The sequence below is a fragment of the Lutra lutra genome, chromosome 5 (genome assembly GCF_902655055.1).
Source record: "Lutra lutra chromosome 5, mLutLut1.2, whole genome shotgun sequence".
In the NCBI taxonomy this organism is placed as follows: Eukaryota; Metazoa; Chordata; class Mammalia; order Carnivora; family Mustelidae; genus Lutra; species Lutra lutra.
In genome coordinates, this window is record NC_062282.1 from 37,793,135 (window position 1) to 38,369,850 (window position 576,716).

The 576,716-nt window shown below is 35.6% G+C and overlaps 1 protein-coding gene and 3 pseudogenes across 1 annotated transcript; 3 read left to right on the forward strand and 1 right to left on the reverse strand.

The window, feature by feature from the left end:
- Window positions 1–24,376: 24,376 nt before the first annotated feature.
- On the forward strand, window positions 24,377–34,643 carry ISL1 (ISL LIM homeobox 1). The gene is made up of 6 exons (XM_047730199.1): window positions 24,377–24,668; window positions 25,525–25,714; window positions 28,478–28,737; window positions 30,569–30,855; window positions 32,002–32,169; window positions 34,206–34,643. Exons 1-6 carry the CDS (start codon window positions 24,641–24,643, stop codon window positions 34,320–34,322), a joined length of 1,050 nt encoding a protein of 349 aa, XP_047586155.1. The 5' UTR covers window positions 24,377–24,640; the 3' UTR covers window positions 34,323–34,643.
- Window positions 34,644–57,957: 23,314 nt separating this feature from the next.
- On the forward strand, window positions 57,958–58,772 carry LOC125101133 (cell division control protein 42 homolog; annotated as a pseudogene).
- A 391,373-nt stretch (window positions 58,773–450,145) lies between these two features.
- On the reverse strand, window positions 450,146–450,260 carry LOC125101426 (uncharacterized; annotated as a pseudogene).
- Window positions 450,261–505,605: 55,345 nt separating this feature from the next.
- Window positions 505,606–507,333, forward strand: LOC125101134 (tigger transposable element-derived protein 1-like; annotated as a pseudogene).
- Window positions 507,334–576,716: the final 69,383 nt, after the last annotated feature.

The window sequence follows — 576,716 nt, forward strand, 5'->3', positions numbered from 1 at the left end:
CTAACACTTTATCACCTATAACTTTGCATCAGACATATGGTTCAACTTCACAACATAGGAGGTATGATAGTGAGCACATGACCGTGAAGTCCACTGGTCTTGTCACATATTACACACACAGTGGCTTGTAGCCTCTTAAACCATGTAAAGACCTATCCAAAGCAGGGCTAAGGTGCCAGCTTGGAGATGTTACCATGGAAAAATGATGGTATTCTCCTCCAGGATACTGTATACCCAGTAAATAAATGACTATTATAGAATCCAACAACCCCCATAGATAGAATACATAGGTCTGAGAATCCAATGATAAAGTACCAGTACTTAACCATGTGCTTACCATGATTCTCGGTGACCCACTTGGAGAACTTGTACTTCCCAAATATGTAACTCTGTCACCAAGGAATACAGAAAGAGTCCCATTGAACTGTAAACTACAGCTGTTGCCTAAATGCTGAAGCCTTTGTTACATTCGCATCAACTTGCCCAGCTTTTGACTCTTCCCAACTCTGCTTCCATCCCTTTTCAAAGAATGAACTTCTTGCATACTAATCTTCCATTTTGAAGTTCGCTTCTGAGGGCACTCCATCGATGATAGCTACTAATAGTAAGTGGACCCGATATTTTTGTGGATGATATAAACATCTGTTAATGACTACAACAGATAACCTTCATAGTTTGATTCTGATTGCATTATAAGTATTTAGTTATGTCATCAATGTGTTCAACTGATTAAAAAGTATAAGCCCTCTGGACTGATTCTCATTTTTACCCAATAGGAATGCAGATATATTCACTTCAACCTTAACTATTGGGAAAATATCTTAATACTGAAGAGAACTGAAGTTGTAAAGCCTTAATATCTATATTCCATAATCATAGATAAAGATTATATCACATATATAATTTTTTTAAAAGATTTTATTTGTTTATTTGACAGAGAGAGATCACAAGTAAACAGAGAGGCAGGCAGAGAGAGAGAGAGGGAAGCAGGCTCCCTGCTGAGCAGAGAGCCCGATGCGGGACTCGATCCCAGGACCCTGAGATCATGACCTGAGCTGAAGGCAGCGGCTTAACCCACTGAGCCACCCAGGCGCCCATATCACATATATAATTTAATTTTAAATAAATGTATCTCAGGTTTTAATTTCAGGAAGCTTATTTCTCAAGTAGAGCAAGCTTGCCGTTATCTGTCTGATCAGGAAAAGGAAAGTGTTGATTAATCATATTCCCCTTAATAGAGATTCCAAATGTACTATGTTTGAATGAGCAATTTTCAAATAATTCAAACATACCAACATACATTTAAAATCTAGTTGACTATGAGAATAATCCAATACCTTTCTTTGATGAGTCAAAAGTCATTTTAGGGTCCTATTACATTACAGGTTTATCAATATAGACATTGTAAATTAGACTCACAGGAATAACTACTAAGAAATCTATTGTTGGACCACAGAATGATTATTACACTGTCACAACACATTTTGAACTACATATTCTAGGTACAAAGACCATTGGAGACCATCATGCTATGCTTTAACTGTATCCCACAATTGTAAAAAAAAAAAAAAAAAAAGATGATGTGCTTGTTTAGCTTTCAAGTTATAAACTAGTGGGTCAGTATGTATGACTTAAGAATAACTGAGGAAAAAAGTGGGCAGTACGAGGAAACAAATGAAAAAACATGATAGGTCGGTGTTGAGTATGATGTGTACCTATCCCTTCTGCTCCATGAAAATCGTTGTCAATGAGAACCTCCTTCATTAGCATCTTTGCTCACAAAAGAAGACAAGGTTGTTCTGATATATTTCCTCTGAACAACTACAACTCACTTTATGAATACATCTGACATGCACTCAGTATCATTGCAGCACTCACCCTACCTTGTTGTCAAGGAAACAGACATCACCATCACTTAGGAAGTAGTGAAAAGAAATCTGTAAAAGAACAGAAGTGTATTGTATATTGCAGGGTAAGAGTTCCTTTCTCTGAAAGAGAATTTGATAAGTTTCCCATTTTAATGAATTGAACCCAAACTCACTGCAAAGCATAAAATCTTAGCATGATAGATAAGATGCTATAAACAATGCTCACTGATGGCAGAATAACAACACGGGTGAATTGGCTTTATATTTACAGATAGTATACAGAGTATACTCATTATACCCAACATAAGGTATGCCATGTCCACATCTGAAAATTATTAAACTGGTTTAATTTAGTGAATTAGCTACTTTAAAAAAAAATGACAACTATAAACCAGTATATAAGCGGTTGACTTAATGCAATTAATTCATTTCAAGTTGTAAATTCATTCGCTTGGGAGATGTATTTTTGTTAAAGTCAACGTACTGAAATGATTAAGAACTTATCTTCTAATTTAAACAGCCTTGTGATCAAACTGCAGCTTATTTAAAAAGGAAGAGAAAAGGATGGCACTTTCAGAGGGTTTTAAATGAGAATAATGAAGGGATTATTTAGAGAGGTATGGGAAAGTAGAAGGAAACAATAAGAGATGGTGAAGAACCCCAGGACCAGAAAAAATGAAAGCCATTACTCCCCCCAAGAACTCAAAGAATGGCATTCTCAGAATTTGAGGAGAGTGGGAAGAACCCCAGTAGAAGCTACAGCTACCAAAGGAAGTAGACCCTCTATGCAACAAGACAGGAAGGGAGAGGGAGTGACTGTACAGCAACGAAAAGTAATACCATTTATCTCTTCTTTCACCATCAAGCTTGCTGAGCTCTCCCTTTATTTGAAGCCAATCAGAAGCCGGGGAAAAGAGAGCCTGGATGATGCAGCGTGAATAGTTCAGCTTCCCAGAGCAAAGCAGAGTAGAAAATTGATCTAGGGAAGCGAATGGAAAATGATATCCAACATATCCCCTTATTTGTTACATTATCCAAGACATATTACTTAATCTATGTATTTGTCTCATCATCTCTAAAATACAGTTAATAATAGTATATTTCTTACAGGGACATAGTGGAAGTAGTATATGAAAATGGCCAGAATACCATCACAATTCAATAAACCTTACTGATTATTATTTCTCCAAGTCAGTTGTTTTTTTTTTTTAATGAAAAATGTCAAAGTGTTCATGCCATCGGAGGTGCAGAAAGTAACTTGAGAAGTTGAACATTTAGAAGATATTCAAAACATAAAACCCTAAAATATATACAACCATGTTAACATTAAACAGAATGTTTGACATTTTTGGCATTCTTCAAAAAAAATACTTTTCAAATTATAAAAGCAATTCATTATCAGTTGTGAAATGTGTAAACACAGTCTCTAGTTTTAATCTCCCTATAGCAGAGATATCAATTTCTTTCACATTAATATGTTGGTTGGGGCCTGTAGTCTGCAGACAGAAAAAGGGCTCCCCAAAGATGTCCATGTCCTAATCCTCAGAATCTGTGAATACCTTACCTCAGTGGCAAAAGGGATTTTCCTGATAGGATTAAGTTAAGGATTTTGAAATGAAGAGATTATCCTGGATTACATGCATGAGCTTAATGTAACCACAAGGGGCCTTAGAAGAGGGAGGCAAGAGGGTCAGTGTGAAAGAAGGAGCTGAGATGACAGAGCAGAGGTGGAGTGATTGGAGTAAGGAGCTGGGAGTCTAGGAATGCATGTAGACTCTAGAAACTGGAAAAGGCAAGGAGACTAACTTTCCCTAGAGCCTCGAGAAGGAACACAGCCTTGCAGACACCTTAAAATTTGGGAATTTTGACCTCCAGAACTGTAAGATAATAAATTTGTGCTATTTTAAGCTACTAACTTTGCGATGATTACAGCAGAAATAAATATCTAATACAAGGTCTGTGCTAATTGTTTCTCTGTGACTTCCCAGATCCATTTTCTGTCCTTTCCCATCTTGATCTGTACCACAGAAGGCTTTTAGCTGAGATCATGAATGGGGAGGTACGGGCAGGCAATGGGAAGCCTAGAAGAGAAAGGCTAGAGTATTTATCCCTATCAGACCCACCATCACTGCCCTTTTAAACAGGCATCCTCGCTTCCCCAGTTTCCAGAATCCAAGGCATATATAGGGATAATAACAACTTCCCACTGTTGTTAGCCCCAAATGCTTTACTGCCCTGTTGGTTCCCTTAATGCTACTCCTACCCACACTTCCCTAAATAGTCCCTTCATTAATACTCTCGTTAAGCCCTTTGAATGTGCCATTTCATTGCTGTCAATACACTGTCCAATTCAACACAGAAGATCTTTTCCATAACTATTCATCTAAGATTCAATGAACTGTGGGGCGCCTGAGTGGCTTTGTCCATTGAGCATCCGATTCTTGATTTCAGCTCAGGTCTGGATCTCTGGGTCGTGGGGTCCAGCCCCACATCTCTCCCTCTCCCCTTGCGCTTCCCCCTGCTTGCACGCATGCTCTCTCTCTCTCTCTCAAATAAATAAATAAATAAATAAGTCTTTTTCTTTTTCTAAAAGGACTCAATTAATTGAGCCTTAAATTGTCCTTGAGGTGCTCTGAAGGAATCCCAACCATAAGAATATTTGACAGTACAACAGTCTATCAGTAATTAAAATTTGAATTTGTTCATCTTTCGAATTGAATTATAACATCTGTCCCCACTATAGAGAAACCAAATCCTCACCTATTAAGACACACACACACACACACACACACACACACACACACACACACACACATTTATAGTGGTTTTCATATTTACATATAAGAAATAACATTTAGGGGCGCCTGGGCGGCTCAGTGGGTTAAAGCCTCTGCCTTCGGCTCAGGTCATGATCCCAGTGTCCTGGGATCGAGCCCCGCGTCGGGCTCTCTGCTCTGCAGGGAGCCTGCTTCCTCCTCTCTCTCTCTGCCTGCCTCTCTGCCTACTTGTGATCTCTGTCTGTCAAATAAATAAAAAAATAAATCTTTTTTATTTATTTATAAATAAATAGAGAGAGATCACAAGTAGGCAGAGAGGCAGGCAGAGAGAGAGAGGAGGAAGCAGGCTCCCTGCAGAGCAGAGAGCCCGACGCGGGGCTCGATCCCAGGACACTGGGATCATGACCTGAGCCGAAGGCAGAGGCTTTAACCCACTGAGCCGCCCAGGCGCCCCAATAAATAAATAAATCTTAAAAAAAAAAAAAGAAAGGACATTTACAAAAAATGTCACAAAAACAGCTTCAAAGAGAAAAAAATGTGTTTTAGCCAATTCTAAAATTAATTGGCAAAGGCAGAAAGAAGAATAGAGATACTTTTCATGCGGTAATACAATTCACTGCAATACTGAAGGTCAATTAGATGTAACAGATCAGTACAGGAATAAATAAATGGTGAGTAGAATTTAATTTTAAAAAATGTGTGTGCCCATCAGGAGCACATTTGTTTTTATTTATAGTCTGTTAAACCTATTACCATGGCTGTTTTTAGAAACCATATCAATGCAATGCCAAATATCTGGACTGATCAAAAATATTTAGATAATCTTCAGGAGATATGCTATAAAATAGAAAATAAATATCCAATGATAGATATCCAAAATAGATTTATCACTTTACATCTGGCTCTTTTATACTGTGTGGGTATAGATGGATCAACTTAATTATGCCCAAGTAAGAGCTGGGCCAAAGTTGCCAACAGATGGAACTTTCTTCTTTATGTACTTAAATCACAAACATTCACATTTTATTGAATTTGATAAATTAGGTAAAGTAATAAAATGGCATAATTTTTACCAGTCCCCTCAAATTGGTTAAATGACTGTACTTCATGCAAATCTTGAAGGTCTTTCTCCATCTTATAAGTAATCAAACCCTACAGATTAATTTTTGCTACAAGCAGATGATGAAAGATTCTGGGAAATAAAGCTAAAGTTCCCCAAAAGTGGGCTTGAGATTTTTCACATCAGTTAAAATGGGTTTTGGTTCCCCTTTTGCTATAGATTCTACCTCTTCTCACTGTGTCCGTGGATGAATGTCACAAAGGACAGAGGACTGGGGATGGCTCAATGGGTACTACTGTCCCTGGACATGCCACCAAGAGTCTTACATATAGAGACATGATAATATCAGTTCTATATTCTCACTGAAACAAAGATCCAAGAATAGGCTTTCACTCTCTAGATAACGTATATTTTTAAAATGATTCAAATCAAAGCACTGTAAAAATAAAACTAGTTAAATATACACATTAAGATGATAATTTTAGCACTTCTTTTATCTCTAAAATAGGTTCCTATCTCTAAGACACATTAAGAACAGACAAGATTTATGCTCATGTTGTCTGTGTTAAACACTTGTTTGAACTACACTGAGTTGCCTTCATTAGACTTACTGGTATTTGTTAGTAAAACATGCGTGCTTGAAGTACATGTGTATGTGTAAATACCTGCATTTCCAAGGTCAATTTAACATTTTTACACAGTATTGTAATAAATAATTTAAAGAGTTTTTTTTTTTAAAGATTTTATTTATTTATTTGAGAGAGAGACAGTGAGAGAGAGCATGAGCTAGGAGAAGGTCAGAGGGAGAAGCAGACTCCCCATGGAGCTGGGAGCCTGATGTGGGACTCGATCCCGGGATTCCGGGATCATGACCTGAGCTGAAGGCAGTCGTCCAACCAACTGAGCCACCCAGGCGTCCTGTAATAAATAATTTATATTTGTTTAAGAGAACTAAGAAGAAATTCTAGTTGATATAGATGATAATTAGTCTGTCTTTGTTATAAGGTATTCGTTTCTGTTTAACTTGATGTATATTGTTATTATATGCATCAAGTCCAAGTTATAATGTGATATTTCATCACACATTACATCATGCATAGTATTTATAAGATCTATACACAATATTAATGAATAAGTGCTCACATTGGAATTTATTAGCATATTACATATGAATACATAATGTATACATATATATGTACACATACATAATGCACATGTATATATACACAACTACATGTATACATATATATGCATATATACATACATATATATGGCTTGCCTGGCATATCTAAGAAAAAATAAAGCTATGTATTTCTACATGGCTACAAAAATATAAGAATCATCAACAAATTATTAACTAGCAATTAAATCCTTAGTGTACTTCCCATTCTTAAGTCTTTTGTTGTTTAAACAGAAACAGATCTACTATATCCTTCCTATTGCTACTACTATCGCTACCACCAATGATAATAATTATAGTAGTAATAGTAATGATAATAACGCTATCATTACTGCTATCACTACAGTGTCTATAGAATCAATCTGCTTGGTATTTATGAATTATTTTCACATCACTTATCTTAGTTTTTACACATCAACCTTGTGATGTTGGAATATAACTCTTTAATATTAGAGATATAGAGGTATGCAGGTATGCAGGTGCTAGAATAGGAAGGTTAGACTTATTTGTCTCATACATCTCTTGCAACTAAGACTTGTACCTTACCTTTTCTATGAGTAGACTTTCCATGGATGATATCTGAAGCAGATATCTTCAAAATGCATTTTCTGAGTTGGTATTTGAAAACCAACCAAACCTCAGCGGGTGTGGGGCTGCCTCAACCCACCAGAGGTAACAACTGAGGGCAATGAGTGTACATCAGTGGCCAAATAGGAATAGGGAAAAAAAACTAGAATGGACAAACCAAGGTTGGGAGAATGTGTGATAATCCAGATCACCTTATTGGGCACTTGAGCTCATTCAGAACCAGCATAGGCATCCAAATGACTCTCACAGAGTTCAGGGATTGGCAGGATATCTCCTCAAACATCCTGGCAACAGTACCATGAAATGCAGAAGGTGCTAAAAATCACTTGGTTCATCATGGTACCTTCTCAAGAGGCAGCGATGCCATTCCCTTTCTCTTTGATTCAGCAGGTGACCTGGATATGAAGCAACGTTTCAGTTTACAGATTGCAGGAGGCACGTGTATAGAACACTTGGCAAGATCAAGGACGAAGAAACTGAATAATGAATTTGGTGCCCTTTTGGCTGCTAAGCTGATCGATGGTAATTGCTTAGTCACCTCAAGCAAAGACTTGATGTAAATGCATGTTCTATGGCACCTTTCCGGGAGTTATGGAAAGAAGGCTCAGTATTGTGCTTACATTACACCTTTTTCAGGAACATCAAATGGAAAGATTTGTGGAAGAGTTCATCCTTTGAATACTGAAATTCAATTCGAACACTCAAAGATAACTTTCACTTTCTGAGTTTTTCCTCAAGAAATTACAAATTATCCTTACTAATTTAGATAAGCAATCCACATTTCCTTTCAGGTAACTTGTGTAATTACTTTGTAGAGAAGGTTTATAAGCCTTGAAAGACTAGAATTGTGAGAAATGCACAATATTCCAGCTAGAACTTTAGAATAAATTTGGAAAGGGCCACTTTCTCTAATAGAAAGATGAGAGAACAGAATGGTTGTTTGAGCAGTGGGTAGAATCTCACTTTCTCCAACTTTGGGGAGAAGATCATTATAGACTAGACCTATTTTGGGCCAAGGACATTTTGATGAGTAGATAAGAAGCGCATCTCTGTAAATCCTAGAGGAGAGTTGAACTGTTCTTCATTTTGTCTCAGTTGGAAGTATTTATTTGCCCACCCAAAAAGCTTCCCAAAATATAGCTTATTGAGATTATTTAAAAACATAAATATTTAGAAGGACACAACATACTCAACATATTTTTAGCAAATGTTGTTGATATTAGCAGCAGCAGCTAGTTGTTTATTTCATACAATTTTGAAACAAAGACGAATCAAGATAAACCCTACAAGTTCTCAGTAATATACTGATTCAAGATGTGATAGTGAATAATGCTTTCTCTCAATGGAGGAGATATAGTTAGATGTTACATATTATATATTATAAACATGTCTGTAGATAATTTTAGAGTAAGGCTTTCTCTTAAAAAGTATATAAATATATATGATATATAGTTCATATATATGAATGACACATGTATTTCATATATGTATGTATGTGTGGTGTGTGTGCACATCCCACCAACGTAGGCCACCTCAAACAACATGGAAATATCTTGAAATGAAATCTAGAATTATTAACTACATTATATTCCTACATACATGATTATGTATGTAATGGACTGACTAAAGATCCTCTATCCCTTATTCAATGCAATATATTACCTCATTTGTGTCTCTCTTTTTCTCTCACTAGAGAGATTCTCTGGGAGAAAGAATAAAGCAGCCACTGACATCCTAGAACTTGGTCTGACACTTACAACCGGGCCTCAGTATTGCTAGTTCTTAGGAGCTGGCCTGGCCCTCCCAGCTAAGACTCAGTTTTTTCCTATTTGACTGACCAAAACAATCCCACAGAATATCAACACGAGGCAAGATTTCTCTGTTACTGTAAAGAAAAAGATCACTTCATAATTTCATTTAAGCAGGCTCACTGCACAAACCACAGAAATATCAAACATCTCCTGGCTAATTTAAGTGATTGCTGCTTCCTTACAGCTTTATTGTCCTTCTAGTCTTCCCTCCTTCTAGAAAAGACTAATTAGGATACCCAATCATCTATTTTTCCCTACTTCCTGATAGCACCTTATCCAGAGCAAGCAAACCTCCATTTCCTTGACCTCCCTTACCAAAATCACCAAACCAAGGTACGAATCCTCTAAATCCTTTCTACCACCATTTTACTAACACACTACACAGTTCCCCATGGTGTGTAGTCTCTCTTGCTGCGATGAACAATAAACGCAGACTGTTCAACTACAGGTGAATTCAGAGTGGTCTATTGGATGGAAGGCATTAACATATGTGAACATTTTATGAGAATATCATGTATTGTGTGAGTCTATTTTTAATAAATATAGATATATATGTAGAGATATAAAATTACATATTTATTATATATATATGAGGGCTTGTATTTTTGACTCTCTTGTTTAAATTTACATGTTTAATTAACATGTTTTTGTATTAATTTTGAAATTACTTTTTTAAAACTTATTCTTTAATATATTTTCCTTTACATCTCCAGATATTGTTAACAGTTAGGAATTGTATTTGGTTACAAGCAATAGAGATGTCCCTGTCTATTTGGCCAAAGCAATGAGAGGTTAGTTCTCCGAATGGAAAGGAAGCCCACGGGTTGATAGTTGTGGTAAGCAGAATTCTAAGATGGCCTCCAAGCTTCTCACCGCCAGCTACACATGCCTTTTGAGTGTGGAAAAGACCAGGTATATGATGGGATGTCACTCCCATCATTAGCATATCGTATGTGGCAAAAGTGAAAGGACTTTACAGATACAGTAATTAAGGTCCCAAATTGGTTGTTTTTTTAGTTAATCAAAAGGGAGATTATCCTGGATCAACTGACTTCATCAAGCAAAGGCCGTTTAAAAGAGGGAATGGGCTCTTTCTGAAGAGAGAGTTTCTTCCACTGGCTTTGAAGAAACTAACAGCCACCTTGTACACTGTGGAGATGGCCACAGAGAGAGGTCCTCAACTACATGCTGAGAGTAGTCCCAGGGCAACAGCTAGCATGAAAATGGGGACCTCAGTCTGTAACAAGTGCAAGGAAATAAATTATGTGAATATCCTGAGTGATCTCAGAAGCTGATTCTTTCTCCATTCAAGGCTCTTGATGAAAATGCTGGCTGGCTGCTACCGTGACTGAAACCTTATGAGACCTAGAGTAAAGGACTCATGCCCAGGCTCATGATCCAAGGAAACTGTGAGATAATAGATAGGTGTTTCAAGCTGATAGACTTGTGGTAATTTGTTATGCAGCAATAGATAATACAACAGTTTAGAAATGATATGATGGCTCTTAGAAAATAATCAGAGATCTGGGCAACCCTTCCCTCTACCAGTTCTGCATAGCTTCTTCCTCAAGGTTATCCCAAAACATAAGATGGCTGTTGGACCTCTGGCCACAGAGGTCAAGGAGAGAAAATAATAGGAGAAAGGGAGGTATATGCTAGTTGTCTGTTGCCCTTTTTAGTTTTCCCAGAAGACTGACACATAAACCTCCACTTCTACCTTATTGGCCATGCCTATCTACAAGAGAAGCTAGAAAATAGCTAGAAAATAAAGTATTGTAGCTGGAAATATCTAATAAGAATGCAAACAAAAACAATTCTCTTAGCAAGAAAGAAGATGATTGGAAGGGGCAAGGACATTTGGTGAGTAAACAGCACTCTCTTCCACAAAGAGAAAAACAAAGGAAAAACACATTTCCTAACATCAGTCTTTCAATGTCCTTTTTTCTGCTTTGAAAGTTTGCAGGTAGGAGAGAATTTTCTGAGCAGAATGCCTATAGAAACACAGAAGCATATTAAAAAGCAAGCTTCTGGTCAGAGTACAAAGAAAGATTTCTTTTTTTTTTAAATATTTTATTTATTCATTGGACAGACAGATCACAAGTAGGCAGAGAAGCAGGCAGAGAGAGAGGATGAAGCAGGCTCCTTGCTGAGCAGAGAGCCCAATGTGGGGCTCGATCCCAGGACCCTGGGATCATGACCTGAGCCGAAGGCAGAGGCTTTAACCCACTGAGCCACCCAGGTGCCCCCAAAGAAAGATTTCTAATCAACACTAATGTTCTCGATCTTGTTCCATCTCTTCTGCCTAAACCTTCCCCGTCTTTAACAGACATTTGTTCACCCACTGGATTCATGTCCTATGCTGTGGAAAAACTCACAAAAATGAGCAGTTGCCTGATCCTTTCCTCGATCAGGGTTTTTTGTTTTTTGTTTTTTGTTTTTTTTAAAGATTTTATTTATTTATTTATTTGACAGACAGAGATCACAAGTAGGCAGAGAGGCAGGCAGGCAGAGAGAGAGGAGTAAGCAGGCTCCCCACTGAGCAGAGAACCCGATGTGGGGCTCGATCCCAGGACTCTGGGATCATGACCTGAGCCGAAGGCAGAGGCTTTAACCCACAGAGCCACCCAGGCGCCCCTCGATCATTAACTCCAAATCCAAAACATGAAGAGAAATAAACCTTCTATTTAAGCACTATCACATTTAAATCACTTCCCTTTACCCTTCTCCCTGCCTCACAGCCAACACACAGGCTAGCGTGTTGAGGAATGATTACAGACAGAACCAACATGACTACTTGAAGATCAGATAGAAAGGCCACTTCACAGCAACTTAAGTTGACAAGGATAAAGAATGAGCTAGGGGCACGCTGGAGATCGATCCACAGTGAACAGAAAGAAGAAGGGCTGGGAAGCCTCAGGCTGCAGCCCGGTATTGGAGGCAACGCCCAAAGCATATGAAGAGCTCACACATAAATCAGGCAGACTCTAGGACCCACTGGGTGACAGAACAGAGTGTTTAGGAACCAGCCACTGACATCTGAGGAAGTTCAGCCAAAGGCAGCAGGACTCCAGCAGTCTGGCTGGGAGACCATTTGATAGTTCATTAAAGATCTGCAGAAAGCCGACGGTTGATAGTAATGGTGTAGAAGTATACTCGTTCCTGAAAAACTTAAAGAGTTTTGGGGCGCCTGGGTGGCTTAATAGATTAAGCCTCTGCCTTTGGCTCAGGTCATGGTCTCAGGGCCTTGGGATCAAGCCCTGCATCAGGTTCTCTGGCTCAGCGGGGAGCCTGCTTCCTCCTCTCTCTCTGCCTGCTTCTCTGCCTACTTGTGATCTCTCTCTCTCTCTCTGTTAAATAAATAAATAAAATATTTTTTAAATAAAAAAACAACAAACAAAAAAAAACCTTAAGAGTTTTGAAGATGGTAGACAGACCTATGCCTAAACAAGTGAAAATGACATCATAAAAAATTACCCCCAGAGCACTAGAAATTAGAGAATAATTTGACTTTGGGGAAAGCAGGATATTTGAGATGCCTTCTTGAAAATGTATTCTGGGATCCCTAACACTGATACTACCGGAGGACAGAAAAGTGCTTAAAATTATAGGATTAGGTCACAGAAATCTCAGATTAGTGTTCTCGAGCAACAACTGACAAAACACTTGTCAGGCCAATGGTTGAGGTAAGTTTCTTCTCTCTTTCAAATGCTTCATTTTATCACATACAAGGTTGTACATTTGCCCTTTGCCCTATCACCTCCCTATAGAAAGTACATAACAATGATACTAATCATAGTAACAATTAGAATAAAGAAAAAGGTGGGATGCCTGGTGGCTCCCGTTAAGCAGTTAAGCATCTTCAGCTCAGGTCATGATTTCAGGGTCCTGAGATCAAGCCCCCTAACCCCTACCACTCTGTCAGACTTAGCTCTCACCTCCAAGTCTGCTTGTCCCTCTCCCTCTGTTCCTCTATCTCCTTTCTCTCCATCTCTTTCATAAATAAATAAAATTAAAAAAAAAAAAGTAAGACAATGCAATGATCAGGTTCTTCCTTTCTTGGCGTCTACTTTTATTAGCTTTATTGAAGTATAATTGACATATGATAAATTATACATATTTAAAGTGTATGATTTGGGGTACCAAGGTGTCTGCCCTTGGCTGAGGTCATGATTCTGGGGTCCTGGGATCAAGCCCCACATTGGACTCCCTGCTCAGCAGGGAGCCTGCTTCTCCCCCTCCCCCTCCTCCTGCTTGTATTCCTTCTCTCACTGTCTCTCTATCTGTCAAATAAATAAATAAAATCTTTAAGTAAGCAAATAAATAAAGTGTATGATTTAATAAACTTTGATACACACACACACACACACACACACACACACACACACACACACACACATATATATATATCTTTACCTGTGAAACTATTACCTCAGTCAAGATAATGAAACTCCAAAAGATACATAACTTCTAAAAGTTTCCCAATGCCCCTTTGCAATTCCTCCCTTCTGCCTCTCCCGTCACCAACCCCCATCCCCAAGCCCTGGTGGATCTGTCACTCTACATTAATTTGTGTATTTCCTAGAATTTTATATAAATGCAATCACACAGTGTGTGAATTGTTGGTCTTACTTTTTCTACTTAACATATTTGAGTTTCCTCCGAAGGATACCACATATCAATAGTTCATTTCTTTTCAGTGTTAAGTGGTATGTCATTGTAAGTCACTTGTTTTTAGGTCTATCATTTTTGTTTCCTTTTTAACATCCTTCTTTTTTTCTTTCTTATTGTCAGCACAACATGCTTATTATAAAAAAAAAAAACTTTCACAATTGTACAAAAGGATAAAGAAACAGGGAAAAATCACCAACAGAAAGCCTTGGTATTTAAGTTAAAAAGAAACAACCAAAATGAAACACAAGTACCTGAAGACTAAAGAGCCTTTATCAGTGTCAAGAAGTAAGTCTTCAGCAGTTGGTTGGTGCACCTTGATGGAACCGAGGGATGCTACCGCGCTCGGGGTGCCCTTGCTGAAAGCCCTGTAAACTGCACTCTGTGCGGCTGTCTACGTGGTCTTCCAAAGGCTGTCATGTAACATGTTTTGCTTATACAAAAGGTGTATCAATGAGGAGAGATTGTGAAATAAGGCAAGATGCTACATCTAGGAAACATAAGGTATACATTAAAAAAGAAAAGTCCTGGAGATCCACAGGCTAAGGAAAACCAATAATCTTCATAAATGGGTACTACCTCCAAAGTTTATGGTCTGAGCCAAGAGAAGGAAGGCAATTTGATTACCACGTATTATCAGGAATTTTTCTACTGTTGAACCGCAACTAATTTCCCTTTTTTTAACATTAAAAATCCTTACGCGTTCCCCCATTGACCAGGATATACACTCAGCAGCTGCTTCTTTTAGCCTAGCAAAGATCAACCTGACCTTGGCCCATCGGTTTATACTTTGAAGAGTGTACTTTATGAAACATGTGACTAGAGAAGTATTCATGCTTGGCAGAATTTGCTGTCTCCTTTGCTCAGTATTTTACCATGATTAATCCCCATCCATCTCTCTCTGCTGCTGCCGCTACCAATGCAGTCAGTCTCATATTTCTTCTCTATAGCAGACGCCTTTCAAATGTTGTTGGATTCTGGCTGGGTGTGACCTTTTATGGGGCACTGCTGCCTCCTATCAGGCTTTTATGGGCCTGTTGGTTTGTGCACATGTGCAGACATTCTGACCCTGTGACCTCCAGAATAGATTCTATGAGAACAACTGTATCTGACCTTTTCAACATTTGGGACACCCAAACTCTCTCAAGTGCATGGGTGCGAAGAATGCTCCCTGGTGGTTTTGGCTTACATTCTTCTCACATCAGAAGAAACAGTCTGGGAGAATGTGAAGCCAGGTCAAAAATGCTAACAGAACAGCGATGTCGCTGGCAGCCCTTCAAGCTGCCTGGTATGAATTTGAGCATAAGGCAGTGTTTTCACATCTTTCTGTTTTTATTGTGGTTTCAGTGAGCAGTTCCAAATATACGAATTACACTTTCTGGTATAATCCAGTCTATAGAGAAAGCAATGGCTAGTAAAAACTCTAGAGAACTTTGAAGCCGCTTTTTAAAATTCCTTCTCAGATCTAATCTTTTCTCTTTTCTGAGTCCTGAATCCTATTGCTAAATGAGCCTACTTTATATACACGTTTTTTAAATGTAGGAATCCATTTTATGGTATTTCCAGCACTTTTGATTTAAATGTTCTGTGCTATCACAGCTTACCAACAGTGAGCTTACTTTCATAAACACTCTAGTATATGTTTAAGGATACAAAACAACTTTTAAAAATTGTCAGTCTACTTCTCAAAAAAAAAAAGAAAGAAAGAAACCTCTTAAATTGGAGTTTTTAAAGTTTTAAATGCCAGATTATATATTTAAAAAAAAAACTATATAAAACGTGCTTTTTCCCAGTCTTCCGCTACTTTCTCAACTTCCCTCTGCTAATAAGGATCTGGGTTTTGCTCTTAAATGCACAGTGTATCAGGATGAACTGGGTCACTGAGGCCTGTTCCTTTCCTTTGTTTCTCTTGACATTGACCTCACTCTTCTTTTTCCTCAATGAGCTTTCTCTTTCTCTCCTCGAAACTGAATACTTTTCTCCTCTTAGTCTAACAGCCATTTTCATCCTCTTTTTTGATGGCTGATAAAGTCAGGTACACCCAATTCTTCCTCTACCATCGTGTTCAAAAAGAGGGATTTCTCATCCAATCACCTTTCAGATTTCATTTTGAGATCTGTACTCATGTTTCTTCCTCACTGCTGGCATAATTCAAAAGAATATATTTGCCCTGGCCCAGCACACCAAAGTCACATCAGCACTTCTGCAATGGCTCAAGTACAGGATTATGGAGGGGCACATCATGTGACACTTGGGACAGCTAAACCAACATCTCAGGATTGGAAGGAATACACCATCAAGACCTAAAAGATATGATTTTTATTTTTCATATACCATACAAGAATCCAAAGCCAGTGTAACTATATACAGTGCTTCTCATCACTATCACCAATGGTTTGTGAGGCTCATAAAAAGAAGCGTCTATAACAAATTCTAAGACAAGGCCAAGAAGATGAAATAGCACATTGTACCACATTCTGAAATGAGATATAAAATAATTTAGGTCTAGATATTTAAGTGAAAGTCAGCAGGATGTTAGTTATGGGTAATAATATAATTTCTGATTTAGCATTACAGTTCAAGATGCAGTGATCTTTCTAGGCTATTACATGTATCTAGGGAGTAGGGAAAGGATTCTTAAAATATGGCAAAATATCAATTTAGCTACATTCAAGTGAGACCCTACATCATATAATAATAGTTCAATGTTTTTATAACTAGATTGAACACTCTGATAGGAGAGTGGATAGCTACATATTTGTTACACATATGAATCTTATTATTATTATTATATTTTGATAATAAACTCTAGTCATTACAGAAGTTTACACTTGCTCTTTCACTTTATATTAATTTCTTGTAAAGTATGATGGGGTGATATTATCTCGTTATACAGTCATATTAACTTTAATATACTTAATGTATAATAATTAACTTTAATATATACATTTAAATAAAGATGAGCACAATATTGTCAAAGCACCAAAGTTAATTATAGTAATTTCTTAGGCATTATGGATGACTTTTTCAGATTTTATTTCTTGCTGATAGGATGTGATCAAAGATTTCAGAACAGTTAAGTGATAAAATACAAATTTTAAGTGCACAGCTAAAAAAAAATGAGATTGTGCAAAACAGGATGGTATTAATCTGTAGCAACCTAGTTTTGTATCATCATATTTGATGGGATTTCTGTTCTCGAAGTTTTGGCTTTTGTTCTCTATAGGAACACCTCTGAATATCGATTTTAAGCCTGCTAATTATTTTCTTGGACAGAGGGTGTTATGTGTATAAAAGACAGCATTTCAAACTTTTCTTTATGGCATTAATTTACAACGTAAAAATGATGTTACATTAGCATATAACATATAACTTATACATAAAATATGATGTGCTATACACTTTTGATATCTTTCATATAGATGTGTGTGAGATATATACAATTCATAAACAAAGCCAGTTAAAACAGACCTCTATTACCATTATTATATTTTCACTTACATTTTTTTTTGTTTTTCTTTTTTTGGATCTAATGTACAGTGGAGGCACTGCAGATATAAGTCAACAATAGACAACTGAGAAAAGGCGTCAAGGTAATTGTTACGTCTAGGCTGGTGAACTCTTAAATCAACAAAGCAGCCCGTCTCTCTGCTAATCAGCCCAGGCGGGTCCCCCGGCTGACAGTTGAGCTCAGAAGTGAATCTGCGCTGCGGGGTTTCTCTCTTGTTTTCCAATTCAACGTTTGCAACACAAAGTGAATAGAATAAACTTGGGTGGGGGGGGCTGGAATGGCAACTAATACTTTGGGCTGTCTATATTTTGAGGACGATATTAAGAAATAAACTATTCTTTTAAAATATTACGTACTAATAACTATAATGCCATTTCCCGATGCCGCCAACAAGGCGAATGCAGAGGGAATGCTGTCCTCACAATTTTCTGGAACGTAGGCACTCAGAGAAAGTTGAGCCTCTGGAGATGGCATCTAGAGGTGATTTGACAGAGTTTGAAGCAATTAAAATGGTACCTTGATTCTTTCATTTCCACACGTGTACTCATTTTGGGGACACCCGGCATACTGAAGCACGAGCGGAGAAGGGAGCAACCTAAGACTGAAAGCTTAACCTTCCCAGGGGGTTTCATCTCTGAGGCCACAGCCGGAGGTAGAGCTTTCTTTCTCCACTCTTCGCCTTTAGGAGATTGGAAGGTCCCCAGGCAGACAGCTTCCAGGTGGCACACAGGGACTCCTCCTCTTCTAGTGACCAGAGCCTCGGGCGGCAGGATTCATTCACTTTTGTTTTCACGTCCCCACCTGGGCCCACCAAAACGCGTCGGAGGCCAGCCCGGGCGCTGGTCCCAAACGTGGGTGGCAAGGAAATTCACACTAAGGAACTGAGTGGCCTCTCCAGGGGCTGCGCTCGCCAGCCTAGGAAGGAGACTGGTCGGCGTGTCGTTGATTTTCTCCTATAGCCTAGCAGGAGGAGTGAGGGCAAGGGGTTTAGATTCAGTTCGCTTTTTCCCCTTTTGTCAATAGGAAGATGGAATCGAAAAATGCCCTGGAGCGTAGAACACTGATGGGTGGTGGGGGGGGGGTGAGGGTCCAGCTAGAAGAAGGTTGGTAAATTGGAAATCCTGGAGGGAGTAGGTCCAGGGGATCCGGAGGGGGCGGGGGTTGGGTCTCTTTGTTTCACGCTTCTCTTATCCCGGGACCTCTGCTAGGCTAAATTTCTAGAGACATATGTGCTTGAACACGGAAGGGTGTGGGTTCTTGGAAATACTAGAAACTTGATCGCAGGACTGAGCCCGCAAAGAACTGTACGACAGGAACTTCTGGGCCCTGGCTGGGAGGCTACCTGGGATAGGGAAGTTGACCTCCGCGCCGCGCAGCTGCGCGGGTGGGAAGGGTAGGCGTTCTTGACCCTTTCCGGAGCAAGTTATTAACTCGGCTGAGTTGATCAAATGACATTCTTTCTGGAAGGAGTCGTCTCCAGAGCCCCTTTTCTTGGTATTTAGCAGGTAGAGTAGCAGGGCAAATCCGTCTCTCAACCTGAAGTCTCAAAGAATTGATGAGTTTTCTTAAGAGACAGGATCCGGAGGCGAAGATAATTCTAAACACATACCAGCCCAGAGCTCCATCCTTTCATTCACGTCAGCGGAGTCGAAGCAGACGGCAACCTTCAAATTTTTCGCTAAAATCTTATCTCTCGAATTGATCAACCACTTAGTAAGATTTGAAGATTTTTCTCCAGCCCCGAATCCACCTTCTCTTCCACTCAGAATCTCCCTGCAGATGCCACCAATGATTGCCCCTCCCCTTAAAAACAGCCCCTACCAACACATCTCTCAGCTACACTAAACAGCCCTGACACACAGTTCAGCCACCAGTTTAATTCACAGAAAGTAGCTCTAACTCTTGATATCACCTTCGCAACCCACCCGAGGACTCCAGCCCAGGACACCTTACTATGAGGCTGCTTTTTGAGCGCTGAATTCTGAGAGTAAGGGAAGGTTATTTGAGGCATCCTGATAGATTTCCGGGCTTCCAATTCCCTCCCCCGCTTGGCTGGTAATTTTCTGCTGCTCCTCCTTCTCCTCCTCCTCCTCCTCTTGACCTCCTCCAAGGTACCCTCGCCTCCCCTCCTCCACTCCTTCCCAATAAACCTCCAGCGGGCGGTGGAAATCAATCCTTTGGCGCTAAACTCAAAGCTGCCCTTCGGACAAAATTGTAGTGGGGGAAAAGGGTGTCATTCCTTTCAGAAAGAATGTCATTTGATCAACTAGACCGAGTTAACTTGCTCCCGGTTTCCTGAAAGCTCGGGTGAGCCCGTGGGTGTTTTGCTAGATTCAGTGCAGATATGTTAGCTTTCAGCGGAATCGTCCAGGACTTGGGAGATAAAGCTTTTTCTCCTCTCCAGACTCCCAACTACCCTCCACGAGAATTCGATACATTTAATGAAAGCTTTGCCAGATGTAGGTTTCAGCGCGTCCTTGGGCCAGAACCTCCCAGAAGGCACACTGCACTCAACTGGCTCCAACCTGGGCTCCACACACAACTCTGGTCCAGTTAAAAATTACCTGTGCCTAGTCACTTACAGTTCACAGTTCCAAAGAGGTAACAAAAACAAACACCCTCCCCCCACAAAAAAAGGGAAGAAGATTTCACCTGACACTACCAGCTGCTTCTGTATGATGAGAACACTTCCAGAGGCAAAGTTTTAAATGAAGGGTGCAAATTTCTGTCCTCAATTGGTCGAACTCCTCCCTGCAATGAACTGCGAACCTCACATGCTCAAGACTGAACTGAGGTTTGTGGCTTCCTCGCTGCCGGCAGCGTGGAATTCTATCTGGGCTGGTAACCGAGCAGCAGACCGCACATGAACGCTACCTCCCCTGCTGCCTCTGCCAGTAAAGAATATCGGGAACACTGGTGACAGAAACAGTTACCTGAACCCAGAAACGTAGGCTAACAAGTTCAGCCTGCAGAAGAAGATTCTTGCTAATTCACCCAGATTGTTTTAACTGGTTAATAAAGCAACTGACACTCAACAGAACCACATTCACAGCAGGAGTTCTAGTCAATAAAATGAGAATCACAACTGAAGGTTTGTTGTTGTTAACAACTGCCTTTATTATTATCATTGCTTGGTATTTTTTTAATGGACAATTAAAGGAAAGAGAGACAACCGTGTCAAACCCAATGGTACAGAAAGATCTCTTCCCTTTTCCTCTGAAATTAGTCTTGATTCATCCTCAGTAAGCCACCACCTAAAACAATTGCAAGAAGGGCAAATTGGCTCTAAACACCCATACTTTCATTCTGGGTGGAATATAAATGGCTAATCATTACCCCCTTTAAACGCACATAATTTTATCTGACCCTTGGATGTGATTTAACATACGGATGGTTATAGAGCCTTATTCTACATGATTAAGACTACACAGAAAAAGCAAAAGTGAGAGGGGGATTGGAGTACATATACACTATATTACATGCCGATTTTCTGAAGTGAATATGTTCATTTTCACCTCCAAATTACATGTTTTAATATCAGAAAAAATAAATCCTTCATATATATCTATTTTTTTTCTCCCCCTCCCTCCCCCGGAAACTGGAAGACCAGTTGTTATTCTACTTCTTCAAACCCAGTTCTAAAGAGAGCTTTACCTCGCTGGGAATAAGTCCCAAACAAATCCATAGTTCAGAGAAAGCTGATCAAAACCCCCTTTCCTTCCCAATATTGGTTAGTGGGGGAAGGAAAAGTTTTTTTCCTTTGCTGTACATAATTTTCCAAAGAATTGACCTAAAATTCACTTATATCTGCCTGAGCTTGTTGGGGGAATAAATACATTCTAAATGTGTAATGCCACTTTTCAATTGCAATTAAAACCTATTTAGATTTCTGAAAAGTAGCCTGAGAACATATTCGTTCAAGGCTCTGTATCTGGCATTAAGTTTGATCTGGAATGTTTAAATTTTAAATCAGAGAAAGGAAGTAATAGCACACAAACACATAGGCTTCAGAGCCCACCAGGAATTTTAGGTGTAATAGCTGCATTTTGGAAGGTGTGTACAAGTGTACATGCGTAGATGCCACAGCTTCAAGAGTAAGAATTTACTTAATCTCAGCATACCTTTTATATTCAGACACTGTTAAGTATATTAGGGTGGCCTGGAGGTAATAGGGACTATACTTAATAGCTACCAATATTCTTCTTCTCTCATCAATAGAGGAGCTCACAACAGGGGATTCACAGAACTGCTGCGCTGAAAGATGTATTTTTGACCTAACAGAACATGCAAAGGTCAAAATAAGTCCATTTTTGTCAGGAGAGGGGAGAGGGTCCAATTTCCCCTTCGAACACAAGAGGTCGCTCCTGTGATCAAGTACTGGGGGAAAATATTGCTAATCATGGTGTGTTGTATTCTATAAAAACATTACACAATTTTTTTTTTACTGATACATTTCATGCATTAAATGCACATGTAGCAGGCAGCTAAGGAAAGAGGAGAATAATCTGTGGTCACATTTGAACTTTCAGAAGTGAAAAAAAATGTTTGCTCCCCTAACTTTGGTTCTGATGCAAAATGTATTAGCAGCAGACACAGAACCCCAAAGCACAACCGTCAGGGAACAACATACTGGGTTCCTTCAACTTTCTCCCCTTAACAGGGAGTATCTTCCGCATGAGTAAAGGTTTTCCTCCAAGCCACATGCCAGCTTTTCTTTTGGAATTGCTACCATCAGCAGCAGTAATTCTTTGGAATAGGTTATTAGTTTAGGAAGTTTAAATACCACACTGGGTGACTGGTTTGAAACAGAATGGATAGTGAGGGCGCTTGGTGGATCTCAAATATGTCATCAGGCTTTTGGCAGCTTCTGTTTAATTCCATGTTATAAAGGTGGCATAATGGAATTTGATTGGTTAAGATCCTCTATTTACTTTCTGGCATTATAGTAGTATCTTTTTTCTTTTTTTCTTTTTCTTTCTTTCTTTCTTTTTTTTTTTTTTTTTTGTAACTAGGGTCAACTTGGTTATCTGTAAAGGAAACATGCCCTTATACCAGAAAGACTTGCTTTGCTTTTTGATTACCAGCATCAGCTTTGCAACAGCAGCATGACAAAAGGCTCCCCGCATATAATACTGGAGACTAGAAACTTTAAACGAAACAGATTTTTAAGCAAAAAAATTGGATAAATTTATCAACCTATATCTATTCCAATTTTCAGTTTTACACACAGAGAGATATAATAAAACTAGAAGGCATGAGATCCAGCTAAGACTCTTCCTTGAGAGAAAACAAAACAAAACAGATAACGTGTTCTCGGTAAAGCCCTGCTAGATCAGGAGGAAACTCAAATATCTTAGTTTTTTTTTTTTTTTTTTTTTTTTTTTTGCGCTCTGGAAAAGCATATCCACGCAAACCCAGCCACTGCGGCTAGCTGAGAGCTCACCGCTCTTATCAAGGGTTAGATCTAGCGAAAAGTACAAAGAAAGGAGTTTCCTAACACAACTGGGTTTTCTCGCGGCAGCAAGACACCGAAATTAAGCCTTCTGCTGCTTGGGTTTTTTAAGAGAAAACTGGCAGTCACTTTAGATAAAGATTAGCTATTTAGAAGCTTTGGGAGGGAGACGTGTGGGTGTTCTTCGTGGCCTTTCCTGTATCTGTTTTCGGGAGACTGTAAAAGGTGACGGGAACATGTCAGAAATTATTGAAAAAGGTTAACCACGAGTTGGAGCCAACGTTCTTCTCTCTCCAGGTTGTTTCCCGAGAGAAAATGATCAGATAAACCACACCGGTGAAGTGAAACAGGTATGTCACTGCCTTTCGGTATTAGATCCCTGCCTACGTACTCCCTTAGACTAACACATTTTTTTTTTTTAATCTCTAGAGACACGGAGAGCTGTCCTTTTAATTGACGAAACACCGCCAGCAATTGCACACGTTTGCTTAAAAACAAAGGACAGGAGACCAGCATACAGAGGAACGGGACAGGATATACATAATCGCTTTAGAAACTTTCCACTACCGCAAGATATTTCAGTCTTTGGCTTTGGGTTAGTGCGCTTCTAAATTCTAGGGGTTAACTGCAAAAGCAGACCTCAAGGACTCTTAGGAGAGAGTGGTCCGCGGAGCCCACCCGGTTTTACCTGAGTGTTCCCAACCTGATTCTCCGCTAAGGCAAGAAGCGCTCTTTTCCTCCCACCCCACCCTTTTTGAAGAGGTGGTGGTAACGGGATAGTGGGGGTAGCAATAGAGAACTATTTCTGTGGGTTTATTCATCCCATTCCCGGTTCTTCTTCCCCTAGGCAGCTCCCGGCGCGCCAGGCGCGGCCAGTTCGGGAACTCCCCCTCCCCGGCAGCCAAGCCCGGCCAGGCCCGGAGCTGAGCGCTAAAGCGCGAGACCAAACCGAGCCAAAAGGCCTGTTCTAAGTCGCCCCTTTTCCAAGAACCCTAGAAGGACCTCGTCATCAGGAAGACCTACCCACCAGCCACTCGCCACCGGCGGCAGAAAAGTGCCCCGCGCGCAGCACGGCCAGCCGGATTGCGGGGACCCCAGGAGCGCAGGGCGGAGAAGCAGCGCGACGGGAGGCGCGGGCGCAGACGGCACGGCCGGCAAGGAGCCAGGGAGGGGGCAGGAGGACGAGAAGGGGAAGAAGAGGAAGGCCAAAAGCCAGAGCAGCCGGGCAGCCCGAGCTCCGGGAGAGAGCGGCCTCAGCCCGGAGCAAGTTGCCTCGGGAGCCCTAATCCTCTCCCTTGGGCTCGCCGAGCGGTCAGTGGCGCACCGCGGCGGCGAGGCTGAAATATGATAATCAGAACAGCTGCGCCGCGCGCCCCGCAGCCAATGGGCGCGGCGCTCGCCTGACGTCCCCGCGCGCTGCGTCAGACCAATGGCGATGGAGCTGAGTTGGAGCTGAGAAGTTTGAGTAAGAGATAAGGAAGAGAGGCGCCCGAGCCGCGCCGAGTCCGCCGCCGCCGCAGCGCCTCTGCTCCGCCAGCTCCGCCGGCTTAAATTGGACTCTCAGATCCGCGAGGGCGCGGCGCAGCCGGGCAGCGGCTCTCTCAGCCTTGGCAACCCCAGGGGCCACTATTTCCCACTTAGCCACAGCTCCAGCATCCTCTCTGTGGGCTGTTCACCAACTGTACAACCACCATTTCACTGTGGACATTACTCCCTCTTACAGATATGGGAGACATGGGAGATCCACCAAAAAGTAAGAGGCTCTTTTACCTTGTGGGGCTCGGTGTGCTGTTCTTGTGCGGGGGTCTCTCTCAGGCACGGGTGCCAAGGGCTCTTTAGAGTTGGAGTCATTGCCTGGAGAGAGAGAAAAGGTGGCTTTTTCTCGTGGCCGCCACGCCTGCATGCTTGCTGTCGGTTCTCATCTTCGGGAAACTGGTCGTACCTGGTGTTTTGAGTTCGCCTGTGTGCCCTCCAAAACCATAGCCTTCTGGGGCTAAGAGGTGATTTCCTCCTCGGGAATCTTGAGCTCTCCGAGAAGGTTATTCTGTTGCAAAGGTCTGCCTGTACACACAATACCCGGAGATGTGAATTAGCATTAGACTTGCAAAAGAGAACGAGTGACAACTGTATTGATGTCTGCTCTTACTAACAATATCCAGTCCTATGTGCTATTTAACAGTCTGCTTCATGGAAAATATCAGCGTTTACTTAACCCTTCTAGTCAAAACCTTTTCTTTGACTTATCCATAATCTTTCCCAATGATTACAGCAAAGAGGGAGGAGGGAGGAAGAAGAAATACAAAATGAACGGGTTTGATTGCGTGCTAGGCTTACAAATGTAGACTATTCAAAAATGCGTTTTACATATATTCCACCTCCTTTTTAAAATGAGTCAGGGTTTTGATGGCACACTTCAATTACCATTCCAAAGTGCAATACTCTTAAAAAAAAAAAAAAAAAGAAGAAGAAGAAGAAGAAGAAAGAAGGAAAGAAAGAAAGGGGGGAAAAAAACCTCCCAGAGTACGCCCTATAAGAGAACGACACTAAAAGTGTGTTTATCTCTGTAGGAAGTAAACGGTTAGTCAATCATGTATTTATTTTCATTTCAGAAAAACGTCTGATTTCCCTATGTGTTGGTTGCGGCAATCAAATTCACGATCAGTATATTCTGAGGGTTTCTCCGGATTTGGAATGGCATGCGGCATGTTTGAAATGTGCGGAGTGTAATCAGTATTTGGACGAGAGCTGTACGTGCTTTGTTAGAGATGGGAAAACCTACTGTAAAAGAGATTATATCAGGTACGCATTTACATTGTTTCCTTAATTTTGTGAGATTTCCGTGTCTCTCTCTATTCTTTTCTTATTATTAGATGTGGCTTTGTCTTTTTGCGAAGTATGCCTTAGTGGGGTCTAGTGTGCAAAAGTTACCCTTTAAGTATGTTACATAAATTATTCTGTTTATCCCACTTTTTAGGGGGCATCCCCCCACAAACTCAGTAGTGGTTTTCATAAATTGTGTGGTGTTGAAGCTTGTTTAATTGCTCTTGAAATTTGTGATGCTGAAATTATTTTCTTCTTTCATCCTTCCTCTTCCAAAACAAGCAGAAATTCAAAGATGGATAACTTGGGCTTTCTAAACTTTCTTTTGTAAAGGTTGGTTTTATTGTATCGTGCAGTGTTTTTCCCTATTCATTGATTTTTATAGTTCAGTGTTTTATTAGTAATTTACAAATTTTGTGGAGATGTCAGTGCTATAGGCAAAATAAAAGTTTGACCTAAGGATGTTTAGAAGTGCACTTTGAAAGTGCAAATAGAAATATTGCCCCATTTATTTTTAGGGTAAGAGTCCTTTCTTGGAAAATTTCAAAACCAACCCAATATTCCCTGCAAAAAGACTGGGAATTTAATCTTTTTAAATATTAACCCTTTGGTGACATCTGACTATCTTTTCTTTCTTATCTTATCTGAGCTGATGAATTAGACAGAGTAGATCAAATTGCCCATCATCTGTCTACGAACAATTGGTATATTTAGATAATTGAACAGCTTCCTTTCTCACATTAAAATCTGGTAACTGATAAAATGAGCGAATTGCCCATATTGACAAGACTAAAATCACATAGGGGACTTTCTGAGGTTTTTTTTTTTTTTTTTCTTTCAGTTTATTTTGTGTCTAAACTTCATGCTTCACAAATCTCAAGTTTTCTCTGACCTGTGTATATACATATGTCAGAAATTTCATTTTCTGTCTTAGGAAGCCAGTAGAATTCCTAAAGAAAATTTTATTGTTTTAATAACAAACAGAAGAGATAACACCTTCACTATTATATTAAATGGTATCAAAATGTTATATATTTTTAAAATTTCTTTAGTGGCTATTAACAAGTAATTAGCTTTTGTAAGTTATACATTTTCTGGAGCTGAGAAGTGTAGTCAAGAGTTAAGAATGTGGTCACAATTTTTACCTATTCAGTCCGGCACTTTTTCTTACTGTGAAATCATGAAATAGAGAGTATAATCTTGATAGGTAAAACTGAACAGTGTGTGTAAGGGTTTATTAATACTTTGTGGGGTGGGGGTGGGAAGGAAAGGAGAGTGGGAGGAAAGAGGGGAAGTGGGGAACTGGAGGAAGGGGGAGGGATTTTCCAAATTGTTTGGTCACAGGCAAGGTAAAGTCCTCCTATGAAATGGAAGATCTCACAAAAAGTAGGCGGAGGGAGGAAAAACTTTTGAATCTACCTTCTAACCTCTGACAAATGAGCCTTTTTCATTGTTTACTTGATGAGTATGTGAACTCTGTATTCTGGAGAGGGAGCGCTCACTTTGCACCTCTAGGACTATCTTTCCTCCTGCGGAGATAGCGTTTTCCTCAATTGCATACGGACCTTCATGTAGCCAATTTCATGTACACATTTGTAGAAGGAGCCAATCGCTTTGGCCTTTTACCCTTCTCCCTCTCTCTCTCTCTCTTTCTCTATCAGTTTTGTGCCTCTGTGTGTGTGTATGTGTGTGTATTTGTGTGTCCCCCTTTGAACTCCTCTAGTTGTAAAAGCAGAACAGAGACATTATTTAGGCCTGAATACCCTGCTTTCCTTGGGGGAGTGAGGTGCCCTCCTCCCATTTTGTGTGGATCTTTTCCTCTGGTCCATTCTCTGTAGGAAAGCTCCTACTTCTGTTATTACTGATAACATGGAGAGGGGGGTCAGGGCAGTGCCACCTAGGTGGAACCTACAAGGATTGTCCCTTGGTAAGGAAAGGTCTGGAGTGAGGAGGACCTTAGAAGTGGGTCTTTTCATTCTTCTGGCTGGTCATGGTTCTCAAGCACACTGAAATAGAGTTAGATGCTTGAACAGCTTGAAAAAAATTGAGGGAGCAGGAGCAGATTTTAAAGATGATAAAGGAAGAATGGAGAGGAAACTTTCTGTTAACACTGTTGCCCGAGAAAAAATCTGTAGTTGGGGAAAAACTGCAACGTGCTTATTGTGCAGAAGGGGATCTGGAAACCCTCGGAGGTTTCATTTTGTTACTCTGCGCATCTATTTTTACAAATGAGTGGAGGGGCAATCTTCTCCCCTCACCTCTCTTTCTCTTGGAAGGACTTTTTGTAGCAGTTTTAGAGACATTTCTAGCAGCAGAAATTGGGGGATAAGGCAAAAGTGTGGGGCCAATGACTACCAGAGTCCCCCCTCACTCCTTTCTGCCAAGATCTGCAAGGGTAACCCCGGGACTGGGCTAGAACAGAGGTCCAGGTTTCCAGCACGTCAAACATTTTTACTTTGGGGGTGTTCTGAAGTAAAAGCTACAGTTGGTGACACAGAGGTTCATAGGAAAGAAAAACAAAAATGGGAGAGGGTAAAAGAAAGGGAGGAGAAGAGAGAGAAACTTAATGATTTCTTTCCTCCTATTCCCAGCCGGTCGGCTCACGTTGACTTCAATGTCCCAGGGCAGTGTGGCCCTGGGTCCTCGGCAATCTTGGGCCCGGGCAGCGCCGGCTTGAAGTGACCCCCTCTGAACCCCTTTCTGTGTTTTCCCCCCCCCCGGTTCCTGCCCGGCGGCGTGCAGGTTGTACGGAATCAAATGCGCCAAGTGCAGCATCGGCTTCAGCAAGAACGACTTTGTGATGCGCGCCCGCTCCAAGGTGTACCACATCGAGTGTTTCCGCTGCGTGGCCTGCAGCCGCCAGCTCATCCCTGGGGACGAGTTCGCGCTTCGGGAGGATGGGCTCTTCTGCCGCGCGGACCACGACGTGGTGGAGAGGGCCAGCCTGGGGGCCGGAGACCCACTCAGCCCTCTGCACCCGGCGCGGCCGCTGCAAATGGCAGGTACTCCTTGCCCGGAGGGAGGCCGGCCCGGGGAGGCTGGTGCTAGGCTAGGCCAGGGCGCACCCAGTGCGCGGGTCACCGCGGCCACCTCGGTAGCCACAGGGCAGTCGCTGGGGCCGCTGCCAGCAGTTAAAATAAGTGTTCTGGGAGCAGTTTGCGCCGTACTTTGCTCTTTCGTGCACGATTCAGTGTCTCCCCAGACCCCCCCCCTCCCCCAGACATCTGCTCCTCTGCATGTATAAATATGGGTACACATGAACGTACATCACTTGTGCATACACGTATATATGCACGTATATATACACGTATATATATCCAAACAGTACTTCCAGCTCACCTTGGCCTCCAAACCGGGGCTTACTGAAAATGGGCTTCAGCTCCCAGCCAGGTATTCTTCCTGCCGCTGCCTAATTAAAGGGGTGGAGCTCTGGGCCCCCAGAGCTTCCTCCTTTAACCCGGTGAAGGAAGCTTAGGTGGTCCTAAGTCATTTAGCCTTTGAAATCCTCTTTCCTTGCAACTGCCCCACACTCTAAAACATTTTTAAAGTTTATTTTTATCCTTTTGTGAAAGAATGGATGTGAGAAGATACAGTCTTAATAACTGCCCGCCATCGCACAGAGCTGTAATTTAAAACTGTCAACAAGCTAATCTGCAGTAATTGCCTTTTAAAGGGAGCCTGCCTCTTTCAACCATTCGTTCCATGTGATTTGGTGAGAATTTCATCTTCAGGCCTGTCGCTGTAACACTAAATGGACCCAGTAGGTTTTGACCTGACCCTAGGGTCCTGGAAGGTGCAGGATTTGTACCATACATTTCTGAGAGCCCTTTCCCCAAGAAGGAGAGTAGAAACAGGACAAGGCTAGCCAGGAAGAGGAGCTGCATGAGAAGGCAGACAATGTTTCCAAACCTTACTTCCCTGAGGACTAGATCTACTCCTCAGGAATAGATCTACCTGGTGCATTTTTGAAGTATTAATTTTTACTAAACACTGGTGGTGAGGAAACAGATCTGTCCACTCTACTTTTTCAGAGGCTGTAAGACTTCTGTTCTGGAGGATATATGGCTAGCTTGCACAGGGGCAAAGCCAAAGTGGCAATTTCTGTTCTATGCAACCTGTGCTCTGCTTGTGGGGAAACACAGAAGAGGTGGAAATATTGGGAGGAAGTCAGGAGACAGAACACTTCCCAGTTATCATTTATCTAGAGCCCAGGCAGCTCAACAGTTTCAGTTTTCTTTTGCATGGGGTCAGCCCATCTCAGGAACAGCCAGATAGATTTAGGTAGTAAGAAAATCAAGGACTGAGGTTATGGCCAAAATACTGAATTTCTTTAGCCCCTTGACACAATTGCACTCTCTGGACTGAAGTTCAAGGCTTTCTGGCATAATTCTCTTTGACCTTTGCATTAGAGACCTCCTGGCTGGTATAGTGTCTCTGGCTGACATTGGGGTGTTCTCCATTTCCCCTTGTACTATCTGTGCCTGTTGTCCCAGAGTCTGGAGGTGGTGGGTACTCGTGTAACCTAGGCCCAGTCTGGGTATGAGGACAGGCAAGGATGGAGGAGAAACAATGCTGAATGATGCTGCCCCTGAGACCTGAGACCTGAGCCCCTTTGCTAAGGCTGTGTTGACAAGAGCAGGGTTGGAGGCAGCGTTCCGGGCCTGAATTACTCAGCATTGGCCTCTCAGATTAGAGAGCCAGGTATTATTCTCCCGTTGGCTTCCCTAGTCCCTACCTCTGCCTTGAGGCTGCAAAGCACTGGCCATTGACCGGGAGCAGCACGGGAGGGCGAGAGATGCCTGGCCTGCGCTCACCGCGCCCCTTGCTTTGTAGCTGAGCCCATCTCCGCCCGGCAGCCAGCCCTGCGGCCCCACGTCCACAAACAGCCCGAGAAGACCACCCGCGTTCGGACTGTGCTGAACGAGAAGCAGCTCCACACCTTGCGGACCTGCTATGCCGCTAACCCCCGGCCAGACGCACTCATGAAGGAGCAACTGGTGGAGATGACGGGCCTCAGCCCCCGCGTGATCCGTGTCTGGTTTCAAAACAAGCGGTGCAAGGACAAGAAGCGGAGCATCATGATGAAGCAGCTCCAGCAGCAGCAGCCCAACGACAAAACTGTGAGTGGCCCTTGGGGGTGCGGGACCTGGGCGGGGAGCAGGGCTACGCTTAAGGTGCAAGGGGCTGCCCAGGTTGGCCTGCACGTGGGTTCCGTACTGCTCCGGGGCAAAAGCTGGGAACCCCTTACTGCCTCTACCCATGCACAAGGGAGAAGCAACTGGCAAGGGCCGCTGCTGAGCCCTGAACCTCCACCCCCAGCCCACGTGGGTGGGCTTATGCCCTTCAACCTTGCCCCCACCCCACCCCGGGACCAGAATAAGTTCTGGTCTTGTTTTGCCAACATTCAGGTTGTCAGTTCCTCAAGCACCAGAGTGAGAGACTCCTCCTTGGCTCCCCATCTAATTCAGGGGTCGGTGGGTGGGTCACCCTGGCCATTGACCTCCTGGGTGTGCCCCTTGACTCTGGGCAAGGCCTGCCTTAGCACCTTCAGACAAGTGAGGTCCACCAGGGCGACCTATGACGACAGGGCACCCTCTGCTCTAGGTCAAGCCCAGGGCTCCATAGATCCATGGCAACACCCACTCCACAGGATTTCTGGTTGCGTTAAACTAAAGAGGTTCTTTTTTTTTTTTTTTTCTTTTTACCGCTTTAGCCCTATTTTTAAATGCCATAAAACCCCCGCTGTCATTCAACTTGGCAGGCCAGCCAAGCCTGGGCCGGGGCACTTTTCAAGTTGGTGAGTGTGTAATAGCACACAATAGCGGCCAGACCCAAATGCTTGGGGGTGGGGGTTGGCTCTGTGAAGAGAAGTGCCTGGAGAAAGTGTGACTGAAACTGCCCAGAAAACCCACTGTGTTTAGAGGCTGCAGCTTTCTACCGCTGTGATGCCATAGTCCATGGAGGCAGATGGGAGGAGCTGGGATGAGCTAGCTGTGAACATAAACGGAAAGGAGAAAGTCAGAATAGAATTTAGTTTAATAAGGTCCAAGCAGACCGACGAGTCCCACCCACAGAAGCAGAAAAACCATATAATAAAACAAAACTGAACTCCGGCTAGTATCCATACATGCAGCAGATTAACTGAGTCAATAATGGCCACTATATAGATAAGATAATGCCAGGGCGTATTTGCTTAGCCTGTGCAGACAATGGAGGGAGGGAGTTCGGTCATTAACATGTTGGGATTGGGGGGGGCCTATTCACAGAATATCCAGGGGATGACAGGAACTCCCATGGTGGCTGCCAGTCCAGAGAGACATGATGGTGGCTTACAGGCAAACCCGGTGGAAGTGCAAAGTTACCAGCCGCCTTGGAAAGTACTGAGTGACTTCGCCTTGCAGAGTGACATAGATCAGCCTGCTTTTCAGCAACTGGTAAGTGTCCGCTCTCAGAGTGAGGAGGCTGAATCTCTAGCAAAAAGAAGATTCTGGCTTAACTGTCACACCATGAAAGATTCAAGGGGGAGAGGGTGCCTCCCTGACTCCAGGGTTGAAGAGAGATGAAGGAGGTTTGGTGTAGATGAGGCAAGTGCTGAAGGGAAACAAACTTCTTGTGAGTCTTTTCTGTGAGTTCATAATTTGACCATACAGGTTGAATTTTCTATCAACTGGTCTTCTTTGAGGGATAACCTCCAAGGTATCTAAGTACCTAAACATGCATGGAAAGGTGGATGGGGTTGCAGAATCATACATCTTAGACTTTTAGAGCTTGAAAGGACTTTAGAGATCACCTTGTCATTTTGATCAGCGATGAGTGAATTTACTCCCTCTCAGCTCCTAGAGAATGGTGTATTTAAAGATCAAAATCAAGCTGTTCGTGTTAATAACCGATGTTGTAAGACATAATCAGTGTTCTTATCAATGGGGAGCAGGCACCTGTCTGAGTACAATTTTCACATGTATCAATAGAGAGTTCAGTTATTTAAAGACATGATGGATACCTTTCATTATTATTATCCTTTTCTGGGACCAACTTCATCTACAAAGTAGGCCTACTTTAACATTTGAAGTGTATGAGTTCAGATGTTATATACAGTCACATACTGTGGGCCATGTCTGGCCAAAGGAACATGAGTTCTACCAATAGGAGAGCGCATGAAAACCTGTTTTAGCATTAATATGTTTTACAGACCCAGAGAAGAAAAAATTAACTCACCGTATGCCTACAAAAGGCTTAAAGGTCAAGATAAATAAGATTATTAAATACAGGTACTTTGTGATATGGCATATACACACATATTTTTTTTTCTTAAGTGGTCAACAGTCCTGTGGAATCTTGTTCTATAAAACATGATCTATTCTAAAAACGTGTTCCTTTCTTCTAAAATAAAACTTCAGTTGAGGTTAACTTTTTACCCTCACATTTACCCGGAGAACATTTTCTTTCTCTGTGGCAACAGTTAGCTAACAGGCCAGAGGCAGTGGTTACAAGGACTTGGCCTGGGGTTTACATTTGTAAGTAGACCAGTCTAGAGGCTGGGCAAATTTGAGAAGCCCCTTGACCTCACCATGGGAAAATTTAATAGGATAAAAAGGAAGGTAGACTCTGGAATTAGGAAAAAGAACTTATTTTAAAGTGAGGTTAATCTTATAAGTTATTTGAGCAAAACCTGGATCATAGAAGGCAAGTAAGAGGAGGGCTCAGGGCAGCCAAGTGTTTGTACCTTCTAAAACTTTAGTGTTAGATGAGAGCAGTGGGAGGGAAGCCAAGGCAGGAGGGGGGTGTGGGGGCAGAGTGGAGAAGGAGGTTTCCAACAGCAACACAATACTTTCGGTTTAAAAGAAGGAGCCAGATATTTATAATGCGATGACGTTATAATATATGGGTCTCCTCTCGGAAGGAAGAGCCTGATTTAAAGAGAGAGAGAAAGAGAAAGACAGAGGAAGGCCAAAAGACAGCAGGACCAACAAACAACAAGGAAGAAAGCCCACGCTGTGAACCCTCTGAGGAGTTAATCATTGTTCTGTGGAGCCTTCTCTGAATCTCCTGTCACACGATCTGAGCGTGTGTTATGGATTTTCCAACTAGAGAAGAGAGGCTTTGATGCGTAGAGACTGAGAACTCGCCTGCTCCCAGGGCAGCATGTAGCCAGCAGGATAATTTTATTTCGAGCATGCATGGTAGAGTTGCGATGCGATTTTACAGTGGGAAACACATTTGTTCTTAAATAATTTAATGCAACACAATGTTGGGAATTCAGTTTCAGATAAAACAGAGATCTCTTGAAAGATGGGAAAGCGAGAGGATTTCTTCTCAAGTTCTTTTCTTCAGTCATATGTAGATATCTTTATCTGTATATCCATCTACACATGCAAACCCTCGCACGTATGGATACACATATGGCGTGTTTATAATCCTTTAAAGAATACAATCGCAGCCTCCTTTATTCATTTCTCAACCTTCTACACAGGTGAATTTTTCAGAAGGAGGACCGGGCTCTAATTCCACTGGCAGTGAAGTGGCGTCGATGTCCTCTCAGCTCCCAGATACACCTAACAGCATGGTAGCCAGTCCAATTGAGGCATGAGGAACATTCATTCAGATGTATTCCCCCCCCCCCCCGTTGGAGAAAGTGGGAAAGTATAATGTTGAACTCCGAAACAAAAGTATTTAATGACCCAGTCAATGAAAACTGAATCGAGAAATGAATGCTCCATGAAATGCACGAAGTCTGTTTTAATGACAAGGTGATATGGTAGCAACACTGTGAAGACAATCATGGGATTTTACTAGAATTAAACAACAAACAAAACCCAAACCCATCATACGCTATCCAATGACCTTAGGAGTACTGAAAAAAAAAAAAAAAAAGACGTTTTTAAAACGTAGAGGATTTATATTCAAGGATCTCAAAAAAAGCATTTTCATTTCACTGCACATCTAGAGAAAAGCAGAAATAGAGATTTTCTAGTCCATCCTATTCTGAATGGTGCTGTTTCTATATTGGTCATTGCCTTGCCAAACAGGAGCTCCAGCAAATGAGCAGGAAGAGAAACTGGCCTCCTTGGCTGAAAGAGTCCTTTCAGGAAGGTGGAGCAGCATTGGTTTGTGATGTTTTTAGTTGACTTTAATGAGGGGTTAATTGAAATCCTGGGTCTCTTAGCATGTCCTGTAGCTGGTTTCTTTTTTACTTTTGCCCCTCCCCCTCTTCCTCCTCCTTTTTCCTCTTCTTCTTCTTCTTCTTTTTTTTTTTTTTTTTGAGATCCATCCTCTATCAAGAAGTCTGAAGCGACTTTAAAGGTTTTTGAATTCAAATTTAAAAACCAACGTATAAAGCATTGCAACAAGGTTACCTCTATTTTGCCACAAGCGTCTCGGGATTGTGTTTGACTTGTGTCTGTCCACGAACTTTTCCCCCAAAGATGTGTATAGTTATTGGTTAAAATGACTGTTTTCTCTCTCTGGAAATAAAGAGGAAAAAAAAAAAAAGGAAACTTTTTTTTTTGTTTGCTCTTGCATTGCAAAAATTATAAAGTAATTTATTATTTATTGTCAAAAGACTTGCCACTTTTCATGTCATTTGACATTATTTTTTGTTTGCTGAAGTAAAAAAAAGAAGATAAAGGTTATACCGTGGTCTTTGAATTATATGTCTAATTCTATGTGTTTTGTCTTTTTTCTTAAAATATTATGTGAAATCAAAGCGCCATATGTAGAATTATATCTTCAGGACTATTTCACTAATAAACGTTTGGCATAGATAAATAAATGCAATGACCCAGGGTCCCTCTTTTATATGTTTACAAGTAAGCCATTAAAATGTCTGAAATTAAGGACTGCATGTGAATGGGTAAACTGACATACAGTAGGTGTGATATTTAATTGCAAATAGTTAAGGTTGAATTTGCCAGTTTGTGTTTTAATGGTTGAATCAAAAGTGGATGGAACCCTTTGGTTCTCAGCGGTGATGTTACTGTTTTGTTTTGTTTTGTTTTGTTTTTAAAATAAGATGCTATTCCCTGTTGTGCTCCCGACCTCTCCTTCCTCCTGTCTCTTTTCTTGCCCTGTCCACCCCACCCAAATAGGAAGAGGGTCCTGCTTAAAATGGGTTTTTATTTAGAGTCACTATTTTATTTTCTGGGAGTAAGTGCTTTATGCCAAAGTCTCCTGCTTAGGATTGTTGAAATGACCTATATTTCAAGTATAAGCTCTTGCTAAAAGAGAGCCTTTCTGCCTAGTCAGTGAGGTATGACCATTATTTACCAGTGGCTGCCGTCAGCCGATTGAGAAATGCTGCTTTATTTGCGCAGGAAGAGCAGGCCTAGAGGGGAGAGCGTTTTCTCAGCAATTCCCAGACCGGTCAGCGTGTGTCTTTTCTTGTCTCTCTTCCCCACCCCCAACTTGTTTCCAGCCCCTCCCCTTCCCTTTTTCTCCCCCAACTCTAATTCCCCAAACCTTGGACGTATCTCGATCTAGGGCTGAGAAGCCGGTGGAGGCTCCTTGGGGAAAGGGCCTTTTATGGGATGGGGCCGGGTGGAGTGCTCCGCAGGCCCCCCTCCGCGTTCGGACTCGCGGGGACTTGCTTTCTAACACTCCCCCTCCCACTCCCCGCCCCTGCATTTAGCAGTAGTTCCTGTGTGACAGCTAGAACCCGAGGATAGATAAAGGGCCCTGCCCGAAATCAGGCTTCTTGGCGCTTCTTCGTTTGCGGGGGCAGACTTAGGATTTGAGGCTTCACACTGTCGCCTCCACTTTCTCCACCCCGGGATGACACTTTGACTCTTTAGAAACTGGGTTCATTTGTACGCTCCAGTGTCACGCCGGTTTACGACTCTGACAATTCTTAATGAATACGAGAGCTAACGTACCCTAATCGTGTGTCCTGTGGCTCGTGCCCCTTCCGACCCCTGACGGGGGGGCAGAGCGGAGGCCCGGCTGGAGACCGGGGGAGCCCCGCGGCTCCGGGGCTCTTCAGTTGCTTTCACCCTCTCCAAACCTGCTGCAAGTCGGGAAACGAGCCTCAATTAGCCTTTTGTTTGGCATCGTTCTACATAACGGGTTAATTACAGGCTCTAACGTGGGGGCAGAGAGAAAACAAACTTTGCATTGAAAATGTTACAGTGCATTAGACATGCCCGTTGATTACTTTGATTGTTGTGTCTAATTCTTCACAGAGGGGTAATAATTTGGCCGGCGGTAATAATGGCTTGTGGTCTTCTGTTGAGAAAAACAGGAGTTACGTCTTATCTCACACAGATCTTCTACTGGAAAGATCTCTCTCTCTCGCTCGCTCTCCGCTCTGTCTGTCTCTATCTCTCCCCTCTCCCGTCTCCCATCTCTCTCTAATGTCTCCCATCGGACTTGGCTCTTTTACCTTTCTGTTCACTATTGCTATTTGCCTGCCTTTTCAGTTTTCCTTTTTCTCCCCATCATACCTGGGGTGGCTAACTGATTAAGCGCAAAGATGGCAGGTCCAAGGCGAATACTGGTGTCTGCAAAGTTACTGATTGCCCAAGTCCTGGTTTGGAAAACATTAAATGCCCTTCCCCAGCCATAGCCTCTGGTGGACTCTACAGAGGTTAGATGGGAAAAATTTATTTAGGGTTTGAATGCAATGGAGGGACTTAAGTGAAGCACACATCTTTGTGATGCTTTCTCATCCTAACGTTTATTCCTAAGGTTAGTGGGGTGGGGAGTGGGGAAGGACGTGATGTTTTACATATATAGATGTCAGATTTTCTGAGGTCCACAGCTTGAATTTAAGTACAGTAATTTGGGAGGGGAGTGATGAACGATTTGGTTTCACTTGCTAGATTCAAGATATTTGTTGCCTGATGGCTGAGAATGGATTGATGGGTCGATAGCATTCCAGTTCTTGTATTATTCATATGAAAGGTGTGTTCCCCTCTAGACTCCTCAGCATGTGCTCTAAAATGTGTATCTGAAATGTCTCCTTGTTTGCAAACCATCTCTTGCACATACTCTCCTTTCCCCTGCACACCTCTGGAGACCTAGCTTTGAGCTGTGCTCTTCTAATGAAATTCCTCCTGTTTGCTATTATCTTTGATCCTCTCTCTCCTTATTACTCTGAATTCTTCCTTTTGGACATTATGACTCATTTCCTCCAGCTTCTGCAAGCTAAAACTTAATGCAACTAAAAACATCCAGGATGCTCTCCTTAAATCAGGGAATCCATATCTATACTCAGGACCCCCCTACCCCCCATTGTTTCAGAGCAATAACGTCTTCTATTTCAGTCTACTCTCTCTCTTTCCTTTTCATTACATGGGCCTGGTTTTCCTTACCATTAAAAAAACGTTCTTTCTAAGTTAGAATCATATTTGAAGAGACTTTTTTCTTTGTTGAAATAACATTTCTGGTTATTTGACATACTTCGTGGGTGTGTGTACCCACTTACCAATTCACAACTTGGTTTTTTTTTTTTTTTAAATTCAAGATTAAATGGATGACTTTGTAATGCTCTGCTGCTATTCACACTAATAAGCCTGTTAAACTCATTGCATTGACCTCTTTTTTGGTCTATCTCAGCCCTTTGACTACTAGCTAAAAGACAATGTGCTTTTAAGGTACCTAGAAGTACTTGGCATTTCCCTACCACCTTGAATCTTTAAGCCATAAGATCGTTCTCATTGAAATAACTTGCAAATCCATGTGGATTTATTTAGCCTTTTCCATTTTCTTTAAAAAAAAAAAAGGGGAAGAAGAAGAAGGAGGAGGAAAATGTTAAAAACTCTGTTCAAACCACCAGAAGAGCTAAATTTGGATAGAACTCAATCAGTTTGGGTTTTTAATCCCATCCCTAGTACTAGTAAACTAAGCAGAAAGTACTTATTTTCTTATTTGTCAAGTTTAGCCAATTTTGTAGGGGAGATTTATAATCCAAATTATGCTTGAGTTGTATTCATTAAGGACTATTTACTTCCTTTCTGCTAATCAACAATTAAAGATTAGTCACAACAAGGCAAGTCAGATTTTCTTTGGAAGTGCCTAGAGAAAAGGGCAAAGGATTTTTGTGTGTGTGTACCTTTATTTAAAAAGTGTTACTTTTTTTTTTAAAGTGTTACTTTAAAAAAAAAAAATGGCCCCAAATCTTGAATTCTCGTTAACTATTTAAAATAAAAACAATTAACTTGTACAGTGTGGGTCAATGTTTTTAAACTAAAATGCAAGTAGTTAATTCAGGGCGCTGGCAGTGATTCTGTTTACTGATCTTTTCTGATTGTTGTTTTCTTGATAACTGAGCAAGCCACTGAATGGCTGTTTGAGCCCAGGCGCCACAAACATAAACTTCACAGCTTACAATGTCCCAAGTCGTGATGGAGGATCTCTCCACACCTCCCGGAGACTTCTGAAGTGTAGACAGAGAAGTTGGTTCACAGGGAGAGAAGGAGGGGGAGGGGCGGGAGGGACCGCTGCTGAGTGTTTGCTGAGAGCATTGTTACCATCACATCCTTTAATTTTTATGGCGCTTAAGCTGTTAGCTCTGAGAAGCCAGTTTCTGTGTCTTGGAGAAGCCAGTCTCTCCCCAGAGCCGCACTTAAAACTACTTGACTCTTTTTATTTAAAAAAAAAAAAAAAAAAATTCAAATCTTTCTGCCTAATCATCCTTTGGAAAAGCGCTCGGCAATGATAAGCAAATCGTTCTAAAAAGAAAACCTTCTCTCCCCCCACACCCCTCTAAAAGAGAACGCCTAGATTTGGAGAAAAAGTTGTGGGCTAAGATTGCTTTTCGCCAGTTGGGGGAAAGACACTTTAAGACAGTCCTGTGGGAGATTGTACTTAGCCCTCTCCTTGTCTGGGGTCCTCTTTCCATTCCATTGATTGAAGGTTCCTGTTTATTTCAGGGTGCTGTTATTTGTGGATTTGATTGAGATGACTACTTATTTTTGCCGATCTTCCTTGTGGTTATTCCCTCCGGTGCGTTTCCCGTGGGTGGGTGGGCGCAACGAAGCGGGACCGACACTGGTCTAACCAGCCCCGCGACTCCTGCAGGCAAGTCAGCCCTTGATCCCTTCAAGAAGGGACAATCGTGGTCCGTGAGAGGAAAAAAGGGTGTTGCTGGGCCCTTCTCTTTCAGGAGTTGATCAGGTTGGCAGATCTGGAGGGCTAATCCAAACAAGGCGCTTGACTTGTGAGGTCGCGAGTCTAGACAGAGCTGGTGGCTCGGCGGCTCCTTATCTTTCCCTGGAATCAGCCGAAGAGGCGCTCCCCCGGCCCAGTGCGCTCCGCTCACCCTTGCCGGAGCCAACGCTCAGCACAGACGGCACAACAAACACAGCACCTGAAGCTTTACAGCTCGCTTTATTGTTTAATGGGAATGCTGCAAAACAGTCATTTGTTTTTTTGGACCCGCGCCCCGGCCTCTTCGCGTTCTGGCCACCGACTCTGGGTGGGGGTGTGCACCAGTGCCGGGCAGTCCGGTCCCGCACCGCGAGGGAGGGCGCTTTCCGCAACTCTGTCCTGCCTCCTTTCCTTCTACTCAGGCCCCCAGAGAGGGCCTCTGGTTGGGGGTTGGGGGGACGCTGCTTCCCTTTTCTTTCCTCTGAACCCCGGAGGCGGAGTGGGTGGAGGGACTGTGGAGAAAGCCTAGGGCGAGGTGTCTTGGACTAATCCGGTATCTCTTCTTGCTGCCTGGAAATGACAGTTCTGCGCTATAGCCATTTATGGTTTGCGGGGTCAGTGAGCTCTGACTCAAGGGCGATCAATAAAAACATTTAGTTCAGTAATAAGCTGCTCCCCGCACCTCTCAATGTACCGAGAAAGATGCGTCACCATCTTGGACAGGGTGTCCCTGAGCGGCGGCGGAGCACCCTTCCTTTTCCCAGGAGCACAAAGAAGTGACGTGACTCCAGTGTTTTCGTGACTGCTTCGTTGGGCAAACCATGGGTCTTCCTTGATCCTCCAGCTGGCTTTTACCACCGAGAAGCTGGCACTGCCATCCACTTGGAGGCAAGGGAACCATTGGGACAGGGTTTGCTCGCAGTGCCCTTTTTTAGAAAGACAAATAGCCACGCTTGGGGATTTATAATCAAGAATTTGTGGCTCGCATTTCAGATTAATTGAGGTTAAATTTATTATAATTTTGGTCCATCCCTATGGGATTTTTCTCTTGTTTCAGAAAGGAGGGAGTTTCTAGTTACATCATATTATTCACTATTCTTGTAGTTTGCAAGCAACATTCTGTGTCTGTGTGTGTCACTGGCATGGAATAAATAATATTGCCTCTGTTTGAAAACTAACCATAGATGTGAGTGAGAGTGATTTGGTTATGTGCTTAATGTGGTGGTAATACAAACACCATCATCTCCCAAGTTTGGAGGCACCACAAATCCATATCATGCTTTTCCCTGTCAGGTCTCAGCATCACAACTGTGTGTTAGATGAAAAAAGACAAAGCAAGACAAAACCCAAGTTTCATGAAATTGATGAATTTCAGTAAGGAGATGGAAAAAATAGTCTTTCTCCAGAAAATAATTCTTAACTGTACTTAGGCACTGACTTGTCTTGTTCTCATGGGTAAGGGTTGCTGTTTATTTTGACCTGTCACAAATACAATGTGTTGGTTGAAACTTGTTATACTTAGCAGGTATATGGAGATAATACTAGACAGGCCACTGAATATGATAAAGTAAAATATGGTGGGAATTAACTTTTAAGGGCTATGAAGGATTTTACTTTTTCCTAGTAGCTTTTAAATTAATATTTCTTCAAAATGTTGTATCTATTTGCTCATAGTCCTAAAATATTTGAACAGTAGACTAGCTGTTCAGTGCACAGTAAAGGTATGATTGGCAAAATGTTACTTATGCAGGTTCTATACTGCAGTCATTTTGATAAACTACCTATATTCTTAATTAGTTTTAAATAAGTCTTCTTTTCCTTCATTAAAAAAATGCTCACAACTAGGTAAAACACTTTTTGTCTTAAAAATTCAATTATTACTTATTAGAACAAATATTAATTTGTTTTTCAGTATGTACAGGAGGTTTACTTTAAAAATAGCTTTAGCAAAGCGAAAAAGTGTATTTGATTTTGGGAGAGTACTAGCAGGAAACAGAAAAAACTGAGACAGATTCGTGGAAAAAAAGCATATATACTTTGAAACAGTATATTTTAAGCAATAAAGGGAAGAATACTTATGGACCAAATAGTGAAAAATCTCACTTCAAATTCACAAAATATACCTGCTAGTTATTTAACATTTTATATCAGTAGTCAGAAATTTTTGTCTTGGGATATCAATTCTCAAAAAGAAATACTTGAAATTAAAATAACCTGTCAACCCAAATACATTTAAGATTTAATTCACAAAACAAGACAGGTGACTTTATTTGTAAAATGCAATAATTGCTTTCACTAACAATGAATGCTGATGTCTAAAATGATCAAATATGGAATATATAGATTACCAGTTTCTGGAGAATGAAAATGCTTAGTAAATTCTGAAATCATTCACTTTCTAAATTAATACATGGAAATACTTTAGAGATTACCGCTTAGAATTCTGTATTTGTATCATAGTACATTTCATATTTTTAAAACTATAATGTATCCTTGAAGTCTTTACAACTTCAGAGACAGTAGTCACTCTTGCATTTTATGCATGGCCAAATTTCTGCCTATTTTACGAGAAGTTAAACACTTGGATGAAAGATGGTGTATCACCAATAAAACCTTACCTTTTAGTTCTATTATACCATCAATGGATTCATAGGTCTCATTAATGTTAATGGAAAATGTCTTTATGTGTCATGTGCAAAATAGGGCTTGGAGATATTTCACCCAGCAATGTCTTTATAGTAAGTATGCTAACGCTAAAATGACCTGAAAAGTAGTTTCCTTCCCATCTAAGCCCAGATAAGGTTAGTCTTGCAGGTGCAAATGAGCATATGAAGTGGCTGAATTAGAATTGACTTTAAAAATAGATGTATTATTTTTTTTAAAAGGCCTGAACACCCCACCCCCCCGCCCCAAACCACCACCTTTAGAATTTTTGGAGTAACCCCTACTTAATAGTTCAGAAATACTCCTTCAGGCAAATCCAGTAGCTTCCCTACCACTGAGACCTGGGACCAAAGCTGGTTATATACTGCTTACTCAACATATAGGAAGTTGTTTCCATTGAATTACTTACTGAAATTTGAGTGATGCTTTGTTTATTTGTTTTCATTTTGTAGTGATGGACTGTATGAAATCATTCTTGTGGATAAAGGTATGCATTTATAATGTGTATTATGGCAGCCTTTGGCCGCAGGGTAGAGTTTTCTCTAGGGCAAAGCTAAGTGTCTAGCAACAGAATAGAATCTGTAACATTACAGAATTGAGTGATGGTCCAAGAATATAAATGACGAATATTATTCATCACGAATGTTGTTTTAGTTATTCAAGTTGAAATCTTCCAGAATCACTATACAGACTAAGAATATTTTAAATCTTCTTTATAAGGAATATCAAGAAAGGAGGCAGTTTCTCCTAGAGAAGAAGATGCATATTGGTTGTTTCTGCCGTGGCATGACACTTTTCTATCTGGAAAGCCCTTTACAGTCATTAGCTATGCATGAGAGTCCACAGAGCCCATTTTCCTAATAACCTCTGTACCTGTTTCTCAGCACAGTTCTCAATTCCTTCTTCTTTCCTTCATATGTTTAAGAGCAGAACATCAAAGAAGCAATACTCTGTCCCTGATTACTTCAATGGGGACTACGTTAGATCAGAGAATGGAAACTATTTTATTGACATCTTCAGTGATGCCCACTCTCCTTACTTCCAGGAATTGAGGGGGGATGCTGCATGGTGACATGGGTGGATACAATAAATTAAAAAAACTGTAATTTATCTCCTGAAAGTTGTGACTCTCAAAATTTTGACTTCAGGACCCCTTCACACTCTTCAAAATTATGGAGGATCTCAAAAAGCTTTTGTTTATCTGAGTTATATCTATTAATATTTGCTGTATGATAAGTTAAAAATGAGGACTTTGCAAAATTTATTATTCATCTAAAATAACGTGTTACCATAAATAACTTTTTCTTTTCATAAATAACTTTTTAATGAAAAATAAGTATAGGTCACAAAACAAAAAATTTAGTGAGAAGAGTGGGCAATTTTTCCAATTTTCTAATTTTGCAAATCATTGAAGTATCTGGCTTTATAGAGGAGAGCTTAATTCTCCTATCTGCTTCATTATTCAGTCTTTGGCAATAACACACATCATGCAGCCTCTGGAAAACTCCATGTCCACTTGTGAGAGAATGAAAGTAAAAAAGGTAAATAATTTTTCAGTATTATTATGAAAAGAGTTTTGACCTCCTAGACCTGCTGAAAAAGTTTCAGGGACACCCCTTCAGAGGTCTTCAGAACACACAGTGAGTACTTCTGCCTAAAAAACAGCCTTAAAAAACTTCTGCCTTAAAAAGAAGGCTTATAGAGAAACTGTTGTTTGAGGGAATTTTATTGCTTATATTAATACTGTAGTGATACAGATTGTTTTAAGCCAAGTCTGGGTCACAGTTTTATTTTGTGACTTTTAAGTTTCGTCATCAACTACTAATCTGAAAGTCATTTATACTCTGGACCTTGAAGAACAACAACAACAACAAATTATATATATATATATATATATATATATATAGTGATGTTATATAACTGAAAATTTAAGTCTTATTTCTAAAAAAAACTTTATTAAAGACAGACCTATGAATGTGCACTGTGTATGTAATATGTGCTGGACTCCTTTATCTTTTTACCCTTTATCCTTGTGAAGCTGTGGAGGAGGAGGAGGACCGAAAACATAACAAATAATTCAGACTTGGCATAGGTAGGAATTGCTAACCACAGCATTCTGAGACAAGGAATTAAAAATAGTTATAATTTGGAGGAGTCATTTAGTTTTTGGAATGAGATAGGCTTTTGATATGAAAGACTGAGATTTAGGAAAAGAGCAAGTCAGGAACATAGCAGTTTCAGGCAAGGGATGGACTTTTCTATAGGCAGCATGAGGAGAGAAGGAAAACATTGGTTTGAGAGATATTCTGAGAAGTTGACTGATGTGGAGGAGACTGGCAGCTGCCCGTCAACATTTGTTTTCCATTTCTTCATAAACACATAGATCGGCCACATAGCCCTGGTTCTCTTACAGGTTGGAGGGTGGGTGCCCGTGACTTCATCCTTGCAGATGGAATCTAGGCAGAAATAATGTAGGTTATTCTAGCCTTGGGGATGTGCTTCCTTTATGTTCTCTTTTTCCTTCCCACTAGCTGGAACCTATGAAACTCCAGCTTTAATTGGGCAGATGATGAAAGCGCCCTATGGGTATGGTGGAACAACATGGTGGAAATAACTAATGTTCTAAATAACTTTGGGGAATGCAGCTGCCCACTCCCCTAAAGCATTCAGCCTAAACTCTAATTGAGAAACAAATGTTTACCTTCTTTAAGCCACTGAATTATTACTGGCCCCATTTATCACATTGGCTTAGCCTTACCCTCACACAACAGAATATAGAGTAGAGCTTTGAGATAGTAAGAAATCAAGGATAACTCTAAGGTTCTGAATCTGAATGACAGATTCTGAATAAATCATGTGTGTGTTCACTTCCTTACTCACTTATTCATTAACTCATTCAAATATTTATCTAGTGCTTATTATTTGCCATGCACTGCTCTATGTGCTGCCTATATGGCAATGAGCAAAGCAAAAAGTTCTTGCCTTCATGAAGCCTATATTTTTTGTGGTGCATTCCAATCCCATACAAGCAAAATACACACCATGATGAGAGTAGTGACAGACGCTGCAAAGAAACCTCAAGCAGGTAAAGGGTGCAGAGAATTTGAGGAAGAGTGACCAAGTAAGACTTCCCTGAAGAAGTGACTTTTGAAGAAGTGGTGAGCACTTGAGAAAGTGAAAATGAGATCTGTATATATTGCATTGATTCTATATTAAAACTGCATATTTGAGTTTTGATGTGCAAAACTCAAAACTGTACAAAAAATGGATCAATGGCAGAGCATATCTCTAAGTTTTTCACCTATACAACTTCAGGAAAACAAAGGAATCTGTGTAGAATAAAAACAAAAAGCAAGAGGATACAAGGACTACAGTAATTATCAAAGATCTGTTGGAAGAAGAGTGACTGGGAAGGTATAAGAAAAAAAAGAGATATAAATGTGGGAAATAGGTGAAGAGATCAGGGTGGTGATGAAGAAAAATAAAAGACAATAGAAGTGTCTCAGGAACTGAAGCCAGAAGTCTTCAAAGGGGCAGGTATGAAAAGCTGTGCCCCATACATCAGAAAGATCAAGGAAGATAAGGACAGAGAAAATGCCTTTGAACTTGGCTGAATTGAGATCATTGGATACCATAAAGAGGCAAAGATGGAAGCCAGATTTAGGAGGGGAATTAAGGGGGGAAATACTTTAAATATAGTTCATCTAACTCCTCACCATTGTTATTGGACATTTATTGAGTGTGGTTATTCTATAGGGCTCTACTCTGATAGCCAGAGTATTCGCTGAGTCTAGTTACCACGTTTGTGAAGAATGATTGAAGAAGAACCAGAGTCTGGCACCTCTGTTAACCCTTTAGGAAGGCTCTGGAGGACAGAATTACAAAATGTTTTTAACCCATTTGGTTGCCTGGCTTTGCTGAAGTTAGCAAGACTCAAGAATCCACAACCTAAGCAGACAAACCAATTAGATGTTAAAATCCCAGAGGCTACAACTAAGCTGTCAGAAGAAAGTGAGTGTGGAGAGATAATTATCCAGCAATTATAAGAAACTAGGCAAAAATCTAAGAGGAAAAAGGTCTGTTGTACATGTACATGTACAAAAGGCATGTTGTAAAACTGAGAGGTTAACAATTTGCTTAGTTTTGTTGACACTAGGCTAAAATATGTGTTTCATCAGAAGGTGGTGTTCTTTGGTCTCTCTATTACCATACTACTAAAAACTCAGCTGAAAAGACTCTGAAAAAAAGCAACCCATGTGAAAATGACAGGAAGTAAAGAAAGCAGTTGGGCCTTAGAAATTCAGGTAGCAAGAAGCAAAATCCTCCTGCATTTTGTATTGTAATCCATCATCCAGCTAACGCTTTGCCAGTCTGAAAACACTGGGGAATCAGATGGTATCCAGCTTACATCTCCAAGGCATCCATGGCAAGAGAAAAATCAGTGATAAAATTTGCCATAATCAGCTCCTCCTGAAATGGATTCTTCCCCAAAATTCATAGTTTCTCTGAGTTTTACTTTGCTCTGTGTGAGATAATAGGGCATATACAACTGTAGGTTTGCCTGCACTGCAGTCCCATTGAGAGTAAATAAAAACCAAACTTAGTAACACATGCAAGCACATGAGGTTCGTTATTACCTGTAGTTCAAAATAATTTTAGAAAATCAATTATCCCTTACCCAATATTTTGGAGTCTACACAAGAGGGTAAACCATAAAATCTTTGGTAAAGTTAACCATGAATTGAGGAAAAAGAAAAAAGGCTTACTTGATTTGAGGGCCAACACAAAAGAAACAGGAAGGGAACAAACCCTCATCTGATGGGTAAATGCACAAGGTGGAGTATAGAAAAGTATGACTAGACAAAGCAAAAGACTTTAGTGAGGATAGTTGAAATATTTTCTTTTAAAAATGTTTAGTCGTCGTGATTTCTTTAATGCTGTATTTCCCTCAGAATGATAGGGATTCATTCCATTTCCGCCCCCGGGCTCTAATTTTGGGATTATGTTAAAGTACAAAAGGCAATAAAATGAAGACACCCCGGAACTGTAGACGTTTTAGTTACTCTATTCCTTGTGGAATCCAGAATGGTTACATAATATATTTTCCAACTTAATCTACAATTTTTTTTCTGAAAAAATTAGCATTTGTGTTTACCCTATATACTTTCTAAAATGCACATCATGTACAAAGTATATTAATAGTGGAAACATAGTTTACCTCTTATAGCTAGAATAATTTGCAATTACCTGACACTGGTTGTCTTTTTTTTCCAAAGACAAAGTCTTGATTGTCTTTATGGGGGAAAAAAAAAAAAAAAGATGCCACAATAAACCAAGCTACATTTGATTTCAGAAAATTGTTTTTCTTCTAGAGAGAAAAACATTTTCTTCACAATGAATGATGATATATCTATTTTTACACTTGAGATTTAATGAGAATCCTTTATTTTGCCACCACCTACTAAATCAGAATGGCAGCCTGAAATCACTCATTTTTGCTTAGCAAGAATACATAAGCAACATATTTTAGAAAGCTGTAAAATGAAGGTCTTGGTTTTTTGTAAGACATAATGCAATTAACAGTTGAAAAAAAAATGCCAGGATAACTAATGAAGTTAGAATTCTACAAAAGTTCCCAAACCTCTTGGCATTGAGCTAATTCGTGTTATAGTAATAAGCCATGCATAAGCCAGGGGGTGGCTGGATGACAAAGGCAGTAAATGAGATCTTTTGTGACACTTTCTTGTAGTTTAGGAATGTCCTTATGTCCCCAGAGGCTGTATCCTGAATGAATCAAGGATTTTCTTGTGACCTGTAGCCACCGATCTATAGCACTTATTCCCATATCAAACAGGAATGGATAGGAAGTATGGGAAAGACAGGAAGGCTTGCATATCATCAACCAGGTTTAAGTTTGCTATGTGTGAAATAATATTATGTTTGAACAGCCAGTCAGGACTGGGAATCAAGTGTGAGGCTGATGAGAAAATGGCATTTCCTTCTTATCGCAAAAATGAGACTTATGGGCATTTGGCTTTCCAAACTCTTCTACTGTAACTACCATTTAATAGTTGTTTTCTGTGTACCAGGTACCAGACTAGATGCTGGCCTTATATTGTTTCTCTCTCTCATCTACAAACATGTAAGATAAGTGTATTCCATTTTGCAGAAAAGGAAAGTAATCTCTAGTCAAGAAAAGTTGCCCAACACCTCAGAATTTGTGGCTAGAGACACAGTTATATTTAAATTAATTGCAACTGTAACACTTAATTCTGATGTGTTTATTCACAAAGCCATTTTTATTATTGATATGCAATCGAGGAAAACCTAAAAAGTTTTAAGTGTTGATTTTCAACATCATGAGTCCTTTTCTTCCTTGAAAAGCAAACCCTTTATGTCTTCAGAAAACAAGACTTGTAGGTTACAAAATGTGTGGTTATCATTGCTCTCCAAGTCCAGCTCTGTGCGTCACTTTCGGTTTCTGGAGTGTCCTGTGTTTGTTTTGTCTTGTTTTTGTCTTCTTTTGATTCATCTCCCCCTTGGTCCTCTACAGGGATTATTTCCTATGATGCACCATCCATCTGCCTAATCCCAACTCAGTCGTTGGTGTCTCAGTTCAGATGCCAGTTCCGCAAGAAGCCGGGGTCAGGGGCCCCAGGTGTGCACTTTTGCTACTTGCATGCTTGCATCCACCACTTGCCTGTGGGTGCCCAGAGTCCATTTTTCTTTTCAGCTTTGTATCCCCAGAACCAGCACAATGCAGAATAAGTACTCAATATTTACTTACTGTGTATACATTAAAGTATGAGTGACTATCAGACCTGCCAAAATCAGATGAGCACTGCACTGCTTTATTAAGGGCTAAAGGCAAGGAAGAAACAGAAAATAGGGCTATTTCAGATTGAGGACTGGAATTTAATGAAATAATGAGAGAAAGTCAGACAGAGATAAAGAGACAAGGTTGGGGGGATAGAGAGAGAGAGTGCTGTAATTTATTGGAGCCAGGCAGACTGGGATATTAATACTTGCTCTTTGACCTGGGGCATGTTCCTTAGTTTCTCTGAACCACTTTTTCATGTGTTTAAGAAAGGGTTGTTGGACTAGTCTGATGTGTGCCTACTATGTGAAAAACCCTGATGTAGCATTACTATTATTATTATTATTATTAAGAACGGTATAGGAAAAGTATTATTCTCTTGGATGTATTTACTTGGTCCTGTGCATCTTTTTCTTTGTTCCCTGTTGAGATGGATGCTGAGTCTTTATGTTTTTTCTTGATTTTAGGCAGAGTAGAGGATGCTTTATGTTTTTACATCTGTTTTCCTTTTCGTTGTTCCTAGTTCCTTCATGAGAATGTTTGTATACGCTCTTTTTTTTTTTTTAAAGATTTTATTTATTTATTTGACAGGCAGAGATCACAAGTAGACAGAGAGGCAGGCAGAGAGAGAGAGGGAAGCAGGCTCCCTGCTGAGCAGAGAGCCCGATGTGGGACTCGATCCCAGGACCCTGAGCTCATGACCTGAGCCGAAGGCAGCGGCTTAACCCACTGAGCCACCCAGGCGCCCTGTATACGCTCTTTTAACTGAGGAGAATATGCAACATTAAAAGGATTTAAACAAATAATGAAGAGACAATAGAAAAAAATCATACCCACCTCGAACAACCCATTTCTCTTTTGCATATAACTTGCCACAAGCACAGATTCTTACCTAGTTAGGATTATTGTGTGAATATACATTACATACATAATATGTACAAATATATATTGTATTCTACTCTTTTGCTTAATATCTTATGGCAAATATTATCTACATGGACTTCTAGAATCAAAAACATTTGGGAAAACGTCTTTGTTACATCAGTTTGCCCCTTACGTCCTTCTCATTGGTTACCATTGTTTAATGGTACCACAGTTTAAATGTGATAGTCCATCTAACATTATCGTGTATGTTCTACTCTTTCACTGCATTTCTCATGGTATAGACTCCTAACCTTTTAATTATGACAAAATACTCAAAAGGTTAATGAAACAACCCCAAAGGCGCTTCTGGTGCATTATAGTAGCCCAGGCTTATGGGCTTAAAACTGATTATGTGAAAGAACAGTGTGCACCTCTAGAGAGGCTGGCAATTCTGCCATCAGATAAATGACTGCAGCCTTCAGTGGGCTGGCTCCCTTTATTTTAGCTACCGGTTGTAGAGCTGCGAGACAGAAGCCTGCATGGACAATGAAGGCCCAGACTTTTTTTTTTTTTTTTTTTTTTTTTTTTTTTTTTAACTGAAATGTCAAGCTATGTGACTATGCCCGGCGGAAGACGACCCCCTGCGAGATGTGATAAGCCCCAGGCCCTCTCTACACACTGCTCTGAAAATGCTGTGGGAGGGCTTCCCAGGCTGATGGAACTAATGACAGTAATAGCTCTGGGTAATTTGTCTTTTTCCTTACTGTGCACATTCTCTCCATGTGGTGCACTTTACACCTACCACCAGGCTCACATCTGGAATGCTACGACCCTCTCAGTCCTGATTCAGATAGGTCGAATTCTCCTGTAAAGTAAATCTGACCTCTCATTTTCTTAATAATTCAGGATTATGCTAATGCTATTTGGCAACCAGTGTAGAATGGTACAGGAGCACTGAAGAAAGCTTAATCCCTTGTCCTGGAAGCATGGCCAAGCTTTCCTTGCATATTTGGCTATAATTTGTCTTCTCTATCATTCTAATCGAGAAAAATAAAAATTTGGAAAAATGCGTCGTTTACATCGTTTATGCTTTGTTTCTGGTTGTAGCGCATCCCCTGCTTAAGAAGAAATTTTCTGTTTCTTTTCCTTGGTAAACAGATTTTCTACTCAGGATTTATAAGAATACTAATGATAGGTTTGGGTTTTTAATTCTAACTGTAAAAAATACTTAGATAGTTAAAAAGACTGACAAAATAATTTCAGGGATAGATAAAACAGACTTCACAACAGCTTAATCTCATAAATGCAGAGTGCTTTCAGGAAGATTTTAACAATAAAAATCCTTTTTTAGTGCTGGTTCCACAACAAGATTATACTTTTAATATTGTATTTATGTCTTATGTTTTTTTGTATTTACATTTACAATAGCCGTATTATTAAAAGTGTAAACCTCTGAACACATCTTTTAGAAAAACATGAATGATCTTAAGTATTAAGAAATGCTTGTGTTACATTAAAAGGATAACCTCTTCAATCTTAGCTCTCTGTGAATAAAGGGAGAATAAATTAGTATGTGAAATATTCCCCCAGAGAGCAAGAGACTCTCAGCCATTGTAGAGGGACGAGAACCACACTATTTGCCGGGAAAAACATGTACGCTCATTAGTATGGGTATCTGGATCATTCTGTCAAAATATTTAATAAAGTTATTTCTAAATTATAAAAAGACACTTTATTACTTTCTTCTTCAGTCCAGGCGTAAGAAGGCTTTGAGGACCAAAGATTGTACACAATTAGGAACTGTTTATATTGGTTAGTAATTTATGTTTCTTACAAATGATGTAGAGATTATTAACATTTTTCCATAGATGATATCTGTGGCTATCATTGGTCAATAAAAATATAAAACATCAGTGGTGTTTAATCTCTTTTGGTGCCTTTCACTACTGTCTCAATCACTCAAGATTCACACCAGTTTGAAGGCAGAAGAATTTGCATCTCTAAGTATTGGGTCAACTCAGAATTTAATCATGGAGTCAGACCACTCCATAAAATCCCAGTTTCGCCAGGGTGGCTCAGTGGGTTGTGTCTGCCTTCGGCTCAGGTCATGATCCCAAGATCCTGGGATCAAGTCCCACTTTGGGCTTCTTGCTTAGTGGAGAAGCTTCTTGCTTCTCCCTCTCCCTCTGCTGGTCCCCCTGCTTGTGCCCTCTCTCTCTCTGTCAAATAAATAAAAAAGTAAGTAAATAAGATCTTAAAGAAAAATAAAATAAAGTCCTTATTTACCTTCTGGATGGATGGTACAAATGGATTCCGGGGGGGGGGAGGAAATATATATATTATTTATTATATACATTATATTATATTTATTATATGTATGTATGTGTATATATATGTATATATGCATATATATATATATATTTCCCCCTAACCTGGGTATCCTAAGAAGTCAATGCTTTCCTATTGGTTTAGGATAAAACCAATTTAATTAGGGAGAGAGAAATAGGGAAAAATGTCATCCTGTGTGCTCCAGTGTCCTCCCTAGAACATTTCTTTCTGTCAGGTCTGAGCCTTTAGGAAGGATTGCTCTAGGAAAAAATAATGATCATTATCCCTGGGTAAAGTAAAACAAGCTGCAGAAAGGCTGCTGTAGAGGCTGATTGTGACAGGTGTACAGCATTGACCCTTCCTGAGTTTCATCCCTTTGGGCAAGAATTGTGCAGAGTGGAGCTTCCGCTTATGTGACAGATAATGGGAGGGGAGGTAGTTGAGAGCAACTTAACTAGTAGGTTTGGGATTTGACAAAGATCTGCAACATTTTCAAATATATATATATGTATATGTATATGTATATGTATATGCATATGCATATGCATATGTATATGTATATGTATATGTATATGTATATATGTAATGCTTTAAGATATTTGACAAGAAAACTCTCCAAAGAACAACAAATTAGATAGTGATTTCAGCAGAATCTGTGTAGGGTGAAAAGTCAGTCATTTTGTTTCACTGAAATAGTTGATGACCTAGTAACAAGAAATTTACAAGAACACCCTGTTCAGGATGAGACTGAAGTTGACCCCACCAGTTGCTTTTACCAATACCTTCCATTTATTGAGCAAGGATCCTCATATGCATCACTTTACACAGTCCTCACAACAGCTCCAAATGGTTCATGTTAACTACAGAGAAGGAAGCTGAAGGTTAGAGAGGTCCAACACAGGAAAGATGGTGAATGGGAACCTAGATCTGAAAAGCCTTCCGTCTTGTTTCTCATCCTCTAATCCACCCACCTTTCTCTTTCCCACTCCTTTCCCTGGCCACGTGTGGTTTTCCTCTCAAAATATAGGAGAGTTCTAAGAAAACAAAGGTGTACAGCAAAGGGGCGCCTGGGTGCTGAGTGGGTTAAAGCCTCTGCCTTCAGCTCAAGTCATGATCCCAGGGTCCGGGGATCGAGCCCCGCATCGGGCTCTCTGCTCAGCAAAGAACCTGCTTCCTCCTCTCTCTCTGCCTGCCTCTCTGCCTGCTTGTGATCTCTCTCTGTCAAATAAAAAAAAAAAATCTATAAAAGCATATTTATTTACATATTTATAAAACGTGGCCTCTTAGGATAGTCAACACTTTTTGGACAGTTATTATATGTAAAATAGTACTTTGCAATATTTTTCTTTAAACCAATTTCTTTAGCTTGTAAAAATGGTAAGCATGGCATTTTGATTTAGATAGTAGTTAAGATTTTATAGCTTATTTGGCTGATTCTTGAGAAATGCTGATAGCCTTTTATCTTGAGCTGCCTTCCTCTCAGTACCACCTTTCCTAGGGAAGCTTCTTTGCATACTGAGGGCAGAATGGGGGAAGTGAACTAGTTCTTTTTTATTTTTATTTTATTTTATTTTATTTTATTTTATTTTATTTTATTTTATTTTATTTATTTATTTGACAGAGATCACAAGTAGGCAGAGAGAGAGGAGGAAACAGGCTCCCCATGGAGCAGAGAGCCCGATGCGGGGCTCGATCCCAGGACCCCGGGATCATGACCTGAGCCAAAGGCAGAGGCTTCAACCCACCGAGCCACCCAGGCGCCCCAGAAGTTAACTAGTTCTTAAGAGAGCTTACAGGGTAAGTATCCGGACACTCTCAACTGTTATGTTTTCATTACTTCTTTGATTTAGCATAGGCTTACCAAACTCTTCAATATGTCTAAATTCTGTGAAATTACAAAGATATGTAAAAAAGACTTTCTGACTTAAAGCAGCTTATTGCTGAGTAAGAGAGCTGAAACATTATATACAAAGAGAAAACCTGTGGAAGGGCGAAAAACCAAGTTCACAGGAGGAAGGATCCCTTCAGTTGAAGGGATTAGGCTTCATGCATGGGTGATTTTTAAACTTGGTTATTAAGTAGGTATGATCTGGATAAAGATAAGGGGAAGACATTTCAGGTAGAAGAAGGAAGGAATAAAATGAACAAAATCATGAATGATAATGTGAGGATTGTGTACAGGGAACAACGAGAAATCCCCCTCTGATAGCATTTTGGCATGGGTTTACAGCACAGTCACATACTCCCAAGGCCCCCTTAGTCTCCTGAAAGACCCTCTGGGATGAGACCCAGGAGTCAGCATGTTTTCTCAGCATGGATCCCAGTGCATTTGGTTAGAACCCCTGAGAAACAGAAAGGCTGAGGAACTGGAAGTAACGGAATGGTTGGAGGGGAGACAAATGGTTCTTAGCCCAGGCTGCATACACATTATAACGGAGCAGAGTGGTGGCTCTTCTCCCTCCTGCCCTCTCTTCCTCCTTTTCTCCCTTCCTTCTTTCCTTTCCTCTTCTTCCTCCTCCTCCTTCCTCTCAACCTCTTTCTTTCCTATCTAAGCCCCAGGCCAATTAAATTAGAATCTCTGAACATGGGGCCTTTGTATCAATGTATCTATCTTTTACTTTTTATTATAGAATTAAAAAAATTGAAGTATAATGAACACACAGTGTTATATTAGTTTCTGGTGTACAATATAGTGATTCAACCTCACTAGAAGAGTACACTTAATGCTCGTCACAGTAAGTGTACTCTTAATCCCCTTTATCTACTTCACCCATTCCCCCCTCCCCCCATCTACTCCCCTCTGGTAACCATTGTTTTGTTTTCTGTATTAAAGGGTTTGTTTTTCTGTTGGCCTCTCTCTTTTTTTCTTTGTTTTGGTTTCTTTGTTTTGTTTCTTAAATTCCACATATGAGTGAAATCATATGTGATATTTGTCTTTCTCTGTCTGACTTATTTCACTTAACATAATACTTTCTAGATCCATCCACATTGTTGCAAATGGCAAGCTCTCATTCTTTTTTATGGCTGAGTAATATTCCATCATATTATTATGGGAAAATTTAAATATATATATTTAAATATATATATCTACATATATATGTATCTACATATATATTTGTGTGTGTGTGTGTGTGTGTGTGTATAGAGAGAGAACACTACAGTGAACACCCATGCACCCACCACCTAATTTCAAAAACTGTACCAGCTATATTTTCATTTGTACCTCTACCAGCTTTCTCACCTTCTATATGATTTTGAAACAAATCTTGTATGTTATAAAATTTCATCTATAACATTTCAGATTTCTAAAAGTTCTAATTTTGTGCTCTGGGGCTATATTACTTTCCAGTAGCTGGCTTAACGAGACTTATTCCCCACGCTGTTTATGTTTCGATATAGCCCTTGGATCCACTTCTCTGCACCTCCTACCTTGCAACAACTGGTGCTTTTCTATTTGTAGAATTTCAGCAATTCTTTTCTTACATCTCAGGTTGAATTCATAGGTGTTCAGGATGATTTGATAGTTATCTAGCCAAATTCAAGAGATCAGATTAAATGAGTTCCCCTACCCTTCTGCCATCTTGCCTCCCTCAAAATTTCATTCATAGCATTTTAGTATGTATCTCTAAGTAAGTATGTAAAAGTGCCATAATACTCTTTAAACACTTAAAAAAAAAGAGTAATTTTTCTAGGGTATCTCTGTGGCTCAGTCTGTTGAGCATCCAACCCAGTTTCAGCTTAGATCATGATCTTGGGGTCTTGAGATGCAGCCCCTTGTCAGACTTTGCCCTCAGTGGTGAGTCTGCTGGACATTCTTTCTCTTTCTCTCTGCCCCTCCCCACCACGTGCGGTCTCTCTTTACAAAGAAATGAATACATCTTAAAAAAAAAAGTAATCTTTAAAAAGATTATTTATTTATTTGTCAGAGAGAGAGTGAGCAGGAGAGAGATTGTGAACAAACAGGGGGAGCAGCAGGCAGAGAGAGAAGCAGGCTCTCCACTGAGCAAGGCGCTGAATGCAAGATTTGAACCCAGGGATCATGACCTGAGCAAAAGTTAGATGCTTAACCCACTGAGCCACCCAGGCATCCCGACCAGTAATTTTTAAATATCATGAAATAGCCAGTTGTGTTCTGATTTTTTACTGTTTCATAATTCTGTGTATGTATATAATTTTTTACAGATTGTTTGAATCATAGTTTTGACTAGATCTACACATAGTGAGTGGTTGATATGTCTCCTTCAATCTATGTGTTTCCTCTCCATTTTTCTCTCTCTCTCTTTTGGTTTAGTTTTCTTCAAGAAACTAGATTGTCCTACAGTTTCTCTCACTCTGCATTTTACTGATTACATTCCTGTGGTATCATGAAACAAATTTTCTAATCATTTATAGATACTTGGATCTAGAGGTTTAATAAGATTTAGTGTCCAGGGTTTTTTGTTTTGTTGGTTTTTAATTTTGTTTTGTTTGCAAGACCATTTTCTAGGTGTGTTCTTTCAATAGGAGCATGTAATATCTATGTATCTCTCTTGTTGAGGTGTTAGCAACCACTGATAATGCCTGGAGCTATTTATTTAATATACACTGTAAAATGATGACATTCTATCTTATCTTCATTAACTTGCTGGAATACTGTAGAGGCATTTTCTCTCATCTACTAGTTGCTTAAAAAATGGTTCAGTTTAAATAGGAAAGGCAGGATACATGACTCTTTCCCTTATTTATCAGTTTTTAAAATAATGAATTTGTTCATTAGCAACATGTAATGGAATCTAATTATTAGATTAATTATTTGACTTGCTATTAAATATTAATTTAAACCTGTATGGACTTTTCCAGTCCTTTGCAATGTTACTGTTATTGATGCTAAGATTGTTCTCTCTTTGCTTGGTGGGAACCTCTTCCATTTGGCTCCCAAGTTCTTTTGACATGACCCTAACAGTATTTAAAATATTATCTGCTATCTGATGTGACAGTATGTTTCAGTATCATCGCATACATCACCTACATTTCCTGCCCCAAACCTACACTCAGTTGTTTCTCCAAAGAGCTCTTTAGTAGGAAACCATATTTTAAGTCTACAGTCTAGATGCTATTGGTTCTCATTGCTATTATGCAACGTTTCTGAACCTCTTCAATAGAAAGAGCTAGGGGAGAGTTTCTTTTTTAAGGTAACCTCATATCACAAATTTATGCTGATATTTTTTAATTCAAAGCCAGAACCACAGAGTATCTCCTTTTCCCTAGCTTTCCCCCAAATTCCAATTCTCAATGACATCAGGAAGATTAGAAAGAGAATGTTTTACACTAAATCATTTGCTTTGCCCTATAATGCACACATGGACGTTTCAAATTAACAATACCAGAGCCGAGGGGACCCTGCGTAGTGCTGCCAATGTCCTGGTGGAGGACCTGAGGGCAGCACTGAATCTGAAATGTTTAAATCGGATACAAAACGGTTTCAGCAATGCAGACAATTAAATGTGTTGTTTTGGGCGATGGCGCTGTTGGTAAAACACGTCTCCTGATATCCTACACAAAAAAACAGATTTCCATCTGAGTATTAACCGACTCCTTCTGACAGCGATGCGGTCACAGCAATGACTGGTGAACAGCCAGATACTCTTGGATGGACTTCGTGATACTGCAGGGCAAGAGGATTCTGACAGATTAGGACCACGAGTTATCCACAAACAGATGGATATCCAGTCTGTTTTTCAGGGGTCTCTCCTTCCTCATTCGAAAATACGAAGGAGGGGTGCCTGGGTGGCTCAGTGGGTTAAGCCGCTGCCTTCGGCTCAGGTCATGATCTCAGAGTCCTGGGATCGAGCCCCGCATCGGGCTCTCTGCTCAGCAGAGCCTGCTTCCTCCTCTCTCTCTGCCTGCCTCTCTGCCTGCTTGTGATCTCTCTCTGTCAGATAAGTGAATAAAATCTTTAAAAAAAAAAGACGAAGGAAAAGTGGGCGCCAGAGATAACTCACCATTGTCCAAAGACTCCTTTCTTGCTTGTCGGGACCCAAACCGATCTCGGAGATGACCCCTCTACCACTGAGAAACTTGCCAAGAACAAACAGAAGCCTGTCACCGCAGGGGCTGCTGAAAAGCCGGCCCGTGGCCTGAAGGCCCTGGAGTATGTGGGCTGTTCTGCGCTCACCCAGGAAGGCCCAAAGAGCAATATCGGTTGCCCTGGAGCCTCCGGAACCCGGAAGAGCCGCAGCCGCGAGCTGCTGTGAACCGCTCTCCAGAGTCTTTCCCGCACAGCTGGTGTCGGCCTTGCGCTAAAAGCAACGTTAAATCAAACTCAAGAGTAAAGATGAAAATTCGTTTCCGCAGTCATGACAGATACCCCGCACCTACTCACGTGCACTCGTGGGAGACAAGGCCCACAGGTATGATCCTCTTCCGCTTCTCAGTACTAGTTCCTTTGAATAATTGTGTCTTGGGAGAACAGCGAACAATACTAGTTTTTGTTTGGTTGTTTCAGGGTTTTTTTTTTTTTTTTTCTCCCCTTAAAAGCAAAGCATGCTTGTGATGACTCCGTAACACACGAATTTGGGTCGTTGAAGCTGCTCCCAGCTCCATCCACTCTGAAGAATAAGCTGACACATTTAGGTTTTTTTTATTTTTTCCTTCCTCCCTCTCTCCCTCCCTCCCTTCCATTCTTCCTTCCTTCCTTCCTTCCTTCTTTCTTTCTTCCTTTTAATTTTTATTAACGTATAATATATTATTTGTTTCAGGGGTACAGGATTCATCAGTCTTACACAATTGACAGCACTCACCATAGCACATACCCTCCCCAATGTCCATCACTCAGTCATCCCATCCCTCCCAACCCCCTCCCCTCCAGCAGCCCTCAGTTTGTTTCCTGAGATTAAGAGTCTGTTATGGTTTGTCTCCCTCTCTGATTTCGTCTTGTTTCATTTTTCCCTCCCTTCCCCTATAATCCTCTGTCTTGTTTCTCAAATTCCTCATATCAGTGAGATCATATGATAATTCTCTTTCTCTGACTGACTTATCTCGCTTAGTGTAATACCCTCTAGTTCCACCCACATCATTGCAATTGCACAATTTTGTGTCTTTTTGATGGCTGCATAATATTCCATTGTATATATGTACCACATTGTTTTCATCCATTCATCTGTAGATGGACATCTAGGTTCCTTTCATAGTTTGGCTATTGTGGCATTGCTGCTATAAACACTCGGGTGCACGTGCCCCTTCGGATCACTACATTTTTATCTTTAAATACCCAGTAGTACAATTACTGGGTCATAGGGTAGCTCTATTTTCAACTTTTTGAGGAAGTTCCATACTGTTTTTCAGAGTGGCTGCAGCTTGCTTTCCCACCAATAGTTCAGGAGGGTTCCCCTTTCTCTGCATCCTCGCCAACATCTGTCATTTCCTGACTTGTTAATTTTAGCCATTCTGACTGGTATGAGGTGGTATCTCACTGTGGTTTTGATTTGTATTTCCCTGATGCCGAGTGATGTGGAGCACTTTTTCATGTGTCTGTTGGCCATTTGACTGTCTTCTTTGCAGAAATGTCTATTCATGTCTTCTGCCCATTTCTTGATTGGATTATTTGTTCTTTGGGTGTTGAGTTTGATAAGTTCTTTATAGATTTTGGATACTAGCCCTTTATCTGACATGTCATTTGCAGATATCTTCTCTCATTCTGTCAGTTGTCTTTTGGTTTTGTTGACTGTTTCCTTTGCTGTGAAAAAGCTTTTTACCTGGATGAAGTCCCAATGGTTCATTTTTGCCATTGCTTCCCTTGCCTTTGGTGATTATTTATTTATTTATTTATTTATTTATTTATTTATTGTGGGGCCAGGGAGGGTGTGTGAGGTTTGTTTTTATTTAGTCATGTTTTAAAAATTCATTAACCACTGGGCAGCCCTTAATGGGGGAAGGTTGGATTGATTCCACATTCCACTTCCTAGATCTAGTTTAGAAAAGTTGTTCTCTACCTGGTGCTCTTAAAAGGAATATAGCAGGGTGGCTCAGTGGGTTAAGCAACTGCCTTCGGCTCAGGTCATGATCCCAGCATCCTGGGATTGAGCCCCGCATTGGGCTCTCTGCTCAGCAGGCAGCCTGCTTCCCCCTCTCTGCCTGCGTCTCTGCCCACTTGTGATCTCTCTCTCTCTCTCTGTCAAATAAATAAATAAAATACTAAAAAGAAGTATAGCAAATGCCTCATTTAATAACCTACTCCTTTTTGAACTTTGCCTTTTCTCTCTACCCTTAAGTAGATCCAGTATTTGATGAGACTTGTAAACGTGGGTAGAAACTGTCTTGCCCCTCCTTTTTCCTAAGGAGCACTATATATGTGACTTTGACTTTAAGGAATGGTTTGCCATTTGCTAACTGTTTTTTTTTTTAAATTAATTTCTTTTTTAAAATTAATTTAAAAAAATTTATTTTTTAAAAATATTTTATTTATTTATTTGACAGAGAGAGAGATCACAAGTAGGCAGAGAGGCAGGCAGAGAGAGAGGGAGGAAGCAGGCTCCCTGCTGAGCAGAGAAACTGATGTGGGGCTCGATCCCAGGACCCTGAGATCATGACCTGAGCTGAAGGCAGAGGCTTTAACTCACTGAGCCACCCAGGTGCCCCTTGAAATTAATTTCTAACTTTTTCACTGATAGATGAAGAAAAGTATTTCACCTTTTGAAATACACCAAATGAATTGAGTACATAATTAAACACATTTTTTTCACTGTCAGTCATTGTCTTATATGCTTAGCATAGATGTCTAGCTTAATAGCATGGGATATGGTGTTCCTAGAACACAGCTGAAGATCTGGTAAATTGAGAAAATGCAAGGGGTGGCACCAGAAGACAGATGTCTAAAGAATGATATACATCCTCTTTCAAGTTGGGAGGGTGGAGACTTGCTTCATGAAGAAGATGGTTGGGGGGAGAACATTTAACAACAGGGACACCAGTCAGAGGAATCCCTTTATTTCTGTTTTGTATATGAGGAACCCTAGAGTAGCTAGTTAAGGCCCAGTCGTTTAATAAAAAGATCATGGAGTCTTATGAAGACTTCATAACTATGTGCTAGTAGGGATTTTATTTGCTTAGTTTGGTTTCAATTTCCAATTTTTAAAAAATGTTTAGGTAATCTTGTCCTCCCTCCCCAAATCCTAATTCTTGTGGGTTCATTACTGTTGAACCAATGCTTTCTCATGGCTCTGTTCTTTGTACATGCATTCTTTTCACATGTATTAAACAAACAAAACCCCCTTAAAAATACTAACACCTTTCTAATAATATTACTACTGAAATGTTATTCTTTTAACCTTTTTGTTCTTGATGTATATGCCACTAAGGATGTATAGACATTTGCTCTGTCTTAAGGTTACTCTGAATAGTTCATCTATTTGATTTTTATCAGCAGTTTGTTACGTTTTCAGGCTCATTTATTTTATCATATTTTAATTTTTAGTAATTAATTTATAAATGTAATTTTGTCTTGTATCTATGTACAATTTTCACATGATTTCAAATTACATTTAGAAAACAAATTATTGTTAAAGTAATTCAGCCTGTCCCATCAGCCTTTCTGCTTCTTCTCCCTGTGGATAGCCATTTAAACAGTGTATGGTTTGTCATTCTATTGTTTATGTTCAGTACATAATTGTAAATCTGTCCCAGTGATCTTATGTGGAGCCAGACTAGAGAGCCTTTAGTGTAGAAAATAATGAGCTAGAATGTTTTTTCGTCTTATAGAGCAAGGACTTTGTACAACATTTTTAAGGCTATATTTCCTGCGTCTAGATTAGAGGCTGGCGTATAGTAGATGGTTGGGTAACATGTGTTGAATGAATGAATGAATGAATGAATGAATAAATACTTGGTAGAATTTTGCAATCAGAAGAGTGAGAGAATCAAAGCTGTTCTTTTTTTGAAAACTTAATCTGACAGTATGTTTAAGGTAATTTGGAAGGAAAAACCGAACACTGAGAATTACTTAGTTAAGTGGATGATAGCAATTTTGAAAAAAACAAAAATAAAAAGAGTACGTGTGTGTGTGTGTGTGTGTGTGTAAATTTTGTGGGCAAGCAGCATGCTGTCCGGATTGGCTCTATTGATATCTGTTGGGTGTGCTTATGTTTCTGTGGTCAGCTCTCCTCACTTTCATCACTAGCAGGTGGCAGGCTTTGGCAAGAAGGGTAATTGTTGTCTGTGTCACCTCACTTCTCTTTGAGTATTTCATCTTTCATCCTACAGTGGACTCACTTGGGTTCTTTCCATCCCTAGTAGTCTCAGGGTATTGAGAACAGCAAAAGTCTGTACAAGGTGCAAGTGTTTACTAAGCCTCTGCTTGTGTCATGCTTGCCAAGTTCCCATTGGCCAAAGAAATCCACAATATCAACCCTGATTCAGGAAGTGTCCAGACAGACTCTAACTCTTGATGAGAAGAGAATTTACAGCCATTTTGAATTTTCTGGTGTGGGATGTATGTGAAACATGTGAATAAGGTCATCTCTTTCCTACAGCTTTTAATTCTAGTCACACACTTGTGTTAATTTATACCTCTGTGTCCTTTCTATGGTTTTTTCTGAAATGTTTCTGAGATGCATAGTCCATTTTGAGTTCTCTATCTTCCACAAAATCTGTCCTTACCAATATTTCACTTATGAGAGTTTCTTTAGTACTTCTGGCTTTTGTCTCAGTGATTGCCTTTTAATTATACACTTTATAACATATATTTATATCTTTTATATATTTGTATTACATTTTATATTTTTGCATTTTTTTTCTAAATTTTTTATGTATACTTCTGAATTCTCAACTAATTTGCCTTATTTTTCTATTGTAACCTCAATGAATTTAGAATAGTGTTATACGTACTCTATAAATAATTGTTAACTTGAATTTTGGATTGACCTAGAGAACCCTTCTGAAACTGGATATCACCAAAGCCCTCTTTATTTTGCTTTCCAATGGATCTGTCCGCTTATGATTTACTATGTCTAAAAACAGTGGCTAAGGAAATCTGGTTAAATTCGGTAGACTACCCATTTTTAAGTAGGATTAATAGGATTGAATCCATTAAAAATTAAATATTTGTAATTATGTTTTTGGAATTACCTTACATGTGCAATAAGACCAACTAGAAGTAAGACATAAAATATCTGTGCTAGGGCATGTGTATGGCTGAGGAGGAGTCTTTCAGTGGTTCAAGTAGTGAAAACAAAGCAAGCAACAAAGATTGTGGTGATTCAGGATGTGTCATTGGAAAGCTCCTTAATTTCCTTTAGCAAAAGGTCATGTTGGGGACATCTCAAGGAGAGGTGGAGGTATTTGTGTGAGGCAGAAAAATAAAGATAAGTGCTAAGAGGGAAGGTAGAAGAGAGGAGAGAAAATAGTGCCAGGCTAGAACAGCAGTATCAACAAACATCTGGTTCTGATTTAGCTTCCTGTGTCCTGAGGAAGAGTACTCAGGAGTTCCCAGAAGAGGAAGGAATAAAGACACCCTTTCCTTCTTATCTTCTCTGGAAATTTCAGAAGAGAGTGATGGTAAAGGGAGAGAGCCGAGGTGGGGTGCAATCATTCTTGGTTCTAGAAGACAGAAAGGAGACATGAAATGGGATGTGTGCAGGGGCACTTTTGTGGCTCAGTCTGTTAAGCATCTGCCTTCAACTTAGGTCATGATCTCAGATCCTGGGATCAAGCCCCACATCAGGCTCCCAGCTCAGTGGGGAGTCTGCTTCTCCCTCTCCTTCTGCCCCTCTCCCCCCATGCGCTCTCTCTCTCTCCTTCTATGTCTCTCTCCTCTCAAATAAGTAAAATTAATTCAAAAAAAAAAAAAAAAAAAAAAGAAAGAGAGAGAGAGAGAGAAAGAAAGAAGTGGGATTTGTGCAAAAGCATCTTCTCTTAAGCCAGCAGTGATCCCTGGTTGAAGAGATCAGTACCTAACTTTGGATGAATTACATTAAAACTAAAACTGCCTATGAGGTCTGACTCTAATAGGTTTTTGTGAAGTGCTTGATTATTGGGGAGTATGGTGATTGGATATGATAAATTGTAGGATTTTTCTGCATGAGAGATCTATAAAATTTTTGTTTTGTTTGTCTGGAGACTGTCAACCTAGACTAAAGTAAACCTCAAAAGTCTTCATTGATCTCCTGTAGAAGAAAATGACTACAAGGAGTTAACATATATATATGGAAAGAAATGAGGCTTAGCAAAAGGCATAGCAATTCATCAATGAGAGCTATATTAGTATCCAGAAGTCTAATGGATGCTATCTGTCAATAATTGTTGGAGACTGCTTGTCAACAAATTGGATTGTTTGCCATAGACACTGACAAATTGTATTACAAGGACCTTGAATTTTTGCATACATTTAAAATATTTATGTGAATATACATAGGCACATATATATTTGTAATGAGAGTGTTTTCCTGCATTTTAAAGTTTCAGGATTTGTCCAATAGGGCCTGAAGTCATTTCACCAAATGGTGGAACTTATCATGACATTTATACACTCTAACATCCAATCATCTTGGTTTTAATGAAAATATTTTCCTTAAATATTTTGAAAGTAAAGCATCTTCACTGAATCAAAACTGACATTTTAATTTGAACTCTCCAGTCTGAAAGAAGTTCGCAGTCAAAAGTTGTCATTAAAAAAACTCAATGAAATGAAAAATAATGATATGCTGGCTTGTGCCTACAGGCATTTGGAATAGAAGTGCTAAAGATACTGTATTTTAATGCTCAGTTGGCTTCTTTTCAGGCAGGGATTAAGTGGGAGGCAGCTCCTGGAGCTATGGAAAGGGCCATGGCCTGAAACTCAGAAGAGCTGCATTTAAGACAGAGCTGTGTCATTTATCAATGGGATGACTTTGCTCAAGTAACTTAGTTTCTTCATCCTTAAAATTGGGGTGATCATAGATATGTCACAGAGCCTTAAACAACAATGCATGCAAAAGCGTTACAAACAAAATTTTATGCAAATGTTAAGATTGTTGGAGATATTCCCTATTTTCTAATAAATGGTATTGTTTATATTCAAGTTCTATAAAAATTAATACACATTTATTTTGATTACCTCATTGAAAGAGCAATACATGGTTAAGGTAAAATAGAAAAAGCAGAAAATTAAAACAAAGCAAAAAGAGGAACTGAGAATCACCCATCATCATTCTAAATAATTATTATCACGTTTATGTGATTTTCATCTAAACTTTTGCTTCTGCATATAAGTTTTTGAAAGTATACTATTATTGTAGCACACAATATACAGTATGTAGTTTGTACCTTTTCCCTTAACATTATGTTTTTAGGATGTACTTCATAGTACTTCATGTACTTCATAGGATTGGGTAAATTCATATATATTCCTTTATGTGAATGAACCATAATTATAATTTACCTATTTCCCTATTAGCTGAACAAAGACTTTAGGATTTTCCAGTATCTCAAAGAGATGACTATTCTTTTCTATTACTCCTTGTAAACATTCACTAGTATTTCTGGATGAAAGAGTAAATAGCATTTTGAGCCTTTTAATATAAACTGCCAACTTGCCTTCTAGGCTGACTGCCAGTTTCTATTTTTCCTTGTCGTGTTTAAAGGTGCCTGTTTCCCCACATCTGAATCAATATTGGGCATTACAATAATTAAAAAAAATCCGTATCAAGGTCATAGGTGAAAATATTATCTCACTTTTTAATTAGCATTTAACCCAATATATCAAATACAGTTGTAATTCTTTTTAAATTGCTTGTTCATGACAATGGTCCAACATTTTCTCATTAATTTTTAGGAGATCTTTACACATTAAAGTTATTAAACCCTTCTTGTATATGTTGTGAATATGTTTTTCCACTTTCTCATTGCTTTTAAATTGTGTGTATGATGATTTAAAAAATGATGTATGCATTTTCAATTCATAGGTAGTGCTTTATTTATCTGGTATTGTCAACCAATGAGGAATATCACCTAAAGAAAGTTTCCAAATAACTGAGGCTTTTTTTTTTTTTTTTTGGTAACAGAAAGACAATTTTTAAATGAAAAATTGTTGAAATGAAAAGTCATTCTAAATTGTGTAATCTACCTCCTTCCCTCCTTGCATAAATTGTACTGCACAAAATTATAAAAATGTTTCCTATATATATATAAATTTGGTCTTCCAAACAACCTTGCAAAATAGTTACTCTTACCTCCTTTTGTAGCTGGGGCCACTGTGGTTACAGGAACAATAGATAAAAGACCCAGCCTATGATCTGAACCTAAGTTTAAACCCACTGCTTTTTATGGTATACTCAACACACTTCTATTGTGTATTAATATTCTGAAGCCCTCAAGTCTATAAAAACATCCAGGGCTGTATTTGCATGATATCTGCTTTTTAGGTTTGCGGATATTTCTTTTAAAATAGATTTTTATATGTGCTCCCTCAGTTTCAGTAAGGGAACGCTAAATGTGTCCTGCTTTCAGCTTCCTTGCTTCTGACATGGGCAACAATAACAAATAAATACAGACGGTCACTGTGTGCCAGCCCCTGTAATGACTGCTTGGCGCTTTTCCCTACCCATGTTTTGATTTGCTACTCTTAATCTGTCATAGGGTAGAAAATGCATAACCAGATTTGTAAAAACGATGTACAAGGAATGAGTAAACTTCTTTTTGAGCAAAGTCCAAGAGGCTTTTCTGTAAGTAAAACTCAGGAGTGTCTTTTGCCTCAACCTGACTCTCTAATATTCTGATGTTTGCAGCACTCCCTGCAGTTGATAGTTTAGTAACTTTATCCCATTTAGTCCTTAATATGACGCTGCGGATTAGAATAATAATCCATTTTTACCTTCCAGTCGAGAAAAGTGAAGTTTAAAGAAAAGAAGTAACTTGTCCAAGATCCTGTTACCTCGATTTTGTGGCTTCTGTTCAGAACTCTTTAATTGTTAACCTTAGGCTGGATGGCAAGGCAAGTGGTTTTAACTGAAGAATTACTGTGTCTCAGCAGCATTCAGTGGTGGTGATGGGACTGGAGAATGTGAAAGGTAGCGTGTGGTCACAATGTTTGTTTATGAGCTGTAAGCTTTAAAGAAGATCTATACATTTTAAGATAAGGTTGAATTTACACTATAACATGATGTCTGTTTGAGAGCGTTCTTACCTTGCCAAAAGACAAACATCTAGTGCTCTGCTAAAGATATTTGCAGTGTACTACAAATAATGGTCCTATTGTGATGAGAATATTTATGTAGAATAAATAATACACAATTATAATTTGTATTTTTTAAAGATTTTATTTATTTATTTGACAGAGAGAGAGAGTGAGCACACAAGCAAGGGGAGCAGCAGAGGCAGAAGGAGAAGCAGGCTCCCCACTGAGCAGGGAGCCTGACTCAGGGTTTCATTCCAGAACCCTGGGATCATGACCTGAGCCAAAGGCAGTCAGTTATCCAACTGAGCCACACAAGTGCCCCTGTAATTGGTATTTGATGGTGATGAATCAACTCTCTCTCTCTCTCTCTCTCTCTCTCTCTCTCTCTATATATATATATATATATATATAATGTTTATCATTATACCCAGTACCATGTTATATGATAGAGTTGGGTGGATGAGAGTATAGTTGGGGAAAGAGTACTAAAATGTTGGATATATATTACAGAATAATATTAGCATGCCCATTTGTATTTACAAAGTGCTGTTGTTTCAGGTTTATTCCTAGGTGGGTTCCAAACTCAAAGAGATCAATGGAAGTCAAATAAAAACTTACTTTGGATTGCACATGAAGGTCAGATTTTAATAAAGAATGAGAGATTAAGGGTTGATGGGGGGAGGGGGTTGGGAGGGGGGGGTGGGGTTATGGATCTTGGGGAGGGTATGTGCTATGGTGAGTGCTGTGAAGTGTGTAAACCTGGCGATTCACAGACCTATACCCCTGGGGATAAAAATATATGTTTATAAAGCTGTAAAAAAAAAAAAAAAAAAGAAAAAAGAAAAAAGAAAAAAGAAAGGATGAATACCCAAGTTTAGTAGCAACATGGACGGGACTGGAAGAGATTATGCTGAGTGAAATAAGTCAAGCAGAGAGAGTCAATTATCATATGGTTTCACTTATTTGTGGAGCATAACAAATAGCATGGAGGACAAGGGGAGATGGAGAGGAGAAGGGAGTTGAGGGAAATTGGAAGGGGAGGTGAACCATGAGAGACTATGGACTCTGAAAAACGATCTGAGAATTTTGAAGGGGTGGGGGGTGGGAGGTTGGGGGCACCAGGTGGTGGGTATTGTAGAGGGCACGGATTGCATGGAGCACTGGGTGTGGTGCAAAAATAATGAATACTGTTATGCTGAAAAAATAAAAAAATTAAAAAAAAAAAAAAGAATGAGAGAAAAATCTTTTTGCTAGGTAGGGAGTAATATTATATTGGTTGTTGGTTGGTGGCAAATAACAAAATTGACTCTTGATAACCAGAACTACAAAGAGATTTTAGGTAGCTTCCATTAATAAACAGCAGAGTTAAAAAAAAAAAAAAAATCAGCCCCCCCCCCTTTTTTAGAGAGAGAGAACATGTGCAAGCACAGGGTTGAGGGGCACAGGGAGAGGAGAGAAATAATCTTTTTTTTTAATACTTTTTTAAAAATCGGGGCGCCTGGGTGGCTCAGTGGGTTAAGCCGCTGCCTTCGGCTCAGGTCATGATCTCGGAGTCCTGGGATCGAGCCCCGCATCGGGCTCTCTGCTCATCGGGGAGCCTGCTTCCTCCTCTCTCTCTGCCTGCCTCTCTGCCTGCTTGTGATCTCTCTGTCAAATAAATAAATAAAATCTTAAAAAAAAATACTTTTTTAAAAATAAACATAATATATTTTTATCCCCAGGGTACAGGTCTGTGAATCGCCAGGTTTACACACTTCACAGCACTCACCATAGCACATACCCTCCCCACTGTCCATAACCCCACCCCCCCTCCCAACCCCCCTCCCCCCATCAACCCTCAGTTTGTTTTGTGTGATTAAGAGTCACTTATGGTTTGTCTCCCTCCCAATCCCATCTTGTTTCATTTACTCTTCTCCTACCCCCTTAACCCCCCATGTTGCATCTCCTCTCCCTCATATCAGGGAGATCATATGATAGTTGTCTTTCTCCGATTGACTTATTTCGCTAAGCATGATACCCTCTAGTTCCATCCATGTGGTTGCAAATGGCAAGATTTCATTTCTTTTGATGGCTGCATAGTGTTCCATTGTGTATATATACCACATCTTCTTTATCCATTCATCTGTTGATGGACATCTAGGTTCTTTCCATAGTTTGGCTATTGCTGCTATGAACATTCGGGTGCATGTGCCCCTTGGGATCACTACGTTTGTATCTTTAGGGTAAATACCCAGTAGTGCAGTTGCTGGGTCATAGGGTAGTTCTATTTTCAACTTTTTGAGGAACCTCCATGCGAGAGAAATAATCTTAAGCAGGCTCCACACCCAGTGTGGAACCCAATATGGGTTCTGTCTCACAACCCTGAGATCATGAACTGAGAGGAAACTAAGAGTTGGACACCTAATGGACTAAGCCACCCAGGCACCCCAAGAGAAACATATTTTAAACTTTGGCTGTGTACTAATATTTAAAAGGCGCTGGGTGGTCTACTTCATGTGGTATAACTCCCTCCATCTTGATTTGAGATATGGTACTGTGATGGCTAATTCTTTGTGTAATTCCTTTAAGAAGAAATTCTTTATTTCTTAGCTGGGCCATGGATTACCCAGATATTTGATCAAATATTATTCTGGATGTTTCTGTGATGGGGTTTTTGTTTTGTTTTGCTTTTTACAAACTTACTGATGTTGTTGTTTTTTATATTGCTACATTTTTATTTAAATTCCAGTTAGTTAATTTGCAATGTAATATTGGTTTCTGATGTAGAATTGAGTGATTCATCACTTACATACAACACCCAGTGCTCATTTGTGACGGTGTTTTTGAATGAGATTCATATTTAAATTGGTGGACTTCATGCAAATCACATGGCCCTCCAACATGTGAATGAGCCCCATCCAGTCAGTGGTAGACATGAATAGAACAAGGTGGACCACTCTGGAGCAAGAGAGACTTTTCCAGCAACTGCCTTTGGACTTCATCTGCAACATCGGCTTTTCCTGGTTCTACAGCAAATAGCTTTTAGACTTGAACTAAAATATTGGTTCTCCTGGGTTTTCAGCCTGCTGCCACCACTTTAAATTTTGGATTTGCCAGTCTCCATAATCATGTAGCCAATTCCTTATAATAAATGTTTTTCTGTATATTTGCACATGCTACTGTATTCTTATTTCTGGAGAACCTTGACTGACGCAGGTATGGCATAACATTTTTGTGTAAAAACTCTTCAAAAGTGCTCTATTACCTACAGATTGAAAAACTTCTTAGCTCCTTAATGATCTAGTCTCTTGGAATTATGAAATACTTGGAATTCTCGAAAGGGGTCATGCTTTTTCTTGCACATGCTGACCCTTCCATCTCATGTGCTTTTATGCTGCTTGTTTGTCTGGAAAAGTCTTATCCTTTGGTTCTCAACCAGTTATCCTCAACCAGTTTGGAGAGTATTGCCAGAAAACCAGTTTAAAGCTAAATTCTATTATTTAGAAGCACCTGTTCATCTTCTTACACCATTTATCATATTTTATAGTTATTTGTTCATATGTCTGTCCTCCCCATCAAACTCCGAACTTCATGAGGTAAGCGATCTTATTGTTCATGTTTATAGTATTTAGTAAAACTCCTGGCAGCATTAATAACAAGCCCATACTGGTATAGTATTCTTCCAATCAAAGACTCATTCTGTTGTGTGTGCTTCTGGCCACACAGTAGTTAGCCTTCCTGGGAATATTAACGGTTGCTAGAGTCTGAACTTATGTGGATGTTCATTACCATCGAATTTCTAATATATGCCTCAATAATTGTGAATAATAATAACAAAAGCTAAATAGACAGCCTTTATTTATTTAGAATAGTATAGATTGTGGGGTATCTTCAAAGATGATCTTTGAGGCCATTAGGACAAATAAGTTCTCAGAAGATTTGTTTTGAATGTTGAAAACCTAAGTAAATATGGAAGGATTTTCTTTCTATCACAAAAAATTTCTAGGTCATCCTTAGTTATAATACCTCCTTGTGTATTTATTTAAAGTTGGTTTTTACCTCCTTGACAGCATAGCATGATTGGCTGTCGAGAAATAAAAAATTTCAGTTTATAAACCTCTGTAGTAAAGATCAGTCTGAAGTAACAATGAGAAAAATATGCTGACATTGAAAAAAATTATATTAATGTGTATGTCTCAGAGCACACTATCAGTTGAAGTTGGCTTTATCTGAACCCGCTGGTGGAGGAGGAGATGTTAAAAAAGTTATGGGGAGATTCTGGGTTATTGTGAGTCATCATATATTCTTTTCAAATGAGGTGTACTTTTTTTTCTTAATGTGATTCTTTCATGAGAAAATCTTCTGGGGGTTTCCAGCCTCTTCTGGTGTGTCTCTTTTGTCTGCCATCCTAATACCACCAAATCATCATTCAAATAAAGCAGCAGAACCATGATTCTTAATCCCTTTCTTAGATCACACAAACTGTTGTTTCACCAACGCTTCAAATCCATTAAATACACAAAAATTAAATTATATATATACACATACGTATATATGTATGGATATTGGTGTCACTTCACAAAGTCCCTGGAATTGGACAGTAACTGCTGTGAAATGGAGCATTTTATCAGAGTCATAGCAATTTGTCTTCATTGGCAATTATTATTATTATTACTCATTTCATTCCATCCTGTTCTGCCATCTTAGCCTAGACTCATTTGCTCCCAACATTACTTCTGATAATGCAATTTCTAAGAATAGAACATGCTCCGGAGGTGTAAAATTCTCATGAATGAAGACTTGATTGTTCTCAATGGAGCCTGACAGCTCTGTGCACCAGGTCTTCTGGAAAGTAAAAAGTTCTTTCTTTGTTCCTGGCCTAAGTCCTCACAATCAATCAAAACTTTACACAGTTCCTAAAGACATTGTTCCTGCAGACAAACTTCAATATAAGATCACTAAGCAAATACTTTTCTGCTTGCAATGATGTCCAGTGGGTCTGGTGTGCCCAGAACTCTGTTCGGAACAGGTCTTTGAGGGTGAGGGTAAGACTCAGTTGCAACAGCTTTCAGCAGGCTGACTTTGTTTCCTCCCTACTTTGGAGTATAGATTTTCATCATTTTTAATAATTACATAGTCTCCCACACACTGATTATTTATTTATTTATTTGACTTCTCACTGTTGGGACATCTTTATACATAAACTACTTTGAGTAGTTTCGGCAAACTACTCTTATTATTTCCTTGGATTCCTTTCCAGACTTGTAGTTGCTGAGTCAAAGAATATAGTTGTAAGGTCTTTGGTTTGTACTGTCAAATTGCCTTCTAGAAATGTATCAATTTGTAGTTGTGCTAGTCATGATTGATCAGACAGTATTCTGTATCTTGCTCTAAAACATATTTTTTAACAAATTCAGACTTAATAAACAATAAACTATTCACAATTGTTTCACAACAATTTAGTAAAGATTATGTCACCATATCTTTCCTTATTTGGAAGAAATCCAAAATTTATAGTAGACCTTATATGAAAACAAATTAAAAATTAACTACTTTTTGTAAAAGTGATATGCTCTGATTTCAGAATCGAGAAAGACAGCAGGAATACTGGAAGAACCTGCCTTGTGGAAATTCTCGTGTTTTCAGTATTTGTTTCAGTTTCTCTATTTATATGGGTGTCTCAAATTTTAAAAAATTTTTTATTTAAATTCCAGTCAGTTAACATGTAGTGTAATATTAGTTTCAGGTACACAATATAGTGATTCAATACTTCCATACATCACCCCATGTTCATCACAAGTGCCCTACTTAATCCCAATCACCTATTCAATCCAAACCCCCACCCACCTCCTTGGTAACCATCAGTTTGTTCTCCAGAGTTAAGAGACTCTTTTTTTCCCTTTTCTTGTTTGTTTTATTTCTTAGATTCCACCTGCGAGTGAAGTCATATGGTATTTGACTTTCTTTGACAGACTTATTTCACTTAGCATAATATGCCTCCAGCATCATCCATGTTGTTGCAAATGACAAGAGTTCATTCCTTTTTACAGCTGAGCAATATTCCAGTGTGCATATATCCCACATCTTCTTTTTCCATTCATCAATCAGTGGACACTTGAGCTGTTTCTATAATTTGGCTATTGTAGATAATGCTGCTATAAATATAGGGGTGCATGCCTCTCTTTGAATTTGTATTTTTTGTAGTCTTTGGATACATACCCAGTAGTTCAATTGCTGGATCATAGGGTGGTTCTATTTTCATTTTTTTTTTAATTTTTATTTATTTATTTGACAGACAGAGATTACAAGTAAGCAGAGGAGATAGGCAGAGAGAGAGGAGGAAGCAGACTCTACATCAGAGCCTGATGTAGAGCCTCATGTAGAGCCTGATGTGGGGCTCCATCCCAGGACCCTGGGACCATGACTTGAGCCGAAGGCAGAGGCTTTAACCCACTGAGCCACCCAGGCGCCCCTAGGGTGGTTCTATTTTTAACTTTTTGAGGAATCTTCATGCTGTTTTCTACAGTGTCTGCACCAGTTTGCATTCCCACCAACAGTGCAAGAGGGTTCCTCTTTCTCCACATCCTCGCCAACACTTGTTGTTTATTGTGTTGTTGATTTTAGCCATTCTGAAAGGTGTGTGGTGATACCACACTATAGTTTTGATTTGCATTTCCCTGATGATAAGCGATATTGAGCATCTTTTCATGTGTTTATTGGTCATCTGTATGTCGTCTTTGGTGGCATGTCTTTTCATGAACATTTTTAAACTGGGTTATTTGCTTTTTGGGTGTTGAGTTTTGTAAGTTCTTTATGCTTTCCTCTAAGAACTGATTTTGCTACCTCCCAGAGGTTTTGGATGTGTTTTCATTTTCATATGTTTCCATGTACTTTTTCTTTTCTACTTTTATTTCCTGGTTGACCCAGTCATTGTTTAGTTGCATGTTATTTAACCTCCATATATTTGTGGTCTTTCCTGTTTTTTTTCTTGTGGTTGACTTCTAGTTTCAAAGCATTGTAGTCAGAAAAAATGGTATTATCTTGATTTTCTTTACTTTGTTGAGGCTGGTTTTACAGGCTAATATATGATCTATTCTGGAAATGTTCCATGTGCACCCGAAAAGAATGTGTATTCTGCTGTTTTAGGATAGAATACTCTGAATATATCTGTTAAATCCATCTGTTTCAGTATGTTATTCAAAGCTGTTGTTTCCCTGTTGATTCTGTTTAGATGAGCCAACCATTGATGTAAGTGGGGTGTTGAAGACCCCTAGTATTATTGTATTATTATTTATTTGCTCTTTTGTTTGTTATTACCTGTTTATGTATTTGGATATTCCTATGTTGGGCACATAAATATTTATAATTGTAATATCTTCTTGTTAGATGATCCCTTTTATGATTACATAGTGTCCTTTGTCTCTTACAGTGTCCCTCTTTGGCTCTTTGTTTTAAAGTCTGTTTTGTTTGATGTAAGTATTGCTACTCTGGCTTTCTCTTGACATTCATTTGCATGATAGATGTTTTTCCATCCTCACTTTCAATCTGTCTTTAGGTCTAAAAGGAGTCTCTTGTAGATAGCATATAGATGGGTCTTATTTTTGTATCCATTCTGTCACCTATGTCTTTTATTGATTGGAGCATTTAGTCCATTTACTTTCAAAGTAATTATTGGTAGACATATATATATTGCCATCTTATTACTTGTTTTGTGATTGTTTCTGAAGATTTTCTTTGATCCTTTCTTGTCTTTCATTCATGTTTTGCTAATTTTCTTTAGTGATATATTTGGGTTTCTTTCTCTTTATTATTTGCATGTTTATTAGTGATTTTTGATATATGGTCACCATTCAGTTTGGTAACCTCCTCTGCATATAACAGTCTTTATTAAGTTGATGATCATTTCAGTTTGAACTCGTTCTTTTTTTCCCCCTGAATAATCTCTATGCCTAACTTGGAGATTGAACATTTGACCCTGAGATCAAACATCACATGTTGTACTGACTGAACCAGCCAAGTACCTACCCCATGAACCCATTCTTTACTCCTGCCTCCCTATGTTTTAAGTATGTGTTATTATATTTTATACCCCCCCCTTTTTTTAGTGAGTTCTTTGACTGGTTCTTTACAGAAATATTAACTTTTACTCCTTTTGTGTTTCCTCCCTTTATCCTGTCACTTTTGTTCTCTCCTTTCCATTCAAAGTGTCCACTTTAACATTTCTTGCAGGGCTGGTTTACTGGTCATGAACTCCTTTAGTTTTTGTCTGTCTGGGAAATTCTTTCTCTCTTCCTCTATTCTGAATGATAGCGCTTCTGGATAGAATATTCTTGGCTATAGACTTTTTCCATTTAGCACTTTGAATATATCATGCCACTCCTTTCTGGCTAGCAAAATTTCTGTTAAAAAAAAAAAATCTGCTAGCCTTATGGGTTTTCCCTTGTAGTTTACTGACTTCTTTTGTCTTCCTGCTTTTAAGATTTTTTTCTTTATCATTATACTTTGCAAATTTAATTACCATATGTCTTGGTGTGGGTCTGCCTTTGTTGATTTTGATGAGACTCCTCTGTGCCTCCTGAATATGGATATCATTTCATTCCACAGATTAGGAAAGTTTTAGGTATTTTTTTATTCAAATAAATTTTCTGTCCCCCTTTCCCCCTCTTCTTCTTCTGGGACTCCTATAATGTGAATGTCATTACATTTGATGGAGTCACTGAGTTCCCTAAGTCTATTCTCCTTTTATGTAATTCTTTTTTCTCTCCATTGTTTAGCTCAATTAGCATCCATTACTCTATCTTCTAGGTCACCAATGCGTTCCTCTGCCTCTTCCATCCTGCTACTCATTCCTCCAAGTATGTTTCTCATTTTATTTATTGAATGCTTTATCTCTGGTATGTTATTCCTTATCTCTGTGTTAAAGGTCTCACTAGTATCTTCTACTCTTTTCTCAAGTCCATTGACTATCCTTATGATCATTGCTTTAAATTCTGTAGCAAGCATGTTACTTATATCGGTTTTGCTTATATGGCTTTGTCTTATTCTTTAATTCGGGATAATTTTCTCTGTCTACTCAGTTTATCTGCCTCTCTGTGTTTGTGTCTGTGTGTTAACAAGGTCAGCTGTGTTTTCTGCTCTTGAGAGTAGTAGCTTTATGCGGAGGAGGCCCAAGTGCCCTGCAGTGCAGTCTCCCCTGTTCACCAGAACCTGGTACCCCAGGAGAATATCCTATGTGCCTTGCTTAGGCCTTGCTGCTGTGTCTGAGTCACTTTTGCTTTCAGTGCAGTTGTCTGCACTGACTCTGTCTGTTGTAGGCTGTGTTTGCTCTCTCTGGTATTTTTTTTAAAAGATTTTTATTTATTTATTTATTTGACAGAGGGAGATCACAAGTAGGCAGAGAGGCAGGTAGAGCGGGGTGGGGAAGCAGGCTCCCTGCTGAGCAGAGAACCCGATGCAGGACTCGATCCCAGGACCCTGAGATCATGACCTGAGCTGAAGGCAGAGGCTTAACCCTCTGAGCCACCCAGGTACCCTGCTCTCTCTGGTATCAGTGGAATCCAGGCAGGCCAGATCTGAGGGGAGTGTACCCTCTGTGGAATTTGTTACGGGGTGGCAGTATTAGCAAAATTTGCATTGGGCCACTAGTCCTATACTGGATCCCCCAAAGCACTGTGGTGGCTGGAGGCTGTGCACCAGGGTGGCTGATGGCATGAAGCTAGGAGCAGCATGTGATCGTGGCTGAGCATGTGGCTGGGCACTGTGCTGCAGCTGGCTAGGGTATGCAGACACATGTGTACCTGGCTGCTTGGTGGGGCAAGTGCACAGCTTTAATAACATTTTCCCTGAGCCCTGGGCCAAAGCTAAAAGTGACTGGGCATCCCTTCTTCCCACAGATGGCTCTGTGTTTATGCTGGGGGTAGAAGAGAAGAATGGCACCTGACAGTTCCCTTGATTTCAAAGAAGTTCTCTAACATGCTCTGAAATCGGTATGAACAGATCTGTCTCCAGTTTGGCCCCAGTGCTGTGTAAATTGTCATTTTTATGTTTCCTCTCCATACAGGCTCCTGTCTCTAAGGGTAGTGACCCAGCTATCACTCACCCTCTTGGCTTGCCCAGTGGTGAGTCAGATGTCTTTTAAAGCTCCAGGTTCCAAGTCCTAATGGTTTTACAAACTCATGGAATTCAGCCCTTCTGTTTTTTTTTGTTGTTTGTTTGTTTAAGATTTATTTATTTATTTATTTAAGAGAGAGAGAGAAAGAGAGTAAGAGGGAGAGAAACAGACTCCCCAGTGAGTGGGGAGCCCAACACAGGTTTTGATCTCACAACCCTGGATCTTGATCTCAAGACCCAGAGACCCTGACCTGATCTAAAATCAAGAGTCAGTTGTTTAAATGACTGACCCACCCAGGCATCCCAGACCTTTTGACTTTTAAAGCCAAATATTATGGGGATTAGTCTTTCCTGTGTGAACTCATTGGTGTAAGGGCCCATTTCTCTGCCCTCTCTGAGAACACAGCTCCCTCCCTCCTGCAAGCAGCCTACCCTCTGATTTTCTGAACTTTCTAACCTTTTTCTCTATATTTAATTTGGAGTTTGTTCTGCCAGTCTTCAGATCACTCTCTGGCTTATTGGCTTGAATGTGGATGATATCTAGGCATAAATGTGGAATGGGATAAGCTCAGGGTCCTCCTACTCCACCATCTACCCAAGCTCCTCCTTCCAGTGGTTTTCTTAATTCCACCTTAGAAATTGCATTCCTTAAGTCAGTCTATTGAACATCATTATAATCTTTGTATATTAAGCTATGCCAGTTTCAGTGGCATACATTTTACTGAAGTAACTACAGTGCCTCCAAAGAACATCAATACATTGAAGTGAATTGCATCCTGAGAGCTGAAATATACCTGAGATTGACTGATCAGAATAGTCCTTTAATGCAAGATCAACTAATTAATATTTTATATTAATTAATTTTATATTAATTAATATTAATTAATATTTATATTAATAAAATACTATTTTGAAAAGTTTAAAAAGGCAATACATAAATTGTAGCCTTCAAGGATGACCCCCTGTTGTGCTAAAATCAGAGTTCCATATTAGATGTGTAATAGAAGAAGAAGACTAAGTTTTGACGGGTTTACTTCTCTCCCGCTGGACCCATAATTTCCATATATACATTGGAAATTTCATCTCCAACAAGTGTGGAAAAACATCTTGAGCCAAATTGTGCATAAGAGAGACAAAAGGAAGTTTGGGCAACCATATAGTCAATGCAGATACCATCTCTACTTTGCTATGTGGCTAAATTATATAGATGATTTAGTAAGGCATATAGTGTTTTAATATTTTCTTTCTTTTTGCAACATCGTATATGGTTATGTAGACCTCCTATTATTACTGAATTATTTTCATTACTGTATTTTATTATAACTATGATGATGGATAATGAAGATATGCCCTATAAAAATATACCTTATTCTCAGTGATAGGGATCTGAAGAGGGGCAGCGATATGGTATAGAAATAAGTTGCTAAGAGAGACATTTTGAAACACACCATGATGTCAGAGTCCCTTGTTGCTAGGAAGCAGCACAACAAACAAACCATATTCAAACTGAAAGAAAATATTTTTGAGTCTGTGTGTATATTTAAGAGAGAGGTTGATACTGAAGACCATACAGTCATAAAATATAGCAAATGCTACATTAGTCTTGAATAAAATATTATAATCCTTGTGTTAGAATTATTTTTGGCAGACTCAACTAGTAGGATTGGTTCCTTCGATCATCATCTTTTGACAGGAAGAGCAATTTTAAAAATTCAGTACTTTTTCTTCATGCTATAGATTTAAAGTGAGTTTTATATTCCAAATATGAACAGATATAAGACCATTTTTCATATGTGGTGTATTATTTAAAAATTTAAATTTTATATATTTTAATATATATGCCACGTAAAATAAAAAATCTTATTTTCTTATTATTTAATTGCACTTCCCATTTTCTATGAAAAGTACAAAGAAAAAGTCCCACTAATATCACTCTGCTTGGTGCCAAAGCACAGTGCTTATGTGATGTATGGGCCATGGTTCACTTGCTCCCTGCATTCTGAGCTAGTTTGGGTTTCCCACAATTTGGAGGATTATCTCAATGGAAGAGCACCACAGGAACCCATCATGCGGTGTCTAGGAGACATTCTCTGAGCTGGAGTCATCCCAGACCCTATGGTTTTGTTCTTGGTGTCAATGTCCAAGAGCCAATATAAATATTTAGAGTCTCTCAAGATGACTTGACTCTCATGGTGGGTCTGTCAGCCTGAGAATCTGGGTTGTTGAAGTCTGATGCAAATCCAAATGTCATTGTCACTAACTAGATCTATTATCTCTCTCGCTTGCTTTCTCTCTGTCTCCTTGGATCTCTGTGGTTCTTTGGAGATCCATTGAGGGCTATCAGAAGTATGTGGGATAGGCCTGGCATCAGAATCTGAGCACAGTTCTTGTTTGATGTGTTATTTCACTGGAAAATAAAAAAAATTGAGAGAAATTACAAAAACCATAAAATTAGATGATTTCAAAAACTTATCCAAGTTTTATCCTGTGGTAATTCCATAAGTTTCGGAGAATTTAGTCATTAACTCTTAAGGTTCCAAGGTTTTGAGGGGTGACTCTACTTGTTTTATACAGCAGTAGATGACTGAAAAAAAAAAAAGCCTTTTTAAAAAATGGATTGGTTCAGCCTTTGATTGGTAGTACAACTATACATGAGACATGTGATTTTGTTTTGCCATGACCTTTTATCCATATTCCTAACATCATAGATATTTGCAGTATTATGTCATCTAAGTGGATTCAACTAAGTAATAACAAAAATGTGTGCTTCCTTCAACTGATATATGATACAGATAACTATAATATATGTTTGTCGCTTACCATGCCCTAAGCTTCTCTTCCATAGAGAGGAAGAAGTAAGTGATATTCTATTAGGCCTGTAATTTTCTTTGGAAAAACTTCATGTGTTTTTAACTATATATATTAATTTTCTATTAAATGATTCTTTTATATTCAGAGACAATTTTTCAGGGAGTTACCACAGGGAAGGATGAATGCTATATTTGAGGTTTATTTAATCTGTTCCTAAACTAACCTTCCAAGTCACGATGGGTTAAATATTAATACTTAAACATCTTGGGGAATTGGACAGAAAATAGAGAAAAACAGATCATTAAACACTAATTTTCAATCTTCCTTCCTCCAGGAGTACAACTTGCCTATGCTAGGATCCATGTTCTCCTTTTTAATTTCTGTCACAATGGAGGAAAATCTTCTCCAGCCCCTGCCTCAAGTTCTGCATTTCTTTGATGATACAACTATTCTTACATTATTTTCTCTCACTTCCTTCTGCATTATTACCACTAGCGTTCAATCATGTGGTAATATTTCCCAATGCCAAAAAAAATTTTTTTAAATCTCTCTCCTAGTCTGAATAAACTTCTCCAAAGATCTACACATGTCTGTATTTTTTTTTAACCTCTCATTCACTTCTTGTGATTTTAGTCACACTGAAACTGCTCTAGTCAACATCACTAATAGCTTGCATGTTCCATATCTAGATCACTCTTCGTCCTCAATTTAGTATTTTCCTATTTGATTTATCATCTTTTGTTGGGTTAGAGGACATGCCTTATTGGACATGCCTCTCTCCTGGTTTTTCTTCTCCATAACTGACCTTTCTCTATCAGTTCCTTTTGCTAGTTTCTCCTTTACCAAAGTTATGAATATTGGCATCCATCTGTGTTTATTGCTGGGTTCACTTTTCTACTCTACACTTCTACCATAGATGATCTCATTAAGTGTAATATATCTGTTTGTTCTGATGACTCCTACACGTATTACTCTAGTCCTCACCTGTTCACATGCATTCTACTGTCTACTTAGCATCTCTTTTTAGATGTTTTATAGTCACCTCACAATGGAAACCTTGGTTCTTTATCCCGCTAAGCCCATTTACTTCTCCCAGTCATTTCTGATTCGGTAAGTAGTATCGTCCTCCATTTTGTTGTTGAAACTAGATGCAGGAGTCTGTGTTGATTTCTTTCTTGTTTTATGCCCTTCTCATCTATTAACAATCCTGCTTATACTTTCTACAAAGCAGATATGGACCCATTCTCTTTTCTCTAGTTCCGCCACTATCACCTTAACAGAGGCGTCTCTTATTTCTCTCCTGAATGACTGCAATAATCTAATATCGGTGTCCTCCCCAAAGGCTTTTCCTCTCTTCCAACCTAATTCTGACTTGGTAGGAAAAGTGACTTTATCAAAATGAACATCACTTTCCTTGTAAACGTCCTCCGCTGATTTCCCACTGCACTTAGAATTACATTGAAACTTCTTACCAGGACTGAAAAATACCTATGTGATCCAACCTTTGCTTAACAACACTCTCTTCCTCATTTGCCTGGTTACAATCCAGCTAATCTTTTCCTTTGTTACAAGGTCTAAGCCCTTTCTCTCCAGAGCGTTTGGAGATGTTCTCACCTCTGCCAGGGAAATTCATCCTAGTGCTCATCACCTGAATAGATCTCTTTCTTCCTTCAGGTCTCTGTTTAAATAGTCTGCCTCTAGAGAACCTTCCTGACTACTCTCTATCATTCTTGCCCTCAGACTATTGCTTTTCCTTCACAGCACTTACAACAATGTATTTATTTTTTTCTAATTGTTCTAATTGTCTAAGCTCCATGAGGGTAGAAAAGATGTCTGTATAGTATATTGTTTTATCTTCAATGAGTAGCACATTTATTTGTACATAGTAGTTGCTTAATAAATATTGAATAAACAAATATAAGTCACTTTATTTTATTTGGGGATGCACAAAAACATATACGATCATGTGAATTTTCTAATTAGAAAAGACTCTGACTCTGACTCTGATAGAACTAAGTGGAATGGGAAGTAGAAAAAAACACATTTCAAGAAGAAGTTCAAGAAGTAATTTGCATTTTTTATTCAATCTGTCTTTCACTACAAAGCTAATGAATGGTGTTATATATTTGCCATAATTTTAGGAACTTTGAGGGTAAAAAGAATAATGTATATATGATCTATTATGATAATATTTTCTAATCTAGTTTTCTTCAACTAACTTATTTGTTTTTTAAAAGATTTTATTTATTCATGAGAGAGGGGTGGAGAGAGAGAGCAAGAGAGAACACAAGCACGGGACAGGGCAAAAGGAGAGGGAGAAGCAGACTTCCTGCTGAGCAAAGAGCCTGATACAGGACACAGTCCCAGGACCTTGGGATCATGACCTGAGCCAATGACAGGCACTTAACTGACTGAGCCATCCAGGGGCCCCATCTGAGTCATTTGTATAAGATGAATCATTTTTGCTTGAATGGTTTGGGTAATAATTTCAATATAATGATTTCAATAAAATATTCATAGATAATCTTTCCATTGGCTTCTGTTTCTCTTTTATACTGGTGGTTTCATACTCTGCTAGGCAGAGGGTGAAGGAGAGTTTCCTGTTAACATAGAGCACTCATTAGGTCAGGCACTTTCACTTTCTTTTCTTTCTTTCTTCTTTTTTTTAAAGATTTTATTTATTTTAAGATTTTATTTATTTATTTATTTATTTATTTATTTATTTATTATTTAATTGAGAGAGAGAGATAGCAAGAGAGAGCACAAGTGGGGAAGACAGGGAGAAGCAGGCTCCCTGCTTTTGATGCAAGGCTCAATCCTAGAACCCTGGGATCATGACTCTAGCTGAAGGCAGATGCTTAAATGACTGAGCCACCCAGACACCCTCAGGCACTTTCATTTTCTACTTTAGAAATATTCTTCTGACCCACATCCAGTGGAATGTGGATTTCAAATTTTTTTTTTTCCCAGTATAACCATATTTTATTATGGTTTCCATTTGTCCTTCAGTTAGTATTGAGAAGCTGTTGACTAGGGATAAAGTTGCCAGCAAAGGCTGTTATTGCTGCATTTTCCTCCATGTGAAAATAACTGTATTTTCAACCATAGCACTGACTTTGTTAATAATATGCTCACAAGAACTTCTTTTTAAAGCCAGTCACCTGTATGCTATCCCTTTATTCTCTGTATCATCTGGGAATGAGATACCTCTTGGTGTTCCATCTTCAATGGCTAACAGAAGTGGGACTCCTTGAATGCATGAATAAAACAGGTAACTTGTGTGTTTCTTTGCCATGTTAGGATTTTCAAAAAACATAATTGTGAACTTCATTTATGTGTCTTACATCAGGGAATTCTGGGGGCTTCCCTTATTTTTCCTGGTATATAAGAGGTGAGTATTGATGGTTTTAAAAATTGCTTTAAATATACAATTATTTGTTCATCATATCACTGATGATAGAAACACCTTGCATGACCATATACTACTATTCATTTAACGTGTGGCCCAAGGTAAAGAAATAATCCATTTCTATTTTGTTTATCTTTTGCATTTTTGAACAACCAGTCTCTTGAATCTTCTATATTTGTAGAAAAGCAAATATTAGAAAAACATTATTTTATAAAATTCTAGGTTACTTTTTAAATGTCAACCTTTTGAGATATAATTCCCACACAATAAAATGTACCCATTTAAAAGTACAGTTTAGGGGACGCCTGGGTGGCTCAGTTGGTTGGGCAGCTGCCTTCGGCTCAGGTCATGATCCCAGCGTCCTGGGATCGAGTCCCACATCGGGCTCCTTGCTCATCAGGGAGCCTGCTTCTCCCTCTGCCTCTGCCTGCCATTCTGTCTGCCTGTGCTTGCTCTCTCTCCCTCTCTCTCTCTGACAAATAAATAAATTAAAAAAAATTTAAAAAAAAAAATAAATAAAAGTACAGTTTAGTGAATTTTGAAAAATGCGTCTCACCATGTAACTACTACCACATCAAGATATAACATCATTATCCCAAAAAGTTCCTTTTAGCCTCTGCAGCAACTGCTGATCTGCTTTCTTTATGTATACCTGTAGTTATTTTTGTTTTATTGCTGAATAGTGTCGCATTGTATGGATATACCACTCTTTGTTCATTCAACTCTTTCGAGTGTATTTTCAGTTTTTGGTTAATACGAATAAAGATTCTGTGACATTGTGTATAAGTCTTTGTGCGTGTATATTCAGAACATCTGGGTAATGCAGTTAGAGAGTAAAAGATATAAAGTGATTCTGATAATTTTAAGAACTTCACATTCAAGAAATGGAGCTAGATTCATAATAATTGGCAATAATGCAAACTAGTAAGTTCTCTGAGTATCCATAAAGTGTTGGAGAAGAATAGAGGAGGGAAGCTATTAAATTATATAAAATCTTTTTGTGGATAATGTTTTCATTTCTTTTGGGTAGATATTTATGATTGAAATGGCTGGGTCATGGCTGCCCTGAACCTACTGTTCATGCCTCCTGTATAGTGACAGACAGTCCTAGTTGTCACCCTCTGCAGGCACCACCAAGTTTGCACAGCAGCTATGTTATTCAATGCCTTTCCAAGCTTCCTAGCCAGTGACTCATCACAGCAGGGGAACTACAGAGAAGTGGGACTCCTTGAACACATGAATAAAACAGGTAACTTGTGTGTTTCTTTGCCATGTTAGGATTACATGTGCTTACATGTGCTGTAAGATGTGGGTCTTGTCCAACAGGTGAGTTTGACTTAAGTACTCTTGACTGCTTTTTTTGGAATTGTACAGTGACTCTGTCAATCCTTTCTTCCTTCCCCTTCTCTTTCGCAGGCATCAGACCTGCTTGGTTTGAGGGCTATCCCCACCTTCTATTGGTCCCATCCCTTCATTGTTCTGAGGTGTTTCCCAAACAAATTTCTAAACCTGGCTGCAACATCTGCTTCTTAGAGGATCTGAAGTTATACATGGGTCATATCAAAAGTGTATGTTTAAATCCATCATAAGTTGCCAGACTCATTGTTGTCTTATCTTACATTTTTCTGGAAACATATTTGAGTGCCAGTTCTCCACATCTTGCCAACGTTGAGTATTATCAATCTTTCTTTTATTCATTCTAGTGAGTATGTAGTAGTATCTTGTAATGGTATTAAATTCACATGCATCTGATAACTGAAGATGTTAGGAAATGTTCTTCTCTTTGAATTTTATGTAATGTTTAGTGTGTATGTCTGTGAAATACTTTACTGAGAAGTAACAGATGGCAATAATGAGAGATTAAGTAAGAGATTTGTCCAGAGACGAACAGAGGTGGAGCAAAGGTGGAGAAAAGAAAACAGTAAATAATGAGGGCATTTATGGAGTTCCAGCCCCTAAATAGTTTTTTGTTTTCCTGTCGTTGTTTTGGGAAATCTAGAGATGGTCCTAGTTGCTGTGCTTTGTTGATTATGAATGAATGTGTACATTTAAGAAAGTGGTGTGTGTAAATTTCAATATAATGGAAACAAACAGTGCAGATTATTCATTGTAAGAATCTATTCACTGGATATAAAAAAAGAGAGAGCAGACTTCTGGATTTCAAAAAGCTAAGCTGTTCCCCACTGCTCTTTAAAATATAAATTTCCATTTCAGTTTTCATGGAAAAATTGCCAATAAATATATTGGCTCTGAGATTAAATGTAGACATTGTGACTCTGACTTCATTTAACCCAGGTTTCTGATCAACACTGAGCTTATTCCATTTGAACTTCTGTTAAATATGAATCGAGCAGATATTAAATAATAATATCAACATTTTGAGATACAGTAAAAGCTTGGAATTAAAGGAACATAAAAGAAACACATTGAATTATTGATATAAGATTTTATAATTTATTCTTAGCAAAATGTAGACCCAAATGGGGGGTAGCAATAATTAATGACTTTTAGAAATACCAGGTTTTCATTTTCTCTCCTTCAAGGGAGTATATGGAAAATCAAATGATACATTTTGATTGTAGCATATCTCCTGAGGAGCTTTCACATGTAGATCAATACAAGAGAATTTCTGTCTACATTCCAGTGTGACATTATGTAGCTTTAGACACGATGTCCTGGCGATTACCACATAACTCAAGTGCCACATAAATTATCTTTATAAATAAAACTTTGCATACATATGCAACATCAGAATGGAGCAATAAATTGGTCATGACTCCTTGTCTCCTATGGCGCCACTTCAGCACTTCCTCTAGCAAGCTGGGACTGAGGGCACAATGGTGAACGCCTCTGTCTAATCTCCTATCATGATGCACCTCATATTTCAATATACAACTGGTATGGTTGGGCTTTGGAGGAAAGAAAGTTCAGTTTCCCGCATGTCAGTCTTTTCACCTTCCTGCCTACAGCAAACTTTAAAAAAATTACTTGGGAGAAATGTTAAGCAACCAAACCTTTTACAAAACATGTCAAGATTAATTGCTGGTTTCACTCATGAGCTGTGTAGACTGTTTCCTAAGATTCTCATCTTATTAGATACAATGATTCATATTCCCTTTCTTGGCAAAACATCGGCTTCTTTGCAGATACCCCCATCAATAATGTAGGCAGTGTGGGGTTCTGCCAGCACTGAACTCACTCACAAATACAGAGAATAAAAATGTTTCAAGAATCTCTTCTCTTTGGTACCTTAGGCTTTAAGTATTTTGTGTTTTGGTAAAATTTAGAAATCTCCTCCTACTTAACTATATTACAGGAATGATTTGAATCCTTATACTTGTTTTTCATTCAACCCAAGTGGAAATGATGTTAATATGAGTTACTGAGCATTCTTATCTGGATTCTTCTTTTCCGTGACCTTGCAGAGCTAACTCTGAAGCTTCCATGTCTTGAAATTTTGTTCATGTGGTGTTACTGTGGCAGAGTCTGAAAATGGCCACTTTAACATCTATTCTCAATTCCCTTTTCTCTTCTGTGCCAATGTGGTGACAAACTTGAGAATGAGAGAAGTACTGGTTCTAATATCACTGGGCCTCAGAACCGCGGCTAAGTGCCTCCACCGTCTCTAGATTTCTTGTCCTGTGAGAAAAATGCTCACCTATGTGTTCAAGCCTTTCTCTGGCAAATTTTCTTATCTTTGCAGCTGCAAATAAACTGATATGAATACTATTGGATACATTTGGCCCCCAAATGTCCCACTGAATTGAGAGGGAATCTTTCATCTGAGAATCAGATCTAAAGAGCAGTGAAACAATAAAATAGGTTTTATTTTTAACATTCTTCACACAAACCTTTATGATAGCTGATACTGCATAAGTGCTAAAACCAGACCTCGTATTTGCAACTATGATGAAAGCTTATTAAAATCCAAACTTTAGATGGATATTAAAGGTTTTCCTCCCAGTACAGGGTATCTATTTATAGTGTCCTAGAAAAAAAAATATGGATTTTGATCCCTACCTTTTCCTCATGATTTCCTTTTATTTGCTTTGCTCTCATTTCTTCTTTTCATTTAAAACCACTCAAGTCCTACCTCACCTGTCAAGGAGGACTCACATGAGACACAGATTACAATGACCGCTTTCTCTCCTCATGTAGACCTTGCTTACTTAACCATTCACTTAGCATTTTTCATACGGAATCTCTTATTGCTCTTTATTCTGTTATGTTTTTAATAGTCAACTAGATTAGATATTTCCCGAGAGCAGAGAATGTGTTTTTAATGGATGTGGCATGAATAGTCCCTTCCTCATTGTAGACACACTATATATGTTTGTTGAATTTATGTGCATTAAATTCTCATTTTATTCATTCAAGCTTTTTATAAGAACAACAATGTTATGCATTTGCCTGCTCTTAAGACATCTCCTACCTATTAATACGAGCAATATGTAAAGTGCTCTTAGAAATCTCAATATAAAAATCACTAAATCCAAATAGAAAAGTGAAAAAAACTTGCTTAGGCGATTCACAAATAAATTAAGATGACCAAAAAAAAACTATGAAAAAATCAACCTTATTGGTATCAAAAAAATGCAAGTTAAAAAAACAACATGTCATTTTTCACTTAGGAAATTATAAACAGTTTTTACTTCTTATATATTATTGGCAGTGGTGCTGGAAGGGGGTCACTCTCATGCACTACATTGGGAATGTCACTCTCCTTCTGCAAAGCATTCTGGAAAGCATTTTGGCAATATATTCATTCAATAGTTTAAAAGAATTTGTAGTACTTGACCCATTTTTTTAGGAAATAATGAGAGACAAGTAAAAATTAACTGAAGGATTTTTGAAATAAAAACAAATTATTGAAAGAAGAAATTCTTATCTAAAATAGTGAATTTTTAAAAACTTTTTATTTAAATTCAGTTTTGTTAACATTTGGTGAATTATTAGTTTCAGGGGTAGAATTTAGTGATTCATAAGTTGCATATAACACCCAGTGCTCCTTACATTAAGTGCCCTCTTTAATGTCCACAACCCAGTTACTCCATTCCCACCCACCTGCCGTCCAATAACCTTCAGTTTGTTTCCTAAAGAGTCTCTTATGGTTTGCTTCCCTCTTTGTGTGTGTGTGTGTGTGTGTGTGTGTGTTTTTAAGATTTATTTATTTGTTTATTTGATAGAGAGCACAAATAGGCAGAACGGCAGTTAGAGGGAGAGGGAGAAGAGGTTCTCCATTGAGCAGGGAGCCCTGTGCAGGGCTCAGTCCCAGGACCCTGGGATCATGACCCAAGTGGAGCCTAAGGCAACCACTTAACCGCTTAACTGACTGAGCCAAGCAGGTGCCCACCTGCCCAACTCCTCCACTCCCCCTCATCTCTCTTTTTCTTTTCCCTTCCCTTCCCCTATGTTTGTCTTTTTTGTTTCTTAAATTCTACATATGAATGAAATTGCTAATTGAGAATAGGTCAGGATGACAAAACAATTTTCCTAGAAGCTCTAGTAAAGAACAGGAAAAGAGAATGTTTCTTAAAGACAAATAGTTAGGCGTGGGAGATACAAGTTTCCAGTTATGGAATGAATAAGTCACAGGAGTAAAAGGCACAGCATAAGGACTATAGTCAGTGATACTGTAATAGTGATGTAATGGGACAGATGGTAGCTACACTTGTGGTGAACAGAGCATGAGGTATCAACTTGTCAAATCACTAAGCTGTACACCTGAAACAAATGTAACATGTGTGTCAACTATACCAAAAAAAGAAAAAAGAAAAAAAAAAGAAAGAAAAAAGATAAATGTAAAGTAAAATGTAAGAAAAAAAAATCTAAGAAAAAAAAGAGTAATTAAAGAGTAATTAAGAGTAATTAAGAGTAATTAAAGAAAAAAAAGAAAAAAAAAGGTTAAAATCAGATGTATTAACATCAAGGTAGGGAAGAAACCAAAGATAATGTCACTGCTTTTCTGAGTATCTCACAAATCAGCTTATAAGAAATAAAAGATCTTAACATTTGTTATTTTGATATTAAATATATTTTAATCAGATGTTATCACACCCATATAAAAATAATAATAAAGATTATGATCTCTAGTATTTATTGCATGTGTAGGTTCCAGATCCTGTACTGAACACTTTATACTTATTTCTCATTTAATTCTCTCCACAACCGAATAAAATCCTGAAGCAGGTTCCAAAACTACCATTTTATAAATGAGAAACTGAAGCTTCAGAAATGAAATAACTTTGCCAAAGCAACACGGTTACTGAAGGATGATGCCAGGATTTGGATTTGCATCTATCTGATTCCAGATTCCAAGTTCTTGCCCAGTTTTGGGGTAATCTCTTTTGTATATTTGCCTGTGTACATCTTTGAGTTACCACTTAGGGCTAATTAACACTAAGGTACATACTTATATCTATGTGGGAAGCCTCACATGTAGTAGAGAATGCAATTTCTTTGATTCAGTTCTGCCTCAAGGTATTGGGCAAGTTACTCTCTCTAAGCCCTGGATTTCCCTGTAAAATGTGGATGATAATTTCTTCCTTGAAAGAATATTGTGAAGGTTTACGTGTCCATCACACATGGACCTGACACATGAGTGCAAATGGTAAGAGTAATATCATCCTATCAATAATATGTTTGGTTAACAGGTACTGGGAAAAGGCATCATTGGCTATAAAGTATACATAGATGGGAATAAGCTTTTAAAAATGAAGATAGATTTTATTTATAACACTGTGTAAGTTTCAGGTAAATAGCATGTTATCCTGCTACATTTTTATATTGCAGTATGATTGCCACTGTAGCATTAGCTAGCATGTCTAATACATGCTTTCCTTTTTCTTTCTTTCTTTTTTTTGGGGGGGGGGTGGGAATAATTAAGATCAACTGTCTTAGCAAGTTTGATGTTTGTAGTTGATACAGAAAGTGACCGTCCAGCCTGTGTCTACTCAGGGACCTGTCCACTCTCTGCTTCTGCCACATGAATTGAGGCCACTCATCTTCATAGCTTCCTGAAGCAGACCCTGAAGCAGACCAATGGGGGAAGTTTTCGGTTCAGCAAAATGGGAGAGATCCCTGTAAATCTGCATGTTAGGCTCATCGGGCATAACGGATATGACTGGAATTAGAAATAAAGGACTGCGTGTCCCATTTACCCTAGTCTTCGGGAAGCTCCTGAACAGAAGATGGGGTAGGAGTTATGCATTCCTTGGTCCTTGCCAATCACTGTCTAAAATCAGAAAAACTCTATGAGTAACTCTTAAGGATGGATTAACCAATATCTGAGAATGAGGATACTGATGATTTAACAACCTTCCTTGAGAGTAGTTGAATGGTAAATGACTGAAAAAACACTTCATAATTTTAATATACATGTATACACATTGGTTTTTTCAAATGAGAATTGATGTGCGAGAGTTAGAATCAAGTAACCCTTTACAATTTTATAAAATAGTGAACCCTATTTTTAGAATTTTTATCTTTTTTTAATGGTGTGATTAAAATAACCTGAAAATTTACCAAAAAGTTCTGTTTCCTAATTCTTAAAAATACTTAAATACTCATCCTAAGACTCATACATTCAGATCAGCAGTAATATATCATCTATTTAGATACTATAAGATTTTTTCAAGAAAAAAAAGAAAACACCTTTCATAACTCTATTCTATTAGTTGTGTACTAGCTTGTGAGATTTTAGGAAAGAAATGAGCATGGAGACGTAAAAGTGGACCAAATTCCCCTTTTTACTCTAAGAATGCAGTAGGCATAAATGAACCTCCTACTGCTCCATGCATATCTGTGAACAGTAGGGTAAAAATGAATACTTTAAAGATGCTTTTCCAGATGAATTCTTTAGAGTTCAGCAGTAGTACTCTAAGTACAAAACAATCAGGGGGTAAAGAAACATTTTTTCTTTAAAAAAAAAAAAAAAGTACAATGGATTTTATATTTTGGAGACCTCCTCTTAAAGTTTTTCACTTTCCATATCCCATGATTTTCTTTAGACATTTAGGACCCTCAACTGACATTTTCCAGTACTTGGAACTCTATCTTCCTTCTGAGATTACCGATTTGTGATAACTACAATATTCCCTTTTAGCATCTGCAGTTACTAAGTAAAGAATACCCTATTTTCTCAATCCATGTATTAAATAAATAAAACTAAAATATAGAATATATATGGGATAGATTTAAAATACTATTTAGCTCTCTTTGGTTCTACAAATGACTTGGGGTAGACATTGTATGGCAGATAAAAGCATGGTCTCTAAGATCAGCAAGATTATGAGAAGTTAGTCAGAGCTAAGCCCCCCAAGGCTAAGTTTTTCATCTGTAAAATGAAAAAAAATAATAATTCACATTTTATCAGGATTTTATGAAGACTAGTACTTTCATCAAAGTCATCAGTGACCTAAAACTTGTCTAAGCCTCATTAGTCTTAATACCTTAGCTGTGTTTGACTTCTTGCTTCTTGAAATGGTTTTTTTCCCTCAGATTCTGAGATACTCATTGACCTGATTTTGGTTATCCTGTCCACTTTCTCTAGCAGATTCTTGTTCTGGGAAACTATAGGTGGTCTCCTTTGGTCTTCTAGAAATCCATATACTAGCTCTAGCCTGGCTATATGTTGATAGGACTCAAATTTCTACCACTAGCCTAGAACTTTCTGTTAAGTTCCAGAATCATGTATCTAACTCCCTAGCTCACATCCAGAGATCTAACAGACATTACAGCCTTAATGTGATTAAAACAAAAGTCTGAATCATCCTCTAAGGCTTTTTCATCTTAGTCAATGGTACCATCCTCTGTCTAGTTGTTCGGACCAAATTCCTAAGAGTCATTGTTAATTCCCTTCTTCCCAACCCACCCCCCACCCCGATCCCTCAATAAATTCAATAAGCTCTAGCTCCAAAATACAACCTTGACCCATCCACTTCTTTTTTTTCCATTAAAAAAAAAATAAATTCAATTAGACAACATATAGTAGTACATCATTAATTTTAGAACGTTCAGCTGCATATAACACCCACGACCTCTTACCATTTCCATGACTGTGATCCTTCTCCAAGACACCACTGTCACTTACCTGTCAACCACAACCAGTTTCTCTACCTCCACACTCTCCCTGCTGCAGTCCATTTTCCACCTAATAGCGAAAGTGACCTTCTTCATGCACTAAACATGTTCTACCTTGCTTAGAGCCCTTGAGCAGTTTACCATTACAATTAAATTTATATCCAGACTCCTCACAAGGCTCTTCATAATCTCCCCAAGACCTCCTTGCCTACCTGACAGGTCTTATGCTCCTTCTCTCATTGATTCTGCTCTAGTACCCTGGTTTTGTTCTGTCTCTCAAATATGTCCCGTTTGCTCTTATCCAGGAGCTTTTACCACATACTTGGAAGCTTGATCCTGGGTTTGTTATGGACGCCTTCCGCTCCTTCCTTCAGGTGTTCATGCCAGTGCTGCCTTCTCAGAGAAGTCATCCCTAAGTTCATCAATGAAAACAAATCTTCAATTACTCTTTAGTATTTTTTAAAGCACCTATCAATACTTAAAATTTTTTTTAGTTACACTTCCATTTACTGCCTGCATCCCCTACTCTTGCCACTAGACTATAAGTTTCTTGTGGTTAAAACAATTTAGTTACCTACAGATTGCTGTAAACTCAGTGGTTAGTGCCACACCTGCACATTGTTATGGTGGATGAAATAATTATTGGAGTTGTTGTATCGCTACTTCAGCTGAAGTTCACTCACTCACTAATGTGTGCGTTAGTGATGACCTCATGATAATTTCTACTTTGTTAGTCTCTTTTATTCTCCAAAAGGTGCTACATCTCGATTAGAGTTGTTAACATGTAGAGTATTGGATCACCATGACTTCATTAGGAAAGAAGGACTTGTAACTACAGGGTTGTGTGTTATTTTCACACCGGCAGTTACCATCAATGCATATAGTCTTGTAGCCACAGAAATTCCAGTTAAGGTGAACTAGTTTAACCGCCTCATATTAAAAGAAATCAACTAGGTAGAACTTTCCCCCTAAATAAAATTTTATTAATTACTTAGATGTACAATTAATTGTATCACTGATTATTTTTCCCTACTTATAAGCATTCACCAGTTTTTGTTCTTCAGTTAACTCCTCTTGCCTGCCCCATCCTCTCCTGTTTCCCCTGTTTAACTTTTTGAAATGTTTGATTTTAGGCATTTGAATTTTTGATTCTTCTTGTTAATTTATTGAAAAATGTGTTGAATGATTCTATTGATTAGATAATTTTTTATATAATGTTGAAATTCAGTTTCCTTGAGATGGTTGTAATCCTACTGAGGATTTTACATATGTTTACAATACCAAAATTTATTTAAATAAACTTTTACTAGCCTAAAACTTTTGAGTAGAAGTTAACAGACTTTTATTTTCGAATTTAGTTTCAAAGTTTAATCCACTTTGTTTGACAAGCTGAATTCAGATTCATTATGAATGCTAAGTTTTCTTTTGAAATTTGATAGTTATTTCCAGGTGTTTAATTCCATGCACTAGATACTCTGCATCTATGAGCCCCTTGCAAGTACTGTGGTCGATTGACAGTCTGGCTGTTCATGCAGTACTGCTCTTGCTCCATCTTGTTTTTACATTTATATCAGACTAAATCAGTAAGTGGATCCATATATAAATAAAGCTAATGAACCTAAGAATTCATACTTTATATTTTATTTTCCTCTTAAAATTTATTGCTTAGGTAGAATTGTTTTGTTAGAATTCTTTAATTTTTTAAAAAGATATTCAAAAGGAGATGAAAAGAAATTTTGACTATAGAAACAAACAAATTAACCAACCCATGAGAAATGTCAATGAGGGAGAAAAAAAAAAAAGGAAAAGTTGTTGTTCTGGAGTCCCACTTGGATTAACTATATGAGAATAAAGAATAAATTATAATGAGCATTTGCTACTGGCTCCTAGGATGGTAGGAAAGCAAGAATAAAATAAGAATTGCTGGGTCAACTGCTCAGGAATTTGAAACCACAGGATATTGTAGTCCTTTGGGATTCTAAATATTCAGGCATCTGTTAGGTAGCAAATTCAGCTAAATATGGATCATCAAAGGAATACCAAAATTATATTGAGGGTAAGTTTATAATCTATAAAGAAGGAAATCAGTCACTGGGAAAGTTATCCTGGAAGAAGATAACAATAATAGTTGTGCTACTAAGTAGAAGTTCTTAGGAAAAAGCATTTCAAAAAATTAAACCCCTTCACTTTTTCTTCCCATTCTCACCTTGCCAAAAAAAGAATACTGGCTAGCAGGGAGGAGGCAGGCTCTGGGAAAATCAAGTTGGGCTCTATAGCCAAAAATATAACACTCATCACTAGATGCTATCCCAATGGACTATCCCAAATGAAGTGTAATTTAGGATGGTTACCCCAATTATTTCCTAGCTTTGCTTTATAGTCACAAAGGGAAAGTGGTTTCCATGTTCTTTATAAGTATTTTATTTCCTTAAATTATCCTTTGAATAGTCAGTTTCTAGAAGGAGAAATTGAAATAGGAAACCTAATGTTAAAAAAATTTAATATAGATCAGAATTCCAAACTATGGAAATTTAAAGTAAGGTGGACTCTGTTATCACTCTATCATCTCAGTAATATTAGGAACATTCATTCTTTCATTCAACAAGTATTTGTTAAGTGCTGACTCTGGGTACTAGATTTTAAGAATACAGTACTGAAGAAAAACAGGCACAAATTCCTGTTCCCATGGAACTTCCCTTCTTTCTTACAGGAGAGAGAGAGTTTGGAATTACAAAATTACAGAGAAAGAAGACTCCCAGAGAAGGTTGATGTTAAGGGTGTGTCCCATCAATCTATCTGCCACTCTTCACTTTAATGCTAGGGATTCTCACCACAAAATGACTTTTTACACTACATTATTTTAAGCTTATTTTTGTACTTACCAGTTTTTACCAAATAATAAACCAGCAATAAATTTATGAGCCTTCACATATTTGATAAAATGGGAAACAACTGGAAAATGTACACACCTATCTTTTTATTTCCTTGCTTGTGGGCTTGGTATAGTCACTGAGCCTTTGATCTTTACATTGTGGATAGGATCCATGAAACCCAGAGAGTACCAAATACATTTTGAAGATGCTTTGGTGAATGGTCAGGAGGAGGGGAAAAAAAAAAAATCAGTTAAAACATCATAGGTCAGAAGTCAGGATTTAAACCAGCTCTATCATTAGGATTCTCATTAGCCCATAGCCCGTGTTCTCCTTTCTCTCTGGTTTAGATATCCTTTTTATCTGCATTGACCAATATAAGGTCCCCATCTATAAAACCACCCATATCAGAAGAATGACTTGTGTATTGGAAACCAAAACATGGCTCAAACGAACAGTTGATGTGCCTGAAGATGATAAATTACAATAGTGTCAATATTTTTTTAAAGATCTTTTTTTTTAAAGATTTTATTTATTTATTTGACAGAGAGAGAGAGAGAGATCACAAGTAGGCAGAGAGGCAGGCGGAGAGAGAGGGGGAAGCAGGCTCCCTGCTGAGCAGAGAACCCGATGTGGGGGTTCGATCCCAGGACTTTGAGATCATGACCAGAGCTAAAGGCAGGGGCTTAACCCACTGAGCCACCCAGGCACCCCTATTTTTTTTTTTTTAAGATCTTATTTATCCATTTGACAGAGAGAAAGAGACAGTGAGAGAGGGAGCACAAGAGAGAGGGAGAAGCAGATTTCCTGCTGAGCAGGGAGCTTGATGTGGGGCTGGATCACAGGACCCTGGGATCATGACCTGAGCCAAAGGCAAACGCTTAACGACTGAGCCATCCAGGCGCCCCTAATAGTGTTAACTGACATTAAAAAATTTCTCTTGGCTGCGCTCATTTTTTTACCACTGGTTGCTATTGTACACAGGTTGAGAATTATTTAGGCCCTTTGATTCTTTTTTGTCCAGTTAGTACCTTTACTCCTGGTCTTCTTATTGACCAGTGACAGCTCTATTAGCTATTCCTCAAATTAATCAATTCTGATAATTGTCTGATATAGTTCCGTGTCTGACATACGTTTGAGGGCCTATCCTTTAATTTTGACATTGGGGACTTGCAACAAATTTGGCACAGGTAAAAGACACTCAATCTCTAACCCTTCTGAAAATTCCCGGGGCATTAGGCATAGTTCCACTCTATAGCTTTCATATTTATTTTACATCTCACCTCTTTAAGAAAGAACCTTCACAATGGAAAACAGCAGCAGAATTGGAAGACTTTAAAATGGAAGCTGTTAGTGCAGCAGTAAAATTTGGCCATGTAAATTTTTTTCTCTCTCCCTCATTAGGTTTCAATATTTTTTAGTATTATGACTTATCCAAAACAGACTAGCATTGAATTGGAGCTTTCCGTTTTTCAAAAATTATGACATACTTACCTAAGTTCTATTTTAACCTGGATCAGTGTTTTCTGGGCTTGAATTTCAACAATTCTTTTATTAAAATGTTCAGAATAAGGACTGCAGAAGTAAATGCTTGAACTATGTCATTAGTTAGGTCTTCCAGAGATTTATTTAACTTAATAGAATCTCTTTAATTGCTCCATCAGTATAGAAATATGATCTCTTATTTTTATGTATTTTTCTTAAAAAAATTTATTAGGAAACTTTCCAAACATAATGAAAAGTGGAAAGTATAATAAATTTCCATTTACCCATCACCTGATTTAAACAACCTTCTATATTTTGCCATTCATGTTTATGTTTAATAATCAAGATTACTAGATATTAATAGGGAAGGTAGTGATCTGCTATTATTAAAAATGCTAGTAAAATTACTCAGTTTGCAAAACTATGATTTTAGGTGAATTTCATTTTAAAAATTAGAAGTGTAATTGAAGAACATTGACCAGATATGCTATATTGAGTTTAAAAAATTTGTTCTTATTTCTGCTTTTTGCAGCTACTATTTAAAATATTGATGGAGTATGAAGTTTTGTTTTCCAAATGTCAGCTGTTCCTTTCTCTATTCCTGGTTCAAAGCCAGCATTGTCAGAAGGGAGACAAGTTGGCAACTAGCCTAAATACCAGTGGGAATACATCGTCTCTTTTGGACTTATATTCTTAAATACCACCTTAAAAATCTGTAGATAATTAGTGCAGCAATCTTGAAAATATTAATTAAGAAAAGAGCTAATAATTACCATGTTTCAAATTGAAAGTGATATAATGAGACTTAAACTGTGAGGTTTTTATTTGAAATTGATTAAGACCTTCAATGAATTACTTGGCATAGAGAAATTTCCCATCTCTGTTCTTTACCAGTTCATAGAAATATAAACAGTCTCAATATTTGTTTACTTATAGATTCTCTTGTCTAATTCCATTTCATTTCAATTATTTATGGGTAAACTGCTCTATTTCCAATAACGAGATTGAGCAGAACCGGTCAAATAATCCTGACAAAAAGTGAAGAGATTTGATTCTGCTTTTAAAAAGCTGTACAGCTCGAGCATACAATTTCCTTTACTGAAATTTTAGAAGATTTTTCTATAAATCTACTTTAAGTTTTTCCCAAATCATTGTTTATGTATGTGAAATAATGCATTGAGTTTCCTTTTTTCCCTCCCTCTCCAAGAAACCTGAAATGGTGAATTAGAAAAAAGTCTGAGGCTGTATGATGCTATTTTGAATAGCTTGGTGTTGACAGTCTGGGTGATAGTTTAGGAGCTTTGACTGCTGACACTCCTCTTGCTCTTGTGGATGATGATATCCCTGTGAAATACACTGCCCTGATCTGCCTTCAGAAATCTTAACCGCATCAGTCAACCCCTGTTGCCTGAACCTATGAGGTCATCATTATTACTTCATTTTTTATTCCTATATAATCCTAGCTGAACTTCAGAAGTGTTTCTGCTTTTCCCATCAAGTTATTACTCTGAAATATGGAAATAATCTGAGAGATCTTTTATGAAATGTATACTCCTCTATTTATCCTAAGTATGCCATTGAAGCAACAAGATAATTTTCTGAGCAATAGATTCACCAAATCTAAATAAACTTCAGGTGAATCAAATAGTTTCCCTCGATGCAAATAATCCTCTGGGCAAAAAAGACAATGATGTAATACTAATGGAACAAGGATGGCAGTACTGTGGAGAAGGAAGATAGAGTTTGATGAGAATGAAAAGAAATTTGAACAAAAACAACTAATGAACCAGTGAAAAAGTGCCAGAGATTATTGACATTACTAATTCAAGCGATCTATTAAAAAACAGTGGATTTCCTCTAAGTGGGAAGAAAAGTCCATAAGTAGAAATAATAAAGTAGTAAAAAATTTCACAAGTAAAGCTGACATATATAAAATATGACTGGATTAATGACTTATAAAACCAGTATGTAGGTTAAAACACTAAGGCAGTAGAATCAATTATATCTACAAAAATTAGTCAAGGGATACACAGAATAAAAAGATGTGGAATATGACATCATATACATAAAATGTGGATGAAGGTAAAACTTTAGTACTTTTAAAATGTGTTCAAGTTTAAGGAAACATCAACATAATATAGACTGCTATACACATAGAATATTATATATGAACCCAATGATAACCACAAATCAAAAACCTCTAATAGTTAAACAAAAAATAAAGAGAAAGTAGTGCAAGCACAACACTAAAGAAAGTCATCAAACCACAGTGGAAGACAAGAAAAAAGGAATAGAGAACTAGAAGTATGAGAAAACAATCAATAAAATGACAATAATTACATGTCTTTAAATGTAAATAGACTAAATGCACTAATGAAAAGATATAGGGTTACTGACTGGATGAAAAAATAAGACTTATCTATACGCTGCCTACAAGAGTCTCACTTCAGACCTAAAGACACATACACACTGAAAGTAAAGGGGTAAAAAAAGATATTCCATGCAAATAGAAGCAAAGAAGAAAAAGCCAGTGTAGCAATACTTATAACAGACAAAATAGACTTTAAAATAAAGACTGTAGCAAGAGACAAAGAAGGACATTATGTAATGATAAAGGAATCAATCCAACAGGAGAATATAACATCTGTAAATATCTCTGCACCCAAAACAGGGGTACCTAAATACATAAAGCAAGTATTAACAGACATAAAGGGAGCAACTGATAGTAATACAATGATAGGAGGAGACTTAAACACTCCACTTACATCAGTGGACTAGATCATCCAGACAGAAAATCAACAAAGAAACATTGCCTTTGCACAACACAGTAGACCATATGGATTTAACAGATTTTTATAGAATATTCCATCCAAAACCAAGAGAATATACATTCTTTTCAAATGCACATGTGACATTCTCCAGACTAAAACATGTTAGGCCACAAAACATGTCTCAATAAATTTAAGAAGATTGAAATCATATCAAGCATTTTTTCTGACCACAATGGAATGAAACTAGAAGTCCATCAGAAGAAAAAAAACTGGAAAAAACACATACACACACGGAAGTTAAATAACATTCTACCAAACAACAAATTGGTTGATGAAGAAATCAAAATGAAAATTAAAAAATACATGGAGAAAAATGAAAATGAAACACAATGACCCAAAATCTTTGAAATGGAGCAAAAGCAGTTCTAAGATGGGAATGTATAGTGATACAGACTTGCCTTAAGAACAAGAACAATTTCAAATAAACAACCTGAACTTACATCTGAAGGACTTAGAAAAAGAATAACAAAGCCTGAAACTAGCAGAAGGAGGGAAATAATAAATATTACAGCAGAAATAAGCGAAATAGAAACTAAAAAACAAAAAAAAAATAGAAAAGATTAATGAAGGCAAGGGCTGGTTCTTCAAAAAGATATATAAAATTGCAAACCTTTAGCCAGACTCATTAAGAAAAAATAGAGAGAACTCAAATAAATAAAATCAGAAATGAAGGAGGAGAAATAATAATAAAAAACATAGAAATTAAAAATATATAAGAGAATACTATGAAAAATCATATGCCAACAAATTAGATAACCAATAAGAAATGGTTAAATTCCTAGACAATACAACCTTCCAAAACTGTATCAGAAAGAAATAGAAAATTGGAACAGAGCAATTATTACTAATAAAATTGAATCAGTAATCAAAAACTCCAAAGAAACAAATGTCTGAGACCAGATGGTTTCACAGGTGAACTCTACCAAACATTTAAAGAAGAATTAATTCTTTCTTTTTAATTAAACTATTGCAAAAAAAAAAAAAAAAAAAAAAGGAAATTTTCCAAATTCATTCTTTCAGGCCAGGATTACCCAGATATTAAACCAGAGAAAGTCACTACTTAAAAAAAAAAAAAAAAAAAAAAAAAAAAAGGATGAAGAAAGAAAGAAAGAAAACTACAGGTCAATATCCCTGATGTACATAGATGCAAAAATTCTCAGAAAAGTATTAGCAACCTGAATTCAACAATGCATTGAAAGGAATCATTCCTCAATAATCAAGTAGGATTTATTCCAGGGATATAAGTGTGGTTCAGTATTTGCAAATCAATCAGTGTGATACATCACATTAACAAGAAGGATAAAAACCATTTGATCATTTAAACAGATGCAAAAAAATGGTTGATGAAATGAAATATCTATTCATGATAAAAATGCTCAACAAAGTGAGTTGAGAGGGAACATATCTCAACATAATAAAGGCCATACATGCAAAACACACAGCTGATATCTTATGCAATGGTGAAAAACTGAAAGCTTTTCCTCTTTGGTCAGAATAAAGACAGGGATGTCTACTTTCACCACTTTTATTCAACATAGTACTGGAAGTCCTAGCCACAGCAATCAGACAAGAAAAAGAAATAAAAGACATCTAAATTGGTAAGGAAGAATTAAAACTGCCAGTATTTGCAGATGATATGACACTATTTAGAGAAAGTTCTATAGATTCCATCAAAAAACTATTAGAACTAATAAATTGAGTTCAGTAAAAATAAATGAATTCAGTAAAGTTGCAAGATAAAAAATTAATATACAGAAATCTGTTGCATTTCTATGCACTAATAACATAGTAACAGAAACAGAAATTAAGAAAACAACTCCATTTACAACTGAACCAAAAAGAATAAACTACCTAAGAATAAAATTAACCAAGGAGGTGAAAGACCTGTACTCCTAAAAACTATAAGATATTGATAAAATAAATTTAAGACAACATAAACAAATGGAAAGATATTCCATGTTCATGGATTGGAAGAATTAATACTGTTAAAATTCCATACTACACAAAGCAATCTATAGATTCAAAGCAATACTTATCAAAATACCAATAACATTTTTCAGAGAACTAGAATAGTTCTGAAGTTTGTATCAACTACGAAAGATCTTGAATTGCCAGAACAATATTGAGAAAGAAGAACAAAGATGGAGGTGTCAGAATCCTAGATTTCAAGACATGCTACAAAGCTATAGTACTCTAAACAGTATGTTACTGGCACAAAAATAGATATGTAGATCAATGGAACAGGGTAGAGAGTCCAGAAATAAACCCACATTTTTATGGTCAATTAATGTATGATAAAGGAAGCAAGAATATACAATGGGGAAAACAGCCTTTTCAATAAATGGGGTTGGGAAAACTAGACAGCAACATGCAAAAGAATGAAACTGGACCACTGCACCTGGGTGGCTCGGTTGGTTAAGCGTCTGACTCTTGGTTTTAGCTCAGGTCATGAGCTCAGGGTTGTGAGATCGAGGCTTGCATAAGGCTCCTTGCTCAGTGCAGAGTCTGCTTGAGATTCTCTCCTTCTGCCCCTCCCCTCATCAAATAAATAAACAAATCCTAAAAAAAAAAAAAAAAAGAAAGAAAGAAAAAAAAAGGAAAAGAAACTGGACCACTGTTTTATACCATACCCAAAAATGAACTCAAAATAGATTAAAAACCTAAATGTGAGACTTGCAATCTTCAAACTCCTGAAAGAAAATATAGACAGTAATCTTCTGGAAATCAGCTATAGCAACATATTTATAGATATGTCTCCTCAGACAAGCGTTACAAACACAAAAAAATTATTGGGACTATACCAAAATAAAAAGTCTTAGCGCAGGAAAGGAAACTATGGACAAAACAAAATGACAAATTTATGAATGGAAGAAGATATTTGCAAATGGTGTATCCAATAAGGGACTAATATCCAAAATGTATCAAGAACTAACATAACTTCACACCAAAAAAAACCCAAACAATTGGATTAAAAACATGGACATTTTTCCAAAGAAGACATTCAGATGGCCAACAGACCCATGAAAAATGCTCAACATCACTAATCATCAGGGAAATGCAAATCAAAATGAGATATTATCTCAGACTAGTCAGAATGGTTAGTATCAGAAAGACAAACACTAACAAGTGTTGGCGAGGATGTGGAGAAAAGGGAACACTTGTGCACCATTGTTGGGAGCATAAATTGGTAGAGACACTGTGGAAAACAGTATGGAGTTTCAAAAGAATTAAAAAATAGAAAGACCATATGATCCAGTAATTCCACTGCTGGGTACTTAGTCAAAGAAAATGAAAACCTTAATACAAAAAGATATATGCATCCCTGTGTTTATTTCAGCGTTATTTGCAATAGCCAGATAATAGAAGCAAACCTAAGTGTCCATTAATAGATGAATGGATAAAGAAGACGTGGTAAACATATGCAGTGGAATATTACTCAACCACAGAAAAGAATGAAATCTTACTATTTGCAACAACCTGGAGGGACCTAGAGGGTATTATGCTAAGTGAAATAAGTCAGAGAAAGACAAATACCATAGGATTTCACTTATTGTGGGGATCTGAAAAACAAAGTAAATGAAGAAACAAACAAAACAACACAGACTCTGAAATACAGGGAGAAAACTGGTAGCTGTCAGAGGGGAGGTGAGTAAGGGGTGGGTGAGTTAGGTGAAGAGGATTAAGAGGTACAAATTTCCAGTTATAAAATAAATAAGTCACAGAGATCGAAAAAACAGCATAAGGAATATAGTTAATAACACCTTCATGTGGTGTAAGTGACTACACTTACAGTGGTGAGCACTGAATATGGCATAGAATTGTCAAATCACTGTTTGGTAACCTGAAATTAATATAACATTGTATGCCAAATACAATTGTTATAAGAAAGTAAATTTCTGCATCTTTTAGAAATGGTCAAGAATGTGAACTCTTATCTGAATAAAGTTTGACCTGGGTGTGAAGCCCAACATGCTAGCTAAGTAACCTAGATCTTGCTTCCATCTATGACAGGGATTCGCAATTTTTTATTGAGTTATAATTGACCTAAACGTTATATTAGTTTCAGGTGTATAACAAAATGATTCGATATATATGTGAACTGTGAAATGATCACCACTGCAGGAGTAGTTAACACTGATCATCACACAGTTAAAATCTGTGTGTGTGTGTGTGTGTGTGTGTGTGTGTGTGCATGTGTGTGATGAGAACTTTAAAGATCTACTCTCTTACCATCTTTCAAATATATGATACAATATTATTAACTATAGTCACCGTGCTGTACGGGATTGGCACATTTTTTTTTAAGATTTTATTTATTTATTTGTCAAAGAGGGAGAGTGACTGAGAGAGCACAAGCAGGGGATCAGTGGGCAGAAAGAAAAGCAGACTCCCTGTTGAGCAAGGAGCCCAATGGGGTACTGATCCCAGGACCCCAGAGATCACGATCTGAGCAGAAGGCAGGCGCTTAACTGACTGAGCCACCCAGGAATCCTAGGATTGACAAGTTTTCCTATGAAGGGTGGATAGACTTTGTAGGCCATACAGTGTCTTTCACAAATCGTCAACTCTGCTGTTGTAATATGGAAGTCGCTATAGACAATATATAATGAATGAGCATGTTGTAGTTGAATAAAATATTATTTATGGATACTGAAATCTGACTTGCATGTGATTTTTTTGTGTCACAAAATATTCTTTTAATTTTTTTTCACTATTTTAAAAAAGATTTTGTTTTATCTATTTGACAGAGAGCACAAGCAGGGGGAGTGGGAGAGGGAGAAGCAAGCTCCTGCAGAGCAGGAAGCCCAGTGTGGGACTTGATCCCAGGACCCAGGATCATGACCTGAGCCGAAGGCAGAAGCTTAACTGACTGAGCCACCCAGGTGTCACTGAATTTTTTTCACTATTCAAAACTAAAACCAGTCTTAGCTTGCGGACTGAACAAGAAAAAGCCCTGTTGGCTGGATTTGGCCTGTGGGCCATGGTACTTTGAAACCAGATCCGTAACAGTGGTTTCAAAGTGTGGTCCACATACCAGCAGCACCAGCACTGCTGGGGAACCTCCTCAAAATGCGAATTCTCAGGCCTTAACCTAGACCGACTAGTATCAGAAACTGCAAGCAAGTATTTGCAGCAAGTATTTAACACGTAGTTTGAACTCCACATAATTCTAATGCACACTCAAGTTTGAGAACCATTGAACCATAGAAACTGCTACTTAACAGCTTTGAGTTCTTGTGAGAATTAACGAGATATTCAATTAACAGTGCCTAGCATGATCTTGAACGGCGTCAATAGTGCTAAACACCTGTTCGTTATTATAAGCAAGGTCAAAGTAAGTTGGCTTTAATTTTGGCTTTAATATTACTCTCTTCTTTTTAAAAAGATGACTGTGTACAATAGCCTTTTGCAAGAATGCCATAACCAAACTAATGTGAGGGATGTTAAGAATGGGATCATTCAAATCTTATTTGATTTTATTGATAAAAACATAAGGATCAAGAAAATGAACTCTGGACAAGTGACAGACTGGTTTTCTTGGAAAACAGGATGCCCTTAATGCTAATACTTTCTTGGGCTCTTAGTAATTAGAAAATGATAGAAACAGAATTTGTGGTGTCACAAATCATGTAGCAGAATACATTCTTGCAAAAAGGAAAAAGAAAAGCAAAATATGAATTTGTACTTACAGAACAAAAGCACTTACTACACAGCATTTCTTGTCTTTTATTTCTCCATGGACATGTGAGCGTAAGGGATGTTGCTGGTCATTTCTATACAGGTTATGAGAGTCACATGCTGACTGTCTGATTTATCATAGATTCTTGTTCAAAAAGGATTGAGTAGGTGAATGGCAAAGGCAAAACTAATATTGCCTCACAAAATAATTTATTTGTGCCTTTGTAGAGCTGATGTCATGGAAACCTGCTTTCTTATGGAAACCTCAAACATTATTGAGCTGAACATTTTGAAATATAAATAAGGAAAATGAAAGAAGACTTAGAAGAAAAAGACCATTTACATTTCTTTGACTTGAATCTTAATACTGACTATAAATGTTTCTAAATAATCACAGGTGAACAGAAAACATAAATGAAGTTGAGTTGACATTTTTCACGAATATGGACTTCATGGCAAGCCACACATAACGCAATGTAGAGAAGAAAGGATGATTCTGCCTTTCTCACAAGCGCCTGGATAAATTTTTTAAAAGTTAAAATTATGGCTATGATATATCTGGATAGCTATGATTATGCAGATCTATAAAAATGTCCCCCACAAAACATCCTGAAAATCTATTTTGCTTTTATATGTGCATATTTTATGGGTGGTCACAGAAATTTCTTAACAGCTGCCCTCTTAATGTCCTCATCATGACCAGTGAATTTGTAAAAGCAGATGAAATCCTTCTATAAACTCAAGTAAACTAGAAAGTTAAAAAAAAGAAAAAAGAAAACAAAACGAAACAAAACAAAGCTTGGGCAAGCCCCTGAAACAAAATGTTTTGTTAAAAAGTTTTCCTGTGTTTTGGCATTTTAATAAAGGCCACACAATATAAAGCTTATTTTTTGGTTATTAACTTTGGTTGCCATTTCCATGATGGTATCTAAAGATCAGACTTTTTTTGTCATTGTGGCCAGGATTTGCTAGAAAAGCAACATTCATATTGGCAATACATTGATGCATTCTGACCGTGGATTAATTCTGATCAAGAGAATATTAGATTTCATTTTGTATATTATGTAACATTTGATACTTTATTATATTCTTTATTCAGTAACCTATAAATGACATCTGCAAAGACAGCCTTAGCGGGACATTTCCAAAAAAATTTGTCAAGACTTTCATGAGAACAAACATTAAATCGTCGTAGCTCTCAAGCATCGTGTTTGGTTTGATCCCAAATATAAACAGCTACAATCCAGATGTTTTCTATTTTTCATATCTGCAAGTTTCCTATGGTCATCCTTAACTTTCGTATCTAAGTCAAATGCCTTGAACTCTACTGTGGGAAGGCTGGAATCCTCCCCAGTCTCTGGAGTTTTTCTGGAGTGTGTGTGCTCCCATGCCAGCGCCCATCTGTGAGGCACACGCGCTGCAGCTCACTCCTGACCACCGCCCGCTCTCCCTGCCTGTGCTGGCCTGGTGTGGGGTGCCGCTCGTCTTCCTGCACCCTCGCAGAGCACCACAAACTGGGGCTCCTAAGAGTGGCAGCCTTTTACCACAGACGCGAGGGTTGCAGAAGGTAATTACAGGTCTGAAAATACCGCAACTTTAATGTCAGCTATAGATACGAACGTTCCCAGTAATTTGTCAACCATCCCCTCTATCGGAAGTTTTTCATGGCTGTGCGCCCTTGTATGCTCCAGCCTCCAGCTATGTGCCAGCAGCGCTCTTTATTATTTTCCTAGATCTTTCTGGCAACTCCCCTTTCTCCTCTTTCCCAGGCCCCTCTCCCAGGCTGCCTGCTGCACAGCCAAATTCTTCTCACTTATTTTGCGGAGTGAGAGTTCGGCTTTGATTTCTAGCTCACCCATCCAGCCCCAAACATCTAGGTCAGAGACCTGAACTTTCTCAACGAAAGGAAACAGCTTCCACCATGAAGGTGTTTTTCTAAAACAAAACAAAACAAAACAAAACAAAGACAAAAAAACAAAACAAAACAAAACAAAAAAAGAGCCTTCTCCCCAGAGATGAATTATGCCATATCTCTGGAAGGCAGAATCAACTCATCAACTCAGTTTTTTCTTCCAGGAGTGATTGCTTCTCTTTTTCTCTTTCCAATGTATACAGTCTTTCCACCCAAGCAAACCACAGGGCTCTTTCACAGGTATATTATTATTATTATTTTTAAATATTTTATTTATTTATTTGATAGAGAGAGATCACAAGTAGGCAGAGAGGCAGGCAGAGAGAGAGGGGGAAGCAGGCTCCCTGCTGAGCAGAGAGCTCCATGCGGGGCTCCATCCCAGGACCCTGAGATCATGACCTGAGCCGAAGGCAGAGGCTTTAACTCACTGAGCCACCCAGTAGCCCCCAGGTATATTATTTTTACTGCCTTAGTAAAAATACTGCAGCCAGATGATCTCTCTAAAGGGTATTCCATCCTGCCATTCTTTCGGTTAAACTACGGGTAGCTTCTCAACGCTCTCAGGACCAAGTTTCTGATTCATAACAGACCCTACAGGACTCTATGACCCCATACCCACTCCCATCCTTGTATCTCACCAATCTTGACTTGTCTGACTCTCCTTTTTCCCTGTCTTCTCTCTCTCGTAAGGTACTAACCTTTTGACTTCTGGAACAGAGCATGCTCCTTCCTACCTTAGGCTCTGCATGTTTGCTGTTCTCTCTGCCTGAAGTCCCTCCCCCTTTATCTGGTGATTTCTTATCATGCAAATTTCAGCTTAAATGTTTCTTCTTCTTCCTTTTTTTTTTTTTTTAAGATTTTATTTATTTATTTCGCAGACAGATCACAAGTAGGCAGAGAGGCAGGCAGAGGGGAGGGGGGAAGCAGGCTCCTCGCTGAGCAGGATCCCATGACCCTGAGATCATGACCTGAGCCGAAGGCAGAGGCTTAACCCACTGAGCCACTCAGGCGCCCCTTAAATGTTTCTTTTTAAGTTTCCCTGACACCCAGCTAAGTTTAGGGCTTCCTATGTGTATTGTCTTTGCATGCTGTACTTCTCTGTCATGGCACTAAGCCAAACTATAATTCATTTTGAAATTAATCCATTTTGCTATGGCTGCTTCCATGCAGAGTTGCCCAGGACTGTTTGTGTCCTTCTACTTGAGTTAGCTACAACTAAATTATTTTTTCTATCCTGTTAACTGTCCCATGCCCTTCAATGCACCTCCAAACTTGGGGTTTGACCTCCATTGGCCAACCCAGGGTGACATACTGTTCAATGGTGTCAGTCACCTTGTTCCCTGCATTTCCTGTCTGCATTCCAGTTAGCACACTCCTAACTCTTACCGTCTTTTCCAATGTCTTGTGTAACTGCTTAACCATTGGTGTTTGTCTCTTGCCAGACATCCCCTTACCCTCACAGTCGCAACTCAGACCTCACTTACTTTTTTCTTACATCTTCCCATGTTCTCTGTACCTCCTGGGTCCCTACACATGCTGTTGCTATAATCAAAACAGAGAAGGCCCCCCAGCCCTGTTAAATCTTCCTTTTATCTATCTAAATTCTACTTATCCTTCAAGACTTATCTTACATTTTAGCCCTGTAAGAAGCCTTTCCTCACACTGTATCCTTCTCATTCCAGACTGCTTACAATAGGCAGAAAAACAGCCCTCAATGAGGTCCACTTTCTAGTCCTAATCCCTAGACCCATGTACATGTTATGTTACCAGGAAAGGCTGGATTAAGATTGTAGATGGCATATAAATTGTTAATCAGGTGACCTTGAAATGGAGAGACTCTCGTGGATTATCTAGGTGGGCCCGATGCAGTTGTAAGAGTCCTTACAAGTGGAATGGGGAGCCAGAAGATTCAGTGTCAAAGAGATGCAATGTGAAAAGAAAGCCAAGAAAACAAAAAATTCCATTGGCCAAGATGACTTTAAACGTGGCAAGGCAGGGGCAAACTAAGGAAGGCAGGCAGCCTCTAGAGTCTGGACAAAGCAAAAGAAAACTAAAGATTCTTTCCAGAACCTCCAGAAGGAACATAGTCCTGCTGGCCCCTTCATGTCAGCCCAGTGAGATGCATTTCAGATTTCTGACCCCTGGAATTATAATATAATACAATTATATTGTTTTAAACCACTGAGTTTTGACAGTTTGGTACAAGCAGTCATGGGAAACTAATATAGTGCTCTTCCCAGGGGCTTTAAAATTCTGTACTTCTTTGTCATAACTTTTATCATGCTGTGTTATAATGACTTATTTGCTCATCTGACTTTATTATTATTATTGTTGTTGCTGAGAGAGAGTATGAGAGGCAACTGGGAGAAAGGTGGAGGGAGAGAAAGAGAGAGAATCGTAAGCAGGCTCCACGCCCAGAACAGAGACCCTGAGATCATGACCTGAGCAAAGATCAAGATCAGACACTTTTCTGACTGAGCCACCTGGGCGCCCCGTCTGACTATTTTAATAGCCTCAAAAGTCCACAAGACAAGAGTGGTGACTTTCTTACTTATTGTTGTATATCCAGTGATAACTATAGTGTCTAGAAGATACTAAACTTTCAATAGGTATTTGCTGAGTAAATTAATGGCAGAGCTAGAACTCATAGACCTTCGATACGACGTAGTAGCCCTTTGGACCAGAAACAGACACTACTTGAGATTGTCTTCCTCCTGGAAATCTGCCTAGAGGTCATCTGAAATCAGAGGTAGGTTGGCCAAATTTAGTTATTTGAGAAAAATTTCCCAGATATATATGGATCCAAGATGCTGTGGCATCTCAGTTACATCGAGAAGGAAAATATTTATAAAAGAATTTATTGGATCCCATTAACTTCCTTAAGCAGGGAGATGGAGCATTTCTCATTTGCCCTTAAAATCTGTTACATACATATGTTTCCATGATACATTTTTGGGAAATGACCAGAAGCAGCTTGGTAGAAAAAGGAAGGACCACACACTATGTTTCAGATTGCTTGGTTCACTGTGTCTGACCCAGGGCAACCTTAGTCTCTTTCAAGGTTATTTCTTCAGGTGACAGAAACACAGTTTCAACTGTTTGAACCATTTGCACAACAAAACTTGGAACATTTTAGCTTTTCCGAGCAAATGCTGTGGGAAGCCTCTCTGTACCCTGTTAAGGTCCCGCTTACCACCTACATGATAAAAGAGGGAAAAAAAAAAAACAACTAGGAGTTTTCATATGATAAAAACCAGACATTTTATTCTTTCCTTTTTGGTATTTCTCTTTAATGAACAATTTGGTGGGTGAATATCAAAAGCTATTGGAACTCAGTCCATTATCACTCTCTATGCCTTATGTTTTTAAGATGGAATGAAAGGAGCAAAAAAAAAAAAAAAAAACCTCTTAAATGATTCTTTTTATCTTTTCCAAATACAGTAACACTACCAACTAAAATCACTGAGAAATTAAAGCTGATTAAGGAACATTAGAAAAGCTGTCAATGCATTTTAAAAATCAGGCTAAAAGTTGCAGCGTTCATTAAGCCCTCAGGGGAAGAAGATAAGTTCTTCCAAATCACAACAACTGAAATGTATTGCTATTATTTTTTGCGCTAGACTTTTCCAGCACTTATCCTAAATTTTAGAGTGTTTCAACAATTTCAAACTGATATTTAAATGCCCTGAGGAAGGCTAGTGTGTGAGCCAGAGAAGGAGAAACATTCTGGACTTCTAGCTAGCTGGCAGGTTATTTTGCGAGATAGAATTTTGGTAATGTTGAATCTAGCTGACCCTAAAAATTTACATGCGTTTTCTTTTGTACTAAAAAAAGAAACATTTTGTTATAATTCTGTGGGTTATGTTTTTTAAAAACCTCCTGAAAAAACCTGGATTTTTATTTCCAATAGAAAGAATCTAAATTGTGCAAAATTAGGAGATTTAAAAAGTAGTCAATTAAAAAAATTTAAAATTAAAAAAAAAGTTACTCCCTTAGATCGCAGGAAAACGTCATCAGAAAGTTCTCCACTGCAGCTTCTGCAAAGACTATTTTGTGAGAGGAGCCAGAGACTGGGCTGCTTTGTGGATGTGTAAAACCCCAAGCATCAAAGGAACTGCATGGACTCATTGCAGCCCTCCTGAACTCATCCCGGGTGTGAGCCGAAACCTAAGATCGGGCTCAAGGACAGAATGCACGTCTGGGTCTATCAGAGAGAAAATACATCGGCAACTTCAGATCGGTTGAAAGATTGGGAAAATCTTTGAAAGTTCGAAAATGAAAGATTTTGTAAAATGGTATGGGAAGCAATCCAGAGTAAAACAGGGGGGAAAAAAAAAAAAACAAAAACCATGAACCCACACAAAATTGGTTTCCGTGTAGGAATCGACAAGGCAAATATTCCTCTGATCTCTGTCTTGCATCTATTAGCTTGTTTCTACCTCCGGTCAGATGGTTCCAGGGATTTAAAAGCATATATACCAGAATAAAACCGTGATTCCCAAAGCCCTCATTTCACCTCCACCCGACTAAATGAATTTGAGTTGATTGTGTTCAGATATTAATGCAATGAAGCAGTTGCAACTTTGTAAGAGGCTGGGTTTTCCATGAATGCACGAAAAACCTTCACTTCCAAACCTTGGTCTTCTCTTCCATCAACGTCAGAACGGACCACCTACCACAACATACTTCACAGGTTTTGCTGGGTGGAACGAGCTCGCTGTGGCACATGTGTCCTATAAACGCGCCACATAAAAATGCAGTGTGCTCATCATGGAGAAATAATGTAATCTTCAGTGCTTTGAAAGCAGATAATTTGAATTTTCTTTGATGATAGTGAAAATCAAGAGAATTCGTGTAAAGAAGGTCTGATAAAGCAACATGTTTGTAGAGAAGACAAGAAACACACAGCTTGTGATTTCAACCCACCAGAACTTAAATTTATCACAAAATTGGGTAAGTTATTTTGGAAGCTGGTTTCCTTGGAAAATAGAGGTCCTTTCTTAAACATGGGAAAAATTAAAAAAAATGAATTTGTATTAGAGATATATTGTTACAGCAAAAAACAATCTTACAATAAATTAAATATTAGTTCTACGAGGAAGCACTTGTGAAAATCCTCGCATGATGTATTTGCTAGGTCAAATATTGGCTGAGTTTGGCAACACTTCGGCATTTCTGTTAGTGTTTTTCACGGTAAGAAATTTCCTAATTAACAAAAGCTAATGTTAATGAAGAATGTAAGACTGTTTCCCTCTACCTAACTAAAGACACAGACTGTCAAGTCTTGAATTCTTGCCTTTTCTGTCTCATCCCCTAATACTAGAATGACAATTTGTTTTTGTCTGACAACTTCCTTTAAAATGGCATAGATATTTGCCCTTTTGGATTTGTTTGTGGGCTGCTCAAATTGCAACCTATCTGTTAATGGTGTGCCTGAGCATTAGGACTACATTCTTTAATTTGAAATTTTTGTTATTTTTTTATTTCCTTAGAATACACACCTCCAGTTTATGAGTAGGTTTTGTTGCAAAAAAAGTGTACATTGGCGGGGATTCAGACTATAGCTTTCTATGGTGGAGGGGGTTTTCTAATGGTGGTTTTTTATCCTTCAAAGATTATTCAACCACTTTGTCCCATTGTAACAAATAATATTCATTAAGCCTCAAGGCCAAACTGGTAGAGCGCCTGGGCCTTGAGTCCTGCTCCAAACCCCACCACCACCCCCAAATTTTACTTCCCTCTTGTTGAGCTTCTTGAATTTGAGGGAGGCGAGGGTGAAGGTAGATGGTGGGAAGTGGTGAAGGAGCCTGGGGCTGGACAAGTGAAGTTCCAATGAAGCTACAAAGGTCTCCCCGGCTCAGAATTAAGGAACGCATGGGGCTGGGTTAGAGCCCCGGGGGGCGGAGACTCAGCATAAGGAAATCTGCAGCTAGCTAATGCACTCATTTCTCTGTGATGAGAAAACTTTGTCATTGACTGTTACTTAATTAAATCTTAATAAACGTCTGAGCTTTCCCCTAATCAAATCAGAACGGCTTAAGAAGTCACGTGTAATTTTGAATATCCTTTGAGCATATGTGATTTTCACTATAGTCACTGTGAGAGTTGAGTTTTGTACAGGACAGATGTGCTCAAAGTCTCAGCATTTCAGGCAATTGCTTGTGGCATAGAGAGCCTATTGAAGTAGTCACTAAACATGTGGCCCCCTGTTCTAGGAGATGAAGGTTTAATGAGAATCAGCCCATACGAAGAAAACAAATTTGGCTCTCTTCCAAGCAAATAATTTGACAATTGTGAAAGGAAAGAGGCTTTTTTTTTTTTAAATTGAAAGTTTATTTTCCAAATTGCAAGATAGTCAAATCATTAGTGTATCTCATAAAATCTGAGTTTTAATTTTTGCGCTCAAAATGATATCACTGATGGTCTATAGCTCGTGATAAAAGCAATTCATCTTATGGGTCAGTTTTTTTGTTTTCAAAATCCGTGATGGTCAGATTTAACCATCTCTAAATGATGTGTAGTGTAATTATACATAAATGAAATTACCTGCATTTCTTTCCCTTGCTTTTCCTTGGTTGTGATAAATCTTCAGCATATTTCAACTCTCTACTGAATCTTTATATTTAATTGAGGAAGAAAAGGAACTTCTTAGAAACAAAAGAACAACAAAGTAGAAGTTGTCTCAAATTGGTGAGTGAAGAGGAGGAAGGACAGCCAAAAGAACTAGAAACCCCCTCCCCAACTTTTATTTTTAGGAACCCTTTCTACTCTTTCTCCCCAGCTCAGTCTTCCACCTCAGGCCCTAGCTTTTTATTAAAACTCAGTATAAGATCAGTTTGGGAAACACAGAAATGGAAATATAATTTATTTAATAAAAATTACAGAAATGATTTAAGGAAATTAAAAATTAAATGCATTCTTGGAATCCAATTAGCAAATAAAAACTAATATTCAATTTCTTATCCATTTCTAAAACAAATTTAAAATGAGAAGTCTTTATTTAGTATGACTAACAGCGAGAAACATGATTTCCTATTTCCTGTGAATGGCAACAGTATTGAGATACGTAAGAATTTTTAGTGGCAGAAGTAAAAGACCTCTAAGTGAAATTCATGTGAGAGAAGGACTTTTCCAGGGGCCGCTACCTAATTTTAAAACCCCATTTTGAAATTTATTAATTGAACATTTAATAAAATAATTTATTTGGCTTTGACAAAGGTGATGTATATACTGTCTCTTGATTTCTATAACGAAATAATAAAAGATAATATAACATTAACAGTAATAGGTGATTTTTGAATGTGATTAAGAAATGTGACGAAGCTTTCTCACTGAAAAAGTGAATGCAATTGCACAAAGGCCGTTTATACAAGGTTTCATACTAAAAAATGATCCATTTAAATAGATGACACTTTGCTACTTTTACTAGATGACTGGAAATGCAATCAAATGACAAAATGTATATAGAATATCTGACTATATTTGATTTAGAGAAAACTATTATAAAATCATGATTATGATTCATTTTAGCAACTTAGCACTATGATTACAGCAGCTATTAATCAAATGATTCCATGATGATCTACACAACAAATGGATATAAGAACAAAAGGTGACAGTTAAAGAACTTACAGTATAACTTAAAAATGCTTTGACTTGTGTACACTTGATTTTAATGCATCAAAAATAACGTGAATGTTAATTTTAGTCCTATGTTACTTACCGTGATCTACCAAAGTACAAAATGCACCTCTGCAGTTTTTACACTTCTAAAATTGTAGTTTTTATATCTGTATTCTCTCTGCACACTATTTTGAAAAGTGTCAAAATAGTTCTCTGTTTAATAGTATAACATGGAGAAAGAGAATATCACTAAAATACATCTAATCAGAATTTATATAAATATAAATTTATGTAAATATAAATTTACACCCCTCCATAACACACAGCTTGAGGTACTTTCCTGACCATAATAATAAAATTAAATATTATAATTAGTATACTCTGAAACTAATGAAGATGAGAATCATAGATAATAACATTATTATAAGACTATTGCTGATCAAGAAGTTCAGTCATCTGGTTTTTGATCTTTTGGAAGCACACTGAAAAATATTTTTTTGAGCCTCAGAAAATATGTTAAATTTATTTTGATGTAATTTAATTATAAATGATAAAAATCCAAACCAGGCATTTTGGGGAGAAACTTTATTTTCTAGAGCACGTCTGTGAGTAACTAAGGTTATTTCACCAGATTTTAAAACTGAACATGTTTGAACAAGCTACTTCTCATCTTAATTTTCAAACTACAATAATGGCACGTCTTGCAAATCTTAATGCCAATTATTTCTGTCTGAATTAACTTGCAATCTTTATTGACACACGGGAAACCAGGAAGTTCTTTTCTCACTGATGATTACATTGTTCTGGTTGTTAGAATTATAGTGTCTCTGTTTTGTCCAAAGCCAGTCAGAGCAAGTTTTTTGAAGTTGGATTTACGACTCCTTCATTGTCACCAGTCTACCACGACCTCAACAGTTGTGACCAAAGACTCTTCAACTTACATTTTTAGCATAGTAAAAGGAAAGGAACATCAATGGGGGACCCTTGGTACAAACAAGGTCTAGGAATATTTTTTTGTAGGCGAGAAACTGTGCTTTGTTGCTATGTGCCATTTATTAAAAAAAAAAAAAGTAGACTTGCTTTAGCTTTTAGTTTCCTCAAACAGAAGAGGTAGACAAAGTATGTCTCCCGAATTTTATGGTAATATTATGCCAAAGAAAACGAGCCTGTCCATTTTAGGGGATAAAAATTAGAGTATTTTTGAGCAAATTTTTTCTGTAATAGTTCTCCCCGCTAATCTTTAAGTCACTGCTTCTTTTCTTACACATGGATACTTTTCCATTGTGACTTTACCTGTCTCTCTTCCCTCCCCCACCCTTCTTTCGTTCTCTTTCAAAGCATTTTTTCAATCAGCACATGAGGTTCTGAAAGAAAATTATTTAGTCTTGGCTTTTCCCTCAACTTTATTCAGCAAAACTACTGACTTGAACAAAAGCAGTACTGTACCTGCTCCTGGCCGCCAGAAACAATGACGAGCGCCTTGATAAGATTAGATGTAATTTTAAATGCAGCAGGGACAAAGCCTCCTTCCCACTAACCCCACTCGCAATCCCCTACTGTAATTCCACCACAGTGAGCAGTTGAAAAATCCCTGACCAGAGCCAGACTGCTTGGTAAGCGCCACCTAACAGACATAGAAACATGATCTGCATCATTTTCAGGCTTGGCAGACATTTTGTGCATTAAAAAAAAAAGAAAAAGAAAAGAAAAGGCGGGGGGAGCCCATCTTTGAAACCAGACACAAGCAAACTTTATATATTCCCAGGTTTAGAGTTTTAAGAAGAACTTAAATCTGAAATATCAAACAGGAAAAGAGAGAAAAATATGTTGAAAACATGTATCAAATCAGTTTTAAAATTAGTTTTCTGTTTAAACAGCAGCTATCCTTGTATGTCTAAGTTTGTTCCGTGGATTGTGGAGTGTTTTGAGTGACTGAAGTAAGCATAACTGTTTGTGTATAGATCCAAGAAGATAGGTGCCCACTGGGCATTTTTTTTAACTCATAAAAATTAACTTTTAATTCTGGAGTGTTAGAGTTCTTTCCTTTTTCTTCTGTCTTTTGGGTAAGAAATTTGACAGAATATAGTCTTTATGTGTAGGTATTCTATTTGTTCTGGCCACAAAATCCTGTTGATTCTTCTTTTCTTGTACCAGTATGGAAATAATAATGTTAATCATTGTTGTCTTACACTGTATCTATTTATCTATCATCTATCTCTACCTATCTACTCTTTTCATAAGTACAAAACACTGATTATTAGATTTTAAGAGGAAAAGTATATAGACAACAGTAAAATGTATTTGTTTCATTAATTGTACAGATGCAACTCATGTGCCCCACACAAATGCTTTTAGAACAATATAGTATTTCAATTTTTGTGAAACAAATCATTTAAACTGCATTATATAAACTGGTTTTAATCAAAGTTAACCCCCCCCCCATTTCATAATGTGGATAAGATCTCCTTAATTTGTCAGTTCAAATGCATTTTTTTTTGTGTTAAATGTTCTTTATAGGGGGCATGACTGCATGCTGAAGAAAAGTCAGATGTTGAAACTGGATAAAGAGTCTTAACTGACTAAATTTGAGAGGCTTACTAATCTCTGAACTTCTGATCCCTTAGTAGTAGGTATTTTTGAGTTAATACAAGAAGACAAATCTCTACACTTCTCTAGTTATGGAAATTAGTGGTGTTCTGAGCACAGAACCTACCCATTAACCTGACAGATACACTGTATGTGTGTGCCGTGATTGTCCTTGTTTTTTGTCATAAAACTTTAGAAAGCTGAGAAAATGTAGTTAGAATCTCAATTTCTATTCCAAGCCCTCCTAAACTCATATGCTGTTTTCCTATTAGAGAAAAGGAAACCTAAATGGTAAGAATTTTCACAAGACTTCATTTAATTAGATTCCACTAAACATTACTAAAATGTGTTATTATCCTTGAATGTAATGGACTGTATTGATTTTTTAAATTGTTTTGGCTGGAAAGAAAAAAATTTTTTTTTTGTTTTCCTTTGTCTCTTTTCTTTTCTTTCTTTGCTCCTTGTTTTTGTTTTTGGGTTTTGTTATTGTTTGTTGTTTGTTTGGGTTTCTGTTTTGGTATTTTTTGATCAGCCAGTAGTGGAACCAAATACTTTCTGTGCTCTTCTGTCTCTCTTTTGTGTCCTCCTCCATCTGTTCCTGGAAAGATGTGGCTAGATGTAGCCAACCATGTTAATGTTGAGAAAAATGGTAAAGATTATTTTCCTTCTGACAACCTCTTTCCAGGTGTTTAGCAGCCTCTGTATATTGGTAGATCCTCAGCAGTTTTCTTGAGTAGTTCTTTTTTTGTTCCTCTCCTTCCTCCTTCCTTGTCTTACTTCCTGCAGCGCACTGGACACTGTGTTAGGGGCCAGGGATTAACGAGGCATGAGTAGAACATAGTTCCTGCTCTCAAGTTGCTCACAGCCTGGTGACCAGAGACTCAAGAAAAGAAGCAGTGGCTGCTTCCAGCCTTATCTTCTCACCTGCCCCTGATCAGAAGCAAAGCTTCCCATTGTCCCATTCCTTCTATCCCCCAGGCAGCTGGGAAACAAATGCAAGCTAACTTAACCTTTAAACGTGTTCTCATCTCAGACAGCTTTTGCATTTTAACTCTTGCCTGCAAAAGTTGGGTGACTGCTAAGGATTTTTATCAACAAAAGAGCACAGATAAAAGGGAGCCATCTTTTGTGTTAGAGAACCTTCCTCAAAATCTCTCGATAATGACCAAAATGTATTTATACTAGGGTGGACCTCATCTTCTTGGTCTAGGTTTATACAAATCCATCAGGATTCAAACTCAGAGAACTTTATCACAATAGTATGACTTTACTATTTTTTCATATTTATCATGTACGGTATACACTTTGTATAAAAGAAAAAGAAGCCAAATTACTATTTGTATGCCAACACATTTTTACCATAAACACATTTAAACATATATTGAAATATTGTTTTCTGTACTACAACATATCTTTGTAAAAATTAGAGATGACCTCCAGTTTCAGAAAGCCAATACCTAGCAACTTTCTGACTCTTTCTAGTGTATTCCTGCTAACATTATTTTAAATCCATAATTAATACATGTTTGTTGACATAAGATCACAATATCCATATAAACAATAGGAACAAAAAATAAGAGAAAACAATACATTTTTTTATGTTCTTAGTACTCCAAGACAGCAATTCTTAACATCTGCTTTCAACTTCTTTCTATCCAAATATTTTCATATTTTTCCACAACTGAGATCATAGTGTTCATAGCAGTTTTAAACCATTTTAACTTACCAGTATGTCACAAATATTTAAAGTTCAATGAAGGATTATGCTTATTATCTCTAAATATGTTTCATTTTTAAAATATCTGCATTGCGTGGATGTAGAATTTATTCAAGATTACCTTTTGTTTTTTTTGTCTTCTTTCCCCTTCTATTATACAAACACATTCTCTTTTGGCTCCCTAACCCCCAGCCTCCAACTTCTTTTTTTTTTTTCCCCATCCTGTCCCTTCCAAATGGTTGAGTTTTTCCTTCCTTTATCTGCTTGTCTGGAAATTGTGTTCACCCTACGTGACTCAAGTGATAGGCCTTTTTTTTAACGAAGTCTCCGGTTCAGCTTTATCCTCTGCATACCTATCATGCCTTTTGTATACTTGCATTGTGGAATTTATCACACACAATATGGAATGGCATTGTCAGAGATCGGACTCTGTAAGGCAGGCAAGTGTCCTAACAGTACATTCTCTTATGGGTCTATGTCGAATATTCTGGGCAGAACAGACTTTGATGGCATAGACTGTTTGGAGAGCTCCTTACTTGTCGTGGAAAACAGAGGATCCTGAAGCAGCTGCCTAAATTCTATAATCTGGCTAAATTCTATAAACTGCATGTGTCCATTGAGCCTCATGTGATAGACTCTGAACCCAGATCATAACAGGGCTCCAGGCAAGTGCAAATCTGATGGAAGGATTTTGGGTTTTTCCAAAGAGACTCTCTTAGAGGAAGAATTTTAGTTCCCCAAGAGAAAAATCATTTATTAGTAGAGAGAGTCTGATTACTGGGATCGAAATGTTAGAAGGAGCAGTGGCTGTTGGTGGGCCATGAGCTGTGGCTAACATGGCTGTGCCTGGCCATCTCTCCTATGTGCCGGGAACCAGACTGCTGTGAAAATAAAATGACTTGTGCCACTAAGGACCTAACGCCTTTGCCCTGAAGGGATGAGTCAGATTCACAGATAAAAGCTCACAAGCGGGGTGCCTGGGTGGCTCAGTGGGTTAAAGCCTCTGCCTTTGGCTCAGGTCATGATCCCAGGGTCCTGGGATCGAGCCCCACATGGGGCTCTCTGCTCAGCGGGGAGCCTGCTTCCTCCTCTCTCTCTATCTGCCTCTACTTGTGACTTCTGTTAAATAAATAAATAAATATATTAAAAAAAAAAAAAAAGCTCACAAGTGTGGGTGCAGCCTGTGCTGTGTTGAGGTCGTGGTGCAGTTCGCTCTGGCCAGCGGGAGCAGTGGTGAGATGCAGCTGAAGTCAACTGGACAGAAGGAAGGGGCAGGTGCAGAGCCGGAACAGTGAGAGCCTCCAGAAGAGGGCCCCTCCCACTCTCCCACTCAGCCCACTGACTCCTGGAGGGATCCCAAGTGAAGATGGTCCTTCCTCTCACCAGAGCGGAGGGGTTCAGAATATGGCATCTGGTATGATACACAGATAGACATAGAAAGTACATCTTTTTTTTTTTTTTAACTTTTTTAGATATTTTATTTATTCATTTGAGAGAGAGAGAGAGCACAAGCAGAGGGAGAGGCAAAGGGAGAGGGAGAAGCAGACTCTCTGCTGAGTAGGGAGCCCGATGCGGGACTCTATCCCATGATCCTGGGATCATGGCCTGAGCTGAAGACAGACGCTTAACCGTCTGAGCCACCTAGGCACCCCCGTCTTTTCTACCCTTGCCTATTTCTAGCACTTAATTCAGTGTCTTATAGATACCTCATAAATTCACTTATTTATTGAACCCACAAGCCTAATATATATCTGGCATTATTCTAGGTACTAGGACAGAAATGGTCAGCAAAAAACAGTTGTGGTTATTGTCTTGGAACTAAACATTCCTTGAACTGGAATTTAAGCAAACAGATGAACATTTCATTACTTTCCTATCTTTTCATGCAGTCTGTTTTGAATGATAGTAGCTTAAGCTTTATGTCATTTTCATAATACACTCTTAAAAATGTGGAGGAATAAACAGTTCTAAAACATAAATATCCCAACAGGTTACAAATGATCCTTTGTAGGTGTTGTTAACTAAATTAATATTTCAGCATATACAGTACTTTTTCTAAGTCACTAGGCCCAAGTGACTTGCTCTGGAACCCTAAGCTGTAAGGAAAATGTCTATGTTGCATATCTACAACACAACTTTTATTTGGAACTGTCATCCTAAATCTCTTTATTTTGACCTGACAATGAAGCATAAAATGAAGATGGATAATTATTTTGAACTGGATTCTTTAATAATTGCTATTGATTTCTTAATGTGTTCAAGATAGTACGCTTTGCCTTGCAAAAGAAGAAAAGGTGAACAAAAGATTGTTTCTAATGTCACTGTAGTGTAAAACTAGTAGATTCGGCTAAAGATGGAGTTCTTCAAAATGAGTGAACTGCAGAGTGTTACTGTTGCCCTTCTGTGGACAGATCACAATCGTCCTCCACAGGGCTCCACCCACACAGGAGATGGGGACACGCATGTCGTCCTGGACACAGGCGGCAAACGGGGTTGTCCAGACAGCACAGACAGCATGCAGCAGACTGAGCCCTCTCAGGCTCTCATTTGTGCATACCGAATGTATCCAAAGTGTTTCTATTTGTTTCTCACTTGAGTTCTGATACTTTTAAAGTTCTAAAGTCAATGAATTTTCTGTAATTATAATTATAAAATGGACAATAATTAGAAAATGAACAAAAGCTACCTCTTTTCAAAAGTCTTATTCACTCCTGAAGGTTGCTTAATCACAAAAGTAGCGTGTATAACATTTCATATTTTAGAAGGAATAGTCACACACTTAATTTTATTGCAACCCCATGAACCCAGTCATATTATCTTCACTTTATAGGTGGCAAAACCAGGCCAAAGATATTTGGTAATTTGTCCAATGTGACTAAGACAGGGCAAGAATTTTTCAGTAATCAGAAACACATTAAAAAACCACTTATTTTACTCCCATATTGGGCAAAATGTGATATACTTCTGGGTGGTTTGGGGATATGCCTGTGATATGAATAGCATGACTTCTGTGCACTAAGACTCTATTTGAATAGAGGTAAAGAAACTACTTATGTCAGACATAGAGCATCATATTAACAGTGCAAAATAATACGGTGCAAGTTGTAGGCATAAATTCGGAGGTCTCATTGAGTAGTGCCATAGCTCACTAATGTTAATGCTATTAGTACTAGAGATACCGATTTCTCAAAGTGCAGGAAAGGCGTGGGGTGATCACCTTTGAGTCACTAGAATTTTGTCATAACATAATAGCAGAGAAACCAGAAAAAGAAAAAAGGCTGTCTCTGAGCACTAGAAGGGTTTCGTGGAGAGGCTTTTTCGTTTATAATTTCTAATTTCGTCATTATGGTATGAAAAAGACAGGAAATAAAACACCACTAAAAAGCAGAGAGAGAGGGAAGAGAGAGAGAAGGAGAAGAGACAGAGAGGGAAATAGACTCCAAGCTAGAGAGAACAAATTGATGGTTACCAGAGGGGAAAGTGGGTGGGGGATGGATGAAATGAGTTAAGGGGGTGAAGGCGTGCACTGGTCATGATGAGCACGGGTTACATTTGGAAGTGTTGAATCACTGTATTGTACACCTCACACTGATATTACACTGTTATGTTGTTCTCTATACTGGCATTAAAAATTTTTCTTAAACCACTCAAGTTTTACTAAGGAGATGATGTTTTCCATATGGAAAATCTGTGTGTGTGTGTGTGTGTGCGCGCGCGTGCATGTGTGCGTATTTTATAAATAAGTATGAAAGTTATATAAATACATCAGATATTAAGGCAGAATCTTTCTCAGTCTACAGTTATGAAGCCAGGGTAAAAAGATGGACTCCCTTTACCATGCCTTCTATCCTCCCTCAGAAGGAGCTTGGAATAAATTATCTAAGGGTGCATTTTCCCTTCGAGGAAAACCTTGAAGAAAGAGAGAATGTAATAGCTCGCGTCCACGTAATGCAAAGTGATACTTCTTCAAATAGAGGTTTTATTTTACAGCAGACCTACAGCATCTATTTCCCGCAGGTATAACACTGACCTACACCGAGAGGCTCTGAGATATCTACTAATTAGGGACTAAAGTTTTTGAAGAGAAAAAGATTAGTGAAGAAAAAATTACCTACATCTTTCAAGCCCCAGGGCAGCTCCCGTGTACATGGACAGTGATGAGTTATGCAGGCCAAAGTGTCTTTGCTTGCCGTTCTTAGGAAAATAATGGAAGTGAGTTTTGCTGCAATAAATTTATTTGCATTTAGACTTTCTTCTTCACACCTTCAATTGAAAGAAATCCTCATGAAGGTTTTAACAAGGAAGCATGTTTAAATTTAGACAGTTGATGTGTGACATTTTTTTCTTTCCTTTATTTTTGTAGAGAACCATCGCACAGACTATCATTGCTTACAAGGTCAGTTGATTGATTCATTCTTCAGATATTTTGTCCAGATTCTAGCTGGTAAGCCCCAGGGTAAGAATTTGTTCAAGTAAAACAGGAATTTCTCTAAGCCAACATTTGAAACAATATTTGCTTGAATCCCACTGGTATTCTGAATTACAACCGTAGAAACGAGATATTTTGGATGATGTTATTGCATCAGTATTTTTAAAGTTTTTGAAATGTTAATGTTTTCAACAAGCATCACCTTTTTGATTAATCTTAAGATTCCATTTTACATTATTTACAACCACTAGGTTGTCTTTAAAAAATGCTGGCACTATGTTAATTGAAAGTCAACAGGGAGACTCAATCAGACCTTCCCACCGAGTTAGTCTGCGTGTGAGTTCTCCCAGGCCCCTTCATTACTTCATCTTTCAGTTTTCTTCATGTGCCTAGTGACGTAAATCAAACCCCTTTTCTAAGCCACGACATTTGGAAGGACATATGAAATATACTATTTGTAAAAGAATTCTGAAAAAGATGAACCCTTCATATATAAGTGATATAATTGTGAAATATTCAGTTCAGCTGTTGGTATTAACCAGACTGTAATATGTAATGTTATTGATGCTATCAATATTAGGTATTTATTTAAAACTAAAAATATACTTAGAGTATGGAGGTCCCAAGAAACAAGATGGCATTGTGCAAAATGCATAGACTTCATGTCAGGGAGAATATGGTTGAAGTCCTGGCTGCTACTCACTAGTGGAGTGATCTCAAACAAACTATCTTCTCCAAGCCTCAGTTTCCCTATGTGTAAAACAGGATAGCAGTGTTTATCTAACTGGGTTTTTGCACAGTTTTAGTGGGGTTCACTGTTGGCCATAATAAATTTTGACTACTCCTGGGGATAGGTACTTTTAGGAAGTTGGTTAATATATGAGCACAGCAGTTATTTAACTAATATCAGGTAATGTTTGTTTCTTTAAAAAAAAAACAACTATGACTATCACAGTAATCTGAAAGAATTTATGCACCTCAAAGTATTTGAAATAACTAGGAGCACAGTAATATATGGCTTTTATTTTCCCTAAGAAAAAATTTTAGGGTTTTTAATTCCCTCAGAAAGATTTTAGGGTTGACATATCCAGATATTAGTTGAATTGCAAAGCTTTAAAAAATAAGATATTTATCCAGACAAAGGAGTACAGGACTGCCACAGAGGAATGGCTATAATGTTTTCCTGGAGGTGAACTAAATAGTTTCTAGTGTTTCATACTAATTTGTACACAGAATACATTTTCAGTCCCTGAGATTTTTAGGATAAGCGTTTTTATGTATTTACTCTTTACATAAATGAAACTTATATGCTACATTAAATTATTGACTGTCATTAGTTTATGGTGAGTAGCTGGTTTGACTCATTCGTCACTTGCTAACTTTAATAAGTTTTTCCTAAATTATTAAATTTATTATTAAACTTCTATAAAAAATTTTAAGTGTTTGATGTATTTTTCATTGTTAGGTTTCTGAAGAAATGAGGCAAAAATCTCTTTCTGATAATAAAAGTGATCTTGTGTGTTATGTACCAGTGTCATAAAGGTGGTAGCATTCTCACATATTTTTATTATTTTAGAATATTTGGGGCATTTTGAAAATTTCATTTCTATACTCCCTATTTAATAGAGTAAAAAATAATGACCTGTATTATTGAATGTAGTTACATTCTTAGAAATGGAACAAAAGTCATGCATCTTCATCACCTTAGAATAAGGCATTTGGGGATTCTCAGTTGTCTTGACTATTTGGAGATTATTTATTTTTGAAGAAGCTCACTGAAGCTCTGTGCTAGGTTTTGTGAAATATGAAACAAGCATTTAGTGCAGTTTTAAAAATAGATTTTTAGAAAAAGGGACTCAGCTGTGAAAGCTAGTTCTAATGCATAAGCATTCCCATAGTAATTTTGATGATTGTAGATGAAGTTTAAAAAACTAATGTGGAAAACTAATTTTTTGGGGGAAATCACTTTATACCCTTATTCAGTGTGTCCATATTAGATAAGGAAGTAATAGAGGTAATGGAAATGTCAAATGTAAACTTAGTTAGGTTGTTCATTGGGTACAGAGAAAAATTTTAGCATTTATATAGGAATTATAACAACAGTTAAAAATGAAAGGATTTCCCTTGAATTGGTAATAAAGAATATGATGCCGCATCTACTTTTCGAAGGCTTAGAGTTAGTTACTGTCAAAGACTCAGTGATTCAAGCAAACAGTGGAGTAATGGCATTTTGATCCATAGCTCTTTCTGAGAAAATGCAATAAGATACTGTTTTACTGATGCTTTCTTATAATGTGATATCATTCCACAGATATGCTTTTTGTTGGAAGTAATGATTTATACTGGAAATGAGCAGACCCAAAAAGAAGATCCTCATGACTCGAAAGATGAGTTCTCTGAATAGATGCTATGCAATATTTTTAATGAAAAAGGAGCCATCATCTTGCTGATCAGATTCAGGGTAAAGATGTGGCTAACATAAATTCATAGGGGAAGCTGAGTTAAAGCCAGCACGTTTCTGGGGGTTGGCATTGCGGGGTTGTTCTCTTCCCTGTTGGGCAACCAGAAAGAGGGTTTACTTCCAACTATGACTCTGGAGGACATATTCTTACAAAAAGAAATCGAAACATGCCTGGAAATCTTAAAGAGCATTAGACCACTTGACCTTTCCTTTTTCTCCATTTTTTTTGTTTTACTTTGTTTCTTTTTGTTGTTTTTGTTTTTGTTTTTGTTTTTAATCAGCTTTAATATTGTGGACATATTCTCTGGGCTATTCATGTACTAGACACTTTAAACTATCTCTTGAAAGGATGTTAAATGAGAGTAAATAATACACAGCAGTCAGGACTCTGGATTATTTTTACTGGGGTAAAAGGCTAAAGTTAAAAATCCCCAATCATCCTTTCATTGGTGAATTGCTGATACACTCTTAAATTTGGCTACAGAAAATTAATACTTGCTGTTAAAGTTAAGTTCGAATAGCAAAGAAATATCGATGTTAAACTTAGAGATACCTAAGTTCAAGTTGAGAACCATTAATATTAGAGTCCAATCAACCCAGGAATAAACCCACAATTATATGGTCAATTAATCTTTGACAAAGCAGGAAAGAATATCTCATGGGAAAGAGGCAGTCTCTTCAACGAGTGGTGTTGGGAAAACTGGACAACAACGTGCAAAAGAATGAGACTGGACCACTTTATTACACCGTACACAAAAATAAATTCTTCTTCTTTTTTTTTTTTTTTTTTAAGATTTTATTTATTTATTTGACAGAGAGAGATCACAAGCAGGCAGAGAGGCAGGCAGAGAGAGAGGAGGAAGCAGGCTCCCCGCTGAGCAGAGAGCCCGATGCGGGGCTCGATCCCAGGACCCTGAGATCATGACCCGAGCCGAAGGCAGCGGCCTAACCCACTGAGCCACCCAGGCGCCCCACAAAAATAAATTCTAAATGGATTAAAGATCTAGATGTGAGACCTGAAACCATAAAAATTCCAGAAGCACAGATAGTAACTTCTTTGACATCAGTCATAGCAGCTTCTTTCTAGATATGCCTCCTGAGGCAGGGGAAACAAAGGCAAAAATTAACTATGAGACTACATCAAAATAAAAACTTTTTGCACAGTCAACAAAACTAAAAGCAACCTATGGAATAGAAGTTATCTGCAAATGACATATCTGATAGAGAGTATGCAAAACATATGTCAATATTTAAAAGCTAAATATTTAAAAGATGCTGACTTACAAAACTGAACACCCAAAAAAGAAATAATCCAATTAAAAATGTGCAGAAGAGATGAGCAGATAGTTCTCCAAAGAAGACATCCAGATGGCTAACAGACACATGAAAAGACGCTCATCACCCCTCATCATCAGGGAAATGTAAATCAAAACTACAATGAGCTGTCATCTCACACCTGTCAGAATGGCTAAAATCAACAAGAAACAACAGGTGTTTGCAAGGGTGTGGGAAAAAAGAACAATTATGCACTGTTAGTGGGAAGGCAAACTGGTGAAGCCACTGTGGAAAACAGTATGGAGGTTCCTCAAAAAGTTAAAAATTCAACTACCACATTACTGGGTATTTACCCCAAAATACAAGAACACTAATTCAGAGGGTAACATGCACTATTATGTTTATAGTGCATTTACAATAGCCAAGATAAGGAAGCAACATAAGTGTCCATTGATTGATGAATGAATGGATAAGGAAGATGTGGAATATACACAATGGAATATTACTCAGCCATAAAAAATGAAGTCTTGCCATTTGCAATGACATGGATGGAACTAGAGAATATAATGCTAAGTGAAGTCAGTCAGGGAAAGACAAATACCATATGATTTTACTCATACATAGAATTTAAGAAACACAACAAACAAGCAAAGGAAAAAAATAAGAGTGAGACAAATCAAGGAACAAATTAATTATAAAGAACAAACTGATGGGGGTTACCAGAGGGGAGGGGGTGGGGGAATGGACGAAATAGGTGATAGAGATGAAGGAGTACATTTGATGAATCACTATGCTGTACTTGTGAAACTAATATAATAATTATCTTAACTAACTGAAATTAAAATAAAAACTTAGGAAAAAAATAGAGTCAAATCACCTTTTCTAAAATAAATGAACATTGTTTTAAGGAATTTGCCTATTTTACAAAAGTAACTGATCTAGAAAAAGTGAATGATGCATATGTGCTTTTCTAATAATTTTAATTGAATTTTAAACTATTTTAATTCACTAATGGAAAGAGACAAGGTGGAATATTGGCATGTTTTGTCTTTCTAGTTATTAACAGAGCAGTTTCCAATAAAATTATTAAAGCAAACTTTAATTATTTTTGAAAAATATATTCTTACAAAATAATCTTAGTCCTCATACATCGAACTTAAAATTGACGTTTGTTTTTATAAAAAATCCAGACCTTCACATTTCAGAATGACAAGAGGTGACCAGGTCCGGTAAACGACTATCATTTATGAGAGATGGCTTGAGGATGTAAACCTTTAAATCTAAGTCAGGCATAAAAAATATTTTGATATATAACCTGGTTCATTTTTTTTACTTCAATTTTCAGAAATTAAAGACATCACTGCAAAGAGTAAAAAGCATTTTGAGTATACAAATAAAAATAGAAAAAGACAAGCTAACAACAGGGTGCATAAAAATCTACTTACACACACAGAGGCGCACAAATCTCTTTGACTAGTTATTTAGGTAGCTGAGGCTTACTAGTTCATTTTTTAACCTAATGATAAACATTAGCTTCAGGAACTATTATATTCAGGGACCTTCCCCTCAGGCTGCTAGTTGTGACACAGTTATTAAACTAAACCCATTTGTTCTTTTTAGAAGAGCTTCTAAATATCTGTGAGTGCTGGTTAAGTACTTTCCAAGTATAAGTGAGGCATGTCAAAAGACAGTGGTAGAACTAAGAGGGACAAAGGTTAGTATCAAACTTAAGGTAACTAAGCTAGTATATATTTTTAGCTCAATAAGTACTTTTACCTTCACTTTGCAATAGCTTACATATTTTTACCTAGAGAATAAGCTCATTCTGCATGCATATAATCTTGCCCCCATGGATAAACTAGTCTTGTGCATAAATGATTCCCACACTGCAGCAGTTTTAAGAGTTCAAATGGCCAGAGAAATTAACAGTGCTGTTAGTACTAAGTTACACATTTAAATGTGACACCTTTGTCCTTTGCTATCATTTCCCAACGAGGTTATCATGGAAACTTCTTCGTTTGAAAGAATTATATTTCTATCAGCTAAAGTAGCTGACAACACAGTGTGAGCTGACATGCAACTCTGGGTCCTTCCATTCCTCCCTTCCTTCCTTTCTTTCTTTCTCCCCCCCCCCTTTTTTTTTCTTTTCCCTTTTTGGAGTTCTCCTAAAAGATTTTAGCTATCTGTCATCAGGCACAAGTTTAGATTCTACCGAGCCAAAGCAGCTTGGAATGTGTTGGTGAAGAGGACACTCCAGACAGGACAATATGCTTGTCCACAGGGTGAGCGTGAAGAAGAATGCTAAGAGGCTGTAGCGGGATTGCTTTGGCTGGTGTGAGCCTTGGAAGGGAGAGTGGAGCCACTGGGAATGAATCCTGGTGCTGAAAGGGTGCACTTCAACCTTTCAGTTTGTACACAAGCCTCAGAGCAACAGCACTCTCTGGCAATTGGCCTTCTTATGCCTAATTTCCAACCCACAAGTAGGAGTGAGGTTGTTGAGGATATCCTCACCTTAGAGTTATTCACTTTGCATAATGACTCTACTTAGCACATTAGGAGGGAGTGCTGATGTCTAAGTGCCCATCTGCTTCCATAGTCGTTACTGTGCACCCTTCAATTAAGCAGTCCAGATACGAGTTCTTTCAAGATAAACTGAAAGTGATTATGGTGGTGGCTACACGAGTATGTATGTACATTTGTCAAAACTCATCTAACACTTAAAATAGGGGAATTTTATTGTATGTAAATTATACCTCAATTTAGACTTGATTTAAAAAAAAAAGTTTAGGAATCTGAAAGTGTGAAGAACTGTTAGATAAAATAAGAAAGCTGCTGTCAACAGAGACATGGTAATTTCTGCTATTGTTATAGAAATAAACTTTTCTGAGTGCAGACTACATTAACCATTTGCAGGAAATAACAAAACCAGCCCATTTTTGATGTATTTTATAATTATTTTGTAAAACAGCATGACTCCCTTTGTCGTCATGGATTGTCTGGTGCACAGCACATAGTAGACACTCAATAAATACCAGTGGAATTGTTGATATCTGAATCGATGTCTGAATAATTGAGGTTCTGCGTCATGTAAGTCTCAGGTGTTTTGAACAATTCAGGGAAGCATGCTGAAGGAAAGTTTATGTCTTGATTCATGAAAAAGCCTTTGCCGATTTGGTTGCCTTCACAAAACATTTATTTTAAGTCATTTAAATTATGAAAACTAAAGAGGGAAAAACAAGGTAGTTAAAAGGGATAGGTGGATCTCCTCTTCAGTTGAGGGAAGACGGTGGATCACAACATTTGGAGGAAAATATTTTGGGGGTGTGTGTTTGAGGCTTTTCTACTCATTTTACAGCTAAAAGCAATAGTTAGGTTTGACAATCAGCTGAGTACCTGACAATTCAAAACACAGGCCTGGAAACTATGCATATGAGGAAAGCAACGCCTTTTGCCTTCTGCACTGTGTTTAGCGCTCACTTAAACACAGTGTAGGGAAGGACTGGAGCCATCAGTTTGAAATGCTATGTTTGAAACCCCGCACCAATGGAGCTAAATATTTAAAAAAATTAACTGACAGTATTTCTGAAAATATTTTCAAATTAAGCCTTGTGCCCAGAATGTTTCCAAACTGATGTTACTTACAATATATTTATCTTGTTTTCTTATAATGAACTCTTATTTAAAAAAGTTAAATCACTTTACTTGTTATGTGAAAGCCATGTAAACAGAAAGGAAGGGAATGAGAATAGATAAGAATTGTAGTCGTGGCAAACCCTCCATGGCTTCAAGTTTGGACTTACTGTTCTCTCCTACTAATTATGTTAACTTTCATCAAAGACTCATTTCATTTCTACAGTTTTCTCCATTATGCTATAAGCTGCTTCATGGCTCTCTGCACCACCCAAAATATATAGCACATAATATGATGCTCATTAGATACTTCTGAAATGACTGAATGCATCTATTAACAAACAAACATATGCATATGTACAAATACTGTGGTTCAACACATCAACTCTTTCCATTTTCTCGTTTATCTTTGTGTTACTAGAACCCTCTAAGTTTACACTGAGCACATGATTTTTCACATAGTTTCCATTTCTCAAATTTTTCTTGCAGCTAATTTTGACCATAATAATAAATTTAGGCCACTCTGGTATTACAGAAAAGATGTCTGCAAAGTTTGATATTTCCAACTGTAGACAAACCATTGGCCTTGGGTTTCAGCTTTTTTCTCATGAATTGGATCACTAACTTGAGTGTGAGTCAGCTCCAAACATGCAGAGGAGGGTTATGTTCTACAAAATGACAGAACATGAAGATGGAAGGAATCTGAACCCTTGCATGACAACTTGCAGACAATGATATTTAGCCTGGACTATGCAAGTTGGGACAAGAAAGAGTAAGCATCTCATTCGTTTAAACTATTTTATTTGGGATTCTTTGTTGTGGCAGCTTCACCTACATACTAACTAGTATATATAATTTATTAGTATGTATGGGTGACTATGTAATATGTACATGTAATTATATGCCTATGAATTGAGTTAAAAGAGAAAGAAAAAAAACTATCTATATAACCTTCCTTAAAAAAATCAAACCAAAAACCCCCTCCTTTGTTATTACTTACTTCACACATGAATACATAATGCTTACATAATTTGGCACTTTCTAGACTTAAAATAGACTACTGTATAATAAAGAGTTGAAAGTCAATTCCTTAACTTTGAATTTGTGACAATCTTTCTGGGCTTCATTTTCAAAATCTGTGCTTTGAGCTCTAAAATTTTGTTTATCTTTGAAATTCTATGAATTCTTCTTAATATAATAGTAAAAAACTTTTTTTAAGAACTCCAATGAGATAACTTCTCAATGATCCTAGACACAGCTGAAGCATTTCCAAACTTCACCGGAGGGCTCATTGGAAAGAACTACATGATTGCTTAGAGTATTTCCTCTGTGGTCAATCATGGACATGCAATCCCTATTCCATTATTTAGAAAGATGAATAACAAGATGCCCAATGGTTATGTTAACAAGGTTTTTGCCTTTGCGATTTTGTTTTTGGATTTCCATCTATCTGTAAGACCAACCCAAGAGAACTTACAGTAGTATAGATGTGAGAAAGGCAGGAATTAAACTCTCCACTGTTCTCATCTACAATTTTGCTACTTAAAAATGTTCACATTTGGATTGAGAATATTTATTATACTAGTGAAAGTACCAAAGATTTACATTCTTTGTTTTTAGTTCTCTTAATATTTTTCATTCCAAAATTATTATAAAAATTTATAAACACTATATAATTTTATCCAAGGCCACTGTGGCAGTTCAGTGGGTAATACAAAGAGATTTCAGACATGCTTTCTATCTTTAAGGTATCTACAGACATGAGAAAATAGAATACATATGAACCCCACAAACATACAGATAAAAATGGAAGATCATATTACAGATCTTTTTACTTGATGAGCTCAGATCTGAGAGAGATACAAGTGACATGGAGGAGTCTGTGGTTTAATAGTCAACATGGATTTGAAATGGACCTTGTGGTATGAATAGGCCCTAACCAAGAGCCCTAAAGTGTGGAACTAAGTGTAGACAAGGTGGAGATGGTTACATCATATTTGCAAAGCCAGAAGTAGCCTGGTTTAATTGAAGAAGTCAGCTTGAGTAGGGCATATGTGAAAGATAGGCTTTGGGGATCATTTTGGGCTATATCAATTTAGTTCTGGAAATGAATTTAAAAAGTATGGATTTTACTTAATTTTTTTAAAGATCTTATTTATTTATTTATTTGACAGAGAGAGACACAGCTAGAGAGAGAACACAAGCAGGGGAGTGGGAGAGAGAAGCAGGCTCCCTGCAGATCAGGGAGCCCAATTCGGGGCTCCATCCCAAGACCCTGGGATCATGACCTGAGCCAAAGGCAGATGCTTAAAGACTGAGCCACCAGATGCTCATGATTTTGCTTAATTTTTTTAAAGAAGGAAAAGTACATGAAAATCAGCTTCTTAGGAAGATTATTTTCAGACCATTATGTTAAAAGGATTAGAGAAGTCAAACTGAAGCCCAAGAATTAAATTGAGCAAAAATTGCAGTTACCTAGGTAAGAGAAGTAGTTTTAATCCAGAGGAAGTGGCAGAATGCATGACTTTGAGAACCCTATTCTGTTGACAAAAAATTTGAACTTCTTCCTTCCTTCAGTTTGTACTTCCTTCCTTCTTTCCTTCTTTCCTTTTTCCTTTCTCCCTCCTTCCTTCCTTCCTTCCCTCCTTCCTTTCTGTTTCTTCCAGGACTACTCTTTCTTCAGTCTTTTCACTGTTAATTCTGAATCCATCATGAGTCTTTCACATTGAGAATTCTTATTTAATTAGTCATACCAGTAAAAGTAGTAGTAGTTGCTATCATTTGATAATAACTTTTGTTTGATCACTTACTATGTGCCATGTTCCATCTTAAGCAATTTACATGTAGTACCAAATGTAAATTGCATGATAAAACATATGAAATTGCCATTTTTACAGGTTAAAAATTATTGGAGAGTAGCAGTTTCCTATGGCTCACTTAATCCTCACACAACCATATGAGTTAGTTATATTATTATTTTCATTTCCATTCAAGGAAATGGAGATATACAATGTTAAATTTGCGTAAGGTTGTAAAACTAGTATGTGGCAGAGCTAGGATTCAAACACAAGCAGTGTTACTCCAGAGCTTGTGGTCTAAACCACTTGTTATCTGCTTACACTGTATACTTATATAATCCTCCCAACAATCTTAGGAAATACACACATTCTTATTTTATAGATGAGAAGAGTGAGACCACAAAAGAGTAACTTGCCCATAGTTATCCACATTAAAAAAAAAAAAAAGAAAAAAAAAGTTCAAAATTTGAACCTAGTTCTGTCTGACTCTAGAATATTAATGCTCAACCTCTTTATGAGGAGACGGGAGGCAAGATTGAAGTCCCTGTTGACTCCCTATTGATATTTTTTTAAGAGATTATTTTAAACCCTTCATATTATTCTACTTTCCTGCTTAATTTATGAATTTTGTCAATAACTCAAAATTTTTTACATCTGTAATCTTTCTTGACACTGTAACTTGCTATCATTCTGTCTTTTTTGTGTTTACTAAACACTGCTTTTGACTTTAAACTAACATTAATTCTTTAATCACATTTTATTTTACTTGTCTCTTGGTTCCTTTCTTGTTTCACTTCATATCCAAATCATAATGGATGCTACAGTTGTTTCATATCTACCTTACTTATAATTTTCAATTTCCTAACCCATTGACACATTTGTTTCAGTTTGCCAGTGAATCCCACCCTGGCTCAACCAAACTATCAATTTTCTCTAATTCTGTTCTCAAGCAATTTGGATATAGCTGGAGAAAATTACAGAACCATGTGGATTGACTTCAATATAAATATATGATTTCCAATCTAAGTTGGACCCTTGATACTACACAGTAATCACTTTTTTAAAAAGTCATTTAACTTATCTCATTTGTATTCAAATTTCCAAAAACACATTGAAGTTGGCTTAAGTAATTTCTTCTGTTCTCAAATTGCCAATTCCTTTTCCATTCTTTTCAGTCTCAGTGTCTAATTCAGTGAAAAATGAAAAATTTATATTTGTTCAGTCTTATGATCATGCTTGCTTACCTCTTCTTCCAACCTAATAATATTTCATCAAAAGATTTTCCCATCTTCCCCTCCCTGCAAAGATAACCCTTCTCCCAAAGTTTCATCCTCTCCTAGGACTTTGAGCATTAGATTATCCTTTCTTTTTTGAATCATCAACTCCCACTCATTTTTCACAAATCTCTTGTTGCTGCTTAAAAACATACTCAAGGCTTCAGGCACTCCTTCCTAAAAAGAAAAATAAATCAGTCCTCGATCGGGATTCTATAATGACTTCTATGACTAAAGTTGTCAGCTCTGCCCCAGAGCCGTAAAGTGTTTTCCAATTTATTCCTGACCCACATTTATTAGCTCTTCTCACAAAATGCTTCCTAAGTTTCAAATATTTCCCATCCCTTATCTGGTGCTCTGCTCCATTTGCAGCCTCATTTTGCTCCTTGTACCATGAACTCAGCTTTGCTTCTACTTAATCTATGGGGTGCGTGTGTGTGTGTGTGTAGACTCCTTACTGGAGAACTCACCCAGCCGTAAGAATGGAACACAGAAACTCTTTGACTACCTTCCACCCTAACCCCTTTCTAAATGAAGCTCTCAAATCCACCCCAAATGTGATCTACCTGGGTTGCCTACTCTTAGTCCATCTTTGATGTTTTATTCTCTTGCAATCTAGTTTTCCCACCATTATCAATGAACTTCCAGTTGAATTCCCAAATCAAATTCTCCCATTTCATTTTTTTCTTCTCTTCCTGCTCTGTAGTCAAGTCATCCTCCAACATTTCTCTTTTCTGGATTCTTTGATAATTCTCTCATTTGTTACTCAATACTGTAAAAAAATGGAGCATGTTTTATATTTTGGGCAACAAACTAGATTCCAGGGATGCAGAGTTGAACCAGGTACATTTCTTGTCCTCAAGAAACCCTGTTCTAATGAGGGAGAGAGATAGGAAAGTGAGCATTACAAATAACATATTGCTATAATAGGGCATGAAGAATCCCAAAGTGAATATGGTAATACAAAAAGGATGAAAGGACAGTTTTTTGGGTTGAGAAGGCTTCTTATATTTCTTCTTTCATCCACATCCACTAATTTATCTTCTCTTTCTGCTAGTTAAATATCAGCACTCTCCGAAGTTACCTTTTCAACTTTATGCCCCCTTCTTTCCTAACACTACATTATCTTTTCTTTTTAAATGTCATCCATGTGCCTATGTTACCTCACTTTAATGTCCAATTCAGTATTAGTAACTTACTTCTATCTGCCAAGTTCAAGACCAGTTGTTGCCTCTTGCAATCTTTTCAGTATCTTAAAAATATACTTATTGATTGCCTATAAAATATGCTTTTCTTCCTGACATGCTTTCCCTGGATAATAATAGCCTTATCTATTCAACCCCAAAGTTACTGACCTCATGTTCATCTGGAATACCACACATTGTTTATATATTTGGATCCCCAATTAGGTAATGTATTATTTAAATACAGATTCCTTTCATGTTTGATTGAACTCTGACTGGAGTATTCAGGGCTTAATGATGTTTATAAATGACTGCATAAAAATGAGGAAACACATCAAGAATTGTTAACAACATATTAGAAATCCCAGATGAGATTTAGGTTTGAGTCTTTGTAATGGAGGAAAAGTCATGTCATCAATATTGACTGAGGGAAAGGAGGAATATTATTTTTAGGTTTGATATATTGGTGAGGTTTGCAGGTAGAGAGATTCAGGTTGTATTTGGAAATAAATGTTCTGGAATTGCAAAGAAGTTTAAGAACAGTCACTGAAGAAAAGGATGGGAATGGCACCTTTAGAACTTGTATGCAGGGAAATAGAAAAGGATAAATTTAAAAAATAAAATTTTTAAAAATGATTAATAGCAACATTTTGGTACTGTTAAGGACATAGAGACTTTGGGAGGGATTTTACATATATAGTGTTTGGAGTCAAAGTTGAATATTCAAATGAGAAGCCCTGAAGATTTGTTTAAATAACTCAAGAGAAGCAAAGAGACAACTGTTGAACTGGAATAGTGTCTTGTCACAAAAATCAGAGCTGATAGGAGAATGGTGTTTGGTTTGACTAATCTGACAAATCATAGTGATGGCCTCTCCTGACTGTTACATATAAGAGCTAAGAAAATAGGCTTTTGTAAGGAGGTAATCAACCACATTGAAAGAAATTAAAGCTCAATCTGGATGAGGTGGAAAAGAAATACCAACTGAATGTCCATTTGATTGAGTGGCCTTGTAGAACAAAATTACAGTAGAATGATAGGGGTGAGAGTTAGGTAGCAGGTGGTTAAGGAGAGAACAATGCTGGAAGTAGTGAACATAGAGCACACTTGAATTTTGCAGAAAATGGAGGGAGAATACAAGATATTACCTTGAACAGTAACAATGTCAAATATTTTAATTTTATTTTAACTTCTTTTGCTTCTCTCCTTTTTCTTTCCCCCTTTTCTTTCTTTACCTTTATTTAGTGGGTAGGAAAGGGAATCCTACTCTGTTCACAGGTAGATAGAAAGTAAGTAGAGTGGAAGAAAAAGGTGAAAAGAGATAGCTGAGCATGAACCAAATATTAGTGAGTAGCTATCTTGGAAGGTGCTGTTGGGTTAAACATAGCCCAGTTGGTGTTGGGTAAGTCTATTCATAGTGCCAGGCTGCAAATAATTCTTTCTTGAGGGCATAATGCTACCTTGGTGACCTGAGTCTGGGATTCTAAGGTGATTTTTTTTCTTACATTGGGGATGTTCAAACATGTAAGAGATCTAATCCTACCTCTGAACTTTACATATCTTACTTTGTGGTTTTAAGGAAAACGAGCCAAGGCAATGAATAATAATATGGGTTTCACAGTTTGGATGCTGGCTATGCACATAAACATGTTTGCAATTTTGATAATTTTAGCATTTCTTTGCTAACAATTTATTTTGGGAACACAAAGTTAGTATTTGCTCAGGTGCAAACCATTGGGATTTTATTAAGTGTAATAAAATAATTAAAATCTTCTGCAGAAATCGAAAGAATTACATTTATATTTTATTGTGAATTGCCCTTTTAAATACTAATTCATTGATCCTAATATTATCTATCAGCGTTTCCAAGTGAAAACCGTCTTAAAAAACAGAGAATTGACTGATAGTATGTTTTCTTGTATTGGCAGCATTCCTGAACTTGTGCCTTCTCCAGTTTAGGAGAAAGTTTTAAAAAATTCTTTAGTCAACAACATACATTTGTATGTTTTTTTCTCCCCCCCCTGAAGATTTCACAAATTTATTCTAGGATTTACATTTATTTAAAAATACCCCTTGTTAAGTTATAATTTCATTGAATTCTTAACTGATTCCCCCAAGTACAATATATTTGAGTTCAGGCATCTTCAAACCTATAAAATGTTTATGATTGATTTAAGCAGTTTCCCATAAAAAGTTAACATAATGATACCAAATAATGATTCACATCCTCAAATTTGGTTATAAATGAAGAAATTACAAGTTTTTCATTACTTAGAAATATGTGCATTTCTGACCCAGAAAAATGCCTGAACTTTGTACAAACGTTCAATTCTTAAATAAAAGTAGTTTTTTCTTGGTACTGTCATCATTTGTAAAGAGATTAATAGAAGCTGACAACATGTGCCATTTATGTGTCAGGCTGGTTAGCAGAATCTTTTGGTACGCAGAATTATTTGTCAGGTAATACATTCCTAGTATTCTCTTCACCTTTAAGTGGATCTATCCAGTTTGGGTCGTTCCTACCTGTTTCTCCCAGCAGCGCTCTAACACAGTCCAGCCCCATGAATTTTGTATTCCTCTTATTCTCCTTCCTAAACACACTGAATAAATCCTACTTCTTTTTAAAAGACTTGTTTATTTACTTTAGAGAGAGAACAAATGAGCAACAGGGAGGGACAGAGAGAGGACGAGAGAAACTTAATTATACAGACTCCACACAGAGCAAGCCACCTGAGGTGGGGTTCGATCTCATGACCCTGGGACCACAACCTGGGCTGCAACCAGGAGTTTGTCACTTAACCAGCTCCGCCATCCAGGATCTCCTGAACAGATCCTCTTTTTAAAATACCTGTTAATCCTTTCGCTACAGCAACATAGCCAAAATGAGATAAGAGATGGCACAAAGGACAGATTCCAGTCTCCAGTGTGAACATTTGGGTAGTTAACCTCAATTACTTGTATAATTCTTTTAGTTTGGTATTTCCCCTTATTTCAGTTGAAATATTATATATATATATATATATATATATATAGTATCAAACGTATAATATATAATGTAATATTGAAAATTTAAAAGCTAACTTACCACAGACATTTTACCAATGTCAGCTTCCAATTTTATATGGGTAACTGACCCAAGATGGTTTAAAAGCTCAACATTTGACCAACTAAACAAATCTAACAAATCAGCAAACGGAAAACAGAAAGATGGATTTCTTTTCACTGATTTGAGTTTTCTCATTTGCTGATGTTCATTGTCTTGAAGGTTTTTATGATTGTGCCATTTTCTTAGGAGAAGTAGAAGGTAAATCCATGAATCAAAGAGTAATTTCTTTGGATACATTGCTTTTTTATTCTTTTTTGGTGTGTTCTCAGTGAATTCAATCCTTGTTTTCTGAGATTTGTAAGAGTTAATGCAATAGTTCCTGCTCATCATGAGTATCACTGCACTGATATTTTGATGAGGTGCAAAATTAATATTTTACTGGTTTTTAGAAACCTATACTGAGTGAGATAAGAAGTCAGAGGGGAAAACCTGTTTTTAGACTCTATTTCTTTGGCATAACTGTTTATTTGGAGAACTGTGTTCCTAATATTCTAATTCTAATTTATATACCCAAATCATTATTTCTTTTGTTACTTTTTTTTTTTTTTTTTGGAAAATGTATAGGCCATTTCCTATTTGGGAATGACCGCCTCTTAATATTTCTGTAACGATTTGTCATGCAATTTTTTGATCAGGTAAAACTAAATTGTACTTATATTATTTCAATCCCATGAATTTCTAAAGCAGTTAGGGTACAAACTTTTGTATGAAAAGAAAAGCAGATTTTCTGTGTACGATAATATTGCAATTTTTAGAGTAGTTCAGAAAATTCAGAAGAAAAATAAAACCATATACTTTATACCAGTGATTAAATATATTCACCAGTTTCTCAGATTCAACTTTCAGTCCTTTTTATTACTTCATCTAATTTTGCATTAAATTTAATTTTGATATATTTTATAAGATACGGTACATCGGTTTTTAAAAAGAATTCTTTTATGTTTATAGCATAGGAAAAACACTTTTAAGTTACATTGGTTAAAAGATAGCTTTCTTTTTCCTTTGCCAAACCCATCCTCTCAAACTGGCAATTAAAGGGTTATTTAATTGGCGAAGTCAGAGTCAGATCAGCATTTCCCAGTGGCACATATCTTTAGCAGTAAGTGTGGAAGCCAACTCGGAAGAAACACGTTTGAAGTGGCAGAACTAATCATGCAGAAGCAATTTGCGATTTTCTCTCTCAGCCTAGATAAAGCAGAGCATTATGACATTGGCTGTGCTGAGCAAGGTCAATTTACTGTGAAAAGTCAGCTATAGACTCCAACTTCAAATAGACTTTTATCCTGCATAGCTAAAAACAGGATTTACTCTATTGCTTACACTACAGAATGGGCAAAATGAAGTGGACAATTCAATTAGGATGCATCTGTATTTGTTACTACTTCAAAACAAAACAAAACAAAACAAAACAAAACAAAAACAAGACTGTTTCAGATAATCAGCTTGTAACTATAGCTCAAGACTTCTCCCACTCCTGGGAGTTAAATGCTTGCAATAAAGTTTATTTTTTAGTGTTTTTCAACTTAATCATTAAGAGCCGACCAATTACCTTTAAAAAATACAACGTGGACTCTCTTTTATTCCATTTAATTACATTTCGGCCTTAAAATGCAAGATTCCCCTCAGAAATATACATGAAACTATCATTACAAAAATATAGCATATTAAAAGCATGAAAGAACTTTACTGGCTTGTCATTTATGTAATATGTTCTCTGGATGTTTTGCTTATTCCTAATATGGGAGACACTACCTACAGATGATCCTACTTCTGTTGGACTAGATATAAAATTTGCACTAATTTTTGGAAATGCTTATATTTATGGGAGCAATCATATAAATTGTTTGGCTACTCACAGTGAATAAACACAGTCTATTCTCTAAGCCGTGAGGAAAAATGTTCTCCTACCTTCTTTTCTGGCTGATGTCCAGAGTACATTATTCTTATGAAAAATGAAACAAGAGTGTACTTTAATTAGCTGTTCAAGGATTCAGTCATTGGAGATATTTGTGTTTTAGTGTATTTAACTTTATTAGGTGCATCTGATAGACTCCTTTGGTTACAATTTGTATTGATAATGGTGCCAATAATCAATTATATTCAAAATATCATGAAAGTGGGGTGGAAGGTGTTCCCAGAAGCTGAGCTAGAACGCAAATGAAAATATGATTAAATGTTATTATTTTTATAGTTCATAATGAAAAATATATATCTATGCCTAGGGCACAATAGCTCTACAAATTAATGTACTAGTCAACAGTTTTCTGGACCATATTCCGGTGCTCTTGTTAAAAGTTTGGCAGCTGATGGAACTTCACAGTGCTGACATTCGCTCCTGGAACATTGTAGAAGCCAGTCTTTTAATATTTTCATTGGCTTACTGAGATGCTGAGGTCATGCAGAGCACACTGGTCTCCTGCTTTTGCTGACCCAATGATTGACAGTAATGTAATGTTCTTTTAGAATTTATGACTCTGGGTAAAGGACAGACTGAAATATGTGACTCAGGTCAAAAATGAGGATTAAGAATATCAGAGATGAGGTACTCATTTTAAATAGAAGTATAGAATCAATTTTTAATTGTGTTTTAAAGCTCTACTTCGAGATAATTGAAAACGGATAGGAGATGTTTTTCCTCCTCAGAGACCAATGTTTCTGCTTAGTAACAGCAAAATGACATTAAAAATTTTAAAGCACATATGTGTAAATGAATTTTGTTTTCCATTTTTCAAATTTAGGCATTCTTGAGCATTTATGTAGTCACCTATTTCCCCTTTGTTTCAAAGGACATGTGTTCTTTTAGATAATCCTCTGTAACTCAGGATCTACTGTGAATTTATAATAGTTAGGGCTGGTGGGTTTTAAGCTTTATGTTTCCATTGTATTCTCGTATAACCGAACTCCATTCTACATGACAAAATGTAATCCAGTCAGTGATTTGCATAGGCTATATTCTCACACAAGTAAACTTTTAGATTTCTTAAAAGTAGAGAATTTTAAAATATAGCGGGTATCTCTTGAACACAACTTTGATATATACATATTATTCTGTAACTGTAATCATGAACACCCAAATAATACTGTCATTTCATTATGTCACATCACAGTGTTCAAACTTCATTAGAATCACCTGGCTAGTTTCAAATTATATTGCGGTTGCTCTCATCCCGTGTAATTGTGATTTGATTGCTTTGGGGTATTGCCTGACACAATATTTAGAAAGTAAAACATACCAACCAACAATTTCTTGGTTTACATAATTCCAATTTACTGGTGAGTTCATCGCAAATTTGGGGGTAAATGTTATGAGTTTAAATACTTTTTTTCTATTTATTCTGATCTTTTCTTCAGTTCTTCCAGTTGCCTAAGTAGAACCTGAATTATAATATTTTTCTTTTGTGTGTGTATGTGTATTTCTCAGAAATTAGTTTTAATGCAAACATTTCAGGGTTGCATATAGGAAGTAATTTTAAATGTTTATTTGAACTGCACCTATACAAATTGTTTCTTTGAATTATTGACAGTTTAACAATCACTGCAATGGCAATTTTATGTTGAGTACAATTAACATATAAAGGGATATAATAGATGTGAAAATGCTTTTAAAAATTAAAAGATCTAGGGGCACCTGGGTGGCTCAGTGGGTTAAAGCCTCTGCCTTCGGCTCAGGTCATGATCTCAGGTTCCTGGGATTAAGCCCTGCATCGGGCTCTCTGCTCAGTGGGGAGCCTGTTCCCCTCACAACCCCCTGCCTCTCTGCCTACTTGTGATCTCTGTCTGTCAAATAAATAAATACAATCTTTAAAAAATTTAAAATATCTAAACAAATGTAAAGCATTGGTGTCAAGGTATTATTGTGTATCAAAAAATTTATATAATTGAGAAATCTGTGTTCATATTCACATAATCCAAACATTCTCATCATGAAGAATATTTTAAGCAGCTTCTTATGTAGGCTGTTTGACATTTTACATTTTACCTAACTTTAGTGAAACGTCTTAAGACTTTAGAGTTCAGAATATGTGTGTGTGTGTGTGTGTGTGTGTGTGTGTGTCTTTATCTTCAAAAAGCAATCTCAACTGTATATATTTATTGCATTTGGATAATCTAATCATGACAGGTTAATACTCTTGATTTACTGCCCAAATAAGATACATCTTCAGGCTTAGTAATTATCAAACAAGTTATGAAATTATTTCACTTTCTAACCTGCCATGACCAAGATAGTTGACTTACATAATAGTATAATTATGCTTAAAATTGCACACACCCCTTAAAAAAAACACAATGTCTCCACAAAAGAAGACAGCAATCTGTGACAAAGCCAACTTTCTGCCTGTCATTGGCAAACTAACAGAATAACAAACAAACATGAGTCATGTTATCTTATTTACATTTTGAGGAATAGCTTTATCCTAATTTCATACAATTCAATTGACAGCGTACAGTTTGTCAAGAGTACAAAGCAGCAAATGAACAAAAATGAACAAAAAAAGCCAAGTCACCTCACCTTTGCTCTCACTACAGAAAATAATCTTTTCTCTTTGGAAGATGTACAAGCAATTGGGATAAGTCAGATGCAGTATAGTGTTCTTGAACATGTCATTTTTTTAAAAAATACGATCATTTAAAAAAAATTGAACAAAACATCTTTCTTAAATGCTTCATGGAAAGTTTTTAGTATTAGGAATAAAATTAATACTCCCAAATAACAAATAGTAATATGAGAATAAATATTTTGAGTGACATCACATTTGCCTAACACCACCTCCCCCAATATTTGGAAACAGAAACTTCAGTAAATTTGGGAAATGAAGAGTTAGTTTTGCATAGAAAAGTAGAAAAGAAATGACAAAGACCTACTAATCTATGGGAGGCTATAGAAAATGATCAGAGAAGCTGCTACTAGCGCTGTATCACAACTTGTTAAAATTTTGTAGGAAAATTTCTCCTGTTCAGTTGAGATATTCAGGTAAGTGTGTGTGTGCATGTGCATGTGTGTTTGTGTGTGTGTGTGAGAGAGAGAGAGACAGAGACAGAAAATGCTGGGTGCTGGGAAAAGAGGTGATTCAAAATAGCAAGTGACTTTATTTTTTTCTTTTTAAGTAAGTGTTATAACCAGAAGAAGAAAATAAAATGACTGTTACACTTATAAAACCTTAGACTTGAAAAAAAACAAAAGTTTGCCCAAGGTATTTAGGATATACGTATATAGATATATAGGTATATAGGATACCAGCCCATTGAAATAAGAACCTGGAAAGGTCTTTTTGTTCTTGGTGGTTTGTTGTTGTTGTTGTTGTTGCTGGTTTTCTCTCAATATTTCTAACTCCTGGACTTCCATGTATATTTTAAAATAGTTACTCTTAAAAACTTCTTAGCAAGTTTATTCGTGCTTGGAGTTGACAGTCTATGCCGCAGTAACAGGTGGTAACAGAGGTGTCTTCTGAGAATTAGAAAATAAATTTGCTCTCTGAAAGTTAAATGGTACACCAAAATATGACGGATCAAGGAAGATATTTCCAAAAGCCGTCTTAAAAAGAACCTAGCCAGACCTGACTTCAACTTGATGGAAGACAATATATCTAAAGAAGGAATGTGTCCGTCAGGAGCGGGCTTGGTCACCTGTGCAACGTTAGGAAAAGGAGTATCCCAGAGGCAAACTTCTGCCTCTCTTGGTAGAGTCCACACACCTTGCTTCTCCTGGGTCAATGTAGAACCTTCTAAACTTGGTTTCTACACTCCTGTGTCCTGTGTTTTAAAACCCAGAGTAAACCTTCCCAAACAAAAAAAAAAATCAGATAATGTCATGACCATGCTAAAACTACAGTGACTTTCTCTGGCATTTAGACCTAGAGTTCCACGTCACATATTCCGGTCCATGTCTTCAACAGCATCTCTTAGCACTGTATCCCCTTCTACACTCCAGACACTCTGACCTTCTTGGGTTGTCTCCATAAGCCTCCTCTTCTCCCTGGAGGCCTTTGTCCCAGCCTCCCCTTCTGCCTGCACTGCTCCTTTCAGGCAGACCCTTTCTTAAGCTGTCAGTTTCAAAGTCATTCCCTCAAGGGCAGCTTCTCCACACCATCTAAATAGAAACTCATTATTCTCTATTACATTAATGTATTGTAATTATCTCCATAATTTTCAGGCACTTATCATTTTCTGATCTTTTGTTTGTCTGTTTGAAGAGGACACTGCCTAGACGGTCACCAAAATTTGTTGACTCTTCTCTATACAGCAGGGTGAGGGAACACAGCAAGAAGCTTACCACCTTGTGTTGTGGAGATAGACAGACCAACAAGCTTGCTTCCAGATCGGAACTATGGGCCAAAGTTAGCATTGGGCAATCCAATGAATAGTTGGGAATCATGCAGAGGTCACTGAAGGTATGATCTCAGGGGGTTCCAGGAGTTTGAATTTCAAGGTAGGGTTGGGTAGGCTGTTCTGGGATGGATTGGAGCTGCACGGTTGGGCCTAACCTCTAGCTAGGCACTGGTAACCCAAAGGACTTGGAAGGGGAGGTCAAAGCACTATGCTTAGCAGAGGGCCTGGGCAGAAGGCACAGAGTCCCTCAAAAAATTTCCCTGGGGTGCCCGGGTGGCTCAGTCATTAAGCATAGGTCTAAGTGGCTAAGGTCAGGATCCCAGTATCTTGGGATCAAGCCCCACATTGGGCTCCCTGCTTGGCGGGCAGCCTGCTTCTCCCCTCCCACTCTCCCTCTGCTTTTGTTCCTTCTTTTATTGTCTCTCTCTGTCGAATAAATAAATAAAATATTAAAAAAAAAAGAATTTACCCAATGAGACAGCACGTCAGCTCACAAAACACTTCCTGATACAGATGTAGTGAAAAGAAGGGCCATCCGTATCCCAATGTTTATAGCAGCAATGGCCACATTCGCCAAACTGTGGAAAGAGCCAAGATGCCCTTCAACAGACGAATGGATAAAGAAGATATGGTCCATATATACAATGGAGTATTATGCCTCCAACAGAAAGGAGGAATACCCAACTTCTGCATCAACATGGATGGGACTGGAGGAGATTATGCTGAGTAAAATAAGTCAAGCAGAGAGAGTCAATTATCATAGGGTTTCACTTACTTGTAGAGCATAAGGAATAACACGGAGGACATTGGGAGGAGAGGGCAAGGGAGTTGGGGGAAAGCAGAGGGGGAGACAATCCATGAGAGACTGTGGACTCTGAGAATCAAATAGCATTTTGGAGGGGCGGGGGTGGGGGGATTGGGTGAGCCTGGTGGTGGGTATTAAGTTGGGCACTTATTGCATGGAGCAGTGGGTGTGGTGCATAAACAATGAATCTTGGAATACTGAAAAAAAAAAAGTTAAAAAACACTTCCTGATATGGGACGCCTGGGTGGCTCAGTTGGTTGGACGACTGCCTTCGGCTCAGGTCATGATCCTGGAGTCCCGGGATCGAGTCCCGCATCGGGCTCCCAGCTCCACGGGGAGTCTGCTTCTCTCTCTGACCTTCTCCTAGCTCATGCTCTCTCTCACTGTCTCTCTCTCAAATAAATAAATAAAATCTTAAAAAAAAAAAAAACACTTCCTGATAAAGAAGATGTGGTATATATACACAATGGAATACTATGCAGCCATCAAAAGAAATGAAATCTTGCCATTTGCGACGACGTGGATGGAACTAGAGGGTATCATGCTTAGCGAAATAAGTCAATCGGAGAAAGACAACTATCATATGATCTCCCTGATATGAGGGAGAGGAGATGCAACATGGGGGGTTAAGGGGGTAGGAGAAGAGTAAATGAAACAAGATGGGATTGGGAGGGAGACAAACCATAAGTGACTCTTAATCTCACAAAACAAACTGAGGGTTGATGGGGGGAGGGGGTTGGGAGAGGGGGTTGGGGTTATGGATATTGGGGAGGGTATGTGCTATGGTGAGTGCTGTGAAGTGTGTAAACCTGGCGATTCGCAGACCTGTACCCCTGGGGATAAAAATATATGTTTATAAAGCTGTAAAAAAAAAAAAAAGAAAAAGAAAAAAGAAAGGATGAATACCCAAGTTTTGTAGCAACATGGACGGGACTGGAAGAGATTATGCTGAGTGAAATAAGTCAAGCAGAGAGAGTCAATTATCATATGGTTTCACTTATTTGTGGAGCATAACAAATAGCATGGAGGACAAGGGGAGATGGAGAGGAGAAGGGAGTTGAGGGAAATTGGAAGGGGAGGTGAACCATGAGAGACTATGGACTCTGAAAAACGATCTGAGAATTTTGAAGGGGTGGGGGTGGGAGGTTGGGGGCACCAGGTGGTGGGTATTGTGGAGGGCACGGATTGCATGGAGCACTGGGTGTGGTGCAAAAATAATGAATACTGTTATGCTGAAAAAAATAAAGAATTAATAAAATAACAAAAACAAAAAAAAAACAAACCAAAAAAAAAAACACTTCCTGAGAAGACAGGAGTAAATCCCAGGCTGTAGACTGACTTTGGCAGATAAATAAACATTGAGCCAAGTGCCCAACTTTGTGTTCTTGCTCTGTAGCCTTGTCATTTGGCCATGAGATGGGTCACATTCTGTCCCCTTTCCTCTGGGTCTCCAAGTACTCATGCAGAGTTTCAAACATACTGAACTGAAGCCAGACTTCCTCCCTTTAACTCCACTCCCCTGGATCAAGTCTTCCAATGCCTGCCTAGGGTTTTCTCTATCAGTTGTGATACCGTAGTTACCGAAAAACAAAACACAGCCTAAGAACCTTGGTGTGTATGTCTGAGTGTGTATTCCTCTTCACAGTCTCCTTGATACTGGTGTGTAACAACAGCAGAGATGTTTTTCAAATTTAGTTCAAAACCAGCATTTTTTGGTTTTTAATTTTGACTGTGAATTCCATCTTCACTGAGATTAAGGAGAGCAGTAGGAAAAAATTAAAATTACAAGTCAGTCAAGACTTAAACATCAGGAACCTACACAGAAGAAAGTTTGTAATTGCTGGCTGATAATCCCCATGGTGTGTTTAAGGGGGAGGGTGGAGGTGGAAGTGTGGGGGGTGGGGCGTGCCCAAACGCTACACGGGAGTCCTCAGCCTGAGAAGCAAGGACTTCAGCTTCAGGCTAAAAAGTCAGGATAAGCTTGTGACTTACGTTGCCACCCATGACTCAAAGAATATCTATTCTTTCAAATGACAGGTTTTCTAGTTTAAAGCATACGCATGAAAAGAAACATGCCTTTCACTGATGCATCATTGTTACCACGGTTTAACTTCTTAACCCCTCTTCCTGTTGAAGATTCCTCCATAACTGAAGTGTCTACAGCTTTAACTGCTAATTACATTTCACCTACAAGGCTTGGAAAAATAATTTCGGAAAGCAGTCTCTGTTGAGGTGTGCATTGGAATTATTTTTAAACAAATTCATATTTTGGGTGAATTTGCAAAGGGAAAGTTCTTTCCAACGATCCACGCGATTAGTAAAATAATTGTGTCTTGGTGAGCCCTATTTTGATTTATTAAAATCAACCTATGGTTTTAGAAACATGACTATTATTATAACTTATTCATTTGAACAATTTCATATCGTATACCAAAAAAAGTACAAAATTGCTCAGAAAAATTTAAACTTCTGTCAGTATTTACAACTTATTTTCCTTTATTGTATTTGAATCATGAAGGGTTATTGCTGCCTTCAAAAGGAAATTTAAAGAAAAATCTGATTTTATATATTTTCACCCAGATTTAAAAAACCCCAACATCCTGATGTTATTTATCTATTTAATATATGTCATATACCCTTTGCTCAGCTTCCCCTAATGTTAACATCCTATACACCATGGAACAATTATCAAAATTAAGAGATAATCATTGGCACATTCTATGAACTAAAATACAGATCTTATTTGGATTTCCCCCATTTTTCCACATGTTATATGTTTGTCGAAACCTGTAAAATGCTCAACACCAAGAGAGAACTGTAATCTATTCTACAGACTGGGTAATTTGATGTGTCCATGTAGGTTAATCATTTGTAACAAATATACTACTCTGGTGGGGAATATTGACAGTAAAGGGATGTTAATTCTTGTGTGTGTGTGTGTGTGGTTGGGGGACAAATGAGTAACCTCAGTACCTTCCCCTCGGTTTTGCTGGGACACTTAAACTTCCCTAAAAAAAACTTTATTTATTTATTTTTTAAAAATTTTATTTATTTATTTGACAGAGAGATCGCAAGTAGGCAGAGAGGCAGGCGGGGGGCAGGGGGGAAGCAGACTCCCCGCTGAGCAGAGAGCCCAATGTGGGGCTCGATCCCAGGACCCTGAGATCATGACCTGAGCCAAAGGCAGAGGCGTAACCCACTGAGCCACCCAGGTGCCCCAAACTTAAGTTTCAATAATAAATTTGTTGACTATATTCCTATGTAACAGTTTCCAAGTTTCTTAAAACATGCCATTTAATATATGCATTGATCCTTTTGCCAATAATACTACCTTATCTTGATTATTAAAGTTTCATGATCCATCCTGAAATTGTACAGAGTGAATTCTTCAGTTTTGTCCATCATTTTAGGAATCGTTTGACTTTAAGAATTTTAGTTACTTTTCATTTCCTGAGAAGTCATATCTGTTAATAGTTCTATAGATCAAGGTGGCAGAATTTGACATCAAAATCTCCTTTGGTAAAGGAGAAATATACTTAAGTATGTTGTCAGTTAAAATCATGTATGTGAATGTGAATAAAAGTTAAAACTGTAGGTTAAACAAGAAACATCTGGTTTTGGGGATTACATTGCAAATTAAGCATACTAATGGCACATTTTTAAAAAAGTCCATTTAGATGGATGACCTAAAACCAAAATGATATAGATGTGGAGAAAAGTTTTATTCAAAAAACTCAATACGGTAAAATGTATCTACCTTGTCACATTTTAAATTTATTAAAATACTATATTGTCATCTCCTATTTTTTGTTCATTCACTTGATATCGGGGCTAATTAATAGGGAAGCTAATGATCACTTCCATATTCTGGTTCAAAACATACTATACTTTTGAATTTACCTGTTGGTATACACATATCTTCTAAAAAAAGAGATTTCTCAGTAACATCAAACTATTCACTAATTATAGATACTTAAAAATATTGATGGAAATCTGTATCATATTTTAATTACAATGTAATTCTTAAATTATCTGCAAAAGAACTGACTGCTGTGGTTTTCGTAAGTAAATTTTACACAAAGCATACATAGGATATGAAATGATGCAAATATGGTTGTGTTGAAGTAAGAACGGTACTTTTATTACTACACGTTATGCTATCAATAGTTACATTAAATCTTATTTCAGAGGCTAGTTCTAGTGTATGTACCTATTTCAAATGTAACTTCTTAAAACTTTATAGGCAAAGTCCTTCAATAAGCAGTGAAAAGATGATTTAAAAAAGGCTGTTGAATAGAAAACCAGCCGGCAATAGTAACTCATTTTGGATACAGTTTTACTTTTTATGAATAAGTCTGCAAAATATCAACATAAAGAGTGTACCTTTTTTTTTTTTATGAATACAGCCTTAATACTGAAAGCCAGTTCAAATAGTGAACATTAAAAAATTCTTATGACATGGGATTACACCCTTGTGGTTCACACAGCACATGTTGCATTGGTTTGATTTTACTGCACAAAGAAGGGGAGAGTACAAGGAAAATAATTTGGTTTCTTCAGAAAGAATCTGTATCATTTTATTTTTCCATGCTATTTAGGAAATGACCAGGGTAATGTCAAACAAAAGAGTTATCTGTCTTTATGTGCATTTCAAATTTCATGCATATTAAAATATCATTATCATTAATAAATGTTCATTTTATATGAGGTACTATCCAGAACCACTAGAAAACATGTAGTTGACCACAAAGAACTTTGTGATTAAAGCAAAAACAGTATAAGGGATATTTACTAGCCTATATAAACATTTTACCAGCTCATTCTGCCCATGGAACTAAAGTCAAAAGAATTAGTCTTTGTAGCTGCTGTCCAATATCAAGGGTTATAGAGGAGTAAAGAAAGCATATGACTTTGGTTTCCCTTCACTTGAGAAAAAAGGGCAAACAAATTAAATGCATCAGAATTTTGCCCTCTTCCTGATATTGTCAAGTCAAGGAGGCACAAAGTAGTGGAGAATCTTTGTACTATCAATTAATCAATCAAATAAACATGTAATCTAAGAAAAACAACAACAAAACAAAAAACAAAAAAGCAAAACAACTTCAAGACATATCCTGCAGTTACTTTATAAGAAATTTTACAGCCATTACTATCCTCAGAAAAGAGTGAAAAATAGAATCAGAATGAACTATCCAGGGGAAATGAATTCCAAAGTATTGATATTTGGGTGAACAAGTAAGACTTCACCAAATGAAAATCATAGTAAATTTGTTGTAACTGAACCCAAATAGTTGTAACTATAAAAGTTATATAATTGGAATAATTCCTAAAGTTTTTATTTCGACTATACCAATAAGAGAGTAAATACACTAATTGTTTATTAAAAAATAAAATTATATTAGTGAAATTGGTAAAGGGGATTCTTTACCAAGAAAGATCAAATCCTGATTACATTTTTGAGTATATTTAAATTTGGCAAATAATAGTTCAAAATTTGTATATCCTTAATTTGTAACAGGTGATGATTTCTTGCAGCATTCCTGTTTCCAGAAATGACCTTGAAATAAGACCAGGCATAATAAGCTTCAGCTAGTATAAATTGCTAAAGGAAAAATGGTCAGAGGACTCACTTAAAATAATGGCGCTGTGGGGTTAAGCTTATCTCCTATACCACTACTAAAATAGTAATATTGATTAATTTCAGTAAGGAAATGAAATCTAGAAAAATGTAAAGAATTAGAGATTATTTGCAATTTCAACACTGTAAAGAAGCTCTGTTGATAGTGTACTCTTTCCAATATATGTTACTTATTTAATAAGACTGAAATCATGCTATATTTATAGTATTATTTTGGACATTGTCTCATTTAATTAAATATTTGTTTAAACATAATTTTTAATTGTTCCATAATATTTTCACTTTGTGGATGAATTTTGTTTATTCTCTGATTCATAAACATTAATATTGGGTTGTTTCCATTATAAATATCTCTATATAGAAGTGAATAATCTTAAACATAAATTCCTGACTAAATCTTTGGCAATGTTCTTGGGAAAATAAGTGAGTTACTGGATAAAATAGTGTCTTGATTGATATTTCCCAATTGTTTCCTAGAAAATTTGCTACATTTAACACATCTCCAAATTGGACGAAACTATTCATTTCATCTCACTTTTGCCAAAATTAAGTATTATCATTTCAGTCTTTGCCTTTTTAAGATATTAATAAACATTATTAGTTTAGTATTTTTCATGGTTATTTATATGAATTTTTCAAGTTCCTTCTGCCTTTGCTAACTTTTCTATAAAATTTATAACTTAATTTTTTCTTTTAATCTCTATTGAATTTCCCATGTTAGCTAATTGATATGTTATAGTAAATAAATTTTTTCCATTCATTTTACAAATTCTATTTAGTTATTCTGAATTATTTTATGTAGTCACTATTATATTTACGTTAGGACTTTCTATTATATTCATTTTAGGTAATAAGTTGAAATGTATATGGCATTCTTTATTTGTTCATCTGCATCATAGTTTAGATCTATGACTTCCAATAAGTTAATTTGAAGGCTTTTAATCATGTTTGTGTGTGTGTTTTAGAATTATTTTTATTAAAGCTTAAGATATGTCCAATAACTGAAGTTTGAAAATATTTTCTCTGTGAAGCTATCTTGTCAAAAGTTTCATCGGAAGGTAATTCTTTGACAATTTTCTTTGCCAGTTTTGTTTTACTTAGCTAATGCTTTTGGGTGAAATCAAATTAAATAGCTTCAGAAGATAAAAGAACTGAAGAACATGAGAAGTCCTTTTTGGAATAGTGTTTCAGTAATTACACTGAAAATGCTGGGTAGTTGGATTAGGTAAACTCTTGCAGAATTGCTTTCATCAGACCTTAGATAAAAAAACATGGAGGAACCACCAATGGTTATCTTTCAAGGCCAAGAAATAGAACAGGATTGGATAGATTTTGACAGAATTTACATGCAGTGAAGATGTGAAGCCATGATTTCTTATGAACAGTTTAGTTGAGAGTTTGCAGAGCTCACTCCTGGGGGCTGCTGGAATGGAATAAAGCCATTGAGTAACCGAGAAAAATGGGAATAAGTGCCAGAAAAGCAAGTGGGTGATGTCCAAGAACTTTTCAGTTATGTCAGTGTTGTATTTGTTAATTGTTTATGTGGTTTCTCCTCCTCCTTTCCTTCATTATCACCTGTGTCATCATGTTGTCATTACAATCTACTACAGTATCACAAATCATATGTATTAATTAATGTATCATATATTTAAATGACTACTTATTATATATATATTTCCATATAAGGCATTATGGAGAATACCAGGGAAAATGATAATCACAATAATATATAAAGTATATTTTAGTTTATAATAGCATTTTAAAAATTTATTTCCAAATTATAATTAGTTTTGGATTGGGTTGAGCAATAAATCCTGAGGACATGTCACCGTGAGCTGGTGAGGAAGGCATTAAGGAAGGCATTACAGAGGAAGTAGGGTGTGAACAAGTGTTGGAATACAGCATCCTACTAGGAAGGAAGTGTATCTTTGATACTGGCATATCACTGAAAGAGGTAGGGTAAGAAAGTGACATGATAAAATTAATGTTCAGGACCATTAATCTGAAGTCATGTGTCAAATGAAATATAGAAAGGAGAGGTCAGGGAAAAGAACCCAACTGAAAGGCGACTTTAATAATCTAGAAAAAATGATTAAATGTCTAGAATACAGAAGCGTTTCAGCAGAGTAGGAAAAAAAAATCACTGAGTTCTGTTCAATCAGAAAATCTAAATAGATCTGGAATGTCTACTTTTTTTCATGTATGTAGAGTGTGGATTATCTAGAAGCTGCTTTCCATATCTAAAATATGGTCGTAATATGATTCAACTTTCAGTCTTCACCCTCATCTTCTCCTGGAAAGCAATGGAGGTAAACAGTCATATTTAATTAACACTTTAATTAAGTCCTTAGAGTTTGGTCTAGACCTTTGGTGGAAGTCTCCATCAACAAGATGTCAAAGGCTTCAGTTCTTACTTTCAATTCAGTCAAAACTTCAAATAATCATATGGACGAGTGGCAAGAAATATGTTTATGATCCACCTGGTCATGGGGCTAACATCACACAGAGAAAGTCTTAAACATGGTTAAAAATAGCCATTTTTGAGCATTACTAAAAATATATTTATACCAGGACTTTTACTTCTGAATTCCAAAAGGAAGTTTTTATTCCTGCCTCAAATATTAACAGATTTAAGCAATAAGAATTTGGATTTCAGGAAACAAAGCTAGATAACAATGATAAACTATTTTCTGAAAGACAATTTTCCATTTATTACTCCTCTTTCCACTAGGAGCTCTACCCCTCACCCACCTCAGGTGGCTGTGGCAATTAAGAAACAAATAAAAGCAGTAGGGGATGATAACCTTGCTTTACAGGAAATAGATGCAAATAAGGCACGTTATAAAAGAAATGGCTGTAGAGAAGAAAGATGTTACATTAAACTAATTTTTATTCTCCTTTCTTAGACTCCCTTGTCCCTTTCCTTCATATCACAGTTATTCTATTTTCCACTCAAACCACAAGAAATATTTCCATAATGAAAACATAAATCAATTTTTGAAGACCTTTTAAAAATTAAAATGCATCCAGCCTGTGAGAGACAGAATGAATGACATGGGTTTCCAGGAGCAACAAGGAAGTTCCAGGAAATATTGTAGATTTTGAGCACAAGTGTCGGTCATACTCTTCAAAAAGAAAGGAAGTTCAGTGTCTATCAACACTAGAAAGAAGTAAATGTTTTTAAACATTTACTGGTTGGCAAATATCAAGAATAACTTTCAGCTGAAATAAAATTCCAGACTCAAGTTTACTTATTATTTTTTTAATACCCTGCCTTGTAACCATTTCTTCCCTCAAACCTTGGGACTTGACAGAAACAGGGCACATGGTTGTCCTTGATTTAGAGGTGTTCCAGAACCGGTACATAGACAGGTATAGGAAATTTTGCAATTTCACTGATACAAAGATGTAATAAAGATCTGAAGGTAGCAGCTGCTTCCTAGAGACAAAATAGACCTCAGGCAAAGTCATGCAGGAGAAGTGTTCTCAGGGCAAAAGAATGATGGTAGATTCCCAATCACATTAAGAAATGTTTTACGGGCACTTGACTGGTTGAGTCGGTAGAGTCGCATGCGACTCTTGATCTTAGGGTTCTAAGCTTCAGACCCATGTTGGGTGTGGAGAGTACTTAAAAATCTTTAAAAGAAGAAAATAATATTTTATAAAAGGTTTTTATGTAAACAATATATGTGGAAAAGTGACCTTTAAAGAAAGGCAGACTTGCAAACCATGATAAAATACAATGAATTATGACAGGTTTTTTTTCACACTGTTTTTCTAAAGGTTAAATGCAATCTAAAAGTGCCACACTTGATGTTTTGAGATTCTCTGGTTATCAAAATCAGTGATACAATAAGAGCCAATATATCCAAAATTCATATTCTCGACTATTACATGTGTTTCTTTGTATTGGGTTATAGGTATAGTTGATTCAACTCTCCACTCAGTGAAACCCATAAGTACTTAGATGTTACTAAATGTAAGACTTGATGATAATTCAACAAACATTTGAACTTATTTCTAGGGAGGGCATTTTTGAAATTTTACAAAATGTTAGTAATGTGAAATTCAGTCTTGTTCGGAAATGGTGTTAGTTCAAAGGGTTTTGGAAAACCAAAGTGTTCTTTGAAGTGCTTTGAAAGATTTTTAAAAACATCGTTCACAAACAAATTTGTTTTTTACAGACTGCTCTACTCACTGGCACACCAAGACACCACTTCAAACGTGAAAGCAGAGCTGTGGACAGGCAGGAAGCGTCCCAAGCCGCCAGGGCTGTCCCTAGACAGACAAGCTGCAATCCTGGGTAGACTGACTTTAAAAAAAGGAAAAAAAAAAAAAAAAGAAAGAAAGAAAAGAAAAGAAAAAAAAAGAAATCTGAAGAATCTCTCAGACCAGAGGTGAAAAATCATTCACCAAGTACACCAGTTTCTGTAACCAGAGCCTGTAAGTCCAAATGTCGTGCTATGGATAGTGTGAAAACCACTGCTGGACACTATTGATCTCTGCTGCGAAAGCTGGATTCCGAAGCAGAGCCTGATTGCCTGCAGCAGTGTCTTTGAACTTGGAGATTAGCAATAGGTTTGCTCATCGGTAAAAATCTATTTTCAGGTACATTGTCTTTATCAACAATATGAACTTTAAATAAGTTGTTTCCACAGTTTTTTTTTTTTTTAAATAAGACCTTTTCTTAAAATAATACTTTAAAAAATCCCATTTGATTCTGAGTTCTCAAGTGCATATGAATTGAGAAAACATACAAAGCCCAAACTAGTAAGAATGTATAATATCTTCAATAAACTTCAATTTTGTCAATCACAAAAAGTAGTACAATCCTTTGAATTTGAGATATCTATGCATTAAAATTACAGCTTACTTAAACATTGCTTAGAGCTTTGGACCTCCTGTAATAGCTGTGAGGTTCATGATGTGGGAATAACTACACTACTCTTCTCAAAACTTTCCTTTTGGCTCTTTTACATTTAGGCTTACCTGCTTGGAATCTCCAACTAGGAATATGGTTCAATTTATAGGTCTCTGAAAAGTGATTTGAAAAATAAAGCCATTTATGTTAAAGTGCAATAGGAGAGTTTATTATTAAGAATGTTTATAGGGGCGCCTGGGCGGCTCAGTGGGATAAGCCTCTGCCTTCTGCTCAGGTCATGATCCCAGGGTCCTGGGATTGAGCCCCACATCGGGCTCTCTGCTCAGCGGGGAGCCTGCTTCCCCCTCTCTCTCTGCCTGCCTTCCTCTCTGCCTACTTGTGATCTCTGTCAAATAAATAAATAAAATCTTTAAAAAAAAGAATGTTATTATAAACATTTGGATCATGAAGACTTATTTTATAAGCAATCTATATTTGCAATAGTTGGCACGTGTATTGGACAACAGACACTTTAAGAGTTGCTCTACGTATAGAGTTATCAGACACAATATAAAAGAAAGATCTTTAAGCCAGTGATTACTTACTGTCTGGTTTGTAGAAGAGTAAAGATAATAGAGTCAGGATAAAGCAATCAAATTTTAATTTGATTAAATGCAAATTTAGGTATTTTTACCATACCTATTAGAACCACATTTGGGAAAAAAAAAAACAAAAACAAACATAAAAACATGGCATTGGCAAAAAGATGAATGGGGATCCAAAGTAAAGACTAGATCACAGAATTGGTTCAATCAGAGGAGAGGAAATTAGAAAATGTGTTAACAATTGGCAGAGTTGGATGGGAAAGGATTTGCACTTGTTTCTGAGTCACAGAAGAAGAGGTAGGCAGGGTTCAGTATTAAAATTAATCAGCGAGAAGATATTTTTAGGGTCATAAAGACAGTTATGGTAAAAATTCTTCTTATTAGTGAATGCATAAGAATGACAAATTTAAAATAATAATATGCCTCTCCCCCTAAAAAAGCAGGGAGACTACGAATCTATCTACTGGAAACTCCCTTCATTAACTCCTTGACATGAGAAAGTATAATAATTTGTGACTTAAAACATTAAAGAATATGAAGTATAAAAATTTAATCATTAAAAACTATAAATTAGTACCTTGATTTGTTTTATCAGTAGAAACACAAATAGCTATCAGAACTCAGCCACAAGGACTAACAGATACTGACTTTAAAACTTAGGACAAAGGAAAACAAAGGAATATTGAAGGTGACATGCTATAAAAACAAATCCTTTGTTATATTTTGCCCAGAATATGAATACTTCCTTTCTTGGTGTTATCTTTAAAGATGTTATTATAGTTTCTGGATGTTTAAGAGTTGGAGTGGAAATAACTTTAAACATCTTCTGGCTATTTGTTACCATAGTGAATTAAGTAAGACGTATTTTCATATTAATTTCTTTCTCAGTCTTCACCCACCACTTGCTCAGCAACTTCAAAAACACACATTTTGTAGTGTTGTCCACAGAACTGCGCTGCCTTTAATGCAGGCTCATTTTTGGCGGTCGAAGCAGTGTTACTGGAAGAAATCACCTTCAATTTCTACTTACTATGGTCCTAAAAAAATCTCTGTTCCCCCATGTTTTTTGAGAAAAGGATACCAATATATTATCAACATTAAATAAGTGACATAGGTAGAATATACGTCTATAGTAGATTTCCCTGTAAGATGGCTTATTTGTGTTTTTTCTCCTAACGTATATTCATACAGTTTATGCTGTCTTAGCAATTATCCCATTGTGATACAAACTAGGAGCAGTGAAGGAGAAACATGCTACTGGAATGGTAGTTAAGGAACCCATTTGGGATTAAGAGTACGCTGAGTACTTATTTTTAAAAAGAACTGCCATAGATGTAGGTAAATGTCAAAGGCATAGGTAAACAGAATACAATTTTATTTTTCATATTGTATGTTATGAATTATATGATTTTTTTTAACATCCCAGTGGAGGACGGAATAACTGTCTCTACTATAGAAGCTATTGCTTATAAGCTCTCGGCTCCCTAGGAGTTGATTGATTGTGTCTTCCACTTCCATTACCAACAATGGCTATCAGAAAAGACTTGGTCTTTGTGTCTCTGAAAAAGGATTGTTGTTTATTTTTGTTACTACTGAGTGGAAAAAAAAAAGCACACGTGTATATAAACAGCAAATACTCAAATTGAACTTGAGATCTGGGAGAAATTTACACCAAGCATCACAATAAGGGGGCAAATAAAAAAAAATTGTGAAGAAAAGGCAGGCATCTTTTATACTGCTGAAAATACACATAGAGTTTTCTATGAGAAGACTTGGCTTATAAGGAGAAGTCTGGGTAAAATTTCAGGATTTAAGAGAATACCAATAAAGTGAAGATTGACATTAACCAGACCAGGCTATAAATACCACACAAAGAGACCAAACCAGTCCTCCCCTGACAGGTCTGGCCACCTCTCCCCTTCAGAACAAACCTATAATGAACAACACTGGAATAAAACCTGTTGTTCTTTTAGGTCAGCAAAACTTAATATGTTAGAGCACTTTTGTTTTTGGATGAGTTCAAATTTGTGTATTTACCTGATCACTGTGTTAAGTATAGGTTAAATCATGTAGCATAACAGTGCAGTCAAGTCTCTGCAAATGTCATCATTTAATCATCTCTATTATCTTTCTTGTCTTATCACTCAAACTAATATGACTCCTTTTCTCTCAACAGCATTTTGATGTGGAGGAGGAAATTACTCTCATGTTTAAGAAAAATCTCTAATTACCTGCACTGAGAAAAAGGAAAATATTAACTTGGAAGTAAATACACCTCTTTTTTCGCTCTATATTATATCCTTAGAAAATACTAGTGTGCAGAACTTGTTTTATACCAAAAGCACTGGCATATATATATATATATATATATATATATATATATTTCCTTTTAGCCAGTGAAAATCTCTCTTCAATCATCAGTTGAGATAGTTCAGAGGTGACACGATGTTTAAATTAAAATCACCATGATGAGGACCTACACTGTTCTTTTTTATTCCAGTATAGTCTTGGCACATGATAGAAGCTCAATAAATATTTATTTTGCCAGTGATGGCAATGACAAATTGGCCAATATCCTGTATATATACAGTGATATTAACAGGCCAATATCCTGTATATATTAAGTGATATTAAATAAGCTCAGATAGTGATAGCACAAAATTTAGTTTTCATTGTTTCTTGTCTGTTTCTTGCATTTATGATTGAGTTAAATTTTGTGTGCTTTTGTAGTAACTTTTGAATTTCTAAATTTCACATGGGTTCAAGGTAAAGTGAAATCATATTCATTGAAATTATATAATTAAAAAGGGAGAGTTTAAAAAATAAATTTAACAATAGATTTAACCAGGTTATTCAGGCTCCAAATGGGATTAGTAGAATCATATTTATATATATCAGCTAAATATGCAGCTATTATTTTCCTTACTGATAAGCACACATTCAATGAAGCCATGTTCTAAAAATGCACAAAATGAGCTAAAGACACAAGTCCTTCATTATCTGGGCTCACTTTTTAAAGGATAAATGAATCTAGGGGCACCTGGCTGGCTCAGTTGGTATAACACGTGGCTCTTGATCTCAGGGTTATGAGTTTGAGTCCTGTGTTAGGTGTAGCAATTACTTAAAAAATAAATAAAAATTAAAAATTAAAAAAAATTTTAAAGGATAAATGAGTCTAGCGTAATAACATTATACAAACTTGCCCTATGATTCACTTTGGAGCACAAATAAGCATAACAGTGATACTATTAATAATCTTTCCATATATATTGAACAACATAGTATTATAATAATGAATACAACAAGGTTTAATTGATATGCACTCATGGATTTTGTTAAAACAACTTAATCCATCAGATGTGAGGAAGAGTCACACACTATTAGGAAAAATGCTAATTAATCCTTCCACTATAGACATTGCAACAAGTAAATGAAGAGGACAAGCAGTGATGAAAATGAAATTGATACTATTGTCTTGTGACATTAGATTATGTCTGATTATTAGACGTAATCCAAAAGTGCACATTTAAGATATTATTAAAGAGAAGTCTAATACCATTTGAACTCTTAATATAACTAGGAAAGAAGAGGGGTGTTAGAGATTTCCCATAATTTTTGTACAATACGTTCCACAGGCAATTATAGGAAAGGACTTTTACTTGAAAACATAAAAGCAAGACATAAGATAGAAAATATTTAACCTTTTCATCACATCATTAAATAAGTCGGCAAGGATCTAATGATGGCTGTAGTGATTGAGAAGACTGGCAAAAGGTATAGAAATCATGGGTTTCCTAAAACTTCCTGCAGAAAAATGTGTTCAGGTTTCATCTTGTTATTGGGTGTACAGATAAACGGAGTTGTTCTTAAGATGCAACACCTTTCATTAAAGTGATAGATAAATTTCATACAAATTATATACTTTATTAAATTCTAATCTTTCAAGTGCAGATTTTTCAGACCTATTTGTAGTAGATACATTTTTTTAGAAAGTGGAAATGTATTGACTGCTCCATGGCAGGGTGTTAGCACAAATTTCCCAAATGAGATAAGATACACTGTTTTCAAATAAACGCACTTTGTTAACCAAAATGAGCTCAGATATAACATAGCTTTCTCATCATGCCTATCTTGCTAATGTTTGGGGTAAGCCAAAAAAGCTCCACTTGGCAGTATATCAGTGTCATTGTACATAAGGAAAACCGAAGATAAGGTTTTAGCAATCAAAATAGAACTTTAAAGTTTTGATTGGAAATGCAAACAAAATATATTTATTGATTTAAACCTTTGATAGAGTGATTTAGCTAATTTTGGAAACTGACACTGTTGAACTCAGAATGGATAAAAGATACATTTGAAAATTGTTTGTCAAAGAAAGATGATTTAAAACAGATGAGGAATTGCTCACCAACCAATTTCAACATTTAACATTTAACAATGGAGGATAGAGAGCAGATGTTGGATAATGTTAGTAATTTAACCTTGAAACAATTTTCTATTACTTCTCTTCTGGTCTTCTAGATGAGTTAAATAGAAGAGCATCACAAAATTTCAGGATGAGCCATTAAAGAATTGTCATCATTTGCAATTGTTCTACATAATGCAAAATTGTTTTTGTATGATGCAACCCAAAATAAAACACAGAAAAAAATTGTGTGTTATAGCTGATCAAGATCTTAGCTTTCATTTACAATTCCTGCTTATAATTTTTTGCATTGAAAATAACCTTCCTATTCTCACTGATTGCCTTTGGAGTAAATATTGTATATTAAAACTTCAGAAAATGCATACAAATACATTATCATTTTATATATGTACTCTTTGTGGTTCTATGTTAATTTTCATTTAGAGAAAAAAGTTGACCTGCTAAAAATGTTTGAAAAGTAGATTCTAGATAAGGTATCTTTTAAAACAATGTGTTCTTATTTACAGATTTTTTTTTTTTTTTTTTTTTGCAGGGTGGCCACTTTATTTGCAAAAGAGGAAAAAAAGCACAAAGCAAATACAACTGCCAAAATATGTACATTGTTGTAGAAAAGCAAAGTTCTATAAAAAGTAAAAAACAAAAACATCCCCCACCCCATCCCAGGAATATTTGACAATGAACTCATGAAGTCCTGAGATGTCCTGTCTTCCACACGGTCACCTGCTGGCATTTGCCTAGCAAGATCCCCAGGGGTACGGAGTAAGTTTAGGATGAACACACAGTACTTCTGTTCCCTAGGATCGGAACTCTAGGTTTTATCTTGTCATCCTCGCAGGATGTTCAAGTATTAATGTCAAGGACATACCTCTAATTTCCTCATGTAAAATATGGTGATCATAATACTTAACTGCCAGGGTTGTTGGAAGAATTAAAGGTAATATGCAAAATATTTGAAGATAATTTAGGAAGCAATATTCAAACACTTAGTAAAGTGTCTGTCCTGAAATAACCATGCTATTAATTCTATTGTTATTATGATTACTGAAGATGTGCCCTCTTTGTGAATGAAGGAGAAAGGATTCATTGGGAACACATTGGACTGTCAGGGAATTTCTGGCCTCCATATTACAGATCAGCTACTAATATTTCTTCATTTGTCATAGTTCCTCTCAAAAACCTAACAAAATCTATGGACTTGCTCACACAAATGTAAACTTTTGGATTTTTCTGGTCTTCACCGATTTCCTAAAAGATCTAGTGTATCCAGAGAGCCCAGATTAAGATTTCTTCCTTAAGTTTGATCTTTAGAGATTATAGAAATACAAGTAGTTCTTCACTGAAATAAACCCAGGATTTTTTTTCTCAGATATGTATTTAACAATCACACCGACTGTAAGATTACAGAATTCACCTTATTGATTTATTGCTTTGTTGTTTGTAAAGAACATTCTTATGGCCACTAAATTGGCCACTCTCAGACCGAAGCTCAAATTTCTGCACAGTCCCTTTTCTTAAAATGAAGAAGATGGCTGGGAAAGAAGAACATAAGAACAGGCTTCCCTTTCTTCTGGTAAGAAGCCTATAATTTTCAGAAATTCTTTCCTCAAGCTATGATATGACACTCATAAAAATAGAAACATGAGAAGCATGGATAAGCAAAAACTAAAGGAGTAATGCAAATGAGTTTTTAAGTTGAGTTAATGCTTTAACTTAGATCACTAACTTATATTTACCCAAATTATAAATTGTGTTAAGTGGGCCAAAGGGAAAGCAACTCATTTCTTTTATATTCTGAATGCTTTAAAAAGTATTTTTGGATAAAAACCAAAGGGTTTTCTCTCTTCTTTCTTTTAAAGAAATAAAAGATGTGGGTGATTAGCATTACAGTACATCAGTTAGTGTCTCTGTTCTCTTCATAATATATCAAATGTCAAAACTTCTCTCTTTAGAATAACAAAAATGACCTTTTGGTGCCATCAGCTCTGACTGACCTTTGAGTAGCCATAACAGTAGCAGAGAAATAATAAAGATACATCAAGCAAGAGTTACTTTTTGCCACTGGGATACTCAGGGCATGAACCAGAATACTCTATGGGATTTGAGGTCCTAAAAATTTTAAGTAAAAATTAACAAAGGACTTTCTATTATGAGAATCAACTTTATGACCTTGAAGTGGTATTTAAGTATTTCAGTTAACATAAAACTTACAGCAGTCTGCACTTTAGAGAAAGTGACATTTTCAGAATATGCTTTAGTGAGTGATATAAATATCAACATTTTGAAAGTTACATATACAGCTTAAAGTAAATTTATTAATGGGAAATATGGTTTAAGCACAAGAGTAGTGTGGCTTAATTTTAAAAATTTAATACAGAATAGTAGTTTTTTATTCGACTCCTTCCCATTCATTAAAATGTTAACATCAGCTTGTCATAGAGAAACAATTTCTTTTCAAAAGACTTGGAACCCACACTGGCTGATGTTTGAAATCCTGTATCTATATGATTTATCTGTAGGGCACCATATGAACATTTATTATCTTTGCTGTCCAGGGTTCCTAATTTTGTTTATGTTTTTCATGAAGTGTGGAATCACAATTATGAATTTATATAAACCCAAGCTCAGTAGTTAAATAAGATGAAAGACCTGAATTACTTCAGTACATTCCAGTGTGTGCAAATTGGGATTCTGGTTACAATGAAGCTCCCTCTTTCAGCCAAGTGGGAGGGAGGGAGAGGATGATTTCATCAAAGGGAACTGGGTCTGTGTAAGAGAATTTGGCCTGCCAAAGAACAAGTTCAGCCCTTCAAATAAGGTTTCAGTAATTACTTAGTTGCGTGATGCTATTTGTTCATTGAGAGACACCTGTGATACATTTTCTCCTAGTTATTTTTGCTGTCAACTTTTTTCTTAATTATCAGTTTTTTAAAGACATTTAACTGATCTTAAAGTCTGTAGCAAAATAATTTGGGATCTCTCTTAGAATAATGAAACAGTTGTTCACTTCTCTCTTAGGCACTGGCATTTAAGGTATCTTTTAAAACAATGTGTTCTTATTTACAGATATTTGCCTCATATAATTAAAGTTTAGATTTAAATTTATAGTAACTTTTGTTAGAGGACTTCTTGTAAATAATTCTTGGTTTCATTCATTTATTCAGTGGGTACTGTATTAAATATCTACTCTGTGTTGGGCTCTATGCTTTTGGAAACAAAAATGAATATCAAAGACAACACAGAAAGAATAAACCTTGACTTATGCTGTATTTCTAATTCTTCTCTAGCTCAGCTATATCATGCTAAAAGGATCGGTGGAGTTCACAAAAATTGTTCTTTACAATATATCTTTTGGGGGAGGGGATGATGGGAATGAGAAGGAAAACAGCATAAGCCACATCATCAGCAGTTTTGAGTAGAAACAATTTTAAAGATGTTACTAGTCTTTCCTTTCAGACTGTCTCTCCTTGCTGTCACCCCAAATAGAAACCCTCTTCCTCTCTTCTTCTTTTGTCTTCCTTTTAAGACTCAGGTGAAGACACAACTTCTTCCAAGCAACCATTCTCTTCTTAGCCCTTAGTTGGGCTAAAGAACTTCCCAAGGGTACCTACTGCTGGTACCACCCATTTGATATTAGCACATGTAAATATGAATTATCTATCTTTATATAGAGTTTTCCCTAAACTTGTAATCACGATTTAAATACTGAAAAGAATTCATATCTTCTGGGGTTCTGTATCCCCATTGAGGTGTTCTAGGTACATGGGACCCTGAGGAAGTGATTATGATGATATTTTAAAAATTTTGTAGTCATATTTGTAGTCAAATACAGCACCTCATTTATTGCTGGTTAATAACAAATATTCTTTTATCCTAATGACAATACACATGATTATAATACACATAAAAGAGCGAAGAATCAATATCCAAATCTCTGAAAGTCTTTTTTTTTCCCCCAGAAAGTCTTAAGTGACAAAAATAATGCTAGCTTCTCTCTTTCATGGGTCATTGAAAGTACAACAGAGAGTAAAATAATGTATTTCTGGATAGGAAGAAATTTTAAGTGGCATCTAAATGAGGAACTCTTTTCTTCCTACAAAAATTGAGAAAGGCTTAAGAATCCCATCATGGTTTATAGTTGCAGAAGTCTCCAAGTTTATGTCTTGCTAATCTGTTTTCCAAATGGCAAGTCCTTTAAAGCTGAAATCTCACACTCCCATCTTTTTGCTTAAAAATCATTTGGTGATCCCCTTTGCACTCTGAAGCTCCAACTCCTTAACATATCATACACAAGTTGTGTCCTGACCAACTTTAGATTCCATTTTCATGTTTTTTTTTTTTTTTTTTCATGGTCCACATAATGTTTGATAGCCACATTGAATTACTGGCTCCTTATAAGTTCATCTGCTTCCTCCTCTGGGTCTTTGTAAGTGGTACTTATTTTTGGAATAAACTTCCTCCTTCTCTTTCCTTGGGTAAATAATTCCTTTGGTGTCCTCTGTGAAGACTTCCCTGTCCTTCTATCAGTGGCCCTCTATCCGCCGCGGCATGTCTGCAAAGCTGTGCAGTACTACACAGTTACTTATCTCCAGGACCACTGTTCACATTTTAGTCTCTTTCAATTGCATTGTGGGAAGCCACTTAGCTAGAATAAAGTGTGGATGTACACAACTCTGAGGCCATATCTTTTAGTGTCCTTTCCTGGGACCAGTGTTTCTAGTAGTAGAGTCTTAGTTTGCCATGTGTCACAGTCATATAGGCATACTTATAAAAACTGAAGCCGACTAACGTGACACAACATAGTCCAGGTTGCTAGTCATTGGGTCTGGCCATTTGTTTTTTAAACCAGCTATTTAGAAGATTTCCTTGTTGCCTACAGTTTGGTAACTATTACAGTTGACTTGAAAAACAGGGGGCACCAAAGAGTGTCCTAGCCATGTCTAGGACATCTTCAACACATATCCTGGAATGTAGCAGAATTTAATATCTAAGTGAGTATACTTCCCTAAATATGGAAATAATCTTGTATCCTACAAACTTACTATAATCGTTGATTGGTTACAGGAAGTTTTGTCAGTTCTTTGGGATTTTCTACATAGAGGGTCATGGGATCTGCAATCAGTTTTATTTTTTCCTTCCCAGTCTGTATTCTTTTATTTCTTTATCTTGTCATGTTATTTTAGCTAGGACTTCCACTTTGATGTTGAACTAAAGTAGTGAGAGGAGACATCCTTGCCTTGTTCACAATGTTAGGGGAAAGTATCTAGTTTCTCACCCTTAAGTATGATATTGACTATAGGTTTCCGTAGATATTCTATATTAAATTGAAGCAGTTCCCCTCTATTTTTGGTTTTCTGAGTGTTTTATTTTTTTAATTTTGAATGAGTGTTGGATTATATCAAATGCTTCCTATATGTCTTTTGAAACGATTATATGATTTTTCTTCCTTAGAATGTTAATGTGCAGGATTACTTTTATTAAAATTTTTCAAAAGATTTTATTTATTTATTTGACAGACGGAAATCACAAGTAGGCAGAGAGAGAGGAGAAAGCAGGCTCCCTGCTGAGCAGAGAGCCTGATGTGGGGCTCGATCCCAGAACCCTGGGATCACGACCTGAGCCAAAGGCAGAGGCTTTAACCCACTGAGCCACCCAGGTGCCCCCAGGATTACTTTTAATTCATGTTAAATGTTGTATCAGTCTTGCATAGTTGGAATATGTCCCATTTGTTCATGGTGTGTAATTATTGTTACACACTGTTGAATTCAATTTGCTAATATTTTGTTGAGGATTTTTGCATTCATATTTGAAGGTATATTGGTCTGTGGTTTTTCTTTATTTTTAATGTCTTCAGTTGGTTTTGGTATTAGGGTAATTTTGGTATCATAGAATGAGTTAGGTAGTAATCTCCCCACTTCTACTTTCTGGGACAGAAAGTAGGAAATTAGTATCATTATTCCATAAGTATTCGGTAGAATTAACCAGTAAGCTCACCTGGGCCTGGTACTTTCTGTTTGAGATTATTAATTATTGACTCAATTTCTTTAATAGATACAGTCTTACTCATATTATCTATTTCTGTGGATTTTGGTAGATTATGTCTTTCAAGGAATTGGTCCATGTCTTCTAGGTTATCAGATTTGTAGGCATAGAGTTCTTGATAATATTCCTTTATTACCCTTTTAAAGTCCATAGAATCAGTAGTAATGGCCACATTTCAATTTCTGATATTTGTAATTTATGTGTGCTCCTTTTTTTTTCTTTGTTAGCCTCACTAGAATTTTATCAATATTCTTGATTTTTTCAAAGAACTAGTGTTTGGTTTCATTGTTTTTCTATAATTGATTTCCTGTCTTCAATTTCACTGATTCTTTTCTAATTTTTTTTTTTTAAAGATTTTATTTATTTATTTGACAGACAGAGATCACAAGTAGGCAGAGAGGCAGGCAGAGAGAGAGGAAGGGAAGCAGGCTCCCCGCTGAGCAGAGAGCCCGATGCGGGACTCGATCCCAGGACCCTGAGATCATGACCTGAGCCGAAGGCAGCGGCTTAACCCACTGAGCCACCCAGGCGCCCCTCTTTTCTAATTTTTAATTTATTTTCTTTTGCTTACTTTGTTTTTAATTTGTTCTTCTTTTTCTAGTTTATGAAGGTGGAAGCTAAGAGTCTCATCCTTTCTAATACAATATACTTAATTTTATAAATTTTTCTTTATCCCACAAATTTTGATAAATTATATTTCATTTTAATTTTAGTTAAAAATATTTTTATTTTTATTTATTTTTTAAAATTAGTGTTTTTTGTTTTGTTTTGTTTTGTTTTTTTAGAAAGAGAGAGAGAAAGAGTGCCAGCATGCGTGTGAGTGGAGACAGGGGCAGAGGGAGAGGGGAAATGAGAGAAGCAGATTCCCCACTGAGCATAGAGTCTAATGGGAGGCTGGATTCCAAGACCCCAAGATCATCATTTGAGCTGAAATCAGGAGTTAAAGGCTTAACCGACTTAGCCACCCAGACACCCTGAGTTAAAAATATTTTAAAAATTTTGTTCAGGCTTCTCTTATCCCTGTATTATTTAGAAATCTATTGTTTAATCTTAAAATATTTTGGGATCTTCCAGCTATCTTTATGTTATTGACTTCTATTTTAATTCCATTGTGGTTTGAGAATATACATGGATGATTTCTATTCTTCTAAATTTGTTAAGGTGTGTCTTATGGCCCAGAATATAGTTAATCTTGCTAAATATTCCATATGAGCTTGAGAAAGAAGATTGTGCACTCTGCTATTATTGGATGGAGTAGTTTATAGATGCCAATTATATACAGTTGATTGATGGTACTCTTAAGTTCAATTATGTCCTTACTGATTTTCTGTCTGTTGGATCTGCCAATTACTGATTGAGTGGTGTTGAAGTCTCCAACTATACTAGTGGATTTGTCTGTTTCTCTTTTCAGTTTTATTTGTTTTGCCTCATGTATTTTGATGGTCTCTTGTGCATATACATTAAGGATTGTTATGTCTTCTTGGAGAATTGACCTCTTTATCCATTATTTTGACTTTTCTGAAGTCTATTTTGCCTAAAATATAATAGCTACTCCAGCTTTGATTAATGTTGATACATCTTTCTCTGTCACCTTATTTTTAATATTTCTGTGTGTTTGGGGGCGCCTGGGTGGCTCAGTGGGTTAAAGCCGCTGCCTTCGGCTCGGGTCATGATCCCAGGGTCCTGGGATCGAGCCCCGCATCGGGCTCTCTGCTCAGCGGGGAGCCCGCTTCCCTTCCTCTCTCTCTCTGCCTGCCTCTCTGCCTACTTGTGATCTGTCTGTCAAATAAATAAATAAAATCTTAAAAAAAAAAATTTCTGTGTGTTTGTGCTTAAAGTGGATTTCTTTTTTTTTTCTTTTTTTAAGATTTTTATTTATTTAACAGAGAGAGATCACATGTAGGCAGAGAGGCAGGCAGAGCGAGGGGTGGGGGAAGCAGGCTCCCTGCTGAGCAGAGAGCCTGATGTGGGACTCCATCCCAGGACCCTGGGATCATGACCTGAGCCGAAGGCAGAGGCTTTAACCCACTGAGCCACCCAGGTGCCCCTTAAAGTGGATTTCTTATGGACAACATATAGTTGGGTCTTTTTTTTTTTTAATCCAATGTGGAAATGTCCCTATTTTAATTAGTATATTTAGATAATGTGTATTTTAAATAATGATTGATATAGTTGGATTAATATCTATCATATGTAATTGTTTTTTACTCATTTTTCTTTTTTATCCTTCATTTCCCCCCCCATCTTCTCTGGCTTTAACTGAACATTTTATATGATTCCACATTCTCTCTTCTATTAACATATAAATTATACCTCTTTTTAAGATTTTTTCCAGTGGTCTCCCTAGAGTTTACCATATACATTTAGGACTAATGTAAGTCTGTTTTCAAATAACACTATACTTCTTCACAGGCAGTATAGGTACCTTATGACATAGTTTTCCTAATTTCTGCCTCTCATCATTTATTTATTTATTTGGGAGTGAAAGAGAGAGAGTGTGAGCACAAGCTTAGGGGGAGAGGCAGACGGAGAAGCAGATTCCACGCTAAGCAGAGAGCCCAACGTGGGGCTTGATCCTATCAGATCATGGATCTGAAGTGAAGGCAGACGCTTAACTGACTGAGACACCCAGGTGCCCTGCTTTTGATTTGTACTATTTCTTTTTGATTCTTTTTTTTTTCTTTGATTCTTACCATCTCTGCTTACATTGTCTACCTATTTTTGCATGTTGTCCACCTTTCCGTTAGAGCCCCTGGCACATTAATCATAATTGTTCTTAAATTCCAGGTCTGATCATTCCAAAATTGGGTTCCGATACTTCTTTTGTATTTCCTGACTGTATTTCTTGCCTTTTTAGCATGCCTTGTAATCTTGTTGTTGTTTTGTTCAAAAGCAGACATGATGTATTGGGCAAAAGGAACTGGAGCAGATAAAACTTTCCTGTGAGATTTTATGTTTATCTGGCTAGGAGTTACACTGTATTTACTTTTGGTATAGCGGTTGTTTCAGAGTTGAAAATCTCCTCTGTGTCATTGTTTCTGCTCTTCTCTTAACTCTGGTTTCTCTAGAGACTCTTTTTAAATAGGGTCTGAGATTTGTAGTTCTTTGGGCTCTAATTCCCTGTTACTACACCAGAGCCTTATCGATTTGGTCAAATCCATACAAACAGCAAGTAGATTACCAGGTTCTGGAGTGAGGAGGTGTTGAGGAGTAATGGCTAATAGGTACAGAGTGCTTTGTGGGAGAGCGATGAAAATGTTCTGAAATAGTAGTGGTGATGATTGCACAACTCCATGAATGCACTAATAATTATTGAATTGTACACTTTAAAGGGATACATTTTATGCTATGTGAATTATATCTTAATAAAGCTGCTTAATAAAGCCTGATTAAAAAACACTATGGGTAAATATATTTGATTTGGTGACAAGGAAAATTCAGAATTTTCTTCTGCAAAGTGTTGCCTGCAATATTATGTATCGTTGGGGAGAACTGGAATATCCTAAATTATGCTATATTGAAACTATAAAGCTTTATTCAGTCACTAAAAATGATGTTATCAAAAATGTCAAAAGTTAAGTGAAAAATTGAAGACAGTATAAGATACACAGTATAATTCAAATTTTATAAAATATATTTATGTTATATGTATTTCTAGATATCACAGTAAATTTATATATTTTAATAAGAAAATAGCATAATGGAATTTTTAAAGATGTCAACAGTGTTTATCTATAACTGCAAGTGTTATGTGTGATGATATTCTACTATTTTTCTTGACAAATTAAAAAATTTTCCAAATTCTTTATAATGAACATTGCATTATAAGTGATTATAAATAATCAATTGAAGATCATTATCTATTACTTGTGATTCTTAAATCAATGGTATATAATGTAAGGTGAAGCCCCCATATAGAACTTATTTATATGAGTAATAAATAATAATAATAAAAAAGACTTATTAATAAAAACTTAGCATCGAGTTCTCACTCCCCTTAACAATATATTCAGCAGTTTTGCCAATGCTGCTGTAATGTACAAGCAAATGAACACAAAAACACAAGCAACTTGTCAGTCTTCCTTAGGAAAATCCATTTTAGAATAAAGATTTTAGCAAGGTAGTGCATGGTCAAGCAAAGCAATTTAGAGCACAACCTTAGAGCTCAACTTAATTATGTAATCACTTATGAGGCAATTTTTATGGAGTTCTGTAAACTCCATTATAATTTTTTAAAAATGCATTTGTCATGCCCCTTTAGCAACCAACCACAAGATGGAGGAGGTAAGGCAAAACTCATTTTAGGGAAATAGAATAGAGTTGAAAATTTATGGGAAATTCTGAATCACGTTCACAATTTTACCCATTACTCATAATGATTACACAAAAACCAGAACAGGAAGAAACTGGACTTATTAAAATAAGCATTAAACATAGCACTAAACAATCTGGGCTTACAAACTACTGTATCTAGAAGCCATGTTCCCCTGTGGACTTGCCAGGAAAACACATAAAAGACTAAGAAATGTTGATGATATGAACTTAAGAAACAAAATATTCCACCTGGAGCAGTTTTCATAAGTTATTTAGACTTGGTTACTTTGCTTAAAAGCAATTTACATGATCCTAATAGGTCCAAGCAAGCATTTTAGGTAACACAGCACATGATATTCACATTGGAGCAGAGCCTGAAGTATTTTTAAGCACTTTGTTTTCCCAGCTTCTTATTTTTGTTTTCCTTTGGTGACCAAAGCCTTAGCTACATATTTTTTTCAGAAGTTCCAAAGCACTTAGTGTCTGTACCAAATATTTAGAATTTTATTATATTTTGTTATAAACTATTTTTTTAATTAAACCAAGATGTGTTTCTTATTTGAAATGAAGTTTCTCCAAGGAAAGAACTATATTCCCTTTATTATATATATTTTCACAAGGACCCAGACTTGCACTGGGCAATGCTTAATAAATATAAGATCTGATTTTGTTAGTGTTACTTTCTTATCTATAAACTTCAATTTAATTGGTCTCAGATTCACAGTTTCCCTCAGAAACTCTGCTTTTACACTATATCATATCATATCATATCATATCATATCATATCATATCATCATAGCATCCATTTTATATGGTCATTCATTCATCCATCCATCTAGTCAACAATCTATGTCCAGACCGGTTTTCTTCTCTTTAGTTCAGGGCTTGGAAAACCTTCTCTGAGGGAAAAGGAAGTATTTCAGGCTTTGCGGGCCACAGGGTCTCTGTCACAGGTATTCTATTCTACCTGCGGCAAAAGCACTCAAAACAATACATGAAGGGATGAGTGTGGCTGGGTTCCAATAAATTTTATTTACAAAACCAGCTGCGGGTTGGATTTAACCATGGGCCTGAGTTTGCAGATCCCTGCTCTGGTCCATCTTCTTCATTCACAAATTCTCCATACATGTAAGCCAATCACCGGGAGACAAAAATCTTCTAGAAATCATACCTCTCCAGTGCTGATAAATCTTCAGTAACATTAATTCCATTCTTGTCCTGCTTTTTAAACACTCATTTCTGCTTTCTAACATTCCAGAACATCTGCTCCTATTACTAAACTTGTTATTTCCCGGAAAATGCCGTTGACTCTTCTCTGGGCATATTTATACAGCCCACTCTATTACTACCAAATTGCCCTTTTACTTAATTTTTCAAGAGTCACCTCCTCAGGGCCCCTGGGTGGCACAGTCAGTTTGGCTTTTCACTCTTGGCTTTGGCTCAGGTAGTGATCTTGGGGTCATGAGATTGAGCCCCACCTCAGACTCTGTGCTCAGTACAGAGCCTACTTGGGATTCTCTCTCCCTCTCCTTTGCCCCGCCTCCCCCAACTCCTTGCTGCACTCTTATTCTCTCTAAAGTAAATAAATAGATCGTTAAAAAAAATTCCCTCCCTTATCAAGCATTTGTAGTTATTCTTTCTCTGACTGCCCTAACAGGAAGCTACTTTGCTGTGATTGTTTTTATAGAATTCATTTAATTGTTTATCATTTCTTATTATATACCCCATCTTTTATTAAGCATAATCACTATTCAAATCCTCTTACATTTTTAAAAGCTTATAATTTATGTTCCTAAGTAGAATGAAATTCATTAAGGAAAAGCACTGTTTTATACTTGATGAATTTTCCCTGTTGGATCTCCTGTTGTATTCAATAGTACACAGTGTCCTGTTCATCTGATCTGTAGAGCTAGACCTAGATTTGAGGTAGGACATAACTTAGATTACCTGCTTTTTTCTAATACGGAGGAGGTATCCAGGAGTGGTCTCTTTTTTGGTGAGATGCTTTCTTTGGTAAAGTGACTGCTCCACCATGAGAAATAGGGATGACCTTTCTGCTGGGATATAGGATAAGCTGATTTACACGGGTACTTATATTGGATACACCTGGAATCCAGGAAGGGGTGATTTCAACTGAAATGGTTGCACTGAACCTGAAAGGGAAACCAGAGGCAGAAATTAGCACTACTAAAAATCCACAATGGCTCTCTAGTAGGTTCAAATACTAGTGGGAGGACCTCTCAACGGATGAAAAAAATATATGGGCCTAAAAAAATGTGGCGGTAGGGAGAGAAGAGAACAGTAAGAGGCCTTGGCTTGGCTTCATTGAAGAATTTTGTTCTTGATTTAAGGTGTGGTCATCATTTTCCTTTCCATGAATCATTTCCTTTATGATATAATGGTTATAGTCAATGTGTAAATGAAAATGTAACATTCTTGCACTTGGATGTCACCAAGCAGATGTATAACTTTTCGATTTAGTTTTTCTGCAATTGTAATATATTGGTAAGAAACACTCTAAGTACCCAACTAAAAAATACGTCTTTACAACTTACACACTTAACATTTTGACATTCTTAACAGGTGCATAGAAACATGTCTTAAATGATGAGAGACCATTTATTATAAGGGTTGAATTACTTAGTGTTTCCGAGTCATTATCTGCTACATTGTCATGTTATTTCCGTATATTTTAATTCATAGACTGTATTGCTTTCTCATTATTAGTAAAGCTTTCAAAAAAATCATACAAATAGTACATGCACATTACTGTTTGTCTTGGTGGCCGTTACTCTGTAGAACTCCTATTAATATCATACTCATGGAAATGTCTCATGATGACAATACTGATTACAACTGATGGTTCATAAAATTTTTTTTTTGGTCAGAGAAAATAAAATTTCTGTGGAGCAAACATATAATTTAGGACAAAAATGAATAATTTTAATGGCATTTTATATATATTTCTAATTATAAATGATATTAACACATGTAAATTAATGTTTATCAATTGCTATACTAAATTTTTAATAATATTTGACTTAATTACCAAGTGTTTATCAAAACAGTCAATTTCTATGAGCTTGTAGTAGATGAGTAAGAATAATAGTTAACATACAGGTAAAATATACCTATGGTTGTTTTTCACTAGATAACACATTTTTCCTTTAAAGGAGGAGTAAAACAACTTTCTATATAATGAATACTTATTTTCCTATACTTCTAATATGTATAATGTGAATAAAGAATGAATAAAGATTTGTTGTGAAATTTCTATTGTTACAGAAATGACTAACATAGAAAAATCAAGAACATTTTAAATTGTCTTTAATATCAGTTTATATTGATTCAATCTCCAAGTAGTTTGTAAAAGCATTGCAGGAAGTGAGATCTTGGAAGAAACTTGAAGTATTGGCTAATTTTATGTGTCGACTGGGCCATGTGGTATCACATATTTGGTTAAAAATTATGCTGGGTGTGTCTGTGAGGGTGTTTCTGGATGAGATTAACATTTGAATTAGTAGGCTGAGTAAAGCAAACTGCCTACCCTCTTCTGGGGAGGGGGGGTCTCTTCCAATTCACTGAAGGTCAGATTGACAAAAGTTCTGATGGACAAAAAGGCTGATTAAGGAAGAATAAGCTCTTTCTCTGCCTGGCTGCCAGTTTTCTGTTTGACTGTCTTCAAGCTGGAACAGAGGTCTTCTGCATTTGAAGTTGGACTGGAACTTACACCATCAGCTCTCTGTCTTCTCAGACCTTTGGACTCAGACTAGAACTAGTACACCTTCTGCTTTCCTGGGTCTCCAGCTTGTTGACTATAGATCTTGAAACTTCTCAACTTGCATAATCACCTGAGTCAATTCCCTATAATAAATTTATTCATTATAATATTATCTATGTATCTATATATCTATCTGTCTACCTATGTACCCATCCATCCATCATCTACCTTCGATCAAGTATCCTACTGGTTCTCCTTCTCTGGAGAACCACTAATGCATTAGGCTTGGTTTAAGCAATCTTCTCATCTAAGACCCCATTCTGGAGCCTTCCTGTGCCATCTCTATAGTCTATCTGGTGCTTTTCCTTCTTATTTCCCAAATCATCTGTCTTTGAAAACATATACTAATGTCATTTTTCCTCCAAATACATAGGGAGCACCTAGAAGACAGGGATGGTACCACTTTCATCTTTCCTAGTGCAGTCTCTGAGACTTAGTAATGGTACCACTAAGTCCCTGAGACTTAGTCGTTACTATGCATGTCATTACTATGCATGTCGTTACTATACATGTAATAGACTATACATGCATAAGAAAAGATACAGAGATTGAATTTGCCTTAATCCACGTACAGTCTCCCAAATTTTCTCTGTATATTTCTAAAAGTCAAATCTATATAGACAGGACAGACAGAAACAGGGAAAAACACACTAACAATTCTTTACCAGACAAATATAAATTCTTTCTGAAAGTCAGGTTAAAATAAGTAATAAATTCAATATTTTGAGTGATCTTTAAATTCAAAGATATCTGTCCTTGAACTCTGGTATCTATGCTAAAAAACAGGTATGTGAATATTGTCCTTCCCCCATTACAAGTTTATTTTAATGGTTGTATCTTTTTTGGTAGTAGATAAATTTTCTATATGTAAGCTGTGGGTTTGGGAAATACTCATAAATGACCCGTATCTCTCATAAGAAACAACAAAACAATGGCTCAAATTGGTTGGCATAGAAATGAATTCAGAGCAGAAATAATGGATCCAAACAAAATTTCTAGGAGAACAAAGAAAAGTAATGAGGTATGAGAAACCAGTCCAGATAAAAGATCCTAACTTTTTGGGGAAAGGCAAGTAGGGGAAGGCTACTAGCTTCTCTGAAGCATAGAAGAGTGAGAATCCAGGCTTTATTTAGACAAAAGGGACACTTTGAGGGACAAAGAAGCCAGCTGGAGGGAGAAAACAGCTGTAGTCACTCTTCTGCAGATGAAATAAATTTTAAAAGAGGTGGAGGTATATAAAAGGTTTTAAGTATATGACTGATGTATTTCTCAAGAAGTTGGTTAAATTTTGAAACTTCATAGGGTCAGAAACTTAATAAAAATAATCTTTACATCTCTGAAACCACAGGAGTTTTTCATAGCCATTCAGTGCTGAGAAGACCGCACTCAGGTCTTACCAAAAGTTGGGTCCTCGAAGGAATGCTAAGTCCAAGGAATAATCAGATGTCAACTGAGCCTTGCAGAAATTGCAATCTAGCCTTCACTCAGGTCCATTCCTGGTTTGGATTGAAGATGGTTGCTCCTCCTCTTCCCACCCCAGGTCGTATTCATCCTCTGAAAGCTCTAAGGAAGAATGAACTCTGCCTTTTCTTAACTTCTGATGGTGACCAGTAACACTTGCTGTGCCTTGGCTTATACCTGTATCACTCCAATCTCTGTCTCCATTGTTATAGGCCTTCTTTGTTTTGCATGTTTCTACATCTTCAGATCTCTCTGTTTTTATAAGGACACAAGTCATTGGAATTAGGCTCTATATTAATCTAGTATGACCTCATCTTAACCTGGTTACATCTGCATATATTTTATTTCCAAATAAGGTCATGTTCACAGGTACTGGCAGTTAAGACTTGAACATATCTTTGTTGGGGGGGAGAGGACAAAATTTAATCCAAAATAGGGGGGAAGGTAGAAACCCAGTGAGCAGGTGTTATATATAAATGGATTAGCTGTGACTCAGCTCCAGAGATTGTTGCCATCCTGGCTTGCTGGCCAGCATTACCACATGTGAACTGTGGGCTGCCAGTTTGCATATTTTGCTTTCAGGAAAGGATTTACCTTGAAGAAGGTGGTTTGTTACTGGGGATTAATAGAAGAAGTCAATTGTGAGCAGAGAGCCTTTAGTTTTACATGGCTTTAGAAAATAGTAAATATGTCCTACTATGTAGTAGAAGAAATGTTCTGGAATGCCAGGACCGGCAGAAATAATGTAGTTTTGGATTGTCGGAGAGCCCTATCATAAACATTTGTGGATATCATTAAAAATTACATCAAAAAGACATAGTATAGCTAGACTCATGTATAATGTATAGCATTATGATCAAGTTTTCTTAGAAATTTTCCACTTACAAGTACCTTAATCCACAGTTATTGGATTTATTTTTTTCCTCCATATGACACAGTTATGAATTTGACAAGGTCACTTCAATGCAATCAATCTTATTTATAACAACAGTTTCCAAAGGCAAGGGATGGGAATGCAGCCTATTTTCATTTAGAATCACTAGGGTGGACTGCATTTTGGTAGTTCCCTGTGTGGAAATTATCAATTCTGAGGAATACTTACTTGTAACTCGAAGAAATTGCTCAGTATGAGAATATATTCTCCATTGGTAAGGAAAGACAGGATTTGAAGTCTAGAGAGATTGCAAGTGAAATCACAGTTCACGTCTGAGGCTCACAATGTCAAAGGGACTAAATGAGCAAGATTCAACTCAACCCTCTTTTCTAGGAGTCAATTAAAAAAAAAAAACAACTTCTCGTGTAGTAGACAGTCCTTAAGACCTTATATTTTTTAGCTCTGTTGAGTTTTCCTCCTGCTGGAAATACTAGAACTGGGTAGAACATTTGCCCCAGGCACAGATAATTATACACTAAATCCTTTTGTTGCTGTTGTTGTTGTTTGGTCTTTTTTTTTTTTTTCTAGAAGCAGGGGCACTTATTTAACTATGGACTTTGCTGATGCAACAAAATTTAAAAATGGCCTATTTAGTGGACTTTCGCACTCTCATTGCCTAACTAAGTTTACACCATCTGACATCCACCACCCAGCTGTGGCTGTTTTAATAGTTACACTGCAACACAAATGTTACACAAATGTAACACAAATTTACAGCTCCCACGTTGGCCAATTCCACACACAATTTTAGCAATTATCTTTTCCATCACCTTTGCTCATTCCATCCCACTATTTCTGTATGGACCCACCATTAGATTGTAAATTCTGTTGAGGGCAATGAGACCTTTTCTTTTCTTTTCCTCTCCCATTAGTACTGTGCTTTCATATATTAGTCATTTAGCAAATAGTAGTATAATAGTTCCACAACACTAGCTGGTAAAATGAAATTATTCATTTTTTTTCACTATGAAACTGTTAATGTAAAACAACAACAAAACATAGTTGTAAGCTAGGACCACACAGTACAGTCAAATCATTATTAATCACCAAGTAAACTCCAAACTCAGGCAAGTGAGTTATTTGTGCCCAGGGCAATTTTTACATTATGATTTCTCCACTATGTCCCATGATGGAAACACATTTAATTAATTAATTGACAACACTCCAGTTGACTCTATGAAGCATTAGACTGTGCTTACTTTGAAGTTGAGGAAGAATTTTCTCCTACCCAAAGCAGTAAAATAATTTTTTTGTATTTATGCCATGAAAGAAAAAGGCCACACCGTCTCTGAAAAGATTTAGCTTTTTGAGAACTGCAATATTTCAATTAATGACACTCCTTCAAATATCTTAAATCCTGCTTTCTTGCTCAAAATTCTATTATCATAAATTTATTCTGTTGTGTTAGGCCAAGTGAATTAGCAAAGTAAAGAGGAAAATAGAGCCAATTGTTCAGATAATTGAAGCAAAATACTTTTTTTCTCATTATTGTATATTTTCAGATAAAATGTTTTTAAAAACCTGATTACATATGGAATTATCCCAGTTTCCTCTCTAATAATGTGTATAGTTAGATTATATTATTTAAAGTTTCTGATTCTTATGAACTTTCTGACTTTGAGGCTTGTTCTATGTAGGTAAATAACTCCATTAGCAAGGCTAAAATATGCTTAGGGAGTTGAGCTCAAAGTAAAATGTTAAGCTCCAGTTAATGAATTTAAGTATTAGAGAATTTACCCAAATAGATATATAAAAATCTCTTCCCTGGAGTCTGGATCCACATAAGTAAAATAAAATAAAGAATCAAAGTAATCATCTCAGTAAATAAAATCCCAAATTCATCTCTTGCATGCAAAATATGCAGATAGAACTTAAAACAACAACAACAACAAAAAAAACCTTTTGCTTGAATCATCCAAATTTGAACTTCACCTTATATTTTGTCATTTATATTTTTGTCATTTTTATCATTTAAAACTATTTTTTGTTTTCTAAACTTTTTCTTCATTTCAAAATAAGATATAATGATTTTTTTTTTCCCCTGTCATGGTGTAAGTAGAAAAGGGCCAAGAATTTGTTCTTTAGAAAAAAAATTACCTACCAAATAATCTAAGAAAGAATCATAAACTACATTTCCCTCTTTATTTATGACTATCACTCTTATATATTAGTTTTCTCTTTGTTTCTAAAATATTCCACAATTGCCTATTTTGTGTATTTTACTTTTCCATTAAAATATTTATTTAAAACATCAAATACAATGAATTGGAGATAGCTAGCTTATTATGCAGGAAAGATAAATTTGTTGAACATATAAAAAAGCATACGTAGGTAAATTAAAAGCATAAATGTAAAAAGTAAAATGAGAAAGACTTAGAAATTTGTAGTGAAGAATTCTTTAAATCCAAAGACATACCATAGGGACGCCTGGGTGGCTCAGTTGGTTAAGAGTCTGCCTTTCGCTCAAGTCATGATCTCAGGTCATGAGCCTGCTTCCTCCTCTCCCTCTGCTGCTATTCCTGCTTGTGCTCTCTCTGTGTCAAATAAATAAACAAATAAATAAATAAATAAAATCTTCAAAAATCACACAAAAGACATGCCATGAAGAAAAACGAGGGAGTGAACACATCGGTTAAGGCCTTTTTCATTCAAAAGAGGATGGCTTTTGAGAATATGAGTACAGGTTGATATTGTTCTAGAACTGTAGCAGTTATTCTAAGAATGACAAAGATTTAATATCTAAAATATGACCCATGCAAGTCAATAAGAAAAACAAACAAGAAACTGAGTATAAAAATTGTCAAAGAAGAGGGAAGAAATTCAAATGACTCACAAATATATGAAAAGATGATTAATCTTATAACTACTCAGGTAGTTGTAAATTAACATAGCAATTAGATATTTACATGCATCTAATTATTGAAATTTAGGAAGTACCTATATTAGGATGTAAGAAGACAATTCCTTAAGTCATTGCCTATGACAATGTAAACTGGTATAACTTTTCATGAGACATATTTGGCATGTTTTGATGAAATTGAGTATGCATATAATTTATTATCCAAAGATTCTACTACTGGGTATTTAACAGAGAAATTTTTGCATAGCCTATTGTTGTCTTTGTGTGTGTGTGTGTATGTGTGGTAGCAAGAATACAAAAGCAAACTAGTTGTCTATCACAATGGAAATGGATAAGTAAAAAGAAGGCAGATACAGAGAATATGGTATTATGTTGGAGTTACAATCAATGAACCAGACGTACAGCAAAACGAATAGATCCTCAAACATTGGGTTAAAAATCAAAAGAAATAGAACATTTATAGCTTCACACCACATATGAAATGAAAATATATACATATACAAAACAGCATTGCATTATTCAACAATACAGGTATTACCAAATACATATAGCAAATAAAAATAGAATGTGTATAGAATGGGACAAGCTTTGTTCATGAAGAAGAAAAAAATCATAAAACAGGAGAAGAATCTCATGTAGACCAAAAGTGATGGTGATTCTGTTGTGAAAACAAAATGTCATAAAAAAGGCCTTTATATTTCATTCCTCATGAAATCAGAGATGTTTACCTTTTCCTTTGATACTCTCACTGTACCAAATCACATAATGATATTTATATTTCTCAGCTCTGAGTTTCCTTTGATTGACTTCCGCCTTATCCACCTTATCTTTGTTTGTTTCTTTGTTCGTCTCTGCTTCTTGTTGACTCACAGTCTCCTGTTTTATTGTAGTACTTTAAAGTCTAGGCTCCCTATCCAGCCGGAACCTGCTTTGCCTTCTTTCTCTGCCTGTTACTCCCCCTGCTTGTGCACATGCTCTCTCTCTCTCTCTGTCAAATAAATAAATAAAATATTTTAAAAAAATATATAAAGTCTACTTATTTTTAGTTAGATAGTAAGCTCTTGATGTAATTAACTCATAATTTTATAACTTTGAAATATTCACATAAAGGTTCCAAGTTTTAAAAAAGCAAGAGATATTTTATTTCTATAATACATATTGACTGCACTGCCAATGATGGATTATAGCTAACAAAAATGATTCCACTACTGGAATTGTTTACTCCTGATAGGGGAAGATGTCAGAGGATCAAGGAAGACTCTCTGCCCTTCTAAGTATTTTCTCCATATGCTGGCTATTACCTACATTTTCTTTACAAGCTATGTCATTTTTCTACTCCACAATTAGTCATGTAGCTCACATTTGTAAAGCTCTGTTAAGAGCAATGGACCTTAAAAGAATGATTGGAAGGGCCAGGGAATAAACAACAGAGCAAAAGGATAACATTTTCAATAATTTATTTATTTATTTATTTATTTATTTATTTATTTATTTATTTAATTTTCTTTTTTTGCTTACAGTTGGCAACTATCATCTGCAAATATGAAGAATTCTTTAGTTCAGGACTAGATCTTTCCCTTTCTTTCCAAAAGAACATAGGATGAAGTACCAACAGAGACCACACAGGGTTCCTAGACTGGGAACCAAAGGTAAAAATGAACCTTACTCCTGCCTCACTGCTTGTATTAGATGAGGCCTAGTGGAGAACTTTAACCAGCACCTGAAGGTTATGAGGTCGTACTTCCATGGTGTCTGTGGAGGCCACACGGGGAGCCAGAATTCTTTTTCCTACCCAGCAACAATTAGCAGGCTCCACCTGCAACACCCCAACTATCAATGGAGGCTGAGCAACAAACCTGGACTTTCATACCCACTTAGCAATAACCCACTGGCACTCCTCACTTTCTCCATCAGAGTATTGTCAGAGGATACCTACTAAAGCAAAATATTTGAATAAGATTTGAACTTTCATAATATACCCCAAATGTCAGATTTTAATGACAAATTACTCAAAAGGAAATAAAAGAACAATATATGTCTACACTCAGGTGAAAAAGAATGAATTTATCTGACAAAGATTTAAAATTAGCCATCATAAAAATATTCTATTAAACATTTGGGAGTATGCTTGAAATGAATGAAAAATGTAGAAAGTTTCAACAGAGAAATAGGAAATATAAAAACTAAATGGAAAATTTAGAGCCAAGAAATATAATCACCACGGTAAAAAGCTCCATGTATGACCTAATTCACAGAATGGAAAGAACAGAAGATAGAACCAATAAAGTTTAATAGACAAAAATCTGTAGATCCAAGAAACTAAGCAAACACCAAACAAGATAGAAAGTAATCCATGCCGAGACAGGTTATAATTAAACTTCTGAAAACTAGTGAAATAGAAAATGTCTTGAAAGTGGTGAGAGAAAAGCAACCCCTTAGCTATAGGGGGAAAATAATTTGAATGACAGAAGATTTCTCATCAGAAACCAGGAGGTCTAAAGGAAGTGATATAATATTTTTGATGAACTGAAAGAAAAGAACTGTCAACCCAGACTTCTATATGCAAGGAAAATCTCCTTTAAGAATTAAGGTAAATCAAATAATCTCAGATGAAACAAAATTAAAGGCCAACAAATTAAATTTAGCTTAAAAGAATGGATAAAGGAGCTTCACTAATTAGAAAGGAAATGATTTAAGGAGGAATTTTGGAATATTAGGAAGGAAGAAAGAGCAAATAAAAGAGTGAAAATATACGTAAATCCTGTTGATATTCCTTCTCTTCTTGAACTTAAGAAAATAGTTAGTCGAAGTAAAATTGTAATGCTGTCCGACATGGTTCTCGATGTAGGTAGGTTATATACATACTGTGTATGTGTGTATCTCAGCCACTAACAAAGCTATACAAAGACAAAAAATATGATTGTAAGTCAAAATGGAATACTAATAGATTTTTCAAGTATCCCATAGGAAGGCAAAAAACAAAACAAAAAAACCAGAAATTTTTAAAAGAGGAAAAGACAGAAAACAAAAAATAAAATAGCAGACTTAAGCCCTAACATATTAATAATTTCATTCAATGTAAATTTAAAGACAGACAATGATGGAGTAGCTAAGAAAAGATTACCCAACTCCACGATATCTACAAGAAACTCACTTCAACTATAATGGCATAGGTAGATTGATAGTAAAAGCATGGAAAAAAGATAATACAATGTAAACATTAATCAAAGAAACCAGGACCAGCTCTACTAATATCAGGTAAAGTGAACTTCAAAGCAAAGAAAATTACCAGACCCAGAGACAAACCTTACGTAATGTTAAAGGGTAAATCCAACAAGAAAACAACAGCCTTCCAAATGTGTATGAACCAAACAGCAGAGCTGCAAAATATATGAAGCAAAACCTGATGGAATGGAAAGAAGAAACTGACCAGTTCACAATTATTGTTAGAGACTTCAGCATTCCTCTTTCAGTAATTGGTAGTACAACCAGACAAAAAATCTGCAAGGCAGAGAAGAACTCAATCACATCATCTATTGATGGAATCTAATCACCATTTACAGAACATTCCACCCAAAAAAGCAGAATGGACTCTCTTCAAAGACCCATGGAAAATATACCAACATAGACTATGTACTGATTCATAAAACAAACCTCAACAAATTTAAAAGGATTGAAATTGTACAAACTTGTTCTCTAATCACAATGGGATAAAAATAGAAATTAAAAAAGGAAGCATAAAAAGAAAATCTCCAAATACTTGAAAAATAAATAATGTACTTCTAAATCATCTGTGGGTCAAAGAGGAGATCAAAAGGGAATTATACAATATATTTTATATTGAACTTAATGATAATGAAAATACAATATATATCCATTTTTTTTGGACACAGTTAAAGCGGTTGTAAGGGAAATTTATAGCAGGAAATGCTTAGATTAGAAAAGAGAAAAGTCACAAATAAATATCTAAACTCCCATCTCAGGAAAGTAGAAAAATAAGAGCAGAAATATGTTCAAAGCAAGAAGGAATCCATTAGTAAAGATACAAGCATAAATCAAAGAATCGAAACCAAGAGAAAACCAAATGAAAATCAAACTGTTGGAATACAACGGATTCCTTAAAAAGATCAATGAAATGGATAAACATTTAGTGTGAGAGATAATTTTATATGTCAACTGGGCTAAGTCCTACTACCTGTTTTTAGTAAAAATCTACTCTAGATGTTGGTCTGAAGATATTTTTCAGAAACGATTAACCTTTAAATCAGTAGACTTTGAATAAAGCAGTTACTCTCCATAATGTGGTTGGGTCTTGTTCAATCAGTTGAAGGTCTTAAGAAAAAAAAACAAAAAACAAAAAAACTGGGATTCCCCAGGGAAGAAGGAATTCTGTCTTCAGAGTCAAAACTGCAACATCAACACTTGCCACCGACCTGCTAGCTGGTCTTGCCAGCTCCCGCAATTGTGTGAATCAATTCCTTACACAAACAAACAAAACTCTCTCTGTATTTACACATCCTGTTGGTTCTGTTTGTTTGGAGAACTCTAACTAACACATCTAGCACTCTGATAAAGGAAAGCGAAAAGACAACAATCACCAATATTAGGAGAAACAAGAGTCGTCACTACTGTACTGATATCAGAAGGATATCATAAGATATCATAAGAAGATACTGTGAATTACTGCCCAGATAAATTTCACAAGTTAGATGAAATGGGCCAAGTCCTCAAACGATGCACAAACTATCACAACTGACACAATATGAAATGGGTGATTCATATTTGAATAAGCCTGTAACTATTAATGGAATTAAATTAATCATTTACGCACTCATGAAAAAGAAATCCCGAGGCCTACCTAGAGGGTTTCACTGGAGAAAACTAGCGAACATTTAAAGAAGAATCAACATCAATTCTGCACATTTTTTTCCCCCAGAACATGAAAGTTAAGAATACACTTGCAAATTTATTTTACGAAGCCAACATTACCCTGGCTATGTGACTATAAAGGGGTAGCCTGAGGGAGATCTTCACAGTGATGACACGTTCTGTATTTTGATCATGGTGGTGGTTACAGGAATCTATGCATGCACTGAAATGGCATAGAACTATGCATACTTATTGTTCCAGTGTCAATTTCGTGGTTTGATTATTGTACTATAGTTATATAAGATTCAGACATCAAGGTGAAATCAGGAAAAGTGTGTGAAGGTTACACAGGATCTCTTGTACTATCTTTGCTACTCCCTGTGAATATATTATTTCAAAATTAAAAATTAGGAAAAAGGGGCACCTGGGTGGCTCACTGGTTAAGCCTCTGCCTTCGGCTCAGGTCATGATCTCAGGGTCCTCGGATCAAGTCCCACATCGGGCTCTCTGCTCTGCAGGGAGCCTGCTTCCTCCTCTCTCTCTCTCTCTGCTTGCCTCTCTGCCCACTTGTGATCTCTCTCTGTCAAATAAATAAAATCTTAAAAAAAAATTAGGAAAAATCTTAGAATTTCATGGGCTCTTTCAATTAAACTTTGGTGTATTATAATATTATTGGAGAACTAAAATTTCCCAGGATTCCCTGCCTTTGGATACTGTGAAACATGACAACTGTAGAAAGTAAGCTCTATGTAATTCATGCCAAAACATTGAACACAGTGCCTGATTTATGGTAAGTGAATACCAGGATACTAAGTAGTTTTAATAGTTTAGAACACAAAGGAACAAAAAATGACTCTGGGAATTTGTAAAACGGAAATTAATGGTCAAGTCTTCTCTGGAAAATGTATGATGGACTTTGTTTTTCTTGTAAATCTTTGAGATGATGTTCTCTTAGAGTATTATCTAGTCGAATGGTTACTTTCCTTCGACTGTTGGATACTTCTCAAACTAATCTTCCCATTGCCCACACCTTAAATCAGAGGCATAAAAAAATGTCACCTTTTGTTTATTGTAGATATTATCTACGTTAATGTATGTTATCTCATCTCACCTAAACTCCAATAATTCTAAGATATAAAAACTATAACTATACATATATGGGAATCTTTGATGAAGAAATGAAAGGAATTAGTAAACTTATATGACTATTGAGTGATTTTTTTTACATGAAAAATGCAATGTCATGTCAACAATCTAGGGAAAGAATAATAGTCTATATAATAGTCCTTAAACATGGATGGTTGCTTACTCTAAAGTTGGTTAATCTTCAGTATGTTTGTACATATCCATAAGTTTTTGGCAGTAGAACACAAAATTGTGCAGTCCCAGTTAGAGAAAAAAATGACATTTGATTGCTATAATATAATAATGATATAATCTCTTAATGTGTTTCTGACATAAAATATTATGATGTCAATAATCTTTTCATGCTTGGAAGTAGAGTGTTATATGCAATTTTGGTCTGAACATTTTAAACAGATGTTGGACTGGTAATCCATAAAAATAAGATGCTAAAAGGAATAAATACAGCATTCATATGAAGGAAAAAAAGCAGTTAGAGCTCTGTAGTTCACAGAGGGGAAAACAGAGTGGGTCCTCAAATGTATTCCTCCAGAAAATCAGTAACAGCAGCTTTGGTGGTGAGGCAAAAGGCATAGAGCATTTAGATACAACTTTTCGAAGTGACAGCTTTGGAGATGTGAGCCACTGAGCAGTTTGAATTTGGCCTACCTTAGGCTAAGCACTGCCATCAGATAATTTCTTGAGTTTTCTTTCAGAATTATGATGTTTTAAAAAAATGGACTGAACTGAGGTTTCAGAACATGTACCCCATTACCTTAATTAAAATAGAAAACCCAAGCCTGTCTCTAGTGATTGCCATGTTTGACTTCATCTCTTTCATAATCTTAATTGTCTCTTTAATTAAAGAATTATCTTAATGATCAGTTTTAAGATAGTTGGAGCCACGGTATTAGTGTACTCATTTCGAACTTGTAAGGAAAAGTCAGAGTCCAAGGTTAGGTAAGACAATGTAGCACATTTTTCTTAGATTTCCAGGCATAATTTTGTTCTCTAATCTTAACACTTAATGTGTTAAGGAACATTCTTCCATCCCTTTCCAAAACTTCCGATGGCTGCATAGATGACCAGAAAGAAGTCTCAAACTGAAGATTGTTGTTCCACAAGTGTGTGAAGGAAGATTTTTACTCACTTGTTGAAGATTTGGGTTAATGGTGTTTAGAGCTTTGGTTTTCTCAAGTTTCTAAAGTGTTCTCTTATGACAAATACACACTTAGCATGTAACGAAGTTTTGTTGTTGCTGTTGTTAAAAGCAGGATCAAGTGAAGTTTACTAAAGAGATCTTAAAACTAGCTTCTTGACAATCCTACTAGTGCAAATAAAAACTTATAATGAGAAATAGATGTAAAGAATTATTTTACTCCAAAGGAATTTGTCACTTTTCTAACCGGGATGTTGTAAATATCATTTAGAAAACAAAGCAATTGGTATTAAAATACATGCAGAAGGACTGTGGAATTGTAAAGAGCACAGACTGAAAGTCAAGAAAGCTAGAATTAAATCTCAGATCTGCCTGTATTAATGGACAAGTCATTTAATCTCTCTGTCTCATTTTTCCCATTCGTGGACTGGAAATAATACCCATTTAAGGATAAAATGTATTGTTAACTACAACTAAGGAATCAATTTTGCTTTGATTAAGAAGAAGGTTTTAAAGTTTGTATTTATACCTTTTTTCTCCCTGAAAATGTGAATTATTTTCTGAAAGCAGCAACAAGAAAAAAGAAGAAAGTCTTCGTTAATATGGCATGATGGATGACACATCCATGTTGGTTACTAATAATACACCGACACTGAAAATTATCTAAGTTTGAGACTGCTCAGTAGGTAAACTAAAACCTACAAGCCCTCACATGGACCTGTATTTACACACAGATGTATTCACCTCTCAAAGTAATTGTTTCCTAACAAAGTATTGTTTATATGTTTCATGCAAATTGATTTGAAGTGTTGCTTAGACAATCTTATTATATTTAGGAATAAAAACTTCCATCAAGAAATTGTACAAAAGAAAATGGACACACCAGCTGGGTAAATCTATCATATAGGGGGGAGTGGGAGGAAGCACTTTTAATTAGCTGAGTGAATGCAGTTTGCTGAACACAGAAAGCACAGCCTCAGTCATATTAAAATGTGCCTAATTTTCTGTGAAAAAGTCCCATCTGAACAGGCCTGACCACAGTCAATCATACTAAAAGCCACTGGTGCTTAATTTGATTTACCAATATAAAATGCAAATTAGGTTATTAAGTGGAGTGGCAGACTGGTAGGGCCCCTTTCAAACCATCAAGTTAAATGCAGGCAGACAGCAAACTGGCTGTGCAAAGAAAATTTTAGCATATTCGTTTGATTAGTGCTACAAAAATTTAATTAGGTTGGCTAATTACTTGACAAATTGCTCTACACAAGAGAAAAGGCAGAGGAGTTTTTTTTTTTTCCTTTTTCATTGCAAATATCCTGTGTGTATTTTAGCCCAAATGCTATCTGCCAATTTGCAAAAGCATTATTAAATGAATGGAAGATGGTCCCCAACAATGGTAAATCATATAATGCATATAATTAGACAAGACCCACACAACTGTACCCATATGTCCATACTCTCTCATGACTAAAAATATTTAACACAATATTTTTAAGTAACTACTGTCAAAACAGATTATTACAAAGCAGTCAGTTGTTCTTAAGAAATAAAATATTGTGCATGATATGGAAAAGAGACATTTGTGGAATTCCTCCTAGAGGAGCTCATTTGTTAACTATTAAATGAAATAATGGTAACACGCTGAAATTTATCATCATGGAATGGACCTGTTGGCCAAAATATGCCTGATTGAGGCCTGGGTTATAGTGGAGTAGAGAAAATCATTTCCTTGTGGTAGATTCAAAATGTAAAACTATTAAATAATTCTTGAAGTCTACTGACATGTTATAAGATGAATTTCCCTTTTTTGAATGTTGTTTATTAGTATTCTTTTCTTCCCCTGTCTTTTCCCAGTCACTTCATAAGAGAGCAGACTTGAAATACTCATCTTTGGGAAATCTTGCAAGTTGTGTGATCACAGAATGAACGAAAATTTTCAGCCCATGTCAATGTTTTATTGAGACTTTAAGAATGACCTTGAGTAATGGAAAGTGTCTTTCTATGCTCAAAGGGAAACTTGATTTTCCTAGAGAAAGTATATGTTTTTATCAATATTCAAGAGAATAAGAAAGGGAGTTCCACATAATCATAGCATTATTTGGAGGATCCCAATTTTTTTCATATATTTATTTGATTTTTGTTGATTTTCTACAGAACTAGTGACTCTGTTCTAACTCAGGCACCATGATTTTACACATAGATGGTCACTTTGCCTGTTCAAGTGGAAAACATAAGTATCATGTTTTATAAACATAAAGCTTAGCAGTTAGTAATTAGATACTGTATTTACCTGTTCTAAAGTGACATTCTAAGAAACTACAAAACTATAAGAAATATTTGGGTACATTAACGCAGGGTGTGCCTTATTTTTTTTCAATTAACATTTTCCAACTTATATGAAGAACACAAATGTAACGACACTGCATGATGCAAATGTGGTAAAATTATTTTATGTAACACCCTATCATTGCTGTCACTTTATCTTAACCTAACGGTTTTTACTTTTTTTAAGGTTTACAACCACTACCAAAGGAAGTAGAGTACAGATTATGTGGATGATGAAGACAACTTTACTACTATAAAATAAAGTTTTGGGAAAAAGTTGTGGTCTCCTAAACATACATTTGGCCATGAATTGCTGGCATTACATATAATGGCTTTGAGGATTCCATCTTTATATGCAAAGGTAGATTCTAAAAAACACGGGGTCAGAAAACATAAAAGTCAGGGCAAAGCAATAGTATTTTTAATATAACATAATTAATTACACCAACCCTTGAGGTTTTTCCCTTCAAGGTATTGGCTGATATATATATATATTTTACTCTCTCTTTTTCTTTCTTTATTTTCAATTTGATAAACTGACTGATAAATCTGGTAACTACAGTCTAATAAAAAATTGAAGTCTGGGATTTTTTTTAACAGCATGAATATAAAACAGTAAAATTACTAACTTGCAAATATGTTTTGCGTGTTAACATCAAATGTATTTGCCCAATAAGTGCTGGCATACTAATTGCTGAAGATGTGATACTCTTTGAATATAATTGCTATGTGTTGCTTAGAACACACTCCATGCATGTAAAATAATAACAGTTATCTTTGGTCGAGCTCCTACTATGTGAAGGCACAGAGTTTAATGCTTACTTTTATTTTATTATTTAATTCTTTTAGTAAACTCAAGATATAAATATTATTGTTACCATTTTAGAGAAGATGAGATTGAGACCGAGATAGTTTAAGTAAAATCCAAAATTGAAGACCTAGTGTCGGACAAATCTGGGATTTGAACTGAATTCTGTCTGAATTCCAACATCATGTTTTTTCCCTATGCCACAAGCAGTTTTTGAAGATATGTTTTTGGTGTGGTTTTATGCATATGCGCTTGTGATATATAATTAGTACATAATTAGTGTGTTTGTATATAATTTGAGATTTTATGAAACCACTGTGATTTGTAGAGAAAGTCCATAGATTTTAGGGAGTCTATATCAACTAGGGTGATTTAGTCTTACAAGAATCTTTAGGAACATCGTATTTTCTAAAGTTGCACAGAGTTTTATTATTTGTCATATTGGAGACTTCAAAAGACACACACACACACACACACACACGGAAGATAAGTATGGAACTGGATTAAGAAAACTGAAGTTTCCATTGCCATGGCAACAAATGCATTGGGGAAGAATACACCAGTGTATGAAAATATGAGTTTAAAACTAACATTAGCCTATTAAAGGGCTTCATTTTCTTTCAGTATAGCTATGTTGTGAATTAAAAAAAAAAAAATCTTGGCTTCCAGATGGGATAAGATTCTTCTTGTTAACATTTTAGAGGTTAAATTTAAGAACGCTTATTTAAGATACATACAGATCTATGGGTAGCAAACAGTAATTAGTTATCTGAATGCCTTTCTATATGTTATTGATATTCCTGAAAGCTTTGTTTCAAGTATTTGATAGATAATAAATAATTTTTCACATAGAAATATTAATCCTTTTGAATAAATTTGAGTTAATGGTAAAAATTCCCCCCAAATTTCAATTGAAAAGCATTCTTCAGATTTTGAACTGGTTGATAAAATAGATTATTCTAAGATACACAATATTGCAACTACTAATTCACTACATTTAAAGTCCACTAAACCATGAGTTGCATGGTATTAATTCAATCATTAATACACATTATAATTCCTTCAATACTTTCATAGGCAGAAAAAAATCTTTCCATTTCAGCTGAAAGTTAGAGGAGAAGAATCATGTGGAATTTCAGAATTAAAAAAAATTATTTGGTATTTTGATCAAATCATTTCTAGTGTTTGCTTGTCCTCAAGTCCTTTAACTTTGTCAAAGAAAACAAACATCCTATTATATGGAGGTCTCATATTTTAATGAGTAGAACCTTACCAAATGTTAACTTCACCATCTGCAGGATCCAGGGAACACTTCTTCTCCCACTGTGGGAATTCTCCTCATGCAAAGCGGCCAGTTGTGCGTCGGTTCTATTCTGTGTTCACAAAGGAAAAGTTTAGCTTATGACCCGTAGTTTCATGTTACCATGTATTGTTATGTATGTCATCTGTGATGCAAAACATAAACACAAAAGCCGCTATGCAGTTACAATAATAGATGCATGTACTTATGGGGTTGAGAAGTGCCGGGGAAAAAAATGCGTGATTTTCCCCAGTTATTAATAGTCAGAAAAAATTACCTGATATTTAAGCGTATAAGCAAAAAGAAAAATAATTTTGCCAGTGAGAACACAATTTAAGCATTACAAAGAAGACCATAAATTCAGAACTAGTTCCTCTGGATTTAATGAACCTAAAGAAGGCACTCTGACGAGAAGGAAAGAAATTATAAGGAATGCTTGCTGCTCAATTTCAAAACCTCAAATATTTGACGTGTTAAGCCTAAAATTTTCACCTCTTGTCACAAATACAAAATTAGCAAGAATATCATTTATTATTTATTTGTAGAATAATTCATAGTTAATTGCATGATCAAGGAATACCTTTACTTTAACATTTAAGCAAAATTATCCAATTAATTTGCAGGTAGTTGAATAAGGTGGACAGCATGCCGATGAGTGAGACCGTGGACACAAGGCCAGCTGATTCTCAGTTCCTTCAGCTATGTGGCTTAAAAACAGTTTCCAGTATCAGGGAACTTCCTTTTCATCCTTTGACTTAAGAACTTAAAACAAAAACAAAAATAAAACTCTTTAAAAGCCACATGATTACCAGAAGTTCTTCATGAGGCAACAGCTGTGTTTGGCATGTGAATTGCTATGGTGGGTTTTGCATTTGGCATTTCTAGTTAAGTTTAGACAAAGAAAGGTAATAATAAACTACAAATAATTGTTGGACCAGAGAAAAATTAACTTGAATCAACTGTAATTTTTGATGAAAATCATAGGTTGGCTCACTTGCTATCAGAATGGTCTATACATTCAAGTTCTTATTTGCTATAAAATCCAGATAAATTTTTATCTTTCATGTATTAAGTCACTTTCTTAAAATATCTTGAAACTGCTGTGTATAATTTTTTTTAAAAAAGATTCCACTTATTTATTTAACAGAGAGAGAGAGAGAGATCACAAGTAGGCAGAGAGGCTGGCAGGGAGAGAGGGGCAGAAAGCAGGCTCCCTGCTGAGCAGAGAGCCCAATGCAGGGCTCAATCCCAAGACCCTGGAATCATGACCTGAGCTGAAGGCAGAGGTTTAACCCACTGAGCCACCCAGGCACCCTGAAACTGCTGTGTAAAACTTAATATGACCTGGTATTCAGTAACAATTACTTATCTTGACTTAGCTACTGGCCCCATTTATGGCTTGAGAGTGACTTAGAAGAAAAGAGGACATTAAAATGGATTGTCTACATTCTACTCTAAGAGTATGCTTTTGTTTCATTAATTTCATCTTGGGGTAAAAACCCATCTTCAGCTTGTTTTAGTGCTTAGTACAACACTCTGAGACAACACTCTGAGGAGCAGAGACACTGGGTATGATTAAGTCAGCTTAACATTATGGCTGCATAGTATTAAACGAACATAATTATGACCAAATATTAATTCATGGTATTGTCAAATTGATAAAAATTATGTTTTATTGGAGAGGTGCAAAAACTAATTTAGTTTCCTATTAAAATTGTAAATGCAGTAAAATCCTTGGTGCAAAAGAAATGATTTCTTGCTTTTTCTTGCCTTTTCCATTATTAAGTGATCATTTTTAATGGCAATTGTTTTCTTTCTTTTTCTTGATGCTAGAGAAATGACTGCCTAAGTTTAAACAACATAGTCTATTCATTTGAGGGTGTATTTTTCCTTCTACAGAGCCAAGTACCTTTGGGTTTTACCAGAACTTAAAGATTTCTAGGAGGTTTTTGCTGTTTTAGGGCTCATTTTGTCTTTTTTTTCTCCGAAGGTTAAACACAGTAGGTGCAAGTCACATTAACAAAGACTTTCCTGTATTGAGATTCTAAAGTGAAATCCAGCTGGCTTTGCTGCTATCATATAAGGCACAAATTAATCAGCACAATCTTTCACTCATCTGAGAAAACACCTTCTTTCTCAAAGGTGTAGTAAGAACAGAATCACCTATAGGAAGGGCCTCCTATAAAGCCAAAATATTCGCAGTGAAACTACAAATTGTCTGTTTTTCCCTTAAAAGTAAACTACTGATAAGGATATATGAGAATAAATTTTTTACATAATGAGCCTTCTAGAACTTGATCATTGTTCACTCCTAAGAGTGTTGAATTGTCTCCCTGCCTGATAAGGTACTGGTTTCTTTTGTTTCTCAATATTCTCTTAAGTATTGGTTACACATATGTGAAACATTCTTAGTTTATCATGATACTGGAGGTTTAACATTACAAGCTGTGAATATGTTTTAGATACCTGAGAAAATAGGTACTATGTGCAGAATGACCATTCGACCATCTTGGTCCTGCTACGGTTTCTTTGCAAAGACTTAAAAACACCAGATCTTGCTGCTGGACACTATCATCTTTCTTAACTTTTCTTTAAATGGGAAAATTGTATGGAAAGGCAAAAAGAAAAATGTTAACAAATAGCACAATATTAAAAAAGCCACCTCCCCAAACTTGTGAAAATTTAAAATTATTTGATAAGGAAGCTCTTTTCAAAAATAATGATTAAGCTGCTCTGGCATCAGTTCAACTTAAAGCATAGCTTTCTTTTTTCAACTGAGTTCACTAAAATTACTGTAAATACAAATGTTTTGAAATTCTAAGAATCCTAAACTTCAATGTTAACTGCATTTGCTTTCTAGGGAAAAATAAGAAGGCCTTTAACAATTCAATGATTATAATTTTAGATAAGTTTTCTTTGTAAACTTCTTCAAATTATTTTAACTTGTTACAATTCCTTCTCTTCTAAGAGTACTCTACTTATATCTTATATATTAATCTTATCTTTGATTATAATATATGACAAATTAACACAAACATATCTAAGATTTACTATATTTTATGTCGTTATTTTCAGCATCAGTTTTTGATAAATATTCTTAACAAACTCTTTTGATGACCAAATATATTAACTACAATAGAATCAAGAGGGAAATAGACATGACCAAAATTTTTCTAAATTTTCCTAAGGTAAAGGTGTCATTATTTTGGGAGGATATGGCATTTTACACTTTTAAATATTTGTCTTTCATAAATTTTCCTTACCTAAAAGTAATATTTTTGCGGGGGTTATTATATATATGTCCATAGAAAAATGGGTTTCGGGTTAAACAGTTGTTTAGCATTCGTTTTTTATGCACCTGTTAGTTTAAAAATTCTCCTAAAACCCATTTATCCCCCCAAAAAAGACAATGAGGTCATTTGCAAAATTTCACTCTTAGAGAAAAAGATAATAATTCTAATATTTTTTCTCTCTTCATGTATAATCATCTAATTGTGATGAGTACTAAGTGTTGTATGGAAGTGTTGAATTGCTAAATCCTACACCTGAAACTAATATTACACTGTATATTAACTAACTGGAATTTAAATAAAATTTTTTTTAAAAGGAAAAAATATGTATTTTCTTCTCAAATACTAAAGTAACTTTTTTTTTTAAAATGGTAAAGCCTCTGATGCAAGGTAATATGTCTGTCTTCTATTATCTCAACATCTCCATTCCTTCTTTTATTAATTTGTTCATCTTACAAACTTTTATTTATTCATAAATTCATTTATCACTCAAACTTTTGAGTATTTGAAGCAATGGGAATTGTATTGATAAATAAAATAATGAATTGGATGAGAAATGAATGTGTATAATATTAGATTATTCCAAATATTTGAGAGTAGAAGAAAGCAGATAATGCAAAAAGGTGGATGAATAATAATTTCAACTCTAGAGATTATCTGTTCAAAATCTATGGACCTATTATAATGAATGAATAAGGAACACATAATAAATATCAGTTATGCCATATTTTAAGAAGCTTATAGAAGCTTCATTTTTTATCGGTGGAATGTGAATTTTGGATGCAGGCTTTGCAGACAGTAAGGGAACTCCCTTCTCAAGAAGCAATGAAATCAATCTCTGAAATCTTAACCGAAGTCAGGATGCTTTCAGTTTTGCTTGTCTAAGGGACCCCATTTCCTCAAATACTCCTTGAGCTCTCTTCATACTAAAGACATACTAAAGACTTTTTCCTCCCAGGTGGGAATGTGTTTTTTTTCTCTTAAAGCTTCTCTGAAGCAGAGAATAAATATAAACATTAAGCTTTAAAGAGTTTCTCTGTGTGCAAGCAATTGCACTATCAAGAAAACCATGATTAGTGGGGTGCCTGGGTGGCTCAGTGGGGTAAGCCTCTGCTTTCAGCTCAGGTCATGACCCCAGAGTCCTGGGGATTGAGCCCCATATTGGGCTCTCTGCTCAGTTGGGAGCCTGCTTCCTCCCCTCCACCCGCCTGCCTCTCTGCCTACTTGTGATCTCTGTCTGTCAAATAAATAAATAAAATCTTAAAAAAAAGAAAGCTATGATTAGTAATATTTTATATAAAAATTCATAAAAAATAACAAGGTATAATTAGAAATATAAAGAAAAAAACTATTTCTTAAACACTTGAAAAATTACACATGCTTATAGATGCTCATGGATTTAAAAAAGATACTTGGATAACTTGTTGAATAATGGTTAACAGATCTAATGTTGCCACTTAATACAAATTGTAAAGAAAATAATGAATGAAGAAGTTTATTTTCGTTTAGGAGATTTCTGTCACCAAGGACAGACAGAGGGAGAGAGAGAATTGAAACATATCAAATCAGGATATGGCTATTTTTTTCAGTAGAAGAACACATTACAAAAGTACAAACTAGGAAAACCAGAATCGTGATGTTTCTAAATAGAAAGAATATATCATGTGAAACTAATTTTTGGCACTCTAGAACCCTTTAGCTATTTCCCTAATTGTGATTAGTATGCAAATTTCAGGAACAAATTTTTTTTTTGTATTTTTTTTCTCTTTCCTTTTCCTTCTTTATTTTTAAAAAAGATTTACTTAACTTATTTGAGAGAGAGAGAGTGCGTGTGTATGGGCATGCATGCACTGGCAGGGGGAGTTGGAGGGGAAGAGCGGAGGTAAAGAACCTCAGGCAGACTCCCTGCTGAGTTGGGAGCTCCATGAGGGGCTCCATCTCAGGACCCATGACATCATGACCTGAGCCAAAACCAAGAGTCAGAGCTTAACTGACTGAGCCACCTAGACTCCCCCTCCTTCATTCTTCTTCTTCTTTTTTTTTTTTTAAAGATTTTATTTATTTATTTGGCACAGAGAGAGAGATCACAAGTAGGCAGAGAGGCAGGCAGAGGGAAGGGGGAAGCAGGCTCCCTGCTGAGCAGAGAGCCTGATACGGGGCTCGATCCCAGGACCCTGAAACCATGACCCGAGTTGAAGGCAGAGGCTTAACCCACTGAGCCACCCAGATGCTCCCTCCTTTGTCATTCTTAATAACTGATAGGAAATAGAAAAGTTCATAACACTTATGTGGGGGGGAATCTCCCAAATGTACTAAATTAGTAGTTTTCAAATCCATCACTCCCTCTCTCTAGCAGAGATGAAACAGTTACACACACACTGGAACATATTGCTCTTTTAAAGAGATACTTGCTCTGTGTGTTCACTGGGAATACTGTATAGCCTTCGGATGCTTTTGCCACAACAGGAGCAAGTGAACCATAATTCCTAGCAGATAAACATTACTGTTCTTGGCCAGTCCTTTCAATCAAGCCAAATCTTCATAGTTGGAGCTCTACATATATGGCTCTCCTATTGTAGAACTTTACTTATGTTCCACTATTATTTATATACTTTTTTTAAAGGTTAAAATAGAAAACATGATATTTCCTAGGAGAAGAAAGGCAACTTTTTATCACATCCTTTATTGTGTCTCTAAATCTCTATGTGTCCCTCACGTTCACCGTAGTTTTGTTGTCTACAGATTATTGAAATAATAGATGTTTCATTATGCAAAACATTGAAAATAAAGAAAAAAAAAGTTGAAGGAAATCAAAATAAACAAATGCTCCCATTCAGGTAGATTGTTAACATCGTGAAACATTTTTTTCAATTGTGGTAAAGATATATGCATTTTCTCTCTTATTTTGATAATATTTAGACCACACTACATATGTGTGTGTGTGTGTGTGTGTGTGTGTGTAATACTTTTTCACATTTCATCCATGTTATCAAATATTACTTGAAAACAAGATTACTAATGATAAAGCAGATAGCATGATATTACAATAGGTTAAATATCATAATTACTCAGACTAGGCTGCCAGGGTTTTACTTTACAACTATAGTGATCATTCACGTGCATAAATTGTTGCATACATTTATGGGTTTTCTTTTAATGGATTTTAATTACAAATGTAATACATGGTCCTGGTTTAAAAAAAAAATCACACAGTACAGACAAGCTTAAAATGAATAAGGATTTTCTTCCTGCAGATGCCTGATTTCGATTATAGATATTTCTACCATTAACTCTTTCTTATGAATCTTTTCAGATTTTTAAAAATGAAACTATTTTGCACATATGGTACCTTATCTTTTTTTAAAACAATTTTTTTTGCACTACCTTGAGGGCTTTCCATATTTGAACATTAAGAGATTATTGATTTCTAGTAATGTTTTCATCCTATTCTATGTATCCACAAAGCCAAAATATACTTATTTTTCTCATGTACTCATTTAAGTTCTTTCCCTTTTTTTTTCTATTAAACAACACTACAAAAATATTTTGATTCATGTATCTTTCAGCATGGGTGCCAGTAACTGCAAGAAAAATTCCTAAAATATAAGGAGCTAGGTAAACATTCAAATGCATTTAGCAACTTAATAGTTATTTTCAAATTTCATTATTAAAACTTTTTATCAATTTGTACCTCTGAAATAAAGTTGAGAGTATCTATTTCCCCATTTCTTGTTTTTTTGCTGATATATGTTATTTAACTTTTTTTTCACTTCTTTAATAATGAACAAAGCTAAGCATTTATTTTATATATTATTTGTTCACCCTTTCCCTTCCTTCCTTTTCCCTTCTTTCTTCCCTTCCTTCCATCCTTCCTTCTTTTGTAAAACTCTAAATATTTTTTATCTATAAGGCCTTTATTAATTTGTATGTGCTCTCATATATGTGTGTCTGTGTGTATTTAAGTTCATGTAAGTTTAAAAACTTCTACATAATAAGCCATCAAAGAGTGGAAGAGGAGATAATTAATTTCTCTTTTTAATTATTTGTTGTACACAGTTCTAAAATTTGTATGTCAAACTTATCAGGCTTTTAATTTATGATATTTGAGTTTCAGTCCATGCTTATTAAATCCTTTTCTTTTTTCTCTTTTTCCTTTTTTTTAAGAGAGTGAGAGAAAGAAAGAGAGAGAGAGAGAATCTTAAGTAGGCTCTACACCCAGCACAGAGCCCGACATAGGGTTCAACATAGAGTTCAATCTCACCACCCTGAGATCATGACCTGAACCTAAATCAATAGCCAGATGCTTAACCAATTGAGCCACCTAGATGCCCAGAAAATCCTTTTCTTCTCCAAGGTTAGTTTTTAAGTTTGTGTTTTAAACTACATGGATATTTGGAAAAATACTCTTCCACAAAAAAGACATTAAACCTGCTGGCAATAGTATATGTGGAAAATATTCTTAAGAGTGTTAATGAACACAACAGTAAGACAGGATAAAGCCAAAATCTGCTTGGAAGAGGGAATTCCAGAGGTAAGGGAAATACTGAATCTCCGTCTGTCCCCAGAGTATTCTGGTGACTGGGGGGAATAAGGATTCAGTTCCCAAGGTCTTATGGGAAAGGAAGACAAAAAGCAAATACTTGGGTTGACTCAAGGTGAGGAATATAATGGAAGAATCTCTCTGCTTAAAGCAGGATTCCAAAGGCTTTCTTTGTGAAAGCATGAAATGATGGTAAAATTCTCTACTCCCTGGCCCAAAATTACACAAGGGAATTTGCTTTAATTCTGAGCATAGCAGGGAGGAAAACCCACATGGTGTTGTAATGATTAGCTAGTCTTTTTGAGGATGTGCAGCAAAAAATTCTGTCACTTGATGGTGTAAAAATATTATAAGTCATACAGTTTTTAAAGTCATCTCTATCAGAGTTTCCAAGGGCCTTAGTAAGCAAACTCAAATTTCCTCTGTAGTAAAGAATTTTTATCCTTGATCTAAATAATTTTGTAAAGTAGTTGAGCAGCTTGAAGTAAAAATAAACAAACACTAAACAAAATAAAGTGAAACAAAGAAAATTCTAAACTCAGATCCAGTAGAAACAAGCATACCATAAACAAAGCTGCACAACCTTCAGGTATGGGAATTATTTATTAGACACAGTTACACAGATTATAAAATAACTATGTTTACTTTATTAAAAATTTTAAAAAACAAATCAGAAAATACATCCAGGAAACAGGAAACTAAAATCATCACTGAGAAGTTTGGAAAACATTTGGAAAGCAGCTTAGAAACTTTTAAGAATGAGATAATTGACTGAAAAAAACGTAATGATGATGTGCTTAGGTATAGCTAGAGTGTCCTGGGTTAGTAGAAAGTCATTAGAATGTGGCACAGGAAAGTACAGGTGGCAAATATAAACAAGGTTAACAGATGAGACTAGAGTGAGATAGTCTAATCAGAATTCCAAAGACTAAAGAGATGGTAGAGTTAAATCTGGAAAGATAATAACTCAGAATATCTTATACTGTGTAAACTAAAACATCCAACAAATCCAAAGCAAGAAGTACAGAAATCAATCCACACTAGTTATGTAGAGGCATAATGAAGACTATGAAAGACAGAGATGTTGAAAGCAGTCAGAGAAGACAAATTAACTTCAAAGAAAGAAGAGTTAGGTAAACAGCACTACACCTCAAATTAAAAATAAACATCAATCTCAAATCCCACAATAAGCAAAATCATCTTTTAAGAATGAGGTTGAAATAAAAATCAGACACAAATGTACCTAGCTGAAGGAAATTCTCAAGGATGTACTTCAGGCATGAGAAATTTGAATCCAAATCAAGCTATGATATGGAAGAATTAAAGAGCTAAATAAGTGATACAAGTCTAAATAAAACTGAATCCATGACGTAGTAGTTCAGTTGACCCTTGAACAACATGGGTTTGAACTGTGTGAGACCTCTTATATGTGGTTATTTTTCGATAAGTACAGTACTGTATTGTAAATGTATTCTCTCTTAAAATTTTCTTAATAACATTTTCTTTCCCCTAGCTTACTTTAAGAATATTGTATATAAAACATATGACATATGTAATATGTGTTAATCAACTATGCTATCAGTAAGGCATCTAGTCAACAGTAGGCTGTTAGCAGTTAACTTTGAAGACCTCAACTTCAATGATAATCTTCATGGAAATTGAAATCCCGGGACCTTGGAATCATGACCTGAGCTGAAGGCAGCCGTTTAACCAACTGAGCCACCCAGGCACCCCTGGAAATTGAAATTTAAACCGCAGTGAGATACCATTACAAATTCTCCCTCTTTCCAAAAACTAAATATCTGTGAGTACCAAGTATTGGTGATGATATAGTGCAACAGCAATTCTACTGTTGGTGGGAGTGTACATAAGTAAACTTCTTTGGACCAATAGTTTGGTAATATTTAATAATTTTATTCCTTGCTCTATATCTTACAGAAACTTGGCAATAAGTACCAGCACTAGAATATTCATGGCACCATTGTTCATTACAAACTGAAATGTCAACTACAGTAGAATGGACACATAATCTGTGGTTCGTTCCTAGGAAGGAATGCTATGCAGCATGTGCTAAATGTGGAAACGAAGGAACTGTAGCTATGCACAACACAGATGAATTCCACAAACATATTGTGTAAAGAAGCAAAGCACAAATGAATAAATTCTATGCTACTATTCGCATACTGTTCAAAACCAGGCAAAGTGACACTATTTTCCCAGGATCACTGGGAGCACTGCTTTTGAGAGCTGAAGTGGCTCTTGTCAGCCAGCAAGAGCTGATTGTTAAATTTTCAGGAATTCGCTAACCACTGGTAACTTGAAATTTCTCATTATGAAAGTATTTACACCATGGAAATCAGAAAATGCTACAAATCAGAGCTTTTGGGTCTTTTTTTTCTATGGAGAACTAGTTAAACATTTATCAGCATACTATTAAGTAAGGGACACTACGGTTTTTAGAAAAATCACAATTGTCTATGTCTATATTGGATGGTGATTAAATAGGTTTTCACTTTCAAGTTAGATTTTAACACTCATATATTTTTACGTTCTTTTCTTTATTTATGATATCTTACAATAAAAACAATAGAAGCAAAATCTGTTTCTTTTAATAATTTCACACTGTTAGAGTTCATGTATAATTTTTTTTGTATTTATTTATTTATTTATTTATTTTGAGAGAGTGAGCCTGAGCAGTGGAGTCAGGAGGAGCAGAGGGAGAAGGAGAAGCAGATTCCATGCTGAGCGGGGAGCCCAATGTGGGGTTTGACCCCTAAACCCTGGGATCATGATCCAAGCCAAAGGCAGATGCTTAACCGAGTGAACCACCCAAGTGCCCCATGTATAATTTTTTGACAATATTGGAATGTATTTCAGTAATAAGAATGAAATATGAAATCTTGTCTAATGGTTTTCAAAACCGGTTAGTGGCCAAACCTGGGTTTGGATATGACTGTCCGGTTCAAAGCCTTTATTCTTTGCTCTATTGGAAGATGCCTTGATTATGTCATGTGATTTTTATCCAGTTTCCCACTTGTCTTTTTGTAGCCCCCTGCTCGAGAGTCACAAGAATGTAGGTCAATGGTATGAAGTCACTTTTGCACCATAAGTTCAAAGAAATGAAATTATTTTGGCCAACAAGTAGTGGGATTGATTCCATGATTTCAAGACAATCGATTCCTCCATTTAAATAAATGTAAACAACCCAAGAATATTGTAACAGTCAAGAGACTGAGAATATACATATAAGTAGTACATGTTCTTATAATAGACAATCACTGGATCATATTTTCTTAATGCCTTATTTAATGTTTCTGGGAAAAAATAATTAAAAAATGATTTTATTTATTTATTTGACAGAGAGCGAGAGCACAAGCACAAGGAGCAACAGAGGGAGAAGGAGAAGCAGGGCATCTGCTGAACAGGGAGCCTGATGCAGGGCTTGATTCCAGGACACTGGGAACACAACCTGAGCCGAAGCCTCCTTAACCAACTGAGCCACCCAGGCACCCCTGGAAAAAAAAATCTTTCGAGTCAGAAACATTTTAGTTTACTATTATTTTTAGGTTTAACATGATACATTAGAAACAGGTACACTATAAATAAAAAATCTGTTTATCTTACTGACAATTTTTGTTCACTGGCAAATCATATATCATATTTGTGGTACCTGGGTCTTTCTTCCTTGACTTTATGTCTTAATAGATATGTTTTCACCAAAAAATACCTCTGAGTATTGTAGAAGTATATCTTAATAACAAAATAAAATTAAGACTCTTAATTAAGAACTTGGTATTTAATACCGCTGGCTCTGTCACAATGTAATTTACAGCTTTGTAATTCCCCTTGATGGAATACAATCTTTCTTTGCTTTCTTCTGGGGAGAGATCATGCCATATTAAACAGAGTTCTGACACTGTCACGCTCTTATCGTATTACAGAAAGCACTAATCCTTCAGCCATTCATCTGACTCCCTATTTCTGAAGTAATCCATGTTGGCCTGCTCTCTTGAGAATTTGCCCTTTTTGAGGATGCTGAGATCAGCCTTATTGTGCAAAGTGATCTTGGTTTTATGCAAAAGATGTCTTAGTTCCAGATGTTTAGTAAGAGTTTTATTATTTTTTACTCAAAAATTCTAACTATGTGCTTACAAATGTTCATGCTCATTACTTCTTTTTTTCTAGTGTCCACTACTAGAAAGCAATCAGTGAAAAAGGCAGTATTTTTGTGGCTTTTAGACAACTGGGTGGCAGTGGTAGGAAAAGAAAAAATAAGATAGAATAAAAGACAACAGAATGAGAAATCTTAGATAAACTCGATTTCATTCATTAGTGTTTCATCTATCCAATTGTCACATACTTCAAAATTAAGCATATTCTATATTTAGCATTTTTGTCATTGTGAGAAAAATATTTGTAGATGAAGGTACTCAGTTCTTTTCTTAGGATCAGGATTGATTATTTCTTTTTTTTTTAGATTTATTTATTTATTTGAGAGAGACAGAAAGAGGGCACTGGGTGTTTGAGGGGAGGGGCAGAAGAAGAGGGAATCTTAAGCAAACTGTGCACTGGGTACAGAGCCTGATAAAGGGCTCAATTTCATAAACCTGAGATCACCACCCAAGCCAAAACCAGAAGTCCCAAGTTTAACCGACTACACCACCCAGGTACCCCAGGATCGAATATTTCTAATAAAGATAAGTCCTTTTGGGAAACCAAGTCAATGGAAATTTAAAGAATTTGGATGGAAGAAGATACCTACAAATATAACTTAAAATATTTGAAGGAATGTATCCATTATTGCAAATATGGCTTCCATAACTATTTCTTGGAAAACATTCCCAGCAGAAGATGATTTACAATTGGGTAAAGAATTATGAGTGAATAGAGAACAGATTTTGAAAGACTAACATGTAAATGAACTGTGCTGCACCGAATACTGTGATCCACAAGATATTAGAAGATGTTCAAAAAACAAAAACAAAGACTCATTCTATGAATCAATGAATTTTAGAAAATGTGGATGAAGTAAGTTTTATTGATTTTGTTTATGTAAGACCTCTATTCATCTCACTGTATCGACCTAAGAGAATGCTAGGTTTTCCTTGACCATAGACCAAGAGATGTCTTTCTCTTTTTCTCTGTGTATATTTGTACATAAAGTATATAACAATATAATATATACTAATCTCTAGCTATACATTATATATATATATTCATAATCTTGAAATATCTAGTAACATCTTATGCAAGAAAGGGCTCTATGAATAATGCTGTGATGGGACATAGTCAAATAGAGATATTGGATCAACAGTTGGAAAGTATATCTGGGGATTTTGAAATCAGTGAGGAGCCTGGATTGAATTATTGGAGAAAAATGTTTAAAAGTTGAGCATAACTGCAAGCAAACTTTCTGCATAAGGGCAAGAGGACCAGTCAAAGAAGTTGAAAAGTAGAATTAGAAGAGTGCATTTGTGTCTGGCAAGGAGAGGGAAACCTAATTGTGTGCCCTGGTGGGTGAAGCAGGAACGTATGGAACTAATGCTCTTGAATTTGGATCGAGAATGCCAATACTGACCTACAAGTGAGCCCCTTTGGACAAATGATGAAAACAGTCTGGGCAGCAAATAGTGGAGTTGTGAATGTGTGGTTAGAAAAAAAGCAGCAAATGCTAACTCTTCTTAGGTGAAATTATATTCTTAATATGCTATCAAAGAGGGGTGGGGAATTTGTGAGCGTTGCTGGAAATTAGGAGAAGGCACCCCCAAGGGGAGGAGGAAATGGAAGGAGACTGAAGTGGAGACAGAAGCCAAAGTGGACCATAGGAGGCAGGAGAGCCACATACTCTTTTAAGACCAAAGGTAGAAATAGAGGCTGAGGTGCTTTAGGTTAGCCTTATTCTCCTTTGTCAATTCTTAGCCGAGACACTCATAAACATTTAATTCCACAGATAAAATCCCACCTACTGCAAAATTTCTTATCGTTAATGTTGACTCTGAAGCATAACATTTAACTTTAAATTCTCTTTTCACCATTTATTAATTTTAATAGTGGAATCCAACATTTATTTATTGAGGGGTGAGAGATACATAGTGACTGATTATACCCTTATCATTACTGAGTGTATAGTCTGGAATGAAATTCAAAGGAAATTAAAATATTTCAGATAATTAAAAAATACAGAAGGATAAATCCACTTTGTCATTGGACAATCAGAGTTAAGTCCCTGACCTATATATACTCCTCATTCTGCCAACTCGTTAGTTATGTAAGTAGAAATTATTTCACTTGGTGTTGATATTTTATAATTATTATCCATATTTCAATATTTTTCAAATAGAAAAGAAAAATTGTCACAAAACCTGGGTTTCAAATGTCTTATATGAGCCACAATACATTTATTTTAAAGGAATCAATTTAGATTAAAAATTCATAAACATTCTATTTCTTGGGGGCTTGACTGAATTTTCCTCAGACATGATTTTCCATGGATATGTTTGGATAATTGTCTAAGAATTGATGTTTTAAGTATTTTGATGGAATGATGGACTATTGTTGGTAATAATGAATACTTTGTACAGTGTCTCTGCAACAACCACTAATCAGCTTCATTATAGCCCATAGTCAATTCCTGCGAATAACTTATGTAAATGATGAAACTCTAGTAGTTTTTTTTCTGAATTCCCTGACAAGGAGATTTTGAGAGTAATAAGTGTGGCAAATTTCTGACAGCAGGTACATGTCTTTGTTGCATTTTGAGAAAGGAATGATCCAAATACTAGAATTTATTGAGCTATAGAGGTTTTTCTTATTCCAAAATCTCTGAAAGTATAAACTGAGAAAAGCAGGCTAAGAAGAGCTTCACATTTGATTTGCATCTTAAGAACAAAGAAACAAATGAAAATGTGACTATTGTCTTTATCTTCGCGGTTATTGTGTGCCGTGTCCTCCTATAGTCTTTTCTTGTAATGATGCTTAATAGCTGTCTTTGAGATATTAATGGAAATTGTCACAGACAAGGGAGATATTACTGCATCTAATGAACTAAAGTAAGACTAAAAGGAAGGAAAAAGGAACAATAAGTAAAATCTGCACAAATAAAAAGAATTTAACTAGTTTCTAAAATTTAACCCTGAGATGACTCCAACTTAAAAAGGTAATACAGGAAATGCATTCCTAGTCCGTTTTCTAAGATGTCCGTTGTCAAACACAACTGGCAGTTTATTTTCTTATTATTTTGCATTTATGTGACATTTAAAAACCTCTTTTTTTTAAAAAAAAAACCTCAACTTTTTTAAAAACCTCAACTTTACCCTAAAGAAAGACATTTTATATGGCTCAAAAGGCAAGTTGGATCATTAGATTTGTTGCAGCAAGAGGATAGATTCCAAGAAAAAAAAAAGCCAAATATTCAGGTAAAATAATGGTTAATAACATAAAGAATAATGTAATAATTTCAGTTGGATTGAACCATATATTGAACAGATGTGTGGAAGATTTCAAGTTTAAATCAATTTTTAATGTAATTATAGTATTGACTCTGACTTCTTCATTACTCACCTTTGGGTTAAAGTACTTGAAAGAAAAGTTGACGCTTAGGTATTATAATTTCATAAATATACACTCTTTTTCTTGATTCTTGAAAATTGATAGATGAGTAGCTGCCATTTGAGTGCTAGTGTATTACAATCTGATTAAATGAAGGATGTATAATTGAGCTGTCAGGTAGAAAATTATGAGGTTAGTATATAAGTTATGATGGCAAGCAGACTTCTTTTTTTTAGGACATTCCCTGAGGAACAAATTGTAAATAACGCCATCCAAACTTCCTAAGAACAAGATGCATGCCAGGTTTCTGCCAGGATAGCAGTTGATGCCTAATTGAGCCCAGGATTGTTAAAATGTCTCCTTTTTGTAGTCCTGAATAATGTAGAGCTAATCAACAGATTCAATTTCAGATTTGAAGTATCAGCTCCCTAGGAAAGATTCCTTCATGATTTGTCTTATTTTTTTTTAAATTAAAATTTAGAGACTGTTCTTAGCCCAAACCCTGTCTACATATAGGTGCTAAATTTTTATCAAAATTTATATGTAAATTGTTCATTGTACATATACAGCTATTCTCAATAAGAACTGACTGGGTGAATTGATTGGCCTTGAAAACTACATTCCATTTTAATCATATAATTTGGTTCAGGAGTGAAAAAACCTGATTCCTTGTCCATGGCTGTCTTCTTTTTTCTCTGAATTTCAGACATGTAGAACATTCCCGAAATTTTTAGACAGTTAATGCTTATCCCATGCTTAAGAAGAAATACTTATTTTTCCCTTCAACTGTGGATATTACAAACAGAGATTAGTGGCCTCTCACTTCAGAGCTGTCAGTGTTGAAGAGGCATAAGCTATTAACATTCTATTGTAAGTGGTCAGAAGCTTCCTTTGGCATTCCTGTCAAAAGGCCACTAAACCTCCCAGTTTGTGTTGTTTTCACTGAGATAATCCATTCCTGTCCTTTTTGATTGGTTGGTGCCATTCAATATGCCACATTTACTAATGATTCTAGGCAACCACTGAATCTCTTCTACTTAAAAAAAAAAATAAAAGATAAGTCTTAGATCAGGCTATATTCATATTGATGTTCTGATACGGTTTACACAGAAATATTTTATTCTAGGAAAAATGGTATGAGAGGAAATGAATAATATGAGAACTACCTTGTATTAGTCAGATAAGATTAAGTATCATGCTGGTTTCATATCAGAAAAACTGTCACAAATATCAGAAGGTCATTCATCTAACCACTAAGATAGAATTATGTGGAGCACTGACAGATGTCCAAAAGCTAGAATCCATCCTTTCCTGGCTCTCTGCTTCCTCTAAATTATATGATCAGAGCAGTCTTTATAACTGTCCTAAACTGGCATTTATATATTTAAGGAGATAAATAATATTGCACATTATCAGAAAACTATACATGTATTTTTGGTCAACTTGTTCAGTTAATTTACAAAGGATTACATATTATTTACCAAATGTTCTAAATCTTATAACTGTACCTTGGCTAGATATCAAATGTGTTTTCATATTTTGAGTAGACACCTATCACATAGCAACAGTCTTATGAGACAATTACAATTAATTTTCTTTTTTTCCCCTTGGTTTATTGAGAAATAATTGACATACATCACTGTGCAAGTTGAAAGCATATAGCGTGATCGTTTGATTTACATATACTGTGAAATGATTACGACAATATGGTCAGCCAATATCTGCCTTCTCCTACAGACACAATAAAAAGAAAGAAGAAAAGAAAACAGGGGGAGAAAAATCTCTTGTGATGAGAACTCATAGGATTTACTTTCTTAAAAACATTTCCTGTGTATCATATGGAAGTATTAGCTACAGTCATTTTTGGGTATATTAAATCCCTGGTACTTATCTATCTTATAACCAGAAGCTTATATTTTTGACCACCTTCCTCTTCCCACCCTGTGCCTCTAGCAAGTCTGATTTCTTTTTCAATGAGTTGGGTTTTTTGTTTGTTTCAGATTCCACATAAAAGTGAAATCATAAGTATTTGTCTTTCTCTGCCTCATTTATTTCACCTAGCATAAAGCCTTCAAGGTCCAACTAGTAATGCTGAGCATTTTTCATGTTCCTGTTGACCTTTTGTATATCTTTTTTTAGAGAAATATCTATTCAGGTCACTTCCCCATTTTTAATTGGGTTATTATTACTTTTCCTCTATTGCTATTGAGTGTATGAGTTCTTTATATATTTTGAATATTAACTACTTATCAGATATATGGTTTGCAAATATTATTTTTCATTGCATAGCTTGTTTTTTCACCTTGTTGATAGTTTCTTTTCCCGTGTAGAAGTTTTTTAGTCTGATGTAATCTGACTTGTTTATTTCTTATTTTGTTACTTGTGCTCTTGGTGTATACCCAAAAAATCATTATCAAGACCCATGTCGAGGAGTTTATTCCTATGTCTTCTTATAGGAGTTTTATTTTTCAAGTTTTACATTCAAGTCTTTAATTCATTTTGAGTTAATTTTTGTGAGTGTTATAAGATATGGGTCTAGCTTCATTGTTTTACATGTGGATATCCAATCATTCCAACACTATTGAACAGACTCTTTTCTCCATTGAGTATTCTTGGCTCCCTTGTCAAATATTAATTGACCAGATATGCTTGGGTTTATTTTGGGGCTTTTGATTTGGTTCTATTGGTCTTTTCTCTGTTTTTATGCCAGTACCATACTGTTTTGATGACTATAGCTTTATAGCATAGCTTAAAATCAGGAAGAGTGATTCTTCCTGCTTTGTTCTTCTTTCTCAGGATTTCTTTGACTACTCTGGGTCTTTTGGTTCCATATAAATTTTAGATCAATGAGATAGAAGCAAGAGATACAGTAGAACACATCAACCAAACTAGAAGCTGGTTTTTTGAAAGAATCAGTAAGATTGATAGACCACTAGCCAAATTAATCCAAAAAGAAAAGAGTGAGGACCCAAATTAATAAAATTATGAATGAAAAAGGGAGAGATCATGACTAACACCAAGGAAATAGAAACAATCATCAGAAATTATTATCAACAGTTATATGCCAATAAGTTAAGCAACCTAGATGAAATGGATGCATTCCTGGAAAGCTATAAACTTCCAAAACTAAATCAGGAAGAAATTGACAACCTGAATAGACCAATATCTAGTAATGAGATTAAAGCAGTGATCAAAAACCTCCCAAAAAACAAGAGCTAGGGACCTGATGGATTTCCTGGAGAATTCTACCAAACATTCAAAGAAGAAATAATACTTATTCTCCTGAAGCTGTTTCAAACAATAGAAACAGAAAGAAAACTTCCAGACTCTTTTTATGAAGTCTGATCTCCAAACCAGGCAAAGACCACACCAAAATGGAGAATTTTAGACCAATATCCCTGATTAATATGGATGCTAAAATTCTCAACAAGATCCTAGCTACTAGGATCCAACAGCACATTAAAAAGATTATCCACCATGACCAGGTGGGATTCATCCCTGGGTTGCAAGGATGGTTCAACATTCACAAATCAATCAATGTGATAGAACAAATCAATAAGAGAAGAGAGAAGAACCACATGGTCCTCTCAATTGATGGAGAAAAAGCATTTGACAAGATACAGCATCCGGTCCTGATTAAAACGCTTCCAAGTATAGGGATAGAGGGAACATTCCTCAACTTCATAAAATCTATTTATGAAAAACCCACAGTGAATATCATCCTCAATGGGGAAAAGCTGGCAGCCTTCCTTTTGAGATCAGGAACGTGAAAAGGATGCCCACTCTTGCCACTGTTGTTCAACATAGTACTAGAAGTCCTAGCAACAGCAATCAGAAAATAAAAAGATATAAAAGTTAATCAAATTGGCAATGAAGAAGTCAAAGTCATTGGAATCTTGATAAGGATTACATTGAATCTATAGATGGCTTTTGGTAGTATTGACATTTTAATAACATTAATTTTTCTAGCCATAAACATGGATGCTTTTCTACTTATTTGTGTCTTATAGTTTTCAGAGTAGAGATCTTTCACCTCTTTATTCTTAACTGTTTTATTGTTTTTGATGTATTGTAAATGGGATCAATTTCTTTGGTTCTTTTTTTCAGAAAATTCATTGTTAGTGTATAGAAATGCTACTGATTTTTGTATGTTAATTTTGTGTCCTGAAACTTCAATGAATTCATTCATTTGATCTAACAATTTTTGGTTGAGTCTTTAGGATTTTCTTTACATACAATTGTGCTATCTACAAATGAGGACAATTTTACTTCTTTTCCAATTCTGATAACTTTTACTTCTTTTTCTTGCCTTATTGCTGTAGCTAAGGCTTCTATACCATGTTCAACAAGAGTGGTGAGAATGGACACTCTTGTCTTATTCCTTATCTTAGAGGAAAAGCTTCCATAACTTTCATCATTAAGTATGATGCTAGCTGTGGGCTTGTCATATATGGCCTTAATTTTGTTGTCAGATGTTCTTTCTATGCCTAATTTGTTAAGTTTTTATAATGAGTGGATGTTGAGTTTTGTGATATGCTTTTTTCTTGTCTATTGGGAAGACCATATGATTTTTTTTCTTTCATTCTATTACTGTGATGTATCGCACTGATTGATTTGCATATATTGAAGCATCCTTGCATCCCAGGGATAAATCCCACTTGATCATGGTAAATGATCCTTTTAGTGTGCTGCTGAATTTGGTTTGCTAGTATTTTATTGAGACTCTTTGCATCTATATTCATTAAAGATAGTTTCCTGTGGTTTTCTTTTCTAGTAATGCCCTTTTCTAGTTTTGGTATCAGAATAATGCTGGCCTTATAAAATGAGTTTAGGAGTGTTTCATCTTTTTCAATTTTTGGAAAAGTTTGAGGATTGATATTAATTCTTCATTAAATGTTTGGTAAAATTCACTGGTGAAACAATTCGGGTCTTTCTTTGTTGGGAGAATTTTGATTATTCATTCAGGCTCTTTGGTCATAATTTGTTTATTCAGATTTTCTATTACTTCCTGATTCAGTCTTGGAAGTTGTATGTTTCTTAGAATGTTTCTATTTCTTTGAGGTTACACAGTTTGTTGGTGTATAGCTGTTCATAGTAGCATTTTATGATCATTTAGATTTCTGTGTTACCAGTTTATAATGTCTCCTTTTTCATTCATAATTTTGTTGATTTGTGTCCTTTCTCTTTTTTTCTTGGTTAGTCAGCTACAGATTTGTTAATTTTATCTTTTCAAAGAAAACTTTTAGTTCAGTTAATATTTTCTATTGTTTTTCTCTTCCCCATTTCATTTATTTCTGCCCTAATCTTTACTATTTTCTTTCTTCTGTTAACTTTGGGCTCAGTTTGTCTTTTCTGGTTTCTTAAGGTTTAGAGTTAGGTTATCCATTTAGGATCTTCTTTACTTCTTAATGTAGGCATTTTTTGCTATAAACTTCCCTCTTGTAACTGCTTTTGCTGTATCCCACAAGTTCTGGTATGTTGTGTTTCCATTTCATTTGTCTAAAGAAACTTTTTTATTTCCTCCTTAATCTTCTTTGATACAATTATTGTTTGAGACACTGTTGTTTAATTTCCATGTGTTCCTGAATTTTCCAGTTTTCCTCTTATTAATTTCTAGGTTTTTGCCATTGTAGTCAGGGAGGATACTTGGTATCTTTTAAATCTTGACTTGTTTTGTGGCCTGACATATGTTCTATCCTAGAAAATGTTCTAAGTGCACGTAAGAGGAATGTGTGTTCTGTTGGATAGAATGTTCTGTTTATGTCTGTTAGGTCTATTTTGTCTACAGTGTTGTTCAAATCTACTTTCTCCTTATTGTTTCTGTCTAGATTATCAATTCATTTTTGAGAGTAGGGTATTAAAATCTCCAACTATTACTGTATTATGGTTTATCTTTCCTTTTAGCTCTGTTAGGTTTTGTTTTATATTTTCAGATGATATAAAATTTGGCACATAAATATTTATAATTATTGTATCTTCTTGGTGTATTGGCCCCTTTTTCATTACATCATGACCTTCTTTATATCTTTTCACCATTTTCAACTTAAAGTCTATTTTGTCTGATATAAACTACCCATGCTTTTTTTTTTTTAAGATTTTATTGATTTATTTGACAGAGAGAGATCACAAGTAGGCAAAGAGGCAGGCGGGGGCGGGGACAGGCTCCCCGCCAAGCAGAGAGCCCAATGCAGGGCTTGATCCCAGGACCCGGAGATCATGACCCAAGCCGAAGGCAGAGGCTTAAACCACTGAGCCACCCAGGCACCCCTATCCATGCTTTTTTTGAGTGACCATCTTCAGAAAACACCCTTTTCTCTCTCAGTCTATATTAGTCTTTAAGACTAAAACGTGTGTTTTGTAGGCAGTATATTGTTGATCTGCTTTTTTGTGTTTGTTTTTTGTATGCTTTTTATCCATTCAGCCATTCTATGTCTTTTAATTTGAGAATTGAATCATTTATATTTAAAGTAATTATAAATAGGTAAGAACTTACAATTACCACTTTGTTAATTGTTTTCTGGTTATTTTGCTGATCCATTATTCCTTATTTCTTATCCTATTTTTATTTTGTATGTGTTCTGATGTTTTTTGGTATCTGTATGCTTGGACCTCTTTACCTTGTTCTTTTGCATAGTTACTATTGAATTTTCCCTAATGGCTACCTTGAGGCTTGTATAAAGTATCTTAAACTTATAACACCTATTTTGAACTGATAACAAATTTCAAGACAATTCGTGAACTTTACACTTTTACTTTTCTGTTCCCCCACATTTTACATTATGTTATTTTTTGTATTGTGTAACTAGTAACAGATTATTGTAATTATGTTTATTTTTGTGTCCTTATTTTAACTTTCAAGTTTGAGTTGTAAGTGAATTACACACTACTATTGCCATATTGCACAATCTAATTATGACTGTATATTTACAATTACCAGTGATTTATACACTACCTTTATGTTTTTATGATGTTATTAGTTTTCTTTTACTTCTACTCAAAGAACTCCCTGTAGCATTTCTTGTAAGTCAGGTGTGCAGCAAGGAACTCTCTCAGCTTTCGTTTGCTTGTTTGGGGAAGTCTTTATCCCTCCTTTATTACTGAAGGATGGATTTGCCAGGTATACAGTTCTTGGATGATGATGATTTTCTTTCAGTATTTTGACTATGCCATCCCTTTCTCTCATGACTTGAAAAGTTTCTGTTGAGAAATCTACACACAGTCTTATAGGAAGTTTCTTTGTATGTAACTGCTTTTCCTTTCTTTTGCTGTTTTTAAACTTCTTTCTTTATCCTTGACTTTTTGACAATTTAATTATAATGTGCCCAATGTAGCCATCCTCACGGTCAATGTGTTTGGGCTACTTTTTGCCTCATGGTTTGAATGTCAAGTTCTCTCCCCAGATTTGGGAAATTTTAGCCACTATTGCTTTGACTATGCTTTCTATTTCTTTCCTTTTTCCTTCTTTTTCTGGAATTCCCATAATGCAAATATTGTTTCTATTCATTGTGTACCATAATTCTTCACTTTTAATTTTTTTTTTCTTTTTGCTCTTCTGACTAGATAATTTCCAATAGTTAATCCTCTAGGTCACTGGTCACTTCTTCTGTATGGCCAAGCATACTTATTTTTTTTAAAGATTTTATTTATTTATTTGACAGACAGAGATCACAAGTAGGCAGAAAGGCAGGCAGAGAGAGAGGGGGCTGAAGCAGGCTCCCTGCTGAGTAGAAAGCCCGATGTGGGGCTTGATCCCAGGACCCCGGGATCATGACTTGAGCTGAAGGCAGGGGCTTTAACCCACTGAGCCACCTAGGCACTCCCTAAGCATACTTTTAAAACTCTTTATAGAATTATTCAGTTAGTTATTATACTTTCAACTCTATGATTTCTGTTTTGTTTATTTTTGTTGGTTGTCATTTCCATGTCAAAGTTCTCATTATGCTCATGCACTGTTTTCTTAGTTTTGTTTAGTCATATGTCTGTGTTTTCTTATGGTTCTCTAAACTTATTAAGGGGATTATTCTCAATTCTTTGTTTGACAATTCATAGATCTCGATTCTTTAGGGTAAGTTATTGGAACTTCATTAGTTTTCTTTGTTAGTATCATATTTACTTTTTCATGATCCCTAATTCCTTGTTTGTATCTGCACAGTTGAGTAATTGGGTACTTCTTTCAGACTTTATAGGTAACTTTGGCAGAGACAGTTCTTCACAAGTCAGCTCAATTTGGGTTTCTTGGTGTATCTGCTGGTAATATCCTTGGGCAGATGGGAGCCTGCTATCATGGTCTGCTTTGGGGTGAGGTAACTGTTGAGCTCTGAGATGGAGATGGGTGATGTGCCCCTGACTGAGAGCAATTGGATAGGACTACTGGCTTACTTTTATATCCTAGTGAGGTTACAGGATGGGCCCCACACTTGCCTGGATTCTCTGGTCAGATTTACCAGCAAGGACTGGGTACTACATTCAGTAGTAAATGAGGCTGTGAATTAGCCTTCCTGCCCTAGGAGGGCATCGGGAGGGACTCAGGGCCTGTATAGCTCACTGTTTGGGAACTTGAATAAGAACAGACTGTACATTATCCTCCCTGGTTGGGTGAAGCCACACAGTGTGCTCAGGAGACAGGGAAATACACGGATTTTGTTCTCTGTTCAAGTGTCACTGTATGTAGGGCCACTGAATAGATTATACAGCTTCCAGGGTGCTGTGGTCAGTTTTCCTGATTGAACAACCTAAAGGCTGTATTTAATGATCAACAGGGCCATGAATTAGATTTCCTGCACAAGGGCAGGGGGAGAAGCAGCTCTAAAGCTGATAAAGATCTCTGGTTGGTGGCTAACTCAAGCTGACCTGCACCCCAAGTTCCCTGACCAAAAAGGACACTGGCTTCATTGTGCATATCAACTCTGCCCACTCACCTCTCAACTCAAGTGCCATGGGACTGCACAGATTCCAGGAGTTGTCTCTAGTCCTTCTCATTAGATAGGGTCAGAAGATACTCTTCACAACAGAGGAGCTATGTCTCAGCTCTTTTGCCTGGATGGGAAGAAGGGCTACTGGTACCAGGCTACTCCCAAATAGACTTTGCCAAATAGACTATCTGATTGGGAAGGACTGGGAACTACCCTTAGTCATGAATTGATCCCCTTGCCCTTACATAGCACAGAAATGCTCCACATCTGGTACTGGTTTTGCTCTGGGGAAATCAGCTCTGCTTGCCCTCCTCTTGGCTCAATTGCAACTGCATAACTTCCAAGAGTTGTTTCTAGCTCTTCTGCTCAGGTGGCGACAGAAAACATTCTCCACAGTGGATGGGACTTGTGATTTAGCTCTTTGCCTGAACATCAGCAAACCAGGCTCTAGACCAGCAAAATTCATTTGAGTTCTGAATCAGGCAGATCTCCACCCCACTGAGTTCCCTGGTCAGAGTGCGCCCTTACTTTGGTTCTGCAGATATGCAAAACCTTCAGCTGGAATTACTATTTGGATACTGCCAGTAGGAACTTAGTCTGCCCAGATTTGAGTACTGGTTGTTGCAAGCTCCTCCCCTCTTCATCATAGTCAGAGTCGCAGTAGTTAAGCTCCCCAGATTTTCCTGAAATCCTCATGGGACAAGCATAGAGTAGGGATTCCTGAAAAGCAACTCACAATACTGGTAGACCTAAATATCTTCTCTTTTTCTCTTTTTCCACTGGAAGAACTGGAGGCTCAGGGGAAGCCTCTCTGCACTGGCCTGGAAGAGGGTCAATGTGGTCAATATATAGCCTCTTCTTTTACTGTTCGAGTGTAGTTTATCTTGGTCTTTGAGGTGCATGGGGGGGTGTTTCAGCTTACCCCCAGATTTAAGGATTCTCTCAGTGGTGATTTGTACTTGAATATCTGCTGGTTGTTCTTCTTCTAAGGGGAACAATCTATGATGTTATTTTGGTAATTTTACTCAAATTTATTTTTAAATTAATTAGTTAATGTTTATTTCATAAATGATTTTTGTGTGCTTATTTTATGGTAAGCACTATGCTAGACATTTGAGCTAAAACTGTGAACACATGAGACAAAAAATTCCTAGCCTATAGAATTTGCAGAGAGGAAATAGAACCTAAATAGATAAATACCGTATATCAGCTGATGATGAGTGCTATGAAGAAATATAAGCTGTGAGGGGGGAAAAGAAGGGTCCAACAAGGGAATACCCTATTTTATCCAACTCTTAAGTTAGAATGAGATTGACTTTTCAGATATGAGAAATTTAGCTGAGATATTAGGTAACTCAAATTTGTTTTTTTCTTCACTTTATTGTCAAGCTTTTATACTTGCTAATTATTTAAGCTCTGATATAAACCTCCCACTTTTTCATGTTGCTAACATATTTATGCGAATTCTGTAATCTTCAGGGAAGGTAGGAAGGCTTTTGACAACAGCAACAATTACCTGGATTTCATTTAGATTTAGTCCTCTTTTGAGTCACAATTGAGCTCTAAATCTTACTCAATTCAGTTAATCTCAAATGCATTCCAACTTCTGATAGATAAACAGACAAAGAAAAAGAAAAGAATGGCATTTTGAATACTGTGACTATATTCTTTTTGATATTAGAATTCTAATGAAAAATGCAAATCTTCATAAACAAAACTCTATTTTGTATTTCCTTCACTGAAAGCAACTCTAATGAAATAGATTCCATTTTAAAGTTAGTTTTTTTGTGACCACAGAAGACTGATTTTGTGGACTCTGAGGAGCCAGACTAATTGTGACCCAGTTAGAACAGGACAGCTTTGCTTTTATTAAATGATGTCCAAGGTTAATGTCAGACAGCATAGATCAACCTCTGTCCTCCACTTACTTTCAGTGAGAGTTGTCTGAGTATATAGGGTATAAATTTGGCCCTAGACGTCTAACAGACAGTGGAGTAACCTAGATTACTCTTTTAGGATCTAGTGATTGTTTTTTAAAAAATTAGTTAAATTCTTTGACAGGTCCCATACACTACCCACCCCCTTTTTTGGAATGTAAGTGGCTTTCCCTTGAGGGATAAATAATCTTATAGAAATTCTCATATACATTTCTGTCTAACGATATCAGCCTTTTTAAACAGAATGCACCATAAAGATTTTTATACAAAAGAAATAAAACCTCACTTTGCTCATGATATGTACAACATTTTAATTCATACTTCTTGAATTTTAAAATTTAGAATTATTTAATTCACAATTTTAGTAGATTCCAATTTTTACCAGAAACACTTATATACTTGTTAATTAAATAAGTTTCTAAATAAACTTTTAAAATCAAACTTTTACAACATATAATTCTACTTAGAAAAATAAATAAATCTATTTTTCTTCTTTCATCTTCTGAAAAATAAATTGTTATATAAAAATTTTTCTTCTCATCATAACTAATTACATACAAAAGATTATAAGGTAATAAAAAACAATGTGGTGATGAGATTAAGGGACATTATAGCTATATTTAGTTTACATGTTTCTGTTCTTTTCCACTGATAGTCAATTTTTAATCTTCAATAATTTATAAATAGCCTCATATAAAATATGTAACTTTTCTATTATGGGGAAATATTCTACTCTGCAGAGAAAATAAAATGGATGTTATTTATAATAAAAATAGACTGTTCAAATATTTAATTGAATCTCTGACAGTGCTTGTTTGAACACTTTCACCTGTACCCCTTATCAAATGAAAATAAAAACAGTCATATCATTAATATAAACATCTTGGAAAATTAAACTAAGCTTATTAATGCTGATGCATTGATTTGAATAACAACCAAACATACCTAAAACATTTTATTATATGATTGGAATATTTTCTCTGCCTTGGGATATATAAAATATATTTTGATGTAAAAAGATTTAGTTAATCTATCTTAACAAGTTAAGATAGAACTTGTATTCATTCTTGGACTTAATAAACATTTATGACAATGAGCTTTATGCTGAGATGTGGGTAAAAACCTGTATGAAGAATTTCCTACACAATATGAAAGACAAGCAATGAAATGCAATGCCTTCACTGAAATCAACTCTAATGCATTGTATGTATGAAGATATGATGGAATCGTGCAATAGCAAAAATATGAACATCATGGTACGAGAATTTAATAAGTGGAGCAACTTTGCATAGTAGATCAAAGATTTGACACTAGAGATAATACCTTAGTTGTGCCTTGAAAGATAACTAGAAGTTTACCAGGTAGAAAGCTGAGTAAAGGGTGAGTAAAGGTGACAACTCACAGAACAAGAAAAAGAAATCCAGATCCAGAGAAGTGGGCAAAGCTGACATATTCAGAGAGCACAGAGTAGTTTGATGTAACTGGAGCTGCAGCTTCACTTTGAGTCCCTCAAAATATACCAAATCATGAAACAATTATCCTATAAGTTGCAGCTTTCAAGTAGAAATGATGTTATACTCAAAGGATAAGAAAAGCCAGCACATTAATGCTGGTTTCATTAAACATTTGGAAGTAAAAACAATGTACCCCTTGTTTAATCTCTTGTTTTCTTGTGTTGTATTCACTATAGACGAAACAGATATGTAATCAAAATAAAAAGCTTTTTTGCAGCAAAGGAAACCATCAACAAAATGAAAAAGCAATTCCATTGTGAGATTTTTTTTATTTTAAGATTTTATCTATTTATTTGACAGAGATCACAAGTAGGCAGAGAGAGGGGGAAGCAGGCTCTCTGTGGAGCAGAGACTTGATCCCAGGACCCTGAGACCATGACCTGAGCCGAAGGCAGAGGCTTAACCCACTGAGCCACCCAGGTGCCCCTGATTGTGAGATTTTTGCAAACTTCTACAGCTCAACACTGAAGAAAAAAGCAAAAGAAAAAGAAAAGTACCCGAAACAATCTGATTAAAAAATGGTCAGAGGATCTGAATAGACATTTTCCCAAAGAAAACATACAGATGTCAATAGACACATGAAAAGATGCTCAATCATCTGATCATCAGAGAAATGTAAATCAAAATTACAATGAAATATCACCTAGCACCTGTCAGAATGGCTAAAATCAAAATGACAAGAAATAAGTGTTGGCGAAGATGTGGAGAAAAATTAATCCTTGCACACTGTCAGTGGGAATATAAATTGGTACAGCCATTGTGGAAAACAGTATGGAGTTTCCTCAAAAAAAAAAAAAATTAAAAAATAGAGATGCCATAGATTCAATAATTCCACTACTGGGTATTTACACAAAGAATATGAAAACGTGAATTCAAAAAGGTCCATACACCTCTATGTTTTTTATAACATTATTTACATTAGCCAAGATATGGAAGAAACCCAAGTACTCATTAATAGATAAATGGATAAAGAAGATGTGGGATATATATACATATATATAAAAAGAAAGAGATCTTGCTATTTGCAGCCATAAAAGAAGGATGAGATCTTGCTGTTTGCAACAACAGGGATGGAAATAGAGGATATTATGTTAAAAGAAAAAGTCAGATGGAGAAAGACAAACACCATATAATTTCACTTATATGTGGAATCTAAAATACAAAACTAATGAATAAACAAACAACAAAAAGTAGCAACAGATCCATAAATACAGAGAATGAACTGATGTTTGCCAGGGGGAGGGAAGTGAGGGAATGGGTGAGGAAGAGTGAGAGATACAGCCAGTTATGGAATGAATAAGTGATGGAACTAAAAGTTAAAGCATAGGGGAGTGTAGTCAATAATACTATGGTAGGGTTGGATGGTGACAAATGGTAGCTATACTTGTGGTGAGCATAGCGTATAGAGATGTTGAATCACTGTTTTGTACACCTGAAACTAAGGTGTAACATTGTGTGTCAACCATACTCAAAGAAAAAAAAATTTACAGATTTTATGTATTTATTCGACAGACAGAGATCACAAGTAGGCAGAGAGACAGGCAGAGAGAGAGAGAGAGGAGGAAGCAGGCTCCCTGCTGAGCAGAGAGCCCGATGCGGCGCTCGATCCCAGGACCCTGAGATCATGACCTGAGCCGAAGGCAGAAGCTTTAACCCACTGAGCCACCCAGGCACCCCAAGAAAAAAATTTTTAAAAGAAAGATATGCAATCAATCTCTGGGGGGAGAACACATAGCATGGTTCTAATAGTTTCAGTACATATTGATGGAGTACGTCTTAAGATCTAGAAGTCAGAGGTACACATATGGATAATACATGCTTCTGACCTTGAGGATTTTATGATCTCCTAAAGTAGAGAAATAAACAGATCACTTCAAGGTACTGAGGTAAGTTATAAAAAAGGAACACCACAAGCAGATGTGCTCTGGGAGCACAAAAAAGGGTCTTCCAGGCATTTAAGCAAGATGGCTTGGATGAGTTCCCACTCAGCTCAGTGTAGAAGAATATATTGTGAGCACCCTTTAGTAGAAAGAGACTAAGCAAAAGGAAGGAAAGTCTGTGACATTTGCAGGAACACACAGAGTTTGAAATTCTTAAGAGTGTCAAGTATGAAGTAGATGGAGGAGCCTAGAAGTTTGAAGCTAGAGGAATCAGTCAAAGAAGAAGGATCGGTCAAAACAGAAGGAGGCTTTTCTCCATCTTAACAGAGTTTGGAGTTTGTACGCCAGGTACTGAGACATTAAGTGGTTTTCAGGAAAGGTAGGGCATAATTGTATTTGTATTTTAAATCGATATCTAGCTGCAGTGTGTTGCTGGTCTGTGTAGTAACGGGAAAAAGATTCCAGGCTCTATGACTGCAAGAAAATTATACATGTTATCCACTACTCGGCACAATCACTTGCAAGCTAAGCAGGTGCTCCATAAATTTTTATTGAATAAATGAATGAATAAACAGTTTGGAGGTTACTGATGAGAAAGACAAGCCTGAACCAGGGCTGTGGTAATTGGGAGAGGAGAGAAAAAGGATATGCATACAGGAAAATTTGCTAGGAATTAAAGGTTAGCAAAATGTGCTAATAAGTTCTGAGAGGGAGAAAGAGAAATATAGAATGATTCAAGGGCTTGAGGAAAGGGAACATTTTTGGTTATGTTGATTTTTAGTTCTGAATGGAAGACAAAAGTAGGGCACACATATTCTTGCTCTTAAAGATGGATTGATATTTTTGGCTCATATACACGCAGCATTAACAGGACTCCAGGAAAGTTATTGCTTGTTATCTGAATAATTGTGTGTGTGTGTGTGTGTTCATGTGACTATGTATAATACATATGCAAAGAGATTGTAAGATTTCCATGGGCAGAAAGTGTCTAATACTTCATGAAACATCTACATCCAGTATACAGCACAGGTTTTTAACAAATCTCTGTTAATCAATTGGCATTATTGTTCCAATTTAAGTCAAAATTTCAAATAGTAGGTTTTTTAAAAATATAATTTTGTAATAGATATCATGATACATTTCTAGAGTCTTTCTAAAATACTATCTTTACTATCCATCTTATAGGAACTAGGTATAGGTGAAATGGTCTTATAATTTGTTCTTCATGGTACTTTGCTACATTATTTTCGTTAGTGCCTTGGATAGATTACCTTTATAATAAACTATGACCTAGAGTAATGAGGACAGACACATTGTCCTTGTCCTGCATTGCTGATTCCAGTTGGTATGTGGACTCTAACTTCAGAACCTAGGTCAAAATCAGCCCTTCCTTTTTATTATTCCAGTTTGTGGTCTCTGGCTTTCTACCATGACTTGACAGTTACCATTAGCCTTTTTGTCTTATTTCACGGTATTTCTTAACGTACATGAAATATATCTCATAGTGCCTATTAATTTATTTAAGTACCTGTGACAATTTCAGCAGGGGTGAGATTACAGAAAAAATATCTTTCCTTTAGGAAAATGAGGAGAAAATATAATTCAGGAAAAAATAAGACTGCACATTCTTTATTAAGGGGTGTGGGTTTTTTTTTCATGTAAAGAGAAAATTTGAATTTAGTTACACTTACGCATTGTATGAAAAGCTTTGCCCTTGTTGTCAAAAGGAATTTTAAAGGCCAAAAAATGAGCCTAGTTTGTATCTATAGATTAATATTACAATAGTTAATAAAAATACCTTGCACAGTTTGGTTAGTAGAAACTGGGTATACTGACAAACGTAATGATGTAAAAATTAAAAACAATATAATTACTTCATGCTTAAATTTACTTATCCTCACACCTGAAATTTATTGCTGTAAGAGTGAATAATTTAATGCAGTCTTGTTTTTTGCCAGGGTCTGGAGGTAAAAATTCCAATAGAAACAAATAAACTCACCTTGAATGAGATGCTTCTAATATCACAAAATCAATAGCAATTTATAGTCCCATAACAATAACTAATTCAATGTGTTTCACTTGGGTAAGTAGTTTAAACCTACAATATCTTTTTTTGTCTGTTCCATAAAATGTAAAAAGTATATATATTTAAATATTCCTATTAGAAGTTGTTGGTAAATATATAACTACTTAATGTAAAATTTATTCCTTGCTTCTTTCCAAAGTAGGTAAAATTCAATGGTAGAGGTGGGAAGAATAAAAATCCTAAGTATCTTTTGAATAGGTGAATTAACAAATAAAATCTATATTTTATATGAGCAATGCGTACTCTAAATATACATAAGTTTTTTAGATTTTTCATTTATTATAAAAATTGAAAGTATTAGAAACATATCTTCTCATCTCATAGATTTATGTAACGATTATTTGAAGTTTTCTCCAAAACTGCTTGACTCTAGAAAATTTCCCTCATTATTTGAAATGCACATTTCAGAATAATTTCTTTAATCTACAAACACTGCAAATAAGAAAATAACTATAACTTAATACAACAAAGAATAATTCATGTGGGATCCCAAAATCAGATTTGTTTTTTATATAGCAAGAAGGGAGACAAGTGGATTAAGTATGAGTAGTATCTTTTCAGCCTGGGAAATTGTGTGGTCATAGAGTCATATATTTCTAATTGTATAAGTTGGCTCTGGGTTCAGGAAAATATCATTTGGATGTCCTTGTCCTGAGCATTTTGATTTTTTTTTTTTTTAAATATATGAGTCTCCTTTAAAAGCTTTCAGGCATGAGCCTTGGCGTAGTAAATCAAGTTTACCTGAGTGTGCATTATAACTGTCTAATCCATGAAAGTGATACTCTATTTGTTTTGTGATATTTGATTCCCTGTTAAATACTTTAAAATGGAGGTTCTTGTCTGGCCATGTGGTGTGAGGGTACTTAATATCTAAGAGGATTCAGTTGTCATGAATCTATTCAGAGGGTCTTAAAATACTCTAGAGTGGAGTCATTTTGAAGACTAGTCTATTCATTGCCCATCTCTAAAAGGTAAAAGTTGGCAATTATAATGTATCTTGAGGGACCATATATTTCTCCTCCTTCTGTCTAGTTCAAGTTTGAGAGCACTAAAATGGAGCTAGAAGGGGACGTTAGGAAAATTTAGGCTTGCATACTGTTTACTAGCTTTTAGGATGTAAGTAAACTGGAAGCGACTGTACTTGACACACTAATCAGATTTTTGGAATTATTTTATTAGGCAGAATACAATCACTTAAATATATGTTATAAAGGGATAATATATATGTTATAAAGGGATTCTTCTTTCATTAGGAAATGCTATTTATAAGAAGTAGAATATTGATATGGTAAAATAAAATTTATCTATGAATAGAAAATAAAACCTAAAACAAAACCAAATTTAAAAATAGCTACACAGAATTTTAAAACATTTACGATTTCTTACCAAATGGTAATATACCATGCTAAATTAAAACTGAACTCAAACATAATAGAAACTTATCAAATACTCCAGTTAAACTTGAGGGTTAGGTTTGTGACAAATCAGTACTTCCAACTATTTTGATTTCACACTTTGAATCAGGGTTTACATTTCTACATTCACTTTCAGCATACTTCAAATGTCAGAAAACTATAATTATTTGACAGGAACTTATTTATTGCCTTCCAAATGGTGAATTCTATTCTAGGTGCTAGTTATGTAGCATTGAACAAGACATTTATTTATTCCAAAATATTTATGAAGCACTTTTTATGCCTGATGTTGTTATTGGCCCTGGGGTTGAATAGCAGCATTGGGAGGGGAGGCAAAAATCTCAGTCTTAATGGTTTGTGCGTATGTTGTGGGAAGGAAATTAGAAAATAGACAAGATAGTAAATAAATGTAAGTGGTTACACAGTAGTGAGTATTAATGGGGAACTATAAAGCAAGGGAGGGGTGTAGGGAGTGTGTAGTGGTTGCAGGGACAGGGTTTCCATTTTTGATGGGGTAGTTAGGGAAGTCCTCAGGGAGAATATGAAATGTGAGTAAAGGCCTGGGAAGAGATATAAGGAAGTGAACCATGAGCAGCAAGCAAGTGTAGTCAGGATGAGACAAGAACAAGAACAAAGACCCCAAAGCAGACATCAGCAGGTGTCCATCTGACAAGGCTGACTATCTTAGAGGATAGTCAGGGAGGAATAAGAGTAAATGATGGGGCAGCTGATTCCTTAGAGCTTTGTGTACATTATAAGGACTTAGCCTCCACTTAGAGGGCAGTAGGAAGTCACTAAAGGGCTTTGAGTGGGAGAGGGATAAGATCTGAGTTTTATGTTAATGGGATCATTCTGGATGCTGGGTCAAGAATAGATTGAAAAGAGAATGGTGAAAACAGGAAGTGCATTTAGAAAGCATTTAAATAATTCACAGAGAGATGTGAATAGACCAGAGTGCAGAGGAAATGTTGGGTTCAAGGTGTATTTAAAAGGTAAAGCATCAAACTGAACTTGGCCGTTTGGTTGTGAGATATGGAAACAGAGGAAGAGTATGGTGATGCAAAAGATCTTGGCCTGAGCAACTCAATTCATGAATTTACCATTTCCTGAGATGAGAAGAACTCTGAGAGGAAGAGGTCTGACCTGAAAATCATGAACTCAGTTTTGGCATGCTAAATTGTGAGTAGGAGTAGCTAGCTATTACTCTGGAATTCAGAGAGACCATTTGGGCTAGAAAATAAAAATGTCCTTATCATGATCATAAGAATATTTAATGCCATGTGTTTGGATGAGATCAGCAAGGTGGTGAGAATAGACTGAAAATAGAAATGGTTTCCTAACCGCTCTGTGAGCAACTGAAACATTCAGAGGTCTGAGTGATGAGAGGGAACCAGTGAATGGAACTGAGAAGGGTTATTCTAACCAGATACCTGGAAAATAAAGAAAGCACTACATTGTCTTGAAGTTAAGTGAAGGATTATTTCAAGTACAAGGGGATGATCAACTATTTTGAATGGTGCTTAATCCAGCGACATAAAAATCGGGACTCACCATTGGATTTTAAAATTTGGGGATCATTAGTGATCTTGATTAAAAAAAAACAATAGAATCATGGGCGGGGGAAGGTCCAATTCAAATAGGTTAAAAAGAAAATGAAATGGGAATAGAGATATTTAAGATAAAGAATTCGGGCTTTTCTTTCAAGGAGTTTTGCCACAAAGTAAAAGAAAGAATCAAGGAAGGATTTTTTTTTTCAAGATTGGTAAAAATAACATATTTGTAGATGTATAAGAAAGATCCAGTAAAGGTGGAATATTCAAGAGACACAGTCCTTCCCATCATGAAGGATATGAGATATAATAATCTAGCAGTTACATAATTAAGGGCATAATCAGGTGCGATGATGTAAATAAACTGCTGTGAGAATGTAAGTGAAGGGATTAGATCATTTTTACTGAGATGTATGTGGCTGGAAGGAACCAGTTGTATAATGATAGCTTGGAATAGAAATATTCCAGGTAAACAGACAAACTAAGAGACAAACTAAGATCCTAAGTCTGGTTTTCCATACACAAAATGAAGCATCTTAGAGGCTGGTGGAGGAAATTTGTATTTTATTCTAAGAGCAGTGAGAAGGCATTGGAAGGTTTTGTAAAGTTGTGCTGATCACTATATAGAGAATGGACTCAGGAAAAATACAATTATAGGCATGAGAACTAGTTAGGCAGAGATGTCAATAGCTCAGATGAAGTTGATGGTGACATGGTTTTGAATGGACGTGGGCAAAGATAAAATTTTAATTTTATTTAAATAGAAACTAGGGCACCTGGTTGGCTCAGTCAGTTAAGAGTCAGACTTTTGACTTTGGCTCGGGTCATGATCTCAGGGTCATGAGATTGAGCCCCAAGTTGGAGGTCACATTGGGCAAAGAGCTTGCTTAGGATTCTCTATCTCTCTCCCTCTGCCCCTACCCCACCACACTTGAGAGTGCTCTCTATTAAAACAAATGAATAGAAACATTTAAATAAGCATTTTAGTGCACTCTTCACAATAACCTTATAGTTACACTAACTGGCATTTATTGAACACTCGCTATTTCCTTAGTGTTGTGGTAAGCATTTTATGAACAATATTTTATTTATTTTCAAATCATTCCTATACGATACCCTAATTATCTTCATTTTGCAGATGAGGAAACCAAACTTTGGAGCAGTACTTTAACTTGCTTAGAGGCACAGTTAGCATATATTGAAGCTGGGTCTCTAACCTGATCTGCCCACTCTGGAGTCCCTTTTATTGTCTTCCCAAGTGATTATGCTTTATCTTCCACCTCTATTTGAGGCTTCATAATAATACAATTCATCAATTCCTGTCTGTCTTAAAACTTGTGACAAGTCAAAGGGAGGCAAAGTCTTGCCTTCCCTGTCAGAGACTAGAAGATCCCCAAAGTAAGATCTAACCAATGTCCCTACAAGATTATTTCCCCAAGCTACCCATCTCCTTTAATTTGCCTCAGTCCAGACCCCATGCCCCTTTTGGGTTAAGCCCATATTAGTTTGTGTGTAAGCCCTGTCATTTGTGCCACCGTGAATGGAACAGCAGGAAAGCCATAGTCCACTCCCTTTCATAAACATAAACACAGGTTCTTCCCAGTCAGGAGCATGAGTCTTTCTCTACCACTGGTCACCTGGCCAATTCCAGAGGATATGTACTGTCTTAGGTAAATTATAATATAAGATGTAGGGAGACATTTTATTTACACAGAAACAATCTATTTGGTAAAATACTCTATAATTCAATCAATTTTTATTTTATGATCATGTTTATGATATTAATTAATGTCCACACCTCAGGGAAATGAGTGGAATTATAAGCTTCTGCTCCTCCTTAACTACCATGCATGTTGGAATAGTGACTAGTTGAGAAAAGATTCTTAGATACAGAGAAAAACACTGATTTGGATGGAGAAGACCTGAATGGATGACAGTTAAAGAATGACTTATACTTAACCAAAGGTTGGGCACTGAATGGGCAGCTTATGTTCATTTGCTCAGTAATGGCACTATTGTCACCTCCATTTTATAGATGAGAAGACTAAGAATCATTGAGATTAAGTGGCTTGATAAGGTTTACACAGCTAGTAAATGGCCAAGATTTGAATTGAAACACTTGGACTCCGGACTTAGATTTAACCATGGTGCTTTCCTGCCTGTCCTTTTGCTTCTTTACTCCCATTGGGACAGTTTTCAAAATCTCCATTAGTTGAGGGAAGATTAAGCTTAGTATCCTGAGTGTCAAATCTCCCTCTCAAAAAACTGTTTTTCTGGGACGCCTGGGTGGCTCAGTTGGTTAAGCCGCTGCCTTCGGCTCAGGTCATGATCCCAGCATCCTGGGATCGAGTCCCGCATCGGGCTCCTTGTTCTGTGGGGAGCCTGCTTCTCCCTCTGCCTCTGCCTGCCACTCTGTCTGCCTGTGCTCTCTCTCTCTCTGACAAATAAATAAATAAAATATTTAAAAAAAAAACAACAAAAAACTGTTTTTCTTTTATAATTTCTCTCACCCCTGGGAAGCCTAGTCACCTTCAAGCAACAGATGCCCACTGGACTGCTTCAGGAAAATAGATTTCCGGGCTGAGCATGGAAAGTAGGACTCTACAGTGATCTCAATGTGCCCTAAGACGAAGGAGATAAAGTGTAGGAAAGTCTTTTAAGCTGTTAACTGCTACATAAATGACTTAAGAAAATGATGATGATTTCTTAAAATCCCAGTCCTTTTGGACCATGAAGGCAGCTTTGCTTAATGGCTATTATTTGCACTTACATAAATAGAAAAGGCATGTTTTTCCTCTGATCATTTAAGTGAAGGCTGCAGAAAGGGGTTGCATGTGAGAGAAAATTAATTCCTTAAATTTCTTTTGTCTCATAAAAATATCAGAAAAAAAGAGCAAAATAGCCAATATAATTTAACTTATCCCATTTTTTCTTTCTCTCTTCCCCTCTGTCCACTAAAAAATGATATATATTTCAACTCATTTAAAATTGACCTTCCCGGGAGGCCTGGGTGGCTCAGTTGGTTAAAATTGACCTTCCCTGGATAAATATTCATTTCAATAGATTGGAACTTCCTAACTGACCAACATGCTCAAGACCACTTTTTTTTTTTTTTTTTTTTTTTTTTTTTTTGGTAGTGTGATGTTACCATACCTGGTAGCCTGATATTAGGGGAAAAAAATAGTTCAACTATACCAAAAATGCCAACAGTTCTCATGAGGTTTTGTTTTGTTTTGAGATTTATTTATTTTACTTGAGAGAGAGAAAGAGAGAGTGTGTGTGTAAAAGCAGCAGAAGGAACAAGGGGAGAAGGAGAGAGACAATCCCAAGCAGATTCCACATGTGTGGTGGAGCTCAAAGTGGGGCTCGATCTCACAACCCTGAGATGGTGACTGAGCCACCCAGGTGCCCCTCATGATTTTTACCCACAAAAGCCTTGGCCCAGAAAATGTATGTCCATTGCTGAAGGCTTTCTCTCCATTGTCTGTATAATCTTCCTTTTTTGGGTTTCTTTCCAAGTGGTCAGAAGATTGTAAAACTTTTGAGTAATGCCACATATTTTTGAAACCACTCAACTCTGTGGATTTGGATTCTGGTTTAACATAGTGGGTAAAAAAAGATGGGGAATTACTTCTCATTGAGCCTGAGGAGGCTGCGTAGCATAGTGTTTGAGAACGGTATGCTGAACTGCACTGCCTTAAATTGCATCTCTGCTTTGCTGCTTACTAGTCGGTGTGACCTTGGGTGAGTTACTTATATCAATTTTCTCATCTCTAAAATGGAGATTATCATAGTACAACTCAGAGTTGTTATGAAGATTCAATAAGTGAAAAACTATAAAGTACTTAACAGAGTTATCTGGCATGTAGGAGAGCTATTTATTAAATATATCTTTGCTAATCATTGTCTTATAGCCTATTGATAATCAGTAGCTTTTAGTCAAATAGTATATTTATTCAGAAATTCTTGAAGTAACATAGACATAGGTTCAAGAGTCTAGATCTATAGATTGTTTCAGCTGTTTGCTAAAACATTCAAAGACAATTCTGCTCCCTTTGAAGATCTGGGAATTTTTAAAATCAAAATGAGATCTTCAAATGCACCTAATCTAAACTTTTCTTTTTGTGGATATAAAATCTCTGGATCAGGTCAAAAAGAGCCACAGTTGATTACTATCAGAGTTAGGACTAGAACTCAGATCTCTTGCTGTCCTGTCCAGTTTCTAAGAAATAGTGCAGTATTTTCTAATATGATGATCTCGTTTCCCAGTTAGTACTCTTCCACCAGTTTGTTCCTAGTAACACAAATATTTGCTGTTTTGTAATGCTGTGTTTACCATCATGGCCTTGACTCAGGGTTTATGTTTACTTTCAAAGTGTATCAAAGTATATTTTGGGACAAATACAATAAGAAGACTCATCAAAAGTGTTAAATGGTGCCATTTTATTGAACTGACACCCTCCATTGGCTCAGGCTTGGCGACACAAAGAGGAAGTTTTAAGAGTCTAAAACCTAGTGTAAGGAAAGTAGAAGCCTACAGAGATTCATGTTGTATTCAATAAGCTTTAGTCAATAACAACGGTCTATTGACCTTGAATTCAATTATTCTAAACATACAGTGGTATATTAAGAGGAGCTAGAGCATCTGATGGAGAAAACAGCTCTATATAGGGAGTAATAAACTTACAGTCTTTGCTCAAAGAGATACTGTAGACTGAAAATAAATGAACTCTAAAATGTTTAGATATATTTGTGCCCAATAGGTCCAAGCTAGATTATTATAAAGCAAATAAAGATTATTTTGGGGAGCCATATCGACTAGGTAAAATTGATTGCAAGAAGAATGAAATATTAACAGTAAATAACAGCATCAACCATGTATAATGTTGACTGGGATGCAGACTGTGTGAAATGGTTTATCAATAATCTTTTTGATATTTAATCCCCCCAATAAAGTTGTGTAGAAAGTGTTATTGTGAGATGGTTGGCCCATAGTAGTACTCCATGAATAATTGTTTCATGAATAAGGAACGTGTGGCTCAGTGAAATGTGTATTAGGTGGAGGAATTGGCCTTGTGAATCAAGGATTCTGACTCCATAAGGCCACAAGGTCTTCAATCCTCACTGTTTTTGTTTTTTTTTTTTAAGATTTTATTTATTTATTTGACAGACAGAGATCACAAGTAGGTGGAGAGCAGGCAGAGAGAGAGAGAGAGAGGAGGAAGCAGGCTCCCTGCTGAGCAGAGAGCTGATGTGTGGCTCGATCCCAGGACCCTGGGATCACAACCCGAGCTGAAAGCACAGGCTTTAACCCACTGAGCCACCCAGGTGCCCCAATCTTCACTGTTTTCTGTCCCAGCTTGTCAGGGTCAGAATACAGGATGTTGCCTGGGTCCACGATGGGTGGCCCTCATTGTGTTAAATTTTCAGGTTGATTCATATATATTTGCATAAATGAGCCTTAAGATCCAGAAAGCCCAAAAAACTTTTGAAACACATCATATTTTTACCAAGTGCATTTGATTGTACTGTATTAAAGAAAGGAAAATTAAATAAAAAATCATTTTCAAAAATTAAAATTCAGAAGCATTTGCCATGATGCTTTGTATACTGAGTAATTCCTCCTGGTGCTTGTAACTACAGTTGCAAGAAGTAGCTTTAAAACTCCATGAATTCAGAGGTGCCTGAGTGGCTCAGTATGTTAAGCATCTGCCTTTGGTTCAGGTCATGATCTCAGGGTCCTGGGATCAAGCCCTATGTTGAGCTCCCTGCTCAGTGGGGAGTATCCTCCCTCTCCTTCTACCCCCTTCCCCAGCCCTGTGCTTTTTCTCTCTCAAATAAATAAATAAAACTGAAAAAAAAAAAAAAACACGAAACTCCATGAGTATCTAACAACTTGCTCATATATGTCTAGCACTAAGTAGTTTAAAAATAGAGAAAAGTTTAGAAAATTGTGAAAAGCAGATATCATATCAAGTTGTTTTGTGCAGAGCTGAGTCCAACAAAATGATGTGAATATTGAGAAAAATCTAAAAAAGCTATTAAATCCTTGAAAATAATTAGCTTCATTATTTGTAATCATTTAACAGTTGAAATCCAAACAAGTATTGATTAGGATTTCCAGATACCACTTCATTTAGTCTTTATTCTCTTTATTTAAAAAAAAAGTAGATTACATTTTCCAATAAAAATAAAATTTTCTTTTAAAGGGTTCTTAATGAATCCTTTTTTAAAATAAATTCTTATTTTAGATAGACGTTGCAATAGGTCCTTGTAAGTATCAATATACATGTTTACAATGCATACATAACAGTTATCATTATGAAATATTCATAGGAAACTGTTAAATTACATACTGAATAAGCACAATACTTTCCTTGACACATTTTTCATAGAGTAAATTTCCCAGCAGGGAGTCAGTTCATTCGCATACAACAAAGAGTTTCTCACCATGTTTTAATTATTGATCACATGGCTTTAATCCTTTTTAAATAAAATAACGTTTGTTCATTATTTTACTATATCTTTGTTTCTAATTTCATAAGATATTCATTAAGGATATATGCAGAGGGGTGCCTGTGTGGCTCAGCCGTTTAAGCATCTGATTCTTGATTTCAGCTCAGGTCATGATCCCAGGGTTGTGGGATGGAACCAAGAATTCGGCTGAGTGCTCAGCAGGGAGTCTGCTTGAGATTTTCTCCTTCCCCCTCTCCCTCAGCCTCTCCCTCTGTGTGCATGCACTCTCTCTCTAAAAATAAATAAATAAATCTTTTGAAAAATGCATGTGAATTCAAAAAAACAGAAGAATATACACAAACACTTGTTTAAAAAGGAACATTACAAGATAGCATTTAGAGACTCTCTTTGCTATTGGTTCACAGCAACAAGGGGAGCACTCTATGGGTAAAAATAGTACTGCCTGGACTGAAGGCCTAATATAACATAGAAACACAATGTATAACCTACAATAAAAGAACGATTATGTCTACATGATTGCATACAGTTGTGGGGAAATGTGTGTATCAATGTATTTAATTTTGTTGTGTTCAATTAAGATTACTGCATAATTAGTATGAATGGCATTTATGTGAGCCAAAAATAGTCCTTATGTGACAAAATAAAATCAGAGAGAATGTTTTAAAATATAAACATACTCAGTTATTGGATATGTTTATTTATTTGATATTACATTAAAGTTTATATATAGGAAATTTCAGTATTAGATGTTGTCTTGAATTACAAAGTTGCTCCAAATCATGGGCTCCAAAGTTAATCACTAATATTGAAAAATAATCTGTAATGTCAAAATTGCCACATGTATAGATCGTTTTATTTTACTATAGAAATCAGAAAAAAGTGTATAACAAAATATAGTACTTGTGGAGAGAAATTACTTTTTTAAAAGCATGTAGACATTCTATAGGAAAGCTCAAGAAAGGGCAAAGAGTGCTTTTCAACAGATTCCGTGATGTTTAATTATTTGAAATGTTAAAATATTTGTCTATACTTGGAAATGAAGTCAGGGTGGAGAAAAATTATGATTCCATTTAAGACTTTCTTTAAATAGCAAGTATGACATGAAACTTAGTATTTGCACAGGGGATGTTTAAATATTCCAACTGTACTGAAGAAACTAAGAAAACAATAAAACCTTTTCATGTCCCAATTCTCAAAGGTACTATTGTAACAGACTCTTCTCTATCCACAAACTCACACATACGTCTTAAAATATTACAGATTGGATTATTGTATATAATTACAGTGTGTACTGTTCTCAACTTGCTTCTTAACATAATATCTTCTGATTATTTTTCATATTAACACATATAACTCATTATTTTCAACTTTTGCTTAGAAACCCATGTATGGATGTACCATGACTACTTTAATCAGTTTCTTATAGGTCAGTAAGTTTCTTTCCCAACTTTTTGTTGTTATTATTGAACTATGTTTTCACAGTCCTTGCATGTGTAACAGGGGGGAACATAATCACAGAATAAATTCCTAGAATTGAAATCTGGGTAAAAAATTTCAAGTATTTCAAATTTTGATATTGACAAAATATCTTCCATAGAGATTGTACGAATTAGTAAGGAGTCTGAAAATACCTATTTTCTTATTTCTTTATGAAATGTCATGTAATAGACAAAAAGAATATTGCACTGTGAAGTGCATTTCTTTAATTGTGAGACTTATTGGCATTTTTTCCATGTTTACTAGCCATTTACCTGTTTATTCCTTTGCCCATATTTTTACTGTGTTGAGCATCTTTTTGCTATTAAACTGCAAGATGTTTTTAAAATTAAAGATAGTAGCGCTTTGCTTTTCGTAAGTTGAAAGTATTATTTCTTGATCCTCATTTTGCTTTTTACTTTGTTTATGATATTTTCTTATTGTATTGAATTCTTAAAGAATTGTAATAAATTTTTAATTGTTCCTATGATATCTTCCTGGAAAAATCTTGCCATTCAGGATTATTTTTTTTTTTTTTAAAGTTAAACAGCACCATACTTCTGATTTTATTTTAGACATATGAGTTTATCTATTACAGCATCAAGGTAAGGAAAATAAGCAGGATATTTTTCTTTGATAAGAACTGAATAGAATCCAAATTCATTGTGATCCAATTATTTTATCTAAATTATTTCTAATATTTTAATATTACTATAAATTTTTTTTTCTTGAACAATTGAAAGCTTTTGCTTTGCTTAATGACTGATAAAGTTATCAGTGTACCCACTGTATGGGCTGATCTCCTTTTGTAGTTGTACTTTTAGGGGAAAGCCTGAATTCTTGGGATTGCATGATTGGTAAATGAGGTGGGAAGCCAAAAATACATAATGTAAAACTGAAAAGATCTCATACATCTTATAAGGCCTACTTAAATGTAATAGTGAGGTCTTAATTCAAAGGGAGAATGTATTCACATATAACTATATCACTGAATCTTTGTGCAATCATTAATGTATTATTTTCTTTATAAACTTTTTAAAGATTTTATTTACGTGAGAGATATTTATAATTTAGTTTGCCCACAATAGTCCATTAGTTGTATGATACTCATCTATTATCTCTGTCCACAAAAGAACACTTGTCCTTAAAACTAGAAACTTCAAATGTAAATAACTGTGGACTGCTAGTAAAATAGTTTTGAATGGGAAACATGAGCTATTATGAATATTTCTTACATACAACATTGGGCCCTTCAGAGCTAACAATCATCAGTATACTTTTGTAAAATACTAAAACACCATGAAAACTGGCAGATGAAACAAAATTACTTCTGTCGAGTTCTAATTAGAGATAAGCCAAACTTGATTCAGTTCTTCACAAGAGTTCTTGCAAGTTCTACTGTATACTCCTATTGCCTACGCTGAAAATATGGACCATGATTTGTGTGTATAGTGTTAGGATTAAAAAGGTGCCTGGCTCCAGGACCAACTTTTCAACCAATTCTTCCCAGTGTAATAACTATTGATTTGGCTCTTGTCCTCTGCTGCTCCTGGCTGGGAAGTCTCAATTCAAGTTAAAGAGTGGTGATACATGAACTTTTGAAGATTTGTAGGTTTGGATAAAACCCCAATGTGATTAGATCTTTATCTAAAAGTTCATGCTAACTTGTGGGGAGATTCTATACTTAATTTCACTTAAAAGTCAGGAAAAATATTAACAATTACTTTAGAAGAAGTAACTTTCTTTACCTTTGGAAAATGGGCAAAATATTACTGTACTGAAATAGACAAATTTGGAAAAATGTAAAGATTATTTGTTTTATTAGGGTGACAACTCATGACCATACCAAAATACACACTTACTGATTATAGTATTTTATGACTCACATCTATGAAATGACCAAGTTTCACAAAATACTTTCTAAATTTAACTAATATTACTATAGAGGAATCAAACTTGAAAATGTTCCAGGTATCTGTCTGACAATTAATAATCATGGTAGTAGTGCTATGTTTTCCAAGGTTTTGAACAGGAGATTCTTGTCATCTACATGGCTGCTTCCTGGCTTTTCAACTGAAACAGCTCCCCCTAGGATGAGGCATCCGGAAGTGGAGAGATTCCACAGTAGCCTTATGAATGAAACAAATGACATCCTCTCAGTGATGAGCAAAAGAATGATCCTAAGGAAGATTAAAATTGTCAGTGGATTTATTATAGGGCTACTATTGGACACAATCTGAGCCCTACATGTGAGATCTTATAAGGTGATCTAAACACTAACCAGACATTCTAGTTCTTTTTAATATGCTCTGAGAGTTTGTGTTCAAGGGAGATTTTACTTGGAAAAATGTCATTTCCTCCCTCCCCCCATCTTCACTGTTTGGGTCTCTGCTTTCTCCTAGCAGTGGTTCTGATCCAGGACCACATGTCATCATTAAAATCCCACTTCTATTAATCACAGTGAAAGCCAAATTAAAAAGTCCCAGACAAAGATGTATGCATTTTGATTTGAAAAACATGTACAAATTTGGTTTTTGCTTGGAAGGATCATATAAGTGAAATGCTGATTAGCTTTCATTTATACAATATTGTAAACAAAGTAGACTGGTAAATCAAGAAGTCCTACTATTTCACTATGGAGAGGATTCTGGAATCAAAAGATTTCAATAGTAAATTGAAACTAATAACCTTTTCCCTATTGCTTCTGATTAGTGCTTTTCAACTATTCTGCTGTAAAATAGTGTGTAAGTCATCTAGAACTTTTAAAAATAACTTTAAAAACTTTTCTATAGAATTCAAATGGAAATGGTTTGTTTCAGTGAAACAAAATTATTTAAAAATTGATTAGGACAGGTTTTCATTATACTTAGGCAAATAAAATCTTATTCCTTGTTACATTTTAGTGAAGTCACAAAATATCCAGTGTTTCCATTCTGAAACTACAAGGATTCTAACTGTAGGACGCTTGTGAAACCATGAGACTATGGAAGGAATTGAGTATTTTGCCTTCTAATTACGCTAGGATATTGGGTTGACAAGAACATTGGACAATGACAGTTGTCCTCTCACTTTCTAATTGAATTATAAGTTGTATATACAGACTATATTAAAGAATAGGATTTGATCTTTTTTAAATAAAGATTTTATTTATTTATTTGACAGAGGGAGAGCAGGAGAACACAGGCATTGGGAGCAACAGAAGGAGAGGGAGAAGCAGGCCCCCTGCTGAGCAGGGAGACTGATGTGGGGCTCCAGGACACTGACCTGGGATCATGACCTGAGCCAAAGGCAATCACTTAACCAACTGAGCCACCCAGGTGTCCCTAGGATTTGATTTTTTGAAACTTGGCTATAAAAAAGTTGCTGGCCAAAAAATACACACAGTTCCTAAATATGATCTTCTACTGCCCACAATGGCAAAAGGTCCTAGGGGTACAACTGTGAAGTTGAAAAAGCACTAGTGATAATGAACTCACCACTACCCTTTTTCCTACTACCCAATCCTTTCTTGACTTTCTCCCTAATGTCCTTTTTCTGACCATGGTCTTATCTGGAATATCATAATACTTTCAGGTATCATGTCTCCTTAGGCTCTTCTAGGCTATGATAATTTTTCAGACTTCTTGTTTTTGACAATCTTGACAGTTTTGAGAAGTATTGGCCAGGTATTTTATAGAATGTCTTTCAGTTTTATCTGTCTGATGTTTTCCTCATGATTAAATAGGAGTTAATTGGGTTTTGAGATGAAGTGTCATTTTTTATTGTATTTTTATCAAGATTACAGATTATTAACATGGTATCACTTTTGATCACCTGCCTTAGGTTTGTTGAGTTTCTTCACTATAAAATTTCTGTTTTTTACCTGCTTTATATCCTGTACTTTTTGAAAAGAAGTAGCTATGTCAGCCCACATTCAAGAGGGAGGGAGTTACGCTTAGCCTCTTTGATAGAAAGTATTTGAATAAATTATTTAGAGATTTTTTCCCTAGGAGGAGGAGATTTGTCTGTTTCCTAGGAGAGACAAAAGGAAATTTGTCTATTTTCTCTCATTTATTTACCTATTCAATTATATATTTATATCAATATAGGGTCATGGATATCTATTTTATACTTTGGGTTATGATCCCATACTGCATTACCTTACTAGATTGTCCCTGCTGTAGCCCCTAAGAACATATTTAGTTTGTGCTTGTGTTTCTTTAACATTCTCCCATTGTTGGATTTTTACTCCATCTCCCCAACCTTTGGTACTTTCTTGCTTTTTGGCACTACAAAATGATCCCAGTTTATTTTGTATATTCCCTGTCCTGTCTTAGATTTAGCTGTTTCTCCAAGGAACTGTAGTTCTTTTAATTGGAAAATGGCATTTGAAACCAAAATCTAGTTGCTCTTTTTTTTTATAGGTCTCCTCAGCTGACAGAGCAAGAAGAGATATCTATATATAGATATAGATATATAGATATATATAGATATAGATATATCTTGTATATATAGGTGTTATAAATACTTCCTCATGTAACTATCTTTGTCTATCTTATGCTAAACATAGGTCATGTGATATCCCCTACTGTAATCCAGTACTGCATGGATCCTTCTAGTCTCCTCTCCTTGTTTATCTGTACCCTCCTAGTCCCATAGTGAGAACTCTGGTTCCCATCAACCACCATTCGCTTACTTAATTGGGTTCTAGGATATGTGTATAGTGGTTTTGGAATTATTAACTTGTATGCTTAGGAAAAACAATTTTATCAAGTGGAATAATACAGTTTTTATGTACAGTTTCTTTTGCTCTTAGTCTTACCATCTCTACTCATTCCCAAAGTTACTTAGGTCAGCAATTTTCTCCCACCTCCCTTAGTGAGGTTATGTTAGATAATTTACAATACAATTGGATTCTGGGATGCCTGGGTGGCTCAGCTGGTTAAGTGTCCAACTTGTGACTTCAGCTCAAGTTATGATCTCATAGCCCATGAGTTCAAGCCCCAAGTCAGGCTCCATGCTCAGCAGGAGATTCTCTCTCTCCCTCCACTCCTCTTCCCACTCGTGCACACATAAACTCTCTCACTCATAAATAAATAAATCTTTAATAAAACAGATTATTTTGTCCCATTCTTCATTCCATCTTGATATCTTCTGACTTGCTAAATGATTTAATTTTTCTGTTTGCATACATTAATTTTGGTACTTTGTGTTCCATGGGCTTTGAAAAATCCCATGTCATGTACATACCATTACAGTAACACAACGAATAGTTTTACCTCCGTGCTCTATCTATTTAATTTTCCCAGCTCCTCGAGTCCATGACAGACACTGACCTTTTTACAATCTCTACAGTTGTTTTGTTTTGTTTTACTTTTGAATGTCATATAAATGGAATAATTCAGTAGGTAGTGTTTTGGGACTGACTTTTTACTGAATTTAAAATTCATGTATGTTTTTCATGGCTTCTGATTCCACACCTTTTTACCACTGAATAAAAGCATTTCATTATATGGATGCACAGTGGTTTGTCTATAAGTTCACCTGTTGAAAGGCATCTTCAGTGCGTCCAGCTTTTGGAATAAAACAGCTATAAACATTTGTGTGAAGGCTTTTGTGTGGACATAAGTTTCAAATTGGGTAAATACCTAGGAGCACAATTGCTGAATCTCAGGATACAACTATGTTTAACTTCATGTATGGGTTTTTTGTGTGGATCTAAGTTGTACAACACTGTTTTCAAAGTGCTTATACTATACTGTAGTCTCATCAGCAATATCTGAGTGTTCCAGTTGCACTGAAACTTTTGCCATGCTTGGTTTCAGTTTTCATTTATTTTAGCCATTCTGATAGGCTTCTAGTGATACCTTATTGTTTTATACATTTTATTTTTGTGGTGACTGACTGCATCATTTGATGTGCTTGTCATTGGCATATTTTCTTTGGTGAAAGGTCTGTTTGTATCTTTTGCTCATTTTAAATTGTTTTTTTATGGGGCGCCTGGGTGGCTCAGTGGTTAAAGCCTCTGCCTTCGGCTCAGGTCATGATCTCAGGGTCCTGGAATCGAGTCCTGCATCGGGGTCTCTGCTCAGCAGGGAGCCTGCCTCCTCCTCCTCTCTCTCTCTCTGCCTGCCTCTCTGCCTACTTGTGATCTGTCAAATAAATAAAAAAAAATCTTTAAATTGTTTTTTATTATAAATTTTGAGAGTTCTTTATACATTTTAGATACAAGTCTTTTGTCAAAAAACTTTTTGTAGCTTTACTGTGCTATAATTTACTCATTGTAAGTGTACAATTTAATGATTTTTATTAAATTTCTAGAGGTATAAGGCTGTCATTATGATTGTGACTATAATTATATTGTAGTTAAAAAATCAAGCTTTTTAAATATATATTTATAGATACCAGTAGGAGTTTCTCATTTATTGAAAGATAAGAATTTTACATATTTTTATGTCCTCCTCTTCTCCATCACCTAAAAGACTTTTGGATATTACATCTTATCACTTACATTTTAAATCTTCTCTTTAAGGTATTATTTTTATATTGACCTTATGTTATATGACTGTAAGAATGATTCTTTGAATTTGCGATGTTTTTGATGTTGTGACTCAGTGAATTTGCAAACAACTAACAACTGTCATCAAACACCACACAGTCAAGAGGAAATAATTAAAGGGAGATTTATTGACAGATACATAAGTGTAGCTTCCTCCATCTATGATTAAAATTTAAATGTTATCGATATAGGAATGTCATCATTATATTAGTTGACTGTAAGTCAGTGGAAAGATTCAACAGTAAGTTCTTAGCAAGCCAAGGGTAAGAGAACTCTAATACTACCTTCACCGATTTGAGTGACTGGAATACGGAGGTGCAGATTCCCACCTCTCCTGTGCACACTGACCAGAGGCATGTTGGAGTGCTGGGTTTAGTTTTGTTTGCCATTCTATAAGAAAGACATTGATAAATTGGATATAATACACAGGGCAACCAAGATAGTAAAAGGGCTAGACATGGTGTCACATAAGGAATGTTTAGAAAAAACTGGAATGTTTAGTCTGCAAAAGGAAAGAATGATGGGGCTGTGGATTGGTTGGAGGAACATGATAGCCATCTATCTTTAAACATTTACAGGACCAACAAAATAAAGAGGATTTTTTTTTTCTTTTTGTCACAGAGACTTACTAGTAATATAGATTAAGTTCAAAGGAGGCAGGGCTTGACTTACACAAATAAGAACTTCTTTAAATTTAAAAAAATTTTTAAATGAAATGGGTTTTCTGATTTAGATGCAAACTTAGGGGGAAAGAAAAGGACTCCAAGATCAACAGCATGCAGGAATCCCTGAATATCCCTGAAACTTACTATTTACACTTCTTCATAAACTTATACTTCATCAAAGAGTATTTTCTATAATAATTGAAACATATGTGATTATGATAGCAAGCCTACTGTTGTCCTGGACATGAGTGTAAAGTATGATAGAGAGAATGGTCAATGGATGATAAAATTAAAATTTTCAAGATGGATAGCTTTTGAGTAGGAAGAAAAGTAACAATTTCAATTGAAGAATTATGTCTAAGAGTACAGAAAAAATAAGCAAATATGTCATTTTCATATAAGACACTGAGTAGGCAAATCTGACTAAAAACAACCGTGCCTGTAATGTTAATGAAATAACTGGGATGAGATATTTGGTGTGTCATTAATAGCCTCAAATAACTTCCACAGTCTAAATTAAATGATCAATTTATAGCCTTCATCTTACTTACCCATTAATTACCAGCCATTAATAGTTGATCACTCCCTCCCCTTTTAAACAAATTCATCATTTGTCTTTCAAGACGCTATGCATGGCAAATTTTTATTTTTCCTTTCTGGACACTCCTTCTTAGTTTCCTTTCCTGGTTCTTCTATACTTATTCCAAGAGTAGTATAATTTTAATAGCTTTGCTTCATATGCCATATGTAAGCTGATCTCTTCCAAATATGTGTCTCTACTCTGTACTTCCCTGAATTTCAATTTCAGTTATAAACTGCCTACTTGATATCACCTCTGGTGTATTTAACAAAGCATAGAAAACTAAACATGCCCTGAACTGAACTTCTGCTCTCCACTCCCATCACCACCACTCCTTCCCTTGTAATATCCTCCTCTTACTAAATTATAGCTCTATTCTCACAGTTGCTCAGGAAATCAGATTCATTTCTGATTTTCATTTCCCCTCGTGGTCACACATTGAATTTATCAGTAAATCTTGTTGGGTCCACCTTCAAAATATATTCAGAATGCAACCCATTCTCACTCCTTTACAACTACCCCCTGCTCCCAGGCACCATCATCTCTTTCCTAGATTAGGATAGCCTCCCAACTTGTCCTTTTGGTGCTACCTTTTAGTGCATTCTCAGTAAAGCAGCTTTTAAGATGAAAGTCGGATCATGTCACAATTTTGTTCAAAATTTTTCAATGACTTCTTTCTTATTCAGCGTAAGCCTGAATTTTTTTGCAAGGACCCACAAATTTCTGCTAATCTAGCATCATTCCCCTGTCTGACCTCATCTCTTAGTTGTTTCCCACTCACTCACCTCTACTCTGGTCACATTGGTCTTGCCATTTATTTTTTTTTTTTTCCTTTCCAAACACACAGACAAGGTGCCTTATCAGAACCTTTGTAATGTCTGTTTCCTCTACCTGTAGTATCCTTCCACCAGATATCCATAGGACATGCACTCTTCTTATTTCCTTCAGGACTTTACTTGTAGTCACCATGTCAGTCAATCCAACCCTGTATAAAATCTCACTTTCATCTCAACACTGAACAGAACTTTCCCTGTTTTATTTTTCCTCCTTAGCACTTCTCACTATAAATATATCATTTACATGTACTGTATAGCTTCGTTACTTAATTTGGCTTGTTGTCTCACCTTCTCACTAGATGTAAGCAAAGATTTTTATCCATATTGCTCACCGCTATACTCCAGTGTCTAAAAGAGCTCATGCCACATAATCATTGCTCAATAAATATTATGTATTTTTTAATGTGTTTTGAAAGCCCTGAGCAGAACATTGAAATGTTCTGTATACAGAACATTGAAAAGTTGCAAAGTTTTAAGAAAAGAAGATTTGTAGGGATGTGTTATAGTAATTTATAGCATCTTGTGGACAAAAGAAAATGGAACACAACAAAGAAGATACTAATTACAAAAAAAGAATCACTATCTAAAAATTGGTTATTGCATAAAGAGGAGAAGAAATCAAAATCAAAATCAATGATTTTTAACCCCCTTCTTTTTTTTAATAGAGTAGTGAGGGAGGAAACAGGATTAAAATAAAAAAGAGTGTAGAGAATGATGGCATATACCACCCCACTCTCCTTCAGGGCTGAATTTGTCACTCCTCCAGCCACTGCCAGTGGTGGTGGCTGATAGCTCTTAGTTGAGTCTATTTCCAAAATTGCCCTTGGCTGAAGAATGCCCACCTTACCAAGTTCATGCTGCCTCCTCTGGAAGCAGGGTGCATCCAAAACTAGTAAGTAAGGAAATATGAAGGTCTTAGAGTGGGACAGCTGTGGGGGACCATCCCAGCTCTGGAGCCATTCATTAGTGGTATCCAGTGAGGTCTTTGCTGTGACTCCATTGCAAATCATCTACTTCTTTTACTCAATCTAACTTTCTTTTCCCTCTGGTGTTGCTCTCGAAGTCTCTTTCCATAAACTTCCTGCATGTGATGCTCTTCCCAAGAAACCCAACCCAAGACAAATAGACATCTGAGAAGCATTGAGGAAGATAAATAAGTTAAAAAATTGGGAACTAACAGCATTTATGTTTATGGTAAATAAAAAGGTACATTTCTCTTTTTTTAACTTTTATTTATTTATTTTTAAGTAATCTCTATACCCAGTATAGGGCTCAAACCCATGAAACTGAGATCAAGAATCATGCTTTTGGGGCACCTGGGTGGCTCAGTGGGTTAAAGCCTCTGCCTTCGGTTCAGGTCGTGATCCCAGGGTCCTGGGATTGAGCCCCGCATTGGGCTCTCTGCTCAGCAGAGAGCCTGCTTCCCCCTCTCTCTCTGCCTGCCTCTCTGCCTACTTGTGATCTCGGTCTGTCAAATAAAATAAAAATAAAATCTTTAAAAAAATAAAAAGAATTGCATGCTTTTATGGTTGAGCCAGCCAGGCGCCCCATGAAGTATATTTCATACATTCTTAAATCCTACTAAAGTCATTTAATTTTAATATGGATCTATTAACATCCAGTGTTTAGAGAAAACTATACTATTTACTATTGGGGGCATAATAAAAACAAGATGAGCTTGCTTCTGAACCTCACAATAAATACGTTCAACTTATGAAAGAGCATTGATACTGAAGCTGGAATCCTCCCGGATCACAACCAAATTCATGATTAACAACCTGCAGATATGCATAAACTTGTGGAAATGTAATGTTTCTGAAGCATGTGAGATGATCCTAGTCTTTTTTATAACATTCTTCCAAAGATACTCTATGTATCTGTAGACTATTTAGTATTTTAACTACCTTCTTAGTTCCTTAAACAGGTATACATCTGTAGTTCTAATAATACAAAAAGAATATAAGTTGGTTTATAGTCATATCCTCTTGTAATGTTATCTTTCCTGATCTTGGATTAAGGCAATATGGAAGGACAGTTCTTAAGAAAATTCTGAGAATATTAGTTAATGGTTCAAAGATAAGTAATTGCTAAAATTTCTAGGAATACTCTGTGGATTCGAACACTAGCAGCATTTACATGATGACAATAACTTAGCCTCTTAACTTTGAACATTCTCTAAGAAACAATTCATTTTTTCCCCCGCAACCATTTAGCAAAACCAGCAAGAACTTGGTGTCTGAATTCTGAGCATTTCCACTCTCCTACACATGGATATTACTAGTAATTTGTCATTGGATAGCTAAGAACTCTATAAGGTGAGATTGTAATAAACATGAAAAAAATTTAAAAACACACTAGCTGCTAGACCAAGGAGAGAAATCATAGACTAGACAACGATAAAGTAGGAAGTGGTATTCACAACAAAGCTGTTGTAAAAATACTCACTATAAACAGCTATCCACCATGTACTTAAAATTCTTCTCAGGAAGTAAATACCAAGATTTTTATTCCAAAAACTCAGAATTTAATAGCTTTTGCCATCAGTCTTAAGTAAATCCCTCTATGACAGTTGAAGTCCATTTCTTGTTTTTATATCTTTAACACTCAGTGATCCACACAGCAGCTGTAATAAATTTTTGCCATCCCGAGAAATCATTGAATCTTCTGTGTATTCTGCCACCTCACATTTGGCGTGGATGGCCTAATTTGATTTTGTCATCCATAAGACACATAAACCATTCTCATCTGTATTATTCTCACAGTTCTTGTTCTGAAAAACCTTACATCAATGTTGATATTATAACCAAGATCATTATGGGAGAGCAACAGAAGTTGTCTTTAAGCTAAAGACGTTCATCCCATAATGTTGCTGTATTATTTCGTTCCCAACACATTCTCAAATGGCTTACTATCTACTTTTTAAAAATTATTTTTATTAACATATAATGTATTATTTGCCCCAGGGATACAGGTCTGTGAATCATCAGTAAAATATTCTGCATAAAGCAATATTCCAAATGATAATGCTTGCTTTATTCCTGATTCTTAACTTAATATCTCACCTTTTGTTTTTAACCTGATTCGTTCACCATCGCTTGTGTCTGGAGATAAAAGAGGTGTTTCTATATCATGCTTGTTTTTTTTTTTTTTTTTTTTTAATTTGAATAAAGCTTACACAACTTGTAGAGAATGGCCTGTAGCAATTTCTGGATTAAATTTTTATTTACAAAAACTCCTGCTCTGGGAGTCAGATTCAATCAGAGTTTCCTTGGTGAATAATCTTCCATGGCTTATTCCTACCCATGCTCCCATTATCTTAATCAGTACACGCTATGTGTTTGACACTGTAGAATGACATAGAGAAATTCTGCTCTTCTTGCAGATATTTATTGACCATGACATTTAAGCAAGGCAGATGCTTGGTTACAAAGAAGGTTAAGAATTGGGCTAATCATGACAAATGTCAATGTTTAGCCCAAGTATTAGTTAGTAACTTTGTGCATATCTAGAAAAACAACATGATTGTACTGACAAACATCCAAAAAAGTGATTAATTAACTCCATCTGGATTCTTTGTATAATCTCAGTTTTTTGAGAAATATTTTACAACAAATATGGCAACTGTTGAATCCTCACATCTGCTCCGCTATTTGTCTATCTGTCCATCTGTTTGTTTGTCCAAATGTATTTGCTTAGAGCATAACATATATTTCTTTGTAAGCCTCTCTCCCTAACTAAGGAAACATGGGATTTAAGTGGTAGAAACCTTGTTTACTATATATCATCAGTTTGGAACCACCGACTATTTCCACAAAAGTACTGTGTATACTGGATATATTATATTATTAAAGCTGTGTAGTGAACATAAAAATCAAAGTATGCATAGAAAATAAAAAGATATTTTGGTAAGGTGAAAACAAGCAAAGTCCCCAACATGTATAATAGAATACTTTTGTAAAGATATTTATACATACATCGTGTTACAGATAATATTAAATATCTAAAAAATAATCCAGCAGAATGCTTATAAAGATATTAAGACTGATTACAAATGGAATGGGGCATTATTATTAATCTTCATAATTCCTTAGTGTCTTATTTGTTTTTAATATGTATATAATTTTTAATAAGTGTATAATTGTTTTTATAATTTAAGATATCTCTAAGAACGAAGTACATCATTTTGCTGCTGAGTAAATAGGGAAGCAGCAGTTTCTTTACACTTTTATATTCTTTCATGTGGACATGTTAGATAGGGCTCAATTTGGTAGACTATCTTTATATATAAACCTCATCATTTTGTTCTATTTTGTTAATATAGCTTCTAAGTTGTTTCCCTAGCATTTTAAAATCAAACTGCATGGATTTATCTGTTTTTTTTTTTTTTTTTTTTTTTACTGAGCAAATGAGATCAGTGTCAATGTCTAGCAATTTTTATAATTGCCTTTTATTTTTTTTGTTTGAGGGAAAGTTTTCAGAAATCTTCCAACAAGAAAATTAATCATACTCTAAAGCCATTGGAAAATTCATATGGAAATAAAATTTTGTTGAATAAAATATAAATGTCCCCTAAATGATATTCAAACAATAACAACAATAGATGAATCAAAATTATTGAAGCACTGACAGCCACAACCCAGAAAATTCTATGAATTTTTTACAACACTATGTATGAAATTTATCAGGTGAGGGACAACCTCATTTAGAATTAACCATGTGCAGTTAAATAAGCCTATAAATAAATAAATAAATAAATAAGTCTATCTACTAAATCCTCTTCTACTTTCACTTTTACTTTGGATAGCATTTTTAAAAAAGATTTATTTATTTATTTGAGAGAGAATGGGGAGCATGAGGGGCAGAGGGAGAGAAGGAAGAATCTCAGGCAGACCCATACCCTCTCCTGCTGACTGCCTAGTCTGACATGAGGCTGGATCCAAGGACCATGAGACCATGATCCAGGCTCAAATCAAGAGTCAGACACTTAACCAAGTAAGCCATGCAGGAACTCCCTAGCTAGCAGGCTTTTTCCTAATAAAAATCCTTTCTTCATTTCTAATTCTGTATATAATTCTTAGTATCTTGATGATAACTTGTGGTTGATAAGATCTTAGTGATTGAAGCAATGATTTTTTTTAATGGCAATTTCCATTACAGACATTTTGAAAACTGGCCCAGTTTCCATCTTTTCCCTTTCAGTATCATTAGGAAGGACACACTGTCTTTGATGATGGATCTGGAGCAACTCATTTCCAATGTCTTTAAAGACAATGACTGCAGAGTAGAAAGCCAGAATCTTCTAGATTATCACAACTGGGTACTTGGGACACCTCTTTAAAACCCTGGGAGAGAAGTCCTCTAATGTATTCAAGTGATTTATTACTTGAAAGACGTAGCTATCTTGGTAGAAAGTCATAAAGAACTAAAGATTAAACATATAATAAAGTCATTAAATGATATGTTTAAGTGTGAGTATATATATATATGTATATATATGTATATAGATCAATTCTTCTATAGATAGTGGAAACTTAAGAAAAATACTTTAGGATAAAATTTACACTTGAGAAAATTCTTTAATGTGTTATTTTTGATTTTTGAATAAATACTACATTTATATAATTTGTAATCAAATTTGCAATAAAAAAAACCGTTGGTGTTCTAACAAAAAACTAGCTTGAGAACTTTCCATAAGGTGTTCATTCATTAATCATTCATTCATCAATTTTGAGCTATACATTTCCATATCCAACTGCTTATCTGACAACTTTGCTTAGATGTTTAAAAGGCAAACAAAATCAAAGGCAACAAAAACAAAACAAAATCACCTCTCAATTCCATACACACAGCCCCAACATCTTTCTCCTACTCATCTCCACCATAATACACTCAGTTGGTCAAACCAAAAATTCTATTGGTGATCTTAGATTCCTTTCTTTCTCTCATCTCCTGTATCTAGCATATTGCTTCCAAAACATGAATCCAAATTCCCTTTGTCTCTACTGATACCCTTGTCTGACCTACTGGTATCTCTTGGTTTCATTTCTTCAGGAACTTTCAGGCTTCCTAACTTTATGATCCTGTAAAGTCTATTCTCCACATCAGCCAGAGTGGATTTTCATTACGTTCAGTTGGCCAACGTATAGTACAAGTTTTGTTGTAGTGTTCAAAGATTCATTAGTTGCATATAACACCCAGTGCTCATCCCAACATGTGCCCTCTTTAATACTCTTCACCCGGTCACCCCCCCACCACCCCCCCCACTTCTGTAATCCTCAGTTTGTTTCCCAGAGTCCAGAGTCTCTCATAGTTTTTCTCCCTCTTTGATTTCTTTCTATTCAGTCTTTTTTCCCCTTCTCCTGTGGTCTTCTACTCTTTTCCTAATGTTCTACATGTGAAAGAAATCATATGATAATTGTCTTTCTCCGCTTAACTTATTTCACTTAGCACAATAATCATAAAAAAAAAAAGACTCTGGTCATAACTTCCTCTTCTTGAAACCTCCAAAGCTTTCATATTTGACATAGAATAATGAAATGCAAGCTTTTTGTCTTTGTCTACAATACTCAATATGATTGATTTCTGTTCTGTCCCATCTCCTACCACTTCTGCTTTGTTATCTCTTCTCCAAGCTACACTAACCTTCTTTCTATCACTTAAACACATGAGGAAGGTTTTGGAGGCAATTGGCTCCTAAAGAGGCAGAGGACAGAAACCACATCAAGAGTAAGGGGACACAGATCACTTAGCCTGGTTTGACCAAAACACCAGACCTAAATAAGGGCCTATTATTCCACATTGCCATGAACAATAAAGAAAAGTAGAAAAAAAAATGCTCTGTGCGCCAAGTGGTATCATCAGATTAGAAATGCCATTTCCTATGCCCAGGCCAGACCCATTGGTCCATTTGAACAAATCCTTATTTTATTTGTTAAACAGTTATCTTTATCAACTAGACTCTATACTTGGTATTATTCTAACTATGGGAAATAGAAGATTGAGTATAATAGGCTAAGTCTTACTCCCATGGTCTTTACAGTTAGCATGGGAGACAGATCCAAAACAAGCAAACACTTGCTCTTTCAGGCTCTGAGGAGAAACAAGGCAAAGTTAAAGAAAGATAAGAAAAGGGGAACTGCTATTCTACTTGGAGTGATCATGGAAGGGCTCTCTCTGAGGACGTGAAAATATGAATAGAAACCTGAATAGACCAAGGAAGGAAGACGAAGTTCTCTGGAAAAAGAACATTCTTGACTGCTAAAATGGCAATGACAGAAGACATGAAACACACAGGTGGTGACATTAGAGGAGAAGAGCAAGGAGTCAAGGGCTCCTGGAGCAAGGTGAGCTCTTGAAAGAATGACAAAAAATCTTAATCAGAGATAGCTAGTGGCAGATTATATAAGGTGCTATACAGATTTTCACTTGTACTGGGTGACATGGGAGCTACTGGAACCTTTTGAACAGAGGGAAGATGCCATATAACTTATATTATAAAATAGTCATTTCATAGAGTATGTAGAGTAGAGGACAAGAAAGGAATTGGGAGACTAATTGGTTGGCTATAGTAGGAGTCCTGTCACCAAACAGGTGGTGGCAGCTTGAATAAGAGAGTTACCAGTAGAGATGAGTGCATGAGATGGGTTATAGTTTCAAGGTGAATCACTCAAGACTGCTTGATTTAATGTAGAGTGAGAAAAAGAGAGGAAATTAAGGGTAGTTTCTGGTGTGTTTGCTTTTTATTAGAACAACTAACTGACAGGATGGTTGTGCCACTTTCTTATATATAGAGAGAGATTTGGAGTTGAAAGCCAAAATTTCTACTTTCACTGTATTAATTTGTGATACCTATTGGATAAGCAAATACATATACTACTCAGACTAGAAGCAAGGAGACATTTTGATGGAGTTAAAATGGTCCAGGTTTGCAAGTATACACCCTGATGTTAACATGTCTATCTGAGTTGATAAGACTAAGCATTTCAGTAGAAACTAACTCAATTCCTAAGAATGAACTAAAAACTAAATCTAAGGACCAGTGGTCAGAATCCCACAGGACATTGCTAGTTAGTTAGCAGCAGTAGTTGAATTAACAAGAAGCCTACAGGTTGAATCTGGAATGTGAGAAAAGGGAATCTCATGATTTTATGTGGTTTTTCATTAAGAAAAGCATGAATGACCAGTTTTACTTCAGTACCAAGTCTTCTAAACCTTCCTGGTGCCAAATATATTAAGTTGATAATATATACTGTCTCCTTGTGTGTGTCAATACAGATTGACCTCAGGTCAAAAGAGACACAATTCAGAGCTTTCACTGTAAAAGTCACATTTCAATTTAGTCATTAAGGCTATACCTTGACCTTGATTAAACTTTGGTAAATTTTCCAGGTTCAACAATTACACTAATAAAAAGAGTAAATTAACTTAATGGATGTCTAAGGACATTCATTTTGTTTCAATTTTTTAAATCATTATTTTCCAAAAAGATGTTCTACTGGAATTTGGTATGTTTTTCTCAATATATCTACTTTTATATTAGTTTATTTAGGCTAATGAAACTAGTAAACTGGAAAAATTCAAACTTGAATAATCTCTTATTATTTAGATATTAAAACGATTTTAAGCCACGGCAATGCAAAAAAAAAAATCATAGGAACATAACTAGAATGTGATTTTTGGTTGAACTTAAGTGGGATTTTAATTAAAAATAACATCCTAATGCAATCATTTCACTAACTAAACATCTCTTCATTCTGTCTAAATTAATGTCTTATAAGTTAAAAGAAAGAAACTGAAGATGCTTTCTAAAAATAAAACCATAATAGATATGACCTTGGAATTTTATCCTTTCTGCTTAATGAATACAATTAATGTTCTGTAGGGGTAATTTATCTGAAACTACTGTACTCATTATGTTAAATTGTCTCTAATTATTATTTTCAGGCAATTTGGCACAAATAGACCAAGTTCAAAATTACAATCCTCATGGAATCTATGGTGTTTGATAAACAGAAAGTTATAACTTTATGTATATAATCATGATGTCAAATCAGCAGCCAATTGAGGGGAACTCAGAACTAGTGCTTCCTACTAGCTAGAATAGTGAGAAGGGATTCAGTAGATGTGCATTCTATTCCCACTTGGCCTTTCTTTTGTGATACACAGAAACACTCTCCTAAACGGGAATGAGCCACACTATTTACTCATATAGCTACTAAGATTAGATTCCATTTTGAATTCATTAGCTGAAAGGAGGCTTTTTATTGTTGTAGTATAATACAATTGTGTTCCTAACTTGGGGGGAAAAAAAACCAGCTAATGATACAGATGTGTTTTGGTAATGATCAGTACCATTAGTAATTCTAGCCACCACTAAACTTTCAGAGAAGGAAATAAATATTCTCATTTACTATAAAAGCTCTGGTTTGTACCCTTGGATCACACTTGATTTCCTTCTTTTTCTCAGAAGTTGTGAGCTGCTCACATTGACAGTGGGAACAAGGAGTCCGATAAAATGGACCTCCTAGAAGAGGCCTTGCCTTCTTAATGCTGAAGAGGATCCCTCAGAAAAGTCTTTTTATAATGGGAGCTAGCCCAACAAATGCTTTCTGCCCTAGGGGCCTGTCTTACAAATCGTGATTCAAAAGAAGTACAAGGAACTGAGTGACAGGAGGGGAAAGAAATGTGGCTGGGTTCAAGGGAGGTTATGTTTAGTTAAAAAAAAATACTGGTTTAAGAATTTCCTAAAATGCTCTAGAATCTCAAAATGCTATAATCAAAAGCAATTGCAAAAATTTACTTTGACATTTGTTTTACATTCTGTAATCTTGTGGAAATCACATCTCAACCTTTTATGATTTTTTTCATTTGAACACACTTTTTAAAAAGTCTTTTGGGAATGAATACATTAAAGACATTGCTAGAAAGTCAGAAAGTCAGAAGGTATAGGAATATTTTGATCAAATCAGGATGAAATCTATTGTTGTAAATCACTCTGAAACTAGAATACATGCATCATTCATGATTTATTACTAAGAACCTAAATAGAGGTATATACCACCAAGTAAAAGTCTATAGCTAAATTGTAGCAATGACATAGACGCTTGGCCAAAGAGAATTCCATTTCAAAATTCTCAATTTCATCTCCCCGTACAGCTGGAAATGTTGGCATTTTAAACAAGCCTCCATCATGTGCAAAAACTGGACACAATTCCACACTCACTTTGCAGACCAGACGCGCTGCTAATTCCACTTAAATGATGTGACTCTGCTTATATCCTACCTAAAGATTTTGAAGACTTAATTTTTTCCCTTTGCAAAGCTTTAGTCTAGGGTTGCCAGATTTTGGAGAACTCTCAGGTTTGTAATTTAACACTTCTTGTGAAATCATTTCACTGATGTGATTGTTTTATCTCCCAAAGGATCCTAAACCTGGCCCCCATCTCAGGAGCGAGTGTTTGTGACAGCCACATTGCCTTTGCCCACCTGTGTTAGGTTTCTCCTGCTCCCTTTATCTGCCTTTTCCACACAACAAGACAATCCAAAGTGTGTGTCATTTAGGTGTCACCGGGTCTGTGAGATGTGAAAAGCTCTGCCAGTTAACATAAAACAAAAATCCCGGAGGTTTCATGGAATCACATTTCCCTACTGCAAAGAAAGTTGAGAAGGAGGGCAAGGTAGCTTTAGAGTGGGAGTTTGAATGAGGACACTTTGGCCATGAATGGAAACTCTACATTCTTTGTTATTTTAACAGGCTGTGTCTGTTCTCCTTGAAAGAAATTGTATGAGAGAAGATTGGATTAAGTAGTTTTTATTTTATTTCAAAGCACTTGTACACTTTTCCAAAGATCAACTTACTTAGCTAAGTAATAAACTCTTGTTTTACAATAATACTAGTGTATATTATATCACTCTAGCTTACTACAAAATACAGAATTAGAGTCGGGAAACAAAACATTTGTTTCTTTGGTGAATGAGGCATATATCATTACCTATTCACTCTGCCAGATATAACTTGAACCTTTTAAGCTATTCAAAGAAATACCCAACTAGTTAATCTGCTTTAGGAGAAAAAAGGAAAATACCTTTGCACCTACTCAGCCTCTTGGTTTTATGTTGTTGTTGTTGTCTTTTTAATCTTAGCCATTTGCAGTCCAAAGTTTCTATTTTCTTTGCAAATGTATCTTTTATGAAAAGTAAAAAAATGGGTTTGCATGTTTTCCAATTCCACTTTTCATACTTTTTAAACTATTACAGGTTCACAGTGAACAAATAAGTTCACTGAACCAAATATTAGTTTGGCTGTTTATTTTTCATCACAGAGTATGCAGATTTTCAAACTGTAAATAAATTATAATATGTTCTCATACTTCAGACTACCCAAGGATATGATTATTTACCCATTTTTAAAAACATATTACTATCACTTTTTTTAGTCTCTTATAAACCTACCAAGCTTTACTTCTAGAATGGTCTCTATGATTGTGAACTCAGCATTTGCTTAGACCCTGCCATATGAAAACAAAACCAGTTTTATAATTTCTGTTTACTTAACTTGATTTTTTTTTCTTGCCCACAGTTGGCCAATTCTTGATCTTCTACTTTTATTTTTACCATTCTGCGTAATAGCTAACTTTGCCATTTTACAAAGCTGTTTTACAAAGAGTGGCTTTTAAAAAAATTATATATTCCCAGTTAGTGTCATTTGTATTAAATTCTGTTAATTTAACAGAATTGCTAACTTCTCAATGGATTCTAACTAACTACTAGCTACCAACACTACTTCTCAATGGATTCATATTCTAAGGTGGTCACTACAGCTTTGTCTACAGAATAATCAGAAAAAGTTGTAGGTGGTCTCAGCTGATACATGAATTAACCACTTGAATTCTATTTCCAGGAAATGTTTCAGGTTAAGTGATTCTTTCAGTCAGAAGTGATGCTTTCAGACATGTTGCTACAGGTGAATGACTGGACTAAACATCTTGTTGACCCATCTTTGTGTGTTGTCGGCTGCATTAAGAGATATGCTGCTCTGCCTCAGCCAAAAATGATAATAACCTATCAATTTTTTTTCTGAATGAAAATAGGTACCGATACAAAAATATCCTATCATCCCAAAGTATCCCTTTATTAAATCCTCCGAAAATTTGAAGTATTCTTGAGTTTTGAGGAATGCCACCACTCTCAATTCCAAATAGCTCCATCTCGCTTTACATTGGGAGAATTCAAGAAAAACCTGGAGAAATGACATTATACTAGAATACAAATATGAGCTCTCCCAAGTTCAAGTCTTACACAACCACAAGAAAAACCTGGAGAAATGACATTATACTAGAATACAAATATGAGCTCTCCCAAGTTCAAGTCTTACACAACCACAGGTAATTGTGTTGATGTTGTTCTTGGGTACCCCAAGGGGCACACACCAAGACACGCATATGACTGCACTGCAGAACATCTTTATAGGAGAGATTTCTATCCTTGGAATCAGTGAACAGTCTCCCATTAGAGTTAGCAAATTTTAAAAATTCTATTTAATTCTGTGGCTCCCAAATTCAGACATTATTAAAAAAATTATAGGAATAGAGAAAGCAGAGGTAGAGAAACAAGAAGAGTGTGAATTAGAAGAAAATGAAAGGAAGAGAGAGGAAGAAGAAAAACGAGTTATGGAAATCAGTGCCTGAAAAATAGCCAAATCTGCTTTGACATTTGCCTTACCAGTAAGTAGTTTGTGAATTAAAAACAAAGGTTTTGAAACACTGAAAAAAATTAAATTAAATTAAAAACAAACAAACAAATCTCAAAGGATAGAGAAACAAATCCTGAACATTTCTTCAAAATCAGTGGAGATAATTGACAAAGATTGAGTGGATAAATGGTAACATTTCTCAGCACCTAACATAGTGTTGTCATAGGGCAGATGTCTCTGAAAGGGTGGCAGAATTAATGAAGAAGAATATAATAAAATAGGGGGCGCCTGGGTGGCTCAGAGGGTTAGAGCCTTTGCCTTCAGCTCAGGTCATGATCCCAGGGTCCTGGGATCAAGCCCTTCATTGGGTTCTCTGCTTAGCAGGGAGCCTGCTTCCTCCTCTCTCTCTCTCTCTCTCTCTGCCTGCCTCTCTGCCTACTTGAGATCTCTGTCTGTCAAATAAATAAATAAAATCTTTTTTTTTAAAGAATATAATAAAGTGCCCCTAAGGGAATTGATACCATCTCCAATGAAAGGGAAGAAGAGGAAGGTCCTGTGATGAACGCGTCTGAAGGTGATACTCCTGATAGCAGAAGAAGCAATGATGGTAATAAAGCTTAAAGGTGGTAAAGCTGGTGATAAAGACGGTAATAAAGCATAGAGTTGACTGTCACTGGCTTTCCCCTTTTTTTGGAAGTGTGACATCATAAAACAAATAAGTCTAAACAGCAAAGAAAGGGTTGAATTTAGTGTAAATTGCAAACCTTTTAAACCTAACTAACATTCTAGATGTAGGACTCAGTGTGTAAATTTAATTTGAAGGAAAATTAGGTCAGATTTGGCAGCAGGTACATGTGAATGTTTTTTCAAATTATTAATATTTTCTTTGAGTTGTTTTAATTCCAGAATGATAATGATTGCAAATATATCCAGGGATTTAATTTTTTAAACTTTTGTGTAAATCACATTTTATTTATAAATATAAATTTAAAAAACAGAAAATATATTTTATTAACTCAACTTGGCTTTCCAAGACCCTAAATACAGTTTAAAAAGAATCACAAGCATTTGACCTGATATTATTATAGATCACAACACAATAGCCCCAAATTAGGGCAATTATAATTTCAAAGTAGGGAAAATTTAACAGATGTCAAATGGAAAAGGCTATAAAAAAATTTAAAAGACTTTGTTTTAGAGTAGTTTCAGGTTCAGAGAAATATTAAACAGAAAGTACAGAGAGTTCCCATATACCCTTGGCCCTCTCGCACCCACAGCCTTCCCCATTACCAACATCTTCCATCAGAGTGGTACATTTGTTAAAATTCACAGCCTATGTTGACACATCATTATCACCTAAAGTCCACAGTTTGCAGTAAGGTTCACAATTGGTGTTCTAAGGATTTTGATAAATGTATAAGGACTTTTGTCTAACACTCTAATATCCTATTCATTTCAAACCTCTGAAAATCCTCTGTGCTCTACCTGTGTATGTCGTTCTTCCCCAAACACCTAAAAGCCACTGATTTTACTGTCTCCATGATTTTGCCTTTTTAAGAATGTCATGTAGTTGGCATCGTGCAGTACATAGTCTTTTCAGATTGTTTTCTTTCCCTTAGTAAAATTCATTTAAACTTCCTCCATACCTTATCATGGCTTAATAGCTCATTTCTCTTCAGTGCTAAATAATATTCCATTGTCTGAATGTAACACAGTTTATTTATCTGTTCACCTACCAAAGGGCATCTTGGTTACTTCCAAGTTTTAGCAATTACGAATAAAGCTACTATAAACATCTGTGTGCACATGCCTTTTTTTTTTTTAATTTCTAATGGTCACAAATAAATGAATTAGTGGAATTCAAAATCTTTGGTGAAAGAAATACTGTGCAAAGACTCCACATTGTTTAGTCACAGTAAATACATTTTAAATTCCTTTTTATAATTCTTAGTATCACTTCTATTATATAACATATTTATTATATTAACACGAGGTGTTTTTCTAATACTGGCAAACAACATGGAAAGATTGTGGTTTGAATCTTGGTTCCAACACCCCAGTTCCTTCAAGCACTTCAATCTTAGAAGAGTAATTAACTACCCTGAGGGTCATTTCCTCATCTGTAAAATGGGAGGTTGATGTGGCAGATACGTAGTTCATAAAGCTGAATACACACACACACGCACAAACACACACACACACTTTTACTTCTACATCAGACCTATGGTGTAAAGAATGATTATCGTCAATGTATAGATGAGGAAGTTGAGGCACAGAGAAGTTAAGTGGTTTAAGTCCACAGCCTGGCTTATGAGTTTGTGCTCGAAATCAGTATTTATACTGCTTCAGGCATACCTACATGCTAGTGATAGTATGCAAATTCAATGAGATAATCCATGTAATGTTGTTAGAAAAGTTTTAGGCATGTAATCAGCTTTCAACAAAAGTTAAATGTGACTGCAACTATGTGCATATCATATACACAAATTTGATATTGATGAAAGTCTTTACCTTTTCTCAAAACCTTGTAAGATAATTATTTTACCAAGGATATTAAGAGAATTATTCATTATATAATAGAGGTATGTTCAATTTGGGAATCAAATCTCTTCTGACTTCAGATCTTTTTACTGTAGTCCCTGATCTTCAGAGCTTCTGATGATGTGGATGTATTAATAAAAGACTTCCTCTTGATACCTTTTTTTAAAAAATTTGGTGAGACTAAGCTGGAATTTGGAAGTAAGTAACTGAATAATGTTCCATGTAGGGATATGTTGTAATAAAGTAACTAGTTTTTTCTAAGATGGGACCCTGAGATAGTCTCCATAGGACACCTTAGAATCACAAGTGTTGGTTTGGAATCAGGCATTCTCATTCTCCACTTTGTAGGCACTTAACCTTGAGCATGTTACAAATGCTCTAAATTCATTATCTGCCCTATAAGATGGGCATCAAAATACCTTGCAGGACTTCATTTGAAGATTCAGGACACTAGAGTGATAACTTATAATTATGCCTTTTAATAATTCCCTGTAGTTGCCTCTATCCTTTGGCTTATGGGCTGTTCTTCCATCTTAAAGAGCATCTTTTTGATCTTGTATCCGTCATCTTATCACTTACTCCTTCAACTCTGACTTCCCAGTCCCCTTAGAAGGACCATTGTGATTAGATTGACCCACTCAATGGATCCAGGATAATCCCCCCATTTCAAGATCTTGAAAGTCTAATTCAAAGGTGCCATTCAAAGGTCACACAGATTCTGAGGATTATGACATGGACCCATTTGAGGGACATTATTTAGCCCACTTAAAGGGCTCGTGATGTTCCATCTTATTTATGGTAGCCAAGGGCTGCATAGTGATAATTTGAACAGCTGGAGCCCACAATCCTGTGTCCAAACACCCTTCCCATGTCCTTGCTTTTCTCATTCTCAGAGGAACACTCTAAATTTTCCTGGATGAGAAAACTGAGACACAGAGAGGTGAATTAACTTGTCTATGACCACACCACTGTGATTCTAGAAAAGAGCTAGGATCTTAAGTCTGGTAATTCGATTCCAGAGGCCTTGACTTGACAACATTGCTCTAATGCTTCATGAGTGTTTTTCTTTTCAAGCTGCTGTGGTTCCTTAGAGCAGGCAGATTAACAATCGGTGTATAATTAAATGGGATTCTTCTCTCTCTCTTTTTTTTTAAGTGGGGTTCTTTTACCAGTAGACTGGTGGCAAATGCTCAGGCATCTGGGTTTAGGACTACCTGGTCCAGAGGCTGAAACAGGAAAAGCTTGTCCTCAGCCGGTACTAGCTCTTTTCCATGACACTTCCTCAGCATAAGTAACTTGCCATCATTGATATAAGACATTTTATCAGAAACCTACTCTCAGATCTTCCTCTGAGTATAAACCATGAAACCCAACTTGTACATCATTTTCATGAGGTCTTTGTGTTTTGGGTATACCTGAACTTTCCTCCGTATTCCAGCATTTTATGACAGTGATATTAGTCACAGATTAGTTGTAGAAGGTTGTTGGGAGGGAGAGTTGGCTAAGAATGAGTATTCCAGCTGCCCTCAGACTTTTTCAGGGCTAGATAGTGTGTTTAAATAATTGCACTTACCTTTGTTTATAATACTACTTCTTGTTTCCTACTAAATCCAAATCTACCTACATCAGCCTTCAAACACTGTTACACAATGTATATTCAATGTACAGCTTCGATTACTCCAGAGCAAGTCCTCTGTTCCAGTTGGATAAAACTAGTTGCCATTTCTTTCTTCTCTGAAGTTTCTGGACTCATGCCTTTCACTCCCATCCGTAAATCCAGGCTTCCTCAAAAGCCAGTAATTTGACTCTTCTGTTGGCTCTGGGTTTCTCTTCTTATATCTTTTCCCTGAGAAATGAACTTGGAAGACCCTTGCTGTAAGAGCTCTGGGAAAGGTCATGAGGTACACATAATTATAGGGGGAGATCTTGTTGGCTAATATATCAAAATATTAACCTGCCAGTATTTGAACTGCTTTTTGAAGAAAAGATACATGAAGGACTTACAAAGAAAAAGGACATCTTTAACCCATAAGGTTCTTATCAACAAAGATGCCAAAATCTTCTCATGAAATATTTTTAGCTGGAAACCAAACAACTGCCTAGATGACTTCAGTTTGGCAATTCTTATTAGCTATACATATTCTCTTTATTCAAATTTTGTCTTGAAATTATTTGATAAATACATGTTCTTTATCTGTACTGTTAGGATGTACACTTCTCAAGACACTGCTTTGTTTCCTTTAGACATGTAGTTCAGCGACAGTATGTGTAGATATTCAGAAATATTTTGCACAGTTTCTCTTATGGTGTCCACCGTTAGAGGAATGACTGTCCAAGTTGAGATGCCTGAGCAGCTACTCATGACCAGCATTTCCTATACTTATTCATTTCTGTCAACTAATTGATTTATACTGCCAATATAAATGAGACTTATACAGTTTAAATGCAAATTTTTTAAAAATTTAAGATAGAATATAAATAAAAATATAACTGAAGAAATGTTGGACTCATAATCCCTGAGTTGCTGATAGTGACTTTAATGGGACTAAATGAGAACTAATTTAACTCATATTTTCTAATCAATTGTATAATTTATTCAACTTGGAGTAAAAAATGGAGTAGTAAAATTATTTTAAGACCAAAACTAGAGATTCAAAATATCTCTCAACCAAATCTTATACCTAGAGGAACAGAAGATCCAAAAAAAATACCTAAAAATGTAACCTGAAATTACTACACAGGTGATGAAATTGAGAAATCAGAGTTGGCCTTGGAATATAAGCATAAATGTAATGAAATAGACAAATAAATGGTAACAGTACACTTTGGCAGTGATGTAACAAGGAGAAGAGTCAGGAGCATAGTCTTCTTTAGTGGGGAGGATAACTTTAGCACTAAGATTGTTTAGAATTACCAGCACATGATAATTGAAATAAAAGACAGACTTGTGTTTAGATAGTTCATTCTTGTTTTAAAATTCTCTGTGGATAATGTAAACCAGATAATGAGTAGATCTCAGGTAAAGTAATGAGTAGTTCCCAGGTAAACTTATTCCATCCCTCCTCTTTTGGTATACAACTGTATTCTGATTTTCTACTCTCTGGAGAATGTATTTTCTTGAATTTTGCTCAGTAAATATATGTGGAATAAACAAGTCAACCATTTTGACTGAACTCAAACACAAGGGTAGATGTAGGACTGATTTATATTCTAGACAAGAAAGTGAAGTAGGAATTAACCTGTGTTTAGCACTTCTTACATCATTATTTCTTTTTAGAAAACACTGTTAGATATTAAAGTGCCTCAGTAGATCCTGGGGATATAAAGATAAGTAAGAGCCACACCCACTTTTGCACATTAGCCTGCAGGAAGTCACAGTCCAGTAGCAATAACAGACCCAAGTAAACACCAAATTATAGAACATGTGGATGCACACTGTGAGAATGGTGAGTATAAAATCTGCGGTGGCCGAGAAAAAGGAACAATTGATTTGCCTTGAGGTAGAAATGCTGAAGTCACATCCCTGAACCGGGTTTTGAAAAGCAAAAATGATTTTGCCTGCTGGAGTAATGGGAAAAAGCCGTCTGTTTCTGTATTGACAGGGTAGGGAGCAAAACAACTGGCTAACTTCTTTTATGCCAAGATTTTACCTATCTCAGGAATGGTAATTGCTCTGTAACTGAGGACATTTGGAGGTGGGACTATGGAAGTCATTGAATCACCACATAGTGGACACTGAGGCAACACAGAAGGTAGCATTTTTATTTAGGGAGTCTTCTGGCATTGCTCAAATCATACCCTTTGGGTGGTTACCTGTCTAATACATAGAAAAGACCGGCTCCAATTTGGGTTCTCCAAATTGAGACATTCCAGTAAAAAGGAGACATAGGGTCATTTCCACCAAATAAATAATCCATTTTAATAGTTGGAAAAAACTAATGAACTCAGAGTTCTTTTAAAATGTATGGGGTTTAGTTTTTGAAAAAGAAATCACCTCAGTTTCCCAATAGGGTTGTAAAATACAAGTACTAGAAAATGTCAATGCAGGTTGTAAAAAATTAAGTATCCCTGGAAATTATCTACGTAATCCTAGTTTGAAGGATTTCCATTTCAGGAAAATACCTATTAAGGTTACTACACCTTGGGTCACCGACATTGCATCATCCTTCTAGTGGCCTAAGTCTACCTCAAGATCTCAGCATGTGGTGCAGCCACCATCACCACCAGCACTGCCCTGCCCCCATCTCTCTTACACACAGTGCTGCCTGGAGTAGCTCAGTCTTTAAAGATAATGACTATCATTATCTCTATGGAGGGACAGGGATCTTTTGACTCCTTTCTTATTTCTCTTTCTTATTTCTTTTCCAAGTAAGCAAACGGAAGATTGATAAAAGTTGAGGAGAAAATGCTCAGTCCCACCCGTCTTATATGTTTTTCTACATTTTTACCTCCTCTACTGATTGTTCATGGCCCATGTACTTGCTACTCCAGGCAAAAGCTCCTATGTCTAATTCCAGTATGCCTTGGCAAGGGAAGCCACTGCTTAGACACACCTCTGAAGTACTGGCATTGGCAGATTCTACACCATAGTTATGTCTACTAGAGATACAATTTGTCATTCTCTGTTTTCTCATCCTCAAATCCAAACTCATTAAAGATTTGTGGTTCTTGCTGTAAATGAACTGCTCTTATGGCATACAAGGGTGTACATGGCTTTTAAACTTGTAATTCTATCCAGTATGTTTTGAAATAACCATTCAGTGAATGCATTTTTTTTTCGTGAAAAATACAAATATTTGCCAATTTTGCTTTAAAGGGGAAAGAAAAACCTTTATTCACAAATTGTTTAGCTTCCAATTTTGCTTGTTAGGTTTCAGGTGTATACTCCTGGGCTCAGCTGGTTTCTAAGCTTTTCAGGAGACGCTGTCTCTGAAAACAGACATTTTCGCCCAATTGTCATTAAACAGGGGGTAAAATTTTATTCACGTCAGCACCCCTTCTCTCTTTGGGGTTGGTTTCTTTTTGTTCAGGTGCAAATGTCTCTGCACAGCTCTCTGAAGCCCCCTTCCAAGCCTTGTGCAGAAAATAAAAATATTTTCCTATTCAGTTATAGCAACAAAAGAAATAGGGAAAAAAAACCAGGCTTGCCTTTTCTACTTTCTGAACATGTAAGTAGCAGTTCCACACCATCCCCTCACGGGAGCCTGGCCCCAAACAGCACACTGCGGGCTCACTGCCAACCCATTTTGTGTAGAAGTAGCACTGGCAACCGTTTGCTTTGGCAAAGGATCTGTTTCTTTCTCAACCTAAGGCTATTACAAGCTTCCCGTTGTATCTGCTCTATTCGATTTGTTGCCTATCGTTCTGTTCTGACCAGGTCTACCTTTTAATCTACTTAGTGCATGAGGGGAATATGACAATCCTTCAATTACTTTCTCTTATCACAGGCTGTTCTGCCACTTTTTTTTTCTGTTTTAAAGTTTATCTCTCAGGATTTAGAGTTAGAAAACTATCCAAAAAATCAGTCTGTCTTACTCATCAGTATTTAGGCAAAACCTTGTAAATGGTCATTCATGAGTGCCTTTGCATCTTCTGATCCTGTGTGGACTGCTTGCAAACATTCAAAGCGAACATAGGTCCCGGTGTTGGATCATTCTGGCCGGAGTATGTTGGTAAAATATCAAGAGCTTGTTTGTTCTTAATTTGGGTATTATTTTAATAAGCAAGTTTTATTTGAAAGTCAAAACAATTACACTAATCTTATAGCTCATTGAACTCTTCCTCTGCTAATCCATGATGTAATGGGTAGTTACCTTCTCTAATCAATGATAACTTTGTTTAATCCCAGGACTTGTAAATTTCCAAGCAACTCTGTGCAAATAACCACTCTTTGTCTCAACGGCATCATCTCTAAAGATGGGGATAAAAATAAACTTTTCAGCATTTTGGTTATTGTAAAATTTGAATTGCATGATATAGTCCACGTAAGGATTTTGCATATTGCCTGGCACTTCAGTCGCAATGAAGATGGTGATGAAGACGTTAGCGATGATGACTGATGTGACCCCAGTTAGTAATAAGCCAGCTTTCTTTAAGCTTAATCATGCTTTTGGCTGCTGTGTGAGAGAGTCATGATGAAACAATAGGATATAGCCCTGAAAGCAATCTTTTGCCACTTTTTCTTTTATAGATGCAGAAACTAAGACTTAAATAAGATAGGGAAGAGCCCCAGGTTTTATAATTAGAAGCAGATCCAGAAATTAAATCTTGATTCCTTATCCAGGGTCTCCAAAATTCTTGTTTTTCCCTCTACATTATGTTGTTTCCCTGACAACTTTCTATGTCCTTTGCTCCAACAATTAAAAACAAACAAACAAACAAAAAACCCAAAACCCATAAGTTTTACAAATGGAAAGCAGATACTGAAGCCAGATTTAGGGGAGAAAGAAATAAAAGGAAGCGAGAGCATTTTAAATTCCCTAGTTCACAGCAAGCTCACTAAAATCTACCTTTGTTGGGTCTCTTAGAAAAGTGAGCCTTAAGGACTAAGAAAATTTTGAATTCCAGGGCACCTGGGTGGCTCAGTTAGTTAAGCATCTGCCTTTGGCTCAGGGGCTCAAATCCTTCAGGGTCCCTGTTCAGCGGGGAGCCTGCTTCTCCCCCTCCAGCCCTGCCTTGCCCAGGCTCCAGCTCTCTCTTGCTATCTCTCTCTCAAATAAATAAATAAAATCTTAAATAAATCTTGGGATGCCTGGGTGGCTCAGTGGGTTAAAGCCTCTGCCTTCCGCTCAGGTCATGATCCCAGGGTCCTGGAATCGAGCCCCTCATCGGGCTCTCTGCTCAGCGGGGAGCCTGCTTCCCTTCCTCTCTCTCTGCCTGCCTCTCTGCCTACGTGTGATCTCTGTCTGTCAAATAAATAAATAAAATCTTAAAAAAAAAAAGTTTAAAAAAAATCTTAAATAAATCTTGAATTCCATTACTTATTAGACGTGTACTGGAAAATAAGCCTGGACCATACGTAACCTGCAAAGACTTATTTCTGGGGCACCTGCGTGGTTCACTTACGTGTCTGCCTTCAGCTCAGGTCATGATCCCAGCGTTCTGGGATCAAGGCCCACATAAAGCACCCTGTTCTCACTCACTCTGTCTCTCTCAAATGAATAAATAAAAAATCTTTAAAAATAAAAAAAGCCTTCTTATTTCTATTCTAGAAGCATTCTTCAGTGAACTTCCTCAATCTTTTTCCAAGATTTAACCTGCTTTCTGTTTTGTCTGGTAAGGCTGAACTACCAGTTCACTAATAGAAAGCCATTAACCATTCACAATAGAGACTCAAAAGTTGGGTAATGTCTTTCCCAGCCTCCTTGGGAATAAGGATGACCATGTATGACCAACAAGATGCCTACTGGGGTGCTTTTATGAAGGTTTATGCTACCTTACAAAAGATAATAACATAGTGGAAGAGTTCTTTCTCCATTTTTTAAAATTTTGAACATGAATTTTGTATCTGGAGCTAAAAGAGCCATTTTCCTCCCCCTTGAGGCAATAATCATGAGGACAGTAAGCCAGCATTTAAGAATAGTGGAGTCGAAAGAGAGAGAGAAACCGAACCCTTGAGAATACCATGGAATCACTGACCTATCTTGAGACCATACATCTCAGGTTTGTTGTTAACTATAAATGTTATATTTTAAGTCTATTTCTTGTAACAGTTGTCATTTCTAAATGACACTTTCCCATAGAAAGTGTTAAGCATGTGGGTAGCATCTCCACCTAAATGGAGGAAGGTTCCAAATTCTTCTTACTTTACCAGCTTCAGGGAAGGAGAAAAACATATATGGTAATCTACAAAGCAATCCATGGAGGTGATTGAAAGATGATTCAGAGAGTGAAGAGATTTATTTTCTTGTTCTAGTTCTAATTATAATATTGCTAATCCTACCATTAAAAGTTTTACTCCCAGCACAGAAAATCAATTGTTTGCCTCTAAGAGATACTCTTGAACAATGTTGCAAATCATCAAAAAATCTGTGTGCTTAGTTTCATTGAACTTTATATATAAAGGAGAATTCCTAATTGTGTATCTTGAAGATGTTTCTTAATTTCTTGATACCTTATATCAGAAGTCATATTTCATTTGCTCAGCTGAGTGTTTGACATCATCAACTGACTCTTAAGGAAAAACCCAAAAGAGCATACGAAATGTCTCTAAAGGCCACTCAGAGACAATAAACTTGTCAACACACATGTTTATTTTAAAAGTACACACTAAAATTTCTTTAAAATTTGTTTGGCATAAACTTTTTGGAAAGTGACTTAAAATGCACATACTCTTTGACCCTGCCATTATACTTCAAGGAACTCTAATTTCCTCACTCTGTTAAATTAAAGGTGGCTCTAGTTATTTATTACTGCTGTTGAGAGTAGAGTTTAATCTCTCCTTTTAACTTTGGGCTGGTTATAGGAGATCCTGTGACTAGTAGAAAGTAGCAAAAGTGATGTTATGGGACTTCTAAATTTAGGTCATAGAACACCTTGCCACTACCATCTGGGCCTTTTGGAATACTCTTTCTTGAGCTCTGAGTTGCTACCTAGATCACCAAATACACCGCCAAGCCGAACAGTCTACATGTAGGCAAATCTGTTAACAGTCCCAGCTGAGCTCAGCTTTCTTCTAATCATCCTTGTCAAGCTACCAGTCATAAGAGGAAAGTTGCCTCAAACCCCAGACAACACATTTGGGAGTTGCTTCCACTGAGTGACTGCCATTCATGTCACGTGAAACAGAAGAATCACCCATGAATCCGTAAGACACAAAACCTTGAGATAAAATAACTTACTGTTTTAAGCCGCTAAATTCTGTGGTGGTTTGTTAAACTGTGATAGAGGACTGTAAAAATAAGCATACAAAGACATATATGCAAGAACGTTTATTGAAGCATTCACTGTAAAAATTAAAGCCTGTGAACAATTTAAATTCCATTAATAAGGAATGAGTTAAGCAATTTATAGCAAATCCATATAAGAATCTGCGAGACATATGGCTGTTGAAATGATTGTGATAAATATATATATATATATTTATATAAAATGATGCCCATGATGTATGAAGTCAATAACATTCCAAGTTGAAAAGAGCATTATATATAGTAAGAGTCCACACATACACACACACACACACACACACAGAGATATGTTTACATAGATAATTCTCTGTGTGTGCATGTATGTGTATCACAAACACATATGTACAAGTCTGTGCATAAGCCTGTTCATAGTTTCAGCATCATGGGAAAATTTCCCCCCTTTGCCGTATGTTTTAACATTATCGTTCACAGATAATTTTGTTGTTTGTGTTTACAGTTTCTAAGCAGTATATACAAATGAAGAAATTTTGGAAATGAGCCAAAGGTGGCAAAAAACCACTCACTACAGTTCTATAAAGATACATTTTATTTTAAGCCTTTTCTATGCATGTTTCATTTTAAGTGTGGTTCAAGTGTTATATTGCTTTACATCTTTTATACATTTGGGTTTTTTCAGACTTAACATCATATCATCTGCAAATAATTATTTGGTTTCTTCTTTCCAGGTTTCACTAGCTAGACTTAGGACAATGTTCAATAGTAACAGTATCCTCCTGCAAGTTTGGATTAAGTCCCATACTGTCTCTTGGATCAAGCTTGTTAGTCTTCATCATGTTGAGGAAGCATTTTTATTTCTCTATATTAAAAACTTATACTAGTTAATGGTTCTTGGATTTTTGTTATAGTCTTGGGCATCCATTTGGAAAGACTCAATTATTTTTTTATACTCAGCTTGTCTATGTGATAAATTTTATTAATAGATTTCATAATGATGAATAGTTTGATTCTTGGACTAAGACCATTTTGTTGTAGTCTGTTTAGGATTTTGTGTGTCTATAGTTACAGAGAATTAATATATAGATTTCTGTGTATCATTGTCAGCTTTTGTTTTCAGAATGTTCTTGCTTTGTAAAGTGAATTTGGTAACTTTCCTTTTTTTAATCTATGTTTTCCAGTAATTTTTGTAACACAGACATTATCTGTGTTTTGAAAACAGAATAAGTCAAGTGTAAAAGTATCTGTCTCTGGAGGTACTTTTTTGTTTGTGCTAAGTTTCTGGCAGTTTCCAGTTTTTTTGCTTTATTTTTTCCTTTTAAAGTTCTTGTTGAATTTGCTTTGGTGGCTTGTATGTTTTCCATAAAAAAAAATTTGTCCATTTTCTTAAGATTATTAAATATGTTAGTGTCACTTGTTCTAATTCTAAAATGTATTCTATAGCTGTTAAAATATCCCCTGTCTAATTTTTGAAGTAATTTGATCAACCAAAGTTTTTCTATATAATTGTTTATAAAAATCCCATATTTATTATTTCCATTCTTCTGTTATATAATTATTTCTGCTTGAAGTTTCCTTATTTACTTTCTTCTGAATTACTTAGATTTTGCTTATTTTTCTTGCTATCTCTTGAGTAAATCCTTAATGGAATATTTCATTTATTTTAAAAATAATGAAACTAACAGTTGCTCTGAATGTGCTTTTATTGCACTTTTATGTCTGACATGGGTATGGTTTATTTTCCTACTTATTTTGTTAATGTCAATCCAATTATCTCCTTGACTGATGGTTATTTACAAGGCTGCATACAAAAATTTTCCAGTGTTTGGATTTTGTTGATGCTATTTTATTTTCATTTACCTTGTTAATTATCTCAGAATATGGTGAATAAGATAAATATTCATATGTGGTTATATGAAAACTGTGAGGCTTTCTTACACCAATTTACCAATGTTAAGAACAGCATTATACTAATTTACCCCCTTTTGGAAAATAATTTTCCTCCACCCCCAAACTCCACCCCTGCCTAACGTTTCCTCAGTAATCCACTTGGAGATAAGACCCAACAATTTTTTCTTTGTTATTGCTACCTGTTTGGAAGGGGGAAAAAAAAGGTTCTAAAGAACATTCTTGAGAGCTTTTCTTTTTCTTTTTTTTTTTTAAACATCTGAATGGGGCACCTGGGTGGCTCAGTGGGTTAAAGCCTCTGCCTTCAGCTCAGGTCATGATCCCAGGGTCCTGGGATCGAGTCCCGCATAGGGCTCTCTGTTCAGCAGGGGGCCTGCTTCCCTCTCTCTCTCTCTCTCTCTGTCTGCCTCTCTGCCTACTTGTGATCTCTGCCTGTCAAATAAATAAATAAATAAAAATCTTTTTTAAAAAAAGCATCTGAATGGAGTATATTCTGAGTTCAAACACATCTGAGATTATCTTTGCATTGTTTTCATATAGGAATTATATCTTGGCTGAATGTAGACTATAAGACATATTACTGTTAAAGTTTTATTGGTATGACTCCATTTTATTTTTGTATTTAATACGGACCAAAAATTGGAAGCCAGCCTGACACTCTCTTTATCTTGTGAGATACCATTTTGTTGTTGTTGAGCGCTGAAGAAACTTTTCACTTTACATGTTAAATAATTAGGTCAACCCAAAGTGAAAATCCTTTCCTTAATTTTTTCCTTAATGCAGTAAAATAAGAAAGTTTATTAGTCTATATCTCAAGTTTTTTCTTTGAAGATATGATCTGTGAATTTTCTCTATATTTTTATAATTGATTTACTTTGTATGTATTCTCTTTATTTTAAAATATTATTATAATTAACATGTTTTATCAAAGTATTATTTGGATGCTTTAAAATGTGCTGTTCTTTAGTATTCAATAATTTAACTGTCATACAAAATATATATAAAAAATTCTTATACCTCTTTCTTTCATCTACTAACATAGATTACTTTTGCCAGTTCTAGAAGTTCATATAAATGGAATCATACAGACTGCATTCATCTGGGTCAAATTTCTTTCATTCAGCATACTGTTTATAAGAGTCATCTGTGTTGATTCATACATCACTAAGACATTCCATTTCATATCTGGGCAGTCTTTCATTGTGTGACTATCCTATGGTTTATTCACCCTTCTTCCACATAATGGGCACATAGAAGTTTATAGTTTTTTACTATGATGACTAAATCTGCCAGGAACATTTTTGTTTTAGTCTTTATTGTGTTTATATTTTTATTTCTCTAGGATTGATACCTATGAGTGGAATTGCTGGGTTATAACATAGATGTATGCTTAACTGAATAAGAAATTGTCTTAAAAATCTCCAAAATATTGTACCAGGTTTTACTCCCACCAATAATGTATGAAAGTCCTATTTGTTCTACAGCACCACTATTTAAATCAGTCTTTTTGAACTTCAGGTATTTGATGGGTGTTGAATGATCTCTCACTGGGGCTTAAATTTGCATTTCCCGGGTGCCAATAATATTGACCACATTTTCAAGAGTTTATTGGCACTTACATTTCTTCTCTTATAAAGCAATTTTTTCAAATTATTTCTTAGTTTCTAAATGATTGCTCACCTTTTTATTGTTGATTTGTAGATATTCTTTATATATTTTAAATACAATTTTTTGTCAGATAGATATACTGCAAATAATTTTTTCCAGAGGTTTTTTGTTTTTTGTTTTTGTTTTTTAGTGGAAATTTTCCTTAGAAAAGTTCTATCTCTCTCTTTTTCTCTCCCCCTCTCCTACATATATGCATGCCTAAAGGTAATTTTGTATTGAGTTTCTGACTCAGTAGTACATCTATGAACCCACCTTTACTTCATGACTTTGATATTTTATTATCAAGCTTATCATTTTCCCTTCAACATAGCTTTTTTGTTGTTTTTTAAAGATTTTGTTTATTTATTTGACAGAGAGAGATCACAAGTAGGCAGAGAGAGAGAGAGGGAAGCAGGCTTCCCGCCAAGCAGAGAGCCCAATGCGGGACTCGATCCCAGGACCCTGAGATCATGACCTGAGCCACAGGCAGCGGCTTAACCCACTGAGCCACCCAGGTGTCCCCCCTTCAACATAACTTTAAGTTAACTACTATGTTTTTGTTTCCATGTAGTTTTATTTTTTTTTCATGTAGTTTCATTTTAACATTTTGTTTTATTCTATTATCTCTTTATATTGGTCTTCTTGTTTTTTGACATAGAAGGAGTTAGATAAAATTTTCTGCTTGGAAGGTAATTGAGATACAACTTTAGTTCTGGACTCTAACACAGACTTATATGAGGAACCACCCAAGTTTAAAGTGAATCTGCTTTTTGGGGGCCTGCTCAAGCATGAGCAACAATGAGGCTTATGAAGAGGTTCCCTCATGAAACACTAAATTTGTAAGTGTTCCTTAGAAATGCTTTAGCACAAAAGTAAGGTTGTGGAAAAATACCAGTATTTGTCTGTTTGCTCCTAAATAACAATAAAACAGAGGTTATAGCTATAATAGTGAGATTAAATATAAACATACATACAATTAAAAGTTACTATAATAATGTAAATATCAATACTACAGAATCTATTTTGTAGTTTCTTATATTAAGTTTTTGCAAGTCTGACATTAAGGTCTTTTTTTCTCTAAGTTAATGAAATGTTCTTAACAGTTCTCAATGTGCTATCATCTATGCATCTGTGATGCTTACCACCCAATATCTGACTCTTATTCCTTTTTTGAGAGAGTAACTATGCTGCATGGATATAATGGAAGTATGATTCTAGAAACACTTCACTGTAAATAATAAGTTATAGTTTATTTTGAAGAAGGGTCATTTTAGCAGTCCTTATGTATTGGTGTCTTCAAAATTCCAATCCAAAGACTACAATAAAGGAGAGAATATATGTGTGTGTGTGTGTGTGTGTGTGTGTGTGTGTGTGTGTGTGTGTATACATGTATTTAATATCACAATAAAACTATCCACATGAAATGAAAATACATTCAGTGAACAGAATTTCTGGCATTATCTACCACATTTAATCTTACTATATGTGATATCCTGTATTACTTTTCTAAGGCTGTCATAACAAGTGGTTTAAAATAACAAATTGATATTCTCAGAGTTCTGGAGACTAGAGATATGAAACCAAAATGTCAACAGGTCCATGCTCCTTATGAAGAGCCTTGGAAGAAACCTTACTTGCCTCATCCCACTTCTCCTGGCCCCCAGGCTTTCCTTGACTTGTGGCAGCATCACCCACAAATCTGCCCCCATCTTTGTATCCTTCTTCCCTCTGTGTCTCTATGTTTCTGTGTGTTATGAGAGCAGTCATTGGATGTAGGATCTATCGTAACTCAGAATGACCTTTTTAAATTTAACTAATTATATCTGCAAAGACCCTATCTCTAAATTAAATTTAACTAATTATATCTGCAAAGACCCTATCTTCACATTATGAGGTTTAGGGTGGACATAAATTTTGGGAGACATTATTCAACCAGTACAGTCTCTTAGAAAATATCAAAATCATTCATATAGAAAAGATTGTGGTTTTAAACTTTCAGTTTATTCTTGGTCTGAGTACCTTCACATTACATTGAGAGATCTTTGGGTTGGCATGATGGTGGAATTAGTGCTTAATGTTTTGAACAACTGACTAGTAGCATGGCCTTGGGTGAGTAGTTTAATATAAGATCTCTCAGTTTTTCCAATGATTAAAAGTGAAGGGATTGGACTAACTTTATGCTGAGGTCTCCTTCTTGCCTAAAATTCTTTGGTTCTGTATAGAGTACAGACATACCTCAAGGTCATGATTTATCCAGCAACTTAAATTATACTGAATAAAATTAAGAAAACAAAGTTAACTTTGTAAGATAACAAAAATTAATACCCAAATGAATTCTCTTTGTTTCATATGTTTTGTTGGGAATAAAATAAATAATAAAAAAAGTAATAAAATAAAATAAGTGGAATAGAGTAAAACTGAATAGAATATAACAATAGAATAGGGAGACTGGCTTTCTTTAATACTCTCTGTATAATTAACCAGAGTTTTTCCAATGGTTAGTCCCAAGAAAGATCTTCCACATAAAAGATCTTCAGAACTAATAATAGAACAATTCAGTTGGTAAGTTTCAAGAATCATTTTTTAAAGAATTATTTATTTATTTTAGAAAGAGAGAACAGAGGGGAGAGGCAGAGGAAGAGAGAGAGAGAGAGAGAGAGAGAGAAAATCCCAAGCAGGCTCCATGTTCAACACAGAGTCCTATGTGGGGCTTGATCTCACAATGCTGAGATCATGACCTGAGCTGAAATCAAGAGTCAGACACTTAACCAACTAAGCCACCCAGACACACCTCAAGAACCAATTTAAAATCAAATAATTGTGCTTAAATAGGTACATAATGACCAGATCTTGTCATCCTCTCTCCCTCCACATACCCTGTGTGTGTGTCTATGTTTTTAGAAGTATTTTGCTGACAAGTTAAAAGTTTATTAAGACTATGAATCACTGACCTGTACCCCTGAAACATATAAAACATTATATGTTAATGAAAAAGACTATTTTTCTGTTTACTTTGTTGTGAAATGGAAGGTTATGTAGCTAGCAAAAGCAAAATCTGAAAATCTTGGCAATTTTTAAAAAATTGACACAATTTAAACAGTGTGGTTCCTTCCCTGCATCTAAACATCTTGATAGATGATTGCAAATTCATTGATTTGGTTATGAACCTGAGGATAGACATAAACAGACACTTCTCCAAAGAAGACATGGCTAACAGACACATGAAAAAATGCTCAACATCACTTGGCATCAAGGAAATACAAACCAAAGCCACTATGAGACACCACCTAACACTGGTCAGAATGACTAAAATCAACAACTTAGGGAACAACAGTTGTTGGCAAGGAAATGGAGAAAGGGGAATCCTCTTACACTAGTTGGTGGGAATATGAACTGATGCAGCCACACTGGAAAACAGTATGGAGGTTCCTCAAAAAGATAAACATAGAACTAACTACCTTATGACCCAGTAACTGCACTACTAGGTTTTTATCCAAAGGAGACAAACACAGTGATTCAAAGGGGCACATGGACCTTACATGCAGCCAACTCCACAATAGAAAATCTATGGAAAGAGCCCAGATGTCCATCAACAGACAAATGGAAAAAGAAGACGTGGTGTACACACACACACACACACACACACACACAGAGAGAGAGAGAGAGAGAGAGAGAGAGAGAGAGAGGAATATTACTCAGCCATCAAAAGGAATGAAATCTTACCATTTTCAAAGATGTGGATAGACCTAGTGCGTATTATGCTAATGGTAGGACAGTTAGAGAAAGACAAATACCATATGATTTCACTCAAATGTGGAATTTAAGAAACAAAACAGGTGAACATAGGGTAAGGGAAGGAAAAATAAAATAAGATAAATGGGAGGAACCATATGAGACTCTTAACTACAGGAAACAACCTGAGAGTTGCTGACGGGGAAGTCTTGATGGAGGAAAAGGATGATGTCGGGGGATAGGCATGAAGGAGGGCACTTGATGTAATGAGCACTAGGTGTTACATGCAACTGATGAATCACTAAATTCTACCCTTAAAACTAATAATACATTAGAAGTTAACTAAATTGAATTTAAATAAACATTTTTTAAAAGAATCATTTTAAATATATACCTTTATCTTTGGTGTGTATATCCTAATAGCCATTCATAATCCATGATATTACCAGTATTTCTTCTTTGCTGATGACTGAGTTTTTTGAAAAAGCTATCTAAGTTGTCATATAACTAAGTTAAGTATAAAATTTATTATGGTTAGGTAATGGAGATGAATGCCCACAGAAATTCACAGATGAAAAATTGCTTATTGATTTGGTTTGGCATGTAAACTAGTTTGTTACAGTATTTGTTCCTGGGAAATAATATAATACCCAGGAAGTGTCTGTTTAAACTAATATTCTGTTATTAACAATGAGATTTTAGACACGTAACTTAAATTCTTGAAACTTGCTCTCCTCATTTGTAAAAATAGCACAACAATGCACACTTTTTTATGATGAATAAAAATAATTATGTGTAAAGACTATCTTACATCTAGTACATGGTCAATAAATGGGGGCAACTCTGAATGATTTAGATACTTGAGGTTTTTCCATGAAATTGAAGAAAAAAGCATTAAAATTTGTTTTCTAAGAATGGTTGTTTATAAACACAAAAATGTTAAATCAGGAATTTTGCCCAACTAAAATATAAATACACAATTTTTATTGAAAATAGAAATTGGTATGCATATAATCTTTCTCTAGCATGTGTAAAAATATATCATAAATTTTATTTATGAAAATAATTAATTTTATTTAATATTACTTAATAGTAAAATTAAGTGTTTCAGAGTGTATCTTTAAAATAGTGTAATTCAAATATTTCCAAATGTTGCTCAATTGAAATTTTTTTCCTTGAGCTAGCCCTCTGTTGGGGGCAGGTGGATTTCTTGGAAGTATATAGTCTTGGACTCTGCATTAGACTTACTGAATAAGAATCCTAAGATGCTTGGTCCAGGCTTATGAATTTATTTTGGGGGAGATAGGTTATATATTCTTAGAATGTTTTGGGATTAGGGAGATCTGGGGAACACTGAGTAGAAAAAAATACCTGGATAATATGGCTCCAACTATGAATTGATGATTTGTAAGATTTTCCTAAAGACTTTCAGAAATTGCAAGAACAATTATTTTAAATATCTTCATCCAGTTGGTCAGTTGTCCCTGTATTCAGGATTATATTTCAAAGTTGGCCAGCACATCAGAAGTCTGTGATTTTGCTTTAAACCAGATATCTCATACAGCATGACTGGGGTTTTCTATATGTGACTGACTAGGTGTTAGCAGTAAATGTTTTGAAAAATGATACAGAATTATAGCACTGTTGTTTCTGAGTTGGGACCTATAACTGATTACAAAATCTCAAATGAACACTGGCAGAAATAGTATGATATCAGTTCAGTTTTCTAAGTATTCTTTTTAGTTCAACAATTTATGGCACATATTATTCTAAGATGCTGGGCTTAACCCACGTGAGAGTGAGAATGGTCCAAGTTAAGAGAATAGTGAGGAAAGGTTTTCTGAAAGCTCATTGTGAGGGAATAGGGGAGGAGGGCCATTCTCAAGTTAAGGTCTGTTCACTTACAACATAAGAAATGTTTAGAGACTAGTACTAAACACAGTTTTATGTACATATTTCTGTTTTTTTTAATCCATTTGGTTCATCTATACAATTAGATTTTATAGGGTATTTGTCTGTGATAAAGTAATGAATTACCTATGCAATTTTATACTTGAGACTTAAAATTTTCTCCAGTTTTAACTAATCCCAAATCATTAATATGATCAAAATAGATGTCCAATGTCAGAAGTAGAAAATGGGGTTCCCTAATTACTAAATTTTCATCTTTTGTCAGTTTCTTCCAAATTATTCATTTCACATTGTTGAGATATATAATTAGTCCTCATTATCTTTTATTTTAATTCTGATTCATTGCAATAAATTGTAATTTGCGTTCCTAAATTAATCAAAAGAGAAACTTAAGCATGGAAATCTCTCCACATCTAACACTTATTCTTTTATCCTTCTCTAACATTATGACTCTCTTGGATTTCCACTGCCATTGCCTAACTTATCCCACATTCATGCTCTTCATTCCGATGTAGTGTCCTTATTTAATTAACCACTTTTCTGTTAGGATTTATTATGCCACTTTATTTTTCCCATTGGTTACTATGCCTACTCACACTGCTTTAGACCTCAGACAAAATAATCTTGCATAGAAAGTGCTTTATAAATATGCTAATCATTCTCTATTCTATACTTGTCTGGCACTCATTCTCCAACCTTCTCTTGAGTGCCTGAGAATGAAGGTGGTGAGCTTTCAGTGGGGCTCAACCCATATTGTAGATTGTCAGGTGGGTGCAGGATACTTCTTCCCACTACTTCTCTGGGTGGCACTGCATTTCTGACCACAGGTAGCTCAGAGGATGCTCTTCTCCATGGCGCAAGCTCTTTTTGCACTATGGTAAAACTCTTTGACAATTTTGTTTCCTCAGCCTTGATAGCATACTGCTGCTGCTGTTTGTTCCGTTTTGTTTTGTTCTTAATTTGCCCTGCATTGAATCTCTTTATTTAAGCCATCTAGGAAAAATTCTACTGCCACCATAGGCCCAGATTGATATTTTAAAAAATTTTAAAAAAATTAAGTCCACTATAAATTATAAAAATGTAATTTTTATCTAAAAAATCTTAGTAATATGTGGCCCATGTGTACATTTTCAGGCTAAACATGCATCATATACAAATATTCCCCCAAAACACGTATTTCATGTTGACTTATGTAGATATCATATACCTTCTCAGATAAAGTGTACCTTATGAGGAAAATTATAGCAATGGCAAGGGACCAATAATTTCATAGACTTCTATATTTTCACCTCTATCTTGGTTCCATCAAACCCTTCTTTTCACAAAAAAACAAAGAGCTGCTGGTATTAAGGGCTATTGTTCTTTTTCCAGCTTTTTCACACTGGATGTTGAGAAGTTTACATTGTGGAGTTCAGTTTTTATAAAGTTACACTGAGTAAAAAAAAATATTAAAATACAAGAAGAACCTTCTTATGTAACTTTCTGAAATTTAAAAAGATTTTTTTTTTAAGTGGGCTGCACGCCCAGTGAGGAGCCAAAACAGGACTTGAACTCACCATCTTAAGATCAAGGTCTGAGCTGAGATCAAGAGTTGGACGCATAACCAACTGAGCCATCCAGGTGCCCCTAAAAAGTATTTTGTTTTTGAGGATTGATAACATTACTTGTAATTCATTTAAAGATTTAAAGATTCCCTAAATCAAAACTTAGAGATTAAAGAGGATTCAAGATCCTACTGAAGTAAGATTAAATAAAAGGAATATATCATCCTATACATAACCTATATAGCCATCCTAACTGGTGCTGTCTAATGGACATGTAAAGTAAGCTGCAAACAAAAGCCATATATATAAATTTAAAATTTATAGCAGTCACATGAAAAGTTAAAAAGAACCAGGTGACAATTTTAATAACATTTTATTTAACCTAATATACCTAAAATATTATTTCAACACATAAGAAAAAAAATTTTCATGAATACTTTCCTTTCTCTTTTTCACACTGTCTTCAGAACCCAGTGTGTATTTTTCACTTAGAGTTCATCTCGACTCAAGCAAGCCACATCTCAGGTTTTCAAGAGCTACACGTGGCTAGAGGTTGTGATATTACATAGCCACTAACATTCCAGTTGCCTAAAACTCCAGAATTAGAATAAGATTTGCTTTCGGAGATTTCTTTCCTCTGTTGTTTCATCTTCATTCCTGTACCTATTTTATCCAGCCCTGAAGATTCTGTTTCTTCGAAATCCTGATACCCAAGCTCTTCTGTATATTTCAATAAGAATCCGACAGAACAGATCTCTTTGTAAAGACAACAAAAAAGTTCTGTTCACAATACTTCCTACAAAAGAGAGTCAGTAATCAGAATCCCTAAGGCTCTCCCTATCACTTATTGTGTCCAGCAACAGGTGGTAGATGAGCCTTTACCCTGCACTTCCCTTCAGACCACAATATTGAAAGAACCAGCCTTGAGCTGGGCTGGGAGGTGCTCCTGCTGAGACCTACCTGGTGCCTGCTCTCATGCCATCTTTCTGACACCAGGATGAATGGTTGCATATGGACTGTAACTGTTCTCACTTCACACTCAGATTTGGCTCATTATACACATACCACTGGAGTGCAGCTCAGGACCTAGTCATCAAAGTCCCTTCACTTGGTGTCTTCCCTTCATTAGTAAAAAGAATCAGCAATTTGTAAGTTTAATCTTGAATTAAATTTTAATGAATAAAAGTTTATACTTTAATTTCTACTGTTATGAACTGTTTTTATTTTCATACTGATGATCTTGAAGCCAGGTTTATGACAACAGTTCCTAAATGTACAATGGTAAATCTCAATAAATGAGGAAAGGCAGTTATTGTCACTGGAATAAAATTTTGTGCACAGCTATTCAAGCTTAGTAAGTTCTCAACAAATAATTGTTTTATTTTATCAATATATCCTAAGAATATCAAGAAACTAACTGCCAGAAGCCATTAGTATTAAATTAAGGTTGAGCTCAGTCTTTGGAATTATATGAACCTCAACTAAAACACCAGTTTCCAATTTTTAAAAAGATTTATTTATTTATTTATTTGAGAGAGAGACAGACAGACAGACAGAGAAAGAGAGGACACATGTACAGAGGGAGGGACAGAGAGGGAAAGAATCTTCAAGTAGACTCCCTGCTGAGCACAAAGTCCAACTTGGGGCTTGATCCCACAACCCATTAGATCATGACCTGAGCCAGAACCAAGAGTCAGACATTTAACTGACTAAGCCACCCAGGTGCCCCCCCAGCTTCCAAATTTATTAATCTATGTGATATAGGGAATTTCTCTTAACTCTCTAGATCTTAATTTTCTTGTCTGTAATATAGGGAATATTAATAGTCTTGATCTTAGAGTTGTGAGGGCAAGTCAAATAATGCACTTAATGTGCTTAACACAATGCTTGGTAATAAAAATGTGTGAGAATTAGTTATTATAATCATCATTATAATTTTTTATCACAGAGTCCATAGTAGGGCTTCCAGGCTAAAGTGAATCAATCATTCATTCACTCATGGATTCACTTAATATTTACTGCACAGTGTCCACATGCTGGGTGCTGTGCTAAGTACTGATGGCACAAAAATGAACAAAATGAAGACTCTTTCTGTTATCAGGGTCTTAGGCTATTAGAGGATACAGACAAATACCTAAACGACTCTAGCTTTTTACAGGAGTGACTTCCTCTCTGCTTCTGGGGGATTCCGTTCTGGGACGTGGCTTTCCTTTCAGGGCTGTCACTGGTATTCATTTAATCCCAGGTTTTCTCTCCTGGGAGATTTCCACTCTGTGCCCCATGGTCTGCCCTTCTATTTCTTCACATGTGGAGTGGCTCATGATATCATTTGGGTTCTACAGCATTTTTCTGTCTCTCTTTAGTCATATTCTTTTAACATAGAAGATACTGTTCAATCTCATCTGTCTTTACTTATACCGAATAACTATTTCTCTTGAGCAACTTTGTGTCTAGTGGTTCTGTGTCCAGACTTGAGTGTGAGGCAATCCTGTTCTAGCAGGGAATTTCTGGAAAGCAGCCACTAGAAACCAGTCTGATCAGACATAGAAGAGAAAATCTCACAGGCTGTTCATTGTCATGATGGAGTGAGCCACCAGAATTTATGAGTTAGGGAGACTTTACATTCCTCTGAGAGTACATACAGTGGAACTGCTCCAGAATGCAGACATTCAAACCTCTTAATTTTCAAAAAGATTGTACTTTGGGGGCAGGGGAGGTGGATATGAATGTGAGATCTTTTGCATGTCTTATGCCTGTTGTATCAAAAATATTCTGAATATTGTTCAATGTCCATTAGTATTCTGAACCTGAAGGTTACATAAATTTATTTTGCTCCAAGATAAAAACAAATTAATATATGATATTTGTTCTTCATTTTTTATGCTTTCATTTTAGAATAAGTGTTCATCATTAAGGTATATACAAAAGTACTGCCAAAAGCTTTTTAGGACTCTGAGTGACTAATAGCTTGAGTATGGATAATCTAGTGAAATACGCATTGTGTATATGATGAATAGAAGTGAGTTTTATAAGAATGGAAATAGAATGTAAAAGATCAGACATTTTCAACACTCTTCATCATACAACTAATTTCATCTCATTCTGTACCATCTTTCTTCAACTTTTTAGACTCTTTGCTTATTTCCTTAGCCTAGGGAGCGTCATTATTCTTCTCCTACCCACAACCATTTTCTTCTTCAGATATGAGTCAAAATTGTCCTCTCCAAAGAGTGTTTCTTATTTTCTCACTTTAGGCTAATAATTTCAAGGGTATTTGTAACATACACAGGTACTACTTTATCTGGCCCTAGCTTTGGCTGTGAGGTTAACATGATTATATTTTTCATTCCTCACTGCTCCTTTTGGCTGACTGCTACAGATACAATTTATGTTTTCCCAGAATTGTAAGCATCTAATCCACTCTAGAAGAAAGAGAACACTATCTTTGAAATTCTTTAAATAATTAATAAAATGAGAACATATTAAAAGGAGAAAGGGAATATGAAGTTTTAGAAAATGACCACTAGCCATTCTGCAATGAATAAATATAAACTCTAGACAGTAATTTACATGTTACTCTGTTTTAGAAAATCTGATTGGGTTAGGCATAAGAATGAAATGAAAGAAATTGTCAACTGCATTTAACAAAAATCTCTTGATGAACTCCCTCAATCAACAGACATTTACTAAACACTGACTACATTGCATATACTGTGTTAGGGACATAAAAACTGAAGTGCGGTCCTTCGCTGCAGATCACTCACAGTTTAATAAAGAAAAAAAATCAATAGAGAGTAGTGGGGCTATATTGTATTGTTCTAGGTGTTATGATGAATTGAAGCATAAGAAATTACAGAACATAAGAGAATCACTGAAACCACTTAGCAATTGGGAATGAATTAGAAAACCTTTTTAGATGAGATGACGTTCCAGATAAGACTCAAAAGACATATAGAGAATAATCACTTGTAAGTAGAAGGGGCAGGGGCACAGGAATGGAGCAAACAAGGTGAGGAAGGAAAGAGGTTGAGGAACAAAAGGATTTCTAGGAATAAGAGACTATACGTTTGAAAGCCCCAAGACATAATGGTTGGAGTTCAGGGACTCTAGGCCCTTTGATGTAACTGAAGAGTAAGGCATTTGTGTGACTTGTGTAAGGCAGGTGTGGAAGGAGAGAAATGGATCTAGATGATAGTCGGCGGCCGATAATGAAGGAACTCCTCTACCATGTCCCATCTTTATAAGATTTTAAGAAAGAGAATGGCATGACCAAATTGGTGTTTTAGAAACAACAGATCCGTACTACATTACTCAGGATGCTAGGAATGTGCCTGAGAATGTCGAAGACACTAACCTGATCTACCCCGGTTCAGTTTCTGTGACTCAATATGGATGTGATACAGATGTATTCATAGGGGCTCCCAAATCCTGAGGTCAAGGGACCTTCTAAGCAGCAGATGGAAACTCTAAAAGCTCAGCAGAATATTATGTATATGTATACATATGTACACATATATGTATTCATATAATAATATATGTGCCCTTTAGACAATTTTGAAGATTTATCTTTTGTTCTACTCAATTTGACACAGTCAGCTGACCTACCATGAAGAATCACATCAACGCCCAAACCGTCTGGGTGATTACATGCTGTACATTTTTTGGCAATTGCTTTTCCCCCCAAAAGCACCTGGAAAAACATCTACAAACTGATGCAAGAAAATGTGAGCAGAATTGTTTAGCTTTTTCTACAAATATAACAGGAAAAAGTTTTGCTTTAATAAACAAATAACATTATATTTTTTTAAACAAGCAAATTATTTTTATTACAGCAAAGCAAATAGATCATTATAGTTCACTTGTCTGAAGGTGATTCATCTGACATACCTGCTTCTCTGGAACAGAGTTAAGAACCCACAGATAAGGAAAAAAAAAAGTCTTGTGAGAAGTCAAATAAATATCCTAATTCTCTATATCAAAACTTGTATAACTTCCTAAAAATGTCTTCACATTTCTGTTCATCAAATCCTGTGAAATTGTATTTTACCAAAAATCTAAACAAGTTTGGTGGTTATGATTTTCTAATTGGTAACTGATGGATGGCACTTACTGTGAATGAGCATGTTTGTGTCGGGAGGATGCTTTTGTGTCTGCTTCGGAGTTTTATTGAGTTGCATTTTGGAGACATAGACTCAGTAGTATGTGATGATAGGTGAGAAGAAAAGATTAGAGACAAAGAAAAAAAATCCTGAAACCAGACCAAAAAAAAAAAAAAAAATCCCACAAATGGCAGCAATCTGTAGCTATTTATAGCATTATTTGTCCAAAACAGACATCTAATTCATTATGTTGACTTTTTTCCAGGTAAATATGGAAAAGTTCACCTTTACAGGGGTTTTCATACCAAATGACCAAAATATAAGTATTAGAAAATAACTTTCAATTACTTCTAAATTACTCACGTTGAACACCTACCACCAGATACTGAATGAATAAATAAATTTCTGCAGTATTTGTTTAAATAATAATTTACATTGTACATGTTCAACATAACTCCTAATTGTTAACTAATTTATTGTTGGAGTTTCCAAAGTATTTTCCATAAGGATAGTTTTCATAAAAGACAGGGAGCCCAGAGCTAAATGACACAACAATACAGTTTTTAAGTATTTATTATTTGCTTTCTGCTTTGTACTATACATTTGTGGTTTCATTTCATATTTATAATAAACCTAGGAGGCATATAAATTGATCATAATTTACAGATTTGGAAACTGAGGCTAACGGGTGGCCTAAAGCGACAAAGTTAGTAAAATAACTGAATCTCATTTCCAAACCCAAGTTCCCATTACTAAGTACCACTTTGTCTTTCACTGTACTGTTGTGTATCTTCAAGGCTTCTGAATTCCAGTGATTGGCATGCCCACAGATGACACAGTGAAACCTTTTAGGGGATATGTATCAGGTTGCAATTGGCTGCTTCTCCCTAGCATCCAGTTATCTACTCAAGTGCCAAGCTGCTTTATCTTTTATCTTTTAAACACTTTCCATTGTCTGAGTGTCTGCAATTTGCTGCCTGGCACTGGTTGGAATAAGAAACAGTTGTTGCTATTATTGCCATCAACCCTACTGCAAATCACTTCCATTGTGGTCACAGCTGCCACCACTTTCTCATCTCTGTAGCTTACCATCCCAACTGATCACTTTTCTCCATTCTTAAAACTCTATTGTGTAATGTGAAGCTGTTGCGCATGAATTGGGGATGTTACCACCTAGCATAGAGTTCCACATCATGTCATAAGAATAATGATCAGAGTTCACTAAATATAGCCCCCATTTTGTGACCATTTTGGAACTATATTTGTAACTGTTGGATATACTAGGACCACATCAACGGTCAAGATTCTTAGTAGGCTGTTTTTACGTCAGACTCTTTCTGGAAACCTGATAATTTCTGAAGGCTGAGGCTAGCCAGCAAGTGTGTGTGTGTGTGTATGTGTGTGTGTGTAGTAAATGAAATGCATATCAAGAAAGGAATGAGGAAATTTAGGGATTGAAGACCAAGATTACTCAGGTTGTAATTAATTAAATTAATGAAATAGGAAACTACCACTTTAATTCATATGGTTCACTTAAACACAGTTTAATTGCCAATACTTTATAAAGCAATGCTGCAATTATAAAACAATATATAAATTAAGGGTGGACAGTTTATCAACAAAATCTCAAGTGACTCAAGTGACTATTGGGTGAATGGAGTGGATAGTGAGTAGCATTTGAAAGTGTGACACAGTAAATAAATAAGGAAAAATTCTTTGTGGTAGGCTCAGTCCAGATTGTGTTCTGCTCCTAAGAAGAAAGGCACTCTATAAATCTCTCCTTTTAAATTGGGTCAGGCATATATTATCATAGCTCGGCATAATTCTGGGGGCAGACATATGCAGGGCTATAGAGACAGAGTTCAAGTTCACGCATAGGCATTTGCAGACTTGGACAAGAATCCTTTCCACTTGTTTTTGACACAATCCAAGGATCAGAGTAACAGGAACCTATTGTATTTTTTGATAAAGGAGATACAAAGGACGATCAGGGAACAGGAAGTATAGAGACATTCTTCTCACCCATATTTAGCTCAGATTTTCAAGATCGTTTTAGTGATCAAATATTGAAAATTAATACCAAAAACCACACTGTGGTCACATTGTCATATTTTAGTTTTTATACTGACAGTCTAATTTAGAGAACTTCCTCATGCACGTTCCTGACCATGATATCCTTTGCAGGAGGATTTGTATAGTACCTTTACTCACACTCTTCCTAAGGACTTTTGCTAAGCATTCTGGGGCACAGTGATTTCTATTTTCCTTAGAGATCTTATAATCTTCACTACTTGTTTTAGTCCTTGATTATATTTTATTTTAAAATATGTGGTATCTTAAGAAGTTTAATATGATGCAAGGTAAAACAGTTTTCAATGAGGATGTAATTGGAAGCAAAGAGACTATTTTAAAGCATATAGTGCTAAGTGCCTGATGAAAAGAACTGGAAGAAGGAAAAAAATTTTCTATGAATTCTTTCTTTTTCATTTCTATGAATTCTTGATACTCATAAAATATAGAATTTAAAATATGCCAGCCAATTCTTTCAGAACTAACTTCTAGAATGGTTTCCATAACAAAGTCAAGACCTTGGAAAACTCTTTTGGTTTGCACACTCTCTGAAGTTTAGATCTATCTGCACTGTGATCAAATGCTTTGTCCCCCCCTCCCAAGTTGCCTTATGTGTGTATAATGTGTATCTTGCAAGGTATAGACCTTGTTGTCATCTACTGCTGTAATAGGATAGCATTTTCCAACATGTATTTCTCTGAAATATTGTCCAACTAGATAGACATTTTTTGAATAAAGCCTCTAAGTCAAATGACTTTGGAAATGCTGCATAAGCTAAGGTCTTGTTGATCAGCAGTTAAAAATATTTGACATACTTCAATATGATAGCACACATAATTTAAAACTATACCAAGCTCTTTTTAATTAGAGAATAATTTTCAATGAATAAAGTAATTCACAATTATATAAGGCATTCCTGATATGACACACAATTTGTCATTCTTCATGTCTTTAAGACACATCACAAAGAACAATGTGTTTTTAAGAGAAGAATTTAGTGTCATCACAGCTTTAAATATAACCCATAGAGATAGCTTGTTATCACCACTGTAACCAGTTCCCTCTTTCTATCTCTCTATTTCTTTAATCACTTTGGGAAAGCAAATCCCAATGGTAGCATGCCATTACAACAGAAGATGATAACAAAAAGGCTCCAGTAGAGAACGCTCAACATTTAAACAGCTTTTGCTCTCATCATTTCCCACTCTACTGCCCAATGTTGTAAAATAACTAACTGATTCAAAGGAAAAGAATCCATCTTGTTATTTAAAATTTAAAAAAACCAAAACTAAAAACAAAAACAAAAAATGTGAGTGAGTGAGCTCAATGTAAGTAGCTTGAAAGAGACATTTACTTGGTCTTGGAATATATTACGTCCTCCTCTGTCCTCTCTCACATAAAATATATTTCAATGAAAAGACATTGCAACTTCTATAATATATTAAACACAAATTCACAGCCTGGGCATGTTTTGCCTTTTGTCTTTGCTTTCAACTGATTTATGTGAATGCTGTTCTGTCAGGTGATGTGGACACGTGTATCACATCCTACACGACTATGTGGCTTTGTAACTTGAAATTTCCAGATTACACACTCAGAAATATAAAAAAGAAAAGGAAAAAAATGTTTCTTAAAAGTTTGATTTAATTGATTAATTCCCCATTTGTTCAAACTTTTATGGCACTTCTTGGTACAATTTTTGGTCTGACATACTTTTACTTCTTACACCATCTGATTTTACTGTATTTTAGAATATTATTATAAAGCTATCCAGTGGTTAATATTTTTTTAACTTCATGTACAGGGTAACGTGACCAGGGGCAATGTGTTTCTATGAATTTAGGGAAGAACTTTCAAAATTTTAGGTAAGACTTAAATGATGGGATGAGGAGAAAGAGTATCCTGGAAAAAAACTTTTTGGGTCTTTATTATCTTAAATATGTTTAAAATATAAGATATAAGATAAGGTATTAGACATCCTTTATAGGAATATAAAATAATATCTTAAGTTTATCTTTAATTTTCTAAGTTTAAGAATAAAAATTTTCTAACTCTTAAAAACATTTTAAGACCTCTTCAAACTGAGGTCACAACTGTGCTGGTTAACTCCACAGTATAGCTACACTTAGAGGGAAGCCTGCATTGTTAACAAATGCTGACTGTTCTAAGTTCCTGCTCATCAGAACCACTGGCAGGAGTGGCGCTCTGAAGGGGTCCATGTGGCTTCCATTCTTAACACTTTCTTCCCAGATGAATAAATAGGGTTGACTACATCTTTTGCTCATATCTACATCAACTTTGTCCAGAGGAATATTTTATGTTACACATTTTAGAAAAATAGATAAACATACAAAATAAGAATATATCACTAGTATAGTTAACTTCAGTGTAGTTCATTTTTTTAAATTATCAACTATGATGGAATATATCTTCATTCAATAAGATAGACAGAAGTTCCAAATTTGAAGTCCAGATTAAGAAAAACAACTAATTCACCACAGTTTTACATTGCTGGTATTTTAAAAGCCAGATGATCTAAGAATACACACATTTACTTATCTCACAAAGACATAATCATACTGTCATCCATTTTTGAACCACAAAAGATGGATAGTATAACATGTGCTTAAAATGGATTCATTAATTATCAAAATAGATAAGTGTTTCATCAGGTATATACAGCAGATAACATTTATCTTTTCTCATAGAAGAGAAAAGATTAAAGTAATTCTTGTACTCATATTGGGGAAGAAAAAAGCCTACTCTACTGAGACTTTCATGATGTGACACTAGAACTTTGCCACAGATGGAAAGTTACACAAACAGATACAGACAAGTTATTTCATATTCAACTAGGGCGGCTGATTGCTGAGTAAAGCCATTTATTCCACCATAAATATTACACAGCATTTATTTTGTGTTTTTTTTTAATAAACATGGAGTCATCATAAAAATCTCACAATAAACATTAGGAATTTTTTTTCTGAACTTCCTCTCAGAAATTGCAGAGGATTTGCCCCAATATAGTACAACAGCTTATTAATAACAATGGCAAGGTGAAACACATCTAGTCTCAATGGTGGCTATTGTAATAAAGGACCCTGGACTTACAAGGGAGTGACTCATCAACGGATACTTGATTCTTTCTATACATCTTTGTTTTTTTTTTAAGATTTTATTTCTTTATTTACTTTCTTAGAGAGAGTGTGAGGGGGTAGAGGAGCAGAGGGAGAGAGAGAATCCTCAAGCCGACTCCCTGCTGAGCACAAAACCTGTCATGGCACTACAGTCCATGGAGTTGGACACTTCACCAAGTGAGCCATCCAGGTGCCCTGATTCTTTCTATATGTTAAGGGTGACAGATTAACATAAGCAATTTTTACAGTTCTCTGAAAATTTGAAGGTGACTATTAAAATAATTATCTTCTGTTACATCTCTCCTCATAAAGTGTTTAAAACTCAAGACTTCTATCCACTTAAGTATACCGAAATGCATCTGAAAGGAGAGAAATAATATTCTTTAACTGCTGTCAATTTTAGTCAGAAATAATTTTGGGTAAAACGAACCAATAGGGAAAATGGAAGTGAAATATATTTTCCACTGGGAAAAAAAACATTTAACAGAATGTGTGATCATAGCATATTTATGGATTATTAAGATCACTGATAAAAATAGATTTCAAAAGTTTATTCATCTGTCTTCTCATGAGTGGCCTTAGATTGCTCAATTGCTGATGAATAAATGCCTCTTGATTGTGTTTATTCCATATTTTACATTGTTGAGTTAAGGAGCACTTAGATCACATGACCGAATATAGCTCTACCCCTTTACAAGTGCCTTTACTTTGGGACTGAGAATATCTTGTAATGTTTTCCAACAAGTTAAAAACAAATTTTGTGTAAAAGTATTTCATGTTTCTATTTATACACTTTTGAATTGGCTTATCTTTTGTAATGTATTGTAAAATATTCTATTCAGTTTATTTCTGCCATTTGTTAACTGTAAATGATCTCATTACAAAAGCATCCTATAGGAATGCACTCTATGAAATCTGGAAAAACATAATTTCTGTTGCCTATTTGTATTTAAATATCTGATAGATGCAACATTTCTGTGTTTGTGGCATTTAGTTTAACCACATTATCTCACTGTCAGATTTATACTTATAAAATTCTATGCAATCAAGTAAGTAAACCTAGTATATATTGTGATATTGATCATGCCAAACACTTTGAATTGTAACACCATTGACTGGATAACATACTCCTCTCCATGTGCTCAATTCACTGAATAATGTATTACTGCTTAGGGTGGAGACACATGAAATAATTCAGTTGTTAGTAAACTACTTAAATGCGCTTTGCCAACCTGAGTAAAACAAATGTGTGGGGATATTAAAAGGAAAACACCAGAAATGAACGCCATCAGATTTGTGTGTTAATTTTAACTACACTCTACTGGCGGAATTCAAGTGTGCCCTTTTGAATCATTATCAATTCATTTGAGGACTCAAATAAACATTGATAAAGGGCTCCAGGGAAACATAAATGGCAAGAATGCTCGGAACAGGAATACAGACACAGGCCACTGTTTTGGGAAGACAAAAGCTTTTCTTGCAAAGGGTGTGCTGGCACTTTTGTGTTTCTACAGATTCTTTTGAATGTTTTAATCCATAAAAAAACTTAAGATAAATGAAATAAGTCCAAGAAAGGAGAAAGTTAAATAGTTAATCTCTTGCAATTTTGCTTAAAGTTGAGACAAATTTCTAAAAATACAATTTTAAAGCTATTGGACTTAAAGTGCACAAGTTACTGGGAAAAAGAGACACAATTATACAAAAATTGAAGATTTCCAGACCATTCTCTGAATAGAAAGATATATTTTGGCCAGTGCCAACCATGTCCTCCAAATGGAAATGACCCATGGTTTACCTACCCGATAGTATTATGTTCAACTGAGTTTAATTGAAAATACCCAAAAGCTCATTTTGTGAACAATGTTTGTTAACAATAAACTTATTTAAATATAAATGTTATAATAAAACATACATCAGAAATAATAAAATACTCAATAAAAAGAAATTCACTGTGGAAATAATCTTTCTACAAACATTGAAACTTTTTTCTCCTTTTCTTTTTAAACCATCAAGTCATACTAAATATTTTCATCCATGTGTACATAGCCAAATATTTTGCTCTGAATTCAAGGGTTAACGTGCATGAGGTTGTAAACATTTATGACATGTAGAGAGTTATTTTATTCATTAGAATGCATATTTTTCCACTGCAAGTATATTCCGTCACTCCGAAAGTCAGGGTAAATAATGAGCGAGAACAAAATTCACGAATTATGTTCAACTTAGCTTGCAGCAGATTGAGTGACAGCCATTTTTCTGCACATCTCCTCCAGCCTCACTCCTGATTAGACCTGGCACCTTCCCCTATGCAAATGAACATCTAATTAGAGACACCTCCCAGTCAATAAGCCGCTTTCTTAGCACCAGTTATATTACCTGACAAGCCCTTTCTTTCCAGTCCTGGCCCACCAAGAATCTTCATTCATTTTCTCTTCTTCTTCTCTGCAAAATGAACTGATCCCGCATAATCCCTGGAATAATGTAGTTTCTCTTGTGGAAGAGCAGCTTCCCTCTCCCCCTTTTACATCAAGCTAATGGAGCCAGTAGGTATCCTATTGATCTTTTCTCTATATGGTTTCCACAAGGATTTGACAGACTTCCTTACAGGTTAAACATCCAGGCTTTCTGAAGTGGCTATAAAGCTTTGTTTTTGATTTTTCTAACTTTTTTTTTTTTGAAACCCTTGCTCATCTGTAATCTTTAAAAGCTCAGTGGATGCCATGCAGAGCAAAGCCTTATTTCTTTGCAGAACTAATCTAGACACTGTCTAGTGTTGAGTACAGTTGTCTGATTCAAATCTTCTGTTACAAAGCAGATGACATCTAGCTAGATGTCATGAGAAGAGCCTAACAATGACAATTCACTTATCCCTTAGAAAGAATCAATTCTCCCACAATGCATCTGTCAGAGAACTCTCACTCAGTAAAAGCAATTTTTCTAGCTGTCTGACACTGTAATTGCTCTTAAATTTTCAATGAACGTTTTACAAGGACTCCCCTGAACCATGATGAAAAACTTAACTTTTTTTCTAAAAATGAGAGGCTGACAGGATGAAAGAGGTCTTTCTCTTTAAAGCCTTGCTTGCTTGAGTAGGAATTCTTTCATATCATCAACAAGCTGTTGAATAGAGGATAGATTACTTTCCATTTATTTCATCAATCAGATTAAAGGCTCTCCTTCACAATGCCCTTTAAACAAGAGCTGTTTATGATGTCCTCCCAGGTTTGACTTTAATGTAGTATTAAATCACTATGGACAGTGGAGTCCGTAAAGAATATAAATATGACGAATTTCTGACAACATTTAAGTATTGCATATATTTTGGTCATTATCTTCATTCTTGTCATAAAAGAGAGGTAAACAGAAGAAGAAACACAGCTATAGGTTTGCTATTTTTTAGTCTGGAAAAGAAATTCAACACAACTTCCTTTTATGGATCAGTAAGCAGAAATGCCAAACACAGAAGTGATTTTTTTCCCCCTCTCAGACCAGTAATTTAAAAGAAAAAATAATTTTAAAAAAGCAGTAGAAATTCCCTCATTTCTATTCTTTTCTAAATACACATTTACAAGCTTTAAAAAATAAAACTCTGAGTCTGTACATTCTTTGTGAATTCAGGCTTAAAGAATATAGGTGGTATGGATAATCCTTTAAGATTTTCCAAAAGTAAAATAAGCCCAAAGAACTGTTTATGATTTTATGAGCAGTATGATAGTCTTTGCAGAGAGATGGATGTGTCAAATAGGTTAAAATAATTGCTTTTACTACATATGTGTGTGTGTGAATGTGTGTTATCTAGTGAGTAGATGATAAAAAAATTAAATGCATCAAAATTCCTTAATTCAAATATAAGATATACCTGTGAGCAAACCTTCTGTTTTAGGTACATAGTGATATTGCAGCTGTTTTAAGATAAAGATGCATTTTATAGTCCAATCTCTGTTATGCATTACTGCAAATGAGAAGAAAGTTAGAGTGTTATTGTAGAATTTTTTTAAAATGTCGATTTGTGGAAAGGAAATTTATAGCCATCTTATCTTGTCTTCTAGCCTACACATGCAGCTCCTGAATGACTGCTTTGGTATTTTCCATCCTTTGCTACAATATCTTCAATAACTGGAATTTCATTACATCCCCTGGCAACTTATATATTTTCTCACAATTCTATGTGTCAGAAAATATTCTAATACCGAGTCCAAATCTTTATTCTATGATATATTACCCATTGTTCTGTAGGCCATTGTTTTTATATAAACCAAATTTTAAAATATATGATACTTGCAACAGTAACTATTCAGGTATTAAGACAATCACTTTTTTGAAGACAATTCTCTTGTCCTCTCCACCTTCTCTTTTGAAGCTAATCACTGTCAGTTCCTACAACAGTTTTTTATGTATTCATTGCAACAACTTAATAGGAACAAATCACCCAGGCATTTTATCTACATAATCTCATTGAATCCTCAATCAGTATATCTATGATAGACATGTCTTTTATTCAGAGAAAGAAAATGAGGCACGAAAAGATTAAATAAATTGACCGAGTCATGTAGTTAGTAACTAGAGAGTCAAAATTTAAGCCCACATTTGTCAGGTTTCAAAGGCCACCATCTTTACATATTTTCACGCTGTCACTAATGATTCTTATGCCCAAATCATTTTTTTATTTGCCTTCTGATTATACATCTCTATAAATTTGGCAACCATAAAAGTGGGTAGCAAGAAAATAGGTTGGTAATGTTGTGCTTCAGACAAAAATTTTGATAATTATGACAACTATGATCAGAATGGTGGCGGTGGGTATGAAGGTGAGAGGATAGTTATCCTTTTCTCTGGGTCTTCTTCCTCTTTTTCCCTACTTCCTTCCTTTTTTCTTTTCTATTACACACACTCACATTTTTGTTAGCTTTCTCTTACTGTCATAAACTTGCCATGTGTTATAGCATCCAAGTCTTTGATAAGACATTTGCAATAGGTAAAGTTGAAAACTGCACTCTTCAACGTTCCACTTAGAGATCTTCCTACTGGTCAGTATCAATCCATTAATTGGCAGTCTTTCTGCCAGTTACCAATTCCCCTGGATAAATCTAGTCATCAAGTTCACTATTCTCAGGGTATCAAGAATCTCAATGAAGTCTCTATAAAATGCCTATATTTCATATACTTTGTGTATTGCATTAATCTATTACAACAATACCAGAAACTGTGACTAATTTGGTGTGATTTGTTTTAGTGATCAGAAAAATAAAAAACCCCTTTGTTTCTCATTTTTAAAACCTTATTCAAGTCATAATTCATATAGACATGAGCCATTGGTTTTTGCCTGCCCTTAGTCATGTGACTTGTATGGCTTACATTTACTTTTTTTAAAAAACAAATCTGAGTTAATCTCAGAGATTTTTAGGCATTGATCTCTTCATGGAGGACTGGAGTTGGGAAAGTAATTTTCAGCTATGGAGTAAGAATTGTCTTCTTGGAAATCTTAATTTCTGTAGGTATCTTTCTGTTTAGTATCTCATTCCATAGATTGGTATGTTCATTTCTTTGTTCTGCTTACCCTGGGTTTTGGCCAGGTTGAGTAGGCCATTTAGGAAACAGAATCTCATTTGATTTTATTTTCCTTTCTTTAATCTGTTCTATTTTCACTTGGTTCCAATTTTACCAAGAAAACTGAGAATTTCAGGCAAGAGATCACTGTATCCTCAACCAATACATACCAAGTTATACACATTTACTTGTCTGAGATTCATTCTGCCACCTCTTATGGCCACCATTCCTCTTCATCCTGGAGGTACTTGTTTTATTGATTATTCTTTCTTATATTTGTAATTTCGTTTGCTACTTTTCATTGCTCTTATAGAATAAAATGGATTAAGTGTCTACTAAAAATATATAAAACCTACACAACAAAAAGTCCACTCCATCTAATTATTCTCATCTCCCTCTTTTCCCTGTTACAGTCAAGACTCTTGAAATAGTAGACCAACCTCAGCATCATTGCTTTCTCTCCCTCCCTTTTAGTGCTCAGTCTATTGGCGTCCAGCTTTAAATCTAGTTAACTAAAATTCCTATTTCCATATCCTTACCTTATCTCAGTTACGTTTCCTTGGTATTTGATACTATAACTAAATATGTTGAATTCTGAGTTGCTAAATGTTCTGGTTACTTTTTAGAAAGTTCATCTTTTTCTTTTTCACTTTAAATATGAATGTTCCTTAGGGTTCAATTTTCAGTTCTCTACTTTTTTCTCACTATGTTTTCTTCCTGGATGATCTCATTCAAATCCAAACCTGTAACTATTGACTATGAAGACCTAGTCTTCATTTCAGGATTCTCTTTGAATTCTAGATCCAAATATCTAACTATACCTACTGTACAATTTCACTGGTTTTCTACTGCTTGAATGAACAAACCTGATGCTTCTTTTTCTATCTGGCTTCTTGTTTCTATCCTTTCTGTGTTTGAGCCCAGAAGAAAAGACATATGACTGATACCTAATGAGCATAACATGAAATTCTCTTGAAATTAAACCATAGGCTTATTTATATTCATGGTCCATAGGATCAGCAAAAATAATCATATGGAACTCATCTGATTTCTCCAACCATGCTATATCTACCATACTAACCTTCTCAAATTTGCCACATTCTCCTTTTACCCTGTTACAATAATTGAGCAAATGACTTGTGTCAACTCATATCAAAAGCAATCACCTTCATCATGTTTTGAGATACCATCTGCTGTCAGCATCCTAACTCCTTCACTTCTGCTTCCCCCCACCCCTGTTGCTTTGCATCATCAATTCCTTTCCATCTACCCTGGATCATTTCCATCAGGACACCCCCCTTCTTCAGTACTTCCAACTTTAGAGAGTGTTCTCTTGGCTTTACATCCTTTTTCAATAATTTCTTCCATTTTTTGTTCTTTTTGAAAGCTAATCTTTTTTTTTTTTTTTAAGATTTTATTTATTTATTTGACAGAGATCACAAGCAGGCAGAGAAGCAGGCAGAGAGAGATAGGAGGAAGCAGACTCTCTGCTGAGCAGAGAGCCCGATGCGGGGCTCGATCCCAGGACCCTGGGATCATGACCCGAGCCGAAGGCAGAGGCTTTAACCCACTGAGCCACCCAGGCACCCCTTGAAAGCTAATCTTGAGAAGATTTTTCTACAGTAGCTATCTCTATCTTTTCATTTTGAAATTACTTCTCAACTCTCTCCATCAACACCATAATTTGAAGCCACTCTTGTCAAAAGTTATCAATTACCTCAGATCTAGAAGTCATTGCTCTGTCTTCAGTTTTTCTTTTAATCTTCCAATAGTCTTTGACAAAGTTACTAATTTCCTATTCTGACTATAGTATTTTAATTTACAAGCCACTTTTTCCACTACCCCTAGTGCTCTATACTCTTGTTAACATGCTCTACTTTAAAAAAAATCTCTTGGGGGTGAAGGGGTTATTTGGCCCAGGTAGTTCAGTTGTTTAAGCATCTGCCTCTGGCTCAGGTCATGACCCTGGGGGTCCTGCAATCAAGCCCTGCATCTGGCCCCATGCTCTGTGGGGAGTCTACATCTCCCTCGTTGTTCGTCTCCTCATGTTCTCTGTTTCTCAAATAAATAAATAGAATCTTTTAAATAAATAAATTAAAAATCTTTTTTATAAAAATCATCTTCTATGATTTTTAAATTTATTATACTTATTGTTTTATTGGTTGTCTTCCCAGTAGAAAATAATCTTCATAATAATAGAAATTTTTATTCATTTTAATATCCACTGATGTATCCCAAGTGCCTAAAACACTGACTGTTATACTGTAAATACTTGATAAATAATTGAATGAATGAAAGAACTCCTTTGTGAAATCCTGCTTCTCTTGGCTTTTAGTATATTCTATTGGTTTTGTCTCTACCTTACTGTCCATGAATTCTTAGTCACATTTAAATTTTACAGTGCCCAAGGACTGAATTCTTAGCTATTTCTCTTCCTTAACCATAGCTTCTTTTTAAATGATCTTATCTAGATTCATACATTTGAGCATATTTATTCTATGGACCCCCTGATTTACAGATAAAGTCCTAAACATTTTCCTGAACTTTACTCTCATGTACCTGACTACCTATTCAATATCTCTACTTGGATACCTAGACGGGACCTTAATCTTAATATGTCCAAAACAGAACTCTTAATTTCTATCTCAAACCTACACTCCTTCCATGGTTTTCTTTATCTCATGTTTACCATCTGCCAATTGCCCAATCTCCAAACTTAAACTCATTCTTGAGTCCTCTTTTTGCTTATCCCCTATTAGAAATTTATGCCTATTTATCTTGTGTAATTAACATTAAATTTCCTGTTTTTACTCCCCCTACCCAACATTCTGCTTTAGAAGCAGAAATGATGGCATAGCATGACTTGTGCCCACCCCTGCTATTTAAAACACTTCAATGTCTTCACATTGCATAAAGAAAACAATTGCAAGCTCCTTTCCCTGGCCTGACCTGATTGGCCTTTGCATCCTCACTTCATATGACGGTCCCTACTGCTCTCTAGCTACACTTGTTCTCTTTCTGTTCCTCAAACATGTGAAACTCCTTTCTACTTTAAGACCTTTTACATTAGTTATTTTCTCTTTCTAAATTTTCCCCATCATCACAGGGCTTGCTCTGTACTGTCAGATCTGAAGTGTCATCCCCTTAGAGGGAACTTTCAGAATGTTATTTAGAGTAGTAACTGGCTATTCTCCATGATATCAACTTATTTTATTTTCATCAGAGAAATTATTACTCTAAGACATGTGTTTATTTATTTTTACTTTTTTTTATTATGTTATGTTAGTCACCATGCAGTACACCATTAGTTTTTGATGTCGTGTTCTGTGATTCATTGTTTGTGTATGACACCCAGTGTTCCATGCAATATGTGCCTTACTTAATAATACCCATTACTGGGCTAACCCAACATGTGCTTTAAATTTTTAGTTAAAAAAAATTTTTTTAGTTCAGTGTTTGTTTTCTATAACTAGAATGTAAGTTTCATGAAATCAGAAATCTTGTCATTCTTATTCACTGCTATACCTCCAAAGTCAAAATTAGTGATACACAGTAAGTACTTAATAAACAAAAGACTTTTGTTGACAAGTCTGGTATGTTAAAAGCACTTTTGTTATTCCCTTATGGTGTATTCCAAGTGACATTGCCTTAGTTTGGACTCCATTTCCACAAGTGTTAAATCTCCTGATAAAAATCTCATAGATCATTAAGTCTCTATTTTTTCTTTTTAGTCTTGCATTCTCTTTTTGCTTTCATTTGTATAGTCTACAGATTGGTAAAAATGGGTTATTGATTCTTTGTATGTGTGTATTTAATCTGCTATAAAGCCTATAGAATAATTTTGTTAGTTGAGATATATTTTCCTTGCCCTAGGATTTCCATTTGGTTCTTTCTTATACCTTCCATATTTGTCCTGAAATTTACCATTATATTCATCTTCTCCTGTAAATTCTTTAATATTTTCTCCTAAATAATTATGAAACCTTGTCTTCTAACTTTAACATACTGGTTATGTTGTCTTATAATTTCAACATCTTTAAAATCTCTGGCTCTGTTTCCATCTCCAACCCTCAGCTCATTCCACTCTGGTTTATGGGTTGACTTTTTGTGGTTTCTCCCTATGTTTGGTAGTTTTGTTGTTGTTGTTGTGTATTTTTTTTTCTTTTTAAGATTTTATTTATTTATTTGACAGAGATCACAAGTAGGCAGAGGCAGAGAGAGAGAGGAGGAAGCAGGTTCCCCACCGAGCAGAGACCCCGATGTGGGGCTCGATCCCAGGACCCTGGGATCATGACCCGAGCCGAAGGCAGAGGCCTTAACCCACTGAGCCACCCAGGCGCCCCTGTTGTTGTGTATTAAACATTGTGGAAGACATTGCAGAAACTGAGAATTATGTTATCTTCTGGTGAAAAATGGCCAAATAAACCCATGTTTATATGGTCAAATAATCTATGATAAAAGAGACAAGAATATACAATGAGGAAAAGACAGTCTCTTCAACAAATGATGTTGGGAAAAAAGGACAGTCACATGCAGAAGAATGAAACTGGACTACTTTCTTATACCATAGACAAAAATAAATTAAAAAATGGATTAAAGACCTAAAGATGGGGTCTGAAACTATAAAACTCCTAGAAGAAAAATGTGCATTAATCTCTTAGACATTGGCTTTAGCAACATTTTTCTAGATATATCTCCTAAGGCAAGGGAAACAAGCAAAAGTAAAACAATAGGACTCTACCGAAATAAAAAGCTTTTGCATAGTGAAGGAAACCATCAACAAAATGAAGAAGCAACCTACTGAAGGGAAGATATTTGCAAATGATATATCCAATAAGGGGATAATGTATTTTATTAAAAATAAAATATTAAAACTACTAAAAATAAAACATATCTTAGTTTTAGACCATTATTTTCTGGTCTCTTTCATTTAGTTCTGTTCTGGTTGTTTTTTCTTTTGTTCCTTGTCCAAATTTGGGCTTAGCTTGTTCTACTTTTTCTAGTTCCTTGAAATATATGAAGAACTTATACAACTCAACACCAAATAAACACAAATAATCCAATTAAAAAAAATGATCAGAGGACCTGAATATCATTTTTTCCCCAAAGAAGACATACAAATGGCCAACAGACACATTAACATGCCCAACATCACTCATCATCAGGGAAATGTGAATCAAAACTACAATGAGATATCATTTTCACCTGTCAGGATCACTAGAATCAGAAAGACAAGAAGAAATAAGTGTTGGAAAGAATGTGGAGAAAAAATAATTCTTGTACACTGTTGGTGGGAATGTAAATTGGTACAGTCAATGTGGGAAACAGTATGGAAATTTCTCAAAAGATTAAAAATAAAAATACCATATGAGGGACGCCTGGGTGGCTCAGTTGGTTAAGCAGCTGCCTTCGGCTCAGGTCATGATCCCAGCGTCCTGGGATCGAGTCCCACATCGGGCTCCTTGCTTGGCGGGGAGCCTGCTTCTCCCTCTGCCTCTGCCTGCCATTCTGTCTGCCTGTGCTCGCTCTCTCTCCCTCTCTCTCTGACAAATAAATAAAAAATCTTAAAAAAAAAATACCATATGATCCAGTAATTATACTACTGAGCATATACCCAAAGGAAATGAAAACATTAATTTGAAAAGATATATGTATCTCTATGTTGATTACATCATTACTTATAATAGCAAAGATATGCAAGCAACCCAAGTGCCCATTATTAGTTGAATGGGTAAAGAAGATGAGGAATGATATACAATAGAATATCACTCAGCCCTAAAAAAGAATGAGATTTTTGTCATTTGCAGCAACATGGTTGAACCTAGAGAGTATTACACTAACTGGAATAAATCAAAGAAAGACAAATACCATATGATTTCACTTATACCTAGAATCTAATACAAAACAAAACAAAAGATAAAGCAAGTGAAAAAGCAGAAACAGACCCATAAATGTGGAGAACAAACTGGTAGTTGTGGTGGTTGCCAGGGAGAAGTGTGTGTGTTTGCAGGGGGTTGGCAAAATGGTCAGGGGGAGTGGGAGGTATGGGCTTCTAGTTATGGAATAAATAAGTTATGGGGATAGAAGGTACAGTGTAGGGGATAAAAAATAGCAAATTTTGTTCTGTTATGCCATTAATATTGTGAAAGCTTACTTTAGGCTTTATTAGAGACAGTCTGTTTCAATTATGCCCTTATTCTTAGGCCAAAGTCCTCAATTTTGGGATTTGGCCTTTATTTCTTATTCATGTTCCTTCTAGAGTTTAATGTAAAGCCAGGTTGATTCTGGTCCTCTAGTTTAGTGAAACTTTAAATCCAAACTCTCAGCCACAGACAATTCTTGAAGTCTCTTTTCAGCTCTCAAGCTTCTAACTGTTGTTTTTTCTGGTGTTTGGAGTCTCACTCCATGCATATACCATTCAGGTATCAGGTTTGGATTTGAAGAGAGATTTTTTTTTTTTTTTTTCAAATCCTTTCCTCTTTTTGTCTGTCTAATTTCTGACATTATACAACCATTTTCCAGCCCAAATTCTACCTCTGATTCCTCAGGCTCTTTCTGTATACAAATAGGAACCAGCCAGTGTCCCTATGGGAGCAAAAAATGTATAATTGTGGATCTCACCTATTTGATTCCCTCACTTCAAGGGTCATATTACCTCCAGTTTCTGTTTACTGCTAGTTAATTTCCAGTTCATTTGTAAAGTTTCTTTTAAAAAACATTTTGTCCAGAGTTTGGAACTATTACCAGTGAGATAGCCACTAAAATAAAAACTATACTTGCATTATTCTTTTATTGATTTATTAAATGTGTGATTTCAGCAACCATAATTTATTATCAGGAATCACTTTTAGTTCATTATTTTTGTACTATTAATCCACAATCCCTCATTTACAATTCCAAAATCTCTAATTTTCTATAAAACTAACATTTTTAGTTAACTTACTTTGTGACTTAGTTATTTTATGTCATTTATTTATTCTAGTTACTGTGAATATATATTTATGCTGAATATATATTAATGCTTTTAATTATGATATCACACTCTACTGTGGATATTATGAAGTATACCTTATATAGGTTACATTTTATGTCTAAAATATAGAAAACACCAAATTTACCATCATAACTTGGTTCAAATATTTCAGATAAGTGATTGCCAAACCATATCACATTTAAGTAAGAAAAATAAATGTCCTGGTTTTGATCTAGATCAGAGACATGGTTAAGTGTATTTGGTAAGAAGTACTTTGAATTTTCTCTAAAAATCAGCAAGTAATTGATCTGGAAAGTGGCGGTGCGGAGCTGATAAAAAGCTAATGTAAACATACCTGTCCATTAGAACAGGCTTTGCTAATAGATGTTAGTTGTGAGCTACCCATTTAAGTCAAGCAATTTGTCCATGCTTTATTTTTCTGATAATGTGACTGAGGTTTAAATAGACAAAGTATGTAGAACTAAGTCTAGTCAAACTAGCTGACCTCTCCAGTCTGAAGTCATTAGTTGGCCACTTCAGTAAGCTACTGTCTAATCACTACTGCCTGTGATTATATTTTTAAGAGTATTATTTTCTCTTTTCTTAAGCAAGGTCTAATCTACTTGAACAATCTCAGTCTGTTGAAATCTTTTTAAATCATAAATTTTAGAGTGTCTCCAGAATAGACATTTACAATTTCGAACACATAACAAATATTTAAGGATCATAGATGAATCCTGTTGATGGTTCTTTATTTATTATGGGGTAAGGGCCTTCCTGAGATGTTCTTTTGGAATTATAGATGTGTTTTTCTGTTTTTAAATTTCCAAAGAAGATTCTCAGTTCGTTTATGTTAGGGTACTTTTAAAAGTCAACCAGGAACATTCTAAAAATGAAAAATGTTTAAGTCCAAATCCCCTTATATTACTGTTTAAAAAAAAAAAAAAACAAAAAACCAAAACTGCAGACCAAGCAATTAGAATGTTGCAGTCCTTAAAATATGAGGCCATATTTCTACTACAGCTAATTGATTTTACATCTGGCATGTTAAAAGAATTTATGAAACTTGAATAGTGTCTTTGTTTATACCCTGAAGGCTCAAAATGAATTCTCTATATCATCATCCTTAAGGAGAAATAATCTGCTTTAAAAATGTAGTCTGATTTCAAATGTAAGTCTAATTAATTTTTTAAGATTCAGATAAGAATATTTTTTTGAATGTATATAATTATTTCCTTTAAATGTTTAGGACATCTTTCATGTATAGAAAAATAACAATAATTTAAGTTGTGATAAGAAACAAGCCCACTGGGAAGTATCCAAGGGAAAATGACATTACATCAAAAAAAAGTATAAAAGAATGTTTAAAAATGTATAAAAGAAAACAAGGACTCACATTTACAATTAATAAAATGACTTCTCTTTGTGATAGAAGGAAGAGACTAACATTTATTAACCATTATGTACATACCAAGTAATAATAGCTAATTTATTGACCCCTTATGGGACAGGTACTGCTCTAAACACTTAACATGCATTTACTATTTTAATCCTCCCGACCAGCCTATGAAGTAGTCTGATTATTATTCTGACTTCACAGATGAAAAAGAAAGGAAACCTCAAGCACAAAGAGGTTAAATACTTGCTCAGAGTCACATGGGGAGATGTGGTAGGACTGGGACTCACACCCAGGCAGTCTGGCTCCAGAACATGGGCACTTAAACTTTATGATATATGGTCCCTTCCAGTATTGAATGCTTACACTGCCAGAACAGTTTTAAGGGATTTACATGCATTATATCTTCTAAATTCAATAGAAAAGAGGTAAAGCACAGGATCACTGGTCTATCCTACATCAATACATTAGTTAGCTGCCTATGTCCGTCAAGATTGCCATTCTGGCTTTTACCACAAAGTTATTAAGAGAAAAGTAAGATATTTATAGAAGTTTCTGGCAATCTATTCTCAGGACCTTTTCCTGAACATGTATCATGGGTAGTTTTAGCCAAAACATATATAATATTTCCAGGTGCCTCTCCAGTAAAAATTACCTTGAGCTTTGCCATAGAAATCATGCCATCTCCATTTGGAAAAAAATGGTATTTGACTCAAAGAAACAGATGTACACAAGATTTCTTATTTTTCTTGGCATTCTTTTAAAATTTGTTTAAAGATGAGATTGAATGATTCACCAGGTATTCATAGGATTATGGTGCAAATTCTTGCTACAAAAGGGAGAACATCCTTGGCCCACTAATATTTTTCCCCAAATCTTTTTATTTGGTTTGAATGTTACTGGAATCATATATTAAGATAACTTAGAGTTGGGCGCCTGGGTGGCTCAGTGGGTTAAGCCGCTGCCTTCGGCTCAGGTCATGGTCTCAGGGTCCTGGGATCGAGTCCCGCATCAGGCTCTCTGCTCAGCAGGGAGCCTGCTTTCCTCTCTCTCTCTCTGTCTGCCTCTCTACTTGTGATCTCTCTCTGTCAAATAAATAAATAAAATCTTAAAAAAAATATATAACTTAGAGTTATTGAGTGATATGTGAGCAAGGATTTTTATAAGGTTTTATTACATATAAACTATATTGACAGCAGTTTTTTTTATCTTCTGTCTTTGATATTTCATAGATATAAGAAATATATGTAAGTTTAATGCAGTTCAATAATCTTGTCAATAAATTACTCACTCTGAATAGTTCATTATTTTTACTGCAATAATATAAAATTTATTTTTAACCTTTGGTACAATTCAATAAAAGACTATCCTTCAAACCAAAGAAAAGATTTAAATGAAACCTATCAAAATAAATTTTCAAATAGAGTTTTAAAAATGACATTTTTAATCAGGATAATTATTATCATTTTAGAAATAAGGTCACTTCTGATAATGACAAAATTTGAATTTTCCACTATGTTTTCTGAAAGTGACTAAATTCTGTACTAGCTCTCTAAAACTAATACAGCTACATGGTGTGGAGAAAGAATGGGAATATATCCAAATGCCATTAACAAAATCAGTGGCTTTTCAACCTTCTAAACTCAGTTTTGGTAAAGTTGACTGAGATGGTGGTATCAACATTATGAAGGCTGATTACTTGGGGATAATTTTATATCCTCAATGTCATTGAATCACAAATTATCAATGCATGACTTTTAAATTTTAGGTTGAATATTATATTAATTAGGAAAAATAATTGCTCTGACAAACAGTCCCTCAAAATTTCAGTGCTCTAACAGAAACCTGTATTTGATTTTTTGCTCACATAAACTTAAAATGGGGTCAGGAGTTACTTTCCTCCACGTGGTGATTCAGAAATATAGGATCTTCCAATGTGTAGTTTTGTCACCACTGGGATCTGTATACAACAAGGAGAAAAGGAATATGGAGAAGTCTTACCTATATCTAAAAACCACAGCACCTTGGAGAAATGTCATTGGATTTCCACATCTATCTGCAAGGGAAGCTGGGAAATATGGTGTCAGTCTGGCCAGCCCCTGCCTAGCAATTCTAAATAATAAAGGCAAACAAGTATTTTGAGGGCAGTTATTTGTGGTTATCACAGATAGTCACTGAAATGTATAATCTGCTCTTTACTTCTTACTTAAATACTAGATAGTATGTTTTCATTGATCATTTTTCTTTGGTGGTTTCTTTGGATGTCAAGCACAGTGCTGGGCACTAGAGATACAAAGAATAACAAAATATGAATTTACAGTATATTAGGGAAAAAAGAAACTCTTAATGGTGCAATTATAAGCCTGTATGATAATTACTATAATAGATGTAAACCATGAGAGATATAAGCCAGAAGGGACAACTGTCTCAAATTGAAAATGATTTGAAAAGTACATTAGATCAGATTCAATCAGGAAAACAGAAACCATTCTAAGAAAGAGGGTGTCATGGCAATAATGAGGACAAAAATGATGGTGGTCCAAGCAAAGTTATTGGCAAATTGACTGGAGGCTGGACAACAGATAAAAAAGAGACAAATGGGAAATATTTGTTGAAACAACACATGAGTGATTCAGGGCGAGGCAGAAGGTCTGGTCTGGCCGTTGAATAGGTGTTGCCATTCACCAAGTTTGAGCCATAGGAGAACAAACATACTGGGAAAGGAGTAGAGAGAAGAACACAGTTTGGAAATGAACTTAATTTCCTTTGGTAACCTTCAATTTTATAAAATTTATGGCGAAGTACAATAGACAGTTAAATACCTAGATATGGAAGCAAGAAAGAATTAAAGGCTGAAGCTACAGGTAAAAGTAATTGCTATATGTATCAGTGTTCTCCAGAGAGAAACAGAACCATTAGTGAATGGTGTGTGTGTGTGTGTGTGTGTGTGCACGCGCGCATGCGTGCATGTGTGTATGTGTATGTGCGATTTTTAAAAAATAATTGGCTCACATAATTATGGGGGCTGCAAGTCCAAAATCTGTGGGACAGTCTTGCAACCTGGCAACTCAGGCAAAAGGGGATGTGTAGTCTTGAAGACAAATACCTACTTCTTCAAGAAACCTCAATTTTTGCTTTTAAGGCCTTTCAAATGATTGGATGAGCACCACGCATATTAGAGAGAGTAACTGCTTTGCCTAAAGTTGACTATTCTAGCTGTTAACCACATCTAGAAAATACCTGTACGTCAACACCTAGATTACTATTGTTATTTAATTAAGTAATTGGGTGCTATAGCCTAGCCAAGTTGACATGTAAAACCAATCACCACCCTAATAGATGAAATCATCAAAGAGAGAAAATAAGTAAATACCAAAGTGGTTAAAAGCTTGGGCTCAAAGGCCCTGGGCTCAAATTTCATTTTTATTATTTTGTGTGGACTTACTTCTGTAAGTCCAAGTTGCAGAATCTAGAAAGTAATAATATTCTACATCTCTTGAGATATTATGAAGATGAAATAAAATATGTAGGGGCGCCTGGGTGGTTCAGTGGGTTAAGCCTCTGCCTTCAGCTCAGGTCATGTTCTCAGGGTCCTGGGGTGAAGCCCCGCATCAGGCTCTCTGCTCAGCAGGGAGCCTGCTTTCCCCTTTTTCTCTCTGCCTCCTCTGCCTACTTGTAATCTCTGCCATATAAATAAATAAAATATTTTTTAAAAAAGAAAAGAAATAAAATATGTAAAGGACTTGTCACAGAGCCTGGCATTATTGTGTTCAATTAAGTAAGCTAGAAAATGTACTCTTTTCAAAAATGTGATATTTATAAATATATTCTGATGAGGAAAGGGCAGTATTAAAAAAAATTGAAGATAGAGTGCTAAGAAATAACTGATTGAGTAAAGGTTGGTGGTAGAGGGTGGAGGGAAGAAACTGAGATTCATAACATAACAAAAGATTAACCTTGAACAAAAAGAGGTTGTTTTTTTGTTGAAGTTGAGTATGTTCATATATGCTGAACTTGATCTTCTCAGTGAAGGGTAAAAGGTTATTTTTTGAGAGATTTTGATGGTTTAAAGAAAAGTGATGTTTCTGTGAAGAATACAAGAGGTTAATAAATGCAGATAGAGAAGCAGTGAAATAGAATGCTAAGGTTCATCTTATATCTGTCTGGCTGGGTTATCATAAATTCCTTTAGAGCAGAGCACATTGCTTTTTTCCTGATGGCTATTTGGCACACCATAAGTAATTGGCTAGAATTTCCTCAGTTGGAATACTGTTTTCTCTACTTGCAGGTAGCTGTGGCATGAAAATGGAATGAGCAACTGATATAATATTGAAGCTTTGTCTTATGGCTGCATTTGGAAAATATAAGGGACATAATATTGATCATACTGGTGCTTATCTTTTAAGGACTATAGTTTAGGAACAATAAGAAAAAGACGATAGGGGTCAAGAAAAGGGCATTCTGAGAGTAAGAGTGTTACAGACCAGGAAAGATGGGAGGCAGTGTTTGGAGACTGGTGTTGGAACAGATTTCAGAAGGAAACAAAGTGAAGGAAATCAGTAAGTAATGCTGTCACAAAAGTGGGTTGGAAAGGAGGGAAGGAAACTGGTATCCAGAAAGTCACAGAACTTGAATTCAAGACCAGCCAGAATAAGGGGCAGTAGAGGACAAGACAGAAGGCTCCCCAGTGCTGGTTAGGCAGGAAGAGCAGTGCAATCAGTAGTATGCAGGGTGATTCCAAACCCTTGGCACCAGGGTAAAGGGCACTTGCTCAATTTGTCTTACATTCATATATACTGTAGTTTGTTCTCAAGTAGTAATACTAAGGGCAACATATTAAAACAATGGATAAAATGCCATATAATTTATTATCCAAAGATAATATTGGATAAAATCAGGGGAGAACTCACTGATGAAAATACCTGAAATTTCTTCCTCCTTCCACAAAGTCCAGTTGGCTGAATTTACTAAGTTAACTACTTCTATTTTATCAACCCAACCCCAAACTCATTTCCTCCTATACCTTGACTACCCTTCTTATCAATAGTTCTCACACAGGGTGCCTGGGTGGCTCAGCTGGTTAAGCTTCTGTCTTCAGCGCAAGTCATAATGTCCGGGCCTTGGGATCTAGTCCCATATTGGGTTCTCTGCTCAGCGGGGAGCCTGCTTCTCCCCTTCTCCCTCTCCCCTGCCTCTGCTCATGCTCCCTTTCTCAAAAAAATAAATAAAATCTTCTTTAAAAAGTAGTCCTCACACAATGGTAGCCTCGCAATGAAAAAAAAAAAAAAGACTGGTGAGCTTGCTTCCAGTGTGATATGATGAGGGGAAGTGTCTGGGAGTAACATAGAGGAGTACATAGGGAAACAGAAGAGGGGAGAGGAGTAAAAGTGGAGATGCCATAGTAGAACTAAGGAGACCCTGACTCTGGGGTGGGGGAAAGCCCTAGGACAAACCAAGTTTTAGATAAATGAAGAGATGGTGGAGATAGTCTGAGAAGAGGGTAACCATCAAGAAAATATTTTTTCAAAATGAAATTTGGACTCAGAGGGCAGGATGGAAAAAGAGGGAAGCAGTGGAAGAACCTAGAGAAGAGACTGAGGAGAATGGGAATGAGGGTAATGTTTATAGTTATATCGTCATTTCAGTAATATTGTAAAGCTCTGTAACTTTATACTAACTGCTATTAACAAGATTATGTGCCAAGTTAGTGGGTTACACAGAAAATACAAAAAGTCTAACTGATATACTTCTAGGTGCCATTTTCCTTTCATTAACAGATATACGTCTTACATGGATGAATGCTAAAGAAAAATGCTAAAGGACACGGACACACACATATGATATCCTTTTCACACCTTTAAATCATCGTCAAATGTATAACACTTAAATCCATTTAGAATATTATGGAATGAATTTCCATTTGTTAAATGGTACCCTGGTGACCTGAAAATCAATATAGCCTTTAAAAGTACTTAAATTACAATTAAAAAGTAGCTAGAGGAATATGCTAGCATCAAAAATCAACAAAATATTTTTGTTGATTTAAACAAAATTTAATATTGTTAAGAGAAATAAAAAAAGATGGGGCACCTGGGTGGCTCAGTGGGTTAAAGCCTCTGCCTTCGGCTCAGGTCATGATCCCAGAGTCCTGGGATCGAGCCCCGCATCGGGCTCTCTGCTCCACGGGGAGCCTGCTTCCCCCTTCTCTCTCTGCCTGCCTCTCTGCCTACTTGTGATCTCTGTCTGTCAAATGAATAAATAAAATCTTTAAAAAAAAAAAAAGAAAGAGAAATAAAAAAAGAAATCTGCATAATTTTGAAAAACTTGAAAATTAATGAGAAGCAACATATATATCAATTTGCTATCTTATAACAAAAATTTGTTGCTCATAGAAAAGGTGAATATTCCTTAACTGCTCACTTTTCCCATTTATAAATTATGTCATCTATCATCTATCATCTATCTATGTATCTATCGATCATCTCTCTGATCTATCCTTATCCTTTAATAATTTTGTCACATTTACATACTAGTAACTCACCTTATCAAAGCAGCTATAAGTTTGTGTAAATCTAAAAGTATTCCTGGGGTTCAGCTCACAGAACTCTGGATAGAAATAAAATTGAAATAGACATGAAGCATAGAGCAAAGCTAATTTCATACTGAGTAAACAAGGTCAATCGAGTCTGATAGTTTGTCTCTGGAAATAACTAACTACTTTGTAGAGGGTCAGAGAGGATATTCATGTTGATATTAGAAAGTTAAACATATTTCACTTAAAGTCTCTCACCTTCTGTTAATAGTTATCTTCCTATACATATACATTTTCCTCATTATTTCATAGAATGAAGAGTTTTATCTATCAATTTGCCTTTTAAATTTAAACCATTACTTTCTTTTCCAACTGAGTATTTTTTTTTAAGATTTTATTTATTTATTTGGCAGACAGAGATCACAGGTAGGCAGAGAGGCAGGCAGAGAGAGGGAGAAGCAGGGTCCCCGCTGAGCAGAGACCCTGATGTGGGGCTCGATCCCAGGACTCTGGGATCATGACCCGAGCCAAAGGCAGAGGCTTTAAACCACTAAGCCACCCAGGCTCCCCTCAACTGAATATTTTGAGCCTATACAAATGTCTCTATATTTTACCTTTTCCCCAGGAAAGGATATGTAAGTTGGTGCCTCCCCTTTCAAAATGTTACGGGTCCCCTTGATATACTGTTTCCATCTTTGCCTTCTCCATATGTTAGAGTCCTAATATGATAAGCCTATCCTTTTATCTCTATCCATTGGTCATATTTGCTTTTCTTTGGGATGTGTCCATTTATTCCAGTTGCAGAGGTTTTATGGGAGGCTAATGTTTACACTTTTGTTTCTCCAGTCTCTCCTGATACTACTTAGGAGCTAGTGTGCTAATTTTTCACCCAGACAGTCTGACATTGTTGGAAGCAGTCTATCTCCACTATTTTCCGAGTAATAACTGATTATTTGATCTCTGTCAAGTTAGAATGCAGTTTGGATCCCAGTCCCCTAATACATACTCTGACTTTTGTCCACCTTGATCTTATTTTCTGTTATCTTGTTATTCACAGAGCTTTCTGAGGGATGAATATAGTAAAGAAAATTTCCATCAGCTTGTTCTAAAAGAGTGAATCATATTGAACAAAAGTTGGTGACAAAGACAATGTTACAGAATTAATTATCCCTGCTTTGCTGCTCCCTTTTACTGGGGCAAAGTGGCTCTGTAAGAATTTACCCACAAAGATTCTTTATTTCTATAATTTTATTTTTTATCAAACTCATTTTTCAGTAAAAAGAAAGATGTTAAAGAAGAATCTTTGGCATTATTATAAGACCTTTCTTCATTGTATTTAATTACAATATATTACCGGTATACAGGGCATTTTAAAGCATGCACTAGAAAGCCAATTGTCCAACTTCAAATAGTGGCCAAACCACTATGCATATTTGTGGGAGAGCTTACATACTTTCTCTATAACTCCATTTCCCCATTTGTAAGAAAGAAAATGGTAGATATGACTAATGGTATTGTGAGGCTAAAATAAATTGAAACACGGAAAATATATAAAGCTTTGTCTGCAACATGGTTAGTATTCAATGTGTGGCTCTTATTAGCTCAACAGAATAATAGAACAATTCTATAAGATAAACACATTTATGAACACTATGTGTAAAATTTTAATGTCCTGTTATCTTTCTTATTTCCTTTTTATAGACAAAAGTGTTTGAATTCCAAGTGTATTCTAGGGTATTTTTATTGATAAAAGAGTATAATAAGATAAAACATATAACCCACCTTCAAATGGAATAAAAATTATATGCTGATGGTTTTGAACTATGGGTGCCCACACTAAATTTTTTACTCGTTAACCTAGTTTTCCTAAAATAATGCAATAAAAATATAGTAATTAAAATAATCCATTAGTACAAAATAAGGTAATTTTTAAGTTATGCTCCTTAAAATATGTAACAAATATGTGATTAAAATATTTGATATAAATTCCAAAATAATGATTTATTTAATAACTGATGTTACAAAATGCATGGAAATACATTTATCAGACGGACAAACTGAGATTTTAAGTAATTAGCATGGAATAGAGCCATTATTGAGGTAATAACAGCCTTGGAACAATTTTAGATAGACTCTTTGTTAGGCATGAAATAGTACCCAAATTCAAAACAGTTTATTAATGATCGGTTAGATATCAATTCTGTTCTATTACTTTATAGGAATTAATCAAAACACTATTCTTGCCTTAAGAAAATTAAGACATATTTTTAGTGGGCTATTTAGAGTTTACACATCTTCCTTAAAAAACTGAAAATACATGGAATACATACACACATATATATTATATGTATTATTCAAAATATTAGTCTCTTTTCCTAAGATATTGCAAGGACACCTACAGGTGACAGAGACAAGAAAAATGTCATTTAATTTGAATTGATTCGTGACAACTTTCCAAAATCTAGTTACTTTTCTTAAGTCATGAAATAGTATTTGTTATGTCTAATAATACAAACATGAAGAAAACTTGTGGCTACAGAAACATGACGATAAAGAAACATCTGCATTAAAAAAATAAGCATCTGCATTTATCACTGCACAGTGGAAGAAGATACCTGGAAAAATGCTATTTAGAGCTTACACATTTTCCTCGACTATCCAAGAAGCAGCTTCTTCTCTAAGCATACCAGTTTTCTTCACTGAAAAAGAAAGCATTATTTGTGTGCTCCCATATACCATCAGAATTTATACTGATAACATAAAACAGCGAAATAAGTCAATCGGAGAAAGACAACTATCATATGATCTCTCTGATATGAGGAAGTGGAGATGCAACATGGGGGGTTTCGGGGTAGGAAAAGAATAAATGAAACAAGATAACAAGATGGGATCGGAGGGAGACAAACCATAAGAGACTCTTAATCTCACAAAACAAACTGAGGGGTGGAGGGTAGGGAGAGGGTGGTGGGGTTATGGACATTGGGGAGCGTGTGTGCTATGGTGAGTGCTGTGAAGTGTGTAAACCTGGCGATTCACAGACCTGTACCCCTGGGGATAAAAATACATTGTATGCTTATAAAAAATAAAAAAAATTAATAAAATAAAAAAAAGAGTTCGATGGGAGGAAATTTGTAGAAAAATGCTAGAGGAATATAAGAGTGTGTAGGAAGGGGGACTGAAATGGATCTCACTTCGTGATAAAGGGGTAGACAAAAATATGCACCGTGGGTTGGAAAGTAGAAGAAATTCTGCCTTACTGTAAGCAGCTTACAATATTGGCACATTATTTACACAAAATGAGTACTTGTTAAAACACTACTATCAATAGATTCATATGTCTCAGATTCAATTAGCAGCCTCATTTATTACCCACCAAGATGTGAAACTGCAAGGTGAGGTTAAAGTGTCACCCAGGGTGTCTTCATCACTTCAATATCATTGCCTTAAAAGGCACTGACCAGAAGAAGCAGATGACCTCATTTCAAAATTATTACAGTACAGAGAACTCAGTTTCAACATTATAATTCATTTTCTCATGGAATATTTCAAATTTATTATCACTTTCCTGACACGTAATGGCTAATCGTTAAGGATAGCCACTTTAACATAATATGAATACGCATTTCTCCATAGGTAATACAACGGTTCCTGCATTAGCATTATTGACTAAGGTGCATTTAACTTCTTCACTAATACTTAATGGAAGGTTAATGTATAAGTCAAGAGATTAAATGGCTTTTACTTAAAACAAGTATATTGATTAAAATAACTTAGGGAGATTTTTAAGGCTGATGATATAAAAATAGTCACACGTTTTAATATTTTATTGAATATTAAGAGCAAATTGTAGGGTATAACAAATCAAGATTAGTGGGAGTTATTGCACTAATTACTCATGGAACTAATTCTTGCTCGTAGTTAACAAATGGGTCTTGTATATTGGAAGGCGACAAATCATATTGGTTAATTCTACTGCTCAAGGAGACTTTCTGTTTAAGAATTTCCATTGTTTCTGGCAATGTCCTTTAGGTATGCCTTCCTTGTATCTTACACCTGGCACAGGTGAAAGATAAAACGGCCTTCCAAAAACAGAGCTGCTATTCAGTGTCATTGAAATGTAGCTCTATTTCCTTTTTTCTCTGTATTTATTATTATTTAAATCTATGTTAAACCTAATCTAATGCTTTCAGTGAATTAGCTAATGTTACTTTATCATTTCCTTTCTCTTTGCTCAAAACACAATATTCCACCATATATAGCAGACTAACAAATTGGCCTTGTAATAGTAGGACATATGATGCCAAAGACCATTCACTTCTTTGATTCTGTTTCCGCCCAGAAATACTCAGCCACCTTCTGTATTCATCTCTTCTGTTCAGGTAGCACAAGGTTACACCTGTAGGGGCTTGCTCAGTTTTAACCTGAGCTTTGTATAAGAGGGATTTGATCTTCTAAAAAAAAAAAAGAGAGAGAGAGAAAGAAAGAACGGAGCCCATGAAACCATCGTGCCAGGCAGTGTAATTGCAGAGTCTGAAACATACAGCATGTTGCAGTGGATTTAAGAACTGAGAGCAGGATAAAAAATAAGTAATAAAAATTTAAATGCTAAATATACAGTATAATATGCTCTGTAGTAACAAAAATGCTCACACTTACATAGTGCCTATCAGGAGCCAGGCTTGGTTTTAAGTGCTTTGGGTACAATAAATCATTTACAACTCAACACAATCTCATGAATAGGCAATTCCTATTATCTCCAGTTTACAGAGAGGGAAACTAAGGCACAGGAATGTTAAGATACTCAGACATAGAGCTATTCCATCGATTGTCCAAACCATGCAGCTGGTAAGAGGCAGGGTGAGGAGCCTAACCCCAGGCAGGGCAGGCTCTTAGCTATAATACTACACTAATTCTCAGGCTCTGAAAACAGAAGGACTTTAGTTCAAATCCCAGCTCTGTCATTGACTAATGGCTTCAAGGCTTGGTAGCTTTATCTGGGAAGTATATAATAATAAGATCTACATTATTAGGTCATGAGAAGAAAGCAAAATAGTCCATTATTATATATTGGACATTTATATATATTATATAGTCTCATTAAGTAATTAGAAGAAAGCAAAATAGTCCTGGGTTAGCATGCTATTTGACACATAGTAAGACTGCATCAAACTGCACCTGTTATTATTACAATTATTTTAAAATGTGTATTCATTTATTTATTTAACTGACATTTTATTTAGTTAATGCTGATATCGGTGCTAGGCTGTGGTAAATAGGAGTGCTTTGGCTCGTAGTGTAAAAAGGGGCAATGGACATGGAAACAATGAACTGCAATTAGAGTGCCATGATCAGTGTATTTAGGCAAAGCAGATAAAGTGAAACATCTTATCAAGGAAGGCTTCATTGATATGGTATGTAGAATATTTATATGGTTTATCATCCTATAAATTTTCTCAGGTTGAAATTAACCAGCTAGAGAATTTATAAATTTAATCAGTCCATCTCTTGCTTTGAGAAATCATGGAATAAAGGAAAAAATATGAATCCAAAAGTTGTGCTACCAGTTGGATGAAGTTGATGGATAAATTCTACTAAATATTCTAGTGAGATCGATCTATGCCATTCTGTACTTAAAACATAAGAATCTGGGGACGCCTGGGTGGCTCAGTTGGTTAAGCGGCTGCCTTCGGCTCAGGTCATGATCCCGGCGTCCTGGGATGGAGTCCCACATCAGGCTCCTTGCTCGGCAGGGAGCCTGCTTCTCCCTCTGCCTCTGCCTACCACTCTGTCTACCTGTGCTTGCTTTCTCCCTCTCTCTCTCTCTGACCAAAACAAAAAAAAACACACACACACAAAAAAAACATAAGAATCTGTGTGGTATATGAACAATAGCTTTGCCCTCATCATATTTTCTCTTGGTTGTGATCTAAATTATGTTCTGCCTTGTGAAGCATCTTCTTATTTTTAGATGAGCATTGCCATAGGTAGGTTACGTGTGAATTAAAAAAACATAGACACAGCCATGCCACTTTTCCCAGAAATTGTATGAGACAGAACTTTTGAGTTTTACACACGCACAAATACAGCTTATGCTCAAGGTAATTAATGTTGAAATGTTATTAAATCTTCATCAATTGTTTTAACATATTTTTCCTTTCTCAGAGTATGAGGATAAACAGTGATTTCATTCTTAATGTATCCTAATGAGAAGGACCAGGATTCTGTGTTACACAGGATGATTTTCTTGAAAAAGTAGAGAATAATCCCCTGAAGAAGAATTTTGCTTAATAAAACCATGGTTTTAAATGAACTTTAAGGTTTAGGGGGCAAATCACATTTGTTATTCAAAGTGAATTTCAGTACATCCATTACACATTCTGGATTGAAAAACATTTTAAAATATGATCCTAAATTTATTCTCTTCTTTTTCTTCATTTGATCTATGAATCAAACATTAGAGAAGAAGGTGAAATAACACCTACAAATGTTTAGCCATCCTACCTACAGATGCTTTCTTCTATCTGTTACACGGAGATGTAGTTCACCGAGAGTGGAAAACTTGGCTCAACGGAGATTTCCATACCAAAATCTAAGAGTAGTTTCTAAAGGTCCTGGATAACTAGCTCTTAAAGCTCATTCTGTGCAAGACAAAAACACATTTAAGTTGTAATACTTCCAATGACTAATATAAAAGCCACACTCTAATTCATTTTCTATATCTCATATTTCATTCACTCCTTTGTCAGTCTCTTCCAACCCTCTTCCTAGTGATTGTTGGCTGAACTGTGTCCTCTAAAATTGTGTATGTTGAAGTTCTGCCACTTAGTACTCAGAATATGACTACATTTGGAGCTAGAGTCTTTATAGAGGTCAGTAGGTTAAAACTAAGTCGTTAGACTGGGTTCTAGTTCAATATGACTGGTGTCCATATGAGAGGTAGTTAGACACAGACACATGCAGAGGGAAGATGATGTGAAGACACAAGGAGAAGATAGCCATCAACAAGCCAAGGAACAAGAATTGGAAGTGGTCCTTCCCTCACAGTCCTCAGGAGTAATGAGACCAGAGGACAACTTTATCTCAGATTTCTAGCCTCCATTTCTATCTCCAAAATGAGATACTACATTTTTGTTGTTTAAGCTACCCAATCTGAAATACCTTGTTATGACAACCCTAGCAAACCAACACATCAACTGATGCTTTTGTGTTTCTGTTTATTTCGTACTCTTGTTTGTGAATATGTCTGCTCATGAGCCTTTCAGAGTTTGTACATCACGTTGTGTACAGTCAGAATCAGTGCTGCTTTAAAAGAAATTTTAATAATAGTTTTCATGTTATAAAAAAAAAGAGTAGAGTTGCCAGATAAAATGCAGGATACCTGGTTAAATATGAATAAACTGCAAATGCATGTTTAGCATAAGTATGACCTAAATACTCATAGGACATACTTATACTAAAAAAACTTGTGTTTTTAATCTGAAATTCAAATTTAACTTGGAGTCTTACATTTTTATTTACTAAATCTGGCAACCATGTTAACTGGTTAGATGATTTAAAAAACTGGGAATTTAGTAGTTCTTTGTGTTTTTCTCTTGTTAAAATTTATGATTTTTCTCAAATAGGGCATTTTCTCCTTTTTCCATCATCTTTCTGTAACAGATGATTCACAAATCCAATCACAGTATCTTTCCTATTTGTTATATCATGACAATTATAACCTCTGAATTTACAGAAGCATTTAATTATTTTTTTATGATTTTTTAGAACTCTGTTTTAAAAAATGGACATTTAAACAAACTAAAGCATCCAGGAGACATTAACCATGTAGTTTAAAAGTGGAAAAACATTTCTCCATAAGCTTTCCCAATGTAATTAAAAAAAAAAAATCTTGAAACATAATGAAACATAATGCCTGAATGGAAAATTTCAACTGAAAAGATAAATGGGAATATAAAAGATAGTGGAAATTTGTATATAGAGCAATTATAGAACTTAAAATATATTATATTATCCTGTGATTTATCAAAAAGAAATTAAAGAAAAAAAGAAAAAAAAGCGCAAATTTTCAAGGGAAGAATTCATGTTTTATTCTATTAAAAGATTGAAAAACTGTAATAAGATACCACTTCACATCCACTAGATGAACTATAATTTAAAAACTACAGTTCTACATGCTGGAAGGATAGAAAACACCAACAACTCTCATATGGCCTAGAAGTTTATGATTCAACAACTTTGGAAAACTGCTTGTTTTTATAAAGTAAAACATACAGGTACCTTGTGACAGAGCGAGTCCACTGATATTTAATTAAGAAATACTAAAACATATGTCCACACTATGAACGCTCATAGTCCCTTTATTCATAATGGCCTAGTACTGAAAAACAACTCAAATGCTCAGAAAAATTAAAAAATTATAGTGTGTTTATAAAATGGAACACTACGCACTAATTAAAAAGAAAGAGTGAACTACTCATATTTTCAATGTTTTGGGTGAATTTCAAAAATAATATGCTGATGGGGCGCCTGGGTGGCTCAGTGGGTTAAGCCGCTGCCTTCGGCTCAGGTCATGATCTCGGAGTCCTGGGATCGAGCCCCGCATCGGGCTCTCTGCTCAGCAGGGAGCCTGCTTCCTCCTCTCTCTCTGCCTGCCTCTCTGCCTGCTTGTGATCTGTCAAATAAATAAATAAAATCTTTAAAAAAAAATAATAATATGCTGAGTAAGAGAACCCAGGCACCAAAAAGTTCCATTTGTTGTTTTTCTGATGGAAGGGGGATACATAATGGCAGCAATAATCAGACATGATGGAAATCTGAGGTGACTGGAGTGATGATTATATGGTTGTACACATTTTTTTGCAATTTATCAAATGAACACTTAAAATCTGTGTATTTTACTGCATGTAAGTTATATCTCAGTATAAAAGGAGTGTTGGGGGTAAAATGAATCAAAATAAAAAGATTTGAAGCATGCCAGCATGCCAAGCTTTGACTTTACCCATATTTCCAAATAGCTGAGGTTGGTTTTAAAAGACCCATAAACAGCGTAAAGAATCAAATTATAAACTACAGATTGGTCCTTTCTCTGCTGGTCTTTTCTCTGGTCAGATAGATAGGGATCAATGTTAGGGCTGAAATAAATGCTTTCTAAAATGTGCCCTCCAAGAGTTTTAATGCATTATAAAACTTGCCATTGCTACGTAAAAGGATTTTGAATTTCCAGAATGTCTGTTTATAGAAGGTTTGTCTTCTGAATAAAAGAAACCTTTCTGGTTTATAGGTACTCTCATTTAGTCACTCTGCTATTTGTTTTACCAGGTCAACATAATTCAGTACTGTAAAAGTAGGTATTATAGATTGTATCTTTCTTTCTTGCGATATATAGCAAGCATAGATGTGATTACTCTCAAGTAGTATTCAAACACTGCATATTCATGAGTTTATTCAGCGTTTTCTGTAGAGCTGCTCAGGTAAAAGCTCTGACCTCTAGGAGTTCATAATCTAAAACAAATAATAAATATTCAGAGCCACTTATAAGTGAAGGTGTGAACATAAAATTAAAAATGATACCAAAACAATATAGCTAACAGGATCACTCTGGGCTTAATTCCTGGGACCTCTTTGGCCATGAAAAGTAGGAAATTGAAGCACTCCCTTTGCCTATTTTTTAGCTGATTGGGGTGGGAAAAAAATTTTATCAACTACTCAGATTTCCTACATTTTTCTTGTATTACAGTCAAGTAATACACTTATTACTTACTTTGTGCCATGCACAGTTCTAAACAGTATATACATGTTTACTTAATTAATTCTCACACAAAACCCTCATAAGGAGATTTTTATGGTCTCTATTCTAAAGGCATAGAAAATGAGGGATAGAGAGAGAAAAGAAAGAAGATAGTATTACCTTCTTTAGGGGTAAATCTTAAAATGTGTGAATTGGGGACTCCTGGGTGGCTCAGTTGGTTGGACAACTGTTTTCGGCTCAGGTCATGATCCCAGAGTTGTGGGATCAAGTCCCACATCTGGCTCCCAGCTCCACGGGGAGTCTGCTTCTCCCTCTGACCTTCTCCTCGCTCATGCTCTCTCTCACTGTCTCTCTCTCAAATAAATAAATAAAATCTTTTTAAAAAATGCGTGAATTGTGGTAGTCTGTTCAAGTTGTTATAACAGATTATTATAAACTGGCTTAAAAAATAGACATTTATTTCTTATAGTTCTGGAGGTCTGAGATCAGAGAGTCAACATGGTTGGATTGTAGTGAGGGCTCTCTTCCTGACTTGCAGATGGCTGCCTTCTCTCTGTGTCCTCATATGGCAGACACGGGTAGCTTGATCTCTTCTTATAAGGACACCAATTATATCATGGAACTCCACTCCCATGACCTCATCTATACCTAATTATCTCCCAAAGTCCCCACCTCCAAATACTATCTTATTAAGAGCTTCAGCAAATGAATTTGAGGGAACCCAAACATTGTGTTCATAACATTGATCTCTGCTGCAAGTATCAAATGAAATAATACTCATGTGCTTAGAATCATGCCTGGCACATAATAAATCCCCAGAAAGTGTTGATTCTTATAACAATGCAAAGTGGATTGAATAATTTAACCTCTGTAAAGTATATCACTATAAGGTAAATTTGTAAAAATGTCAATAGACGTAGAACAACTTCATATTAAAAGTAGACTATATTTTACTTAGAAGAAAGAATGTTATACTAATAAGCTGGTAGGACTACAACACTTAGAATGCTTCACTTTTACCTTTAAATTCATGAAATGCTAATTAATCCATTGTGTATTCCATAACATAGTGAAAATAACTTGTATATATATATACATACACACACATACATAGGAAAAAAAAATACACACACACACACACACACACACACACATACACACACACACATATATAACCTTTATCTCTTACCAGTCTTTGGTCTCATGCCTCCAATTACTTGTAGGAATGTTTTTTAAATGAATATAATTCTCTGTATTCAAGTACAAAATAAATAGAAGAAAATTTACCATATTTTCCCCAAATAAGTTTTTGGTCAAACTACTAAGACTAGAAAACTGAATGTTTATCTTCCCCAATTCCTTTTTCTTGAAGGAATTTTTTCTAGTGTTAGGTCTTCCTCTAATAGAGCTCTGGATTTCCCTCTTTACCATTTTGAATTAAATGCCACTGTAAGGTTGCACGGCTCCATGTTCCCAATAACTAGAGTAATTGAATAATATAGTTTATGTAAAAGAAAAATTTGCATTTTATTCACTTTAAAACTTTAAATTCATAAACAAAACCTATATGACAACTGAGTTTAGCTCTCAGATCCTCCATTTTGTGGTAACATTATGTTGTGCCCTACATATAGTGCCTGTTTCATGAACACTCATGGTCCCATATTTAGGAAAAACCCACACTTAAGTGAACCTCCTACAGTCACAGTCATGACATTCTTTGTAAATTTTGAACATGGGACTCCAAATTTCATTTCGCAGTGGGCTTACAAATTAAGTAGCTGATCCTGCCTACTTAACGTTATTACCACCCTTCACCTGAATTGCTGAAGTATCACCTTAACTCGTGTCTCTCCCCTTGGAATTTCTGTCTTCAAGTTGTCCTACATAAAGCTTTGGAACCGATTTTCCTAGGACAAATTTTATCATGTGGCCTCTGTTCTGTCGTTGATATACTAAGCTCCACCACCTGGTGCAGATCTCCTTCTAGAAGTTGACCCTCTCTATATTATTTCTTGCAGTTTCTAACATGAATCCTCTCCATTATTGCCCTTTAGGTGAGTTCTATCCATATTGCAACTCAAGCTTCTGGTTAAACTTAACCATATATGATCTTTCTTCTTTTCTGCTTATCCAGAACCATCTTCAGCTGGCTAGCCCCAGTTCTGGCTTCTCCACAAAAATCTCCCAAATTATTCTCATCTTTAATTAGCATATGTGCTATCAGATATACATGTGAATCCCCCAGACCTAATTAACCCAAATCTTGGAGGAAGTTTCCAAGGAAACTGCATTTTAAGTAAACACACCAGTTCAAAACTATACCAGAAAATACAAATACTACTAATGTTTAGTATGTGCTTTATGAACTTTGGCCTTGTCTATCTATTTGTAATGTAACAAGTTCTCAGGGCAGAAGGACTATACGTACAGTCCCTATAATTACCAGCACAATGTCAAACTCATAAATTCTTATGCATTTGATAATATTTTAATATGTTTTATTAGAAGTATTTTGGTAGATTAAGAACCTTCTCAGAAATCTCAGTGCAACTGAGATTCAATCTTAGAAGTTGTCCTTGAGGGGTGCCTGGGTGGCTCAGTGGGTTAAAGCCTCTGCCTTTGGCTCAGGTCATGATCCCAGGGTCCTGGGATTGAGCCCCACGTTGGGCTCTCTGCTCAGCGGGGAGCCTGCTTCCCTTTCTCTCTCTCTGCCTGCTTCTCTGCCTACTTGTGATCTCTGTCTGTCAAATAAATAAATAAATCTTAAAAAAAAAAAAAAGAAATTGTACTTGAGGTGAAACACCTTTTTCTGATTCAAACAAAAGAAAGAAATGATGAAAATGATCATAAGTTTTTAAAGGATATCTAATAGTTCTTGAGAAATATCTTGATAATTTAAATATAAATGAATTAGAATCATATAGATTAAAGCACCATTGAAATATATATATGGGCCAATACTTGGCAAAGTGTTTTTCAGATTTTGCCAGTCCTAAAATGTTCAAAAAATAGTTCAAGATGATGCTTTGGCAGAATTCAAGAACCACAGAATTGTCCAGTGTCTAGTTGTGGAATACCTAGTTGCCAGTGCTATATTTCCACATGTGTTCTTTATCCATAGTCAGTGTGGCTAGGCACAATAAACCTGTCCAGGTGGTCACTGAAGAGCCCATAAAGTCTGTATTTTTTTTTTTTTGCTTTTTTACTTTTTAAAACCTGTTATTAGGGATTGAGTGTATGATGAATATAGGGACCAAAAGTTTCAGAAGTTGAGCAACTATAATACAGTCTCTAAAGCTGATGCTCTTTCCAAGGTTCTTATAACTGTTTATAGACATATCTTTCTAGAAGAATTGGGTGAATGTGAAAAAATGTAGAGGATCAAGCAGAATGTTAGACTAAAGTTCCTGCTCCAGAACTAACAGGTGGTCCTGCCATAAGGTGTACATATGGCTGAGACACAGTGCTACTATGAATTCTGCTCACAGAAATGCATCTTGTCACCCATGGGGAATAGAGTCTCTGGCAGTGACCAGATTTTTTAGTTTTCTTGTAGACAATAGATGCAATGGTTTATCACAAAGTCTTAGCATTGAGGAGATTTCTATCCTAGTCCATTCCCCTTTCTAGTAAAGAAATTTCTCCTATGACATTCTTATCAAATTGAGTACTTCAAATTAACTAATATTAATAGATATTTTATTCTTGTATGTTGGACAGTAATTACATGCTTTTGCACAAGATGAACATTCTTAATGCCTCTAATAAGTACCTTGGTTGTTGATTATTTTCATTGATAATACAATATATTTTCCATACAACTTAAAATTAATTGGATACCCATGTTCATTTCTTTTAAAAGAAATTATTATATTCATATATATATGTATATATATATACATATATATATAAAATCTAAAAGAAAACAGTTTTACATTTTTGACTGCTTACTCTTAAATGAATAACTTTTCTCCCAGTGCATGTGTTGGTCACCCACATATATGGAATCATCATCTTCTTCACTTCAAGAAGTGAAGTGAAGATGGCTATATCATCACCATATAGCCATGCATAGTGTTTAAATCTGTTGTCCTGATACAATTATTTGTTGTCTCATTTTGGTCAATAAATATATAGTCACCTAAATTCAAACAAGCATGATTTTATTTATTTGAATACCACAGTCACCTATACTCTGTATCCACTTTTCTATATCCTAATTAGAAATAAGTACTGAGGCGCTAATTATAGACAAAGCTCACCTTTGTTTTAATGTTTTAAAGTAGCCATCTTAGACACTTCAAAGTAATTTCCCTTGAAGTGTGTCAGTGTATGTTAGTAGAGAAAAGATGGCAATGCAGTTTCATAGCAAATATTATAATTGAACTGTATTATGCTGGAGTAATTATATTACATTTTAAGCCTATTATAATGAAGGACAGGGAATTGGTTTTTAAGAAAAAAAAAAAAAGATGTAAAAGAACCCTAATGAAAGCATAAGAATAGCTGACAACCAGGGAGTCCAATTCTCCCTAGTACACTTGTCAAATATACATGTCATCCAGGTAATATGTTGAGATCATATGATGATAATTAACTTTTTCAAACCACTGAGGCTTGTAGTGGGTTTCTTCTGCAATTCTCTCTCAAAACTTGTTAAATCTCCAGAGAGTTTTGGAGTCCTCAACTCTCTGTCATTAATCATTTAGACATCCATTTGTCTGAAGGCAAAGGACTAGAGAAGACGATTTTTTTTTTTTTTTTTTTAAGGGCTTTATGTTGCTGCCTCAGATATCCAAGGAGGAAATGGTAAATTCTGTTCTTGTTTTCTGGTAGCTTTCGGCCTCACTCATGAACCTATGTGTACTACTGTTCATAAATTTTCTTGTACGGGCTCATTCCTGTCCTTTCAGTGTTCTCTTTCCATTACTTTTGGAGTTTCAGAATCACTGGTTTGTTTCCTTATTGTCCATCCTTTTTGTGACTTCTTTCAACTCGGGATATTTGAAAAGAAAGGAATGGTTAAACAGAATGAGTCTCTTTAATAACTCAGAAAAAGCCTAATAGTTCTCCTATCATCATTTTAACCATTAAAAGTGTAAGGTACAAATGTTGCAGAAAACCTAACTGTGCTTTTTTTTTCCACATTAAGAGAGAAGAGTAAAATTACACTGAAATTTTTCAGTTATCATTGGATTCATTCACTTTATTCCAAGATGAATTAGTTATATCATAGGCCAGAATACTGTAGCCCTTGGGTCAAATTCAGCCTTTCCCTATATTTGTAAAGAAAGTTTTTTTGAAACACTACCATGCTCATTTATTTCCACTGTCATGGCTTCTTACCTATGGCAGAACTGAATAGTTCCCCAGTGACCTTAGGACCCATAAAACCAAAAATGTTTATTATCTGGCCCCTTACAGAGAAAGTTTTCAACCTCTGAATTACATCATGTCTTTTTTTAAGATTTTGTTGTGCCTGATCAAGGTAATATTTTAATATCTTAGCAAAATTTCAGGGCTTTTTCCTGAAAAAGTAGTGATTTAAAGTAGTGATTTAAAGTAGTAATATTTTTTCTCATTTTCAAAATCAGTATTACTTAGTAAAACACCTATTACATTTATTTAATAGATGCTTTTTCTTTGAAGCAGCTCATTTTAATTTTAACATAGTTCATGCAGTTAAACTTATAATCATAGTTAAATGCTTTTTACCAGTATGCTTTTCTTGGTTTTCTCCTTTTATTCATTATTATTTAATATTGGTTCACTAGTAGATGACATGGTCGTGATGATTGAAAAAATTACGTAGAATGTGACATTTGCTTTACTTTAGCATTAATGAATAAACTGCAGACTCAAACATTTCTTCAACTTATAAAATGTATTCAGTTAATGGAAAAATAGAGTGGTCTATTTTCAACCTGTGCTACTACTAGCCAATCTGACGTATAGTCTAAATGTAAATTCTTAATGGATGAGTCTTGATATTAATCTTGAAGAGAGAATTTTTTTTCATTTTTAATAGTTCATGACCATTCATGTGTGTTTGAAAAGGATTATGACAATATAACTCCTTTAAATATAAACTAATATCAATAGGAACCTGAGTTTCCTAAGTAAGTAAGTCTCCACCAGAAAAGACTTTTTTGTCTTATTTTGTTTTGTTTTTAGAGAAAACTCAAGTCTTGATCTCAGTGTTGTGAGATCAAGCCTCGTGTGCGGCTCCGCACTAAGCATGGAGCCTGTTTATGATTCTCTCTCCTTCTCCCTCTGACGCTCCCTGTTCACACACACACTCTCTCTCTCACTTAAAAAAAAAGGAGAAAGAAAAAGAAAAGACTTTTCTAAATGTCTAAATTAGACCCCTTTAAGAAACACAACCGGCCTTATTTCCTTATATGGCTTTCTAGTGTAGCATGCCAGCTAAAGTAGCATGTACTGGTTTATATTTTGTTTTTCATTTCTTTTTATCTATATTTTTAACTATAACTTCTAGTTAGCTGAATAATTCTAAAGTTTATATATATATTAGTACTCTTTTTAAAAATATGCACTTTAGTAAGTAACTCTTCTATTTATGTGTTGAATATGGACTGATCAAATGATAATAATTTATTTCATAACATTGAACCCATTATTGACCAAGAAATATGCAATATGTGCTTTACGTTTATGCTGGCGGTGCTTTATGTCTATTATTGTTGGTGTTCAAATTGTGTCTCTAAGTTAGATATTATTATGTTTCTTTATCATTTACAGGAAGAGACTTGTAGTCTTTGAGTATCTAAGTTCTTAGGGCTGCAGATATTAGAACTAAGATTCAAATCTAGTTGTTAGATATAAATCCATTTATCTTCCAATATTTCATTGGTAAGAAAATCTGCAATAAAAGGTTCATGGCTCAATATTTGTAGGTTCAGTGTATGGACTCATGGAATGATAGAACTGGAGAACATTCCTTAGAAAACATCCAGTTCTGTCCTTTTATCATATAATAAGGATGTTGAAGCCCATTTATTTGTGTTGAAGTTTTAATGAAACAAACTTATCTTTGGTTAGCAAATTAATTTCTAGTCCAGCCAAACTAAAGGCCGTTTGCTTCCCTCTAATGTAGAAGTCATTTTGCTGTGCATCAAATTTCTCTCTTTCCAAATATTCTTTCATATCCCAGGTACCTAAACAGAAGTCTGAAATGTGATTTGGATCTTGTTCCTATTTACTGATAAATTTAGAATGCATATGCTGATGCCACCAATATATACTTACTGGAAAAGTAATTTGAACTGCCATATCCTTATTAAATTTCGTATTTCAATGACTCACACAGTGAGAACAAATTGGTTGTTTTGAATGTCTTATGCTAAGAAAAAATAACTGTCATCCTCAAATTTCTTCTGCAAGAGAATCAAGAAAATATTTCTGATATTCTGATTTTGTACTCTAATCAGACTAAAGGAAATATGTGTTATCTAGGCAAATAGAGACTTATGGAACATAAACATTTTGAGACTTTCATTCTAGGGTAAAGAATGTGTATTGTTCATATTGTGTTCATTTGCAGAATGCTGAGATCTCATAATTAGGGACCCAAAAGATACTTAAATTTTTCCTTTTGTAGTCCTATTTATTATCATTGATGTTAACATTGGATAAGTTGCTTAGGCTTTTCAAATTATTTTTTAAACATTATTTAATGAAATAAGTGAATCGTTAAGAGTTCAAGATTCCACACTGAATTTCTTTGAATTTTATTATTTGAAATAGAACCATAAACACAAGTCATTATGAATATGGAAATAATACAAAGGACTCTCACTTCAGAATACTTCCTGTTAATGAGTCCTCTTTTTTTTTTTAAGATTTTATTTATTTATTTGACAGACAGAGATCACAAGAAGGCAGAGAGGCAGGCAGAGAGAGAGGGGGAAATAGGTTCCCTGCTGAGCAGAAAGTCCGATGTGAGGCTTGATCCCAGGACCCTGGGATCATGACCTGAGCTGAAGGCAGGCTTTAACCCATTGAGCCACCCAGGCACCCCATTGTTAATTAGTCCTTTAAATACAAGATTGCTTGTATATTAATTGTGAGTGATGCATTTGAATATGGAAATAGCGTATGCTTGCTAGCTATATACAAACACACAATATATATAGTAGGCATCGGGTGCAAAGAATTAAGATAGCCATTCTCCATAGTTCCTATTTTATTTTCATCATTGTTCAAGGTCCTTCTCTTGTTTTGCTTATATATTTTATTCCTTTATTTTTCTACAATCCTGACTCACACATCTTTTCTATTCATATTCATTAGCAACTAATCTAATGTGTTTACTGTAATATGTGAATATATAACCCCACATATATGCAGGTATACACATAAATATATAAAAGTCTTTTATATATGCAGTGTTGTTTTATTTACATATGTGGGTTTAAAAAAAACAGTGTAAACTGTCTCGTGCCAAAGCTCTTGTCCTATTTCTTATATTTGTTTGTTTATTTATTTATTTATTTATTTTTGAGAGGGTAGGGAGCAGCAGAAGGAGAGAGAGAGCATTGTAAGCAGGCTCCTTGCCCAGCACAGAGCCTGAAGCTGGGCTGCATCCTACAAAACCGAAATCGTGACCTAAGCTGAAATCAAGAGTTGGAAACTCAACCAACTGAGCCACTCAGGTGCCTCCATTTCTTATCTTTCCTAATGTTTCAATAAAAATGTGTTTAGAATTATGCATTTAATAAAAAATATAATTTATTATAGGAGAAATATATTGAAATATGCATATAACATGCCATATCCTAGGGTAGGAAAACTGAAAAATATAGAGATGTTAGTTCTTCCAATTTTATGTGAAGTTGACAAAGTTTCCATATATTGAAATTGCCCATCATTACTGGAAGCATAAAGAAATTTTAAAAAGTGACATTAAAATGTATATTCATTTCCTAAAACTAAAGGAAAATCTCTGTAACTCTAAATAGAGAAGAAATCCAAATAAGAAGCCCCATAGTAAGCCAGATCACCTGGTGGGAGTAAGGTTGCCACTTTCCAGAAGCAAAAGGTTAAAAAGGGCCTCAGGCAGAAACTGGATCAAAGTTGGGCTTTCAGAATGGCTGTTTTGTGTTCTGCAAGCAGTAAGATAAAGACAGTGATTAATACTGGCATCTTGTTATAAAGATAAAGTTGTATATTTTCAAAAAAGACATTTAATGTAAATGTAGCACATTTAATGTAAAAGTATGAGAGAATTAAGGAAAAAAAAATCTCAACCAGACGAAAGGCAGGAAGTGATAAAAAAAAAAAAGGCTAAGAAGAAAACATGGTTAAAAAACATTGCAAAAGATCATGGCAAAAATAAACTCAAAATTTCAGTAACCACTTTAAATATAAGTGGCTTAAAATGAACTGTTGAAAATTAAGGAATATCAAATTAGATTAAAAGAAGCAAAATCTAAGCATAAATATTTATTTGTAAAACATTAATCCTTTCAGATGACACAGAAAAAATTAATCCAACCAAAACAGAGTGTTTAGCAATATTCTCCAGCAAAGAATATTCAAGGTTCTGAGACCCAAATTCTATCCAGGAGTTTGCTCAGCTAAAGATGATTGCATCAGACCATGCGGAAATACATCCGTCTTTTCTAGCTTCAGCTTTATTTACATAGGGTTAGAGCTGCTCTGCATATGGGGTAGAGGATTATATTTGAGGAACTACCTTATTTGAAGCAGGTGGTATCTTATAACTATTCATTATGTCTCATAACATCCTCCTTGATGTTTTTTTCCTCTTTTAACAGTCATACCTACAAATATAATTTAGAAGTTTTTTTTTTTAAATAAACTTTTAAGCCTTTCATACTTTCACATTGTTAAGCTTTCACATGTAAGGGAGAATCTGGCTATATAAAATTCTAGCTCCAAATGTCATTTCTCTGAAATTTTTAATAAATAATCCCCAAAGTTCTCTTGTCTCTACCCTCTCTGTTAAGAAGTTTGTTATCAATCTAATTACCTTTTCTTTGAGGGTGATCCTTTCTTACTGGAAACTTTTGGAACTTCTCTTGGTTTTTGTTGCCCTTATATTATACTTTCATCTATTTTAGTGGGGGCTTTTCCATCTATTCTGCTTAAGATTGTATCATACCAATACTAAACATTCATCCCTTAGTCTTTTGTCCTTTGTAATTTGTAGTCATTATTTTTTCAGATAGTATATCTGATGCTTTTTTTTAACTGTCCCTATTCTTCTGGATCTATTATAACTTTGCTACTTCTACTCTTAACTCCCAAATTTGTTAGATTTTTGTTTGTATTTTCTACCCTGCCTTTCCTGACTGCCTTCTACAACTGATTTTTCATCTACAAAATTTATTCTTTGACTCTCTCTTATTTTCATTTAGTTCATATATGTGTTGTTCATTCCAACCATTACAATTCTTTTTATTACCAGTATGCCTACTTAATGACATCCTTCTTCAATTATCAATAGCTCCATGGATATAGTGTTGAGAAATTCTTGACTTACATGCTGTATTAATTCTGATTTATCCAACCAATGAAAAAAAAATTCTGGTTTATCCAGTATAGTATATATAGTGTTTTGATATTTCTTTTTTATTTTGGTTGTGCTCCTCTATGTGTGGCTCTTTTGTTTATGAGATTATTTCCCATTAATTTATCAGTCATCTTGACTAGTTTTATAGAGTAGCAGTCCAAAGATTTAGTGCTAGCTTGCAAAATTTCTGATAGGTTTGGAGGTAAAACATGTCCCTGAAAAAGTTTCCCAGAACATCATAGACTGGGTTTGATAAACTCTGTTTTTTCTTTCCTCACTGACTCTCTCCCTCAGGGAAGTTTGATACTTCTTCTTGAAGTTCTATGTTGACTCTCAAGTAATTATGGTTGCCAAGCTATATCTGGGAAGTAAGATAAGAATACTCAGGATCCTGCTGGTCTTTTTTCACCTGTTATCTACTTTGTAAAAGCTGTTGTGTTGACTCTGGTACTGTTCTACTCTGAAGTAGTCAGAAAACGGAGTAGTAAACACCCAAAATATAGCAGTGGAAAGGACAAAAAAAAGCTCCCACCCTATTTTCAGTCAATAGTGACACCAGATTTGCCTTTGCTTAGGCTGCCATTGCTTCTCCACTGGACTTTATCAACCTCTATCCCCCTTATACTCTTTCAAGTATTTCTCACAGCTGTACTTTATTTCTTCAAATCACTTTTGCTTTTCTTGTGTGTGATTTCTAGGTTAGACTGTGGAAACAGTCAGCAGCCTGTGACATATACATGTGTTACTCTCAAGAAACATTATTAAAGGGGAAAAATATCAAGGTGCAGAAGAACATTATGTTATATGTAAAAAATAAAAGATACATATATACTCATAAAAATAAGCTTCCTTTGTCTAACATATATCCGGAAAAATTAACTGTGCTGACCCTTTGAAGGAAGACTCTCTACAGAGCAGTCTTGTTATATTATAATATAATTTAAAATCTTAAATATACAGGTATATGATTTATAAATTTTTAAAATTTACTTTGCTGATACCATATAAAGAGATCTGTTTCATAAAACATATATTTTCATACCTGTGCGCAAATACTTATTTAGTATTTTATGTTCTGGTAGAAGACATTACATAAGATTGCGTTCAAACTTTTATGTTAATTAATAAAAGTTATAGAAAGAAATGTGAAACAAAAGGAGATAAAAATATCATTTAGGTGGTTATATTGCAACACTGCCCATTGTTTTATTAGAAGTTATTATCAGTGGAAGCTGATACATTGCTTTTTTAATTATATGTTCAAATTCCATACTAAATGATTTATTCTTAGTCTATGAAATCTGTGTAGAGAAACAATCTGCATGCTAACATAAATGAGCTTGTGAAAGGTGTCAAGTGGTATTATTGAGCAGCAAAAGAGATTTGTTGAGATTAGATAAACCAAGGCATCACTTGTCAGTTCGTCTATTTAGAAAAAGTAGACAGAAAGGAAGACAAAAGCCAATATTCAAATTATCAGCGTGATTTTTTCCTTTTTGACTACAAATTGTCAATGTAAGAAGAGTGGTGAGAAGAGACAGTAAAATCAAAACGTCACTTTCATTAACAGATCAAAATCCAATTTTTAATGGTATGGGAGCTATAGCAAGCTCTAACAATGGAGTCACACCCTCTCTTGGATGGATTGGCAGTTTCTATTTTGAAGTATTGTTTTTAATGACCTAGCTAGAGATTTATTTTTTAAAGAACATGAAAATAGTCAGGTGTTCATCTATCAAAAATTTCTTTGCTATCTTGTGACCAGACTGTACTACATGAGTGAGGGGGACCTTGATAGATAGTGTCAGTTGATACTAAGGCTATGTCTAATGGATAGCAACACATTTCTGAAAAATGTTCTCTGCTCTAATCTGTAGTCAAATCAATTAATGCTAGCTTACTACATGCTGATTCAATCAGAACCTATAATTCAGAGTTTCACACTGATTTCACTGGTAAATTTGACGGAAAGCAACAGCTATGGAAAGATTTTCAGAAATGTTTGCAAACACAAGCAGACACAATAAAATTAAGTTAAAATTAAAAATAAGTCTAAAGTCAATTCATTTTCTCAAAGAGTGCTTATGGATGGACATATAGGAATAGATTTTGCCTTGAGTAATTTCCTGTTCCTGCTTCCATCTTCTTTTTTAAGAAGCTGATTTGTTTAGTAACAGCATTCAATGATTTACTTTTTTGTAGAACTTCAAGATCAAATTCTGAGTTTTGCAAAATGAACCCAAGATACAGCAAAGCAGACTTGAGATAAAATCTGACCAATGAGGAAAGGATGGGTGAGGGTGACAGAGTAGTGAGAATGAAAACAAGAGAGCAAGAGAGGAAGGGCAAGAGAAAATTGCTTGTGTGTGTGTGTGTGTGCCTGTGAGAGAGAGAGAATGAGAAAGAAACTGACTTTGAGATACCCAGCAAAACATTTTAACAACTGGTCCAAACTTGTCTGAAGCCAGAAAATTCCTGGACTTTTAAATTCTCAAGCTGTTACATTATTACCCAGATATAATCACCTAAACCCTTCCATTTTAAAATGCAGAAATATCAGTTTCGTTCTTTAAAAATCTTTTTTTTTTTTCTTTCTGGGAATCACAGAGGCAGGAGCCTGTGTATCCCTGAATCAGTCCTAATTATTGCTTAGTCCCATCAGCAAACCAAGGGAGTATCCATGCTCTGAAGTCCTTGTTTAAGTTCCTTAAAGGAAATCTGCTTTTGTCTAGTCACCATCACCAACATAGCACTAGTGAGGGCTAATGGTTATGTCAATTTCCTGGACGTCTGTAAGGCTGTAGTTGACATTGACAAAACTAGAATGCTGCTTTTAGTTTCCAGTGCCAGAAATCTGAATCATCATTTTGGGGAATTGTGCAGGCAGAACTGTTGCTCTTGCCTTGTATTCAGTGAGTGAGCATCAAACTACTACAGTGTCAGTGATGCAGCACTTCCATGCTCTATCAGGGCTGGCTGAGCCAAAGCCTATAGGACTGCCAATTCTGCCAAGGGACGGTTCCTGAGCAGGAGCTCAGCTCCCAATATGTGGATGGCTAGGGAGTTGCATCTCTGCAGTACTGGACTTTTGTAGAGCTGGCAATCTGCCACTGGACTTCAGGATCTTTGACCTACTTCATTTCCCCTATAAAGTCGAAGGAAAATAGTGCTTTTAGTTATGTGTAGTGAGAATGGGAATGAGTCTCCCCTCTGTGAGGTGGCCTGAGCACTAACACAGTATTTAGTTAAACAACTCTTTCAATCCATTCCCAGAAGAGCACTGGAGGTATCAAGCAGAAGGAATGGCCAAGTAAATCTAGAAAGTTAAAAAAAAAAAATGGGACCAGCAAAATCAGACAAGTATACAATACACACCTCAACACTAATTGAGCTCTTGAGATCCAGTTCTTTATACCTTACAATCAAAGGAGAAGAGAGATGTTTTCTCTCCCAGAGTTCTCCATCCATTCCTGAAAAATGATTTAGAGAAATCCATCTGGGTCAAATACCTACCTATAGGCTAATGTTGTACTCAAAGGAATGTGACTCCCTGGTCAGCTAAATGGATTTGTGTGCTGAAATTCAAGAGATGTAGAACCACAACAGACAAATACATGTAGAAAACAGTGCTCAAATGAAAGAATATGAGATAATTCAACAATAAAACCTCTGAGTAATTTCTTTCTTTTTCTCTTTCTCGGACTCATTCTCTCTGTCTCTGCTTCTCTCTGAGTTGTGTTTGTGTTTCTATATTTTTAAAAAAATTAGTACATGTTAATTAGATTTATTTACCTTTAAAATAATTGTATAAAGAAGTTGATGAGTCCTTGCTACCTAAATACCAAGTCTTTCAGGGATATTTTCTATTATTTTGTTGATTTGATCTTCTTTCAACCATCTCTTTCTAGAATAAATAAATAAATAAATAAATAAAATAGAATAAATAGAAAAATAAATAAATAAATAAATAAATAAATAAGTGGTGCTGTTGGGTTTCTTGCATCCGGTCTTTGTATTTTATAGATTACTCTTATATTTTTTTTTTACCTTTATTCATTTTCCACTGAATTCTGAGAAAAAAATTTAGTTCTGTCTTTCAATTCAATAATATAACCTTTAGTCAGTTCCATTCCACTATATAGCCTATCTACTGAGATTTTAATTTCAGCAATTATTTCTTAAAAATTATTTTTCTTGTGTTCTAAATGTTGTACCTTCATGTATTACTCTAATTTTGCTAATTACTTCTACTGTAAACCTTCTTATTTGGTCCCTTTAATTATTTGCTTTCTTGAGGATTATTTCTTTTACTGAGATTTCAGTATCATAATTTCAATTATTGTTGTCCTGTTGAAGACATTATTTTTAATTTCTCTGAATTGACCAATCATATTGGTGTCCTTCATTAATTCTATTTGCTGGAAAATACTTATTTTTATTGGTTCAGGAGAGTAAATACCTTGTTGAAACAGTTAAATGATATTGGAAGCTTCTAAAGTTTACTGATTTTCATTTATTTCTACCTCTAAGAAAGAATATTTCCTCAGTACAACCTAAACACAGTTGGCAAATGCTGATTCTGATTAGAAGTACGCTGATTTTATGGATTTTTTACAGATGAGTAAGGTGTATGAGAGTAGCTTGACTTCTAATTGTGTGAGTTCTTCCTGTTTTTCTTTTTGCTCTATTTGTATCTGCAGCTTGGGAGTCTCCTTTAGCATATGCACCACTTCAGCTAAAGAGCTCTATGACTGGCTTTTAGTTTTGGGGCAAATGCCCTAGCAACTGCTGTGAAAATGGATCTTAGTGCAGCTGTCCCACTGCCTTTTAACTCCATTTGAATCAATCACTCTATCACTGATCACTATCTCATCTTCTGCTTTTCACTCCTTGGAATATTTTCATGTTTTTATTTCTTGTGAAAATTCATTTATTTGGAAGCTCTTTTCCCTGTGTAAGTGTCCAAGCTCTGTGGAATTTTACCACTAGTTAGATTCCATTTGCATTATATCTTCCAGAAATTCCTTAATAATAAGGCTTGCTTTGGCACTGTTTTTGACTTTCTAGTAATATATGGCTTTCTTCTCATTTTTTAAATATTTATCTTGTCATCTTAATAGAATTTAAGAGAGGAAAAGGCCTAAATAATTGTGCTGTACAGGCATCATAAAGCAATATTCTGGTTCATCTCTAAACACAACTAAAAAGTTCTTTTAAATAAGTACCCAATAATAAAAGCATATGTTCTTGAGGAACTTTTTGTAACTCAAATGAAGATAAAATTTGAATTTCTTGACTTTCTATTATTTTAATATTGATTCACAACCAGGCAAACCAATAAAATATTCTAGCATGCACAGATATCTTTCTCATTAGTAGAATCAAAATCAATGAATGCAAACAGGTACCATTTTATTACTAATGATTGTCATTATGTTTTCAAAGCACATTTCAGCAACCATCTATTTCTTCATTCATAACTATACACAATGTAATTATAAAAAAGACCAGTTTCAAGTCATTACTTAGAATAAAAATATAGATTTAATACAGATTATTTTTTTTTGCAGAGTATCTGTAAATATACTAGGTAGGAACAAATCAAGTTTCTCTTTGGATCTGTCCTTCAACAGATCAATTTACATGTTGTTTAAAATCTTTGAATGAATAGGGCACCTGAGAGGCTCAGTTGGTTGAATGTCTGCCTTAGGCTCTATGTCATGATCTCCGGGTCATAATCTCTGGGTTCTGGAATCAAGACCCATGTCAGGCTTCCTGATCATCAGAGTGTCTGCTTCTCTTTCTTTCTTCTGCCACTCTCCCTACTCATTTTTTCTCTCTCTCTCTCTCAAATAAATAAATAAAATCTTTTAAAAAAGAAACACATAAAAAAGAAATTCTTGTGTTTAATTTAAAAAACTTGACACCTCAGATTGTTTTTCAGAGTCCATAGTCTCTCATGGTTCACCTCCCCTTCCAATTTCCCTCTGAAAAACAATCTGAGGGTTTTCAAGGGGTGGGGGATGGGAGGTTGGGGGACCAGATGGTGGGTATTAGAGAGGGCATGGATTGCATGGAGCACTGGGTGTGGTGCAAAAACAATGAATACTGTTACGCTGAAAAGAAATACAAAATTAAAAAAAAAAACTTGACACTTTTGTTGAAGAACTACATTGATTTTCTTTCAATATAATAGTAAAAGATATGTGTTTTGAGAAGCTGACTTCTCATACATAGTATTCTATATATTCTGGGAACTGTCAGCATAAAATTGAACAAAATAAAGTGGACATTTTTCTCTAGGAATAATTTCATAATTTCACATTGATTTCCAGACTAAGGATTCAAAATTAAATAAGCTGTACAAAGAAGAATTCATAAAAAATTAATCTGGATATTAATATGATAAAAAGGTTATGATACATGTAACAGCATTGAAGAATATCAAAATGTTTTGATGAGTGAATATGAATGAAGCCAGACAAGAAGAAAAGTGTATGATTCCATTCATATGAGATTCTAAAAATGAAATAACTATAAAATGAAATTTGACAGAGATGGAAATGTTCTATATCATGATTCTAGTAGTGGTTCCATTGCTTCATACATTTAGCAAAGCTCATCTAATTGTACAATTAAAATTGGTGAATTTAAATTATATGGTATATAAATATGTATTTATTATATATTATATACTTATATTTATGTATTATATATTTATATTATATCATATTTATATATTTATTTATATATATTAAATTATATAGTATAGTGTAGTATTTAAATTGCACCTCAATCAAAATCAAACTGAAATAAAGTTAAAATCCCTATTGAAGGTGTACAATAAACACCAAAACTTTAGTATATCCTATATGGATATGTGCTGTTTGTTTCATGTGGTCTCCAAGACTCACATCTTACTTACTCTGCCTTTTGTGTTTTGTCCTGTCATAATGGCTGCCTATGTAAATTGCCTTGTTTTAATCACTCTGCCCCCCAATTCCCCATTATAGGTAGAAATATGCTGTTACCTCTGCTTGCAAAAGTTTTTCCTGACTTTTATCTTCTATGCCCATCAATTACTCCTTTCTTTAAGATAAGAACAAAAAAATCACTCCACAGAAATCTTCCCTGATGACCTATATTAGATTAGGTACTCTTATAAAAGATCCTCAAAACCCTCTCTTTTCCCTCTGGAATGCTTTTCATAAGTGTAAGTTATATAAATTTTGTTACTCTTCTGACAGTCTTATACACCTTTTGCAACCTAACATTTATAATGATAAGAGAAGAGCATTTGATAATGCAAGGCAAGCTAATCAAAACATATAAATTTCTTTAGTACAAAACCACCCAAGAGATATGCCAACAGGAGGCTAATCTTGGCTCTGTGAAAGGTTCACACTGAGGCTAAATTACAAAGAAATCCTCTCCCTTCTCTCCTATCTTCTACCCTGGCCCCCTATCTATTCATGGAAATGATAAATAACTGATAATTTTCACAAGAAGCTGAGTTTAAAAGAAGAGGTGGGAGTCAAGAAGAAATAAGGGAGAAAGGGAGAAAGGGTATATGAGAGAGGGCCCAAGATGGAGAATTTTTATCTGGCAATAATGAAGCATTGGTTATATGGGAGCATCTCCAGAATTAAGAATTAAAGTCTGCCCATTGAAGGAGCCACGTTCACATGGTACAGATGAATAGAGTCAAATACCTGAATCTGATTATGTACAGAGTGGGTGTAAGACACATCCAGAGCAAGAGACCCCTCGGACATTGCAGAGGATTTTCTGCTTCGGTTTGTCAACCAAAGTTATCTGTCATGAAATGTATTATTCCTCCCTTTAATAATAAAGAAGGTAGAGCAGAGTTTGTTACTAAATAATTGTTTGTAAATAAAATTACTAAATAAATTGTTTGTAAAAAAAAAATTACTTCCCTGAATATTAATCTTTCCTCTTTGCTGTGGTGTCCTGCATGCCTAGCATCTTGTGTGGACACCACACAATGGATATCATTAAATCAACAAATTATATTTTGGAGGAGTAGAAGGTCATCTTTAACACTTTTCAAGCTTTGCTTGTCTGCTCCATATCTGAGTTAGATTATGAATGTTTAAACTTGTCTTACTACTCGATAGTTGAGAAAAGATGTAAAGAATCAAAGCAAACCTGGTTTTAATTGAGTATGATTCAATTATGGGTGTGATTGGGCTAGTCAAAATCTGTCAACATTGATACTTATTTTTTATAGTCAGGATATATATCACTCAAATTAAGCAAATAAACAATATCTCTGAAAAAATCAGGTACAAAAATACAACTTGAAAAGAGGAAGATGAATTACTTGTTTATGTGTTTAGTTACAGCCTATATTGTATATCACAGCTAATTAAAATGGCTTTTTCTTAAGTTACATGTAAAAATTATATTTTCATGATGGTATCTTATAGAAATTAAAAAATTAACAATTTTTTACAGATGAATAGTGAAGAGATCATAATATTTGAGTTCAACTTTGAAATTTTCTTTGTGTAGATCATAAAAGTGGGTATAGGCAATTTTATGAGTCTATCTGATACTCTTGCTTTTTTTCAGAATACTACCAGTAAGGATATATTTGTAAAGGCAACCAAGACAAACATATTAATGAGAAAAAAAAAAAGAAGAAGAAGAAGGAACTGAGAGAATAGAAAATGATGGGTCAAGATTCCAGTAGAGAGGCAAGTGGTATTGTTAGACTGGAGAAAACTGAATTGTAAACTTACAGTGGGATCATATGGTAAGAATATGTTTAGTTTCGTAAGAAACTCAAACTGTCTTCCAAAGTAGCAGTACAATTTTGCATTTCCATCACCAATGAAAGAGAGTTCCTGATGCTCCACATCCTTCCCAGTATCTGCTGTTAACAGTGTTCTAGATTCAATCAAATAAGCCTATAGGGGAGTCTCATTTTTATTTTAATTTGAATTTCCAAAATGACATATGATATGGTATGTCTTTTCATTTGCTTGTTTGCTATCTGTATATCTTTTTTAGTGAGATAACTGTTCATGTCTTTTGCTCATTTTTAAATCAGATTGTTCATTTTTACTGATAAATTTTAAGAGTTCTTTACACATTAAAAATAGTACTTTATCAGATATGTTTTTTGAAAATATTTTCTCTTAGTCTATGGCATGTCTTCTCATTGTCTTGACAGTGTCTTTTGCGAAGCAGACATTTTTAACTTAAATTAAATTCAGCTTATAAATTCTTGCTTCATGGATCATGCCTTTGTGTTGTATCTAAAATGTCATCACTACATAGTGACTAAGGAACTTCACTCACTTGAACTCCATGTGTCTATATGACTTGATTTGCAAATTAAAAGTGATGTGTGCTATTTAAAGCAGGAGCTTGGAGACCCAGCATGTTCCTTTCTTTTGTACTATCATATAAAGGGCAGTAGTATGACCAACAATTCTTGTAGGGCATCAATCCATATCCCAGAGTGAAAGCAATGACAATTTGGAGCAGAATCCTCGGCCACCCTTTAAAGAACATATAGAATAAGTGAGAAATAAATCTTTACAATTTTAGGCCTCTGGGTTTTCTGAATTGCTCATTATTGCAGTGTAACCTACTCTCTCCTGACTCATACAGAAATTTGTTCAAATTGAAGTTCTACTATTAAAAAATTAAAATATGTGGCATGAGCTTTAGGACAAGGAAGGAGACAGAGAGAAATTTGAGGCTTGGAACTCAACCACTCATGTTTTGATAAGTTGAAATATTTGGTTACATTGCAATTTAAGATACCTTGAAAAGCAGATAAAGACTGGAATATCTTGTCATTTTGGTCAAAGATATTGGAAAATAAAGTATTGATAGTTTGTGTTTATTATTATTGCCTGTATTTGAAAATGCGCTACAAGAAAGAGAGTAGGTCAAAGAAAATTCCTGCTTTCCAAGCATGTTGTGAGAAGAACAAGTGAGAATCCAGAATTGTGGTATTGTAAGTGGAACTGATTCTATCCTTAACTGATAAAACTCAGACGATGTCTTCCTACTAAAGGCCAGAGAGAATTTGTGGCAATGATAAAATCAATGGTCCAACCTGTACATCTTTTTTATACTTGAATAAATTAAGGTATTTCTCAGTGAATCCTTTCTGGTGGACAAAATTGAACATGGAAAAAGAGACTTAAGAGTTTTGCTTTCTCCTAACAACTGATTCAGTCAAGGTAAACATAATTAGGTTGAGAGAGAGAGAGAGAGAGAGAGAGCAGAGGGAGGGAGAGAGGGAAGAAGAGAGAGAGAGAGAGAGGGAGAAAAGTGTCAAAAAAAAGTTGTGGATATGATTGGTACATGGATTGGAAGAAATGAAATATATAAGAAGCTGAATGTGATTTTAGGAGGTATTGCCAAAAGAAAAGCCACGACAGAGAAATAGTCTAAAAAAGATGTTCAAATCCCAAGGAGAATATACTTTCCATGCAGCCTGGGAAGAAAATAAGAAAGAAAGGGTTTATCAAGGCGGAAGTTCTAAGAACCATGAAGAACAATGGGCTAAGTAGTAATTAAGGAAAACTTCCTACACTCTTTCTCAAAATTCTGCCTGATGATTCTAAAATTCTTTCAGGTGAATGATTGTTGTTCTTCACTCTTTCTTCCCATTTCTGAAAGAGAGTGTTTTTGTTACTAATCCACCACTATATACTGGTTATGGGGGGAGGTGGGAGTCGTGGGGGAGGAGGTGAAATGACACTAAATGGAGCTGATAATTTGTCTTTTTAATTGTTGTTCCTAGGTTTCTGTACCTCAAGTATATACCACAAGATTCTTTGCTTTATGCTCAGTGCTATGATTGGAAGGAAATTTTGACTTTTTCCTGCTGTTGAAAGGCAATGTCTACTACATGGATCCTGTACCTGTCCTAACCTTATATGCTGACTATAGAGAGGAGGTTTAGATACAATGTTCTTTTGTTTACAAGTCTTCGGATCTAAATGAATGTTACCCAAAGAGCCATATCCAAGAGCTACACCTGAGGAATATCATCTGCATCCAGACCAGATTTAGATGATAAGATACTGGATCTCGGGCCCAAACTTGATTGCTGCAATGTAATGAGAATTTCAGAACGCAGCGTCTCCCAGGGAGTGAACGTATTTTACATAGTATGGGAATATGAATAATTGGTAGCCATGGAGCAACCTAGAGATTTCAATATAATGGCTACAAAATTCTTTGCCACTCCTGTCTTTGGGATTGCTTTGACTATGAAAATATGGAGGTGGTAATACTATTACTTCTGCAGCTACCTCATAAAAGCCATGCAGCTACTACTTTGTGCTCTCTTGGGACACTTATTCCAACTCATAAAGGGTTTAGACTTTCTCCTGGAAAGGCTACATGGAGGTAATTTGATTGTCAGCTCCACTGAGCTCCAGCCAATAGCTAGGGTCATCTTTCAGCCATGTGTGAGCCATCGTTGATATCCTGCCCAAGTGAACCTTTGAATAAGTGCTGCCCCAGCCATTATATGCATGCAACTGCCATGAGAAACTCCAAGTGAAAACTGTCCAACAGAGACCTTCCTGAATGTCTGAGCCCCCAATTCATGGCAATGTAAAAGGACTGTTTTAAGTCACAAAGTTTTAGGATACTTTTTTAAGTATCCTAAACAATACTACCAGAAAATCTGCCGACAGTTTATTCTCAACAGAGCAGCAAAAATATGATCTTTGCAAAGTATGTGAGACCCAGTGACACTGGAAGACCCTGCAGTGAAGTGTTTCAGCATTTCACCAGAGTAATTGTCAAAACTTTTGCAATAGCCAGCACTGCTCTACCTGAGGGACCTCTTTTCTAACCTCATTAGCTCTTCTCCCTCAGCTCACTCAGCTACAGCTGCACTAGCCCCCTTACTATTCATGTTCTCTGCCCCTGGATATTCCTGCGTAAAGACCTTGACTCTAACTGCTCCCTTTTCCTGGATCCTACCACACCCAGATGTCCTCTTGCCTAGCTGCTTCATTCCCTTGTGTTGTATAATCTCACTTTTCATCAAGGCCTGCCTTGAGCCTCTTCCTCCCCCACCTATGGCATTCCGAATCCTCCAACCATACCCTCTGCCTTCTATTTACTTTTTATGGCTCTTATCACCATTGAACAGATGTATTCATTATATCTAAAGTTCACTTCTAGTCTCTTCTTGTTAGAACATAACATCAATGAAGGCAAAGATATTTGTGTATATGTGTGTATGTTTTTGTTTTAGTTTTGTTTTTTTAATTGTATCCCAAATGCCTAGCATACATTTAATACTTATTAAATATTAAATATTTGCTAAAGCAAATATTTGCTAAAGCATGAAGAAAGAACATACAGTTAATTTTTAATGAGAAAATCTATTTGAAGATCAGCATCTGTTCAGATTATCTTGTTAATATTTTTCTCATAAATTTTACCTGACAATTTTAGAATTTAAAGTTTACTTAATAAATTTTACATTAGTGATTTGTCATAGCAAGAACATTAAAGTAAATGTGCTTTTAAAATAAATATGTATTGAATTTAATTTTGCTTAAAAAATAAAATAAATACCAGCATCCCATGATCAGACACTGTTCACTGTTTTAACAGAAAGTTCAATGATGCTATTTCATTTTTGAAGATTCTGGAGTTAAAGCTAGGCTCCTCACTTTATGATAAACTAAGGAAAATTAATTGTTCAAATTCATATTTTGGATCTTGTTAAAGGCATTTTTAATCTGCCATAAATAAGAAAATTCCAAAGTAATACTCATTTACTGTCTTCAAGTTACACCCATGCTGTTATTTTAAGCTAAAATTCCTTTCACTGATAGCAGTGCTCCTAAAGGAGTTTCTTTACAAAAGATCCCTATTTTACTGTTTATTTAATATAATCAGTAACTGATATTCTTTTGGTCATTTACCCAGTCATATTCTAATGAAAATATTTTTAATGAAGCAGAATGAAAAGTCTCTCCATTCTTCATCAATTTATTTGCTGAACTCACACATGAAAAATTATAAATGTAACTTTCACATACTTTAGAAATAAAATATTTTAAATTTTAAGCTTATTTTGAAATGTGTAATATATATAATTATTACTTAGCAAAATTATGGATACTGGTAGCATAAATTGAAACTAATGCTTCATACTATGAAATAAAAACATCTATCAGAAAACTAAGAGAGCTTCCATATAGAATATCCACTTAATTTATAAGAGTTCAAAAGACATCCATTCTTAACTGAATGACATCAAAAAGAATTGTAAAAATATCTTGTCAAGCAGTATTGTTGTGCTGTCTATCTTTTTAATCATAGCATAATGTTAATGCTATTAATGTATCTGCAAAGACACACAGAGGTCAAGGAGACAGGGTGAGAAAAAATAGAGAAAGAAAGAGAATGTGTGTGTCAATTGTATTTCTGGAAGTTTGGAAAGATGATGTGATTGCCTTTAGTAAACTATACTAATATACTAATACTATATTTATAGGCATATGATCTGATTTTACAACAATTCTTTGAACATAAGTAATCCAAGAAATTACCTGGACAGGAATACACTAAGGGTGAAATGTAAAGGACTTAGATTAATATTTTTGAAAATATAAAAAAGTATATGTAAAGAAATTGAATTGACATATTAAGGAGAAGATTTGGTCAGTAATGTGAATATTTGCACTCAAATTATGCTTCCTAGCTTATCTTTTTAGAATCAAGTCCTTTAATATTGTAACAGTAACGTACATACTTGAGAATGAGTCTATTTATCAAAGTGATTAGACTAAATCTTTGGTGTAGCATATAATATATACCAATTTGTATATAAATCTAAAACACTATCTCTCAAAAATGTATTCACGTGTACAAATTCTCATCATATGTAGTTATGTGCAGACACATTTAACTTCATTTTACTCAAAGATGAATATCAATTGCAAGTGTTTGACACTCATTGTTAAGATAATTTTTTTTATTATTCCAACTCAAATAAATCAACATTTCTCTTTTACTTAAAAATCTTTATACCTACAGGCATTAATTCTAAGTATGTTTGTAGATGTTTAAATACGCATGTAGTGTCAGGATTTCCCTTGAGTACCATAAAAATGATCCAGTATAAATTTTGTATTCATACCTTGCATATTTTAGTATTAAAAGTAACAAAAAACCATCATTGTCACCAAATACATGATGTGGCCTAGAGTTGGCTTCCCCGAATGTCTAACTTTCAGTTGTAAAGGAGAGACATCTTATTTGTTCCTTCTTTGATCAAAATTTTCAAGCTCTATAATTTTCTTGCTGCTCACAGAAACAAAGCAAGTCAAGCTCATACGGTAAGTGTATTCTGAAAGCTACAAATATTTGCTATTCAGAAAACCTCAATGAGGGTTTAGTTATTTAAAACTAAAGAAAGAAAATTACTATTAATAATTGGTTTCAGCTAATGAAATGTTTTTATGCAAATAGGTGAACCCTAAATATGACTTGGAAACAAAAGACTGCTTAACAGTTACTATTAAGCAATACATTAGTAGATCAATTAAACAGAACTTCTTTTAAATGAATGTGCCTTACTCTTGTTGCCATAGAAACCTGGAAAGAGAAAGCTTCAGAATGCTAATAGCATGAAAAACACAACAAAATGTTTGTAAACATACACCTTGAAATTTGCATGATCAGTTAAGTAATAAAAGGGTGATGCATAGAATTTCCCAGCACAGGAGGAAGGACACAATTCAGAATTCAAGGTATTGCATTATTTTTTCATTATGCAGATCAGCTAAGAAGCTGCCAAACATTATTATGGGTCACACTCATCTGCTTTAGTTGATATAAAAAAATAGTCTGCTTTCAGGGTTTGAAAGAAATTATATTGGAAATCATTGAACATAGAGGGCTAGTGAAAAATTCATGTAGGTTGTATTTCAGAGTGAAGATGAAGACGAGATAGGGTTAAAACTGAAAATTTTAAATTCATGATGCCCGTAACATTTTCACCCACAGATATAATCTGTATAAGCCTTTCTTCTCTCTCTCTCTCTCTTTTTGTTCTCTTGTTTGAAACCTCTTTTACCCCTTTGTTTTGGTGCATGCATTAATAATATTTGATTTGGCTTAAACAATTCCTAACAAACTGAAATGTCTGGAGCTCCATAGACAAATACTGTTATTTATGCAAGTACAATTACTGAATTGAAGAAGAAAAATAATTTGGGCCACTTTAGGTTCCTGACTTCCAATGATAATTACTCCAATTTGAGCTATACTTTCAAGAGAAACAAAGCAGCTAAATAGCAACTCTATTCAGCAAAGAATTAATTTCTTTCCCATTCACTATTATGACAGAGTATTGGATTCTTTTAGAATCTAATAAATCAGAAATTCCATAACCATTTTGTACCAAATTTCATTCACAGTTATTGCAATAGCAAATGGGACAAAGTTAACCTTCCAGTGTCAATGGAAGGAAAGATAAGATAAAGAGCTTGACATTGTCCAAGGACATAAGGTTTGTGTCCTGTGCTCAGGAACCTACAAATGTGACAGAGTGTGATTCTCCCTGTACAGAAGGCCCTGGCCTCTCCTTGATTGGAAACGGATAAAAAACCTTTCTATATCCCCTCCCACTGTGTTCACCCAACCTAAGTTAATTACTGGAGTGTAGCTGAGTTTCTGCCAACTGCATAAAGGTGGCCGATGTGTTTGCTGCCTCAGAGAATATTGATTAGAGATGTACGTTCTAATGATACATTATTTTCCTTAAGGAAAATCACGATTTTTCTCTAGAATATTGTGAGACATACAGATACAGTACATATGTACTGTGTGCTCTTATCAAGAGGTCCATTTTTTTCTTCCTGTCCCCATATTTATTCAGGCTCTATCCTCTGAACACTTGATTGGAAACTGGGACTGTTTTATAATTATCATATATTAACTGGTCATCTCAGGTATTATAAATAGGGAATTAATCTTTCAAGGGTATGATGGAAATATTGAAAAAAAAAAACTCAGCAGCACAGATTACTGCAAGTGTATCACTCTTTAAAATAGCCATCCACCAAATAACCAAAATGTAGAGAATATGTTAACTTTTGTCATATTTGCTTTAAATATTTTTCTATAAGAAAGACATAAACCATTTCATTATAGGTAAATTCCTTTTTTCCTTCTGAGCCTTTAAAATTCCTTCCATCCCAAGAGGCAGCCATGAGTTTGAACTTGTTTTGTAACAACTCACAGCAAAAGTTTTACATAAAGGTACTCATAAATAACAGAGAAAGTTTTGTGTGCTAGATATCAATGCCCAACTGCAGTATATTGTTTTAAAATCTTTTTATATTTAAACACAGACATCTAATCAGGTCATTTTAACATAGTATTTGTGAATATGACATACCATCTTTTATTTATTTCTGAGTCTGTCATCTGATATTTAGATAATTTTCAGTTTTTTCCTTACACAAAATTTCTGCATTGAACATCTTTTGCAGATGTTACCTTGTGGCTTGTCCTTCAGATTAATTGGGGAATACATTTGGAAGCAAAATTGTTGCACTCACATAATTCAACCTTTCTAAATATTGTCAAATTAATCTTAAAATGTTTGTGTCAGCTTTCATCTGTAACCTCAGTGAATGAGAAATCAAATTCTACCCTCCTCCCTTGATAACATATACACATACTGCATACTCATCAATTTTTGTTATTTTATTCTTTGAAAATTTACTGATTGAAAACATATGATTAGTTGTTTTAACTCGAATTTTCATGATTGCTGGTGAGGTTGATTCCTGTTTTTGGCCAATAGGTCCTCCTCTCCTATTTATCTCTGTTCTTTTACTTTGACCAGGCTCAGATTTACGGGATTGTCTGTAATCTTTTTCGTTTTGATTTGTAGAAGTTCTTTTTGTATTTTAGAAACTTAAATTTGTACATTTTAGATGTGTAAATATCTTGTAGCACCCTTGACTTTAAAACTCGTTTATGGTATCTTTTACGACACAAACATCTTAATATTGACAAAGTTTGTCATTTTTTCTTAATAATATTTATTATTTTTTGATTAAATTCATCCTATTAAAAAATAAAGCATTCTTCTACATTTCCATCTAAGTTTGAAGTTTTGCTTGTTACTTAGGTGTCTGATATCTCTAGGGTTAATTTAGATGCATGGTGGGAATTAGGGATATAAAATTATTTTTTATATCATATGGATAAGTGATTGTCCCAACAACACATTTTCAGTAGATCATCTGTTTCCAATTGATTGGTAAAGCCACCTTTATTTTACACAATATTTTCAAATACAATTGTGTTAACAAATGATTTCTCTGTTTTGTGCCATTAAGTTATGTTTCTATACTTTACTAATATTACACTATTTCCAGTGCTGTGTTTTATCATAATTTTACCATAAAGTGAATTAAATTCCATCTGTTGCTTTTTTCCTCCAACATTGTTTTCATTATTCTTGAACACTGAGCCTTTCATCACTTTTTCAATTTCCAGAAAAAATCCTTTTGAGACTTTCAGTGGAATTGAATTAAAATTATAGATAAATTTGAGAAGACTTGACATTTTTATGACATCTATCAACATGGTAAATCCCTCAATTTACACAGGTTTTCTTTTAGGTCCTTACAATTCTTTTTCCATAATGTTCTCACACATCTTTTATTATATTCATTCATTGCAACCTTAACCTATTTTTTGGAGGTGGAAGGACATAAAACTTTTTTGTCTGTTATATTTTCTAACTGGAAATTATTGTATTAGAAAGATATTTTGATTTTTTATATATTGATTATGTTCTCTAACCTTCCTCAGTAACTTTGTTTTTAGATTCTCTTACATTTTCTGGGTAGCCAATTATATTTTGAAAAAATAAATTTGCCTTTTCTTCTTTTCCAATCCTTATCACGATCTCAGGGTCCTGAGATCGAGCCCCGCATTGGGCTCTCTGCTCGGTGGGGAGCCTGCCTCCCCCTCTCTCTCTGCCTGACTCTCTGCCTATTTGTGATCTCTCTCTCTGTCAAATAAATAAATAAAATCTTTAAAAAAAGGTCTTTTTATGAATGTGTGTTAAATTTAAATGACTGTTTTTCTGCATCAGTTGAGATTAAAATATTTTTTCTCTTTTAGATTGTCAAACTACAGTAATCCACTAGTAGAATCTTTGATCTGTTAAATTGTAAGGCTTTAGCAATTTCTGGAAAAGTTCAGTCATTACTTCTTGAAAACCTACCTTATCCACATCTGCACTATTATTTCCTTCTGAAATTTCTATTGTACATATTTTAGTTTCTCAATGTAACCTCCATGTCTTCTAACTTCTCTTTTATATTTTCTACTCTTTATCTGTCCATGCGGCCTTCTGGTTGTATTTCTGATTACTCTCTTCCAGTTCACTAATGTTCATTTCAACTGTGTCCATCCTAATGTTTATTTCACTCATAAAGCATTTTAGTTTGACTTTTTTAGGAATTTTTACAAATGAATTTTTAATTTTATCAAATAACTATATGAATAAGTTCATATTGATCACATTGTCATAGCTGTCATTATTTTCTACTCTATAGATTTCCAAGTCATTTTTTTCATATCAACCTGTTCTTGATTAAAATTCTGATACATTTCATTTCCTGTGCATTTTCATTGCTTCTTACCTATTTTTGAAGATTAAAAAAAATGTCATTTCTTAAATCACTCTATTTCCTTTTCCTGGGAGTGAATTACTTAATTTAATTGTTTAATTTGTATTTTATTTGGATTATTGTCAACATGATATATTTTTGTTGCCATTTTCAAGACTGAATTGACTAATGTGCTTTGTTTTTGCTTATTGGCAACTTTTGTTTTTCTAGATATAACAATGTGTGATTGTCTCTATCTATTCTCGTAAAGCATCTGTCTGAGACACAATCAATACCTGGCCATGGAGGGTTCTGCTTCATGGATATTCAAGTCCTGGTGTTGATCCATCAGATTGTTTGTCCCAACCTGAAGTTATTTGGCTATTTTTGCTCCTTTCTGCATCCTAAACAAAGCAGTTGGTTTCTGATCAGAGCCCCAGACACTGGTTATAGGCTGTTTTTGCTTTTTATTACAATTGGAAGCTCTTCTTCTGAGTCCCTGATTTGCTGTGTTGAGCCTGGCTTGTTCTTGCAAATATAAAAGTATTTCTCATTCCTCTTAGGAGTTGAATTTTCCATTACTTCATTTTTGGCTGTTACTTATTCCATGCATGCGAATTCAGTATTTAGTACATGATGACATTTATCATATTTTTAGAGTAACTGCACTTTTGGGTTTTTTTTTTTTTTTAAGACTTTGTAGATTTAATTTATTTATTTGAGAGAGAGAGAAAGAATTAGTGAGAGGGAGAAGAAGAGAGAATCTGAAGCAGACTCTGCACTGAGCACAGAGCCTGACTGAGGGCTCAATTGTACAACTGTGAGATCATGACCAAGAGTCCAATGCTTAACCAATTGAACACCCAGGTGCCTCTGTCCTTTTGATTTTTAACTTTTCTATTTTATCTAATATTGGTATATATTTGAATAAGTAGTCCAAAATTAGCAGAAGCTAATGTTGTTAGAAAACTCCCTGTTATTTTCAATCCCCCACATTGTACTTAAAAAAAGAAAAAAGTATTTTACCTTTATTTGGAGGGTACAGCTGATGGGTTTATCATAATCTGAAGGATATGAAAATTTTTAGTAAGTATAATTATAATCATCCTCTAGAACAAAGATCTTGGAGAATGTAGGTTATAAGCTTCAAGGGATTCTTTGTATTTTTCCTCCATGAGTCTAGTCCTTCCGAGCAGTTGCTGACAAGGCCTTGTTGACCATGGGCCTTTAACTAAGATATGGTCTTAGTTAAATGTAAGGTAGACTACATGATATTCCTTAGTGTAAGAGCAAATTATATCCAAAAAAGCAAGGCTTTCATTCATTCATTCAAAACTATTTAGTTATCATATGTTTTGTGCCAGCCTGCGAGATAGTAGTGTGGTTAAAATGAGATCTTAAACTTCAAGTTCTATTTCTAGCTATAAAGCTACAAAGACTATACTTATAATACTGATTTATTGATAATTTGTGAGATTACTGGTAGCTACATCATAGTTTTAGGAGAAAATATAAGAGGAAATAGACTAATGCTAGTTCCTACAACAAATCAACTGAACCCCCCAATTCAGTATATTAACATTATAAAGATTTATTTCTCATGTGAGTCTGTAAGGTCTCCTTCTTGGGGTCTTTCCTGTATGCACTAACTCAGGCATCCAAGCTTTTTTTTTTTTTTCTTTTTTTGGTGATGCTACTGTCTCAAACAAATGGTCACTGATGTCATCATGAAAGAGGAAGAAAGAAACCAGAGGTTTAACCTAGAACTTTTGCAAGAGCCACATATAGGAACGGCATTATTATTTTTGTATGTATTCTACTGCCAGAACTAAATCATACAGCCTCAACCTAGCTGCAAGAGAAGCAGGAAAATGTAGCCCTCCACTATTTCCAGGAATTATGCTTGTGAGGCTCCAGTTTTTCTTTCTGTAGATAATCCTGGAATAACAAATATTAGTAAAGGGGAAAATGAGATTTGTGAAGGTGGAAATATAAATAAGATTATTTTTATGATTTAAAGAATTCAGTTTCTCATTCTTATTAACTTCATCTAAAGGCATTTTCTTATGTCCTTCCTTGGCATGAAGTTTCAGAGGATAGCTGAAGATATATTTTTCTAATGTTGTCCAACCCTGGAAGTTTATTTTAAAAGTTATGAAAATTTTGTTCCTATGATTATCTATTGTGTTTAAAGACTTGAGGATCTGAATGATCAAATAACTCTCTCTACCTCCAAAACACAAAGCATGAAAGAATATTATATTAGTTTTCTAGTGTTGCATAATGAATTACCACAAACTTAGTGGCTTAAAACAACACCCATTTATTAGATCACAATCCTGTATGTCAGAAGTCTGGGCACATTTTGCTGGGTCTGTGCTCAGGGTATCACAAAGCAGAGATCAAGGTGTTGGCTGGGCTCTTAACTGGAGGTTTTGCAAAAGGATTTACCTCCAGGCTCTAGAGTTTGTTGGAAAAACCCGGCTCTTTTTGGTTTTAGGTCTCACATCCCTGATTCCTTTCTGACTGTCAGTGGGAAACCATTCTTTTCCCCAGGAGGCTTCTCATATTTCTTTTTATGTGTCTTTATTTTAAAGCCAGCATTATCATGTTGAGTACTTTTTAATGTTTCAAACCTTTCTGGTTTTACTTTTTGCCTTCTGCTGCTTTTAAAGGTTCATATGAGTAGATCAGGTCCATACAGAGAATTTCCCTATCATAAGGTGAACGGGGCTAAGTAACTTAACATATAATCATAGAGTGATATCTTATTGTATTAACAATTTTCAGGGATTAGGTAGCACACCTAGTTGGAGGAGAGGAGGGTTTCAAAATTTTGTTTACCACAGAGATAGTTAAATAAAGTGATACAAAATCCATGAGGAATAAGAATGTTTTTGACTCAAAATAATCATATTGGAGTACTATTTTGAGGTGAAACTGGATATAGTTCTTTTCCAGAAAAACACCAAGAATCAGTATCTTGATTTGCCTCTATTCTCTGTACTGAACTGTCGTTTTATTTATATAGAAACTTCACTTTATTTCATGATTAACTACTCTCATCACAAGTAGTGGAATATAGTATTTTCTCAGTAGGAGATAAGTGTAACACTTGAGGATACTTGGATGTTCCCTCCTGTGCAGTCAGGGCTTGGGATAAGAGGTAGAGATACTTACTGGCAACTATAAAACTACAAAGATTATCTATTGTTTTTTAAAGATTTATTTATTTATTTGAGAGAGAGAGAAGTGAGTAAGAGCACAAGGGGGAAGGGGTGGAGGGAGAGGGAGACAGAGAATCTCGAGCAGACTCCCTCCTGAGCAAGGAGCCTAATGTGGTACTTGATCCCAGGACCCAGACACCATGACCTAAGCTGAAATCAAGAGTCAGATGTTCAACTGACTTAGCCACCCAGGTGCCCCTTGTCTTTTATATTCTAGAACCACAATATAAGCAAGAGTTTCTGAACATAAAGGACCCCCATACAGGATTTTTGACATCCTGGTTATATACTAGTTTTTCTCTTTAAAGCTTTGAACATGGAACTATGATGATCAAGAAATGTGTGGGCTGAAATATCACTTGAAGCACAGAATTGGGATTTATATGTGAGAAAATACATGTAATGGTGGTATCCAACTATTTTTTGTAAGCTAAGATGGAATGGTCTAATTTCAGCTGGAACAACTTGTAAAGTCAAAAAGAAAGTCGACAAATATAAATAGACCTTTTCTTATTTTTACATATAAAATTATGTTACTGGCCGTACCTTGAATTTATGGATGTCACACCATAGGAAACAAAAATTAACTTTACATTAGTTATATAACAATTTTAAGTATTATCCATCATGATTTCTCTACATATATATTATCCACTTTGTGCAAGGTCTATGAGATCTTGAAGTTTCTGAAGTTCTTTTCCTTCTCACATTTAGTTGTAGTGTAAACCAGAAATACAAAATTATTTTAGGAGCAATGTAAAAAAATAATTAGCATTGAAATTATACCTTACTACTAAAAAGTGTAAATTCTATATGCATAAAATAGTAAATTTGTGGTAAACATTCTAGGATTTAAGCATTCAATCTTCTTCATATAATTATCTGTGATAAAAATACAGTTATCTTCACTGATGTTGCAAATAAATATTATATTTTTGTAAAGTTGCAATTAAGCAAAATATTTTTGTCATAAGTTTATTTAATGAATATTTGTTTAGTTTTAATTATATAGTGCATTTTATTTTATTTATATTTTTATTTATTTATTTATTTATTTATTTATTTATTTATTTTTATTGTCGGGGTGGGTGGATGTTGTCTTCAACACCCAAAAGGCATTTGTTTTAAACGTTCTTAACTGGCAGCAATTTTTTTCCTTTTTTTTTTTTTTAGATTTTATTTATTTATTTGACAGAGAGAGAGATCACAAGTAGGCAGAGAGGCAGGCAGAGAGAGAGGAGGAAGCAGGCTCCCTGCCAAGCAGACAGCCCGATGTGGGGCTCGATCCCAGGACCCTGAGATCATGACCTGAGCCGAAGGCAGAGGCTTAACCCACTGAACCACTCAGGCGCCCCAATTTCTTTTCCTTTTGAGAATTTATTTTATTTATTACACATTTTTAATTTAACTTTCTGTTAAGCACGATTTCTAAAATAGATGAAAAAGGTTCTCTTAGTTTCAATATATTATATTAATATATTCTTGTCCAAAGCAACTTCCAGATTTTTTATCTTCTAGCTTTGTATGATATCCACATTTCTTTGTAATTCATGCTCTTTGGCTAACCCAACCACTACTTCCCCTTCTGTCTCTACACACTCCAATACTTACTAGTTTGTAATTTTGAACAAGTTAACATCACTAAGCTTCATTTTACTAATTGTACCCACCACATATGTTTTTCGTTTTCTGGATCATGGGTCTTTCTTCCAGGATTCAAAATTAAGATGAATATAATATTAATATATTTTTCAGTTTTATTATATAATGCATTCATATGCTAGCCTGCACTTAGGAACTGCTTATGTTTTTTGCAGAAAAAAATTGGAGTTTCAAGCAACAGACCTACAAATAAATGTCTGTTTTGCAATAATTTAATAAGTAAAATAATTTCCCTATTGGAGCTATGTCAGATTAAATACAGTAACTTTTGATGAAAGTTTTATAAAGTTAAGAAACTTCCACTATTTATCTAAAATTCACTAATTTAGCTTTAAGGTTCTATATGCACAGCAAGGAAGTCAATTAGCTCTACAAAGAAACTACTACCTGTCCTTATTAAAGAATAAGTAGTCTTTGCAAAAGAAAAATATGAGCTATAGTGTTCCGCCATTTAACATGAATAGGAAACCATGCGGGTAAAATGAAATAGTGGAAAAGGCAAGTCCTCAGGGAAAATAACCTCACTCTATGAAAAAAAAATTAATTAAAGTCCTGCTTATTTTTTGAATCTAGTAGCTCATTCTCTCATTCTCTTGTTTATCAAGCTTTTACTATAAAACTTTCTGCTTCCTTGGATTCTTGTTTCTATTTGATCCAAGTAGAGGATAATAGTTGCAGGTTTTAAAAGGACATAGTCATCATTGCAAATTGTATTCTACCTCCCCAAAAAATAAATGCATGAGAGGGTTCATAATTCACAGCAAATATATTTTTAACCCTCATAGCCTTTCAGTAATAGATACTGAGGTAAGCCACTTTAATAACTCAGGTATAATACTATGAACATTTGCATACCAAAACAGAGAAGGAGTTTTTCTGGACTGTAGCAATAGATATGTACCCCCTCCAATATTCACACATGAATAGCTATAAAATACAGAGGAGAAATTCTGCTGCCACAGAAATAGCTGTGATAGTTTCCAATGTTTTCTATATGGCAGAAGTCCCAGTGAAATTAAACACTACCGCACATCTGCTCATTTAGATATTGACAAGGAATACTCAGACTGATTCATATAGTTGGATATATAAAAGGCTTTGGATCCTCTTTTTCAATTCTCCAGACAGAACAATTTCTTAATACCAAAACTGATGGGGGCATCTGGTTGAGCATCTGCCTTCCACTCAGGTCATGATCCCAGGGTCATAGGATTGAGCCCAGCTCTCTGCTCAGCAAGGAGTCTGCTTCTCCCTCTTCCTTAGCCTGGTGCTCTGCCTAGTTGTGTGCTTTCTTTTTCTCTGTCAAATAAATAAATAAAATCTTTTTATACAAACCCAAAACCAATGAAGTGGGGTCTAGAATTTCCTCTCACATTATAGTTTTATGTCAACATTTGATATTATCTAGGTAACTTAAAATAAAATGAAGTAAAACTTCTGCTCAAATAAAGTTCAACAAAGATTCTGGTTCACTTCCCTTTCTTGAAACAGACAAACAACAGTAAAAGAAGCAAGTGACATATGGGGGACATCTTTCTCTGTTCTCAACTAAACTAGAAAATATCTGAAACACCAACTATCTAACAACTGGGAAAGGAGACTGGCCAAAGCTGTGAAGTTTAAACTTAATAAATGAAGATGACAAAGAACACAAGCAAACATTCTCAATAGTGGAGACACTTCATCTGAAAAGTTATCCAGGGATATATTTATTAAAATAACAAGATATGTGGGCATGAAGAGGCTGCAGGAGAGGCCATTTAAAGATCCACCTGCACATTACAGAACAGGAAGGTAGATCTGTAGAAGAAATTACTTTGTTTTGTCATTGGCACAGTCTGTGAGACTGGCTGCTGACAGAGAACATTAAAAGCATGCTAGAGTGAAGGAGAAATGGTGGTAAGCAGCCTATGACAGAGGGGTTCAATGAAAGACACATGGATCACCAACTCTAAGAGCTATATTCTAGCCATGACAACGTTGTCTAATGGTCCTGAATCCCTTATTTTCTAGTACACAGTTTATTAAGAAGAAACTCAAATAACCCTGAAGCCATCTTTCCCTAACTATACTTTCCTGAAAGGCTTAATGTTATCACCATACTTCTGGTCATCAAACCTGGCAGACTTGGAGTTATCTTTGACTCCTTTTTCTCTCTTGCTTCTTCAAGTTAATTATCCACTAAGTGATATTACCTTATCTGCAGCTATATCCTTCTTGCTTCTTCCCTTTCTTTCCCATAGCACTTGATTAATTTTTAGTGTATATCTATAAACTTCTTTGCTCCATTATCTCCTCTACTTAATCCATTCTGCATTGTGACATTGAATTTTAATTCTTAAACCATGGTTCTAATAGGTTTCTCTCCTTCTCAAGAACTTCTCTTAGACTACATTAAAAAGCCACTGCAAAGCATTTAATTTGTTATCAAATTCTGGAACTTCCAGATTACCCATCCCAATCTTTTAGACCTTCACCTAAGAGAAACCTTTGTATGCAACATCTTTTAGTTTTTCTTTTTTTCTTGTTTAAGGTATATGATTACTCTGAGAAGACTTCTCCAAACTTTTGCATCCATATAGTACCTCCCTTCTTTGAGTATTTTGTTTGATACTATTTTGTTTGTATTTTGTTGGATACTATTCATTCAACAGCTATAATAGACTTCATTCATATACATATATGTATATATGACCATACCATTTATACATACATATTATACATATATACATACTCACACACACACACATATATATGACCAACACCTTTATTAAAGGTCTAATATTAATTGACATTGTGACAAAGAGTAAATATGAATAAGACAGTATACCTTCCCTTTAGGAAATCATTTTTTGGACTGCAACAGGAAAATAATCTAGTCATTAAAATTTAATGTCTTGTACTTTTTCATGTATCTATAACTACATTTGTATCTATATAAATGGGTATCAAGATATATTTTAAGTCCATTGAAAGCAGGACATACACATAATAATATTTGTTGGGGATTGATGATGGTGATGATGATAATGGTATGTTTGGGACTAAGTGAAAAGAAAATGAATATTTACCATCTATGAAGTTCTGTGCTAGGTGTCTTAACTGAATTACAGCACAACAGCACAGTGTCAATGTGTATGGCTTTGCTTTTGAGCTACTAAAAAAAAAATTCTATGTGGGCCTTCCTTTTTGTTTACTTTTAACTGTGCAGCCCAAGGGTTGCATGGGAGAGAGTGGTGGGGGGAGAAGGAAAGAAAGAAAGAATAATAACTAAAAACTTCACTGTGCAGATTACAGACCAGGGGATGCCCTTGCCACACCTGTAAGAAGATGGTGTTTAGGGTAACAGGCTACTCCTGCATCATCTTCTATCTCTATCAAAGACGTGCCTAGCCATCCTTTTTCAAAGTTTACATTGTGAGCCAGGGGATCTCCCAGGGAGGTGACGAGGAAGCCCAGCTGGTTTAGAAGGCAGCTCAGGCTGTCACTGAGATGGTGCTCGTTAACTCCATTAGGTCAGACCCGTACTTAGTGGGTCATGGTTCTGAGTCATGTTCCTGGTGCAGAACTGCCCTACGTTTGCTTTTTTCTCATTTCACTGGCCTCTTAGTTATTCCTAGGGTGGTTGTTTCAGATCCAGAAAGCCCAGGAAACCCAGACTACTACAGAGACTAAACAATTCTAGCTACACATTAGTTACTGGAAAAAAGAACTCTGCCAACCAGCGGATTCTCAGAAAGAAAATATATTCTCTTACTTACAAAGGGCTGAGAGTATCTTTCTAATAACCATATTCTCTTTTTTCTTCCACACACATCTCTTAAACAGCAGACTCACTTCTTTGCTACCTCTCCTCCCTTCTGTGCTTCAGTGTGCTTTAACTACATTTCTCCAGTATGGATGATTGGGGCAGAGAATATAACTTAATGCTGGTTTTGTGCTTATTTCAGGAAGGAAAAGCAGTGTATGGCAGTCCCTCAGGAGACTGCAAGTCACCATGTCAAAATTCATCAGAGCCCTAGTTTTCTTCATGTCATGGAAAAGTGCCGGCTCAGCTCTAGCTCAGTTCTCTTGGGTTCAGAACCAATTGGCAGGGGATGCATTTTAAAAACTCAGGAATGGACTTGTCTTATGCCTTTGCCATTTTAACTTTTATATGTGTTTTATTCACATATCAAATGATTATATATATATATATATATACATACACACATATATACACACATACACGTGTATATAATCTTGCAAGTATTATTTATTTCTCCTTGGTCAATAGAGACTTTGCACACATAAACACACATACACACATATACACATGCACTTTCATGCACACACACACAGGTGATTCACTAAATGAAAAAATCCCCTTCTGTGACATAAACCCAATGATATGCAGCTTTCTGTGTGCTTTTTAGTTGGTTTGTCAGGCATTGGACAAACACATGTCTATGATGGTTCATAGGGATCTTCCTAAGGTAAGGTGTTATGATGCTTGCAATGACTTTTCAACTTGCTTACCAGGATAGATAAACAGATGGACAATGAGAGATAGATAGACAGATAGATAGATAGAGGAGAATTAATACAATGTGAGAAAGAGTGAACATGAGAGAGAAAGTAAACATAGTAGAATATTAATAAAAGGTGAATCCAGATGAAGGCTGTGCAATATTCATTGTAGTCTTTTTTTCCCCCTATAAGTTTGAAATTTTCCAAATAAAAAATAGAAAAGAACATAGTACTCTGTATAAAACCAAAATAACTTTGAAGAACACTGGAAGATCTTCTTGAAATTTTGAAGAACAGAAAAGACACTGTTTGTCTAGAGTTGATTTATTTATTTATTTTTTATTGGTAACATATAATGTATTGTTTGTTTCAGGGGTACAGGTCTGTGATTCATCAGTCTTACATGATATACAGTGCTCACAACAACACATACCCTCCCCAAGAACTGAGTTTTTCTGCTCTTGATTGGAATCAATGGCTTCTAGAGATTCTCCTTGGTTCTAAGCCACTTGCATCTACTTGGAAATCTACAGAATTCAAACCAAATATGGGCTAAAGGTCAGAACAACACTAGGGACTGGGACAAGGCTAAATTATTACAAAGAATAATTTACATTAGAAAGAGATGGATTTGGCTTCTATTTGACACAGAAACAGAAAAGAACTTTTTTTTTTTAACAACAACAACAAAATCTTTTTAAAAAGATGGCCAACAACAAAGCATAAGAGAAAGAAAATAAAAATTGGCTTCCACTCAAACTGGCATATTATTAAACTATCCCTTTTCCAAATTTGTAACTAGGAAAGAGGGATACAAGGGGGCTGGGTAAAATGAAGGCTGTGTTAAAAATTTAGTCAAATCGTTCAGGGTCCTTGGCAAGAATAAAATGAAACGGGGGGCATTGTGCTCTTAAATCAAATTGACAACCAATCAATGCTGTCAAATCCAACTTAATAACAGTCACTATTCCCCTAGGACAATGTCAAGAAAATGGAAGTTCTTGTCACTTTTGCGTTTGAAATTTGGGGCTTTCCTTTAATGTCTAGATTCTGAGCTGCTCTCAGAATAAGTAAAGGAAGCTGGAATAATAGCACAATTCTATGTTCTGGGAATCACTTTGCTCCCCTACAGGAATCAGAAATCATCCTAGCATATGAACCAGCGAATTTGCACTGAGTTGACTGTGCCAATAAAATCCAGTAGCACAATGGTTTCAAAGCTAAATTACTGTAGAAGAGTTTCTCTAAAAATTACTGCACAGCTGTATCAAGAGTAGAGATTCGATTTAATGAAAATATGAAGAATTGAATTTATTTCCAAAACAATTCAATAAGCATATCTTGAAAGTCTAGTATGTTTCAGAAGCTGCTCTAGATGCTAAGGATATCATAAAATGGAGGGCATGTCTAGTGCTTGGGAAATGTGGTGAGTCAGTTATCTGTAGTTTCAGTGATTAACAGGAAAGGGTGGTTATACCTGAACATCCAGTTGTTGTTTTTGAAATCAGAGACCATGATTGGGAATATCTTTGATAAACTGTGGAGAACATGAATTGAATCTGAAGCTTCTAGAAGTTCCCTGGAATGGATTAGAACCTCCAGATAAGACCCAGTAACTGGCACAAAGATCAAGGCCTCCTTTAATTTAGAAATTCACATAGGTTCAGTTACCAATAGCTGCCCCTCGGATAAACTTCATTGACTATTATTATATTGCTACTGTGCAAAGCTTCCCATAGGCTCAGAGAAGCCCATGATCTGCATATTGCCATCATTGTAACTTGTTCTCTCACCCAGATGATCTATCTCCATTGCTCTAGCCCCTCAACAATTTGTTCCTCCCAAATGACTTTTTCCCTCCAGCTCAAATTCAGCCAGTACTTTTTATGATCAGTCTTGGAGTTTGCCATGACCAATGAAGATGCTACTTGAGGAATACTGATTTTGAGAATTCTGCTATGTAGACGTCACTTCCTTCTCTTTCTCCAGCTTGCTTAGAGCACCGTGGTGAATAGACTGGTCTCTGGATTCAGATTGATGACTGACATTTTTCAAAGCCTGGAACATCACTTTCTGAATATGTGATCTTTGAAAGTTTCTCAACCATTCTGTGCTTTGGTCTCTTTATCTGTAAAATGGGAATAATGATAGTCCTTTCTCTCAGAATTGTTATGTCCCCAGCTGACATACAGGAAGTGCTCAGTAAATGTCATCTATTATACAATAATACTACTCATTGTAATAATTCTTCATCTTCATTAAGAACTTCATCCATTGAACCTATTTATACTTATACTTCTTGAATATACTTCTTACAATTCTTATATACTTCTTGCCCATTCCTAAACTTAGATTCTATAGTTCATTTTCATTACAAATAGCCTTATTTCATTATCTCTGCTAATTTTTTTTTAATCTGGTCCTAGCAGACCAGAGCATATACCACAACTTGTTAAATTAAACTATCCACCAATTATGTGGTGTTATGAGCTGAATAGTGTTCCCTCAATAGTCAAATGTTGAAGCCTCAACCTTCAATGTGATTTGGAGACAAGACCTTTAAGGTGGAAATTAAATTAAATGAGGTCATAAGAGTGGTCTCCTAATTCAGTATGACTGATGTCCTTATAAGAAGAGAGAGGGGAAAAAAAGAATAGAGAGAAACACACATAAATTAGTAATAGTGCATTACCTTTAGGTATTTCTGTTGGTGTACTAAAGAAGTTGGTGTACTAAAGAAGTGGTACTAAAAAATTATTTTTAGTTGCTTCATTATTTCTCATGATGTTTTAATAGTAATTAATTGTTTCAGGAATCTACAAAATTCTTTAAATGCAGCTCTTAAGAATGCATGAAATTACATATGTCTGCAAAAATTTAAAATTGTGACATGTAATTTCATTTTGTAAAATGAATAAAAAAGGATCTGTTGAATTTGTGTGTACATTTTCACATAGAAGAAAAAGTGAAAGACTGATAGGCACTTGCAGAGTTACATACATTGATTAAGACAGTATATAGCCTTATATCCTTATTTATTTGATGTCTTACAAGTAAATTGTACATATTTTCATGACTACTTTATACAATAATATTACATAACTATGACTTATACCACTAAGACAAATTTAACTGACAGATGAAACAGCAGCAAAAAGCTCTTGAGGTTTCCAGATAAATAATTTACAAAATGACTATATATTTACTCCATGAACTTTAATGGTATTTCTCCCATTTAAAATATACATAATAAATATGTGAAGTTATGTTTTTCCAAATGTGTACATGAATCTGGGAACAATATTTTAAAAATATAATCAGAAAATCACCCAATATATACTTATCCAATCTCAAGTAGTTGTTTCTGTACATTTCTCCCTTTCAAATTTCTTACAGGAGTAATGTAGAATGTAAAGCTCTCCAAAAACCATTTTCATATTATAATATTGAGTAAACTCAATACAAAGATTGACATTATGCAGGTGAAATGTTAATATTATACTAGAACCTAAGAAAGACCAGAGATCTCAATTTTTTGCAAAATCTCCCTCTTATTTAGCCAAATGCCTGTCCTCAGGGCTAGTTCAAGCACATTCAAAACTGAACCACATTCCCTTAATTTCTTGGATATTGCAGTGGATTGAAATATATCTAGGTAACAGAACAATAAAGGGGAAGGTCTGGGCAAAATTTTGAATTTAGCATCTAAACATCAGCTAAAATGTTTAGGTAATTGCTATCTTATATTCCCCAAGTATTTTCTCAGATTTTTGTCATTCTGACAATCAAGAAGTTCTCATTTATTTCTGAACAAATTCCCTTGGAATTTTTATGATTATTTTTGGAAAAGCAATATTTTAAAATAGAAAGGAAGAAAGTATGTATGATTAAGGTTATTTTTCTACACGGAGGAGAAAGAAATATATAAGAATATCAAGAAAAGAGTTTTCCTGGGGAACGTCTATACAGATGCTCTGTTCTGGACTGCTCGAAGATCCTTGTGAGAGCTGCTGAGGGGGGCATCAATATCTCGTCCACCTGTCACTTGCCAAGTTATGTGGCCTCTTATATCACTGATTCAGCCTCATAAAGGGAGGCCTTTGTAGGGTGTGTGTGTGTGTGTGTGTGTGTTTTGTTTGTTTTTGGTCATGGAGCAACTATCTGCTAGGCATACCAAGAGTCTTAAGACTATGTCCATCTGAAGGAGGTGTCTATTTTAAACGTCATATCAGAATCTCTACTAAGAGAATGATGGATAGCAAAGGCCCTGACTTGTCATGTATCTTTGTGTGCATTTAGGAAGGGAAGGGTGAGTAACATGAAAGCAAGAATAAAAGCATACATAAATAGCTCAACATAATCTAGGATTGTGAATTGATTAGCTATTACACCAGTGTTGAGCAAAGAAAATGCAAAGTTATCTGTAAATCAAAACAAAAAGAAAGAGAAGTAGACATCATATCTCTTTTCCAAAAATTCATCAAATAGTGGAGATGATTATTTGGGCATTTCACAGTTTTAATTCTGAGAAGGAGAAAGGAAGAAAGAGGGAGTGAGGGAAGGAAGGAGGAAGGAAGGAAGAAAGGAAATGGAAGGAGGGAGGAAGGGACTCAATTTGACAACATCCCCATTCTAATAGCAGTAGAATTTCAAACTTAAGAAGGCTTTTGAGGTCACTGAAAACAGCATTTTTATTTCCAGGTAAGGAAAAACAAACTAACAAATAGGAATATTGTGAGCTTCTAGGCTAGTTAAATGGTGGGGGGAACCCTCAGATAAGATATTTTCATAGTCAAAAGTCCCACTGTATTGTTCTTTCCTACATACCCTTACAATAATTACTACATCAATCAACTCTACATGTAGCAACTCTCAGAAGGTTGGTAATTCCTTTATCATCATTTTATAGATGAGGACACTAAAGCAAAAACAAACTAAGTTACCTAAAATTACACAACTTGATCAAAGAGGATTAGTCCAAAAGAACTTGACTGAAGAGGAATTCAAGGCCAGTGTCATGCCAGAGCCTGTGAACTTAAACTTCACACCTTACCGATTTCCTTAAAAGTTATCTGAAGAATTAGGGCGTTAACACATAAAATGATAAAATCATTCAAAATAATGCCATATAAGACTAATGTTTTTGATATCTGTATAGAGATTCAAAGAAGGAACTCTATGTGAGTGAAGGTAAACAGAATAGACATTCTAAAAGTGACTTAAGTAGGACTTTGAAAAATGGAAAGGGTTTGAGTTAGGTAAATGGTATATATTGGTAAGGGAGGAGAGCATTCTCAGTAAGGAAATGACCTATAAAAGAGTTGGAAGTTATCCAGCTGTATTTAGAAAAAAACGAGGTCATAGTATAGAAATTTTTAATTCCAACTAGAGGTGGTTTTTTTTTCCTTCCTTCCTTCCTTCCTCCCTTTCTCCCTCCCTCTTTCCCTCTCTCCTTCCCTCCCTCCCTTCCTTCCTTTCTTTGACAATACATGTAGTGAGAAGCAAATGGTGAATAAACAGAAGATGTAATGAGCCATGGTCTTGGTCTGGCAGTGGTATTTCATTTTGATTGAAATATAAATATATGGAGAAGATAGAGAAAATTTTTATAGTTGTTCAGCAGGAATAACTTATAGAAGATATTTGTTAATGTCTTTCCTGGGGTTATACTTCTTTTTATGACAGTTTCACCATATTTTTGGACATAAAATGCAATGAACTCAGAAATGATAAAAAATGACCTCATTCAAAACTGTCACTGTAAATTAGAAAGAGCCATTGGCCAAATCAGACAGCATGTACCTGGGTAAGGAAAAATTAATAAAAGCCAAATGGACTTTTAAAATGAGCAGAATCAAACAGTGGAAGTTTCATTTTGATTGAGTATAGTGAAAATCATAACAACTGGTTATTTTAGTGTGTTGGTAATGTTCTCCACTCTGTGTGCCTCAACCAGTTTTTAAATTCAGTTTTCATTTGATTATATATAAAAAATATAATGTATTCTTGATAAATAACACTGAATTCACTATTTTTTACATAAGATAGGACTTGTCTTAATGAAAAGTAATATTTTGAAGTCTCACAAGTATCACAAATTGTAAGTTACACAGTAGTATAGCCCAATGTATATGGCTATAAAAATTTAAAATATGGGACACCTGGGTGGATCATCTGACTCTTGATTTCACCTCAGGTCGTGATTTCAGGGCCATGAGATCAGGCCCCACACCAGGCTCTGTGCTCAGCTTGGAGTCTGCTTGAGATTCTCTCTCCCTCTCCCTCTGCCCACTCACCTGCCCATTTCATTTGCTCTCTCTTTCTCTCAAACAAATAAAGTCTTCAAAAAATTTTAAGTATATGTTTTAATGCTTATGAAAATGTCTGTCTGATTCAGAAAACTTGTTTTGGCATAATATACTCTGGTTGCATTAAAAATAACGAGCAGATGGGTGTCTGGGTGGCTCAGTCGGTTAAGTGGCCGACTCTTGATTTAGGCTCAGGTCATGATCTCAGGGTCAAGATCTAGCCCCATGTTGGGCTCCACACTCAATGCGGAGTCCACTTGAGATTCTCTCATTCTCTCTCTCCCTCCCATTACCCCTTCCCCCACTCATGTTCTAAATAAATAAAAACTTTTTAAAAAATTATAAAAAAGAATAATGAACACAGACATTGCATCAGTAATTCCAACTTATTTTAAAAGTATAATTATTAAGCTATCATTTAAAAACCATATACTGATAATTTAACATCTCCTGAAAATGTTATATTTGCTTATGAAGAATAAGTTCTAGCTAGTGGTTTTATTAAAACTTAGATATAGAAATAATAACTTTAGAATATAAAACTGTTTCATCTAAAATGAAAATGATTTAAAAGATTTAGGTACAAATCCTTCTGGATATTACTACCAAGCTAATGAGAGAATTATCTATTTAATTAGAGAATTAACACTTTAGCATGCATCAGAATTATCTGGAGGGCTTGTCAAAACACAGATTTCAGAACTCCACCTTCAGTTTCTGATTCAGCAGATCTGGAATGGGGTTCAAAAATTTGCATTTCTAATAGGTTCTCAGTTGATGGCAGTCTACACATTTCATACTTTGGGAAGAAGTCTTCTAGAGCATGTGAAATCTTAATATGTACTCTGAATGAAGAAAAAAGTGTTGATAATGCCATTCCTTTCAGTTTTCCTTTCATTAAACAGATGTGTCATCTTATGAATCAGTTGTATGATAAAAGGTCCTTTCTAGAACAATAGGGAAAAGTCCTAGGCCAGAAGAAGAAAGACCTGGGCCAAGTCCAGTTGGTTACATGGTTCAGGTACAGCTTTGGGTAAACTAATGTTTTTGATTCTTCATTCCTCCCTTGTAAAATAAAGATTCTTAATTCTTAAACTTAAGACTGTATGAGTGATAAATATTTGCTTTGTAAATTCTATGCCATATACAAATGGCAGTTACCCAATTAATTACTTGGAGCTCAGAATTTCATATAGAAGAAAAGATATTAATGCTGGCTAAGTATTCAGTGTTGCTCACCAAAATCTGTTCAACATATTTTTTAAAAAGGTTGTTTAACATGTTTAAATGTCAAAACTCTTTCAACTCATCTATAGTACTCCCCCATATGTAACAATTCTCTAATATATTTCTTCCTAGGGAGTTTTCAAGTCTGTTAAGCTTCCAATAGAACCCATCACAATTTCTTAGAGTAATTCCTCAAAAATGTTCTTTGAATTGAACACATATACATCTTTTAAAAAGAACAACTGAATAAGTTGAACACTTACTTTTAATTTACTTTTGATATTGTTATTTGAAGGAGACAAAGCTGTTATCAGGTTAGGAGGATGCTTCTGTAAGGTCTTCTGGGTGCTTTGAAAAGCTTCATGGTTGATGACAATATTAACTTATTGTATCTAATTTCACATCAAAACTTCCCTTTTCCCCCTAACTGATGAGTTAACTAGTACTGTTCCTGCAACTTTCACACATGATTAGATACTCACTGACTGGATCCAAAAATTAGCAATTCTTAACACTACTTTCACTCCCAATACTCGAAAATTTCTTCATTATCCAGAACGGAATTGCTTTTTAAAAATATTTCTTGGATTCTTTTGTTTTGTTTTGTTTTGTTTTTGTTTTTGTTTTTGTTTCAGTGCTGAAACCCAGAATGGATTCTTCTTCTTCTTCTTCTTCTTTTTCTTTTTCTTTTTTTTTCATTTCTACTTTCTTTGATTTAAGGTCTATACTTTTTACTCTGATTTTCTTAGAAACAAGTACTGCTGCTTCTCTAACTGGACAATGAAAGTTCACAGGTGCTAGAAAGATTACATAGCACTTTGAGTTATGAATCTTCCATCTGTCAGGTTTAGTAGAAAGCAGACTCTTCAATCTTTGGGCCTGCACCTTGCTTAGGCTTATATTTCAGGACAATGTCAAAAGCATTGTGCTGTGTGCAAAATGAAGAAGGCCTGGTCCTCTAAATTCTTACCAGACAGGAAATAAGACTGTTCAGACCTATGTTACCTACATAACTTTCTAAACCACTCTTGGCCTTCAGTGGGGCACTAGGCTTCAGGGAGAAGTTCATCCATGTGGGGGATGAGGGGCTCAAGTCACTGCATGCCATAAGGTGGGAGCTACATTCGTAGGGCTAATCTGCAAGTAGCTGCCCTACTAATTAAAGATAAAAGTAGACCCTGTATAAAAACTTACATTTTAACTACTAGCTGATAAACATGGTAGTTGTACAATCTCTCTGTGAATTTGCTACTGTGAAGATTTCCCTTCTTTGCTCCCTGACTTCTAGCCACCAGAGCTTTAAAACTAATAAAATAGCAATATTATGTTCAGGTTAAAAAGATTAACATAGCAATAAATGCAAGAAATATAAATATATTTTAATCCATTATAGTGAACATCACATTTGTTGCTATAATCTTTTAAATTAATTTTTCTGACATTTTATTATGAACATTTTTAAACATACCACAGTTGAAAGAATTTTATAGTGAATACCCATATAATCACCTAGATTCACACTAGCACTTTACTGTATTTTCTGGGTCATATGTGTATATGGCTAACTAGCTCTTTATCTGTTAATTGTCATATTTTATTTGGATGCATTTCAAAGGTATTTCAACTTTTAAAAAACATATGACACTTATCCAGTTATCAGTGGTTGTTTATTTATTATACAAAATTTATTAAGTTCTCAAAATTCTACCAGCCAGCAATCATTATTACCAGCAGGCTAATATTTCCTTATACATGCACATAAAATACATTTAATGTATTTAGAACTTACTATGCAAAATATTTCATAATCTGCTTTTCTTTACTTAGGGCTATGTCATAAGCATTCATCCCATTAATTATTTTTCTATATATGACTTTTATTAATTCTGCATTTTGTGTATATGCTCTGGTGAATTCAATCTTTAACTGATGAGTAGGTAGATCACCTCCCTGTTTTTATAGTTATATCACACTGTTGTAAATGATATTGTTAAGCAATATTTTTATATGGCTTTTATGGTTTCCTTGTGATATACTCCTGTTACAAAATTCCTTTTGACATAGCCTTTCCAATATTTCATTCCAGGCATTTGCATCAATGGGAGTGTGAGATGGTTTTCATTCCTACATTTGCCCAACATTAAATATTGATTATTTTGAATTGCCATACTGATACATAAAAATAATAACCTCTTTTGGCTGGGTTTTTAAAAAAAATTTATTTATTTATTTGACAGAGATCACAAGTAGGCAGAGAGGCAGGCAGAGAGAGAGAGAGGAGGAAGCAGGCTCCCTGCTGAGCAGAGAGCCCAATGTGGGGCTCTATCCCAGGCCCCTGAGATCATGACCTGAGCCGAAGGAAGAGGCTTTAACCCACTGAGCCACCCAGGCGTCCCTCATTTGGTTCGTTTTTACTCTTTGTTTCTTTACTTACAAGTAATATTAATTAGTCTGCATGTTTATTTTCTCCAAATATTTTCCTTCTCAAAATATAACATTTTTCTACATGTGTGCTCACACTCATCTGTCGGTGTATATGTGGATGTGGGTTTTAGTGATTGTAACCGCTCCATGTGTAAGAAAGGTTGCTGTGGCATGTGTAATGCAAACTATTTTCTCATTATTTATTTATTTATTTATTTATTTATTTATTTATTTATTTACTTATTTATTTGTCAGAGAGAGAGGGAGAGAGAGCGAGCACAGGCAGACAGAATGGCAGGCAGAGGCAGAGGGAGAAGCAGGCTCCCTGACGAGCAAGGAGCCGGATGCAGGACTCCATCCCAGGACGCTGGGATCATGACCTGAGCCGAAGGCAGCTGCTTAACCAACTGAGCCACCCAGGTGTCCCTATTTTCTCATTTTTTAATGTCTTATTTTAGTGTTTAATATTTTGCTCTATTTAACCTATTACTTTTAACATTCATAGTTATATTCTTTAAAATATGTTTCATTCTTTGAGAAAATATCATAGGTCTATACACTTTTAAAATACTTATGTTTAATTTTTTTTTTATATTTAACTGCATCAACCAACTGCTACTTGTATGGTGTAAGCTAGTTCTACTAACTAAGCCTAATGTATTTCTCTTCCTGAGAAGAGAATTTTCCCTCTGTATTGATATTTGCCACTCAACATTGCAGGGCTTTTTGCATGTGTCTAAGTTCTATTTCTTCCTATTCAAAAAAACCTACTTTCCACATTTTTCATCTTCTCATTAGCCCTCTTCAACATTTTATACTTGAAACACATGCTTTTCAAGTTTGTCCACCATTTGGGTTTAATAACCAGGTTTTTGACCAAAATTTCTTTAAACTACTCACATTATTTATGTTGGTCAATATATGGCATGTTGGTTTGCACTATGGGAAATTCATGTGTGTATTTCAAAAAGCTTTTATCACATTGTACCTGACCTTTCACTTCTTTAATAACCACTCACAACTCCTTTAAGCAACTCAAACTGTTTCAATTGATTGCAAAAAAAAAGCTGCCTTTTTTAAGCTACTGTTCTTTTTTTCCTTTTATCCCCTAACCCTGATATTCCAAACTATTGTCATCCTAAATTATGTATTAAATTATAGTGTTATAGTGAGCTGTTGAGAATTTGAATTCTCTATATTCTTTCTCTTCTCTAACCCTTTCTCAAAGACTCCCAAAATTTCACTTCAAATGACTCTTTTGATCACTGTTCTGGTATTTTAATTTAGTTTAGTTTAGTTTAGTTTAGTTTTTATTTAAATTCCAGTTAGTTAACATACAGTGTAATATTAGTTTTACGATATAGTGATTCAACACTTCCATACATCACCCAGTATGCATCCCAGGTGCCCTCCTACATCCTCATCACCTATTTCACTCCCCCAACCCACCCACCTGCCTTCTGGTAACCATCAGTTTGTTCTATATAGGTAAGAGTGTTTCTTGATTTGCCTCTCCTTCTTTCTCTCTCTCCCCACCCCGCATTTGCTCATTTCTTTTGTTTTTAAAATTCCACTTATGAATGAAATCATATGGTATTTGTCTTTCTCCTACTGACTTCTTAGCAGAATAATCTCTAGCTTCATCACCATCGATCATTGTTATGTTTTAATGGCATGTATTAATCACAAAGGAAAGGAAAATCAGAGGCAATTCACATAATCATACTACAAACAGAATCGTCATCCTAATAAATAATGATAAAGAACAGAGAGCAGAATATATTGAAGTACTGGTTAAAGTCCTTTGTTAGCTCTTTTCTTTTGAGACTCACCAATTAAATCTGTTCTTACTTCCTCATAGTTTCCTCTCTGCTGTTTCCATTAATGTGTGTGTGTGTGTGTGTATGTGTGTGAGTATAATATGTTTTTCTTAACTGATCAGCCTCAACTGGGCTTCAGTACCTCCATGTTATGTAATTTTAATTTGTCTACATCTGTCAAAGTTTTAGGATATACAAATTAAAATTCCTAGTTATCAAAGAAATATAAAAATTATAATTTGAAAATTGCCACTTAGACAAAGAACCTAGGAAAAAATGTGTACTTCCTGTTAAAATTTCCTAGACACGTTAACCCTGTGGGTACCATTGTCATTGATTTCCAGATAGATCTGGGACATCCCTACATATAGTTGAAAAATTAAAGAATGATTTGTGATGCTATTATGCTCTTATTTTTTGTTTTTTAAGATTTATTTTTTTATTTTAGAGGGTGAAAGAGAGAGAGAATTCTAATCAGACTCTGGGCACAGTACAGAGCTCAACAGGGTGCTCAATCTCACAACCCCGAGATCACAAACTGAGCCAAAACCAAGAGTCAATTGTTTGACTGGCTGAGTACCCAGGCGCCCTGTACTATGCTATTATTTATCTCATTGCATTGTATTATTACTGATATTTTAAAATGCTCATAGTACTCTCTAAACTCATTTTTAATTTGGATCAAATACCAATTTCCCTAATCTTTATATTAATATGATTAAAACAGATCCTGAGTATTATTCTTTTAGTGGTTACCTTTTCATTAAAATCTTAAAACAATAACTCTCTATTTATTAGGTCTTGAATGAAATACTACCTTTTAAAATTTCTCTTTATGTGAGAGCTTCCCTACTGTCCTGATGCATTTCCTGGTATTGTTTGTTTCAGCTAGAGATTTCAGACCCAAAGGAATACATTATTGTTCTTCTTTTATATTATTCATCTACTTTTATTTTCATATCTAAATTCTGTTCTGAAATTATATATACAAAATTAAATTTAACTAAATATATGGTTGCTTTCAATAATTATTACCAGTCTTTTTCCAGTACAGCTTTTAACTTAATTTGGCTTCTTTCTCAATCAATTACACTGAATCTTTGAGACTGTAGTCAGGAGTAGTATTCAGCTGAAATACTTTCTAAATCCTTATATAAGTCAAAGAAACTTTTGATTAATTACCCAGTTAACAACTTCATAGAGCATTGAAAATTGAGTCATACAATATTCTCCTCTGATTAATCCATTGTCTTCTCATATATAATGTTGTAAAAGATAAGTCTCAAACTAGTTTAATTTTTATTATTTTTTAGGGTAACTTTTTCCTTCTTTATAATTGCTTTTTCTTAATTCTTGAATTTCAGGTACTATAACTGATATACATATATTTTCATTTCTGCATAAATTGATGGTCTGGATGTTTACTAAGCTTAATAAATTTTTCTTGTCTTATAACTTTGATTATTACTTCTATTTTATCTTTTCTAGTCTTTGTTTAGGAATACCAAATTTGTAAGTGTTTAGACAATCTTCCTTTTTTTCCTATAGTTATTTTTTATCATTAAGTACTTGTACTACTATTTATGAGTCCTACTTTTGTTTTTACTATATTCTCTGATTATCTGCCATTTTTTCTGCTATGATGTTTTGGTTTTCTTTAGCTTTGTTTCTATCATTAATGATTCTAATATTATTTTAAATCCACTTAGAGAATGTTTGGAGAATTTACAAAAAAAAAAAAAGGAAAACTCTGAAAAAGTAACAAATACTCCTTTAGCTAAACATACCCAGATTTGTAATACTTTATTGTCTGAATTCATTTTGGTTTATATTCATTTAGATTTACTATTGGACTTTATTAATACTTTTTTGTCATATTTGCTTATTCCCTCACATTTTTCTACTTTCATTTTTCTGCTTGCTTGTTTAAAGTGAGAGAGAGGCAGTCAGAAAATAGAATGAATGCTCATTACATCATTCCTCTGAAATCATTATTTGGCTGTGTAAAAAAAAAAAAAATAGCTTACATTCCCCCCCCCCAAATGTTTTTTGTTTCTGTTTTTGTTCTTTTTTTAGTCCCCATAGTGTTTTTAAAGGTATCATCCTACTCTATTTTGGCATCCTAATTGCTGATGAGAAATCTGCTGTTGGTTTATTGCCATTCTTTGTAAGCACTTTGCTTTCTTGTGGCTTTTAGAGGTTTTGTGTTTTGTGTTTTTTTTTCTGTTTTTTGTCTTTGATACTCTGCAATTTTGCCTTGATGTGGCCAGATGTTGATTGAACATAATTATTCTACCTCTGGGCTTTTTCAATAAGAATAATATTTCAGTATGGACAATTTTTAGCCTAAACCTTTTGAATTTTGTCCATTGAAGATGTATCTCCATTCTCTTCTTCTGCAAAGTTAGATATAAAATGGAGCTTCTTTATTAACATTGAATATATGTTTATTTTTCTTTCAGATTTTCCATTTCTTTGTGATACATTATTGAAGATATTCTAGCTTCTTAACTTCTAATCCAATCACTATTTCTTTAGTTGCTGCTAGGTGACTTAAGAACTCATCTATTATTTTAAAAAAATATTTTGACTATGCTTTTTATTTCTAATATTTCTAAAAGATGATTTTTCATAGTATCCGATGCTTTTTAAGTAATAATTTCTTTCTTTTTAATGGATTGTGCTTCTCTTATTCTCTTATTCTAGTCCCTCTTTTACAGCTCTAGAAATTTTAACCAGTCTATTGCAATGCCCTTTCTAAATCATTTCATTATTATTATTATTACCTTGGATATGAATTCATTAAAATTGAAAATATTAAAATTTAAAATTATTAAAATTATTCAGTCCACCCTCCTCTTTTGATGTTACCAGACTTCTTCATGTGGTTTTAATTCATTTTAGTCATTTTATCTTCCCAAGGAGTTTTCTCTAGTGTGTTTCACCCTGTACTAGGTTTTTGAGTCATCAAGAGCACAGGCTTACCAAGTGTGCAGATGGGCGATGCTACCTGTCCCCCAGCCTGAGAGGGGTATTCAAGGTTCCATCCATGAACAGTTTCATGTGGGCACCTGCAGTTCTGACTAACCAGCACATGGGACATGCCCTCAGCCCCACCCTCCCAGGGGCTTCGAGACCTCACTGAGACTTGTTTTAAGGTCTGGCTTCCAGTGAATAGTGTAGCTCTAGTCCTCAATTATACCATTGGTTCCCTCACTGTTTTGGTCCACAAATCCAGCTACATATTTATATATTATTGTTGTATACTTTCAAATATTTTCTTTATGTTTGGAGTTGGAAGATATGATCAAACTGCCATTTGACCTAGAATTACTATGTCATTGAATTTTTGGTTAAGAAAAGATGTATCTACTTATCTCATTTTATTTTCTCTCTCTCTCTCTCTTTAATTTTTCTCTCAATCTAATCATTTTTAATCTTGGGCTCTTTCACTATAAAGAATATTTCAATGCAAAAATACCTCATCCAAAAAACTCTTTGAATTTTTAAAATTATTTTTTAATTTCTTTAAATATTTCATTTATTTGATAGAGACACAGTGAGAGGGAACATAAGCAAGGGGATTGGGAGAGGGAGAACAGACTTCCTGCAGAGCAGGGAGCCCAATGCAGGGCTCGATCCCAGGACCCTGGGATCATGACCTGAGCTAAAGGCAGACACTTAACAACTGAGCCACCCAGGTGCCCAGAATTTTTAAAATTATCTTTATGAACTTGCTCAATAAAAGAAAAACTTTAAAATTTCTGTAGAAATCTTTTTAAAGTATATGTTTCCTTACATATTTAGCTTTAAGATAGCTCGTTTATTTTGCTAACAATGTATGCATCTTCTATGATTTTAAAATTTGTTTTCTCAACATCAAACACCCATTTTCCATCTGTGGTTTCAAATAAAGGATTTTTTTTAAGATACATTAAAGTTTTAGAAACAGCTACTTAGTGTGCTGGCTCTGGGTACATGAGTTCAGCTTAGAATGGCAATCTGCATGAGTCTACAATGGTATTAACAGGTGTTAGTGTTATAATGTTCTTACTTGTTGGGAATACTGATACTGCAATTAAGCAATGTCAAAACTGCAAAACAAAAAGAATAGACTACCTATGACAAGAACATTTAATTTTAAAACACAATTTGTTACAGTTTTAAAAATGGAAATTTATATTTTAAGTCACAATAACTTAATGTTAAATTACCAAAATAGCTGAAAAGCTTCAATTGGATACTCGTGACTATTCTATTCATGCATTGCCTGTGCACAGGAGTGCTATGATAAATACATTTAAATATGCTTAATGCTCCAAAACCTGCAAAGGCAATTAGTGGCAATAAAATTTGTATTGAATTTGGATAAATTTTAGACAATTAGCCATCTTCTAAATGTGATTTTAGCCAAGTAATCCAATGGGACACATGACTTATACACATTTATTACTCATTAGAGGAGAGTAATTCCTGTCATAGCTCAACATCAAGGGATTCATTGTCATAAATTCAGATCAGCTAATGGACTCTGTAACCCTTTTTGCCAAAGTACAAATCCCTAGGTAAAACATGAAATACAAATTGATCACAGATATGCTCTCATAGAAATTAGATGTGTACACATACGTGAACATTTCCAGCCTACACATTTTAATATTTTATAGAACTTATAGCTGTGTATGTATACTATATGAATTATATATTTCACATAGTATATATGTTCATGCTGTATACGTACACATACATACACACACATACACATGCTCACAGGAAAATTATAATATCTTTTAATATACACCCAGCTGTTTGTGCCTAGAAGACTCTAGGTATTTTATATATATACTATATAAATGTTTATATATAAATCATATACATACAGACACAGATTTTTGTCAAGTCGGTGTCACACATGGTACAAAAAAATGGCTCATGGCTACTCGTTACCTGCCCATGAGTGTGGAAAATCACCACCAGAACTCAAATAATTTACGCTCTCTTTTTTCTTCTCTTTAGTATTGCCTCTTTTCTGATAATGTGCCACACTGTCTTAAGGAGCAGAATACTTTCCCCGAAAATTTTTCTGATGACCTTCTACCAAAAAATACACAAACAGGCTCCAGGAAGTCACACATATTCTTCTGGGGCACAGGTCATTTCTGTTTACTCACGGGCCCCTTCTTCTCATCTGTCTCAGAGGTGCTGATGCCTCGGAGACGGCAGCTTGCCGCCCTATTTCCCAGCAATGACATTTACTGTCAGCAGCAGAAATGGCGAGCTGGGTCTGATTTTATGAGAATTGGCTTGTGGCTTTCCATCAAATTTAAACCACACTATGCTCATGAGTGTGGAAGGGACTTAACGGAACTTTTTACTTATGCTTTTGACTCTATGATACTGTCTGCCATTTCCATTGGAGATTTTCAAAATATAAAAAATAATTTATTATCCTCTCTGACTCTTGACTTTTTATCCCCTTATAACTGCAAGAAGTGTTTTTAGTTTAATTTGTTTGATGTTTTATTCAAATTGATGTTCAGCTACCCGTCATCCCTGTGAAATATATGTGAGGGATTGGCACAAAATAAGAGAAATTTAAAAATCCTAGTAAACTCAAGCCATATATATATATGCATACACACACACACACACACACATCATTTAAAACATTAAACTTACTTCCTTTAAAAAATGTAATTCTATAACAAAATATTAATCAAGTGTGCCCGAACTCCTTCTATACACAAATTGAGGGGAGTTACAGATACATGATAAGGAGTAGCAATGACCATTTAAAAGCCAGCACAATAGAGTTATCTTGCTTTCTTGGCACTTTGCTACAACCAGAAGTCAATTTAGTTTTTCTTTGAAAAGGGATACTATTGTCTTACCATTTCCAAGAATGAGAAAATGGAAAATGTTATGTATTGTCTGTTCTTCCCCATAGAATCCACAAATCCATACTTCCAGACATTCTTTTTATCTCAGAATCTCCAGCACCTAAAATAAGACCAGGACTTTGTAGGTCTTTGATAAATAGATATTAAGTAAATGAATGAATGGATAAATAAATAAATTACATTTATATAGCTTCTGGCAGCTTAAAAATTCTTTCATGCTCTACACCTATTTATTTAATTAAATTAAACTAAATTTTCCATTTCTTGTTTAATTTTCTTTCTTATTTAATTCTTCTAAAATAAGATAAACATTGATGGAAATTTTGAACAGTAGTTTAGACAAGAATAAGAAATCTTATGGGGAAAGGAATAATTAATTATGAAATTGATTCTAAAATAAATGACTTATGCAACTATTACTGGCCCATAGTGATATGAATTCACAAAAGCAAAGTCTGGGCAGATTTCAAAAAATAGTTAAAGGTGAGTGAACTGGATTGGGAAAATTAGATAAAATTTGGATAGGAGGTAGCATGTAGGAAGGGGACCAAATGCATGTAAAATTTTATGAACAAAAAGCCCAGTTACGGGGAAGAGCAAATTAGGGGTCAATCAGGAGAAACTTTTGCCTGAAATTGGGAGACCTTTGTTAAGAAAGACCACTCTCTGATAAAACTGGATGTGAGCCACACATATTTTTTATTTGAAATGGAAAAAAATCTTTGGTATGGGGTACTTCCAAGGTATGACTAAGTGTCTTGCTGGTGCTCCCTGCGTAGCATGAGGACACCGGATTTGAGGTGCAGGAATGAGAAGTGCTAACAGTCTGGAAGACGACGTCGAACAATCTGCTCTCTGCAATTTGTGCTGGTCACAAATGAGAGTGGCCTCAGAGATCATCTCATTTGGACATCCTCAACCCTAGCCACACATTAGAATCACCAGGGGAGCTTTGCAAAACTTCCAAGCCTTGGGACCCTCTCCCAAAGACACTGAGTAGCCTGCAGTAGGCACTAGACATTGGTATTTTTAAAATCTCTCCAGGTGATTCTAAACAGTGCAGCCAGCATTGGGAAACACCAATCCAGCTTCATGCCCTCTCTTCATACATGAGGAAATTGAGACCCAGAGAAATTAAATGTGGCTCAGGCCACAGATTGTAAGTAGTTAATTCTTATTCATCAATTCTGACTTAGCTCTAGGATTGTCTTTTCCATAGAAACTTCTCCAATGGATCAAAGGTAGATTTATTTCCCATAAAATTCTGTACATTTCACTGTCATGGTACATGTTGCCTTTATCCTACCCCCCTCCTCACTATTGGGATATCACTTTAAGAACAGAGCTACTGACCTTTTTATCTTTTTTTCTTTTTCAATCCAACTTTTCCTTAGTATATAGTACATTGCTCAGTAAACACTTATTAAAGACTAAAAGAATGTAAGCCAGCCCCATCCATGGGGGTTTATTTTAATGTTCTTCCCATGGCCTTCTCCAATGTCCCCATTCTCCAGATGATGACTTCAAATTTACAGGGCAGAGAGAAACTCTTGGTTCAACTCTTCTTCCTTTGAGTCACAAATGGACACTGTCGACGGACTAGCTATTCTCACTCACTCTCCTCATTTTCAGTGTAATAAATTTCAAAGTCCATACACAACATCCAAAGTTCTCAATAATAAGGTCACAGATTCTTTCTAAACTTACAATCTAGAATACATCTTCAGATTACTTCATACTCCTTCCCCAAAAAAGGCTTATGTTCTCTGGTCAACTGCCTTTTCCCCTTCCTGGAATTCCCTTCCCCCTGCCCCTTTTCCATCCAACTAAGTCCCATCCATCCTTTAAATTGCAGCTCAAATATCACTTCCTTTGTGTAACCTTTCCCTGACCTCTTAGACAGAACAGATCACTTCCTATTTCATGCTCCCTTAGCACTTAGGATATTGTGCTGCAGTCGATAGGTTCCCCTCCTCCATGCGGCCCTAAACAATGCTTCTGAGAGGAGAAGACTTCATGATTTTACTTATTTATATATTCCCAGCTCTTGGTACAATGATAACGTACTTGGTACCTAACAAATATTTGTTGACTAAAGTCAGGTAGAGCCTATTCATAGTTTTCTCATGTCTTCTCTGGATTTAAAGAGTATGACTGTATAAAGAACCTACTTCAAGTTTTTAAATTAGCAACAAGCCAAACAAGAGAGCTATACTTTGAAACCCAATCTTGGTACTGTTAACAGGAATTTTAAGCATTCAATACTGTGGTAAAACTGAGTGTCCACTTCTAATGAGCCTCTAAGCCAGTTAACAGTCCCAGTTTATAGAAGTGTGAAGGTGATGTATTCCTTATTGTTAGATTCCAGTGACCACCCAGGATTTAACTTCAAATTCAGGCCTATGATGCTCTCTCACTTTTTTTGAAAGGAATATTGAGACTTCTAATCAATATATTTGTGTGTGTGTGTGTGTGTGTGTGTGTGTGTGTGTGTGTGTGTATGTGATTTGACTGGCAGAGTAAATTAATCCACGTATATTCCAGAACAAATAAATCAAATTAATCAAACTTGGCACTCAAAAAAGAACTAGGAAATGAACTATTTTCTGGTGCCTACATTCTCTTGTAAATGTAGAAAAATGTGCCACTCTAAAGCAAATATCAACATTAGTTAAAGTTAATTACTTCCTTAGACTATGTTATTCTGAAGTTGGAATATATAGAAGAGTCTCACTTAGAGTGATACTTAGTTACTTAGTTCATAAATGATTAGTTGAAAAGAAATATGAATATGGTCCCAAATCTTTATGAAAACTCAGCCCAATAAAGACAACTACAGTGTAGGGTTGCCTGAGTAGCTCAGCTGGTTAAGCCCCCAACTCCTGATTTCAGCTCAGGTCATGAGCTCAAGGTTGTGAGATCGAGCTCCACATTGGGCTCTGCACTGTACATGGAGGCTGCTTAAGATTCTCTCTCTCCCTCTTCCTCTGCAGCTCCCCCATCATCTCCCCCTCCCCAAAAACAAAAAAACTAAAAACAACTACGGTGTAGAAATTTAAAGTGATAAACAGCATCTCTTTGCTACTTTTATAAACAGTGACACTAAGCCTTAGAGCCATGAACTGACAGACTGTGGGTGAGTTCTCAGCAGAGTGGAGCTAAAGGTTAAGTGAGGTATTGTTCTCTCCACTACCCCATGCCACTTCTCTCCACCAAGCATTATCCTACAGCTTTCGTTTCACTGCAGATCAGTGATGCTGTCATCTGTCCTTTTCCCTCCATTTTTTAGCTAAATGGCTAAAAGCATTTTATGGGTGAACTGCTAAACACTGAGTGGATGATGCTGCTATTTTCTAGAATGAAGATTACAGGGGGGTGGGTGGAAGGTGGACAGATTTGGGTGCAAGATAAATCTTCAGGTCTGGGTTTGGAGCATTTAGGTAGTCCTCTACCTATGGTGACTGAAACTGTGATGGAACAAGAAATCAAAAGGCTCCTCATGGAATGGGATACATACCAGTCTGGGTTACAAATTTCTCTTCCACTCAAACTTTGAGTAGTGAGCAACACTTGCAGTTTGTGACTGGATTTTCCTGGCATCCTGAAAAATGATTACAAGGAAGTTCAGCTGAAGCCCCTTGGCTTTTGGAACATCTCCATCCTGGTGATAAACTCAGTGTTGCAATAACATCAAAAACAAGTTTAGCAAGACATGAAGCACAAATGTCAGTTCCCTGGGGCCATGTATTCAACATATGTTCTAATTAAATATTTATTTTAGTCCATTTAAATTAAGTTCATATGTTGCTGACTGCCTGTTTCTCCCCACCTTTTGTCCCTCAACCCATCAACCTGAAGGTCTTGTGTCAAAAGGTTGGAGAAGAATCCATCTGCTGGAGGGGAGGGAAAGCCCATTTACTAAGGCTTGGCAAATGAGAAGCGGGACAGAGCAGAAGAACTGAAACTTTGTTTGCCTTTTATTGCCAGTGTTCATTGGTTTAAGTATTCATACCATAAGGTATAGGCACAGACCAACCCTCACACAGCCATATAAGATTAACATTGCAACAATGAACTATTGTTACCTCTTAAATTTCTAAAGACTAGCCTAGAATTCTGGGAACTGTTAAGACTTGCTTTGGGATGTCCATTTGGGGGACTAAGAGCCAGAAGTCAGAACAGATTCCTTTCATCCATAAATTATTCATTGATCTATAGATAACATTCACTATTTATGTGAACAAATATGAAAGAAAAAGCCTCTTCTTCGGCTCTTCTGATTGGCCTAAATACATGTAAGATTGGAGATAGAGGGCAGTAGATTTAAATTTTTTCATGACCATTATAATTTTGAATTAATTAACCTTTCATCCTTAGTTTTGTCATTGGTACTAAACAGCATATTGGCACTATGCACTGGCCAACTATAAAGAAAGGGACCCCACATCAATGGACTTTGGAGAATGAGTAAAGACTCCTTTTCCAGAACACTTGTAGTCATGGCGCTATAGCCAGTACTTACCTGGACAATTTTCAAGGAGCTGGAGATGAGAATGAGAGAAAGAAAGAGTGAGTGTGCAAGTGAGAACATGCTGAGAAAAAAACTTTTGCTCCTAGATCCAGGAAAAAAGAAAGTTCTTCAATCTTCATTGGGGAAGCCATAAAAATGTCTAAATGCCTCGGATAGTTAATGATATTATGTGATTATGTTAGAATTTTTTTTTCCAAAATTCTCAATTTTATACAGGCCTTATTTTTTGGCAACAAAGAAAATTTATACTTCAGAATTCTATACTTTTCAAAACTCTGTCACACAAAAAGTACCTTCTTTACCACAATTCAGTAGAAGCAGCAAGACTAGCTTCCTTTTCCCCATTCTTCTGAGAGGGAATTTAATATTGTGGAAAGAGGAAGGGGTCCTCTGTCATTCAGAGTTGGAACCAGGACAAATATCCAGATCCTTTTGCTTCTTCTCTCTGATTGAAACTGAATCATCACTTGCAAATATTTCCATTGTCTTTAACGCAATTGAATGTAATATAGTGTAACCACAATTATTCATATACTATTCACAGAAATTCTTTCTTGAATATGCCTCATGGCATGATTTCAAACAACTCACAGAGCTTCCTGGGTCATCTCATTAGTTTTTACTCTATCTCTGAGGTTGGGGAGAGAAAAACACTAGTACTACTTGGTATTGATATAGATTCGTTCCAAATATTGTGGTGATGATAGTGGTGATTGTTATTGGGCTCCAGTGCACAATTTTTATGGGCCATTGGAAATCCAATCATTCAAGAACAACATTATTAATTGAATTTGAATTTACATTCATGTATTTTAGAATTTAATTTGATCACTACTTTCTGTTGAATGGATTATTAAAATGAAATACCTAAATTCTAATTTATGGCAGGACAATGATGTAGCACATTGTGATGTATATTTCTCATTTCACACGTCTGTAGAAATATCTTCCATTTTCCCCCCTCATTTCCTTTTAGAATCCTAGCTATAAATCTACAATATACTACAAATACTTTGGGTAAAAGAACATGAGAACTTTTTATTTTAATATTTTAATGTCGTAACAGCTTAGTTACAGTTTATAAAAATTATATGTATACCAGCAAAGACCTCTTTATGTTTGATTTTCAAATAGTTAAAACTTAATTGACAGCAAATCATATTGCTTAAATTGGTTTATAACAAAGCATAAAAAGTGTCCTTTAACTAGAATATTCTAACATAAAATAGTAACTTTAAAAATAAACCTCCATACTAAATCGTTCTGAGGGCACAGGTATTTTTAAATAAATTATTTACTTTCAGCATTTAAAAATCATATTTAGTTCTTTAGAATAAATATGTTTGATTTTACAAATAACCTAAAGGATTTTCTTATATTCATTTGATCCTATTAACTTAGAAGTTACAGAAATTTGAAAGTAACACTTTTGTTTCCTGTATGATAAGACACAAAAGGAAACAACAACCATATTTCTACTAATATCCTCTCCAGCACAGTGCCAGTAATTCCAGATCTTCTGTAATACCTCTAGTGACTGGAATCATTAATCCCATGTTTTGAAAATTATTTAAGATTGAAGGTGCCACGGTTGTACATATTGGTTCCGTCTCTAGAGCCCTAAGAAAAGATTTAGTGCATTTTCAAAAGAATTTTGCAGGTAGGAGCCCAAATGGATTTTCAACTAGGCCTCAACCTTTTTGAAACCTACTGATGTTGAATAGTCTTTTACTGGTTGCCATGCCAACTGATACCAGAGGAACACTCTGCAGTGTGTTCATCCCCTAGAAAGCTTCACCAGATGTCTTCAACAAATTGCTATGAAAAGACTTTGGTCTGTCAGCCTTGTTAGGAGATAAAAATCAGGCTAAGAGACGTCCCTGCCTCCACTTCTGATAAAACCAACCCATAAAATATGTAGACTTGTTCTACTCTCACAATAAACCAGGAAAATCTCTCACCCCCTACCCCAACCCGCCTTACTTCCTGTAGCAGGATTTTTAAAATATTTATGCTCTTATTTCTACATGAAGCAGAGGCCATTATGTGTTGCAGCTGACATTGTCTGGCCGAGCAAAGCGAGAAGCATCTGGCTGGCAGCAACGAAAGACAGCAAGTTGATAAATTATTGATTTACATAAATCAACACCCTTTAAATATTGGTCTTTTGAAGAAAAAAGCTTTTATGTTATTTCAGGTTGAAAAGTGTTAAGATGATAAATACAGAATCAGCTGCGTCATGATTTTATATTTCTAATCAAACATACACAGGTATCACACAGATGTATAGTGTATCTGGTAAGTTTGGAACTAAAATGACCAAATCTCATTTTCTGGAAGATCAAATGGACAAATAGGAGTATTTCTTTCAAACACGTTTAAAATTTTAAAATATTTTCCTATCTGAATATTTCTGGAATATTAAGAGGTTTTCTGTAATAATAATAATAATAATAATAATAAAATGACTTTAAGTATTGGTTTCTTTAAAAAAAGAAAAGAGACCGGGAAAATAGGGTCCACGTGGAATATTATTTACATGTACCAATTGGCATCTGTATGTTAAAATTGTGGGTTTGCACGTGCAAATGAATCATTAACTGTCAAATTACCTGTTTGCATATGCAGTTATTCCACACAGTATGAAAATATGTGAAATTTGCATATACAATTGAGGCTTAGGCATTTACAAAGCTTGATTTTTAAATAGGAATTTAAAAATCTTACTGCTAATTAGCAAGACAATGAATTACAAAATTGAATCCAAAATGTATTTTGGGCTACATTGTTGTACTACAGTTCAAATTCAAAGCCCAGACAAAACACCTAAACTTAGACCTAATCAAGGATAATGTGCTATTTGTATTTCCAGGGTTATATGGCCTTTTGTCCCTCTCTATACAAGTGTGTTTGTGAGTGTGTGAGAGTCTGTTTGATATGTTTGTATTTTTGACACGTACAGAAGAAACATTTTAGAAATATGAAATAAATCTCATATAATTGTATTTATATCTTGTCAAATCTTTCTAGGAATTAATTATTCTAGTATCAAATTATCTGGCTAATTTGATTAAAATTTTTAGCATTTGGCTTCTATGTTTTGTTTTGGCAGATCTTTAGTCTGATTGAATTTCTTCCAAGATTTCAAAATGGATCAGAAGCACAGACATTCATAACATGAGTCTTCATGAAACAACCACAACATAGGAGTTTGAACATGTGTGTGTGTGTGTGTATACACATATATATACATACATACATATGTATATATATACACATATATATACATACATACATATGTATATATATACATATGTATATATATACACATGTATATTTATAAAGGACATTAGAATTTTTCAAATGAAGAAAATTTACTCAAAATGTTTACTATATTTAAGGAGATTGCTTTTCACAGAGAGGAAAGGATTCATTGCAGTGTGTCTCCAGATTACTAATTAAAAAGAAACGAACAGCAATTTGATACCATATATGTCAAATTTAAGTAGCATTTTTCCAAATTATATTAAATGTTGGTCTTATTTATGGATTTCTTTTATATGAATATTAAAAATAAGCTTTTTTTTTAAGTGTTAGACATTTTAAGAGAGATTCTTTGAGTGATCTATTTCAGGAGTTAAAAAATCATGGAACTAAGAAAGAAAGGAAGACAGACAATACAGGTTGGGTTATCAAGCCAGCCACCTCTTTAGTTAGCTGGAGAAAGTCTGAAAGTCAGTGTAGAAAGCATGTCACAGAGTTATCCAACTTATAACCTGAGTTAAACTTATTAATCATTGAAAGTTGGAAGTCAGGTCAGCGAGCACTAAAAGAGAGAGGAAGAGAGAGCTTGAGTAGGCTGCTATAACTATGAATACACTTGCCCCCCCCTAATTTTCCCCTCTATTCTACACAAACATTTTAGGAACTCCATTAAGGTATTCACACTCACTAAAGCACTTCTCTTATGCCTACATTAGTGTGTCTATCTATAATCTATCACTTGAATTGATTTAACTCTCCTTTCAACAACACTCGCAAATTGATTTCTACAACAGTGGCTGTCCAACTTCAGCGTGTGCATTAGAATCACCCTGGGGCACTTGATCAAAACGTGTTTTACTATGCGCCATCTCCACCAATCTTGATACGGTTGGCCCATGTGGATCATATGCTGACAAAATTGTTCTGCAGGACTCCCAAATACTAAATTCTATCCAAAAAAATACCACTACAACATACATTTCATATTCAGTCATTTTTCTAAGCCATGGCTGATAGGCCCATGTTTTTTGGAGGTTACGGAATGCCACAATGAAAGAATTCTGATGTAGACTGGATTAAGCCACTAATGATACCACATAATAGCTGTGCGAGTTACAAAGTAAAACTGAACCTCCCAGCGCACTACTTTCATCACCTTGAGATAATCTAGTACAAGTGTAATATGTGGAAGATGTTCAGTTGTTTCTAAAATTGATTAAATTAAAAAATTGATTATTCTTCCATGTTGTTCACCTTTCCTCACACCAAAATCCAAAACTCATATTTAGGAATGACAATGATTTAAACGTATTGACTTACATAGATAGAATACAGATTTTCCTACTTGAAGTCTCTGCCAGTTGGGGCAATTCACTTGACCTCTTCTAGTCTTTTTTGTTTTGCATTAAATGAAAACACTGGGCTAGGATTGTTTCTTAAATTCCTTCCAGCTATGACACTCTATGAGTAACTTGATTCTGGTTTTTCATATTGGATTGCATACTATTTGCCCCACATTTCTTTACATAGCTTGGGTTCTCTAGAAGCAAATGCTGAGATGGACTTTGTAGTATGAGATATTTAATTTACTAGGAATCAATACCTATGGAAAAGGGGGGATGTAAGGAATTTAATTTAATTGTCAACATTATCTTATAACCAGTCCAAAATTCATATAACATTTTTTGCAAACCTTCTCTGGTACTGATGTTTGTAAGAGTGATTTATTTTATTTTATTTTATTTTTTTAAGGTTGGTAGAGTTTGTGGCCAAGAATGTGGGTGGAGAGAACATAAAGTGTTCTTCCTTGGGGCAAGCCAGAACATTTACTTCTTCTGGAATCATTGGTACTTACATGCTAGAGCAAATGTGCCTGATTTATGAATGTGATGCATTCAAATTATTCATAGAGGTGTTGTAAAGCAATGTATCTATATGTCCTGTGTCTGAAAGCAAGGATGGGAGATGGCAAACCTCATGCCCAGCATTAACATATAGAACATGGGATTATTCTCTCCCTACTCTGTGCTCCCATTACACTTGTCCTAAACATTTTCTCTGGGACTCCTCAGTTCCAGGAAAGCAAAATCTGTGTTTGAACTTTCAGTAGCAAACACTGTTCATGGCCTGCCGCATCCTTTCTGCTTGCCTTTGAGTTCACATGCTGCAGGGATAGAAAGTTTCCTGTAAGACTGATGCCTTCCCACCTGTGCACTTGCTTCTCTTTACTTCTCTGCCCAAAGGCACCTAAGAACTGGTAGCAGGGAGAGTCCCTCTTCCGGGCAATCTTCAGCCAATGACAGATAAGAGGTGATATTCAAATGTTCCTTCCTTCCTGCTTCAAAGTTTCTGAGGGTTTTTCTAAGTGTCTTCCATAGAATTCAGCCTCATTTGCCTCTTTATAGTTTTTTTTTCCACATTCCCTGGCTCACTTTTCTTTCCTTTGTCCCTTGTGCTACCTGTAGTCATCTGCTAAACAAACCACCTGTAACCAATTCCTTGTACTAAGATCTCCTTTTTGAAGAATTGAAACCAACCAATCATTATATTTCCAGCAATTTAGTGCCCAGCATGTAGGAGTTCAATGAATATGTGCTCAATACCCTGATTGTGTTGAACCCGGTTTTAGTTAAAAGTCTTGGGCCTACTGCCAGAAGACCTAAACTCCAGCTCTCTCTGTTTGTGTGCCTTTGGGCTCTAGACTTCTGCTCACTCCTTTGAGAAGGAACCTTCCTCATGGGATTGCCAGGAGATCAAATGCCATGGTGCACACATATGAAGGAACATGGTAGCACAAAGTGTCCCGCTTGGCATTTATGTTTATGTAAATTTCCTATAGTAGAGCCGAACTCCTGTAGGTGGTGATTTTGTTTCATCAAACTTTATATTTTTAGGAGTCTGTAGTTTAGAGCCTAAGGATTGGAACATAATGAATAGTGAGTATATTTGAAATAGCCAATATTATACTCAGGAGTGTAAAGGGTGACAAGCAATAAAGACTATCCCTGTCAAGAGAAGTATTATCCTGCTCATAGAAAAAAATTAGCACACATAAAAGAATTGGCTAAACTGTGTGGTCAGCTACTGGATAATTGCTGGAGAAGTTAAGAGAGGGTGGAGATTGATAGTTGCTAGATTAGTCATGGGAACTCATGGAGGAACCAGGTCCTGGTGGGCACTAAAAGCTGGGCAGGAAGAAGTCCATGTGGAGGATGCACAAAGTAGTGGGTCCAGGAAGAGTGAGGGGCTTGGGGTCCCTGGAGACTGAGTCATCAGACTAGATGAAAGAGTGCAGAGTGACAGTGTGAGATGTGGTCAAGAGCACATGCTGAGTTCCTTTGACCTGCCTTAGAACATCGCTGGGCTTCTGTTCTATTAGACAAATCTCTATTTCCATATTTGCATTAACAAGGATGACAACATGAATGCCCTATTTTGTGTGAAGATTTAATTTTGTAATATACAGAAAGCATTTAGTGAGGTGCGTGGCATCTCCCTATATATTATATAGTTATTACATCCTTATTGCTGTTATCATTATTCTCTTTGTGAGAAGGAAATCTAGGCTCTCTGTAGTTCAGTCATGAAGACTCTTTTAATTCACCATGAACTTGATATATTTGATTTTGACTTTTCTCCTCACTTCACAATTCAGCTCCTACACTATTAGGAAATAAACCAATAAAAACAATAACCTCAGAAGTCTACTGAATTTTCAGAGCACATACTACCACCATATGTATCTTCCCAGGAATTAAAGAAGAAAAGGAATGTTGAGAAGAGGGATATTGTATTTCCTAGAAAGTGAATACTGTTTTGCTCCCCAAGTTCTAACCTGCCTTTTACTTGCAAATTATCTTTCTCCATTCAAGGGAAGCTTCAGGAAGAAAGGTTATGGCTGAGCAGACAGGTAATTCCCAGCAAGGTGTTTGGTGCCTCAGTTTTACTGTCCCATAAAAGCTAAATGCAGTTATTTTGGGAAAAAAAAAAAACAGAATAGATCCTATATTTGAATACCACACAAATAAAGTGCCACAAGTGACTCACAGGGTTGTTCTGTCTTTAGCTGCCTTCATCATAAACTTACTAACACAGGTTGGAACTTTTGGTAAGTTGTTTCCAATCCCACATTATTGAAAATGTTGACTTGATTGTTATACTATGGAGTCTTTTTTGTAAGACTTAACTCAGTAAAAGCTTACCAAATCCAGAAATTCTTTTCAAGGTATTTTAAATCTGTTTAAAAACACTTTTGTCACTAGAAAGAGTCAATTATGGAAAAGAATGAATAACACATATGTAAATATTTATTCTACACTTCTGCTATACGGAATATCCTATTTGTGTCTATATTTTTATGGACTCATAATATTCTTTTGGCTTTTACCGGCAGGCTATGCAATTTTTCTAGGTAGACCTGGTTTTATTATTGCCAAAAACGAACTCATCAAGTATAATAAACTTTTTCTTATTCTTAAACTAAAAGAACATGTGTTTTTGAAATACCTAGCAACATAAGAACAGATTGTGGTATTTTCATTTAGTTAAATACTATACAGTGATAATAAATAAAGTACTCTTCAAAATATGAATGATATTTTAAAAATGAAAACAGTGCTAGATTAAGAAAGCAATATAAAAAGATATAACTTCATTTATAGAAAGTTCACAAGCAAGCTAAACTAAATTACAGTGTTTAGGAGTGCATAAGTAAGTGATAAAACCATTAAGAAAAGCAAGGGTTTGATTAGTATAAATGAAAGGATAATAATCACCTATAAAGACATGAGAGATGATTAATGCCAGCAAGGACATGGATGTGCCTCTTGTACTGATCACGCCCTGCACACATCTTCTACTCTTTTGACCCTCTGATTAACAGTCAGCAAATTTCATTCCCCATTGTATGGAATTAGGAGAAACTACCTGGAGAAAAACAATTACTATGCATTGTCTCCTTTTATATTTATGACCACAGATCTGGGTTATCCTCCAGTGTTGTCCAGTAATCCTTCCATATTTCTACATCCAATTCATCCCACACTTTCCATAAGAGTAATATTTTACAGCACCCCCTTTCAAACACATCTACATCCTCTCCTCTCTTCGCTCTTAACAGAGGATCTCATTTCCCTGGGAAACCAAGGAAAGCAGAAGAGAATGTTCTGATTTTCTCTCTTCTGAATCCTCAATCCATATTGGCGTCTATATTTTCTGTCTTCTTTGCTGCTACAAAAAGAACTGTGCTGTTTTTCTCTAAGCCAAACCTACTTTGAGTATTGATTCCAATTTCTTCTTATGTTCTTAAGTTCACTGTTTTGGCTCTTGTCTGTTTTCCCTCCTACCTTCAGATTTTCTCACCAAGTTGAAACATACTCTAAGTTTCCCAATTGTTAAAAAGAAGAAAGAAAACTCCGTTAGCCCACCATCTGCCTCCATCCAATAACTTTTTTTTTTTAATTCTCAATTCTTTTTTTTTTAAATTTTTTATTTTTTCAGCATAACAGTATTCATTATTTTTGCACCACACCCAGTGCTCCATGCAATCCGTGCCCTCTACAATACCCACCACCTGGTGCCCCCAACCTCCCACCCCTCACCCCTTCAAAATTCTCAGGTCGTTTTTCAGAGTCCATAGTCTCTCATGGTTCACCTCCCCTTCCAATTTCCCTCAACTCCCTTCTCCTCTCCATCTCCCCTTGTCCTCCATGCTATTTGTTATGCTCCACAAATAAGTGAAACCATATGATAATTGACTCTCTCTGCTTGACTTATTTCACTCAGCATAATCTCTTCCAGTCCCGTCCATGTTGCTACAAAACTTCGGTATTCATCCTTTCTTTTTTGTTTTTCTTTTTTTTTTTTTTTTACAGCTTTATAAACATATATTTTTATCCCTAGGGGTACAGGTCTGCGAATCGCCAGGTTTACACACTTCACAGCACTCACCATAGCACATACCCTCCCCAATTTCCACAACCCCCCCCTCCCAACCCCCTCCCCGCATCAACCCTCAGTTTGTTTTGTGAGATTAAGAGTCACTTATGGTTTGTCTCCCTCCCAATCCCATCTTGTTTCATTTACTCTTCTCCTACCCCCTCAACCCCCCATGTTGCATCTCCTCTCCCTCATATCAGGGAGATCATATGATAGTTGTCTTTCTCCGATTGACTTATTTCGCTAAGCATGATACCCTCTAGTTCCATCCACGTCGTCGCAAATGGCAAGATTTCATTTCTTTTGATGGCTGCATAGTATTCCATTGTGTATATATACCACATCTTCTTTATCCATTCGTCTGTTGATGGACATCTAGGTTCTTTCCATAGTTTGGCTATTGTAGACATTGCTGCTATAAACATTCGGGTGCACGTGCCCCTTCGGATCACTACGTTTGTATCTTTAGGGTAAATACCCAGCAGTGCAATTGCAGGGTCATAGGGTAGTTCTATTTTCAACATTTTGAGGAACCTCCATGCTGTTTTCCAGAGTGGTTGCACCAGCTTGCATTCCCACCAATAGTGTAGGAGGGTTCCCCTTTCTCCGCATCCTCGCCAGCATCTGTCATTTCCTGACTTGTTAATTTTAGCCATTCTGACTGGTGTGAGGTGATATCTCATGGTGGTTTTGATTTGTATTTCCCTGATGCCGAGTGATATGGAGCACTTTTTCATGTGTCTGTTGGCCATCTGGATGTCTTCTTTGCAGAAATGTCTGTTCATGTCCTCTGCCCATTTCTTGATTGGATTATTTGTTCTTTGGGTGTTGAGTTTGCTAAGTTCTTTATAGATTTTGGACACTAGCCCTTTATCTGATATGTCATTTGCAAATATCTTCTCCCATTCTGTCAGTTGTCTTTTGGTTTTGTTCACTGTTTCCTTTGCTGTGCAAAAGCTTTTGATCTTGATAAAATCCCAAAAGTTCATTTTTGCCCTTGCTTCCCTTGCCTTTGGTGATGTTCCTAGGAAGATGTTGCTGCGGCTGAGGTCGAAGAGGTTGCTGCCTGTGTTCTCCTCGAGGATTTTGATGGATTCCTTTCTCACATTGAGATCCTTCATCCATTTTGAGTCTATTTTCGTGTGTGGTGTAAGGAAATGATCCAATTTCATTTTTCTGCATGTGGCTGTCCAATTTTCCCAACACCATTTATTGAAGAAGTCAAACTATCACTCTTTGCAGATGATATGATACTATATGTGGAAAACCCAAAAGACTCCACTCCAAAACTGCTAGAACTTGTACAGGAATTCAGTAAAGTGTCAGGATATAAAATCAATGCACAGAAATCAGTTGCATTTCTCTACACCAACAACAAGACAGAAGAAAGAGAAATTAAGGAGTCCATCCCATTTACAATTGCACCCAAAACTATAAGATACCTAGGAATAAACCTAACCAAAGAGACTAAGAATCTATACTCATCCAATAACTTTTATTCCATGTCTATCTATTGTAAAAATTACCGAGAGAGGGACCTTATTCTCACTGCTTCCACCTTCTAACTCTGTTTTCTCCTCCCCTCAATCCAATTAAACCTCCATTTCCTGTGTTCCACTAAAAACGATTTTCCAAACTAGTGAGTAACCCTCTTGAGGCCAAATCCAAAGGTCTACTCCCAGTTTTTATTTGTTCAACTTCTCAGCAGCATTTGACATGGTTTGATCAAGTTTGCAGGACATGGCCTCTTCTGTTTTTTCCCACCCCTCCCTGTAGCTACATATAATATTCTCACACTACTTTTTATCTCTTTCATCTGGATCTCTACTCTGTGGTCCTCAGTGTTTCAAGTTCTCTCTTTCTCTCTACTCATTCCAATAATGCTTATATACAAATTTCTAACTTTAAATACATCTATACAATGAAAACTCAAAAATTTATATATATAACCAAGCCCTTACCCCTAAATACCAGACTGTAATTTCCACAGGCTGATTTGACATCTCTATTTTAATTTCTAACAGTATCCTAAGCCTAGCTAGACCATAACATAATTCTTAATCCATGCCTCCCTCCCCACCTTCTGAGTCTTCCCATGTCCTTCCAATATCAAATAATAGTATCACAATTTACTCAGTTGCTTAAACAACAAACCAAAAAAATCATTATATTTTCTACATCTATTTTTTCTTCTGTTTATCTGTCTATCTACTATAGTGTAACTTACCCGCAAATACTATTGGTTTTATCTGCAGAATAAATCTTGGATCCAAGCACTTCCTTCCACCCTCATAGAAATTCATTTGGAATCCAAGCAATGTTCTCCATTCACACTGCAAACCATTCTCTGGTCTAAACTGGTACTGCCTTTTGTCTGGAATTTTACAGTAACCTCTTCACTGATCTCCTGCTTATACATCTATCCCATCTTTCTGAGACTTATTCCAATCTCTAAAAATCATACTAAAAACAATTTTAATAACATTTATTAACATTTTGTGTTTCCATAAATGAAGTTGAATAACAAAATTGTACACCACCACTGTTCCTATTTCAGCATTGTAATGGAGTCATCAGCAATGCAGTAAAACTGGAAAAGGGAACATATATGTAAAAACTTGGAAGGAAGATGCCACTTATTTTCAAATAATATGATTTTCTGTATAGAAAAATCACATAGAGTAATAGAAAAAAATTCTTCCTATAAATACTTATAGCAGAAACTGAGAGTTGTGCTTTAATATCTGTTCTCCACTTCTTACATGATAATGAAATTAGATTGGACCTATAATAATCCATGTAAAGACAACTGTTCTCAATATCTCTTATAGCTAGGTTCTAGTGAACAAGATGCAAAAAGAAGTGGTGTGTATGGTTTCTGGACTGTGTTCTTTTATTTTTTAAGGTTATATTTATTTATTTCAGAGAAAGAGTGAGCAAGAGCAAGGGAAGGAGTAGGGGAGGGGCAGAAGGAGAAGCAGACTGCTCACTGATCAGAGAACCCAATGGGAGGCTTGATCCCAGGAGCCCGGGATCTTGACCTGAGCCCAAGGCAGATGCTTAACCAACTGAGCCACCCAGGTGCCCCTTGAAGTACTTATCTTGGCACAAAAGGAGAACCAATAACTTAAAATTGATGTGTCCCATATGTCCTTCATCAATCTCATATGCCTCCTCTCAGAAAGTTAACCTTGTTATAAAATATGTTTTATCAAGAATATAATTTATATTGTTATTAAATATTAATATTTCCTTAAACTATGTAGAATGTCACATTGTGTATACTTCTAAATTTTCCTTTAATGTTCTACATAATATGTAACTTTACATATACAACTTACTTTTTCATTCATTATATTTTTAAAATTCTAATCATGTTATTATATATTGATATAATTCATGCATAATATTTTATAGGATAATACTCTATGAAAGTAGGACAATTTATTTACTGAGGTCCTGAACTTTTTGTTTTGTTTGATGATATATGAATATCTATAACAGAGTTTGGCAAATTATAGGCATTGAACAAAAATTTGGGTAGTAAGTGAAATAATTCATTTCCATGATTATGGACATTTGAGTTGCTCCAAGTTTTTGTTACTACAAATAAGGCAACAGTGAATATATCTGAGCATGTCTCAGCATTCAAAGTAGCTGTGAGAATTCTTTAATAGCTATCTTCTGAAATACAAATGATCATTTGAAGAGTATGAGTAACCTCAACTTTACTGCCAAGTTACTTTCCAAAGTTCATGAGAATATTCCTTTCACCACATCATCACCAACAATTTTCTCATAGGAGAATTTCATTAATAAGTGTTATGGGCTAAATTGTGTTTCTTCAAAATACATACGGTGTAAGCCTATCTTCAGTACCCCGGAAGGTGACTGTATTTGAAGATAGGGTCTTTAAAGAGGTAATTCAGATTAAATAAGGTCACTGGGGTGGGTCCTGATGTAATATGTCTGGTGTATTCATAAAAAGAGATGATTAGGACACAAACACACACAGAAAGAGGACCATGTAAAGACACAGGAGAAGACAGCCTTCCACAATGCAGGGAGAGAGGTCTTGCTGATACCTTCTTCTCAGATTACTAGGCTCCAGAATTATAAGAAAATACATTTCTGTTGTTTAAGACACCCAGTCTGTGGTACTTTGTTATGATGGTCGTAGTAAACTAATACAAGAAGTAATTTGCAATGAATTCTTATCTAATGTTCTGAAATGACTTTTCTCTACGTTTTTAAACATATCATGGTATTATTTAAAAAATACAAACAATGCAAAATTTGGTTACAGGCCTATCTTTGAATCATATACACTCTTATGGAAGAGTATGTATAAAACGTAACCAAGAATGATTCTTAAAGTTTAGTAGATTTTACCTTTTTCTCTTATATGAAGAAATTAAATCTTTTTCAATGTGCTGATGCTGATACCATTTATAATAAAAATTCTAATTTGTAACTTCATCAGTCATATGAATTGCAATGCTCCCATTATAATTTCAAATGGCTTTATTCTGGAAGCACTAAGGTTTTCATTCAAAATATAGGGGAATGAGTTGTAAATGTTGCTATAAAGCAGTTTAAATGTCTCCAAGAAAAGCAGTGTTAATCTTAAAAGCAAAGGGATATACAAAGTATGTGATTATGGAGTATTTCTACAAATATCCATATGCCCAAGTGGACTTCTCAAAGTTTCTAATTTTAAATCTAAGATGTAGCGATACCATTCAACCATTTTCTCAGTGTCACAGTTGAGGCAATGGTCCTCATAATCCACCATTTTGCTTCATTCAGGGGCAAAAGAATTGAGCAATGAGCAAAGATAAGCCTGGGACAAGGTGCTATTCATTTCTATAGTGTAATCTGTCTCCCGCTGCTTTTGCTTATTACTGCCCTCACTTCATTTTATTTCCCTTAGGAATGTGCGTGCAGCTTGGCCAGGGTAGTAGAATTATCACTAAAATCAACCCCATTGCTGCTTGACCAATGAATAAGAGCCTGATGATTCCTTGATCCCTGTTTGGATTTGTACATTTTATCAATTGTTAATGTGACCTCTGCCTGATGTTCCCCATCCCCCACCATTACACATCTTTAGAAAAAGAAAAGCAGATACTTCAAGTTCTAGTATAGGATGGAAATGCTCTGTCATTCTGTCCCTCCTGTTTCTTTCTTTCTTTCTTTCTTTCTTTCTTTCTTTCTTTCTTTCTTTCTTTCTTTCTTCTTTCTTTCTTTCTCTTTCTCTCTCTCTCTTTCTTTCTTTTCTTTTCTTTTTTTCTGCTCTCAAATAAACCACAGTAGGATATATAATTTAGAAACAATTATTTGGATATTATGTTATTTTTTTAAAAGATTTTATTTATTTGACAGACGGAGATCACAAGTAGGCAGAGAAGCAGGCATAGAGAGAGGAGGAAGCAGGCTCCCTGCTGAGCAAAGAGCCCGATGCGGGGCTCGATCTCAGGACCCTGGGATCATGACCTGAGCCGAAGGCAGAGGCTTTAAACCACTGAGCCTCCCAGGTGCCCGATATCATGTTATTTTGAATAAATGAATTGAATTTGTTGGCTTGATAGACTTTGACTTGCCTTATTTCAGCTTCTACTTTCACTAAATTCTTTCTCTACTGTAACAGAGATCATAATTTCTGCTAGTACCTTGTAACATTTCTAGCCATATGGAGGTTGACAAGGTGTCTATATCGGTGCTACATGGCAGAAACTTGTAAGACATGGGATTTGGAAACAGAGAGTTTACGTTAGAATTACTTTTTCCACTGACTGTTTGCTATGTGATTTTATTCAAATTATTTAACATTTTTGACATTCAATTCCCTCACTTGTAAACTGGAAGAGATAATCGTCATTTTAAAAAGTGAAAAAGTCTTTATAAAGCCATGAAATGTAAATGAAACAGTAGTACAATACATACCACATAGTGAACACTCTGGCTATTATTTTATCATCATTCAGACTTTAAGGACTTTTACTAATACATTAAACTTTTATTGAAACTTACTGTTTGCTAAGCGTGGTGCTTGGTGCTGGCAATATCTAGATGAAATAAGGCATAGAACATTTCCTGAGAAGATAACTCGTCTAAAGGAGGAGTCATATAAAGCACAAATAATTGCACTGCAGCATAATAACTATGATAGAGGTTTATGAAAAGAACTTAAGGAGAAACCTCTCCATACCAACCCCACACATACACTCTACATTCCCTATCCAGCATCTTCAATTATTTCTTTTCAAATGTCATTATTACCATTCTACATATTTCCCTCATCTGTTTATTGTCTGTGAATTCCTACCAGAATATAAGATTATGGGAGAAAGAGATTTCTGTCATTTAGTTTACTGCTGCCACATGGATATCGAAAACACTGCTTGGCACATTGTAAGTTCACAGGAAATAATTGGAGAAGGAATGGCTTACCAGTGCTCCCTAATTCATATCATTTACATTGAATGACCAAACAGTTTCCTCCTTTAAGCTCTTTTATTGTTCTAGAAGATAGGACTTAACATGTAACTTCTCTAGAGCTAGAGATAAAGAAATATAGTACATATACATATTAGTTTCTCAGAGGTCATAGATCTGAAGAGAATAAATAGCTCAATCACTGAATATGGAAGCTAGGTCTAAAAAAAATGGAATTGAAAGGAAGTAACTTGTATTTCTTACATTCATGGTCAAACTAGAAATATGTAAGACCAGAGAGACTTTGCTTAATAGCAATTAACTGAAAACAAGAGGTAAGATATTTAGCTCATCACAAAGATACAATGAGCAAGAGACTTGCCGAACTAAGCTAAGAGAAAGGTATGTTTTCAGTGTGCTAGTGAAGAACTAGGATTTAACATCCCCACTCTATTATGTACCAGTGAGTCAACCCAACTGAGGAATTGTGCTGACTTTTGAGATCAAAAATTGACAATTGCTCTGATTGTCTTGGAGACCAGATCATATAAATACTGAGCATAGGAAGTGTGTTTGGTCTGAAAGAGAAAAGATTTAGAGAAAAATATGATTGCTGCTTTCAAATATTTGATGGACCATTTTCCCTAAGAGTTTACATTTGTTCTAATAATTGAGTAGTGGTTTGGCATAATAGTCAAATGGAGCTGATTTCAGTTTCAACACAGACATGAACTACCTATTATTTTGGTTGCTTGCACCCTCAGTTTTCTAGTATCACAAAAAAAAAATAGTAAATCTTACATTATATGGTTGTTGTGATGGGTAAAAATACTATTGGTTAAACCTATGTCACATACTAGGTTTTCTATATATCATAACTGCACTACATGGTACGCAATGGAGTTACAGCAAAACTCAAAACAATTAAATTGTTCAAACATGGAATCAACTTACTTCTCAGTATCACCGGAAGAACTTCAATGGCTAAATGGCTACCCATCATCAATTTTGCAAGGTCCCTTTCAATGCCATAATTATAATACCTACTTTAGTCTCTATCACTGCCATGGAGACTATTCTAGGAACATGTAATACAAAGCGAACCCAGTAAAGACACAGAATGTTTCCAAATAAATACTCTTATAGCAAATATAGATATTCCTGAATATAGAGGTAAAATCAACTTTCATGTATCAGTAAAGGTCTTAAGAGACTAGGCAGGCTTGAATCTTAGCTCTGTCATTTAGCAGCCTTGAACTCTTTTTTTTGTTGTTTTTAATTTAATTTAATTTTTTTTTAGTGTTCCAAAATTCATTGTTTATGCACCACACCCAGTGCTCCATGCAATATGGGCCCTCCACTATACCCACCACCAGGCTACCCCCCATCTCACCCCCAAAACCCTCAGTTTGTCTCTCAGAGTCCACAGTCTCTCATGGTTTGTCTCCCCCTCCGATTTTCCCCAACCCACTTCTCTCCAACTCCCAATGTCCTCTGTGTTATTCCTTATGCTCTACAAGTGAAACCCTATGATAATTGACTCTCTCTGCTTGACTTATTTCACTCAGCATAATCTCTTCCAGTCTCATCCATGTTGATACAAAAGTTGGGTATTCATCCTTTCTGATGGAGGGATAATACTCCATTGTATATATGTGTGTGTGTGTGTGTGTGTGTGTATGGGTGTGTGTGTGTCTGTGTGTGTATATATGTATATATCCATTTGTCCGTTGAAGGGCATCTTGGTTCTTTCCACAGTTTGGGAACTGTGGCCATTGCTTCTATGAACATTGGGGTACAGATGGCCTTTCTTTTCACTACATCTGTATCTTTGGAGCAAATACCCAGTAGTGCAATCGCAGGGTTATAAGGTAGCTCTATTTTTAATTTCTTAAGGATTCTGTTTTCCAAAGTGGCTGCACCAACTTGAACTCCTGGCAAATTCTCAATCTCTCTTAACTTCAGTAAGAGTAAATTGGAGGTAATATCTTCTCAGAGTTATTGAGAGTGATTATCCTGCCCTTGGTGTATAATCTAGCACATTTCAGTCACTCAGTAAAAAATCATATCTCCCTTGTTATTCCCCGGAGAAATAACAATTATAATCACTTGTTTTCTCTTTTTCAAAATGGAGATGAGAATGCAGTAGTAATATAGTAGCCAAATGAGATTTGAGAAAATGCTCACAGTTGTTTGAAACTACGAATCATAAGTGGAATATAAAAAAAGATTGGGGTAAAGAATCAGGCAATAAGGTTTGATGCGAGTCTATCATTGATTCTACCACCTTAAGCAAGTCATTGGATCCTTACCTCTCTATACAGGGCAAAGGATGAAGATGCTCTTGAGCAAATAGAAGAACAAACACAGAAAAATATGAATGGTACAATATACCGACATGCTTTTACTCAATAAATTTTACATTTCATTTAAAAATGGTTAAGTTTATTATTTGCCAGTAACTTAGAGAAAGACAGTGAAAATAAATAGAAAATCATTGTCTATGAAAGACTGTATTTCTTCTAAACAGCAATGAGTTTTAATGATTAAGGTCCTTGTTTTTATAGGAAAAATTAAGCAAGCACATTAAATTTTAAGTGAGTTAGTTCTATAAGTATTGTTATACATTTTATAACTATGTAAGTCACTTCAGTCTCTCTTGTTGGTTTGTAAGTAAAATTAGGGGAGGAAAATATCCCTCTTATTTATTCTATACATTGAGTTCTATATGAATACAAGTTCTATAATTATACTTTGGATGAATAAATAAGTTAATTGAACAGGCCACATAAGAGTTTGGCTCAGAGATGCACTGGCAACCCATTTCCACCCTCTCCCTTATCACCACCCTAACTGGGCTTAATATACACTTGCTTCTCACTGTAGGTTTTTTGTTTTGTTTTGTTTTGTTTTATTGTCAGCTTTATTTTTCTTGATTCAGCTTTTTGAACAAAAAATTCATCATATCGTTCTTTCACCCACAGTGTGTGGGAGACAGTAGCCATCAAGAAGTTTTCTGTAAATGACAAAGCAGTGAACCTCATAATTGCAGGGAGGAGAATTGTTGATGTTAACAAAATAAGCTTCAGGGAATATTCCAACTCTGATTCTGAGATATCTCTGCTGCTTCTGCGTTGAATCATTACAGACATCATTCCAATATTTCCATTTCTGTTACACATGCCTAGAAACATACTCAGGGGCAAGAGTTTTATTTAAAATATCCAGCAACTGCTAGGGAGTGACTAATCAAACTAGAAGTCATCCACATGCTAGTTAGAGCAAGGCCCTAAAGACCTCTTACAGTGCTAAACATTATTTTGAAGTTGCAGAATAGTCAGTTGGGCTGGAGGGGTTTCTGGGGGAAGAAGTCAAATAGTAAACCAGAATGGGGGAGGGATACTAGAAAGCATTGAGTAGTGGCTATTTACTCAGTGGAATGGAAATACTTCAAAATCTTAACAAGCAGTATGGCTATGTTTGAACGTACTGGCTGAATTTCAGCTCTGCTTAGCAACATGTATTAATAGAAGAATTGGCAGAATGTCAACAAGTTCTACAAATTGAAATCCTGCCAATTCTTTTTGACTACCACAACCCTTAACAATCTCTGCTAACATCCCTTTTCTTGAAGAATGCAGACTGGAAAATGAATGGGGAATTTTAGTATCTGCAGAAATGTGAATGGTATAACTCACTATTTTACAGAAGCTTGATTTATAGGAGGGGAATGGGAAATTATGTGTGAGATCTAAAATTGCAATCTCTTGGGATCTTTTCTACTTTTCAAAAGGGAGGCAGGTCAGGTCAGAATTTTATTATTTTTGGCCAAAGGCCAATGAATGTCTTACAATGTGATCTTAACATTTTACCAAAAAATCAAATCAGAATAAAGTTAGAATGAGATTCTAAGCACAAAAGTTTTTAATGAGAGTTGAGAGTTAATTTCATAAAAAGAGACAGCAAGCTAATACTTCACTTTGTTTTTCTTAACTTGCAGTGTCTTAACTTTTCACTAACTGCTTCAAATGTCACACATGAAGAGAGAATTCACATTCTACCATAATCGGAAGTAGAAAATTAATTTTTCTTAAATTTTTAAAATCATAACTGCACCCAAGAAGCTTCTTTTTTTTTTTTTTTTATTTGACACAGAGAGAGAGAGAGATCACAAGTAGGCAGAGAGGCAGGCAGAGAGAGAGAGGGGAGGAAGCAGGCTCCCTGCTGAGCAGAGAGCCCGATGCGGGGCTCGATCCTAGGACCTGGGATCATGACCTGAGCTGAAGGCAGAGGCCTTAACCCACTGAGCCACCCAGGCGCCCCCAAGAAGCTTCTTATATGATCACAGATTCATGAGGAAGAATCCATGGATATCTAAAAAGGATCTTAACTCAGAGATTTCAAAAGTTACCTACTTATTAGTTTGGTTGAGTTTTTGATTTTTGCCCTCAGTGATAGACTTGCATTGTGACATTTTGCAGCTGAAGAAAGTTAAAGCTAATTGAGTAAAATTATCTTTTTTGATTTCTATTTAAATGCTTTAAATCAGGTGGAATGTGGACAATATCTTTTATGAAATACTTTTAATAACATTTGCTCATGGTAGAAATTAGAGTATATGCAAATCCCTTGTAGTGCGGGACAAAAATATAGCAAGTGTGCCAATTTAAATCATGTGTGTTATATAGACCACAATAAAAACCCATTTATAAAATATGCAAGCCCTTCTTATGTTAAATAATTCCTTCCCAAACTGGTAAAACAAATAAGCAAATAAACCAAAACTTCCATAAAATAAGAATAAAATAATTTGTTTGAATTTGAGCATTCTAAAAGGGTCAAAAACATATATAAACTTGTTTTTAGTGCATTTTAAGAAATTTTCTGATAAAATAAGTTTCTATCCAGAAAAAAAAGGCTAATCATGGGCTATTAGTTTAATAGTCTCATTATTTATTTCTTGAATTTTCTCAAGTAGTTAATTGGTTCCTAAATAAACAAGCTTTGAACACAGTGTTTTTCTTACATTGGGAAAATTAATTGCTATTTGGCTCCCTGAAATAGTCTTAGAGTATGTAATGAATTGAACTCACTCATTTGTACATAGGCACCATGGTGGTTTGAGGTAAGTGCAAGGAAGCTTTTCTTCCCATAATGCCTTAGTTCTGATCTCTTAGATCACTGAGACCATGAAATCACTACTTGGAATCACAGTTTAGGGAGGAAAATTGATGTAATGCCCACTTCTTATTACCCATTTCATAATTAGGGAATGTAGTCTCATATAGCAATGTATCTCAGTTTTAATTCCATATGCCTGTGAGTTTCTTTCCTTTATACTTTCTAGACCAATGAAGTCTACATTCCTTAGCTTAATTTTGACATTTTGGTGGCCCCTCAATCTTTCTAAATTTATTTATCATTAACAGATTTTCCGAGTCCTCTGCTTCACTTAAACTGATCTTCTTACACCACCACTTTCCAGTAGAACAAGGCACATCACTTCTAATTTTTGCTAAAACTACCCTTGGGGGTGGGAGGAGTATGGGTCAGGATCTGGGGTGTTAATTAAATCCTACACTTACTTCAATATTCCTCTATTAGCAAAGCCTCCCAGCCTGCTTTATATTTGTGACATGTATAAGTTATGTTCTTACATCACCTTCTTTCACTCTTGGGAATGAGAGCTGCTTGAGAGGGGATCTATGTCATATATTTTGTGTCACAGCACCTTCCCAACAGAATGTGAAAACAGAGAAGGTGCTTAATGAAGTGTGGATTTTCTTTGTCCATATCTGCATCTCTTGCTCTCTAATTAAAGCAACGGTGATGAAGAGGAAAGAATGATGATAGTAGACTTGTCTCTGTTTTACCAATTTTCAGGATGACTTCTATATTTTCAATAAAAAATACAATCAATATCAAGAATGAAAAACAAATTAGCAATCGCTCCCTATGATAGTTATTAGTGCTGGTCACTGTTACTGATGGCTCTATTCCTTCCAGGAATGTGGTAGTATTACATTTTCTGACCATCTTCGGGTTGGGAAGGATGGTAACTCTGTCCTGTACATTGTGCATGAAGTTGTCACTTCCTGGCAAAGGCATTTACTTGTAGGTAGAAGAGAACTTCTCTTTCCCTCTGGCTCACTCACGAGCAGCACATGGGATGGGGGGAGCTCCATCAGTCCAGCTTGTCCTAATGAACACAACTTCTTTGCCAAAATGAGAGAATCATAGGAGTGAGAAATAAGTCTTTGAGATTTAAAACCCTAGGATAAGGGAATTACTCCTTATCCCAGCATAACTTAACCTAACTCAGGTATAACTTTACCTCCAATTTCAGGCTTCATATAATTAATCGGGTGCATATCTTTCCAAATTTTGGGTCTCACTGATGAAAAAAATGTGAAAATAAATACTTTTATATGTATAGGACATTTTTACAATCAAAATGAGATTTTACTGCTCTCATTAATTTACAGAATTTTACAAAAATAAGATTATATTACATAAATTATACTTTGATACTACAGGAAAGACTTTATACAAAACAAGTGATGCACTTCTGTATTTAATAATATTGAAAAATGCTTATTTTATGATTAAAATAAAACTTTCTTATATAATGGAACAGGATTTTCAGGGAACTTTAATGTGTTTTGTAAAAATTGTTCTCAATTTAGGAAGATAATGCTATTCATAATTAGGGCCAATATATATAGCATTTCTCTTTTTTCTCATTGTATGATTTTCTCTTATAATTTGTATTATTTTTACTTTGAGATATATGAAAAATATAAACAAGGAAATGTAATTATCAAGAAAACCTTAATACAAGTTTTTAGAATTGCATCTAGTAAACAAAATAGTTTACATACTATAGTTTACAGAAACACTACTTAACTTTCACACTCTGAGGTTATAATTTTACCATTTTGAGCTATTCAAGTTTCATATAAATGTTAGATTATTTTACAAATATTTGTTTTGCTTCTATTTTCACAGGTTTAATGGAGTGCCTATGTTAAAATTATGCCAAATTATGGTCAGGCCAAATAAATATTATTTTGGTTCTGGGAACTAGGTAAGTTGCCATGTACATTAAATCTGGTGTATGGATGGTGCCTTGAAAAGTCCTACTGAAAATACAATTCCAAGAAGATAAGATCAATATCTGAAATCATTTAAGAACAGGAAACTATATAATTAAATGCTAATCACTGTTACTTATGTATTTTAAAATAAATTTCTTTCACATTTCAGATAAAACTTTATCTTCGAAGAAGGAAATGAAAAGATGATGTAGGTTTTATGGGAAAAAAAATTCAAGATGACTTTCTGAGAACTTATTTGTTTATAACATGATTTCTTGAAATATTCAGTATCTTGGTACATACTGTGTAATGGTATAGTAAAATCAATCTTTATTAATCATTGCTCCTCTGTGACTTAGATGATGCAAACATAACTGAAAAGTTTTAAATTGCAAGTTTATCATTTCTTATTATCTAGAGAAATATTAAAAGCATACAAAATGTATAATTTCATTCACCATTTACCATTAGTAAAGCATTAACTAACATTGACATATAGTTACATATATACGTTATTTTTACATTATTCAAACAGATATGCAAGCCCAATTACAGGGTATTTTTGGCTGTTTACTTTGTAATACTTCATATTTCTTACTCAAAAGAAACACAGAAATATAGAGGGGAACTCAGGGTATAAAGAGGCTTTTATTTTCTTATATATTAATCATTTGAAAAGTATTTTGTAGGATTAAAAAAATAAAGTTTTGTAAAGATATGGGCCTCTATTCCAGCACAGTACTTTTAGAATCTCAAGAAACAATGCCAAATAAGAATGAAAACCTTGGGGCGCCTGGGTGGCTCAGTGGGTTAAGCCTCTGCCTTTGGCTAGGGGTCATGATCTCAGGGTCCTGGGATCAAGCCCCACATGGGGCTCTCTGCTCAGCGGGATCCTGCTTCCCCCTCTCTGTCTGCCTGCCTCTCTGCCTACCTGTGATCTCTCTCTCTCTGTCAAATAAATAAATAAAATCTTTTAAAAAAAATAAAAAAAAAAAAAAAAGAATGAAAACCTTGTTGGCAATTTTGGAGAGCTGGTCATGTTCACCGACGAAGAGCACCGTCTAATTCCAGCAGGTGCGTAAGCCCAGTGAGGGCAGCTCTTCGGATTTTCATTTTTGATCAATGAAGATATAACTTCTGTGTTAGAATGACATGCATCATTCAAGCTAATGAAGGGTTTAAGCCCCCATTCCTGCACAGGGAGAGAAGGCACCATCCATACACACCATACCCTACGTCACAAAAGTGAAAAAGAAAAAAAAAAAGAAGAAGAAGAAAAAAGAGAGATTCAAATAGGATGCTTTTACCATTCTTATAAAATATTTCATGTGGAAAACTACTACCAATGAGGCAGCTTTAATAGTGCCCAAAATACTTGATCGCTCTCTCCAAAAATATTTTCCTTGGCAGTACAGTTCAGTGCTCTCCAATGAAATGAAAGACGCAGGCTTAAAAATTAATTCTTCCAACGGTCAAGAGTTTGTCTTAAAACATCACCTGATGTCAAAAGTCATGTCTCAGGAAGGAGAAGTTTTCCTAAAGACACTAGTGGAAAGACAAGTCATAAGTAAGTATGGCCATTTAGGGTAGGAGAAAAATGATGTACCAACAGGATAAGTATCTCTACCTACGATATTTCTTATCTCCCCCTCTTGGGAGTTTAGCAAAAAACCCACTGCCTTATTGAGAACAAGTGATGGAGTCTTTTCTAGGAAGGGCGAGTTGCATTTGAATACTCAGACAAAAATTCATGTGAACCACTTTTTTTTTTGGTAAGCCACCATCTAATTTAATATATTTTTAAAATGTGAGTGTGTATAAATACACAATGTAATAAACATGAGTGTAATAAATGTATAATACGAAATCCAAATTGTGTCTTTTGTTTATTCAGTCACTTAATTCTTAATGAAAATAGTAACAATCATGCAGCCTGTTCTTACATACCTATTGCGTGTCAGCTAGGACTGGTAGTTTGACATTATCTTATTTAATTCTGCCAATCACCTTAAATGATTTATTTTTCTCAATTTACACATAGTGAACTTGAGGACCAGATAGGTTACATAAGCTGTTTAAGGTCATAAAACTAGTAAAAATATGGGTTTACAAATCTCTATTTATTCCACTGTCTCATACTGAAATTAACTCAATGTCAAGATAAACATGCAGCAATAATGGAAAGGAATTATTGCTATTGTAATTGTGTATTGTGTGCCAGAGACTTAACAAAAATATTTTTCTAATGCATTGTTTACTCCTCTCAATGATATTATTTTCACCATAAGACAAAAAAAAAAAAACAAAAAAACAAAAACCCCATACCGAGACACAAAGTGATGGTTAGGTCACTCATCCTAATCTCACATGGCTAGAAAGTGCTACAGTTGTGATTAGGTCCAAGGCAGATAGAAGCTAGAGCCCACAGGATACAGTAAGTGAAGTGAAAACTCTGGGTATGAACACATAAGAAAGAAGGTCTGATGATTATTAAGTAAATTTTATTTGTTTTACAGCTATGTAAGGTATGTTATGCCTATGTAAGGTATGTTATGTTATGCTAGGTAGCTGATTCACTGTTCTGCTACACTTCCCCTGTCCAGAGAGTAACAAAAAACAGTGTAATCTCTATTGAAATCTTGTCGTTCATTTACGATCAATAAAATTACACAGAACTCAAGTCAGAAACAATCTTTTGGCCCAAATGATGGTGTTCTGTTTTTGCTTAAGTGCTACCTTAAAGGTTAAAAACAAAAACAAAAACAAAAACAAAAAAACCCTGAACTCACAGAACAAGGAGGAGAGGAGAGGGAGAGATCTGAAAAGATTTTTTTTCCTGAAAAGGTTTTTAACCCACAGATTCTTTAGTGTACTAATTCTTAGATATCAGGAGAAGTGGAGAAACAGAAATAAATAAAAAGAAGTGCATTTACACAAAATCTCTGCAGCAAGTACCCTGGGAAGCAAAGCAAAAAGTGTTTTGATGGTTAATTTTATTTATCAATTTGGCTAGGCTACAATATCCGGTCATTTAATCAAACACTCTTCTCGGTGTTGCTGTTCAGGTATTTTGTAGGTGTAGTTAACCCCTACAATCAGTTGACTTTTTTTTTTTTTTAATTTATTTGACAGAGAGAGATTACAAGTAGACGGAGAGGCAGGCAGAGAGAGAGAGAGAGAGGGAAGCAGGCTCCCTGCTGAGCAGAGAGCCCGATGTGGGACTCGATCCCAGGACCCTGAGATCATGACCTGAGCCGAAGGGAGCGGCTTAACCCACTGAGCCACCCAGGCGCCCCCAATCAGTTGACTTTAAATAAAGGAGATTATACTCTATAGTATGAGTACAGAGTATACAATCAGTTGTAAGCCTTATGAGAACAAATTCTAGTTCCCTGTAGAAGAAGAAATTCAGTTTGAAGATTCCAGTATCAACTTCTGTCTGAGCGTCCAGCCTACAGACTATCAGCCTCGACAACTGTGTGAGACAACTCCTTAAAATAAATCATATAAAAGACCAGTTTTATAACTTATAAAATACATATTCTTTTTCTCTAGAGAACCCCGAGTGATACAAGTGTTTATTTCAACCTTGCTAAACTATGATGCCTGTAATAGTCATCTGTAATAGAGCTGAGAGGACAAGGCCAACCACAGATAGGTCTATCTCACAGCATCTGCCATCGTCCACAAATATCATCCAATGCTTGGATTCAGAGATTCTGTTAAAAAATGTAACTTATGGGGGTGCCTGGGTGGCGCAGTTGGTTCAGCCCCTGACTTTTGGTTTCAGCTCAGCTCCTGATCTTGCAGTCCTGGGATGGAGACCCCACCCCCACCCCCCGCATGGTGCTCTGTTCTCAGCTTGGAGTCTGCTTCAGATTCTCTCTCCCTCTCCTGCATTCTCTCTCTCTTTCTCTCTCTCTCTCAAATAAAATCTTTGAAAAAATGTAACATGTTGACTCTCTCTGCTTGACTGATTTCACTCAGCATCATCTCTTCCAGTCCCGTCCATGTTGCTACAAAACTTGGGTATTCATCCTTTCTTTTTTCTTTTTCTTTTTTTTTTTTTTTACAGCTTTATAAACATATATTTTTATCCCCAGGGGTACAGGTCTGTGAATCGCCAGGTTTACACACTTCACAGCACTCACCATAGCACATACCCTCCCCAATATCCATAACCCCACCCCCCTCTCCCAACCCCCTCCCCCCATCAACCCTCAGTTTGTTTTGTGAATTAAGAGTCACTTATGGTTTGTCTCCCTCCCAATCCATCTTGTTTCATTTACTCTTCTCCTACCCCCTCAACCCCCCATGTTGCATCTCCTCTCCCTTATATCAGGGATATCATATGATAGTTGTCTTTCTCCGATTGACTTATTTCGCTAAGCATGATACCCTCTAGTTCCATCCACGTCATCGCAAATGGCAAGATTTCATTTCTTTTGATGGCTGCATAGTATTCCATTGTGTATATATACCACATCTTCTTTATCCATTCATCTGTGGATGGACATCTAGGTTCTTTCCATAGTTTGGCTATTGTAGACATTGCTGCTATAAACATTCGGGTGCACGTGCCCCTTTGGATCACTACGTTTGTATCTTTAGGGTAAATACCCAGCAGTGCAATTGCAGGGTCATAGGGTAGTTCTATTTTCAACATTTTGAGGAACCTCCATGCTGTTTTCCAGAGTGGTTGCACCAGCTTGCATTCCCACCAACAGTGTAGGAGGGTTCCCCTTTCTCCGCATCCTCGCCAGCATCTGTCATTTCCTGACTTGTTAATTTTAGCCATTCTGACTGGTGTGAGGTGATATCTCATGGTGGTTTTGATTTGTATTTCCCTGATGCCGAGTGATATGGAGCACTTTTTCATGTGTCTGTTGGCCATCTGGATGTCTTCTTTGCAGAAATGTCTGTTCATGTCCTCTGCCCATTTCTTGATTGGATTATTTGTTCTTTGGGTGTTGAGTTTGCTAAGTTCTTTATAGATTTTGGACACTAGCCCTTTATCTGATATGTCATTTGCAAATATCTTCTCCCATTCTGTCAGTTGTCTTTTGGTTTTGTTCAATGTTTCCTTTGCTGTGCAAAAGCTTTTGATCTTGATAAAATCCCAAAAGTTCATTTTTGCCCTTGCTTCCCTTGCCTTTGAGGATGTTCCTAGGAAGATGTTGCTGCGGCTGAGGTCGAAGAGGTTGCTGCCTGTGTTCTCCTCAAGGATTTTGATGGATTCCTTTCTCACATTGAGATCCTTCATCCATTTTGAGTCTATTTTCGTGTGTGGTGTAAGAAAATGATCCAATTTCATTTTTCTGCATGTGGCTCTCCAAATAGCATGGAGGACAAGGGGAGATGGAGAGGAGAAGGGAGTTGAGGGAAATTGGAAGGGGAGGTGAACCATGAGAGACTATGGACTCTGAAAAACGATCTGAGAATTTTGAAGGGGTGGGGGGTGGGAGGTTGGGGGCACCAGGTGGTGGGTATTGTAGAGGGCACGGATTGTATGGAGCACTGGGTGTGGTGCAAAAATAATGAATACTGTTATGCTGGAAAAATAAAAAATTAATCAAAAAAAAATGTAACATGTTATTTTCAGACCACTGACCCTATTTTACAAACAGTACATTTTGATTTGGCCACTGATCCACAGGACTCAGGTTTGTGATCTATAACATTTGGGGAAGGAAACACTTTCTTTTATCAAAGACGTATTTCTGGGAATTTTTTCTGGGATGCTGAGGAAAACTTTAGGTAAATTCTTATGTTAAATACTTTTTATACAAGTAGATCTAAATAAAAAAACAATGAAAAAATTAAGATTTTAAAAATCTTGGTTTTATAACGTTTATCTTGATGATTACTTCAGTTAAAATGCTAACCAGTCATTTGACTTATTTGATATGTTAAAGATTAAATACCACATTAATTGCTTTTATTCAAAGGCTGGATTTATAGGAAAATGTTTTACTCTGAAGTTCTTATACAATGCAAGTAAGTTTTCTATAAAAATTAGTATACATTCACTATGATAATTTCAATGAGTATAACAAAATATTTACTATATTTTTATTTTGCATATGAATTATTAAATATAACCCAAGTTCCTCTCTATAGCTGAAAAACCAAGCGACTTATATCTTCTGAAGAGCCCACCAATGACTATAAATTGTTATTATAATCAAAAATCAATGTGTACAAATTATTTCAGGCAAAGGTCAGTGCAAGTGATATTTAAAAACAATACAATAATCAATCAAAATGTTATTTCCTGTATTTCATGGTGTCTTTAATTAGAATTATGTTTTTTAATTGAAAAGAAGCAAGCAATAGAGTCTCATTTAAAAAAAAATGTCCAGCAGTAAAGAGTATTTAATTAGCAAAGAATGATGAGCTGATTGTACATTTACAAAATGTTCTTTTAAGTAAGATCTGTGAAGTAAAGACAAATAGAAGAATCTCAATATGCAGGCATAAACAATCACTGTCCAGTGCAGGGATGAACCCAGTTATTTCTCCAATTTATTTAAGATGAAACCCTGGATTAGGCAGCCCTAACAGCAAAGTCAAAGCTAATTAGTCTTAACTAGCAGACAAGTAGTAAACTGCTTGAGGTCAGCTCTACCCTCAAGAAAGTGGACATTCGTGGGAGGTTTTTTTAAAGCAGTGTCTGTTTTTATAGGCAGTGCAAGGAAAGGCTAAGCCAATAAAATGTAATGGTCCCAGTCTATATTTTAATAGCAACCTCCAAAGGACAGAACCCTTCTCTGAGATTTGGAGGCAAAGCTTTATACCAAGTTAAAAATGAGACAGGCGCAAAGAAAATTGATGTCATTTTACTTACATCCTAAGCACTGACTGTAACACGTGAATAGCAGTCAAGCACATACTAGTCTTTGGGCTTTTGGGGTCAGAACCGTTCACGTCGCGGGTCGCGTGGAGACCCTGAGATCACCTTGGGGCTCCCTCAGTTTACCCGGTGGATAAATCACAGGAGGTTCACACTGATCTGTGTTTAGGGAGAGGGAAGCATCCATCTGAGAATCTTGGGACGCTGTTGGGAAATGTTAGGCTTCAGCAGCTGTGGTCAATTACGGCTTCATTTTCTCTCCCGCCGTCTTTGGTCGCATGCCATAACTGCACGGGGCATTGAGGTTTACGGCTCTAAATAGCCTTGTCATTTTGTGAAGCCTAACAGAGCAAGGAGGTTTGGGAAATGGTTAAAAATATGTTACTTAGAAAGCCACTTCAGTCAGATTATTCTTCCCCCCCTCTCTCTTTTTTCCAGCATCCCGATAGTCCTCAAACATCTAGTAAGTAAACATTGATGGCACCAACCTGATAAACAAAACAAAAGCTTAAAAAAAAATCTTTGTTTTGCTTTGTTTACAAGGTGTTTTTCTGCATACTATGGTAAATTAATCCAATAAACGGTATATTTATTCTTAGAGCACTTACGGGGAACACTAGGGTAGAGATGTTATAAATTGTCCACAAAGAGGATATGGGTTACAACTCTCATCAGCTCCAAAATTTTCATTTTACTCCCAGCAAGAAGTACTAATGATTTGTTTTACTGCCATATTTTTCATTTATGTCATCCCTTAACATACAAGGAAAAACAAGTCATAAAATCATAGACCATTCATGTACTCAGTGCCAGCAAGTCTATCAGTGGATACACACTACTAACACTTAAGAGTGGTGGAGGTGGGGAAGAGATGTCTACATAGAAACAGCCAATGCTTTATAGACTCAATTATTTAACTTACTATTAAGTATACCTATCTAAACAAGTTTCAGTTTATTGAAAAAGAAGTCATGTGGCATTCTGGAAGCCAGTGGCTTGAAAAAATTCTATTAATTTGCTGCAGCCTGCAGGAGCAACAGGGCATTTTTTCACTGGTGTTCGATGTAATTGCCAGGGTGATGGGATTCATACTTTCCTCCATGTGAAATTTGTCTTTCATCCAATCAACGCAAACAACTAATGCACTGCAAAGTATATTATATTCCATCCACTTCCCAATAAAGTCAGTGGTGTCCAATCAGACACCTATTGTTAGCAGAGAATCTGAAATTGATACAATCATCACATTGATCCAAAGTTGTCAATCATCCTACATCTGTACTTCCTTCTTTCTCTTTCCTCAGAATTTATAGATTCCAATGGATATTGTCATATATATTCCAAGTTTTAGAAAGTCATCGTCGAAATCATAGGTTTTTCAAATGATTTGCTAGTTTGATTTTTAAAGACTGCAAATATGTTTTTTTTTCTACTTGGCACTTAATATTTTGACAAATGCTATTTACACTGAAAACCAATTTTACTTTAATTTGTTATATTTTATCTACTCTTTTAAAGTACCATATGAAACTTATGCTACATCATAAAATTGTGTGACTTATAAAGGTATCTTGAAGTTCAGCTTTATTTCTATTAAATTTCTACATATATATATATACATATATATATATATACACAATGTATGGATACAAAGCTAAGAACAATTAAGTATGTAATTTCTCTAAGAATTTATTCATGAAAAATCTGTATTCTCCTACTATAAATTCCTTAGGTTTTTTGAATGAATAGATTGCAAGCCTCCTAGAGGTAGGGATCTGAATTTTATGTTCTTTGTAATCACAATTCTAAATATGCCAGATATTCTGGCACTATCCTACAGAGTGGAAGATTAAGCCTTTTATGTTAATTAAGCATCTCCTTTATTTCTTCCTACTTCTGAAGATATTGAATTTATTGTTCATAATGTTTGTGTTTCATTTCTTACAGCTTAGTGGTGTCAGTCAGTTCCTTAAATGTCAAATGATGTGAGGACACTGGCTGGAGCAAATTAGTACTTACACATTAAAGAACTCTGGTCCTAATGTTGTAGTAAAATCATTCAAATACTACTCCTCTGGTCTTCTGGCAGTGTCAATGAATTATGACTTTCATTCACATTTCAGCCCCCATATAATTAAATATTCTATATTACTTATAGTTCAACAATTCTGTCAGTGTATTATAGGATCGTTACAAAACAGTTTTTTTTTTCTTATATTCTCTTTTATGCCCAATCGAAATGATACATAATGATCTAGGAAACCACATGCAAATAGCTAGAACATAGTTCCAAATGGTATAGTTAATGAAATAGATTAAGTTCACAGTGATATTAAGATTGAGATGAACATCTAAAAATATTTTGTGTTAAATGTAAAAATAAAAGTAGGAAAAAATGTAGGTCGGGGATGTCAAATTTATCCATTTAAAACATTCTTTTCGAGAATAGAATGCATGAAATTTCTGAAACCTGATCTCATCTGTGAGTGCTTTAATATTTCAAGAAGAATATCACTAAGCCTGTTTATAATAAACAATTCATTAAATAGTGATAATTAAACCAATGTGTAACATGTATAAAAATATAAATATGTTTTATTATATTCTTATTTGTGTCACAAATAGAAAGATAATTACCATTTCTCAGATTCTGACTTCCCCACCCTGGACTCCAGTTGCTGTTTGTTACAAAAATGGTTGCTAAGAATATATATATATTCTTATATACACACATACATACACATCAATGTGCATATTAATGACATGGGGAGCAGATGCCACCCATAGGATAAATGATGTCATTGCCATTTGAGCTACTAGGTAGTAAACAGAGACAAAATTAGGTCATTACTGACCAGGGCTATGCACATGTGACAAAATTGTTTCACAAAGAGAAGAGTTGAAGCACCTGTTTACAGAGTTGCTATTAATATTCATATGTTATCTAGAAAATCATATGTAAGCAGATGGATGAAATTTGAAACCTGTCAAAGCACAATTTCTTAATTGCTTTAAATAAAAGATTCCTACAGTTGGTGGAGGAGCAATTAGATGTGTGCTATATTCATTACCATTTTCCAGTTTCAGAGTTTTCGTAGTTAAGAAAATTGATCTGTGGGATATTCATCACAATACCAATGATTAGCACAAAATTCAACTTTCAATGTTCAAAGTCAGTTGTAGAAAATTCAGGTATACTCAGTAGCACAAAGTTGAGTAATTGATGTCTTTCTAATTTGTCATGGCTTCAATGTGTGGATGGAAAATATAAGAGCTGGAAAACACACTCTATAGTATATTAATTGAATGTACAGTTTGAACCCTGTATATTGAGAAATTTAAAACCTAAATGCTTTATGTTATGTCATAAGCTTTATGTCAGGTAATCTTTGCTTAGTGACAAAATAACCATAGAATCATATTTTAATGTGGTTAATAGGAAGAGATAATTTTTGTAAACTTTTCTAACTAATCACATATTTATTTTTTAAAATGTTTAAAGATTTTATTATTTATTTATTTGTTTGTTTGTTTGTTTGTTTGTTTAGAGAGAGTATGAGCAAGGTGAGGGACAGAAAGAGAAGTAGACTCCCTGCTAAGCAGGGAGCCTGATGTGAGGCTCAGTCCCCAGACTCCATGATCATGACCTGAGCAGAAGGCAGATGCTTAACTGACTGAGCCATCCAGGTGCCCCTAACTATTCACACATTTAAAAAATGTTTAATTTAGTCATTTTAGTTGTTAGATGTTAATCTTGTAAAAATAGGGGCGCCTGGGTGGCTCAGTGGGTTAAGCCGCTGCCTTCGGCTCAGGTCATGATCCCAGGTCCTGGGTTCGAGCCCCACATTGGGCTTACTGCTCAGCAGGGAGCCTGCTTCCTCCTCTCTCTCTGCCTGCCTCTCTGCTTGCTTGTGATTTCTCTCTGTCAAATAAATAAATAAAATCTTTAAAAAAAAAAATCTTGTAAAAATAACCCATAGAATCAATCAACCTTCATGGTTTTTATTACAATCTCTCTCTCTGTAAAAAGAAATCAAAATTAAATAAAATAAAAGGAAGGATATGTAAATAAAATCTTTTTTTAAAAAAGGGCCGGGGGACACCTGGGTGGCTCAGCTGGTTAAGTGCTGCCTTTGGCTCAGGTCACGCTCCCAGGGTCCTAGGATCGAGCCCCGCATAGGGCTCCCTGCTCAGCGGAAAGCCTGCTTCTCCCTCTCCCACTCCCCATACTTGTGTTCCCTCTCTCACTCTCTCTGTCAAATGAATAAATAAAATCTTAAAAAAAAAAAAAAAGGAAGAATGTGGTATGGATGAAAACAGCAAGTAATGATTACAACACAGAAAAGCAGTGGACCTGATATGTGCTTTCACGAGTTTATTCAAAAATGATTTTAAAGATTAAAAAAGTTTAAATTGACAAAAGGTTAGCAAATTTAAGAATTAATAATTTTAAATTAAATAGATTAATGTCGAGAGAACACACGAATTTAAAATATTAGAAAACACAAAAGAATATAACAATACATTTAAAAATTATTAACTTATTAAACACTATTTAGAACAAATTTGAATTACCTTACAAATATTTAAGAAATCTTGAGATCTGTACAATTGAATCAGTAATTGTAGAGGGGCACCGCCTGGGTGGCTCTGTTGGTTAAGCAACTGCCTTTGGCTCAGGTCATGATCCAGGAGTCCTGGGATTGAGTCCTGCTGGGTCTCTTTCTCCCTCTGACCTTCTCCCCTCTCATGCTCTCTCTTACTTGCTCTCTCTCTCAAATAAATAAATAAATAAATAAAATCTTAAAGAAAAAAGAAATTGTAGAGAGATTTAGTAGTCTCTGAAACTATGATATACATTGAAAAATATATACAGTGCTAAGAAAAAAGAATAATTTAAAATAATTTCCTCATCCAGATAGGTTTTTGGTGCATTTTTAAAAATTTTCAAGGAAATACTTATTTCTGCTAACTCATATATGGATACTATATTCATCACTGTCTACTATGTTGGAAACATAATAAGTTCTCAGACGTTATTTATTAAATGAGTTATAAATTTGTTACAAATTTTTTAAATTTGTTATAAATAAATATTTCAGAACTTAAATAGATATGGAAAGAAATAATGATCCAGTTTATAAAGTTACTAAAATCCATGGGCTAAAACCTAATAACAGCAATACCAAAAAAGAAAATTAAAGACCTATTTTACTTATAAACAGATGCAAAACCTGAAGTATGTGATCAGCAAACAAAGGATAAGCATGCAGTGTTTCCCCTGGAATTTAAGGGTAGTGTGATGGTGGGAAACACATTACTACTTTTACTAGTAGTAAGAGAGTAAGTAGAAAAGTAAAATCACCTCAAGCTGCCTGAAAGGCATTTGATAAATTTATTAACATCTCTGATTTTAAAATGCAGAATAATACAATGCAAAACCTCTACACATCGTGTATATGTTTGAAATATCTTTTGAAACTAACAATCAAGGTCATTTTTATTTTGATCAACTTCAGCTTACCATAGTGAGATAAAGAGTTGGACCACAATAATACTTAACATTATTATTATTTAATACTGTCATGAGGGTAAAATCAATGTTATAATCTGATCTAAAAGATGTAAACAAGTAGGAGGATTAAAAATGAAGGAATGCAGGGTACTCAGGACTGCCAGATGGCCATATACCCCTTTTAATATTCCTGATTACGTATGAGTCTATTTACCTCAAGCAGTGGACAAAATATAAAGTAATATATTACTATTAACTTGTAAGATTTAGAGGACCAAAACTTATTTGTTTGGTCTGTGTGTACTCCCCTTCTACTATCTAAAGTTTTAAATTGTGATTAAGAATTTGTTAAATTGATATTAATTATTTATGTGCTATTTTGCTCATTTTTGCTTTGTAAAAATCATATTGGCCTGAATATTGCATTGAAAAGCAAGTATTCAAAGACCAAAGCATTCAAAGTTTCACACAAATTAATTTTTAAATTGTTTCCTAAATAATAATGATTATATAGAGAGTGAAATCTAGAAAATCAATAAAAGTATCCTTAAAATTTGGAAAACTGATTGAATATTAGATGCATTAAATTTGATAGGGTTTCTTATGTAACAGTAATAATCAGTTTATAAATGTATTGAGAAAAATCTTATACTTTGAAAGTAACAAAACAAAATATTAGATATGGTTCTAAAAAGAAATATGTGAAACCTGTATGTAAAATCACAAAATTAAAATGTTAGTTAGAAATGTATATTAGACTAAGTGGAGAGAGATCTTAAAGCAGCAGTATAGGTATTCTAGAGAGCGTGAAAAGCAGATGTAAAGCAAGGGGTCTCATTGAAGAATTTGAAACAGAATTGGCATGGATAGATTTTTAATTCTTAAAATGATTACTCTGAACGCTGTATGAAGAATTCATTGAGAAGTACACAGCTGGAGGCAGAGATCAATTATGATGTTCTTCCAATTGTTAAAGAGAAAAATGATAAGGATTTTGATTCCAGACTGACAGTGGAAACTGAGGAAAGTGGACATTTAGAAAATATTTTGGTGATAAAATCTATAGGAATTGGTAGTTGCCTGGTGAAAGAAAAGGAATCATGAGAATGACTCCCATTATTGTGCCTTGACTATTTGGAAGTGGCTTTGTGGAATGAAATGAGGAATGCTGGAAGAAAATTTTTGAGGAGAGTTTAAAAAAGCTGTTCCATTTGGATATGCTATTCTTAGGATATTTGGAAAAGGTGATTGAAGAGTTGAGTAAGCAATTAGATATATTTTGGCAATCTGGTCTGAAATACAAATTTCTGAATTAACAAGAATAGATAATATTTGGATTCACAGGAGTAGTCTTTCTTTCCTACAGGCATAATACAATTAAAAAGAAGGAATACCAATTGTCCAATCCTGAACACCACTGTATGGAAGACAGGAAGATAAGCCAGGACAAGAGCCCAGGAATGGAGAACCAATGAAACAGGAGGAAAACCAGAAACACATGGATGGCCTGACAGAAGCCAAGGGTTGAGAATGTTTCAGAAAGAAGACAGGGACCAATTCTGAGTAATATTGTTGAGTTATCAAGTTAGATTAGAAATTTAAACAGTCTGTTACATAGTGCAGTCTGGTAATCATTGATTATCAAAAAGGGCAGTTTGGGTAGAATGGTAGGAATAAATACCAAGTTTAAGTGGTTTGAGGTATAAGTAGGTAGTATGAAAATGGGTAGAGAATTCTTGAGACAATAGGGGGGCATTTTTAAATAGAATTTAAAAGATATTGTGAGCCAAAAGAGAAGAGATAATGGAGCATTTATGGTTGCAATAAAAGCAGTAACATCTGGAGTCTCAGAAGAAAAAGCTTTAGTTATGTTGAGTATCACAAAGAGAACTTACAATATATTGAAATACATTATAAATTTACAATTAAAATTCTGTGACACAAACCCAAGATGCAAGTTTTTCTTGAAACATACCTTATTACATGAAAGAATTTAAAATATTCTAGAAGAAAATAAATACCAATGGGAAAGTCTAGGTGTCATATTTTCAAGAAATATTGATTTATAACCTACTGTGGGCTAGACACCCTTCTTTTTTTTTTTAAGATTTTATTTATTTATTTGTCAGAGAGAGAGAGAGAGAGAGAGCACAGACAGAGTGGCAGAGGGAGAAGCAGGTTCCTTGCGGAGAAGGGAGCCCGATGTGGGACTTGATCCCAGGACGCTGGGATCATGACCTGAGACGAAGGCAGCCACTTAACCAACTGAGCCACCCAGGCGTCCCTAGACACCCTTCTAAGAACTGAGAATACCCTACTGAACCAAGTTGAAAATGCTGTCTTGTAGTTTACATTTTAGTAGAAAAGACATCCTACAAACAAGACTATTAAGTACTAAATGACTAAGACTATCATTTGTTAGGCTATGGAGAAAAATAAAGCAGGAATGAAAGATGAAGAGTACTGGGGGAGTGGAGATGTTGAATAAATAGCCAGAGAAAACTTTTGAAAAGGTGAATTTTGAGAAATACCTAAAATTATTGCACGAACGAGCCACGGGAGTATTTGAGAATGGTGAAAAAAAAAGTATCCTGGTATGTCAACATGTCCAGAGTGTTTGAAGAAAATAAGAAGATCAATATAGCTGGAACAGAGTGAGCAAAGGGAGCATGTACCACATGAGGTCAGAGTTGAGAATGAGTGGTTTAGGTAGACACAGATTAAGCAGAGCTGCATCAGACCATTGTAATTATGTTATTTTGTTGCTGGTAAGAGGGCAAGTGTTGACAAAATAGTCAGATTCTGGGTATATGTGGAAATTTCAAAGCAGAGCTAGCAATATTTGTTGCAAGATTTCATATTAAGGGTTAGGGTGAGTAAAAGAGTATTCCTGGGTTTAGAGGCCAGAAACACAGAGGTTCATTATCCCAGAAGGTGAACTGTCAACATTTGTATTTCTAGCTCAATCACCAGTATGGCCTTGGGCAAGTAATTTTTTTTCTTAATGCCTCAGTTTCTTCATCTGTGAAATGGGGACATAATTATACTTCTCTCACAGAGTTGTTATGATGTTTTCAAAATACTTTGATCAGGGTTTGGCATACAAGGACAACAGAGGTTGCATCTGGAAGGATTATACTGAGGAATGATTAGAAGATAAATTTCGCATACCTTAAGTTGATTCACTACTGGACATGTTCGTAGAAATGTCTTGAAGGCAGTTAGAAACACAACTATTGAGACTTAGAATACAAGGGAAATACCCAAACTAGAAATTTAATTTGTAACACCTCAATGTAGAGATGGCATTTTAAGTTGAATGTACAGAAAGAAAAACCTGCGTCACTAGACGAAGATCTGAGGGTATCTTAAAATTTAGAGGACTAAAAGATGAGGAAGAAATGGCAAGGGAGCTCATGGAGGCACAAAAGAACATCCAGGAAGGTGTGGTGCTCTGTGGGGTCTACTAAATTAAATACTATTGATATTCTAGGAAGAAAAGGACAAAAAAACTTCCACTGGATTTAGCAATGCATGAATCATTGATGTTATTGATAAAAGCTACTGAAATATTGTTCTGGGGCAAAAGTATGAGTGGAGTAGGCTCAAAAGAGAATAGGCATAGAGAAATCGAAGAGGTTGAATATGGACTTTAAAAAATTATTTATTTATTTATTTGACAGAGAGCGATCACAAGTAGGCAGAGAGGCAGGCACAGAGAGAGGGAGAAGCAGGCTCCCCACCAAGCAGAGAGCCCAACTTAGGGTTTGACCCCAAGACCCTGAGACCATGACCTGAGCCAAAAGTAGAGGCTTAACCCACTGAGCCACCCAGGTGCCCCAAATATAGCCTTTGTACAAGAAGATTTGTTGTAAAGGGAAGGCAAGAACATTCAGTAACTGGAGAAAGAAATTAGTCATGAGATGATGTCTTTTAGTTTTCAGGTTTTTTTATGAGATAAGTCACAACAACTTTGTAGATTTATGTGAGAATTTTTAATAAAAAGGGGGAAATGATTATGCAAGAAACAGAAAGGAGAATTTCCAGAGCAAGGTTCTGGGGAAGCAAGAAGGGATAAGATTTGATGGCAGATTTGGGTTTTGCTAGGCTCATGCATAATTCATCCTTGATAGTAGAAAAGAAGGTACAGATTCAAGTGAGTGGAGGAACAGTAATGGAAGCAAATAAAAATTAACTTCTAATTAATTCCATTTTCTAAGTGAATTGAGAAGCAAGGTAAAGAGCTGAGCATGAGAATGGGGGAGAAGTTATTGAAAGAAGGAAGAACAGGTAGAAATTATTGGCTAGGCACATTGACTGAGAAATACCAATTGATTTCCAAACAGCATGATGGCTACTTTAAGTTTGGTTATCGTGAGTTCAAAATAAGAGCCATCAGCATATTTGTGTGCTTTTATCTCCAGCCATGTTCAAGTAGGGGATGTGTGAATGCAACAAGTACAAGACTGTGGTTTAGCTGAGTGAAAAGAAAAAAGAAAAAAAAAAAGGCAAGAGTTGGGGATGAGGGCAAGGAAGTAATTTTATAGATTGACCTTGCAATTTGAACTGGATTAGAATGTAGTTGAGACATGGGGGAGGTGTCTGACAATGGGATCCATGGATTGTAGGTCTTGTTAGACTCAAAGTGCTTTCAGAGGCAGAATAATTAAAGATATGAGCTATAAAGATACTGGCACAGTAAGATCCTTAAAATTGAGATTTTACACAGGGATTGTAATCATTGGCAATAAGTATTAGAAAAGGATCATGGGAACAGGTAGCTGAGGTAAGACTGAGGACGAAACTGATGGACAAGTAGAGATTAGGGACTGAAAAACTATGACATTAGAATATGAATTCTAGAATCAACAAGAATTCCAACAGGCCTAGTATTGGAAAGTTTGATAATGAGCCAACTGTTAAACCTTGAAGCAGTTAAAGGGAGTAACTCAGAGTTCTACAGGTGTTTGGAAAAAAAAAGAGGATTATGGGTAAGGCAGACTAATGACATAAATAAAATTCAGGTTGGAAGTCTTCACAGAGAGAAGAGAATGATCTGAAAGCAGTATTAAGGATCAAGAAGAGCTATACATCTGAGATGTTTGAGAAGAAGACATTCACTCTTGACAGGTTTTGGCAGTATCTTCAGGGGACAACACATTTATTTTAGAGCAAAATGGTCAAAAGTCTTTTATGAAAGAAGCTGAATGGTTATTTAATGACAAATTTAGAAACTTTGACAACTTGGGAAAAAATTTAGTTAAATATCTATTTTTGGGGCGCCTGGGTGGCTCAGTGGGTTAAAGCCTCTGCCTTCAGCTCAGGTCATGATCCCAGGGTCCTGGGATCGAGCCCCGCATCGGGCTCTCTGCTCGGCAGGGAGCCTGCTTCCTCCTCTCTCTCTGCCTGCCTCTCTGCCTCCTTGTGATCTTTGTCTGTCAAATAAAGAAATTAAAAAAAAAATGTACTTTTACTAAACAGGCAAATCAATTCTACAGGAACAAAATAGTTGAATGAAAAAAACCCAAAATACATAAATATGGGTAAATGTGTAAGGAATTTTTGAATGGGTAAGAACTTTTCTAGCACAAAAACAAGGAAATAACCTTATGAAAAAAATTCATTATATACTTATACTAAAAAACCTGGAACCAATATTTACCATTCATATAGCAATAGCTTAATAGCGCTATATATATATATATATATATATATATATATATATGCATATATCTATAAATATACATTTTTACATTACATATAAAATATGTAACTCTCATAAGTTATTAAGGAAAAACTCTCATTGAAAATAATATACAGGGGCGCCTGGGTGGCTCAGTGGGTTAAGCCGCTGCCTTCGGCTCAGGTCATGATCTCGGGGTCCTGGGATCGAGTTCCGCATCGGGCTCTCTGCTCAGCAGGGAGCCTGCTTCCCTTCCTCTCTCTCTGCCTGCCTCTCTGCCTACTTGTGAACTCTGTCTGTCAAATAAATAAATAAAATCTTTAGGAAAAAAAAAAGAAAATAATACACATAAAATTCAAATAATTTTCCAAAGACAATTAAGTTTTTGTTTTTATTTTTTAAGTAGAGACGTGATGGCATGGCGGCTGAGAGCTTGATTTTGGAATCAAAACTCTTATGGGAACAAGTACCAATTTTGCTAGTTACCTGCTTAGTGACTTTGGGAAACTTACAACTTCCTTAAGCTCCAATTGCTTCATTGTAAAGGGGTGAAAATAATTCAGTACTATTTAACTCATATGGATATGCTAAGTTTAAATAAGATAAAGGTTCTGGTTCTTATTATGGTAGTTGTTGATGTTATCATTACTATTACTAATAATAGTATCAATACTAGATCTCTAAGTATCTTATTCATCTACTGTTTTATAAAATGTTTACAGATGTAGTCAACAGTAAAGTTTTGTTAACTGAATAAATTGATGTTTAAATTGTCAAGTACAGTACATTAAACAACATCATAATCAAACTCTATTCATTGCTTACTCAGAGATGGATGGACTCTAACCTAAGCTATGTGTAATTGTGGCCAAAGTGCAGTAGAGTGAGGGCCTCTGAAACTGATAGCAGAAGTCATACAAAGTTAAAACAATAGGGCAATTATACACCAATCACATAACAGCCATACAGAAATAGGAGTCAATTAGAAATGTAACATCCTGGCTGTCTATTAGTTAAATCCCCAAAAAACAGAACCCCTCCAGAATTTACTCCCACAAACAAATTTAAGAAAGGAGCACCTACAAATGTGCCAACATTGAAGGAGTAGAGAAGAGATAAGGAGGCACTGCTAGGTTGACAGGAGAAAGAAGCTACCCTCTCTTTAGAGCTAAGGAGACAAGGGAGGTTCCCAGATCCCAGTGAGAGTTGAGCCATTAAGAATTATCATTATTGGTCAGTATTTCCCATTGGCTGAAACTAACTAGAAACTATCAAGATTAGCCTCCTTGGGCATAGAACAGGACGATAGCCGGTGGAAAATGGATCTGGGAGTATGTATGTGGGTAGCTGGAACATGGGTGGAGAAGCCACATGATGCCTAATATATATTGTATATCCTCTATGGGTTTTAAGTTTTCCTCATAACTCTCATTTATATAATTGTCACAGGGCATGGTGTGTATGTTGTTATTCTAGAGCAGTGGAGTTAAGGTGAAATGTCAGTAAACTGTGTCACTGGCCACAATGAGTGGACTCATAAAAGTTCTCATTTATTTCAAATTTGAGGTGCCTGGAATTTTGTTGACCTTGTTTTTCAAGCTCCTAAATAATAATTTTGAATCTAGTCATGGTAGTAATAATGTATTCATGTCTGACATAGAAAATCCTTTCTGTAAGTCATATCACTTCAGTGTCTAATCTCCTTGAATGCATCTAAAGTGTTAGCATGCATAGAAAGCCAACATCAGATTCAGTAACCTTTGTGCTTAGACATATTCTTATTTTTTCTGCTTCTAACTTTCCAGGATAGACAATAAAAGGACTGGACATAGACTGAGTATTTATACCACGACTTTATTCTTTTGGAATATATGTAGGCAAATTGACCCAGAACTATAAAGGTTCTGGGCCTGCCTGAATGACAGAGAGAGAGAGAGAGACTTGTGTGTGTTTTAAAATGTTTTTTATTTCCTATTCTTGGATATATTCAAGGATATTTTATATTCTTGACTAAAGTGGGTAATGACTATTCAATCCACACACCACTGTCTAATATATGTTTAATTAATATTGCATAAAAGGCTTGCTGTGGTTTTTTATGCAAATAGGACCATAAGTATATCTGTAGATTTTCTTTCCTTTCCTACTTCTCTCTTTTGGAGTTTTGCTCTCCTGAGGTACAAAACTGAGCAACAAAATTACCTTAAAGAGGGTTTATGAATCACAAAAGAGAATTCTTTATGTACCTTGTTTCCATATGAAAGTAGCAACATTTGTGCATAAATGGCTTGCATCATTTTTTTATGAATTGGGCCTTAAGTGCTCATGATTGTCCTTGGTATTCAGTTTTTAGTCATTAAGTAGCGTTGAAACAACAGGAGGAGAAAAAAGGAAACATTTTGTACCTGTGGTACACACTTGGACAACACAGCTTTAAGAAAATAGCTACACTCTTATCCTTTTATATGTATAAATTATTCAGGGACAAAGACAAGTGTGAATTGATGAAAAGGCAAATAATATATTTCTGAAACATTAATAGTCAAAGCCATACTCAGGATAAAAAAAATTGCATTGATTTTCTTATTTGATTCACATGCACTCTCATATTTTGCCAATCTATATGGCTCCGTTGACAGAATTAGGTTGCTCCAGATGAAGAAAGGAATAACTCTCTTTCTAACTCTAGGTAATATGTCACTTCTCTTACCACATTACCTAATAATCACCCCCAATGACTGAGGAAGAGGGGCATGACATATAGATTTTTTTAAAGGTTGGTTTTTAGTGTTTTATTATTTTATACTGCACACAAAGGTAAAAGGTTCAAGACAAGAGAAATATTTCTTTTGGACATTCGAAAAAATATATAAGAGAAAAATGGAAAGATTTCTCTCTATTGTAGGCTGAATTGGATCCTTCCAAATTCATATGTTGAAGCCCTAACCCCAGGACCTCAGAATGTGACTGTATTTGGAGATAGGGCCTCTAAAGAGGTGGTTAAGTTAAAATGGGGTCATATGAGTGGACCCTAATCCAGTATAATCATGTCCTTATAAGAAGAGCTTAGGACACAGACACACACACAGAAGGAAGATGATTTGAAGATAGGGGCAGAAGACAGCTATCCTCAAGCCAAGGATAAAGGTCTCAGAAAAAAACCAACCCTGCTGACATGTTGTTTTCAGATTTCTAGTCTCCACATTTGTGAGAAAATATGTTTCTATTGTTTAAGCCACTGAGTCTATGGTATGTTATGACAGCCCTAGCAAACTAATATAGTCTCCAATTCCAGGTGTGGAATGAGTGTGACAGCTATAAATGAGCAAACATTTCCTCTGATCCCCTGAGGATAATAGAGGAGAATGAGCCATGTGGTAGAACCTTGTACCACTGGTCTCTATTGAACGCGGAACACATTTCTTTCTAGAACTTCCCTGAACTTTCAGTTTCTATGTTACAGATTCATAAAGTACTTACTCAAACCATGATCACTAATAATCATATTTAGATATATGGTCTGAGGTAAGCTTATTTCTATTTTTAGAGGTAGTGAAGCAAAGGTCCAAATATCCTGTCTGAATTTAGTTAAAGCAGAGACCACTATGTTTGATAAAACCCCCTCCCCCACCCCACCCAGATCCCATTGCTTCCTTCATTGCCTAAAACATATTTCAGGAGTTGATTAAGTCCCTACACCTCCCAGGAGCCTGACTGAAGTCTTTGCTGGAGGTTGAAAAACTATAACTGATATGTGTTACGTACTCAATAGCTATTTGAAGAACTAATAAATAATTGTTTCCTCTATCAAGAAGCTCTGAAATAATCAGAATGGAAGACACTTTTAAGAGTATATGGTGCCCATTTTCAACGATTACTAAAACATGATCCCATGTCCTGAAAAAAAAAAATTTCTCCTTTGCAGTATGAGTGACTTAACTTAGATTTTTTATTCTATCTCCACTCATAGTTACTGTTTCAATTTTATCATTTCTCTATATTGCCATCACAAAAGTATGTACAACCAATTCTCTATTATACTCTTTTCAATTCCTAATATGATTTTAAAATTTTCCTCTGAGATTATGCCGAGTGAAATAAGTCAAGCAGAGAGAGTCAATCATCATATGGTTTCACTTATTTGTGGAACAGAAGAAATAACATGGAGGACATGGGGAGATGGAGAGGAGAAGGGAGTTGAGGGAAATTGGAGAGAGAGAGATGAGCCATGAGAGACTATGGACTCTGAAAAACAATCTGAGGGTTTTGAAGGGGCGGGGGATGGGAAGTTGGGTGAGCCTGGTGGTGGGTATTATGGAGGGCACGTATTGCATGGAACACTGGGTGTGGTGCATAAACAATGAATTCTGGTACACTGAAAAGAAATTAAAAAAATAAAAAATTAAAAAAAAAATTTTCCTCTGAATTCATTCAAGCAGAGAAGTAGGTAGTAAGAAACTAATGTCTTACTCTCTCAGCTGCATATATTACAGAAGTCTCCCAGAATTATGTCACATTATCTAGCAATGGAAAGTCTAATGGTAGGATTTCAGTATTATAGGAAACCTGTAGAGGAGTCTTTCAACTTAAACTGCAGAGTTGGTTGACAGTCTATGACATTTGGGGAGGAGCCACTGTGAACACACAGTGGACTATACAGTATTGAAATTGTTGTTAAATTATGCCAGATTGAAAAAGAAAAGAAAAATGCACAAGCCAGGGGAAATAAACTATATGAAAATGAACATCTCGATTTTAATGATCCGATTAAAATTTAATAAGACTCATCAAAAAAGGGTGGCCTTTCACCACAATCTTGGCAACTCAGGGCACGAGAAATAGAAAACTGGAGTTAAGACAATATCCTGGGGGTAGCAAAGATGAAAAGATATTAAAGATTCTATAATGCATCTTTCACACATGTCTTAAGTAATAGCTCACACACTGAAACTGAGTTTTGTTCTATTATGAAATCATTCAGAAAGGTGAGATTTGAAGCCAGTGTTTCAGCTCTAGCTTACACCTAATAATATTTTAGCATTTTTATTTTGTATTCACAATCTGGCTTCATTGCACACTAAATTGAATACTAATCTCGCATACTAACTTTATACTTTCAAACAACTGAGGGACCTGAGACCAGAGCAATAATAAGAATAATAATAACAATGAAAAGAAAAAGCTACAATCATTTATCTTTACAGATAATTTACTGTGGACCAAATGCTGTGCAAATTCTCCCAAATATATTGTCTCTTTGAATTTTCATAAACCTATAAAACTTATTAATATCCTTGCCTTATGTATGAGCACAACTGAGGATCAGAGAAGGAATTTCTTAAAGTCACGCAAGTAATAAGCAGAACCATGATTTCGAACTAGATTATTTAATTCTAAATATAATGCATTTTCTCATTGCATGGAATGAGCCAATAGAATAGGTTTGGGGAAAGCATGGTACATGGCAAAAGCATTAGCTTATAAAATTAATGAAATAAATTAGTCATAACATTGATAACAATACCAGTTAATTAATCCAAATGTTCTGTGTAATTAGCTGATGAAGATTGAGGACCTATGCTGAATTTCCCACACCTTATGTTGCTATCAAACTCAGCTCCATTTTGTTCTTTCAGGTTGACAACAAATAGATCTGCTCAACTTCAAACAGTAATTGTTTTAGGAGGAGTCTTTCTTTGTAGATAATTTTAATTGATATGCTTTCTATTAAAATGCCAATTAGACTTGATTTTTATCCTTTATTATTTAAAATAGGTACCGAATAATTTTGTTGCAGATATAAAACCGCAAACCTTTAATGAGGTAAATTGCTTACGGAGTTGCTGCTTAATTAGTTCAGTCTCTAGCTGTCATTCCTAATTAGATAACTAAATTTCTTACATTTAGAAAATATCACATTTAGTATAAACTTAACACTGACAGGCATTAGTTTAATATCCCATGGCTACGTTTATGGATTCACTTATGAAAACTTGGCTTTACATTTGTTTCACTCATATTTTAATTTCAACACATGTGATGTGATTACTTTCATCTTTCTCTGTCCATTTATAGCTTATTCAAAATAATCTTTTGATGTGATTATTTTAAAAATGAAATAAAATTGATTGTTAGTGATTAAGTTTCTTTTGTTTTTGTTTTTGTTTTTTGGTTTTGTTTATCATGTAATCAAAAATCTTATAAAAATCTCTTTTTTTTTTTTTTTGTAAGAAGTGCAAAAAAGACTGCAGAGATGAATGTAGCCCACATTCTAGGTCTAAATGTAAAAGAGCTACATTAGGTTAAAAGCAGCTCATACTAGGAAATTGGGAAAAGGGATGCCCAGGTGGCTCAGTCATTAAAGGTCTGCCTTCAGCTCAGGTCATGATCTCTGGGTCCTGGAATCCAGCCCCACATCAGGATCCTTGCTCAGCAGGGAGCCTGCTTCTCCCTCTGCCTGCTGCTCCCCCTGCCTGTGTACTCTCTCTCGCTTTCTCTCTCTCTCTGACAAATAAATAAAAAATCTGTTAAAAAAATATATATATATATTTAAAGTTTAAACGAACTTGAACAATTGTATTTATTTATGGTTTCCTAAAGGCACACACGTTGGGCAATTTCACAGTACATGCTGTACATATTAAGGAATATTCAAAGACCACAGGAAAAATAAAACATTAAGGTGACTGCTTCAGCAGATTCTGCATTTACTACTTCTCTAGGCGTGTGGCCAGACTACATTTCCCAAACTCCCTGGCATCTAAGAGGAGCCAAGTAGCCAGTCCTCCTGAATGGGTTTAGGTGGCGGCAGTGACTTGTATCACTTCCTGCCTGACATGGTTAACATCCATTCTCCTAGTTCTCGCTCTCCTCCTGATGCAGAAGATTCAGAAAGAGCCATGACAGTTCAGAAAATGGCAAGAGGTGAATTTCTGTATGACTTTCTTATGTGAAAAATGAACCCCCTGCCACTTCCATGGTCCCACTCCCACTGACTTCATTGATTGTGATAGGAGGGAGAAATCCACCTTTATTTAAGTGTGAGATTGACTTATTGGAGCTGTTAGCCGATTCTGAGTTACAATAGCAAATTTATAGGAAGAATATTGCAAAGACCAGTCGGTAACAAACAGACCATATCGACCCCTCAGGTTAAATGAAGCAACTCTCCAGAAAAGTGAAAAAAACGAAACGAAACAAAGACCTGAAGTAAACATCACAATGAGAAACTATAAACCATGTCACCAGTGTATGCTGTCTCTTGAAAGACACCTGCAGATAGTGTCTTAGAGATGATGTCAAAAGCTAAAATCAATTACGCCAAATCCACTGTAAAAGTTACACATTTAAGGATCTCACATGAAGGAAGACATGTAAATTCCACAGGCCTTCCTTTTTTACTATTCCTAACAAGTGTATACTAATGCTACAGAGCCCAAAATAAATGGGTACATTTAAGTTCAGATTACAGTAAAAAACACCTTCTTTGCTACTCACCAGCTTAATGCCATCTCTTTCCTTCATCAATTTCCCAGATAAAATTAGTAATGAAAAAATTTTATGGTGGAAAATCCTGCAACATTATGAGAAAAATAGAATCGTGGGAACAGGAAGAGGAGGAAAAATTTTAAGCCATATCTTTATGCTCATATAAATAAATCAGGTCACATTTTGGGTATGCCTCCAGTATACCTGCACGTCTGATATTAGGACTAACCAGTGCAGTAGGAATTTCACCTCTGTGTCCTCTTCAGGATCTTCAGTTCCATGCTTCAACAAGACCCTCTGGATGTGTTGGTTTTATTTTAGTTAATACTCTTTGTCCCCTTTTTCCCTGTATGGTTTTCTGTAAAAATCATCAGTGTCTTTCTCATGATCTGACACATTTCCTCCTGCTTCCCATTTCCACCCAGTGTCCTCGTATGCAGATAACTCAAATTTTTGAGATGGAGTGCTATAGAGGCAGACACCATCCTGGGTAGTCTTCATTTCTAAACCCCATTTCATCAAACACATGGTTTTAACTTGCCTATAATAAATTTGCACCTCCCTTCCTTCTTACAGAATGCCCAAAAACATATTGAAAGTCTAGACTTTCTTTCCTCCATCTTTCTTTATGCATTTTGAGGATATTTGCTTTACTTAAGGTTTCTCTTGGACTCTAGACTTAAGCTCTACACTCTTAACCCTCATAACTGAAAATGAAAAACTTAATACTGATTAAAGAATAAAAACATATATGAGGTTGAGTTGTGTTAGTATCTATGAGAGCACACAATATCTGGAGGGGTAATGATTGTACACTAAGTAAATATTTTAAATTAAGACACGCTAAATTAATATGTTTATGCCTTTTTATTCTTTCATGGTTTTTTTATTACAAAGATAATTTGTCATAATTTAAGATAAATTACACATTCGTTAAAGATTTTTCTTACAAAAATTATGAACAATTAATAAAATATCAGTGAGTCTCTTTGACATTTACTTTTTGTTAGGAATCTCCCACCAAATGTAAATATACCTTTAAATGGGAGCAGGAAATTTTTACCTAACATTGTGTTTGTACCCAGCAGTCAAAGCTGTCAGAATAAAATATGGTAGAATGTTCTATTGGCCAATTGTGAACAAAGATAACATTGAAATAACTGGACCTATCATAGTGCGAAATAGCAAGCCATGTCAAAAAGCAAAACCAAACCAAATCAGAGTATTCTTCCTGGCCACTATTTTATTATGTGATCTGAAAACATTATTCCTACTTACCATAGACTTTAAAAAATTAAAAATGTAATCGCTTAATTTTTCCATCTTTGCTTCCCTGTCACTTATCTACCTACAGAAACAAGTGTTTGCCTATCCCATATTGGTATGGAGATATAATTAAGAATGGATAAGATCTGCAACATGTGTTGTAATGCATAGCTTATAAATTAAGCAGTAATTTTGTTTAAGGATTTTAAATATGAGTCCTTCGATTTCAGATTGCATAGTATCCATATTTAATCTGTTTAAGGGGAAAGAGTATAGTAAAGTTTTCTTTCAAGGTTAAGATTGAAAGTCTCCAGAGGAAGAAGTTTTATATACTCTTGTAGTCCTCATTCTATAATATCAAAATAACTAAAATTAATATGTAACCAAAATTAGATTAAAATGAGAGAAAAGAGAAAGTAAATATAATACAAAGCCAGATGATGTAATAAAACACTAGATAAAGCAAAGATGTTTTTCCTCCTGAATTACTTTAGCTATTTAACTCTCATCTTTCACTTGTCCTTAAAGTAAATATAGAAATATTCTTAATATAATGGAAATTTATGTCATTTATTTTTCTTAATCCAATTCCAAACTGAAGGAAATTTTCAAAATTCTTTGGCATGCATTGTTTTGCAATGAAGATGCATAAAGTCAAAACCAGAATTTAACTCTGCTTTTTCTGATAAAGCAATGTCTTTGGTAACCTTTGCATACTGCCTTTGTTCCTGAGGACTTCATTCTTAATAATCAATCCTTTTGTGAAACTGGCTCCCTTCGGCAATCACTTCAGGATGACCACCCTCTATACCGCTCTGAGACATCTTTAGATTCAGAATGATAGATTATGCCCAGGAAATATATTCATCATGTCCATGCCAATCATTAGTACAACGAAAGGATGAACATCTCTAACTCAGAAAGTAAAGTTTTTATCATAAAAATAACACATATATAGTTATATTTTCCCCCCAAATTACTAAATAAATAAAGTCAGGATTATTTAGTAAACATTCAAAGAAATGAGTTATATTCTCAAATTGACTTTTTTATGGACAATAACAAACCAAATTACAGTTGTAAAAAAGAGGAAAAAATAAACGTGATTGAAAAAGGAAAAAAATTTTGATTATTTAAATTAACAGCATTTGCTTTACCAGAAATTTGGGATTTTTAAAAAATAAGAAAATAACAGTTCTTAGAATTTCATACAAATCATCTTTATAGTAACATTTACTCTAAAATTTTGTGTGAAACTACCGCAATTTGGCATCATGACCACTGCTTGTCAGAGTCTATTCCAAGACCAATCACTTACACCTGGTTCACATAAGAGAAAATAGATCAATCTTGGGTGTTTCTTCCCACTGGTGTTGTGTTTCCTTTTCTTAAAGATGGATCTCCAACTCAGTAAGTAGATTGACTTTATTGAAACAATGAGTATTCAGTGGACCTTAGATTTTCATACAAGCATTGAAAGTCAAAACGTGTATTACAAACAACTAAAATCATCTGATGATTTTAAGATCAAATTTCTTTAAGAGAGAACTAAACAAAAACATACAGCTCTTTCATTTTTAATAATTATCACAATAATAATTTCCTCACATGTCTGGATGACTTTTTTCAAGAACTTTATGAAATCTATGTGCAAAAGGCAACAACACAAGTTAGACTATGGTTTACATAAAAATACCTACATAATGCACATAAAAATACCTAAAGTGTTTCTTAAAAAGGTAATGCTAGTGCAAATTACTGATAGTTGGTTAATACATAATAAAAATAACCAAGTCCTAATGCACTGGTATCAGACATTTTTATTATATTCTCTACTAGATGAGCATGACTAACTACCAAATTTTCAACTTCCAAAGACCACATAGGATTAAAGGGCTGCAAATTAATTGACTCATTGCAATTTAAAGTTTCACTTTTTTTAAAACTTTGTTTTATTTATTTTTAAAATATTGGCATTCTTACATTTTTCGGAAAACAGTGTATAATTAAAACTTTCACATTTCAAAAGGAGAATAATTTTATTTATTAATATTCATTTTGCTAGGAACTAGCAAATAATTATTTTGCTAGGAACTATTTGGCAATTTTTTTTTAAAGATTTTATTTATTCATTTGTCAGAGAGACAGTCACAGCAAGAGAGGGAACACAAGCAGGGGGAGTGAGAAGAGGGAGAAGCAGGCTTCCCGCGGAGCAAGCAGCCCCATGTGAGACTGGATCCCAGGACACTGGGACCGTGACCTGAGCTGAAGGCAGACACTTAAGGACTGAGCCACCCAGGCGCCCCTAACTTGGCAATTTTTGCAAAAAAAAAAAAAAAAAGGTTATCAGGTGAGTAATGAATATTTGTGACATTTTACTAGCTATTTTTCTTCTGTACAATTTTTTTAAAAAGAAGTATACATTTGACAGTGTCAAAATACCCGTGTATGTTTAACGTGTGTAAACAACTTTTTATATATATGTGTAACATATATGCTCCATATTAAATATCTTGCCATTTCAGTTAAATGTGAAAAAAAAAGTGCATTGTGACTTTGAAAAGAAACTGCATGAAAACAAGCTACAAAACGATATGTGCCATGTTGAGAGTCATTAGATGGGGGCCATGTGATTGTGGAAAATACTTGTTTTCATCTTTGCTTCTTTGTATTTCAGTGTCAATGTTTCTTGTATTTTGAGAACAGGTCCTGGAGAAACATTAAACACAGCACATCAGGATGCTGAAAGAGTGTTTAAAAGGTGATGAGTAATAATTTGACAACATATGGGTGAGAAGCAGGTGACTTTTCCAGGGCAATCAGGCCTTTTTGCCCATGAACTGCAGGAAGTAAGCTGGGCAGGATGCTAAAGAGAAGATAGAATCAGGGCACATTTTTAGTGAGAAAGCAGCAGTTGGGAATGGGCTCCCTTGAGATAAACTATGAGGTTTTACATGGATAACTTATGAGGTAACAGGGTTTGGTCTAAAGGGCTATGAATAATATACCATGGTGGAAATATTTAATAACATTGTACTTTCACCTTGGGAGGCTATAACTTGAGGATTTTTATTGTAGTTGGGATAATGATTGTTTCGTCCTCTTTTATGGATATTATTTATCTGTTTCCCCCTGTGTGTGGTCAAAAGCCTGTACAGGAATGTATCACACTTGAACCTATACATATTCTTAATGGGGTTAAATGTGATGGGTCAAGAATGGCAAGGTGAAATACACTTTTTGGTTTCTTAAATTACTTAAATGAATATTTAATAGAGCAATTCCACAAAATCACAGCTATGAATTACAGACCAAGTTTCTTAATTTTGACAAAAATTTTATAGAGATTTTCTATAAAATAAAAATTAGAAGGTGAAAAAATAATAGTAATGTCCCATATTTCTATAACATGTTATTTTGTTTTCCATAACAAAATCTAACTTAAGAAGTTAATAGTATCTGTAAGGTATTTATAAAATGAACTCTTTATGCTCTGATGAAAATTCTTTTCTTCCATCTTTGGTTTTAGAGGAATAATTGAGAAATTAGTGCAAAAAAATACTGTAAAATGTGCACATATTATGTATATTTAAAATGTTGTCAGCTCTGTGTAAACCACTGCAACATAAAATGACCATGACAAAACTTAAGGTAAATTGTTGGTCTGGAGTAAAGGCTATTTTGAGTTCTGCAAATATGTACCGTGTGTCTGAGCTCAACTTTTGATCTACTTTTTCTATACAAGTTGTATTTAACATCTTTGATCTCCAAGTTAGTGATCTAATCCGCTGTATAACTTAGTTTTTATTGATCTGTTCTCATGCTAAGCAAATCAAGTCTCACTTTTATGGGGTAGATTGAAAAAGATAGTAAAACTGCCTCTGAGACAGCAGTTTAAATCTGTGCAATAACAGTGAAAGCAAGAGATAAGACTTTTATTACACTGCCAAACTTCACGTGAACTCCAAATGTCATTAAATAGGTATGTGTCATTTGCCACAGATATTTATTTTACTGGAGAGCACGGTTACCACCCATTTGGAAGCAATGTGGTGTATTTTCTACTGACATAGACTATATTGCTTGTCCAGGTACCTACATTTATACTGACTTTTGGTGCATAACATAGCATCCTTTCTGAATGAATTATTTATTCTGATTGAGCACTGTCTGCATTCCCTGGTTTTTCTTTCCTTTTAATGTAATATCAAGAGCAACAGCGATGAGGTCTATGTTGGGTTGCCTTTGTAATGTTTGATTTTTAAAAACAGGCTCAAGGGAACAAAAAGCCAATAATATAAATTGACTACCTTCAGTTGTCCCTGTAATATTGCTGCTGTTCCAAGTGATAGCTTATCAAAAACTGGAAGAAGGTGATGCAAATGTTGAAGATCAATGAACTATTATTGACAGATTGTCATTTGCACTCTAAAGGACACTTTATGTTAGAGCTGGAACTAAGAATTTAGAATATGGGAGCAGAAATAATGGTAGTTTGAAGATATGGTGGACTTTAATAATTAAAACAAAGACTTATTTGAATAGCATTTTATGACCCTATTTATGAGTATACTCTAAAAAATTATAATACTGTATTAACAAATATATTACACCATCATAAAGTGGTACCTGTTATTACATGGTATATAGAATACACAAAAAATTGCCGAAAAGAGTATAACTTCTACCACAATTCCAAAATTCTGAGAAAATCACCTTTAGAAATTTAATGTTTCAATTTCTGTTAATTTCCTACAGATTTTTAAAATTAAAATTATTAAATTAGTAAAATGTTAAAAATTGTTTCAGTTTTTCAGTTTAATATTTACTTCTTTAGACATGCATTTAAGGCTTTATGATATCCTATCATACAGACACTATAATTTACTTTATTGCTTACTTAATGTTGACCATTATCTTTTGTTTCTAGAGAAATACTGTTATAAACATTATTGTGCCAACCCTAACTTTCCTTCAAGTTTTTTTTTTACCTTAGCTCAGATTTTTTAAATGAAATTACCGTACTGAAAAGCATATACAAGTATGCACATTTTGATACATTTTACCAAATTGCTTTTTAGAAAAGTGATGTTAGTCTTTAGTCTTTAGTCTTTTGCCCACCTGAATCTACCTTCCCAGTATTCCACATAATTGATTAAGCCTCTCTTGACCTGATAAACAGAGGGAAGTAATTTATTTTCAAGTTCACATTTTTTCATTAATATCAAGCTGAATATTTTTCATATGCTCATTAGTTACTTTTATTTTTGTGTGGGAATTTTTTTGTTATCTACTAAAATCTCAGTGTCATAACAACTTTTGTAGTTACATTTATTTTAAGAATTTTTGTTGTAGGGGCACCTGTGTGGCTAAGTCGGTTAAACATCTGCTTTTGGCTCAGATCATATTCCCAGGGTCCTGGCATACAGCCGTGCATCAAGCTCCCTGCTCAGTAGGGAGCCTGCTTCTCCCTCTCCCTCTGATGCTCTTGTTGCTTGTGCTTTCTCGCTCTCTCTCTTTCCGGCTCTCTGTCAAATAAATAAATAAAATCTTTGAAAAAAAAATTTTAATGTATTCTCTAATATATTTCAATTATGTTTTACATTTTTATGCTTGCCATTAATTTGTCATGTTTATACTTGATGACCAGAAGTTTAAATATCCATATTTGTAATGAACAATATGATATTTCCTTTTGTTTTAACATTTAAGCTCAGCAAGTGCTTTTACATCCTAAAAGCAATGGATGTTATATTTTTCTAGATTTTATGCTTTGTTTTTCCCCCTTAAGTTATCTGTGACTCCAGTTTATTTTGTTATATTGTATGAAGTATGCATTCAAACTACTTTGGATATTCAAAGAGCTGACTAATTTCCTGGTTCTATTTATTAAATAAGAGTGTTAACAGCAACTTAGTTATAACTATGGTCAACATATCATTTGTACATCAATTTTCTATTTATTATTACATAATATAATTTCCATTACTTATGGTCTTCAAAACCATCTTTGTTTAAATTTTTTAAAGATTTTATTTCCATATTTGAGAAAGAGGGAGAGCATGAGCAGGGGGAAAAGGAGAAGCAGAATCCCCACAGAGTAGGGAACCTAATGTGGGGCTTGATCCCAGGACGCTCAGTTCATGACCTGAACCCAAGGCAGACACTTAACTGACTGAACCACCCAGGTACCCAAGCTCTTAGAGATTTTTATTTTTTATGTCTTTTTAATTATATATTTTATGTAATTATTTATATAAGTTAGCTACTAGTTTGGATTGTAATAAGTATTGTATATATTTTTCTTATCTTGATTATTCATATAGATGTGTTCATTTTTGCAATGCCAAATGTATTCACCATTCTTTTGAATGGACTATGTCATATCTGCCAAAAAAGGTTTGATAGATACGTACTTTTGTTTTCTACCTATATTTTATAGCGTGGATTTTTATTTTAAAATATTTTTACTGCTGTTAAAAATAAGAGTCAGTTCTGAAACAAATTTTTGATGACTAAGTTTTAAAATTTTACAAGTTCTTTGATATGAAAATAATAATTTTATTTAATCTTTGTTATTAGTTTGATGGCAACAAGTCCTGAGAACTCTAATTCAGGAAAACAATAGTTTTACTTAAAAACTATGTTATATCCAACTCAGTGTAGCTTAAAATTTTTAAAAATTAGTTTATAGCTCACATAGCTAAACAGTCTAAAGGAATGAACTTGGACCCATAGCTGAATCCAACATTTAAATAAGGTTAATGTCTAGCTTTTGCAGGACCTCTGGGCTCTGATATCCTCTTGCTATATTCCCAAGCCACATAGTCACTCTACACTGATGATTAGCTCAAGAGGAAGTAGTGCTCCTACTGGGAATCCTGAGTAGAAGTGCCTACCCCTGTGCTACAGAAGACAGATCACCCAATCCTAGCCTCATAGGGGTGGGGCAGTTCCAATAAGGAAGAGATATAGAATCCACAAAATGAAGAATGTCTGCTTCTATCCAATGGCATTTCTACAAGAGTCTTTGAGGTAAATATTTTTTTTTTGTCTCAGGTTGGTGACAAAATCATTGGATAAGTTCTACCACACTGATGTATCACAGGAAATAAAATTCAAATTCAAGATTCAGGGGTGCCTGGGTGGCTAATTGGGTTAAGCTTCTGCCTTTGGCTCAGGTCATGATCTCAGGGTCCTGGGATTGAGCCCCGCATCAGGCTCTCTGTTCAGCAGGGAGCCTGCTTCCCCCCCCCTCTCTCTGCCTGCCTCTCTACCTGCTTGTGATATCTGTCAAATAAATAAATAAAGTCTTAAAAAAAAATTCAAGAGTCAATTTTAAGATTGAACAGAAGTCAACTTCAAAATTTTGTGGTGTTTCTACTTATAGGACATTTCTGCTTGCCAATAAACTGGTAGAGCTTTACTATGTCAGAAATACTTTATTCTGCATAGGAAGTTCAAGAGAAGAAGCTTCTGCTGAATAACTTGTAGTTTCTCAGTAATGTCTATGATGTTACGTATAGGGTCATAAGATCTTGAAATGTAGCCCTTTTTATATTCAAAAATATCTGCAAAGTAAGCTAACCTAAATAATTTCTCCCTATTGAAGAAAGACTTCTTTGTTCTGAAAAAAAAAAAAAAACTTCACAGTTAATCAAAATAATTTTATACTTATTTTTTGTGAAGAAAATGATCTGCTATTAATATAAAATAATTGTAAAAATTGAAATTCTTATTTGGTTAACCTAGCATATATATAACCAAGGAAAATGGGGAGCTGGTCAAACAGAAGAATAGCACTTGTTGATGAGAAATGGAATTGCAGTCAATTACCCCATAACCTTCCTGCTTTATTTTTTTTTATTTATTTTTTTTTAAAGATTTTATTTGTTTATTTGACAGAGAGAGATCACAAGTAGACGGAGAGGCAGGCAGAGAGAGAGAGAGAGAGAGAGGGAAGCAGGCTTCTTGCTGAGCAGAGAGCCCGATGTGGGACTCGATCCCAGGACCCTGAGATCATGACCTGAGCCGAAGGCAGCGGCTTAACCCACTGAGCCACCCAGGCGCCCCACCTTCCTGCTTTAAAATATGGAAGGTGTTGGAAATGCTAGAAGTAGATGGTGCCATTTGACAGAGGTATTTCTTTGGTATTATTGCTGATTGTAAAAATAATCCATAATTCTCACTACTTCCATAAAGAAACAAAATCCATTTTTCCATTCCCTGAATCTGGATTCTCCATGAGACTCGTTTTGGCCAAAGGGATTAGCTAAGCAAACAGAGGTTTGAAAAGCATCTGTCCATTGGGACCTTTGCTTTTGCTCTTCAAACCCTGCTGCCGCTATGTGCATGAGTTCTGGCTAGCCTGCTGGAGCATGAGAGATATGTGGCCCAGTTACGCCTATCACCCAAGCCAGCAGCTGGACTGCTTCCAGACATGTGTAAGTAAGTAAGGCCATCTTGGACTACCCAAGTACTAGCTGAGCTGCCAGCAGACAGTAGACACATGAGAGAGCCCAGCTGAGATGAGCTTAGTACAGCCCTGATCAGCACAATCACCCAGTTATCTTACAGATGCACAAGCAACAAATGTTAGAAGTTTCAGGTCACTAAGTTATGAATGATTGTTTTTATGCACTATTTAGATAACTGATAGAACTCACCTTGTTTTAAGTAGCAAACCAGAGAGATTGTTTCAAGGGGAAATGGGATGATTTTTTTCAATCATGAACTACTTTTGCTCAATTACTGAATAAGCCACCTTGCAACAAAACTCTAGGACAAGAGCCTTTTAATGGAATAAATTTCATTTCAGTCTCCATTAGAAAAGTCTTCTTGGCCACATAAATAATCCACACTTTCTCATGGGCAGAACTTAATCACTCTTTCTTCTGAATTTCCAAATGTTACTTGCCTTACAAAGCATCATTGAGAATTTTGGTTCTTTTGTGTCTAGCAATGCAAGTTAAGGACATAAGAATTTAGTCTTATCTTTTCTTTGACATTTTCCGACTTAAGTTAGGTGACTTTAAGCAAATACTAGAGGTTGATAATTATCGATAAGTTAGATCTTCTTTTATTCTTATAATAGAAAAGTATTCTAAAATATCAAAGCAGAGACAGCAGTCGGTTGCATGATATATATGATGTGTCTCATGCCACCTTACATTTCTTTGAAAGAAAACAGTAAAACTTTTTTTTGTATAATGTGACATGAATTGTTTTTAAAAGATAATTTTCTAAGTAAATAAGAAGTGCATTTAAGAAAAAAAGGATTCTCCCTTCACTTTTTATTTTTAACAGCCAGTTCATAGATGCCATGACATTCAGCCATTGGTCACAGTTAATAAACCTATACTCAAGACTTACTATTAAATAAAATGTTAATAGTAAATTTAAAATACTTCCTATCATAAAAAATCAGGGGTAATTGAATTTAATATCAGTTGTCCTTTAGAAATCTTGTAAGAGGATAATATAGTATCTCATATATTATGTTTTTTTTTTAAATTACTATATTTCCAAGTAGCCAACCATGCTTAAAAATCTGGAATTGGATTTCCTGACTTATGGCAAAATATGTTTTGAAATATTCAGATAACATTAGAAATATTTTAATTATTTTCCTATATGATAATTTCAAGTTAGAAACATACACATATGTATATAAGTGTACCTATGTAGGCATGTGTGTGTATATATGAATATGCACATATACATACAGATACGTATATAGCTATCTTAACACTTTTATATGCTCAGGCAATATTTGCTCAGTGAAATGAATCAGTTTTTCTTCATTTCCTACTGGCTGGAAAAATTTTTAAGCATTGCAATTATCTGGGGGTTTTTTTGTTTTTTTTTTTTTTTCACTTCACAAGTGACACCATTTAGAAAAAATTGCAGATGAATTTTTCCAATTGTTCTATCTATGGCAACGATGGAATGCATTTATTTTTATACAATTATTGAAGTTTTTTAATAAAGTTTTTTACTTTTTTATTATGTTATGTTAGTCACCATACAGTACATCATTAGTTTTTGACATAGTGTTCCATGATTCATTGTTTACATATGCTCTATGCAACACCTGCCCTCCTTAATACCCATCACTAGGCTCATCCATCCCCCATCCTCTCCCCTGTAAAACCCTTAGTTTGATTCCCGGAGTCCATAGTCTCTCATGGTTCATCTCCCTTTCTGATTTGCTCCCCTCATTTTCCCCTTCCTTCTCCTAATGTCCTCCATGCTAGTCCTTATGTTCCACAAATAAGTGAAACCATATGATAATTGTTTTTCTCTGTTTGACTTATTGCATTTAGCATAATACCTTCCAGTTCCATCCATGTTTATGCAAATGTTGGGTATTCATCCTTTCTGACAGCTGAATAATATTCCATTGTATGCCACGGCCACTTTGGAAAGCAGTGTGAAGTTTCCTCAAAAAATTAAAAATAGAGCTACCCTGTGACATAGCAATTGCATTAATGGGTATTTACCTCAAAGATACAGATATAGTGAAAAGAAGGGCCATATGTACTTCAATGTTCAAAGCAGCAATGGCCACAATAGCCAAACCGTGGAAGGAGCCAAGGTGCCCTTCGACAGATGAGTGGATAAAGAAGATGTGGTCCACAGTTATTGAAGTTTTAAAATTTATCAGCATATATTTTCCAAGACTAGAGAATTTTCTAATATTTATCACTGCATTATAAATATTACATTTTCTCTCATATCTAATTTATTTTAAAATTTAAGTTAGTTACAGGTTTCTCTAATTCTATGTGTGTAAATTTGTATCTACAGATATTTCAGATATTTTTATGTTACTTGCCTATCATTCTATGTATTTATTGGTTTAAGTTTATATTCATTTATTCTGCTAGAATTCCCCTCCCTACTTTTCCACTCTTTTTTTTTCTCTGTAGATATGTCTTTTTTCTTTATAATTCCTTTGTTCTTTTTCTAACAGCTTAAGTTCAATACTTCAGTTCATTATTTTCTCTTTTTCCAGTAGTGAAAACATTGTTGTCTGTGACTTTACCACTTCTGAAAGGACAACACACTAGAAAGAATCAACCCATCTGCTGTGCTTAGTGCATTTCCCCCCTTGTAAGAAATATTATTAGCCTTTTGTTTTTAAATCACAGTATTTGTTTTAGATTTTCAAACATCTAAAAACATTTTCTTGACTTACTTATACTCTTCAGTATTTGAGTCATTCCTTTATTTTAGGATACATTCTGCATTTTTTCCTATTATAAACAATAAAATTACATGAGCTAGAATAATAGCAACATTATCATACACTATCATCTTGACCTGTATTGGGTAATTAATAACTGCAGTCTTATAAGGTAGGGAGCAGAAACTTGAAAGAATGGGAAAGAAGATAGGTAAATTTTGGAGAGGTTAAGAAAATGATATATAGAAGTTTGTTACACACGTTACATGCCTATGAAATATACAGAGGAAAGAGACTTTTATACCTAGTAAGTGAAAAAAAAAAACCTAGAAAAGCAGTGTGTATACAAATGAGTAAGTTCACTCATTTTACAATTTTGTATATTTTGCAAGCCAATAAACCTGTGTTTTAGGTTATGCTGTAAGGGGATGGTGATGTGACAATGGCCTTCCAACTGTAGAACATCTTACTGAAGTCTGAGGCCGTAAAAGGATAGATAAAATATTAATGGATTAGTAGATTAATACACTTATCAGGTATTTATTTTATGATTTACCCACTCATTTATTCTCATAGCAAAACCATACATTAAAATGGTCAATAAAGTTTTACGTATCTCAGGGGTAAGATTACTGAAAGTGACTTATCTGGGTATCCACCGTGTAAAGGAAAACCTTCCCAACAGTTGAATGCACAAATTATTCTTTGTTTCTTCTGCCACTATTGGATCACCAATAAAAGTGTGTGGCAACGCTAGGTCTAGTTACTTTTATTAATCAATCCTAAAACACTTCCAGTGTTTCTGAAACTTGACAAAGCACTTACAAGTCACAAAATTAATTGGCTTTCATGCTTTTTAAAGCAAATATTGTGTATCTTTTTTCTTAAAGATTTATTTATTTATGAGAGAGAGAGCATACTGAGAGGGAGGAGGAACAGAGGAAAAGGGAGACAAGGATGACAAGATGAGCAGGGAGCCCGACATGGGGCTCGATCCCAGGACCCTGAGATCATGACCTGAGCTGAAATCAGGAGTTGGATGCTCAACCAGCTGAGCCACCCAGGCGCCCCTATATTGTGCATCTTAATCCCCTACAAGCAGTCTGTCTCCTGTAATTACTAGAATAACAAATGTGCAGTTGTGGCAAAACAGATGGCAGAAATTAAGAGAAAAATGAAAATATTTTATTTCAATAGTGAAATGGAGTTTCATTTCAAGCTTATAAAGGCTAATGCAAGTGGCAGGTTTTAGTTTATAATAATGCTTTGGTTAGATCAATGTAGCAATTTTAATTTTAAGGACACTTTAAGGGCTTTAATGAATTAATTTCAAATCCGTCCTGAGAAGATAGAAGACTCATCTCTATTTCAAAGGGGGTGATAGAATACAATCATTTCTGAATCAGACTTAACTGTGGGATTTTCTCAAAATTCAGTATATTCATTTATTTCTCTATAAAACTACTTAGGGACTTTTTTCCCATCATCTCCAGAAAAGAGTTATGCCAAGAATTATGGGATTCAGCACAGTCTGCTTGTCCCTCTCCCTCCGCTCCTCCTTCTGCTTATGCCCCTTCCCTCTCTCTCAAATAAATAAATAAAATCTTTTAAAAAATAAAATAAAATTAGTCTTCTACATGTTGAAACAGTAAATATCAAGTCATTTTTGAGCAAATATCAAGGCAATCTCTCCAGCATTTGCCTCATTTGTGGGTAAATTGCCAATAAGTTCGCCTGAATGATTTCATTCTGATAATAGCATATTTTTATATTCGACGGTCAAAGATCCTATTCACAGAGTTGTATATGTTTTATCCCTTTCCTTAAATGTAAACTCCATGAGAACTGACTCCATATGTTCCGTCAGCTGCTAGGTTTTCAGTACCTTGACCACTGTCTGGCACTTAGTAGGTATTCAGTAAATAGTGAATGCATGTGCAAATGCATGAAGATATTTCTCAATTTTCATAGACATACTTTATTTGTTTTTAAATTTTTATTTCTGAAGGGGTTTTTTGAAAAGAGTAATAATAACTCAAAACTTAAGTGCCATTCTGAGAATTGCTTTGTTGAAAACAGGAATAAGAACATCAAGTAGAGGAAATCCATACTTTTTATGTTTTACAAACCTGATAGTAAGTGGTAAACATATTTTGATAACTTTGTTTTATTGGGACAATTAGAAAGTATCTCAATTCCTTTAGTATCTGCTGTTTTAGTCTAGATTACATTAGATAGTATTCCTGTATTAATATTTAGAAAGTAGAATTGTTTATCCCTTAATGGCATTTCAGTAACTTCCAAATCATGAAGATATGCATATGCATTATGTGTATGTGTGTGTATGTGTATAAATAAATGAAACTGAGGGACTTTAATAAAAATCATTTTCAATTACAAAGTCAGGGAAAATTTATATTACATCATTTTCCAGAAATGACACTGATTTAGCTGTGTATTCTCTTGAAAGCAACACATACTATTTAAATATTAAAGAGGAAAAACCAGAAGAGAAAAAAATGGACTCAATAGTTGCATGGAAGAAAAATCATCACATTTAATATGTAGGTATATTTATTTCATCACTAAAATGTTAACATTTACAGGAAGGGTTTGTGTATTTTTCAAAATTTTGCTCAGCCTAACTCCTATAAATCAAAGGGGAATTAACAGCAGGACATGATAAAGCAGCCAAGATAAAACTGAAATTACTATAGCCTATACTTTACATTTCACCACCATGGTCCCATTTTATGAGTCTCATCTAGATCAAGGAAATGAGAAGCTTTGAAAGGACTTTTGAGATGACTTAGCTTTACCCTTAAAATACTTTTTTAAATGAGATTACTTAAGCCCAGAGTTCATGTAACATGTCAAAGTAACAATGTTAGTTAGGATCTTCTGATTTTATTCAGCATTTTCAGTTTATATTAAATTATATCATGAATATATGTATATTCCTATATAAATATATACCTATACATATATATATCCTAAAGTCAAAATATTATTTTAAAATAAACAAGTCTAAATACATATTAAAACATACAAAATGGATTTGCTGATGAACAAAAATGATAAATCAATAAATACTTGAAATATTTTTCTTTCAACATGCCAGATCTGAATAAAATGATCTCTACCATAAGTGGTTGACCTCTTTTCAGTAGATTCATTAAAATAATTGTTTATTCTATGGCAATAGAGGGAAGAGAAGAAGACACGGATCTAGAATAGCAAAAGGGCTCTGGGAAAAGTCCATTTGCTGAAAAAAATCCTCCTTTAAATACTCTAATCATATTGATAACCTCCTCGATTTCATTACAGGAACCCTAAAAAACATAAACCAATCTGCAATCTCTACGTGAAGGAAAATCTTATTTATTTACTTATTTATTTAGCCGAGAACCTAATCTCCTTTGGGGAGGGACAGTGTGGAAAGTGAACTAGAAGATTGGAAGGGAAGGATCATTTAAGGTAAAGAGTTATCTTCCCCGTGGGAGCAGAATCGAATAGTGCACCCCAGTTGGGTACTTGAAAGTGACACGCAAAGGCAAGTCTCAGGGTTTGGGAGAGGTTGTTTACAGCTGTATTTAATTCAGAAACGTCATGAGCAGGTAGCTGAGATGATTTTGCTTGGCCTCCAGAGGAAAGCCCTCCATAAAGTCCACCAACCTTGGGAAGCAACGTGCTGGGAGGCTTCTCAGAGAAATAATATTTTTCATGAAGCGATATGATAAGGCTCACTTAAAAATTCTGACCAATTTGTAACCAAGAGATAATTACTTCTGCCACTTTGAATTCCTGATTTTACTGAATCGGGATTTGTATTGTCTAGTATACACCATTCAAGGGTGTTACCTAGAGAAATCTATCCTGATTTTCTATCACTAGCATCCAGAAATTATTTATTCCCTTCAAGATGGCATAGTATTTGATTTAAACATCCGTCATGTCATGTAGCTTTAAAAGGACTCCCAAAGAGTATAGATAGGAACTCAGACTTCAGACTTTATTTAGGATATTGAGAGTAATAGTCCAAAATTAATAAACTTCATCAACTCATTCATAAATACCAAGTGATTACTACATGGTATATGCCAGTACTATAGGTTTTGTGGGAAGTGTTATAAAGCATCTAAGATATACTCTCTAAAGACTCTCACAATCTAGTTTAGACAAAAGGACATGCAATCCCAGTAACATGTATACACTAATGTAATCTAAGTATCTTAACATGTGGTCTCCAGCTAACTCATGTGCTAGTGAAGCATGTGGAATTTGGTCAGAGAGAAACAGGTTAATGTTGTTTCAATTCTATTCTCTAAGCCACACTGCACATTCGTCGGTGACAACCATCTGATGGGATGTTCCAACCTCAGTACACACAAAACAACTCTGATTCCTGCTGGCTGGATTGGAGTGCTTCATGGAGCTTCACGCTTTGCCTGGGTAAGGGAATTCTATCTGTCTTTCTTTTATTTTCTTTTCTTTTAAAAAAATGTGTGGGTTCCAGGGATAAAGTTAAAAAGGGAAAGGTCAGAGTGGGATTGGAATTTAGGGTCATTTAAAACAGTCCAAGAGAATCTTGATCTTCAGAAAGATGGGGGCAAAGCGGAGAAGAGGCAAGACTTTTGAAATAACATCCTGAAAAGTAGATCTAAACACAGCATGATTATTGCCTAATATTCCAAAATTAATTTTACAAAACAAAGTATTTTAGCTAGCAAAGACATACTGCTTATCAATTGAGAAATGTGAGCTGTTACTGAGTTTGATCCAAAGTTTGAGATGAATTAAGAAGGTTAATATTTCCTGAAGGAGTTTTTAGTTCTTCTGTTTAACTCCTTGTTTGTAATGTCTATCCTTGTTACTTGAAATTCTCATTCTCTTTTCTTTTCCTCTTCCCTTCTTTCCTTCTTTTTTTTTTCCTTCTTCCTTTCCTTCTTTCTTTCTTGCCGTAAGATCGTATCTCTGCACTCTGAATCTGGTAAATAGTTCCTGAAGTACTAGTTAAAATACCCTTGATCCCACTCTGAAACAGCCCTGAAGACTTAAATGAATGGTATTTGGTGATCTCAGTTCAGTCCCCAGTAAATGTCCACATCACAAAACCACATCACTTAATTTTAGGTGATTGATTATATCTGCTTAGCTTAAACTCAGGCTTGAGTCAGCCAGAAGACTTTATTACCCTCCATTCCTGTGAGGGTGGTCCAGCCAGGTCAAAGTCGAGGTCAATAATAGGGCAAGAAGGTACTGGCTTTGCCAGTAAGCAGACCTAGTCTCAGCCAGAACAAAGAACTTCACTCCTCAGAGATGCTGTTTGTGTAAACAGACATAGTCACGACTAATACTAAAAGGCTACAGTGAACTCAAGTAGCATATTTGACCATATTTGTTTAGAACATATTTATTTAGAACTTAATCTAGGAAACAAAATATTTAAAATAATTAATTTATTAGATACTTCAAAAGCAGTAAGATTACATGAATCAATTCCTCAATGAAAATATCTATTTAGGGCGCCTGGGTGGCTCAGTGGGTTAAGCCGCTGCCTTCGGCTCAGGTCATGATCTCAGGGTCCTGGGATCGGAGTCCCGAATCGGGCTCTCTGCTCAGCAGGGAGCCTGCTTCCCTTCCTCTCTCTCTGCCTGCCTCTCTGCCTACTTGTGATCTCTGTCTGTCAAATAAATAAATAAAATCTTTTAAAAAAAATTTAAAAAAAATCTATTTAAATATGAAAATTGAAGATACAATTTTAAAAGTAACTTCTAATAGAAAAACATTTCATTATAAATAATAGACTCAAATTTAAATTTGTACACTAACTTGTACACTGTGAAACATTATAAATAGGTTAATAGTTTGTTCCCCAAAGGAATCTTGTATTTATGTTTAAATGCAAAATGAAAATATCTACACATTTTTATGTTAAATGTCATACTTTAAAGTAGAAGTAAATATTACTCATGGTAGGGGATTTCAGATTGTACAGTTATAGCAAAATAAGATAACCCATTAGCACCAAACGTATATAATTATTTTATATGATTGTAATGGAAAATTATGACAAGAGAAATATGATTTTAATGATAACATTAAAAACCAGACACTAAAATATGTCATACAATAAAATTATCCAAAAAAGTTAATTCGGCCCTTAAGTACTATTAATTTTCAACTTTCCCATGAATTAGCCCATTAAAATATGAAGAGAAAGTGTTTTAGTATATTTTTGATCTAGAAGCCATATTTTAAATAAAGCAAATTAAGCCAAATTATATAAAAATGAGGATAATAATAAGTCAATGGAGAAACATATTATAAAGCTTTAGTGGGCAACCAAATAGACCTTCATATAAACACTACCACTGTTTCTTATTGAATGTGGCCTTGGAGAAGTGATTAAATCTCTGAATGAATATTCCCCATTAGGTGGTAAATTGGGACAGAGGCTTTATGGGGAATAACTTGTACCACGCAACTTTGTTGTAAAGAATCAAATTTTTAATATAGATAAAAACATATGACATATATTAGATAAATCTTTGCGGGGATTTTTTCCATATAAAAAACTCATAAAGATGGCTTTAAGAAAAATAGCTATAAAGACTGCAAGTCAAAACTCAGTGATTGTTTTCTAAATTTTATAATCCCATTTGCTCTGCAGTGGTCTATTTTGTAGGTAAATTCCGAGTAAACGTAATCTTAAATTCATGTCATTTGTAAATTAGAAAATTAGTTATAATAACTTAAATTGGGCAGCAAGCAATAGAAATTCCCTCTTGTTGCCATGATAGCAGGTAGTGTGTCCATGTCCACACGGACTGAATAAACCACCTTGCCTGTCCCTTCATTCGTCTTAACGTGTTAACACTCAGTGCAGGGGCGTCTGGGTAACTCAGTAGGTTAACTATCTGAACTTTGGCTCAGGTCCTAATCTTAGGTTCTGAAATCGAGTCCCACATGGAGCTCCCTGCTTGGTGGACTCTCTTCTTCTCTCTAATAAATAAGATCTTCAAAAAAAATTTTAAAAATCAGTGCAGACTACTGCAAATACAGGTCAGCAGTGACAGTCAGTATGTATCATGTGACATATTGTGACAGTATGTATCATCTTGTGACAACCAAAATAGATCAACCATGTCCTGATTCTTTTAAAAGACCTATAAGAATGCACATTTTTTTTTAAGATTTTATTTATTTATTTGACAGAGAGAGATCACAAGTAGACGGAGAGGCAGGCAGAGAGAGAGAGAGAGAGGGAAGCAGGCTCCCTGCTGAGCAGAGAGCCTGATGCGGGACTCCATCCCAGGACCCTGAGATCATGACCTGAGCCGAAGGCAGCGGCTTAACCCACTAAGCCACCCAGGCGCCCCAAGAATGCACATTTTTTAAAAAGTTTATTCGTTTAAAAAAAGTTACTTCCTATAAGAGGTTTTCCAAACCCCATTTGATATATAACTCTACTAGATATAACAAACAAACAAAAGACTTTTTTACTTTTTGTCTAGTTTTGTATTTTTAGAAACAGAAGCAACACACAGGGTAATTGGATAAAGAAACCACAGAAGGCAGAAAATAAGAAATGAGTGTCCTATAACCAATGATCCTATTTTCCTGGGATAAGCATTATAAGATACTTATTTACTGTTTATCTCTTTAGAGATTTAGGTACATACAAAAATATATCCTTACATATTTTAAACAAAATTAGGAGCTTATACATGTGTGTAGGTATGTATATGCATATATGGGTATGTATAATGGACTTTACCATGTTCTGGGCAGTTCATTAGAAACTAATAGCTTGGGCCAAAATCCAGTTTCTGCTTTGCAATTTTAATTAGGTTATTCAACCTGTGTCTCAGTTTACACAATATTCAAGTAGAATTATAATGATAATTATCCTCAGATAGTTGCAAACTTTCTATGTACCCAGTAATGTTAGCTATTATTACTATTTCATATTGGCATATATAATCTCTATCATTTTTAAGCTGCATATTATTGAATATGCCATGTTTATTTAACCAATTTCCTATTGACTTTCAAATTATCTTTAATTTTTTGTTATATATAAAGTATATTAAATGAACTTAAGGATAATTCTTTGTGTACTGAAATGAAAGTGTCATAAATGATTTCCTAGAATTAAAATTGGAGATTAAGCAATGTATGCATTAACAATTTTGGTAGATAGTCTCAAACCATCCTTTCAAAAAGACAATGTGTCAGAATACCATGAACTATGTAAAATACCTATTTTATCACACTATTTACAACACTAACTAGTATCAATAATTTTAATCTTCACAAGTTTGATGAAATTGAATGAGATAATGACTTCCATATCTATTTCACTCTTATTTATGTCAGATATGTGTTCATGAACTTAATAGAATAAAGAAGGTATTTGCCTAGTTTTTTTCTGTAATCCATTCAAATCCTTTGTACCATCCTCCCAAGATTTTCATCTTCATATTTTTTTTAACTTTCTAGAAAAAATATAGAATGCTTCACAAATTTGACAAATTCGTGTGTCATCCTTACACAGGGCCTTGCTAAGCATTTCTGTATCTCTCTAATTTTAGTATATGTGCTGCTGAAGTGAGCACTTCAATCTTTGTATTCTTATTCATTAAAGCTCTTTACATGTTAAATGCATTAACCATTCTTTGTATCAGAAAATATAAGCAATCTTGGCAATAATCTCAGTTATTGCTTCCCCTAATAATTTTTAATCAATAGAAATAAATTTGAGGCCCTTAATTTTGAAATGGTCCATATACGCAGATTTGCATATAATTAAAAACTTATGGTTGCTCATTCAAAAAAATTTTTATAGAAATAATTCATCATTTACTTGGTCTCTTTTAGAAAATCCAAATGTCATGATCACTTTTGCAAAGATGAAAACTCTCCTGTACATCATGGAAGATCTAAAGATCCATGATAGTCTAATTTACATTATTGGCACTTTTATTTAGGTTTACTTAAATTTCTATGTTTAGGTTCCATAAAAGTGATACTTTATCTTCTATTTTAAGCACTTGGTTTCTCTCTGCTTTAAAAGAAAATTAGCATACTGCAGTCAGAGAAATCTTCTATTTTATATATATATATTTTTAAAGCTTTTATTTATTTATTTGACAGAGAGAGAGATCACAAGCAGGCAGAGAGGCAGGCAGAGAGAGAGGGGGAAGCAGGCTCCCCACTGAGCAGAGAGCCCGATGCGGGCCTCGAACCCAGGTCCCTGAGATCATGACCTGAGCTGAAGGCAGAGGCTTTAACCCACTGAGCCACCCAGGCGCCCTTATTTTATATTTTTAAATTTTTTATTTAAATTCAATTTAAGTAACACATAGTGTATTATTAGTTTCAGAGATAGAATTTAGTGATTCATCAATTTCATATAACACCCTGTTCTCATTCCATCACATGCCCTCCTGAATGTCCTTCACCCAGTTACCCCATCCCCCCATCCACCTCCCCTCTGGCAACCCTCAGTTTGTTTCCTGTAGTTAACAGAGTGATCTTTAAAAACCACCATATGATTTTGTTTAATTCTTTTAATAACTCTCATTTGCAAATTTTAAGATGGCTTTTAGCAGTGCTATTGTAAAGTGTTGTATAAAGAGGGGCAGTATCGCACATCTTCACCACCTGTGACCTTATTAGAAATGCATATTCTCAGGCTCTATCCCATACTTACTGAATCAGAATTGATGCTGAAGTATGAGAAGCACCAAACAGGAGCTTGGAGGAGGAGTGGAAAACCCAGTCTTTCTATCCATGTTCTTCTAGTCTCCCTATCTTTTTGATCACTGTATCCCACACTGGCTTTTTTTTTTTTTTTGGCTACACATTCCTTTCAACACCCTTTCCTTTTGCTTGGAATATTTCTTCCCTCCTTTTGTTCTACTAAATCTTACACAATTTAAATGCTACTTCTTTGAGGAAGTCTTCCTGCACCATCAAACTATGCTCTTCCTTATTTTATATTTTAATATTTCCTTATGCTTTTTATCAATACATGTTTTGGGGATTCTTAAATCCTTCAATCCTCACACCATTACTATTTCTAATCATAAGAAACACTTGAATCCTCAGATCCTATCATGGTGCTTGATACATACTGAGATTGAAGTAAATATTACTTGGAAGAATGAATAAATGCATCAATGACTAAAATCCTCCCCAAAGTGCTTCCTCACTAATTTGAGGATCAAACCTAAACTCAATGATCACTTTATGACTGAAGACTCTTCTGGTTTCCTCCTCTTATTCAGGATGCCATGTGCCTCTTTTTCTCTGCCCTTTTGCATTCCCTGCTCTGACATTTCCTTTGATTTATATTTTGACTAGTTGTCAAATCCCCTTGCTTTTCTGCTTCTCCTTGAGGTTAGGGATGGCATCTCTCTCTCTTGCTTTCTCCAGGCCATTTCTTTCTGTCTTTTATTTTAGCCTTGATGACTGGAGCATAGCAGACTCTCCAGTGAGCTTTGTGAATTAAATTAAATGTTAAACAGACTTTCCTGCAAGTTTGTTTTGAAACCCAGGACCAGATGGTTACTTTCTTTACATTTCAGTTTGCTCGCTTATAAAAGGACAGCAACTTAAAGGAACTTTTTGGAAGATGATCTATATTTCGATTGTGATAGTCATTACTCAGTGATACAAGATGAGTAACTTATCAAACTGTGCTTTTAACATGGGTGGATTTCATTTGTGTAAATTACAACTCAGTGAACTTAGAATAAAACTGAAGGCAGAAAACTAAATCACGACATGGTGGTCCAGTAGGTTATTTTTGAGTTGAACTTAGAATGAGTTTCATTTTTTTTTTAACTTATTTTAAGTGAACCTCTAAGCCCAGCCCTCAATTCCATCTTTCACAGACCCATCTCTGTGATGACATTGCATGAGGGTTGATTCTCCCATTTTTATTAATCTCCCCCAATAGAAGCCCCTTTCCCAGTCTCTTTTGGAACTAAATTTCTTCGGTTTTCCTCATAAACATTAGATCACATTCAAGGGTCATTGCTGAATATGATACCCACTTGAGGATGATGTAAATCCTTAATTATCCAATTAAGTGACTTCCCTAAGGGCATATATCACCCAAGTTTTGCTTGTGTTTAGTCAATGTGGTTCAAATGAAACTTGGAATGAATTTATTTTAAGATTTAAATGCATCTTCACATTACTTTTCTACCTTATAAGAAGATCATCAAGAGTTTCTTCTTGTGATGATTAAAGCATAGTATCTTATCAGACCGAGTATCTTATGGAGTAATATATAAAAAATATATTACTCTATAATATGTAATACAATGTATACTATGTAACACATATAATAAAATATAAAATAGTATATATTATATATATACATATATATGTATATAAAATTCGCAAACACATACAAACCTATGGCATTCTTAACACAATTTAATGTTTATTTTCTGTTCCTATTAATCTTTCACTGTTACTATAAGGAGCTGTTTCACATCTAATGTGCTGTTAGAAAAGTGTCATTATTTAGAACCTCAGAGACACCTGCCTCGCTTTGCTGGTGGGTTACTTCAAATTTTATTATGGCAGGAAATTGTTTTTCCTTCCCATGTGTTTGCCCTCTTATCACTCATCCCATCTCACACTTCCAAACCCATCCTGACTCTAATAGGCTAAGATGCTCAATCATCCTAGAAGCTGACATGTATAATGGAGCAATAAGGAAAAGAGAAAACAAAGGTGGTCTAACTGCTGCACAACCACCTGTGATAAACATGAGAAATGGGAACCTCACATTTTAAATTGCAAAAAGAAGAACTTTGTTGTAATCTTATAAAAGGATATTTCTACCCTTATTTTATATTTCTTAAAAATCACTCTCACGCATAATCTGGGACTACATGGATGAAAATATATTGTATAATTATAGATTTTTAAAAACCGTAATACAAATAATTGATTAAATTGTCCTGTTTTCCTTCACAGAAGGGTGAAACAATAATTTCTGTGGTTTATAATATAAAAGATTCATTTCACATTTAAAAATAGTGTTTTTCTTTTTCTCTCTCTCTCTTTTTTTTTTTTAAAGATTTTATTTATTTATTTGACAGAGAGAAATCACAAGTAGGCAGAGAGGCAGGCAGAGAGAGAGGAGGAAGCTCCCCGCTGAGCAGAAAGCCCGATGCGGGGCTTGAACCCAGGACCTGGGATCATGACCTGAGCCGAAGGCAGCGGCTTAACCCACTGAGCCACCCAGGCGCCCCATCTTTTTCTCTCTCTTTTTATAGAGGATCTTATTTATTCATTTTCGAGAGTGAGAGAGAGTGAGTAGGAGAAGGAGCAGTGGGAGAGGGATAAACAGGTTCCACACCCAGCATGGAGCCCCATGTGGGGCTTGATCCATGACCAGAGCTGGTCATGGCCAGAGCTGAAATCAAGAGTCAGAGGCTTAACTGACTGAATGAGCGACTGACTGACTGAACCAAGAAACACGAGAGAAGCCAAGTAGAGAGCAGAGATGAGGAAAGTGCGGGAAGATGGAAAACAATGGTAGAAATGCATAGGAACTGCAGCACTGAGAAAATAGGTAAAGAAAGAGGAATTTAGATAAAATTAAAAAGAAAAATCCAGAAAGTAAGAGAAGCTTAAAGGGCTGTTTGTTGTTTTGTTTTGTTTTGTTCTTGGTGATGGTGGTGGCAGGTTTGGTCAACTAGCTGCTGACATCTCCCTACCTTAAACTATTATGGGGCCACATGGCTAAGACAGGCCCAATCCTGAATTTGTTGTGTCTGTGAAAACCTCTGTCTCTACGAGTTAAAGGGACACCTGGGCCAGACCTTACAAAAGCTCTAAGTGGAACGTCATGAAACCCTACAGATGGAGTCATTTGCTGATGAAGAGCAGATCCATGTAATGCTACTACTTATACTGAAACACTGATACAAGTCTTTTTCTACTATAACGAGAGCTCTTAATTATTGGGTCCTAAAAGTAGGCCTAGAGCTATACTAAATATATTTCAGTTTTTAATCAAGTTACTTCGCAGTATAGCTGTTATGACTTCCATTTTAACGATCTGGAAACTGAGGTCCAATGCACAGACACTTGCCCAAGTCAGGTAGCTAGAAGGTAACAGAGTCAAAATTCGAACTAAGGTCTGACTTCATAGTCTGTGCTCATTTCACACATTAAACTCTTTCTGACAAAGATATCTCAAAAGCTAAAATGCTTACCAACATACTCAGGTTACAAGAGTTTGCTATTTTGTGTTGTCATGATATGACAAAGCTAGATATAGTTTGTGATCCAGAGTTAAATTATTTACTAAGTTATTTTACTAAATTATCTAAATTATTTTACTAAGTTACTAAAACTCAGTGTAAGGATAAGAGGAATGCTTGTCAATTTCCAGCCTGACAGATGGTGGGGACTGAATCCTAAGTTTAAACACAGCTAGAACACAACTGCTTTTTTGTCTATTTGTTTACTGTGTGCTTATACCATTGTTTCACAGAGAAAGAAAACACAGGGTGCCTGGGTGGCTCAGACATTCAGCGTCTGCCTTCGGCTCAGGTCATGATCCTAGGGTCTTGGGATGGAGTCCTCCATCGGGCTCCCTGCCAGCCTTGCCAGGTTCCCTGCCTGGCTCCCTGCTTGGCGGGAAGCCTGCTTTCTCCCTGTCCCACTCCGCCTTCTTGTGTTCCCTCTCTTGCTATATCTTTCTCTCTCAAATAAATAAAATCTTAAAAAAAAAAAGAAAAGAAAGAAAGAAAGAAAGAAAGCTCAATTAGTTAGGAAATGTTAAAATGCAAAAGCCTTCAAAAATCTCACACATCTATCTTTTGTTTTAACATAAAATGCACTTTTTTTTTTCCCAGTTGGCCAGTACTATCATCTTTTAAATCCTAAAAAAGAAAGGATCTCTGATCTTTGAGTCTAGAAAAAGTTTCCTATTGCTAAGCAATTGTAGATCTCACCCTGAGGAAACAAGACTAAATTGAAAACTACTTTTACTACCTTTATGTGAACTCCAGTTCATATCAGTTATCTTGCTGAATCAACTTATAAAATTATTAATCAAAATATTAGATGTTATTACAGAAAAAAATTATGAGAGAGTCGCTTCAGCCCTTGAGGTACTGAAGACAAAATTTTGAGGGTTGTTAATGGTACAATCTCTGATTTGAAACAAAAATCCAACAACCATGTAAGACCCCATGTCTTTAGGAATAGATTCCATCTATAATTGATACTATAAGAGAAATATAATATATATCATATATTATAATACATAATATAATATAAATATGTCTCAATATGTGTTAGGCTTCCTAAATAAATGTTTTTAAAATAATGGTTTTGAGTAATATGGCTACAAATTCATTATCATAGCTGTTTACTGGTATAATATCTATCTAAAATAATCTATGTAGGAAGGATGATGATATTTTATTCAGGTAATTAATACTATTACAGTCTAATGATGGAGCTGGGTGGAGGGACCAATTTCAACCATGATGGTCAGGGAAGGCCTCCCTGAAAGGTAACACATGAATGAAACCTGGGAGAAGGTGAGAGAGCAAATCATAGGTTGGAAGGAAGTTCTAATACAATGAGCTACTGCAATGATTTTAAACTTACTGGTAGATATACTAAAAGTTGCAAAAGTTAAAATACATGTCTTTCTTTCTTTACAAAGACCCATATATTGTATGAAAAAATTTCTTTTTTTAATAAATCTTTTCACCTCCACACTTTTTTCTATATAAATTATATTTTAGAAGTAATAACTTATACACAAAAAATGTTTACTAAATATTAATACAATTCCACTTCTAAAACACAAAATAAAAGCGATTGAAATATTTATTTTCAAATATTTATATTTCAAATAGTTTGATGGGGAAAAAATGCTCACACTGATTTTCACTTTTATTTACTCTCCTTGAAATATTTTAAAATATTACATAGCCTGGAGGCTATGTAATCATTCAGACCTGGACCAGCATGTAAACATTTGTATATTTGTTCAACCTCAGAAATCTAGGCTTGTATGTCTAATGATTTAAGACTTCTTTTTAACCTCTGACTCTTAATAGCATCTGAAAGTCCTCTGTAAACCAAGAATCTACTATAAAAAAGGGATTACATTGGGCTTTCAAGTAACAAATGAAAGAGAGAGGTGAGGAAGATCAAATAGTCTGTTTTTCATTCTAAACTTTAATCTTTATTTGAAAACTTTTTTCTTCTCCTTGGCAGTTCTGAAAATCTGGCAAGTCTGGCCAATACTTCTTTGAATACAAACAAAAATGGAGACCTGCAAGATTTTATATTCTTGGAAGAGGCTATTTTAATTGCATTCTCAAAGAAACTCTGAATTTCTAAGAATTGAAACAATTGGTGTAAAGAACAGAGAAGGTCATACCTATTATATTGCCCCTTGTTTACATGGCTTGGTATTGGCTTTTTCTCTTTTCTAAAGACACAATTAGACAGAGTGACACTCTGGCAAGTAGAGAACTTGTGTTCCTATTTCCCTTTTTCTTCTGTGTTGGAGAAGGCTGGGGTGAGCATTTCCTCTGAAAAAAACCACACATGTGAAACTGTAGAACAGACTGGAAAAGTTCCCACCCCCTCTTCACTTTTATTTAGCTCTGTTTGGGCAATGTGGCTTTCCACGCTGTAGTTAGAGGGTGGTGGGCAGAGGAAGGAAGAGCCCTCAGGCAAAGACTCAAACACTGGAGACTTCAAGTCCAGGAAAGTACACTGAATTCTCCAGGGACATTCTCCAGCCCTACTGAGGGCTAAATGAATACCCTTTTTTTGCAGACATAATTTCTTATACATTTTTTTGTTTCATTACTCCTGGCAAACCAGTGAACTAAGTCACTATTCCCATTTTATAGATAAGAAAACTGCCAGTTTGGAAAAGTTAGTAATTTGCTGTATTAGTTTGTTAGGGCTGCTATAACCTAGTGCCACAAATGGGGTGAATTAAATAACAGAAATTTCTTGTCTCAGTCCTGGAGGCTAGAAGTTCAAAATCAAGATGTTGGCAGGGTGGGCTCTTTCTGAGGGCTGTCAGAACATATCTGCTCTGGATGTCTCGCTCCTTGGATTATACATGATGATCTTCTCTCTGCGTCCTCACATTGTATTTCTCTATCCATATCTGTCTCCTAATTTCTTCTTCCTATGAAGACACCAGTCATAATGGATCAGGACCAATGCTAATGACTTCATTTTAACTTCATTACCTCTGTAAAGATCTTATCTCCAATAAAGTGCCATTCTGAGGTATGGGGTTAGGACTTTAACATGCAAGTTTTAGGTGGTCACAATTCAACCCATAATACTTGTCAAAGGTGCCTTAGTAAATGAGTAAAGAAGCTGGGGTTTCAAACATGTGAATGCATAATTCCAAAGCATTTGGTCTTCAACAGAGCACTGTCTTCTTATGTAAAGTATGCTACATTTGGTAGACAGTTAAACAGCAAAAAAATTAAACCTACTTTCTCATATTACATAACTTTATAGGGAAGAGGCTACTAAGGGCAGGCTATCATTTACCAGTCTTAGCGCTTAGAGCTTCCTTCCCCATCAAGGGAGTCCATTGCATAAGTGTCTTGTGATATGATTTACAGGGACTAGGGATGGCTGTCTTCTCCCATAGGTCAATTCAAATGCTACCTTCATTTGTATGGACTTTTCTAATTCTTTTATTATAAGTTATAAATATTTTTAAGTATTTTTCTCTACTTTGAAGCATTATTATTTTTTCATGTTTGACTACCAACAAATTATAAGCCCCTGGGGGATTGGTCTTCTCATAAAATGAAAATAAAATTAAAACTGGAAAATAAAGAATTAAATCCAAGGGAGCTGTACATTAGAACAATCATGTCATAGTACTACCCATTAGAATGGTTAACATTAAAAAATACCGAGAATTCCAACTGAAATTCTCATACACTGCTGGTGGGAGCAGGAAGTTTTATAGTCCCTCTGGAGAACAGTTTGGCAGTTTCTTATAAAGTTAAACATACACTTACCATACAACCCAGAACTTCAACTTCTGGGCATTTATCCTATGAAAAGGAAAACTTAACGTTCACACTACAATTTGTATACAAATGCTTATAGCAGCTTTATTTAGAATAGTCAAAAACTAGAAACAACCCCGACTGTTCTTTAATAGGTGAATGGAAAAACAAACTGTGAGACTCGCATACAATGGAAAACTACTTAGCAGTAAAAAGAATGAACAACTGATATATGCAGCAACTTGGACAAAGCTGAGTAAATAAAATAAGTCTGTTACAAAAGATTGTTTGTTGTATGATTTCTAGTACATGACATACCTAGGGGTGGGGGGAAACCAATGAAATGATAGAGAACAGATTCATGTTTTCCAGGCTTTATGAATGGTTGGGGAACGTCACCCATAAAAAGATGGATCAGGGAGTTTTTTGGGTGATGGAAATATTCTGTATCTTGATTGTGGTGGTTGTTATGAGTCTACATATGTATTAAAATTCATAAAATCACACACCAGAATTAAGTCAATTTTACTTTATTTAAAAATAAAATTTAAATGCCCCTCTCCCAAAGAAAAACATTAAGGGATCAAAGAAATACTAATAAAGCTCATTTCTTCCATTTTCATTGAGAGTCATATTTTCTGCAAATATTTTTATATTTTCTGCATATATTCTGGCTCCTCAGTGAGGAGGGATGTAGGGACATTTGCTGAAGGAGGGGCATAAGTGGACAAAATAAGATTCAATTCCTTGGGGGCACCTGGGTGTCTCAGTTAAGCATCTGCCTTTGGCTCAGATCATGATTCCGGGGTTCTGGGATCGAGCCCCGCATCTGGCTCCCTGCTCAGTGGGGAGCCTGCTTCTCCCTCTCCCCTGCTGTTCTTCCTGCTTGTGCTATCTTTCTCTCTCAGTCAAATAAATAATTAAAATCTTAAAAAAAAAAGATTATATTCCTCAAGTTAAAAATGCATCTCTTTCTCTAATTAGGAAAAAATTTTTAGACATTATCTCTTCCAACTGTTCCTCTCCCACATTCTTCTTTTGTTTTTCTTTCCTTTAAAAGATTTTTTTTTTTTTAATTCCCACAACTTATTTTTAGGCCCCAAATCCTTTGAAAGACTGTAAGCTTTCCCATTTCTTTTTACCACTAATGCATAGACTCTTCTAGTAGCTGGGACTAAGGAGCACTTCAAGGCTTCAGAGTCTATGTAGGAGCCCACTTAGAACTATTTCAATATTCAAACTGTGGCTCTGTTTACTCATTGTGTATGGTCATTGGAACCTGAAGTTTTAGTGGCTAGACTCTGGGCCTCTGTCTAGACCAATTTCAATGGGCTATTAAAGTTTCAACCTTCTCTTTACTACTCTGGCTTTGATATCTCTCCATTTTCAAGATCTGTATATTTTTATTCATTACTTAGAACCTAGTAATTTATAACTTTTTATTTGACTTGATTCAATGTTTCTTTCTTTCTTTCTTTCTTTCTTTCTTTCTTTCTTTCTTTTTTTAGAGTTTTTATTTAGTCATTAGAGAGAGAAAGAAATGAGAGAGCACACATAGAGGCAGAGGGAGGCTCCCTACAAAGCAGGGAGCCTGATGCAGGGCTCAATCCTAGGACCCCGGGATCATGACCTGAGCCAAAGGGAGACACTTAACTGACTGAGCCAGCCAGACATCCCAGATCCAATCTTTCTATATGCCCATGTGTGTATGAGTGTGTGTGCTGGAAAAAGAGGCTTTGATGGCATATCTATTTTAGCTCATCCTATCGTGATAGAGGGCATCTCACTTACTAAAGACTGAGAATAACCTTAGAAAAAAAAGTTGTCTGTAGATCCACAAAGGATAGGATAAGATCATATATTTCATTTTATTTCCCATTGCCACTATCCACACATATAAACACTATGTTCTTACAGTTATATAAGAACTTATGCTAGGAGGTGCTTAGTGTATCATTGTTTAATGAATGACTGTGAATGAAAAATGTCTAGGACATTATACATGGATATGTAAAGCAGGGGTCTTCTCAAAAGTTTCTCAACCTTTGTTTATGGCAAATAATTAATTATTTATCTAACAGATACATTTAATCCTTTATATTTGCCAAAATATCACTAACTTCCAAAGTTTTTTATGTTTGTTGGCCAATTGTTCTACCAAATGACGCATGCATGCTAAAACCCAGGGATGTAGCATCATTATGGAAACAATAAAAATATCCCTGACCCTGTCAGAGAACATTAGTGAAGGCTTCCCATAGGCAACTGCATTTGAACTGAGACTTAATAGATGAATAGAAAGGATATAGGACAGGCAATAAGGAATATAGGCAATAAGGAAGGCCATCCTCAGCTCAGTGAATAATAGCAAATGCAAAGGCATCAATAATTGAATGAGGATATGATGAGGATAAGAGAACTTATCCTCTCCTAATATGATTGGAGAAATGCATATTTGAATTGGGGTGGCACAGGGGCTAAGAAGGCATGAGAGTTAAATTTAGAAACATTGGCAGAGTGAGATCATGAAAAGTCTTGCTATGCCATTTTAAGAGCTGTGAATTTTATAGTGCAGGAAACCTTGTGTCACTGAGGGATTTTAAGAGGAAAATTATATGATCAAATTAGGGATTTATTTATCTATTTAAAGATTTATTGTAATTATTTTAGAGAGAGAAAACAAGCATGCGTTTGCGCATGCACGTTCATGAGCATGAGTGGTGGGGAGGGGCGGAGGGAAGGAATTTTCAAGCAGACTCCCTGCTTAGTGTGAAGTACAGCCTGGGCTTGACTTGAAGCTGGACCTCATGACCTGTGAGATCAAGACCCAAGCCAAAACCCAGTTGGTCGCTCAGCGGACTGAGGCACCTAGATACTCCTCAGAGTAGGGATTTATAAGGCACCGCTTAGAGCAGTGTGGAGACGATTTGGAAATGAAGACCACTAGTTAAGTGCTTGGTAAGAAATTATAAGGCTCTCACCTAAGGTAGTAGAAGAATGAGATAGAGAAATAACTAGGTGTTCAAATCCACAAGGCTTAGTAAAACCTGGAATATGTGAATGGGCTGGAAAATAGACTTCAATCCACTAGAAGTATTCAGCCCATGTAAACTATTATTCAATTTGAATGGCATCTAAAAATTTGGATTGATTTTCTGACACGAAGGACAGACATTATTTGTCCAAGAAGCTCTTTGGGTTCATAGCTAATACATTTGTCAAAACTGTCTCTAAATTATCCAAAAGTGGTCGTACAGGGATGACTCTGACAAAAAAAAAAAAAAAAAAAAAGTCTGCATAGCTAAATTTGTCCCTCAGCAAAATACTTCCTTCCTCCTGTAGTTTTAAAATTGCAGCCCAAATATGAATTGTGAACACATCTGCTTTCACCAAATTCAGGCAACCTCAATTATAGCAGCAGCATCTGCAGACAATGTATAATTGCTTCTTCTTTTCAATGTAACCAAAACTACCCAGCATAACTTTTCTTTTTTTCCAAAGAAAGAGCCAAAAGCATAAAGATGGAGTTTTAAAGTGCAGCTTTTGTAGTAACAGTTTGAACAATTTCTAGAAGTTGAAAAATGCTGATTAGTTGCCTAGAGGGTTATGCTAAGGAAAACAAGACAGAAATCCAAGCCCTAGAATTCATGAAAACCTTTGTCATGGCAAACAATAGTGAAACCCAACATTGCCTGGAAGGGGAAATTTGAGTCTGCAATCTGTTAGACTTTATGCACTGATAAGCGATAAGATTCTGTGCTGCATTTGGAAAGGAATACAGTAAACAGAATTCCGGACAGATCTGCCTCAGGCTTAACATGACACTTAAGTGCTCTGTAAGCGAAAAGAAAAGGCAATTCAGGACACATTACAAACTGCTTTTATTTTCTAGCATTGAAGCTAAAATGTCAAGTAATATCTATTAACAGGAAAAAAGTCCTCTTTACCGTGTTTTATCTGGTCTATAAAAACATTGATGTGGAGGGAGAAGATAATTATTATTTTACATAGGAATATAAGTGAATGTTTGGAAAATTCTATCACAGAGGCACTTTAGATTTTAAATATGTTCCCATTCCAAAACAAGCCTAATGCAAAGTACAGTAGAAGTAAATACTTATAAGTAAATCTGAATCGAAATTCATTCTCTACAGTAGAAAATAGTAACTAAAGACTATAATCATTAGCTACAACAGCAATACGTCTTTGACGCATTGCTTTCCTGTGGAAACCCACAAGCCAGGAAGGGAGAAAGAACAACAGCAGCAGCACCACCACCACCAGTATATTTAATTATGATGGGTCAAATATTTGATGACTTGAGATAGAAATTACTTACATTTCCAAAAGCAAAGTATTTGACCAATACCTTGAAACCAAGTTATCTGTGGAACTGTACACAGAGACATCTTTAAAATGTCCCCCCTTATTTAAAAATTATAAAAGAAAAAACTTAAATGACTTATGAACATTTACTAAGGGAAAGTGTTCTTCACTGTTACAGCATGTTAGTTTCTATGAAAAAGTTGAATGGCATTTGTCTTAAAATTGTGGAGGGGGTTTTTGGCTGGAGAACAAAACTCATTTTCTAAAATTTGATATTGAGAAAAAGTTTTTCCCTTCTAATAATCAAAAGTAAGTGGAATTATCCATATAGTTTACAATTTTATGTACACAATATGAATAAGATGAACAGGAGTTGGACAACTATGTGGGTTGAATTTTAGATATTCAGAGACATAGTTTGTCTTTTATCATCATGAATCATCTGTTTTACCTCATATTTTCTGCCTTATATTGGTTGTAAAGGCACAGTTTCTAATTATTAAGGGACTTGCATTTGTTCTTGGACATTTGTAAATATAAGACTAATAAATCTATAACAAAATATTATAATATATTAAATGTTATTTGAATTTCCTTTTTTTAGGATTTACTTATTTACTAATTGGAGAGAGAGAGAGCATGAGCAGGAGGGGCAGAGGGAGAGGGAGAGAGAAACTTAATCAGATTCCACACTGAGCATGGAACCCAACTCAGGGCTTGATCACAGGACCCTGAGATCATGACCTGAGCCTAAACCAAAAGTCAAACTCTTAACCAACTGCACCACCCAGGCGCCCTGAGTTTCTTTTTTAATTTAAAATATTCTCTACTGGGGCACCCAGGTGACTCAGTGGGTTAAAGCCTCTGCCTTCGGCTCGGGTCGTGCTCCCATGGTCCTGGGATCAAGCCCCACATCGGGGTCTCTGCTCAGCGGGGAGCCTGCTACCCCCTCTCTCTCTCTGCCTGCCTCTCTGCATACTTGTGATGTCTGTCTGTCAAATGAATAAATAAAATCTTTAAAAAAATATTCTCTACATAATTTTCACATTGTTATTATTACATAAATTGATTAGATAATTTAATATCATGATATTACATACACCATTTCCCTTTTCATATCATGAATTTTTATATATATCTTTTCCCTGAAAGCAAAGCCAGAACTGAGAAAAAGTCATACTTAATTTATAAAAACTTAGAGCAATGATTTTTCCTGCTACTATTCTATTCTACTATTCTACTATTTGTACTGATCTAGGAAAAATTGTGCAGTATACTTGAAAGAGCAAGAAAGACTTGAGATTGTATCTAAGTTCTACTACCATAGCTTTTTGCTCTGGGAAAATTAATTAATATTCAAATAAATAAAAAAATTTAATTAATCTCATTTTCCTTGTCAACTTTAAAAATAAAATAGCCAGTTAGTTAGCCAGCAAAATTAGTTTATTCAGGAATAGAGGAGGAATTGCAATTCAGGACATGGAAGCCATAAGCAAGAACAATTTTGTTCCCTAGAACAAAAGAGTAGAGCATTATTTTGTGCAGGAAAAGAGGCAGTTGAAAGGAGCTATGTGGAATCAAAGTTCATTGGAGGAGAGCAAGAGTTCAGGGTTGTACAGACTTCTCATCAGCTGAGTTGTGGTAGTGCTCATTGGTTGGGTTGTTGCTGGGCAAGGAGAAAATCTGTGATGAGTGGTACATACTCAGGACTTACTGACTCTTTTTGGATGAGGTTTTCCTTCACTCATTTTCACATTTCCCAGTTTTTGTTTTTTTTTTCCGCGACAGGCCACACTTTATTTGGAGTTTTCCACGAAAGCGACTCCCAGCAGAGCCGCATGGTATGTGCAAAAGTCCCCCCAGAAAGCTGGGCCTCGCAGTGTGTAAAAAAGGCCCCCCATGGGGCAGAGCTGTGCAACCGTAAAAAAAAAAAAAAAAAAAAAAAGAGAAAGCAGTCTTCCAGGAAGCCTGGCTGGGCAGCTAGAGGTCGCCCAGGACCAGGCCACGTCCAGCGCTGCTGCTGGGTCTGGGTCTGTTTTCTCCTCTGATTGTGCTTTCTTCTCCAAGTCCTGTGGCCACCAGAGGGGCCAGACATTTCCCAGTTTTGATCAAGATCTCTCCTCAAAAGCAACACTGATCAAGGGTCAGGTTTTCTATATTTAATGCCAGTGCCAGGAAGGAACTTTCTTGGATGTCATGTGCCATGTTAGAGGGAAAGTGTACAGATTGGAAACTGAGACCCCATTTGAGGAACAAGGAAGGTTAGGAAGAAGAATTCTCAGGCATTTCCCACCAAAATCTTTATCTTATCAGGGTCATAAGTATTGGAGAGCATCTCAATGAACTGGGTTAGCATCAGCCTAATGGTCACAATGTCTCTGTAAAGGTTAGATAAGCCACAGGTAGGAAGCTTAAACATGATTATACAAAGTAATAAGAGGAGCAGAATAATGACCCCAATTTCTATAATAATTCTAAACCAGGAGCCTAGACCTGAAGGTAACCATTTAAGCAGATAAAGGGATCATGGATCATTAGGTGAAATTTTTTATCGCCAATGTTTTTCTTCCCTAATCATATGTAATTGGGTTTCCACTTCTCCAGAGGAATTTATCTATGCACAGAAGGGGTGTCCATGTACACAAATACCTCCTTGCTCAGCAAGTAGGTAAGCAACGGCCATGTAATTGTCCAAAACTATATTAGCCAGCAAGTCAAGTGCTCATTGTTGAGCTGCAGCTGCCTTGGGCGTGGAAATGACTAGCTCCCCTAATGAAGAGATTTCTGATCATGCTTCATTGACACTAAGTATATCTCCATGGAGGAAAGCTCAGAGTAATGTGTGCCTTCTGGAAGTTCCCTTTTAAGAAGGCCATGGAGACTCAATGGGGTGAACCAAAGGAAAGATCTATGGGAGGCTTCTGATTTGTTATGAATATTGACAGGGATAACTGAATGTCCCAATGAGCATTAGCCTTCAGTTCACCAGCTATCTAAACATGAATATGCCCATGGGAAATGCCATCCCTTAGAGACAAAAAGGAAACAGGGTGGGGCGCCAAGGTCTCCAGTTAGTCTGGTTATTGATAGATCCACTAGAATTTCTTGATACTTTCAAGCCAGAGATCAGAGGAATTGGATTGCCATTCTGTGAAGTACCACCCCACCCTAAAGAGTTCTTCTCTAAAAGCCTTGGGAAAAGGAGTTACACTATTTTTATTTCCCTTGGTTGCAGGGGATAGATCATATTTAAATAAGAAAAACATGGTGGGGGTGATCATACAATTGGCAAAAATGGAGGTATCTAGCTGATCTAGTACAGTTATGACTAGGGAAAGTTTGAAACAAGGGATGAGAATGCCTGGGTATAACAGCCTATCCCAGTAGGTAACATCCATACACGCGCCAGCCTACTCAACAGTGGCATTGGGGATAAAGGAGACATTAGTTATAGATAAGATTATTAGAGTATCTGACATCACAGCATTATCTGACATCATGTTTGGAGTTTCTGTTGATAAATCCATCAGTTAGAAAGATTTTTCTTGTTTTGCAATATATTGGGAAATGCAGATAAAAGCATTGCCTTTCCAAGAAAAGGGGAAAGTAGGACAAGAAGCAACGGCAAGAAAAGATATACAGGTCTGATCCCAATGTCTTGGGAAGGCTGTTTCCTTCAGCTGTTGTCTATGTCAATTCCTATAAATGCTTATTTTCAAATCACCAGTTAGTACGAATGTCCAATGTTTGATGCTTTCTTTCAGGTATGACATGTGGATCCAAGAGTCTATTCCCTGGAGTTTGGTGGCACAAAGAATTCACTAACAGAACCTGATAGGCACCTTTCCAATGACATTGAAGAGTCTTTCTGGAGATGTCTTTTCCAATACATGAAATCTCTGGGTTATGAGTGATGGTTGAGGTCTTCATCTCCTGACACCAGGCTGTGAAAATTCTCCCTACTAAAGCATGACTATTTTCAGTAGATTTTGTTAGACTTTTGCAACATTAAAGTGTTTTTCCTTTTATCAGTTGTGGATCAAAAGAAGCAGGGACTAAATACATCAGGCACTTGGTAATTATTTTGAAAAGTAAATGTTTATGGGCCACAAAAAGATAAACCTGAGGTTTAGAAGGACTGAAGGCAATCCTTTTGGGTAGAGTTTTTGAAGGGTCTCTATAAATTTTGTCAGTTGAGTTTTACTGATGCCATTAGTGCATTCAACTAGCCCTGAGAATTGAAGGTGATAAGCACAGTGAAACCAGCCAAATAACACAAACTTGCCAAAGTGCCTGACCAGTAAAGTGAATTCCTGGTACTATGAAGTTCAAAGCAGGAGGGCTATCACCAGGTAGAAGTGATCCTTTCTGATGAGATGTTAGCCACAGAGGAAGCAGTAGCCAGTCTTCTTACTTAATTTATGCAAACAACTAATGACATTGCCATGAGAATAAAGTACTCAAAAGTTTTTAAATTCTGGTAGGATCAGGATGGGGAAAAAAGTAATTGTTTCATCTTTGTTTACAAAGATTTTACCAAATTACTTTAAATCATAGAGAGTTTAAGAGAAGACATTTCCCTAAATCCAATTCAGTGGTATGATCTTAAATCCATCAGAGACCTATATTCTACAGTACTTGTCGTGAGTGCTTTTCATGAATTTCTCTGAAGATGAAACACGTTTGCAAAAACATCAGAATAAAACAATTACTGTCTGTAAATGACAACAGTCTTAAAAATGTTCATTATTAAGGATCTGATTAAAGTTAATTATAATGGAATTAACTAGGGGATTTGCTTATTTCTGTGACATACATTTTAAAATTATGACTGATAACATTATATCAGGATGCAATAGATTTCAGAAATTTCATATAGGTCTTGGAACACTTATATTAACTTATACCTATACAAATATAAGGTGAAGAAGGTTTAGTATAACTTTTATTTGACATGATTCCCATGTAATTTAATGTACCATTTAAACCTAATTTTGTCTAACATTTCCTTTTTTATAAAGAAAGAATGAATCCTTTGAGATGTTCTAGATATCTTTTAGAAAAACCTAAAGTTAGTTCAAAGTTTAAAAGACTTCACCCAGAATTTGATTTTGGAGAAGGTTGTCAAAAAAGAACAAAAGTTTTTGGATACTTGACCAAATAGGATCACAGATAATTATGAAATAAGATTTAATTAAACATTTAACCAAAGTGACAAAAAATTTTTATTTTTATTTATTTTTTAATTTTTAAATTAACATATAATGTATTATTTGTTTCAGGGGTACAGTTCTGTGATTCACAGCACTCACCATAACACATACCCTCTCCAATGTCCATCCCCCAGCCACCCCATCCCTCCCACCCTCTCCACTGAGCAACTCTCCATTTGTTTCCTGAGATTAAGAGTCTTTTATGGTTTGTCTTCCTCATTGGTTTCATCTTGTTTCATTTTTTTCTCTCTTCCCCTATGATCCTCTGCCTTGTTTCTCAAATTCCACATACCAGTGAGATCATATGATAACTGCCTTTCTCTGATTGACTTATTTTGCTTAACACAATACCCTCTAGTTCCATCCATGTCATTGCAAATGGCAAGTTTTCATTTTTGATGGCTGTATAATATTCTATTGTATGTATATACCACATCTTCTTTATCCATTCATCTGACAATGGACATCTAGGCTCTTTCCATAGTTTGGCTATTGTGGATGCATGTGCCCCTTCAGAGCATTACATTTGTATCTTTGGGATAAATATCCAGTAGTGCAATTGCTGGGTTGTAGGATAGCTCTATTTTCAACTTTTTGAAGAACCTCTATACTCTTTTTTAGAGTGGCTGCACCAGCTTGCATTCCCACCAACAGTGTAGAAGAGTTCCCCTTTCTCCACATCCTCACCAGCATTTGTCATTTCCTGACTTGTTGATTTTAGCCATTCTGACTGGTGTGAGGTGTAGCTCACTACAGTTTTGATTTGTATTTCCTTGATGCTGAGTGATGTTGAACACTTTTTCATGTGTCTTTTGGCCATTTGGATGTCTTCTTTGCAGAAATGTCTGTTCATGTCTTCTGCTCATTTCTTGATTGGATTATTTGTTCTTTGGGTGTTGAGTTTGCTAAGTTCTTTATAGATTTTGGATACTAGCCCTTTATCTGTTATTTTATTTGCAAATATCTTCTCCCATTCTGTCAGTTGTCTTTTGGTTTTGTTGACTATTTCCTTTGCTGTGCAAAAGCTTTTGATTTTCATGAAGTCCCAATAGTTCATCTTTGCCCTTGCTTCCCTTGCCTTTAGTGATATGTCTAGGAAGAAGTTGCTGCAGCTGAGGTTGAGGAGATTGCTACTTATGTTCTCCCCAAGGATTTTGATAGAGTGTTGTCTCACATTGAGGTCTTTCCTCCATTTTGAGTCTACTTTTGTGTATGGTGTAAGGAAATGGTCCTGTTTCATTCTTCTGCACGTGGTTGTCCAATTTTCCCAACATCATTTGTTAAAGAGACTGTCTTTTTTCATTGGACACTCTTTCCTACTTTGTCAAAGATTAGTTGACCATAGAGTTGAGGATCCATTTCTGGGCACTCTATTCTGTTCCACTGATCTATGTATCTGTTTTTGTACCATTACCATACTGTCTTTATGTTGACAGCTCTGTAATAGAGCTTGAAGTCCGGAATTGTGATGCCACCAGCTTTGCTTTTCTTTTTCAACATTCCTCTTACTATTCAGGTCTTTTCTGGTTTCATACAAATTTTAGGATTATTTGTTCCATTTCTGTGAAAAAAAGGTGATGGTATTTTGATAGGAATTACATTAAATGTGTAGATTGTAGATTGCTCTAGGTAGCATAGACATTTTCACAGTATTTGTTCTTCCAGTCCATGAGCATGGAACGTTTTTCCATTTCTTTGTTTCTTCCTCAATTTCTTTCATGAATGTTCTATAGTTTTCTGAGTACAGATTCTTTTCCTCTTTGGTTAGATTTATTCCTAGATTTATTCTTATGGTTTGGGGGGGCAATATAAATGGGATTGGTTCCTTAATTTCTCTTTCTTCTGTCTTGTTGATGTATAGATATGCAACTGATTTCTGTGCATTTATTTTATATCTTGCCACTTTGCTGAATTCCCGTTCTAGCAATTTTGGGATGGAATCTTTTGGGTTTTCCATATAAAGTATCATATCATCTGCAAAGAGTGAGAGTTTGACTTCTTCTTTGCCAATTCAGATGCCTTCTATTTCTTTTTATTGTTTGATTTCTGAGGCCAGGACTTCTAATACTATGTTGAATAGCAGTGGTGACAGGGGACATCCCTGCCATGTTCCTGACCTTAGGGAAAAGCTTTCAGTTTTTCCCCATTAAGAATGATATTTACTGTGGGTTTTTCATAGATGGCTTTTATGATATTGAGGTGTATACCCTCTATCCCTACACTGTGAAGAGTTTTAATCAAGAAAGGATCCTGTACTTTGTCAAATGCTTTTTCTGTATCTATTGATAGTATCATATGATTCTTATTCTTTTATTAATGTAGTGTATCACATTGATTTGTGGATGTTATACCAAACTTGCAGCCCAGGAATAAATCCCACTTGGTCATAGTGAATAATCCTTTTAATGTATTGTTGGATCCTATTGGCTAGTATTTTGGTGAGAATTTTCGCATCTGTGTTTGTCAAGGATATTGGTCTGTAATTCTCCTTTTTGATGGGGTCTTTGGTTTTGGGATCAAGATAATGCTGGCCTCATAAAATGAGTTTGGAAATTTCCCCTCCATTTCTACTTTTGGAACAGTTTCAGAAGAATAAGTATTAATTCTTCTTTAAATGTTTGGTAGAATTCCCTTGGAAAGCCATCTGGCCCTGGGCTTTTGTTTGTTGAGAGATGTTTGATTTTGTATCAATTTCCTTGCTAGTTTTGGGTCTGTTCAGGTTTTCTATTTATTCTGGTTCAGTTTTGGTAGTTTATACAGCTCTAAGAATGCATTCGTTTCTTCCAGATTGTTTAATTTGTTGCCATATAGTTGTGCAAAATATGTTCTTATGATTGTTTGTATTTATTTGGTGTTGGTTGTGATCTCTCTTTTTCATTCATGATTTTTATTTATTTGGGTACTTTCTCTTTACTTTTTGGTAAGTCTGGCCAGCAGTTTATCAATCTTATTAATTCTTTCAAAGAACAAGCTCCTAGTTTCATTGATCTTTTCCACTGTTCTTTTGGTTTCTATTTCATTGATTTCTGCTCTGATCTTTATTATTTCTCTCCTCCTGCTGGGTTTAGGCTTTATTTGCTATTTTTCCTCCAGTTCCTTTAGGTGTATGGTTAGGTTGTATATTTGGGAAATTTTTGTTTTCTGAGAAAGGCTTGCATTGCTATATACTTTCCTAGTTAGGACCATCTTTGCTGCATCCCAACAATTTTGAACAGTTGGGTCTTCATTTTCATTTGTTTCCATGAATTTTTTAAATTTTTCTTTAATTTCCTGGTTGACCCATTCATTCTTTAGTATGGTGTTCTTTAGCCTCCATGTATTTTAGTTCTTTCCAATTTTCCTCATATGATTGAGTTTGAGTTTCAAGGCATTGTGATCTGAAAATATGCAGGTAATGATCCCGATCTTTTGGTACCAGTTGAGACCTGATTTGTGACCCAGGATATGAACTATTCTGGAGAATGTTCTATGTGCACTAGAGAAGAATGTGTATTTTGTTGCTTTGAGATAGAATTCCAGTTCTGAATATATCTGTGAAGTCCATCTGGTCCAGTGTGTCATTTAAAGCCCTTATTTCTTTGTTGGTCTTTTGCATAGATAATCTGTCCATTTCAGAGAGGAAGGTGTTAAAGTCCCCTACTATTATTATATTACTGTTGATGTATTTCTTTGATTTTGTTATTAATTGGCTTATATAATTGGCTGCTCCCATATTAGGGGCATAATTATTTACAATTGTTATATCTTCTTGCAGAGTAGAACCTTTATATATGATATAGTGTCCTTCCTCATCTTTTATTATAATCTGGTTTAAAATCTAATTTGTCGGGCACCTGGGTGGCTCAGTGGGTTAGGCCGCTGCCTTCGGCTCGGGTCGTGATCTCAGGGTCCTGGGATCGAGTCCCACATCGGGTTCTCTGCTCAGCGGAGATCCTCTTCCCTCTCTCTCTCTCTGCCTGCCTCTCCATCTACTTGTGATCTCTCTCTGTCAAATAAATAAATAAAATCTTTAAAAAAAAAATCTAATTTGTCTGATATAAGGATAGCCACTCCAGCTTTCTTTTTATGTCTGTTAGCATGGTAAATGGTTTTTCAACCTAAAATGAGAAAAACATTTTAAAGGCAAATATAGAAATTTATGTAGTTGCAGAAAGCCTTGGTTTATTTTTTTTTAAGATTTTTATTTATTTATTTGACAGACAGAGATCACAAGTAGGCTGAGAGGCAGGCAGAGAAAGAGAGGTGGAAGCAGGCTCCCCACTGAGCAGAGAGCCCGATGCGGGGCTCGATCCCAGGACCCTGGGATCATGACCCGAGCTGAAGGCAGAGGCTTTAACCCACTGAGCCACCCAGGCGCCCCAAGCCTTGGTTTATTTTTAATAAAGACAGTTTCTCTAAGTAATCAAAAACTTGATAAAGACAGAACACAGAATAAAATCTTTATTTCCTGGGCAGATTACATTAAAGGTAAATTTGTTTATAATTTCTTATTAAGAGCAGACCAATAATCTAAAAAAAAAAAAAAGCTTTATCCTTTACAAATATAAAACTTTATCCTTCACAGAGATAAAAAACAAACTTTAATTTTCCACCAGTATACTTTTAATGTTAAAATGCTTTTTTAAATTTAAATAAAGCCATTCTGATCTTGGCTTGACCAGACATAGAAATCCTTTCTCAAGATTTCTTTTACATAGACCTTCTGTAATTTGATATATCATTTCAGCTTCTGTTCCATCTTTTTCCTTTCTTATGCTGGCAATAATTTTTCTTTAGGACAAAACTACTTTTTCTTTCCTCAACGAAGTTATTTTTCCATTCTTCACACCTTTTTTTATTGAAAACACATATCCTGCTTCCCTTGCCTTCCTTCATATTCAATCATTTTCTTTCATCCTATTGCTTCATATATACATGTATGTTATGTATATATATGTATTTAATTTTTTTTTTATTTTTAAGTAATCTCTATACCCAATGTGGGGCTTGAACTCATAACCCAGTGATCGAGTATTGTACACTCCACTCACTGAATCAGCCAGAAGCTCCTATTTTTACATATATTAATTAGAAATCTTACCCTTAGGATTCTTAATTCTTAGTGAAAACTAAGAAGGAAGTAATTGTGGACTGGCAAACTTATAAATACATTTCATAATTTCTAGAAACATAATGTTTTTTTACCTAATGCAATCCTTCAATGTGGCACCAGACATGGTTACTAACAGACCTAAATATATCTTTCTCTGCAACTGGAAATCAGAAGTAGATCAACCTATTTTCAGTAATAAATGCTTCAGTATTTTATCTTGTTTGGAAAATGATCTCAATGAAAATCTATCATTTAATTTAACTTAACAAACCTCTAACATTTCTAATTACCAAAAAGAATTAGGGAATCTATTTTTTTAGCATACATACTATAAAACATACATATATATACAATATATATATATATAGTATATATACATACTATAAAACATAACTATTGTACCTAAAAACTCTTAACCTATTTACATCTATCTAAGTTACTTGTTTCCAAAAATTATGTTTATATTATTCATAAAAACTTCATGAGACCTTTCCCTGCTAACAAATTTTGAAGACATACCTGTTTTTATTAAACCAACAAATGAAACTAGATTTATCAAAGATTATCTCAAATAATGTAAACTTGAAAAATATTTGTGTCAGTTTACTTAATTTTTTTTAAAGATTTTTTATTTTTATTTATTTATTTGTCAGAGAGAGAGAGGGAGAGAGAGCAAGCACAGGCAGACAGAACGGCAGGCAGAGGCAGAGGGAGAAGCAGGCTCCCTGATGAGCAAGGAGCCGGATGTGGGACCCGATCCCAGGACGCCGGGATCATGACCTGAGCCGAAGGCAGCTGCTTAACCAACTGAGCCACCCAGGCGTCCCCAGTTTACTTAATTTTTATAAGCTCTTATTTTTCTTTAAACCGATTAAATAAAGCTCTTTACAAATTAATTTTGGCTATGCCATCTGAAGATAGAAAAAAAACACATATTATAAAACACATATATAACATACAGACAAACATGGAGATCTTAGAGCTTTTGTTTTAAAAATTTTAGACAAGTCTCAAGGTACAAATTCAAAAGAACAGTTGGATCCAAATTGTATTTATAGCAGATGGACTAATTTAATGTTCTCTGCTCAAGTTTTTTAGCAAAGTTTTTTGTTTTTTGTTTTTACTTAAGTTTTTGTTATTGTTTTGTTTAGTTTTGCATACCATTGTATGTATGCAAAACATTAGAGTTGTTTTTGGAGCCCTTTGTCTTTTAGAAGCTTCTGCATACCAATCAAAGAATGCATGCCATTGAAAGGCCTGAAATCATCTCTTTTAAGAATCTGTCTTAATTTATTTTAAATTTATCTAAAACAAGTCCTCCTCAGAATGGCATTACAATTCCCAATTACCTAGAGTTCACATATTTCCAGAAAGGCACAAAATCCTCGTTCAAGGACCAGATGAAACTCATCTTGCCTTTGGACTCCATAAAGCCTCTAATTATGAGGGGCTTTGTTTTCCAATAGCTGTTGGGAAACACTGGGAGTCACACATTTTACAACTTGGATGGGTGGCTTACCAAAAAGCTTCAACAGAAGAGAAGAGACTAAACAAACAGAAGTAGAAAACAAGCGTCACAATAAAGTTTGACAACTCAGAGCATAGAGTGAAGAACCAGAAGTTTAGAAAACAAGAGTACTCACCAGGAATGGCAATGCCTTCATAAAAGCAGATCCTGAATGAAGTCAGAAAGTTTGACCAAAAGCAGGGAGCGCAAATCCAAGAAGAGACTTACCGAATAAGAAAAGAGAAAGACAACTCAGAAATGGAGAGTGTGCGGGGCTCAAGTGAGTAGTGCACATGATTCTAGGGTTCTTTTGTTCCTCCTGGTTTGTCTCCTTTGGATCCCACTTCCAATAATGTGTAATGTCAACCTTAAAAATAAAATAGCTAATTTGTGTACTGGCAAAATGAGTTTATTTGGGAATAGTAGAGGAATTAGAATCTGGGACATGGAAACTATGGCAAACCATAGATAAGACCAGAGAACAAAGGAGTGGAATACTATGCTATAGAGGAAGGAGGATGGTGGGCTGTTTGGAATGAAAGTTCATTGCAGGAAAATAAGAGTTCAGGGTTGTGGTGACTTCTCATTGGTTGAGTTGTGGTGAATCTCATTGGTTGGGTTATTCTGCCCAAGAAGAAATTTTCCCTTCCTTCTGCTGGGGTAGTCAAGTAAGCTTCTTATCAGGAGATGCAAATTAAGATGCAACAAATGGTACATAAGTGAGAACTCCCCCTTTAAGACTCCCTGACACCATTCCAAATGACATTTTTGCTCATTCAATTTCACATCCTCAAATACAAAATGAAACTAATAATAAGAAAAAGAATAGTGGGGCGCCTGAGTGGCTCAGTGGGTTAAGCCTCTGCTTAACCCAGGTCTCAGGGTCCTGGGATCGAGCCCCGCATCGGGCTTTCTGCTGAGCGGGGAGCCTGCTTCCACCTCTCTCTCTCTCTCTCTCTGCCTGCCTCTCTGCCTGCTTCTGATCTCTCTCTCTGTCAAATAAATAAAAAAAATAAATCTTTTAAAAAAAAAGAAAGAAAAGAATAATGGGGCACTTGGGTGGCTCAGTTTGTTAAGCATCTGCCTTCAGCTCAGGTCAAGATCCCAACATCCTGGGATCAAGCCCCACATGGGTCTCCCTGCTCAACGGAGAACCAGCTTCTCCTCTACCTGCCCCTCCCCCTGCTTGTGTGCTCTGTCTCTCCCTCTCTCTCTCTGTCAAATAAAATCTTTTAAAAAAGAAAAGAAAAAGAATAGCAACAATTTTGGAAGATTCCTTTAAGATTCAAAGATGATATGTGTAAAGAAATGATCAAGGGAGTCAACATACAGTAAGTTTTCAAAATATAACAAAAGAAGTAAAAGCAATAGTCATTAGTAAGGGTGTGTAAGTAATACTATAGGTGAGTGTAAAATCATCTTTTTTAATATCCTAAATTAATAGAATTATTTTAAAAGGATTTATTTATAGACAAATATCTTTAAATTACTTCACATTCTTCTTAAATCCATTTTGACAATATTTCCCTTATTTATGACAATTTATCCTCATTGAAGATAATGCTATGCCAAGTCATATTCATTGTCAAGACACACTGCATCAGACACCACACAAAATGATAGAGACACAAAGGCGAAAAGTCTTTAAGAAAGCTACAGTGAAGTCTATTTAAAGAAATGACTATGCTTATGAGTCATTATTATAGAAAATGTCAGAATTACGGAAATATCAAAGATATTTGTCAAGTACAAGGGGCACCATTTGTAAAGTGGGTCTTCAAAGAGAAGGTAATACTTGAGAAAAGTTAAAAAAATAGAAATGAAATGGCAGGCAACCCAGTGTGAGAGTTTATAGTAAGAAAGCTTTTCATATCAGAAGCCAAAAATCTGTGAAGTTATTTGGAATTTTGAGGAATGGCCCTGACAATGGTATTGTAATATTTAATAAGAATAAAGATGCTGGACAAATATGACTGAGAAGAAACATAGGGCCAGATTTGCCATGCTAAGAATTTGAGATGCTTTCTTTTCCTTAAAGGTGATGAAGAATCAATGATGAGTTAGCCAAGGAATAGGATGCTCAAATTTTCACTAAAAATAAACAAACAAATAAATAAATTGTGGTTTGGAGGAAAAAAGACAAACGCTAAGGATATAAGCTTCAGAATATAAGCAAAGGGCCTAGATTTAGGTAAGGCACAACAAAGACACTTTTAGAGATTATAGAGTGAAACATCAGGAGAGAAAAGGTATTTCATCTCAATTTGCCAAAATCACTATTTAATATCATTATTCTCTCTGCCATTCAACATTTCTTTACAATTAGAACAAAAATATCACCAATGTTTGAAACAATCTATGGTTTTTCAGGTTAAGCAGTCAAATTGTAAGTACTTAACATAATTTTCTCAACTAACCATTCTTTAGCTCCTTACACTGTAATTGGCAGATATGTTTCCAATTATGAAAGTGTTATTTTTTTATTATTTTTTTAATTCCAGTATAAGTAATATACAGTGTTATATATATTAGTTTCAGGTGTATAATATAGTGATTCCACAAGTCAATACATTACTCAGTGTTCATCGTAAGTACACTCTTAACCCCCTTCACCTGTTTCACACATCCTCCTCCCACCACCTCCTCTCTAGCAACCATCAGTTTGGTCTCTGTATTTAAGAGTGTTTTGGGGGCATCTGGGTGGTTCGGCTAGTTAAGCATCTGTTTCTTGATTTCGGCTCAGGTTATGGTCTCAGGGTCATGAGATCATGGGGCATTCCTGGGCATGGAGCCTGCTTGAGATTCTCTCTCTCCCTTTCCCTCTGTACCTCTCCCAACCCCCACTGGAGGGCCTTCTCTCTCTCTCTCTAAAAAGAAAAAGAAGCCTGTTTTTTTGTCTCTTTTTTCTTTGTTTGTAAAATGCATATGTACATATACATACAAAAAAATGGGTTTACTAGGGAATATGGAAACATTCATTAAAGTAAGTTAAATGAAGAAAATAGAAATCTTCAGCAATCTAATCATAGAGAAATAATCATTGTTTCTAATTTGGTTGTTTCCACATATATTTGGTTCATAGCTACAAAAGACATCATGTTGTTGAAATTTAAAGTATTTAAGCAATTCCTACTGACAGTGCAATGAAATTCATTTTGATATTTTAAAATTATTCATAATAATATGGTAAGCATCATTGAAAACATCTCTGATACTTTAAATTCTACATCAATGGATAATGTCATTTTTAAGTCTCTTTATATGTTCAAAGCTGCCCAAAGGAAAGGCTGTGTCATTTTCATTGCTTAGTTTTTTAAAAGATTTTATTTATTTATTTGACAGACAGATCACAAGTAGGTGGGGGTGAGGGCAGGAAGCAGGCTCCCCACTGAGCAGAGAGCTCAATGTGGTCGGGCTTGATGAGCTCGATCCCAGGACCCTGGGATCATGACCCGCGCTGAAGGCAGAGGCTTTAAACCTATTTCTAAATTTTAGAAATACAAATTTAGGATTGAATCAAACTTGTACACACTGTTCAAAATATATGCATTGGTTCAAAAATTGAATTTCAATCATAAATTGTGTTGAGAAATTAACACAATTGTCTGCATTTGGTCAATCAGTTTGTAGAAAATTGATAACAATATTTAAATTTCAAACACAGAGGAAATAAAGAAAGTAAAATTTAAGCTCTTAAGGAATTTGTGGGCAGTCACTGTGTCATTATAGCTACTATTTAAGGTTAGGCCTAAAGATGTTAGATTAATTTTAAAATGTTGAATGTGTCATTTATTAATAGCAAATAAGGATGTACTAGGGAATTACAGTATGCTTAGAGTAATTTTCACATCTACAAGCCTTCTAAAGTTATGCACTTAATTAATTTGTATTTATCAACAGAACAAAGGAGCAGCATTCCATTCCTTTTGTGGTTCCTGCCATCAAACTTTGAATTGATAGAATTAAAGAAGAATTTTTTATAATTTCTGCCCCTGAACAAGGCTAGATTTTAACAGACTGTCTTTCATTAATAGCGGTTCAGAAAATGTTCTTGAAACGGACTGAATTTAAAGGCTTTTTATTTTGTTCTGAAAGTCCAAGCTTGTATTTTCTACTGTAACTGGGGAAATTCAGGGCCAGTTTGGTTGCATATTCCCAGCATTTAGATGAACCCTAGGATATACCATTAGTATTACAGAGATATGATTGTTCTACTCTATTAAATCTTTATAGAAAAGATAACTTTTAAAAAAAAGAGTCAAATATGGGGCGCCTGGGTGGCTCAGTAGGTTAAGCCGCTGCCTTCGGCTCAGGTCATGATCTCAGGGTCCTGGGATCGAGTCCCGCATCGGGCTCTCTGCTCGGCAGGGAGCCTGCTTCCCTCTCTCTCTCTCTGCCTGCCTCTCTGTCTACTTGTGATCTCTCTCTGTCAAATCAATAAATAAAAACTTAAAAAAAAAAGAGTCAAATAATAATTGCCACCATCTCTATGTTAACAATAGAAAAATGACTGAGGAACATATGAATTACCCACTTAATTAATTAGCAAGCTTTATAAAATGCTTATTTTAATACAATCTTAATGCAATACCTAGCTTCAAAAAAAAAAAAACAAAAAAAAAAACAACAAAAAAAAAAACAAAAAAAAAAACAACCCAAACCAAAGCAAAACAAAACAAAAACCACCAGAAGCTTCAGGGAATTTTAAAACTGTCCTTGTTAACAGCTTATCCTTGTAAGCTTCAGTTTATCTTATCAAAGTAAGGCATCACTTTTGCTTCCTTCTGCTAATAAGGTCTGGAACAGAGCTTTTCTCTAGCAGTTCACTAATTCCTTTTGTAGACAGAAGTGCTCAGTCTGCTGGCTCTCCCTCCATTTATCTCTCCTCTTCAGTATTGCTCCCCCACAGAGAAACTAGAGATCCAAATCCACTTTCGTCCATTGCTTGAATTTAAAGATTCTACAGAATATAAAGTACTTTTTTTATCCTGAAAACCTCAATTCTAAGTAAATTTTGGTTTTCTGGATGTCTAAATGTTTCTGTAAGAATGTAGATTCTGGGGATTCTGGGGTAAGTCATGAATAATAACTGAATCATGCTTAAATCAGGCATAACCATATTTCTGGCACTTTTGTCCAAGCCAGTGGTAAAACTAACAGTCAGTACCTCAGCTCCCTTTTCTGTAATCTGGTGATGAAAACTAATAATTCACAAAATAATTGCAAAGATAATGAATTAATATGAGCATGACATAATGGTATGTTTGTTATTGCTACTACTACTATTACATTAACTGAGATAATCTATATAAAATATCTGATATGGTTATTGTTATTTTTGTTGTTATTATATATTAGCTCGTTATCCTGGTTAAAGAGTAATTATCAATTTACAAATGGCAGCTTTGAAAAAGGGATTTCTAATTCATTACTTCAGTAAATTTGAAAGACACTCAGATGTAGACAGATCACAGCTTCATCAAGACAAGGTTAAATTAGAACAGTTGAGGAAGATGGCAGTGGAAGAGGGAGGAAGAACTGATTGATCGTATTTGGGAACAAAGGAAAAAAAGTGAGTGTATGAAGAAGAAACCAAGTACAGTCAGTCAACAGTGTCAGCTTCACAGTTGGAAAGGCAAAGTTAATGTTGATACAAAATGAAGGACATAGTATGTAAGAACTATGAGGTAATCCTCCTAATGAATGGACAACTTGTCAAACCCTTCCTGGGATTCTGTATCATGTAGAAGACTCCCAATCTTAAAAGGAATGCAAAAACTTGGAGAGGGTTCAGAGGACAGCCACAAAGATAATGAATTGGTTGTAAAGTAAGACCTACAAGAAAAGGTTAAAAGATCTGGAATTATTCAACTTGGAGGCGAGAACTTAGAAGTTATTTAAATCCTCAAGTTAAAAATATACGATGCCTATCTCAAGTTTCTCCATGAATTAAAAGGAAAAAATCAGTTTAAATCTCAGGATGGAAAATTTATGGAATTTATACAACAATTTAGCAAACAGATTCATTACACATCATTAAGGATTCCTGAGAGTGGTTTACAAAATGTATATGCCCCTTTAAGTTGTATAATTTATTTACATATTTATTTTAGTTAGCTGTGAAGGTGCGTCTTTGATGAAGAAGAGAAATGGCCTAGATGACCCAGCAGGGTTCTTCAGAGTCTTAAATTTCACCGAAATCCAAAGTTAAGTATTAATAGTCCACTAAATCACTGCCATGCTTCTAGCCTTGTCTCTCACTCATTTGTTTTAGGACTGTGGGAGTGAGAAGGAAATTGAGGTGATTTGTACCAAGGTGAGTCTGGGCAAAAGGGACAGAGGTGGGGTGTGGAAAGGAGGGAAATGGAGCAGTTGGGAGAATGGCATTCCAAGCTGAGAGAAAAGCAATTCAAAGGCACAAAAGTGAGAATGCAATGGGGTGTAACTTGGGGGTTGTTGAAACAGCATGCATGGAGAGGATGGTAGGAGATGGAAGCTACTGGAAAAACTGGGTGACATGAAACCATGTGTGTGTTTTAGATTCATGATGATGCTAGTCTTTATCTCTTAAGTGTGAAGATTTAAAGGGTATTTAAAAGAGGAATGGTGTGATTTTGTTTTGGGAAAATCACACTGAAAACAATGTGGATGATGGATTTTGGAGGGGATATTGGAAGCATGAAGAGCTTGTAGATCTATATCCAGTCAGACCATTTGAGATAATAAGGATCCAAACTAAGCTTTAGTGGCAATAGGTAAGGAGAACAATGCCAAGAGATATTTATGAGGTAAAATGTGTCCATCTGGGAGTCAGTGTGGGAATGAGAGGGTTAGGTGGGAATAATTTTTAGTTTGATACCTTTGGCATATAGAAGAAAAACTATTCAAGGATACATAGCTTTGACTAAATAATTCACTTATCAATTTATTCAACAAAAGAGTAGTCATTATGAATCAGGCATTATATCGGGTACTAAGGATACCAGGATGTTTATCAGTAGGTAAATATGCCCTGGTTTGCTTGGAAAAGTCTTGGCTGACCTTTGCTATACTCATCCATCAACAGGCAAATGGACAAACACATGTGGTGTATATCTAAAATGTAATATTATTCAGCCTTAAATAGAAAGGAGGTTCTGACAGGTGCTACAACAGAGATGAACCTTGAAGATATTATGCTAAGTGAACTAAGCCAGTCATAAAAAGAAAATACTGTATGATTCCACTTATCTAAGGCCGTCAAACTCATAAAGACAAAGAGTAGAATGGCAGTTGCCAGGGGATGGGGGAAGGAAAAAATGGGGACTTACTGTTTAATGGATACGGAGTTTCAGTTTCGCATGATGAAAGGGTTTTGAAATGGGCCTGTACAACAATAAGAATATACGTAGCACTTCTGAACAATACACTTTAAAATGGTTAAGATGAGGGGCGCCTGGGTGGCTCAGTCCATTACACATCCAACTCTTGGTTTTTGGCTAAGGTTGTGATCTCAGGGTCTTGATATCAAGCTCTTTGTCAGGCTTCATGCTCAGAGCAGTCTGCTTGGGCGTCTCCCTCTCCCTCGGCCCCTCTTCCCCTTCATTAAAATAAATAAATAAATCCTTAAAAAGTAAATGAATAAAATGGCTAAGGTAAATTTTATGTGGTTGGTTTGTTTTTGTTTTTGTTTTTACCACAAGTACAAAATTTTAAAGTTTAGGTTAATTCATTTTGTTATAACTCAAAATTTCCTTTTAATTCTTTGAAATAAAAAATATATTGGGACTTGTCAATTTCCTTAATTTTTTTTTTTTCCTACAGTGTTTGTGGTTAGCAACACCCATAATTTTCTTTTGGGGTAATGAGTTTTACTATACAGTGAGGAGCAAGGGTAATTTTATATTGGCATCATTTTCTGTAAGTCAGTTCTCTAAGCCAAAGGCCATGCAGTTGTTCCCATGGTTTACCTTTGGGAACAGCTACTCCTCTCCGTCAAATGAGTACCACTATACTAGATATATATGAGAGTTTTCCCCAAGTGGGAAAGGTAAAGTCTAAAATTTCTTGGCCTATCAGAGCAGTTGTTTTATTGTTAGAGAGTCTATAGAAAGAAATATAGGAGCATGAAGAGGCTTCTAGCCACCCATGAAACAGACAATATTAAACATACTCATAAACATTCCAGAAGGGGCTGGAACCAACATTATTTGAAGATATTCAAACATGCTTAAATTTTTAGCCTGTATTCTTAGCCAGTACTTTTTCCACTTGTAAGTTTTCTTAGTATTGTAGGCTTGAACAATAGAAAAAAAGAGACATTCTGGACAATTCCATCGCAGTTTCACAACAAAGGGCATTCAGGATGGTTGTTAAGTTTTTCTATCTGTTGTGGTGTATAACTACAGCATTTTTGATAAGACTCCGTTTCAACTTATTTGGGCCGACTATCTTAGTGCCACTAGAGACTGAGTGGAACAAATAATCTAATCTTTACTAAAGTGCCTTTTTTCTTTTTCTTTTTTCCAAAATAGGTGCCTAAAACTGGCATTAAATCAAGACTTGATGACATCAATCAGGATTTTGTTTTGGCTTTGATTTTTAAACTCGTTGTATAGTCTAGATGTGTTTTAAAACAGTTCATTTAGCATTATAATCTGCTAAAGCATTGCTTTTTGCTTTTTGAACCTGCTTTTAAACTGTGCTTTAATCTTAATTATTACCAATTGCTCTGTAAGAAGCAAGTCAATTAATTGGGTTTTGATATGGTTGGCATATTTAATTGCAGTTCCACCTCCAGATAAGAACTCTTGTTGCTTCCAAAGCACCAAAATCATTAAGGACTCAAAAAGATAACTGCTATCTGTATAGACATTTCTTTCCCATCTGTACATAGTTGACAGGGCTCAGTAACCCCAGCATCAACTAGAAATGAAATATTTTGTTCTTGCCATTGTGTGAGAATTTTTCCCTCTTTTGTGAAGGGTAAATTTTGGTCAAACAGGAGTCATCATTCAATCAAACAAAGTTTGTTCTTTATCTCTTTAGATTTTATCTTGTAAGATAAGACACAGTAATTGTTCTTTAAATGTCCCTGCCTTTCCTATACTGACAGGTATGTGAGGTTTTATTGTTGCTCTTGTTGATTTGTTTTGTTTTCTGAGTAGTCCCAGAGATGCCCTGTTTTAAGATTACTTAATCGTTAAATTTAAAGAGTTATTATGGAGGTCTAGGCTTTTTTGTTTGAGTCAAATTATCTTCAAAATGCCCAGCTAGGTCTTACAGATCAGGGAAGAAGAAGTCTATTTGTATTCTTTTTTTTTTTTTTTTCCTCTTTAACATATAATGTATTATTTGTTTCAGGGGTACTGTTCTGTCATTCATCAGCCTTACACAATTCGCAGCACTCACCATAGCACATACCCTCCCCAGTGTCCATCACCCAGCCACTCCATCCTTCCCACTCCCCTTCCCCTCCAGCAACCCCGGTTTGTTTCCTGAGATTAAGAATCTCTTATGGTTTGTCTCCCTCCCCAGCCCCATCTTGTTTCATTTTTCTCTCCCTTTCCCCCATGATCCCCCACCCCGACTCTCAATACTTCATATCAGAAAAATCATATGATAATTGTCATTCTCTGATTGACTTATTTCGCTTAGCATAATACCCTCTAGTTCCATCCACGTTCTTATGAAATCTACCATTGCAGATTTAAGACAGTCAACAACAAAGATGAATAAGACAGTGGTAGTAACAGTGGTAGTATCTTCTCCCTGACTGAAACCAGAATACTTTCTAAAAGTGTTAATGAGATGGTTTCTAATACCTGTGATGTATTTATTTTATTTTATTTTATTCAGAACTGAATTTTTGACCAATTTTTACAGGAAAGATCTCAGGGATATTTTCAACAGATCTTATGCAATTCTTATACTTTTTTATATACATGTTTGGCCAAATTTTGATTCATAAACTTGATATCACTTTGGTAATCAATTCACTCTGATATTTCCCCATTTTAACATTCTCTGTTCCCAAGAGATAACTCCTGGACTAAATTTCACAACGGGACATACTAAATCCTACTTGAGAGGGTTAGAGATGTCTTTAACTAGATAATGCAAATCTAACCTTAACTAAAGCTTAAAACCCTAAAGCCAGCAAGTGTAGTCATCATCTGAAACTATGAGATATTGTAAGTGGTTATTGACCAACAGAAGTAGGAAAGCTTAGTGGACAAAAAGGAAGAGTATAGAAGGAATATAGCAAGGGGTGGGCAGGTGTGGGGGTCACCAGTAAAGGTGGAGGCCAGGGAAGTGTTCATTTTAGAATTGTATTTGCCAGAGGGGTCAGTTCAAGTTTAAATTTTAGTTCTTCCATGTAGGTATTTCTTTTATCAAAGTAGCAATTTTAGAATTTTTCTGGATTTTAAAAGCCTTTTTCTATAAATCACAATATAGCTGGCCACAGAGTATTTCAAGTCTTAGAATCCTTTCATTTCTAAGATGCCACATAGGTAAATTATTTTGTGTCTTAAGTTCCTCATGTAGATCACTGAATTTCTTTATGACCCTTAGTAAAATCCTGTAAGAGTTTCAAATATTTAGTCAGTCTTGTCTTCTCTTTCTTTCTTTCTTTCTTTCTTTCTTTCTTTCTTTCTTAACTATAATTCTCCTCTATGTATAACCCAATGACAGAGAGTTACATAAAAACTGATGATTACTGTATCCAAATGATAAGAATAAATGAGAGGGAAAAAAATGAAAACACACTAGATCCCAAGAGTCATCTCATCCAGGAAAGCCCTGAAACAAATAAATCTAAATTTTCAGCATGAGAAATTAAAAGTGTGAATGGGGCTTCGATGATGCTCAGTATAAAGAAATGAGTAGGACTGATTCAGTGGCTCAGTGCCTCCCATCCAAGGAGGGATGTCAATGGCCTCCTGCATGCTCTACTCTTGTCAAAGTGGACTAGATTGAGAAGCAAGAGGAAATAGACTCATTCAAGTGACAGCGATTGCTTTTATAAGATCCCAAGGTAATTCTTGAATGGAGCTTCTGTACTTTTTTAACAATGGAATTAAATGCATTTTATTAGTTTATCAAACATAAAAATGTATTAATCATGTGATCGTTTAACTTTGCTATCATTGGTTTACAAGTGATTAATTTAAAGCTGCCTAAATGAAAGTGGACAGAATTTAACCATAGGGCTGTTTAGAGTGTCAGAAGAGTATGGCAGCTACTGATGTCCAATGTTAGCTATTGCCTTATGTTCTCTGTCAAATATACCCAAGAAAGGAAACAATCTAGTAGGATGAGAGAGATAAACATAGCTTAAAACACATATTTTTATGACTTTTTTTCAGAAGAATAATATCTGAGACATTATTAGATTTTGTACTTTACCTATGAATTATTAAAATATCAAATTTTGATTTGTCTATAATATTAATTTCATATCTATGCATTAAAAAGCAAACTTATAAATAAAATAAAAAATTGAATGTTCATTTTAAAATTTTAAGACAACTTTATAAACAAATATATGTTTATAATAAAATTTAAAGAAAGAAAATTTGATATAAATGATATTTTTCAAAAACTATCCCATTAACCATGTGAAAAAACCTGACCTATAATGCAAAAAGGTAATATAAATAATGTCCCTTAGATCCATCTATATTCAATACACACACTTCCCCAAGTCTGAAAGGAAACAATTGAGTATACATTTTTTCTTGATTTGGGGGAGAACATTCTTAAGTACAAAAGAAAAGGAATAGAACATGATATTTAATGAGGTCAATACCTTAATATAAAACAAGTTCCTACAAATTGGATAGAAATCTCTAACCCCCACACAGAGTAAAGAACACATAACAAAAGAGAAATACAAATGGTAATAGCGTATAAACCTACATTCATTCTTACTATTAACCAATAAATGTGAAATACAACATAAGTGAACCATTTTCTACTTACAAAAGGCCCAAGCATTGAAGGAGACAAGCTCTCTCAATTCAAGTATATGCATTAGAAGCCACAAAAGATATCTCTTGTCTCTATAATCTGGTAAAACCACTTTTAAGAATTTATCCAAAGAAAATAAATACAGAAAAATGATATTGTTAGAATTATCCACTCTAAAATAGAAAAAGTAAAGATGTTTTTGAAATATTTAAATACAAAGGACAATAAAAACTTTAAGAAAAAATTAAGAGACAAAACTATGTATTACAATATCTCAAATTTTCAAAAATACCTTAAGTAGTTTTATTTTTAATTTTTAAAAAATTGGTAATATATTATTTTTAAATTCTTATTTTAATTCTAGTTCATTAATATCCAGTATAATATTAGCTTCAGGTGTATGATACAGTTATTGAACAGTTCCATATGACACCCAGTGCTCATCACGAGTGCCCTCCTCAATCCCCATCCCTTATGTCATCCACCCCCTCCATTTCATCTCTGGTAACCATCAGTTTGTTCTCTAGAGTTAAGAATATGTTTCTTGATTTGTCTCTCTCTGTCTTTTTTCCTCTTTGTCTCCCAGTATTTTAGTGGTTTAATATAATAGAAACTTGTTTCTTGCCCATAGAATCCGCTGAGCCGTCAAGATGCTTTAGTTACCAAATCATCACATGAAGGAAAGCCATGCCTCTATCTGAACTTATGTAGTTTTGAACTATAAAGAATGATACTAAAAAATAGAAAAAGGTGATTTTTGTGTTGTTTTTCAGATTATTGGTGATTTAAATTTTTTACTCACACTTTTCTGAATTTCCTAAACTTTCTAAGCATGTCATGTATTAACCTCTTTAATTATAGAAATGAGAAAAAAAACTACAAAACTCCATCTCTCTATATGTTAATTAGGCATATTAGATGAATACTGCAAATATATTTCCTCAAAATTTCATGCTTTTGTCAGCCTGATTTACACTTTAATATTTAAAAGACATAGTTACCTATATTACATATAAAATTCCATATATGTGTAGACATGTATTTCACATGTATACATATATGCATGTATATATATGCACAAACATCTATATGCATAAATATATACACACATATTTACATTGGTGGCAAATGTCAAAATATTGTGAAATCAGTATCTTAATAATTAAAAGTGGTTATTCTATCATTTGTATTTCAAAACTTCATTCAATGAAATCTAATTTCAAACTTCATGGACACACCAAGGATTTGTAAATTCCAGCCAGATAAATGGAAACAAAACAAAACAAAACAAACCAACACATATGAAGCCAGCAAAAGGTCAACTGTATTTCAGTTTTTTAAAAAGTTGATAAATAAAACGGAAGTGTTATTTCAGGAAACCAGTGTGTAGTTCTTAACTTTTCTCTTGAAACAACGTATAAGCAAGGCTCAGTAGTAGAGTTGAAGTCAGAAAACCAGAACAGTCTGATGTCATCAAACCTTAGGAAAGTATAAAGTTCTATACCAATTAGCTAGTAATCTATTGAGTTTTATCTCCAACAAGGGGTAAAAACTTAAACAAGGTCTATTAGCAGTAAATAATTCTGCCAATATCTTTCCCAGTAGGGCAACTCCTCCAGCAATTTTCAGGATTAATTACCAGTGGCAAGCGTTTTCATAATCTGTTCTTAATTTTGCAATGTCTGAATGAACTTGGCTCTGACACATCCCTTATTATTTCCCTACTACCAGTAGGATGAACAACTTGTCCAGGTCATGCTGTGTGAAAGACGTGCTAATGTGTTGATATAAATGCTGCAAAGAGCACCTGTTTTATACCTAATGTATTATTTTTTTTTCAGCTACAGTAGAACACACACAGAATTTCTTGGTATAGGAATGTAAAAGGGAGAAAAGCACAAGCTGAAAATTTATAACAATAATAAAAATTAAATTGTTTTTGCTGAAGCCCAGTCAGTTATCATAACATTAAAACCAATTTCTTTTTCTCATCCACTGCTTTTCCTCATTTCCATTACTTATATATGTAGAAATTTCAATTCATTTGTTCTTTTCAAATGCTTTGAGACTTGTAATTGAACTCATTTTCATTCTTTTCCTCAATATATACATTGAAAGTGAAAATTAAATTAATATGGCATTTCTTTTTATATGTGTGCATATATATATTCTAGATTCTTATGTGTAAGATAATAATACTTATGAATCATCTTAAAGAAAAATGCATAATTATGGCTAAGCTTTGATAATATTTCTGACCCCCAAAATTATTTGTCTATGAACCAAAAACATTATTCACTCATATAGTTCATTTTCTTTCTGCATTATTTTGAAATGTAAGACAAATCTTTAAATAACTCTTATTTCAATCTCAAATGTTGTATGAAAGAAAAACCCTCATTTTTAATTCCAGGGAACATATGGCACATCTTTAGTGTCCTTTGCTAGCTCTTAAGTCTAGTAGTCATAATTTCCAGATGAACATAAAATAAAATCCATTCCAATCAGTTACATAATTCTTCCACTTACACTAAAAAATTCAGCTAGGAAAATACTTTGTTTTATAACAAATTATGAAATGTTGTAATTTTGGTGAATTATGGAATAAAAAAATGGAAGATGGTAAATATATATATGAAAATGAATCACTTTTTAAATGAGGGTTAAATTGATAAAGCTGGTTTAAGCTGGTTACCTTTTATTCATATCTTATAAAAAACAAACAACTTTTATTGTGCGACTTGCGAAAACTTTAATTACATTGTGATGCTTTCTGTTGCCATTCATTCATTTTCTTAGGAGTGAGTACATATATGCTGAATGTTAGAGCCAACAAATTCCTTAAAATGCAATAAGAGAATTGGGATTGGATGAAATGCTATTTCCAGCATGAAGCAGGGTAAACTGAAGCCTAGCATGAACTCCGTGCATCCTAACTGCAGCTGAGTAACTTAGAAATGTTCAAAACATTTTCAAAATAATAACATAAATGAAATAGCTTTTTCTTGTATGCTTTGTTATATATGAGACAGATTGAGAGACCAAGACAAAGAGAGAAATGTACATAGGGCAGTGTACAACACTTGGTCACAGGCATATGCTTGAGGGCCAGGGCTGGGCCCAGAATAAGGGTTAAAGGGCCAGCATATGGAGCCTGAAGTCCTGGAGAGCCTGTTTCAATTCTAAGTGCTACCATGGGGCTCATAGTAACCTCCATTGTTGAGGAGTCACCAGCTGGATCAAGATTTGTAACCACATTAGAAGCAAGTTTTCTAGTTGTCAGTGCTTGGGGCAAAGATTGTAAGAAGTGAGCAGCTGTCTCCTGAGAGAAAAAGAGATCAGCTTTGGTGAATTCTGTGACAGTTCTGTCACTGACTGAGGGGCTGATCAAGTTCACACAGATGAGGATTTTAAAATACAGTTTCCAGATCAAAAGGGAAAAATGAAAGTAAATTTCTTCTAAGATTGTTACATTAGAGGATACTAATGTAAAAATAATTCTTGCAATGTGTGTTGGAAGAAAAACAACGGCACACAATCTGATCACTCGGGGTATGGTGGCATGTGTAAGTTAAGTAGATCTCAGTCTTAGTTTCTAATGTGAGCAATCACTACTTTGAGCAATACATTTATTAATCTAACCTAAAAATTACAACCAAGGATTCTCTGTGCTATGTCAGAAATATTTGTAGTTCTACATAGTGTGAGGAACAATATTATAAAAATACAAGGTTCTAAAACCATATATTATAAATTCTATTCTATTTTCAATGACTCTCCCTACTGCTTACTCATTTCAAAGGATGGTTATTGATTTGGGATTAAGTCAACAGGCATATACCTTTTGGACAGCTAATGCCACATTAATCACATTTTTTTTTCAGTATTGCCAAATTTGTGACCTAAAAGAAGAGCAGGAGAAAAGTTAGTGTATGTGAGCATAAGGCTTAAGTGTTCCTTTGGAGCAAATAAAAAATAATACATGAAAAATGGAGAATAAAGGAGAGAGACGGAAAGTGTGAGAGAGAGAGACAGAGACAGACCCAGAGAAATGGAGTGTGTGTGCACAAGAGAAAAAAATGATTGAAGGAACTGAGATATGCTAAGAAAGAAAACAATATGAAAGATGCAGCCATTGAAAGTATTTTTATTGGTATTGCACTTGGTTTGGTTTTAGCCTGTAAGACATTCATTAGCAACACATATGCTATGGGAGACCTTCTTCAGCTACACCTTTTTGTCAGGTAGACACTATACATCACATGCATTAAGCAGAGGTTATTTCCCATAACAAAATGCTTCCATCAGCACTGATGAGGTGCTCTGAGTACCCATGTTGTTGGCATTCAATAAATGCTTAATAGTAGTAATAATACCACAGATAACACGTAGTTTAAGAAATAAAATTGGCCATCACATATTTGTCTCTTCCTCAAAGAATAAAATGTCTTCCCTGGCCCTTTTTCATGTGATGTGATGTGAACATTTTCCCATTAATGTGAGGGTAGCTCTACTTTGATGAATGCTTCTGCTGCACTCAGGAAGATAAAAGTAGGCCAGAGCATAATCACTTGAGTTGTGCTCATGGAAAGAAATGCTATAGGTTCTCAAAACATTTTACTCATCATATCTAATGTAGCTAGTTCAGTTGCATTGACTTTCTCTAAAATCTTTGATGCTGGATGGAGTATTTGTTATCCTGAATCATGTGGTTAATTTCAGATTGTAAGAGATAGACAGAAGAGAACAAATTGTTATGGGGTAGGATTATTATTTTAATGAACATATGTTATATTTAAGCCACAATCTGTATAAAAGTACTCTAATTGTTGCCAAATAGGCATCTCAGAAGCTGAACGCATTATATGTAAAAAAGAAACAGTAACAGGAGAAAAAAAGGAATACAAGAGGAAGTTTACACTTTTGCAAACTACATTTGAAACTTACATACATACAAACAAATTGGTTATACAATAAGTATATAACATTATACGATATTTAAGGGTCTACTAAATTAACATGTGTAATTACTGAATCATATTATTTGAACATTTAGTGAAATAGGGTCAGATTCTTTGACAGTTTCGTAAGAGAATTTTATCTTAAATTACCATTACTATCATTACTAACCTCTAATGAGTTATAGAATATAATCTATGTGTATGTCTGATTTTTTTTCAAGGACCTGATACATTCTTATTGGTTATATTTTTATCTATTTGATTTCCTTTTCAGGATTCCTTGTCACTTCTGATTACTTGCTTGAATTTTCTAATTGGAAATGCCCAAGAACCCTTCCCTGCTGGTATTCAAAATACTGTGATATAGAACAATGATTAAAGTAAAGGCTCCACTCCTGTTTCTGAGTACTCGGTGTCATCTAATGTTTTTGCAAATAAAGTTTTATGGAAATACAGCCTTGTTCATTCATTTATATATTGTCAGTGGCCGCTCTCTCACTTTAAGGGCAGAATTGTGTATGTGGGGCAGAGATCTTATAGTTTGCAAAACCTAAAATATTTTCTACCTGGCCCTTTACATAAAAAGTTTCCTGACCTCTGAGTTATTATAATAAAGTAGCTAAATAGTTTTGAACCCTATTGCCCTCTTACCCCCAATCTCTTTTCTTCTTTCCCTCCTCATTAGAAAATACACAGATCTTACCCCCTTCTTACTACTCATTGATTGGCTACACGGGCTTCAAGTTTTCATGTGAGAGACATTTTTTAAAAAGTCTAAAATAATTCAGTTTGAATGACTTTCAGAGATAACTGAAACACTCCAAGACCAATTCATTTTAAATAATAATTTAAAATAATAATAGCAAATATGGATACAGCACTAAGTTCTGATCATGCTTCTGAATATATAGCTTATATTAATTTATTTAATCCTCACCACAACAACTTGGAGAGAAGTGTCATCCTTATCCCCTTTTGGAGAATAAAGAAATTTTGGTACAGAGCGTGTAAGTAATTTACCTAAAGTAACATAGCTAAGCGGAAGGCAGAAATGGAATTAGATTCCAGGACAACTGGATAATGACTAAACTCTGTGGCTTCAGTGTATATCTGTTGGCCACTTAAAGTGCTTTATATTTTAATCAACATCCTTACCCTCCAAAAGATCATTCTCTTGTTCTTATACATTATCATAAGACTCTAATGTAAGCCAGGTGATACAATAACAATTTAAGGTTTTCATTTAATATATAGAGGTATCCCGGGACACCTGGGTGGCTCAGTAGATTAAGCCTCTGCCTTCAGCTCAGGTCATGATCTCGGGGTCCTGAGATCGAGTCCCGTGTCGGGCTCTCTGCTTGGCGGGGAGTCTACTTCCTCCTCTCTGTCTCTTTGCCTGCCTTTCTGCCTGCTTGTGATCTCTGTCTGTCAGATAAATAAATAAAATTTATATATATATATATATATATATATATATATATATATATCCCATGTCTCTAACTCTCCAGTGCTTAGTGGTGCTCAGGAAACATTAAAATAGCCCCTAACAGAAGAGAAGAAGGGGAAGAGTGGTGCTACTTTGAGCTTTATGTGACATTGAACTGAAAGTAAAAATGAGATTAAATATTTTCAAAATAATGTAGAATTTCTTTATGAGAAAGAGATGGGGCATGTCCAGTTTTTCCATCACAAATCTTACTAGTAGATGTTAGAAATAAAATAATTTTACTATGAATGGAATTTTTATATGAAGACACAGATGAAGCACAGAAAAATAAGTGAGCATATAGAAATAAATAACAGACACAAATTTACCTGGATGGTGTCCACCAAATCAAATTAGAAAGAACAAATTTGCCCAGCAAATAAACGACCATTGAAAATAAACTTTCAGTTTATTATTTATAAACTTTTTATTTCATCACTGATGAAATAAACCATCACTGAAAAAAAATCCCTACAAATTAGAGAGAAATACATTGTTCAGGAAATACATTATTATTACTAATAGTACAATAAATGAAAAAGGGAAAGATAGCTTTGGGAAAATGACTCTAATTTCAAACCAAGCATTAATTACTCTAAGTAAAATAGGTGAGAAAAAATATGTGAGATCTAAATGTCAGTAGGATATCTTGAGAATTCTCTAGTTCATCAAGTTTTCTTTCTTTTATAAAGAATATACCCAAGCTATTCAAACACAAAAAATTACCTCACCTTTAAACTCACATAATTATATTTGATTTATGAGCCTGTCTTCATAATTCATTGTCTGAGAATATTCTCTTACTCAGTCTTTGATTCACAAAAATAAAATAACACAACTACTTTTTTTTCCAGAAAATTATGTAACATAGTAAATGGAGAGTGACAAAAAAATGTTTCCTCTTTAAACTCTGAAAGGAAATGAACTCCTATTGTGTGATATGGGTAGTGCCATATTATTTTATTCTATATGATTGCATAGTCATCTTAAAAATGAGAATTACTATCAATTCAAAACATTACTTTTTACATTTAATAAAACATAGTGGCTACTTAGATCAACCTTGAAACAAAAATAATTTTTATTGGATTAAAATTTTGTTACAATAACTGTTTTTATAACAACTCATTTGAAAATGCTAAAACATTCACTTCTGATGGAGGGATAAATCTGTTTAAAAGGGTTTAAGCACAACCACTCACAACTAAGCTGGCCTTTGTCAGCATGCACTTGACATCTGAATGAGTCTATTCTCTATGTAGTGAGGGTCAACACAATAAAATGACTGTCATTGAATCATCGAGTGGTTTTGGAGAATACTACCAAAATGCTGTCTAGGTATTCTGACACTAATCTGTGGAGAGGTCACTTTCACCTGAGTGACCTATGAAATCTCATGGTCAAGAAGACACAAACAATGCTTAACAAATCCAGAGACAGTAAATAGTTTTAAGCAGCTCTCCCTTGACCAAAGCTTTGTATTTAACCAGAGTCTTCTACAGGAGTATTGTAAGATCTGTTTTGGAACTATGGAGACAATGTGAACTTGACACCTTTGGATGGCTGGGAATTTTTTTATTCCAAATCCCATCCTGATTCAAACACAGTTATTTTAATACGTTCCTTAGTTTTATTATTATTGCTGCTGTTGTTTAAAATGTTTAAAGTATGTCAGATCTCCATTGAGGAAAGGGGACAACTATTTAAAAGGAGATTAGAAAACCCCTGCGATGAAGAAATAAATCAGTTCCTGAGACTGTCTCAAAATTTAACAGTTATATACTAATTCAGTTTTTTAAATTACAAGATGGTTTGACACAAGATAACTCTATAAATAAACTATGTCTTCAAAAGTTTGTTTTAAAAATTAGGCAGAGTATGGTAAATTCAGAATTAGATATGTTACTGTGTTTTAAAAAGCTGTAATTGTTAAATTTAAAATTTTTGTAAAATAACTCAATACTATAATTAAGGAAAAAAGTGTATATTATAAACCCAGAGAAGTGTGTATTGTGACCCAAAGATACTAAAGAAAATATAGAAAATTCTGAAGCAATATTTCATTATAAAATCTGTAGATAGCAAATGTTGCCCTGTTTTATCAAAAAGGTAGGTAGATTGATTGCAAGACTTATAAAGAATGACTTGCAATTAATCTCCAATAAAAATCTTGAATTGCAAGAGTTTATAAATCAAATCAGTGATCACTTAGAAGCCAGCACAGTTTCCATAGAGTGTCTCACATTTTTTTCTAGCATGCCTTGATAGAGCTATTTAAGTATGAAGAGTCCCATATGGACGTCAGATTCTTAAAACTACTTCTGGCCTCTTTCTCAATCTAACTTCTTCCTTTGGCTTTGTAATCAATACAGCTCTGCTTTCATTCTTTTTTTTTTTTTTTAAGTTTTTATTTAAATTCCCATTTGTTATCATACGTGTAATATGAGTTTTGGGTGTACAATATAGTGATTCAGCACTTCCATACTGCATTTATTCTTGAGTTCACTGGTGCTCATAATTATGATTAAAGAAATTCTCTCCTCACCACTTTTATTCTACAAAAACTTCATTGGCTAGGCTATAAAAGGAGGATATTTAGGTAATGTTTAAGAAATCAAAGTTTCATTTTTAAAAGTAGTTTAAACTCAAATATCAAGAAATTGTTTTAAACAGTGTTTTGGACACAGTACATCTTGAGCTCACCAAGGTGCTTGACATTTTGGTGGGTCTTCCAAATTAAATGTAATTTGCTAGAAGTTCGATTAAAGTAAATTAAATGTAGAGGGAAAGTTTTAGTAACAAGCTATAGACTTGGTAATTGCACCCTTGGTCACGATTTTTGGTAGAAATTAGACTGCATTAGTTCTTCCTATTCCTGCTTCCTCCCTTACTCCATTCATTGATTTTCCAGACATCATGGATTTGATATGCATCAGGCCCAAGGCTGATGCTGAGTGTCAAAGTGGTAAATTGGCCAGACTTGGCCTCTCTCTCATAGAGTTTATAGACTTAAAAGATCTTTCAAGGCAGGAGATGTCTGGGTGGCTCAGTTAAGCGTCTGCCTTCAGCTCAAGTCAGGAACCCAGGGTCTAGTGATCAAGTCCTGCATCAGGCCTCCTTGCTCAATGGGGAGCCTGCTTCTCGCTCTGCCTGCCAGTGCCCCTGCTTATGCTCTTTCTCTCTCTGATAAATAAATAAACAAACAAATAAATAATAAAATCTTAAAAAAAAATAAAAAGATCTTTCAAGGCAGGAAATATGTCTTACTCATTTAATTGTATTATAAATACATATAATATGTGCTTAGTAAGTATTTATGAATTCTGATTGAAAATTTATAAGGAATATATATCACACTTTCCAAATTTTGAATCCCACTGGAGATATACTCAATATATTGAATAAGTTACCAGAAGTTTAAATGATTTTAAAAATCTGGATTTTTCAATCTGGAGTCACAATGAATATGATTAAATTTGTAGAGATGTGTTTAAAACAAAAACAAACCTCAAGGTAATGTAGAGCTATCAGGTGAGGTAGATATAACCCTTAATGGAAGTGTCTATGAAAATAGCTTAACAGTTTAGTTTATCTTCAGTTCCTTGGTATAATTTGACTTCTGAAATAGTAAATAAAATTTTGGGTAGAACAATAGTGTTCCAATGAAAGGAAAGGGCAATCTCATTTGCCACAGTATAATCAAAGCTAAGTTTTTCATTCTAAGATTCACATTGTGAGAGAAACTCAAGGGAATGCTGAAGGAGTTAGTGTCAGTTCTCTTGGTGAAGAGAGCCAGCTTTAAAAACACAAAGGAATGTCAAATGGAAGATGAAGTACATACCTTCTGTATGGCTCCAAATGGAAGAATCATAAAGAATTAGACACCAGGCTCCAAGGATGAGAATTCTAGGAAGATCAGATCCTAAGGTAAGCATCTTTCTAGTCTCTTGGTTCCTAGGATCAGAATCAAGAAAAGAGGCTCTAAAAATGGCAGGTCACACCTTACTTAGGAGGCCTATGAGGGAAGGGAAGACCTGAAGAATTGGAGATATCTTTACCCTATGAGATCTGAGAGTCTCAGTACCTCTTATCAAAAAGGATGAGAAAATTATGAACAGAGATAAAGCTATGGATCAGAAACCTGGGAAGTAGGACACAAAAGAGCTAAAATCAGAATAATTTGACCACAAATAATTGGGAGGTCTGGTAGAAATGGGTCACAGTTGGAACAGGTTGAGAAGGCACGAGTTTTGAATGGAGAGAGAAGCCAGGTGAGAGAAATCATGTGGCTGTCATTTTCTAATGATGGCACTCCTTTATATGGGGTTCTTACTCCTTCTGTGCATCAGGTATGGGTTCCTAAAGGAACATCCTTCTGAGAGAAACTAAAACATAACTCAGTTTAAGTATATATGTTCTAAGAGGGAAAGTTGTTTAAAAGTACAATAAGATCCCCTATTTCCCATGACTGAACAAATTCTGAGGCAGGGTATATCCCTGAGTTTTTCAAGATGTAGGAATTTTTCTTAATTATTATCCTAGAAAAGTTATTTATCTCATACATTACACTTGAAAGTTGAGGTCTGATGAGAACCACAAAGTGTGGAATGAACTTTATTTTGTATGTTTGGAGTTAAGATATCAATAGCCAATCCACAGATGTATATATTGCATGCAAATTAACCTGGCCCTTGAACTTCTGACTGTTGGACTAAAAAGCAATTGCTTAACTTAATATGATGGTTGAAGTGCCTTTTATGCATTACATAAGAATATAAATTAGCAATTAGAAAAGTTCCAGGAGTCAAGAATTTCTTAAACTAAACACAGAATTAAGTAAAGGGACATAGTTTATAGCTTTTAAAGCTTTGAGACAATCTTTGAAACTGGGTTAACACCAATATTTTAAAAAGTACTGACAACCAACATCCTTAATGAATTTGAAGAAGTAAGTTGGTCCCTAATCACCATCTACATGTATATACCAACATGAACAACAAAGACAAACACCAAGACAACTACCTCAGTAGTTCCATCTGGTATATTTGCTCTAAACGTGCTTGTGTTTTGTTTTGGTTGTTGGTTTTTTGTTGTTTTATTTTTGCTTTCTGCTACTATTTTTTGTTTTGTTTCGATTTTTTTCCCCTTCCCCCTGAGAAAAAGGTAGAGTGGTGGGAGATGTGGAAATCTCTGGGTTACAGGATAAATCCTGCTTGGCTGCCTCATTTAGCAGCTGGTAATTCTGTGCAGCAATGCTCAGCGCTCACTCTTAACAGTCTTTTATGTAATATAATATATATTTTTAAAATTGATTGTAATTTTTTTTAGCACTTTGGGGGCTGCTGGTGGTCTCTTTTTCAGGCTAAATAGACCAACTGCTGTTGCTAAAAGAGTTTATTCGGCCACCCACACTCAGAAGCACAACCTCCTTCTCCCCGTGTCCCCTGTAGTAGCAGTCGGTGAGGCCCGTGCGGTAATAACTGTGAGCAGCCTTCAGGCTCAGAAAAATGTCACAGCTTGATCCCCAGAGCCTCCAGTAACCCCCATTCAATCAGCGTTCAACTGCATGACGCACCCTGAAACTTAAAATGAAAGCCCTGGATTCATGGCCAAAAATACAAACTCCCCACTGGCTCCTCCTGTGGGAGTTATTGAAGTTCTCCCTCAGCTCGCAGACAGTTACCGACCCTTTCTTTCGGTCCCAGGCAGCAAGGGGAAAAAAAAAAAAAAAAGGCACAACTGTAACATTTTCTGCACAAAGGCCTTCACTGGGATGCGGAAAGACTTAAAAACAGCAGGCGGATACTTTTTAAAACAACATTTTGACAGATACAGTCAAGTGATAAAATAGAGTAAACTTATAATTACCTCAGCCGTTGGAGGCGAGCAAAGGAAGGGAGAGCGCAGAGGAAGGGAGTGCCAGCTAATCAAACTTCATTTTGGTTTGCTCTGAAATCACAGAGTTTGACTGTGTGTGTGTGTGTGTATGTGTGTGTGTGTGTGTCTAAATTACGGTAAGGGGTGATGAAAAGCAACAGTGGATAAAATTTTGTTGAAACAGTTCCTCACCCCTCCGGGCAAAAGGTGTATCTGGTCGTCCCTGCCTGCATCTCATTAGAGAAACCCCGTGCAAAGTGGACCTGAAGGTTTTGGCTGTAGGAAGATAGGGTAGGTAATAAACACATGTAGAAATGTACATCAATATAAGTAATTATTCGTACTAGCAGTCTCCTTGATACCTTATGATCCCTGCCCCCCTGACTCTTCTCATTTCTTGTATTTCTTTTTTTTTCGGTAAAATTGCGTTGTCTAAACTTTCAAACTTTGCTATTACTCTGATAGAAGAGTTTAGAAAGGAGTAAGTAATTTCCTTTACTTGCTGCCATATTTTAAAAGTACCTATTTTTTCTACAGTAAGAAACAACACATTTAATATAGAGCCGTCAACAGAGATGTAGACAGAGATATATAATTTGTGTATATAAGTCTTGGTTCATATTATTGTTTGATAATTAAATTCTTTTTTAAGATTTTATTTATTTGACAGACAGAGATCACAAGTAGGCAGAGAGAGAGAGAGAGGAGGAAGCAGGCTCCCCGCTGAGCAGAGAGCCCAATGTGGGGCTTGATCCCAGGACCCTGAGATCATGACCTGAGCTGAAGGCAGAGGCTTTAACCCACTGAGCCACCCAGGCGCCCCGATAATTAAATTTATTGTAATAGAATTTCAAAGGCAATGTCTGCTCTCTGTTCAATAAGTAATAAGACTCAATCATACAGCAAGTGGCAGATCCTTTTAATTTAGAAGCAAACTCAAAGCCTGTTTTTAATACAAGATATCTTGTCCAGTAATTCAGAACCATCCTACCTGAGTTTATTTTTACCTTTTAAAAATTTCTAATTTACTATTCTTTTTAAAATGTTTTCCGGAGAGGGAGGGAGGGAGAGAGAGAGAGAAAGAGAAGAGAAAGAAGAGGCAGAGAATCTTTTTTTTTTAAACCCTACCCCTAAATGTGACGGTATTAGGATATGGGATTTTTTTTTAAATTTCTTTATTTATTTGACAGAGAGAGAAATCACAAGTAGGCAGAGAGAGAAGCGGAGGCAGGCTTGCCACCGAGCAGAGAGCCCGATGTAGGACTCGATCCCAGGACCCTGGGATCATGACCTGAGCCGAAGGCAGAAGCTTTAACCCACTGAGCCACCCAGGTGCCCCAGAGGGAGAGAATCAATGCTCAGATTTTTAATGAGGCTTTGTAGTATAAAATTTGATATAGGTTTTATTTTAACTATTTCTTCCCTTTCCTATCGATGTCATAAACCATTTTGTTTTCAAAAACAGTGAGTAACAGCATAGACAAAAACTGTATAGTCCAGATGGTCTTCTTTTAATAAAATTTTGTAATATACCGCTTTTACCCCAGGGTTTAGGTATACACACACACACACACACACACACACAGAAGGGGGGGGGATGAGAGAAAGATGGAGAGAGAGAGAGACAGGAAGAGTAAGAGATATGTTTATACTTAGAGCAGAGGTTGGCAAAAATGTTCTATAAAAGGCCATATAGTAAATATTTTAGGTTTTTGTAGGCTTTGTGGGCCAGAGGTCTCTATTACAACTATTCAGTCCTGTTGTTGCAGTGGGAAAGCAGCCATAGATGATATGTAAACAGATGAGAATGGCTGTATTCCAACAACATTTTATTCAGGAAAGTAGGCTGGGGGAGTAACATCAGTGAATGGTAGAGGAAGGACCTCCAAGAATTCCCTCCTCCATAAAAGCAACAAAAACTGGTAAAATTGTCAGAATCAACTTTTTCACTACTCTGAAAATTAAAGGCTTGCAGCAATCCAGAGATTACATATTAAAAATAAATGGTTGAATCTTGGTAAGAACAGTGACCTTTATGGCAAATTATAACTTGACCTGTTCCCATTCCTCGCTTCAGTTCTGGACTGTGGTCTTAGAAATTAATATCCGGCAATCATAGTGAAAACCAGCAGCATGGCAGCCACCAGAGAGTACAGAATAAGGGTGGAGCATCTTTAAACTTCATTTCCAGAGAATTGTCATTATTTGACCTGTCAAGTATGTGTAGTAAAGAATTTGACCTTGTCCAAAGAGAGGTTTGGCATTTGCCCTCAGCTTCTGGGAGGTAATCAATGTCACACCTGATAGGAGTGTCTTTGTTTAGAGCAGAGGCTGGCCATACCAAATCTTAGGGTGAGGCTGCCCACAGCAGAAAATCAACCATGTGATTAAGGGAGGAAGGGTTAGGTCACATGACATCAGTTGACCTGGAGACTGAGTTCAACCAAGTGAGCAATCAATCAATCAGTCATGTATGTATAATGAAGTCCCAATAAAAATTCTGGACAGTAAATCTTTGGTAAACTTCCTTGGCTGGCAATAGTTCATATATATTGTCACACATGAATGCCAGGAAGACGATGTGTCTGGAACATAATTTCATGTTTGGACTCCCCCTAGCCTCTGTCCTGTACATCTTTTCCCTTGGTTGATTTTAATTTGTATCCTTTCCTTATAATAAAATATAACTGTGTGTAAAATAGCTTTTAAACAGTTCTGTGAAGTTTTCTAGCAATCATCAAAATGTAAGGTGATTTTGGGGACCCCCAAACTGTCATTTGGTGTCAGAAGTCTTGGGAAGATTTGGAAGTCTGGGAAACTATTCTCTAAAAATTTGCAGTTTGACTTTGGGTATTTGGTAACAGGATTGGAAGTTCCCTAGAATGATATTGATTTACCAATACATGCCGTTTAGAAAGAGAATGCATAATAGGGTAGGAGATGAGGAAACTTTGAATGGTCATCTGGTCACTCGTGATATGGAACTGCAGCTGTGTTTTGATTAGCTAATGGAAGTAAAACTTATCAATGGAATTCAGAAATGATGGATCCATCTTCTGAAAAGTTGGTTCACCAGATACATAAAGAAATGTAAGGCAAGAAGATATGAGCTAAATATACAATCATTCAGCTATCTGTAACAGCTAAAGTGAGCGCAAGGGAGAATGCTGGGCCAAATGTGGATTCTGGCACATCCAATTTATAGCCTCTAACCTCAGGTCCCATATCAATAGATAAAGTTAAAATAAAAATTAAAATGTGTGAAGGCAAATTCTGACTCTGGATCCTGACCAGACTGTTATAGTCTCTAGCCTCAGGGTAAAGTTAAAATAAAAGCAAAGCAAATACTTGGGTAGATCTTAATTAGGTAGTTCAAAACTACTTCCCAAGGGAAAAAATTATCCTGAAAAAATAGATAGCAAAGAAGGTTAGAATGATTCATGAGAATCAGCAAAACAAAGGAAAGAAAAAGAAGAGAGTCAAAGGATTCATCCTAACAAGGTGCAAATCTTTAAATAGTTATGAAGAAATAAAGTAAATAAAGCAGACATTGATGGGTTCCAAAGAAAGGTCTTAATCCAGCGCACCTCAGAGTTGGGTGGATCAGTGGAAGTCCCTGACCTGACATTTGAACACCAAAGAGTTAACATTGAAGCATGACTTGGAACAATGGTTATACAATGTATTTAAAACAATGACTGATCAAAGGGTCTGTGTCCCTTGGCCTGACTCCCAACTGTCAATCAAAGCCTACAGAAACATGAATGAATAAAATGGTCAGAGCCTGGAAAGAAAACATTTCAGGGACTCCTGGACATAGGAGTTCTGTGCAATGTGTTTCCAAAAGAAAGGAAAAATTAACATTGTCTCAAAGACATGGGCTACACCATCAAGTGTATCTACAAACACATAATGTGAGACCTCAGAAACAGAGAAAAGGAAAACAGTATTTTAAGAAATAATTTTTGAAGTCTTCCTAAATTTGATAGAAAACATTAATCTACACATCTAAGAATTTTGATGAATACTCAGTATAACATACTCAAAAAGATTGACACCTAGACACATCATAATAAAATGGTTGAAAGCCAAAGAGACAATCTTGAAGCTGCAAGTGAGAAGGAATTTAGAATTTACAAGGAATCCTCAATAAGATTAATAGCTAATTTCTCATCAGAAACCATGGAAATGAGAAGACAGGGACATGACATAATCAAAGTGTTAAAAGACAAAATTGCCAAACAAGAATTCGATACCAGCAAACTATTCTCCACAGAGGAAGGAAAAAATAAGGCACTGAAATTAAAAAATAAAATAAAATAAACAAAACAGAAAAATAGAGAATTCTTTGCTAGCAAACCTGTCCTACTAGAAATATTAAAGGGAGTTGTTCAGGCTCAAGTGAAAGAACATTAGACAATAATCTGAAACCACTAAAAAAATAATAAGCACTAGCAAAGGGAACTACACACACACACACACACACGTATATATACATATATAAAATAGTAAATATAAATAGTATATAAATATAAAAAATAGTATAAATATACTGCTTTTCTTGTAACTGGACTTTTCCCCTCCTGATTTAAAAGACAACTGAACAAAGCAATAGTTTAAAACTCCTGTTTGTGCCATTTAATTTTCCACATTTACCTTTATTTGCCTGGGAAGAATCCTCTCCATTAGAAAATCTGGAGACCTTTGCAAAGAAAAGATTTTGAATAGGTTTTCCAATTTCATCCTGTTGGAAATATACTTCATGTGTTTTTTCTCGGGGACTTTTTAAATTTTCTCAACTTTTTTTGTGAGCTGCTTCACAGTTCTGTTCTTTCTTATAATGTTTAATTGTAGTACTATAATTATTGATTATATTTTGCTTTTATTTTAGTGGATCCCAAAGAGCCCCACAGCTGATATGTTGCATTTTTATGCTTCATAATAACTCAGTGAGAGCAAATAGAAATCCAGAACACTGGGACACCTACCTGGGTGGCTTAGTTGGTTAAGCATCCGCCTTCAGCTCAGGTCATGATCCCAGGGTCCTGGGATGGAGCCCCACATTGCGCTCCTGGCTCGGTGAGGATCCTGCTTCTCCTTTTCCCTCTGCAGTTCCCCCTGCTTATGCTCTCTCACTGTCAAAAAAATAAATAAATAAAATCTCAAAAAAAAGAAAGAAAGGATGAATCCCCAAGTTTTGTAGCAACAGGGACGGGACTGGAAGAGATTATGCTGAGTGAAATAAGTCAAGCAGAGAGAGTCAATTATCATATGGTTTCACTTATTTGTGGAGCATAACAAATAGCATGGAGGACAAGGGGAGATGGAGAGGAGAAGGGAGTTGAGGGAAATTGGAAGGGGAGGTGAACCATGAGAGACTATGGACTCTGAAAAACGATCTGAGAATTTTGAAGGGGTGGGGGGTGGGAGGTTGGGGGCACCAGGTGGTGGGTATTGTAGAGGGCACGGATTGCATGGAGCACTGGGTGTGGTGCAAAAATAATGAATACTGTTATGCTGAAAAAAATAAAAAAATTAAAAAAAAATAAATAAAAAAAAATAAAAAGCCTTTTAACCAAAAAAAAAAAAAAAAAAAAGAAAAGAAAAAGAAAAAAGAAATCCAAAACACTGATAATGAAATAAGGAACACCTTATGTGCCAATCACTAAAAATAACTAAGAATTTGGTGAAGGGAGAGATTTCCTAGCTTGTGGAACTTGCTTCTACTATGCCATGCTGCACAAAGTACACACTGGTATATGTTCTCTTTAGTAATTGAAGAGTAAGTCTGACTTCTAGTCACTGTAAAATAAAACTTCCTTTGTAGTAATGATTTGGTTGTTATCTTTAGGCTAACACCAGACTTCTGGTATCTAATTTTAGTTCTGCTTTGAATGGTGTTAGTTGTTTTTGTTTTGTTTTGGTTTTCCCTCCATACATCATTGCATGATTGAGATTGGACATTTGTGAAATGTATATAGTTACTACTCCACATTGGTATTCTGAAGTTGAATGAATGGTTTTTGTGAGACAGGGGAGAAGTCAAAACTTTAATTCAAATTTACAGATACAAGGTAGATGTACTGAGAGCAGGCATACCTTGGTATATTGCCCTTCACAAACATTGTGTTTTTTTTACACATTGAAGGTTTGTGGTAACCTATGTTGAGTGAAATGGTCACTACCAAAAATATTTTCTCCAAAAATATTTGCTCACTTCATGTCTCTGTCACATTTTGGTAATTCTCACAATATTTCAAACATTCTCATTATTATTATTATGTCTGCCACGATGATCTGGGATCAGTGAGCTTTGAGGTTATGATTACAATTGTTCTGAGGTGCCATGGACTGTGTCCATGTAAGTTTTAATTGATAATGTTTGTGTTCTGATTGCTTTACCTACTAACTATTCTGTCTCTTTCCCTCTCTTCAGCCTTGCTGTTCTCTAAGACAAAACAATATTGAAATTAGACCTGTTCATAACCTACAATGGCCTTTAAGTGTTCAAGTGAAAGAAAGAGTCACATGTTTTTCACTTTAAATCAAAAGCTAGAAACAGTTAAGCTTAGTCAGGCAGGCACAGAGAAAGCTGAGATAGGCTGAAATCTAAGAGGCCCCTTACGATAGCCAAACAGTCAAGTTGTAAATGCAAAGTGAAGTTTTTGAAGGAAATTAAAAGTGCTACTACAGTAAACACACAAATGATAAGAAAGCAAAACAGTCTTATTGCTGATATGGAGAAAGTTTTAGTGTTCTGGAGAGAGTTCAAGCTACAACATTCCCTTAAGCTAAAGCCTAATCCAGACCAAAGCCCTGACTCTTTTCAATTGAATGAGGCCTGAGAAAGGCAAGGAAGCTGCAGAAGAGTCTGAAGCCAGCAGAGGTTGGTTCATGAGGTTTAAGGGAAGAAGCCATCTCCAGAACATCAAAGTGCAAGGTGCAGCAGCAAATGCTGATGTGGAAGCCGCAGCAAGTTTGCCAGAAGATTTAGAGAAGTTCATTAACAAAGGTGGCTCCACTCAACAGCAGATTTTCCGTGTAGAGGAAACAATCTTCTATTTCAAGAAGATGCCTTCTAGGACTTTCCTATCTGGAGAGGGGAAGTCAATATCTGGCTTCAAAGCTTCAGAGGACAAGCTGACCCTCTTGTTAGGGGCTGAAGCAGCTGGTGACTTCAGGTTGAAGCCAACACACATTTACCATCTGAAAATCCTAGGGCCCTTAAGAATTATGCTAAATTTACTCTGCCTGTGGTTATAAATGGAACAACAAAGCCTGGATGACAGCACATCTGTTTACATGGTTTACTGGGTATTTTAAGCCCCTGTTGAGAATTACTCCGCAGAAAACAAAGATTCTTTTCAAAATATCACTGCTCACTTACAGTGCACCTGGTCACCCAGGAGTTCTGATGGAGATGTACAAGATGAAGGTTGTCTTCATGACTGCTAACACAACATCTATTCTTTAGCCCATGGATCAAGGAGTAATTTTAACCCTCAAGTCTTATTATTTAAGAAATATATTCTATAAGTCTACAGCAGTCACAGTGATTCCTTTGATGGATCTGAGCAAACTCAACTGAAAACCTTCTGGAAAGGTTCGGCCAGTGTAGGTGCTATTAAGAACATTCATCATTCATGGGAAGCGGTCAAAATATCAACATAAATAGTTCGGAAGAATTTCATTCCAGCTCTCCTAGATGACGTCAAGGGGTTCAAGACTTCAATGGAAAAAGCAACTGCAGATTAGAAATATCAAAATAGTAGGAGAACTAGAATTAGAAGTTGAGCTTAACGATGTTAGTGAATTGTCACAATCTCATGATAAAACTTTCACAGATGAAGAGGTGCTTCTCATGAATGAGCAAAGAAAATGGTTTCTTGAGATGGAATCTACTCCTGTTACAGATGTTGTGAAGATTCCTGAAGTGATGCCAAAGCATGTAGAATACTGCATATACTTAGTTGGTAAATCAGCAGCAGGATTTGAGAAAAATTGAATCCAATTTTGAAAGAGGTTCTACTGTGGGTAAATGCTGTCAAACACCATCCCACACTTCAGAGAGAGTGTTCACAAAAGGAAGAATCAAAGTGGTGAACTTCATGGTTGTCTTATTTTAAACAATTGCCACAGCCACCCCAATGTTCAGGACCCACCACCTTGATCAGTCAGCAGCCATGGGCATTGAGGCAAGACCCTCTGCCAACAAAATGATCATGACTCACTGAAAATTCAGATGATACTTAATGTGTTTTAGCAACAAAGTATTTTTAAATTAAGGCATGTATTTTTTTAAGATATAATGCTTTTACACACTTAAAAATGATAGTATAACTTTTGTATAAAAACTGTAGTATAAAGACAACTTTAAATTATAACTGGTAAACCTAAAAACTCATTTGACTCGCTTTATTGTGGTATTCCCTTTATTGCAGTGGTCTGAAAGCAAGCCTGAAATATCTCCAAGGATGTCTGTACTGCAAAGTCATCTCTTTTCTTCACCACACTCTCATCTTTCCCCACTGTTATACCTTTCTTCCACTTTGTTTATACATTTTCTCAATTCCTCATTAAATTCCTCTTAGCTTGACTAAGAAGTAAATGATTCTGAGCTCAAACAGGAACTTTAGTCTTAAAGGAGCACCTCCTATCCTCCAGGATTCTATACTACTTCTATGTGTGCACTCCACTAAGCAATTTGCCGTTTCTGTACTGCTAAGTATAAAACAGCTTAAGCAACACTACAGTTAAACAGTAAATAACTTTGACCTAGAGGCCTTTTTGTCCAAAGAATGACAGTGTTGTAAACTTAGACTTGGATCCCAGTGTGGTATACGAATAATCATCAGTATGAAGTGGCCACAGATCTCTTAGGCATCATCTTTCATATTTTGAAATCCTTTCTACAATGTAAACATCTTTTAAAAATATATATTTATTTATTTATTTGACAGAGAGAAAGAGAGCACAAACAGGGAGAGCAGCAGAGGGAGAGGGAGAAGAAGGCTCCCCGAAGAGCAGAGAGCCCAATATGGGACTCGATCCCAGGACCCTGGGATCATGACCTGAGCTGAAGGCAGATGCTTAACCAACTGAGCCACCCAGATGCCCTAGCATGTAAACATCTTAAAGGCAAGAGTGTTTTTATTTGTTTGCTCCTTTTAGAAATCGATTTATTACATTATTCTCAATGGCTGACAGAGGGCACCATTAAATAAAGACTGACTGAAAAATTAGTACCTCTCAGGGAATAACTGAACTAATCACAAATAGTATTTAATTCTAAATTTTCAATTCTAAATTTTCTATGGTTTTATAACTATATTTTACAATTAAAGGGATATAATAAGTATACATTTCCATATTATAGAAGTAACACAGGAAGTAATGAAATGAAAGAAATACAACATTATTACTTGACTTACATGTCCTTTGGGTCAATTAATCCTGACTTTCCATCTCATGGCAATACTATCACACTATTAACTTAAAATTTCTATTTACAATCTCTACCAGCTGTGTTTTGAAATGACTCTATGCCTTTCCCAGATCCCACTCTAGGTAAAATGTCCTTTTAGCTAAAATTTAGTGAGAATTTTTTTTAACTGTTTTTCCATTTCTCTCAGAAGCTGTCAATGTCAACTCCATCAGGCTCATTTTATCAAAGAAGCTCCAAGTCTTTGGCTTAGTTATAAGAAAATAAAGCAAACTGATGCAAATGAAAATTGACTTCGTTACCCCCTGAAACAGAAGATGTCTAATAATCTGAAGTGTCCACTCTCTGTGAAAAATTTTTCCCACACTGCTCGACGTCATTCCTGTAGAAACTTTAAGATTCTTTAAAAGTATCTACAAAATTAGGTGAAGGGTAAAATTATGAATTTCCCACTTGGAAGAAAGTGGCTTAAATTCTATCCAATTATTTGCCATGACAACCAGCTAAACACAAAAGGGCTAGAATGGAGGCAGAGTACTGCCTCTATAATCATCACTGTATGTCCTTCAAATCATGGATATGCAGCACCACCATCCCCGGCTACTTCAGGGCCATAAGCCTACACGGTAATTACATGCTTTGGAACACTCCACTTAAGTGCATCAATAATATAGTGAGAGAACGTGTTCTTTAATTCTGCACCTGTAAATGGAGGAAAAAATAAAGAAAATATCTCTATAAAAAATAATAAAAGGAAAAATAAACTAGACAGCCAAATTATGTGTAAGCTGCTTTGGGAGGTCTCCCTCTAAAACTCAGATGGTTAATAATTCAAAGTGTTCAATAAACATAATCAGATGATAAAGTATCTCTGCTTAAGAGGTTACAGAAAATTAGGACATAGGAAAATAAATGATGAAAAACAGAAACTCCCAGTGAAGCTTAGTATTTTACCTTTCATGTACCCCTTTCAATTGTGCATTATAGAATCCCAGGCGACTTTTTTTTTTTTCCCATTGCCACATCTCTATATAACTATTGTTAATGGGATTGGGAAGATAACACCTACTAACTACTCCATGATTTCCAACACAAAGGAAGAGTTAACACGTCATGGCATTACACAACAGTGTTTTCCTGCATGCTATTTATAATATATTTAATACATTTTAGAATGATGGGGGTGGTGTGTGCATGTGTATATACATGAGTGTATTTTTCATTTTATGGACTTGAAATCCGTATTTTTCTCAGGAATGGAAAGTTAATACTAGTCAATATAATTGAGAAGATATAAGTCAAGATATAAGATATAAATCAACAGAACCATGGAGAGAATAAGTAGTTGGTCTAAAACTTTATATTCCAATATATCCAATAAACAATATATTCCAATAAAATAAATGGCTAATTTCTTAAAATAAAAAAGTTCTTCTGAAAGTAAAATATTTTTGAGTACTCATTTCCCATATTCTTAGGAAATCTTAAAAAATATGAAAATTATACACATAAAATTTGTAATAAATTTAACACTCTTGGCATTCAGAACAAACCAAGTTTTTTTGTTTGTTTGTTTTATTTTGAAGACTGATTTACTTAAGAGAGAGAGAGTGAACTGGGGGCACAAGGGGAGGGAGAGAGAATCACAAACAGACTCCCCATTGAGTGCAGAACCCTATGTGGGGCTGGATCCCAGGATCCTGAGGTCATGACCTGAGCAGAAACCAAGAGTCAAATGCTTAACCAGTTGAGCCACCCAGGTGCCCCACGAACAAACCGAGTTTTTAAGTGGGTCCATCCTAAGATTTTTCACTTAAGAAATAAAAAACAAATGAATAAGGAAGTCTATATAGGTACCAGTGTTTTTATGCAAATTAGCCAATCTTTTTTAATGAAGATACTCAACGTGAAATTTGTCTCTGTATATTGATTTTAAATGAGCGCTATTTAAATAAGAAAAGCCTGCTATAATTTCAAGAAACCCAAAAACCTTAGTAAAATCAGATATGTAATGGTCCAAAATCCATAAAGGGAACAGAAAGGATGTACTGAATAAACTAGAATAGAGTGTTTAATTTCAAAAAAATTGCTATTCCAGAATGAAGTTGAATTTGTTTTTCTTTGTCATTTTACAGGTGTAAGTTAATGGATGTGCATATGTTTTACTGAATTAATATTCAATACCTGGGTATGACCTTGTGTTCTCTTAATTTCTACACATTTGCTTCTTAGACATGACTGTATGTTTCAAATGTTGTTTTTACGATCAAGAACAATTTTTTTCTCCATGATATAATCAATATACAGTCTTTTTCTAATAACAAATATCTTTGATGAAAAAAATGCAATTTAATTGACCAAGTGGTAATCTAATTAAAAGACAAAATCATTATTATATTTTTGAAGCTACACATAGAAGCTTACAAAGTTGTTTAAGTAACATTTACTAGAACTTAATTAACTGTATTAGAAACTGTATTATTATTATTTTTTAATGATTTTATTTATTTATTTGAGAGAGAGAGAGAGAGCATGAGAGGAGAGAGAGATCAGCGGGAGAAGCAGACTCCCTGCCGAGCAGGGAGTCCGATGTGGGACTCGATCCCAGGACTCCAGGATCATGACCTGAGCCTAAGGCAGTTGCTTAACCAACTGAGCCACCCAGGCGCCCCTGAAACTGTATTATTAAACTGTATTTAATATTAACTGTTTCTTCATGATCTTGAACTTCTGGAGATTTTTTTATTGGTTCAGACAGTGAGTTTTGAAACTTGTGTGCAACTATTATCATACAGATACCCTGCTACTGAAATAGTATTGTATAATATGGGGGAACTACTATTATAAAGACTATTCCCAGGATATAAATTACATTAATTTGGCGATGAACCATCAGCATACTAAATCCAAAATAAAATATCAGTTGTTTTTTGAAGAAAATACTGATAATCATTTGAGATTTGAAACTTACTAATAGTTACAGTTTTTTGGTTTTTTTTTTCCCCTCTTGCTGACACAGACATCGGAGCAGGCCAATTGTTTGCAACCATGCAAAAATGAATATTGCTAGGACTTGGATTATAAAATGTAGACTGGAGAGAAGTATTACCTTTGAATTTCAGGTCCTTGAAGAGGTTTTATGACAGAGTACTGGCAGAAACTTTCCAAAATGATAGTAGCAGTAAGGACTCTCCTAGAACAGCTCATTGATAGTGTATGTACAACAGGAAACAAAAGTGGAAATGTTTGAGGTTAGGTATCCAAATGACCCATACCCAACGATTTTGTTTTATTTCTGTTTCTATTGGATTTTAACTTTGTTTTCCTGCATAGATGGAAATTGACAATATTGAAGCAAGACAATTTGAAAAATTTAGATCACTTAATTGACTTACATCTGTGATCTCAATGAAAATCTCAAGAATGTCACCTTTGAACAGGCAACTGAGTGTAAGATATTAATCAGACATATAGAAACTATCTCTTGGTGTCATCTAGTGGCTGTATTTCATCACTGCATAAAAGAAATACCTGACTGGTTTTCTGAGTAAAGATTGTTTTATTACATTTGTTTCTGACTGACTGGAGTAAAAGGAGCTGCCATTTTTAACAGACAAGAGAAGGTTAGTAGCAATCAAGCTACTGGGCTCTTCACCCTGGCCCTTCGCTGTGCCTTCTTATAAGGTCAAGACACATCGATGGAAAGCTCAGTTATCGTACACTAGTGTGAAGGTGTTGTGTGCTGCCCCATTTAGGCTGCATGACTGAGTGACTGGGTGTTGTTAAGGGACATCCACAGCCAATACACAAGGTATTTTCTCTTAGCTGGCCGAGCAGCACTCAGGGGAATCTGACAGACTGAGCTGACATGCTAACAATCTGATTTCCTATGGCAATGGTAGGAGCCTTCAAGTGAGAGAGAAGAGTCCCCTGGCCCTTCTGTCATCTACTCGCTCAGTCTCTATCCTAGGATAGGAACACTGCACAACTATCACAGGGAAAGGTGACATAGTGAAAATAACTTATCCGCAAATGTGCTGAAATGTCATCTCTAATGTTATAGTTCCTTTAAGACGAACTATAATTTCTAATATAACTTTTCAGTTTTGAAAGGAAAGGGCACCAAGGCTGGGTTGACAGAAATAAATTATCCAGATAATTAAGGCTAACTACTCCACTTTCTCCTACTCCCTGGCCCACGCGCAGACAATAATAGGGCTCAATTATTCATAATTCAGGAATATTTTTTTTGTTAAAAAAAGGATTTTCTGTAAAACTGGTGTTTGAATGGCTTACAAATATAATCATTAAGGAAGCAAGTTAGTAACAAATTATAGTCAGGAAATTTACAATTTTAATTCTTGTAGTTTCTGTTATGACCAATGTAACAAAGATGACTTTTTAAAAAGGAAAAATGTGTGATACTTCATTCTTAATTTTCCATAATTAACCTGATATTTTGAGGTAAATTTGGTAGATTTTTAAAATGATCTTGATGGATTTGTCAATATCAAGCAATATACTCTTCCACATACTTATATTTACTTACTTTATATTATTTGGTGAACATTTCTTTTATTGATGAATTTGCTGTCATTTTTCACTGATATTTGCTTTTTTTTTTGTCTGTAAGTCTTTAATTTCCAGATATCTTACACACAAACACAAATTGAGAAAAATAATGGAATGAGAACATGAATCAATATAAATTTCCTGAAATTTTTATCTGCCTTTGGTATAAAGGACTTTGCTACTGCTAGGATTCTTGACATGCAAATGTATCAACCACAAAATGCAAATGTACATCTATGAGGCATATATGTGTGCATATATATATGTATATATATATACATGTGTATATATACACACACATATATGGATATATATACACAGAGAAATATATTATTTTTATATTTTTGTTATTTTATATATAACAAAACAACACTCTGAATTCATATACACATTAATCCAAAATATATGGGACCAATTAATGTTCTGCATGTATCCCCAAAACATATTTTCTTTCTTCTAAACAACGCTACAAGACTAGATCATTTAATCTTCTATCTTATGTATGAGAGAATCAAGTTTGGTTTATAGCCACTCCAACTGTGATCATTATGCTATACATTATTTTAGCTTATAGACCAAGTGATTGAGAATAATAAAATAGTTACGTAGGAGTGTTGTGTGTGTAGCATGTATAAATCTCTTGTCAGATTTTAATTCGACTTGCAGGAGCCATCCCAAGTCTGAATCATAAAGCCTACCATAATTTTAAGTCTATTAATACATTTCCAAAGCCTATTTTCTGGTCCTACAGCTAAAGTCAGAGTGCAGAGAAAAGACTTCTTTGAAAAACAAAACAGACAATTTAAATATCTTGGATAAAGAAAGTAGGGCTCTGTCTTAATCCCCTCACTCTGATTTCATTTTGACTTCTTGGTAAACAAAATGTATATTATCTAATAAGGAAATAGATAAATATTTACCAGCTCTAGCAAAAAAGAAATTTATACCTCTTCCACATTAGCAGAACTGGTTTACTACATCCAAACGAGCAACTTAAGCAGCAGCTAAAATTGTTGGTTAATCATCAACAAAGTAAGTAAATGTCAATTTAACATAATTCATTTTTCTTAAAAGATATTCTTTGATATTTAATTTGGCTATTCTAAGTGGCCTTATCTAATAGATTGTTTTACTCAGTTACATGGCCATACTTCTGGGAACCAATTCATTCCTGACAAGTCTATTGGAATTCCATTTCGTTTTCCTATAGTGTTTAGATAAATTGTGAACAAGCTGGTAGATTAAAAACACATTCATTTATTTTTCTATCCATGATATTTATTGCAGTAATCTGTGGTTTCAATTACATATTTACCCAAATGCTGAAGCTGATGTAAAAGTCCTTATCTGATAAAGAAAAAAAAATTACAATATTCCTAACTAACACAACCTCATGATCTACACTCCTTAGTAAGAGAAGGCGGCTACTACACTGTAGTGTAACATTTCATAACTGGCACCTCATCTCACATGCCTCTTTGTGTTGTTACTTAATCTCCCCCAACAATGCCTACACTTTAGAATAATTGCCTATATTTTACAGATTACAAAAACAAACTGATGCTCAGAGAAATTACTCCAGTCTTTCAATCTACATAGCAAATTGTGGGACTATAATTGGATGCAAAGTTTGATCTTTTCCATAATTTGACAGCATATAGATCCCTCTTCCAAAAATATCCTAGCATAGACACCAGTTTGTTTAATCTAGCCCCTTAATATAGCTTTCATTTAAGAGAAACAATCTAGTAGCATGTTAGCTTTCTGTTTCTCTAGCTTATCAAAATCCTTCCTTTTCTCAACCACACATGTAGATAACATGGCTGGCAGAAAAATAATGGCCAGGAAAATAAAAGCACAAAGACTTCTTAAAGAGGAATGGATGTGCCCTTTCTTCTGCTCTTTCTTCCTTATACTTACAAGGAGATGTGATTGCTGGATTTCGAGCCACCATTTTGTAGCATGAAGTGACAGGAAGAATGGCAAAGTCGTAGAGCTGCCTGTCTCCTGTTGAGTCAGATTAACATTGGTCCTGAGCCATTCATCTTCAGGATACTTTTAGGTGAAAAAGAAATGAAATTATGTGTTTTTGCATTAGTTTTTTGTTGCTGCATAATGGATTTACCACAAACTTGGTCGTTTAAAAGAGAACCCATTTACTATGAGTAAATGCAGTAATGTAGGTATGGGTAAGCTGTGTCATCTGCTCAGAGTATCACAAGGCTGAAGGAAGGCATTGGCTGGGATTGCAATCTCACATAACGCTCTGAAGCCTCTTCCCAGCTCCCCGGTTGGCAGCATTCAGGTCATGGTGGTTGTAGCACTCAAGTTACATTTTCTTGCCAGTCATCAGCCAGGGATGGTTCTCAGCTTTGGGGGACCATCCCAGCAGGAGGTTCTCTGCTGAGGCACCCCAAGTCCAGTTCTTTTTAAGGGTTCCCCTAAGTGGATCAGTCCTGCTCAGAATTATCTCCTTTTGATGAATTCAAAGTCAATTGATTTGGTACTTTAATGGCATTTGCAAAATCCAATCACCTTGGTTATATTGTACAACTTAATCATGGAATTGAAAGCCATTATATTCCCAGACCCACACTCAAGCGGATAGAATTATATAGAGAACATACATCAGGGAATGGGAATCTTGGAGATCATTTGAAAATGTTACCTACACTTGTTTAAGCTATCATTATTTGTTTTTTAATATACAGCAAACCTCTTTATAAATAAGGCATCACATGTAACATTTACCTTTTAAGTTTATGCAGGAATGTTTCTTTAGATAAATGTGTATCCTTCCTACCACAGAAAGAATAATTTACCAAGTTTCTTTCTTCCTTTCTTCTTTCCTCTTGAATTTTTGTTTTAGATATCAAGACGTTTGTTTCTAAATTTAGTGCACAAATACAGTATTCTAAATCAACTACGATGATTATCCAACCCCTTATGTTCTATGTCTTTTCGCATTTTAATGACCCTATTCTACATTATACTAAGTTTTATGAATCACCTCAAATTGCTTTTAAAAGAAATAACAATACAAAAATAAGTGATTTAAAACATGCTATATTTAAAATAAAGAGAGAAGGTGAGGCATATTTATTTCCTTCTAGTCATTGGCAATTTTCTATCCTTATGTATTTTTAATCTGTAATTTAAATAAATTTTTACTATAAAAGATTTACCTTTAGCTGTCTTTAGATTTCCATAGTGAATCTACATATTTTATTACATTTTCTGCATGATTACTATTTCTCATTAATTGCTTTCCTGAAAGTCTCCCTCACCAGAAGTTTACATCACAAGTTGAGTTTGTAAAACTTGGCTGTTATTGAGGAGACACATTAAATATTGCTTTATCTTTGCACTTCTTCCAAAGGGGTGGGGGAAGAAAGCTGACTTATGGGTGTGGTTTGTAAATTTAAGAGACTTTTACATGCCCTCCATTAAAATATTTATCATCATTCTGTGACTACTCTTATGATTTAGGCATTATCTGGATAAATCAACTATCTTCTAATGGGATTCACAAATTCAAATGCTTACTGGCCTAGGCATAAATTACAAATAAGTTACATAATTAGGATATAAACAGAGAATAGAACTGGTGAGTGAGCTACCCTTTAAAGACACATTCCCACATAGCATCAGATGCTTCCCTCAAGGCCACATTTAGCAGATCTTCCATTATACATAAGAAAATCATAATTCAGACTCCCTTTTGGAACAACAGAATTTTAAATGTTAATTTTACATTGAAAAATTTCTAAGGGGTATAGGCCAGGAAACATCACTAAGTGAAGAAGACCAATGGGCTGGCCGTGTGCAATTTCTTCCCCACAACAATTCAATTGGTTAAAAATAGTAAATGTTCTAATGTTGGCTGTGAATACATGTTAAAAGACCGATACATAATAAGTGCTCTTGAAATATAAGTAAATTAAATTTGATATTTCATAGAGTTATTCCCTCTTTTTTCACAATCTCTTTATTAAATGATATAATACAAAGATACCTAAAGGACCTTGTCTGAGATTTTTGTACCTCTAATTATCTTTAGTATAATGACAAAATCCTTATATCTTATTTTATAGATAAAGTCTGAGTTCTCTTTTGGATAACAAAAACTAGTTTTTTCCAAGTAGGTATAGGGTATTTTATAATCTGTATATTTATTTTATTACATATAATATTATATATTTAATAGGTAGGTTATAAAAGTTCTGAGATTTTTTTTCTCTTTGTACTATATCTGGTCAGACAGGACTTCCATCTCCACAACCACGCTGAATTTCTGAAATATAAGAAAGATTATTTCACTCTTCATGTTGAAAGACAAAACATGCTACATACAGAGGACAAATGTATATTCCAAATGAATTATTTAGACTTGTTCCTGCATTTATAGCTCCTGTCATGACCAATTAATTATTTAATTTTAAACTCAGATATAATTGACCTTCAGGTCTCATGAATTCGGTAGATAGGATTTTCCCCACTCACAAATACATCAGAGTATTGATGATCTTTCCTGGGTTGTTATTTTGATGAAGCCAATTTACATCAAATTTTAATCTGGTAGCTGACCTGTGCTGAATTTGGGAGGGGAATCCCCATAAGCATCCAACTCTGGCATTACAGCCAGGCTATATTATTCTGCATTCTTTGTCTTTTCTTCGGTTCCCAAATGGCACACTGAGGCACTGAAGTAAACTCACGATGGTGTTCCAGGATATTAATTTTTTGTTTTTAATTTTAAAAGTTTAAAAGAAACACAGTGATCCTTTGTATCTACTGGAACTATATAAACTAAAAGTCCAAGTTCGTTCATAGTTCCTCTATTAGATGATGCTAGAAGATACAAAGTCATCATATCTTTAGGAAGCTGAGTTCTCAGTGGTTCCTGTAATATGAAAAAAAGGACTACATATAAATGTAATATAGCAAATGAGGGCAGTGGTGTCCAATCTGATTCCAACACTTGAGAACCTGCATGATGCCTAAGTCCTAAGTAATTGTAGTTATGCAAGAATGAATTTTTTCTTTGTTTATGTGTATTGTTTACATGCAATAAATTGTTAGAACAAAAAAATTACCCATTAAGTGCTTTGGACTTCACTACTTATTAAATGGAATGTTGTGTTCTTCTTTTTGTCTAGGAGCACCATGAAAAAACTCATTTAGGAAATACAAGGTCCATGAACAGAGAGAACTTGGAAACTTCGGGTGATGGTCATTTCTACTAATCTGTAAACTCCAAATAGTTAGGGACTATTTCTTTACTGTTCCATTCCCAGTGCTTACAGTAGTGCCTGGCATATCATTACCAATAAAATATACGTGTTGAATTCTTTTATTCAGTAATCAAGTGACGTAAATGGTCCTGATAAGTAAGCCAACTACTACTGAAGGCATGGAAAGTGAGGGAAACTAAGCGTTCCAAGAAAGATATGTTCCTTAGTAAAAACTGAAGGTTTGGATAAATTTTAAGTGGAAAATCAATTTTGCCAGAGCCCTGCATTTATTATGTAAATGACTCCACATTTTGATCTTTTCAGAAATAAGAGAAACAATTTTTGAAATCCTTTTCCTGGTGTTTCTGCTAGTGCCAAAATATTCAAGTGAGAAATAAAATTATTTGAAAGTCAAAAAGGTGGGTAAGTTCTTGCTTAAACATGGGCATACAAATTTTACCCTTAAAATCATGATTCATGTAAAATTCAACCTCTCTGTACATAAACTCTTCATGAAGTAACCAGTGATGGATATATCAGTAAAGGAAACCAACCAATTTTTCCAGGGACTAAATATTTTGGTTATCTATTGCCATCCAATAAAGCATCCCCAAACTTAGCAGCATAATCTTATCTCTCACAATTTTGCAGGTTGGCTGGCCTCAGCTGGTCAGTTCTTAGAGTCTCTCAGGAGTTTGAAATTGAGCAATGGCCCAGCTGGGTGTCTAGATGACCAAGAGGCTTCGTCACTCACATCAGGCATGTAGGCTGGGATGGCTGGAGGAGTGAGGGGTGGTTGAGGATCTCACTCTTTGCAAGGCCTCTCCACGTGGTCACCTTACGTTTCCTTGTAACCTGGCAGTATCATGGTAGGGCAACATCTTACATGAGGGCTGGCTTCCTGAGCAAGCCCTCCAAGACTTCAAAGCAAAAACTTCTACTATGACTTTGACAGTCACACAGAGTCGTTTTGGTTGCATTGCATTAGCTCTAAGCTTGTTACTGCATCAGCCAGCTTAAAGGAGAGGCACTGCAGAACACAAATACTGGCAGCATGGTCAGTTGTGCAGACATCTTTGAAGATTGGTTATCACAATAAAACTTGTCTTAAAATTTTAAGAAGCTCATAGAGAAGAGGGATTATGGCTGGTAACACACGTTCCATACATATTAAAACTGGTCTGTTTTGAAGAAAACCTTGGTAAGTATCCATATGAAAGAGAACTGAGATTATTGAGTTAAGTTGCCAAAGACAGGACAATCTCTAGTAATACTCAACAATGTGGAAGTCTTTATGATTAAATAAATTTGGTCTCCAATGTTGTACAAAGGAGAAAAATATTCCTTTTTATATGGGCCATATATTGAGACAATTGTTTTCTTAAATTTCTTCACCACTTGCTTCCATCTGCTAAATTTGATAAAACTGACAACTGAATGATTAAAATTATTGTTAAAATCTGATAATTATTTTTGCTTTTCCAGTAGGGAATATAATCACAAAGCTTATCTCAAAAAGATAAGCTATAGAGTAAAAATATAGCTATCTTCCAAATAAAATTGGACAATTTAATTAACTATCATGACAAAGAAGGGAATCAAGGTGACTGCACACAGAGGAATTCCTTTGGGATCTAGAAGGAAAAGTAAGAAATAGCATTTCTGGGTACTTTAGGTGTATTTACCATGTTTACTCCTCAGTATGGATATACTTTTAGGTTCTAATTAATGTCTTTTTCCTTAAAACTCCCAGATAGGAACTATTCTTTATCGTGTTTAACATAATGACTCTATTGCAGGGTCAAATTAATATTTTTCCAGACCAGCTTTGTTGAGCTTTCTGATAATCCTGAAGATGACTGAAGAAACCTAGTGGGTATCAGAGATAGTCCCAGAACTTCAAGCTCCAAATAACTGCCACATCATGCCCTTGGAGCCAATGTCAGAGACAGTAGACTGGATCAATTGCATGGTGACATTTTTAAAATTTTCATTAAATTAAATCTTGTAGAAATGCATGTGTATGCTTTTCCTTATCACTTGTTACTTCTAGGCAGTAAAAAAAAATAATTCCTAAAATATGATAAGTATCAAACAAATGTAGGTTAAATGAATAATTTTTTTAAATTTTTTTAAAAGATTTATTTATTTATTTGACAGACAGAGATCACAAGTAGGCAGAGAGGCAGGCAGAGAGTGAGGGGGGGAAGCAGGCTCCCTGCTGAGCAGAGAGCCCGATGGGGGGCTCGATCCCAGGACCCTGGGAACATGACCTGAGCCGAAGGCAGAGGCTTTAACCCACGGAGCCACCCAGGCACCCCACAAATGAATAATTTTTACATTGTTTTGTATTTTTAATAAAGACAGGTATCCTGTGAGTATGTGGGGGTTGGAGAGTAGGAATGGGTATTAGGTTTTGCTTGTTGTATCCTTTGCCTAGAATCGTTTTGCTCCTCAACTATCAACTAGGGGAATGTTTCTTCATTTACTCTGTTACTACCTTACAGTCTTTATTGTCTCTTCACTAGCCCATTGGAACGGCAACTGAACTGCTGTTTTTTATTTTACTGGTACGTTCTCTAACCGAAGACTCTCCGTGATCTCTCTCCTTGTCTTCCACTCTATTTCTCTTCATCATTTGTATTAGTTATCTATCCTGGCATAACAAATTACCACAAGCCTAGTAGCTTAAAACAACACAATTTATCATCCCACAGTTTCTCTGGGGAAAGAGTCTGGCACATCTGTTGCATTCTGGGCTTAGGACTGCACAAGGCTGCAATCAAATCATTTGCCAGGGATAGGGTCTCACCTGGTGGCTCCACCAGGGAAGGGATTCATTTCTAAGGCCACTTAGGTTGGTCATGGATTCCATGTCCTTAGGGCTATAGGACTGAGGCATTCAGCTTCTGGCTGGCTGCTGGCTGGAGGCTACCCACAACTTCCAGATGTTGCCAACAATTCTCCTAGCATATCTGATACCAAAAAACATGTCTTATACAACGTAATGAAAACGCAGCAGTAGCAATCTATCACCTTTGCTACATTTTATTGGTTAAAAGAAAATCCCAGGTCCAACCCACCATTAAGGGGAGGTAATTCCACAAAGGTGTGAAGACCAGGAAGTAGGGGATCATGAGGACATGAGGACATGGACAGGGGTAGCTCAGAGTCTGTCTGCAACACTATGCTTAAGCTCCTTCTGTACTGGATACTAATGGGTCTGTATTGCTTTATATGTTGTACTTGTATATACTCTTCTCCTTTTTTGGAAAGTAGTGACTTTAATGGAACAGAACTGGGAATTGAGAAATAGCCCCACATATATACTTTCCTCTTTATTTGGATTATCATTTCCATACTTACTGATAGGCAAAATCTCACTTACCCCGCAAAATAAACTTCTATAACCCTTTTTGACCAGATTTTACTGAAATTTTATCTTTAAAAAAAAAGCATCATAATCCTTTGCTTCTCTTTTGTATCTTTTTTTTTTCTTATCACTTATAATATACTGCACAAATTGCTTAGCTCTCTGCCTCTTTGTGACATTCTACAAAGATGGGGATCATATCCCAATTATATTTGTATTTTCAGTATTTAGCAAAGTGATTAACAACTAATAAGTTTGTTATATGAATTATTTAATGATTTCCTAGAAGAAGAAAGCTTCCAAATAGCCCATGTATTGGCTGTGTATTTATTAAAGGGATAAAAACTAACCCACCTTAACCATGTCAGTTGACTCTCCACTGACAAAACAATAGATCTTGTTTGTATAGGGCATTCCTTGCCTCTACTTTTGTTCTAGAACCACAGGGTCACATTTCTCCCACGACCAAAACAGACTTCCTTAGTCATCTTAAACAGTAACAGTTTTTCTTTTATTTTTAAAAATAGAGTAGAATGATGGTAAAGAAACAAAACAAAATAAAAAGCACAAAAAAATTTCCCTTAACACAACCTACCTACAAAAAAAAAAAAAAAAAAAGGGAGGCATCAGATTCAGCTCTCTGGAAAAACCCTTCAGTACAATATCATTATTAGCTTCATTTGCAAATATTCACAAGTAACAGAGGGCACATCTTTTCATACCAGTGTAGGATCTATTATTGCAACTGTTTTGAGATGTGAATATTTCAGTGAGATAATAGACACAAGATTCACATTCATTCTATTCAGGGGTTTTTTAGGTTTTGTAGAAATATTTCCTGAGCATTCATTATGTTGTGATAATAGAACCACAGAAAAAAGAATCATGTGAGGGGCACCTGGGAGCCTCAGTCAATTAAGCATCTGACTCTTGATTTTGGCTCAGGTCAAGATGTCAGGGTCATGACATGGTGCCTGCTTTGGTGCTCCAAGTGGAGCCCTGCCTTCAGCCCCTCATCGGGCTCCATGCAGGGCATGGAGTCTGCTTAAGATTCTCTCCCTCTCCTCCTTGCATGTGCAAATCTCTCTCTTGAGAAAAATCACGTGAAAAAGCATGAGACATACATTTAAAGAATTAAATGTTTATTATCAGAAAATTTAAATATTCAGTAATAATAACCATAAAATCTATAGTTTCTCTTGTTTCCTTGTTAATGTTTCCAAATCTCCAATACTACACTTCTCTAATCAATAAGGATTAGCTTCTTTTAATGAATATCACAACCAAAATATTTAGTATTAAAATCACAAATAATGTATTTTTGGCTATTGAAAGATAAGAAAATTGATGATATTTAAGTATCATATTTTTTTCTGTTATTAAAAGCATCCAAACTTTAGCCAGCTATAGCTACTTTAAACTTAAAGGTTACAGACTCTTTTTATAAAGGTAGAGAAGATTTTTATTGCCCACAAATATTTGGCTAATAGAGTTAATCACCAAGTTAACCTTTTATTAATGATGCTGTATTTTAAATTAAACCTTTTGTTTTATGAATATTTATCAGCATCATGAAACTAATGAAAAATATCCTATTATAATATTACTTTTCAAAATTCTCATATTATTTCATACTCATCACTATATCATGGTCCCCACAGCATATGATCTTTTATTGTTTAAAAAAATAAGACAATTATGATGGGGAACAAGAATATCCATGATTGTGAACTTTTCTTTTAGACCAGCTTTTTATTATTCAATCAAGAGAAACTATAATAAGAATTTATGGTACTAGAAGGCATTTAATACTTTCATTATTTTTTCTATTGTAATGATTGCAATTATATTGTAGTATCATTATTTTGTGGAGGTACTGAGTTTATTCCTTTGGAATTTATTCAGTGCTTTGCATTTAGAAGATCTAAAGAAATGTATAGAGTATTACTTTAACTGAACACAGCAAATATTTCGGGTTGATATTCATGCTTGATAGGAAAAAAGACCAAGTGAATTTTACTTTCTTTTTTATTTATTTATTATTTTTAAAATTCTTTTGTTTATTTACTTGAGAGAGACAGAGACAGAGACAGTGAGAGAGTACAGGAACTGGGAGGAGAGGGAGAAGCAGATTCCACGCTGAGCAGGGAGACTGACTTTGGGCTAGAACCCATGACCCTGGGACCATGACCTGAGCTGAAGGCAGATGCTTAACTGACCGAGTCACCTAGGCACCCCTACTTTTTTTTTTGTAATCAGTATTAATTGAGATTAATGTATTTTATTTTTGTGATAAAACTCCACAGTTGTTTTTTTTTTGTTTTTTTGTTTTTATTTTTTTGAGAGTAGTTTTTATTGGGTGATGGGTTACTTTCTATACTATGTATTTCCACGATGCTGAATGTGCATGACTATAATTTTTCACTTATAATAAGAATTTTAAAAAAATTAAAGTAAAACATGATTATATAATTAAACTTTTAAAAATAAACTATAAAACTCATGTAACTCAATATATAATTTAAATACTGGAGCTGCTAACTTTAAATGATAAAGATTGAAGAGAAAATAAGAAATTTCTATTAAAATTATTTCTATATTACCTACTGTTTTCACTTATTAGTAAATCATAAATATTTTTCTATATTAATAAAGATACTTGTACAATGTCAATTTTAATGGATCTGTGGTAAAGAATGACAATTTTATTTTCATGGTGATATACTTTTTTTAATTTTTAATTTTTTAATGATTTTTTAAAATTTTATTTAATTTTTTTCAGCATTCCAAAATTCATTGTTCACGTACCACACCCAGTGCTCCATGCAATATGTGCCCTTTTTAATACCCACCACCTAATTTATTTGACATTCCTTGTTTCTTGTTAGTTATACTATCATAGTGTAACCCATTTTTTCTGGGAGTTTTGCTTTTTCTTTTTTTAACAATAAGAGGTCTTTGTATATTATTGGGGACAACATTTCATCTGTAAATCTTGCCATAAATAACTTTGACAGTTTATATTTGATTTTTTAATATATTCATGGTATATTTGGGAATGTAGATGTTTAAAAATCATATAATCAAATCTGTATTTCATGGATTTTTATGCTTAAATAGATTTTCTGTGTAATTATTAAGAGTTCTACATTTTATTTTAGGCCTTTTGTGATCACTCCCTCAATCCTCTTTTTTGTGTTTAAAATGTTAACTCTGTATTTTGAAATAGATATATTCTCACAGAACCTGCAAAGCTTTGTACAGAAAGCCCCATGCACTTTTCAAAAACCTTTCTTCAATGGTTATATCTTATATAGCTACAATACAATATTAAGCCAGGAAACTGACATTTACACAGTACTGGTAACCACATACATTCAGATTTTAGCAGTTTTTATATGCACTTGTGTGTGCATGTGTGTGTAATTCTAAGAAATTTCATCACATGTATGACACCATTACCACAGTCAAGACACAGAACTGTTCATCACCACAATGGGACTCTCCTATGCTACACCAATCCCGATGCTGCCATGCCTACTCCCTGGTAACCACTAACCTGTTATCCTTCTATAGTTTTGCCACTTAGAGAATAGTATATAAATGGAATCATGCATAACATAACATTTTGATTGACTTTCTCACTAGCATAATGCCTGGATTTATTAAGTGCATATATTTCTTTCACTGATTTCAATATCTCCATTTCTCTTCTTCTATTATTGTTAAATTTTATTACTTAAATTATTTTTATTAATCTATGCTGTTGACTATTGTGATTGACTGGGGTGGGGATGGTGGACGCCTCCACCTCTTCGCCTATCCAAATCAAGTATTGATAGGACTACTTCACACTGCCCTAAAGCTGCATCCTGGCCTTCAGCTCCTCCAGTGGATCTCTTGGCAATTCCAACCCTGACTCTTCTAAGAAATCCTGTGATTGGGATACACAAGAGACACATAGCTTAACCCTCCCAACAACGGAAATCTCTGCAGCACTACTGAAAACTCATAGTTCTTATACAAGTGCTCCAAAACTCATGGTCTCTGATATTAACAATGATCATATAAAACTACCTGTAATTTAGTAAATATCTGGTATATATTGAGTGCTTTCATTCAATATCTAATTTAAGCCTTATAACCACGATATTAAGTAGGTATTGTACCCCTCTTGTATTGATGAAGGAACAAGTTAATATTAAAGTTCTTAACTAGCAAGTACAGAGGAAGATTATCAGGAAAGTCCATGGAACATTACAGCCCACATAATAAACCATTCTATCATTAATATCACCAAATTTTGGAGACCATATTAATAAAATCAAACAGTCAAGAGAAAGTATCTAAGAGGTTATACTTCTGGAAAAATTCCATTTTCTGCCCTTAACCATGGTGATAAATTAGGTGATGCTAAATGTTCTGATGGATTGACATGACCACAGGCATTTCCCCTGAATAATGAGTCACACCATCACTTTTACAGCAGCCTGGTTTTACTTTACTGATTTTCAAGTTAGTTTACATTTCTACAAAAACAAAACAAAAAAATCAATGAGCATTTTATGGTGGTCCATTACCATATTATACAGTTATGGATTAATTGGCTAGAGTGAAAGCTGTTTGAACAATACTTTAAAAACAAACAAGGCTGTCAATTTGTCCTGACATTGTCTTGACATCTCTTAATATTTTGTATTCTGTACTGCTTATCAAGGCTCATCTGGTTATTAAGAACATAAGGAGAAAGGAAAGCCATCTTAACCTGAGGTAACCTTGGTCCCATCTGGGAAAGTCCTCAGGTGATGTCATTCAGCTGATGTTGATCTTTGCTGAAGCTTTCCTCATTCCCAACAAGGAACAGAATACTAACCACAATTTCCTGACTGGGAAGTTTGAAGAGCTCTACCCAGTCTTTCTTGGTGATAATCCTTGAGAATACTCTATCAAACAATCCCTTTTCCAATATAAGTGGACTGGCTCGGAAAACCCATAGATTTCTTTAGCCCTAAGAACCATTTATTTATTTATTTTTTTAAAGATTTTATTTATTTATTTGACAGAGAGAAATCACAAGTAGGCAGAGAGGCAGGCAGAGAGAGAGGAGGAAGCAGGCTCCCCGCTGAGCAGAAAGCCCGATGTGGGGCTCGAACCCAGGACCTGGGATCATGACCTGAGCCGAAGGCAGCGGCTTAACCCACTGAGCCACCCAGGCGCCCCTCTAAGAACCATTTAGATGCAATCTACTTGGAACAATTGATTTAGTTTATAGGTTGTAGGAACAGTACCTTATAATAACCATACATAAAGCTATGGGTTAGGGCGCCTGGGTGGCTCAGTGGGTTAAGCCGCTGCCTTTGGCTCAGGTCATGATCTCAGGGTCCTGGGATGGAGTCCCGCATCGGGTTCTCTGCTCGGCAGAGATCCTGCTTCCCTCTCTCTCTCTCTCTGCCTGCCTCTCCATATACTTGTGATCTCTCTCTGTCAAATAAATAAATAAAATCTTTAAAAAAAAAAAAAGCTATGGGTTAAAAAGCATTTTTTTTGCTTTCTCTAATGAATTGAAAGATTCTTTCAGTCATTAAGATCAATTGGTCTATTCTTCAATGAGCCCCTAAGGGATCTTGAGAGGGTTCACTTTTTCTGATACATTTAATATTACATGTTCATAAGATATTTACATTTCAGAATCATTTAACATATGCATAAGCATTCAGGGGTTAAAATATACCTACACTAATTAACCTCAACTTCAGGGATTCTTCTTTTTATTTTTTTTAAGATTTTATTTATTTATTTGACAGAGAGAGATCACAAGTAGGCAGAGAGGCAGGCAGGGAGAGAGGAGGGAGCCGGCTCTCCTCGGAGCAGAGAGCCTGACATGGGGCTTGATCCCAGGATCTTGGGAATCATGACCTGAGCTGAAGGCAGAGGCTTTAACCCACTGAGCCACCCAGGCACCCCAGGGATTCTTAAAACCATGTTTCCTCTTAGATAATTTTCTAACTGCTCCTCTTTCTTCTATAAGTTATTCTTCTAGTCACAGTTAATATTCATTTAAATGGTAAATTCTTCTATAGACTCATGTCAAGAATGGGCTTAACCATCTCAGCGGGTTAAGCCTCTGCCTTCGGCTCAGGTCATGATCTCAGGGTCCTGGGATCGAGCCCCACATCGGGCTCTCTGCTCAGCAAGGAGCCTGCTTCCCCCTCTTTCTCTCTGCCTGCCTCTCTGCCTACTTGTGATCTCTCTCTCTGTCAAATAAATAAATAAAATCTTTAAAACTAACTAAATAAATAAAATAAAAATAAAAGAATGGAGGTTTTGAAAGATGGTAAAATGTAGGATTTTGAGAGAATACACCAAATTGTACTTCTTTCACATCTGTGTTCAAAACCAAATAAAGATTAATTCTAGTGAATCTGCAGATTAGAACATCAAAATAATTTCTTAAGTACTGATAAAAATTGGAATGAACTCCATGGCTTAGGACAAGCACCAAAGGCACTTATCATCTTTTTCTCCCCAGGTCTAGGAATTGAAAAATCTTCTCTTTTGAGCAGATGATTACCCAAGAAAGGGTGAAGGAATAAAAAAACGAAATCCCCCAAGTCAGAATTTTTGATGGATTAGATTCACTCAGTTGAGAAGTTTGAGTCAGTGGCAGTCATTGACCAGTCAGATAATCTGGAAGATAAGTGAAAAGAGATCTATCTTCAGAGAAAGCAAGAAAGGAAGCAAGCAAGGAAGAAGGAAGGAAGGAGGGAAGGAAGGAAGGAAGGAAGGAAGGAAGGAAGGAAGGAAAGGAATTAATTGGAGAAAAGCACTTCTAACAGTGGAAGAAAATATTCTGGAGAAAACCTTACCTATATGTCTTTCCAAATTGATTGTACTTTCTTTAGCTAATCTCTGAAGGACTTAGATCTTCTAGCTCTGCCACTTGCTGGTTGTGAGACTTGGGGAAACTCTCTAAGTGTACCTCCTCTAAGTATCAATTTCTTTTAAGCAAAATGGCTATTATACTAGGACCTACTTTATAAGTTTGTTATAAGGATTAAATGATGTAATTCATACCCAGTCCTCATCATACTGCCGGACACATGACAAGCATTCAATAAATAATAGGGGAAAGCAATGCCTGTATCATTTGCCAGATGATATCACAGGTAGCAGAAACTGGATGGCTTTGATCACTTCCATGCCAGATTGAACTCTTGGCCAAACTGTGTCTCAACTTATCAATATGTACGGTGGGCCTAGGAGGTTTCAGAATTAAGAATTAGGCTAACTGCATTGTTGACTCTTAGAATTTATGGCTCTTAATTTCTAGCAAAAAAACAAATCTCACTCTTGGCCAAAAGAAAAATTACTGTAAGAATAGGAGTCACTTAGAATATCAAAGGAATATTGAAGAAGGCAACTGTTGAGGCACCTAAGTGGTTCAGTTAGGTAAGTGTCTGCCTTTGGCTCAGGTCATGACCCCAGAGTACTGGGATGGAGGCCCCACATCAGGCTGCCTGCTCCTCAGGAGTCTGCTTCTCCCTTTCCCTCTGTCTACTGCTCCTGCTGCTTGTGCTGTCAAATAAATAAATAAAATCTTTTAAAATATATATATATAAAATATATATATTTCATATATTTTTAATATATAATTTTATATATAATATAAAATGTGTATATAATATATATACAAATATATATTATATACACATTTTATATTATATATTTGTATATATATTATATACACATTTTATATTATATTTTATAATTTTATAATTATATAATTATATTTTATAATTTTATATTATAGTATAATATATATTATAATATTATTATATATTATATATATTTCTCATATATATTCATATGTGTATATATATATGAGAAAGCAGGCAACTGTCTAGGGTTAAAAAGCATAGCTGAAATGAAGAAACAAATGTTGACCATTTTTTCCTCTGTGTATTCCTCAGCCCTTGAGTGAAAAAAATCCATGTGGCTATATAGGTGATGAGAGATTCTAAAAGAAGTCTTCAAAAACCAGATTTCCCCGGAGAGAGGACCCAGCAACTTGATTTGGCAACCTTCCAAAATTGAACACAGTGGAAGAGAAGTAATTTCTTACATGAAAACTGTGGGGTGTTTGAAAGGACTTACTGGTTGCAAGGAGCCTGAAAGCAACATGTAGCTACTGTGGTGACCTTTTACTAGTGAAAAACTGCTTCAAATCCTGATTCAGATGATCTAATGGAGAGATTCTCTTCGGAACTTCAACAAACATAATTGCTGTCAACATAAGTAGTACTCTCAATAAAGATTCTATTTGTTTTTTCCAGATAAATTCTTCCACTGAACAGATTGGATCCTTTAGAGTTTATATTTATGGAATGAAAACTTCTTTTCTATCTGAACAGCCTAGACTTATCTAACTTCTAAGACATTCAATGAAGGAATTAATGCTCACTTTTGGGAAAATATTACAAAATTGATTTTTTTGCCTTTTTCCATATACTGTTATTTAGTCTAACCTACATTTATTTATTTACTTACTTACTTATTGGGAATACCGTATCCATTGGAGTAACAAGGGAGTTTTTAGTGGCTTTGGAAATAATTGAGAACTACTTTATTTTCTAAGTCTTACCTCTATCTGTCTCTATCATTTCTTGGAATATATTGGACTCAAGACAATTCCTCATTTTACCATTTTGCTCTTTGATTTTTTTATTCCTTAAAGTACCTAAAACAGTAGTGTATTTAACATTTTCCTAAATTTTTTTTAAGATTTTTTTTTAAGCAATCTCTACACCCAATGTGTAGCCTGAACTCCTGACCCTGAGATCGAGTCGTACGCTTCACCGACTGAACCAGCCAGGCACCCCTTTCCTGAGAAAGAAGTCATTAATTAATTTCTTGGTTAAAAAGCTAGAATGATTGAGGAAACAAGATATATATCTTCTAACATTAATAGCTCACACATTTTAGTTTTTAGTAATGGCTTTTGATCACAGTCAAATTGGAATAAGTATAGCAACATTATTTTCTGAAATGTTACCTTAGGGAGTCATTCTTATACTGAGAAAAAGAAATAATGTATGAGAATATTATGTATTTTAGATTGCTATAGATCTTTTGTGTCCTAGAATTTATTCTAGTTTTATATTTACATTGCCAAAAATGAATATTTCTTTTTAGGTAAAATATTTAGTGTACTTAAAAAATCTCTTTATCACTCTCAATTAAAAACCATGTCCAAAATGTCAAAATCCTTATCAAATGCTAAATAGTGTACAAGGAAAGGAATTTCTGAGAATCTAAAAGCCAGTCAAGAATTAAATCGCTCCCAACCATCAATTAATATACAGAACAAAATACCTTTGTTCTAATTCTTTTTTTTTACTATTTCAGTGTTTAAAAGTTGGTTTACCTTTCCACTCACTTGTGGATATTCTTGTTTAAATCTCCGATGAAATAAAAACATTTAATGAAATAAATGTTTACCTTTACAATTTTTTGTCTTTACATTAACTCAGGTTGAGACAAAATTGCTATATTCTTAATGTCCACTAAAAAGCTTAAAAATGCAATGGATTAAAATGTAAATATTTTCTTTGGTACTTGTGATGCAAAAATATAAAAGTCTTTGAATTGCTCCACTGTTCAGGGCAAAGCAATGTCTGTACCACATCCAATATGATCTCACGTGTACTAGAAACTGGAGAGTTTAAAAGCCCTTCTATTCTCTCCCTTTCAGGAACTGCCTTCACCCTCCGGGGCCACACTTTTCATGTGCCAGACCCAGCGGAGCTGTGTTAACATTAGCACAATCCCCCTGACAGAAAATCAGATCAATTGTAAGCCAGTTCTTTACTGAAGTAAACAGCTTTAAGGACTGACTGGAAACCCACTTTAACAAATATATATTTGTTACCTTAGCCTTGTTTATTTCTCATACCTGTTTTTTTAATAATATAAAGGAAACAAACTCTTAATATAATTGTGAATGTAATTTAAAAAAAAAAGCGGTCTCTCACTTCACAAAATTAAATCTACTTAAGACTGGATTTCAAAAAGACAAAAGGGAACTAATGTTTTCTTTTAATATTTATTTAAATCCCAGTTAGTTAACACACAGAGCAATATTGGTTTCAGGAGTAGAATTCAGTGATTCATCACTTACATACAACACCCAGTGCTCATCACAAGTGCCCTTCTTAATCCCCATCACACATCTAGGTCATCCCCTGCCAACCTCCCTCCATCAACCTTCTGTTTTCTATTGTTAGAAGTCTCTTATGCTTTGTTCTCCTCTCTCTCTTATTTTTCTCCTCCCATATATTCACCTGTTTTGTTTCCTAAATCCCACGTATGAGTGAAATCATACCATATTTTTCTTTCTCTGACTGACTTACTTTGCTTAGCATAATACACTCAAGCTCCACCCACATCATTGTAAATGACAAAATTTCATTCTTTTTGATGGCTAAGTAATATTCCCCAAGGTGAACTATTTTGCTATGTGTGTCCTCTCCTTCATCTACTGGGCAACCCTGTGATGGCAATACTCTGCCTTTCCCATTTCATTGGTAAGTCATTTCTTCAAGGATTACACAAATATGTATTTTTATAAGTGGCACTTGTGAAACCATACTTTATCTCTCCTTTGCTTTCTGCAATAACCCAGTAATTGGTCCAATTTCACAGAGAAGGAAACTGAGGCACAGAGATTTTCAGGAATGTATTCCATTACTAAATGAAATAACTAGGCCTTAGCTTTTAGCTTAGCCATATTTAAATGCAAAGTCAGCACCTTTCCATTTCTATACCTCATCTGTTGGATGTTTCTACTAGAAGCGTGTGCATGTATGTGTGTGTTCTGACAAAAAGCAATGATAATGTGTCAAGTACTAGTTAAGAGAATGTATTTTTCCAGTCTGAACAGTTTCTGATTTTAAAATACAATCTAATTTCTCTCATTAGACAAAAATGAACATATTTATGTGAATTTACTACATAGTTGAATAAAAAATAATAACACCTTACATTTTACACAACTTTACAATGTGTAAGCCACTTTCTTATTCAATAACCTCATCTTGTCTTTCAAACAACACTGAGTATAATTATTGTATGAATTTTCAAATCAGAGTAAGACTGGGAAACTTCAAGAGGCAGTACAGGGCTAGAGACTGAGGGGAAATATATATATATATATATATATATATATATATATATATATATTATGGTTTAAAGCAAATTATAAGGACTGTTTTAGTAAACAAACAATAAAGCACCAAATTTGGAGTTCTAAAACTTTGTCGTTTTCCAGCTGGACAAGAATGAAGAGTAAAAATACCTTAGCCCTCATGACTCAAGTCCCCATTTCCTTCATCTTTAAAATAAAAGAATAATTAGAAATGATTCCCAAGGTTCCTAATGGCACTCAGCCTCTATTTTAGCATAGATATCTCTAGGTCTAGAGAATGCTGCCTCCCAATTTCTGGAAAATCACTCCTCTCCCTGGCCTGTATTCCCTTGGGCACCAGCTGTCTGCAGGCACCTCTCTGTGTATGCTGTTCCTGGTTTGCATTGTATCTTCCCAGGTGTGAGATTCTGCCTCTTGGCTTCCAGGAACAAAACAAGAGGTAAACCATGACCACACAGAAGTGTAACAGGTCCTGCTGAAGACGTGGAGGTCACAGGAGGAATCCCACGGTGCATAAATACACAAAACTTTCAATTTCACATTAGACATTCCTTTCCATGACAGTCATATTGGGCACCCTGCCAAGGGCAATTTGTCATTCATCCACCCACACCTAGCCTTCCTCCATGTATTAGTCTGCTCAAGCTCCCATGATAAGATTCTACAAACTGGGTGGCTTAAATGACAGAAATTTTTTTCACAGTTCCGAAGGCTAGGAGATCAAAGTGCTGGCAGGGCCAGTTTCTGAAGACAGCTCTCCACCTGGCTTGAGGCAGCGGCAATATTCTCACACCACCTTTGTGCAAATACAGAGTGCTGTCTGATGGCCCTTCCCCTTCTTATAAGGACGCCTGTCTCATTGGATTAGGGTCCCACCCTTACGACCGCATTTAACCTTAATTACCTCCTTAAAGACCCTATCTCCAAAGAGAATAACATGAGGGGTTCTGGCTTTAACATGAATTTTTTTGGTGGGGGAAATACAATTCAGTTCACAACAGTCCAGTTATTCCAGTGTCACCCTCTTCTTCCTTCTTTTTTCTTTATGCTCTCATACCCACTCTGCTAATGCCCTGAAACATCCAAATTCTTCCGTCTCCAAAAGCCCTCTGAGTCCTAATTCTATGTACTCAGTTGGCTGGGGGTGGTGGGCGGGGAGAAAGTGAAGAAAACAGAAGGAAAGAAAGACAGCCTTTTTGTTAGGTCCCACCTTCTCGAAACAGTCACATACAAACGGCATTTTCTCTCTTGCACTGACTCTTCAAAGTACAAGGAAACAAGATAATTCAATTTCCCAATTTAAATACACAAGTACTATTACCCGAACGTCATTTTGTAAAGTTTTAATGACACAGTGAAAGAGTATAAAGCCTTGTGAATTCTCGGAGAAGAACAGAACTATAAATGTACAAAGCGTACGTGTTTCAGTTAACCAGATAGAATTTTTACAACCTGGAGTACATCCTAATTTTTTTTTTAATTTATTTATTTGACAGAGAGATCACAAGTAGGCAGAGAGACAGGCAGATAGAGAGAGGAGGAAGCAGGCACCCCGCTGAGCAGGGAGCCCGATGCGGGGCTCGATCCCAGGACCCCGGGACCATGACCTGAGCTGAAGGCAGAGGCTTTAATGCTCTGAGCCACCCAGGTGCCCCTACATCCTAATTTTGCAGTTACCTCCGTGCCTAGTATAGGGTAGGCACACATAGAAGGTAATTAAACAAGATATGTGAAATGAATGAACTAGTTTTATCACCAAAAGCATGATTCTATGCCCTAAAGTTACTAGTTTTATTTTGGCACAGCGTATTCTAAAAGGCTGATTATATATATACACACGTATATGTCAGCTATAGCCTGTTCTCTACCTTCCCTTCAATCGGGCCTTTGGTAAAATGCATGTTAATGCTTTGTTGATAGGCCTCAGTATAAATTAGTGGCATTATGGTTCAAAGGAGAGGAATTTACCTTCACTTTCCTTTGTGGAAGCCCTGCACGGATACATGGGTGTCCACATTCATTTGCCCCACCTGGGCCCAACTTCAAATACGAGTTGGTGCTTTTCTCTCCAAATTGCATCCCGGCTGGGTAGATGGCAGACGCTCTGTTCTCTCTCAAGTAGGGCAGGATTTAGGAAAGCAGGTCGGTTACCCTCCTGGCACAAAGAGCAGCAACACAGCTGAGGAGGATTGATGATTGTTAACAGCCAGCAAGAGACTTTCCCAGCATTTTTTTTTTTCCTTCCATGAGATGCCTATGGAAGGCTGCCATACAATGTCTTTGCGATCCTGATGGAAGCTTCTTTGGTGGCGCATAGAAGAGCTGTTCCTAGGCTGCAAACTGCAGTCCTTAGGAGCACAGGTTCTGGCATCCAATTCAGGTTCAAATCCTGCAGGCTCTGGCGCTCCCTAGCCGGGTGTCCCTGGCTGATTTGCTTCACCTGGATAAGCCTCAGTTTCCTCATTTGGAAGACGGGGTAAAATTGGGCTAATTATACCCAACTCATAGCAGGTTGCAATGATTGCATAATTTATATATTGATGGCAAGCACAGTGCTCGATAAATGTGAGTAGTATCATAGTTATAGGCATGGCCTGGATTTGGTGATACCATAGAGCTACGGGTCATAACCCTGACTGCACATTAGAATCACCTGGGGAACTTTTAAGACACACCAGTGCCCAGATTCACCCCTGGAGGTTAATTTAATTTAAAGCTCCCCAGGTAATTCTAATGTACAGTCAAGGTTGAGACCTACTGCCATAGAAGCTCCGATTTTCAAATCTATAAGGGCTTTTAGTGATCAATAAAACCAATGCTCTCATTTTACAAATGGGGATGGGGACCAATATAGTTCAATGATTTGTCTAGGATTATTTTTAATAAGTGGCAAAAAATGTAAGCCTCCTCATTTCTAGCCCAGAGCACTTTGTCCTCTACAAAATAAATCAAAACCTGGCACATTTCTTCTGATCGTTTTAGGGATTTTGCAATTTATTAAGTTAAACAGTAATGAAATTTAGCATTAAGGTGGCTAAAAGAGTCTGGTTGGTATACCATGGTCCTTTGATATGACAGTATTCCTTGAGTTTTATTGTGGTATGCCTCTTATTGGAAAGCCATGGCATATAAGGAAAAATAAGTTACTTTATTTGAAAAAGGAACTGTGACTGTTGGCACTCTGTATGTTTTCTTTGGAAAAATGACGACTCAGTTTCTCTGCTCATTTTTTAATCAGAGAGTTTGATTTTTGTCATTGCTGTTATTGAGTTCTATGGGCTCTTTATATATTTTGGATATTAATTCCTTATCAGATATATGGTTTGTAATTTTTTTTAATTTGCAACAACATAGATGGACTTTGAAGGCATGAACCTGAGTTAAATGTCAGACAGAGAAAGAGAATATATGATCTTACTTATATGTGGAATCTAAAAAACCTAAACTTGTATAATTAGAGAGAATGATGGCTACCATGGGTGGGAGTGAGGGAAAACAAAGAGATAATGATCAAAGGATACATGCAAACTTCCATTTACAACATGAATGTGTTCTGGGTATCTAATGCACAGCATGGTGACTATAGTTAAAAATAGCATATTATATACTTGAAAGTTGTTAAGAGAATAAATCTCAAATGTTCTCAACATACATGCACACACACACACACACACACACACACACATGAAATGGTAATTATGTGACCTGATGGAGGAATCAGCTAAGGCTATGGTGGTAATCATCTTGCAATACAACTGTATCAAATCAACACATTGTACATCTTACACTTGCACAATGTTATATGCCAATATATCTCAATAAAACTGAAATAAAAAAGGTGTTGTGTACATGCTCTCCAAAGTTTTGTTACTCTTTTGGGTTTTTCCCTAAGACAAAGAAGGAAAAGAATTTCTCCATCATACCCAGGTTTGTTTGTTTCTTTCTTTCTTTTCTTTTTTTTTAAGATTTATTTATTTATTTGACAGAGAGAGAGACAATGAGAGAGGGAGCACAAGTAGGAGGAGAGGCAGAGGGAGAAGCAGGCTTCCCTCTGAGCAGGGATCCCGACGTGGGGTTCAATCCCAGGACCCTGGGATCATGACCCGAGCTGAAGGCAGATGCTTAACATCTGAGCCACCCAGAAGCCCCCATACCCGGGTTTCTTAGGAACACAGTACAAGTACCTGACCGACACCAACTGACATCTGTAATGTAGAGGGCTGGGGGCAGCGTCAGCACTGAGCACTTCTGGGGTTGCCTGCCTCCCTCATGGTGCCCCCTGTCACACAGTCACACAGCTGCCAGAGCAGCACCGCTAATTAGGTGATGTGGCTTTTTCCCCACCATCTGGACAACCCTGCCAAGATTCCTCCCAAGTCTCCTTTGAGGCTCTCTGTTCCCTTGTGGCTCATTGTATACCCTGCTCCTCCCCCTCGAAAGCATTTGAGGACTCTGCCCCTCACTTGGACTCCTTGTGAGATCAGCAGTGTGGCAAGTACCACACAGGACAGCGCCAGGGTCGGTTTACACAAGAGACTCTGAAGTGTCAAATAACCAAGAAAAGCACAATGAAGTTGAAATGTGTCCTGTGTGACTAAAAGTGGGATATCTTCTTAGGAGGCAGTTATAATTTAACTGTTTTACTATACTCTTAAGTCAAAATGTACGAAGCTTGCAAACATACATGTGAAATAGAGAGTTTACACATTAGGCTATGCCTTACCATTCATACAATAAAAAACTCCAATCTGCTTTCCTTACGTGGGTAGCATTCAGTCTTGGGTAGGAAAAAAGACTCCTGTAAATACATTAGAATGTTATTGTCAAGCTCTTCTGAATTTTTTTTAATCGAAACTTCTTCATTTCATAATAGAGAGTATTCTATAACTATTCTAAGAACATGAATGCATACATATATATGCATAAATAAATATATAAGATAACATGTATTCTAATGTTTATTGTTTTAAGAAAATTCAGTTATACTAGAGTGCCTGGCAGGAACTGAAAACACATTGAATTTTTGTATGTGATACAAAGTTAAGGTATGTTTAATAATCTGTACAAACCATCACTCTTAAAGAAATTGAACTGCACCTAGACTAAAATTCCCAGATTCATCCTCCTTCTGCCAAATGTTATTAGCAGCAAGTTAAAAGTGGGCCTGCTGTCACTGTGACCCCAGCTGACCTCTTAATTTCTTGAGTTCAAGTCCAATTAACCTCTAGGAAGAGGCACAACTGTTCTAACCAGACAAGTCAATAGAATGCAATAGTAATCATTTCATTTTCTGCCTTGTCAAAGGGTGGCCCTCCCACCTAACCCATTTCACACAAAGGTGGTCATTTATCACCGTTTAGAGAACTGTACCGAGCTGTGTCCTAGCCCTGTCTGAAGTACATTCATCAACTTCACAGACAGGAGCTGGGGTGTGCCGTGCTTTGGAGGGCTTGGCAGAAGGTGCTGCTTGAAAACCCTCCTTGTCTGTCCAACCTGTTGGTGTCCTTCTCATAATGGCACCCAAAGTTTGGACCCAGACTGTAAATGGTTAATGAGGAATCTATTTCTTTCAAAGAAAGCTATCCCTTTCCTAATGAATACATACAGCATTTCTTCCCAGGGAAGTCAGATATTGTTACGATTATTTTTTTAAATCACTTTGAAAGTAAATAGTGAAAAACATATTTAAAAAAATAGATATGTGCAACCAAATGTAATTCCCTTCTAGGCTGCTCCTGGTAAAGTGAGGGAAAGAACATTACCTGCATAGTTCATATACAATAAAGTTTACCTTAAACCAATTTTCTAGATGATATTCACAAATAATTTAAGGCATTCAATGTGATACATGTATTTCCAGAAGTAGTAGTTCTCTGAAATAAGCAATTTTTTTTTTCTGGAAATGACATTTTTTACTCTATTGTATTTTAGAAAGGATCTAAAAGCAAATTATGTTATATTTTCAGTGCCTTTAATAAAAGAAGAGTCAGTACAGAAATCTGGTATTTTATTTATATTCCCATGGCAAGGATATATATGCCAATTTTCTTATGCTTTAATTTTTGTCATTTAAATTATAAGAAAAATTATAAACACAAGACTGATTATTGAGAAAATATAATGTCTGTCTGTTCTGGCAGCCTTTAAAACTAACAAACAAAATTTCTTAATATAGCTTTTACTTCTATCTGGATCTTTTAAAGGCTCTGTAGATTTTTTTTCTCCTTAAAAAACAAAACAAAAAATAGCCTCAACTAATAATGGTCAAAATCCTTTGGCATCACTAACACATTGGATCCTCACATCTTACTCATTTATGTTCTTCTATTTCCTTTTTCCATTCTATTTCTACTCTTCTCACAAAAAATCACTAATTGTAAGGAGTAGACAAAGATACAGAATTGACAGAATCAACAATTCAAGTTCCAGACTAAGTCACTCTTCAAAAGTGGGGCCATTAAAAATGTAATGGAACCTAAAGTATAAGGAATTGGTCCCTTGCTTTCTAGAATAACACTGTACAACAGAACCTTCTATAAAGATGGAAATGGTCTATAACTATACTGTCTAATACAGTAAACACTGCGGCCACATGTGGCTACTGGGCACTTACAGCAGGGCTGGTGCTTCTGAGGGACTGATAGCATAGTACCTAGAATTTCCTCCGTCTTCATCGGGTAGGACTCAGCAGGCAGACTACGCCCTCAAAAGTTGATAAACAACCTCACACTCTCAAATGTGCAATTAACCTTCAACTCTGTTTCTGCCTTTACATGCTCATTGAATCTGGGGCTTAAAAAAACATATACACATACATACACACACACATATACATGTGTGTGTGTGTGTATAATTATATCATAATGCATACATGGGCAGGATATGCTGATCTTAATATCACATGAACGGGGCAGCATGGATAGTAATGGTTTAATGTGGGAATTAGAGTTATTTTCAATAAGAGCTAAAATATAAAACTTTATGTCATCTCACAGACTTCTAGGAGGGTGGTAACAAGGTTATCTGAGTTTGGTGTATATGAATCAATTGGTAAATGTGAAGGACTTAGGTTTTTTTGGACACAAGAAACCATTGCTCCTTATATTTCATGCATATAACCCCTAGAGTTAACAGGACGTCTGATGCAAATAGGTTGACATTAGATGGAAATAGGTTTAGCTCTACACAGGGATTGACATAAGTAAAACATTAGGCATTTTTTGAATTATTCTTAAAGATATACAAAATATTATTTCTGTGAAATAGCAAATGCTCCTCCAATGACTGTTCACATGTATGAGACAAAAAACAGCAGTGAAAAAACTCTCTCTAATTCAGTTGTTCAGTTTCCTACTGTCTTGTATTAAAAGCTACCTAATAGAATTTATAGTTGGAGAAACCTTTTAGGCAGCACTCTTTGTATTTTTTATTAAGTCCAAACTCAGAGAATCTACTTAATGTCAATTTTGTACAATGGTTATACTGCACAGCATATTTTATTTTAAATCTGCAGGACATGATGATAAATTGATAATTGACCCCAAGGCCATTATAAATAAAGAGGCCCTGTTTTTCATTAGTACAGTATTATTAGTCATAAGGGAAAGAGAACCAATGCTCATTTAGCTCTCTGAGAAGTGAGCAATCACAAGAACTCATGGTTTGAAAAACACACATTTAAAGAAAATAAATTTCTAGTTGTGAACAGTAGAAGAAAATGCAATTATAGGAGCATATGATTAAAAACATGCCTAAAAGAGTTTGCATTGTGTGCTGATAAATAGAATGTTCTTGATTGTGTTTACTTAAAAAAAGCCTAGCTGAGAAATAAACTAAATAACGTCTGGTAGTATAATTCCTGTTGGTGTTTTTGTTTAGGAGTATCCAAGTATAATTGTCTTACCTTGACATTCCCACCCTAGGAGAGAGCATTTTCCATAAAAGTTCATTCATGTGAAGGAGTCACTTTAAACATGCTTCCCAGATTCACATACACTTACACCGACATATGTAGACTATCTGTCTTAGTTCTACTGCCTCTTGCTTTTTTAATAAATTAATAAAATGTGTTTTGATACTCTTGATATAAGCAAAGATATCAGGAAAAAAGCAGTCTATAAAACACAGTCAGTGATCTTGAGAATCCCAATGTAAGGAGAATGAACATTTCTGGAAATGTAATATTTAGCAGATATTAATGCTCTGCCCATGGAAAAAAGTAAAGAGATAGCATGAATTTGAAAGAGCTAAAAAGACCATCAAAAAATAAAAAGAATTTAAAAATAGTCTTGAAGGATGAGTAGAATTTTAATAGATAAGATACAAGGGAGGTTTTGTGTTTCAAGGACACTACCAAGAAAGTGAAAAGACAACCCACAGAAAGAAAGGGAGAAAATATTTACAAATCATTTATCTACTAATGGACTAGTATCTCTGCGGAAGATATACAAAGGACCAATAAGCACATGAAAATATGCTCAACATCTTAGTCTTTGAGAAATGCAAATCAAAACCACAATGAGATGCCGCTTCTTACCTGCTAGGGTGGTTACAATAAAAAAGACAAACAATAATATGGTGGCAAAGATATAGAAAAATTGTTGGTGGACAATAAAATGGGGTAGCCACTTTGGAAAACAGTTGTCATTTACTCAAAAAGTTAAAAATAGAGTTACACTGTGACCCAGCATTCTACTCCTAAGAATATATATAAGAGAACTGAATATGTTTACACAAAAACTCTTACACAAATGTTTATATTAACATTATTCACAATAGCCAAAAAAGTGGAAACAACTCGATGTCTATTAAATGATGAATGGAAAAAGAAAATGATGCATATTTATACAACGGGATATTATTCAGCCATAAACAGGAATTAAGTACTGATATACTCTACAATGTGGATGAACTCTGAAAACATGCTAAGTGAAAGAAACCAGGCACAAAAGGCCATGTACTGTATGATTCCATTTCTGTGACATATCATATCCAGAATAGGCAAATCCATAGAAATGGAAAGAAGATTTGTGATTTGTAGGGACTAGGAAGAGGGGAGTGGGGAGTGACTGCTAATGGGTACAGGGTTTCATTTTGAGACGATAAAAGTATTCTGGAATTGGATAGTAGTGAATGACTGCAAAGTGTTGTGAATATACTAAAAATCACTAATTTATACACTTAAAAGGGTGAATTTTATGGTCCATGAATTATATCTCACTTAAAAAAAAAAAGATGCGGAGGTCCCTCTGGATAAAGTGAGTGGATGATATAAACAGCAAAGGGAAAAGATGAGAAGGAACTAGATGTGTTTGAAAGAACATGAGTCATCTTATTGATTGTAGTCTAAGATGGAGACATATATCAGTTTACATTTATATGTAAAATAGTGAGAGGTGGGAGACGAAGCTGAAATGTTGGATAAGGCAAAAATTAGGGAGGGCTTCAAAGCATTGGCTAAGGAGTTTGGCATTTATTTGTTGATATTAAGGAGTCAAATTAATCTAGCAGTCAAGTTATTTTATCTAATTTGGAAGAGAAAAAGCTTGAAGGGGGAAATCAGCTACCCACAATGCACATCAGTTTCCTTGGTGGCTTAGGTGATGTGAAGAGAGAAGTCATGTGGTATGGGAAGAGGGGTCAGGAATAATAGAGAAGCAGTCTCCTCAAATCAAGAATTTTCCTATGACAGAATAAAAACTCCTGATTTCTAGCATATGTACCAAGTGAAATGAAATCTGTATCTTTGAAAATAGATGAGGAATTTTATATTTAACTTCAGAAATGTTGTTAAGCATGGGAAATAATGATCTCTTCTTCAGATGTTGCTAATAATTTTAACAAAACCTTTTATTCTTTATAGAAAAACAAAGTGACTCATCAACAGTGAGAAAGTGTACTGTTAATCAGAGTTAGAAATGTAGTTAAATTTGTAAAGGAACTGGAAGGTAGAATAAATCTGGAAGGAAGTGGAAAATGTCTATGGACAGAAGTATTTCAGGCATTGTATTAGGTGGTCAACTTCCTCTCACAAGAAAATTTTATCTATGCAAGATCTCATGGAGGAAATACATAGGATACACCCAAGAAAAATTGGCCAAATGGCATCCTTTCCTCTTGCTGGCTCAATGGTGGGCCTGAACAGCAAATCATTCTCTGATATCTAATGCTGTCCTTTACATTTTCCAAGATTTCACTGGTCCTGAATGTATTGTGATTTATAACAGTTTGCATGTACAGCAGTAGATAATTAAGTTCTGAATTATTTCTGCTTATATTTCAGAGCAGACAAAGGACTGGAGCAGTGAATGATGTTTGCCTAGAGCAGCTAAATTCATCTTAAATATTAAAGAGAACATATAGGTAAATATATTCCATGGAAGAAAAGGTACTAAAGATATTTTAGCAGGGAAATAAGTTAAGAACCAAGTTTAATGATATTTAGGATATCAAGGAAGGAAGTCAGGGTGCTACAGATGAACGAGATTCCTGAGAGCCTTAGTACCAGTGAAGTTCCAGTTTATATGATGATTGATTTGCTGTGTCAGACTCACCAGTGATCCTAGCAAGGGGCAATGATGCCCTTTTACCAGTTCAGGAACAGTAATAATGGAGAAGGGTTGAATTGAGTGGATAGTTTAAAGAAGCCATGAAATGTAGTTGATTCCAAAGTGTGGAAATATATTATGGACAACGTTGAATACCAGGAAGGCTATTTGATGTGATAAAGAGAGATAACAAGGTTGAGGGGCATGGAAGAAATGTTTGCTCATAGGCAACTGCACAGTTCTCTGCCTGGGTGACTAATAAAATGTTGGCAACACTAATAAAGGAAAGGAAAGTTTAGAAAGGAGGCACTGATACCATGTATCCATGATGCAACCAACACTTGCCCAGATTTTTCTCTATCCCTTGCATTTACATCAAGACTGCAGCGAAGAGAACAGTAAGGTCTTCACTGTTCAGGTACTCAGACTCTCTGGGAGATTCTCTGTTCTTGTAAAAAAAAAAAAAATTACAACAAAATGAGATAAGCACAAAGCTGGGAGTGGTGAAAACATAGTGGAGGATGAGCCAGAGAAATTGTGACAGAAAGGGGTCTACTTGAGGTGTGTATTAAAAATTAATGGGAGGGGCACCTGGGTGGCTCAGTGGGTTAAGCCTCTGCCTTCGGCTCAGGTCATGATCTCAGGGTCCTGGGATCGAGCCCCACAATCGGGCTCTCTGCTCAGCGGGGAGCCTGCTTCCTTCCCACCCATCTCGGCCTACTTGTCATCACTCTCTCTCTCTCTCTCTGTCAAATAAATAAATAAAATCTTAAAAAAAAATTAATGGGAGCGCACCTGCCCAGAAGAATCCAAAAAGGACTTTAAAGATCAGAGAATAATGTTTGCAGCCATTTGGGCTACCAAAAATAGGCAACATTCTGGATGTTGATGAGAAATTTGATGAGGTTGGATCCTTGGCAAGGAAAGAGAAGGCGTCAGAAGGTGTTAGTGATAATATAGACTTCAGATTTCATTACATTGGTAAGGGGGAGCCAGTGAAGGTTATAAACCAAGGAGAAAAAAAAAAACAAACAGGAACATACTTACATTCTAGAAAGATTAATTTTGTGGTAGGATTTGAAAGTGAAGGGGTAAGGAAGCTGGCTAGGATTTTGCTCTTTTCCAGATGAGAGATAAAGAGGACCTCCTCTAGGGCTGGTAGAGGACATGAGGAAAAGAGAACAGATTCAGGAGCTATTTAGGAGGCTGTCAGAAGTAAGTGATGTGATAGAGGGAGAAAGTGAGAGGGAGTGCGAGCTATCAAGCAAGACTGCAAAGTTTCTGGTTTGTGTGACATAAAATGGATGTGTCGTTTACTGAGATATGCAAGACTAGAAGAGAAGCAGGTCTCAAGAGGAGGAGGGGCAGACAATAAATTCATGTTGGTGTATGTTGAAATACAGTCTTTGGAGGAAAAAAAAAAGCAGAGATGTGGTCTCTCTTCCTCTTCAGCTTGATGGGAAAAAGGCGATTAGCGTACACATCTCCTTGCATCCACGGTGAGAATATGATTCATTTTGTTCCACCCGGGGTTATCGGCATGATTTAATTGCTTTAGAGCCTCTCAGCTTTTGATTTAGACAAGGACTATTTGGATTCCCAAACCAGCCTGGCACGTTTTTGTGCTATGAGTTGTGATTCTTTTGCTCTTGTTTTTGAAACTAAGCTGGTTATTTACTGTTCTCTGTTGAAGGAGCCCACAAGGAGGAGAGACAAGCTGAGCATTTGAAATTCAGTATCTGGTTAATGATGTCTGCTCTGTGGGCCTAATAATATTTACAGATAAGCAACTCCAAAGAATATGAGGCTTGTATGACAGACCCTGGCTTTTCAGGAAATAGCCATAATCCAAATTAAACATCTGGCTCTTCCAGTGTGTATCTCCAAAGATTATGTGCCATTTTTTTGTAAGCACAAGTAGTCTACTACGTGGTGAGATTTCATCCAGAAGATTTTCTTCCTCTCTCTTCCAAAAGCCTTTAGATGTGACCGTTTTTACTGGAAGCATGAAGTTATTTTGTGATACTTGTATTATGAGATAAGAAGATACAGTCTTTAATTATCTAAGACATGGATTTAAATTTTCGCTACCATGTGTTTGATTGAGAAGTCAGAGGGAGAAGTCCTCAGGCCTGGGGTGCTTACAGGGGCAGAGAGACAAGGAGAGGTCACTGGAGTAAGAATGCAACGGTGAGGGGCACCTGGGTGGCTCAGTGGGTTAAAGCCTCTGCCTTCAGCTCGAGTCATGATCCCCGGGTCCTGGCATCGAGCCCCGCATCAGACTCTCTGTTCAGCAGGGAGCGTGCTTCCTCCTCTCTCTCTCTGCCTGCCTCTCTGCCTACTTGTAATCTCTGTCTGTCAAATAAAATAAAAATAAAATCTTAAAAAAAAAAAAATGCAACGGTGACCAGCCAAAGAGAAGCTTTTTTTCTATTTCAGCATTTCCAGTATCTCAGTCTGGGTCCCCAGAGTTTGTGTGTGTTTTTACGTATGAAGAGTTTAGGAAAAATAAAGAAGCTGCAAACTTAGTGGGAAGAGGTCAAGACTGAGAGTCAAACAATCCTGCTTCTGAAACTAACCAGTGAAACTGCCCCCACCTGAGTGTCTGCTCTTTGGCAAGTCTCGAACTGAAGAAGATGGGGAACAGCCACACCTACAGGAACTGCAGTGAGTGATAAAGATGAAGAAGGCGACAAGTATCACTGGGTGGATATATGAAATAGAAGCTTCTGGGGTTTTCAGATATCTTATGTGTGTCTTTTGAGAACTCCAAGTGCGGAAAGAATGGATCGGCTCTCTTGCTATTGAATTTTTAAGTAGATTATTGAATTAGACATTTAAAATAATCTGTATCACAAAGCCGATACCTTACCAATAATCTGGACAAACCATGAAGGAAGGAAATAAAGATGGAAAAAAGGGAGGAAAGGAAGACAAGAAAAGGGGAGGAAGAAAAATGGAAGAAAAGAAGGAAGGAGAAAGAAAAAAATGATAATTTTTTAAAAAAGAGAATTTTTAATTTTTTTTAGCTCAAGGAGCCTGCAAGCAACTCATTAGGTAGGGGATGGAAATAGTAATTGAATTAAAATTATTGATTTGTATTAAGCAGCTCTTTAGCGAGACTGTCCCCCGCATTCATTTCTATCTTATCTCTACTAAGCTGTTGTCACCGAAATAAGCGTGAAATAAGCAAATACACACACATTTACTATAGCAAACAGGCTGCCTAGAATCTAATTAGACAAAACTCTGTCCATCTGCTCTGCATTATCATGGGGCCTGCCCAAATGGATGCTGTTTCATTACTAAAAGGCGGAGGGAAGCAAATTGAATTGAGCTGGACTTCCTCTCAGACAGAGACCAGGGCATGAAGTCAAACCCTTGCTGTGAACTGACAAAGCACCACTGGGAAAAAGTGGGATGAGAGGGGATTTCTTTTTCTAAGGCCACATGTCTAGTACTTAGTAGAGGCCATAAGGGAGTGTTCATCCCATTGTTCTGTACAAGGCAACATGAGTCGCCACAATGTAAACCTTGTTCACTATGCAAATTGTTGATTTTGGTACTTAGTCCCTTGTGACAGATGCCCTTTTATTAGCTTTTATGTCACGGCATGTTGAAATGCATTTAACATGAGCAAGACAAAAACTAGCAGTCCTGACGTGAGAGTTTATTTCACAAAGTTGGTAATATGCATGTAGTACTTAGTTGTAGAAAAGATTAATTAAAATATTTCAGTAAAACTGTTGCTCAACATACTGTCCCCGGTATGCAACATTTTGCAAAGCCCCTTTTATGTGATGTTCCTTCCCTGGTGGTTTTAAACTAGTTTTGACAATTTCTCTATTGATAGGGGTAATTAATTGCTGATGTTCTCAGAAAGATTGAAAAAACCCTTTGGCTTTAAAAAGTTGTAGATTTAGAGTGTCTAAAAAGCTAATATATTGTATTAAAAGTTCTACATTTTGATCTTGGAAATAGGCTTTGAAATGACATTTTTCTCCATATGACGAATTTGTGCCATTTTCTTCAGTAAAAGCTATTTTCCTGCACAAATGGATGCATTTTATCCTGGATTCCATTCATGCTTATTTTTTAAAATGTTTATCTCTTTGTAGAAATGCACTCTAATAAGGATCCAGTCTTCCAAGCTTCAATAGGAGCAAAAAGAATTAGGTTTTATGTTAAATTTAAAGGTTTTTCCCGTAAGTATTTTTTCTGATAAAAGGTTACACTATATCAAAAGAGAACCCCTACAACTGGTAAAGTCTCAAAAACTAGATACCTATGGTGACAGATTCAATGTTGTTTCTTGTCCTTCCAATGAGAGGTAAGACTGAACTTTGTGGGTGGTGGGGGTGGAGGCAGTGGAGGGCAAGTTCTGTGCACCAAACCTTCCCTGTCCATGCCTATTCTCCACTCAGAGAGTTTGATCCCAGTTGTCTCCAGATACTCAGATCTTCTCAGCCAGCAAAAGCCATCACTAGGCTCCTAGTGATGGAGCCTAGATCAGATCAACAGCTCCATGGTTCAAGAATAATTAGTGAGGTTGGTAGTGTTGTTTTTGTTACCTGTCTCCTAAAAGACTAAAATTTTGCTTTCTGTAGATTGGAGTCACTATTTCCAACTGGAAAGGAATACCCTTTAGTGTTGGGACAGCAGACATTTGTGTCTCAGGACATAGTCCAAAACTCATGATAGACATAATGATTGATCACAACAGTCCTGTCAACCTAGTACTCGAGGCATCCATTCCAATCACTACATTCTGATAAGATGAAGACTCTGTCATTCTTGCTCTGGTGTCTGGAAGATCAACCATCAACCTCAGATGAAAGTAGTTGTTGAAGCTCTAGAACAACAACTACACCCATTAGATTGGTCTGAAAATCCAGAAAAGGGACTTCAGTGGATGTGGCACTGGCTTTCCTGTTTAGTTAGTCAGAATAAAGCACACACCACATGGTGTTCTGATCTGACAATCCCTTTTGCTTACACAGCTTCTTTGGACTCACACCCACATTTTGTAAACCTCTATATTGTGTTACCTGTGACCTCAACATCTGGAGCCAATACTGCATTTCAGATATCCCATTTGGCTTGTTCCTCACCTTTCATGCAAGGATGATCTGTCTGGACTCCATGTTTTAACTGTCTCTTTAGTTGGTACTCTCACTGTTCTTTCTCTGTTGTCACAGGTGCACACCACTCTCCTCACTTGTTCCAACAGTCCAGGTTTTTATTTTGTTTTTTGCTTAACATAGGTGATTACATTTGCCTTTTCTTCCTTTGTTGTTGAGTATATAAACCTGTATCTAGTTACCTTGCATATATATGGCTCTACCTACTCATCTGCTCAGATTTGTCTGCATATGGACTGCTGTGTTTCTAAAAGTTTTCTCTACTAAATTTGTGTCTAAACCATAGTCCACTTTGTTTCTTTCTGACTCTGTCTACAGTTGATCAAGAGTCATTCTGACAACATATTATGCATTTAACTTTTGGCATAACAAAAGGCAGTGCTCATAAATCCTAGAAATGAAGTTTTATTTGTAGATGTTTAGGTATAAAATGATGAGGTGGATGAGCATTTTAAAAGAAATAGCACCTCCCCACTGTCCTCGACATTGTAGGATACAAATAGCAGTCAATGCCCCTGGGAATGTCCCTTCCCTCAAGGAAGGAAAGATAGCAATGATTAAGTTTTAGGTAATATACCAAACAATGCACCCAGATCCAGAGATACTGCCTAACTAATTCTGTATCTTTATACTAAAGGAATTATGGAGATAAAGTCATTCACAAGTAGTTGATTAACAAAGCAATTTTGATTCATGGAATATTTCAATTAACTAAATATTAATTTTGTTTCTAGCATATATTGAGTTTATTATAGATAATACTATCAATACATTTTAATTATAAAATAAGATACAATTAGACTTTTGATTAATTATATTATTAACAGATATATTTCTTCAGATCTGGGGATATTTGAACAAGAATTGGAATAGGGAGGAGTTAAGATGGCATTGTAGTAGAGTAGTAGGAGGATCCTAGTAGTAGGAGGGTAGGTTGTTCCTACCCTCCAACACAGCTAGGTAAATATCAAATCATTCTAAACACCCAAGAAATTGATCTGAGGACTGAGAGAACAAACTGCACAACTAGAGGTTGACAAGAGGCCAAGTGGTGGAAGGTAGAATGTGTGGAGATGTGGTTTAGGGGAAAAAAGAGTCACAGTTGCTGTGGAGGAGAGGTAGCTTGGACCACAGAGAGAGGGAGAGAGAGAGAGAGAGAGCACGTACAGCACACAGTGGATTGCACAAGAAAAACACTTCCCCAAAAACATTGACTGGGAAAATGGGAAGGGTTGATTATTGTGAGTTTTTACAAGTAGTGGAACTCAAAGACCGAAGTTTAAGAAGTCTGAGCCCTGGGCAGGGTGAAGCTTGGTGGGCATAGCTATGCTCCTGTAGAGGAGGAGGGCAGAAGCCTGGGAGCAGACAGTCTAAGGATCCCCTGGGTTGCTTTGAGAGGGACAGTTCCCTTTCTTGGAGTGCATTTGGGAGACCTGGCACTACCTCTCAGGGGACAAAAGACCCAGTGAGCACCATTGCACTGTCCCATTCATTAGCATATGGGCAGAGACCCATGTTGAGTGCAGCTAACCGGGACGTAGACTTTTTACTGCACTTCACTATGAAGTCCAAGCTTCTGTGTGTTCATGCAACTCCCCTTCTGGGACAAACCAGCACCAGCTACAACATGGTGACACCCTCCCCTAGAGGATCAGTACAAGTCCAGACAGACTGGGTCCCTAAAATTTGGAGTTTTGAAACCCAGCCTGGGTGCCTGAGAATAAACAGAGGAGCACTTGCCACTACGTGGGAAGATGGCTCGGGCACAGACATGGTAAAGTCAGAGATCTGAGGGATGCCTGGAATACACATGAGGAGATTTTTAATTTTTTGGTGAGGGTTTCTTTGATAGTGGCAGGCATGAACTCCCCACTTCAGAGACGAGAGAGCAGGCTGACATCATTTTTATCCCCTGCCCATCAGCACAAGTGGACTTCAGTGAGCTGCACAGTACATACAGTGGAGGCTTGAGCCACTTAGACAAGCCCCACCCCCTGTGCTCTGCATGTGCTTTTTTACTAGGGTAAGTGTGCCAGGGAGTCAGAGCAGCAGTAGACCTCTTCCCCAAAAGACCAGCACAAATCCCCCACACCCCTCAAGCCTACTGACCATAGCTTCAAAGCTTCACCTCTAGTGGAAACAGGATCTGGCTCCTTTTAACAAGCAGACCAAGGCATGCCTAGTTAAAACTCACCACACACTGGACAAGGTCCAAGCACTTCCCTCTGTAGGCAAGGAGAAACTCTGCAGAGGACTGACCTGAGAGAAACAGCACCTGAAACACAATAATGGAATGCACACAGCATATACCAGAAACACTTCCTGAAATGACGGGTCCTGGAAAATGTATGACCTCTTCTTTTTTTTTTTTTTTTTTTTTTTTAAGATTATTTATTTATTTATTTGAGAGAGAGAGAGAGAGAGAGCATGAGAGGGGAAAAGGTCAGAGGGAGAAGCAGACTCCCCATGGAGCTGGGAGCCTGATGTGGGACTCGATCCCGGGACTCCAGGATCATGACCTGAGCTGAAGGCAGTTGCTTAACCAACTGAGCCACCCAGGCGCCCTGACCTCTTCTTAATAAAGCTTTTACTCTCAGCAGCAGCAAACATAACAGGCTTTCCTAATGCACAGATGAAGACAGAGACCTAAACAAAATGCTAAGATGTAGGAATTCATCCCAGAAGAAAGAACAAGAACAAGGAACTAATTGAAGCAGATACAAATAATATCCTTGATCCAGAATTTAAAATAACAATCATAGGGATACTAGATGGGGTTGAGAAGAGCATAGAAGACACCAGGGAGTCACTCACCAAAAAAATAAGTCACCTAAAAATGAGTCAGACTGAAATAAAAAGTGCTATAACAGAGATATGAAACCTATTGGATGTAATTACCACAAAGTTGGAAGAAGCAGAGAAATGAATAAGTGATATAGAAGATAAAATTATGGAAAATAAGGTAGCTGAAAAGAAGGGAAGAAAAATACTGAATCACAAAGGGAGACTTAGGGAACTCAGGGACTACATAAAGTATAAAGCATGGTAACATTCACAGCATAGGAGTCCCAGAAGAAGAAGAGAAGGGAAAAAAAGGCAGAAGGTTTATTCAAGCAAATTAAAGATGAAAACTTCTCCAATATGGGAAGAACCAGACACCCAAATCCACTAGGCACAGAGAACCCCCATCAAAATCAACAAAAGCAGGCCAACACCAAGACATATAGTAAAATTTGCAAAATATAGAGATAAGGAAAAAGTCCTAAAAGCATCAAGGGAAAAGAAATTCCTAACTAACAAGGGAAAACAAATAAGGTTAGTAGAAGATCTATCCACAGAAACTTGACAGGCTAGATGGAAGACTGGCATGATATATTCAACATCCTGAATGGGAAAAATATGCAGCCAGTAATACCTTACCCAGCAAAACAGTCATTCAGAACAGAAGGAGAGATAAGGAATTTCCCACACAAACAAAAACTAAAGGAGTTCATGACCACAAACCAGCCCTGCAAGAAATATTAAAGAGTATTTTTTGAGTGGGAAAGAAAGACCAAAAGCAAAAAAGACTAGAAAGGAACAGAGAAAATCTCCAGAAATACCAATTCATAGGTAATATAATGGCATTAAATTCATATCTATCAATAATCACTCTGAATGTAAATGGACTAAATACTCCAATCAAAAGACATAGGGTATCAGAATGGATACAAAAACAAAACAAAACAAAACAAAGAAAACAAAAAAAAACCAAAACAAACAAACAAACAAAAAAACAAGGGCACCTGGGTGGCTCAGTAGGTTGGGCCTCTGCCATCAACTCGGGCCATGATCTCAGGGTCCTGGGATTGGGCCCTGCATCAGGCTCTCTGCTCGGTGGGGAGCCTGCTTCCCCCTCTCTCTCTGCCTGCCTCTCTGCCTACTTGTGATCTCTCTCTCTGTCAAATAAATAAATAAAATCTTAAAAAAAAAAGACTAAACTATATGCTACCTACAAGAGACACATTTTAGACCTATATGCACCTTCAGATTGAAAGTGATGTGATGGAGAACAATTTATCATGCTAATTGATGTCAAAAGAAAGCCAAAGTAGTGATACTTAGATCAAACAAACTAGATTTTAAACCAAAGACTGAAATAAGAGATGAAGAAGGTCACTATATCATAATAAAGGGGTCTATCCAACAAGAAGATCTAACAATTGTTGGGGCGCCTGGGTGGCTCAGTGGGTTAAGCCGCTGCCTTCGGCTCAGGTCATGATCCCAGGTCCTGGGTTCGAGCCCCGCATCGGGCTTTCTGCTCAGCAGGGAGCCTGCTTCCTCCTCTCTCTCTGCCTGCCTCTCTGCCTACTTGTGATTTCTCTCTGTCAAATAAATAAATAAAATCTTAAAAAAAAAAAAAAAAAGAAGAAGATCTAACAATTGTAAATATTTATGCCCCCAACTTGGGAGTACCCAAATATATAAACCGATTAATAACAAATGTAAAGAAATTCATTGATAATAATGCAATAGTAGGGGGCTTTAACATCCTGGTTACAGCAATGGACAGATCATCTAAGCAGAAGATCAAAAAAGAAACAATGGCTGTGAATGACACACTAGACCAGATGGACTTAACAGATATATTCAGAGCCATTTCATCCGAAAGCAGCAGAATACACATTCTTTTTGACTTCACATGGAAATTTTCTAGAACAGATTACATACTGGGTCACGAATCAGGCCTCAACAAATACAAAAAAATGGGATCATAGCATGCATATTTTCTGACCACAACACTATGAAACTTGAAGTTAACCACAAGAAAAAATTTCTTAAGACCATAAATAAATGGAACTTAAAGAACATGCTACTAAAGAATGAATGGGTTAACCAGGAAATTAAAGAAGAAATAAAAAAGTATATGGAAGAAATGAAAATGAAAACACAATGGTTCAAAACCTTCAGGATGCAGCAAAAGTGGTTATAAAAGGGAAGTAGAAGTATATAGAAATATAGGCCTACTTCAAGAAGCCAGAAAAATCTTAAATATATAGCTTAACCTTACACCTAAAGGTACTAGAAAAGGAAAAGCAAATGACACCTAATGCCAGCAGAAGAGAAATAATAACAATTACAGTAGATATAAATGATATAGAAACAAACAAAAAACCCAGTAGAACACAACAATGAAACCAAGAGCTGGTTCTTTGAAAGAAATAACAAAATTGATAGACAGACTTACCAAAAGAGAAGAGAAAGGACCCAAATAAATAAAATGAAAGAGGAGAGATCGCAACCAGCACTGAAGAAACAAACAGTTATAAGGGAACATATAAAAAATTATATGCAAAAAAATTGGGCAATCTGGAAGAAATGGATAAATTCCTAGAAACATATAAAATACCAAAACTGAAACTGGAAGAAATAGAAAATTCGAACAGACCCTTAACCAATAAAGAAATTAAATCAATAATATTTTCTTAAAGATTTTATTTATTTATTTGACAGACAGAGATCACAAGTAGGCAAAGAGGCAGGCAGAGAGAGAGGAGGAAGCAGGCTCCCCGCTGAGCAGAGAGCCCAATGAGGGGCTTGATCCCAGGACCCTGGGATCATGACCTGAGCCAAAGGCAGAGGCTTTAACCCACTGAGCCACTCAGGTGCCCCTAAATCAATAATATCTAAAAAAAAAAAAAAAAAAAAAAAAAAAAAAAAAAAAAAAAAAATCTCCCAACAAACAAGTCCAGAGCCAGAAGGCTTGCCAGGATAATTCTATCAAACATATAAAGAAGAGATAATACCTGTTCTTCTCTGTTATAGAAAATATAAAGGGATAGAAAACTTCCAAACTCATTCTATGAGGCCAGCATTACCTTGATTCCAAAACCAGAGAAAAACCCCACTAAAAAGGAGAATTACAGACTAATATCTCTGATAAACATGGATGCAAAAATTCTCAACAAGATAATATCAGATTGAACCCAACAGTGCATTAAAAGAACCATTCACCACAATCATGTGGGATTTATTTCTGGGCTGCAAGGGAGGGTTCAATATTTACATCAATCAATTTGATATACCATTAATAAAAGATAGGTTAAGGGTGACATGATCCTTTCAATTGATGTAGAAAAAGCATTCTTGATTAAAAACGCTCAACAAAGTAGAGATAAAGGGAACATACCTCAAAATCATACAGGCCATCTATGAAAGACCCACAGCTAATATCATCCTTAATGGGAAAAAACTGAGAGCTTTTCCTCTATGGTCCGGAACAAGACAGGGATGCCCACTCTCACCATGGCGATTTAACATAATACTGGAATTTCTAGTTTCAGTAATTAGACAACAAAAAGAAATAAAATGCATCCAAACTGGGAAGGAAGAAGTCAGACTTTCACTATTCACAGACGACATGATACACTATGTAGAAAACCTGAAAGACTCCACCAAAAAATTGCAAGAGCTGATAAATGAATTCAGCAAAGTTGGAGGATACAAAATCAGCATACAGAAATCTATGCATTTATACACACCAATAATAAAGCGAAGAAAGAGAAATCAAGGAATTGATCTCATTTACAATTGCACCCAGAACTGTAAGATACCCAGGAATAAACCTAACCAAAGAGGCAAAAGATCTTTACTCTGAAAACTAAAGAGCACTTATGAAAGAAATTGAAGAGGACACAAAGAAATGTTTGAAAAACTTCCCATGTTCATGGAATGGAAAAATAAATGTTAAAATGTCTATACTACCCAAATAATCTACACATTAATTAAATCTCTTCTAAAATACCTTCAGCATTTTTCACAGAGATAGGACAAACAATCCTAAAATTTGTATGGAACCATGAAAGACCCTGAATAGCCAAAGCAATCTGAAAAAGAAGGCAAAGCTAAAGGCATCATGGTTCTGGACTTCAAACTATATTACAAAGCTGTAGTGACCAAGACAGTATGGTACTGGCACAAAACAGACACACAGATCAACAGAACAGAATAAAAAACCCAGAAACTATGGACCCGCAACTATATGGTCAACTAATGTTCAACAAAGCAGGAAAGAATATCCAGTGAAAAAAAAAGAGTCTCCTTAGCAAATGGTGTTGGGAAAACTGGACAGCAACATTCAGAAGAATGAAATTGGACCACTTTATTATACCATATATTTCAAATGGATGAAAGACCTGAATGTGGGAGAGGAAACCATCAAAATCCCAGAGAAGAACACATGCAGTAATCTCAGCCATAGCAACCTCTTTTTTTTTTTTTTTTGACAGACAGAGATCACAAGTAGTCAGAGAAGCAGGCAGAGAAAGGAGGAAGTAGGCTCCCTGCCAAGCAGGGACCCCGATGTGGGGCTCGATCCCAGGACCCTGGGATCATGACCTGAGCCGAAGGCAGAGGCTTAACCCACTGAGCCACCCATGTGCCCTGGCCATAGCAACTTCTTACTGGACAGATCTCCTGAGGCAAGGAAAACAAAAGTAAAAATGAAAAATGAACTATTGGGACTTCATCAAGATTAAAAAAAACAGTGAAAGAAGCAATCAGCAAAACTAAAAGGCATACCTTTCAAAATGGAGAAGATATTTGCAAATGACGTATCTGAGAAAGGGTTAGTATCTAAAATCTATAAAGAACTTAACAAACTCAATACCGAAAAACAAATAATCCAGTTAAGAAATGGGCAGAAGACACAAATAGACTTTTTTTTTTCCAAAAAAAGTCTAAAAAGTCTTTTCATATGCATGAAAAGATGCTCAACATCATTCATCATGAGGGAAATACAAATCAAAACTACAATGAGATACCACCTCACACCTGTCAGAAGGGCTAAAATGAACAACATAGGAAACAACAGATGTTGGCGAGGATGCAGAGAAAGGGAATCCCTCTTACAGTGTTGATGGGAATGAAATCTGGTGCAGCCACTCTGGAAAACAGTATGGAGGTTCCTCAGGATGTTAAAAATAGAACTACCTTATGGCCCAGCAATTGTATTACCTGGTATTTACCCAAAGAATATAAAAGTACTGATTTGAAGGGACACATGCACCCCCATGTTTATAACATTATCAATAATAGACAAATTATGAAAACAGCCCAAATGTCCATGGGCTGATGAATAGTTAAGAAAGACATGGTATATACATACAATTGACTATTACTCAGCTATCAAAAAGAATGAAATCTTGCCATTTGCAATGACATGGATGAAACTAGAGTGTATGATGCTCAGTGAAATAAGTCAGCCAGAGAAAGACAAATACCATATGATTTCATTCATATGTGGAATTAAAAAAAAAAATACATGAACATAGGAGAAAGAAGAAAAAAAAAAGAGAGAGGGGGGGAATCAATCCATAAGAGACTATTAACTACAGAACAAACTGTGGGTTGCTGGAGGGGAAGTGGGTAGGGATGGGCTAAATGGGTGATGGGTTTTAAGGAAGGCACTTGTAATGAGCACTGGGTATTGTATGTAGTGATGAATCACTCAATTCTACACCTAAAACCAATACTACACTATAAATTAACTAGAATTTGAACAAAAACTTGAAACAACAACAACAAAGAATTGGGATCAGAAATAGAAAAAGTTACTTGAGGTAAGTGACCGAGAGGGTGACACATGTCTGGAGACACACACAATTTATTCCATCTTTTGTGAAATCATTTATCCAAGACAAGGGTCTAAAACTCAAGCGTCTCAGGGGCCAGGCCTGTGATATAGACGAGTGTAACCGGTGGGGGAATTGGCAAGGAGTGGTCACTATTGAAAACTGGAGAGTAATGTGCTCTGCTATTCACTTCCATGTATTTGTAGCCATCTTCTGGAATTTCAAAAAAAAGTCAAGAAGCCAAGAAATTAGTATGTGAAATTCATCTATTTTCAAATGCCTCTTCAAATATATATACATATATATATGTATATATATTTAAAGATTTTATTTATTTATTTGACAGACAGAGATCACAAGTAGGCAGAGAGGCAGGCAGAGAGAGAGAGAGAGAGAGAGAGGAGGAAGCAGGCTCCCCACTGAGCAGAGAGCCCGATGCGGGGCTCGATCCCAGGATCCTGGGATCATGACCCGAGCTGAAGGCAGAGGCTTTTAGCCCACTGAGCCACCCAGGTGTCCCTCCTCTTCAAATAGTTTTAAAACCCTGTGAGACCCCCAAGGTATATGTATGTAGTCTGCATTATAACCTCCAGGTAGCCAGTTTGCAAATTCAGCTATAAGTTCATTAAACTTGTATTATGTCTACCCAAACTATAATTCCTGTGGGAGGAAAAAAAGATCTCCCCCCAGTAAGGGACTGGTATATGTTTATTTTGGTCTCATTGAGGCTGAATATGATAACTCAATATGTATTTGTTGAACAAATGTTGAGAATTGCCTGTCAAAGTAAAAACACACTTTCCTCTTTATGCTCTTGTAATATATCAGGTTAATATAGTTGATTATTATAATGTGTCTATAGATATGCTCATTCCTAAACCATTGTGAAACTAGTTTGAGTCTTTAAAAATAGGAGAAAATACATTTGCTATTGCAGTATGTTGATGGTTGGAAATTCCCAACTTCATGGCATTGATAATTTCTATTTCTATCAAGTTTTAGTGATGATTAAATGTTCTAAGATCAGCAAATTTTAGTTTGTCTACCTTTTTCTTTCATATAAATGAACAAGTTTGTGCATATATATTTTCCCCCAGAACTTAGTTTCTCATTTGGCAGAGTGGAGTAAGGCAAAGAAACTCACGGTATCCCTTATTCAACCAAGATATATTGGAACAATATTACAAAATTTGCTTTAGGCCCTACAGTCTTCCTCTAGGCCCATGTTCAATAGCTTCCTTGAGTTAGTTTTAGATTATTTTGAATGAAGCATTCAAATCTGCATTTATTAGCAATGAATTATTTAACTTTTTTGTGTAATAAATGTAATTCATTATAAAATGTTTTTGTTGTTTTGGTTTGGTTTTTTAGTTGCTGTTTGCTTAGTATTTTGAAAGGAGGGAGTTCGTGCAGCAATTATCAGGGTTAAAATTTTTGTTGAGGTATAAATCGGAGGAAATGGCTTAAATACTAGGTTTTTTATTTGTATTTGTAATGTGTGATTTTAATGTCTGGATTCAGCAGGTTCACCTTCCAGATACCTGCACACAAAATGGATTGACATCATTCTCCAGTGATTAATTAGGCACCACAGACACCTATGTGTAAAAACAGGTCCTGACACAGCAAAACCTGCCAGACACGCCAGACAGATCTTTAAGCCCTGGTCATAAGTTCTTGTTCTTGAAGTGGAATACCATATTGATTTTCTCTGAAGTAAGACAGGCCAAATCTGGACTTCTGGAGCTCACTGACTGTTTGGGGAGCTCATTGTCCCAAAGGGAATGCTTGAGGAATAATTCCATCATTGCAATTTAGCTGGGATACTTTGGCAATGTATGGATTATGACAACTAAACTTGGAGGGTGCTCTGGCTACTGTGCTCTTGGCTGCTGTTCATGCCTCTGCTACAAAGTCATATTGTATGTGGAGGCAGTGGATGGCCTTATCCACTACTTAATATATGTCTTCTATAGGCCACTCTGTCAGCCAGCCATATTGCTTAATATTTGTGCATATCATGTATGAGATGATGATCAGTGTGTGCAAGTTGTAGTAGAACAGCTCTAGTGACATGTTCACTAAAGGCAAGTAAGAAATGTCTGTACAGGATAGGTGGACTGCAAATGATGGTGAAAGTCTGGGTGAATGTGAGGAATGTGTCACCTAGAGGTGGTTTTAATGCTATAGGCTGAATCGGGTCAGTGAATGAAAAGGGCAGGAAATGGGACTAAGAAATGGTGTGGTGGAAGATTATCACTGCTCAGTCTTAAGGTTTAAAAAAAGCATGAGATTTTCTTATGGCCAGAAGCTTATTTATCTGTAAATATTGCTGCAAAAATAGGAGAGAATTTGGGGATGGGTATTTATTAGGGACCCATTTCTACCATTGCATAAAATAATGTTAGATATCTAACAGTGATTTTTTTCTACTTTACTGACCGATAGCAAGACTCATTAGCTAGGAAAAAAAAAATGGGATGAAGAAAAAAAGGAATGAGTTGTTCTCATGGCAGAAAGGAATTTCTGATTAAGCAGTATATCTAAAAAGATAATCACTATCTTGCCGTTCAAAGTCTATTTAGGTTAGTTTCAAGCCACAAGTATTTCCTTAGACATGGCTAACTAAAATGAAGCATAAATACAAGGCATATTTCTTAATCATTTATATAAAATGTTTATTTTCAAGAAATATATACTGATAACATTTTCATTGACATACGTTGATACTGTATTTACAGCAAGGTTTACAAAAAATGCAAAACTTCTGAAACTAAATTATCATTGTGTATCATAAGTAAACATGACATATTATTTAACAGTTATAAAATTTATTTTCTGAAAAATTGCTTTTGTTCACGGTTTAAGGGAAATGAATATCTTCCTTCTTTTTGTCTAAGAGCTTTTTGAGGGTGTCTGTGAAATGAGAATTCTCATGCCTACTTGACTGGCTTGTGTGGATAGAAAATGTAATGATATTGCAAAATACCTCCAGTGTCTAGAAAATCTATCTATGTGATCAATAAATGTTTATTTGTCTACCTTATCTCCACTGCAGTCCCATCCATCCACCTTACTATTTCAATCTTTTATTTGGACCATTTGTGGTAGGTAATTACAGGACATATTACATGGTGCATTTCAAGGTTGTAAAGTTGCATTTATTTAAAATCAAGAAATATTCCTATGTAAATCCTATATGCCAAATCCCACTGGACCATTTGAACCACAGCAGATGACACATAGTTTTCCAAATAATCACCTGAACTTTGTAAACTTGGTGCTTCTGATCATTCTCTAAAATGCTATTAACTCCTTTATTGCCTTAGTATCCAAAGCATCTGAAGATACCTTATTTTCTTACATTTATAGTACATTCAAGTCATTTATATTGTCTGATAAATAATGACCCCTTTGGAATAAGTATCATGTGTCCTTCAAATTTGTATCTCTATTGCTAACAGTGAGCCTGGTCTGTATCAGGTATGCCATAAACAACTGGTGAGTAAATATAAGTTTAAACCATTAACTATTAACAAAATAGAAAAATCAGGCAATGAAGTTGTGCCCCAAGAAGGCAGGTTTCAACTCTTGATTAATGCCCTGATGAGTGAAGTATGGAATTTAAATACTCAATACTCACCAAGGGTGTAATACCAGAATGGTGTGTAATTTCCAAGGTACTAAATGTAACTCCTCCTTTCTTTTCCCAATCAAGAAACATACTGGAATGCAAGTGAGTGTTATAATATTATTAAGACACAACCATGAATTTATTTAAAAAAAAGAAAATCATTTGCAAATTTCTCTGATTCCTTCAGAAGCATGCTCCTAAAAGGAAATGATTTTGAAGAAAATTTTTTCAATAATGGTTACACTCATTACTATTTTTATAAGGAAATATTTTTGTTAAAACACAAGTCAGAATGAGATAGTTCAGAGAAATTATTAGCCTTTTGATGTTGCCAGCAACACTATATTTTATTTTTGTAAACCCACAATGAATACTGAAGTCTCTGAAAAGTTCTGCAGTAGATGTATACCTTGGTAAACACCTAACAAGCATTTATAATTGCCATGTACTGACTATAATTATCTCTTGTCTTAGTCCTGAAGTTCAACTTACCTGTATTTTTATAGATCGCTTATTCTCTAGTTTTGGACTGGAACACCATCTGCCAGAAGATTCTCAAACTTACTGAGAAAATAAGACTGTTGCTTGATTGTGAAGGGGTCTGGCTTTCACCCACATGGGAGGGAGAAAAGAGAAGCAATTACCTCCTCCAAATTAGGAAAACATTTTGGCAGTTTGAGATCATTTCAGTGCCCATGTGTGTACTTCCATAATATATGTTGCCTATGCATTCACTGTATCTGTTTCCCACCCTCCACCCCCATCCCGGAAGGAGAGAGTAAAGCAGAATATATGATTTAGCATAATTTATCATCTATCCCACACTACTAAGTTTAATTTATTTCTATGGTATTAGTTAGGATAGGTTGAGTTATACCAAGCTATCAAACAAATCCCGCATCTCAATGACCTACGACAAAGCCTTATTCCATGGCCATGCTACATACCTGTTGGGGTAAACTAGGAACTTCCTTTCACTTTCACTTCACTAAATAAGGCCAAGGTTGACAGAGAAGCCATGATCTGGAAACTATCATGTTGGCAGTTCCGTGTTTCTGCTCAGGAATGTCACTTCCACACATGTTTCTGTGCTAAAGTGAGTTGCACACACATGTAGCATCAAGGGACGAGGAAAGCATGATTCCCTCTTCTACACAGCAGCTGAGAAGAGCTGAATATTACTGAATAGTAGTAATGCCACGACAGTAGTATTCCTGAGACTAAGTGCCAAATTAAAAATAATTACTTAAAATAAAATAGTGGATTTATTAAAAACAATAACAAAAGAATAAAGAAGACTAAAGACTGCAATTAGCCTATCCTGCAGTTGCTAGGAAAAATAGCATTAAAATACTAGCACTAATAATTACATCACATATCACCAAAAAGTTTATAACAAAAGCACAGTATTACAGCATAGCAAAATGCATCTGTAAATCTTCTTTCCAAGTTAAGGTGTTCTGATGACATTCCTCATAAAATCTACTTTCCCCCCCCCCCAAACTGCTGATTGGGAAATACTTATGTTGTTTTGCACAAGGCTTTTCAAAACCTTAAAATCTAAATTCTTTAATGAGTGTAATCGGTATAGTGGAGAGTCTGATGTAATCCACAAAATCATTTAAATTTTGTCTTAAAAACATTGCAAAGGAAATGACATTTTACAGATTCTCCTTACTCTCTTGAAAGTGTTGTAAATAGGTCTTTGGCAAAGAAGAGTTTCTAATATACAGCACATGAGTAAGGATCCATCCTCTGAGAAGGACGATGGAGATGGATACTAGTATGGCTTATACCTTCATCACTAATGACAAGAAAAAAGAAAGAACCAAGAATGCCTCATTTAGTTTGGTGAGCGAGGCAAGAGTCACTAGAATTTAGTCCACTAAGACAGTGAAAAGAATTCGAACATGTAAGGAAAACTTTGCTCTTTTGTTGGAGTTTTGACTCTTGGGGTCCATTTAGACAAGCGTATCACATCCCAAACCTGAACCGGGACCCTGACTTGACACTTATTCTGAGGGAAGATTGCCACCTACTGGATGGCCAACACCACTCCCTCAGGTCTTAACAGTGTGTAACTATGGTTCCTTTAAAATTACATTCTTGAAAAATAAAACCTTAGTTTGTCCACAGATTCTTCCCACATGTATTTCAACAGAAGCTCCTGGATGGGAAATTATTTTGGGCATCCTCCAGAAAGAGCTAAATGTAAGCTGCTTTAACAGTTGTTTCTCACTTACAGCTGTTCTGGTATGATAGAGAGAATTCTGATTTTCCGAATGTCCACAGACGTCAGCTGCATATCCTGCCTCAATCAAATCCAGCGTTCACGTCGGATTTGCTATAGACGACTATTCTTTTAAAAATAGTAAAGTGTGTCCCTGACTACTTGAAGCAGTTCTAATCTTTATAAAATTTTCAGTTTTAAACTATTCTGTGGACTACATATGACGAGTACGTGGATATAAAGAATAACAGAGCCACTTATAATGTCTTCTTATGAGCAGCAAAGCTGTTGGTGATTTCTCCGGACAAATGGCACGGACGTGAGATTATGCGTCTCTGCTCTGTTGTCACTGTGTAGCCTTTGACACATAAGCAAGAGATTCTGGCTCTGCCTTCTGTATAGGTGAGAGAAGGACAGATTTGAGGCGACTTGCAACACCACGGTCAATTTTAAAGGAAAAAAATGTTTTAAATATTAGTGAGTCATTATAATTGGTGGTATTTTAGTAGATCGGTATAAGAAAAGACAAAGAGAAGATTTAAATGCACCAAGCAACAGAATGAGGACTGCTGTCAACTTTGAAGGAGTAAATCTAGAACAAGAGAGTTTAATGAAAGAGAAGGAAAAGTGGAGTCCACCTAAGGGATTAAGGAGAATTATTAGGAATGAGAGTAAAAAGCTGAGATGGTAGATAAAAAAATAGTAGAGAGGTGACTATGCAGGAAACAATATGAGACAGAAATAACAAAAGAGCAAAATCAAAAATTTGGGATTAAACAGACCTGGAGTCATTAGCAGTGTGATTTGGGGCAGGTTCTCCAACTTTGCCAAGGACCAGTTTTAACTCCTACAAACTGGGAATAACAGTTTCCCTATAAATTTCTAATTAAATTAGATAATGCATATAAAATGCTTAAGAAACAATAAATATTTTCTCATTTTACTGTTCCTTTGAAGAGGTTAAAACAAAAATGGCTGAACAATGAAGACCTTTGGCTGTAAAGAGAGAAAGCATGCAAAAGAGAAAGAAAAAAGAGAGAAGCGGTAAAAAAATGTTTTAGAAAAGGGGAGCTGGAATAAAAAGAATTGAAATGGTAACAGTAGCAGGAAAAACAAGACTTTGATGAGAAAATTGTTGCCATGATAAGAACAGCGCGGACTCAGTATGATGTCCACACTCTCAAAATAAAGTAAAATATGCAGGCAAGGGGCGCCTGGGTGGCTCAGTGGGTTAGGCCCCTGCCTTCGGCTCAGGTCATTGTCCCAGGGTCCTGGGATAGAGCCCCACATCCGGCTCTCTGCTCAGTGGGGAGCCTGCTTCCCCTTCTCTCTCTGCCTGCTGCTCTGCCTACTTGTGATCTCTGTCAGGTAAATAAATAAAATCTTAAAAAAATATATGCAGGCAAAAACCATTTGTGTTGATCAGACGGCCCCAAATAACCAATTTAGCTCTTCTCAAGCCCTCCCACCTGTATGAATGCTAGTTCTAGTTTTTAATCTGTCAATTTCCCCCTCATCTCTCTTTGAGCTACACTTCCACTTTGCAGCAACTTTCTGGACATTTCTATTTGAATACCTTACCCACATCTCGAAGTCAAGACTTCCATACAGAATCTTACTATCTTCATTATCAAACTCAATCCTCTCCCAATGAGCTTTTTTTCTCTCCAAAGTTGCCTCACTGTTCTCCCAGAACAGAAGTTACTTGGCTCAGTATGTCTACATTTTGTTCTCTCGCTCTGTTAACCACCCTCTGCAATGCCACAGTGCTGTGTTTGTGGTAGGAATGGTGGTGATAATAAAGAAAACCAGAATGCACATAGTTTTGTAGTGTTTTCCTGTGCAGAGCATTACTCAATCTTTACCTAAAGCTTCTTCTGCTGAATGGATCTCTCTAATTCAAGTATTGCCACCATTATCTTAGCAAACGTGCGTCCTATTTCTTGCCTGGAATATACATGCAGTGTCTGATATGGCTTAAGGGTCTTCAGTCAATACTTAAAAGAAAATGATTAGTTTTTCCTAAAACTAAAGTATATATTCCTAACTGGAATATTTAAAATATTTCATGATCTTTCACAACTTAGGTTCTTAGACTAATTTTCATTTATATATTCTCCAAAACCTCCTTCCTGACTGCTTTTTCTCCAGGATGACTCTGTACATGTTTCTTTATTTTTGTTTGTTTGTTTGTTTGTTTGTTTTTCTGTGTCCATCACTATCCCATTCATACTTCAAGACCTTGACCTAATGTGAATTTTCCTATGACCCCTTGCCCAGTGAGAGACTGCTTAGCAGGGAGGTGCCAGGTAGCAATCTCTCAGGGTACCAGAATATCACTAGAGTAAATTGGAGCTATTTCTGACCAAAAGGATGTATACATACATGTATCTTTAACTGCACATAGTGATTCAGATGTAATGTCTTTGGAAGGTCATCCGATTGCTACTAAGACCAAATAACATGTAGTATAGCTTTGCTTATTTAAAATTCGTGATCTATTTCATCATCAAAATTTCAACCTTTTCCAAATCATTGTCTAATTCAGGACAGGAATTTGAAAAAGAAGAAGAAGAAGGAGAAGGAGAAGAAGAAGAAGAAATAAAGATACTAGGAGCCTCCTATCTTTACTACTATCACAGAAAAATCAGTAAACTGTTCTCTTCCTTTTTTTCTTTTTTCCAGAACAATGACTCTTCATTTGCAGTGAAGAAACAGGTAAGTGAATCTATTTCTCTACATATTTAGTAATAGAAAAAAAAAATTTCTGCTCACATCTACTACATGGATACTGAACGAATAATAAAAATTTTTTGAAAGACTTTTCTGAATTTACTTGCCTGTTCGGACTTTCAAATGCTTACTTTGCTCCAAATTTTGTTTCTTATCATACTTACTGTCTTTTTTTCAAAGAATTGAGCACAGGTTTGTCTTCTCTAAGTCCCAGGAAGACAGACTTTTTATCTTGGACAACTTTGTGCTAGGACAGAAATATGAACAGCTGCACAACCTGGAAGTAAATAACTATACCCTTCCTGTTAGTTCCTGGGCACAGGGCCTAGTAAAAATTGGCATTGGGTCTCACATGGACATAGGTGATATAGTGGAAATGTGTTATGAAGAGTTAAAATAACAACTAATTTGAATTTTAGTTCCTTCCATTATAACTAACCACATGAAATACTCAGGATTTCACACACACACACACATACACGCATATACATACACACAGTAGATATCAGATTTAAAGGTAGAAATAATCTGTTTACCCAATAAGGACCATTATGTTCATAAATACCAAGTGTTAAAAAGCACATGCACCCTCAAAGCAGCTGTGTGAGTTTTTTAGTTTTTTTCCCTTGAATTTTAGATTTATAAAAACCATGTCTCAGCTGCTACCTTTCAACAATTTTACTCTGAGGCAATAAATAATTCAATGTGCTAATTTGACAGATGACTCTCCAGGAGCCTCCTACCATTACCAGCATCATTAGGCCATAATATGTGTGACGAGGATGGGCCATTCAGCAAATGTCCTTCACTTGTTTACCCCTAAAGAGCTGTACTCTGCACAATTAACTAATGAAGCATTATGGGCCTTTTTTTTTCCTTCCCTCCTATTTCAATATATCAATGCAGAGTCTGAGGGAAAATATATTCTGTTTCCTTTTACTAAATAAGTATTTATGGGATGGTTAAAACTCCACTGTAGCTTCCAAATGAATAAGGGGAAAGTAATAAGATGGTCAAAACGGATCATCATCACTTTTATTATTATTATTATTACTTCCTTTTTTTTCCATGGTTTGTGAGGAAAATGCAAAAGCAATTTGGTGTTGAAGTGCCTAAAAAAAGAAAGAAAGAGAGAAAGAAAGAGAGAGAGAGAGAGAGAGAATAACTGCAAATCACCTGCTTAATATTTGCTGATTATCAGGAACTTGAACATTGTCTCCATCAAGTTCAGAAATTTCATCCTTACCTAAAAACTTGATCACATGTGAATTTTCTAAGACTCTTAGTTGAGTTAAAAATTTAATTTCAGTTTTAGAATTACTAAAATACTACTGTGAATATTCCAGTTGTGTGAATATGTATGTATGAATCCATCCTTACCGTCCAAATCAGCAAAGCGTGTGCCTACAGATGCTCAAAGAAAGTCCCTACGTTCATGTCTAAATAGTTTCAATTAAATTAAACAAAGAAAATCAGCTGGCTTGCCTGTTGTTATTATTTCACTAAACATTTGATTGCCAAAACATTCTGTTGTTGGGGAGAAAATTGCCTGAGGTGAAAGTGATTTTAGGGATCTCTTTCTTGTATTTGCAGAGAAGGTATCCTGGTTCTTTAGAAATGAATGCATCCTTCATATTCCTGCATTGGTTCTTGGGTTAGAATGTGGAAAATAAACTGCACAAAGCACATCAATTGGAAGAAAATTAGGGTGATACCAGAATTACAGTTTTCCATTTCTAGCCTTCATTAAGACCCATGGAAATGTTATTTCCCAAAAGTAATAGTCACAGCCATTCTTCCTAGATGTAAACTACTTTTTTTTCAGTTGACAACCCATGTCCAAAGACAATTACTGTCATGTTCCTCTTCGCACAAATAAAATATAATAAATTATAATCATCATTGTGATATTAATTAATAATAGCTATAATTTATTAAGAGCCAATTCAGTCTAAGCCCTTTATGTTTATTGCATGAATGCGGAAAATATGAAACAATGGTATGAGGAACTTCTTGGTTCCTTTATGAACCTTGAGGCTACAGAATGTATTTAAATTAAAAGAGTAAGAGCACTGTTACATTTCAAGAGTTCTGAAAATAAATTCTGATAGATTATCAATATCATGTCACTTTTGTATGGTTTCAAAATTACTATAAGCCACATAACTCCACATTCTATCACACTTGAGTAATCTATTTATTAATTCTTTTAGTTGAATAAATTTTAAACATGGCAACTCAAAAATGAGTAAATTCAGTGGAAAAATAATTTGAACCCCTTTTTTCAATGTAAATATTGTCAGTGGTCTTACTACAACCTTATGATAAATTATAGATGCAATGAAACTCTGACAATATTTTTTATATTTTGTACTTAATGAATTGGATACTGTTTAACTTTAAAATATTCACTTTTCTAGCCACATATAAAAAGGGAATAAAATTCAATGAGCATGTAAACCTAATTTTTCAAAATGTAGTTAAAAATGGAAAAGGTTACTTGAGTGCCAAAGAAAACAGTGTTTCTTTGCTTCTTTATTGGGGAGAAAATTATGCATCATCTTTAGAAAACATAACCCATCCACGAAAATCTGAGAAACATTAGTAAAAAGTTGGAATATTTTTAACTAATGATAATAAAGGCATTTCACAAGACTATATCTGAAAAAAAGAAAAAAAAAACCCTAAATATATCTGGTGCAAAATTTCTTTAGAAGGCATGCTAATCACATTTATATGCAAATGCCCTTTCTTTCTATATGAAACCTTCCATACAAGGTTTAAGTAAATTTGTTAAATGTGAAGGAAAACTATTTCACTATTTGAAACATGTACTGAACCTCTTTATCTGTTATATGCAGAATATACAGTTTAACCCAGATATTCTGTTGAATGGGAAGGGACCAAAATATGGATTACCTTATAGAATAATTCAATGCTTAATGAACACTGAACAAGCAAATTTTATTTTAAATTTTTGGTCATTTATTCACAAAAGCTATCTAGCAAAAATAGCATGGGTAATAACATCACAGCTTATAATTAATAAAATTACCTTTACTTTTTTTTTTAACATTTGGCATTTGAAATGTTCCAAATATCATTAACAATCACTGAAAGTTATTAGCAAATACTGAATACAGAAGTTTCTTTTATAATATGGTTTTCATTCTAAAAAAAACCCACTAAAATTTAATAGTCATTTAGTCACTGAAATTAAAAAAAAATTAAAAGTACTCAAGCAAATATATACAGTTTCCATATAAATTCACCTGTAATCAACAGAATTTAACCAAAACTGACACAAACTTTATTTAAAGACTTCTAAATGAAATAAATATTCCTGTTTTTTGTAAGAAAAAAATAAAAGCCACATGTGGTGTTCTGCTAGAGTTTTACTCATTCTTATATAGAAATTTCTTCTTTTTAGTTTGACTCTGCTAAAAATTCAATAATGTACCATTAAAAAAAAATCAGAGCTATACTAAATACATCCTAGAGAGGCACACTCCTGTAGATACGTCACTTAAATACAGACTCACAGTTCATCAAAGATGTTTCTGTTTATTTTGACATGTTTTGTTAAAGAAATCCAAAACGATGATCAAAGAGACCAAAAAAAAAAAAAAAAAAAGGAAAAGAAAAGGAAAACAACAACAACAACAACAACAACAAAACAACCATTCATCCATTCATGGGTAATTGAATTCCCTCATATTTCAGAAAAAGACTGCCTATCTGTAGGGCTGTGTGTTATTTGAATAACTTTCTTTAAAATGCTTTTCCTTATAAGATGGGGAATTGCAACAATGTTTAAGAACTCAAGGTCAAAACATTTTTAAGTTAGTTTATTTGATGGATGCATTGCCATGAGGAGGCACCCCTCCTTTTTCTCTTCCCTTTTCCCATAAATTGCCTTTAGACTGGATGTTTATGGCCCAATGTAAAGAACAAAACAGGGAGGTAATTAAGTCTAGAATTGCCTGCTGTTGCCCATGAGTCAAGCCACCCGCCTTAAGACTAGGAGTTCTCCCGAATCCACAAAGAAGGAGCCTTGGTTCCGCAACAAAGCTAAGCAGCAAGACATCATTACCGTTAATTACCTGATAAACAAAGAAGACTTGGTGTCGGTGGCAAAACACCAAACTCCGGGCAGCAGCTGATGCTGTAAAAGACAATTGGCCTTACTTTGTCCTGTTGAGCATTGTGCGGTGAGATGATCCACCTCCATAAAGAGCTCAAGTAATTAGACTCCAACCACTGTGTTTATACGGGCTGCACTTTGTATGGTGCCCTGATAACAACAAACAACCTGTCCACTGGAGACAGGTGGCATCTACTAAACATCAGATGGGGAAAAAAGGACATGCTTTCAAATAGCAGTTCATTAATTTATAATCACAAAGGACAAAGTACATGAAGGCAGGTGAGAAATACGGAAGCACACTGAAGTTTACAGTCCCTTAATAAATAAATATGAATTAAATAAAACACGAGATCTATTTCACAAAATAATCATTGGCCTTTGTGAACTATCTTGGGATATACTCACATACAAATATTTTAACAAGAATATATATGTACGTCATATACATATATATAAAATGTGCATATATGCATACTCTGTAGATATTTGTACGTATGCATATACATTATTGTTTTGCTTTGTTTTCATCTTTTTCATTCCTCTTGTCATAGATTATTCATGAAAGCCAAAAAGCAATAGGTAAATAGAACAGGGTGATACACATGAAAAAGTCAAGCTCAGAGAAGATTGTGCCATGGAAGACCAGTGTCCAGATGGGGAACATGGGGCTGAGTGGGTTTGAGTGCACCAGAGAAGGTGACGTGGGATTGTAGCATCATCGCATATACCTGGTTTCTTCCTTATCTGCTGGTTAGCCTTAGGTGAGACTTCTCAGATTTGTTTTCCTTTTATTCATAGAATGAAGTTAGTAAGTTAATAATGCATTTCTGTCAGCATCATTGTTTACACAGCTTAGCAAATGCCCAATATGTAGTAGGCTCGAAGCAAATACTGGTTTTAGTAGGTAACTTGGAATAAATTCCTTACTTTGGAGGAAGCTGGCTACTTAAGGCATTAAGAAACACAGAGTGGACCAAAGCTCAGCTGGTTTGGTGAGCATGTACAGGCAACTCTTAACATTCTCCACTGGGAGAATCTCTACCAGCTAAAGGAAGAGAATAGAAAGCTCAGAATCCTGGAATCTTTACTACTTCAGACATTCCTTACATACTTTACAGGATAATGGGATCATTAAAAGCACTGAGTTTGTAGGCAGAATGACCTAAGTTCAATTCTAAGCTTTGAGCTTATTAGTCCTGTGTGCTTGAAAACTTTTAAATTTATGTTCTCACCTTAAAAAGAAATAAAAAGAGAGAGAGAGAGAGAGAGAGATACAAGGCCAAGATATACTTGAGAACATGAACCATCTAGGTTTGAATCACAGCCCTACTATTTACTTAATTCACTTATATCTTTGATTCAATAGTCTCATCTACAAAATGGGAATGATAACTACTTTATAGGATTGTTGTTAGATTTAAATGAGTCATTTTATACACAGCCCTTAGAATAGTGCCTGTGTTATGATTTGCTCTTGTTACCTGCTACTTAGGGACTTTTAAGGCCCTTTCAAGTTGAGGCCTTCCCTACATGTGATATGAAGTATTATTTTTAAGAATCACTATCTGCACATGGACACCACCATCATGCCCCAAATGCTCTCCATGTTTTTCTAGAAGACTTTAACGTGTACCTTCATGTTTGCTTACAAGATAGTCAGTCACCAGTATGGCCACTGTAATTGCCACATGACACTCTGTGCATTTTTCTTCTTTGGTTTACCCTATTTCATGCCAAGTATAGCAAAACTACTTGACGGGGACACCCTATTACCACTACTTTTACAGTATCCCAAGAGTCAGTCATTGAAGTTGCTAAAGCTTCTCCTTCTTGTAATGAGTTCCCAGCAGATAGAGAGGGGAGAGATACCTCTGTAACTCTCTGCCACTCTTTTTTAACTGGCCCGGAATACTCTTTGTACCACAAGGCTTATGAAATTAGCTCCTAAAATCTACTTCCCTAGACTATCATCCACTCATGATCTGAAGGAAATCAAACCCAAGGTCATACTTTCCATTGCCATGGTCTCTCTCCTCACACATCATGCTTAAATAACCGGATGAACATGAAAACATTTATTAATGCAAATTATGTGTCCCTCATGTGGATCCACAGAATCAATTTCTTTAATTTTATAGAAGTTAATCAAAGCAACTTTGTATAACTGAGGCCTCTGAGACTGATCATTTCTTCTTCTTTTTTTTTTAAGATTTTATTTATTTATCTGAGAGAGAGAAAGAGAGAGAGAGCCCAACATGGGGCTCAATCCCAGGACCCTGGGATCATGACCTGAGCTGAAGCCAGTTGATTAACCCACAGAGCCACTCAGGTACCCCTGAGACTTAATCATTTCTGAATGACCATAGACCACTGATTATAATGTCTTACTCCTTTGTTATAAACACAAATTTCTTACTTGCTTCCTGTGATAAAATGATTGAACTGAACAACACTCCATTTACTATGTACTTGTGTATAGTAAAATTTTCTGAGCTTTTTATGACCGTCAATAATTTACATACATAACTATAGCACTGAAGTGCACACACTGCAGTTCTATGGTAACAAAAGCAACCTGACATTTAGCTAAGTAAGCATCCTGAGCAAAATCCACAAGGAGGGGCGCCTGGGTGGCTCAGTGGGTTAAAGCCTCTGCCTTGGGCTCAGGTCATGATCCCAGGGTCCTGGGATTGAGCTCTGCATTGGGCTTTCTGCTCACCAGGGAGCCTGCTTCCTCCTCTTTCTCTGCCTGCCTCTTTGCCTACTTGTGATCTCTGTCTGTCAAATAAATAAATAAAATCTTTTTTAAAAAATCCACAAAGAAAAGATAAAAATAGTAACATATATATTATGTTTTATACTTTTCTGTACATTAGCTCATTTAAAACCAAATTCAAACATAATCATTTTTAAATTCTGAATTCTAAATTATATATTCTGTGAAATTATCTCAATCATTTGCTCAAGAACAATCATGAGCTTAATGTAGAGTGTTTAAATGTCTAAATTTCTTACCAGAACCCCTGTCCACTATTCAAAGAAAGGCCTGTTACATGTAGATTCAATCATCCTTTTATTTTTGTCACGTTAATTAAAACTTTCATCGTAGAGAGTTTTTGCTATGGTGCATGGGTATACATGACATTTCAACAAAACATATGCCAAACAATATTGATAAGACCTTGGAAACGTAGACCAAAAAATTATCATTATATTAGCTTTTGTATACATTTGTCTGTCATATAAATGACCTAAATACGTGGTCTTAAAATGATAAAAGTAAAGTTGTTCAAATAATATAAGTGAATATTCAAGTATTAACGAGAGACTAAAAATCTTACTAAGGTGCAGTGATGCTTATGTGGAATTTAAGAGACAAAACAAATGAGCACGGGGGAATGAAAAGAGAAAGAGAAAGTGGTAAACCAAGAAGCCGACTCTAAACTACAGAGAACAAACTGATAGTCACCAGAGAGGAGGTGGGTGGAGGGATGAGTTAAATAGGCGATGGGGACTGAGGAATGCACTTGTGATGAGTACTGGGTGTTGTATGAAAGTGTTAAATCACTAAATTGTACACCTGAAACCTAATATTACACTGTGTTCACTAAGTAAAATTTAACTAAAAATTTAAAAAAAAAAGAGAGAGAGATATGTATATTTGAAAGAAAACCATGGACTCTTGAAGGTCTTGATACCGAGGCAGATGATTCTGAGCGATTATAGTCAGCACAACAACCTTTAGTCAACTTAAGAAACAGTCAGCAAGACAAAGGTAATGGTGCATATTCCTTAATTGCTCATGATACTGCCACAGCATTCTCATCAATGAAATGAAAAAGTCATTGCCACTTTTTTGGCTTCTCTTGCTATGCAGTTTACTATTACTCTCCAAAATGCATTCTCTCCGAAAGAAATTTTACCATATTTATAATAATAAGTCACCCTGAGTTTATTTGGATGTGGGTCGGGGGGATGGGTGAAATAGGTGAAGGGGATTTAGAGTATACCCATCATGAAGAATCATGCATAGAATTACTGAATCACTATATTGTACATCTGAAACTAATATAACACTATATGTTAATTATACTAGAATTAAAATAAAAAAAATACCACTCTGAATTTGTGGAATACAAGCTGTATTGTTTATAAATATTGGTGTTATACCAATTCTTCTATAGAACGTTGGGATAGATAATTCCAAAAATCAAACCAAATCTCTGATTTAAAATGAACCATTCATAGGGATTATTATACAAAATAGAATTGTCCCAAATTTCAACAATTTTCATATTTTTGTTAACCTAATGTATACATTCAAGAAAACAGACCTTTTTTGTGTCTGTTGACCACATTTTTATGCTGAGCCAACACATATTTACTGCTGTTTTTTGTTATGTGCATCGTTCTCTTTGCATTAAATGACCTTTAGTCTCTAGTCTAAAGCAATAAAGTGAATGCTTCCTGTTCTATCGATTAGAGAAGGCCTATTTTCACACTAATAAAATAGGAAGCCCAGTTTAATAAAATACTTTTTTCTACCAGTGGCCATAGGTGAACTGGGGACTTGAAAATGTTGGCAGAGGTTAACTGAGAGGACGGAGGTCAGATCTGTGGTAAATCAACTTCCAGGAACAAATCACTGGACACTATAAAAATCAGAAGTGGTTCTTTAAGAGACCAGCTTGACCTTCCTTAACCAGAAAATAACATCTGACCTGGCAGTGAAATTTATCACAACATTTCAATTAAAACTTGGCAGGCACACTAGCAACATGCTGTTCTTCTGCAGTTGACCTTGTGATAGGAAAAACAGAGAAAGGAAGGGAAAAATGGATATTCTTACCTCATATTATATAACAAATATGACCTGTATAATAATATTTTCTGGACATTAGTCTAATATGCTAAGCGTGGATAGCATACAACTTTTCATCCTTTATTTTTTTGTATAGTTCTTTCAGATATCTGCTTCTTTATGATATCAAAAAAACAGCCAGTTAATTATTAAGCAGTAACTTCTTTAGTGTTGTATTTGCTTTACATATAAGCAAATATTTGGAATTTGGCAGGCCAAACAAAAATATCTCCATTATTTATTTATTTTCTCAATCACTTATATATTCTTCTTCTAGATTTCAAATAATTCACCTGGTTTTCCTCCCACATCTACCAAAGATGCCAAAAACAAAGAGAAAAATTTATTTTCTGCATGTCAGTCCTTTTGGGTATAGTAATTGACATCTTATACCCCAAATAAAGTACAGCATTTAAAGGTGAGTTTTTAACCTAAGTGACAAACATGGTCTTAGCAGTTATCACAATGGAAGTACTAGCAAAATGTGCACAGCCTAACTCCAATGACATCACATTTTTGACAAGGGTCTTTATAAAGATTTAAAATAATTTTAGGTCACATAGAGAAGTTTGTTAGTTCCTTTGAATTTTTTAATTGCACATGTGGTTCACATGTATAATAAAAGAGCCATAGAAGTTAGGGACAAGGAGACAGAGACATTGTCTTCTCCTTTGCTAACAGTTACTGTGTGACCTATCAATGGTAAATCATTGTAAAACAAGATGGCAGAAATAGAATTTTAAAGATCTCTTTTAGCTCTTAATAGTTATAGTTTTTAAATATTTCAGATATAAACAATAATTTTATTATTAGTTGTAGGGTCAGGATAAAGCTCAGGGTTTTCTGACTTCTAGGCTACCGGAACATTGTATTTATAGGTCTCGGTAATACTTCAGAAAGAAGGTACCATGTAGGGGCGCCTGGGTGGCTCAGTGGGTTAAGCCGCTGCCTTCGGCTCAGGTCATGATCCCAGGTCCTGGGTTCGAGCCCCACATCGGGCTTTCTGCTCAGCAGGGAGCCTGCTTCCTCCTCTCTCTCTGCCTGCCTCTCTGCCTACTTGTGATTTCTCTCTGTCAAATAAATAAATAAATAAATAAATAAATAAATAAATAAAAAAAAAAAGAAGGTACCATGTACAAGTTGCCTTATCTAATATAGACAACAAACCCAATGTCAAATAGAAAGTGGTGCTTTAGCTGAGTGAGTAGGGGCAAAATATGTGGAAAGGAAGTATGGTCATTGTAATTTATGATTAGATCAACAGATGCATGTAGATGTTTATTTCTATATTTAAAGTTATTTTATCAATTAAATTTTAATGATAATATTAAAATATATAATTTTTTCTTCTCTATTAGTTTTTCTTCTACATTATTCAGTTAATGGCCATAGTATAAATATCAGTGTTTGTGTTAATATTTTTACCTTGAAACAAACTGGGATTTGTTGGTACTGATCAAATCATCACAAGATCTTCAATGAAGTCTTGAGAGGAACTGTGTACATGAGAGAAGGTCAAACAACACAATGTGAAGATGAAAGTTTTGCAAGAAATCACATAGCGAAAAGTAGTGAATAAATCATAGCAGCCTATGCAGCTCTGTAAAATAGTAGGGCTGGAAGGAAAGGAGCCTGGAATGAAAATCACCCCTTGCAGGCTGTGATTTGGTTCTAGCAAAACATTATCAGTTATTGCATTAATGTTTTGCCCGTGAATTTATTGGAATCTTGACTGTCTTTAATTTGCATCTTCTTTTTGCAGAAGAGGCGCTGACTGAAAATAGAGGAGATGCGAAGTTGGGGGTCATGTCAATGATGGAAAAGGCTATGAAAGCATGTTTTCAAGGCAGACAAAGAGTTCCTTGATGATCACT

What these genes read in the sequence shown, in the direction of transcription:
- ISL1 (XM_047730199.1), top strand. Translation starts at nt 24,641, where the DNA reads ATGGGAGACATGGGAGATCCACCAAAAA. An exon ending in TGTAAAAGAGATTATATCAG is followed by an intron (nt 25,715 to 28,477) that starts GTACGCATTTAC and finishes GGCGGCGTGCAG; the next exon opens with GTTGTACGGAATCAAATGCG. An exon ending in GCGGCCGCTGCAAATGGCAG is followed by an intron (nt 28,738 to 30,568) that starts GTACTCCTTGCC and finishes CTTGCTTTGTAG; the next exon opens with CTGAGCCCATCTCCGCCCGG.